General features: G+C 44.0%; 8 protein-coding genes, 2 non-coding genes and 2 pseudogenes across 15 annotated transcripts in view; 7 read left to right on the top strand and 5 right to left on the bottom strand.

Moving 5' to 3' along the window:
- The first annotated feature begins 5,555 nt into the window (after positions 1 to 5,555).
- LOC146074419 (large ribosomal subunit protein eL20) lies at positions 5,556 to 24,387 on the top strand. 2 transcript variants are annotated; one of them, XM_083182442.1, is made up of 5 exons: positions 5,556 to 5,588; positions 20,270 to 20,449; positions 22,736 to 22,865; positions 23,359 to 23,468; positions 24,246 to 24,387. In XM_083182442.1, exons 1-5 carry the CDS (start codon positions 5,571 to 5,573, stop codon positions 24,336 to 24,338), a joined length of 531 nt encoding a protein of 176 aa, XP_083038568.1. In that variant the 5' UTR covers positions 5,556 to 5,570; the 3' UTR covers positions 24,339 to 24,387. The 2 variants fall into 2 exon arrangements, with proteins under 2 accessions (XP_083038568.1, XP_083038567.1); XM_083182441.1 differs by lacking the exon at positions 5,556 to 5,588 and adding an exon at positions 18,376 to 18,481.
- On the top strand, positions 19,812 to 19,939 carry LOC146076848 (small nucleolar RNA SNORA68). Its single transcript, XR_014474240.1, has one exon. It is a non-coding gene; the product is annotated as a small nucleolar RNA SNORA68 (small nucleolar RNA).
- On the top strand, positions 20,820 to 20,950 carry LOC146076849 (small nucleolar RNA SNORA68). Its single transcript, XR_014474241.1, has one exon. It is a non-coding gene; the product is annotated as a small nucleolar RNA SNORA68 (small nucleolar RNA).
- A 7,517-nt stretch (positions 24,388 to 31,904) lies between the features above and the next one.
- Positions 31,905 to 38,232, top strand: KICS2 (KICSTOR subunit 2). The gene is made up of 3 exons (XM_083182439.1): positions 31,905 to 32,391; positions 34,732 to 35,020; positions 36,068 to 38,232. Exons 1-3 carry the CDS (start codon positions 32,043 to 32,045, stop codon positions 36,876 to 36,878), a joined length of 1,449 nt encoding a protein of 482 aa, XP_083038565.1. The 5' UTR covers positions 31,905 to 32,042; the 3' UTR covers positions 36,879 to 38,232.
- Positions 38,233 to 57,482: 19,250 nt separating this feature from the next.
- On the bottom strand, positions 57,483 to 58,772 carry LOC146072974 (kinesin-like protein KIF19 pseudogene; annotated as a pseudogene).
- A 19,123-nt stretch (positions 58,773 to 77,895) lies between these two features.
- SRGAP1 (SLIT-ROBO Rho GTPase activating protein 1) lies at positions 77,896 to 226,313 on the bottom strand. Of its 4 annotated transcripts, none has more exons than XM_083182435.1 (22): positions 225,495 to 226,313; positions 160,939 to 161,134; positions 155,585 to 155,747; positions 138,026 to 138,088; positions 127,523 to 127,702; positions 125,478 to 125,606; positions 119,224 to 119,445; positions 118,686 to 118,787; positions 117,869 to 118,066; positions 116,982 to 117,072; positions 114,163 to 114,190; positions 111,825 to 111,927; positions 106,961 to 107,021; positions 106,751 to 106,828; positions 105,603 to 105,737; positions 99,045 to 99,150; positions 95,804 to 96,028; positions 92,801 to 92,880; positions 82,946 to 83,126; positions 82,726 to 82,860; positions 81,619 to 81,952; positions 77,896 to 81,270 (listed from the first exon to the last, which is right to left on the bottom strand). In XM_083182435.1, the coding sequence occupies exons 1-22, from the start codon at positions 225,559 to 225,561 to the stop codon at positions 80,890 to 80,892; spliced, it is 3,258 nt and encodes a 1,085-aa protein (XP_083038561.1). In that variant the 5' UTR covers positions 225,562 to 226,313; the 3' UTR covers positions 77,896 to 80,889. The 4 variants fall into 4 exon arrangements, with proteins under 4 accessions (XP_083038561.1, XP_083038562.1, XP_083038563.1 ...); XM_083182436.1 differs by having other exon boundaries at positions 77,896 to 81,267; XM_083182437.1 differs by lacking the exon at positions 111,825 to 111,927 and adding an exon at positions 110,499 to 110,532 and having other exon boundaries at positions 225,495 to 226,312.
- LOC146076277 (U2 spliceosomal RNA) lies at positions 176,574 to 176,793 on the top strand (annotated as a pseudogene).
- Positions 226,314 to 263,438: 37,125 nt separating the features above from the next.
- On the bottom strand, positions 263,439 to 276,697 carry RXYLT1 (ribitol xylosyltransferase 1). Its single transcript, XM_083182434.1, has 6 exons — positions 276,460 to 276,697; positions 271,772 to 271,939; positions 269,877 to 269,979; positions 266,921 to 267,235; positions 264,963 to 265,133; positions 263,439 to 264,069 (listed from the first exon to the last, which is right to left on the bottom strand). Exons 1-6 carry the CDS (start codon positions 276,599 to 276,601, stop codon positions 263,655 to 263,657), a joined length of 1,314 nt encoding a protein of 437 aa, XP_083038560.1. The 5' UTR covers positions 276,602 to 276,697; the 3' UTR covers positions 263,439 to 263,654.
- Positions 276,698 to 281,143: 4,446 nt separating this feature from the next.
- On the top strand, positions 281,144 to 333,814 carry HAL (histidine ammonia-lyase). 2 transcript variants are annotated; one of them, XM_083182432.1, is made up of 21 exons: positions 281,144 to 281,187; positions 282,323 to 282,575; positions 284,098 to 284,158; positions 285,202 to 285,229; positions 287,261 to 287,335; positions 287,711 to 287,783; positions 287,867 to 287,933; positions 294,276 to 294,313; positions 294,412 to 294,537; positions 296,004 to 296,143; positions 297,764 to 297,811; positions 305,857 to 306,004; positions 306,082 to 306,177; positions 309,469 to 309,527; positions 309,874 to 309,954; positions 315,873 to 315,938; positions 316,035 to 316,200; positions 319,385 to 319,519; positions 323,662 to 323,770; positions 323,858 to 323,927; positions 333,519 to 333,814. In XM_083182432.1, the coding sequence occupies exons 2-21, from the start codon at positions 282,329 to 282,331 to the stop codon at positions 333,666 to 333,668; spliced, it is 1,983 nt and encodes a 660-aa protein (XP_083038558.1). In that variant the 5' UTR covers positions 281,144 to 281,187; positions 282,323 to 282,328; the 3' UTR covers positions 333,669 to 333,814. The 2 variants fall into 2 exon arrangements, with proteins under 2 accessions (XP_083038558.1, XP_083038559.1); XM_083182433.1 differs by lacking the exon at positions 281,144 to 281,187 and adding an exon at positions 281,270 to 281,291.
- Positions 333,815 to 342,980: 9,166 nt separating this feature from the next.
- Positions 342,981 to 362,157, bottom strand: AMDHD1 (amidohydrolase domain containing 1). Its single transcript, XM_083182430.1, has 9 exons — positions 361,851 to 362,157; positions 360,386 to 360,492; positions 358,465 to 358,529; positions 355,549 to 355,826; positions 353,972 to 354,197; positions 347,889 to 348,013; positions 346,078 to 346,171; positions 344,969 to 345,129; positions 342,981 to 343,384 (listed from the first exon to the last, which is right to left on the bottom strand). The coding sequence occupies exons 1-9, from the start codon at positions 361,982 to 361,984 to the stop codon at positions 343,279 to 343,281; spliced, it is 1,296 nt and encodes a 431-aa protein (XP_083038556.1). The 5' UTR covers positions 361,985 to 362,157; the 3' UTR covers positions 342,981 to 343,278.
- An 8,044-nt stretch (positions 362,158 to 370,201) lies between these two features.
- On the bottom strand, positions 370,202 to 375,800 carry SNRPF (small nuclear ribonucleoprotein polypeptide F). Its single transcript, XM_083182429.1, has 4 exons — positions 375,642 to 375,800; positions 373,455 to 373,580; positions 370,893 to 370,957; positions 370,202 to 370,424 (listed from the first exon to the last, which is right to left on the bottom strand). Exons 1-4 carry the CDS (start codon positions 375,642 to 375,644, stop codon positions 370,358 to 370,360), a joined length of 261 nt encoding a protein of 86 aa, XP_083038555.1. The 5' UTR covers positions 375,645 to 375,800; the 3' UTR covers positions 370,202 to 370,357.
- Positions 375,801 to 411,388: 35,588 nt separating this feature from the next.
- NTN4 (netrin 4) overlaps positions 411,389 to 525,000 on the top strand; it is a 139,870-nt gene continuing 26,258 nt past the window's right edge. The window contains exons 1-5 of the mRNA XM_083182428.1: positions 411,389 to 411,796; positions 439,400 to 439,929; positions 472,182 to 472,460; positions 493,910 to 494,036; positions 517,297 to 517,485. Of these exons, the coding sequence (XP_083038554.1) occupies positions 411,703 to 411,796; positions 439,400 to 439,929; positions 472,182 to 472,460; positions 493,910 to 494,036; positions 517,297 to 517,485 (1,219 nt within the window). The 5' untranslated portion in view covers positions 411,389 to 411,702. The remainder of the gene's footprint in view (positions 411,797 to 439,399; positions 439,930 to 472,181; positions 472,461 to 493,909; positions 494,037 to 517,296; positions 517,486 to 525,000) is intronic.

Raw genomic sequence — 525,000 nt, 5'->3', positions numbered from 1 at the left:
CTTTTGTGTATCACACAAATATATCACTAAACATTCAAACCATCATACCTGGGAAAGCCCTTATTAAATCAATAAACACGTGTGGAAAATAATCTTTATTGGTACAGATTCATAAATACATGTAAGGACTCAAGTGGGGAATATACCCCAAACTCATGTCGAAATACTAGCACCAACATTCGTGTCTACCTACACTTTTAAAATTCTTTAATCACATTTTTCTCTTCTATAAACACTGTATGTTCATTAAATGTAAAAAATCCTTTTAACCTCTTATTTCGCTACATGTGGTGGTATCCGTATCCATCTAGGTCCTATTAAAGATAAAAGGAACCCCCACATTTTTTAGAAATTGAAAAGGAATTAAATCCAACAAAACCCCGGTTTTTGATTGTCCACTAAGGAGTGCATCCATACAAACCCTTTCTTCTTTTGTGTCTTTTAATATCAGTATTAAAAAGAAAAATCGGTACTTGTGTACTTTCACAGCTCCCATCGCATGCCATATGTAGTGGCATGCGATGGGATGCGATTTTTGCATTTAAAAAAAAAATCGCATGTGATCGCATGCGATTTTTAACAGAAATGCATCCAAATGCATTGAAATTAGGGTACTTGTGTACAATCACGGCTCCCACGATGTCCATCGCATAGCAAAAAATCGCATGCGATCGCATGCGATTTTTAACAGAAATGCATCCAAATGCATTGAAATTAGTATCAAACATGTTCAATGGCCCCCAAATGTCATTTTTTAGGCTGTACCACCCCCACTATCAACGCGAACCCGAAGCGTGGCGAGCGCAGCGAGCCCGTGAGGGGCGGCGGTACGCATCCTACGACCTTTTCATACCCCCACTATCCACGTCGGCGTGGAGTTGAGAATAGAAAGTGTGGCGAGCGCAGCGAGCCACCGAGCCCGAAGCGTGGCGAGCGGACACGGATACCTTCACTGGTATACGCGTCCCCTCGCGGGCTTCACAGGTGTCCGCGTCCCAACGCGGGGCTCGCTGCGCTCGCCACGCTTCGGGCTCGCCACACTTTCTATTCTCAACTCCACGCCGACGTGGATAGTGGGGGTATGAAAAGGTCGTAGGACGCGTACCGCCGCCGCTCGCCACGCTTCGGGTTCGCGTTGATAGTGGGGGTGGTACAGCCTGAAAAATGACATTTTTCATACCCCCACTATCCAGGTCAGCGTGGAGTTGAGAATAGAAAGTGTGGCGAGTGCAGCGAGCCACCGAGCCCGAAGCGTGGCGAGCGGACGCGGACACCTGTGAAGCCCGCGAGGGGACGCGGATACCTGTGAAGGTATCCGTGTCCCCTCATGGGGTTCGCTGCGCTCGCCACGCTTCGGGCTCGCCACACTTTCTATTCTCAACTCCCCGCCGACGTGGATAGTGGGGGTATGAAAAGGTCGTAGGATGCGTACCGCCGACCCTCGCGGGCTCGCTGCGCTCGCCACGATTCGGGTTTGCGTTGATAGAGGGGGTGGTACAGCCTGAAAAATGACATTTGGGGGCCATTGAACATGTTTGATACTTATTTCAATGCATTTGGATGCATTTCTGTTAAAAATCGCATGCGATCGCATGGGATGCGATCGCATGCGATTTTTTGCTATGCGATGGACATCGTGGGAGCTGTGATTGTACACAAGTACCGAAAAATCTATATAGTTTTTATTACCCATGGTATATATATATATATATATATATATACATATATATATATTTATATATAATATATATATATATATATATATATATATATATATATATATAATATATATATACACTTCTGAACGCCGTGGCCCCACCCTGGCTAACAAAACGAGACAGATTTTTTTTATATATTGATATTATTATGATGATTAACTTAAAAAAAAAAAAAAAAGCTGAGAGCCATCAGTGAGGCTCTGAGCGGCCAGCGAGCTATAAGCCACGATAGCTGAGCCTGGAGAGCCGGTGGGAGGAGACATTGACCCCTGAGTGTGACTGAGCAGCGGTTCCTGTAGCGGGACAGGTCTTCCAATCACTGATAGTCAGTGACTGGAAAAGAAGACCTGTCTCACTCCAAGAGCCCCGGTCACTTAACAGCTCACGCCTCAGTGGGTTCATTTTGAAGATCCGGATCATTAAACCGACTCAACTGTGAGCTACCCATCTCGGCATTGATGGAGGAGAACCAGATGGTTTCCCTCCATTGATGTCAAAGCATAACAGAAAAGTTTTTTCTTATTTTTTCTTAGCCAAGGAATTGGGGCACGGAGCATAGCTCCGCCCCCCAACACCATACAGCCCCCATGTTCTGTCAGTCAGATAAAAGGGATATCCATCAATACTTAAATCTATCACTAATGTCATCTATTGCAATTATCGATGGTCAACCCTATAGTGAAGGTGGAACATGAAATTAGGGGGTGTCACCTCCTGGTCAGGGGGCATGGCCTGTTTCCACAGCACTCCCACAAGGCCATGACCCCTGTTTTTGCAGCTGTTGAGGTAATGGCCAGTGCTGTGAGAGCCCCCATCCTCTCACTGCAGTGTACAGCATCTATACCCAGCTGCTCTGCAAACAGCGGGTACCAGTGGGAACTCCCAAATGCCCCCACCAAGGGATGAACAGTTGGGAGCTATGCAATTGTCATATCACGCCCGATCTCTCATCTAAAGTGATGGGAGATTGCGGGGCAATATTCAATTGATTATTTTTATTGTGCTGATTAAGGTCAAGTTTAGACTTGCTAAAGTGACTACACAAACTAATGGGCGTGACCAGAAAAGCACTGTTTGCCCACCCAAAGGGTTACTTTTCTTGATTTTCAGCTTGCCACTCCCGGGGTATTGAGCTGAAATTATGTTTGCACGCCCTTCGCGCAGGAATAAATGAATACTGCTGCGTTGGTGCTAGGACAGACAGCAATCATTTTATCTGGCCTTCAGAGTGCAGCCCTTCCAACATGGCCCCTTCCCCCAGGTACAAAATGCTCTGCTCCAGAACTTCCCTCTATTTAATACTTTCTGTCGCCTGTGGCGAAATATCTTTCTCATCAATTAACTAGACTATAGGTTCTCCACCTTGGCCCTCAGTGTAAGGGTCGACAGCGGTGAAACCGGAACTGCCCACTGACTCTGTTGCCCCAGACTGGTGTCAGTAAACACGTGCGGTTTCTAGTCTTCTGCTGTAATCGCCCCGGCTGTAAGGACGAATTAGGTCTGCCCAGACTCCGTTGCAGTCAACAAAAGCACGTGATTCCCAACGCTGTACCCCAAACCCCAGCAATACCAAAATTAATAAAGAATTATTGTCAGAAATACAAGACTGGTCCGAGAGGATTCCTCCCTGATCCTCTAGGCCTTGTCGTTTCGCGACCGCTCTGGGATAAGTACCTACCAAGTGACCCCTGCCTCCACAATACAAACAGAGACCCTGGGAACGTCAACGGGCTCTCTCCTGGTTCAACAAGTGAGTCACCCCAATTTGCATGGGTTCCTCTCCCTCGACCTGGGAGTCCCTGAACGACCCTGGAAAGGATGGAGATGGTCTCACTCAGAGCGTCTCTCACGGATATGCCTATCAATACAAATTACCAGCTGCATAAATTCATCAAGAGAATCTGGTGAGGGGTACTGCACAAGGAAGTCCTTGATCTGGTCTGCGAGGCCAATTCGGAATTGACTCTGCAGGGCCGGATCGTTCCAGGCAGTGTCATTGGCATACCTGCGAAATTCGGAGCAGTATACTTCTGCAGTCCGACGACCCTGTCTGAGTGCCCTGAGATGAGTCTCAGCTGATGCCGCTGTGTCCGGTTTATCATACAGGGTGCCCAGGGCCTGAAAAAAGGCGTCAAAGGCCCAGGATTGCGGGTTTCCCTGGAGCAAGGAGATCACCAAACCAACCCTTTGAGTCTCCGACCCCGAGGATACTCGGCGGATCTTGAAAAAAAGCTTACAACTTTCCCGGAAATTGTAAAACAATTTACGATCACCAGAGAACCGATCCGGTAAGTTCATCTTAGGCTCATTAACAAAAACAGGACTAGCAGTGGGAACCCTCCTGACCTCCTCCTGATTCTCAACTCGCAGGGACAACTCAACCATCTGCTGAGTCAGAAGACTGACCTGACTGGAGAGAACCTGTGACGGAGCCCCTGAACTGGAATCCATGATAACAAGGGAACCTCAGCAGAACCCAATGAAAAATGTACCTGTCAGAGGAATTCCCTGAAAGATTTTTTGGGACGGTTATAGTGTAAGGGCCAACAGCAGTGAAACCGGAACTGCCCACTGACTCTGTTGCCCCAGACTTGTGTCAGTGAACACGTGCGGTTTCTATTCTCCTGTAACCGCCCCGGCTGTAAGGGCGAATTAGGTCCGCCCAGACACCATTGCAGTCAGGTCTTACGAGAGACAATGGGGGTTATTCTAGTCCATTCTTTCTGACAAAATCCTTCTTAGATGGACAAAACCATGTGCACTGCGGGTGGGGCAGATGTAACTTGTGCAGAGAGAATTAGATTTGGGTGGGGTTTTTCTTCAAAGTGAGATCTATATATATATATAAGTGTAAAATCATGCAGTCAGTATTTTCCCTGCACAGAAACAAAATAACTCACCCAAATCTAATTATCTCTGCACATGTTACATCTGCCCCCCTGCAGTGCACATGGTTTTGTCCATCTAAGAAGGATTTTGTCAGAAAGAATGAACTAGAATAAACCCCAATGTGTTCACTGAGGCAGACCGGGAGCAAGAGGAAACCTATCTAACCCAATTTGGGCTGGCCGGAACCACCTAGGAAGGCCCAGGGGGAAGGTACAACACAAGACTCTGCAGGGTACTGAGGTGGGACCAATTGCAGAAAATATACACAGTGTTGGTGTGTACCCAAATGCAACAATGCACAATGGTGGTATATAAGTTAAATGCAAAGGTAACAATACTCAACGGTGGAATATAAGTAAATGTAAATGTAACAATACACAACGGTGGAATATAAATAAATGTAACAGCAATACAGAATAAACTGCGGGAGAACCCCTGACTTATCTGCGAGATGGTAGCCACAGAGGAAAGTCAGAGATCAGCAGTGCTGATAGGCAGGACTCCTGACAAGGCACAGCCACGCTGGGACGGTGACACTGTAATGCTGGATACAGGAAACAAACTGGCACTCTGGTAGCAGGGATCCGAACCAGAAACCGGGAACACTCTGAGACAAGGCTGCATACAGAACTATAACCAGCGCCGTGATAATGGAGCAAGCCCCTTAAAAAGCAGTCACCCTGCCTACAGGCATGGGTGACGTAAATTTCCCGCAGCTGTGCAGCCCGTGATCTGAATGGAAGCTCGGGGTGTTGCTTAGCAATGTCCCCGACGCTTCCCGGTGCTGCTGCACCCTGAGCGGCGGAAGTTAGGGTCGTTGCCTAGCAACATCCCGACACTTCCGTCCCAGCACAGCCTGACAATCGCGGGGGACTCTGCTCCCGCAGCGCCAGAACTGTCAGGAGAGCAGGGGCACAGCGACGCCTACCCCGGTGCCTGACACTCAGGACCCCAACAAGGCTCATGTTATCCAGTTTACCTGTAAGTTTTTAAAATGTGACAGGTGGTGACACAAAATGTTCTTGCCGGGTGAACTGGAACACATAAGGTCCGAGTATGAGTGATTTAGTTCAATACAGGTGACTGTAATGATGATTAATTAGGAAAATCAGCGTGGTTTGCATTGATTGTGATGTGACAAGTAGGCATCAATGGTTGCCAACTATGCATTTTATGGTGGTTTCACCAACCGATAGTTATCCTTGTTCTTTGTCTGGCTCGTATCTGGGGGTGGGGCTTCATGTGTGTCAGGCAGCAGTGCTATGCTCTGTGTCACAACAATCTTGTAAAAAAATGTGGTTATGCTGTATCATCGATGGAGGTAAACCATCTGGTTCTCCACCATCAATGGGAAAGGCATTCGACATAAGCCATAAACCATCAATAGTGTCGAAGGCCATACTTAACTTTTAATAAAGTCCTAGAACAGAGTATTGAGTATACGACATTGGAGAGTCATGTTGGCAGGTTTAAACGTGTCATCTGATGTATTTGTATTACACTTTGCTTCAATAAAAAATAAATACAACATTTTTAAAAAAAGTCATATTTGTCCAAGACATTTCTGTTTATTTCCTGTTCATTACCTCTGATAGATAAAGTCATGCTCTGTCTTAAGGCCCATACACACTGGTCGATTTTGAGCTCAAAGTAACTAAGTTTTACAGTATTGAAATACTCTAAGCTAAAAATCTTCTAGTGTGTATGGCCCGGCGACGAGTCGTGAGTGTTGATGCTTGATCCTGCATCGCTGGCCGCCATTGGCTGGTTTTACCAGCCGAGTTAACCACATTCCAAAAGTCTCCTACTGTGGAAAGTAATTCACCTCCTGCAAAAATCACTGGACCAAGTGGAAAATCGATCAAGGTGTACGCACTGAGCGATTTTCAGCCCAGAAATTTTCACTTCATAGCTCTGCGTACACACTTGGCAAAAAAACAGTGCGTATGCACCTTTACTTTTCAACTACATTTGTTTTCAGCTACAACTACATTTGTTTCACAAGCATCATACCAATTTAATGAAGAAACTGAAAACTCTGGCATTAAACTTCTTGTTTCAGTTGCTTTCTCTCCTACTAGTCATATTTGTATATTAAGGAAGAAAACAATGGGGGTGGAGTGGTGCGCTATCAATAGCAGCTGGCACTGGGTAGTCAAGCCCAAGAAGTATATTTCAAGAAACAAAAGATGTGCCAGCGCTAGCTGCTTCCAATAATATGACAAGACGGTTCTCAACAATTAATATTTAATTAATAGCATAAGTGATGTACATCTATCACATAATACATAAAAATAAAAAATACCTAAAAAATAGAGCAATTGATAAAAGGATGTTGTGATGAGATCTCCAATTCTTGGAGTATTTATAAAGATAAATATCTTTTGTTACCATACTTGGAAATCGTCTGGATAATGTCCAGTGGGGGTGACAGCAAATGTCCTTGATTGCCCTATATTTTCAATGGCTCAGGCCTCCCGATTAGGCGTGTTTGTTTTCCTCCTTAAAGCTGGAATTAGGGATAATGCAGATAATCCGAATAGGCAAGTGTCCAGTTCATATAGAAACATAGAATTTGACGGCAGATAAGAACCATTTGGCCCATCTAGTCTGCCACTTTTTTTAACCTTCAGGTAAAATATAGGAGTCTTAACGTCGATGGGAGAAAGGACAGGTCACAAAAAGGATGGATAACCCAGGCAATTGGATTAGCTCAACTCGTTTCCCCGGATGTTTGCTTCTTCAGGAGTATATATTTGTATATTAGTACATTTTTTTTTTTTTTTTTTTAAATAATTTTTATTTGGTTTTTCAGATTTATATAGTTGAACAGATACTTTTGCAAATACATATACAAAGCAAACTTGGTTACATAGTAAAATGTTATACCCCGATCAGGGCACATGAGACAGTATAGTAGAATATAATCGTTTCCTAAATCTCTCCCCACAGTGGCCTGTCCTCCATTGGAGGTCCCCGGGTGGAGCGAATCAAGAACAAGGAACAAAGAAGCACCCAGATTCCTGAGAACCTTAGGCGTTTGTCAAGATAGTGTCCAGTGTCCTTTGCGTCACTTAATGTAGCGAGTCTTTCGCTAAGCCGTTAACTGCTGAAAGGTATCAACTTATCAACTTATGCTGTAATATGGGATATTATGTGTACTCTGCAAACAACATTTTCAATAATAAATCTAATAAAATTATATGAAAGAAACCGGTTGTTAAGTTTTCTGTTAACTGGGGGGGGGGAAGGGAAGAAGGGGGGGAAATAGGGATGAGAGTCAGGGGGGGAAGGGGTGTGGGAGGGACATGGGATTAAAATTAAGCGTTCCTGATTATGTCACTTCATTTGATGTTTTACTGACACCTTTCCAGTAGTACATGAAACTGTGGGAGATTTGTGTCGCCATAAATATATTAGTCAATCACAGACGGTGTATTCACTGGTATAGCAAGCTGACGGTAAGTATTCCACGTTGTTGAGTCAAATATAGACATTATTTGATTTTGTTGGGTTGAGTCTAACACCTCAATGTAAGGTCCCCATTTTTTATAGAAACGTAGGCCACCCTCTTCTATATTAGGCATAGTAGATTGCCTTTCCAAGTATAATGTCTTAAGAAGATGGGCGCGTATCGTGTCGATTCTGGGTGCAGACCCGACAGTCCAGTTGGTTAGAATTAGTTTCTTACCTATCGTAAGGATTAAGCACAGTAAGGGTGTTAGGAGTTTCTGCTTACCTGTAAGGTGCCAGATAGAAAAGTTTAGCATTAGAATTGCTAATGGGTCAAAAAGTAAATGGAGTTTGAAGGTATTGTTAATAAAGCTCAGTAGCTTATTCCAAAACTTTTTAATTTTTGGACAGGACCAGAAGCAATGCATAAATAGTGCTACTGAAGCCCCACACTTTAGGCATTTTGAGGAGGCATCTGGTACTATGTGAGCCCGTTGGCCTGGCGAAATGTAGGCCTTATGTAAAAAGCGTATATGTGTCTCCTGTAGTCTCGCAGAGTGCAGAAATTTGAGGGTATTGGTAAGATCCCAATGTATATCTTTGAGCACCAGCGGTCTGCCCAAGTCCGATTCCCAGGTCGACACTCCACGCGCCCAGAGCTTGTTGGGGTATAGAGACAAGAAATCCCAATACAATAAGTTAATTCTGTATGGAGCTAAAGAGATCTTGGCAATTAAAGAGGTAAGTGGGTCTAGGGAGAGTGAGGTGTCAAATGGGGGGGGGGGTAGCGACTGTATATAATGTCTTAGTTGCAAATACATGAAAAAATCTGCATTGGAGATTTGATATTTCTCAACCAGAGAGTTAAAAGATAGAATGGTGCACCCTGGGTCGAAGACATCCCTGACAGCTATGATACCTTTTCTTTTCCATGTATTGAACCTTGAGTTGGTTTGTGCTGCTGGAAAACAGGGGTTACCACAAAATTGTAAAAACCTAGAGTGGGTCGGATGTCTTTTTAGTAGTATATTACCAGATCACCATGCCATATATGTATGCCAGAACAGTGGGTGTATTTTCGCCTCTGGAGGGAGCATGGGTTTGGGTGTGTGTAGAAGAGCCGCCAATGTGTAGGGGTGCATTGATTTTTTTTCTAATTCTAAATTGGTGTAAGTTGATGTACCCAGGAGCCAGTCCCAGACATATCTAAATGCTGTGGCCTTCGAGAAGGCTTTAACATCGGGAATTGCCATGCCCCCTTCACTTTTTTTTAGTTTCAATTTGGGTAGTGATATTCTAGATTTCTTTCCCCCCCAGAGGAACTTGGAAAACATTCTCTCACAGCGTTTAACATCAGCCGCTGTGGGGTACATTGGAAGCATTTGTATAACATAGGATAATTTTGGGAAAATAATACTTTTCAGAACTGCTGCTCTACCTTGTAGGGAGATAGGCATATTGATCCATGATTGGAGGAGTGTGTTTATTTTGGTGAATACAGGAGTGTAGTTGAGGTGATATAATCTACTTATCTCTGAGGGCAGCTGGACTCCCAGGTACTTCAGTGAGGGGCTATTAAGTTTGAATTTAGAGACTGCAGGTGGGGGTGGGGAGGATATAAGGCGGGCTGCAGGTTTGTTTAGGGGGAGAAGTTCTGACTTATCAGCATTGATTTTGTATCCCGCAAAGGAGCCGAATTCATCTATTTGTTGCATTATGGCCGGAATGGAAGTCAGAGGATTACTAACAAAAAGGAGCATATCATCCGCGAATAACGCGAGTTTTAATTCCTTTGTAGCAACCGATATGCCCGAGAATTCAGATAGTCCCCTCAGGGCTACTGCCAGAGGCTCGATGGCCAGCGCAAAGAGGAGTGGGGACAGGGGGCACCCCTGCCGCGTTCCTCTGGATAATTGTATGGGGTTCGATAAATATCCATTACAAATAAGCCTGGAGGTAGAACCAGTGTAGAGGGATCTAATTATATGAATTAAGCTTGAAGGGAAGTTAAATTTTGTAAGTGTGAGGAAGATATGATCCCATGAGACCATATCGAATGCCTTTTCGGCATCTACTGCAAGTAGGTAGGAGGCATCCATGTCCTCATGGGTGGCTATCCAATGCATAGTTGATAACACTTTTCTGATATTAGATGTGGAGTGCCTACCCACTATGAATCCTGTTTGATCCGTGTGTACTATATTAGGGAGGAGGAATTTGATACGATTGGAAAGTATGGAAGTAAGCAGTTTGTAATCCACGTTTAAAAGGGATATGGGCCTGTATGAGCCTGGTAAATGTGGATCTCGGCCTGGTTTGGGGATAAGACGGATAATAGCATCGTTAAAGTATTTCGGGACACTTCCAGAACTAATAATGGCATTAAATGCTTTAGTAAGTTGGGGTTTTATTCTGGGTAGGAGGATTTTAAAGAATTCCCCTGACAAGCCATCCGGGCCAGGGGATTTTAGTGGTTTTAATTTTTTGATGGCCTCTTCTACTTCTTGGGGTTCAATGGGAGCGCCTAGGAGTGTGGTTTGATCTTAGGCTAGCTGTGGAAGGGATATAGTGTCCCAGAATGTCCGTTCATTAGCTAGGTTACGAGGGGGTTGTGAATATATTTCTGCGTAAAAGGAGGATAACAGTTCAGCTATGTCTGAGCCAGACCCTGCCAGGGTACCATCCGGTTTCTTGATTTTTTGAATGATGGTTGGTGGAGCATTGGCTTTCAATAGGCTGGATAAAAGACGGCCAGTTTTATTGCCGAATTTATGGAATCGGTGGTCCCTATAAAAAGAGTGTCTGTCTCCCATAGCTGAAAGGAGGGCGTCAAAACTATCGGTACTTATGTAATATCTGGGCTCCCATTTTTTTTATGAGACCGCGTCCCCTCGCGGGGCTCGCTGCGCTCGCCACGCTTCAGGCACGGTGGCTCGCTGCGCTCGCCACACTATATAAAATCAACTCCATGCGTAGTTGGATAGTAGGGGCATGAAAAAATGGGGTGCATTTAACATGGGAGCCCAGATAATACATAAGTACCAAACTATCTTTTGCTGTAGTGTATGATAGTTTATTTCGGGGGGTTGGGGCTTGTTTATAATTTTGATAAGCTGTTGTTAGGTCAGATTGGAGGGTCTTGTATCTAGTGACCGATTCCCTTTTGTGTTTTGAGACATATTGGATGATTCGTCCTCTGATGACAGCTTTCGCCGTCTGCCAAAACAGGGCTGGGTCATCATCCAGGACTTCTAAATTATCCATTTTAAATTCTTCCCAAAACATGTCTAATTTATTTCTAAAATCAATGGAAGAGGTAAGGTGTGAGGGAAATCTCCATAGACGATATGTGCCTATGTCTAGTGAAAGGGATAAGGAAAACCATATGAGGGAGTGATCAGAAAGACACATGGGTTCTATTTGGGCTTCAGTGCAGTTAGGCAGCATACCCTCAGAGACAAGCAGATAATCTATCCGGGATAATGTTCCATGTGCTGCTGACTGACAGGTGAAGTCCCGGTCAGTAGGGTGCAGTGCTCTCCAGGTGTCTATGAGGGCAAGCTGCTCTGCTAGAAAGGGAATTCCTATTTTAGGTGGCTTTCTGGATGCTGATTTGGAATTCGTGTCAAGATATGTGGATGATATGACATTAAAGTCACCCCCCAGTATTACTTGGTGAGGCATATATGGAGCTAAAGTTGTAAGAATATGCTGGAAGAATTTTTTCGGGTTCACATTAGGGGCATATACATTCATAATAACATATCTAATAGAGTGTATTTTTAAGTCCAATAGAACATACCGCCCTTCTGGGTCTACTAGTGTTTTCGAAATCTCTACTGGGAGGCGTTTTTTAGCTAAAACAGTAACCCCTCTGGCTTTTGATGTGTAAGGAGCTGATGCTAACACGCGCCAGCCCAGTATATTCAGTTTGGCGTATTCGGGTTCGAGTAGGTGTGTTTCTTGTAACATTACCACATCTATTGCATTTTTGTTTAGATACATTAATAATTTCTTTCTTTTTACTGGTGAGTGTATGCCACCCACGTTCCATGAAGCAATTTTGATCATAGACATAACATCTGGTTATTGGTACTAATATCTAGTATCAGGAGCACAAAACATATAGCAATATGAGGAAGCGAGGGGGGGTGGGGGGTAAGGGGAGAGGGAGTGCATCGAACAAATCCATACCATAAATTACTCTTTAAGGAACTCCCAACTTTTCTAATCTCTAAGTGGCTTCCCAGTGTGCTGGGAATTAATCACAAAACACAAAATGAATCAATACAACCTTGGCGGTGGCTCCGCAACTGCCCCGCCGCAACATTAATTGGAACAGTAAAACAATTTTGTCCAAGAGCAATCCAGGCCTGGATTGCCCCTGTACCTTAGCACCTTTTCTTTGTGCACCTAAATACGTGTACTTGGGATATGTAATGTCTCAGCCCTTCTTCTTTGTGACATAACTGAGTTCAGTCGTATAGAACAGTAAAACTCAACGCCAGAGTCTCAGTTAATAGGACATTTAGATCCCTGGATGCGCCCACAAGCGAATACATCTTCCCTTAGTATCTCTTGTATGTAAAAATAGGATTGTTGATTTCCAAACATGATATCGGAGATGGCAATTACTTTGTATTTTCCACTAGGTGCTTTAGGTGTGGGTTGAGGTTGGACCATCAATACCTTTGGACTTTGTAGCCTTTTGCAGTCTAGTGCCTAACAATGTCCGTATTCAAGTGTTTGGAGCATCTGTGATGCGTCATTTTTATCGGTCATCCAGTGCATGCTAGGCAGTATTCTATTCATTTCCCTCAGCCTGAAGCTGCAGGTTTTGTTCTTGTATGTATGCCTCAGCATCACTAGAGTTGGTGAAATCTTTAAATGTGGATCCCATAAAGATACGAAGTCGAGCCGGGTATAGAAGGGCAAATTTTCTCCCAGACTGGGCCAGAGTGGTACATGCAGGTTGGAATGCTTTTCTTGCCCGTGTGAGTTCAGGGGAGTAGTCCTGAAAAATTAGCAGCCTGGCATCATTCCACCGCAGATCTCTCTTACGGCGCGATGCCGCCCATATCGCCTCTTTATGGACGTAATTAAGGCATTTAAACAGGACTACTCTTGGTTTGGCGCCATTGGATTCTGATACTCGACCCGTCCTGTGTGCTCGTTCGATAACAAGGTCGTTGCAAACATCATTTATTTCTAGCAGCTCCGGGAGTGTCTGTCGTAGAAATATATAAAGGGCTGGGCCTTTAACTGTTTCAGGAATTCCCACAACCCGCAGGTTGTTCCTGCGTGATCTGTTTTCCAGATCGTCTAGTTTAGCCCAGACCTGTACTTCAGATTTATGCAGGGCTGCTGTGGTCTCTTGTAACTCAGAAACTGTTTTGAAGTTCTCCCCTGCTATATGCTCTACATGGGATACCCTCTTGTTCAATTGTTTGTGCTGGCTTTTAATGTCAGCCACAGCTTGCTGCAGCGCTGCAGCGTTTGCTTGTGCCTGCTCTGTCAGCATGGGCTGTACTGTTTCTCTAATAGCCTGCACAATATCATCGTAGGTGAGGGCTTGATTAGGAGGGATTTTGCGCTCTGAGTGGGGAGCTTTGTGTGTCCCTTGTGGGAGAGGGGGGTTGGTGTGTACCTGTGGGAGCGTGATGGTCGCGTCCCATGGGTCCTTGTATGATTCGGCCGCCATCTTTGATGTCTGTGCGCGGTCTCCGTCTTTGGTGCCGAGCTGCTGTTTGCTCGCCATCACGGACCTCAATCTGCGTCTGCAGGCTCCCCTGGGATGTGGCAAGGGGCGCGCTGCTGTTGGTGCCAGGTAGGGTGAGCCTTCAGGCTCTAGCAGGGTATTTGCGGCGGGTTGGGTACGGAGCTGCGGGGAGACGCGTCCTACATCCGCCGCACCGGAACCGGAAGCCTCTATTAGTACATTTTAATATTATTGATTATATATTTTATATATTATATATTGAATATTAATTATATAGTAGTGGATTATTGTCATTTAAATATTCTTGACAAAGGGAATGGGGTGGATGAGTAATTTTTGTTCTTTTTCTATAGGGTATGTGAATTATAATTGTTTTTGTTAAATCAATGTTGGTATTGAGGCTTTTTCATTTAGAATTGGATATTTTTTTGACTAGGTACAAACTTCGATGAGGCTTACATTTAATGGACCGATTAATCGTCTACTACAAAATGACCATACATTTTTTAATATATATATTCATATAAATCAATGATCCTGCAATGGTCCTGCGACCTGTTGCGCTGCCCTCCTGCCGCTATCCTTTCATACACGGTGCTGTGGGCGCCCGGGCTGATCAGTGGGCATGGCCTAAGTGTGCGATGGTCATCTTCTAGCCATGCTGCTCCATTATAGTGAATACCCTACGCATATACAAGTGATAGTGTTGTATTAATATTAGCGCTGTCAGGATAACAGAAACTGCACTACTCTAAAACTGATCCTACTGCAGGACAAGCACCTTTCACAGTTTTGCAATATTGTTGGTATTGCTGCAGCCATTTCACTGTGCCCTAGTCTCCCAGTTGCTCTATTTCACCTGTTTGGACAGCATTCATGTAAAGATGTACTCCTATTTGGGCCGCATTCTTCTTCTATCAATCCTGCACTCTTATGCCCCTTTCAGACCGCACTTTGTAAACGGTATATTGCCGTTTTTTTACCGTTTTAAAACGGTAATCTGTGCGGTCTGAAAGGTGCAGGACCACTTAACCGGTTAGAAAATACCGTTTTTTCTAACCGGTTAAAATGCAGGGTCCTACCCGTTTCAGAACCGGTATTTTAGGCTCAAAATCGGGGCTGAAACAGTATTTAGGACCCATCCAATGAGCTGGGTCCTAAATTCAGCGCAGTGAATATTTAATGAGCGCTCATTAAATATTCACAGCACTGGAGCCGCCCCGCGCCCCCCCGCGCGTGTCGACACCCCTCCCCCCCCGCGCGTGTCGACGCCCCCCCCCCCCCGTGTCGACCTACCCCCGTGCAACCGGTACCTCCGTTGTGGATTCTGGCACTGCAGTTCAGTATGGTCGGAAGCACTTATGAAAAAAAGTGTCTTTCAGAAAATGGCTGCCCCATAGGAAAACCTGTTTAAAAAAACTGTCTTTCGTATGGGGGCAGCCATTTTCCAAAAGTCACTTTTCTTATAAGAAAAGTGACTTTTGGAAAATGGCTGCCCCCATACGAAAGACAGTTTTTTTAAACAGGTTTTCCTATGGGGCAGCCATTTTCTGAAAGACACTTTTTTTCATAAGTGCTTCCGACCATACTGAACTGCAGTGCCGGGATCCACAACGGAGGTACCGGCTGCACGGGGGGTAGGTCGACACGGGGGGGGGGGGGGCGTCGACGCACGTGGGGGGAGGGGTGTCGACACGCGCGGGGTCGACACGCGCACGGGGGGGAGGGGAGGGGGAGCTGCACGGAGGGGAGGGCTGAAGGCTGCACTGGCTTTGACCCTGTATTTGGAAAGTTTCCAAAAACGGGTCTGCCAGTGTCAAAAAATCAGCACTTAAACGGTAATATACCGTTTAAGAGTTGCGGTGTGAAAGGGGTTTTATCTGGCAGACCCGTTTTTGGAAACGTTTTCAAATACAGGGTCAAAGCCAGTTATGCGGTCTGAAAGCAGAATTATACCCCTTTCACATCGCACTTTTAAAACGGTATATTGCCGTTTTTTTTCCATTTTAAAACGTTTAAGGCTGCAATGTGAAAGTGCCAGAGTTGATTTACCGGTTAAAGTTAACCGGTATTTCAACACGGTTAAAAAGCAGAGTCCTACACGTTTTAAAGCCGTTTTTTTGGCAGTTTGAACAGCTCTATTTCAATGGCTTGAAACGTGTCCCTTGGGGGTTAAACGGGTTGAATGTTTGAATGGTATTAAATGATTTTTAAAACGGTTTTCACCTGCAATGTGAAAGGTCTCAAAGCTCAGACCCATTTTAAAGTCCCATTTAAGAATACCGTGTCATTACCCATTTCTGCAATGTGAAAGCAGTATTACTAAAGAGTCACCACTAATAGGACTGCACTGTTATTAAGTTGCTATATTGTATTCTACTGTGTGTGAGCTAGTCCTTTTGTCTCATATATTATTTACTACCGGCCTAGATGTGTCCTGTTGAGGGTGATGATGGAAACAGACATGGGGAACATATACTTGCTGAGATGCACAGCACCCAGGCAGACATTCAGTGGTATATTGTTTGCTCCTCTAGGGAGCTTGTTGCTCGTCTGCACACCGAATATTCTATTTGATGGTTTCGGGAGACCCCAATTTTTTGTTATGAAAAGATGAGGGTGCTGTACAGTATAAACAGGAAAAAGAGAGAAGGGACTGTTTGGGGGGGAACGCACTGGTAATTAATTGTATGCTAAAATATAACTTTTAATAGTTTATTTAATATTTCCTACATAACAATTGTTAATTACCAGTGCGTTCCCCCCCAAACCGTTCAGACATTCAGTGGTGCCACTTGGTCATTGGAACAGCCTTCTAAGTAAACAAGTAAAAAAACAGTACAGATATGGAACACGACAGGGGAGACATGGGGTACATTTTTGGCTGAGTGGCACAGATCCTAGGCAGCCATCAGCAGCACCATCTTGACTTCGCTATTCACAGGGCAGCAGCCAGCAGTGGAAGGGCTCAAACAGGCCATCTCCCCTTCAGCACACCACGGCAGCATGGATGGATCCAGAGGCTGTCATGCAGTGGGGCTGAGGGTGGGCCAGCATGTCAGGGGCCCTGGCTGGAGCCGCGGATGGAGGGAGAGCCAGCGTGAGTAGGGAGAGCCAGCGTGAGGGGAGAGGGGGAGACAGTCAGTAAAGGGGGGAGAGAGTCAGTAAGGCCAGGGTCTGGAGTTGGGCCCTCTCTGGCCCCCTGCCTCCCCCCCCTTTACTGGAGCTGCTATCTCCTCCCTTGGGGGTCCTCCCAGTGGAAGTTTGTCTGGGGCAGCCTGGAGCAAGAACATTGATGATGTGTGTGTGTGTGGGGGGGGCTCCTGCAGTACTCAGCTAGGGGCCTTCACGCCGGAATCTCTGCCATCACAGCAGGGTATCGCGGCAGGTGGTCTTGCCGGCCGGTATGTGTCTGGTGGTCATCATTGGGGGTCCCTCTGGGTCAATGGTGCTTGATGCATCTCCATGCCTGGGGACTGCGGCACCACCCACCAGAGCTTGCCAAGTCCTGCGCCTGCTCTCTCCACCCTCCACTCGCCTCCTCCGACCACCTTTTCCGCCTCCACCATGCTTCTCCGGGGGCCGAGGGGATGGGGAGTTCTATGGATGGGAGATCGGAGCTCCACGTGTATGCGTTCATCCCCTGCACCCCACTGGAAATAGTTAGTGATCCGGAGATGAATATGTCCATCCGATTACAGGATTACTATACATTACTTGTATTATGGCCTCCATAATGCAATAATGTATAGTAATTCTGTAATCGGATGCCGGATGACTTACCAATAGTTGGGATTCCAACAGTCGATTTCCGACTGTCAGGAGAACGGCATTTACACAGCCTATTTTCCATAGAGGGAGAATAGAATAGGTGGCGAGCACACCAAGCCTGCAAGGGGCTTCAATGCACTCTCTCCTGTCGGGCTCCTGACAGTCGGGATTCCGATATTGGAGAAACGACTGTTAAGGAGCCCATACTCGCTCCGTTGTGTCCGGCTCCGTTTTGTACTATGCGATGTGCGCTCCCGCGCATCATATAGTACGGTACAAAAAGTATGTGCTGCACTGCATGCACAGGGATGCGATCCGATCTGATACTTTAAAAGTACAAAACGGACCGAAAAAACGGACCGTGTATGGGGGGCATTAGAATCCCTACTGTTGGTAATTCATGCCATACCATGTAATTATATATCGCTGGTCTGTACATCTATACTATATATATTTATTTGTACATCTATACTCTATCTATCTATATTTATTTATAAAACATGATACCGCAGCATACTATAGAGTAGACTGTAAACTTACAGCAGGGCCCTCTTACCTCCATGTCTGTCTGTTTCTACTCAGTTTGTTCTATCACTTTTTATATAATTGTAAAGCGCAAGGGAATTGTTGCGCTATATAACAATCTGTAATAAATAAAGACTGTCATTACTCTGCATGTAGCTGATCATGCCATTGCATTGACAAGTAATATGAGTCTCTGACAGTCTGACCGAATGAATACCACTGCGCATCCACTACTAGACTTACTAGACAGAATATGACGGACAGGCTGGTTACCCAATGGAAAACTGAGATGATGTCGCTGGGGTCCAATAGAGAAGCGGCAGCGGAGTGACGAGTGGCGGCGCAGGCCCAGCACTTCCTTTCGCTCGGCGGCAGGGATCGAGGCAGCATGAAGGCGTCCGGCGTTGTAAGGCTCTGTCGGGGGAATGGCTGTGGTGGGGGCTGGTGGGAGAGTAATTGCTTGGCTCTAGCTCCTGGGTCTCCCTTTGCATACACCGGCTCCGGGGGGATGCCGACTGTGCAGGCATTAACGCGTCTGATCCAAGTTTTCTCCCTTGCGGCCTACATCATGGCGGCCAGCTCAGCCATGTGGGCCCGGCACTAGCCTGGGAGTGGATCGCTATAATTCTTACTGCTAGTACTAGATGTGAGGGCGCTGTGTGCGAGAGGCTAGGGATGCACACACGGCGCAGGCGGAGGTATACGCCCGGTGTGTGTGTGTGTATGCCTAGCCCGGGACAAAGTGTTTGGCTTTCTGGTCTCCCACAGACTGGCGGCCCCTGTGCCCCACATTCAGCCTTATTCTGAGTTTACATGCCTGAAAGACATTTAATTTGACAGCCTGGCACTTATATATATCGTGGCCAAATCCTGTACTGTGGCATATATGTGTATGGTATGGGTGTAGTGGATGACAAATCTTTTGGGATCCGCCACACATGTACACAGTGTAATTGTAGTTGTCTGTTATGCTGGTTGTACACAGGTAAACTGTCTAACAGCATGTAACCCCACAGATATAATAGATAAACATTTATATTTAGGTTATGCCCATGTAATATCTAGGTCCCTTCCTTGGATGGGAACTTTGGGATAAAGGCTTTCATCAACGGTGGCAGTGTATACATTGCCTTATATAGCCAACTTGCAACTTTAAGAAATCACTCAATGGACAAGCTGGTCGATTTCTTTTGTATGGCAAAACTATCTTTGTATTGGTTGCAAGTATAGAGTGCAGTTATCTGACTGAGCTGTCGCGTTCTAGATCACCCACATGATGGTATAATGTATGTCCCACAAGGTTTATGTATCTTGCAATACTTTTTTTTTTGCAAGTAGGCATAGATTATTAGATGGCCTTTGTAAACTGAGCACAGAGCTGGCCATTTCTGTCCAATGATGCACAGCTTGGCTCGCTTAACTATATGGTGCTGTTATACCCCTTTCACACACATTCTGGTGTTTAGAACAGATTCTGCCAGACACAGGACATATCCTGTTCAGTGCTAGGTTTATGCAGTTTACACTTCAAGTGAGGTCAGTGTCAACTCTTCTGGCATTTGGACAACTGTTGTGCTACCCAGCAACCCAGGGTTTTTGGTGGGGGAGTAATTTAATGCCAACAATGACTGTGGAAGGGGTCTAATTCTGTGTTATGTATGAAGGTAGATTGAAACGATAAATATCCACCTGTATAACTTGAAGTCCTGTAACTGGCCAGGGGATCTATACATAATCTTGCACATAAACCCAAAGTTCATTGTGATTCTTCCATGAACTTGTCTGTTGTGCATATATTAACTGTATCTTGTCGCCTTTCTTGAGCAAATGTGCTCATGACAGTGAAATTGAAGATGCAACAACTTGTGTAGAACTAAATTTCCTTTTTTAATATTTTACCAGTACATCTAAAGCTGTGGTGGTATTCAATTGTCAACCATCCCCGCTCCCATGCGTGAAGTCACCCTTCACGCCTGTTAGTAATGAGCGTGATATGTGCAAATAGACACCAATTTAATATTGCTCTACGATCCCCTCACTTTACATGGGAGGTTGGGTGCTATTAAACAATTGAATACAGCCCACAGTGTCTAATGCCCTATGTCACTCACAACTAAATTGTGTTGTGAATGTGCTTTTCTCAAAGTGAAAATTACCAAGCTTAATATATATCTTTTTTTTTTTTCTTATCTAGTTAAGGGAATATAAAGTCATTGGGCGTAGTCTGCCTACAGCTAAGACTCCCTCACCACCTCTCTATCGTATGCGGATTTTTGCACCCAATCATGTTGTTGCCAAGTCTCGTTTCTGGTACTTTGTTTCTCAACTGAAAAAAATGAAGAAGGCTTCTGGAGAAATTGTTTACTGCGGACAAGTAAGTGGTGCTTGTGTAAAATGTAAAAGCGCTGCGGAGTATGTATGCGCTATATAAGAAACTGTTAATAAATAAATATCAATGTGCCGTGTCCAAAAACTTTGACTAATTTCACATCTTCATGCCACTCCCTAGAACAGAGTGGCATGGAGATTGTTGTAGTGTGTACAGGAACAATAATCACATGTGATCTATCTAGTTTTTAGCCAGATTGGCTAGTTCTGAGATCAAGTGGAATAAGTAATCACTGCAAACTGAGCATAAAGTCTGAATACCTTGTTTACCCAGCTTTTTTTTCTTAAGAACATTTAAGCTGGATTTCAGTAATATTTTGGTTAGTTCTATTATGCTCCTTTCTGGCATCTTGCAAAGTGCACACATAACCCAAAGATTATTAGTTAATTGTGTAATAATCTTGTCTGGTGTGCATAAATTATATTTGTACCTTGTCGCCTTTCAGGAGCTTATATGTCCATGAAAGTGAAACAAGGTCCTACAGATGTACAGAGCAAGTACTTGGACTATTTTATAGTATGGTTAAGAGTTGTGTATAGTATTAACCTTTTTTTAGGTTTCAGTAGTTATTTGTAACTAGTAAGCCCGCTCAAAGCAAATGCTTCGGAAGCTAGTCTGCTGCTTTGTGATTGCCTCTTTTTGTGAGAAAGATGTAGTTTCACTTGCTGCCAACTGATGGCAGTATTTTGGAGACACACAATCGGACACTAGACATAGATGGATGATGCCTCAGTTACAGGTGATTTGGGGAACTTAATATGGGAACTTAATTCTAGAATGACTCCTAAGTTACTGTAGGTTTACCCTACAAAACTAACCTCTTAGCAATGAGGAATGTTTCATGAAACCGCAGTAAATGTTACTGTTGCCTGTTTAGGAAGCATTTCCCTGAAGTCTAATGTAAAATGCTGCAGATGTAAAGACCATTAGAATGGATATAAATCAACATAATAACCAAAAATCCAAAGTCTGTTTAACCTATCTAAAAGCCCATACACACTTGATGATTTTAAGCTAAAAAGCTTTCAAAACAGCCGTTATGAGCGTTTTTCAGCTGAAAATCACCTAGTGTGTATGCCCCAGAGATTGCTGACTAGCGATGATGCGCGCACTCCCGCATCATCGCTGGTTAAGTGGCTTATCTGCTGATTTTACCAGCAGATGTGGCAATGATGGATGGTTTTTTATCCATCATCGCTGTGTATGTACACTGCCGGGCTGAAAGATTATCCACTTTCAGCCCGGTGGACCGCCCTGTCTCCTCGCCTGTCATACTTACCCTGTGCTGGTCCCCGCCGCTCCTCACCTCAGGCTGGCTGCTGCGGCAGAGCCCTGCTCCCCCGCCAGGCTCGCAACTGTCAAAATGGAGCAGATGGCACAGCTCCCGTCTGCCTGCCAACACGACCTGCTGGCCACCAATGGGCTGTATTTAAGCCAGTAATATATACATTGCTGGCACTACAGCAATGTATATATTGGCACCACTGCCCACCAATGTTTAGATTTTTTTTGCCCACTGTGTTCATTTAATGGCAGTGAAAAAATATATATAAATATACATTGGTGGCGGTGGGCATATAAATAAATATACATTGGTGGGAATGTGTACATTGCTGGTCTTTGCCAGCAATGCATAAATTAGCGCCAACACTGCCCACCAATGTATATTTAAATGTTCACTGCCTACCAATGTGCTTATTTAAGTGGTGGATATATAGGGAGGCAGTGGGGACCCGGGGGAGCTCCTTTAGAAGGTTGGGTGTGCGCGCGTCTCGTGCACGCGCATTCTCTCCTGGAAATCCGACTGCCAGCCCCTGCAAAGCTAAAAGGCTTGCGCCAGCAATAAATATGTCCAGTCACCACTGCCCACCAATGTATATAGAAAAACCTGTAAGGTATATAAATTACTGGCAGAGTCCAGCAAGGTGTTTACTTTACCGGCTTATTCCTATACAATGGTGGGCAGTGGTGCCAGAAATGTATACATTCCTGTACAATGGTGGGCATTTGATTGTATGCACAATTGTACGCCAAAACCTTTTTGATGTGACCTATCGAAAGGTGAGCTTCAATGGAAATTGAACCCGATATCGTGTATGGGTAGCATTAGGAATGTTTCATATTAGAAAAACTGTTTATCCCAACTGTTTGGTGTTGGTCTAGATCAACTTTTAAATGGCTTCCAGGGGCATCAAATAATGCCATTCCTCTCATTGGCTTTGCATAGCACATCCCAGTTTCAGGCCTAACGCCCACTGTTAACTCTTGTAGGTCTTTGAGAAAACTCCACTGAAGGTGAAGAACTTTGGCATCTGGCTACGTTATGACTCTCGCAGTGGAACACACAATATGTACAGAGAGTACCGAGACTTGACTACAGCGGCTGCTGTGACACAGTGCTGTAAGTAGACCTTAATTTTTTTGCAGGCTACGAATACGCTACCTAAAGCAAAATGGTTGTTTGAGTGTGCTATTATGCCCAACTAAAGGATTCCTTCTCGCACCCCTCTTTGTACCACGATACTGCATCTGCCTTTTCTGCTGTCCAGACCGTACACTGAAGGCACTTAAGATGGCTTAGTTGCAAGAACCAGCATTCTCAGACCTAAATTGAGAGGACAGGTATTCTGCGAAGGAAACAGCGGGAGCTCCTCAGTGCTGTTCCTACTGTGAGGAGTTGACACTATTGTCTTGGACTCTGCATGACTGGTTCTTGTAACATAAGTAGGTCTTTAATAACTTTATCAATTCTTCCTCAAGAAGGACAGAATCTGCTTTCTTCTGGTTGGCATTGGGACCTGTGGTCCTAGTTTCTACCTGAGAATTTTTCTCATTGTAAAGTTGCTAATGTTTACATAATTTAAGACATGCACTTCTTGCTTCTATTCTCACAGACCGTGACATGGGTGCACGCCATCGTGCTCGTGCCCATGCTATTCAGATTATGAAAGTTGAGGTGATTCCTGCCAGCAAATGTCGCAGACCTGCCATCAAGCAGTTCCATGTAAGTGATGCACTTGTACATCTTGCTAGCTTGGCTGCAGCTCCTTCTACTTTGCACTATATATGTATGGATCTTTCCTTGTGTACTGTTGTATTCACCTTTTTCTTTCCAGCATTTATGCAAGCTAAAGCAGGGTGTGATGGATAAATGCATTGTGCAACTGTAAAGAGTTGCCACCATGGTAAAGGGGAACAGAAGTTCACAAGACACTGAATAAGAAGTAAACTAAGGGGCATAGCCTATTGGCACCCATGCTGGCATCCTTGACCTGATTGCTGCTGTTGAGTATTATGCTATGTTTGATAGCCCTAAAGGCAGAAGCTTTCCCCTGTTCCATGAGTCTTTGCCAGATCATGGTCCTTTTTTTTTTTTTTTTTTTTTTTTTTCACCAGTTTAAAATGTCAATAATTGGATGCTGTGGTGAAGATCAGTCATTGCAGTAATTCATTGCAGTAATTCACTATCAGCAAAAATGCCACCAGTGCTAATAGGATATGGCCCTAGGCAGTAAAAGTAATGATATGATACTCATACACATCTGAGATGACATGCATTTTCAATAAATCACTGCAACAAATTGCCTAGAAAGCATGTGTCAACTGGTCCACTGTTTACAAAATTCAGTCATCCTGAAGTATGTGACTATATAGGAACTTGAGCACTTTACCTTTATTAGTTTTTCATAGCAATATAGTATTCATGGAAAGCACTTGATGTAATGTCAGTTGCTGCTTCAATCTACTGATAATTATGTTGTGTGGTCTTTATTTTCTTTAGGACTCAAAGATTAAGTTCCCTCTGCCACACAGGGTTCTGCGTCGCCAGCACAAGCCCCGCTTTACCACCAAGAGACCAAACACCTTCTTCTAAACAAAGCAAAATCTCCTTGCTCTATGGTCAAATAAATTTTGTCTGGATATGTTGTCTCTGTAATGAAGTTGGAATATTAAGTACTAATGTTTATATATTACCACAATGAAATCTAAACTTCCAGAATAATAGACTTGGGTTTAACACTTTTGAAGGGGATAATTCTACATATCAGATATTTTGATTTCTAGATAAAATTAGCCAGTTCAACAGCATGGCATAACTGCCTGATGGGTCTGGTTTCCAGATATACGCACAGTGTCCCTAAACAGATAACTAAAAGGCAATAGGTCCATTATAAACTATGGTTGTGTATGCTGTGTAAATGCAGAACAGCTTCTGATGAAACAAACTAATGCCCTATACAATGCGCAGTACCACAGATATCCTTAACTATATCGGCAGTGCCTGTAAAACAATCTGCAGGTTAACCACTATATTGTGCAATAACTTTACCAGCACACCCTCTGAGCATGTGGTCACTGACATTGGTGGATTTGACTGAATGTTCAGACAAAAGGATTTATTGTTAACCATCTGTGGGACTGCCTAAAAGTAACAATATAGTGGGTACACATTGAACTATATATTTAAATTTATTTAAGTTTCTTTACGCAGCAAATTCTGTTGTGCTTTATAATCTGATATAGTGATACTACAAACTGGGTAGTAACAAACTGACAGAGGTAGGAGGGCCCTGCTCGCAAGCTTCAATCTATATGGATAATAGGAGGGATACATAAGGATAGGATTCCATAGCATGGCAGTCCCACCAGATTGCAACAGTCCTGATGGGATGCACTTAGATATGACTGCTAATGGAGGTTATTCCATGCATGGCTATTTCTTTAATGAAAAGCTTAGTGTACCCACTTGAAGGTATTGCGCAGTTCTTGCACCCATAAGGGGTGCTTGTGCACTTTTCTCCCTATAACTGTAAAAATGACTACTGCATGTAACATGTTGCCATACTGTATATGAAGAGGGACTCGAGCTAAATTAACATGTATAACATCTGCATTCCAATGAGACTAAAATCTATTTACCTACTGTAGTTATGTTCTGGTTGGTCACCACCTAATGTGAACAGATGAAAGTTATTATGTGCTGCTGTCTAACTATGCAGTTTATCGGTTTGTCTCAATGTAGACCTACCATACTGCTGATCAATAACGCCTTCTGATGAAAAATATGGCAATTTGCATCCGATCCGCAGTACAAAATATGTGCAGCACATAACTTTTTGTACTGCGCGATGCACACATCACACACTATTGCAGAGTGTATGGGGTCCATAAGTTGGTTCTTGGACTCCACTAACCCCTTAACATAATGTCTTTCAGTTAAGACAGTAGAATTGTCCAATTATGATTGTAGTGGGAGGACCAGTGCACTGACAAGATATACTGTATGTTAAAAAAAAAAAGAGGGAAAAATGCTTTTTTAATGTAGTGCGACTTGTAGTGCATATTAACATGCCCATACCCAGGGTTTGGTTATTTCTGAAAAGGTTGACTGTTACAGGATTGTGACCCTGGGTTTGGGACTTGACAATCTGGGTAATTCAGGACAGAAAAAGATGTTGTATGGGAACAGGAGCACTTGGAGAGTAGCTCACAAAGCAAATGTGTGCAAAGAGTAGCTCTAGCTATACCAGGCTGAAGCATGGATATTGTAACATATATATTTTTGGTACTCTTTACTTAGAAGGGTGCCCACGATTTTGATCGTGGGCATCGTTAGTAAAAAATCTCGGGCATTGAATGCACTAAAAAATCGGGTGCGATCAACCGACGAGATGCCCGAGATTTCCCATAGGGAACAATGTTAAATGTCTCAATTGACCCAATTTTCCTGTTCAATGCCTCAATTGACCCGATTTTTCCATAGGAAACAATGTTAAATGGGCCACAGAGGCCAAATAGGCACCCTGAAGTGTATAATGGCCACCCGAATTGTTAACGCCACCCCACGATCAACGTCAACCCGATGCGTGGCGAGCGCAGCGGTACGCGTCCTACGACCTTTTCATACCCCCACTATCCACGTCGGCGTGGAGTTGAGAATAGAAAGTGTGTCGAGCGCAGCGAGCCACTGAGCCCGAAGCGTGGCGAGCGCACGCGGACAGCTGTGAAGCCCGCGAGGGGACGCAGATACCTGTGAAGGTATCCGCGTCCCCTCGCGGGGCTCGCCACACTTTCTATTCTCAACTCCACGCTGACGTGGATAGTGGGGGTATGAAAAGGTCGTAGGACGCGTACCGCCGCCCCTCGCGGGCTCGCTGCGCTCGCCACGCTTCGGGTTGACGTTGATCGTGGGGTGGCGTTAACAATTCGGGTGGCCATTATTCACTTCAGGGTGCCTATTTGGCCTCTGTGGCCCATTTAACATTGTTTCCTATGGAAAAATTGGGTCAATTGAGGCATTGAACAGGAAAATCGGGTCAATTGAGACATTTAAAATTGTTCCCTATGGGAAATCTCGGGCATCTCGTCTGTCGCATCGCACCTGATTTTTTTAGTGCATTCAATGCCCGAGATGGGCGCCCTTCTAAGTAAAGAGTACCATATTTTTAAATGACATTTAATTGCACAAATATTGAGTAAAAATAGTTTTTCAAATGCAACTCCAAGCAAAGGCATAGATGGTGGTGGTAACTTTTTGGTACAGAAGCCAATCAAGCATAGATAACACAAAATAGGAAAGGATATACAGCCTTAAGACCTGTACATACACTGATAATTTTTTTTTTTTTTCTTTTGATTCGATTTTCTATTAGATTTTGAATTCGCTATACATTCATGGTACATTGTACACATTCGATTTACTAGGCTGCACATCAAATCCAAAGTGACACACAAACTATTCGATTTAATTTAGGATTTGATTTTGCTTCTATAAGGAGAATCGAAAATATCGGGGACAAAATCTATGCATGTGTCCAGGGCTTTAGATTTTCTGTTAGCAGAAAATGACTAAACTATAGTATCATCCCTGGTTTTTATTAATTTTGATGTGCTAATTTTTGTAATTAGCCCAGGCTCTAAGGTTGGACTGTCCTAACTTCCAAATAAAAATGTTGCACATACTTTTAATGGGCTGTATTGGGTGTTTCACGGTATATGCAAAGTATTTCATACCTTGAGTTTGAAAAGATGTGTAATATATGCGCACACATAACTAGAATATATTGCACACTTTTGTATGGCAAAATGATCGCTCAATATAATCCTAAAATAAACAGTTCTTTGCGGAGTCTTCTTCGTAATAGAAGGGAGTCGCTAACTAGGCATTACATTGGCTTTGCTTTTAAACAATTAAAATCTTTGTTTTGAAAAAGAAAGGGTTGTTCACCAACCTGGCTCTAGGTATGGATTAGATGCGAATGATAGTGAACTGTGCTGATCTCTGAGGTAAAGTCATGCAACCAAAACATAAGTCACATTATATACAGAGGTCATGCAACCAAAACATAAGTCACATTATATACAGAGGTCATGCAACCAAAACATAAGTCACATTATATACAGAGGTCATGCAACCAAAACATAAGTCACATTATATACAGAGGTCATGCAACCAAAACATAAGTCACATTATATACAGAGGTCTACAGTTATGGAGGAAGCAGATCTGACAGAAATGTGAATGCCCTACTGCAGGGGTGGGGAACCATTTTTGTGCCAAGGGCCATTTGTATTGGGAAAAAACCGTCGGGGGCCATATGTAAAAATTTCTCTTACAAATTGTCCTGCTGCAACCGTCCCACGCTCCGGCGGCAGCCGCTGAATAGGACTGACAGTCTCTGGCTGCTGTTGATTAAGAGGAATCTCGCGAGAACTACCGACCTCTCGCGATAATTCCCCTGTACTTGACTGTTGGCAAAGCCGCCGGGCAGGTGGGAGGGCCACTCAGACTGGCTACGGGGGCTGCATACGGCCCCCGGGCCTGAGGTTCCCCACCACTGCCCTACTGGAATGTGATAATGCTTCAGTCTAATCTTCTCCAGCCCTGTAGAAATTTAATACTTTAATACTTTGATGCTTTCTTCCAGATCCTATTGTTTTTTTGTCATTTTATTTCTGTAAGGAATCCTAATGATGAAAACAGAAAGCTCTTTTTTTTTTTAAAGCATGTCATAAGGTCACTGTAGCTCCAGTTTTAAAAAGGGAAGAAAATTGCAAAACACCACATGCTATTTAAAAATCTCAAAGACAAATTCTAGGGCAAGGAAGAATCTTCCTAAAGCAAGCAATACTGGGTTACACAGGGGTGAGTATGGCAGAAATAGCACTTAATAAACCCTGTACCCACTAAATGGGTGGACAGATCGGATCAGACTTGGCATTATGAATGTGGGAATGTACAGTATATACACTGGTAACAATTATTAATAAGATAGATGAAAGACTCCATGCATTTCCGTGGGGGCGATGTCGATGTGCAAGAATGGCTGTTGATGGGGGGGGGAATAAATACTCCGTGATCTGTGTTCCATTTCTAATCAATCTAGTCAGACCGCTTAGAAATTAGCCTGAAATTGCCCCATGTGTTTGCCCCTTAAGACTGCATAATACATGTACCTACATTAGTCAAGTAAAAACAATTGTTGGAAAAGAACAAATATATGATGTACGACACACAAAAGGCACATATAAACATAAAATTGTAATGGTTGATATTACTGCCTCACAGCACTGAAGTCATGGGTTCGAGTCCCACCATGGCCGTAACTGTGCGGAGTTTGTATATTCTCCCTGCACTTGTGTGGGTTTCCGCCCACAATCCAAAAATATGCTGGTACGTTAATTGTCTCCCAGTAAAATTAAACTTGGAATGAGTGTACATGTGGTAGTGAATATAGCTTGTAAGTGCTACTAGGGCAAGGATTGATGTGACTGTACAAATAATCTCTGTAAAGCGCTGCTGAATATGTTTGTGCTCTATAAATAAAATAGTAGGACAGGGTACGATACCTGGTAATGCAGGAAACGTGACTGCCCTCCAGTCAGAAAGTCCGGTCTAGGGATGAAACGCATTTGGACCATTATCACCTGCATACTACTGGTAACACCATTTTATTGCCACATATCATTATTGTACATGTATGTTCCTTTATTACATGTATGTGCTTTTTAATTACCACCAGTGCTTATTGTTTAAACATCCCATTGCCCCATGCCCCCACTCACACTGCATAAAGCACCAGCAGCAGATCATGATGGGATAACCACACAGACACACCAAAACCTTACGGTAAGCATTCACTATAATTCGGCACAAATTTGCTACCACTGACAAACCTCTTCCTGCTGTTTGAGGTCCATCCGCATAATCTGAAATATGAGCCTTAACTTTCCACATTGAGATGGCATTTCAGAACACCCTGCCTCAAGTCTTCCAGTTTAGCACCCTGACTTCGTGGGACATACTCTGGACTCTATTCAGTTTATACAGTGACACATTCAGCCTTCAACAAACAACATCCAGCCTACAGTTATTGCTCCCAGACTATCTATTTCTCTTCACTGCCCCATTAAACGAGACTACTCTGTAATTAACCCTTCATTAACCATATTTGAACATTTAACCCCTGGAGCACCGACCATTAAATGATTTTGCAAGCGCTTGCAGATCTGAGTCACCTTTGTAGTGTCTCAGATGTGCGGGAAGCGGTTGGGCAACTGACGTTTGCTGCCTGCCCCCCGCATTATCAGGGATTACCATGAGAATGGGCAGCGGTTTCATGTTCCCATGGGCACATCGCCACGCCCACATTGTTGTGTGCGAGGGCCCAGCTAATAATTATTCGCCTTAGCTGCTCTCACACAGTGGCTGCACACACGAATACCAAACAAATAACCAGAGACATAAAGGGTATATTTATGAAAACAAGTAGATGTTTCCTTTCATTCTCTATACACATACTAGGAGAGTTAAGGCCCCCATACACTAGGGCGACTTGTCAGCCCCGATTTCCCCTGAGCTTCCCCGGCAGCTCCCCGGGGGAGCTTGATAAGATGTGGCACTTGATGTGCCATTTTTTACATGTGATAAATCAGATGCAATTTATCACATGTAAAAATCCGGGGAGCTGCTGGGGAGCTAGCGGTCCGTGGGAGCGGGGACCGGTCCGAGGGGGGGTGGGAGCGGCAGGAGCAGGCTGGCAGTGGGGACCTCTCCGGGGAGTGGCAGGAGCAGGGAGTGGTCCGGGTAGCGGCACGAGATGTACCTGCAGGCAGGTAGCGGGGACCGCGGCGCAGTGCAGACTCAGAGCAGAGAGACCGGGGGCGCGGCGGGAGAATACAAAGAAATCCTATTCAAAAGACTGGCGGGCGCTGATTGGCTGGGAACTCAGCCAATCAGCGACCGCCCAGTCTTTTGAATAGGATGGTTTCTATTCTCCCGCTGCTCTGCGTTCCTCACGGCGAGCGGGAGAATAGAAACCATCCTATTCAAAAGACTGGGCGGCCGCTGTTTGGCTGAGTTCCCAGCCAATCAGCGCCCGCCAGTCTTTTGAATAGGATTTCTTTGTATTCTCCCGCCGCGCCCCCGGTCTCTCTGCTCTGAGTCTGCACTGCGCCGCGGTCCCCGCTCCCTGCCTGCAGGTACATCTCGTGCCGCTCCCCGGACCACTCCCTGCTCCTGCCGCTCCCCGGACAGGTCCCCACTGCCAGCCTGCTCCTGATGCTCCCCCAGACGGCTGCACATGATTAATCTTATGTGCATCAGATCAGATGTCATACCCTACGCAATTTGGCCAATTTCACCCGATTTCTCGGCCCAATCCTCCAGAATGGGGCCAAATCGCGTAGTGTATGAGGGCCTTTAGGCTGGACGCACACTTGACCAACACATTAGTGGACCTGCCAATGCACCAAATTTGTGTCCAAGCCAGGTAAGCACACAAACACTGACGCCAGCTGTGACACACACACCCCCTCCCATGGACAAAAAAAAAAAACACACCATTGAATAACAGTTGAACTGGTGGTGGTTGTAAACGAATGGTGACACATTTGAGAACCGCTCAAAGCACAGTGGTTGGAAAACGCTGGCCTAGTGTGTACCCATCTCTAGGGTCTGATAGTTTGCTCTGGGTTACATACCCTCCAACATGACCCATTCCATTAGGTACAAAATGCTCTGCTCCTGGACTTCCCTGTGCTCAAATACCCTTTATTATCAATTAACTAGTTCAACACAGGTGATGGCAATCATACATTGACAGGGAAGTCCAGGAACAGAGAGCATTTTGTACCTAATGGAGAGGATCATGTTGGACGGTATGGGGTTATAGCACTAGCAGCGATCTCAGTGGATGCTGCCTGCAGTCACTCGCTGTGGAAGGCATTTGTGAATCCTACGATGAATACTGCGTGAGCACCTCCAATGATTGTAAAAAGTCATCTCCCATGGTTACAGAGGACGAGACATGTAGTAATAGCTACACTAATGTCAGATATGAGCATTAACACTCGACCCTATTTACAGCAGTGGTAATAACTAACATGACTAGTAATTGTTTTTGTGTTATCAATAAAGCTTTTCGGAGTGAAAAGGCAAACAGAGACGTCAGGCGGAGCGCCGCGCTTCCGGCGAAATCACGTGTGCGTAGTAAACATCCCTGTAGTGTGCGACGTGTCCCTCAGAATCTGCCCGGAGTGCCCGGCTCTGTCCGCCTGCGCCGCGGCGGCCCCATGCATGGTGGTGCCCCAGGAAGCGGGCGATGCTACGGCTGCCCCGGGGCTGGTGCTGCTGCTGGAGGAAGGCGGGGAGGAAGATGATGACGAGGAGCCGCTGCTACTGATGACGACCTCGGTGATGATCCCGTTTACGCCCCCGGCGGTGAGTGCGGAGCAGAATGTGCTGCAGACTTTCTTCTCGCACCTCGGGCACTTTTCCTATGACAAGGCCAAGGACCACGTGGAGCGGGAGAAAGAAGCCAATAAGAACGCCGGGGCGTCATGGTCCTCCATGCTGGCGGCGCTGGCTCACCTGGCGGCGGCAGAGAAGGCGTACCACAGCATGAGCTTCCTGGGGCAGAAGCCGGGTAAACTTTCACCACCTTCTACTGGCCCCCTGTTCTGCATTACACTGACAGCCACCTCTGCTGTCTCCTGCTCTGTTACACAGAAGACTGCCTGTCACCACTACTGTCTCCTGCTCTGTTACACAGAACACTGCCTGTCACCTCTGCTGTCTCCATCCTGCTCTCTTACACAGGACACTGCCTGTCACATCTGTATACAGTTTCTAGCGGATGGGCAGCAGCCCACTACTTCGTGGTGGAAGGTTTATTTAGTACTTGTGTAGTTTCATGGCGGCAGCTTATGCCATCAGTGTAGCATTCCTGTCAGAATCAGTGTAGTGTTGGCGTAGTCAGTCAAAATTAGCGTAGTGTTCCCGCGGCCGCTTAAGCTATGGCTACGTTATCAGCGTAGGCTGCCGCCGTGAAACTACACAAGTAACTACTGTACTTTTGCCAGGAACTGCATCTCTGTCCCTGGCAAGCCTACTCAGCGCCTCTCACACCGCTGGCGCCAGCATGATTCCCTCTCTTTGGCGAAGAGGCGCTCCATCTGTTTGACATGCAGGAGCGTTTCAGACGCTCCAGCAATGAGACGCTTTTGCATCTGAGTAGCTATTACGACAGGGTACAGCAACCCTTCCTACAGGGTTAGGGGTTCTGTAGCGCCTTTTCAAACCCCCACTATCCACAGCAGCCCAAAGCGTGGCAAACGGACACGTTACGCGTCCTCCCGACCTTTTCATTCCCCCACTATCCACGTCGGCGTGGAGTTGATTTTATATAGTGTGGCGAGCCACCAAAGCGTGGCGAGGTGACGCAGATTACCTTACATGTAATCTGCGGGGCTCGCCACACTATATAAAATAGACTCCACATCGACGTGGATAGTGGGGGTATGAAAAGGTCGGGAGGACACAGGGCTTGCCGGGGACAGAGATGCAGTTCCCGGCAACAGTACGGTAGTTACTTGTGTACTTTCACAGCGGCAGTCTATGCTGATAACGTAGCTTAGGCTGCCGCCATGAAACTACACAAGTAAGGCAGCCGTTGGGCTACGCTAATAGCGTAGCTTCAACGGTAGCGTAAGCTGCCACCGTGAAACTACACAAGTACCGTTCATTTTCTAACTCCTAAGCCCGCTTGAAGCAAAAGCGTCGAAAGCTAGTCTGCTACCTGCTGTGTTTCTGCATGTTTAAGAAATATATGTAGTTTCACTCTCTGCCAGCAAATGGCAGTGTTTCAGAGACTCGCGGACACTAGTCATTTATATATAGATGATAGCAGGGTCCTCTTACCTTCAAATCTGTCCATTGTTACTATCACTGTAGTGTTTACAATTGTAGTGCCAATGTTTATCTCGCAAGCCCGTCGACCATTGTTCCATTGATCACCCGCTGCTGTATAACTAAGCCAGGTCAAGGGGGTTCAACCATATCATGGTCATCTACCTGCTGTACCATAACCGGGCACATGTACCATGTCCAGAGAGAGTTAGATTTGGGTGAGTTATTTTGTTTATGTGCAGAGTAAATACTGACTTTTTTTTTTTTTTTTTTTTTTTTTTACTCTGCAATTTAGATTTTAGTTTGAACACACCCCACCCAAATCTAATGCTGGCCACACATCAGACCAACTTTCCTCCAACTAGTTGCTTGGATGGAATAAAAATGTTACTGGATGGGAGCAAATGGACAATCAGAAATGTGCTCACAAACCCAGGAAAATGGACAAAAACATTTAGTCAAATTGTTGAAATCAAACAGGTTCAGCTACAGTACCGTGTCTGAGTGACAGTTTTTCTCCTTTTCTAGATTTTGGGAGCAAATTTCTAAAGTAAATATTACATTTGCTCCCATCCAGTACCATATTTTTATTCCATCCAAGCAACTAGTTGGATGGTTGGAGGAAAGTTGGTCTGACGCATGGCCAGCATAACACTCTGCATGTTTGATATCCGCTCCACCAGCAGTGCACATGGTTTTGTTAATTTCCAAACAAATTGTGCTCTGCAATCAGATCTGAATTAGGCCCCACGTCTGGATATATGTGTAGTATTTCGTGAATTAACTTAGCTTTTCAGTTAAGCAACCCCAATATCACCTATTACTTAGTAATATAAAGAGCTTCCATTGTATTCAGATGGTAAATGTTGATTCGATATCCTAAGGATCATTTTCCATCCTCATGCCTGTAAAGTACAATGTTCAGTATGCCTGATGTTTGTAGCCATCTGCATTTTTAATCTTGGTTTAATACTTTTCATGGTTTAATGTTACAGCTGCTAGCTATGTAACATTTTAGTTATTTTCTCATCAAATGGACTTTTCAAGCCACTGGATTTTATACTGGTTTCTATTGCAGGTGGACAGTCATTCTTTAGCAGGAAAGATTCCATCAGGACAAATTACACCTCCCTGTACAATGAACTCAAGAAAGTTGTAACTACAGGTAGAAATGCTGTTGGCGGGACTGCCCCTCATTTGGAAGAACTGCTTTCACATCTCTCAGAGCAGCTGTGCTTTTTTGTCCAAGCTCGCATGGAAATTGCAGACTTCTATGAAAAAATGTACACACTGAGCAGCCAAAAATTCATAAACTCTGAGGAACTTGTTAACATCTTGGAAGCTATTTTAAAGAAGTATAACTCCAGGTGAGGGCAACATTGTCTTTAAATTATGCAGCTGCTGTAAATTATACAGGTGTGCACAGTATGTTATTTTATTATGTAATTGATTGAATATTTGTGTTTCCATATCTGATCTGTGCATGCATGTGGTGTAATATGTAATGGGTGTGTGATGTATAATAGGCATTATGGTGTACATTTTTGTCACGCAACTGTCCCTATTTCTAACAAGCAAATGGTAAAATAACCTGCGCTCTAAACAAAGGATGCAGCCTTATCATAAAAGCTAGTCACCAAACTATCCAGAAATAGTAGATACAAAACAGAAGAGTCTTGATAGGGCGCTCCCACTTGAGATATGAAGGATTTCAATGTCGGTAAGTCCTGTAGAAATGCGATACCTTCAAAAAAAGAACAGACAAATCGCAACCTTCATAGTGTAGATTTTAAAATAAACATATGGTAAAATCTCTCTTGTCAATAAATATTCTCCGTACCACAAATGAGCCTTTCCTTAGGCCACAAGATATCTCGTATAATGTTGTCTGATGTTCAAAATACGGTTCCCTTTCTCATTCACTTGTATACCTGCATCAGGCAGACTGCCTGGGGAGGCTGCAGAATCTCTGTGAGAGGAACAAGCTTTCTGATGCAAGTATACATCGTCGTGATTTCTCATCGGACCTTCCATCGCACCAACAAGTCTGATGAAGGTATACAAGTGAATGAGAAAGGGAACCGTATTTTGAACATTTTTTTCACTAACCGCAATCGCGGTTTTTAACAACAAATGTGGAATGTTTCTTCTGTTTTACCAGTCTTTCTGACAGTGATTGTGATTTTTTGACTTTGTATCATGTATGCGTAATATGTTTCTTGTCATTTTAAACTTTCTTAGAATCTAATTTGAGGTGCAGACATTTTAACTCACAACTCAGTCATGATGAAGTCCCTGCAGCTTTTGCCTAACCTGGATGGAATTATTAATGCAGTGATTTTTGTGGTTTTGTTATTTGTTTTTCCTTTTTATGCAAATGGATAGATATTACAATTCACTGTTTTGTTTTGTAGGTTTCACCATCCTATCCTGTCTCCGCTAGAGAATGGCTTCCAGCTGGAAGTGGATGTTCTTGCCCATCTTTTAAAGGCCCAGTGTCTGATCTTTGAGTGGAAGTTTCTGCTTTCCCTTGTAAATTTGCACAATGCTCACACTAAGCTACAGACTTGGGGTCAGATATTTGAGAAACAAAAAGAGACCAAGAAACACCTATTTGGGGGGCAGTCACAAAAGGCGGTGCAGCCGCCACATCTATTCTTATGGCTCATGAAATTCAAAAATATCCTACTTGCTAAATTCAGCTTTTACTTCCATGAAGCTTTAAGTCGTCAGACCTCTGAAATGAAGACCCTCACTGCCAAGACTAATCCTGATTACTTTGGTAAAATCTCCAGCTTCATCAGAAAATATGATGCCATCAATGTGTCCTTAATATTTGATAACAGGGGCTCAGAAAGCTTCCAGGGTCATGGGTACCACCATCCAGATTCTTACAGAGAAGCCCCCAAGGAAGTGGATCAATACCCTGCCGTAGTGTCACTACCCAGTGACAGGCCGGTTATGCACTGGCCCAATGTCATTTTGTTAATGACTGACAAGAGTGCGGACCTCAACACCTTAGAGAAAGTTGTTCACTTCTACGATGACAAAGTTCAGAGAACGTATTTTCTAACACGTCCTGAGCCACATTTTACTATTGTGGTGATTTTTGAGTCCAAAAAGTCAGAGCGAGATTCCCACTTAATTTCATTTCTCAACGAGCTTTCTCATTCTCTCAAGAGTTCAAGAGTGTTTGCAAGTTTAAAGCCAGGCTCAAAAGGATGAATGGTATAAGGAATCCTACAGGATATGCCAACATATACTGTTCTTTATCTATTAAAAAGTAAATCATACCCTATATCCGGCATGTCCAAACTGTGGCCCTCCAGCTGTTGTGAAACTACACATCCCAGCATGCCTTGCCATAGTTTTAGCATTCCCTAATAGCAAAACAGTAGCAAGGCATGATGGGACTTGTAGTTTCACAACAGCTAGAGGGCCATAGTTTGGACATGCCTGCATAGAATATCTAAATTTCGCCCAACACATTGCATTCTGGATGTTAGCAAATAACATGAGGGATTATTTGTGTGTTTTTTTTTTTTTGTTTCGTTTTTTTTTTAATTATTATTCAGCCTACTAAAGGAATGTAATACATTCCTGTGGAAACTCCCCTGATGCTTCCTCAGCTATTGATGGTCCCCTCTACTGTTTTAGTAGCTCAACAAAGCTGTGAACTGCAGTATTTTATCCAAAAGAACTCTAACATTGCAAATGCTGACAGTGTTAATGCAGAATTATGCAAGTAATCTTTTGATAAAAAAAAATTTCTTATGTGTACTATCATCTAGTGTAATGTCAATTTTCCCATGAGAAATGGTAATTTGATTTTGATTGCTCATGGGTTAGTCATGTAACATGAAAATATTGTTAAACTTGCTGCTATTGTGGGGAAATTGCAGTGACTTGGATGCCGTGGTTTTACCCAAATGTTATCCCTTTGTGAACATTGTTCATGTCGAAGTGTTGCAGCAAATCAGCAATCCCTGATCAATGACTGATGTTTTACTAGTTTCTATGTGAAGGGATGCTGCAAAGTCTTATTGCATTTAGATTATTCAAATTCAATTGCCTTTCCTAAAACCTCAAATTGGCATGTGATATACGTGCTGGGCATTAGCGTAATCTGTATACCATAACAAGTATCATTTTTCCTGTGCTGAAACCTGTACAATAGCAGCATTGATTTAATAGTTTCTTCTTGTAACTATTTTCTTAACTGCTATTGCATGACAGTGAACTCCTTAACCTGATCATTTCTGTTACGGTCTTGTAAATATTCACTAGAATGCGTGGAGGGTTTTGAATAAAGTGGGAGTTTTTCAACAGATACAAATATTTTTTCAATGTAAGACTGAAAGCAGCTATAACATTACAATTGTAGAATTTCAAAGTATTAAAATATTGCTGAATCTGAAACACCCCCACCCCCCTCTTCTTTTTTTTTTTTTTTTTACAGTTTTGTAAAACGCTGCAATATATTGAACATCCTGTTTTTGGTAGGATGGGAATAAATAACTGCACTAATGGCTGGGTATTTAAAGTAAAATATGCTGCTGAATAAAAACCAAACTGCAAATCTTCACTCTTGGCTTTATTTTGAGTATATTGTCATTGTATTTATACAATGCAGTAGAGCAGTGGTTCTCAACCTCGGTCCACAAGGACCCTCAACAGTTCACGTTTTCCAGGTCACCCAGCAGGTGCACTCATTATTTGACACATTTTAAACGATCCACAAGTGTAGCTAATAACTTCACTTGTGATTCTGTGTTAAGACCTAGAAAACGTGAACTGTTGGGGGGTCTTGAGGACCGAGGTTGAAAACCACTGCTGTAGAGGATCATTCTAGCGCCTCCTGTTATCTTTGTGGGCTGTACATACAGGTTTGCCTACATGCATGAACAATCATTTGTTTGGGTCTCATTCCCACTGCTGTGTTGTGTTGGCACATCTTATGCTGTGCTGCCAACAGAGAAAGGTCTGAAAATGGAAACCGTTGTTTCTAATGACCCTATATTCACCATCTTACATTTGGGATCTTAATAACAATTCTCTGTATTCTGTACAAAAGGTACCAAGTGGTAAATATGAATTTACTAAATCTATTTTCCAAGATACAACCACTCAAAATGTGTTTTTATATTGTTTTGTAAACTTCTATTCACTGTTTGATAATCCAGGGAATTGTATTTGTAGCTATAATTGGTAGGTGCATTACTAGTTGAATAACAAGGGCATTAATCTGATTGAAACATACGGCCAAAAAATATTGTATTTTTCCCAGTGTGATTACATATGCTAGATGTTCCTGTGAATGTACAATGGTCACTTAGGGTGGAATTCAATTGAGGAGGGGACACACACACACACACACACACACGTTAACATCCGTATGCGAGTGTTGACCTACAAGCTTGCAACGCATACACTTGAGATGTCACGGATAGCCGTTGGGCCTTGTCAGATCTGCTACATCAACTGCTATCTGTACTGTGTGCTTCCACACTGCTGTAGGCATTTTCTGCCTGGAGGAGAACTCTTGGTGCAGACCAATCTCTTTTGAAAGTTGAGGGTTTCTGGATTTCAAAACAAACAGCCTAGCAATGCTGCTGCTGTGTGGAACATAGCTGTCTTAGGTTGGAAATCTTTTAGCCATTAATGTAATGATAAAATGTAATTGGCTTTTAATGCACATATAATGTACAAGATGTTATTGGGCTGTGTATTGCTCTTTGAGCTGAAATAGACAGATATAAAATTACAAAAAAAATATTAAGCAGGTCAATATTGGTTCTGAGGTGTCTTGTATATGGAGATATAGACATATATTCAATGCCGTGGGCGAGCGGTGACTGCGAGCAGGACTTTTTGCTCGCAGTCACCGCTCACCCTGTCAGTATTCAACTGACCCCCCTCATTCGCAAATTCCCCCTCGCTCCGTTTTTTGAGCGAGGGGGAATTTGCGAATGTGCCTCCAAAAGCTGCGAGAGCCGAGGCTAATTACAGCGAGTTTGCTGCACTAGCCGCGGCTCTCGCAGTTTAGGGGAATCCTAGCCGTTCTGTGACTGCGAGGATTCCCCCGGAACGTTGCATAGTGCGAGCGGCCGGCGCGGGTGTTAAACTGCGAGGATCACTGGTTTTCTGTGATCCTCGCAGTTTAACCCCCTCGCCGGCCGCTCGCACCGGCATTGAATACTGCACATAGGGCACAGGTGCTGGTCCGGATCAAAGATGGAGGTACTGTTTGCGACTCCTGAGGAAGGTATTCGTTTAACACCGAAATGCTTTGAGCCTTTATCAGCACCTCCATCTTTGTTCTGGACCAGCATCTGCACCACTGTGGACTTGGACTCTGCCGTCTCTGTGGTCTGCCTTGCAAAGTGCCATTTGCTCATACACAGACTATTCCAGACAGACGTGAATTTTTTTTCTTCAGGATAACGATTACCTACCAAGCTGGGCATTAAACCGGAACGGTTTTGTTTACCAAGCACATTACTATGTGCCTACTTGCTTGATTTATTGTATTGGAGATCAAACTTATTATGGTCTTAAACAAGTCTGTGTGCTAAGGGTGGTATTCAATGCTGCCAAAAACAACTCTTCCTCGTCATAAAATTCCCTCGCCATATTCAATGTAAGGGACAAATCCTTGCCTTGAGAGGATCTCCTTAAATGGTGAGTCTGTTGCATTTTGTGGCGAGCCCCACCGGTTTAATGGCCATACTAGCCGTTTCCACCTCACCTCAGGGAACAGGCGAGGTGGAAACATTGAGTAAAGGGGATGGAGTTGAATACGGACTATGAGCTATCGGTGCTTATTGCTGTTAGAGGCACTGCATACCCCTCTCTATCTTTATATACAAGACACCTCCGAACCGATATTGACCTGCTTAATGTTTTATGTCACCTTTTATATGATTTTATTTGAGATCAAATTATTTATGTATTTTTTTTTTTGTATATTAAATATTGTTTATAATAATTGTGTGACACATGCTTTCAGAGAAACCCAGCGCTGCTCTCCTACTATTCTTTGTCTTTGTTTTTCACTCAGGGGATACTTGCTTTGCAGGTGGGGATGCGTGAGCGAGGGAAGTCCAAGCGCATCTCCGTCTGCCAGCCTGTGCCAGCTAGGGGCTTCTGGCGATCAGGCAGGCTGGCTGCCGGTGGCTCCATTTGTACATATGGCAAACCAGAACAATGCAGATGCACAGAACTAAATATTATGGTAACTGAGAGACTAATGCTGGGTACACACCAGGACGACAAGGATCCGATCCCATCAATCCAGATCTATTTCCGACCGATTGGGGGAAACAGATGACAAGGTGCAGACAAGGAGGCCTGAAGGCAGGAAGTGAGCATGGCAGGGATGGCCAAGTCATGAGGCAGCAGGTATGGAGAGCTGCCTTAAGGTGCCCACACACAGTGAGAGGGTCGGATGCGTTTGAACCTTTTAGTTCAAAGCGCATTGCATGCAGTTGACATTGCACAGTGTTTCTCTTGGCTTGCGATGCACATATCAGAAGTAAAAAAAATAAAATAAAAGTATGTGCAGGCAGTACTTTTTGTGCTAGATTGCATCTAGTTCAAATCACATGCATGTCATCTAGTATAAAAAGTACTGCCTGCACATACTTTTTTTTTTTTTTTTTACTTATATGTGCATATCTCACCATCTGTTGGCATCTTTAGTAATAGGATATGTGGAAATAAATGATTTGATGAACAGGTGGGTTTTCAGTGTCTGTTTAAAGCAGGCATGTCCAACCTGCGGCCCTCCAGCTGTTGTGAAACTACACATCCCAGCATGCCTTGCAATAGTTTTAGCATTCCCTAATAGCAATACTATGGCAAGGCATGCTGGGATGTGTAGTTTCACAACAGCTGGAGGGCCTCAGGTTGGATATGCCTGGTTTAAAGCTTTGCAATGTCAAAGACAGTCTCATCTCCAGTCTAGTAAAGCAAGGGAGCTTGTTCCAGTGAAGGTGGGCAAAATCTTGGAAATGCACATGGGATGCAGTGACCAGGGTAGAGGAGATGCAAAAGTCATTGCCCAACCGGAGAGGGTGAAAGTGAGATGGAAATAAGGTTGGAGATGTGGGGAGCAATGGAGCAATGGAGCTAGAGAGGTCCCTGCATGTGAGGGTGAGGAGTTTGAAGAGTATTATGTAGACTAATGGGAGCAGTGAAGATTTTCTTAAAGGGGCTTGGCAGAAGTTGAGCGTTAGAAGCGGAAGATAAGTCCAGCTACAAAGTTGAGAATAAAGATGGGTTAAGGGAGCTGGGGGTGTAGGAGGCCAGTGAGGACAAGGTTACAGTAGTCAAGTCATGAGATGACCAGTGAGTGAATTATACATTTATTTGCATTCTGGGAGAGGAATGGCCTTTTGTGAGCGATGTTACATAGCTAAAACCGACAGAAATGATCTTTGGAGATTGGACGTGAGGACCAAAGAGAAGGTAGAGTCAAGAGTGACACCCAAGCAGCTGAGTAAGCCATTTATGATTTTAACCAGGGCAGTTATAGTGGATTGTAGTGGGCGAACGCCAGACTTAAAGAGAATTGCGGATGGATGTGTGAGAGGTAGCTAATGAGATGGCTGTATACCAGCCACTAAAGTGGGATGCAGTTAAAATCCCGGCGTTCAGAATCCCGACCGCCGAAATCCCGACACTTTCTCCCTCCGTGGGTGTCCACGACACCCCTGGAGGGAGAATAAATTAGCGTGGGGAGCGTAGCGAGGCACCGGGCCCGCTGCGTGGCGATCCACGTCCCCCCCTTGTCGGGATTTCGGCGGTCGGGATTTTGAACGCCGGGATCCCGACCGCCGGGATTTCATACTGAATCCACTAAAGTAGTTTGGAGAGGGAGAAGAGCGATTGGATGGTAGCTAGTGGGCGAGGAAGGGTCAACTGTTTTTTTTTTTTTTTTAATAATAGGTGAGACAAGAGCATGTTTGAAAGGTGAGCGGAAGCATTGGGGGAGACATAGCGGTGGCGCAGAGAGGGAAAGGGTTCCAGAGAGCATTTAGAGAGAGGAGAGGACTTCCTTGTCTGTGGTGAGGTAGAAAAAGCACAAGGTGTAAAGACTGGAGGGAGAGGATAGTGGGAGTGGTGGGGTTGTCGAGCAAAGTTTGTTAGCATGACTACACAATGCAAGGATTCTAGAGGTTATAGCTTTATAGCAACAAACTGCCAGTAGGTGGCGATGATCATGTATCTGATACTTTTTATTCTGCCAGCCCCCACACATTAAATATGTAAAGCATTTTTTAAGTTATGCACAATTATATACTATATATACAATAATTAGGATCCCACAATTCTAGGGACCTTTAAGCAGGGGTTTGCCTGTGCCTCCGGAGTTTCTTGTGAGGCTAGTAGAGATTGGTCCGTGGCTGCCTTGGTTGTGAATTACACAAAATCAGACCTGCTGGGAAACATCTACTGGCCTGCAGCTGAACACTTATTGGCTGTAAGGATGCTAATTGCTGGATGGCTGATAGCAGGCAGAGAGACACTGCAGGAAGTTATGATTTTTTTTTACTTTACTTTAGTAGGGGCCCCGGTGCATTGCTATGCCTAGGGCCCACAATTCCTTTAAGATGGCCCTGGCTCTACATCTACAGCAGATTTTTCAACTGTAGAATGTGATTTCATAAAAAAAAGAAAAAGAGCACCCAGAATCTGCTTTAGTACATTACAGCTGCCAAATGATGTTACATTGAACTCCATATTTACAATTATTATCCTGATACTTCAGCAGCTATGGGATTGTTCAGTAGGTGAATACAGATCTTTGGAATTTAGGACTAGTGTATACATGCTAAATCCAGACTACGCCTTAATCCAGTGTTGTACTGCAGGGGATAGGGATGGGATTTATGAACTGTAAACAGATTTACAGCTGCATTTCTGTAGCAAGTATAGCTTCCCTGCAGGGACAGATTGCCAGTTGGGCTTATTGGTGGTATTCATTAAAGAAGTGTAGTGTACCTTCTGCATAAGCTAGTATCAAGGCCACTCTTCATACCTGCCCTCTAAGGTCCTGGCCATCATTGCCATGCTCATTTCCTGCCTTCAAGCCTCCTTGCCTGCACCTCGTGTCACCTGTGTGTCTCCCCCTCCCTCTAGACCAGTGGTTCCCAACCCTGGTCCTCAAGTACCCCCAACAGTGCACGTTTTCCATGTCACCCGGCAGGTGCACTCATTATTCAGGCACATTTTAAAAGATCCACAGGCGGAGCTAATTATTTCACTTGTCACCTGGAAAACGTGCACTGTTGGGGGTACTTGAGGTCCAGGGTTGGGAACCACTGCTCTAGACTGTAAGCTCCTTGGAGCAAGGCCCTCTTCTCTCGCACAATTACAGCTCTCTTACTCACCTACCATCTATACCAGCAGCTCTTCTCACTTGTCTTCATTCATTTCTACCAACAACAACTTGCCCCTGGTAGCATGGAGACAACTCCTCTGCTTCCCTGCATCTTAGCTGTATTGTGTACTAAAGGTGCCCATACATGGAGCGATGTTCTCTGTACTTTTAATACTAGATTGAATTGTGTCCTGTAAAAAAAGCATACATTGGGGCAGATGTATTAAGCCTTAACGAGATAAATGCAAGGGTGATAAAGAGAGATAAACGTCCAGACAATCAGCGCCTTACTGACTTTTTTCAAACACAGCCTGTAACATGGCAGTTAGGAGGTGATTGGCTGGGTGTTTATCTCTCTTTATCACCCTTGCATTTATCTCTTGTTATGGCTTAATACATCTGCCCCATTGTGCTACAGCACCGTGCTGTTTGTACTAGATACAATGAGATCTAGTACAACAAGTAAGGGCTGCACCGACTTTCTGTGCTGTGCGATGGGATGTGTGTGGGAGCGGCCATCGAATCGCACCTGACTGCCAGGATGATAACTACACTTCATTGTTTAAAATACAAGTCATATACATAAGTATGCGTGCACATGGCAACTTCCCCTACCAGAAGCAAACAGAAGAACATGTAGGTATGTTAGTGTGTTGGATGGCTGGCACCTCATATCTACCCTACCGCAAGCTGCTCACCAATCATGGTTAAGGATACAGCTATAATTGTGGTTATACCAGGGTTGCCGACTTTGAGATTCTCCTCTCCGGGAGAAGCCCGGAGAGGAGAGTTTCAGCAGCCGCTCAGGGGCGGGGCTTACGCGTGACATCACTAAGCCCCGCCCCATGTTGTTAAAGCAGCTAATTAATTGATCTCCGTGGAGGGGGCGGAGCTAAAATGACACGATTGTGCCGTTTTAGCTCCGCCCCCTCCTCTGAGACCCGAGGATTGCGGCATTTAATGCCGCAATCCGGGGGTCAGCGGGGGTCCCCCCTGAATCCGGGAGGGTTGCCCAACCTTCCGGGGGCCGGGAGGGGGTACCCGATTTTCGGGAGACTCCCGGAAATTCCGGGAGGGTCGGCAACCCTGGGTTATACACAGCTCACAGTCAGTGCATTTACATAATTGAAATGCGTTTGTAGGCCACATAAAAAGAGGTGATGTTACCCAAAGGGACTAATCAGATTCTGTCTATCGTTTCTCTATTGCATCCTAGAAAATGGTAGACCGAATCTGATTGGCTGCTATTTGCAACATGACCTCTTTTCATTTTTAGGACGTTTAGTACATTTCACCGATAGATGGGCAATTGCCTATAGATGCTGCTGCCGGCATTCACTTAAGTGTGCGACTAACCATTTGCACAACATGAGTTTTCTTTTATGGGTGTGAAGACGGATGCTTTTAAAATCTGTTTAATGCTGATCCGAGTATTCACCTTTGGTAGCTTAGCCACATCTGCTTCCCAATTAACGTTTACATTCTAATAGACTAATAATTATCAAGGCAGATGCTGACTACAGTCTCCTAGTGTTCTGAGATGTGACATTTTATGGAAATGTGTGTTATGCAGGGTATCCTATAAAGTATAAAGTATATAAAGTAAGTGTCACAGGACATTAGGTCGACACAAGCATTAGGTCAACATGAGCCAGGTCGACAGTCAAAAGGTCGACATGGGGATTTTCATCGTTTTTTTGACCCGAATGTCAACACAGTCAACATGGACACAGTATGAAGTGAACCGCTTCGCTCGCGATGCTTTGGGCACGGTGACTCGCTACGCTCGGCACACTATTTTATTCTCCCACCACGCCCTAGTGCAGTGGTTCCCAACCTGGGATACTAGTTCCCCTGGGGGTACTCTGCAGACCAGTTGGGGGTACTTGAAATTAATATTGGTAATGGCGGAAGAAGTTTCCAGGAGGTCTTCCATTGACATGGAGACGAATCACGTTACATCACTTCCGGTTCTGTCTGCATCGTCATTAGCGTCTTCTCATGTTTTTGCCCGATCAGCAATCCACTGGGAGCTACCTGCGGTGCCACAGGTGGAGGAAGCAGTGGCATTAATCTTACAGGCGTTAGCAGGAACCCTGCAGACAGTACACAGCCAGCGGCCAGACACAGAGCGACTCTATTCCTCACCACACACTACTCAGCTACTCCTTAATATAAGGACATGCATAAGGACACACATACCGCTCACTTCCACTCCACTTGTAAGTACTGTGGATAGTTCAAATTGAGAGGAGGGGGTACTTATAAATGAAAAGCTTAATCAAGGGGTACAGGAGAGAAAAAAAGGTTGGGAACCACTGCCCTAGTGGATGGTAGGGCATGAAATACAGCCTGTCGGCACATGTCAGCTCAAAAAACAGTGCAAAACCCCATGTCAACATTTTTACTGTCGACCTAGCCCATGTTGACCTAATGCTTGTGTCGACCTAGATACATGTCCACCTTGACCCGTGTTGACCTTTCTGCCTGTCGACCCAATGCTTGTGGACCTAGTTGGTGTAGACCTAATGACCGGTATACCATGTATGGATGATGGGGGGAGGGGGGGGCGCAGACACACAAATAGTAGAGCAGCATGCACACACACGCCATCCACACTGTGTCAGGAGAGGCTGAGGGCTGCTCCCAGAATGCTGGGAAAGTCGCCAATGTATTAAAAAAGTGGGTGTGGCATCACAGTCATGAAGCCACACCCCCTTTCATGCATGCACGCACAAAGTCTGCACTGGGTGACACGAATCCCAGTAACACCACTGATCCAGTCTGTTTTCAGGCTGTGAATGATTATCGTGGAGTGTATGGCCAGCTTACGAATTAGGCAGTCAAATAGGCATTCCTTGACTTTTGTAGCTGTACTGCATGCAGAGGGTAGAACATTAGGCAGTTACCATGTTCCTTGCCTGTACTTGTTAGTTTTGAAAGCAAAATATTAGTATTCTATTTATTTCATTTTTCAATTATCAAAATTAAACTCACTCAAAATTTTTGGGACAGCGCCATAACAAGGTTGCCCTGTGCCAACCATGCCAGACCCATGATCTCACAATGAGCGGGGGCACTGAGTGGGCAATAAGCAGTCCTCCAGCTTTGATAGAACTACATATCCCAGCATGCCATGCCATAGTTTTGACATTTGGCAATGCTAGAAATGTTGCAGGGCATGCTGAGATGTGTAGTTGAACAACAGCTGGAGAACTGCTTATTGCCCAACCGTGGAACAGATTCTCTGTCTGGTGCTGCATTAGAGATCCTGGCTGATGCAGGGAACATGGGGTGACATCGCTCGTACAGTCACACACCACTAGCTGTGGCCCTGTGTCTGGATATATAACAGACTAAACATAACAGCTGCCCTTAAATGAGGATAGACTACAATCATCTAACAAGGATTTTTCAAATTAATACCATGATTTGGAGTCTTTATATTCCAGATGGCATGCCATTATATTTAACTATAATGTCAAGTTAGTAACCTTTGCATTAAAGCCTTGTAACCTAAAATGTTTCTCTAGCAGGAAATGGTAACATGAAAGACAGAAAAGGCGGAAATCCTTGTGAAAACTGAATTTATTTAGAGGGCACCACTGTAGACATTTGAGAGTTGCTGTATTCCCTCCAGTTTCATTACCAAAAGTAGTGACTCTGGGCTTCTTTGAAAACTGCAAAAAATGCTAAATATTTTCACAGCTTGGCTCCAATAGGCAATGTCATCTTTAAATTGTGTTATTCATTACAGCCTATAGCCTTACTGCCCAGCTTTGCTATACTGTGTGTCCCCATTATCCCCACGGGATGTAGTTAATTTGCCGGCAGTCGGGATCCCGGCGGTCGGAATCCCGACACTGGAATCCCGACCGCCGAAATCCCGAAACTTTCTCCCTCCGTGGGTGTCCACGACACCCATAGAGGGAGAATAAAATAGCGTGCCGAGCGTAGCGAGGCACCGGGCCCGCTGCATGGCGTGCGCAGCGAGCCCGCAAGGGGGGGCGATCCATGTCCCCCCCTTGTCGGGATTTCGGCGGTCGGGATTCCAGTGTCGGGATTCCGACCGAAAATCGTATCGCATCCATCCCCACAACCCACCCCTACACTTATTGAGAAGGTGTTTCAGAACTGATTGGATCCATTTCCGGTAGCGACTGCCTGCACATGATCGGGTGATAATGCTAGCTGTCACTTTACTTTTTATTCTTTCCAGACATGTCCCTGGAAGACTTTCTGAATACATTTGCCCCCTCAAAAAATTCTATAATGTATACTTATTGGGGCTAAAATACAGGGCATAATAAATATTTCCCCTATTAGTTAAAGGAAACAAGCTAATTTGAGCATATTTCAAACGGGTTTATTCAAAAGAAAGTGTAATTAAAAATGGTTTATCAGTTAATTCACAAGTTAAGGACTTCTCTATGTATTTTAAGCTTGCTATTGTGTAGGATGGGGAGCAGGCACAGAACGCCGTAATTAATTCTGCAATGGTTATGTTACTGGGTGATTAATGGATTGGGTGGGTGGTTCTTTACAAATTAACTTATTATAATAAGTGACTTCTACAGCTATAACAATAATACAATAACTTCCCTGGTTATTACTGCCACCTACAATACAAACAGACAATGAATGTAACAATAAATGTTTCCATAGTGCACAGAGGTGAACACAGGGCATTCACTCTCTCTGCTCTGTATGATCCCATAGAATTCACATTTGGATTCCTATTCTGCCATTTTAGAACAAGATCAAACACTTGGTGACAGATACACATGTTCTATGTTGTAGCTATTGGTACTACATTGCCTAACATTAGTGATGGCTGGACATGGTTCTCCACTGACATAAACTATGCTATTTTATGTATACCACTATGTACAGTTATTTACAGCCCGGTGCAGTGTGAGCTATGAAGGCTTCATGGAAGCTGTATATAATTGCCTGCTCTTTATTTCCCCAATATTTTCCAGTAATACACCATGAATGTTCTACGTGAAATATGGTATTCTCATTGTTTATATAGGTCTCCCGCTCAGGATAAACAGGATCACCGGGAGCAGATTCCAAATGTCCCAGATATAGCGATGCATTACATGCAGGTAGGATCATAAATCCCCAAAACAGTCCAGTTCCCAAAACAAATACAAAGATTTCCCAGGATTACTTTGGCTCATGTTCCTACTGCTGAAGGATTGTGCGAGACCACAGGTACAAAATGTGCAACACAGTACAGCGCCTGGCGACACACTGCAGTCTGCGCAATGACATTCTCCAGAACAAGTGTCTCCTCTGCTTCTTTATTACACCACTATAAATGGCCAGTGCTTCCCTTATGCCGTTTGTTTTATTACAAATTCATACTGGGGATAATACAATTGTTGGGGGAGACACATTTCAGCATGCAGCACCCCCCAGAGGCATAGGGTCGACAGTATGAATGTCGACATACATTACATTGCTCACGAAATCTAGGGACCACTAAAGGTCACAGGGCTTAGGTCAACACATGACATAGGTAGGCAGGGTCTGACGGTCGTCAACATGATTTTTTCACATCTATGTCGACGTAAATCAACATGAACACCGTAGCAGTGTACCGCATCAGCTTGCCATGCTTCGGGCATGGTGCCTTGCTATGCTCAACACACTATACTATTTTTCCTTCATGCCCTAGGAGATGGTAGGGTATTAAATGAAAAAAAAAAGATTGTGAAAACTCATGTCGCCCTTATGCTTGTGTCGATCTTCTGACCTTGTTCACGAAACCTAGCGACCGTATACCTTGTGACTGGCATCGCAAGTTTGTATGCACTTGCTGATGTCGGCACCCTGCCAGGTCCTGTTATTAACGAGGTCACAGGTACACACATTGTCCCTTATTCTGGTTCACTCGCAAAAGCACATTCCTTTTCAAATGGACAAAACCATGTGCACTGCAGGTGGGGCAGAGTCAACTTGTGCAGAGAGAATTAGATTTGGGTGGGGTTTTATTTCAAAGTGAGATCTATATCGCAGTGTAAAAATAAAGCAGTCAGTATTTACCCTGCACAGAAACAAAATAAGTCACCCAAATCTAAATCTCTCTGCACATGTTACATCTGCCCCACCTGCAGTGCACATGGTTTTGTCCATTTGAGAAGGAATTCGCCTCTGCGAGTGAACCAAAATAATGGCCATTGTGTAGTGTCTACCCGGCTTAAGATGCTAAAATTTTTGTTCAAGCACTTAACCTGGTCTGGTAACAGAAATCTTTGGGACCAGCCGAGTCATGATTTTGGGGGTCCCTATCAAAAACTACAGGCTAGTTAGTCATTCGCTTATCCCTGTGTCTTTCAGCCATATAGTCACCTCCACCTCCTTTATGTCTCTGGAGAAAAAGAACCATTGACGAAAAACCACGTGACACACAATGCCAGAGATAGAAGCAAGGTTGATGCACTCTATCTTGGGAGTGCTCAAATCGAAATAGGAAAGGCCATGAGTGTGAAATTTATGGTTACTATCGACTGCGATTATCACACAAACCATCAATGGCCAGTTATTATTCAGTGCAATGTCATCAATGGTTTCACCATCATTTATGTGCATGTGCTGCGGCTTGCACTACTTCTGGTTGCCATTACTTGTCAGGCACATTAAGCAGGCATTGGTCCAGATGCACAAAGCTTCAACAAATGATAAACATCCAGCTCATAACTGCCATTTTTTGAACACAGCCTGTATTATGAGAGTTTGAAGCCAGTTGGCTGGTTGTTTATCAGTATCACTTTTTTAAAGCTTGGTTCATCTGACCCGTTGTGTTAGTGGTAAAACCTGGCCAGCAGAAGGAATGAGGGCAGAATAGCAAAGCATGCCACCGCCAGTAGAGGTGTCTTGTCTTGTTTGCAGGTCATCTGTAAGGAAGAGGGAATATATAAATAATGCAGCAGCAGCAGCTGCATAAATAATAAAAGAGCAAGGTGAGATGCAAGGCATTACCCAGTAAGCCAACTACACTCCACAATCATTTACTGCTGCTGTCTGGGCTGAAATCTGCCAGGCGGTCTTCTCAAACACACGGGCACATATCTGGAACTTTGTTCATACTGCATCGTATATCAGCTGTTATGTTAGCCATGGTCAAGGCCATGTTTTACATACAAGAACGCCTGTTAAAAAATGGCTTATGATTTATTCTGTTTACCTAGTAACTGCACCTACTGTAGGGGGAGATTTAGCAATCCTTTGGAAGAGGACAACAGGAGATGGCCTATAGCAACTAGTCAGATTATGGGCGGTACCCATATACCTGTGATCATTGACAGTGGGTAATTGCTTCACCAGGGCCTTTCCAATTAGCCCTGATAAGCCTCAGGCAGGTTCAATCAAACCCCAAACATTTTCACTGAACCTCTCTGTTTTGGGGAGAAAATGGATTTATTTTTGGGTGATCAAAATTAGATAGCTCCCCCCACAAAAATGTATCAGGGAAAAATCAGGTGTAATCGTGAAAACATCTGTTTTTGCTCCTGATGTTTCTTTGCAGCTTATTGGACACCCCTATAGCTAACATTATATAGAATATACTAGATAAATGATAACTCCAATCATATTGCTTGCTATGGCCATCATCTAGATGTCACCTGTGATCTAGGGCATATTTATCAAGCCCATTTTTCATTATTCTATGTATAGTGCTTACTGTAAGGATTAAAATAATGAATTCTTATGTGATCAGGTACTGTATCTTTTGTATTTATAATTAAGGAAATGCTTTAGGTGTTGTGTGTTTGTTTGGCATTACACAGTATTTGTGTTGATAGATGGTAAGCATACCTGCATAATTACATTTTCATTCCATGAGGTAAGAAAATAAAGAGTGAAAACACACTGCCTCACAGTACTGAGGTCATGGGCTAGATTCCCACCATGGCCTTAACTGTACGGAGTTTGTATATTCTCCCCATACTTCTGGGGGATTCCTCCCACAATCCAAAAATATACTGGAAGGTTAAATGGCTCCCAACAATTTAAACCCTAGAATGAATGTGTGTGCGTGCGTGCCGAGTTTTTCAGCCCTTTATTTTGCTGAAAAAGCCCCCTCGGCTTATATAATGTAGCTGTGGCTAGGGAACATGGATACCGGCCTCCTACACTGAGGACATGTCTAGTGCTGGAGGCCTGGGCGCTACAGAGCAGAGCAGACAGTGGCGGACCACTGTTCTAAACACTATTATACCCCGTTCTCACTGCCACAAAAATCTGGGTATTTGCCAGGGCGAGCGGTAATTTCCTGTGTCTCTATGTAAAAGGGTCTTTGTGAAGTTCCCGGGTGTTATGCCCAGGGAATTACGCGTTTTTTTTTTTTTGCAGGATCTTTACTGGGTAATATACGGATGTACGGCAGTCTGAACAGCCTAGACATGGGTTTTTCACACAAGATGCCAAAAACCAAGCTCATTGGGGGATGTAATCAGGTGACATGTGACGTCCATTAAATGCTGCGCAGAGGAGGAGAGCAGAGGTAGCGCACTGGAGGGATGAGGAAGTGTTGGAGCTGCTGGCTGTGAAAGAAGAGGAGGAGATAAAAAAAATGCAAGTCACTGGCACAGTAAATAACTCCACAGTTTATTTTAACATTGCCAAAATCCTGTCTTCCCGTGGCATCATCAAAACACAGCAACGGGTAGTGAATAAATTGAAAGCCCTGCGCAAGATCCATGACCAAAATAGGAGGACGACTGGTGGGGCACGTATGGTCAGATTAAGGTCTAAATGGGCCTGGATCTGAAAATGATCAAGGGCCTATTATGCGCAATAATAGGGGTGGTGGCCAGCACCTAATAATGTGGGGGGGCATGACCAGTGTTCTGGTTGGGTGGTCTGCTCATGGGTGTGTCTCTATTTGTGTAAATACTTTCAACTAATTATATATGCCTGGAAAAGGCAGGGGGCTGGAATATGAAAAATGCAGGGAGATATATTGGCGGGTGCCCTCCAAAGGTGCAGCCACAGGATGCCAATGTCCTAAGATACTTGTGGGTGAGGCGGCATTCAAGTCATAAAAAAAATACTGAAAACCAAAACTTGGTAGACAACATTTCAGCACCTTTTATATGGTCACCTAAGTTTACCACACCATATACCCCCTATACAAATCATGCAACACAACCGTAACCCCCTTATACTGTACTTGCCTCTTACACATTATCAGGGACGTGCAGTCTGGGGAGGCAAGGGAGGCAGTGCCTCTCCTGTCATTTATAAAATAAAATAAAAAAATACAAATATAATATTCATAACACATATACTGTGTTATAAATATCTTATTAGTATTTTTTTTACAGTGTATGGGGGAAATGCTGTGTGGGAGGTTGGAAGGCAGCGGGAGCTGTGCCTCCCGCTGACAATGAAAAACTGTCAGCAGCGGGGGGCAGGGCTAATTGCGGGCACAAAAAGAGGCTGAAAAGCCCATTGAAAAATAATGGGTAAGCGGCACCTGCACATCTGCCTCAGTGACAGGGATGTGTCAGTCCACATCACTGAGACAGATGTGATAGGATCAGCGTCGTGGGGAGGGCTGTTCCAGTGGAGCGTGACCTCCTGGAGTTGGGGGAAAGAGAACAGCCAGCGCTGCAGGTAGGCAGAGCGCCTGCCCTGGGACGTGGCAGCATGTAGGAGATCAGCGGGGGATTAGTGTGGTGGCTGGCTGTCCGGCAGCGCAGAGGTGACCAGGGATGATTTGCTCACCTTGCGCCGTGCTGTGGGATGTGTCAGCGGGGATGTGGAGGCTGTCCGGCTCCTGCTGGGGGGGTGATCCATAGATGTGCTGTGATAGCACATATCTTGCGGTCGGGAGGCATCGTGAGTATGCTCCCGGCTGCACTGATCCCCTGGTGCGCAGCGGCGAAGCATCCGCTCTGCTTGTAACCAGGTGTAAACAGCTGCGCAGTACTATGAATGGGGCAAACCACAAAGGAGCTGTTCCCTTTTGCAGCTGGACCCTCCTGTCTCTCATAAGGCAAATGGTAAAGGCTAAGCTGTTTTCCACCCTCCAGGAACCAGGTAAGTGCCTGGGGGTTTTTGTACTTTGCACCAAATGGCAGATATAAACTGTCACTATGTCTCCCTACTGTCACTGTCCCCCCCCCCGCTGCCACTGTCCCGTGTCCCCACACTGTCACTGTCCCCACATCCCCCCTGCTGTCACTGTCCTGCATCTCCCTGCTGTCACTGTCCTTGTGTCCCCCGCTGCCACTGTCCCTGTGATCCACCACTGTTACTGTCCCCAAGTCCCCCCTGCTGTCACTGTTCCCACATCGCCCACTGTCACTGTCCCCACTGTCTCCAAAAGCAGCTGCCTCACCTGACACTAACCTCACCGCACGTCACTGCACATTATGCCACATGGAATGAGCCAAAATTCCCATTATGCCACACAGATTAAGGCAAAATTCACATTTTGCCACATGGATCAAGCCAAAATACACACTTTACGAGGCATGTCCAAACAGTGGCCCTCCAGCTGTTGTGAAACTACGCGTCCCAGCATGCCTTGACATAGTTTTAGCAATCCTTAATAGCAAAACTGTGGCAATGCATGATGAGACTTGTAGTTTCACAACAGCTTGAGGGACATCGTTTGGACATGCCTGCACTGTACTAAACAGATTGAGCAGTAATGCACAATATGCTTCATAAATAGGGGCATTGCGCGCCAAAGGCGCGTATTAAAAATTTACACCATAATGCCCATTACATGACAAGCCTCACACCATAATCTCCAATACATATTATGCCAAACACCATAATGCCTATTAAAAATTATGCTACATACAGTAAGGGTAGGATGTACTAAAGTGAAAATGCTATAAAACCCCCGTTTTACCGCATTTTTCTATGTACTATTACCCGGCCGCATCGTTATCGCAGGGCAGGGTATCGCCACCCTGGGTGGTGATACCCTATAGAAGCCTATGGGCTTCTTTTCGCCGCCACCTCGCCGACCCCCCCTCTCCCCCTCCCTTGGGCTTACCTACTTGCAGGTCCTCCTGGACCCCGGAAGGTAAGCCCTTTCTCCCCCTATCAACGCAGACGGACGTCCTTCCGGCTGCAGGGGGGAGGAGGCGCCGGAGACAGCCTGCTTAGCTGTCCCCGGCGTGTAGGCATCAGGAGCCGGCTGGGAGGTGACAGGGACCCCCCGCAGACCACAGTACAGGTATCGCGGGGGGTCTCCGTTACCGCACTGCGATGCCAGCCGCATATGTTAGTACATATGCGCTGGCATCGCAGCGGACAGCCGGCGAAGGGCGGCGATGTATATTAATACATCCCGCCCTAAGTATTGCTTATCTACATGTTCATTGCCAGGAGTTCCATGCACATTGCCAGGGGTTCCATGCTTGTTGCTATGTGGGATTACAAACTTATTGCCAAGGGGAATAGATGCTCGCGGTAACTGGGGGACAGCCGCTGCCGGGCAGAAATGACAGCAATTGACAGCCGGGCAGAGAGCAGGGGGCTACCTGACTGTATTCAGAGCACTGCATGTCCTGGCTATTTGAAATAATACCCCTTTCACACCAGAAAATGCAGGGACTTACCTGGGAATATGGTCCCAGGATCATGCAGGGACATTCCCGGTATGGCCCCTTTTACACCAGCCTAGTCCCTGCATTTTCTGGTGTGAAGGGGAGAGAAAACTGCCCCCCTTTAAACAACCAGCTATGACTTCAGAACCAACTGACCCATTTACATGTAGGCTTCGAATGATTTTGGTCCCGTGAAACTGGGCCGTTTGGTTCCAGAGAAATCTCTCCTCAAACAACATGAACTGCCATGAAATTACATTTCAGAAATGCAAAAAAAAATTGGTTTACCCGCAATATCTCTAGAACCAATGAACCCATATGGACCAGCCTGGTATTAGATTAAAGGCCCAGCGATATGGGTTAGACTGAGATCAACCTCGAGCTTCTGTGATGCCGGCGGAGGAACTGGCAGCCGTTGGAATCGGGTGGAGGTCGGAATTAGCGGGGCCCATGTTATCCTATGGGGAAAACATTCCAGCTTTGCCTGGTGGTATCTCTTGTTCCCGGGGGGCTAGCGACGCGGGGCCGGGCTCGTTGGAAAGCCCTGGCCCTCAGCTACATGGGCCTATTTGGAGAGTTGGCCTGGAGATGTAGCTCCATCAGGCCCATTGTTAATCCGGCCCTGTATATAACGCTGTCAATCACTCCTAAAATAGGGCATGTAGAGAAGGGAGTGATGAACTTTCCTATGACTACAAGGACCCAGGTTGTTTCCCCCTCAGGGTAATCTGCAGGTGCTACCTACTTACTCCTGCAGTCATAGGCGTGCGCAGCCCATTTTATTAGGGCGTGCACCGTCAAAGGGGTGTGTCTAGTGCCACCTATTGGGCGTGTCCAGCATTGCCCATTGGGTGTGTCTAACACTGCCAATCATGCATGTTTACCATCATCTATTGGTACTCTCTAAAATATAAAATGTCTCTCAGCCAGAACATAGTCTCCAGCCTATTTCAGTTTTAATATTCTTATTACTCTGTATAACAGTACATGCATATAAAGTAAAAAAAAATATATGGATTATGCAGGTCTGTAGTGATATGACAACGGTCTAGTACAATTAACAATGCAAAACACACAATTGATTAATGGGCACTAATTTTAATGGAATACAGGTCTAAAAAGCAAAAGACTTTGGTAAAAGGTATTGCTGGTATTGCTAGCGGCAGGGAGTTGTACATAAGGGTGTGCACAGCATTTGGGGGTGCCTGCGCACCCCTAACACTCAATGTGCGCACACCTATGGTTATGATTATGGCCGACCATGTGACCCGCTGGTCCCTGACTGATGATCATCATTCTGTCATGGTGACGGGCCTGTTTCTAAGTGGAGGCCTGGAGCTGCAGCTCCATCCGCCCCAATGTTAACCTGTTCCACTTGCCGTGATACAGGCTGTGATTGTAAAACAGGACCTGATTGGATGGTCATTTTAGAGCACAATGGGATTTGCTGGCGCAATGTCAGTAAATAATAATAAATAAATATTTGAGGATGTCAGGAAGATGCTGCAAAAATCTCATCCCCCCTCTACTGGTTCTGCCCTAACATAATCCTTTTAAGATCTAAGCATCACATTATATAACGGATGCCATAAACCCGCTAACAGCACAAATCATGTATAACTTGCTGACGTACCTGCCGTTGTCCTGGGTCAATTCTGCAAGTTATCATGTTCCCAATGAGATGGATGTAGCCGTAAGCGTTTTACACATAATTAGCAGCTCTTCCAACACACCCATGGGGTGGCTGCCCAGTGTCGTTTTTGTTTTTGGGGTATCGCCATTAGCCCTAATCCCCATCTTTCTGCCGGGCCGAGTGCTGTTCATGTCGGCCGAGTGCTGTTCCTACCGGCACCAGTGATGTGCCTATCGCCATGGAGGTCTTCGATCTTGAGAATTGGAGGAACGTTTTCTGTAACGAGCTGTAGCCTTTATCTCACATAAAGCCTGGATATTCCTTGCCTTAGGGACTACAGGAGAGGTGCGTCTCATATCATAATAATCATCCTCATACCTCGGCACACTGGTCTTGTGTTTGAGCTCTGGAGGATGAGAGACTTTCGGCAGCACTTTAGTCCCCTTGGGGATCTTATGGGGGACACAGACACGGTTCCTATCCACCTGTGTCTTGATGAACTTGGCCTTGCTCCCATAGGTCATTGTGCTGCGGGCGTCTTCATAGGCACTGTCCGCGGGGCTGATGTGTGTGATCATGACCATTCGGCTTTTCCCGCTCAGTGCTCCCTTTAGCAGCCAGGTCAGCTTGCTGTCCCGATAGTTTCTATGGCTGCCTGGTTTGTCACGCAGTCCCATGATGCAGGTTCTTAGAGCGAGAAGGGAGCGGTTGATGTAGCCTCCCTCTTTCATGGTCTGGCGACTGTTTTCAGTCTGGCTTGCCCGCTCTGATCCTGCCAGGTCTACCATGTACAGCCTGGCTGTGCTCACACCATCGATGTCCTCCTGCTGTATGGTGACCTGCAATACTGCATGGGAGCGGGATGAGGTCTTATTAGCAGCAGTGGGAGCTTCAGAGCGCCGCTTATTCCCCTTCTCCAGCAGGGTCATGGCCTCCTCAGGATTGTTAAGCGTGAACTCGGCAATCCCTTCTATTTTGGTGTTGCCATTGGGATCCTCTCTGAGGACCAAAGACCCAGAGGAAGGTCTTAGAAGGTCCCGGACTCTTTCATTGTAGATCTCAGCATATGACAATGATACAGAGAAGTTTTTTCTATTTCCAGTCTCCTCAATGGCATTAAACAGGCCCTTCAGGGTGCGATACATTACTCCGGGCTCACGGGCCTTGCCCATCATAGTAAAGGTCTTCCCGGTGCCTGTTGGGCCGTAGGCAAATATGGCAGCATTGTACCCGGATAGGAGGTCACCCACTAAGGGCCTCACTGTGGAATTATACACAGTCTCCTGGGTCGCTGCCTGGTCAAACACTTGGTTGAATTTGATTGTTGTCTCTTTTGTCCTGGTCGAGCGCCGCAGGACGTATTTAGGGTCCTCACCAGGGTCCTGCAGTAGCACTGTCTGCGGTCCCAGCTGGTGGGCGATGCATTGTGCGCGGTTCTTAGTCTCCATTTTATTAAATGGACGGATGCGCAGAGCGACAGCCACTTGATGATCTGTAGCTTTGTCACTTTTAGTCTCCATCTTATTCAATCGTCAGTCTTCAGAAAAGAATGAGAAATAATATGTGTTGGCTCTAGTCCAGCAATATCAGTTATGAGCCAGGAAGCAGCAAGCGGATGGTTTTATACCCCCCTCACAGCCCATTGTGACATCACAATCTGCCCTCACAGCCCATAGTGACATCACAATGTGCCCTGTGGCAGAGGGGCCCTGCTGTGTATCTTATACAGGGCATGCTGGTACATTGGATTCTACCAAAGTTGTATTCCTGTATAACCTATCTGGAGGTGCTTCCAGGAACCTAGGGTTAACACCTTATCCCTTTAATTCCGGACACACATTAATTACACAGGTTCTGTGGCTGATTAAAAAAACACAGTTGGAATGAAGTCTGATGGCTGTTTAAAAAAAAAAAAAAAAAAAAAAACAGTTGAAATTGAGTGTTGAAGTGAGCCAGCCACAGAACCTGTGTAATAAATATGTCTCCAGGATTAAAGGGATGAGTAGTGGCAACCCTACAGGAACCGAATACATAATACTCAAATATAAAATTATTTATACCCAATAAAAAAGATGTCACCCGGTCAGCTTCAGATATAGAGGAAGTCAAAGTGGTTGCTTATATTTAACGACAGCATAACTGCAGGTCACAGATGTTGCTGCTAAATTACCTAAATAAGCCACAAAAGTGATTGTTATAGTTCCCTTGAAATCTTACTTGACCCCATCTATGTTACAGTGGTTCATATAAATGGGTTTAACCCTGGTAACAGTTTGCCCTAAAATAGGGCGTGTAGAGAAGAGAGTGATGAAGTTTCCTATGACTACAAGGCCCATTAATAAAATTGGCTGCGCACGCCTACCCTGAGGGGGAAACAACCTGTTCGCAGGGGGGGTGTGTGGAGCTGCCACTCACCTACACCAGTTGGTAATGGTTGATTGGGGGGCGTTTGCTGTAGCCCTAGATGTGGGTGGGGGTTGGTGTTTTCAAAGGGGGTGGGGATGTGTATAAAGCTGGTCTTTTCCCTAGGGGGGGGGGGGGGGGGCGGGTTTGTGTATAACGCTGGGCGGCGGGGCCGCGGGGGTGGGTGTGTGTGTCCTAAGGCAGAAGCTATGTGTGTATATAACCAGAGCCAGATTAAGGTCTTAATGGGCCTGGAGCTGAAAATGATCAAGGGCCTATTATGCGCAATAATAGGGGTGGTGGCCAGCACCTAATAATGTGGGGGGCATGACCAGTGTTCTGGTTGGGTGGTCTGCTCATGGGTGTGTCTCTATTTGTGTAAATACTTTCAACTAATTATATATGCCTGGAAAAGGCAGGGGGCTGGCATAGGAAAAATGCAGGGAGATATATTGGCGAGTGCCCTCCAAAGGTGCACCCACAGGATGCCAATGCCCTAAGATACTTGCGGGGTGAGGCGGCATTCAAGTCATAAAAAAATACTGAAAACCGAAACTTGGTAGACAACATTTCAGCACCTTTTATATGGTCACCTAAGTTTACCACACCATATACCCATTATACAAATCATGCAACACAATCGTAACCCCCTTATACTGTACTTGCCTCTTACACATTTTGCCACATGGATCAAGCCAAAATACACACTATACGAGGCATGTCCAAACAGTGGCCCTCCAGCTGTTGTGAAACTACGCGTCCCAGCATGCCTTGACATAGTTTTAGCAATCCTTAATAGCAAAACTGTGGCAATGCATGATGAGACTTGTAGTTTCACAACAGCTTGAGGGACATCGTTTGGACATGCCTGCACTATACTAAACAGATTGAGCAGTAATGCACAATATGCTTCATAAATAGGGGCATTGCGCGCCAAAGGCGCGCATTAAAAATTTACACCATAATGCCCATTACATGACAAGCCTCACACCATAATCTCCAATACATATTATGCCAAACACCATAATGCCTATTAAAAATTATGCTACATACAGTAAGGGCGGGATGTACTAAAGGAAAAATGCGGTAAAACCCCCGTTTTACCGCATTTTTCTATGTACTATTACCCGGCAGCATCGTTATCGCAGGGCAGGGTATCGCCACCCTTGGGTGGTGATACCCTATAGAAGCCTATGGGCTTCTTTTCGCCGCAAAGCCGCCACCTCGCCGACCCCCCCTCTCCCTCTCCCTTGGGCTTACCTACTTGCAGGTCCTCCTGGACCCCGGAAGGTAAGCCCTTCCTCCCCCTATCAACGCAGACGGACGTCCTTCCGGCTGCAGGGGGGAGGAGGAGGCGCCGGGGACAGCCTGCTTAGCTGTCCCCGGCGTGTAGGCATCAGGAGCCGGCTGGGAGGTGACGGAGACCCCCCGCAGACCACAGTACAGGTATCGCGGGGGGTCTCCGTTACCGCACCGCGATGCCAGCCGCATATGTTAGTACATATGCGCTGGCATCGCGGCGGACAGCCGGCGATGTATATTAATACATCCCGCCCTAAGTATTGCTTACCTACATGTTCATTGCCAGGGGTTCCATGCACATTGCCAGGGGTTCCATGCTTGTTGCTATGTGGGATTACAAGCTCATTGCCAAGGGGAATAGATGCTTGCGGTAACTGGGGGACAGCCGCTGCCGGGCAGAAATGACAGCCATTGACAGCCGGGCAGAGAGCAGGGCAGTAGCGCACGCAGGGGGGGTTTCTGAGTACCCAGAACCCCCCCCCAGGAGTCTAAGGGTGCTAGACCGAAAGCTGAGGGTCCCCTCTTTCCATGGGTACAAGAATTTTAAAAATCGGCCCTTGGGAACCGGAGATATCTGACTTAAAAGCAGTGGTCCCCATCCAAGCCTGTTAATTACTCTTCCCAGTCAGATATTTTGGGTTCTGTCTGACTTAGAGTTTTGCTGAGGGTATATTCCAAAAGCTGGGACTCTCCCCCTTTGATGGACATTAGAAGCTTGTCTCTACTGTTCCCAGAACCAGAGATATCGGCCTTCCAGCAGCTGGTTACTGCTCCAGCTCCACACACCTGGTATGTAGTTTTATATACTCGTTGGCAGACTGCTCTGCCTCCTGAACTCTGATCCCCTAGTCCCCAATACCATTTGGTAGGTGGGATTCTCTAGTTTTTAATTCCATTAAAATCTAATACAGTAAATCTATTTTCGGGAACTGGAGATATCTGCAGTCAAGCAAGCTGTCCTCCCACCAGAAAATAATGAATAAGCCCACTCCACTATATATATTTATTATTATTATTATTTATATACATTTGGTCTATCTATAATACTTTAACTGACCCGGCTTTGCTCCGCCCCTCTGGAAACCCCCTTCTGAAAATCCTGCGTTTGCCCCTGCAGGGGGCTACCTGACTATATTCAGAGCACTGCATGTCCTGGCTATTTGAAATAATACCCCTTTCACACCAGAAAATGCAGGGACTTTCCTGGGAATATGGTCCCAGGATCATGCAGGGACATTCCGGTATGGCCCCTTTTACACCAGCCTAGTCCCTGCTTTTTCTGGTGTGAAGGGGAGAGAAAACTACCCCCCCTTTAAACAACCAGCTATGTCTTCAGAACCAACTGACCCATTTACATGTAGGCTTCGAATGATTTTGGTCCCGTGAAACTGGGCCGTTTGGTTCCAGAGAAATCTCTCCTCAAACAACATGAACTGCCATGAAATTACATTTCAGAAATGCAAAAAAAAAAAAAAAATGGTTTACCCGCAATATCTCTAGAACCAATGAACCCATATGGACCAGCCTGGTATTAGATTAAAGGCCCAGCGATATGGGTTAGACTGAGATCAACCTCGAGTTTCTGTGATGCCGGCGGAGGAACTGGCAGCCGTTGGAATCGGGTGGAGGTCGGAATTAGCGGGGCCCATGTTATCCTATGGGGAAAATGTTCCAGCTTCGCCTGGTGGTATCTCTTGTTCCCAGGGGGCTAGCGACGCGGGGCCGGGCTCGTTGGAAAGCCCTGGCCCTTAGCTACAAATGGGCCTATTTGGAGAGTGGGCCTGGAGCTGTAGCTCCATCAGGCCCATTGTTAATCCGGCCCTGGGTCTGGCCATTTTATGACCAGTGCAATGTGATCTATGGGAACTCTGCACTGGCTAACCCCATATCACTATCCTCCTCCAGCAGTGTTTGTTCTGAGAATGCAGCAGCAGCAGCACCAGCACCACCCATTGACCTGGAGGCCATAGATAGTGAAATTGATTCCTGCTCAGTCCAAGAAGACATCTTGGATACATCAGTTCTCTCGCATTCCACAGTGGGTGAACCATCATCAGCATTTTCACCGCCACCAGGACAGCGACCACCATCAGCATCACCATCAGTGTCTGGAACAGCGCACCGAGCTGAAGGTAGTGCAGCCTGTGAAGTGATGCACTGAACCGAGAGTCCACGTCCGCAGTTACGCACCAACAGTACATTTTTTTCATACTTTTACACACACAGTGCACACTTTTTTTTTTAAATGTCACAGCATGTAGCTAGTATGCAGGAGGGAACAGGCCTCTAGCACATATGGGCCCACACTGCTTTTTTATTTATGTATTTTTAACAAATTAACACCAACATGCATGTGTGTAGTAGGGATCTGATTCAGGCCTGTCAGCAACATTGCTAACAGATCTGAATGAGAAGTCAGCCGCAATCCCCCCCCCTAACCAGCCTGAACCCGGTATGCAGTCCTAATGGTGTGTTCCTAGTGTAAGGCCACCAACAATGTAATTTTGAAAGGTGCAGAAATATTATTATAGGCTGCTGTACTTCCCATAGTTGTGGTTGTGTTGTGTTCTTCCCATAGTTTATAATGTTCCACAACGGAGGAAGAGGGCCACAAAGATGGAACAAGCCACAAAGGCAATGACCGTCGTAATGCTGGAACAACTGAAGGAAATGGATGAATCTATGCAAGCGCACAAAGATGCTCGCCTCCAGCGATTTATGGACAATGAGCGTGAGCTACAGAACTCTTTTTGTAAAACTGGTTATTTGGTTTACAGGTCTGTCCAGCCGGCCTGTACAGATGTAATGTTACGCGTCAGTATTATGCAATGTTGGGAGTCATTATTTAAAAGTGCTAAAGTTTTATAGCACTAAAGTTGTAAAGTTGTATATTTTTTATACAAAAACTTTATATGTGCACACACAACAGTACGCTTTTCAGTGAAAAGCACTTTATATTGTACGTATGAATAAAATTTGTACATAAACAGAAATGTCTTGTCATTATTATTATTTTTATTTTATTAAATGGGGTAATAGCCATGATAAAAATCAATGCACTGTGCTGGTGAAAAAAAAGGCCTCTTTAATACCCCTTTTACACCACCGAAAAAATTAGGGTCAGCGTCGGGTCAGACCCGGATCTGCGGCGGTGTAAGTGCGGTCAAGCCATGTCCATTTACACGGGTCTTCTACCCAGGTCCTGACCTGAAACGGTCAGGCTGCTGAGGGGGGAGACGGAGGGGATGCTGGCCGCGCGGCTGCTGCTGTAACTCGTAACTCCCCCCTGCAGCCGCGGGGTCCCTACGGCGAATGGGCTGTCAGTGGCAGGGTCCCTGCGGCGGATGGGAACTAGTAGTTCCCATCCACCGCAGGGACTCTGCCACTGACAGCCCATTCGCCACAGGGACCTTGCAGCTGCAGGGGGGGAGTTACAGCAGCAGCCACGGCCAGCATCCCCTCAGTCTCCCCCCTCGTCAGTCTGACAGCTTCTCCCCCCACCCTCAGCAGCCGCAGATGCCCCTTCCTCCCAAAGCAGAGGGGACAGTTTTCATCAGATAAGGAAGCTAAAAGGCATCTCTCTGATAATATGCATGTAAAGAAAACTTCAGCAGCCTTTATTCAGCATTTATCGTTAGCGCACACAATAAAGTTCTATCAGATTTACTGTTTATTACAAGCGGTTTCCAGTCTTTTCTAAATGAATACAGTACAGAAAATCAGAGGAATAAGCAATATGTGAGATTTGGGACAATACATCTTTGGTTTGTCATATTGTGTTTGTAGGGATGATGTGTCATTGTCCTATCCCCAATATCTCAGTAGTACCCTGCCGGGGGCCCCTTATGCTCTTAGCATGGCCCTGCCCTATGGCAACGACCAATTTTACCCCTCTTGGCAATGAGCAACCCCCTTGGCAACGAGCAAGCATTTCTAAGGACATCCACAAGAAAAAGCAGGGCTAACCCAGGTTCGGTGTAAATGGTGCAGACCCAGGTCGAAGTGCTGTGTAAATGGGGTATAAAGCAGGGTCAGATCCTGGAAACTCCAGTGTTCAAAGGCCAGGGTCCAACCAGGGTTTTTGGTGTAAAAGGGGTATAAATTACATTATCTTTGGCCAGCCAATAAAAGCTGCTTTTTAAACAGCCAATCATAGCCATTTTTACACATTTCCCAACAGCCAATCAAAGCTGCTATTACATTCCACACACTTGTGGGCAGGCAGACCAGGGGAAGCAGTGTGAAAGGGGCACACACTTGATATTCCCGGGTCTGAGGTGCAGTAGCTGAGATGCTCTGTGCCCTGCCAAAAATCCGGCAAGAAAAACCCGTTTTTTTTGCAGGGGCGGCAATGAGAACGTGGTATAAGTGGTTGTCCCCACCTCCTGCATGAATGTTGGTACAGCTTGTACTGAAGTTAATTACATAGATATCTAAACTCTGGTAAGAAAAGCATCAGACGGCCAAAAGTATTTATTCCCTGAAAGCTGCAGAACCACAGTTATCCATGAAGGATTCTTCAGGGACTATGGGACTCATCAGCAGCACGCAACGTAAAACAGCTTAGTGTTCTTCCACTATGTTTAATATTAACATCTTGTTTGAAGTGTTACATGGCACCGAATAGCTAAATGCCATTACAGCTCAGCTGCATTCAGAACAGCAATGTCTCAGTTTGCGATCAGGCTTTTTATGCCAGGTATAGTTATATGCAGCAGGTGTTGGAAGGTCATGACATTGAATTCAGTTTACAGCTATCCCAGTAACTAGCTCACAACCATAGCATGCATTATTCAGGTGAGATGAAATGAACTATTCCAAGTCAGAGTCTTCCATAACATTATAAATAGAATATATAGAAAACAATTGAACCTTGAGGACTGCAGCTAACATGTGGATTTCTGGGTATACCCCACACTCTACTCAAACTCTACAAAAAAAAACAATGAAACACACAGCATAGCGCTGTCACAGTCAAAAAGTGCAGAAATATAATGTAAGTAATAGAGCTCCCATTATTGGGATGAGATAAACTACTACACACGAATCTTCAAATTCTCAAGCCACATCCTACGTCACTGTCTGGTGATAATGCCCTATATACACGTACAGGTATCTTTCTACAGGTGGATGCACTTTCCCCCTTCTGAACCTCCTAGACCTGGGGTAGCCAACCCTAGTCCTCGAGAGCTACCAACAGTGCATGTTTTGCAGGTCTCCTCACAGAATCACAAGTGAGCTAATTAGCTCCATCTGTGTATCTTTTAAAATGTGTCAGTGATTAATGAGTGCAGCTGTGCAGCAGCTAGGTTGTCTGGAAAATGTGAACTGTTGGTAGCTCTCGAGGGCTAGGGTTGGCTATCACTGTCCTAGGGCATAGAAGCCACCTTCTCCTGGGTCAACCTATAGTCTGGTAAGTACTGACCTCAAACAAAGGCCCTAAATGCACATAAAGATTTCTTTGTGAAATATGGAGACTCTTCCCACAAAACCTCATGGCTTCTTCACTATGGTATTTTCAAGGACTGGTCAATAAAAATGGGATGGACACTACCCCCAGACATAAAGGTTTCTTTGGAAATTTTGTTTCACTTCCAATGAAAAGGCAGGTAGAGATTGTATGTAATTCATAATCAGAACAGCTGCCCTGCATTCTATACCTGCCTTCCAAGAAGTACGGAGCAGATGCCTCTGACCCAGCCCACCCCTGCTTGAGTTAAATACAGCTGTTTTTATCAATGATTTTCAAACATAGCAATACACTTTATTACAGATAAGAATTGCCTTTGCTCACATAGACTCACATAGAAATGATCATTTTGTTGCCACTTTTGACAATGGATGTATAGAACAGGTGCTGCATACAATGCTTTATAGGAACAACAAATCCTTCTCTCAACATAGTGCAGCAGTAAGAGTGGCTTGGGAATACAGAGCAGAAATAGGTTGTTATTAGTAAATAAATCACAGACTCCGTGCTGTTGCTTATGGTTACTGGGTGAGCCATCTTTTTAACATATACATGAAGCTCGAAGGATTTTATTTTCACAACTAACTTGAATGTATATAATAGGACAGATGTATATTCTTATCAATCCAAGCAGTGTTTGCCTAGTAACATCTCCCGGCCAGTGGGAGTAATAGGTATTTCCCCCTGAATGCACAGTTACTTCCCTAGATGCGAAATATATGGCAGGTGGTGCAGAGCTATATTATGTGTGACTCGGAGCAGCTGACGCAGGCTTTGTTCCAAAGTGAGTCATATGCATTAAAACAGTAAGCGCTATGTCTTTTTATGGAATATGCTTTTAGTGTGCAACTTCATCTTCTATTACCAGACACATGCAGAGATTTCACATTCATTCCGTTCTATGACAGTCGGACGCATATCACACCTACACATCCACTCATGCCAGATATATAAAGTCAGTATTAAGTGGTAGCCTTTAACCCTCTCTTTACCATTCTCACATATAGCACATAAGAGTTATGGGTGCTATTTAATTAATGACAAGTCTATTTTTAGGTGTTACGGATCCGGTGTAATGGGACACGAATTGTTCCTTTCCTTTGGTATAGTGTCAGGATACAAATCTAACAGGATTTTGGTACACAACGATAAATCCCTTTCTCGGAGTGCATAGGGGACGCTGGAGTCTCTGCATACAATGGGGTATAGATAGGTGATTAGGGGAGCCAGCGTTTTAAATTTGATGGTATCATACCTTCCAACATGACACTCTCCAGGAGGGTCGCAATGCTCTATACCTGGACTTTCTGATTACTGTGGTGAAACACAGCGGCGTAGCTTTGTTTGGGGCGCCCCCCCTCTCCGCCCGCCCCCCCCATGCTTACCTGTCCGAGCATCCCGGCTCACCTCCTGCCTTCAATCAATGCTATGGAGACGGACCACGATAAAATGGCCGCCCCCATACCGCAGACAGTTTCAGAGAACAATCTGCTTTATGGGGCGGCCATTTTATCGTGGTCCGTCTCCATAGCATTGATTGAAGCCAGGAGGGGAGCCAGGACGCGCGGACAGGTAAACATGCGGGGCATGGGGGGGCGGGGGGATTACTATAGCACTGCAGCCCCCCCGGCGACCCCATATGCACAGCGCCCCCCCGCGACCGCGGGGGCTGCGGTGCTATAGTTATGCCACTGGTGAAACACATTTCTTGTCAATTATCCTGTTTAAAACAGGTGTGGAAAACAAAATTGCACCTCTATGCTATTAATGTATTGCGATCGTCCTCTACGTCATTTGACTACACTATGTACATAGTTCTAGTTTTAATCAAAAGAATCTTTAAAACTCGATCATGGACAGACGTAATACATTAATGTCTAAATCGTAGTGACACTCCCGATATACGTACATTATGTATTCCCCAAAGTACTGGAATATAATCGTCTATACTTTTAGTTTAGTATGGTTATAATCGCCGTCACAGACGCACGTTCATTATATTAATCGCAATGCGATTAATTACATAACCCTAGATATATATGTATGTATATATCAATGTGTTTGTGCATAGAGACATGTGTGAATAACCCCAAACAAAAAGGACAAAGAAATGTAAAACTAACTTAAACCAGTTCTTCCTCATGGCCAAGAAGAAGCTGTGTGAACATGAAGCTGGACATCTGAAACCAAAGTAATAAGGAACCAATGAGAAGACACCTGATCTCTTTGTCTTACCCAATGACCATCAAGACTGACCCCCAGCCCTTTCACTTTAAAAGGAGCTACACTGATTCATGTTCAGAAATGTGATCTTACAAAGCACATTCCTGGGAAGAGAACATATTCAATCGCATCTATGCGTCTGTGACGGTAATTGATAATCGTATACAGTATACACATACATCTATTGCATTGTGGTAACTGTATCTGCGTTCGTTTAATATATCTCTGTAATGTAAACTTTGTATACCCTAAATTGTATCGTGGAAACCGTTTTCTTTAAGTGTTACCCTTTGTGAATCATTGTCCATTAAGGACTACAATATACTAGGATACTAGGTCAAAAGTGGTTTGAAAGGGTATAACTGAGGAAACCGATTGGCAGGCTGATTGTTCTCACCCCAGGTGCCATATGCTTTCCAAATCCAATGGGAATGGCTGGAAAATAGTTGCATGCGTTCTAAACCATGGAAGGGATAACCACAACAGAATCCCACTCTACCTTCATGGGAACCGAACTCTAGTCTCCTGTGCACAATGCGAGAGACCTAATGTGGTGAGTAACAAAATCTTCCTTCAAAACTGGGGTGGCCAATCACAGGATCCCAGGATTTGGCCCCAAAATTCCCGTAATTGAAATTGGATTTCAGGATCAGACTGCGCATGCGCAGTCTAATGCTGGGCAGCATCGGTGCACCCGCTCAGATGCTGCCTGGCTGTGTGTCTGCACATCATGAGGTTTCAGAGATCACACTGCGCAGGCCACTCAGATCCCCCAGCCACATCGCCTGCCTCTCTCTTAGATGCACCCCCCTCCTGGCCACACCGCATGCCCCCTACCCCTAGCCTGCCTCATTGTCAGCCACACCAGGATCCCAGGATTGAGCAGGTTTCAATTCCGAATCCCAGGATTGAAAAAAATGCCCGGAGATTGGCTTGCCCATTCAAATCATAGGTCCCCAGAATCCTAATGGAACAAAAATACCTTGCAGAAGCAGATCTAAGCAAAGAGGCATGCTTCCAGGATCACCCGCAAGCAAAACTGGAAGATCTGCAAACCCAGACCTGCCATGCCAGTTTGTTGCAACAAGAGCCCCCTTAATTTTTCCCTCATAAGAGAAAAGTCATAAGGACTAGAAATGGCAGATGATGCCTGACCTAACTGGCAAGACCATAAAGCTGACAAGGCATCCACTGCCAGAGCCCTTGGATGTCAGGTTCTGGAGAATATAGCAAGCTCATAGTGAGAAAAGACTGTTAAACCAAAATGAAGAGGACCCCAACGATCCCCCAACTATCAGAAGATGCTGGTGAAAAACCCACTTTCTTGCAAGGAGGATTTGTCTGGTGTGAAGACTATAAATTGGAAACACAATTGTACACTTGCGCAAGACACACTTGAACACTGACAAGAAGCTGCACCAAAAAAAACATCAGATCATGTAGACAGAAAAAGGTCAGTGTCCTGGGCGCTAAATATATATAAGTAAATTGCACTTACACAAGCATAATAGAGTCTTATTATGATATAGAGAGATTTCTCTCTTCTTTTCAGGAAATATTCTGTATCCAAATCGGAACACAGTCCATACACCTCCCTCTTTCCTTTGTTTCTAGAAAAGAAAAGTAATAGTGCAACACCTTTGTGGATAGGGGGGAACAATTTATTCACATGTTACACTCACAAAGGTAGAATAAGAACAGGCATATAGTCACCAGCCGGTGACACAGTGGGGAGCTCTCACCAACCACTCCTGTGGTTCTGATCGAAAGATAGCGATTCCCTCAAGCAGATCTCAGTTTGGATGGTCCTCCCAGATAAAAAGCAATTCTGTTCTCCAGCCACGGGTACAGCTGCTCTGAAGATGCTGGTGAAAAACCCACTTTTTGGAGGATTTGTCTGGTGTGAAGACTACTTTACAACAGTCAACACGAAGTAAAAAACTACTGAAAGTGTCAGAGCATAATTTGTCTTCTCAATGCCCCTATATAGATGCCACCACCATGACGTAGTCTTAACTGGACTTGATGGGCGTCCCTTAGAAAAGAGCAGCTGTCTGACTTAATGTCCTGCAAGTACTCCTAGTTCCAGGATATCGGCTAGCAGGGTGGGATTCTGAAGATTTTCCTGGTCTGGTCTGGATTGACAGATTGTCCTGTAAACCCAAAACTGTAGGAAAAGCCTCAATTGAGGAGATATTGGATTAGTTTGTGGAGGTAGAAGGAGGGATCACGACCATTTGGAAAGGCAATCCCATAGTGAAAACCCAGTGAGGCCCTATTAAAGGCCAAACCAACACTCCTAGAAAACACTTTGACAGTGCTCTGTGGACCAAATCCCTTGTCCACCAGGAGATTATGATTCTGAAGTTACACGCTCAGCACTGAATTCTCTGAGTAGCCATAAGACTAGAAAATCATAATCAACTCACTGAATAAGTGGTGTGTAAACAAAAAAAAACATACATGTAATCTCCCTCTAGAAAAAGACCTAGAGGAGTAGATCATTCAGATAAGAGATGAAGTTTACTACCTGACCAAACAATGTGACCAAGTATAACACTCTAGAGGCAGTGGAATGGCCACTGGAAGACAATGGAAGACGACACCGGAAGGAGGACAAGAGCACTCCAAATCAATGTCACTCAAGATGAATTCAGACGGAAATAAGGAGGAGGAGGTGTCAGATATATTTTGACACTAGGAACTCCCCATACACCACCTCTGTCACTGAGCAAATAAATATTAAGGGATTCCAACCCACACCTCCAGAAGCAACTGTGACCCGAACACAGAGCCCAGGGCCCCTGTCATTTTGACAGGTTCTACTTTGAACTTAAAAACCACTATGTTTTAGTGCAGAACAGATGTAGCTAAGGCTGAATGCTTGGGGACTATAAAATAGTGCCATAGGACCCAGGACTCTCAACTCCAACCAACTGGAGATGGGGTTGTTTGAAAATTAAAGATGTACAAAACTCTTGACTACACTTTGTACCTTATGTAATGGGATATATGAGTCATTGATTGTGGCAGAGCCAATCCCAAGTGAGAAAACCGTAAGGAGACCAACTCCCACTTTCACTAGTTAAGAGGAAAAGCCCTAATACGTAGGGCTTCCTGGGGTCTGCGATAGAGTTGGCAGTCATCACTACCAGTTGAATAATGTACATATAGGACCAAAAAAAGCATGCCTCTATAGATGAAAGGGCTGATGTTTTAATAATCCAGTTAGGATGCAAGTGGGCTATTTTCTGAAAATGTAATGCCTCCAACAATGCAGGACGAGGAGTCACTCCTGCCTAGTAACTGTGATTTTTGAACAAGTGTGGCTTTTTAAGTAGGCTGGTCACAACTTAGATTGTTTGAAATATTAATATTTCATTATAGACCATATTGCATTGTCCATTCGTGGTGGTGACAGGTCAAAAGCCTTACTTGTTCGACAAATCACATTGGATCTTGAGTTTAGGGATCACCAACCAGGTGGCCTCAAGGACCAGATTAAATGGAAGGCTTTTTTTCAGCATTTTAATGTTATTAGATTTGAATAGTGTCTTTTTTTGTGATGATGTATTCGGTGTGTGTTTTGCACATTTAATCTTAAATATTAGATTAAATTATATTAAATATTTAAATCTTAAATATTAGATTTAAGATATGTTATTGTTATTTATATTTTGTATTGTGATTATGTATTTTCATGGTTTGTGTGCTCCTGCCTGAAAGAATCACTCACATGATATTCTAGGTCCCAGCCTAGCCATAATCTGCTGCATCGGCGGTGGAACGTACAGCAGTGCCTGATGGGACATACGCTGGACTGTTTTCACAGCAGTGCTTTTGCAGATACCAGAAGGCCAGCTGCGGGGGCTTCCAGAGGGACGGACACAACTGTGGAGTGACGTTGGACAGAGGTAAGCAATAGGGGGAGGGGGGTATATATATATATATATATATATATATATATATATATATATATGTGTGTCTTTTGACTTGTTCTTTTGACTGTATTTGGTTCTGACGGGAGTGAACTCCCGAAAGCATTTCAACTCAATACAGAATATGTACACATATATGGACAGTAATGCTCAAGCAAAAAGTTCCAAAACACCGGAAGCGTTCAAGTAACCTAGATGCACTTCTGAGATGCATAATAGCGGTCTTTAAAGGAGCCAATGTACTACAGGCTGCACTGTAGAGAATCACAATTTGGGCATGTTGAAAGTTTCTGATGAGCTTCAAACATCTCTTCCTTATCTAGCCAAAGCCAGCTGGGCAGAGAGATTTGATGGACCCTATATAAGGAGATATTGGGTAAAGTTGAAATCTGAGAAGACCCATAATCCACAGCACAAGCTGGAAAATACCTCAGTGTTTGTTCTTATAGACACAGCACATATCATGCTGTGTGCCCTATACTTGAGAGCTTTTGTAAGCCCTGCTTTAAAACCGATTCACATCTATTACAAACACAGAAACAGAACGACAGGATTCCTATTAGAGACCTGAATGTAGGAGAGAAAGCAATCCATGCTGACAGATAGTTATTACTTTTGATTTTCCAGGATAATATTTAATTAATCAGAAATACATTCTATACATTGTAGCTAGTATAGTAAATTACCATATTAACAAAGACTAGTTTTTAAAGGAATAGCTATATACAGGCCCATTTCCAGCAATCATCATGCCAATTGCATTAGAAGACTAAGGTATGGTGAGAAAACCCTTGTGCAATTATGTTAGCACAGCTGAAAATGGGTTTGCTCATTAGAGAAGCTATAAAACTGGCCTTTGTGCTTTTTGATTATCTGCAGCATCATTGTTCATGTGAAACTTGACCGTCTATTATTGTTCTTTGAAATGAAGGCTATTCCATGTGAGAAATTGCCAATAAACTGAACATTTCCTACAACGGTGTGTACTAATCCCTTCAGAGAACAGCACAAACAGGCTCTAACCAGAGTAGTAAGAGAAGTGGGAGGCTCTAGGACAAGTTCCTGAAATCTTTGAAAAGATGGGAAGAAAATGACAGCTGTTCTAAATTTGCTGTAGTGCAGGTGATTTGCATTAAGCAAACACATATTACATCTCTACACGGAAAGCTTACAAAGTACATGACCACTCCATAAAAAACGACTTACCGGACAGTTAGCGAGCAGTTACATAAATATAGGCCTACTGCATTTCAAAGCACAAGAGCTTCTGAGGATCATTTTTATTGGAAGTCAGGTAATCTATTGACAGCTAACTGGGGCTCACATTTCATTTGCCAAGTTTACAATTTTTTTGTGCATATACAGATGGAGCAAGCTCTCATTAGAGCTGCTCCTGGCGATTCTATGTCCAATCACTGGGGCTCACCATCCGTCAGAAAGAGGGCACTCATGCATAAGATGCTCGCTCGCCCCGTTCTGACGGAGCCCGCCGCCGCCCTCCGTACCCCTCCTAACCCTGCCTGTCTCCCTGAAGCGGAGACGGGCAGGGATTCCGCCACCCACCGCTGAGTAAAGGGGACATGCGTGTGTGTGAGATGCTCGTGCCCCAGTCATATGCAATGGTTCTCCGCCAGCGTGCGCAAGCACATCTGTACTTCATTGGATTAGATCTGGTTATACTAGATGTAGAACTCATGGTTTTAATCTGGTATATAATATTGCTAATAAACTTGCTATTTAATAAGGTTATTTCGGTACTCTTTACCTAGAAAAGGCGCCCAAGATTTGATCTTCAAATTCAACCACTGCACCATCCTGTTTGAATACCTCCTTGTCTGGAACACACAGCTAATAACCGTCAGAAAGACTCCAGATATAGCTGCACCCTTATTGGATAAGCACCAGCAGCTGGGAATGGACGGTCCGGCATACAAGTGCAGGTACCTCTTAGACTGTACGCTATTTCATATGAAGTTGTTTTAAAAGGACTGTATTAACAACTAAAGCAATGATCTTCTAAAAACTAACACCATAGAGAAATAAGACCACTAACTAATGGACTAATAACAGATCCTAACAGTGATACTAATCCACCTATATATAGGACTTGTATGTTAAATGTCCATAGTATCTAGTGCAAGTTGACACTTTTTAGATTTCATTATTGTATTTTTATATGTGCTCACTGGCCAGTGAATAGTGTTTAAATACAATAACATAATTAATGGTTAATTAACTCTGTCTAGCGCAGTTTTTTTTTATGTTTTTGTTCACAATGAAGATAAGTATTTTGAGAAACATTAACACTTGAGGAGAAATAAAGCAGGCAGGAATAGAAAGGTGAAAGACACAAATGTATGAAGGCGAGAAACTGGTCAGGGCTTTGTGGCCAAATAGCTTGAATATTAGTGGTAATGAGGAGCCAGTTTAGGGATTTGCTGTGTGGTGCAGCAGATATTAAGCAGCAAGAGAGGAAGATTATACCCCTTTCACACTGCACACACAACCCAGGTCTGACCCAGGTTGTAGCTGGGTCACTGTGCGGTGTGAAAGGGCCTTTCGAAAAATCCCCGGTCCAGTGACCCAATCCCGGTTAAAAGAAGGTTTTTACCCGGCTTGCTGTGCAGTATGTACATGTAATCCGGGTCGAGCGACTCGGGTCCCGTTCCCACTATAGGGAGGAGGCTGCATCAGCTCCAAGAGCTGCCTCCTCCTCCTCCACCCCATGATGAGGTCAGCGAACCAGCTTATTGTCACCGCAGGGAGCTTCACCTCATTGAACAGATGCGACCCAGTATTTGCAAAGAATAAGGAGTATAATACCCCTTTTACACCGCCGAAAAATCCGGGTCAGCGGCGGGTCAGACCCGGATCATCGGCGGTGTAAATGGGGTATATCCGTGTCCATTTACACGGGTCCTCTACCCAGGTCCTGACCTGGGTAGAACCCGGATAGGACCCGTGTAAATGGTCCCGCTGCGGGTGCAGGCACCCGCAGCGGGTCCACAGCGTGCAGCACTGGGGAAGCTGTCCCCAGGTGCTGGGAGAAGGGGGGTGTCTGCGGCTGGTGGGGGTACCTGTCTGTGGCAGGTGGGGGTACCTGTCAGCCTGCGGTCAGAGCCGGAGGGGATGATGTGCGCCGCCGCCGCTGCTGGTGAATCCGGACCAATATCATACAACTCTGGGCTGCGAGGGATGATGGTCGGAGCCTGAGGTCGGAGTCGGAGGGATGATGTGCGCCGCTGCTGCTGTACCACCCCCCCGGCAGTTGGTCCCTGCGGCGAATGGACAGTCAGTGTCGGCAGTCCCTCCAGCGCATGGGAACTAGTACTAGTTCCCATGCGCCGGAGGGACCCCCGCCACTGACTGTCCATTCGCCGCAGGAACTTCGCAACTGCCGGGGGGAGGTACAGCAGTAGCGGCGCACATCATCCCTCCGGCTCCGACCTCAGGCTCCGACCATCATCCCCCGCAGCCCGCAGTTGTATGATATTGGGCCTGATTCACCAGCACATCATCCCCTCTGGCTCCGACCATCATCGACCGCAGTTGTATGATATTGGGCCTGATTCAGAAGCAGCGGCGGCGCACATCATCCTCTCAGGCTCCGACGTCAGGCTGACAGGTACCCCCACCTCCCCTCAGCAGCCGCAGATACCCCCATTCTTCCAGCACCCCAGGGGCAGCTTCCCCCCTCTACCCCTTCAGAATTTTTATTTAAGTAGTATATATATATATATGGCAACAAGCAATTTCACCCCCCTTGGCAACAAGCAAGCATTTTTTATGACATCCACAAGGAAAGGCAGTGCTGACCCAGGTTCAGTATAAATGGTGCAGACCCAGGTCCGACCCAGGTCGAAGTGCTGTGTAAATGGGGTATAAAGCAGGGTCAGACCCTGGAAACTCCAGCGTTCAAAGACCAGGGTCGGACCAGGGTTTTTGGTGTAAAAGGGGTATTCGTCTCAGCTGTATTTAGTTTGGTGAGAAGGATAGATAGCAAGAGATAGCAGTAGTCAAGGAGCGACATGAAGATTATTACTCTAAAAGTACAAAATTTTGCTTCAAATATTGCAAACGTAACAATCTTACCCATGCACAGTTACAGTATGTGCCTGCCATTTGTGTAAGTGTTATGTTCTACCTGCTGTGGTTTTCTTAATCACAAACTATTATAAATATTACCATAAATCTAAAATTCATAATTCAGCTTAGTTTAAAGTACCAACTGGTAGGGACGGGGCTAGGGGAGGAACTACTTCAGCATTAGAATATCCTGTCAGACAATACATGGTCAGATTGCCTGGAGACCAATTGCTCACGAGACTGCTATTTCCTGACGCTTACTTTCAGCTTCTGGTACAGATTAAGGGGTACATTTACTAAAATGGGAGTTCTTCTGAACATGGGATGTTGCCCATATTTATTTAGCACCTTTTAGAAGATAATATATATAATCTATGGGCAACATGCAATCTTCAGCGGAACTCCTATCTTTCTTCTTTGTTCATCTGAAGCTTCTGACAGAGCGATCCACTCCGATATTCCTGACAGAACTGGCGACTACTGATTTAACTGGAGTTTTACATTTTAGTACAGACAGAAATGTGTATTGATGGAACAGTGTGAAGGGTCCTGTTCACACTGTCCGCTCCAAGCGCTACCTCTTCCCCCGCCCCTATGATGTGCCGCCGCTCCGCCCTGCCACCTTCTAATGTCAGCGACCCGGCTTATTGCCAGGTCGCTGTGGGGGCTAAACATTGCAAACGCTGAGTGATCCCAAGCATTTGCGGTGTGAAAGGGGTACGCACTTGTGGTGATACTTCTGGCCAACCTGTGGCTCTCTAACTGTTGTGAAACTAGACATTCCAGGGTATGCTGAGACTTGTCGTTTTCGCACTGCCAGAGAGCCACAGGATGGCCAGGTCTGGTATAGAGGGCACATGTGTTGCAGATATTTGGACATTTTGCAATTACTTGGCCTCTAAAGTGGAGTCAACATTTTGTAACAGGAACTAGGTGTAAAATTATCAGTGGGCACAGAACAACGGAACTTTGTTAACACTAAAGGGTTTATTACCTATATGACAGCTTTGAAAAGCCGTCTCTTATCGTTGTGTTTATCTGCAGAATGTAAGCCATCGATATTAATTTTAAAGCATACCTGGTTATTCTGTTGGTAGTATTACCATTGTAAATTGTGCAGTCAAAACAGTGAATAATAGTAAATACCTCCCCTAACTGATCATTTGTCTCCAGCGTGCAAGGCAACACAGATGTGAAAGGCAATGGAAATCAGACAGTGACTGACGGAACTAAATTCTTTATTATAAAGAAAAACTACAGAGGAACAAACCTGGATGGATGTTGAAGTCTGTAATGGTACATGCCAAAATGTACAATACTATACATAAAAGTGCATCATCACAACAGATTAACAGTACAGGTTTTTGTTTTAAATGAAATTTATACAAACATTTTTTTCAGTAATTTTTTGTTGTTTTTAATGGAACTGAATGCAATGGAAATGTAATACACAGAGTAAAAAGTTGAAGTTCCTCTAAAAATTTAAAGGCACTTTCACATGTACATACTACAGATGTACACCGACACAAATAGTTAACAGTCAACAAAAAGATGTGCTAGTAGTAGTAGTAGTGTAATTGGAAGGGACAGTAAAAGGACAATGCGGACAGCCGACTGTGCAGGAGTTCCCTCCGTGCTAGAGTAACGTCTCATAGACCTCACTAGTAATTGGCCTGTGAACATCTACAGCTCCTCTGACTGTACACATCCACCTACAGTACTCCAAATACCTAGAACCATCAAACTACACACATAAATCGGCAGCACACTCACACAATGCACTGCTTCTACTATATTCTAGTGCTACATTAATTCTAAGTATTATGCGGCCTATAACAATTACTTAAGTATATACTTTTTTATAATTGTTTAAAAACATGTATTTAACCCTACACTTTTACACAGACCCTAAGGAAAACAGTACCCAGGCTAGTCCTGTGCTTGCACAACAGTAGATCATTCCAGTTTGCTCCTATGAGACCCATCTATGAACGTACGAGGACACTGCTGTGTAGAGAGGGTCCATCTTACTCACAGAGCACCTGGACCCAGCTTCAGATGGCTGGAGGCTGCAGTGAGGAGGTATACAACATGTAGACGAATGCCTGCCATCTGAATACTGGCAGCTTAGCAGTACTAGTGGACTATACCTCTTGGTCCTAAAAGTATTATTACAGTAATGTTAATAAAATGCAAACTATCAAAGTGAAGCCAACTATTTTTTTTTTCACTTGTCCTACTTTTATATGGGAGGGCTGTTCACATCTTAAAATAAATTCTCCCACGTGTAGATTAAATAAAAAGAAAGTAATGGGAAAACACATTTAATTTGTAGATTAAAAATAAGTGGAGCAGTCTATAGATAGTAACAAGTATAATCCCAAATGCATTGTCAGAAAGGTCAGCTGTCACTACTTATCTGAGCCAATGCATCCAGATTTATACAACACTAAAATCAGATTTCTGCCATAACTGGATTAACCTATAACCTACAAAATCATATACAGTAATAAAAAAACACATAGGCAATAAGGTGGCTGTAAATTAATATATATATAAAACATATATATATATATACACAACTAAATGAATTATTAAAAATAAAGCAATAAGTACCAGCATATGTCTTTGGCCTAGCATATAAACACAAAACAAGTGAGGTTTTATGCCTATGCTACACAGCAATGTTACATAGATTGTGCGGTTTGTACATTTTTACATGCAGGGTAAATAATTTTACCCCATATTTGAAGACAATTATACCCATAAAATATTAGTATATTAACAGACAGACAATAAAAGGAAACAATGTGGACTTTCTATAAGATAAAAAAATGATGTCTGGGATATCCACCTCTTGCAAATGACGTGACTGGCATTAATACTGAACTAACATTGTATAACCATCCAATTATGTCTGCTGTGCTTATTGCTCAGCATGTTGAAGTTTTCTAGCTTTGGCCAGTGTATAACTGGACTAATTGTGCAGCAGCGAACAAGATGCACCTCCAGGCACTATAGTATGGGGGTCAGAATGCTGGGTCATAGTCTTATTTTCCAGCTGTTTGCAGAACTGCAAATGGTAATGCCCTGTAGCTACTGTACATAAACCATGGCAATAGAAAGAAAATCACTTTAAATATACTATGTAATTATAGCAGCCAACCACCTTTCAGCTTAATGACATTCAAATACACAGGACTATGTGTAACTGTTTTTATAATGAGAAAGCCAGCCACACAGCAGTATTTATGTGTAGCACAATACATAGTTCTCTTTCTAGTGTGCATGTGCAAAACATTGTTTGATTACCCACACATTTCTACCTACAGTATCTTAAGAACCATATGCAGTGCAGCCTGTACACAATTGACCCTTCTACTCATTAGATAGTATTGGGGGAACATACAGTCACCATAGGTACTTTGGGTTCAAGGCATATATGTTTGGGATCTACAATAGGTTTCTTAAGGCCCACACACACTGGGCAATTTTGAGCTGAAAGCATCTCACTTTAACTATTTAAGCTCCCGGGCAGTGTGTACGGAAAGCGATGAGGGCACTCCTGCATCATCCCCGGGCACCTCTGCTGGTATTACCAGCAGAAGAGCAGTGGGGTGGGCGGCTTTCCAAAGCATCCTGCTATGGTAAGCCGTCCAATCCGGGGGGGGGGGGGAATACTTGGATGGGCGATAATCGATTTTCCGCTTCATCGCTGTGCATGCACGCTGGGCAAAAACCGCCCAGTATGTATGGACCTTTAGAGTTTAAAGAGCAAACATTAAGGCCCCGTAGGAATGTAACTTAGACGTTAATGTAACTTAGACGTTATATTAAACTACTGCTATCAGGCTACTCTGCAAACCAAATAGGCCTCTGTATCCATACTGATCCTTTGACTCACTATGAGTTGTAACGATTAGATAAGAATTCTGGAAAATAGATAAGTCTGTAGAAGTGGGAAGCCGTTTGTGATCTGTTGCAAACTATACAATTTGTGCAGCATCAAATCTTCAAGTAATATCTATGTGTTTCTACTGTTGTAAACACAATATAATACTATCCAGTTAGTTATAATACATGTATTAGTGTAATCAACAGGTGTTTTATTTTAGTCCCTGTAAAACCATGGCATCTCCAGTTATTAAACCACTACTCGTATCACGGCAGCAGCTTCCGCCACAAATTATCCAAAGCATGGCATGACGCATCACATTACATTGTGCAGGATTTATCTGCTGCCCCTTGAGAAGTTTGTGGTGGCCCTATGCCAGGATTAGTTTTAGGAAGGACAATAGGTTTGGGCCGTAAAGCTGGAGGCTTCAACTGAACTCCCATTCTAGGCGTCACCATGGGCTTAAACGTACTCATTGTGTCAGTAGAAGTACTAGTACTGCGCCTGATTTGAGGCTCTGTGTTCTTAAACATAACGTTATGTAGAGGGCTCAGTGATTCGGTCGATGTTGCTGGGGTTGGAGAGTTCTTTATTTGTTCCAGTGTATCCAGGACTACATCTGGGGCATGCTTTGCAGAACTTTGTCGTTCAAGCTCACGAAGCTCATTCAGGGCAGAATTCATGGTATCCTCTATATCCTGCTTGAAACACAAAATAGTAAGACTAGATCATAGTCCTATACACAACTATCATCAATTATCTAGCCCTATTTACATATATAAAATGAACTATATAGTACATGTCCATAAATAAGGACATTGAAATCAATATTTCTCAAGCCTCAAACCATAAAGCGATCTCTCACCCCACAATTCCCCTTGGTGTACAAAAGCATGGTAGCAGTGTATTAGGGTTCCAGTTGTACAAGAATAAACAGGATAATTTATTTTACACATTTTTGTGGACAACATGTGTGTTATGGTCCCATGAATATGATAGCTTAGGGTTCTTTGGTCTTTCCCAAAATATCTTTATTTCCCTTCACATACCTGAGCAATAATCTCTGGATCAAGAGGCTTGTGATCATTAAAGTTTGTGTATTGTCCTGATGATGTAGACCTTCGTATAGGAGGACTATCTATCTTTTTGAGGGAATCATGCCTGCTTATGTTGGTCAGACTTCCATGGCCGGGTTTCCGTCGGCGTTCAGGACTGTCAGTGTTAAGGTTACGATTCTGTAAAAGAACTCGTGGGCTGCAGTGACTTGAAATAGAAGATGCAACCTCCATTGAAGTGTTGTTCTGAGGGTGCACTGGGCAGTGGCTGTCACTCGTCCTGCCTGGGCGGCGAGAAGGAGGTGGTGGGTCAGCTCTGCGTCTATGTCTGCAATAATAATGATAACAAGTCAAGATTGCAATCGCTCATAAGCAGAACAGCTACTGCTTCAGATTGGAATAATTCATTATAATTAAATGATATATGAACCGCATAAAGAATAAATGCACAAAGATCAATTAAAAATGAAATCTGCGTAAATGAACTAATGTAATTGGGGTACCTAAGTAAGTAACAACTTCATATAGACAACAGTATAATTCTTAGTATATCCGAAATACTGGCTGCTCTTCCCATGGACTGGTATCAGCCATTTAGGAGTATATGGATGTTACTAGTCCATGGAAAGTTCAGACCATGTGACCAGAGTAGCCTTTTGCAGCAGCCTGTGCAGTCCTGAGCATGGAGTGGTGAAGAACTTTCCTTATAGTTTTATCTATATGGAGCTGTTTTATGCTCAGTTATGTACCCGGTACATATATTTTATTTAGGCACATTCATTCCTATTTAACATTGAACATGGAACATACGTTTATTCTATATGCTTTTTGTGGTAGATCTAAGCCAGGCATGTCCAAACTATGGCCCTCCAGCTGTTGTGAAACTAAAAGTCCCATCATGCCTTGCCACAGGGAATTAGGGAATGCTAAAACTATTGCAAGGCATGCTGGGATGTGTAGTTTCACAACAGCTGGAGGGCCACAGTTTGGACGTGCCTGATCTAAACAATTTCTCACCACTACTATGTGTACCTACTAGATTTTATTATTTACATCATTTTATTATAATAAATGATTATTTCTTAAAAATCTTGGGCTCACCTTCCCAGATACAGATCAGGGTGCCGCTCGGTCGGTGAGTTTATGTCCTTGAACGATAACTTATCTTCATTGACTGGGCCGCTGCTGGCTTCACTATCGGCCTTCTGGCTCAGGGAATCTGAAAATGCATCATCCCTAAAAATATAAAAAAAACAATCAATTAATGTGCGATACATATTTATGGTAAAATGTTTTAATTATGCTGATTATTACAACTTACATATCCTGTACTACAATGTACTGGTGGGGTACAAGGCCATCAACCCCATTGTGTCTCCCTTCCCACCAGTCCTCAGATGCACGGTGATACAGGAGAAGGGAAGCCCCCTTTTTAAAGGACAGCTCTCGAGCAGATCTTCCAATATAGTCAAATTTGGCTATTGCTTCAATTGGTTCACACTCTACAACCAAAAGGAAAAGGAAAATTCAAACTACAAAATGGTGTTCAGAGTCAGGTGGAATGTGGTAGCAAACAGAAGAAGAGTATACAAGTTGAAATACAGCTGGTAGAACAAAAAGGAATTCTAATTTATAACGTTAGCCAGGTTTAAAAAAAAAATAAAAAATGAGTTGGATAAAATGTTTGGAGTTGCAGAATAAACATATGTACTGCAGAAAGAGTAAAATCTAATTTTTGAACACATTAAAAATGATAAAAAGTTGTGCTCTTCATGCTAACACATATAAATCAATGTGGCTACTAAAATCTTCCAACATAGAGCATATTGTAAACTGGCTTTCATTACAGCTTCTCAGTGCTGCTGATGCTGCAGTTTCCAACACAACGCACCACTTAGTACGTAAACCCTTTAATGTTGCTCTTTCCTTTCTGTGAGTGGGTGGGAAGGTCAAGAAAAAAAGAAAAGAAAACACTGCATTGTTTATGCACCAACTGGTTCTGTCCGTGCATTTTAAGGCTGCGCCCTGCAAGCAGACGGGAGAATTAGATCAGTCTTCCAGAAACCACTAATATACTGTAGAATGATTCCGGCAGAGCATCCTATTTTTAGTTTAAATTGCCCATTTGTACATTAACATAAATACAAGCCCTATGGCAGCTTTACGGGCCTAGGTGTGCGCACATTGAGTGTTAGGGGTGCACAGGCACACCCTAATGCTGTGCAAACCCTTAAAAAACACCTACTTGCTGCTAGCACTACCTTTTACCAAAGACTGTATTCCACTAAATGAAGCGCCCATCAATTATGTGTGTTTGCATTGTTAACTGTACAAGACCATTGTCTGATCACTACATACCTGCATCATCCATGTATGTTTCTGACTTTATTTGCATGTACTGTTACACAGAGTAATTCGAAAATTAAAACGAATATATGCAGTAGATTGTGGTGTGACTGAAAGACGTTTTAGATTGTAGTGAGTGCCAATAGATGATGATAGACATGCCCAATAGGTGGTGCTAGACACACCCCTTTGACGGTGCACCACCTAATAAAATGTGCTGCGCACGCCTATGTTTACGGGACATACTCCAAAAATACATGGCAAACTAATGTTATAATCTTCATAACCATCTCATTTACTTAGGAATGTTAATCCTTTAGAATTTATACATATAGGGGAAGATTCGGTTTTAATTTCAGATTCTATGGTTTATAGCTTGTGGCCTATGCTAAGATTGATTCAATAAACCTATGACTAGGCAGCACTGATTCAGACTTGGTTTTAGTTTAGAGAAGATTCACTAAACTACATCTCCCAGGGTGTGGATCGTTTTATCGACCACACTTCGGTCGACAGTCATTAGGTCAACACCGTTGGGTCGACATGCAACTAGGTCTTAAGGTTTCTAGGTCGACATGGTTGAAGGTTGACAGGTGTCTAGGTTGACATGGTTGAAGGTCAATGTGTTTTTTTCACCGTTTTTTTGACCCGGATGTCGACACATGGACACAGTTGGAAGTCAACCGCTCGCTTCACTCGCAATGCTTTGGGCACACTATTTTATTCTCCCTTCACACCCTAGTGGATGGTAGGGCATGAAATACCGCCTGTCGGCACATGTCAGCTAAAAAAACAGTGAAAAAACCCATGTCAACCTCGCGACCTAAACCCATGACGACCTTGTCCCATGTCGCCCTAGACACCATGTCGACCTAGTTGCATGTCGACTCAACAGTGTCGACCTAATGACTGTCGATAATACAACCGTATACCATCTCCTGCCACTAGGCTTTTGGAGGAGGGGGGGGGGGGAAGGGGGGCAGCACACACCGCATAGGGCAAAGCCACCCCGCACGGGTCCTGCCCCGCTGCGTGCCAACAAAATTTTGCAGCTGTCTGCAAAGGGAGACGCAGACCAGATATATTTTGGCCACAGCTGCTACGTGTGATGCTGAATAGAGAGATTTCCATACTTCTGCGGGTTACTGGGGGCATTAATGTGGATTTTTGCTAGTACCTTCCCATAGTTGTGAGTCGTGTATCTCCACCAGATAATACAATTTAACATGATAACGTAATCATCATATAGAAACACTAAGTATAAGTGTACTTTAGTATTCAAGTGGAATGGTTTGAAGAAACTCTTGCACCAACTATAGTACTATCAGCAAAGAGAGAATCAAGGGTTTAATTATTATCACCCCAATGTTATTAGGGTATTTCACAATTAGCTATAGCAGCCAGTCCGGTGATCACAATGGTTTTAACAATCTGTGCTTCATTTCTGGGCAGCTCAGTCTAGCTGTTATTATAAAAACTTGTGACTTGGGGGCCAGACTGGTGTCTTGGTCGGCATCCTAGCACACTATATATAACTGTAAAAGCTGGAGTAAGGTTGGGCAGGGGTGCGGCTTACTAACAGCTGAGCCTGTCAACGTACCTATAGAGTGATGCAGACCATTGGCATCCTGACACACTGTATATGTGGTGGCCCTCCTCAATCGATATTGGACTAGATTTCTAGTATACTTCTACCTCACTCTTTCCATAAGATCTGGAACCCCTGCTAGAGATATGTAATCATACCTAGCCTCAACATGCCATGCAGCACAAGATGCCTGGTGTGAATGAGCCTCAAAGTCCTGTGCAACTCTGCCAACATTGGAGCATCTTTAGTCACCAGGCAATAAGGCTGTATACAGAGAATAAATTTGTACTAAAAACAGTTGCGGCTACTAAACTGTAGAACTGTGTGTACAGATCCTGAGACTCACAGGTGTCATATCAAATTAATTAGCACAGCCACCCGATGCGTCCTAGTATCTCACGTGACCGGGCCTGCCAAAAGGGGCTGTTTGCTGTGACTGCAGCAAATATGAAGTACACATCTGTACCTAGGACATAAGTGTTCTAGTTATGGTTTAAGACAAACCTATTTTATTGGCACCTCCGCATCTAAAATCTCTACAGCATGGGCTTGTGCTGACAGGTTTTTTGCCTTACATCCCTTATATTTTTATTTCCCTCTCTAGTTATTTCCCTCTTTATGGGGGTTATTTCGGTTCACTCTTTCTGACAAATTCCTTCTTAGATGGACAAAATCATGTGCACTGCAGGTGGGGCAGATGTAACATGTGCAGAGAGAATTAGATTTGGGTGGGGTTTTACTTCAAAGTGAGATCTATATTGCAGTGTAAAAATAAAGCAGTGCGTATTTTCCCTGCACAGAAACAAAATAACTCACCCAAATTCTCTCTGCACATTTTACATCTGCCCCCCTGCAGTGCACATGGTTTTGTCCATCTAAGAAAGAATTTGTCAGAAAGAGTGAATGAGAATAACCCCTATATCTCTATTTTTCCTCTATGTCCTGTTCCTTTCTTTAAACATTTTTTTTTCACAGATATTTGTCAGTCAACATGCCTATGTGCTTACACAATACATTGCTCCCCATACAGAGATGGGGCACTGGGTACCAACGACCCCTTTGATGTGACGCACAAGGTATTCTCGAGCCATGCAGGTACCTCAGTAGCTCTGATTACTTCTCCCCTATTGTGGATTTTGACATAATTTTGCTCTTCAGCTTTCAGCCTATGACGTTTTCTCTAATTCATTAGATGACTGAAGGGTATTTTATATTGTTATAGTTAACAGTGTATTATTTTTCACTGCAAAGCCATTTTTGTGTCATCGGTTTATAGACATTTATTTTACACATTTTGCCTGTGTGACACTGCCACCAAAAATATATTCTAAAAAAAAAAAAAAAAGGTACAGTGTCCAAAGCTGAGGCCAGAGGGTATGATGCTAAAACACAAACGTAATTTAGTAAAAGCAGCGTATTAGAGTATCAATAGCCCGGCTCTCTGATTATAGCAAACAGTCTTCTAGGTTGTTTATAAGCAGAGTATTCCCGAGCATCTGTTGAATGGAGAACATGAATCTTGCACAAATCACTGTTAAAGGCACCTGCCAATATATAGGCCTGAAATTAAATGTGTTAAACCATTTAGATTACAGAAAGCAATAAATCTTGGCAAATGCCATTTTATTGTGAGCCCTATGGCGCTACAAATCAATAGCGCTACTCGCTGACATGCTTGTGCAGCAGAATGGGACAAATCAATAGCAGCAAACACACATTGTGCTGACCTGTGAATCGCCAGTTCAACAGGCTATAGAAGTATATGGGCGGTATTCAATGTGAATACCCTGCGAGGTGCAGCGAATCCTTTTTAGGATTCGCTGCACATTCGCCACGTTCCGGAGCCAGCGGGCTCCGGTATTCAACGTGTCAGGGGCTCGCTGCCCCTGACAGGCGAATATGAGCTCCTGCGGCGATTGCCGCAGGGAGCCTCAGGACGGTGCCAGGCAGAGAGATGGTAGTCTCTCTGCCTAGCCCAGACCTTTGTGGGGGGTTAGGTGTGCTCCCCGGGTGCCAGGCAGCACAGGCTGCCCCCCGGGGGTCCCAGCAGGCAAGCGTATATTCACTACACAGGATCTTAATGATCGTGCAGTGAATATATGAATATGTAATGAGCGGCTCCGCTCTGGCGCCACCTGCTGGCTGCTGTGTAAAAAAAAAAAAAAAAAAAAAAATATTATTTTTAAAATTAAATATATATTCATGTGCTTACAGCACATGAATAAAAATAGCATGCCCCTCCTCAGAAGAAAATTCCTGATTTTTTGACACCAAATGTAAAAAACAGAACACTTTATTTTAAAAGTTCACATTCCACTTCACCATAAAAAGATAGCGATTGCTGCTCGGTGAATCATGGTGACCAAAACCTTCAAATGTATTCGCCAACTGGTCATTGAATAGGGTGATTCACCGTTTTAGTCAGAAATTCGCCAAACAGCACAAATTCACCATAAAAACCTGGCGAATCAGGCTCATTGAATACCGCCCTATGTGTATGTGCGGGGACAGTTTTACACTCCAATTTAGTGACAATATACAGAACGGGGATATGTAATCCAGTTATTGGAATCCCCTTCCCTAAGTACAAAAAAAAAACAAAAAACTACCAGTATAGTGGAAGAAACAAAGATGCGTGAAATAATATAATGAAACGTGTATGTATTCATTAGTGAATGCACAGCTGATCATTAGCCTTTAGCGCTGCACAAGTGTGACAGTCTTCAGCTATTCCCATATTTGCTGATCTCAGTTTAACATAAAAAGGTATTGAAATAAAGCAATGTCCAGTAACCACTGCAACATAGTAATAGGTGCATATATCGGATCTGGTATAGCTTGTCAACAGTCCTCAGGTTGACATAAGAATGTCAACATGTATTAGGTCAACAGTGACCCTGTCGAAATTCAGCACGTCTACCACATGATCTGTTGAGATGATGAACTGTGTTGGCAAACAGTCACTGTAGTTTAGAGGGTCCTAACCTTCTACCTGCAATAGTGGTGCTTACAGCTACTATTCACGTACCCCAGCAGCCTTGGGACAGTCACTTCCTATGCGGACCTTCAATGCTGCAGTGTTTCAGTGAGTGTTTCTCCCTCTAGCCCTCTCCCCTTAGTGCCACCTCTAACCTCCTCCTATCACCACAGCCTCACCCTGCTAGAAGCACGTGACCCTGTCAACATTCCACATATTGACATTTCTGATGCTGACAATTTGAGGGTACCGACCTAGTGCCTTTTGACAGTTTGAGCAATGGTGACAATTTGATGTCAACATTGCTGTCCCGACCTTATGAATGTATATGGTTAAGGTCGTTCATTCAACTGGATATGCCTATATCACACCCATAAAAACCATAGCGGACTTGGGAGGATTTCTACTTTCAATGATGCAAAAAGCTGTCAATGTACCCCAAATTCAACAAGTGACAAATCTGAACACGGACATAGGCCTATTATTTTCTGTGAGTGCACATTACTGATATGGGTAGACTTATATGCGCATTATAGGTTCTGTCTTGTGACCTGGTAACTATAGTTTATTGCAGGCATGTCCAAACTATGGCCCTCCAGCTGTTGTGAAACTACACGTCCCATCATGCCTTGCCACAGTTTTGCTATTAGGGAATGCTAAAACTATGGCAAGGCATGCTGGGATGTGTAGTTTCACAACAGCTGGAGGGCCACAGTTTGGACATATCTGGTTTATTGGATATATTGGTGCTTACCTTTTCCTTTGTTTCTTACCCATTGAATATTTCTGTCTTTGCTTGACCTCTAGCTTGTTTATTGACTTGGTAATGCGTATTTTGTTCTGACGAATGGGCCCTGACCTTGCTGGTGTGACTATGCACTCCATCTGATCTAAGGTATTATTCCACCTCCACCAGGGGGTTGTGTTGTTGTTCGGTTCACATTATATTATCACCTCTGTGTTGAGAACGTTAACAAACCTCTCCATCACCTCAGCCTCCAGGCCACCACCTGAGAGGAAATCGTGCACAGCAATGACACTCACACATCTAACTAGAAGCGGTTTGTGTGGATCGTCCAAAGTGGATATCACTGCACACATGTTTATTTAGAAATAATAGACGAGAATGTAAGGTGACATCATATATAACTTAGTAAACTTTTTACACATTAGGTGTAATACAGCTATTTAAGCTGCCCAGGGAACAAGTACTGTAGCACTTATTTATTGAGGGCCCAAGAAAACCGCTTCCTTCATTCCAAGCACAGCAGGAGTGATAATGAAAGTAGACTTTGGGGAGTGGACTTTTGTCACAAAAAAAATGTACTGAATTCTGACTTGAAAATTGTTCTAAGGCTGCTCAACACCAGCAGATTGTCCTGAGCACCAAATTACATGATCTGTATACAGTTTGAACACATGCAGGTGTGAAATGGTTTTGCTGAATCACATGAGGCCCAATTAGCGTCAACGTGGGTTCTAATTTGCATCCCTGCCTGAGGCTATGTCCCTTTAGTCTCAATGCCAGCTGGAAGTTTGAGAAACCTTATAGTTACAGGACATAAGCTTTTAGGACAGTTGCCTTGATAGGTTAGCATTTCCAGCTATTATATTAAAAACATTACCTCAACAGTCTTATTAATGGTAGAAAATGATTAAGTTATTAATTCTCTAAGTAACATAGTTATGCTTATGCTTCTCAATATTCCAAACATTCTAATTCAGGTTTTTTTTTTTTTTGTAGAAAAGACTTAGATTACGTTTTTTAACACAAATTTTAACCAATAAAAACATTGAACAGTTAAAATGTTTCCAATGGTTCCTAGGAGTTGCTGGAGGTGATATTCTAGACAGCATAGACTTTTGGCTCCTGAACCCATCTTTCATGCTCATATCAGCATACTGTATATGAAATACCACACAGAAATACCTTTTGAAATATATTAAGAACGTGGTGAAAGTTGGGGGAGAGGTACACTAGAAATGAACCTCTCCCCCAACTCGCAATGATTGGTTTATTTTGTCCTCAGATCAGTTTTGAGAATACTCTGCAATATGGTTTAATAGGTTGGAATTGATTGAATCTGACCAGTTTAACCCCTTCACGACATTGCCTTTTAAGGTAATTTTTTTTTTTTTTCCTCCTTGCGTTCAAATAAGCGTAACTTTTTTAATTTTCCGGCTATATAGACACATGAGGGCTTTTTTTTTGCGGGACAAGTTGTACTTTGTAATGGTACCATTTACTATACCGTATAATATTCTGGGGAATCAGGAAATAATTCAATGTGGGGTAAAAAAAAAAAAAACCGCCATTGCACAATTTTGCGCTGGTTACGGTTTTTTTGGAGTTCATAGTTCGTTTAAAATGATGGGTTATCTTTATTCTATGGGTCGTTACGATTCTGGTGATACCAAACTTATATAGTTTTCGTTATGTTTTACCACTAAAAAAAAAATCGCAACTTTTACGGTTTTTCTAATTTGCGTTGCGTCGCCATGTTCTGCGGCTTATAACTTTTTTATTTTTCCACCTACGGACCTGGGTGAGGGCTCATTTTTTGCGGGCTGAAGTGTACTTTTTAATTAATACCATAATGGGATATGGGCGACTTTCTGATCTCTTTTAGTTATTTTTTTTTGGGTACGCGATGCGACCAAAAAACGTAGTTTTGGCGTTGGGGATTATTTTCCGTTTACGCCTTTAACCGTGCGGGATAACTAATGTTATATTTTAATAGATCGGACTTTTAGGAACGCGGCGATACCAAATATGTTTATTTTTTTTATTTTTTATTTATTTTTATTTGGGAAATGGGGAAAGGGGGGTGATTTGAACTTTTAATATTTTTTTATTTTTTTTTTATTTTTAAACTTTTTTTTTTTTTTAAACTTTTTTTTTTTTTTTTTTTTACTTTTACTACAAGGCCCCCTAGTGTACTTGACCACTAGGGGGCGCGATCGCCTGTACTAGGTTCAGCCATAGAGCTCTATGGCTGAACGTAGTGATTTTATGCACTTCCTATTACATCCTGCCTGAGGCAGGATGTAATAGGTATGCATACACGGCCAGCACAGGGGTCTACATTAGACCCCTGGCTACCATGGCAACCGATCGGCACCCTCCGATCTCGCTGCGGGGGGCCCCGATCGGCGCCGGAGGGGGGCGCCCCCCCTCCGATCAGCTATTTAAGCACTGCGGGCGCTTTGCCCGCGGTGCTTAAAGGGTTAAACGGCCACGATCGGCGAACTCGCCGCTCGTGGCCGTGAGAGCAGGGACCTGGCTGTAATATACAGCCATTACCTGCTCTCTTTCAAGCCAGCTCACTCCGTGAGCTGGCTTGATTCCCCCGCAACCGACATATGACGTATATATACGTCATATGTCGTGAAGGGGTTAAAGGACCATACACACTACACGATATTGGTCACATCGTTCATAAACAGCTTTCTGAATGATATTGTGAACAATATCATCCAGTGTGTCTACGCTGTGCATTGTTAATGATGCACGCTCCTTTGTGTCGTTAACGACCCCCTCCCTTGTCCAAACATGTTCGGACAAGGGAGGACATCACTACGGCGGCCATGCTGCAGCATGACAGTTGTTCCCCCTGCCGCCATCGGCAAGTGTGTATGCACTTGTCAATGCCGATACCGACAATATAGACAGGCTTATCAGAATATGTATGGCCCTTAAGTCCCATAATCACAAAACCCATCCCTACTTCTTTTCCTAATGTGTCTTCTTACCGGGATCCCATTGGTGTTGTTCCGCCACCCAATATATATTATTCACTCCCCCCTCCCCAATATATATTATTCACTCCCCCCTCCCCAATATATATTATACACTCCCCCCTCCCCAATATATATTATACACTCCCCCCTCCCCAATATATAATATACACTCCCCCCTCCCACATTCCTCTTATTACTCACATGGTTCCGCTCACTTCTGACCAATCACAGATACTGTGTTACTTTTGCAACCACAGAAAAAGTGGCAAAAGTATTTAATTTTGTGCTACATACATTTTTACTAAACAGAAATAAAATACCAAAAGCAATTACAATTTTTTTTTGCAATGTTTAATTTAATGAATGCTCCTAACTGCCTCTTTACAAGACATACTACTATAATGAAAATCAATACTTATGTTTGCTGCACTCACTGCATAGTACCAAATATTAAATTCAGCTTAATAGTAGATAAAGTTAAATCAGTAGTAAAGCAACTAAAACAGGCAAAAAAACAATCATACCATCTTCACTTGTGTGGGTCTCTGTGCCACCATCTTGATCCACTTCTTCTAATGTGCCATGTTCACTGTAAGGGCTATCACTGGCAATACAATAAGATACAGGACAGTTTACAACAGGGTTGGCTGGTTTAAACCAATTTTTTTGTTTGTTTAATAACATATCTTAAAACAAAGCCTATTGTAAGGGAATTCCTGGTGCTATCCTGCATTCTTGCAGCTTGCGGTCTTTATCTAAGTAAGCTGAACCAACGCAATAAATCACATACACAACAACAACAGTATATATATAGGGAGGTGATTTCGATAAGAGGTGCCAAGTCTGCTTAGCATCAAGCTTCTACCTCCAACATTCGTTAATCCTAATGTATTTACCATTATTGAATAACTTCTGACTGCTGAATCATATTCAGCTAGTGTAGAAAGATTTTTTTCCTTATTTTGGTTTAGTTCATTCGAAGTGTCAAAATAGGGTAATGAAAAAGGCATCTAAACCAGAGTTTTTATTAAAAATGTTTAAAGCCAGTGACATATCCAGCGCTAATGATTAACTCTTTTGTTATTTTGTGTTTTTCTCTGAAAATTACTTTTGCATGTTTTAATTATGTTTAGTCTAATATTGGTTTTATTGAAAGATTTCCACTAAATTAGATTAACGCCTAATAATTTTGGATTGTTAGGGATACATTTACTAAGATAGGAGTTCTTATTGCAGATGTTGCCAATAGCAACTAATCAGATTCTACTTCTTATTTATTTAGCACGTTCTAGAAGATAAACGATTGGATCCGATTGGTTGCTATGGGCAAAATAACATCTTCAATACAACTTCTATCTTAGTAAATGTTCCCATTAATGTTAGAAAGCATTAAAACCAGGTTGATTAAGGTTCCTAATACATAGCAATGTTTCACAGTATTATTAGAACAAGCAGGATTAAATTTCTTTCATTAAAAACGTTAATGCAGAAGAAATTTAAGTAAACACCAAAAACCTGGTTTTTTTTAACCCTGGTTTACACTACAAAATTATTGTTGCCTTTCTTTCATTAAGAGAGTTTAATTCCTGACATTTCAATTTGATCTCACAATGGTCCAGATGCACTAAGCTTCACAAGTGATAAAATGGAGAGTGATAAACCACCAGTGAGCACTTGTCTGACATTTTTCAAACACAGTCTGTGACATGGCAGGTAGGAGCTGATTGGCTGGTTGTTTATCACTTTTGAAGCTTAGTGCATCAACCAGAGATTTAAATATCCTGAAAAGTGTGTAGCATACAATCCAATTAGCATCAACACTGCTGTATAAATGTTGTCTCCCTTATACAGAGTTAGCGATAACTAGAGCCCAGGTTGCACATCTGGGGAAATGGATACAATCTAAAGGCGTTTGATAGAGAAACCTTCCTTTTAGCTGCCAATTGCTACTTTATATAACTATTACATTCAGCATAGGTGTGGGTTGGATGTATAAAGTTAGTCACAGCTTATTATACCAGTACAAAACGCATTGCACACAACTATGCCAAGTTATGGAACTGAATGTGAAATGATGATGTGCCAAGTAGCGCAACAGAATATTAGTCTGTCAGCAGAGCGGTCCCATTCTTGTTACTTCGATTACATCAGCCCTGGTCTCTCCACCATACAGCAAACAAGCAGGGCAAGTGATAAATGGATGCAAATCAAAAGGATGCTACATACGGCAATAAGCTTAATGGGACACAAGAGTCGATTACTGTATAAAATCAAACCATTATTTCAATTAGGGAATCATAAAACGCTAAAGTCCCCATGATAATACACCACTAACGCATAAACTGACAGTATGTGCTGGGCCTGATGACACTGTAATAAATAAGACATACCTGCCTACAATGTCCCTTGCGTTAAGGCAGCTGTATGAAAGCTCAGGGTTATTAAAAATGCTTGCTAAGTACTTGTGAGTGCACCGTGTTGATCACAAAATTTTAATAAAAATGAATAATTCATTTACTTAAATTAATAACTTTAGTATAAAATAATGACAATTTACATACAATAAATGTACATTTAAAACCAATTAGGCACGTCCTGCAATTAACCCGTAAGGTATTGTCTCCCTAGGTATCTAATGTCTCCCTGGGTATCCTATTTGCAATGGATACTCAGGGAGACAAAATACCTTACGGGTTAATTGTTGATAATTGATTTTGGCATTTGCCCTGGGCTTGTCCTATGGTTTTCTCTGTTTGGACCAGTGTAATGGAATGTGTAGCAGACAAGAATATGGATGTCACTGTCCTTTCTCAAATTGTATTTGTGGCTTATTACTCTGTATAACTAGAAATAGCGGAGCCCCACACGCCCACACTTTCTCCTTATGGATAGGTTTGTTTGGTTAATTCTACAGTGTCTCTTGAGCAGGTTATGTAAGTGCCATCTAAAAGTTGATCGAATCCCGTTCCTTTGGGGTTCTGCACATTATGCAGAATCCCATTTGGGTCCTCTATTGTCCTGTAAGTGTCCCCGCCACCTCACTGTAGTTTTATTTTTTAGCATTTATGGGGCAGCCTTGTCATTCTGACTATTTCTTATTTCACAGTTTGTCCTTTTTCGGTCATGTAATTATATTTACGACTATACTTATTAGTGTGTTGACATATTTTCCCTGCTGTATGCTAATCAACGGATTATTTTTCAAGTGCCTTTTGTACATGTAAAAAAAACAAAACTTTTTAATACAAAAAAAGGCTTGTGTGAGGCTGATTATTAAAAGTGTACATTATTTCCTGTAGGTCCAAGATGACTGTTCAGAGAGGACCTCACATGAAAGGACTGTAAGATATACAGGCAGCATGCCAGGTCTTAACCATAAGGAGTAAAACCGTATCTTCCTCTATACTTACAAAAGATACTTGGTACATGGTGTTTTAATATACAGTAAAATACATTTCACATTTTGTTTGGCAAACGGGTACAAGATATTAAACTTCAAACCATGCAGGAAGACGACATTGGCTTACCAGTAGTCATCTCCAGCCATGCACTTCTCATACACTGGGCCCTGCAGCTCTTTAGCATCTGGAAATATGTTCTCATGATGAATAATGATGGTTTTAACAATTTCATTCACATGGGCCTGACAGGACACCTGGTCTTGTATGTCTGGAACAGGCATTAATGTGGGACCAAAGCAAATTGCCAAATTATATGGATCCATCATATTCTCATCACTGTACTGAGAGAGGCTGTATGGAATAAAAAAAATGAGGATACCAATAAAAGAACAGCACAGGTTGAAAAATGGCAACAATTTATTGATTTTTAAATATCAGTTTGCTCATGATAATGAACGCACTGCCGTGAGACCACGCAAGCTGCATGGGTGCTCTGCCGTGAGATCACGCAAGCTGCATGGATGCACTGCCATGAGATCACGCAAGCTGCATGGATGCACTGCCATGAGATCACGCAAGCTGCATGGATGCACTGCCATGAGATCACGCAAGCTGCATAGGTACACTACCATGAGATCACGCAAGCTGCATAGATGCACTGCCATGAGATCACGCAAGCTGCATGGATGCACTGCCATGAGATCACGCAAGCTGCATGGATGCACTGCCATGAGATCACGCAAGCTGCATGGATGCACTGCCATGAGATCACACAAGCTGCATGAATGCGCTACCATGAGGTCACACATACTACATAGATGCACTGCCATGAGGTCACACATACTACATAGATGCACTGCCATGAGGTCACACATGCTACTCATCAGGGTTGCTGTATGTCTCATTGATTGTATGCTCTCTGATCATTTTGCAAAAATGGGTAGGATTACAATGAATCTGGTTTGGTATAATGTCTATAAAAATAACTGCTCTAGCACATGATACATCATTATATTTCTCGCACACAGAGTATTTTTGGATCTGTTAATGAATAGAGTTCAGTTTGGAGCCTGGGTGCGAGTCCACAGACTTATTACACAACCCTAATTTGCTTCCTTCCTGAGCTCCAGGAGTAGCTGCGTCCAGTTGGCTGCGAATGAATCCTAATAGAACAGAGGTCCTGATGATAGGTCCTCAACAGCAAAGGACAAGACTGCAGCAGGTTTAACCAATTGGACTTACACTTGGGGGTTCAGAATTACAAAACGATGATCATGCACAGAATCTTGCATTCGTTTTTGATGGTGTCTTGACACTAAAACATCAAATATCAGCCACAATCAAATCCTCATTGTTTCATCTGGATTAATCCATTTGATACTGTTACTAACTGCTTCTCCCCCAAATACATAATTGTGTTAGATAATGATTATACATTTGTATATAATGCCATACATCAGGCTGCTGTTGTGTGCACAAGCCACCTCTTCCAGTGGCAGATGCATTTTGCCGGGTTATTAAATGATTCTCAAAGACCTTCTCTAGCTCTACTTCCCTAACATATGAGGAAATGTTTTTAACCACCTTTTCCTCACAGTAACTATACTGGGCCTATTCAGAGGTGGATTCAGTGACAATGTTAGTGCAACTAAAACAATTATTTGCTAATGCACATGCACAGAAAGTCATGAGAACCCCTGTGGTGCATGCATTACCCTAACTGTATGCTGTTGCATAGAGGGTGTTTGGGGAAGAAGTGGGGAGGGCACGACCATGTGAATGCAAGCGGCTGAATTCCAAAATGTACTATCGCAGCCACAGAAACAGTGTTCAAGCTGGAGTTCTGTAGGTGACTCCGCATCTACCATAGGCTGGTGCAAGTGTTGATGGTGATATCGATGATGTGCAGTTGGTGAGTGTTTAGAACCACCGATGGAATGACATGGATCATGGGCATCTCTGTGGGAATCGCAGAATAAAGCTCATTATGATAAACCACTTAACCTATTTTTACACTTTATAACCTTTCTTTTCAAAACCTGTCACAAAATATTATAATATCGAAGGGTTGGAAGAAACCAAGTTTTGATATATTGGTTGTGGCTAGGAAGCCAATACTTCACATGTGGAGGCAGGCATCAACTCACACATTTTATTTGGGGACTGAGGGTGGACTGGTTTGAAATCTCTGTTTAGAAATAGAAACACATCAAGAGTTGTTGTTTTTAAAACCAGGAAAGTAGTATTGGTATTTTTTTCAGGTCCAAAAACGCCTCAGATACGGAGATGTTTTTTACTGCCCATTGTGTTGGAAACCCGTGTTTTTCTGCAAGATCCACATATTCCTTAGCAGTGATCTATTTTTTTCCAGGTGTCTCCATTCTTCCTTTGAATTGATCTCAGTCTGCCCTCCTATAACATTTTGAATATGCTGTGTAGGTATTAACTTAATTCATGAATCTGTATTTTATTTTTTTTCCATGAAATTACCTCAATGTATAAGAATTGTTTTGAATAGCATTGGACAGGTGTTTTCAGAAGGTCTCCCATATTTATACCATTGTATGTTTTCTTCATCATTTGTGAATTTTCTTATTGTTAATTTTGTACTAATTGAATAAAAAGTTACTCAAAAATAAAAACGTTCACAACTAACAAACTACAAATTGTGTGTGAAGTGTGCACAAGTTTGAAGTAGACATACCATCTATTTTAGAGCAATCGTCACCTTTGCCTGCACACCTTATGAACATGAAATTGGTAGCCTCCTCAAGGTTCGATATCCATGAACAACGAAATGATACCTTTCACCTTATTGTATTAGTATAGCATTGATTATATCCCTATGCTAGATCAACTGTTATGGACAATTTCTATAATATTGGAAGAAACAGAATGTAGGGAAATACATTTTTAGCTTGAATATTTTGGGGCTGATGCAATGCGAGTACTTTGCCAGATAGAATAGTGTATATTTTGCAATCATCTTGCGCGCATGCTCAGAAAGCGAATGCATGAAACAGTATATGCAATGCTGACCTGTACACACCTGCCACTTACACCCATCTATGCACGAAGAGGCAGGACGTTCTAACAGAACAATTAAGGTATGTTTAATAAAATGTGGCTCACGCAGACCTGCAGGAACACACATTTAATCCTGTTAGGCTTTGTTGTAACCCAGTTGTATATGCTGCCATTACGTGAGTGTACGTATCGTCAGATGTGTCCTGTATACCTGTGCAAACATGCAAAAATATGCTTTTTTTAAAGCGTATTTCTCCAATGACTTTACATCTCCTTGTCCTGCTTCCTCCACTCTTATAGAATTCCCTCTTAATAATATGGAATGTGACAATTTACTTACTGGTTGAGGAATGCAAAGAGGTATCTCATGACTATAAGCACAGTCCTGGGTAAGGTCAGGAGGATTTTCCGAATGTGCATGGCCCTCTCATAGAGATTTTCCACTCCTGTCATAAGAAGACATACTTAGAACCTTATATTACATTTGGGACAACAGACATTGCAAGGTGTAAGCAGAAAATGTACACGGAAATGATTTAGCAATCTGTAAAACAGACGAAAAAGCCGCAGCAGCGTTTATAAAGGCAAATGTCCACGTACTGAAATGGTTAGCCATGGGGCACTAAAATTAGCACAGATTATAGACCCACAAGATTTCTAAGAGATTAACCTGTTAAATGTCTGAGACTTTGGGCCTGATTCTGGTTCACTTGCAAAAGCAAATTCTCTTGAATGGACAAAACCATGTGGACTGCAGGTGGGACAGATGTAACATACATGGGGGGAAATTTACTAAAGGAAATGTGTAAAATATAGGTGTAAAAATAGGTGTATTTGTATCCAGAAATACACTTATTTTTTACATTTACTATCCCGAAAATACGGCAATTCGTATTGATAGCACATCAATACGAATTGCCGTATTTTCGGGATAGTAAATGTCAAAAATAAGTGTATTTCTGGATACAAATACACCTATTTTTACACCTATTTTTTTACACATTTCCTTTAGTAAATTTCCCCCATTATGTTGTCTGCCACTATCAACTGTAATACTGCTTTTACATATCGATAAGAATAGAGACAGGCAGGAGTGGCTGGGATATGAATTACAATTAAGGGCCCCTTACACTTGTGAGATTTTGTGAGATTTGATCCAATTCAGGTGGATTGAGTCAATTTATCTGACAAGATCTGATGTGCCTGTCTGACAAAATCTTATGTGCCTGATGTGTAGGACACAATCCACAATCCTGTGCCATTGGGTATAACCAAGAGATTGTAAGAGATTGAACCTCCTGCACATAGGATAAATCTCGAGTCAATCAGGTTCAATTTCCTTCCAGACAAAAGCAATGGACAGTATAAAGCCCCATACAAACTGGGTGATAGAAGCTCCTTGCTGAGCGAGGTGCTTAAGCACAGATCGATCAGCACACATCACTGACACATGCGACGCAGCAATGTGTTCTGAGTGATCTGTGCTGCCCAGTGTTCTCTGGTGACAACACTCGTGACTTGACTAGATTTTGGCTGCATGCAGGCAAATCTAGTCAGGTGATTGCGACACGCATGACTACGCATCGCTGATGCTATGGCCTCTACACAGGGAGCAATCCATGCTTACTCTCCAAGCAACCTAGACAGATCGCTTAGACAATATCCCAAAATCGTGTATGGGCCTTAACACATGCAGAATAACTGCTGGGTTGCAATTGCCGACAATGGTTCTTCTTCAAGGTGCACATACAGTACATACATATACTGTATATCTAAAAATTATCTATGTATTATGTATTAAAGAAGCATAGGAAATGTGCAGTATATCAATATCTGAAAGAAAAGCTTCAAAAAAAGGCAACACTACTCCGCTTCTATGCATCTCCAGAGTGATTTAACATTAGGGATGTGTGGAATTTGCCCATTTCCTTCTTTAATTGTCCTTACACTTCCTTGTGAAGACCTATACACACAGGTGCAGAGAGGAACAAAACAACATCCTAAAAATGGAAAACCAAGAAGGAGCAGGACACCAAATAAATATTTAAAAGACAAAAAATGCATTACCTACACGACACTGCACTGCATGTAATGATCTTTGTTCCTTTGTGATGTAATCAATATAAATTAATGTCTCTAATTTGGTAATGATCAAGAGTAATGGAGCCTAATTTATAAAAGGAAGCAGGGGAACTCTCAGCATACTAAAGGATAAGAATACTTCTGTTGCCACTACACTGCACATTGGGACAAACAAGCAAAACAATGTCTATACAGTCATTACCTTGTGATCTTCATAACAGTTCAAAAAAATCTGTATCTGTCTACTGGATGTTTTTAATGCATACTTGCCTACCCTCCCGGGAAGGTAGGCAAGTATTTCCCCCCATAACCCCTTAACCGTGGCACCAAGTCCAGGATTTTGCAGGTCCGTGGCAAATGGGTGGGGCTAAAATGTTGCGATTCGCGTCATTTTAGCCCCTCCCTGAATCCGCGGACCCACAAATTGCCGTGTTTAAGTAGCATGGGAGGCGGGGTTTGCTTACATTAGCCAAGTCCCGCCTATCCTGGCAGCAGTATCTATTTTCCTCTCCAGGCTTCTCCTGGAGAGAAGAGAAAAAACGTTGGTAAGTAGGTTTTAATATAGTATAATCAACAATGGGCTTGATTCAGTATGGATCGCAAAAGCAAAATCTCTCTCTAATGGGCAAAACCAACTGCAGGCGGGGCAAATGTAACATGCAGAGAAAGATAGAGATAGATTTGAGTAAGTTTTTTTTTGTTTCTGTGCCAGTGAGAGTTACATTTGGGTGTTATATTGTTTCTGTGCAGGATAAATACTGGCTGCTTTATTTTTACTCTGCAATTTAGATTTCAGTTTGAACACACCCCACCCAAACCGAAGTCTCTCTGCATGCTAAATCGTGCCCAATGTCATTTATACACCATGGACAGGCTGCAAAATATAACACCCTCACAAAGGCCCCCAGACACTTATGCGACCTCTCCGAGGGAGAAATCGCATAAAACTTCCCTTGAACCCTGCAGGAGCTTCCGGGGTGGAAGGATCACATGAGGATATATCCCATGGGATGCAAATTCAGTGCTGCCAAACGCTGTTTGATCTGACAAGGCCGACCTCTGACTCTAAAGCACACAGGACTGCAGATCGGACCAGATCAGATGTCAAAAACCTGCGATTTGACCACTTTTTACTTGATTTCTCATTTCGGTCCATGAAAAATGGCCAAATCAGACAAGTGTATTGGTGTGTACACACTTGTACAATCTGCATGAGATCCAGATGAGATTTTGACTATATAGTCAAAATCTCATCTGGATCTCATGCAGATTGTATGGGTTTTAACCCTTGCGATCCCGATGCGCGCTCCCGTATCGCAGCGAGAAAGTCTTGGCTGCATAGACCAGGGGTGCTCAAACTATTTTGCTCTGGGACCCCGTCCGACAATAAAAATTCTTACAGGACCCCAGCAACAAGTGACCGCTATTTTGACAGGGAGGCAGTGGGTAATGGGGGAATGGAAAAGGAAAGCAGTGGGTGTTTACTTAAATGAGTTATACCCTGTCCTCCCTCCACAGACATATTTGCCGGTGGTCAGTATCATATAGCAGTGACCCCATGCTGAGGTGTTCGGGACCCACAGTTTGAGAACCGCTGGCATAGACTATATAGTTTAAATTGTATGCAGATAGTCTAAATTGTATACATAGTCCAAATTGTACAAGTGTGTACACACCTTAGGGCTAGCTTAACGCTACTAAAACAGGAAGCAGGGATTCAAAGGAAGATTGTCTGAGAAAAAGCATAACAGAGCACTAAAGCAGCAATGCTTTCTATTATTTATTTACAGTTTCTTATATAGAGCAGCATATTCCTAGCTATGTATTCCTCAGCACAAGCAGATGGTAGGTTGTTGCAAATATGGGCTTGTCACCAGCAAGACAGCACATATGTGGTCTCAGATTTCACTTCCTGGTAACATTAATTACCACGCTTTTCTAGATTCGTCTGTAGTGATCAAGTCTTTCTGTGACATATTATACAGTAATGCTTCATCATCAACATTGCCGGCAGCGCACACATTTCCTTTTGTCTCTTGTTACACTGTATAATGAAATGGTGTCATTTCCAGCCTGAAGTCCTGAAAAGAAAACCTATATGCTGGAATTTAAATAACAGGGATTCTTCTGAATTACTGTTGTAACATGATCTTTGTAGACATTGATATTCTGTATTATCATTTAGTGAAATTGGAGGAAATGCTGGGTTGATAATAAATGGTATACTGGGTAGGGTACAGGCACGGCAGCCGAAGGGGTGTGGGGGGGTGGGGGTGGGGGTGTTTGGAGCGGGTACTAATTACCCGGGCCTAGGCTTGCTGGAGGGGCCCCGACCATTCCCTTCCCCCTCCGTCCCTCCCGGGTAGCAACAGCAGCAAAAACTTTTACAGCATGTGCTGTGCTGACAGCAGGCTCAGCATGAGTGTCTCTCTGACAGCGTGAGAGGTCATGCTGAGCCTGTCAGCACAGCACATGCTGTAGGTGTGTGCTGCTGCTAAGATTACAATTTTTTTAGCGTTTTCTTTCACCCTCCTCTAAACATTTTGGGGGTGGGAGGTGCCCACAAACCCCACACTTAGGCCACACCCCCAAAATTTTACAGGGGCCTGGGTACAGGGTATAAATATTATTCCAGATCATGAGCTTTTATTTGGTTATCAGGAATGTTCCTGGATAGCATCAGTAAGCGAGTGGGCTGAAAGAATGCAAGGCTTGTGTGCATGGAAACAAGAGTGTTCCTATATAAGAGCTGGATACACTTCATTACAGACATGGTTACACTTGTGTCTCTTTATAGAGCATGAAATCCCTGTCTGAATGGGTGCAGAGCACACTGCACTCCCTGTATACTGTACACAAAAGCATGGCTGCTCTTTAAACGTAATTAGTATTGGAGTGGAGTGTGAATGAAAAATCTTCCAATTAAATGTACTGCAGAAAAATGTGCTAGAAAAGCCGAACAAATGTCTCCTACTGCAGAGGCCTAGAAGAGCTTTCATTTCAAGACAAGTAGCAAAGTAAAGCAAATGGAAAAAATATGCCATGTTGGACATTTGCCATAGTACTAATTTATAAAATGACTGGCCAATTTTGAAACCAGAGAAGTAACATTATTTAGGCAGTAACCATTTAGAAAGATGACACACAGTAGTATTAGTGCTATTTGTCAGCAGGAACTCAATTCCTGAACCCCATAAATATGACATCATTAGCGACCAAGGTACTGAACCTGACCCGGGCCAAAATGTACCTCTCATAAAATATGTTTTAGAGTTCTTTTTCAGTGTCTTCTACTAAATATATACAGTACACACACACACACACACACACACACACATCATATCAGGCCCCATATCAGTTATGTTCACTGTATTCTTGTTTTTTATATATTGTGTATGCTCCTCGTTTCTGTCGTAGCATTATTGTTTGTTTTAGGGTGTGTCTTTCTTTTTAAAAACGAATAAAAATTACTAAATTTAAAAAAAAATTGTATATGGATGATGTAAAACCCATTTTTTTGTGCCCATTAGTGCATGACACCACCACCTGTAACAATAGCTAGAAATAAGCCACCAGTAAGAATATGAATAATAAGTATCTCTCTCTCCGAAAAAGAGCTTACGTCTTGAAATGTTGGTTTTTTAAGTAACCAATACCATTTAACTTTTTGCACTAAAATCCATGAGCCACACAGCATTTCATCACCACCTCCATGCTCTTTTGTATCTACTTTACATTGGCATCAGGCATCTTCCTTGCAATCGCCATACCCAAACACGTCCATCTGATCTGAAATGTTTTAGAACGTCACAAACCAGTTTCACCATTTCACTTGTGTGGGGGTGATGTCCAATCACGTTAGACTACACATTGAGCCTGATTACATACATATATATTTCACATTAACTTGCATAGTTTCTTTTAAAAGAATATCATATATCTCTCCATGACCCTTCTCACCCAGGACAAATGCTGTACATTGGGTTTAGTAAATGTGTCCCAATGTATAAAGCCTAGAATCAGAAACCATGATCTAGGTTACGGTAACAAAATAAAAGTTACTGAGCGTTTTCATTATTGTATTTTAATAGGGACATATTTAATTAGCTGTAGGATATTTAATCTGCCATTTCCCTGCTTGTTAACCAAGAGACTGCCCAATCAACAGGTTTCCCCGCAAAGTAAAGCGCAAAATCGGCATTTTAACATAGATGTTTCTGGAGCTGCAATACAAAATCTTGCCTCTTAATTGACACGCTGGTTAAACCCCCACGGCTAACAATTTTTTTTCTAATATCAACCTATTTACAGTTTTCTAGAATCATATGGAAAAGTTATTAGTCTCTCCATAAAGTGTTCCTCTAGAACCTTGCCATCATTTCTACTCAAAGCTCAGAAACTGAGAGAACAGTGCAAATTCTCAGCCTGTGCTATGCCTCAAAGCTGCTGCCTGTCTGAACCTGATCTGTACATGAAAGAAAAGACAATCACTGAATGTATAAAAGCCTCCATTATGCCTACAGGAATGTTTTCCTGCTGTGTTGGACACAAAGAGTTATACATAATCATTTTAAGAGAGAGAAAAAAGGGAGCGGTCCCAGCTGCAAGTATGACTAAACTCTCAGAGTGGCGCAGATGTGGGACATACTGTCCTGAAGACACGCAGCCATTGCTTTCCTCTTCCAGGAAACACTGGGGAGCATACAGCACAGCGAAGAGGAAGTAGAAAGGTGCATGGATCCATGAGGCAAGCAAGGAAATGGAGGAGTTTTTGTGGACAAAACTGTAGTTATATTGAGAACAAATTGTGACTTACGGATGCAGGATATCATATCATTAAATCTTTCCTTGGGAAACAGAGGGTTTTCTAAGCCACGGAAATACAACTTCAGGACACCAGCTACAGAGTTAATATCGTGATTATTTTGGTCATCTGTCAAAGGGTCTTCACCTATAAAATAACATTATATGCAAATTAGTAAGGGATCTTTGCAATGACCTGCACGCACAACCGTACTTCTGGTTCTCCTCATGCATAATTATATGATATTATTCCAATCTAACAGTATAAATAGTAACAACAAAAATACTTCATTTTATGCAGCAAGCATAAAATTACAGTTAACAACATCAAGACCTCCATGATAGCAACTAGTAGCTATGATGACCACAAGGGCAGATCTGTGTATGCATCATAGCCAGCCACATGTAATGCAATGTGGCAGGAATTGGCCCATTTTATAGCTCGGATAGCTATTTTAACATGATGGCTGCTGGCGAATCATCTTGAAATAGCTATATGGTATCTAAATATAGTTATACAAAATAATTCTAGGACAAATTGCTAGTTGTCTTGGCAAATGTCTCTCATACTATTCAACTGAAAGGTCTAGCACATTCATTATTCGTCACTCTGCAGGCAGAAGTAATTTGCCATGTCTAGCTCTCACATGCCCACTACATAGGACTTTATTAGATCCTAATTCTGTGTGTGTGTGTGTACATACACACACACATATATATATTATATACATATCTACCTATATCTACAACCAATAACCGCGACACTCAATGGCAAATTCAACAGCAACGTTTCGCCGTTATATACACATATACATGCACACACAGGTTCACTATAAATGTTAGCTGCTTACTCCTTGTGAGCCAGCAATGCTAATGTGCTAACCCAAAATCCAATAATATTTCATCCTTGCAATTAAACATGGTTCTCTAAACCTTCAGCTGTCACTTCTGCCTTTGGTATAGCATATTACTTAATCTAGAAACAAAACTGAAGCCATATAAGTTATCTGTAGCTCAGATGAAATCTGTCAATTTCAGAAGACTTATTTTCTAAGACATAACTTTAATTAAAGCAAGGACGCTTTACAGCCTTCAGATAATATAGGTCATATGACTGTGACTATTTAATAAAGGAAAAAAAAACAACAAATCAATGTTTACCTCTTTCAAATGCGTTTTTAATATCATTGACTTCCACCTGAGAACCAGATACCCGAAAGATACCTTGATGCTGAAGCCCTAAGGCAAAAACATGAGCAGAAATATATTACTGAAATAGAACGTGCTGCAGATTTGATCCAGTACATCAATGTAAGTAAATAGTGTTCTGGAAAAGATCCCACTGACACAAGAAGCAGAGAGGTTTCTTACCGTACAAGTTAATAAATCTGATACAGCTTTCCACAATAAGAGGAATTATTTGTCCAGATTCCTACAGCAATAGAGTAGAAAAGTTAATATGTCAGTTTTTATAAGTAGATGAATACTCTGTCTTCCCGACCACTACTGTGTCATGGAGCATCTCGTGGGTTGAAATTCTCAATGTAATGGTATGTAATGAAGAATGCGCCACACAATGATGCTGTCTATTGTCGAATGTGCAATGCTTTGGTGGCAAAATACACGATTAAAATAGGGTTTGTAAGTGTCATGCAAACTGGTATTGAACCCACAGGTCCCAGTGGCCAAATACTAACTAGTATTCCCACTTCCGGTTGGGAAAATTTGCGTAACAGTGATTTTGTTGAATGCTGTAAGTTCCATTTAGTGCACAGGCCACATGTGAGCGCAAGGAGCCGCCGTTATCGGTCTTCCCTACCATAAGTGTTTGTGGTTACTTTATTTCAAATGCATTTTACCTGAGGTGTAACACATGTTTTGAGATATGTTGGATGGTAACAAGTCTAATGGCGTAATGAAGAGACTGTGTACGTTTAAAATAATAATTAGTGATTAATCAGAATAATTACAAGTGCAAATATGACTGTGCTGGCAGTGGAGGACTTTGGGATTATTTACTAATGTGCCATTATGTGCTGTAACCCATAACAACCAACCAGATATTAGAATTTAACAGCTGAGTGTAATATATAGTTTTATCACTTTTTATAGCAATATGATTTCTAACTACCCATAATAATAGTGGTTCCCAAACATTTGCTGTTCATGGCTTCCTACTGCCCCTTTCACACATGCAGCTATATCCCGAATTCTAACGAATCCGCATCAAGCCGGGATATCTGTATGTGTGAAAGGAAACCGCGACCAGACCACGGTTGTGGAGTCAGGACCTGAAAATTTGCCGGCTTGCTAGACAGTCTCAGATCACAAATCACTAGTGTCTCAGAGACCACCACCTACGCCAAAGGCTTCTTATTAAGATATTCAGGATACGGTTACAATCTAAAAACTGCTTTTGTGCCATCTTAGGATCAGCTATGTGTTGCTGGCAATGGCTGCACCTGCCTATTGCTTCTAATCAGCTGGCAGCACTTGTTCTGCCAATCACAACCATCAGAAGGAGGAAAGTGGGCAGTGGGTTATGGGACTGAATAGCAAGGGGGAGGTGCAATGGGAGATCAATAAAAAAAAAATGGGCAAACATGGTCTCCAATTTTATGTAACCTTTCTATCCATCTCTCTTTTTCAGACTAAAGGCCCCACACACTAGTCTGAAGGGTAAAGTCAGACCTAATTTCCCTTGAACTTCTCCGGGATGCCTTCAATCAATTTGGCACTTGATGTGTCATTTTTACATGCGATTTATTGTAAGTAAAAATAGCACTGAAGGACTCCTGGGGAGCATGTGATAAATCAGATGCAAAATAGGCTAGGTGGGTCAATCGCCAGATTCGATGTGCATGGAGGCGCGCATCGGATCGGATCCAATGTCAAACACATGCGATTTGGCTGATTTTCACCTGATTTCATCAACGAATCCGTCTGAATTGGGTAAAAAACGACCAAAATCACATAAGTGTATGGCCACATTAACATGAAGGAGGTGGAAAATACTGACAGTGAGCAGAGATGCACACAAAGGATGGTACATTTGCATTTCAATGGGAAATCGGGGGCATCGCGTCGGTCGCATCGCAGACCACTAAAAATTACACCCGATGCCCGCGATTGTGGCCGTGCTAGGAAACAAGTACCATAGCGTGTGTGTGTGTGTGTGTGTGTGTGTGTGGGGGGGGGGGGGGTAGGACACACTAAGAAGTGCATAAATGCCACGCAAAGACAGCATCAGAGGTTAGCAGGTAGTGATCGGGCCACCTTATAAACATGGTGGCCCAAAAAATTGATTAGGGACTCTACATCCAGCAGCTCCCTTGCCATGCAGTGGAGAGTCCTAGGGAACTGAGGCGTACAGTTTGGAAACCACTGACCTGTAATATTTAAGGGTGTTTGTGTTTTTACATTTTTTTCTTATTTTAACTTATGTTTTGCTCTATTTCGCTAGGAATGTGTAAGCTGTATAGTTATGTCCTACATGATAATGGGAATGGATGTTTTGTCTCTTGTATGCATAGCCTTTGTGTGTCTTTTTCTTTATGGCCCCATGAAAACAGTTGTTGCAATACCGAAATCAAAAATATTTGATGTGGTTTTAACTGTTAGTTTGTTGCACATGCTCATTAGCAGATAATTAATTTATTTCAATTACGTTCAAGCATATTTAATAGCAAATAATAAAAAAAAAAATCACAGCAACAGATTTGATACGATTGACATGCTTTATAAAGAATTATCTAACCAGGGAATGTTTGCCAAAAGATGGAAACTATTGTGAGATGTCCCCAGATTTGTGCAGGAAACAGAGGAAGCCTAATCTACATATCACACCCATGTATTGGTCACTGGTATGTTTTTAAAGCCCCATACATACTAAATTTGTCTATGCCAAATCCAATATTGGCAGCGGCGGGTCGCCGGAATTGGCAAGTGCAAACACACTTGCCGGTGAAGAAGTAAGCGAAGGAGGAGGAAGCGATGGCCATGCTGCCGTCATTAATGAGGATCTTCAGCATCTGAACATGCAAAACATGGGACGGATGCTCGGGAGCTTAACTAAAATAATTGTGCTTTAGCATCAGCTCTGATGGACTGAAGTGTCAATAGTGAACTAATAAACTAATTCCCCAAGCATTTGTATTAGTTTAATAATAAACTTAACATTTTAAACGATTAACAAAAAATTGATCCATGGTTTTCAAAAGACAATTTTGTCCATCAAAATTTCCACACGTGCAATGGTTTGTTTACCAAATGTCATATTAATCAGGAAGGATGGACATTTTTCTGAGTGGGTTCTACATGATGGGATAACAATGATCTCATTTTATAGAAATTCCCAGCAGTAAAAATCGTTTACATCCTTTTCCTTTATGTAGGATGGTCTTGTCTGGAGGCCAAACTCCCCGACCCTTTGGCATTTGTGTCGTGTAATAAGAAAGAGTTTCAAGTGGGAGTAACTCTAAAAGGCTAGTGTCACATGAACAAACAGATGCAGCCTGAGTCAGTGTCCGACAACTTGGAAACTACATAGATTATTGTTAGAGAACTAAAAAACAAATGCTGGTATGGCAATATAAACAGATTCGCAGGTGACCACCCCTGCTGGATCTTATCTTCAAGGCCCCATGAAGGAAGCGCCCAGATCCCAGAAGCCCTTGCCCTGTGAGGAAAAAGATGATTTGTCACCACTCGGCTTCCTCCATACTCATCCCAGTGAAAACTGAAAATATTTTATAGTAGCAATGTCATCATTGTTACAAAATAAACTTTTATTTCAATTTAGTCTAGAATGCAAACATTCCCTAGGTCAGAGGCCACCTAGAAGGCACAGTGTGTAAACATACGACAGAAGATGGGGTTAAGCATGTGGCTCTTGCCAGTAGCACAGTACCTGATGTCTTGTGTGCGAATTCCTTCTTCCCCGACTAGAAGCATTATTAGGAATACAGGACAGAAAAAGAGGTATAGAATAAATCACTGAAGACCCAAGACGGACTCATTTCATAGTATAACATTTCTTGAGAAACAGAGAGGATGGAATAACAACCTTGGTCAGCGAAGTGTACCAATATAAAGGGATAATCTTGTACAGTAAGCCTGGACTGCAGTGAACTCTGTTATAGCAAATACAGTTTTCTGCAAGAATAGAAAAGGCATTTCCATGATTTCACAATGTTTGTTTGTTATAAACCCTTTAAACTTTGTATGTCTGTTGGTAGGTCAGTTCATGGACTCCAGCCACTAGGGATGATCATCCCCTTGTCCCCGCCCCTCATGTCTCACATGGCCTTTTCATGGGCAAATACAAAAACTAATTGTTGAGGCCTAGTTTGTGTGTATGGACTACACAGGGGGGGTCGTGTCGATGTTGATTACAGTGAGTTTGTAAAGCCTACAATATGGCTAGTTAACCACCACTATATGTATATATCTAATTCCTATCCAATTACATCCCACTGTACAGATCAATCATGCACCCTTACTTTCTCGCTTACCCTTCCACCCTCCCGGCTTATACTGCTAGGGCACCATATCATACAGCCCACAAAGAACCTTTGCAATCTAGTGGACCATTATAAAATAGAACACTGCTATCCATGTATATTAATGCCTATTTCCCTATAAAATGTAAACTTGCGTGCAGGGCCCTCCTACCATTTTGACTGTCTGTAACTACCCAGTTTGTTTTATCCCTATTCCCAATTTTAAAGCGATATGAAACTTGCTGCGCTGTATAGAAACTGTTAATAAATAAATATGAGGTCCGTCAGCTGTTCTGAAGCATTAGCTGAGCACAATTAAATGTTTACATATTGTATATTAGCTTTATGGAATAGCTGTCGTACATTTTGTGTCACTTTCCATGAGAATACAAACTGGACAGCTGCAGTTCAATGAAACCAGAGTCATTGCTGGGTAAGACTGAATAACAGGAAGGTTTTTGAGGAAATGTTTCCTGCACTAAATATTCCACTGTAACAGAGTTCACTGCATAGATGTCACTGTTTGTACCACGCAACAAGAATAATGTACATATAACTGAGGGAGAGGTTACTCTTCCATCTCTCTGTAGACTCAGGAAGGATATTATCAGAAGGGAAACAACAGCCCACCACAATGTAGAATGTAATGACGTTCCTCAGCTGCAGTGAGGGCACGTCTATTACATAGGAAGCAAAAGGTGCAGGTTAGCCCTCAGCATTACATGTGCCAGTACCTGGATGAAGGACTCCAGATCCCCGTTAAACAACTTAGTAATAAAATGAGATAGGGGTCTGGGCTTTCTTTGCCTCTGGGGTTTAGGGGGTACATTTGGAGGCCTGGGAAAGGGAACATGAGCATATAAGTGACAATTCTAAATCCTTGTAATTTCATATGACACATAAAAAAGAGGCATGGCACAGATCATAGCGTACTGCACGTCTGCCTGGTTGGAAAATCGTTGCATCACCTTGGGTGATGAACTAATCTCAGAACACAAAAAAGCAGCCTGCATTTGTGTACATTGCATTTAATACATAATGATCTATCGCTTGGGGGATCTATTCTTGTTGTCTCCCCATTCCCCACAGTAACACATAAAACAGACTTTCAAAAAAACTAAAACATCTGATGTGTAATATATGAATATTTTAGCGAGTGAAGTACATAACTATGTAAATAATGTAGCGGATACATATCACAGGTAGTATTTGTGACAACTGGCTGATACAATCATAGGTATTTTAAGTAAACCACTGTACATTGTAAGGAAGAAGAATTCATTTCCTGTAGCGCTACATTCTAGGTATTAATCCCGGTACATTGTCTATCCATAGATGTTGCTCTAATTCAAACATGCTCTTGGGAGACCATAACTATATATAGCATTGCCAAGAACATCAACCCATTTGAAATATACAATGTGTTTTATGTTTCTCTTTTTTTTTACTAAAAAATACAGAAATCAAAACCTATGTATTTGCCAAGTATACAAATATTTACACAAATTTATACACATTCATCGTGTGCACATCTATACAATGGTTGATCCATTCTCCCAATATCACAATCACTCCTGACCTATGGCATGTTAGACAGTAATGCTAACCACTACCCTCAGCTGTGCTATATGGTGTGATTGAAGCAGTCACCTTGGATAACATTTTTTTTTTTAAAACAAGCGATTCTCTAATGACGTGTAAGATGTATTGCAATAAAAAAAAAAAAAGGTGCTTGTGTATTATCACGGGGCCCGTTAGGTAGTTAGTGTAGTGTCCCTGTCCAAATCAGCATAGTGTTCTAACGGCCAGCGTAGTCAGCGTCCCTGTCAGTATCAGTGTTGTGTTCCCACAGCCAGCATAGTCAGTATGTCGGCGGCTAGCCGGAGCTTAGTTAGCGTTATGCAGTTAGTGTAGTCAGTCAGCGCTTATTACATTGTGTGGAAACCATTGACCATTTTTACCTGCCTGACATAACAGGTGCGAAAGTTTCCCTGAAACACCCCCACTATCCACATCAGCCCGAAGCGTGGCGAGCCCCGTGAGGGGACGCAGTACGTGTCCTCCCAACCTGTTCATTCCCCCTACTATCCATGTCGGCGTGGAGTTGATTTTATAAAGTGTGGCGAGCACAGCAAGCCACCGCGCCCGAAGCGTGACGAGCTCAGCGAGCATCACGAGGGGACGTGGTTTACTTGACGTGTAATCTGCGTCCGATCGCCACGCTGCGCTCGCCACACTTTATAAGATCAACTCCATGCCAACGTGGATAGTGTGGGTATGAACAGGTTGGAAGGACACGTACCGTGGGGCTCGCCACGCTTCAGGCTGATGTGGATAGTGGGGTTTTGAAATGGAGGCATTTGCCAGTATGTAATATGAAGCACTGCCAAATGCGTCCTTTACGAATTGCTTAGACGCACAAGCAAATTAGATGCTCGTGCGTCTCAGGCAGATGGAGAGTCTCTCTCCACTGGTGTCCGCATGATTGCCCGTCCACCAGCGCATGGGATCTGGCGGTTACCGGCGCTGTGTGAGGCGCTCACTAGGCTTACACTGTGCTGACTATGCTTGCTACACTGCCTTACTACAACTACGCTGACTGACGCTAACTGCGTAGCTCTGACTACGCCAACTGACTACGTTGCGCACGCCGGGATAATACACAAGTACCCCCCCCCCCCCAAAATGAAAATGATCTTTGCCAGCTCATGGTTGGCAAAAAAATCAATGGGATGTCCATGTTCCTTGCTGCACTGCAAGTAATGCCCCCTCTCATCACCATTTTATCTAATTTTAATACTCATGCCCTATATATTTATATAGGGCATGAGTATTGAAGAGGGGATGCCATTTTAAATGTCAATTATTATAAAATATTGCAATTCAATACAATCGCAATTGTAAACACCAGGGCTATTCCTGACACGATGGTTCCTGTTATTAAACATAAAAATAAAAACTAGGCTTCCTAATAAATACAATTGGTTTCCATTTTCTCAGATTTTTATGTGAAGCCATAATCTTATTGTGAGGTATTCTATTGCTGTGAACATAAACAGAGAAAGGACTTACCTTGTAGTCATGTATTCTGCTCGATGACCTGAAACAGAACCAACAAAGTAACTTTATACAATGAATTCCTTATGCAGTAGTTTCTGTTGTCATTAGGATTTAAAAAGAGTAAACACAGTTGTTTGACAATAAATGGCTTCAGACAACCACTAACCAAGAGTGAAAGAAAAGTTTTGAGTTATCATTCATATTCTCTGACAAAATGGCCAGAAAATCACAAATTCTAGGGTATGTAAACGTATGAGCACAACTGTACCAACTAGTAAGGCCGCTCTAAACTAATGCTTCGAAGATAATAGATGTAGTTTCACTTGCTGTCAACAGATGGCATTGTTTGGAGCCCCACGGACGCTAGATATATATATATATATATATATATATATATATATATATATATATATATATATATATATATATATATATTTTTTTTTTTTATAGATTTGCTGGAAAGTCCTGGTTAACTTCTGTGCGTGCATGACCCAGGTTCTGGGTCATGCACGCACAGATTATGAATAACATTGACACAAATACAGCTACACGCATATCTTTAAAAATGGTACAAATTGTTGCTGTGCACCATTCACCAATAATATACTAACCTTTCTGAATATATGGAGCAATGCAATTTTTACAAAAGGCTCAGAATCCTGATAAAACCTCTGTATTAGTAGAGGCAGAGAACATCCATCTCTGACTCAGCAGCTGTAACTGAACCCGTGACCAATTCATGTATTCCTATCCCTTGGCTTTCAGGAAACAAAACTAATCCTTTACAATAGGTTCATTAGATTACTTCCAACTGCCCTTCACAGATTAAAACCATAATCCTTACTGCTGTCTATTGATCTGTAAATAAGACTTAATAGGAGCCATTATATGAAGATCTATATTTGAAATCCTAATCTTTCTATGCTTTAAAATAGATGAGGAACAAAACTTTGGTGTATTACGTGATGACACGGACATGATAGGAACTTGCATCTAGTACGTAGGACCGCGTTCAAATCTAAATGAAAGTAATTTGTTAATGACTCACAAAATATTCTGCAAGCCAAAAGTGGATTTACTTGGTCGTTGTTTGCAGAAGTTTGAACAATGCTATCCAGATTTTTCAAGGAGTGCAAAATTTATTTTGACAACTAGATGCCAATTTCTCTTCACATTAACAAACTGGATACATTTACATAACCTGCCAATCATATCAATGCATAAAAGCATATGTACAGTACATGGTCAAACATTCCAGCAGTTAAATAACAGAAATAGGAAGAATATGACCTAAGTGTGTTTGACAGAACCAATTGTTGCCAGACAGGATGGTTTGGGAATGTGAAGAGGATGGTTTGGGAATGTAAAGAACTGTAGATTTATAATCCCTAGAGTTTAAAGGGAGTAGTGCACAAAAGAAACATTCATTGAATGGCAGTTCTGTGGGTCAAAATGCCTGGTTACTGAGGGGAGAAAGGCCAGAGTGGTTCAAGCCAACAGGAAGCAACAGTAACTCAAATAACAAAATGCAACAACAGTAGTACAGTATTCTGCATGAATAGATGAAAACGTACTACTTTATTAGAACTTGCACTACTTTCACATATAATCCTATCCTAATCTCTACTACTGTACTACTGACTCCTCTCTGCCCTCTTCCAACAGAGTGTAAATTCTATTGAGCCAGATCCTGCAGCCCTTGAATGTATTCTGTATTTAAGTTGTCTACATTGAATGTTTTACATATCTCATGTTATGCTATAAAGTAGCTTATAAGAAGCTTCAGGATGCAGTGTAAATCCCGGTGTTCAGAATCCCGACACTTTCTCCCTCCGGGGGTGTCCACGACACCCCCGGAGGGAGAATAAATTAGTGTGCCGAGCGTAGCAAAGCACTGGGTCCGCTGCGTGGCGAGCGATCCACGTCCCCCCCTTGTCGGGATTTCGGCGTTGGGATTCTGAACGCCAGGATCCAATACTGAATCCGAAGCTTCAGTGGCAGATAACAAAATAATAATAATAATTATTATTTTTATTTGGCGCCACAAGTGGTACGCAGCGCCGTACATATTGAACACATTAGAACAGTACAGGGTACACAGAACTAGACATAACACAATTAAAGCACAATTCTTAGTAAACAATACAGCTATAGAGATATAGGGAAGTGAATGAGAATGGGTGTGGTATATGGTCCAGACAGTCGGGATCCCGACAGTTATCCACTAGCCTGACTCAGACAGCAGGGGAAGCGCAACAAAGCCCCTTGATGGCTCGCTGTGCTCGCCATGCTGTGGGCCCTGTGGCTCGCCACCTATTCTATTCTCCCTCAATGGGGATTGTGGACCCTCATGAGGGAGAATAGCAGGTGGCCGTCGGGACCCCGAGTGTCGGGGTAATGACCGTCGGGACCCCGACTGTTGGGAAACTGTCCGGCACCCAATGAGAATAGATGCAGGTATAGGTTGTAGGTGAGTAAGAGAGCTGTAATTGAAGTGCAAGAAGAGAGAAGTGAGAACAGGAGGGAAGAGGACCCTGCTCTAAGGAGCTTACAATCTATTAGGAGGGGGAGACAGACAGGTGCCATGAGGTGCAGGTAAGGAGACCTGAAGACAAGAAGTGAGCATGGCAGGGATAGTCAGGACATGAGGCAGCAGGTAGAGAGAATGGGCAAAGTAGTCCTCTCCTTCCTCCTAAAAGAATACACTGATTCATTGAAGTCATACATACGCTGTCAACCATGTCATGAACACGAAATGTTAAGTAAACATATATTACAAATATGAACATTATAACCTGTCAGAGCAACTGAAGTAGCAGGACCAGCCTTACCTTTGCCTTCCCCGAGAGTCCTCATAAGTAGGTCGTGTTTAGCTTGTAGTTTTGTGATGAGATTGCTTCCTTCTAGATGTTCCCTGAACTTCTGCAGAGAAAGACCGCATGTGAGACTTCACACATCTCTCATCAAACAAAGCTACAGAACACTAGAAGCCTGATGCCAGGTGGTCACAAATTAGGCAGACTTTAAACTCAGGAAAGCTGCATGTAGAAATAGTGGTATGAAGTCATTAGGTAGACAATATCTAGTTCGACAGTTAATAGGTTGAGCACTATTAGTCGACAGGCAGAAGGTTGATGCATGGAAAAGGTTGACATGGTCAAAAAGTCAATATGGGAAAAAAAATTGATTTTTGTTTTCAACCCGACCTGTTCATTCTATACCATACCAGTGAGCATTGAGCGAGAATGGCAAACTCATAAGGTGTCCATGTTGACCTATGTCAACATAGACACAAAAAAAAAAAAAACATGTCAACTTTTTTCATGTGTCGACTGATAGTGGTTAACCTATTGAATGTCGACCTAATGATCCCCACCTGAAATAGCAGGCTCATGCCCATATGCTTAGCTGTACGCATTGCACGATATGTGCAGGTTTGTATCCGTAACACGTGTTCCCCTTTCCCTTCTGTGTCTGTGTCTGCAACTGCACATGCCCTTACTATACACATCTCATGCTAGAAAGCCCTTTCTCTGCCCAGTATCGCCTCAGGCCCAGGTGGGAGCGGGGTAGGGGCTATATGACAGAATCATATGCCAGAGCTATGCAAACAGCTGGTATCTGGGCATACAAGGAACAGTTTCATGCAAGATACACAATGCAAGCTGGCATATCACTCATTCTGCATCTACCCATAAAGGCGATGGCGACTTCTTACCATGAAGTAGAACTGTTCTGTCTCTTGCTGGTTTGCTCTTCGTTTTGCAATACTGGGTTTGCTCAGGTAGGTCTCAGACACTGTGGATTTCACCGACTCGGTGGAGCGGCTGTGCTGAAAGCATTCCGACACATCATAGTCCTCTATAGTAACCATGTCTTGAATGGTCTGGAGAGTGGCTTCTGTGGTTTTCTTGATCTACAAAAGGAGGCTCTTTCTTAACTTATGTTTATGTACAAAGCCCATATAAGCAATAATGCTGTATTTGCATTTTAAGCATGGATGCCGGGGCAAAACTACCTTTAACAGCTAGTTACAACTGGATGCCAACAAAAAGAAGAAAAAGGGGCTGTGAGATAGTGGTGCCACTCTATGACCGCTCCTTTCCATTGGTTTCTATTGTAAATATAAGCATGTCTACAGGCTTACTACCTTTATTATGTGTGACCTTGTTGTATAAATAAATTAAACAAAATACTCCCCTTAAGGCAAATCTATGTAGAAGTCAATGCGGGAGGACAATGCTATATTTATTGTTCTTTGCAATCATTTTAGTACCTGCCCGGACATGTTATGAATAAATGATATACTGTTCAGCAGATGTCATTAAATAAACAAATATTTGTAAATAAAGTTTGGATTGGACAGTGACTGAAATACAGCAGGGGTATAAATCATGGCCATCGTGCTGTGGTGCAAACACTGCACTACTAGCGGCAGTACTTGCTAGATGTAACGCAGGATATGGGTGGTACATGAATTACTTTTACAATTATGCAACAGCCTCTTGACAAACGGAAATGACACGTGATCTTACCTCTTCATTCTCAATTTTCAGTGTTGCTAGTCGAGACTGCAGTTGTTGATATCGAAGGATAAGTTCGCCCTGTAATGGTTGCTGAGCACTGACCTGACAAACCTTAATAACAAAATGATAAAAAAAAATGATTGAAATGATTTAAAGTAAAAAAAAGTAAACTTTAGCCAAACTAAGAATGTTAGGTGAATTTGGATTTAGAAATGGTTTTTGTGACGCAGATAAAATAAAATAAAGAGATTTTAGTTAGAACTTCTTGTTTAAATTTAAAATGATAGATTAAATATACTTTGTTTTTGGTTAAGACCAAGGTCTAAACATAATGCTGCTCCAGTTCCGCGGCCGTGCGGGATACCAGCCGAACTCTGAGGGTTTTTTAAAGGGGCAATCACTTACAAGGCATATTTTTGCCTTTTAAGGGATTGGCCCCTTAAAAAAAGGTCAGCGATCCCACACGGCCACTGAACTCAAATTTCAAAAATATTGTTCAACATGTAATCGCTATTATACATTATAAATGGTTTTTCTTCTTTCTGACCTCATCACCAAGGTGAGGCTGAAATTCAAATTTCATTGGTGGACAGAAAGCGGTGGGATACATCTCCATAAATCGTTGCTTGTCATTCCTGGGTTCCAAGTTATCAACTGCATTCTCGATGATGTCTAAACCTTCATGCCGTGATGTCTCCAGGTTGTATTCAGCGGAGAGATAGGTTCTCATGGCACGGTTTAGATTTGCATGGTAGCCCAGGTCACAGCACTGCAAACACACACAAACAGATTTTATAATGCTGAACTCTACCTATCTGCTGATCTCTAGTACCTTCCAACAAACACAGATCTGTTAAAACAGTACCAGCAATCTGAGATGGAATGAGCTTAGAAGTGTTATCATTTCTCTGTGACAATATACACGGAGAGGCTGGCATAAAATACATTAAAACAGTTACAAACACTGAATAGAAAAGCACTAAACCAAATCATTAGTGTAAAAACAATTCACTGAGAAACAGAAAACAAAATCCTACATAGTGGAAGCTGGAAATCAGACTTGGCACCTTGTATCCATTTTCATTACGCACACAGCACAGTGTGATTGCTCATTTTCAGTAATGCCAGCTGTTACATTCAGCCAAGTTGGATGATGAACTGTGAGCACATTTCAAAGTTTGCATTTTCCAAAAATAACTGCACACCAAAGGGAATGTTTGTTATTGCATTAGGAGTAATGCAGGTTGCACTCCAGGTATTGCCATGCAAAGTATATTAGGAGCAACGCTCCATAACATCAAATGGTTTATGGCTTGTAAACACCAAGTGGCTATGGTCCGTAACACTGACTGAATGGTCTGATCACTTGTTCAAACATTGATCTACTGTTTACTATATTACATGGTCTGTGTACCCCATATGAATGCTGGCCAGACCGTGGATATTGATTTTTGGATGTTTAGAGGTGGACGGTAATGTCACCACTGCTGCGTCTCTGTACTCAATGGCTGTATGAATATATGCAGAAGCAGAACAAGGTGTCTTGTGCAAAAATAAACCCAGTGCCAGCTTCTCTGAAAAGATTCAGTACTAAATCCCGGGGGTGGAAATACCGACGCCGAAATCCAGACAAGGGGGGGGGCCGTGGATAGTCCCCCTATTGCGGGCTCGCTGCGCTCGCCACGCAGCGGGTCCGGTGCCTCGCTGCGCTCACCACACTATATGTCCACGGCAGGGAGAAATTGTCAGGATTCCGGCGTTGGTATTTCGACACCATCCGCTCTGAACTGCTGCCTGCATCCTAAGACACAACATCAGATCCACAACACAGCCATCAGTCACAGCATCGGACCTCTGAGTAACACTCCAGTTACTCAACCCATACCAATACAGAATACTGTAGCTTTAATCAATCAATCTAAAGCTTATTGTTAGCCATAGTAATCAATCTGGAACATGACAGCATGTGCGTTTGATGTGCCCATATGCAGAACAGCCATGTTTTGTCCAAATCAATAGTGGTCATTGGCTCTTATTCTGCATAGATCGCTACGCTGAGGAAAAGCAGTTGCAGCAATCAAATAGTTGCGGTCCAGAAAGCAAGAAAAATGGCGATTGCAGAAATTGTGCCCGCATATCAAAGCGTGAGGCATTTGCGGAACCATCCACAAGAACTGGAACGTTGTAGTGTACCTTCCATTTGTGCTAGTCAAAGGCAAATGCAACTCTGCTAAAGGAACAGGCTGGAAGTGGTCATCACTGACTTCAAAGACTTGCCTGAAAAATGCCTTTGCATGCCTGCGTTTTGACAAACACACCCACAAAACGCCATGTTTCCTCCCCTAAACGCTGGCTTCCTGTCAATTAAAATGCAATTGCATTAAATCAGAATGTGTACGCAGAATAATATGCAATTTGCAGGCGCTTATGTGTGAAGTCGTTCAAGAATGGACTGGATTGTGTTTTTGTGATCAATGTTGAATTAGGCATTTAGTTTGCCCATTTTGTGTCCAATTAATCATCACTTTGGTGACAAATACAGCTCACGGTTGGGGCAGTTTAGTGTTATAAACATGGGTTTCTGTTATAAATACACATCTTAACATTTCTGGAAAAAACATGTAGTAGAACTGCTGCCAACATGAATAAACCAATGCCAGCTTGCCAATATCATCCCAGAATTCATTGTTCACACGAGTAAGATTTTGAGCTATGCTCTATTCAATAAGCAAAGTTCAGTATGGTCTAGGCTTATTGGTATTCCTACTAATATACATAAACAATGCTTAATTCTAGAACACCAACAGTTAATTTATTAAACTTTAGCAAAAAAAAATGCCATCATACATTTCCATTAAAGAGTCTTCTAAAATTGTTAATATTTTTTATGCAATCTCCCATTGTGTTAATAGGCTTGCCTTGTTGGCAGCTGTTCCCCTGTTTGGTGCCCTGAATACAAGCAGCAGACTTATACCCCTTTTATACCAAAAATTCCAGGTTTTTGATCCCCACTTCAAGCCGGGTGTGACCCAGCGTTTGCTTCCATTTATACCACTGCCGCACCCCCCCCCCCCGTTTGGAGATGACATCATCGCCAATCATCGCTGCCGGGACCTGGAGCGCTGCGCTGGGGGCAAGCCCATCACTAGGGGGCCCCCGGCCCTTGTCTGTAAGGTGAATGGATGCCGCACACAGGCATCCATTCACCTCCTCCGCTGCCTGCAGGGTATAGCAGACAGCAGCGCAGGCTGTCTGTGCCCCCGTCCAACCTGTGGACGCTGCGGTCCACAGGTTGCATGCCCCCTATTGATTTAAATGGGAGCCGGGTCGGACGACCCGGCGTACCCATTTACACCACCCTCTACCCAGGTCCTAGCAGTGTTCTACCCAGGTCAGGACCTGGGTAGAAGTCCTGTGTAAAAGGACATGGCGTGTCCCATTTACACTGCAGATAAAATAACTATGAAATGTAGGTACATGGTGGGAACAGAGATGTTTTTGCATTGAGCTTATTTGTGACCCCACGGTTAGCCATACTTAAAAGAGTGAGCCACTGGTTCTATGGATAAGCATTACAGCCACAGGATAGCACAACACATTTGTTGGCAAGCTGCTCAATCAGATTGTGATGTCACTCAGGTGCCAAAAGGGAGGAGTAATTCTGGTTAGGAAAAAACATTTTGTATCCCAATTGCAGTGGAAGGAAGTGAACGGTGTGATTAAAATACAAAATATATTCAATGTGATAGGAAAAAAAAAGTGTGTGCTAACCTGGAGCAGCCCAGCCATACCAACACAGGGGGCAACACACCCCCAAACCCATCCCATAAACTGTAACAAATATGTCTGGGTCTAATAGCCCAGTGTAAGGCCACATGATAATGGCGTATAACATATGAGAGCCAGCTTACTTGGAGATACCCCTGGCTTCTCCAATGGCACTCAGGAGTCACCAATCCCTCCTAATGCTGACCCATCTATGCCTCTCTCAACTACACAAGATATTTATTGGCAAGCTGCTCATTCAGATTGTGATGTCACTCAGGTGCCAAAAGGGAGGAGTAATTCTGGTTAGGAAAAAACATTTTGTATCCCAATTGCAGTGGAAGGAAGTGAACGGTGTGATTAAAATACAAAATATATTCAATGTGATAGGAAAAAAAAAGTGTGTGCTAACCTGGAGCAGCCCAGCCATACCAACACAGGGGGCAACACACCCCCAAACCCATCCCATAAACTGTAACAAATATGTCTGGGTCTAATAGCCCAGTGTAAGGCCACATGATAATGGCGTATAACATATGAGAGCCAGCTTACTTGGAGATACCCCTGGCTTCTCCAATGGCACTCAGGAGTCACCAATCCCTCCTAATGCTGACCCATCTATGCCTCTCTCAACTACACAAGATATTTATTGGCAAGCTGCTCATTCAGATTGTGATGTCACTCAGGTGCCAAAAGGGAGGAGTAATTCTGGTTAGGAAAAAACATTTTGTATCCCAATTGCACACTGAGTGAGAAATATACACATAATCAGATAATACAGAGATCTTGGTTATATAATAATCAGATCATACAAGACAGGACTGTTGTATCTATTGCAAAGAGGTGCAGATTTCTCCATAACACACTGACCAAATATGTGCATAAAACTCTCCATGAATTATAAATCACAGTCATAGGGGTCCATCCTATCAGTGCTGAAGGGTGCGAGTTGCCGTTCGCATGCTGTTTAAAAGCTGAAAATGGAACCGATTGAATCCTCTCACACCCTTCGCAGGGCTGAATTCACTTAAAATTGCTCGCACCCCTATGGAGGTGCAAGCGCTTTTAAGCGACTTCAGTCTTATCGCAAAGTGCGCCCTGTGCTGTGATGATTCGCAAGTGCGAATCATCCGCACCTAATAGGATTGACCCCATTTCATTTTCAATGTTCCTTATTTGAAAAGCACATCAAAAAGAACATCTTAAAAATATATGTTTCAGGTATACTTTTTACAAATAACTGAAAAGTATTAAATATTGAAGCAAATATATTGAAGATACTTAACAAAAAAAAAGGCTAATGTAAGAAATGTATAGAAATCTTCATATTAGGGGTTTTAGTAAGGTTATGGAATGTGGTTGTGGAACTTGGTATCCAGTCATCATATGTACAGTATAGCACATAGGTCGCCAACTACTGGTCGACAGTCAAAAGGCCGACATGGTAAAACAGTCGACAAGAAAGAGAGGTTTCCATTTTGTGAAAAGCTGACTTGTTCATGCTTTACCATTCGTGTGGACAAAGAGTTGGATTATAATACCGTGTCAAGCTCAGTGAGGCACCGTGTCCGAAGCATGACAAGGGGACTTGGGTCACTTATACAATGTTAATGTCAACAGACACCAAAAACCACAAAAAAATAATGTCCACCTTTTGATCAATAGTTTTCAATCTTTTGACTGTAGACCTAGACACTGTAACCGTGACACTTTCAAGTGTGTGTGTGTGTGTCTCAAGAAACAGTGGTTTATCTCTCCGTCTCCATAGTGGTAAATCTCTGCACCTATTCTGACTATGTGCTAAACACAAAAGGAAACAACTGTGTCAGTGTGAGATTTTATTTAACACAGACCATAGGGAAGCGGTTTACCACATGGTTCCTCTCAATACACCACCACACCACTTTTGAAGCATATGGGTGAAAGTGGTTAAACACACATGCACTCTACCCCTTACAAAAGAGACAATACTCAGAGGGAGTAACTGCACCTGGTGCAACATGTAAGGATGAAGTATTACGATGTGTACAGATGCTGAAAGTGGGTATGTCTTGTACTAAGCAGTGATCGAAAAAACGCGCTATAGTGTGTGTTTTACCCCAAATTTTTGACCAGATTTATATGAGTGGGTACTTGGGGACGCACTCTTCTGCAGCCAGTACAGTCCTGTGGAGCAGCCACGTGGCGGTCCAGAGAAGGGGAACTGCCACCTGGGAGCTAGGAGCAGAGCAGCTCCTGGCGGGGAGCAGCAAAGGAGCAGGAGCACTGCCCAGGGAGCAGGATAGCCGCCACTGAGGTGTGAATGAGACCTGCCTCCTCTCCCCACCTCCACTCACCCCATAACTTTACTTCATGTCGCCTCTTGCCCGGACACCTCACCACCTCTCTCCTCCCTATGACCTCACCCCCTACGCTTCCCCTTTCTCTGACAGTCTCTCCCTTGCTCTATTTCACCCCCTGCCCCTCAACCTGGTACTGTCTAGATCTCTCCCTGACACACTCTCTTACTCCTGACACCCCCTCTCTCCCTAACACGCACTCGTTTGCTCCAGTCTTTTTCTCTCCCTGACATTCTCTTACTCCTGCTCGCACCCCTTCTTCTCTTCCTCATTTCCCTTTCTCTATCTGATACTCTTTTTTTTCCTCACCCCACTTTTTCCATGAAGCTCTTTCCCTGACCACTCCTCTCCCGCTCTTTCTCCGGCACCCTCTTTGTCTCTCACACCTTTATTCTTTCACTTTAAGTGGCATCTTAGTGAAAGTAGGGGGGCGGGGTAGCTTAAAAGCATAATATGTGATGGGACCCAGAAACAGTGGAGTAGGATCCCAAACTTTTTAAGTGAGGAGCCACTGGGACCTACATATTTTACCACTGACCGTGATCACTGCTAAGCATAAGTCTGCAGACGGTCCACCGCCAATCGACGCTGCTGAGAGTGCCTTTGTGTCCACCTCTGAATCAGGCCCATTACCTCATCACATTTCATATGATTAAACAAATATCGAGTCAAATGACAAAAGAAAAAAAAAACTTACATCAAGAAGATCTGAAAGGTCATGGATGTAATATTTGAAAACTGAAGCATTTGTTGCCTCCAGTGTTAATAAATATTCGTTCCTTGCTTTTATAGACTTCAGTTTGTTCTCAGAGTATTTGGCTTGACGCTACAAATAAAACAAAGTGTTTATTAAAAAAAACGAAAAAACAAAAACAAAACAGAACTTCTACATGACCAAAAGATTAAATAATATCACATAATACATGACATGATTTAGAAGATCTGCAGTATATAAAATGGCAACATTATGCAAAATTAAGAAACTAGTCAGACAAATTTAGTAGCCAGCTCGTACCTTTTTTTATTAGTAGCCAGAAAGTAGTTTTGCCCCATTAAAGGCAGATAAACCAACACGAAAACGCAGTAACCCTGCATAGGGGGGTATTCCATGCCATGCCGGCGAGTTATCGGCACATAGAAGTGCCGACAGCTGGCCGCAGGTATTCAATGAAAAAAGAGTTAATGGATAGATCTCTGCGCTTGTCGAAGCCTATTGACTCTTAATCAGTTGTATGAATCATCAATCATACACAGATCAACACATAAAACCCCAAAAATACTGACAAATCCTTGGTGCAGACAGTGAATTCTCTTATGTTCTTTTTATTACAGAAAATATTTACATTTAAATCAAGGGTACTTATGTAGTATCTGGGCTGCCGATTTTTTGATTGTATGCCTTAAGTTAAGGCATACAATCAGATGCGATGCGATGCGATATCGCATCGCATCGCATCGCATCGCATCCGATATCGGATGCGATGACCCGATTTTTCCATAGGAATCAATGTTAAAATGATTCCTATGGAAAAATGGGTCCTTTTCATACCCCTACTATCCAAGTGGGCATGGAGTTGGATATAAACCTGTGGCGAGCGTAGCGAGCCACCGAGCCCGAAGCGTGGCGAGCGAAGCGAGCCCCGCGAGGGGACGGTATTCGTCCCCTCGCGGGGCTCGCTTCGCTCGCCACGCTTCGGGCTCGGTGGCTCGCTACGCTCGCCACAGGTTTATATCCAACTCCATGCCCACTTGGATAGTAGGGGTATGAAAAGGACCCATTTTTCCCATTGAATTCCATGTTAAAATGGACTCAGTCCATTTTAACATTGATTCCTATGGAAAAATCGGGTCATCGCATCGCATCGCATCGCATCGAATCGCATGGTCGCATGCGATGCGATGCGATCTCCCGATTTGACCCGATTTAGAAATCGGCAGCCCAGATACTACATAAGTACCAAATCAAGGTATGCCACAGCTGACTCTGATGTTGTCTACGACAGAAAAGTAGACAATACAAGCAGATGTCAAAGTTGTTGCTTTGACATCTGCTTGTATTGTCTACTTCTCTATCGTAGACAACATCACTCGGTGAGAGTCAGCTGTGGCATACCTTGTTTTTAATGTGAATATTTTCTGTAATAAAAAGCGGTACTTCACTATACCAGCTTATGCTTTATTTACACGTAAACATCGGGATTTGGAGGTATTCAGAACTGGTGGTGACATTACCGCTCCCCAGACAAGTCTACCCTGAAAAGTAAACTGTCCAAAAGGGTATGAGTCATACCATCTGTGAATTGCTCCTTTATAATATACATTTTACGTGCTTGTTTTCTCTTCTTTGTTTTTGAGCACAACCGACAAGAACATAAGAGAATTCTGCGCCAAGGATTTGTCAGTATTTTTTTGGTTTTAAGGGTATTCAATGAGTCCTCGCCTTTTCCTTGAGACGAGGTGGAAGCAGCGAGTGTGGCTATTAAAATTGGGAGGCTCGCCACAAAATGCGGCATACTCGCTGCATTTGGAGCAAACCTCGCTGTGCAAGGGGATCATCGCCGGCCTCTCACGGTGAGGATTCCGCCCCAACATTAAATACGGCAAGGGGCTTTCACGGCAAGAATGGCTAATTTTTAGCGAGGAAAAGCCATCCTTGCAGTACAAACCCCCTCGCCAGTGGCATTGCATAACGCTCAGAATGTTTGGCCATGCTAAGTAATAAGTGATAAAGAAGAATCTTACCTTCTCCTTCATTTTCTCTATCTTTTTGACCGAGCTCCGTCTTTGATGCTTATCCTCCAGTCGTAAATGGAAGACTGGGTCAGACCGTCCAATTTGTTTCTCCTCTTGTTTTTCTGCTTCTTTTAGCTTAAATTCCGCATTGATACTCTCTGCATGATACATGTGATATGTTTTCATGACCTGTAGTAAAAAAGATTTCAAAGCAAAACCATTTATTTACTGTTCACTTGCTTGAAATGATAGGGTCACAATCTGAATATTCTAATGTAGTTGAACGGCAGGTATATCTCAATAATTTATTCTATAGAAATGCAGGTAACAAAATATTTCCAGTTCTGCCCATTTCAGGACGCAACCTTACATTGTACAAGGAAAACACACAACACTGTATATGTTCCTGCCTCCATTCCAAAGAAAAAGCCCTCATTCAACCATCAAGTGGAGCTTCTGATGAGATTCTTTAAGAAGTCAACTATGCCCACCTACACTTAATAATCAATCCATAATGATACATTTAGTGCCAGGTTACATGATTTATATAAAACTGAGGATTTAAGTGTCAATACTGTGCGAGTGTGCAGACGTAGAAACAATTCCTGATTGAATAAAGAGGTAACGAGAATTCCACAAATACCCAACTGCTGACTAGATCATGGTACAGTAATATAAATAAGTTACAATAGAGGGACTACACAAGTTCTTTGGGAGACACATATGGGAGGGGGGCATCATTGTACAAAAATATTTGAATAACTGTTTGCAATAGAAGTCTTACAGGACAATCCTGTTTCTTAAGGTGCCCACAGACGCTACAATTGTACTGTGCTATGCGTTTTTGTCTGTACAATGGTTCTATACAATTTTTCTTCCAGCTTGCGATGCAATGTGCACTTGGATGCATGCGATGTGATGTGATGAACCCATGTTTGTAATATTACATTTCAGATGTAGTCTAAAAAGTACGTGCAGCACATACTTTTTTAGACATACAATATCGGGCTCCCGGGAACGCGCATCGCATCGCATCGCACAAGCCCATAAACACCATCCAATAATTGTACATAAGATGCAATTTGTGCTTAAAAAGTACAAAAAGCATTCGATAATTGATGCGTCTGTGGGCACCTTTACTATTCTGCATTAAGTGATACTGTGGGGACAAGGACACTATAGTAGTAGTAAGGATTATTACAAAACTTGTATTCATGGTGCCTATTTTTTCAACTGTGAGGAAAACCAGGCCCATCTGCCCTGCATGGAGACATCTTGATTGATGGGAATTGACAGTGCTGAAGATACTGAAAATTGGAAAGTCACCTTTTTTTCCCAGCTGTTGGTTCTACACAATAAATCTCACAGCTGTGTATAAGCTACAGACACATACATGTGTAACTGCTACAAGTCTTTTGTGCTCACAAAGTGCAACCTTCCCATAAACCAAAGTAAACATGAAAAACATGCAAAGACAGAAAAGTAAAAGGCACACGAACTGGGGTAACCAAACTTTTCCACTCATAAGTAAACAAAAAGTTCCAGTGCAAATCATTCATTTAAGCATTGTTCATTACCAAATAACCAAACAGACTGGGCTTGTAGCAGCAGAATACAATTGAAGCGCAGATCTATTACTTGTGAGACATTAAAGAAACAAAGAATAATAAGGGCATACAAAATAAAAATAACTACTCATTAAGAAAACAGAATACAAAAAAAGATTTTCATTTCTACCATAAAAGAAAATTGTGGACATTGGATTTGTTCAGACTTAAGGGGCATAAACATGGGGCGATTTCAGCCCAATTTCTAAGCAATCTGATGAGATCACATAGAAATGGAGCACGAAACGCTCCATGGGGGTTATTCTAGTTCACTTGCAAAGGCACTATCACTCTCTAACGGACAAAACCATATGCACTGCAGGTGGGGCTGATGTAACATGTGCAGAGAGAATTACATTTGGGTGGGGTTTGTACTTTAAACTGATATCTATGTTGCGGTGTAAAAACAAAGCAACCAGTATTTACCCTGCACAGAAACAATAAAACACCCAAATCTAACTCTCTCTGCACATGTTACATCAGCCCCACCAGCAGTGCATATGGTTTTGTCCGTTAGAGAGTGATTGTGCCTTTGCGAGTGAACTAGAATAACCCCCCATGCGTATGACCCCCAGTGATGGCAATGTGCGATCCCTATAGTCACCATCACCTGCAGGGAACATATGAAATAGTTCTAGTGGTGTTCTCCTGCAATAATAATGCTGCCAACACTACACTGCACAAATCTACAGGGAATTATCCTAAAGAACCATTATAGTTTAGCGTTAACAGGAGCAATGTAGGTTCCTTATGCCTTATACTACTGAATACACTCAAATATTTAGGGAGAAGTGAGAGTGATATTACTTATGTGGAGGACTGGATCAGAGGTAAGATGAAGTCAGTAACTGCAATTAGCTACCAAATTTTACTAAAAAAAAAAAAAAACCATACACTACGGTGACTTGTCTGATCCTCAAGTTGCATCTGATTTCCGCTGAACCCCAACAGACCCCCGTGAGTCCTTACATCCGCTTTTGTACTCTATGTGCTTTTTTTACATAGTCTGATCTCAGACTCCGTCCTGATGCGCACGACCACACATCGAATCGGATAGGATGTCAAACACATGTGATTTTGCCACTTTCCGATTTCTTTTCCTGATGTGTCAGAATCGGGTTAAAAGTGGCCAAATCGTGTGTAGCCAGCTTTAGTAACTAAGAATAAACAAGCTTTCTTGAGCAGCCAATAAACACGCTTTGTTTATGGTCAAATAAGTACATTCCCTAAAACAAGGTGACATCAAACTATCAATTAGAAGAAGCACAACCAAAATACAAAATACATTATTTATAGACCAATGTTTAAAATGAATGTCTTATGAGAACACAATACTGACAGAAGGATGATAGAAAGAGGTTAATAAGTCCAGGAATTCTTGTAGAATACCATGGCAGTGACTGCCCGTATTCTAAGTTTTCTATATTACTATATATAACAATGCAACCTCTCCAGGATATTCACTGTGCGCACAGCGAGTGGTTAGTATGATTCATAATGGTTCACTATCCTTGACATGCATTTTCTGCACTAGAAGACACAAACCCACAGGGTTATGATGTTAAGTAAGAGAAAGGGCTTGTTTAACTAAGCAGCCCTGAACTTAAATGTATAACAATATTACAGCCACTATTGCCACCTAGTAAATCTAGCCCAAATATATTTTTACTGTACATGCAAAGTAGGCATGAGATAAGGTCAGCACCATGAAGTATAAAAATACACAAATATAAAGCCTGATTTTAGGAAACTTGCACTAAATGGCAAAGTAAATAAAACTGACCTCTACTTTCTTACCCTGATCAATGTCCTTAAATGTGTGGGTGAGGAGAGCAACTACTATGCCATGGTGTCATCTACATGCACAACTACCACTGGGCTCACAACCATGCAGAAGTGTGACTTTCCAGGGTAGTTCTTAATCTGGAACGTCCATCCATTTATGGAAATAGGTAGACAAACCGGCATATTAAATGCACAGCAGAGTTCGATTATTACATTTTCGGAAAATGAGTTTTTGGAATAGTGGAGGTGTGTGCCCATAGCAACTATTAAAATGAAATCACTTTCTAGAATGAAACAGAGATTTTAGCTAGAATCGGATTGCTTGCTATGGTTGACACCTCCAATTTTTCCATAGAAACCCATCACCAAAGGCGTCAGAGACTTTCCTAACCTCAAATCTTACTACTGGGCTTACATACTCTTATTCTGACGAAATATGTTCGGATGAGGCTTGTGACACTCGCACCTTCGGTCCCGGAGCTTCTCCCCATCTGCGGTATCCAGACACGGCAGAGAAAGCCAGCGCTAACCGGCCTTCGGCATCCTGACAACTAAGGATCTGGCAGAGGAGCAGTTTGCCCTGTTATGTTATGTAAAATCATGTGGTAACCAGACCACACTGTGGAAAATTTTGGTACGAGCAAACGCTTTTATTGTTCGTCGGAGTGAATTTACATTCCCCAAATAATTAAAAGTTTTATCTCCAACATGAAGCGTCCCTTTCTCTCTTATTTTGCATACATACATAATAAATTATATATATATATATATATATATATATATATATATATATATATATATATATATATATATATATATATATATATATATATATATATATATATACATACACACACACAGCCTTATACCACCAGCATTAGTTGCAAATGCAAATGATAGGACCAGCACATCCAGTATTAGATGAAAATTTCAGCACATTTATTCAAATAATGTGAAACAGGTCAATACTTATCCACGGGCAGCAGCGGATCAACATGGGATGTCACATGGATCAAAAAGCAGCACATTTGTAAGCCGTGGAGCAATCTGGTGCCCTGACGGGCCGTTTCAGCGCTTCTGCGCCTTTCTCAAAGGGAGTCACACAGAATGAGCCCCAAATGACCTTATTTAAGGAGGTGGAGTGTGCCATACTTACCCAAGACCAGGGGTGATCAGGACGCCGTCCGCACTCTGTCGCCGCCATTCCACCGTCTCCCCCCGTCTAGCGCCACAGCTACCGCATCCGGAATCAAAAAACCGGAAGCGGAACTGAGTACACCAGCCGTGGAGTGCGGGGGAACGGTCAGGCTGCCGCACAGTCCGGATGTTGTCACTGTTACACATCCGTAGTCATGGGAACCCGGCAACACACATTTCCAATGTAAATGAAATGCAAACCAAATCATATATACAGAAACATAATATAACGGATCCACAATGCTCAGTGCGTGTAGCCATATATAGGGAACCCAGTGCAGGTAACAATATCCCTCTTATAGCAAGTCATATTTACCGGGACCTGTATATACTGGATAAAAAGGCTAACACACACTGCGCATGTGTGATCAGAAAAAATAAACTTTACACCAAAACATATAAATTAAAGGAAAACTATGAAAGCACACAACTATATATCAAGAAGATACAATCAAAGCAGCAGAGTATATATATATTATGAAATAGGCTAATTAGGTCAAAAAAGACCCAGTAGGCTCCATCAGTATCACAACACACGTATCTAGATGAAGATAGACATATTTAATTCCTCGTTGAGGCCTTTAGGAGCAAGGGATTGTAAATCGTAAATCCATTGGCTCTCACGTTGGAGTAGCCTTTTTTGTCGATCACCCCCTCTCCTCATCGGGGGAATATGATCGATGGGCATAAATTTATAAATTTATGCCCATCGATCATATTCCCCCGATGAGGAGAGGGGGTGATCGACAAAAAAGGCTACTCCAACGTGAGAGCCAATGGATTTACGATTTACAATTCCTTGCTCCTAAAGGCCTCAACGAGGAATTAAATATGTCTATCTTCATCTAGATACGTGTGTTGTGATACTGATGGAGCCTACTGGGTCTTTTTTGACCTAATTAGCCTATTTCATAATATATATATACTCTGCTGCTTTGATTGTATCTTCTTGATATATAGTTGTGTGCTTTCATAGGTTTCCTTTAATTTATATGTTTTGGTGTAAGGTTTATTTTTTCTGATCACACATGCGCAGTGTGTGTTAGCCTTTTTATCCAGTATATACAGGTCCCGGTAAATATGACTAACTATAAGAGGGATATTGTTACCTGCACTGGGTTCCCTATATATGGCTACACGCACTGAGCATTGTGGATCCGTTATATTATGTTTCTGTATATATGATTTGGTTTGCATTTCATTTACATTGGAAATGTGTGTTGCCGGGTTCCCATGACTACGGATGTGTAACAGTGACAACATCCGGACTGTGCGGCAGCCTGACCGTTCCCCCGCACTCCACGGCTGGTGTACTCAGTTCCGCTTCCGGTTTTTTGATTCCGGATGCGGTAGCTGTGGCGCTAGACGGGGGGAGACGGTGGAATGGCGGCGACAGAGTGCGGACGGCGTCCTGATTACCCCTGGGCTTGGGTAAGTATGGCACACTCCACCTCCTTAAATAAGGTCATTTGGGGCTCATTCTGTGTGACTCCCTTTGAGAAAGGCGCAGAAGCGCTGAAACGGCCCGTCAGGGCACCAGATTGCTCCACGGCTTACAAATGTGCTGCTTTTTGATCCATGTGACATCCCATGTTGATCCGCTGCTGCCCGTGGGTAAGTATTGACCTGTTTCACATTATTTGAATAAATGTGCTGAAATTTTCATCTAATACTGGATGTGCTGGTCCTATCATTTGCAACTAATGCTGGTGGTATAAGGCTGTATTCAAATATTTTGACCTGGCACTCAACTTTGCATTTGAAAAGTGTGTGTTTCCCTCAAATGACATATATATATATATATATATATATATATATATTTATATATATATATATATATTTTTATATATATATATATATATATATATATATATATATATATATATATATATATATATATATATATATATATATATATATATATACACACATACATACATACACATACACACACACACACACACACACACCATATGCACTACTACTTGAACACCCCTACTTTACACAAGAGAGAACAGTGGTTATGGAGGTACCCCGGAAAGATGAGCACCCCCACCCTAAGCAGAGTTGCAAGGATACATTTTTGCTACTGTACATAAATTAAACAGCCTTCACTCAACAAAGTAGAGGAGTAAAACAGAGTGGAGGTCCCATATAACCGTCACGGCCAGTATCCGAAAAAAAAGTATTTTGTGATTATAAAATGTTTTCACAAAAACTGTTTTCAAAATGAATCCGCAAAGTTATTCTAAAAGAAATTGAAAAAAAAAGTACCATTACTGAGATGGCAACCAATAAGCACTTTCCATAAAGCATGTGACCTGTCTTCTAAATAAATACACTTCCATAAAAAGCTGGAACCCAAACGTCTTACAGAAATTACATTTGTGGCTAAAGGACAGATTTTTCACAGATAATGTATTCCTACTGCAGACATTTTAGGATGTTGTCATGGATCTTATGAAGAATGCCATTTCAGTATGCATAAACTAGATTCTATGCGTGAGTTTACTATACCTTTGATTGCCAATGTGTGAAATACCCACTCTCCATATCACAAACATGGAAAAATGCTTCACTTAGGACAGTATGCCATTCAGAGCAAATTTAGTTAACCACCGATACCATCAATGATTTTAAGATTAATTTAATAAAAAATACCCCAATATAAGCAAAGGACAATACATTGTATAAACGTTATACTGATGGGAGTGCAGAGTGTTTTTCTGGTGCACAGTACTGAGAACAATTAATGATATTTGGAGTCTCAGACCATGTGGTAGATGGAATCAGCCAATACTGCATATACACAAATAGAAGTATGTGATAAATATTGAATAAAAATTGTGATCACTTTTCATAAGAAAAAAAAAAAAAAGACCGGGAAATGACTGTTGGAATGCTACCAAATGCCTCTTTCCTCTTCATATGACAAACATTCTGCAGGCAGAACAAGGATTTACAAGGAATGTGATTTACAAATGCAAAGGCACCAGCTGGTGCACTGTCAGAAATAGCTACACAAATACATGGATTAAAAATATTAGCATGAATCTGTATACTGACGGCCTACATGAACTTAAGGCAAAAGTATAGCACATATTAAAATATATGTATGACTTTACAAACCCTTAGACAAAGTTTTAGGAAATAAAAGAATACCCTGTATCTGACCAACTAATGCTGCTTTCAGACCGCATCTCTGGCTTTGACCCTGTATTTTGAAACGTTTCCAAAAACGGGTCTGCCAGATAAAACCCCTTTCACACCGCAGCACTTAAACGGTATATTACCGTTTAAGTGCCGATTTTTTGACACTGGCAGACCCGTTTTTGGAAACTTTCCAAATACAGGGTCAAAGCCAGTGCAGCCTTCAGCCCTCCCCTCCGTGCAGCTCCCCCCCACTCGCGCGTGTCGACGCCCCCCACGCATGTCGACGCCCCCGCGCGTGTCGACCCCCCCGTGTCGGCGCCCCCCCCGTGTCGACTTACCCCGTGCCGGTACCTCCGTTGTGGATCCCGGCACTGCAGCTCAGTATGCTCGGAAAGCACTTATGAAAAAAGTGTCTTCCAGAAAATGGCTGCCCCATAGGAAACCCTGTTTAAAAAAACTGTCTTTCGTATGGGGGCAGCCATTTTCTGAAAGACACTTTTTTCATAAGTGCTTTCCGAGCATACTGAGCTGCAGTGCCGGGAACCACAACGGAGATACCGGCACGGGGTTAAGTCGACACGGGGGGGGGGGGGGCGCCGTGCTGTGAATACTTAATGAGCGCTCATTAAGTATTCACTGTGCTGAATTTAGGACCCAGCTCATTGGCTGGGTCCTAAATACCGTTTCAGAACCGATTTTGAGCCTAAAATACCGGTTTTGAAACGGGTAGGACCCTGCATTTTAACCGGTTAGAAAAAACGTTTTTTTCTAACCGGTTAAGTGGTCCTGCACCTTTCAGACCGCACACATTACCGTTTTAAAACGGTAAAAAAACGGCAATATACCGTTTTTAAAGTGCGGTCTGAAAGGGGCATCACATGTTTTTTGGCAGATCAAAATATTACTAGAGAGCCCTCAACTTTTTTGTGCTCTTTGTGCTAGAATGGCATATTAAAAATAGGGCAAAAGGCCCATACAGACGATTTTCAGCTGAAAATCGCTTAGTGAGTATGGGTCAACGATCCCTGACTAGCGATGATGCGCGCTCCCGCATCATTTGCATGTGCTACTACAATAATAGATTGTTCAGAGACTAATGAATGAAAGTGCATCTAAAAGCACACATTTGTTTTATGTGCTTGCATCCATTTTACCCTGGGTATGTTAGACAGTTCTTTACTGTTTGGCCTAATTCTTGAATATTATGCTATATGCAGTGTATGAATGTTACTGGAAAGAGGTGTGAGTCCATACATACCTCATCTCTGAACCCTTGGCTGTGTCACTTTGTTCGTTCCTGGCCTGTAAGCTGTAGAAGCATGTTTGGACACTGGGTCTGGTTCAGACTTGTATACAAACCTAATAGTTTACATACAACTCAGAAGTTTGGGGAACTATACATGTGCAGAATGGATCCTTCATGATTGCTCGCAATACCCCCTTAGACACATAACTGACAGGGACAGTGACGGGACTGTTCTACAAAACGTAGCATGTCATCCCCGTTTTGTAGGCGTGCTGAATCCAGGGTCAACATCTTCTTACAAAGACTAAAGGCTCATACACACTGGGCGACTGAGCTGAAAGTCGCTCAAAACATCATGTTTGAGCGGCTTTCAGCTAGAAGCTGCCCAGTGTATATGCCCCGGCGATGAGCAGTGACTGCGCACTCCCGCATCATCGCTGGAAAAGATGTTCATCTGCTGGTAATACCAGCAGATGAGCGGCTTTGCATAGCGCAGCACTATGCCAAGCCGTCCGCCCCCCCCCCCCCCCCCCCCCCCCCCCCCCCAATGTCAGTGGCGGGCAGGGGGAAAGCCGCTCAGTGTATATGTGATTATCGCTGTCCATACACCCTGGCCATAGTCGCCTAGTGTGTATGGACCTTAAGAATCAAAATGAATTTCTGACAGACAGTCAGTGAGAGTAATCCAATGCTGTGTCTTTGGATGCAGCACTCAAATACCAAATGTTGGATGTAGGCGTCTTATTTCTTACAGATGCCTTCTGCAGCATTAGCATATTCATTGTACGGTATTGCAGAGCAGCTCCCTTACGACTGTGCAATACCAAATACGTCAAAATAAGGCCTACTGTCAGAAACACCAGGATGCTCCTATCTCTATAATACCACCACACGACATACCTCAATAGCAACGGATCAGAACAGATGCATAGCACATGTATACTGCATACAGCGATGGACTTATTCAGAGGTAAGCATTGTTAAGCAGTAAAGTACTTCTTTGGACGTAAAGATATATAAATGCAGGTCAAGGAGCTAGAAGTTATTTTTTGGAGCACATAGCAGATATTTTGAGGATCTTTCACATCAATGTTGGCACTCAAAGGGTTAAGATCGCAATCAAAACTGTAAAACAACAGGAAATAGGGCCAGGTGCACTAAGCTTCAAAAAGAGATAAAATGGAGATTGATAAATAGCCAGCCAATCAGCTCCTACCTGCCATGTCACAGACTCTGTTTGAAAAATGTCAGGCAGGAGCCGATTGGTTGGTTGCCCATAGACTGATAAAGAGATATGAAAAATTATGTTTATGGTTTCACTTGACTTCAGGAGTTACTTTGTAAGTATTTGTAGAACTGTATGTATGAAGTTGTGCATACACAGACACTAAAGGACCTTGTTCTGTAGGACATGGCCTAGCTTTGGCTGATGCACAATTCTGTAGCTGTTATTTTTACCCACTTAGAAACAAGAGATGTTTTATGCAGTAGGAAAGATAATATCCTTTCAGATGTGGTGCTTACCGTATACAGCTCATTAAGGACTTTCATTAGATCCTCGTGAAGCTGAAAAGCAATTTCTTTGCTCTGTAATGAAATAAAAGAAAGTACTGTAAATTACATTCATATATACAGTTCATAGTTTCACACTGTTTTTGTAGCCAAACATATATTGAAATTACTAAAAAGACAAATGTTACTAATTAAGGTACATGTGAGTTATCCGGACGCCCGATTTGAAAATCGGGTCGGATCGGGCACATCGCATCGCATCGCATGCGACCATCGGATGCGATGCGATGCGATGCGATGCGATGACCCGATTTTTCCATAGGAATCAATGTTAAAATGGACTGAGTCCATTTTAACATGGAATTCAATGGGAAAAAGGGGTCCTTTTCATACCCCTACTATCCAAGTGGGCATGGAGTTGGATATAAACCTGTGGCGAGCGTAGCGAGCCACCGAGCCCGAAGCGTGGCGAGCGTAGCGAGCCCCGCGAGGGGACACGGAATACCGTCCCCTCGCGGGGCTTGCTTCGCTCGCCACGCTTCGGGCTCGGTGGCTCGCTACGCTCGCCACAGGTTTATATCCAACTCCATGCCCACTTGGATAGTAGGGGTATGAAAAGGACCCCTTTTTCCATAGGAATCATTTTAACATTGATTCCTATGGAAAAATCGGGTCATCGCATCCGATATCGCATGCGATGCGATGCGATGCGATATCGCATCGCATCGCATCTGATTGTATGCCTTAACTTAAGGCATACAATCAAAAAATCGGGCGTCCAGATAACTCACAAGTACCCTAATTAACTATACATGAAGAGGTTTTCCTTCTAAAAACAACTGCAAGATGAAAATAGAAGGTAATAAAAAATGATTATGAATATGACTATCATGTGATAGCAACACTGAACCACGCATGAGCAATCACACAACTAGTGCACACAACTAGTGGTTTAAAAAAAAAAAAAACACATGATAAATCTACATATACAAATCTACATATACAGTATATATATCTCACTGTTGTCCTAGTCATGCCAAGTTTGCCCCTTGTCTGCAGACATATACTGTATATAGCGTAGTGAGGATGGCACTCGGACTCTGGACCATGTGATGCAAAGGACCAATACAGCGCCACACTTCAATTAAACAACAGCACTAGGCTGTGTCTGTAGCAACGTTTCAGCACTTAATGTGAGACAAAAGCATAGACAATTATTGCTCATTAGCATCACATTTTTCAGAGTGTAAAAAGTAAGGACCTCACATCTAAGCTTGTGTACATGCTGGGTTTGATGGCAGGCCACAGACCAGGCCTTGCTTGTTCTCTTTCTAGAAAAACCTCATGCCATTGGTTAAGTGAGGCCATGTGCTGCCAAAGGCTGCGTTCATACGGTTTGCTACGGTTTTAATACAGCTATGTAATCACTGACCAAGCAGAAAATGAACTCCTTCATAAGTACAAGATTTCCTATTCTTCAGAGTTTGATGTATGTTTTATAGTGGGTCCATGTAAAGGATGCTAATCCCTACTCTGGGGTGATGAGGCAAAGGTTTTTGTAGGCTGCCTGTTGAAACAATTCCATTGTTGAATTAACACTCCATATTTAAAATGCAATCCAATGAGGTCACCTGCATCAAGCGCGCACACACACACACACACAATCATTTAACCTCCTACTGTATATCAAATTCCTATCCCCTTATGTAAGCCTGCAAGCGGGAAACACCTATCGGTCTATTGTTGTCCAGTTAATGCCGTCTTGTTTACTGTTCCCAATTCAAAGCATAATGATGCATGCTGGCACAATATAAGCCTAAATAAATGTTAATAAATAAAAAACCAAAATATATCCAGAACCAATTAGCCCTAAAAGTCTTCAGAGCACTGATGCAGCAAAAAGCACAACAGCCAGGATGAGAAAGACTCTCCTGCAAACTGGGCATGCAGCCATTTCTCTAGGCACTTGTTCTGCTGTGGTGCCCTCCAACCATCCATGCAGCCTGGTTAGTATTACTGTAGTCCTGAATTTCTAAGAATATGCTTAAAACAATTCAGCTCAATTCTTTTAAAATAAGTAATTTTTATTTTATTGAGTGAATAACATTAATAAAGCACAACAGAAATAAAACTACACTTAAGCATGGGAACCACATAAACCATTAGACATTTCGCAACTGTGACCAGATACACTTTGCTGATCCATGTGATCACAGGTTTTGTTTGGTCCCACTAAACCCGGGCTAATAGGGGATTCCCTCTTAACTTCAGTAACCACCTGTTACTGACTCCACCCACTGTGCAGTGGTCAGGTAATGTGCTGCCACCACCAGGCTCCTTCAATGGACACCTGGAGCCTCTTAATTCTGCTGCCTATGTTTAGACAAGCTGCTGCCACACCTCCTAGTTGGTGTTTGCCGATTCCCACTTGTACCCTGGCTTTAGCACATTTCTCTGCAGTGTAGCTGGCAGAGGATGGAGCTTGGAGACACTGGGCTCACTCTAAGACAGCCAGGGAACGGAATAGTGTTTGGTGCAATTCTGTTGTTGCATTATGCAGATTAAGTAATCTTGAAGGTAAGATGTTTATAGCTTGAAAAGTCTTCAAAAAACTTGTTGCCCTGCAGATATTGCTTGGGGGTATGGCAGCATAGAGATGTTCACAACAGTGCCACACCCCTCAATCTCACAGAATATATGCACAGACCACTGCCCCCATTTTTTTTATCTAGTTCCAGTACACAATATGCAGGGGGGAAGCCTGCCCTACATGCCTCTACAATTGCCCCATATGGACAATTGAGAGTGATTACTCCCTTTGAAGAAGATCACAGCGGGTGATCGAAAACGCATTCGGAGCTCCTGTTGCCTATTGTTTTTAGACTGAGGACTGAACACTGGACCAGTTACCTACTTGCCTGAGTGTGGAGGTGGATCCCGGGTACTCACCTTCCCTTCATACGCATTTGAGAACTCAGTTAATTCTTCGTTCTCCAACACCTGGGTAATTGGCCACTGTTTACCTTATGTTTTGTGTATATTTCTGTTGTGTTCAATAAATGGTATTATTCTATGTACCATTTTTATTCTTTTTTTTCACGGGTTTGATTCCCACCATGGCTCTAACTGTACGGAGTTTGTATATTCTCACCGTACTTGCGTGGGTTTCCTCCGGGTACTCCGGTTTCCTCCCACAATCCAAAAATATACTGGTAGGTCAATTGGCGCCCAACAAAATTAACCCTAGAATGTCTGTGTGTGCGTGTACATGTGGTAGGGAATATAGATTGTAAGCTCCACTGGGGCAGGGACCGATGTAAATGTTCAAATATTCCTTATAAAGGGCTGCGGAATATGAGTGCGCTATATAAGAAACTGTTAATAAATAAAAAAAACGATGTTGCTAATTCTGAGTCTGATGTGGCTAGGTTCTGTGTACATCTTTTACTGGTAGCATATACGACTGTCAGAAGTGAAACAAGCCCTTCCCAGGTTTACAGCAACATCTGTGTGTCTGTATGTGCGAGTATTACAGATGCTGAGTATTTCAGTGGATGCTTATTTAGATGTAAACATCGCACCAGTCCCATGCTAGGTACACAAACTCAGTCAGCGTGTGAGGTCCAATGTGAGCAATTGTGTTTGCAGGCCGTTCAGCAGCACGCCTAAGACACACCCTTAAAACACATAAGTTTGACCATGTTTGTGCATCTTTATAGCCACATCAAGGTCACCACCCAGCTTATTTCAGAGACGCTTTGGATACTCAAACACAACTGGACCTCTGTGTGTGCTTGGAAAGGTTTAAAGTTAACAACCACACAAATCAAAGGAAATGCGGCATGGCTATTGATACAAGGCAGTGTAAAAAACAAAAACAAAACCCAATTACATATAGAGATTATGTATTGAGTACTCAGAGACACCATTCAGGTTCACAAAGCCAGAGTAGAGGTGCTTAGTAGTCACGCACCACAGCAGGGCACAATTTACACAAGGACCCGGACAATACAGATCCTACATATATCAACTGCATAATTTACAGAAAGAGAAAAAAAACGAAAAAAAAACACAGCCGCCAAAATGTCACAACTAAACAGGGGCACTCAAATCAACTTCCACGTCCAGCCTCTCCGACCATTTCCCTAATTTCCTGAAGATCACGACTGAGGTGGTAAGACATAAACATGTCATTCTTTTATCTTGTCAGTAACCCACTGCTCAAAGGCCATGGTGGCATGGAAAATTTGTTTAAGAGACGGAGGAGGGGTGTTGTCAGTCCTAGGAGAGGAAGCATGGGGAGAGAAAGACTGGGCACTGGGATCAAACTGCAGAGGAGTGGGCACATTTTTGCTATCTTGGGTTATTTGCTTGCAGCATTCTGTTTTCTTTTATCAATACCGGCATGAGGTTATAGATAAAGGAGTCACCAGGGATGTGTATATAATGGATAGCAGTTACCAAAAAGATGCAGGAGAGTTTGCAAGTAGGGTATTAAATGAGGCAGGAGCCGCATACCAAGGAGGTAGTCACAGCAGTAAGGCACAGGGATGTATGATGAGCAGAGAAGGAAATGGCACCAACCTGAGTCCAGAAATATTGTAGCAGGAAGGGCAACAAGCTAGTATCCCCATTTGTGGGGTGGAAAACCAGCCACCACTTTTTAGAGTTCACAAACTGCAGCTACAAGCAGCTGCCGGGATCATGTAAGAAGATCTAAAATGGAAACTGTCACTGAAAGAGCCCCCGGGAGAAGACTGCAGGCCTAGCAAACTAGCTCTACCAGTCAGAAGGGCAATAACAGTCATGGAGACACCGGTACAGCATGAATCATAGGGTTGACCACCAAAGGTCGGCATGAACAAGCTCAAAACAGAAATGATTGACACAAGGTCAGTATGGGTTCTTGATGTCCATTTGTAGGTTTCAGCATATGCACCCCCAATTACTTGACAGCGTACCTTCTGATAGTCCACAGGGGTGGTAAAGTATTAAGACGTTCAAAAAAATGGGAAAACTTTTTTTTTCCCTTAAGTTGACCTATGGTTCATGTTAACCTAATGTATGTTGACCCAAAGTTTGGATACCCACTGGGACACCAGAGAGCCCTGAAAAGCAGCCAACGAGATTTAAAAGCTATGGATAACAGCTGCCATCTTCCTGCATTTCGCAATCACCCCCCACTAAGCCAGTAGAGGGGCATCCAGCTGGCAGTGTGCCTGGGTTTTCTGAAAGGGTGACCGGGAAATCGGCTAAGGCCACCGAACACTGGTAGCACCGCAACATTGTTAGTGGAGCAGGAGGAACCTGAAGGCACTGTATAACACGGAACAGCAGAACCAGACAATTACCGAATTGCGAGTATTCTCTCCCAAGTTGGGGCTTGGTTTGAGATAGACGATCCTAAAGTGTGGGTGATCTTGGAACGTAATTACTCCACCGTCTATATAGGACTCCAGTATTACTGCATAATACCAAACAACCCTAATCTATGTTGGCGAGGATGCGGATATGTAGGCTCCCTATTCCACATATTCTGGGAATGTCCATATATTTCTGGTTTCTGGAAAGCAGTGTTTGTATTAATCTCAACAGTCTTGAAAATCCCCATTTCCCTGACTCCAAAATTGGCTATTTTCATTTATATAATGGAGGCCTTTCTAGTAATGACAGATATGTTCTGGGTCACATTCTGATCGCATCTAAAACCCTGATTTCACAGTATTGTCGCACCACCCGAATGCCAACCATCCCTCAAATTGAACAAGCAGTTCACCACCACTGCAAATTTGAATCTGCTGGAGTGCATTACTGTTCTTTGACCTCCAAACCATTAATTAGATGGCTTGGCTGGACTGAATATTGGACCACTACAACTTAGCTCATACGCAATTGTAATGGAATTGGCGGTTGATCTCACTCTATAGGTCAGTCTCTCTACGCCACATACTCCTTTTAAGCACCTTCTAATGTTTATAATCTGTAACTACGGGTGTTCCATATATATGTATATATGTACTTGTGACAGTATCAATGTGTGCTTTTCCTTTTGTTTTATCTTCCCCTGTTTTGTTTTGCCTTGCCTTTCTGTACCTTATTATTTTGTTTGCTATTGTATAAAATCAATCAAAACTAATGTTTAAAATTTTTTTTTTTAAAAAGGGACAAGGCCACCTGCATTGCCAGGAGGAGCTTCTAGAAATTCAGTTCCATACGCTCTATACATATATAATACTTCGACTCATCCTCCAAGAATATCTTGTCTCATAGGTCATCTTCTTATACTGTTTATTTATAAATACAAGCTCAAAATATTATTGTGTTATTGAGCCCATTAATAAACTGTGTGAATTTGGAAAATCCATAGTGCAGTTAAACCTATAGGGTAATCCATCTTTATTTACAAAGAAAATGATAAGAATTTTACTTCTTTTCTTACCACATTTGAAATATGGTGAGTATTACAATATGTAAATAAATGGGAAAAATGTGCAAAGGTGTAACTGGGAAGTTGCTTTCTAAATCTGATACATTCTAAATCACCAAAGTCTTAAGGGGCATACATACAGAGCGATTTTGTGCTCTTTTCTAAGCAATCTGACTAGAAAGTAAGCACATATGTGCTGCGTGTATACCCAGAGTGATTACGCCATCGCCTGCTAACAAGGGGCATACACACATAGAGATGTGTGCTAAGCAATTTTTGCTAAGCTATTTAGGGTAAACGATTTCCTGGTGTCCAGATCTCCCATGGGGAGCACATACACATGCAGAGATTTGTGCTAAGCAATTTTGCTTAAGCAAAAAAATTACAGGGTAGTGGTATTGCAATCAGTATCTCTCATTCTGTACACACAGAGAGATTGTGGTCACTTGCTAAGCAATTTGACTAGATTTTGACTGCATGCACTGAGTTAGCAAGAGATATTTAATCTCTCTGGGCATATACACGGAGAGACCGGTGCTTACTTTCTACGCCATCTAGTCAGATTGCTTAGAAAATAGCAAACATTTGCTCCATGTGTATGTCCCTTAAGTCAGTGCATGAAGTCAAAATCTAGTCAAATTAATAAAGAGATAATAATAATTGATAAAAAGATAATGATCGAGATCTCTCATTCTGAACCACTTCCCGGCCTTCTTTTTGCTTAAGCAAAATTGCTTAGCACAAATCACTGCATGTGTATGTGCTCCCCATGGGAGATCTGGACACAGGGAAATTGCCTACCCTAAATAGCTTAGCACACATCTCTACATGTGTATGCCCCTTTAAGTGTTTTCCCAAATACTGTATCTTCACAGTAACATAGTATAAACTGGTGAATACAGATATGTCTGGGCATAATACGAGCAATATCTATATGTTTACAAACTGTTTAGGCAGTGAGCTCACTGCCAACAACATGGAAACTTTGTAATTATAATGATAACTTGGCAGGCGGTATTCAGGAACTATGACTTAATGTGTGTGGGTACAGTGTACTGAGATATATTGCCATCAGCTTATTAACGGATGATTTCAAATGAGATCATGTTGGAAAATTTATGACAAACTTTAAATATTTATTTTTGCTTCCTTTATTGGCTATAGATAACATTTGTTATACAAATATATGTTAGATGTGTAATTACATATATATACTTTTTCAGTATGTAATTGCCCTGTGCGCTATTCACCTTATGTGCCCTGAATGCTGGTGCTTTACACAAGAGATGATTTCTGACTTGTAGAAAAACCTCAAATGTGACCAACTATCTGCAGAGCCTTAATTATTTCATTATACTGTATATTAACATTTTATGGTGACCATCTTGCTTTGTCTTTTTCCTGTGTCATTTCTAAAACTGTAGTGTGGGTAGGCTTGTCCTAGTTTTGCTGTGGGTCCCCATTTCTATCTTTCCGTACCCTGATGTGTGGAATGTTTTCCTTGAAATGTTAAGCACAGTATGTCATAGAGATGATTGGGTTTACTAATTTTTTCATGTTAAAATAGCATTACTTACACTGGCTGGAACAGTGGAGATTGATGTAGTACTTACACTGGAGAGCAGTGACAGCCCAACACATATGCCAGCAGTACAGCACCACACCAATATCCTTGCTGGTCACTGCCGAACAGCTATACTGGGAGAGGCTTTTAATAGCATCTCCTGGGTTTAAAAAGAGGCAAAGTCGCACACCAGACCTCTGTATTCCAATAGTGGCAGCTGAAAGTCTGCTGCATTGGGGCATGGCAACCATCCTTCTAGCACCAAAATCACGCTAGCAAGTAATACATTTCAGAACGGCTAACTTCCTTGTTTTCTGTTTTTAAAAAGTAATAAAATCCGGTTCCATCAATAAATTCAGTAGGCCTCATCATTCCAGACCTGGATTTAGACTGCGTGGGGCCCTAGATAAGATACTGGTTTGGAGCCCCTTTTACTCGAACAATGCGCAGCACTATATTTTTCTTCCTGATTGCAGGCTGCATCACAAGAGTACCTTGGCGCGTGCACAATCTATTGATAAATGCTCACTTGCATAAATATCGGCACTGTGTAAAGAATCTAAATCAAGGTGCCCATACACAGGTCCGATTTCATCAGACTCCGATGAATCAGCCCAAATTGGAAGTGGTTGACATCAGGTCCAATCTGATGCATGTTCCCATGCGCATCTAATCAGATCCTGCAGATCTTATGCGCATAAGATTAATCCAAATCAGATCATCACATTGTGATGTACAGTACAGCATCAGATTTCCTTTGAACTCCACCATCTCTCCAGGAGTTTTTACATGTGATAAATTTCATGTGATTTATCTCATGTATAAAATGGCATTTCAAGTGATAAATCGGATGGAGGCCTCCCGGGGAACTGCCGGGGGAGTTTAAAGAAAAACAGTTCCAACTTGTACCTTAGGTCTTTTGTTAGGAGACTTAAATCCAGTTACATTTAAAGTGAATTGACTGCCCACATAGTGAAACCATTTTGTGTCCAAACATTTGTCATAAAAGAGCATGCAACAGCGTTGTTACTAGTCCTTGTAAGTCAGTAGGCTGCATTCTCAGGATTTGTTCAGGACCTTGTATTTCTTGGACTGGACAGAAACAAAGTGTATAAATGTGTGCATAAAGGAGACTGCAGTTCCAACTTACATAGAGATTGAAAACTGTGTGTACACACACACACACACACACACACACACACACACACACTTGTGTATTATCATGGCGCCATATTTGCATATGTATGGTACCGTAGTGAAATCGCATGCGTTTTTTTCCGTGCGATGCAATGCGATTTTCCTATGTAATTTATTCACTGCTCTCTGCCCACGATCGCACCGCACGCCACATTGCATGCGATTTTATAGGGTGCAATGGCATTTACCTTACTCTACACTTCTATGAGATGCAATGAGATTCTAGACACACGCACACACACTATCCACGCAACCCCGAAGCATGGCGAGAGCAGCAGGTGCCGCGAGAGGCGGCGGAGTGCGTCCTCCCGAACGTTTCGTACCCCCACTATCCACGTCGGCGTGGAGTTAATGTGACAGTGTGGTGAGCGCAGCGAGCCACCGAGCCCCACGGATTACGTGACATGTATTCCGCGTGCACTTGCCACGCTTCGGACTATATAAAATCAACTCCACGCCAACGTGGAGAGTGGGGTATGAAAAAGTCGGGAGGATGCGTTCCGCCATGCTTCGGGGTGGTGTGGATAGTGGGGGGTGCCTAAATCTCATTGCATCGCATAGAAGTGTATAGTAAAGTAAATGGCATCGCACCCTATAAAATCGCGTGCGAATTAGCGTGCGGTGCGATCGCATACGATGGGCAGAGAGCAGTGAATAAATGGCATAGAAAAATCGCATCGCACGCAAAAAAACGCATGCAACGCGATTTTTTTTAATGCAGAATCGCCCACTAAGCAATTTGCTTAGTAGGCTCCGTGCTCATACACAAGTACCTAGAGATTATATATCTATATCTCTCTATATCTATCCATCTATATCAAGAGCGCACATCTTTACCAAAGATTTATATTAAGATCCAATGGGCATTCCTATGGATCTTTTGCTAAATCTTCTGAACTTTCATGCAGCATGTAATAATCAGAAAATTTAGCAAAAGATCCACGGGAACACGCATCTGATCGAGATCCGCCAATTTTGCGGTAAAAACCGTCCGATCAGCAAAAAAAAAATTGTTTAGAGATTTGGTGCATTGCAGTCTAACATGACATTTTTATTTACCTAATTTATTCAAAATATTACAATTTTACATTTATATTAAAGTGCAAAGTGTACATAATAAGAGAAGGCTGTAACCAATGCTTCTAGTACACAGCATAGGATATATTTTAATTGTGAAATTGCTCAGTATTATAAAGGAGTTGGGCATGAAATCATGACAGTCTGAGTCCTGATAGATTGTACAAGTATTTTTACCCTAACCCCAAGGCCAAGCCTATCCATCAGGATTCTGACCTTGGGGAACCTGCTGTTATTTGGATTATTCGGATCGCAACCTTTGTAAAATATATGGACATTTCCAGAGACAAACCTTGGGTCCCTGGCCAGTAGAGCAACTAAGCACAGAAAGTTATACCATTTATAGCAATTAGTTATGTTTCCAATAAAGAACGGAAACTGAAAACAAATATCTGGCTAGCTGATTAGGAGAACGTTAATGTGCACTATTATACATAGCTCTAATCCCCTTTGAGTGTTGTACTGATTACCGAGTGGGCTGCATACGGACGTCTCAATGGTTCTTTATAAACGAGCAGCATGAATATGATATGTGTCGTTGTGGGAATGCGGAACTGCTGTACTGAGACTTTCAGCTAGGAGATTTCTGCTGAGCACAGCTGTGGGCCGAACACAAATAGCTTACACGGCTTGCCGCTACTGAATGAGCTAATACTATAAATACACCAAGTCTTATGATTATTATTACTTTTATTCAAAGTGACCAGAATCTTCAATGTAAGCTGCAAGTGTGTTACTGTATGGGTGATGCTGCCCAATATGTTATGTTCATTGGAGACACTCTGTCTGCTGAATCAGTGAATAAGTACAGAATATTCTCCGTCATGGAGATTATTTTAGTAGGTGTAGAAGTCTCGTCATCTGCCAGAAGCTGTGCATGGTCTTAGCAGACAGATATTTTTTGTCATGAACAGAACAGTATATGTTGCTGCAACCACTTCAGTGGGGAAGCGCATGTATTTTCATACATTTAGCTCATTGCATGCGAGTTGTAAGGAGCAGATCCTGATAAATGAGCTTGTGGCTGACTGTGTTCCTTTCTTTACAAAGGGGTGTTAAATATTAGATTTATATTATGAAACAAATGTATTTAAATGAGATTATGGGACCAGAGAAGGTTAGTTTACTAACTAGCTGGGTGTGTTACAAATAATCCCCCCCCTTGATATTATGGTGCCCACGGGGTTAAAACAACCAGGTCTCTGCTGTACTTCCAGGGCAGCACCTCTTATGTTACAGGTGCTATGGGCACATTTTTTCCAATAGGTTCAAACACCCAAAGTTATACACACAGAAAATACAGCCTACTTCATATAGATTGTAATCTTGCAGCAGGACCCTCCTACCACCAAGTCTGTCTGTTGTTACCCAGTTTGTTTTAGCACTGTCTACTATTGTAAAACGCAACGGAATCTGCTGCGCTATATAAGAAACTGTAAATAAATTGTTGCAAGTCACAAGTTGTGCTAAATTGAGAGGCTTTAAAATAGAAATGATTAATTACTACCTCATAAAATGGACCATTCCCACCATGGCTCTAACTGTGTGGAGTTTGTATATTCTCCCCGTACTTGCGTGGGTTTCCTCCAGGTACTCCGGTTTCCTCCCACAATCCAAAAATACACTGGTAGGTTGATTGGCTCCCAACAAAAATTAACCCTAGAATGTCTGTGTGTGCGTGTTTCATGTGGTAGGGAATATAGATTGCAAGCTCCACTGGGGCAGGGACTGATGTCAAATATTCTCTGTAGAGCACTGTAGAATATTTGTCAATATATACAATAACTGGTAATATATAATAAATAATGAAATCTTTGCTGAATGACTGTAAATGTCCTCAGTAGAGAGGTAAGTGGTATGTGATGTGCCCTCGTTGTGACTAAGGGGCCTACACAGAGGGAGATGTGGTTCTGTGCTATGCTGGATTGCTCAGAACACTCAGCACACAGTGCTGCACAGCAATGTGCCGCTGAGTGATCTGTCAGGGCCAGTGTTCTGTTGTGCTTTACAACTGGAACCAGTGATATAAAAAAGCTGGGTAATTACAGACAGCCAAAAAGGTAGGAGGGCCGTGCCCGCAAGGTTACAATCTATTATGCAGTCTACATCACGTCACACTATCGCTTAAGGTGCCCAAACACGTTACAATTATTGTATACATCGCATCTTGGTTTTGCGATGAGATAAGATGAGATCTAGTACAAAAAGTATGTACTGCACATACTTTTTGTACTAGATCTCATTGCAAAACCGAGATTCGAAGAGTTGTGATATTGTATACAATAATTGGAACGTGTATGGGCCCCTTAAGACACACACAGTTATCACGAGTACCCTGAATAAAAAAATACAACACAATTAAATAATTGATGTCAAAAATAATAAATACGAACTATAATTTTCCATAGCACATGTTAGTTTAGTTACTCCAATGTCTATGGTTTTAAATGTCAAAAATAAACACAGCTGGAGCAGTAAGATGAAAGAGTAAGTATCATGGTGAAAGAGTATAAAGTTATGACAGTAAAACAAACATACGGGATGTATGGCATTTCCATTATAAACACTTTAATCAAACATCAATACTTTAGGGCAGATGTACAGTACCTTAAGATCAATTGCTCTGTAAGACCCACTAAACATATGATGCAGCTAATAGGCCAATCCCTGGCATTATTCCTAGGAGGAACAATATATTGGGGGGGCATTTTTAGTGCTCTGGAGATTGATTCAAGTCATTGAAATCTTCCTGTGTATTTTTATGATAATATTTACTAATAGATAATCAGGGGATGACTAACAGTAAACTATGTCATAGTCCCAGCACTGGCCACAGTCAGGGCCGCCGATAGGTGGGTGCTGTGGGTACAGCTGTCCCGGGCCCCTCCCCCCCCCCTGACTGCCTCCTGCGCTGTGCTGCCTGCGCTGGGCTCGGTGCACTGAACGAAATCTCCCATACAATGAGTGCATCACCCAAATGAAGCACTACTGCAAATATTATCATCTATCTTTATATCAACTGGATCGGCACTGCAGCTGCTTCAGGTGCCCTCTGCAATCCATGCAAAATCCTATATGTAACCAGTAATGTACGAGTACCCTTTCATGTACCCTGTTGGTATCCTGGTGGAGCAGTCCTACGCTGGTTATTTCAAGGAGTACGATTTGGCCCAGTGTGTATGGTAACCGATGATGTGGGGGATCCCTGGGCTGAAAATCGCTCAGTGCATACACACTGAGCGATTTTTGCCAGTTTTAGAGATTTTCCCCGGGGTGGACGGCCTTCCATCGCAGGACGCTATGGAAGGCCGTCCACCCCGTTGCTCACCTGCTGGCATCAGCGCTCACCGCTCATCACTGGGCCATAAACACTGGGTGGCTTTTGAGCGGGAAGCAGCTCAAACGAGTAAACGGAGCTGCTTTCAGCTCAAAGTTGCCCAGTGTGTATGGGCCTTTAGTAATGGAGTGCTATAGTCAGACAGCTTTCACATTAGGTAGCTGAGCCACCTTGCTGCCCATTGTCAGGATGGTAATACCGGAAGATTAGTGGATACAGAAACTTCACTTTCAGGGGCAGATGAATTAAGCCTTGGGAAGTGACAAAGTGGTGATAAAGTGAAAGGAGATAAAGTGGAAAGGGATAAAGCACCAGCCAATCAGCACCTAACTACCAAGATACAGGCTTGAGTTTGAAAAATGACAGAAGCTAATTGGCTGGTGCATTAACAGTTAGGGGCTGTCTGACTGGTGCGCCAGCACCTTCTACTTTATTACCACACCTGCCCCTGTGTCAAAAAGTATACCACGGCCCTGACACTAACGTAACTAGTTATTTTCAAGTGACTGGCCAGTAGCACAGAATGGGTCACCCTGCCTTCATGTCTGCCACCTTAGTATATCTGTCCTATGTGAATGAAAGTGCAAAGGTTTAATCCATCAGCCTGCAGACTCAGAAAACCTATACTATTTACACCCATGTCCTCCACCTGTGTGTATCAGTCCCGTGTGCAGGGATGTATAAATATTTAATCCTATCTCCAGCACAAGCCTGCAGACTCGCTGAAAGCCCATTAGTCTTTCAACTAAAGCAGCCATAAGGAACCGTCAGCCCTCCAGCTGTTGTTCAACTACAGATCCCAGTATGGCCTGCTACAGCTTTGCCATTTGACCAGGATAAAAATGTTGCAGGGCATGCTGGGATGTGTAATTCAACAACAGCTGAAGATTCCCCATCCCTGCCGTAAGGCTGCCGCCATACATCGTGGCGCAGCAGGACCCGCAGCATTGCAAGGAGCTATTATGCATTGTCACCAATGCAGTAGATTTATTCTCTGAACAAAGTGTCAGATTAGCAGTTTACATGTCAAACTATCCAAAAACAATAAGGAAATGTGATCGTCACAGCACACACAGATTTAAATGATTGCCGATAACAGTATACCCCATCATAATAAACTACATCCATCCAATCAGTAGAGTTGGCATAGTACTGGATTCAGAGTTGGGAATAAAACAAGAGCGAGCAAGTAACTGTGCACTGCAGGTGGGGCAAATGTAACATGTGCAGAGAGTTAGATCTGAGAGAGGTGTGTCCCAACTAAAATCTAAGTCCCAGTATTTGTGGGTGACATGCAAAAGCAGTATTACCCTGATCGTAAAGATATGTATATATCTGCATCTCTTACACTGCAACATGGTTGGTCCAGTTACTTCATTTCCTACTTAGAATCAGGCCTATAGATCCTTAATAAAGGGTTTGAGAAAAAAAACATTAAACAAAACTGAGTATATTAATAGTTTATGGCAGTGGTTCCCAACATGGTGTGCCGTGGCACCCTGGGGTGTCTTGTGTCAATTGCCGGGGTGGCCTGGGTTGTTGATCCGGGACCAACTAAATTCATGGTTTGTGACTTCCAATCATAACATAGGACAAACAGAAGCGGATCCTGTCCCTTACTACATAACTGACCCTAATGCTGTGTACACACGGTGAGATTCCCTTGCTATTCGACTGCTATACAATCTTTGCTATCTCTGTACATTTTACATGCAATTCTTGCAATCTACATTAGATTTGCACTATATAGTCATTGCTGCCCTGTCTATCTGGGTTTCGATTTGTGCTGTCACCAGAGCGTGCATCGGGATCGCAAGGTAAAAAAACCTGTGATCTGCATGCGATTTTGACTATATAGTCAAAATCTCATGCTGATTGTACCCGTGTACACACACCATAAGGATGGCATATAAAACACAATTTAGTCAATTTAAGTATTTATTTCAATCTCTCAGTAAGACATTTTGGCTTGGGGGTGCCATGAATAAAATTTGGATACTCTAGGGTACAGTGATTCTAAAATGTTTGGAAATCCTTGGTTTATGGTAGAATGGATTCCTGTACATATATCTACTTATGTACACTACAGCTCACAAAAAAAAACAGACAAAAAATTCTGCCGTATTTTTTACTTCTGTTACCATTAAGAATAATCTTGTCTTCTGTTCCATTAATAAGATAGCTACTGGTATTGTTATAACACATAATTATAGTAACTAAAGACCTGTTAAATACAGAGACAAAAGGCACAGTGACAGCAGAGTAAAGCAAAATTAAGCCTAAGCAGGCATGGATGATACAATTAAAACCAGATCACAGCAGGTCGGCCGCAAATTCTATTTTTTGGGCACATTCCTGGTGATTTCCGTTGCTCCATGCAACACTGGGCACAGAAACCTAGGCATTCAGAACACTAACTGGCGGCAGTGGCTCTATTGGAAGTAAGTAGAGCACAGTGTCCCAATCAACACAGCTTTTCACAACATCAATGGGGGGAAAAAATTAAAGATGCAAAGCAGCTGGATAAGGAGAGAAAATTCCAAGGAAGCTACATCCTTGGAAACGCCATAATTTGAGCCTTCGGGTGTAATGTAATGCTCATCTGAATGCATGTCTAAGCATGTGTGATGATGAAAAGAAACAAACCAATTTACTTGAAAAGAGGTCATTTTGGTTGTTAAATTAGAAACATGTAACAACTTTTACGAAAATAAACAGGCAGATGTACGGTCCAAAGAGGTCTGGAACACACAAGTACTTTTCTTTTTTTAAACATTTCTTGCAATTACTACACTAAACTTGGACAACACTGCTGTTACACACACTTTGTAGTTACCGGCACGCAGGGCTATGGGTTTGTTCATTGACCATGCAGCACCTGTTATGATGCCATATAACTGCCGAATGGGGCTGGAGTACAGTTACGTTTCCCAAAATTTGAAAAACTCTTTAAAAAGATAATTATTATTAAGCTACGCAAATTAGCTCACATTTTACATTCAGTAAAGGTTAGGAGAATCTGCACTTTCCAGTTCTCATGGCTTCTATCACAACTTACGGGGACAAACGGAGACAACCAGACAAGTTAAGATTGCATTTGTTAAAATTCTTAAAAACAGAAGGAAAAACTTTATTTGAAATTGTACAAAATTTCTGTCAAAGTACAAAGTTATTGCCAAAATCAGCACTCATTCTAGAACCGCCAAACTTATACGACACAGTGACTTCTCTATCTCAGGCACCAGCCCTATGATGGTAAATATGTGCAAGTTGATCCTAGAATCCCACACAACATGCTCATTCCCATCAAGTCAAAATAATGGGGGTGATTCAGGTTGGCTCGCAAAGCACACTCTCTGCACATGGTTTTGCTAATGGACAAAACCATGTGCACAGCAGGTGGGGCAGATGTAACGCGTGCAGAGTGTTACATTTGGGTGAGTTATTTTGTTTCTGTGCAGGGTAAATACTGGCTGCTTTATTCTTACACTGCAATATAGATATCAGTTTGAAGTACAAACCCGACCCAAATGTAACTGTCTCTGCACATGTTACATCAGCCCCTCCTGCAGTGCACTTGTTTTAGGCCATTAGCAAACCAAATAAGCTTTTCAAGCCAACCTGAATCACCCCTGATGTTTCTACATTGCTTTGTGGCATTGTTCTTTATACCACTGAAGATAATTTTTTCTCATACCATCAACCAGTGCATCAGTAAGAGGCACAGTGCTCCCTTTAAAAAAACATATGGGCCTTAAAGTATCATTTTACATTTGTTCCCACATTAGCAGAGAACGGATATTACATTATCATTATTGATGGCTTAAAAAGCAAGTGCCAAAAAATACTTGACTGCTTTTGCAATCCACAACACAGAAAATCATTATAATAAATATATATATTTATATATTATATTTTTAATATATTTTAGATATATTTTTTATTATTTTTATTATTATTATGTTGTACCTTTTTGAACATCCTTGTAGAATCCTCACTGATCTGCATAAATCGCATTATGACATTATTCAGATAGATATCACTGAGTGTTGCATGGTCTTTGCTTTCTCTTCTCACTTGGTTCAGCAGTAAGTACCAGCAATTGACAGGAGACAGTAGATTCTGGTCTTTTCTATGAAGTTAAAGAACATAGAATTGGGTTAAAGAGCACAGCAACGATTTGGAAATATGTTTGTATGCTATATAGATTTAACACACAGATATTTGGGTACTTATGTAGTATCTGGGCTGCCGATTTCTAAATCGGGTACATCGCATCGCATCGCATGCGACCATCGGATGCGATGCGATGCGATGCGATGACCCGATTTTTCCATAGGAATCAATGTTAAAATGGACTGAGTCCATTTTAACATGGAATTCAATGGGAAAAAGGGGTCCTTTTCATACCCCTACTATCCAAGTGGGCATGGAGTTGGATATAAACCTGTGGCGAGCGTAGCGAGCCACCGAGCCCGAAGCGTGGCGAGCGTAGCGAGCCCCGCGAGGGGACACAGAATACCGTCCCCTCGCCACGCTTCGGGCTCGGTGGCTCGCTGCGCTCGCCACAGGTTTATATCCAACTCCATGCCCACTTGGATAGTAGGGGTATGAAAAGGACCCCTTTTTCCCATTGAATTCCATGTTAAAATGGACTCAGTCCATTTTAACATTGATTCCTATGGAAAAATCGGGTCATCGCATCCGATGGTCGCATGCGATGCGATGCGATGCGATATCGCATCGCATCGCATCTGATTGTATGCCTTAACTTAAGGCATACAATCAAAAAATCGGCAGCCCAGATACTACATAAGTACCGATATTTGTTAGTGTTGTGACTATTAAAACAATAATAATAACCCCAAAGTTATATCATAATAAAGTGAATGCAACGGTGTATATTAGTAATAAGGTTGTATCACATTTGTAAGTTTAACTGTATTTAGGATAACTGTCTAATATGGGCATTACTACATAGCACGCATACCAGATTAACTGTGCCCAACTCACCATTCCCCACCCCCAGCCTTTCTACACACTTCCTTAGTATCACACATACTTTTCATCTCTCATCAAAGGACAAAGCCAGATGTTGCTGTTTGTTCTGCTAGCTTTTGTTAAGGACCTACAGGTATCCCACAATACATTAGATTATATTTTCCATGAAACATGTCCCATGCCTGCCCATATGCCTGGGTCACACTCCATAGTCAGTGGCCTTTACTTTATTCACATGTAATCACGCAGGAGACCTATGTCAGCAGTAAGCGACGTGTTGACCATTATGGCAGACACTGAAGTAACCCTAGGCTCCTAGATACACCTGCATCCCACATAGATTTGTCTTTCCCCCTAAGTACCAGGGGAGTAATCAAACCCATGCATGTTTACACATACTGTCAACACTACCGGGCATGTCGACCAAAACAATCCCGGCAACATGCCACGCTACTAGGGCAATCATTATTTAATTAAACAGCCCCAGATCACAACATGCCGCTCTCTTGCATCTGTTTTTTTAATATCATGCCAATAGCAATGGTTTTATATATATATTTTTATATTTGTTCACTTTGAGTGCTGTATTCACAGGTGGCCTAGGAAACCCATGACGTGTGTTCCCGGAGGAAGAGCCGGAAGTGCTGCACCTGCCGCTTCCTGCCAGATGCCGGACACAGACATGGGGGACGGGTTACCACTGTAGCTCTCTTACACCTTATAAAGGTAAGAGTCATAACAATTGTCAAATTGTTGTCTTCCTGCACCTTGAAAATGGGGCTATGCCCCGAAACGTCGGACACTGTTTGCACCGTTTTATTTGATGTGCTATAAATTGAGTTTTTCACTACAAGCCTGCAAGTGCCACCTTTGTTCTTCCCTAACTATACATACATACATACATACACACACACACACACACACACACACACACAAACAAACAAGCAAGATCCTGGCACTCGTCCGGATAGAAACAGCAACTTGGGTGCCATTCAATCCCAGCAAGGAAGAATATAGCAAACTCAGCAGAAGGCACTCTTAACATTTGACAAAGCTGCAGAGCGGCAGTGTATATAGAAGAATAAAGAGGACACAAGTAGTGTGCGCATGGCTTTGTACAAAGTAGGCTAGCAAAAATAATGCATGTCATCCAATTACCCTTATTCAGTCAACCTTATATTTTCTCCATATGCTAAAAACTAAAGGTAAAAAGTGGTTTACACCGACAGGTACGGAGTGGGAGCAGGGACAAATCTGTGCACATCGCCTTAAACGTAAAGACAGTTACAGGGGGAGCGCTGTACAGAGGGACAATATCCACCTTAGCTGCTGACCTGGGCATAGACCAGGCCACGTGTAATTAGTATTTATTAGTTATAAACTGGTTCTTTCAAACTGCATCTACAGTATCTGATTGCCATGAAAACACAAGTAGATGGACAGTTTATTTTGCAACATTGGGGTGGGGTTGAGTCTTGTTTTGGCCTAAAAACTGGAAAATGTACACTACTTTTGGATTTTAGTGAATCAAAAAAGAAAACACCTGCTTTTTATCACATTGATTTGAAAAAAAAAAAAAAAATCTAAAAAATAAAATCGATACCATTTAATGCAAGGTTCATTATACTGGGACCAAAAAAGGTGGCATATTTGCCCCTGTAGGGCTTTCAATATTTGTGTGCCCCTAAACAATACAGCCTCCAGTTCTGCACCTCTGAGCACACACACACACACACACACACACACACACACACACACACACACCAATCTCTTTTTTTATGTTGTAACTGGGAAATAGACACACGCACAATGCCATATCTTCATGGCAATAAAAAGGGGGATGCCTAGCACAGTGGCCGATTGTGGAATTTGGAGGTTCCAGGCAGAATTATTTTCTTTTAACTTTTTTTTTCATTAATTTACTAGTGGTGTAATTGGTGTACACCAAACCTTCTCTTCTGAGTGTCTCACAGCACCATTCACAGCGAGCGTGACTGCGGCGGATGACATCTTAGTGGTGTGAACAGGAATAATCCTGTAGGGACCTCACCAGAAGTTGCATTATAAATAGGATTGCTTACAGAGAATGTACCATTGCACAACAATTTTCTGGCTATAATCATTCCACAAGATGACTTCTGGGTTTATCCACCTAATCCATGAGATATGTGCACATTACATTATACATTACCTGAGTTCTATAAACATTGCAGTCAATAAAATAAATTCTAGAGATGTAATATCCTGCTTTCATTTCCAGGGAAGATACTTCAGTCTGTAAATTAGAAAATGACCAGTGCACGCGAATAGTCCTTTTGGACACCGAAAATAAACATTTTAGCTACTTTTGCATGACATTTAAATCTGTCACATATAGCAATTTTCCGAAGGACACAATAGGCCGGAGAAAGTCGGATCAGCTATGATAAGGAGGCCATGAAGATAGAGATTTAGATAGCTTTAGGTAAGAATGAAAGCAATTAAAGCATGGAACTTTGAATTCAGCTGTTGTTTCTCCAAGGATGTGTAGTATTTACAAATGTAAGACATACTTTGGTCAACAGCTGGCCACTGACAATCTGTTGACAAGTACAAAGCCTCTAGCGCTTCAAATAACTTCAGCACAGCTCTCATTATCCCCGCACCCTGGAGTCGTCAGCAGTACATGCTGTTATGCTCAGGCAGATCCCACCGCTGCTCTGCAAACCTCTACATGTCAAAACAGCTGCAGGGTTCAGCAGAGGGCCTTCAGCAACTATCAGGACTGGAGCTCTAATATAAATATAGATGACTTAATATCAATTATTATTGTACTTTGTTTCATTAGCTAGCTGTGGAGATTAACAGTGTCACTAGAAGTTGAAATTTCTCGGCAAGTAAAGGAATAATTCTGTATAAAGTGCTGTTTGCATTATTCATGGTCAATGAGGAGAGCTTAGCTTCGCCTGCATCCACTGCAACATAACATGAGCCGGCAGTCTCTAGAACTTTCTGTGGCTTAGCAGGAGGCCTGCACTCTGACATATGCTGATGCACATGCACGGCCAGTTGAGGAGTCTTTCCTCCCCATCGCTTCAGCGGTTCTGGGATAAATGGTCGACAACTAATGGTCGACAGTGAGTAGGTTGACACCTAAAATGGTTAACATACTCTATGTTGACATTGACAGAATGGTGACACAAGCAAAAGGTCGACATGAACTTGGTTCACATGGAAAAGGTTGCCACAACTTTTTCAAGGTTGTTTGGTGTCCATGACGAAATGAACAACGTATTAGTGTACCGCGTCTGCTCGCCATGCTTTGGGAATGGTGCCATGCTGCGCTTGGCAAAATATTATATTCCCCCTCCACGTCCATTGAAATGGTTACGTATGAACAAGTCGGTTAAAAAAAATAATAATCATGAAAAACTTGTCAACAATGCCCATGCCGTCCTTTTTGCTTGTGTCGACCTTCTGTCAACCTTCTGTCAACGTCAACCTAGTGGTTTTTCAACCGGATACCGCTTCAGCTGCATGGATGTACTCGGAGTCCCTGCATACAGCATTGCAAGTACCCTGTACCACCACTGCTTGCATCATTTATAGCACCACTAACCAGATTTATGTAATCTTACCACCCTACAAAGCACAACAACAGTGGATGTACCTGTCTATCCCTGTGTGGCTAAAAAAAAAAAAAAAACACGAATTTCTGATTAAGGTGTACGTTTAGTATTGGCATAGTATCACACCGGGTAGGACACTGTATGCACAGGTTACATCTGCCCCACCTGCAGTGCACATGGTTTTTCCATTTGAGAAGGAATTTTCCTTTGCGAGTGCATTAGAATAAGGGCCTCTGTCCAAGTGTGATGGATTCACAAACACATTGTGCTTCATTCCACTAACAGATTATGGACTTCAGAGCATACTTGCCTACCTGACCCTCTCCATGCGGGAGAAAATGCTCTGTTCCTGGACTTCCCTGGTAATGTATGATTGCCAGCACCTGTGGTGACACCTTTCTTATCAATTACCTAGCTCCCCACAGGTGATGGCAATCCTACATTACCAGGGAAGTCCAGGAACAGAGCATTTTATCCCTCATGGAGAGGGTCAGGTAGCCAAGTATGCTACAGAGGCAGATCAGTAGCCTCAAGCTAATAGGTTGAGGACCACAGTATCTTATCCAGTGTGATACTATGACAATCCTAAACGTAAGTTGTAACTACAGAAAAATATGAAACTATTAAACTGGGTACATCACAAAATCAATAAAGAACGAATACGTTGTGAATTCCTACAGCCCCAGATAATATCTAGATCGAGAGAACGCTCACTTGTACTGCTGGTGATCTTTTGTGCTTCTAGTCTTAGCCATGAACCTCTCTGCTAATTTTTCCAGATTCCGGGAATACTCCGTCTCAATTTCTGCTTTCTTGCGGAAGAAGTCCTGAAGGTCTTGAAGAAGCTGAACTCTCATCTCAGTCTGTTGCTCCAAGCATTTTTGTTGTTCTACTAGTTGAGCTCTAATCTCTGCAAGAGAAAACAAATATACAGCCTTAACCAAGTGCCAAATTCACTACAATGCAGCAAATACATTCATGATGGAAAAACAAGGTTACACGTTGTGGCAGTTAACTGGCAACTGAACTAAAATGTACATTTAACCTACATACAATGGGAGCAGCAATTTGCAGACCGCTTCCATATTCACAAGAAATCGGAGTATCAGTTCACTGAACTAAAATAAGGTATGAATCACAGGACCTTAGGAAACGCATGGGCTGTCTCCACACTGTAAGCAACGTGGCCACTCTCATTTTACCCACAATAAGTATCGGGTAATGAGTCTATGGGTATTAAAACTGCAGCTAGGGTACATGGAAAGCAATATCTTACTGTGAAAAAGCCAAGCGAACATCAATATAAGCATGGTTACCCCAAGCAGATGATTATTATTTGTAGTCAAAGAAAACTACATTCTGAATGTGTCCCCTGGAGGTGCCTACTACAGTACACCGCTAAACATCTCATTCACATTTACATTTTGTTAATATATTTTGTCATTCTGTGCAAGAAAATGCAAGTTTTAACAGTTTTAAGATAATGAAGGTGTTGTGAAAAGATCGCAGGTGATCACTGTGGTGCTTGGAAAGAAACCAGCTACATTCTTTTCAAATTCTGTCTTCTACAACATAACATGCCAACTGGCACCGACATTGTGGCATGTGGTAATTTTTATGTGGTGCCTGGATCTCTAAATAAGCAGTTCAGCAGCAATATAGAAGCTTAGACATATTTCCAGATGTATATTATATGCAGACTTCAAGCAGAGCAGATAGTATCTATGGAAAGACCACATGGGTTAAACACTGCTGACACAATATTTAGTCTGTCCTGTATGCACATGCAAGGGGATATAAGCTAATTATTTTTAAAAGGGCAATAACAAATATAATTTTCTTCTTACAGTTTGCCATTTAGTCTGTCCCAGCTGTTTAATTTATCAATTGAAAATGTAAAAGCAATGTTTCTAGCGTGTTCCATTGGGGGTTCAGTCAGGATGACAGTGCTCAGTATACCAAAGGCAGCATCCCAAATGCTGTCAGAACACCTGCACCGGAACTTCCAAAACACATCAAGGTGCTGATGTTGGAATAAGTGCTCACATATCAAATGCAAGTATACTGAGGTGGGTTAGGGTCAGGCTGCGGGTGCAGGTGGGTTAGGCTGAGGGTGGTAGGGGGAGAGTGTTACAGTACGTACCAAGCCCATGTCAGGATTCTCTGTGTCTAGCGTGTTCTAACTGCCAAGATATCGTATGTATGCCATTCAACACACTAACTAATGAACATATTCATGTGTTTACGGATATGTGCATGACCCATATCAGATTCAACAATCTCCCACCCCTTATTTTCAGAACTAGAACCCTGTTCCTCTATAGAGTATGTCATTTTGGAAATCTACATTGGCCGTGGAAGCCCACGTTATGGGATTGGAATGTCTCTCTAGAAAAGCAGCTTGCACAGACCTACAAGGAACTGCAGATGCAGTCTGCAATGTCTCACTTCCTGCACACTAATTCATTCACACTGACTTATTTCTTCCAGTCACATTTATGTCCTGGGAATTAGAAAACATTGGCGCTACCTTCAGCACATTTTTGTACCCTTACAACTCTACGTTCCTGTGTAATTTGCACTTTGAAGATGCAACAAGTGCCATGGAATGTATAGGCTGAAACCCAAGCTCTGCTACCTTTGGAAAGATTAGACATGATTTGTGGTCCCTCATTAATTAGGGAATGTGAAAAAGTCATCTATATAGTGTTCCGAGCATCAAAAACTGTACTTGCCAAGAATGCTGCAACTACCCATTTTCTCTCATAAGAGCAAAATTATGTACACAGATATGCTTTCTGCAAATAACAGGGAATTTACATCAACATAGTAGTAACTGTCATCAGCTTAAAGGAGGAACAAGTGCAATGGGACTTAGAAGATATGAGAAGGAAAATACACAGAAAAGTCTCAGGCACACTGCCACAAAAAGAAAATGAGATTTATGTCTTACCTGGTAAATCTCTTTCTTCGAGGACATCAGGGGCCACAGCGTTACAGTGGGTAGTAAGGAGATGGGAGAGCACCAGCACCCTAGAGGTTAAACTTGAACTGCCTCCCAGGCAGCCGGGCTCCTCCCCTCCTCTACCCCGCCTCCAGGCCAGGAAGCTCAGTTTTTTTAACAAGCCAAGGCAGGAGACAAGATAGAAGGAAGAGAAGCACCGCACAGAAACACATTCTGAACATGTTAGTACCCTCAACCGAGGGATAATATAACATAATCATAACTTAACCATAACGGAAGTAAAGCAGGCGCGGCAGGGAGGGATCCCTGTGGCCCCTGATGTCCTCGAAGAAAGAGATTTACCAGGTAAGACATAAATCTCATTTTCTCCTTCGGGAGACATCAGGGGCCACAGCGTTACAGTGGGACGTCCTAAAGCAGCCACCTATGGGTGGGGACGCGCCTGTGCCGCAGCCAACACACTCTGGCCAAAGGCCGAGTCCTGGGAGGCAAACGTGTCAAAAGCGGAAAAACGCAAGACAGTAATGGCGGACGACCAAGTCGCCGCCCTGCAAATTTGCTCAACTTTAGCACCGCCTCTTACAGCCCAGGACACCTCCACAGACCTAACGGAATGTGCCTGAATCCCTGCCGGAACTGGGAGGGAGGTGTCCAAATATGCCTGCCAGAGCGACTCTAGCGGGCAGTAGTTTGCGTAGAGGTGGGCCACCCTCTCATCCGAACACCATATAGTACAAAGAGAGAGAGAGTCTGACTAGTGCAACAGCCTAGAACGGTGCACATAGCACATAAATACGCCCCGGCCGGACAACGTCCAAGGAGGACCAAGCCGTAGTAACAACAGACTGTCTAAATGCCGGAACAATAATGTCCTGGTTGACCTGAAAGCCAGACACCACTTAAGGTAGTTGAGAAGGGACGGTAGGAAAAACCGCCCGGTTATAACCAAGAACTTACAGGACAGAGCTGACAGGTCAGAGACTCCCCTGGCCAAAGCTATCGCCAACAAGGAAACAATCTTCCAGGCGAGTCAACACAGGTCCACCGACCGCAAGGGCACAAAAGGTGGGCCCTGAAGAAGTCAGGATTAGAGAGATCCCAGGGGGCAACTGGGGTAACTAAGGGAGGCTGGATATGCAAGACATCCTGCAGGAATGTACAGACATCCGTCGACAGAACAAGATGTGCAAGGCTGAAATCCGAACCTTTAAAGATGATCAACGCAACCCAGCCTCCAGACCCTTCTGCAAGTAGGACAGAACCCTAGCCAGGTAGTAAGTCCCGGAATCTGAAGCGTAGGGTTCGCAGCAGGAAAAGTAAGCCCTCCATATGCGATGGTACACCCCATCTAGGGAGGTTTCCTCGCCCTGAGCATGGTGGAGTGAAACCCGCTGGGTCTTACCCGGGAGGTCTCAACAGCCACCCCGTCAAAGCCAAGTGCCTCAAAGCCGAAAGAGAGAGGCGGACCATGAGAGCATGCCTGTGTCCAGGGGTAAGCGAATAGGAGGGGCTACTGACTGCAGATCCGAAAACCAGATCCGTCTGGGCCAAGGTGGAGCAACCAGAATCAATGTGCCGCCCTCCGGCTTCAGCTTGCGAGACATTCGCAAAAGGAGGAAAGTGGTGGAAAGGCGCCATCAGTGTGGACGGCCACGGAGCGGACAGGGCGTCTACCAGGCAAGCCCCCCCCTCCGGGTCGCAAGACCAGGACCCGCACAGTGGTGGTTTGAGGGTATGGCGAGAGGCTGTCAAGGCCACCTCGGTTGGGCCCCACCGTTGTACCAGCATCTGAAACATCACTCTAAGGAGGGTCAAGTCGTCGGCATCACAGGTCTGACGGCCGAGGAAGACCGCCACCCAATTCTGGACTACCAGGATAAAAATTTCTGAAAAAGCAGGGATCATCTCTGAAAGATGCCGGATGCTTCTGTCATAGTGGGCTGACAACTAGTGCCACCCTGGTGGTTAACATATGCCACCCTTGTCGCAATGTCCGACTGGACTTGCACCGGCCAACCCCTAAGTTAGGGTTCCGCCAAGCGGACTGCCCGGAAGATTGTCTTTAGTTCGAGGACGATGATGGAGGGCTGGGCCACTAGAGTGGTCCAGAGACCCTGGAACGACCTTTGAGAAGTGACCACCCCCCAAACACGGGAGGCTAGCATGCATGGCTCCAGTAGCGAGGTCCCGTCCAGAAGCCCCCAGGAAAGGGGGGCCCTGCTGGAGACCAGGCGAACTTCTGGGCATGGATATTGTGGGAGGAAACCGGAGTACCAGGAGTAAACCCATGCAAGTCTGGGGAGAATATACAAACTCCGCACAGTTAGGGCCATGGTGGGAATCGAACCCATGACCTCAGCGCAGTGAAGCAGTAATGTTAACCACTACACTATCCGTGCTGCTCCTTGGACAGTATTGTAGAGGGTTGGTATGGAACTGAGCCTATTCTGCCAATTCGAAGGCCGATCCACCAACCCCAGGGACCCCACGCAGGCATGCACAGACACCTGCCAGGGGGACAAGAGATGTCTGATCCTGGACTGTAGAGCCAGATGGCAATCCCCCAGAAGGGATATCCTCTGCCGAATGGTATCTAAACCGGCCCCCATATTTGGCACTGGCCCAAATAAAAAGGAACCCTCAAAAGGGACTTTGAGTGCAGGCCTTCCAAGAGCACAGACACTGGTATGTGTGTGCAGCTATGGCCGAGGGTGACCCTCTGGAGGCGATTGGTGTAATTTCCAGAGCCGTCACCTGATACTCAATAGAAGGCAGCAGGGTTTCCTCCGACACCCCTTATGCAGCGTCCGCTGTGAGAGAAGTTGCTCACGCAACTAAGGCCTTAGCCACCCAAGCAGATGCCTGGGGCAGGAGTGCGTCCACTTTAGGGACAGTCTCCCAGGGGACTATGTCCTCCTGTGGAAGGGGGTAAAAGGAAGGGAAACCGCCGATGGCAAGCTAAACTTCCTGTTAGGAATCTCCCAACTGATGACCTTAGTCGAGTTCACAGATTTACGGAATAAACCCAGAATACACCTAGGGAGACACCCAAAGGTGTAGGCGGCTCAGCGGGGTCGTTTAAGGTAAGGACCTATTTGACAGCTGAGACCAAGGTCGGCACCTCAAGACGAGGTGGGGGGGATTCACCTTATCACAGGCCCCCCATCTTCCATACCGTCGTCGACGGTCCCCTCTAGACAATGCTAATCCCAGGTGTCCTCCTCTCTGTGTCTGCTGACGGAGGAGTCTGGATGACGGGAGTATCTGCGTCTACCTGCAGGTACAGAGCGCTTCCACTGTGCGGGGAGCTACACCCGCCAAGGATGGGGACGGCATTTCTGGGGACCTTGTCTGGAGGCAGATAAGCACTCAGCCAAGGGATGAGGCTGCTACTGCTACTAGCTGCACCGGCAACGGAGTAAAGAACGTGGCCCAAGCAGGCTCCTGTTTTCTAGAGGAGGCTGTACCTGTGGGCCTCGCCCAGGCATTGTAGCAGCCTGCGTATAAGCCGTACTGTACTAGTAATGGGGGCATAGGCCAACATTACAGGATGTACAAGACATCCGCGCCGGAGCCCCAGAGTCACTGGGACTGGTACTCCTGGAAGACGTTGCAGTATTATAGCACTGTGAACCGGCTGCTAAAGCACAGGTAAGACAATGTACTACAAGTATAGAAGGCATACAATGCCATAGAATAGGCGGGTAGACTATATGGTACCGCTAACACAGTATTCTCTGACCAACAGAGATAGTGTTCAAGCCATACACCGTAAGCTGGTACTACGTATACCTTGCGGTGGCGTAGACATTTGGCCCATTTGTACGGCTAACACAGCATACTTCTGTTTTAAATTTTGCATTGTGGGAAGAAACCGGAGTACACGGAGTAACCCCACTAAAACACGGAGAGAACGTACAAACTCTGCACAGTTAGGGTCATAGTGGGAATTGAACCCACGACCCGAGCTGTGCTGCCCCCACAGTATGCAGTAAGCTAGTACTAGGCACATATAGCAATCATTGGCAGGCAGCCTTTCTGACAGGCAGTGATAGTGTTACACAGTGCACAGCCAGCCTGTGATATACATACAATGCAGTGATATAGACAGTGCAGTGATATACATACAATAGACAGCTGCCGTGATATAGACCGGCAGTCTATACGGTACAGACAATGCAGTATGCATCTGAGCCAGCTTGTAATAGACATACAAAGCAGTGATATAGACATACAGTGCAGTTATATATATACAGGTGCAGTGGATATACTGGCAGTCTATATGGTACAGACAACGCAGTCTGCATCTGACAGTCAGCTTGTATCTGACAGGTAGATAAACTCTGCACAGTCTGGGTCATGTTGGGAATCGAACCCATGACCTCTGCACTGTGATGCAGCAATGCTAACCATTACACCATCCGCTCTGTTCTTTATGCTTCTGACAGGCAGTGATGGTGTTAATTCACAGGATACAATGTTGCACTTGGCTCTGCTGTGCCCAGAGATTGAACTCTGTCTGCTCTGTAACCTGACTCCTGAAGGAGATTATTACAGGGGAGCCCAGGCAGTGAAGGAGTGGAACCCCAGACTGGCTTGATAAGCTCTCTGTGTCCCTCCACACATGTTAAGTCAGCATGACCTAACCAGCAATACATGGCCATATAGTACAGTGTAACACAGATTAAACTGACAGGCAGCTAAACTGTTAACAAACAATGCAGCATACAAGGGCAATGCAATTAATGGCACAAGGCTCCTTTCAGAGCACAGTACTGTACAGTATCCCGAAGGAGGGGTACAGGGGGGACATGCCCAAATGACCTGGCAGTGAAGGAGTGGAACTCCGGGTGGCTATGAGCTCCTCCGTGTCCCTCCTCACATGTCGCAGGCAGGCAGGAAGGGATCTCAGTGGCGGGAACTCTCTGTGCGCCAAGCACAGTTCCCTGCCTACTGTCCCCGGGTGGAGAGGCTGATGTGGGGGGAGCCTTCTCCCCCTGCTGACAAATGGCCCCCAGGGAGGTGTCCACATGCGGCGCAGGTAAAAATGGCAGGGGTCCGGCACTACCGGGCGGCCCCGCATACCTGGCGCCGCTGCCCACAAACCGTTTCCCTGGTGGTCCAGCGGGAGCGGGTGGCGAACCAGCCGTCCGCTTGTCAGCGCAGTCGGCGGTCCCCCCCGCCGAACTGCTGCAGCCGCAATGCCCAGCAAGCGCAATCGCGCGCGCTCCCAGCGGGGAGCGCGTTACCTTTGTCAGGTCCCCGGCGTCCGGTGGCGGCTGTGGCTCCCCAGTGCCCGGGGGCCGCTGCAGGTCCCCACCCTCGAGTGGCGATGCAGCTCCGGACCCGGGTGATGGAGCAGCAGCGCAGGTGTCTGTGCAGACCCCCAGTGCTGCTGCTCTGTCACTGACACAAGTCAGTGTAAAAGAAAAATGAAAAATAAAATATAAAAATCAAGTTAGGCTGCTAAATAGCAGCCCCTCTATTAGGTGCATCTGGCTCCTGCCAGCACCCGAAAAAAACTGAGCTTCCTGGCCTGGAGGCGGGGTAGAGGAGGGGAGGAGCCCGGCTGCCTGGGAGGCAGTTCAAGTTTAACCTCTAGGGTGCTGGTGCTCTCCCATCTCCTTACTACCCACTGTAACGCTGTGGCCCCTGATGTCTCCCGAAGGAGAAAGGTGTAAATAAGTAGCCACGTCATATCCCAAACTATAAGAACCTGAAGGAAGATCATCCATTTTTCTGAAGCATTGAGGACAATATTTTCTCATTACATTAAACAGTTTCCACCTAACAAAGCCTGCACAGATCAAAGGGATCTCGCCTCGCACAGACCATTCTATTGTTTGGGTGGATTTGCCATCTGTCTATGGTCAGTTTTTAAATGACCATTAGCAAACCTTAGCGCCTATACTGGTCAGTGAAAATAGATTGATAGTCTGATGTTCTACATTTGTGTTTGAGGACGTGGCCACACCCTCACAATTAGGCCACAACCCCTGCAATAGGCATTTCCTATAGCCCTGCTTCAACTGATCCATTTCAGTAGCAGGGGAGTTGACAAAAGTTGAGGTAATTTGGAATCATATAAAACACCTTACAAAAGGCAACAATGCTGTGTAATATTTGATATAGATAATTTAAAATAAAAACGTTCTCGGTTATCCATGACATCTCCAATGCTCTGCAGGCAGGTAAGCAAGCCAGCCTCTAGTAAGTACTTCCCTTCATATAGATCTGAAAATGACTGTTTCCCTTGTAAGACACAAAAGGATGCACACTGAGAACTTAATGAACAGCTCTGCGGGTTGCTGTGGTTTTTCAGTGTAATATTTTCTTCTAGGCTATTGAATGTTGACCGTGTTATGTAAATACACTGCAAAATACAATGTTTTATTTCCTAAACACTTTTAAAGACTTCTTTGTAACAAAAAAAAAGTAAAACAAATTGTAATGCTGCAAACGCTTACATGTACCTGTAAACGCGGCAATTGACAATCATGTTGCTGAGGCTTGTTATCTAATGTACTGATACAGTCATTTTCAATATGAGGTTAGCAAGAGATAAGCCAATGTAATTTCTAATTCACTAATTTGCTCCCAACATCTGTAAACTGACAAACACTGTCGCTCCAACAAGGTACTGTACTTGAACGATTTGAGTGAATGCTTTTGTCCATTTTCCTGGGTTTCAGAGCAAAATTACAGATTGTCATCTGCTCCCATACAGTACCAGATTTTCAGTCCAACCAACCAACTAGTTGGATAAAAGTTGATCTAGTGTATGGCCAGCATTATACGCAGTTACAGGCTGGGTTTGAAATGTCAGTTGACTTGCTGCTGGGCTATCACTTCACCAAGCTTAATAAATGCCCCATAGTGAGCTGTGGCCCCAATTGCTGGCCATAAGACGAATGCTGTATTCAGGGAGAACATGTTGGCTAGGCACAATGCAGCCTTTCAGACCTTTATTTAGCTACAGGTATTCCCACATGCATCAAAATCTCTGCATGTGAACGCACATCAACCCGGGATTTCTATATGTTTGAAATAAAGTCCCAGGTGCCCAATCCTGCTCATTACCAGGGTCAAGCTGAAACCAGGGATTTTGCTGGCCCCATAGACCTGGAAATGTCCATGACTGAAATAGTTATAGTAAAAGTTTTTTAATGGTGGAGAAACCCTTCTCCAGCTTCCAGTCTTATGTGTACATTAAATGTGCCTTTGAATTGGAGACATTTCACACTCAGCTTCTGTTACCTCCCCTATGAGAAGGCTGGCATGAGCATGTTATGGATGGTGAAGGACCAGCCTCCATTCAACCATGGATGTCACTTAACTCAGCCTGAAAGAACCTAATTCCAATGGTGCACTAAGACCAGGATCTTATGCGTATGTGCAGTATTGGCCTCGGTACTGCGCATACCGCAGCTGCAGCCCATAGAAGCCGAAGAGGCAGCCCTGGAGGGAACACCCTCCAATGGGACTGCTTGGGTGACTGGCAGGGCTGACTTCCAATAGGAAGTCACTGCCAGTCACAATGAAGCCAATGAAGTTTCAAGGACTGACTACAGTGACGGATTTTACACGAGGAGGCTGCAGTCCTGCAGCCCATTGGCAAAAACTGCCACTGGTTGTTACGTATTCTTATCTAATGCAATCTCTGTTGTTCAATATTGACACTTGGCTTATGTGGATGGTCTAGTGCATATCTCTGGTACCACTTTCGCCGTTCTTTTTTCTGTACCCACTCCCCGATTTTTATTTTTGCAATTGAAACTAAACTAACTAAATAAATGACTGCACAGGGGTATGCCAAAATAAATACAATCCTAAAGCGTTAAGAGAATACGTTTGTGTGTTTATGTTTTGAAAAGCTGTGTTATAGCTGGCGCTTTTGGGAATAATAAAGCAGCCAGAACACAAGGAGCAGAAAGAAACTCAAACGAAGCACAAAGTGATCAGAACAACTGGCCAAGTTTGGAATAAGTTCAGTTATGACTTTGGCCCCAAAACTACGTTAAGAAAATGAAAGTCAATTAACAGCCTGGCCAAGAAATAAGTGAATGACTGCAAAAACCACTACGTTTTCCTGGTAAATGAGTCAGACAAATCCTCTATTTATTTTTCTTTAAAACTCCAGAAAACATAGTAAAATCCTAGAGTATAATCTCTCGACCCATTATGCACTTCTAAATAACGCACAGGGCCAAGATAGCATTATAAAGTAGTCTTACGAACAGTGATTATGAAAACGCTTAAATTAAATATTGACTGTGCCCATGTGCAGAAAAAATAAATAATGTAAGTCTGTTTACACCTGAGTTCAGCTGATGAAGTGAATATTTAAAGATTGTGATTTCTCTGAAGGGAGTGCTCATGGCTGTGTAATCTAAATGACTTGTCAAGCAGGATTGATTTTATTTTTATTTATTTTTTTAGATAAAACCGAATCATGACATATGACATAATACTCTCTCATATCGTATAATTTATGGAAGAAAAAGAAAAAATAATATATATATATTATTATACACACACACACACATATACATACATACACTTACAGTATCTGTCATAGCAGGAACTTTGGAAATGTTCCTCACTCCATAGCTTACTTGCATTCTGTAAAGTGAATATACATATCATAAAGGATTCATGAACTGAACAATATAAAGAAACCCTTTGTACGGAAGCTCCCATGTTTATAGAAATCTGTAATAATTGCTCTTGTTTAATTACCGTAAAGTGTGAATGGCAACTTACTGAAAAATACATACATCTAAGACATTATTTGATTTGTCATCCTTAAAAACAGTAACTCTGTAACGTTTGAGTTAGATCAGTTTATGTATGTGTACACTTGTAAATGGATATAACAATATATATTATAGTTCTGTATTAGGAACATGGCAGCAGGGCAAAGTGCAAATACTAGCAATGGTAGGCCACAAAGTGACTATGTGCTCTTCCCATTAGAACGCCATGCAGAAGAAAGATTCCCACTTGTAAACTGTGGGGGAGGTTTTGTTAGTGTTGCAGCCCCCCCTCCCCCTCCCACCACCACCTTCGGAAAGTTTGGTGGAAATGCATGATTGATTTTCCCTGCAGCTGCTAGTTGTACAGCTGGAAAGACAAACGCAACAGCTAAAATAGCATAGATCCCTGTAGTATAATAAAGGTCTAAAAACAAGTGCATGTCCTATAACTGCTATGATGACATAATATTTACCCAGAGTCAAGCAAACAGAAAAACAACTAAAATACCTTTTTCATGGAAAGTCTATATCATATTATATATGAATAAAAAGTAATATGTGCTATGCTGGGATATGGTCGCTAGGTTGACACTATGAAGGTCAACATACATTAGGTTGACAGCTAAAGGTCGACAGGTCTTAAGTCGACACGTGAAATAGGTCGACACGTGAAATAGGTCGACATGGCTAAAGTCGACGTGGATGGAAGGCCAACAATGGGAAGGTGGACAGTCAAAAGCTTGTCATGAGTATTCACGTTTTTTTATTTTTCAGCAGACAGGCCTTATTTCATACCCCACAATCCACTAGTGTGTGGGTGTAAAATGTAATCATGTGCCATGCGCAGTGAGGCACCATGCCCAAAGCAAGGCGAGCACACTGTGTCCATGCCAACTTCCGGTGAACACTCAAGTCGACCTTTAGAATGTGGACCTCATTGTTGAACTACCACTTGTACCTTCCGACCCTGTGGACCTAAGCCATGTTGATCCGTTTCATCTGTCGACCTAAGCCCTGTCAACCTTTAGTGATCTACTTAATGTAGGTCAGCCTTCATACAGTCGACACGATGACCCATACCTGCTATCCTGTATTCACAAATTGCAAAGTGGTGGAGAAGCTGCACTTGTCCAAGTGCGTCTATAAAACTTTCACTTATGAGCCTAGGTCTGCAAAGCAAGATACCAAACTCCTATCATCGGCTGTGCAAAGTATGGCATAGGTCAGTGGTAGCCAACTACGGTCCTCGAGAGCTACCAACAGTTCACATTTTCCAGACAACCTAGCTGCTGCACAGCTGCACTCATTACTAGCTGAAACATTTTCGAAGATCCACAGGTGTAGATAATTACTTCACTTGTGATTCTGTGAGGAGATCTGGAAAACATTAACTGTGGGTAGCTCTCGAGGAATGGAGTTGGCTACCCCAGGTGTAAGTAAACAGTAATGGAAATAAAAGGTGTGGAGAGAACACGCTGATTAGGGATCTCCTTGCTGTGTGAAGGGAGCATGGACATTTCCTCACCACAAATGGATTGTTTTTGCTCACCAGCTCTGATAGGGATACATTTTGCAACCTTCAAGAGCATACAAATTAGGAGAAGCACATTTATAGATGCACCTGTACAAATGTAAGGCCTTTTACAGTTCACTTGCTTTAATGATGTTCAATACATTTTTTAGAATAAATTTATATTTTGCAGAGTTTAAAAATTATTTTGCAGAGAGTTTTTTTTCTTCCCATAACTTGAAGATAAAGCCAGTTATTATTACGACACCACTTGCATAATCAGAATTCTCTACCTGTCTGGTATGGAGCTTAGCTCACCATAATGGCTGCCATGGATATTACACAAAGAGAAAAACTATATTTTGGTGACAGCTGAAGTATTTATTTTGTTTCACTTTCTGTCCAAGAAACGGCAGCCTTCTAAAGAAAGCTCATAAACATTAATACGGTAGTGAATGGGGAATGCCCTTTATAAAAATATAAACACATATATACACACAAATCGCGAGGAAGTGGCACTAAGTTCTTGCTTGTAGAAAAAAGTAGGACCAATTTAATCAATTACAATCAACATAAAAGAAGTGTCATGGCATGCTATGAGGAATAGAATAGCTCTGGGCACTTGACCTGGAAGCTAAATCCTGCGGTAGAAATTGGATTCCTATGTCACATTAAGACACCTACTTGGATCAATAATGAGCCAATGATGCCTACATGTTTTGAACACCCAGAGTATACAAGCTGGGCTCCCATCCTTCAAGGAGCCATCTTCCCAGTGAAATCTATGGAAAGATGGCCCCGTGCAATGAAAACAAAGAGTCTAGCACTGTCAGAGCCTTTGATATATTGTGTACATGCACCATCCTCGATGGTGATATCTGTGGTGGAAAAGGGACCAGATTCTCCTCAACCGGCTGTATAAAAAGACTAGGCGAAGACACTCCACCAATGCCACTAGATGATCATAATAATGGGTACAGTTCCATCCCCCAACAGAAAAAAAAAATTATGTTACACTGTCATTAGCTAATGCTATCCATTCCCTGCAGTTGCCGGATGGCTGACAGTCGGGATTCCGACAGTCATTACACCGACGTCGGAATCCCAACTGCCACCGGCTATTCTCCCTCATGGAGGTCCACGACTCCATAAAGGGAGAATAGAATAGGTGGCGAGCCACTGTGCCTGCAGTGGGGCCTCATTGCATTACCATCTGGGCAGTTGGGATCCCAAAGTCGGGCTAATGACTGTCGGGATCCCGATGATGGGCTAATGACTGCCAGGTTCCCGACTGTCAGTGTGCTATACCACACCCTTCCCTGATAGGTGGGAAAACAGAACCATCCACATACATGCTCTTTCGGATGTGGATGGTTTCACAATGGAGACATACAGAGTAAGGGGGTCATTCTGGTATCGAACGTACCCTGCGTTCGCAAGGAGTTTCAATGTTGAAGCTCTGCACATGCACATATTCGCATGTGCAGGGTTTCTATGCGGGTGCCTGTGGAGACTTGCATAGTCTCCGTAGCGCTTGCAATCGGGCGGTGTGAAGGAGGCATCCGCATGTGAACACCCTGTGTTTCCTGGGCGTACCGACAAGAACGTTGGGTTCGCCCAGGAAAACGCAGGGCATCCCCATGCGAACGTGGACGGAGACCTGCCTTCCGTAGGCGGGTGGATAAAGTCACCGGATGTCAGCTGCCCGCCCAGTTCTCGAAGCAGGACGCAGCAGATCTAAGTCAACACAGACGGACTTAGATTTGCGAGAACTGAAGAAGTAATTTGAGGGTCAGCGATCATTGAATGATTTCAGGCCCGCATGCTACCCTGCGAATGGATATTTATGCAAAACATCCATTCACAGATCGGTGAGTACATTCGCCACGCAGAGGAGGGCGGGCATTCGCACGGACCCCAGGTGGCGTTACAAGTCTCGCTAAGCAGCGAAATTACGCTGCTTAGGGAGCCAACCAGAATGATCTCCTAAATGTCATCAGCACCCAGAATTGCTGGCTATTCTTCAGAATCTTTCTTCAATGTGGGTTTTTTCCCAGGCTCTCAAATTAGGATTGCGCAGTAAAAAATAAAAAAAATTCACGAAAAACACATAAATTCAATAAATTCGATATTTTCGATGGTTGTGGCCCTGTTTCTGCAGAAGGCTTTTTTCTGGAATTTTGCACAAATCTATGATAAATTAGATTTGTGATCCCATTATGACAGGTTGCCCACAATAAACATTCAGCTAAATGGTATTCCTGCCATTTTTAGATTTCCTGCTGATTTACCGTGTGTGCCTGGATGGAAAATGCATTAGCAATAGCACAGTTGCTTAAGGAGGAACGCAATATTCCAAGCACCACCGTAATTCCATTGCTCTTGTCCTCATTCCCCAAGAATGAAGTTGTACCTTCCGTTTATGCACCTCTTCCACTGACATTAGAGGCCACCTTTTACCATGAGCAAAGGAAGAGAGTACGTTTCACTAACCATGACTAAAGAGTAATTAATCTGAAACATGATGTGATCAACTCTGACAGAGACATTATGAACAATTTGATGTGCCACTACCAGCTCTAATCCCTTGATAAGAAAACGCTAAATGTGTCTAATATTATAAGCTTCATTTCCTATCAGATAACCTAATTGCTGGATTAAACAGGAGCATGGAATTAAGCTGTCCATATGGAGTGTAAACTTTTACATGCTGGAAGGAGCTTGAAATACTACAGTTGGTGACTACACTGATGGTTTACTGCCACAGAACCAAGTTAGTATAGATGCTAAATATAAAGAAGTTGTACAGCCGCCGCCCCTATTTTATAGACAAAGGCAATACAGTGCTTTCCACCTAATGACAGCACATATTTACCTTAAGTGCTGCATGCCTTCTGCTTGCCCATGTTCATTAGCTGATAAGCCTCCTTTAACATGAACTGCTCAGCTAATAAGGTATAAATTATGTTCAATAATCAATAGGAATCCAGCACTTACAAATATTCTCTCCCCTATGCTGAAGGGAAGAAGGTGAAGAATCTCACCAAAAAGGACAGCAACACAATTTCCATATCATTTATTATGCCTACTTTACATACAGTATAATGTGCTTTCTCCTCTCGCTTCTCGGCCTTTTGGCTAAGATCAAGTGTAGTATCTGTTCTTATCAGTGGGTATGGACTGGCCTCTGGCAGAGAATAGAGAAAGGCTGGACTGAGTAGCTGCTCTGATGGGCGGAGGGTGTGGGACCCCTCTTTTTTGCCTGGGAGTGGTGAAAAGTCTGGCTGAGTACCTTCACCTCTGCCTTTGGTAGGAGGTGTTGTTTCCGTAAATCCACTGGTAAGAGGGGGGGAGAAACACTGGGCCTAGTAGTTTGACTCTCTTGACGGGGTTCGTAGCCCCCGAAGGATGAGACAGCGAAAGGCTCAGTCTAATATCCATTCCCAAGGAGCGGAGAAAGGCTGGGACTGAGTAGATGGCTCCTGTTCCAGAGGTTCGTAGCCTCTGATGGGGCGACCGCGAAAGGCCCAGCTTAGTACCTTTACCTTGGGATCGGAGAAACACTGAGACTTGAGTAGATTGCTCTTCCGAGGGGGTCGCAGCCCCTAAGGGAGTCAGTCAAAAAGCCCAGTGGAGTACCCATTCCCATGCCAGGGGCTGGAAAATGCCCTACGATGGGAACAGAGAAACCTTGGTCGGACGCTGATCGGTCGGTTGCTTTGAGTCCGAGGCTGCACTGTGCCCCCGGGGAAACTCGGGGGTGCCGAACATGCACGGGTGATCCCAAAATCACCATGCACTAGTAAGCACTTGCACTGCGCACTTCTCTTCAGGTAGCGCTGCACGTCCTTACCTCGTCCTTTTGGATGGGGTAGGACAATTTTTCACACCCCCCACCCTGGCCCTCTGGTTGGGTATCTTTATTATTTATTTCTCTTCCCCCTCTCACGTTCGTCACTTTTCACGTTCCTTGTTTTTTGTCGTTTTGTCATGTTTTTTGGGTAGTGTGGTCAACCCTTTCGTGCCTTCCATTTCCCCAATGTGCCGAAGCTCTCGCCTTTTGGGGAGAGCTTCGTGCCCCCCGAGGACGACCCCGAGCCGCAAGGCGGAGGGAAGTCTACTGAGGGTCCCTCCAAACCTTCGGGTGCGGAGGACCCACCGTCCTAACCCTTCCGGGGGTTGAGGAATGAGGGTCTCTCTAAGCTTCGGCGAAGAGGACCCACCGTTCCCTATTTTCCCCTCTTTGGCCTTATGGTTAAGAGGGGTTAGGGGAAAAACGGGGCCCGTCTCCTTCGGGAGATGGACCCACTTTGATCGCACGGCCCCCTTTGCACGCGTTTCGGCACAGCACTGGTGGTAGGGAGCACACCTCAGGCTCCTGAGTTTTTTTCAAACTCATAATGTTCTTTCTCCTTGTACTATAAATGGGTTTGATTTGAAATCCCGGCGGTTAGATCCTGGCGTTCAAAATCCTGATAGCTGAAATCCTGACAAGGGGGGGGGGTTTCGACGGGACGTGGATCGCCCCCCCCCCCTGCAGGCTCGCCAAGCAGCGGGCCCGGTGCCTCGCTACGCTCAGCACACTCATTTATTCTCCCTCTATGGTTGTTGTGGACACCCACAGAGGGAGAAAGTGTCGGGATTTTGGCGTCGGGATTTTGAATGCCGGGATTCCGACTGAATCCCTTATAAATGGGTGATGGAAGACAACAAACTGTAGGATACAGAAGGGGAAAAAAAACAAATGCATATTTAGAGAAAACAGGTAGCCTAGGAAACAGAATCCAGCAGCAATAGCTAATGCTACACTGCAAATCCCAAGGTACAACATAAGGGAGGTGCGAGAAAAAAAGCAGGTGGGCGGTTGAGGGAGAGATACATAAGTGAGGAGGAGATTTGGTACGTCAAGTAGGACAACTTGATTTAGTTAGTGGTTGGCCAGATGGGAGAGGCAACAAAAGGTGAGGAGAGACAGGATAAAGGCACAGTAGGTGTGTTTTGACGAAGACTCCATCACTGCTTGGATATGGGAAGTGCTTAACCCATAGTTTAACAGCAGAGGCCTCTGGGGTTAAAGCTCTGCAAGCATTTGATGCAGTAGTCTGTACACTATGATCAGAAAAGGGGACTGGTAGGTAGTATTGGTAAATTGATGTAAGCTGAGAGGCTGTCAAGAAAGAGGTTGCCTGATTAGTGCAGCAGACATCAACCTGGTAAATAAACATACTCTATAATGACCAGAGAATAAGGGATTATAGCCAATATAAGAGGGTATAGCCTGTGTATTTGCCTGAATACCTTTGAGTTGCATTACACAGTCTTCATAGTTGGAAAGTACTGCCCCAGCATTAGATGCCTGGAGCAGCGTGGAGGGAGATCACTTTAGAGACTCTGGAGAGATATCCAAAAGTTAGTACGGTACTTGTTTCCTAGCACGGCCACAACGATCATAATCGCGGTCATCGGGGGTAAAATCTGGGGCATCGCATGCGCAAAATAATCTGGTGCGATGGGCCAGACGCAATGCCCGTGATTTCCCCATAGAGAACAATGTTAAATGCCTCAATTTACCCGCGATGACCCCGATTTCCCATAGGAAACAATGTGAAATGGATCTATTGACCCAAATTATCATAGGGAACAATGGTAAATGGCCCAAAAACACCCCTGAACATTAAAATGTCCCCCCAAAAGTACTATACGCCACCCCGCGATCAACGTGAACCCGAAGCGTGGCGAGCGCAGCAAGCCCGCGAGGGGCGGCGGTACGCGTCCTCCGACCTTTTCATACCCCCACTATCCACGTCGGCGTGGAGTTGAGAATAGAATAGTGTGGCGAGCACAGCGAGCCACCGAGCCCCGCGAGGGGACGTGAATACCTTCACAGTTATACGCATCCCCTCGCGGGCTTCCCAGGTGTCCATGGCGACGCGGACACCTGTGAAGCCCGCGAAGGGACGCGTTTACCTGTGAAGGTATCCGCGTGCGCTCGCCAAGCTTCGGGCTCGGTGGCTCGCTGCGCTCGCCACACTATTCTATTCTCAATTCCACGCCGACGTGGATAGTGGGGGTATGAAAAGGTCGGAGGACGCGTACCGCCGCCGCTCGCCACGCTTCGGGTTCACGTTGATCGCGGGGTGGCGTAAAATACTTTTGGGGGGACATTTCACTGCTCAGGGTTTTTTTTGGGGGTTTCTGGCCCATTTACCATTCTTCCCTATGCTGATTTGGGTAAATTGACTCATTTAACATTGTTTCCTATGGGAAATCGGGGTCATCGCGGGTAAATTGAGGCATTGAACATTGTTCCCTATGGGGAAATCGCGGCCATCGCGGGTGGACCATTTAAGCATTTTTAGGCGCACACGACGCGACCGACCCGATTTTTCACGGTTTTCAATGCATTTCAATGGAAAAATCGGGGGCATCGCGTTGGTCGCGTCGCAGGCCACTAAAATTACCCCCGATGGCCGCGATTTGTGGCCGTGCTAGGAAACAAGTACCGTTAGTACATGCAGCAGGTGTTACCAATGTCCTATATGCACAAGCGATATCATTCCATACACAGTACTGTTATCATTTCATTAGTTAGCCATAGATACTGGCATTAGTTTGTGCATCAGTATGACGTGTAGGTATATCTGAAACCACTTTACATTGTTCAGGGCCATACACACTAAAAGGCCCATCCACTAGTCAGATCTGGCCTGTTTTCCATCACATTCAGATGGATCTGACAAACCGATCCTATGAAAAAAGGCCAAATCTGAGCTTCCTCAGATCAGATGTGCGGCTGAGTCTCAGATCTATCTGACCAAAAAATCCTTGGTGCTGCACTAAAGATCCATCTGATGTATCTGAAGTGAATTCAGTCAAATATTAGGGTATTATGCATATCGTAATGCCCATTTACAGATTATGCCACACACCGTAATGCACAGCAGGCACAGTGCCAGAGGCAGCAGGCACAGTGCCAGGGGAAGTTACTGTGTGCAATGCACTGGGCTGTAAAGGAGACAGCCGGAAAGAAGGGTGGGAAACCCGGATGTCTCAGAGCAGGTCCATCTGTCCGTGGTGCGGCTATTTCAAATGACCGGGCGGAGTGGGGGGGGGGTCAGCAGGCTGTGTAGACAGGCAGCAGAGCAGGGCCCCGTGTGGAGGTGGGCGGGTAGGGTGAGTATGTGAGTATGCTCTGTCTGGAGCAGGCAAGGGCGAGGATACGGGCAGTCACACCAAGCAATGATTAGTGAAATACGAGCCATCATCACTAGATATGCTGGTGAAACCAGCAGACAAACCACTTTAGTAGCGATGATACAGGAGCACGCATAACTGACCCATAGACACGGCAGCTTAAAAATCGCCAGATGTGTATGGGCCTTCAATCTACTTTTCTTGATATCTACCACCATCTTATGGTCTACTGCAGGGGACCTGAAACTGTATTGCTCTGGGACCCCATCAGACAATAAAATTGATTACAGGACCCCAGCAAGTTACTGCAGAAGGTCACCACATCACATGCGTAGTCAGCAGACAGCACATACTGTACAGGCAGCATTGTGCAGGCACAAAATGATGTGAGTCTAAAGACGATTCAACAGATGCTTCAGACTCCTTGAATCACTGACTGAGATTAGAAAAGTCATCAGCCTGATTGTCAGCAACATGGAGTCGCGACCCCATGCTGAGAAGGTCAGGACCCACTTTGGGGTCAGGACCCACAGTTTGAGAACCACTGGTCTACTGTATAAGTAGCCTTTAAAGTCCTCCACTAGTCAGAATCTTCATCTTTCACATCCCCTACAACAGGTCTGGCAAACCTGTGGCTCCACAGCTGTTGTGAAACTACAAGTATCAACATGCTTTGCTAAAAAACTGTGGCAATGCATGCTGGGATGTGTTGTCTTACAACAGCTGGTGAGCCACAGGTTGGCCAGCCAAGGCCTGCCCTACAATCTTTCCAAAAATACTTGGGTGGCAGCATTGCAATAGAGACAGAGGTGAATGAACAGTCTCACATACGGGCCAGGTGTATCAAGCTTCAAAAGTAATAAAATGGAGCCAGCTCATACCTGTTCTTTTTCAAACCCAGCCTGTAACATGACAGGTAGTAGCTGATTGGCTGGCTGTTTATCACTCTCCATTTTATCACTTTTTGAAGCTTGATACATCTGGCCAATACTATGGTAATTTATTCAGATGTGGTTGGAGTTGCTATCACAGCTGCTTCCAAGGAAACAGCAGTCAGCAGAAGTCTATTACATGCAGACATACTGCAGCAATGATCTGACATGTGTCCTAGGTCGCAGCAATTCAAAAGCTGGATTTGCGGCCATTCTGCAAGCTAGCATGAAATAGGTCGGAACCCTTTCCAACCTACTCTAGTCAAAAACTGCTGTCTTTTTGGCAAGACGGCAGTTTCAACATCAATTAAAATATATGCCATAGTGTGTACCCATCTTTAGTCTGTGGGGAAATGTGCCTCTTCACATGTGAATTCGAATTATCTAAACAAAAAGGTAAAATCATTTTAAAAAGTGCTTTTATACACTTAATTGAAAAACTGGATATCAATTTAGAGGTGGACAACAATGCTAAATATAGAAAAATCGCCACAACTAATAGCACTACTAGTTACAGAGAGCGGCACCTGCCAGGCAAAGGTGGGGACTAAAATAACTTCTCAGCAAGCGGCATCCTGTCTCACAATCCAAGGAGGGCATTCAGCGAGAACTAAATCTGAACATATTGTAATGAAACTAACTAAAAGTTAAAAAAAATGACAACATCTGTAGTTGCAATGCATTCCTTTTCAGCCGTGATGCAAAATAAATGAAACGCTATAAATATCTATCACTGCATTGCATGCCAGTGTTTGCATGTTTTCTCTTGAAAGATAAAAAGGTAATTTATTTGTGCTTGTCTGCTCAATTGCTTGGAAACAGGTTTGCCTCAGTGCACTGTGCATGTTATACGCAGAATGACCAGCAGTGTCTGGACTGGAGACAATTTCCTGTCTACATGTAAAGTTCATCCCTCAATGTGACAGCCTTGGGGCTGACAAGCTACTGAAAATTTCAACAAAACTGAGGCAACTGAGGCAATTTACAGCAACCTAAAATGAAATACACTGGATACAAAAAAAAAAACAGCAAGAAGGAGGTCAGGAAATGTAAATAAAACACATTTGATAACATTTGTAGACATAACAAAAAGCTACTAGCAAAAAAAAAAAAAATCCCACAAAAAAAAAAAAAACAACATCTGTAAACATACACCTAATGCAAAAACTAACAATTACAAGTTTTGGGAATAATAATGCAGTTAATAAAATTATTTTACCCAAATGTATGTATTTCATTTTCATAGTTGCTTTAGGTTGCCGACATAGCTAAATAAATCTAAAAAGAAAACAAGAGGAAATATGTGATTATGGAATTTCAAGCGAAACCATGGTACTAAACTTTAATGGATGAATCCTTTTGAAACCAGTGGCTCCCAAATGGTGTGCCATGGCACCCTGATGTGCCCCAGCCAGGGGGCTTGCCCTTGGTTGATGGACCAAAAATCAATAAAAAATTAAATGTTGGTCCTCTCGCAGCATATATGGCCAAACAAACCCCAGAGAGGTCCCGGGCGGCATGGACACACGCGGTCCTTTCACATGTGTTGGACAGATGTTGACAGATATAGTACGTATAGGCATTCCCCACTTTTGGCAATCGTCGACAAAACTATTAATAAAACACTGATGTTGTTCAGCCATTGAACACAGATGCTTAATATTGATATAATCAAGAATGGCGTTCAGGGTTTTACGATGATCATTTGATGGTCAAACAAAACAATGTTTTACCTGTTTTTTCATGCTTTTGACTAATACCTTTCAATGCCGACAGTTTGACCATGTTGACATTTTGTCTACAATATGATCATGTCGATATTTTGGTTTGAAATTAAATACTTTGGTTTAGCTGTGACCTAACTTATGTTTATTGGTTGTACTCCTCAATGTTTTATTTCCAATAAATGCTTGTCCAACCTATTTTAAAATGTATTTAATGTGTTTGCAACCTACCCACTAGTTGTTGCTCCACGACAGTCATTATCACCTAGAACAAACTAAAAGTTTGTATATTAAGATTCCTAGAACTTCTGTTTAATACAGGCTTATGGAAAACACCACGAGGCAGAGTGTTATTGACATTATCCCGTAGAATAAAACTGGCCCTGTGGCTAAACAGCCGATTCTGGAAAATGCTGCTTTATCACAGGAGGCAAATGTAATAATCAGACTGATGCAACACAGAGCTAAACATTTCCTCAAGACAAACACTGCTCTCTGTATGAAGGCTGCATAATTTATAGAGCACACCATATGCCATCTCCCTCCAGGCCTGGATCACATTTCAGTAGTGCCACTGAATATAGATATAAGTGTCGATCTAGCATACAACTTTTCAAAGGTAGTCAAATCCATAGTGGTCTTATGGGATGTGGTTACATTTATCTGGTCGGACGGTGAAGATAATACATTTTGAAAGGCTTTCCGTAGTTTTCATCAGTTTTAGAATAAGGGGGGTATTTAATAAGTGGTGATTTTTGGCCTAGGCGAAAAATCCAGCACTGTCAAAATAGAAAAAGTGGATTGGCAAAATTGCCAGCGGTTTCGACAGTTTTTTAGCCATTCTTCGCCCATGACCCCCTTCCCCAATGAAATGGGTAAAAAAAAAACTAGCGAGGGTACCAGCTGGCAGGTACGGGGGGTGGGGGGGTAGGACAGGTTCCAGGGGACACGAGGGGATTAAAAGGTTTCACTGGGATATGAATGGTACTTAAACGGTATTTAAAACGGTAATCTACTGCAATGTGAAAGCTAATACCGTGTTAAATAACGTTTAAAAATACCGGTTCTTTAAATGGCTTGGCAGTGGGAGAGCAGTATCAGTTGACAATAAAAAAATAAAAAAATGTAAATGAAAAAATAAGTATAAACTAGCATCGGCCAATATTGTGCTACCATCAACCAAAACCAGGATAGGTGCATGCACACTCCATATTATTAAACAATAATAGGTACTCTTTACCCAGAACGTCGGGGGTAAAAAATCGCGGGCATCGCGGTCATTGTATGCACATAAAAAAACGGGTGCGACGCCCGCGATTTTCCCATAGGGATCAATGTTAAAAGTCAGATTGGACGCGATTTTAGTGTTAAATGCCTCAATGCCCGCGATTTTTACATAGGAAACAATGTTAAATGGGCCACAGAGCCCTAATAGTCCCCCTAAAGTCTTAAATGGCCCCCACAATTTTTAACGCCACCCCACGATCAACGTGAACCCGAAGCGTGGCGAGCGGACGCGGATACCTTCACAGGTAAACGCGTCCCTTCGCGGGCTTCACTGGTGTCCGCGTCGCCATGGACACCTGGGAAGCCCGCGAGGGGACGCGTATAACTGTGAAGGTATCCGCGTGCGCTCGCCACGCTTCGGGCTCGGTGGCTCACTACGCTCACCACACTATTCTATTCTCAACTCCACGCCGACGTGGATAGTGGGGGTATGAAAAGGTCGGAGGACGCGTACCGCCGCCCCTCGCGGGCTCGCCACGCTTCGGGTTCACGTTGAACGTGGGGTGGCGTTAACAATTGTGGGGGCCATTTCAGACTTTAGGGTGACTATTTGGGCTCTGTGGCCCATTTAACATGGTTTCCTATGGAAAAATCGCGGGCATTGAGGCATTGAACACTAAAATCGCGTCCAATCTGACTTTTAACATTGATCCCTATGGGAAATCGCGGCCATCGCATCGCACCCGTTTTTTAGTGCATACGATGGTCGCCGTTCTAGGTAAAGAGTACCCAATAATAGGAGGTTCTTGGTATATCAATTGGCCAAGAAATATTTTCCCACCAACCAGCTTCACGGTGACCTCATTTCTGGTGGGTCCCTAATATCAAGTATGAATCTGGGGCGCGGAACCCCGAAAAGGTTGGCATAGGCCAGTCACCCCCAGGGTAGCACACAAGTGAAAAACTAAGCTAAAGGTTTATTAATAAGAAAGAAGCAGAAGCTAGAGGTTAAAAAGTGAAGTGCTAGAAAGTATAATATATTAGTGGGAAATAAATAGTGCTAAATAAATGTTAGGGTGTGCAACCCGGAAAGCAACTCAGCCACACCAACCCAAGGGGAGCCGCGCCCCAAATCCATCCCAAAGACTAGCAATTAATGTCAATTTTAGTTCTTACCTACATTGTGCCTCCAGTTTGCAGGCTGTGGCTACCAGGGACCAAGCTGGTAAAATAATATCCAAAGAAGGTGGGTGGGAAGAAGAAGAAGTGTGCATCTTAGAATGCACACCCTATATACATGAGGTGACATCATGCTGGGACTTGTAGTTCTGCAAAGAAAAATACATGGTGCAGATGCACACTCCATATTATTAAACAATAATAGAGGTTCTTGGTATATCAATTGGCCAAGAAATATTTGCCCACCAACCATTATTTCTTGGCCAATTGATATACCAGGAACCTCTATTATTGTTTAATAGTATGGAGTGTGCATCTGCACCATGTATTTTTCTTTGCAGAACTACAAGTCCCAGCATGATGTCACCTCATGTATATAGGGTGTGCATTCTAAGATCCCCCCCCCCCATATTCCTTCTTCTCACAAACCCCTCTGCCACCATTACAAAGTAATCAAATTAATTGGCGGGTTAAAGCTATGAGATTCTATTGTTCTAATCATTGCCCATTGCTGAGTTTACTAAACACAGGCAGTATTTGACCTTAGGAAGAACTGTGCTTGTTTGCAGAGTTCCAAGCTTTTATGTTGGTTGAACTGTGCAAAGTCATTTGTCTGAAGAGATAAGATGTCTGATCTGCAAGCAGGCAGTATTAAATAACAGGATAGGATGAGATAGCATTCATCAGATTTACCATTCCTGGGACACGGGGATCGCAGACACAAGATGAGACCTCAACAGAACACGATTATAAAAAAGGAAAAACAAAAACCGCTTACACTAGGACAGAAACTGCCATTACTGCCTCGCAGCGCTGAGGTCTTGGGTTCAATTCCCACCATGGCTAACTGTGCACAGTTTGTATATTCTTCAAGTGCTGGCATGGGTTTCCTCTGGGTACTCCAGTTTCCTCCAAAAATATACCGGTAGGCTAATTGGCAGGGATAGCATGTGGCAGCTGGAGGGGGATGTTACTTCTCCAAGGGGAGAAGTTGCATAGTGTATGGCCACCTTTAGGGTACAATTCAACTAATTTAATTTCATGTAATTTAATACAGTGCATGCAGATTTTCTGGTCACTGGTGACAAAGCTTCTGATGTAACTGACTCCACGTTACATAGGGCGGGAAGTACTAAAGGGAAAATGCGGTAAATGGGGGTTTTACTTCATTTTCCTTTGTACCATTACCCATCCGCCCCGTCTCCGCCGAGCAGGGTATCGCCACCTCTGGGTGACACCCCCCCCCTTCTGTCCTCCTTCGATCTCCTCCCCCCCCCCTAGCAGGTGTCACAGCCGGGAGGACATCCGGCTGCAGGGGGAGGAGGAGACGCCGGGGACACTGACAGCCGCCGGGATGTGATGGAGATCCCCGCACATTACAGGTATCGCGGGGTTCTCAGTCACCGCACCCTGATGCTAGCCGCATATGTTAGTACATATGCGGTAGCATTGTGGCGGCTGGGTGGAGATGTATATTAATACATCCCGCCCATAATGACAAAATAATTAAAAGAAAAGTGCAAACAGCACGGAGCTTTAGCCTATGATGGCACCGGAGGTTAAGCAAACACATGCCCACCGTTCTCATTATAAAACTGGAGGTCAAATATGGAAGAAACATAAAAAGCTAAATAAGTCTTCAACAACATAAATTTAGTAATGAATTATGATCCTAAATAAGAACTAACTAGAAGCTTTCGGTCTAAAATATTGACACAAGAATCTGTTTTCCACGGTTCCATGTTTGCTTAGATCCTTTTTTGCATTTTTCTTGAGTGTTGCGGTTTCCTAGGTGATGGTTGCTATGCTCAGCAGTAGAGATAGGCACAACTATGCTAAGAATCAGCTTCTTTGTCCCCCATCACAGATCATTATACGCTTGCCATTGCAATATCCTTTACCTCATTTCACTTCATTGTTTGATCTATTTCAAGACAGATCACATGTTGTCTGCCTTATGAGTTCTCTACACTACAGGTTCTTGTTTAATCAGGTGTCCGACAGAATATCAAGTGAAATAATTTGCCCCACATGTGGGCGCCTTTAAAAATGTACAGGAATATAAAAAAAAATGCTGTACACTGTAAGCATGGAAATACAGATAGCTAAAATTATTTTGACTTAGTAGTGAAGTTTTCAGCACAAATTGGTCATTATGTGGGCACATTCACCACACCCAGGTGAACTTCATTTAATGAGTTCCTAACATTGAATATCAGCACATACATGCATATAATGTGTTACTATTAGAGATGTTAGGGATCTACCGAAGCTCATCTGGATGTGGTGAATGGGCCCAACTATTTATCCAAACTTGTTATTAAAAACTTACGTGAAATAAATTGTCATATCCCACCCAAACTCCCATCTAAAGTGACAGGAGACTACAGGACGATATGAAATTGCTGTTTGATTTTGTGCTCATCAAAAGACAAGGTATCAAGTCCAATTTGAGCGCTAAAACAGGGTGACTTTTTGTTGTATTCAGCTTGTCACCCCCAGGAGATGCTGGCACATCTAAACGGAGCTTCATTTGAATAGCTCTTTTTGGCACCCTCTAGTGGCTGTCAGTCGTGCAAATATTTGAAAATTACCCTAAACCTGGCCATACACTAGGTGACTTCTCCGAATGCAGAAGTCCAGTGACGTGCGGTGAGGACATTGCCTGGGGAGGCACTCACCTCACCACGGGCACCGGCAAAAGGGGGTACTTGTGTCAGCCTTCCCCCCCTCCCCGTCCCCGCACTGCCGCGGTCGGGCACAGGCAACAGGGGGTACATTCCCCCCCCCCCCCTTGAACTGCCGCGGTCGGGCACAGGCAGCAGGGGGTACTTGCGGGAGCCTACTCCCCCCCGTACTGCCGCGGTCGGGCATGGCACAGCACAGGCCTCTTCAGGGGCTGGCTGGCAACTTTCAGCCCAGGGGGCCAACACTAGTAAATGGCCCCGCGACCCTCCCCCCACCCTCCGTGGGGTGGAGAAGGGTCTAAAGTGATGTAAATCGCATCCACTCACTGTCAACACTGCACAGTGTTTTCCCACCCCATTCAATAAAACATTTCTCCTCCCCCACCCCCCAATATTCAACCCCCCCCCCAGCGCACACAAATTTACCTTTTACCAAGTGTAGTGTGATGTGCTTCTCCCTGAGGACAGCATGCTCAGCCTTCCCAGCTTATCAGCGTCATGTACAGCGCAGAGTGGCCGGGCAGCAAGCGTCCTCTGTGCCTGTCTCCCTCCCGCAGCCAGCTATAAGCAGTGTGGCTGGGGACCTGAGAGCGGGGCTGAGCGGGGGAGGCGAGTGGCATACTGTCCACCTTTAACCCCCCCGTTCCCGTTCCCAGCTGATCGTGCGGGAGACGGGCAGGAGAGCCCGTCGGCTGTAAGGAGGCGCTGTGTGCCTGGAGGCCAGGTCATGCAGGAGATGGATGGCAGAGCTCGGCTGTCAGGAGGTCTTTACCAGCAGCAGCAGTATCTGACAGCCTCCTGACTAGCTGCTGCTGCTCCCGGACGTTCTCAGGTATTCTCTACCCCCCTCTCCCCTCCCCTCCCGGGCAGACTCACCTGTCCTCTCGGCTGTGGTTTAATCACAGCAGCGCCGGACTCAGTCCCCGCTGCCCGCGCTGCTGCATCCTCTGCCCTGCATGTGTGTGATAGGACAGCGGATCCAGCACTGGAACCGCTGGCCCAATCACATCTGGGGGCGTGCATTCATACTGGTGCCCCTGTCATTGCGGCACCAGTATGAATGCCGCTTCCCCATTCATTTTCAATGGGCTTTTACAGCCCATTGCTGCACCCTGCCCCCTGCCCTCCCCTACCCGCCCCCCGCTGCCCGTAGTTTTAATGTTAACAGCGGGAGGCACCTCTCCCGCTGCCTCCCACCCTCACATGCAGCAGTGTAAGAGGGTGGGAGGCAGCCGGAGAGGGAGAAATGATGAAAATAATAAAAGAAGATATATAAATATATCTTCTTTTTATTATTTTCATCATTATGACAGGGGAGGCTCTGCCTCCCCTGCCTCCCCTGACTGCACGTCCCTGCAGAAGTCGTCTGCAATTCCCCCTTGAGCCAACCAGGAATCTTGGTGTGTCGTATGTGAGAAATGTGAGCCCATCCGACCTCTGACTCGGCCCCCCTCCTCAAACAGGCTCCTAAGCGATACATCACATGTGAAAGTACTGTATGCGGTCGGATGGCCAAACACTGCTGTGATGCATAATTTCAAGTCAACATATTGTGTGTGTGTGTGTGTGTGTGTGTGTGTGTGTGTGTGTGTGTGTGTGTGTGTGTATTTACATACATACACTTTTTTTGGGGGGTGGGGGGGTGTTGGTTGTATTTTATTTTTTTGTTTATACACACATACTGTATTAGACTTTATTGTATACCTGCTGAGATCTGTTTTTTTTACATTCTATTCAAGCTGAAGAAGGGAATATAATTACCCACCACAAATCCACAACAAATATTTCAGACAAAATAATATGGGTTATTAATCTGATTTCTGTCTGATGGTCATTATTGAGCTATGCAATTGTAGCCTTTTTTTTTCCCCAGCAGAAAAATTACCTGTTTTAGCCAGGTAGCAAACACATCAGATCTGGTATAAGTTCCTGGACGCATGTTTTCCCCACAAAAAATTAGTCTCTAAAGCCCCGTACACACGGGGGAGATATATTGCTGAGTTTCTCCTTTTCATCAGCGACCAGAGATGGTCGCTGATGAAAAGGAACCTCTGCCGGCGGTGCCGCAGAGGTAATCAGCTGGTCGCAGGAGCAAGCTACTGCAACCAGCGATTAGAATGGGGATGAAAACGGGAGCGCGCACCCGGCTATTTATCGCAGGGGCACACTCCCATCACTGGCATCAGCACTCCCATCAGCGACCATATTTCCAGCGATTTCAGCCCCTATCGCCCCCGTGTGTGCACAGCTTAAGGGCTTGTTATGGGGATTTTGTTTCATGTGCCTGAGGAAGGCAAATCAAATTCCCCAGATAATTGCCATCAGGGATAATATGTTACCCCCTGACAAAGCAAATCAGCACAGATAATTGCTATCAGGGATAATATGTTACCCCCTGACAAAACAAATTAGCACAGATAATTGCTATCAGGGATAATATGTTACCCCCTGACAAAGCAAATCAGCACAGATAATTGCTATCAGGGATAATATGTTACCCCCTGACAAAACAAATTAGCACAGATAATTGCCATCAGGGATAATATGTTACCCCCCGACAAAGCAAATCAGCACAGATAATTGGATACCACCTTATGAGTGTGTATGTATTTCAGTAATGGATATACCTCTGGCATGTATGCTACTAGTGTAGGTCTGCACATACCTAGTTTCTAAAATTGGAAAATGCCTCCATTATGGTGTTTTACACCATGATTTCCAGAATTCTGTTTCCAGATGAGAATGCACACAGTAGATAAAGCAAACATTCACTTCAGTGTCCTACCATTAAATCACTGATTGGACAACACCTTAATTCAAATTGAACCTTCCCTTTACCTTTGACACAGCCATTTTGAAGATACCTGCAGTCAAGCTCAAAAAATGGTTTTCAGAGTTTAATGAATTTTGTTGATAGTGGGCTAGATTGGCAAGGTAAGCAGGAGATATCAGTTGTATCGGATGCATTACCTTTATAATGAATAGCCCTATAACTTAATTTCTACAAAGGTAGGCAAATAGGTTTCCTCAACTTTTGTAGCAAATAAGGAACAATGAATAGCCCCCCAAAATAGATAACCTGACTTAAAAAAAATGGAAGAAATGATATTTGCACATTTCTGCCACTTCATAAAAAGGACCATTTCATGAAGAAGGAAAAAAATCTAGGGATCAAGTTTCACAACCTTGGGCTAATCCTGGTAATGAGGGACAGTTGGCAGCCATGTATAAAATGGTGCTTAATTTTTGGAGATTTCTTTGGTAACCTCACAAAAACAACAGAGTGCAGCTATAAACACAGCTTCAAGAACAGGATGTGGTGTATGCTGCCCGACTGCCAGAATATATCAAAGCTCTGAATCAACTGCTTTGCGTTTCTCAGGAAAGCCGGCTTGACTTGACCACAAAGGGAAGGAACTTGAGTTGCTTTTCCTTGATGCTGAGTGTCTGTCTTAACGGAAGCAGACAATGTAACAGTAATAGTAGGCTAAATATATTACAATGACAAAAGGAAATAGGAAAAATGGAGGGTGAGGATACATACAGACAATCAGCAAACTTTTAAATGTGATTTAGCTCTAAAAACAAAACAAAAAAAAAAAACATTACATTTTAAAAAAGTTTAAAAAAGGTATACATGAGAAATAGCATAGAGATGTACATTAAGACTTAGGTTTCTCTGATGGTGGCTACCATTATGATTTATATGCTATATATGACAGCAGTTAAAATGGCTGCATAGGTAATAGGTACTAGTTTTCCTGATTGCCCATGGCTAGAAAATTCCCAGCTGGAGAGCCTGTCTCCTTCTCAATGTGTGCGTCAATTTCCTAGCAGCGTGTAAAGCATACTTGCCTACTCCTTTAGTGTCCTCTCTGGGAGGAGACACTTCACGCTCATTAGGCCACACCCCTAACAGTGAATCACCTGTAATTCGCAGATCCACCACAAGGGTGCCGTAGCTAAATCGCACATTTCGTCATTCAGTCAGACTGTCTTCCCACATATCTGGCTGTGTGTATGGGCAGCTCGCTGACTTGCGGTTGGGGACTGAAGTCAAATCTGGGTGTGAAGAGGCAAATGTCCATCCCACAAACATACCCATTTAACCAATACATCCATCTGTGGTCCCAAGTATGCAGGACTGTAGAATACAAAGTCAATTTCCCTTTTTTTATTTAATCTCATGAATCTGTTTCAGGCATATTTGACCGTAAGTTCTACAATAAAATGTCTGAATCATATTAATTTTTCTCATTTATAGCCAAACAAAAAATGTTCTTCCCAAAGAAGCAATTTTCCTTTGAGGTCGTGCCAATGTTAAACTCAATTTAAAGTACTGTTACCAGAAGTGCAGAGTGGAGCCTTATAAATAAATAATTAGTATAACACTCTTGATTTAAAACTGGAAACACATTTGCTGGATGTACACCTTAAAATGAAAACCAATATGAAATTATATTGCTATCTATGCATATAAATACACTAGATATTACTAGATGTTTGGTGGCTATATGCAACTGGCAACACATTGTACGTTTTAGTTGTATAGCTAAACCCAGTATCTCCATTCACAGCACAGACAAGCAGTTGAGCTGTATGGCCATGCAGGTGAGCCAGAATTACAGTGTTCCTATTCATCTCTACAGGGGCGCCAGGCAAACACAGCAATGTTGCAGTTACTGTTACAAGCATTCTGATGGCACAATACGCAGAATTACATCAACCCTTTAAGTTCCAGAAGTTTCCAACTTTATCAATATAATCTAATACTGTTGTCACATTTGAACCAAAGTCACAACCCAGCTGACAGCTTTTCACACTGAAGCCATGTCTTCCATTATACCCAGGGCAAACAGGTAGAAATCCTTTACAGCTGAGAAATCAGAGAGAAGCCTACTGGAAGCTTAGACACAAATAACAAAATCAAAGATAGAATTTTTAGCTGTTGTACAGTACACAGAGCTAGGGAAAGCAAACACAACAGAGCTACAAAAAGCAGAACAGCCTAGCACAGTGGTTCCCAAATTGTATGCCGTGGCACCCTGGGGTGCCTTGGGAGACTTGCAGGGGTGTCTTAGGTTGGTGGTCCATGTAAAAAAAAATTTTATGGACTAATATAATAGACAAAATGTGGACAAACAGAAGTGAATCCTGTCCATTACCACATAACTGACAAACACAATTTACTCAATTGAATATTTTTTCTGGTTTTAATCAATGAGAAACTTTCCAAAAAGTTTGGGAAACACTGGCCTGCCTAGCTGAATGCAAAAACACAATGAATGGGTATATTAACAACAATGACATGGAATCATATGGGGGGGGGGCTCTACTCCATCACACCATCAATGAAGAAAAAGAGAAAAAAAAAAACACAACAAGCAGCCAATGATGTAGAGAACAATCAGGCTTTTTCAGCTCCACCAAAGGCAAAATGATTCAATTATCCATGAGACTCTATAATAAAGTTTATTTTGGCAGAATAATCTGGCTCATTCTTGCAAAAAAAAAAAAAAAAAAACAAGCAAAGTTTTCCACCCGTAATTACCCGCAAGGGGGATTTCTAGAATTACATTCTATGGCTTCTTATCAGCAAATCTAACTTTGCCAACTCATCACATAAATAAAACTTGATATATGTTTGAACAGTGTACTAGAAGGCTTTCTGAAGACAAGCAGCCATTAAAGGAAACTTGAGACGATAGTGCAGTTTGTTTAACAGAAAGTCAATGTAATGTTCTGCCTCGTACACACTATACGATATGCAGCACTGCCGATATTGCCAATAATATTGCCAGTGCTGCAAAATAAATGATTTCCATGTTTAAGATCTCTAACGATATGGTTCAGTGATGTCAACGGGACTTTTACCGAATATGCAGTCATGGACGACATCTTTAGACTGGACTGCATGTTCAGGGGATAGGGATAATCGTTAACTATATATTCAGTACACATTGAATGATATGCACAATGACATCAATAACAATATCATTACCCTACGGATTGTTAACGCCAATCGCATAGTGTGCACCAAGCTTATAAGTGCATACATTGTATGATTTTTTTTCCTTCTGAACGATATTGGTCAAAATATCGTTCAGTGTGTATGCTACGAACGATGATACGTGTACTCGTGGGTCGTTTATCCAGGTTGGTTGTCGACTGTGCTGGCAGGTCAATTTTGGATATCTTTCATAAAAAGCTGTAGAGTCTAGCTAGATCATTCATAGTTCATCATTTGTCACATCGCTCATTGTGTATGCATCACATCTTTCGTCCAGGACACTGGGCAAAATTCAAGGGAAAATTGGTCACCAATGTCTTTCAGTGCACACATCGCACAGTGGAGGTTATTCTGATTTAACACGCAGGGATGCGAAGTTTGCAGCGATGTGTGTCTTTTTTGCCTGCCCACCATTTGCACAGACCCCCATCCCCCTTTGCAGGGTGAATTCGCACTCACGACACGAATGGATGTTTTGCACTTGCAGCCTATGGGGCAACACCCAAGTCATTCGATGGTTGCCGACCATTAAATTATGTGGTGCGCACATGCAAATCTAAGACACTCAGGTAATTTTAGGCTTGCGTGTGTCCTTTTCAAAGCGAATGCTGTGCAGTGATCAACAGAAAAATAACATTTAAAAAAACACATTTTTTGTTTTCTGTAATGAGTTAACTGGTAAATCTTGAAATATTGGCAAAGTATTGCTACATGTGCCTAAATAGGTGTGGCTGGATGGGGAGGGGCTGTTGTCCGGTCTGCATCAATCTTGGAGGCGTGCCCAGAAATGGTCTTCTCCCTCAATTTGAATAGATTAAATGCACATGGCATCTATTTATCGTTCCTGATCACTACAACACCACCTTTTCCCACCCACAGGACAGAAGAGGGCCAGCTGTTTCAGTGGGATGCCTGGTGTATTTTGTGGTTTTCAAATCTGCCAGATTACAGCCCCTGCGTAAACAGCCAAACGTGAGCACTAGATACGTGTGCTCCACAAAAACTAAGGTGGTTATTAGGAAAATCTGTGCGTTGTAACATACATTTAATATTAATAGATATATGGATAGCGCACTCTTGTGTGGTGTGTATAGCGAAAAGGGTGGGGAGGTAAGGTAAGGGAGGGGCGGGAAGGGGGTGTGGGGACTGGGAGACGGGAGATGGGGATGGGGAATGAATGGTAGGTGGGGGGGGGGGGTTAATTCTATGTCAGGGGGTGTGTGATGGTATCTATTGACAGTCAGGAGGAAAAATGGTAAAATAAGAAATATTTATTGATATAAACAATGGAAATGTTAATAAGCGGATAATCCGCTATGGCAGGTGTCGACACAGTCGATTGAGCAATGTCGGTATAAATCAATGCGCACTTTACTGTCCCTATAGGAGCCCTTGTGGGGATTGGGATGCCAACAGGTTCCCTTTTACCATATGTCCTAAGGGGACATATGTCTCCTATTGGGATACAGTGAGGTGTGGAGTCTCTGTAGTATTGACAGCGTGCTGGTGGTGAGGAGTCCCTTCTGGGGATCAGGGTGCCAACAGGTGCCTTTCTACCATAAATCCGATGGACTTATGTCTCCTCCAATGTTTGGTGTGCTAGTCAATATAATTGTCTGTGGTGAAGAACAGTTCTGCAGGGAGGAAAGGGGTGCAAGTAGCGGCGTCCCGCAGCTTGCTTCTTACCCTGTTCGCTGTTGTAGTGTGGACGTCCTGGGCTCACTGGGAGTGCCGGTCGGTCCTTTGGTTCCTGCTGCTACTGCAGCGTAGATGTGTGGTCTTCCTCTGCTCCTAGCGGGTGCCGGGTTGCCGGTCTGTCGGACGCGGCGTGTCTCGGCGCGCTATGATGACGTCAGCGTCTCGTGCTGACACGGAGGTAGCGGAGGCAAATGAATGTGTTTAGCGGCGATGTGCCTGTGGGTGCTGTGCGGTCCAACGCGTTTCAGCTGTGAGACAGCCTTTGTCAAGGACAAATACATTTAATATTCACAAACTGTAAAAAAAATGATGTAAAGTCCAACTTTAACTAGCATGGAGGTCATGATTTCCCAATCATATACAATCTTTCGGAATGTGAAGGTTATATTTGTGTGGGTTTTCTCCAGGTGCTCAGATTTCCTTCTTCCTTTTTTGTGCCAAGTGCGGTTTGTATGGGGAAATAATCCTTCAGGGGCCATATTTAAAAATTTCCCTTACAAATTGTCCTGCTGCAGCCGACCCATGCTCCAGCGGCTGCCCCTGAATAGGACTGACAGTCTCCAGCTGCTGTTGATTAAGAGGAACTCTCGCGAGAGCTACCGACTTTTCACGAAAATTCCCCTGTACTTGACTCCTGGCAAAACAGCCAGGCGGTTGGGCGGGCCACTCAGACCGTCTACAGGGGCCATATTGCCAGAGGTTCCCCACCCCTGACGAAACCTATATATGCATGTTAGGAAGCGTATCTTTGCATCAGCAAGTAAATGTTAGTAAATAAATAACTAGTAGGATCTCAAAAAGCATTAATGTGAATAAACGCAGTTCTGAATACTTTACTTTTGATTATACTATACTCATATGCCCTTTTAAGTTCCAAATCGTGCATCTGCCCCTCTGTGCAATGTAGGAATGTAAAGGTCCATTCACACTGGGCGACTATGCCCAGCGTGTATGGACAGCGATGATGACAATCACCGCTGCGGGGAAAGACGCTCAGTGCATATACACTGAGCGGCTTTCCCCCTGCTCGGCGCCGACGGAGGGGGGGGGGGTGGCTTTGCATAGCGCAGGGCTATGCAAAGCCGTCCTTAAAGCCGCTCATCTGCTGGTATTACTAGCAGATGAGAGGCTTTCCCAGCGATGATGTGGGAGCACGCGGCTTTGAACTGAAAGCCACTCAAACCTGCTGTTTTAAGCAGCTTTCAGCTCAAAGTTGCCCAGTGTGTATGGGCCTTTACTGTAATGTCCAGTTACATGTTGCACCTAATGGTTTGTAAACACTGTGAGATCCCCTTGCTATTTGATTTGTGTGCCAAGCAATCTTTGCTAACTCTGTACTATTTACTTACAATTCATACAATCTGCATTCGATTTGCACTATATTAGTCATTGCTGCCCTGTCTATCTGGGTTTCGATTTGTGCGGTCACAGGAGTGCGCATCGGGATCACAAGGTAATAAACCTGTGCGATCTGCATACGATTTTGACCATTTAGTTTAAATCTAATATCAAATCTCACTGTGTGTACACAGCATAAGGCTGAGGCAGTGACATCTCTGTAGCACCTTCATAGACAGTGTCCAGATCACTTCTATATTATTGTTCTACAGAGAACAGCCGGATATCCGGACGCCCTGCTATTTCACATTGTTGCCAGTGCTGAGTAAAGGAAACTGGGTAAGGATCGGGAGAGAGAACATTAGTTTTGAAAGGGTATTTAAGGTTTTCTGATTACCTCCACATACATGGAAACAATAAAATGGAAATAAAAATGCATTTAGAAATAAAATATACCTTCCTGGTAAAGAACCAGTGTTTAACCTATTTAATGAAAATGGTGGTCCCTTTTCCATGACCTTATTATATGGCACAGCAAAAGATAGTGCACTTAGAACAGTAAGATGTACTTCGTGAGCCACACATAAAACGAATGATGAAATATTAAATACAAAGCATGCACTCTATTGGAAAATGGTCACTGTTGGTGTGCTGTACTCAGCGCTGTATGGCTGAAAAGTATATTGTGTATACAGAAAATTGTCCAGCATTGTCTACACACACGATTATTCACCTCAAACCAGCCATGCCTAACACATACATGTAAAACATTCAACATATGCCTTCGTGCCTACACACACAGCGCATTTCTAGTTAAAAGCACACATATGTACTGATCAGCTACCCAGTCTTTTACACTAATGGAGAACATTCGGTTACACATTGGAACTAATGCAGCAGTTTAGAAAGTCCACAGACACTTATACCAGGTCACAACTGGGATTTAGGACACTGGTATATCATGGCTGAGATGCTTTTAGGACTGGTGGCCCAACCAAGCTTACTGCTGAATGGATGATGTCACCACTGATGCTAGCAGTGGCAGGTGGGGAGTTTGACTGGGGCGGTACACCTGTCAAAACGTAACGCAGGTCTCCTAAGGCGAGCTCAGGGAGGACAGAAACCTCCCGTGGAGCAGAAAGGCATTGCCCAGTGTGTATGCTCCATTAGTTTAGGTACACTTTCATGTAGGTTGTGGCTTCCTTTCCCATGAGTGCTTTTAGGCTTCATAAATCAATGTGTAATTAATAGGAAAAGATTTAAGTGCAAGAGAGCACAAAGAGAAAGTGCCTTTAGTTTACTCATTTATTTTTACATAAATCACTTCAGAAAAATGACCCAGTAGATATGAACAATTAAAGATGTTAACTAATAATTCATAATGTACTCATTTGTTTTTACCACACACAAGCCGATTTGTTCCGCAATAGGCATATTGGGGTAGACATGGAGTTTACATGTAGCCCACAAACACTATGCAGTTTGTCTTCACCATGCAAAGCACCTCTCCGGAGATTACAGAAAGGGATTTCAAAAGGCGTGGCCAAATCATTAGGCTACGCCCATATGATGGTAAATCCCATTTTGGTCATGCCCCAACCACAAGGACCCCCCACCCCCCCCCCAATTCCTGGCATGATCTGCATATCCTACTCACTTTCTTAGGAAGCAGGTGGGATGCAAGAGGAGTACCCCCTCTTCCATAGTTGTGGGGGACTACCCCAAACAGCGTAAGTCTCGCGCAACTTCATGGAGAGTAGGTAAGTATACAATGCCCTCTATAAATTTCTCTGCAAATCTTAAAACTGAACCACATGCAGTGCATCCACATCCTGGCTAGGGATGGCCATCGATGGTTCATGGCCGATGTTGAATACTTTTGCCATCAATGGGGGAAACCTATGTTTTGCTTCTTTTTTTTTTTAAAGTGCCGAGACACGGAGCATAGCTCCGCCCCGACACTCACAAAGCCCCGCCCCCATGTTTTGATTGGCCCACAGGCCAATCAGTCAAACATAATGGATGACCATCGATATGTACAAATATTGATGGTCATCCATTGCATAGTTTAGCACTATCGATGGCCAGTTGCAGAATTGCCATCGATGGCAATGGCAACGATGCCCATCCCTAATCCTGCCTACTATAGGGTCATGTGCTCATGTTAATTTACTTTCAGTTTGAATCAGCCCTATGAGGTTTAACTGTGGCTACATGTAATGCCATCAGATGAATAGAATGCTTCTTTGATTCATCTGTATAGAACATACTAGCAAAGGGATTTTGAGGTCAGTAGAAACATTGTCAATTCTAGGGTGTAATAGTGCCATCAAAGGACTTCTCATTTTATTCACCTAGGTGGAATGTTTAGTGCAATCATTTATAGTTGTAAGCATGTCCTTTTGTAGTCATCTCAGTCTCCCCTCCTAGACAGCCTGCAGATGCAAGGGCCAGCAGGATATTTTCTTACAGCAGATGTTTAGAAGCTCTGGTAAAAGTGCACAGCAACAATTAATAATAGTTATTCAAGCACAGTTCCTTCCTTTACCAGACATGTTTTCCACTCACTTTGCTTTTATCAAGGAGCACACATGCTTCTCCCAGCATTTTTCTGTCCAACTAAACCATTTGGCCAGTGCCTCTTATCAGGTCTCAAAAAGTAATTAACCCAAAAGAATATTAACAAGCACGTGCAGCACACATTTTCTGCAGGCGATAAAGTTAGTACATGAAAGCCACTTAAGCACTCTGATAGCTTTAAAAAAAAAAAAAAAAATCTTTTTTAATGTATTTTGTTTCATGCCTAAAGCGGTGTACACACGGTGCAATGTACTTTCCATTCAATCCCAATTGGATCGGGATCAAATTGCACAACACAGTGTACACATTTGATTTGGACTATAAATTACAGATCTGTACTATATAGGGGGGTATTCAATAAGTGAATTGTCGGGATCGCAGACGAATCTCGACAATTCACAGCCGTTTATGCGGAAATGCCCCCTTTCCGACGATCAGCAGGTGGGACAATGAATCGTGCCGGGCGATCTGTGGTCAAACAAAGCGAAAACTGGCCAGGGTCACAGCTGTCGGGCAGATCAACAGTCGTGACCCAGGATTGAATACCCCCCAGAGTCTTGCCTGCACAGTCTATTTTTCTATTAGATTTTGATGCCGCACATCTTAATCGAATCAAATGCAGTCGATTTCTGTTCAATTTTGATTCTGCTGCTATAAGCAAAATCGAATAGAAAAATAGATGAAGAGAGAGAGAGAGATATTAAAAAAAAAAAAAGAAAGAAAAAGAGAGATTTAACTGTATACATAGACACATACAGATGTAGCAGCCCTCTTCCTTGCAGTGGCTGGCTCCTGCCAGGGGCACACGAGACACTCGCGTGCCACGGGTCGCTTTTGCCGCCCCGACCCCTGCCCGTCTCCGCTTTAGGGAGAGATGATGCCCAGCCGCCGTGATACTGGGACATGAGTGCGCGTGAGACGCACGCGCGTCCCAGTCCCTATCCCCGGCGCTCGCCAGAGGAGAGGATCTGGCAGGCGCTGGGATTGAAAAAGGCCGGTTCCATCTATATATACACACACACACAAACTTTCTCATAATAGGACTCAATCTGCTTTACATTTGCATTAACAGCACAAAATCCAAAACAAGCTTAACAGTGGATATTAGTGAAATGCTTGAGCAAACAGGAAAGTCGTGAATATATTTGTGAATGATTCTAGAGTGGGAACCTCTTGAACTGTGCTCCTTGAGATGGAGTTATTTGACTGAAACGGTTCTGGCTGGTTAGAAGCAATTCGTTGCAGGTTGTATCGTGCAGCCTCTGCTCCTGGCTATTCAGCCTGCAACTAGCCCAGCCAGAAGCAGTACCTATGGGTGGGCAATGAGCGCTGATGCGCATTCCCGCATCGTTGCCAGCCGGTATTAAAGGCCGAGTAAACCACTTTCCATAGTCTCCTACTATGGGAAGTTGTTTACCCCCTGCTGGACTGGGTGAAAAAATAAATAAATAAAATCGCTCAATGTGTATGCATCTTAACACAGATTATTACTGACACCTTTGTAGTATGTGAGCAGAAATACACATTTAGTGTTGCTTCAGTGATTGTCGCAGGTTGATACCTGAACGGTCTCTGGCACTTTACCCAGAAACAGGGACCACTCTGTACAAGTCGCTGTTGACTGAATCAGACCCTAAAAAAACAACATTATTACAAAGGGACTATATTGTCACGGTACTCTATATAATGCACAGCAGCTCAGACAATCTAGTAAAAAAGTAAAAGAACCTATAGTGGGGTCAGGCTACGTCTGTTTTCATACAATAAAACAATGCTGGTCCACATTACCACATGCCACAGATCTATTTTTTTACATGTAACATATATTAATAGCTAACTTACTTCACAGCATTATGTGATGACTGGCACAAAAGCACTGATGTAAAGAAAATAGAATAAAAGTTGTTCGGAGCTGAGATAAGTGTGAGTGTATTCACACAACAGTACAAAAATCTGCTGCCAACATCTAATACAATTTAACCCCTTCCTGACAGAGCTAGTTTTTGCGTTCCTGACAGAGCCATTTTTTTCAAATCTGACATGTCTCACTTAAGTGGGGATAACTTTTTTTTGCTTTTACTTATCCCAGTAATTTTGAGATTGTTTTTTCGTGACACATTGTACTTCAAATTAGTGGTAAATTTGGGTCGATACAGTCTGTGTTTTTTTGTGAAAAATACCAAAATGTCGTGAAAAAATGGAAAATTTAGCGATTTGCAAAATGTTAAATTTTCTGCTTGTGAGACAAATAATCATACCACTCAAAATAGTTAATAACTAACATAGACCATATGTCTACTTTATGTTTCCATCATTATTTCAACTTCCTTTTAATTTTTTTGGACACTAGGAGGCTTACAATATGAATAGCAAATTCTCAAATTTTCAAGAAAATTTCAAACACTGATTTTTTTAGGGACCAGTTCAGTTCTGATATGACTTTGAGGGACTTGTATGTGAGACACCCCCATAAATGATGCCATTTCAAAAACTGCACCCCTCACAGTATTCAAAACAGCATTTTGGAAGTTTGTTAACCCTTTAGGTGTTTCACAGGAATTAAAACAAAGTGTAGGTGAAATTTCAAAATTTCATTTTTTTTGCAGATTTGCAATTTTAATACATTTTTCTAAGGAACACAGTACATTTTACTAGAGAAATGTGACTAAAAATTGATTCCCCCAATTCTTTTGTTTTCAAAAATATCCTATATGTGGCCCTAGTGTGCACGTTGACCAAACCACAGGCTTCATAATAGAAGGAGCACCTACTTGATTTTGGAGCCTCCTTTTTATGAGATTATTTTTTAGGCACCATGTAGGTTTCTAGGCACCATAAGATGCTAAAATTTAGGAACCCCCCCACAAGTTACCCCATTTTGCAAACTACACCCCTCAGGGAATTCATCTAGGGGTATAGTGTACATTTCAAACCCCCAGGGGTTTCACCAATTGTGGTACAACTGGGCAGTGAAAATGAAAAATTAAATTTTTTTACACAAAAATGCAGTTCTGGCTCAAAATTTTTCATTTTCAGAAGGTATGAAGGAGAAAAAGCACCCCAAAATCTGTGCCCCAATTTCTCCCGAGTACGGCAATGCCTCACATGTGAACAAAAAATACCAGTTGGGTGCATGGCAGGACTCAGAAGGGAAGGAGTGATTTTTGGATTTTGCAGCACAGATTTTGGTGGAATGAATGGTGGGTGCTATGTTGCACCAATACAGTGGAACCCCCCCACAAGTCACCCCATTTTGCAAAGTACACCCCTCAGGGAATTCATCTAGGGGTATAGTGTACATTTCAAACCCCCAGGGGTTTCACCAATTTTGATACAAGTGGGCAGTGAAAATGAAAAATTACATTTTTTTACACAAAAATGCAGTTCTGGCTCAAAATTTTTCATTTTCAGAAGGTATGAAGGAGAAAAAGCACCCCAAAATCTGTGCCCCAATTTCTCCCGAGTATGGCAATGCCTCACATGTGAACAAAAAATACCAGTTGGGTGCATGGCAGGACTCAGAAGGGAAGGAGTGATTTTTGGATTTTGCAGCTCAGATTCTGGTGGAATTTTGGTGGGTGCTATGTCGCATTAGCAAGACCCCCCAAGCACCAATACAGTGGAACCCCCCCACAAGTGACCCCATTTTGCAAACTACACCCCTCAGGGAATTCATCTAGGGGTATAGTGTACATTTCAAACCCCCAGGGGTTTCACCAATTTTGATACAAGTGGGCAGTGAAAATGAAAAATTACATTTTTTTACACAAAAATGCAGTTCTGGCTCAAAATTTTTCATTTTCAGAAGGTATGAAGGAGAAAAAGCACCCCAAAATCTGTGCCCCAATTTCTCCCGAGTACGGCAATGCCTCACATGTGAACAAAAAATACCAGTTGGGTGCATGGCAGGACTCAGAAGGGAAGGAGTGATTTTTGGATTTTGCAGCTCAGATTCTGGTGGAATTTTGGTGGGTGCTATGTCGCATTAGCAAGACCCCCCAAGCACCAATACAGTGGAACCCCCCCACAAGTGACCCCATTTTGCAAACTACACCCCTCAGGGAATTCATCTAGGGGTATAGTGTACATTTCAAACCCCCAGGGGTTTCACCAATTTTGATACAAGTGGGCAGTGAAAATGAAAAATTACATTTTTTTACACAAAAATGCAGTTCTGGCTCAAAATTTTTCATTTTCAGAAGGTATGAAGGAGAAAAAGCACCCCAAAATCTGTGCCCCAATTTCTCCCGAGTACGGCAATGCCTCACATGTGACCAAAAAATACCAGTTGGGTGCATGGCAGGACTCAGAAGGGAAGGAGAGATTTTTGGATTTTGCAGCTCAGATTCTGGTGGAATTTTGGTGGGTGCTATGTCGCATTAGCAAGACCCCCCAAGCACCAAGACAGTGGAACCCCCCCACAAGTGACCCCATTTTGCAAACTACACCCCTCAGGGAATTCATCTAGGGGTATAGTGTACATTTCAAACCCCCAGGGGTTTCACCAATTTTGATACAAGTGGGCAGTGAAAATGAAAAATTACATTTTTTTACACAAAAATTCAGTTCTGGCTCAAAATTTTTCATTTTCAGAAGGTATGAAGGAGAAAGAGCACCCCAAAATCTGTGCCCCAATTTCTCCCGAGTACGGCAATGCCTCACATGTGAACAAAAAATACCAGTTGGGTGCATGGCAGGACTCAGAAGGGAAGGAGTGATTTTTGGATTTTGCAGCACAGATTTTGGTGGAATGAATGGTGGGTGCTATGTTGCACCAATACAGTGGAACCCCCCCCACAAGTCACCCCATTTTGCAAAGTACACCCCTCAGGGAATTCATCTAGGGGTATAGTGTACATTTCAAACCCCCAGGGGTTTCACCAATTTTGATACAAGTGGGCAGTGAAAATGAAAAATTACATTTTTTTACACAAAAATGCAGTTCTGGCTCAAAATTTTTCATTTTCAGAAGGAATGAAGGAGACAAAGCACCCCAAAATCTGTGCCCCAATTTCTCCCGAGTACGGCAATGCCTCATGTGTGACCAAAAAGTGGCAGGACTCAGAAGGGAAGGAGTGATATTTGGAGTTTGCAGCACAAATTCTGGTGGAATGATGGTGGGTGCTATGTCGCATTAGCAAGACCCCCAAAGCACCAATACAGTGGAACCCCCCCACAAGTGACCCCATTTTGCAAACTACACCCCTCAGGGAATTCATCTAGGGGTATAGTGTACATTTCAAACCCCCAGGGGTTTCACCAATTTTGATAAAACTGGGCAGTGAACATGAAAAATTACATTTTTTTACACAAAAATGCAGTTCTGGCTCAAAATTTTTCATTTTCACAAGGAATGAAGGAGAAAAAGCACCCCAAAATCTGTGCCCCAATATCTCCCAAGTACGGCAATGCCTCACATGTGACCAAAAAATACCAGTTGGGTGCATGACAGGACTCAGAAGGGAAGGAGTGATTTTTGGATTTTGCGGCTCAGATTCTGGTGGAATGAATGGTGGGTGCTATGTGGCATTAGCAAGACCCCCGAAGCACGGTGAAATTATGAACCTAATATTCCATAGATGTGTGGTATATTTTAAAACACTCCTTTATACATAGGCCGGGTTTGTCGGGGCAAGTGTCACACTGGAAAATAGTTTGCTTTCTTATTCCCTTTTTATAGCAAACTTTGCACCTTTTTTGTGTCCTGCCCTTTTTTCCAGTGGAGGGGATTTCATCAGGAAAATGCTGCCCTGGTACAATACGGGGGCCAGTACTAGAAGTACTGGGGCCCTCTGCCTGCTGGTTCCCAAATATTAGGCCCTTTATGACTTCCTCTTGAAAGTGCATAAATGTCCCCCTCTGGCCGGTAGAACGGAATAGCACGTAAGCGTTATACAGTGCCATCTGGATGATATACACGGCCACCTTCTTGTACCAGATTTTTGTTTTCCGCAGGGCACTGTACGGCTTCAGTACCTGATCTGAAAGATCCACTCCGCCCATGTACCTATTGTAATCCAGGATACAATTAGGTTTGGAGGTGTGGGTACTGGTACCTCGTACAGGGACGGAGGTGGTACTGTCTCCGTGAATTGTTGTCAGTATAAGGACATCCCTCTTGTCCTTATATTTGACCAACAACATATTTTCGTTGCATATTCCCCTGCTTTCACCCCTTCTCATTACTTGGGCAATGTGCGTTTTTGGGAGGCCTCTTTGGTTCTTGCGCACAGTACCGCAAGCTGCTGTACCTCTTGAACCAAGGGCCTTAAACAGGGGGATGCTAGTGTAAAAGTTATCCACATAGAGGTGATAACCTTTATCCAGGAAGGGGTGCACTAAATCCCAGACAATTTTCCCACTAACACCTACGAGGGAGGGGGGGCATTCTGGCGGTTCAATTCTTGAATCCTTCCCTTCATAAACCCTAAACCTGTGGGTGTACCCTGAGGTGCTTTCACACAGTTTATACATTTTTATGCCATACCTTGCCCTCTTACTGGGAAGGTACTGGCGGAATTTAACCCTTCCTTTAAAATGTATAAGGGACTCGTCGATACAAATAAATTTTTCAGGGATGTACACCTCTTCAAATTTGGCACTGAAATGATCAATGACCGGCCTGACTTTGAATAGCCGGTCAAAGGTGGGATCATCTCTGGGTGGGCACTGTGCATTATCGGTGTAATGTATAAATTTAAGAATTGTCTCAAATCGAGTCCGGGTCATGGCCATACGGTAAAATGGAGTACTGTACAGAACATCTGTACTCCAATATTGCCTAATTTCTGGCTTTTTTACTATGCCCATATGAAACACCAGACCCCAAAACGTCATCATCTCTACTGCATCTACAGGGGTCCACCTAGCAAATGATGACGTGGGGTTTTGAGCAATAAACTGCTGGGCATATAAATAAGTTTGGTCCACCATTAAATTTATAAAATCATCAGAGAAAAATAATTTGAAAAAGTCAATTTCTCTGAGACCTGTGGAATCAAATTGGATTCCTGGCATGGCCAAAAACTCAGGAACCTGGGGCTCAAAATTGTCTGGTGGTGGGGTCCATACGAGATCAATTGTTGGGGGGGGGGGGTCTCAGCTGCTCTACGGGGGCGTCTTTGAGGGGGTCCCTCATCACCAGAGGAGGAAGAGGAGCTTAAGACGAATCCTTCAAATTCCCCGCTTGCATCACTGGCTGTGTCTGAGTCAGAGGCAAGCATGGCATATGCCTCCTCCACTGAATACATTCTCCTGGATGACTGGGAGGACATTTGGGAGGACATTTGGGAGGACATTTGGGATGCCATTTTTATTTTTGTGTTACTGGTAGTGAAATGTTTCAACACGTGTATAGTGTAGGGGGGGGTACAAACTTTATTTCAACCCGGGGGGTATGTAGTGTGTAGTGTGTATGTAGTGCAGAAAAAAAAAAAATACTTTATACCAATAAAAAAAAAAAAAAAATGAAGGGGTTAAAAATAAAAAATTGAAGGGGTTAAAAAAAAAAAAAAAAAAGGTCCTGCGCCAAAAATTGAGCACAGATGTTGGTCAGTAACGTCTGTCACTGAACAGCGCTCAAAGGCAACAGGAATTTGATCAAAAAAAAAAAAAAAATAGATCAACCCTGTGCCGAAAAAGATGATCAGTGATGTACATCACTGATCAGCGCACAGCGGCCACAGGACACCCACAAAATCACAGTGTGTGTAAAAAAAAAATTAAAAAAAGACCCCACAGCACACACACAAAAAAAAAAGGTGATCAGTGATGCGACACTGATTACCAGTGAGGTGCAGCAGGTGCACAACCTTTGGTGCAACTGACAGGTATATATAAAAAAAAAAAAAACCTCTGTACCCCCAAAAAAGTTGCTGATCACCTCAGATATAGTGATCAGCACAAAAGGCGGGGGCAGCAGACACAAAATTTAGCACTCTCTATCACTCTCTGTCACTATCTCTCTCTATCTCTCTATCTCTCACTATCTATCACTCTATGACACTGCAGCAGCAGCACTGACAGGTATATCTATATATAAAAAAAAACCTGCGCCCCCAAAAAGTTGCTGATCAGTTAATTTATACTGATCAGCACAAAAGGAGGGGGCAGCAGTCAGTTATATAAAAAATATATAGCACAATCTGTCACTATCTCTCTCTATCTCTCTCTCTCTATCTCTCTCTATCTCTCTATAACTATCACACTGCAGCAGCACAAAATATAGCACTCTGTCACTAGGCCTCTCTATCTCTCTCTATCTCTCTCTCTCTATCTATAACTATATCACACTGCAGCAGTACAAAATATAGCACTCTCTGACACTATCTCTCTCTCTCTATCTCTCTCTATCTCTCTCTATCTCTCTCTATCTCTCTCTATCTCTCTCTATCTCTCTCTATCTCTCTCTATCTCTCGCTATCTCTCGCTATCTCTCGCTATCTCTAGCTATTACACTGCAGCAGCACAATTTCACAGCACAGGAAGGCACAAGTAGCAACAGGATCCAGGAAGCATCCAGCACAGATCAAGCAGTGATCAAGCAGTGATGAAGCAGCGATCAGGTAAGTATGGAGCAAGGTTCTGGTCAGTATATGGCGGCAGGTGGGCACGGTGACCGCACTGCACGCTATTCCAGACCGGAATGGCGTCTGCAGTGCAGTCACCGTTAGTTTAAATCCCCCTCCTTGGCTGTGATTGGTCCGTCGGTCCGACGGACCAATCACGGCCTTTGGGGGCGGGCGGGGTGAGGTGGGGTGACACCAGTGTCACCCTTACACCCCGCGGTGATTGGTGCTGTACTTTACAGCACCAATCACCTCTGATCCCGTGTCACCGGCGAACGTTATTCGCCGGTGACACAGGAAAACGCTGTGAATGGCTGTTCACACTGAACAGCCAATCACAGCGATCGCCGACGGGGGGGCGGCATCGCAGCCCCCCCTGGGCATGCACGGACATGTCTGCTGTCAGGGACAGCAGACATGTTGAAACTGTCACCGCGTCTATAGACGCGGTGACAGTTTAAATCCATGACGTACATTTACGCCATGTGTCGGGAAGTGCTTCCCGACCATGACGTAAATGTACGTCAAATGTCGGGAAGGGGTTAAATGTCACTGTACAAAAACAGCAACTTGAGAAGATACAGAATGTGCCCTAACAGCAAGTGGCCCATCTTCACCTGACCATATTCAGCGTTAGCTCCTTGTCCAACAAGGATCAGCAGCTTGCCAGACTACAGTGTTCTGCCTAATAAAATCTGACTACTACTATTGATCACACAGAACAATCATTTGTGGCCCACACATGTATCATAATGATTTTATACATCTCTGCCTGCCAACCCGCTGAAAGCAATGAGATTATAAAGCTCCCCCAGTCAGCGGTATTGATGATGGTCATATCTAACATCCAGAACAAAGGTTACATGCTGAAGACAATGGGCTTCTTTATGATGTGAGCTAAAAATCAATGCTCTGAGATCAGTTACAAAATAAATGTTGCCAAAAAGTATACAAAATTCTGCCATATAATGCAAGGATATTTGCTTCTATGTATTTTTCTCATTCATAGCTAAATCAGGTTTGTTATCCCACAATAGGTTCCCCCCATGCATCACCAATCAAAAAAACATACTGCTTAACACAATTTATCAGATTACCACAGATCTCCATATGCGTTTTCTAATGTTTCACTGTCATTTTTTTCTTTGATGAGGAAAACAGACAACGAAGTAACATACAGACACATTTCCAATGACAATACGGAAAGACAAAGGACAAGCAACTTGCACATATAGTCATGCTGCACACGTCCAAACACCCAGTGCATCAGCGGCAATGGATTGTTAAAAGAAAATAGTGTAATGTATTAAAAAGCAAACTATTCCATTCACCTACACATATTTTAGTGAAGCAGGAGAATACGATGGTCCAGGAACCATCTGTTAGTTCGGGATTGTCCTGTGACATAATGGACAGAATGAGGAAAATCAGGAACAAAACCACTAGCCCTGCTGAGTCTTTCACACAGCTTTGAAAAGTATATCAAAATGGAGATATTCAGGGCTGAGTGAGCAGAGGTCTTGAGGCTTGACCTGACCATAGAACAATAGACCTGTAATGCACAGACGTGGTCCTTATAACAAATCACGGACTATAGAGCACTGACCGCTTTTGTCCGTGATGAATGTCATTGAGGGTTTGTAGTTCCCTGGTGATTTAATATAATCAATTCACTACCTGTACTGCAATCTCATTCAGTGTGGCTAGGACCTCTTCCATAGTATGGCTTAAAGGGGTTGGTTGAATAAGCTGCCTCATCATTCGAACCAAGTCTTTTGAACCACAATAAACTTTACTGCACATACTGAGAATTAACAAATGCACACACATTATAAAAAAAAATAGCACACATTATACCAAAAACACTACATTTACAATGCATCCCACTAGTGCCTATACTATTTTGTATACCTAACCACATTTCATGGCGTCAGTAAAGCTTTTTAATGCACTTAAATATAGGTGAAGTTTTCCCATATAATTTCTATGTTTTGCTTTGGGATTGTAAAATAGCTTTTAATACTGTTATCAGAACTGGGCATGCATGTGAAAAACCATAATCCTTTATACATGAGGGCAATGTATCCCATCTGTTGGCCTGCTAAAAAGGAAAATTAATCTAATCCAAAATAAGGGCAGGTGCCAGAAAACATGAGCTACGCATATTCCGACAACTCCTTCAATGTGGCAGAATAGATATATTCATTATTCAGACATGGTATGTCACCTTCGCATTCACTTCATTCCTATTACGGCTTTATAGCACAGACAGACTGTGGCCAAGTGGTTAATAGGATTTATCCTGGTGGCACAGAGGAGAAAAAAAATAGCTCAATATATGCAATAACTAATGAGCTGTACATTTTACTGGCTTAACAGGACAGTCATTGGCAACAGCGGAACACACAGTAGCTGCACAAATGAGGGGTAAACGACAATAGAACTTCCGAGATATAGGCCAATATGTAATAGGGACTTTAAATTTAGCGGCTAAATTATTATTTCATATTGCCCATAGCATGGGGAATTTTATTCTATGCAATGTAGTTTCTGCTGTACAGTTATACCCCTTTCACACTGCAGCTCTAAAATGGTATATTGCCGATTTTTTAGCCTTTTAAAACGGTGAGCTGCAGTGTGAAAGCACCAGTTTTAAATTAGCGGTTCAAGAAAACCAGTAATTCAAAAAAAAAAGAAGGATCCTACACAGTTCAGACCCGTTATTTGTGCATTGTGAACTGGTATATTGGATCCTACACCGCTTCCTCCACCTTCCCCTGGTACTTGTCAGCTTGTATGCCCGCTCCCCCCCCCCCACCCCCGGTACTTGTGAGCTGACCCGGTTAAAGAAACGTTTCAAAAACTGGGTCAAAGCAGGTTTTGCAGTGTGAAAGCAGCATTATGGTATCCGAATGGCTGACAAACCATGTCAACAATCAAAGGGTCGACATGAACAAGTCAACATTGACAAAAACGTTAACATGTACAAGATTGACATTTACATAAGGTTGAGGTGATAATGGTCAACTCATGAACCTCATGGGTTTTTCATTTGTTTCCCCCCCCCCCCCCCCATTTTTTGGGACTTTTTCAGACTTTATCCATCCACTTGGACTCCAATTGCAAACAGTAAAGTGCCCCGAGCACAGCAGAAGCAAATCAAAGCACCTGTCCTGAAGCATGGCGTGCAAAGTGAGCCGTGCGAGGGTACGTGGTACACGTGAACTAGTGTTGACATTGACACCAAAAAAAAAGGTGAACGGCTTTTCATGTGTCGCCCTTTTGTCACTGTCGACCCTGTGCATGTTTTCCCTCTGTCAATGTCAACCTTTTGATGTCAACATATTGACATGTAAAGGTGTCTACACACAGTTTGAGTGCAGCATATGGGTAACTTTGCTTACATGCACAAGCGATTTGGCCATAGCACAGTGTGTGTGCAGCTATTATCCCAAGCGATAGCAACACCACGGGGCCACGCATCGCTATCACCCACAGTGGAAACAGTGAGATTTTGGCTGACTTGATTGACTATATAAAATTGTCTGCCAAATTGCACTGTGTGTACACACTGCTTAAGGGAAGGTTGATATTGACATACAGCAAAGAATAAAATCTAATTGTGACTTAAATAGTAATATTAGAGTTGTCACATACTCATAGTCTAGTGTATATGAAACAATGGGTAATTCTACTTTGCCTTTGTGCCTGTAATCTTTGCAGTCATTCCACAACACATAACTGGAGTTTACTCACCAATCGCACATTGATTCAAAAGTAAGGAAATGGAAGAATATGTATAGATTTAAACATGCAAGTTTTCTAAAATTATTTAGATATAGAATAGTAATAGACAGCAGATGATTTCAAAATATCTATTGCCATGCCTCATCCATTTTGTATGGACACAGGTTATATGCATGAATTCACACTGAAAGTAGATAAAACCCTTATAATATCCCCCATGTTAGAAGAACCCTTGTAATGTAATTTATATAACACATGTATACAGTATCCTAACATTCTAGGCTAGTCATAAGCTGGGTTTCAATTGTTCCCAGCAATGCAGGTTCTTTTACACTATGCTTCTCTGTCCCCCATACCCCAGCTCTCATTTTTGTAGTTCTTAACACTTCCCATCTCCCCATTGTTATTCCATCTACAGTACTTCCCCTTTCTCATGTTTGTCCCCCTAACCACCTCTGCCTCTCATATCTGTCCACCCTCATCCCATCACCTCCCCCACCTTCCTGTCCTAACAAAAGGAGGCAGTGTCTGGAAGTCTCTCAGCCAGTGATCGCAGTGATTGGAGGAAGGGATTGGTGCTCTCCTGCAGCTAGACACATTCTGTGTGAAATTATATCAAATTTTTTCATTTTTCAATATTTAGCTTTGGAACTAAAAATTGCCATTAAACTGCTACCTTCACTCCTGAATAACAGTCCTGTGGGATGTCTAATGCCCACTTCCTGTCCCTGGTAATAAAGTATATGTTGACCAAGCCAGGGTAATGGGATAATAAAAGCAAGGCACAAAGATGGGAGACATTTTAGACCACAGCAGCATTACTTTTCCAAATCTTGTCAAAGTAAAAAAATGCAATGCAATATTCTAGATATTTCTCATTAAAAACCATGCAAAATACATTCCTGAATGTTGTTACAGCCTTACCCAATTTCAATTCTCTGTATAATATTCCAATGTATTATATTCATCATCAGCCCTAGTGTCAAAGTACCCTGATATTTTACCTCCATAAAGGCTACTTGCCACCTACACAAATGCCAGTGTCTGCTTCTGTGCATTGTGTACTTCATAACAAAGAACAATGCTTTTGGTGCATGTTACATGTTCATTTCTCACTCCTACACTGCCCAGCACAAGCAGAAAAATGCACCTTTCTAGAAGTCATTACTACAGCAAAGCATTTGCTAGATTTCCTGCAAACCTCGCAAGGTTAAATCTGTTCAACTCAATTAAAGTTTAGTATTTATTTTCAAAACCATTGTCATTAAAAATAACACCCCCCCCTTAAAAAAAAAAAAGGAGTACTCCTTTCATGCGATTTTTGCCAGTCAGTGATTGTGGCTAAGCGATTTTTAACCTGACACCCAGCGATCTAGTCAAAATTTTATTGCCTGGCAACTCTTTTCTACTAAGCGATATTCATTTAAGCTTTTCATTTACTAAGCGATATTCATAGCGCATTGCTATCACCCATAGGGTGAATGGTCTAACCTGGTCAGCTATTTTTACTATTCATCTAAGCGATTTTGACTATAGTATTGTTCAGTGTGTGCATCCCTTAAGAGTAGAGGTTTGTGTACACTGTATTTGCACAATGGCAGTGCTAAAAAGGTAGAATAAAAGGCAAGATGCTGGAAAATACAGCTTAATGGACTGAACACACTTGCCCATTATCCTACTTACAGTGAAGGGTGGTTTGTGAAAAGTAACATTAGAACATGGCAGTTATGTGTTTTGCCTACAGCACTTATCTGTTCCCACAAGTAGTTCATGTGAGCGCACTGCACTTGTCAGAAAGAACAAAAAAAATAAAATACAGCAGTACAGACCAGATAAGCATTTACATAAAACACTGGGTCAGTGAAAAGAAGTGAAGAGTGTATCCACCCACAGTTTAGCTTCAACTGTGGTCAGAACAGAAGCCATGACACCTGTGCTATCTGAATACCTGACATGCTGTATATCCAAACTTGTTGAAAAAAGTGTCTGTGTTCACAGGTGCTCCATCCAACATGACAGACCACTGCTATAGTACTAATCTGTACATTTACTAAGGTGGGAGTTCTTATGAATTTGTTCTGTTGCTCATAGCAACCAACCAGATCCTAAGTATTATCTTCCAGAAGGTGCTAAATAAGTCGATTCTGATTGGTTGCAATGGGTAACATCCCATCTTCAATAGAACTCCCATCATCCAAATATTTTATTTGACTGCAGCATAACCAAACCAGGACATGCTGGTATCGCCACATGGGATGCTGGAAACCGAATCCTATGTAAAGCGGAAACATCGCATTTGCAATGCAGCCTATCAATGCACTAGAAACTGAGATCTAAATATAAACTACCATTTGTTCGGTTGTCTTGGATTATAGGAGATTAATCCAAAAAAAAAAAAAAAAAAAAAACAATGTATGGCTTCTAAAAAAAAATGGCAATCGAATAGAATACAAGACTGACACTTGGTCAAGAGCATCAGACAAGCCATTTCACTCAGCAAGATATTTTTAAATGAATCCTAATTATTTTGTTTTTAGTCTATTTATAAGACAACGCGTGTCAGCCAGCATCATTTTCACAGCTCCCAGAGAGAGCAGTGCAGTGTATCGCTGCAGGAAGTATTACCTTGGCAATGTGATGTCTCATTATCATATCACTGCGCAGGCAACAAACCTTCACCAGCAGACAGCAGGGCTTTAAAAATAATAATCAAGTACCTCTCTTATGTTCCATTGATTCTATCAACTGCTCACCAGACTGGGGAAGGTGTGGAACATCCCAACTATAATTGATACTAAACAAGAACCTATTGCAGTAATGATAATATAAAATACAAAACTGATAAAGCAAAACATAAATGGCAAAATAAAGATCCCTGTAGAAAGGTTCAAAATCCCCTCCCCCCACCAACAAAAAATATAAAAGTGGTGCAATGCTGTTAGTGAGGTTGAATAGACTGCATTACAAAACTGAATTACTAACTAATAAACACAAGTATACAGTGACTATTTATGTTGAGAATATAAAATGTACCATATATATTTTCTACTAGAGTTAGCTAGAAAAAAAATAAAAAATAAAGCTGGATGGATGGATAGATACCACAAAAACACACACTGCTTATATGGCATTAACACGATTTATGAGAAGACTTCAATTAAATATTGTTATACTGTAGGTGGGCAGAAACCACTAGTCTTTATTACTTGTGATTTCTGAAAAACATAGGATATATCCGTTATAGAATTTTGCTTTGAACACGCCGCAAATGTTACAATAAAAAATATACACGTTGACACATTCTCCATGGCACATCGAAATTATTAGGTTCATGTAAGATGAAAACAAATTAATATTTATGAGGTCAATAATACATTTCCTTAGAAAAAAAAAAAAAAAAGACATGGCAGCAGTAAGATAAATTTAGGTTGAAGGATTTTATATACACTGCTCCAAAAAAATAAAGGGAACACTTAAACAACACAATGTAACTCCAAGTCAATCCCACTTCTGTGAAATCACACTGTCCGTTTAGGAAGAAACTCTGATTGACAATCAATTTTGCATGCTGTTGTGCAATTGGAATAGACGACAGGTGGAAATTATAGGCAAATTAGCAAGACACCCCCAATAAAGGAGTTGTTCTGCAGGTGGTGACCACAGACCACTTCTCCGCTCCTATGCTTTCTAGCTGATGTATTTGTTACTTTTGAAAGCTAGAAGTGCTTTCACTCTAGTGGTAGCATGAGACGGAGTCTACAACCCACAAAAGTGGCTCAGGTAGTGCAGCTCATCCAGGATGGCACATCAATGCGAGCTGTGGCAAGAAGGTTTGCTGTGTCTGTCAGCTTAGTGTTCAGAGCATGGGGGCACTACCAGAAGACAGGCCAGTACATGTGCATGTGTCTCCTCAAACGGTCAGAAACAGACTCCATGAGGGTGGTATGAGGGTTCGACATCCACAGGTGGGGGTTTTGCTTACAGCCCAACACCGTGCAGGAAGTAGGACATTTACCAGAAAACACAGAGATTGTCAAACTCGCCACTGGTGCACTGTGCTCTTCACCGATGAAAGCAGGTTCACACTGAGCACATGATATACATGACAGAGTCTGGAGACGCCATGGAGAACATTCTGCTGCCTGCAACATCCTCCAGCATGACCGGTTTGGCAGTGGGTCAGTAATGGTGCGGGGGTGGCATTTCTTAGGGGGGCCGCACAGCCCTCCATGTGCTCGCCAGAGGTAGCCTGACTGCCATTAGGTACCGAGACGAGATCCTCAGACCCCTTGTGAGACCATATGCTGGTGCGGTTGGCCCTGGGATCCTCCTAATACAAGACAATGCTAGACCTCACATGGCTGGAGTGTGTCAGCAGTTCCTGCAAGACAAAGGCATTGATGCTATGGACTGGCCCGCCCGTTCCCCAGACCTGAATCAAATTGAGCACATCTGGGACATCATGTTTCGCTCCATCCACCAACGCCACGTTGCACCACAGACTGTCCAGGAGTTGGCGGATGCTTTAGTCCTGGTCTGGGAGGAGATCCCTCAGGAGACCATCCGACGCCTCATCAGGAGGCATTGTAGGGAGGTCATACAGGCACGTGTAGGCCACACACTACTGAGCCTCATTTTGACTTGTTTGAAGGACATTACATCAAAGTTGGATCAGCCTGTAGCGTGTTTTTCCACTTTAATTTTGAGTAGGACTCCAAATCCAGACCTCCATGGCATAATACATTTTGTTGTCAGCACATTCAACTATGTAAAGAACAAAGTATTTAATAAGAATATTTCATTCAGATCTAGGATGTGTTATGTTAGTGTTCCCTGTATTTTTTTTTGAGCAGTGTATTTTACACACACACACACACACACACACACACACACACACACACACACACAGCATGTATTCTTATAGATCACTGAGTCGTCACACATGACACGGGAAGTAATGCGTTACAAGTTCGGTGGCTGTACAGGAAAGCTTTATTGTTTTTATTTAAATGGGCTGCCATTTAAAAGGCATGTTTTTTACTTGTAAATCAGTGGTCCCCAACCTCAAGTACACCCAACAGTTCACGTTTCCAGGTCTCTACACAGAATTCCAAGCAAAATAATCAGCTCCACCTGTGGATCTTGTAAAATGTGTCTGAATAATGAGTGCACCTGTCGAGTGACCTGGAAAACGTGCACTGTTTGGGGGTAATTTAGAACAGAGGTTGGAACTACTGTTGTAAATGATTGCTCCTTTAAATAAATTTCTGGGTTCGAACAGAGGTTGGAACTACTGTTGTAAATGATTGCTCCTTTAAATAAATTTCTGGGTTCGGCCAGCATCCCACATGGCCGCTGGACTCATGACGGAAGCTACTGGAGAGACTTGTCTACTCTCGCCTCACAAACTTTCTTAACTCTCACACCATATTAGACTCGCTTCAGTCAGTCAACACTCCACTGAGACAACACTGACTAAAGTGGTGAATGATCTGGTAACTGCTAAGTCTAAAGGCCATTACTCACTACTTATTCTCCTAGATCTCTCTCCTGCATTTGACACTGTGGATCACACTCTTCTCTTACAAACACTACACTCCCTAGGTCTTAATGATACAGCCCTTTCCTGGTTCACATCTTACCTATCTGATCGCTCTTTCAGTGTTCGCTTCTCTAACTCTACTTCCTCTTCATTACCTCTGTCAGTCGGAATTCCGCAAGGCTCAGTCTTAGGTCCTCTGCTTTTCTCAATGTATACTTCCTTTCTTGGCAAACTAATCTTTCGGATTTCAGTACCACTTATATGCGGATGATACTCAAATCTATCTATCAACCCCAGAGTTGTCACCAGTGGTTTTGGGCCGAGTCTCTGAAGTCTCTCTGCCATCTCATCTTGGATGTCTTCTCGCCAACTCAAACTTAATATTTTCAAAACGGAATTAATTATATTCCCGCCAACTAAGAACATCCTGACGTCGCTGTTGACAACTCGACAATCCACCCTACCCCAAAAGCTTGTTGCTTAGGGGTCATCCTCGACTCTGAACTGTCCTTTCTTCCCCACATTCAATCTGTCTCCAAATCATGTTACATGCATCTAAAAAACATATCCAAAATACGACCCTATCTCACACAAGACACTACCAAATCTCTTATCCATGTACTCATTATATCCCGCATTGATTATTGCAATAGTCGGTACTTATGTAGTATCTGGGCGTCCGATTTAGAAATCGGATCGGATCACATGCGACCAAATCGTATGCGATGCGATGGTCAAGATTTTTCCATAGAATTCAATGTTAAAAGGGTCTGAGTCCATTTTAACATAGAATTCAATGGGAAAAAGGGGTCCTTTTCCTTTCCCCACTATCCAAGTGGGCATGGAGTTGGATATAAACCTGTGGCGAGAATAGCGAGCCACCGAGCCCGAAGCGTGGTGAGCGTAGCGAGCCCTGCGAGGGGACACAGAATACTTTTAAAGAAATATGCGTTCGCTCGCCACGCTTCGGGCTCGGTGGCTCGCTGCGCTCGCCACGCTATATAAAATCAACTCTATGCCCACTTGGATAGTTGGGAAATGAACAGGACCTTCTTAACATTGAATCCTATGCAAAATCGCATCGAATCGCATCGCATCTGATTGTATGCCTTAAGGTAAGGCATACAATCACAAAATCGGACGCCCAGATACTACATAAGTACCCAATAGTCTCCTAACTGGTCTTCCCAAGAACACTCTCGCCACTGCAATCCATTTTAAATGCTACTGCTAGGCTGATCTTCCTTGCAAGACGCTCATCGTCTGCCGATCTGTTCTGCCAGTCCCTCCATTGGTTGTCTATATCTTACCTTATTCAATATAAAACACTTCTACTCGCATATAAAGCTATTAACCATACTGCACCAGCTTATATCTCTCTACTTATCACAAAATATCTCCCATCTCGACCACTATGCTCTGCACAAGACTTGCGTCTCTCTTCTGCACGGATCACTAGCTCCCATTCACTATTATAGGACTTTCATCGGGCTGCTCCCATCCTATGGAACGCCCTTCCAGGCACAATAAGACTCTCCACTAGCCTCCAAACTTTCAAGTGTTCCCTGAAAACTCACCGCTTCAGGCAAGCCCATCATATTAGAGAGCTGCCAACAGTTAATGTTTTCCAGATCTCCTCACAGAATCACAAGTGAAGTAATTAGCTCCTCCTGTGGATCTTTGAAAATGTTTCAGCTAGTAATGAGTGCACCTTTGCAGCAGCTAGGTTGTCTGGAATATGTGAACAATTGGTAGCTCTCGAGGACCGTAGTTGGCTACCACTGCACTAGACTATTGTAAAAGCTATCTCTTAGAAGCCCCTTTGAGCGTTATCTTTTACAATATCCTCTAGTGTGTATCTAGGGATCGTGATTTACAAGTACCTGCTACGTGAACGCGGGTCTGAATTTTAAAAGTAAGTCTTTTACTACATGTGCCATATGTGAAGCCTGTACATTTGACAGCGAAATTGATAAAGAAAACGCTATGTGAACGCGGGGCTGAACACTAAAGTAAGTGTCTGCCTTTAGAAGTTAAACAAGAACTCTGCATTCCTCCATCGGTTTCCTGCCAGATGCACGCATTTATAAAAGTGTGTATGGAAAAGAATTAAAAATCTGGGGATAGTAGGATTCCCATGCAGCAATTGTTATATCAATTTTTTGTTCATTCTTAGCGCTGGTTTTTCACAAATATCTTCTGGTAAGGGAAACCTTACCAACAAAACAGTGGCAAAAAAAAAAAAAAAATCACACAAACATTTTCTAAGCATTACCAAGCAAAAACATTTGAATCATAGTAGTCTGACCGGAGGATAAATTACTCTTTATTTGTATGAAAAGAACAACAGAACATTGTTTTTAAAATAAGCCTGCATTGTCCCTTCAAGGACATTCATGAGTTCCTGAATCTTAAGCCTTCCCTTATGAGTTGAAGACTGGGCTTATGCGAAATCTTTTCCTGTATGAATTAGTGAGCCACTTATTTTAGCTACATGCATCTTCCAGTGCTATTCCAGCACATTGGAGAGGCCAGTAGACTGAAAATACTTTTGCTTGTGTTAACATTTTGTTAATGACCTATTGACTGTCGACAAATAGTGGACAAATAGTGGACTGTCAATTTAATAATCCACACCTACTCACCGGACCCCTGTGAGGATTCCCTCCATCAGGATGCCTACTTTGGTATTCTGACTGCAAGCATCCTGACCAGCACTCATCTGTATGTATCCCATTTTGAACTACATAGCAGGGAGAAAAATCATTATATTCGCAAAAAGTCTTATATAGTACCTTAAATTTTGCTTCAACAATTAAAAATAAAGTGTAAAAAAAAAAAACCTTATTCACACAAAAAGCAAGTTTTCTTAACAGCAGCCAGAGAAGCGCGGTTCCACTCTCATCCCAATGATTATGGCTGTTTATGTTTCACACTTCAGAATTAAAAGAAATCAGCAAATTACTAGCTATTAAGAGCCTCTTACAGTAGCAAAAGACAATATCATAGGCATTAGGACTAGATTAGATCAACTACAAAAGTAATTACCACATTTATTTTTCGTACAAAAAGGAAAAAAAATAGCCTTGCTGATATGCCATAAAAGGTTGCTTAGGGGCAGATTGGCAGCGCCAGCGGGTCGGGAAAATGCGCCTGCTGATGTATGGGGTCCTTAGCACTTGTGATGCTGGGACCCACCATTCCCTAGTGTTGAACTAGAAATATTATTACACACCAAATACGTTGTCACTGCCAATGTCATACCTAATGTAACATTAGTTGTAAGAGGTACTGTGCACTCACAGGCCTATGCGACAGAAAAACGGAACATAAATCCTTTTGTGTGAGATACTGGACACATGCCCTGTCAAAAGTACCCTGTTTTGTTAAGCCAAATGTTTAACACTTTATCTTTGTGGCCAAGTGCCCACCACCTGCCAGATCACAGGCTTATTTTTCTTTTCTAATACACAACAAAGCAGAAATATAAAGAGGCATTCCTGAAAAAAACATGACTTCTCTCTTTAAACCAATTGGGCATGTAGAAAATGGTCATCGATTTTCATAATACGGTACAATAAAAACGGCAACATTGGCCATTTCCCAGTAATAAAGATTACATCACACATGTAATCATTAAAACGCATCTGTGTAACTCAAGACAACAGCAAAACTGAATGTTCTTATACTTCTTACAGTATGACACAACATATTACAGAAAGCATTAATATATATCCGTTTCCTCTTCTCTAGTTAGTATTACCATATAATTGAACATGAATACAAAATATTAAAGAATAAAATAAACAAACATTCTGCCACTTAGTAAATATTTATACACATTTGGCTATCATGTCAATAGTGATTTGTCATTGTTTTACATGTGCTGCTTGGCATGGATTAAGCATCCTGTTTTCCTGGCTGGTATCCGCATTCTTAATTTAGGATTCCAATTCAAAGACAAATACTGAACAAAGAAATAAAATGTAAACCTATTATAAAAAAAAATTCACAACAACGCAACTATGTATTGCTCAGGGACACCCTACTTCAAACTGACACATTCTACTGAATATTATCATCATTAATCATCCTATTAACAGACCCAATATTCCATAGAGGTTTAGAAGACAGATGCACAGCCTGCAGCTCACGGTTCTAAATGGAGATACAGAATTTGTTTGCGAAATGCAATAAAATAGCCAATGGTTTCGATACAAAGTAGACAAATGCAGAACACGCTTCTGACCATCAATATTTATATAGCACTAGCATTCTTTGTAGTGCGTTACAGCTCTACTGTGGCTTTAAGAAAGAAGGTCCAACACCAGAAGCAAATTTGGGGGCCAATTCATAGTTGGTTGCGGCTTCTCCCTCTTTAGCATTTTTGTCATAGTCGCATCTACAACTTCATGAAAATGCTAGTATAAGCCTTTCCCAGGTGGACAAGCACATGCCTGATTGTGCAAGGACTAAGGCTGTGTACACACGGGGGCGATTTTGTCTAATATCGCAGGCAATGGTGATATATCGCCGGGTGCGCGCTCCCGTTTTCTCCCCCGTAGTGATCGCTGGTCGCAGGAACATGCTCCTGCGACCAGCTGATTTCCACTGCCGGGCTCCCCCAGCAGTTTCTTTTTCATCAGTGACCATCTCTGGTCGCTGATGCAAACGGGAAACTGACCAATATATCGCTCACCGCGAGCGATATATCCCCCGTGTGTACGGGGCTTAAGATGTTACACCATCAAAACCTTCTCCAACCCCATGCCAGGTGAAAATTCTCCATCAGAGTATTGCCTTTATTGTAAGCATTTAAGTGCCAGACTTCAGAACCAATTCTCCAACATGCCTTCAACACTCTGTGGATTTCAGCGCATCGATATAGCCACCTCCCAGTCACTGCCCAATACATTCGAGACCATGCGTTTCAATCATTACTGCACCTCTGAGAGCACACACCCTGGAACACATCCAGTGCAACCCTTTTAAAAATGTAAACATATGCGCAGTTGAAAATAATTACCCATTTACAGGAATCTAAGCATTACGAAGGACTCAGAATTAGCCACTTGGTGTTCTTGTTCTTTAGACTGAAGAGCAGATGCAGTGACTTTTTTCAAAAACATATGCTACTACCATTAACACAAATTCAAAAACCATCCTATGTAGGACAATATACCCCTTACCCACCTAAACATTCAACATGTTTGTTTGGTTTTTTTTGCCAGGACTTGCGGCTTGACCTGGGTCTTATGTGGGGTGCACACCAGGACGATATGGCACAAAACGAGCCAATTTAGATACAATCTCGACCGATTGTAAATCGGCCGTATTTTAGGCCATTTCGCTGCCCTTTTGATGCGATCCCGAACCGATGTGCGGCCCCGCGGGTCGGTCTTTTCTGAGATCCTATCTGCTGCAGGTAGGATCTCAGAAACAACCATTGTAGTGGGTGGGGGTTGCGATTGCATCGCGATCACATTAGGGGCATTTTTGCAGCAGGTTGCCGCGGATCAGCTTGTGAGCGGGTCGTACGTTCCTGTGATGACCCGCTCACAAGCACCATCGTCCTGGTGTGTACCGGGGCATCAGCTTTGTGTGAACAGATGCTACCTGGGTCCACAACCCAGGTTTATTCCCAAATCTTACCAAGGTCACCTGTAGTGTGAATGGCATTATCTGGTTCATGCCTAAAAGGAGCAGATTGGTGTTAACAGCACGGTCTCCAAGTGTTATCTGAAATCCAGAAGACTTGGGTCCAGTGTGAACAATTACTACCTGGAATAACCCAGGTCCATCATCATCATCCATGTCTGAAAGGAGGGAATGACCCCAGCTTCAACCCTTGCTCAGTGTTCGGGGTTTATGTATGAAAGAGGTATAAAAAACACCCTGTGCTTTTATCTGTATTCCAGTGTACTAAAGCACTTAAACGAGGTCAGATTACTTAGTACTAAATCAAAAGCTTTATAACATAGAAATGGTAGTCACAGTATTTTTCTATAGTAATAAATTGTCTATTTACTTATATTTTATTTTCCTTTATAATGATTTACATTTTATTTCTGCTATTTGACAACTAAAAATAATACAATCATGACAAAACAAGCACTTATTCAAAAAAATATTAAAAAGGTGTTAAACGCTCCATAATAGTGGCCAGTGTGCATTTTCAGATACCATAGAAAGCCATTGTCTCCGGTACAATCTGACACACGGTGAATAAATCTTTGGCCTATCTGGTGACCATGTAGATTTATAGTAGGTGACTGGTATAAGCCCATGAGGGGGAGGCATATTACATTGCCATGGGCACAATGGAGACAGAAAGGACAGCCACGTCAGGTAAAGGTACAGTAGGTAACTAAAAGCACGTCAATAGTATGCTATGTAGATAACAAGGAAGTGAAAATAATATCACTCTCCTTAACTGAACAGCTGCAGCTCTGTGCATGTGAAATAGCCTCAAGATACCAAATTTCTCAGTCATATATATTTGGTTAACCCACACCCAAGATGGGATTTATAATATTATATATTCCTTAATAATCAGTGAGGCAACAATATATTTCATATGCTGTTAATTCTACCACGCAGAAAGAGTATTATACCCAAAAACAACTATTTCATATTTATCTGAGCATATTACAAATTCACCTGCGTAGTTCTGAATAAATCGTAAACTGCACATTAATGACTACATTTAAATAGTACCATGTTATCAGATTCCTATTTGGATTACTAGACACTGCCATTATTTGCCATCATTGTCATTTGTGAACCTATGGAACATGAATTGTGCACTGTCACACTGCATAAATCAGAATATGACTTGCTATTTAAAAAGCAATCAATGGAACACTACTGAATGAGTCACAAAAAAAAAAAAAAACACAGTATGTGGGACAGTTTAATTAATTAGTTGAGGGGCTTTAGCCAGCATGATGAGTCATTAAACTCAATGAAGTGAAATCTAAACATATGCATAATGTCTGCCAGTTCTGGTTATGCACATGAGATGGCACACAAGTCACAAACCCAGAAAAGGATAGATGCAGAGTGTGGGGCTGATGTCAGGGCTATAAGTAATGTAAACACTGCTTTGATGTCACTACTTGTAGGTGCTCCCAGCTTGGACTGCACCTCACAGTGATACTGATGCCCCCTCAATGCCCATTTGCTCATTTCCTGCTGAGCTTTGCACACACATAAATAAAACCCAGATGGAGAACTCGTTAACTTGAAGCTTGGTAAAATCCATACATGAGGTGGAGGAAACAAAAGTCCACAGCAGCATCTTACTTAAAAAGAACACTTGGCCAAATGCTCAGATGTAGGAGCAGTAGTCACATTACAGTAGCCATGCCAGCTCCCATTCACACAGCTGCGAGACAGACGTATTAGATCAGTATACATAATGCCATATTAACTGGACTTTAACATATAAATGAGCAGCAGCTATGGACATACAGAATACCTATTCATGTTACTACAAGATGGAAGAGGAAGAAGTCAGGATGGGGTGGTCATGCCCCTGCCCTGGCATAACCTGGGCTGTGTGCAATCACCCTGCATGCCCTGATAATCACTGACACCCTCGGGTCACCTTACCTTTCACTTGGCTTTCATAGTCCGCAATGATTTCTTTGTCCTTCTTGAACCTGTTGGGGGTAGACATTTTCCTGCCTGCTCCCGAACCTCAGATGTGTATCGTAGGCAGATCGTGATCCAAGTGTGCGTTTACAAGTCACCGACTGCTCCCCTGAGAGGCGATCACTCTGTGGAAGTTTGTTGGAAGACGGGGATGGAGGTCAAAAGAGAAGCCATGTTAGGAGCCCCTGAGGGGGAGCACAGAGAACGGCACGCCGGGGAGAGAGGTGCCGGGCAGCCAGGTGCAGCACAATGGGAGACCTGCGGGGAATGCCCGATGCACGGTGGCCACAGGGCTGGAAAAGGGAGTGTCAGGGCAAATGGCACACTGCGAGTGGCTCAGGGGGCAGAGAAAGTACACGGCACAGGAGAATGGGGCTAGGCACTGCGGGGATGAGCCACGGTTCAGGGTGCAGTGCGATAAGGAGCAATAGCAGCCAGTAACAGGCTCCCCACCCCCAGGCTGCTGCTGCTCTGTCCCGCTCCACAGCACAAAGACACGAGTCTGGTCCGCAGCGCAGAGCGGATCCCGGGTGAGATCACCACTAGGGGGAGTTACAGGAGTCTGCCAGAGTCAGGGCCAGTGGGGCGCCACCTGCTTTCCCGGTGAGAAACGAGACAGATACCCCGCGGCTGTGCGCCCTTTCTTTCTCTATGACCCCCGAGTGATCGCAGGCAAGCACCGGACGGACTAGCACACTCTGCGAGGCTCGGCTAAGAGGGAGGAGTCCAGGCCTCCCATAACCACCTCCATCGCTCCAGCACAGCCCAAACCTAACAGCCGCTAACTGACAGCAGCTGGCAGCCAACCAGTTTCCAGGATACGAGGCCCGGCCTGTGTACGGAGCAATCAGAGCCGGGGGGCGGGGTCTCTAGCGGTATCCGTGACAAGTGGCGGCCCCTGCAGCTGGCTGGCTGCTGGCACACAGAGGTGGTGGGAGTGCGGCTGGCTGAGCGAGCACGCTACACCGGAGGAACCAGCGCTGCGCTCCTGCTGGGACTAGTGCCACAGCGCTGCACATACTGTATGGACTGCGGCTTCCGAATCTTGCATGTGAGGCCGTGCATGACATGTCAGTGCAATTAATGCACATGCAAGGCAGAAGCAAGCCCTAAAAGGGGATTTACTAATACTCCGCGCAGCAATGGTGCATATCCTAGAAAAGCAGGGCAGTAGAGAGCCTGGCTGGTGGGCTCAAACACAAGTCAGATTTTTTTTTTATGAATGAATTAGGATAAATAACTTTTTAAGGTGCCAATTTATCAAACAATGCTTGCAGCTATTACCCCCAAACACCAGTTTTGGAGGGTTTATTTAAAAAATCAAGGGTGAGATTTAATACGGTAGGATGAGCGATTCAGAAAGTGAGAGATTTGGTAAGAAATCTCCAGGTTTTTTTAAAGCGGCAATTATTTACACTGCAAAACCAGTTAAGATTTTGCAGTGTAAATGATTGCCGCTTTAAAAAAACTGGAAATTTCTTACCAAATCTCTCACTTTCTGAATCTCTCATCTTATTAAATCTCACCCCAAGTATCTGTATCCTAGTTCTCTACAGTGGATGCAATGCTGCCAGATTTATCAATATCTGGAATTGAACGCATTCCCCATTGGCCACTGCAGCTATGGCTGCTGTGCTGTTAGGGGGGACTGCACATGTGCAGGGCTGGCGCCACCATTAGGCAGGACTAGGCATATGTCTAGGGCGCTGGCCACTGGAGGGCGGTAATGAGCCGCCGAGGAGAGGTACCATAGAGGTACCATAGAAAGCTGGGAGCAGGTAAGACAGAGGGCTTCCCTCCCCCCCCCCCCCCCCCCCCCCCCATCCTGCCTGTGAATTAACGCTGCCCTCCCCCACCTGGACGCGGGGGCTGCGGCAGCAGTATTGCCCACACACACACCCCCTTACCCCCGGAGTGCGGGCGCCCGCTGCAGTATCGTCCGCAAACACACACACCCCCCCCCCCCTCGGAGCGCGGGTGGAGGATTTGCCTGGGGGGAAGGCTTGCACCAGCCCTGCACATGTGCAGCAGCCCCAACACTACGCCCAGGGCAGGTGACAGGGGAGTCAAAGGTGATACTCGCCCCTTGGGGCCCCGGCCAGTTGAGGGGCCCCAAGGCTTTGAGGGACTCAGGGTCTGTAAGAATGGCTGCCTAATCACCTGTCTGGCTACCTAAACTAATGAGTTTAGTGACATCCTGCAACACACCAAACCACACAACGCACAATACTGTGACCCAGTGGCGTAACTATGGAGGGTGCAGGGGATGCAATTGCTATGGGGCCCAGGGGCTTGGGGGGCCTCATAGCAATTGCTTCCCTTGCCCCCTCCATAGCAATAAATAAATGCATTCATTCTGTGCAGGACGGCATCTATACTACCTGGCACACACTGCCACTGTGTCCCGGAAGCCGCTAGTGACTGAGCTTGTGGCAGATGGAGGCGGAGCCGCTGACCAGAGGCCACTCAATGAAGGGGAACAAGTTCTAGCCACCGCTGTTCGGAACCTGCAAGGAGCCTCACCGTGGAGGAAAACAAGGAAGCGCTGCTGTCCCAAACTTGTCTGAAGGGGGATGGGGAAGAACAGCTGCTGCTGCTGCTTGCTTTCGCTGTTCTGCAGAGGCGAGCGAGTGGGTGCCGCTGCCCGGAGCCTGTCTTTAGATGCTCCATGCACGGGAATGAGGAGAAGCCGCTGCTGCTACCTGGAAGCCTCTCCACAGAGGAGAACGAGGGGATGACTGTCTGGAGCCGATCCATGCAGGAGAATGAGGAGGAGACGCAGCTTCTGCCCTGAGCCAGTGCATGCAGGCAAGGAAAGTGCCGGTAAATGAGCTGTCTATGACCCCTGCCCATCTGTCCACTGTCTAGCTATGCTGTGCCAAACCAATGGACCATCCATTTTGCTGCCCTAGACCTCAATATCTATGCTGCCCCGCATGTCCATCTGTCTGTGCCCAATATAGTGCTCTATGACCCCTTGTCCGACCATCCGTCCATCTGTCAGTATTTGCCCCATATGGTGCTATGGACATCCGTCTATTTCCCACCCCTTATGTCTGTCATGCTGTGCCACCATATGATGCTCTGTCCATCCATCTGTGCCCCCCCCTTTGTCTAACTGTCAGTCTATGCCCCCGGTCCATCCACCTTCTTGTCTATACCCACCCCCATCAGTCTTTTTAATCTTTGCCCAAATATGTTGAACTATCTATGCCCCATATGGTGCTCTCTGCCCGTCCATCCATATCCCCATTTATGCCCCATATGGTGCACTATCTGTCCATACTTGTCCCCCCGTATTCTGTCCTTCTGATCACCCACCACATCTTGTAATGTAACCAGGTAGTGTCTCTCAAACTAGCTCTACCCCACTATCTATGTTGTGACTCTCTCTTCCTCTCCCTGACACTGTATGTCCTTCTCTTTCCTCCCTGACATTGTCTCTCTATCTCCCTCTCTCAGACACTCTCTCTCTCCCCGACAGGATCTCTCCCTCCATCACTGACACTTTCTCTCTTTATACTGACACTTACTGACACTTTTCTCTCATATATATATATATATATATCCCTGACATTTTCTATCTCCCTGACCCTCCGTCTTCCCTGACACTGTATCTCTCACCGGCACTCTCTCTTCCACCCTCTCTACCTGCTCTCTCTCTCTGTCCATGACACCCTCTCTTTCCCTGTCTTTCCCCCTTGTGTACCCTGACATTCTTTTTCTCTCTCACACTGACATCCTCTCTCTCCTTGTCTCTCCCTTTCTCTCCTAGACACTCTCTCTTTTGCTCCCCTCTTTCTCTCTCTTTGGCCTCCATTTATCATTGATCGCATTTACAATGCGATCTGGGCAGAATATTACCGGCCAGGATCGCATTGTAAAAATGCGATCATATCACCGGGATGTATTACCTGCTGTGCGCAGGGACAGGGCTCCGAAAGGAAGCCGGGGGGTCTGCGCATGCGCGGTTACGCGCTGACCCCCCCCCCCGCGACCCCGCTGACCGTGCGATGTGTAGCCATAGGCTACAATGGGCTATCGCCATATCAGAATGGCGATAGCCCAGGGGTGCGATGCCGGGCTGCCCGATGTTGATACATCGGGCAGCTTCGCATCCCCCATAGAAACCTATGGGGGATGTGGCCGGCGGCGCTGTAGGGGGGGATCGCAGCAGGGATCGGAGATTCCTGCTGTGGTCCCCCTTAATACATTTCAGTGCTACTTAATATTTGCGGTTACAAACACATCCGTTTTCGGGGATTTAACCGCAAATATTGCTTGATAAATGGGCCCCTTTACCTCCCTGCCATTCTCCATTTGTCTCTCACTCCCTCACTTTTTTCTGCACCCCCCCCCCCCCCCCGCCTCTGCTGTGACCTCACTTTTTATATTGCATTGTAAATATTGGTACTTGTTTCCTAGCACGGCGCTGTCGGGTCCCATCGCTATAACTTAAGGTATGCGATGGGACCCGACCCACCCGATTTTCGGGCTTTAAAGACGTTTCCCGTTCAATTAAAAAATCAGTCGCATCGCATGCCATTATAATGACATGCGACGCGACCGACTCGATTTTTACATGTAAAAATGCTCCCTTAGACCCGATTTTACATTGGACCCAATGTTAAATGCTCCCCAGACCCGATTTTTTTATTGTATACCCACCCTGATGGTTAATTATTATGTCAAATTCCCCCTATTGTTAACGCAACGCCACGGTCAACATCAACCCGAAGCGTGGCGAACCCGCGAGGGGCGGCGTTGCGCGTCCTCCGACCTTTTCATACCCCCACTATCCATGTCGGCGTGGAGTCAATTTTATATAGTGTGGCAAGCGCAGCGAGCCACCGAGCCCGAAATGTGGCGTAATACGTGTGAAGTAATGCGCGTCCCCTCGCCACGCTTAGGGCTCGGTGGCTCGCTGTGCTCGCAACACTATATAAAATCAACTCCGCGCCAACGTGGATAGTGGGGGGTATGAAAAGGTCGGAGGACGCGTACCGCCGCCCCTCGTGGGCTCGCTGCGCTCGCCACGCTTCGGGTTGCCGTTGATCGTGACGTGGTGTTAACAATGGGGGGCATTTGACATAGTAATTACTCATCAGGGTGGGTATACAATTAAAAATCGGGTCTGTGGGGGCATTTAACATTGTAATCAGCCATGACGGTGGCTGTACAATTAAAAATCGGGTCGATTTGGTCGCATAGCATGCAATGCGATCGACCCGATTTTTCGGACCCGATTTCATACAATTAAAATCGGTGGCGCCCTGCTAGGAAACAAGTACCTAAATATTAATTATCTGTTTAGTTCTAATAATAAAAAATATATGCAATGTAATAACAATCCGCGTTCGGTGTTGGGGGAGGGGGGGGGCAGAGATATCAATGTTCTGGGCCCCAAGATTTCTGTTGCCGGCCCTGACTACACCCGGGACATCGCTGGGACTGTCACTGCCTGTTTTGGATGATACGTCTGGCAAATATGATCATATTCTGCAATGCGATCATGGGAACTAATGTTGCACACAGAAAACAAAAAAACAATAACATTTTGATTGTTTTTCAAACATCGAACTGCCACAATCGAAACATCGGTAACACCGCAACTATCAGGACTTTGCTATTCTCATGGGCTGCTCATCTGAGCAACCACCGGGTACACACTAAGGGCCTTATTCTAGTTCACTCTTTCTGACAAAATCCTTCTTAGATGGACAAAACCATGGCCCTTATTCTGATCGGTGCGGATATATCCGCGTGCGTTCGGCCCGCCGATGTTTTGTGTCTGCGCATGTGCAGAGGCGTCTCTGCGCATGTGCGAGCGGGGCGTACGGCCAAATCCCGCATGATATGTGAACACTCCGAACAGGGGGTGGAGAGGGGCGTGAAGGGCTATTTGGGCTCATTACCATATGCATACGCCCCGCGTTTCATGGGCGTTCCCATGAAAACGCTGGGCGTACGTATGGTAATGCGGCGGTGACGCACGTGTAGGGGGCGGATATATGACATCGCCGGATGTCAGCTGCCCGCCCAGATCCCTGCTTTTGCACGGAAAAATGTCCGTGTGGTCTGAGGTTGCGGGTGCTGGTGGAGCACTCGGTCCTGCATTCGATGGTCTGCGACCATCGAATGATGGGGGAGGTTCCCTTAGATGGAGGAGGCGTATTCCGTGAAAAATACACGTGCGGTCCGTTTGGACAGCATCTTACCGCATACGGACGGAGTTGGCGATCCGTATGGAAGACGGGGTTTCGCATGCACGGTCCTGGCCGCATAATCGGCTCCGGCCGCACCGATCAGAATAAGGGCCCATGTGCACTGCAGGTGGGGCAGATGTAACATGTGCAGAGAGAATTAGATTTGGGTGGGGTTTTACTTCAAAGTGAGAACTATATTGCAGTGTAAAAATAAAGCAGCCAGTATTTACCCTGCACAGAAACAAAATAACTCACTGAAATCTAATTCTCTCTGCACATTTTACATCTGCCCACCTGCAGTGCACATTGTTTTGTCCATCTAAGAAGGATTTTGTCAGAAAGAGTGAACTAGAATAAGGCCCTAAGGGACTGAGAGGGGCTTGATTTAATGTAATACATTTTGCCAGTGGCTGCTGGGGTGTCCTTCTAAACTGACCAATCAGTAGTGATCGGCAGCATGACAGACACTGAGAGAAGGTGCAGGGAAGCAGAGGGTATTTGCATTGCCAAGGGAGGGAAGAGAGAAAGAGATACTCTTGGTGGGGGCAACCTTATATAACAGAGAAATGTATAGCTTAAATAGCAATTTTAAACATTTTCATTTTTATTATTGTGTTAAAATATAGGTATGATTAATATTCCTTGTTGTAACTTTCAGTGAATAGCGCTGCAACAAATATTCAATGATAAGATCAGGCATTTAGTGCCTGTTTTGACTCAGGAGATAAGGTTAGGTATGGTAATAGTGTGATTCTCATATATCCTAATGTAATACCAAGGTCTGGGTAGCGGTATTAGGATTTATATATCTAAATAAATCCTCCAATGGTCACACCTTGATAAAGCTGGCGTCAGTCCAGTGAAACGCGTTGGTGGTGCTGTTTTGTTGCAGATCTGGGGAGACCATTGAAACATCACCTGCTTACTTTTCTGACCACCTGGTCCCTAACTACTTGGAAGTCATCGGCTCATTCCCTGTCCATTGGATACAAATTGCCACAAGGTTGAAGGTCAGGCTCCCAAAAACAGCCACTCCCTCGGCTGGTATACAGAATCATTTATGGACTCCATCGCTCTTTGGGACTACTACAGTGTGGACAGTGCAGGTCACATTGAAACCCCATTTGGGCCCACCTCCCCACGTGAGATTTGGCAACACAGCCAATTCATTGGTTATCATTTTTTATTGATGTGGTTTTATATATGTTATTGTACATTTATACATGTTATCATGCACATCATGTGCATTTGAAGTGTTCTATGATCATCAGTTTTTAACATTAAATATTTAATATTAAGTGGTATTCACTCATCATTAAACAAGAGCGCTGCTAATTATTTGTGTTTAAACTTTGTTCATCTTTTGTGGGGACTGACCATCCTCACCCCAGCAGCTGCTTCATTAAGTAAAGCAATTCTGATTAAGCGCTCTAGAGGGGCAACACTTGGGTGCTGACCCTTCAATTTCTTTCTTCATCTCTCTTTATAACCCTTGCATTTATCTCTTGTTAAGGCTTTAATACATCTGCCCCACTATGAGGTAATAATGAACAGGTCTAGATTAAGCTTGTATTTATAGTTTGCTCTGAGCGGCTATTTGCCCCGGCACCCCTGTACACAGATAGTTTACAGAATTAATATGGGGTATGGAAAACAAAATTGCACCTCTACGCCATTAAGGCATTATGACCGCCCTCTACGCAATTCCAGTACGCCATTTGCTTTAATTCTTAATGATATGTCCACTATTGTTTCTTTCTTTGTGTGTGAAACCCCTTGAGTAAATCCAGACTTAGGGGGTTATTCTAGTCCATTCTTTCTGACAAAATCCTTCTTAGATGGACAAAACCATGTGCACTGCGGGTGGGGCAGATGTTACTTGTGCAGAGAGAATTAGATTTGGGTGGGGTTTTTCTTCAAAGTGAGATCTATATTGCAGTGTAAAATCATGCAGTCAGTATTTTCCCTGCACAGAAACAAAATAACTCACCCAAATCTAATTCTCTCTGCACATGTTACATCTGCCCCCCTGCAGTGCACATGGTTTTGTCCATCTAAGAAGGATTTTGTCAGAAAGAATGAACTAGAATAAACCCCTTAGTTTTGATTTAATTTTTTACAATTGCCGTCAACAGTCACAAGGTCAGTATAGTGAAACAATCACTATACATGACCTTAGAGATATCTTGTCTATGTTATCTAATGAACCAATGTGAGTAAGGGTGCATACACACTGTACAATTTTTTTGACCAATTTGGTTGAAAGACATTTCCATTGAACCCAGTGTCCTGGACTAAAGATGTTGATGAAAAATATTGACGACAGATGGAAGAAGAAAGATCTAGCTACAGTTTATAGGCTCTTTTTGAAAGATATTCAAATTGAGCTGCATGCACAGTTGACGAACAATCTTGATGAACAACTGGCGGGTATGCGCATCATCATTCATCGTTTGTTTGTTGACAATATCTTTTGTCAACATCTTTCGTCCAGGACACTGGGTTCAATGGAAATGTCTTTCAACCAAATTGGTCAAAAAAATTGTACAGTGTGTATGCACCTTAAGAGACAAAGGACTAAAATTCCAGTCAGAACAAGTTCTCAGCTTCCCCCCCCTCATCTCGAGAACAAAGAACAAGCATGCTCTGACGAGACTCCCATGGACAGGAAGTCGTACCGTGATGTGGAGGACCAATTAAGAGATGCCAAGTCCCTTTTCTGTATCCAATGATAATCCAGTTTGTCCCTACTCCCCCTTGCTTTAAAAGTCTGGTCCCGAGATCGCTGCAAGCAGATGTGATCTATGCAGAACACATTCCCAGGATCCTGGGGGGGAATCTTATCCAATCGTGGTCTCTGCTTCCTTTGACGGTAATTGTTATTCCTTATATGTGTTGTTATATGTTAGCTGTACCTGCATTTTTACTCTTTGTAATAATGTTTCCTTTTCATGTATAAGCTTTCCTGCATAAGCCTATAGTTTATATTGTTTTGTTATCTTGTAATCTTGTCCACTTTGGACTTCAATATATATGACACAGGATCGGATCTGTGATCTCCATATAACCAGTGTCTAGGTGTATTATTTCTTTATAATTGTAACAGTGTCTCAGACGCAGCACCAGCCTTAATCATGATCGATTTGTATGTTGACTGATATAATCAGTGAATTAATGGTGATCCAAAGGTTATAAAGATATGTTCATTGCATAAACTCTCATTGAGAGTCTCATATGCTGATGTGTCTGAGTGGCACGTTTAAATAGCTGTGCTGCTGCATTAGACATACGGTATATAAAGGGTAAAGCTTTACTTATAAAGCCAGTGAATAGGTTAAACCTGTTAGGACATTTTTAAATGAATTCAGGAGCATCTAGCCATATGCTAATGTGTTTTACAACATTCACAATGTCATGTCAGTGAATGGAGAAGCTCTGTTTTGTATCAGGCTGCAGTTGTCAAGGGTAACCGGTTGCATGGTTTGGAAGGTAACGAATACAGTGTTACTACTACATTAGCCACTGGTTTATTAAAATAACAGTTTTAATAGGGGTTACCTTATCACCGGGTGCGGTGTATAGTCTCGCCACTCTGTACTGCTGTAGACTCAGTTCCTGGTTTGTCCCTGTCTCCCAGCTGAGCACCGGTCACATACATGTACCACGTGATCGGCAATTCCCGACGTACGTTTCGCTTGGCGCTTGGTCACGGGAGGTGAAGGGGCCTGTGAGATCAATCTGAGAGCAGTAGCTGTGGGAAGATTGGCTTTATGCAGATACCCTGCATAAAGCCAATCTCTGATTAGCTACGATTAGGGATGCCAATCCCAGGGCATTTTTTCAATCCTGGATTGGCATCCCTAATAAAAAAAATGCGCCACCCCACACAGGCTGACCCGCACATTTACTTACATTGTCAGGCAGCCGGGACGGGGCAGCCCAGAGCTGCAGGGGTTCCTGGTGCCTGCGGATGCAAGACAGGAGCAGAAGAGCGAGCATGCGGTGCAGCTGGGAGGAGAGGTCAGGATTGGCAATGTGAGACAGTGTGGCCTGTGCAGCGCAACCTCTTACTGTCATGCTGCCCAGGTAGCACGCCGGGCGGGAGCAGCTGGGTAGCGCAGTCTAATCCCGAAATCCCAGGATTGGATAATCCATTCCCTGGATTGCAATCCCCGACATTTTGGGGCCAAATCCCAGGATCCTGCCAATTCCAGGATTGGCCACCCTAGTTACGATGTATGCAACAAGATCAGATAATACACAGCCTAGTGTGGTTGCTAATGATGCAACCACACCAGGCAAGTGGGTAAAGGATGATCAGCTCTATACATCTTCCAGTGCATGGTAACACCACTTACTATGCTATTATTGTGTCGGATCATCTGCCCTATAGTCTGGTCTATGGCTGTCCCTGTTGTGCCTGTTACAGTACATGCCTATATAAAGTGTCATACAATATCTGGCTGAGGCATGTACAGATGTGAATTTCCCATGAAGAATGTGCCAACTATACTTGTTTCATTACTGACAGTCCAAAGCTTCCTAACTACAAATTATACTGTTCTGTAATTTATACCCTTTTGAGTGGGGTTTAAACAGAGTATGACATGTACAGTCTGCCCCAGTAAGCTGTCCTAATTGTAAATAATTGTAGTTCCCTGCTGCACCCCCATCTAGTGCTCAGTATGTGCACGCAAAGGCCAGAACATAACTGAATACTGTATATCAAATAGTTGAAGTGCCAGCACCCACTAATTGTAGTATACCATGCAAGTGCGGGTGAGAGTAACAGAGATAGAGCATTGTAATGAAACTGCAGATTTCAATTGATATAACTCTAATATATAATGTACATTTAATCTGCTATTAGATCCAGGCAGTGGTGGGATTCAAATAAATTAACAACAGTTTATTTGTCCTAATGCCCATTGCACATAAAGCCTCACACTGTAATGCCATTACACATAAGGCCACACACCGTAATGCCCATTATACATTGTGCTACACACCAGGATGGCCGTTATACATTATGCCGCACATGATGCCCATTATATATTTTAGACATAAGTGCTCATTGCTAGGGGGGTTTTGCTCGATGTCCAGGGCTTCATGCTCGATGCCAGGGGCTTCATGCTGGTAGACAAGGATTTCATGCTCATTGCCAAGGGGGAATACATTCTGGTTGCCAAGGGGGAGTAAATTGCTCATTGTCAAAGGGGAGTGAAATGCTGCTGCGGACGCTCACAAGGGTACTGTAAGCTGCTGTGACAACCGGGCAGAGAACTGCATGCTGCCTGGCTGTATACTGAAAGCAGTTCCGCGGCTATTTTGAATTCTGCTGGACCGCAAGCCAATAGGAGCTTGTGGCCTGGCAGGCAATAAGGAGCCACCACTGCCACTCCTTATTGACTGCCGGACTGCGAGCTCCTATTGGCTCGCGGTCCAGCAGTAGCATTTAAAATAGCCATGGACCTGCTTTGTGTATACAGCTGGGCAGCGCACAGCTCTCTGCCCAGCTGTCACAGCTGCTTAAAGTACCTTGTGAGCTTCTGCGGTGCTCCTTAGCAAACAGTTCTGCAGAACCGATCGTATATTAGGTATCGGTTCTGCAGAACCGGTGAGAACCGGCTGAATGCCACCTCTTGATCCAGGGTACAAAGGCACTGATAGTATTGCTGTTATGGAAGTTCCAATTTGAACCCTCCTCTACATTCTAATGAATAACAATAATGTAATAGCAAAAAACATCACTGGTTTTCCCAGCTTTATTATTTGTCACTGTTATACTTAGTCATCTATGTAAAGCTGCACTACCATCTACTTATATGATCCTCTCTCGCGGGGGGGGGGGGGGGGGGGGGGCGGGGGGGGGGGGGGTTTACTAAGATGGCAGTTCTAATTAAAATGGGATGTTGCTCATAGCAACCAATCAGAATCTACTTCTTATTTATTTAGCACCTTCTAGATAGAAGATAATAGATAGAATGTGATTGGTTGCCCATCGCAACATCCCATCTCAATAGAACTCCCATCTTAGTAAATATACCCAGTGGCAGATGCTCTTCTATTCCTCCCACAGCACTGGCATGGCAGAAGACCTAAGATCAGCTTCATTTTAAAGTTTCAAATGGCATTGATGTGCCAGTTCTGTATAACAGAACATGCAGAGTCCAGGGGAAATTGAAGCAGCCCCAGGCTCAGCCTAGAGGAAGGAGCACATAAGTAAAATGTTACAATTACGTTTAGTGCAAATGAAAGAATGTGACTGCCATACAGACAAGATTAGAGGACTAATGAAAACATGGTTTGCATTTTAGTGTTACTTTATTTAATTAATTAATGCAAAGATGAAGTAAAAAAAAAGTGGTCAGATACTATGAGTCACCAAGTTACTCATACAATATCCCTCATTCAGGCATTTCAGTTTTCTTAGTAATCCTATAGTGATGTGATGTGAGTAAATGGAATTTAATATTCAGGGATGATCACTGCACAAGTGTAGTCGCCATGTGATAGCTGAAGAGATATGGCAACCATTCCACAACTGTTACCCTACAAACAAGCACTGTAAAGAAATGAGGAACCTGACCAGTCACCACCTCGTGTCATAGTTATGGAGCACAATGGCCCTTATTCTGGTTGGTGCGGCCAGAGCCGCACACGGGGCTCCGGCCGCACAAACCAATCCCCGCCCACCCTACGGATCGCCACGGCCGTCCGTACACGGACGGCTGGCGATCCGCATAAAAATGGTGGAGGCGTACGCCTCCACCATGGTGGGAGCTGCCCCCTGCATTCGATGGTCGTCGACCATCGAAGGCAGGTCCGCACGCCCCGGCAGCTCCCGCAAGCTGAGACCACACGGACAATCGTCCGTGTGGTAGCTTGTATGGGGGCTGAAAGCTGACATCCGGCGACGTCAGCTTTCCGCCCCCATGAGTTGCGTCATGCCCTCATTACCATGCGTACGCCCCGCGTTTGCATGGGAACGCCCATGAAACGCGGGGCGTATACATAGGGAAATGAGGGCATGAAGCCCCTCACTCCCCTATACGCCCCCTTTGCGGCGTACTAACGTTATGTGCGGCGAATTCGCCTGCACATGCGCAGATTGACCTCTGCGCATGTGCAGACGGGAAAACATCGGCGGTACGGCCGCACGCGGGCCGTACCGCTCGAAACAGAATAAGGGCCTATATATGTTCCACAGCATTGTCTCTCTCAACAGAGCTTGCCCCCTCATTTTCTACTTACTCTCTCTCTCTCTCTCTCTCTCTTCCCCTCTTACTCCAGTTCTCTCTTCCCCCTTATCTATTTCTCTTTATCGGTACTTGATTTTATTATATAAACTATCCTCTATTCTTTTGATGTCCTCAGGTTTTCTCCTCTACAAAATTTTTTTCTCTCTGTATGTGGCCAATGCATCCCATTTTTTTCTATAAAGTTAAAAGTGCCCATATATGGTGCATGCGATTTGGCAGTACAAAAACTATGTCCAGCACATACTTTTTATAGTGTGCGATGAGATGCAAATGCACCATGTATGGGCACCTTAAGAAAATGCTAAGTAATGATGTTGTGATGTTGTTATTGGGTGTATTAATTATAAGGTGGTATGTTATAAGACTAGCTGTGTGCTCTTCGCAAAGTGACATAGGTGGGAGGGGGTCACAGTTCACTGACATAGGTGGGAGGGGTCACAGTTCAGACACCATGCCCCTAACAGCCAATATGGCTTGAATAAAGACGTACATCCATCAAGTTCAACCTGTTTTTTTTTTTTTTAATAACCCATTAGAGGGTTCAGACTCATTGGCGGATTCAGGGTGGGGGCACCCGGGCACGTGGCCCCCTGCCCTAAGGGCCTTATTCTAGTTCACTCTTTCTGACAAAATCCTTCTTAGATGGACAAAACCATGTGCACTGCAGGTGGGGCAGATGTACAATGTGCAGAGAGAATTAGATTTGGGTAAGTTATTTTGTTTCTGTGCAGGGTAAATACTGGCTGCTTTATTTTTACACTGCAATATACATCTCACTTTGAAGTAAAACCCCACCCAAATCTAATTCTCTCTGCACATTTTACATCTGCCCCCCTGCAGTGTACATGCAGGGCCGCCACTAGTAATGTTGGGGCCGGGACTGACCTTCAGCCTGGGCCCCCAGCGGCACCCCCCATGCGCCCGCACCCCGCCTCCCCCAATTACTATTACTTACCAGCAGCGACGGCGCCGCATCTCCTTCCAGCACCGGCGGTGTGGCATCTCCCTCCTTCATGGACAGTAGGGAGCGTACACTGCACAGTGCAGCCTGCAGAGCTCCGAGCCCCTGTATCCTAGGCTCGGCGCTCTGCAGGCTGCACTGTGGATGCAATTCGGATGCGATTTTCGGCCGATTTGCATGCTATTTCATCCTTGCACACCCCCACTATCCAAGTTAGCCCGAAGCGTGGCAAGCGGACGCGGTACGCGTCTTCCCGACTTGAGGAGTTGTTTTCTATATAGTGTGGTGAGCGCAGCGAGCCACCGAGCCCGAAGCGTGGCGAGCGGACGTGAAAAATGATCCCGAAGCGTGGCGAGTGCAGCGTGGCGAGCGGACACGGATTACTTGAGGTGTATTCCGCATCCGCTTGCCACGCTTCGGGATGGTTTTCCGCGTCCCCTCGCAGGGCACATGGCACTCTCCACGCTTCGGGCTCGCTGCGCTCGCCACGCTTTATAAATTCAACTCCATGCCGACGTGGATAGTGGGGGTATGAACAGGTCAGGAGGACGCGTACCGCGTCCGCTCACCATGCTTCGGGCTGACTTGGATAGTGGGGTGTGCAAGGATGGAATAGCATGCAAATCGGCAGGAAATATCATAAAATCGGCCGCTAAATCGCATCGCAGATCGAATCGCCCGCAAATCGGCTGCTAAATGGTATGCGATATCGTATGCGATTTAGTTTAAATCGGGCGCCGTGATAATACACAAGTACCATGCATTGTACCAGAGAGGTGCATGGAAGTTTATTTTAATAATATTTGTGTGTAGATCTTTATTAAGAGTATCATTTTGTGTACTTTAATTAATATTAAAGTTATTAAAAGTGTGTATTTTGCTCTGTACCTGTGTTTGTGTGCATATGTGTACATCATGTATTTATAGTACAACAATAATTAATAACGTGCAGTATCCAGGAAATTGCGGCCCCCCTTAAGTCTAAAGGCAGGAGCTGCCACTGCCAGTATTAATTGGGGTACCCCAGGGTTCGGTGTTATGGCCACTACTATTTAACATATTTATCAACAATATAGAGGATGGTATATTAAGCAAAGTGTCCATCTTTGCCAACGATACTAAATTGAGCAGAGTGATTAAAACAGGTCAGTATGCTACAGAGGGACTTACACAAATTGAGGAGTGGGCAAATAAATGGAAAATGCATTTCAATGTTGCTAAATGTAAGATTATGCATCTTGGGAGAAATAATCAGTGTGCTAGCTACAATCTTAATGGGTAAGAGTTAGGAGCATTAAAAAATGGAAAAGGACCCAGGAGTGCAAATTGATTATAAACTTGGGTGCAGTACTCAATGCCAAGCATGGGACCAGTGATGCTGGTGCTGGTACCATTAAAGACTGAGTAGAATTAACTGTGGCTATTGGGGCAGTGTGCGTGTGCAGCTTTGGAGGCATAGTGTGTGCAACTATAGGGGCAGCGGATATGTGCGGCTATGGGGGCAGCGTGCGTGTGTGGCTATGGGGGCAGTGTGGGTGTGCAGTTATGGGCCACTGTGCATGTAAGGCTATGGGAAAAGTGACGGAGGGAGGTAGGGGGTGCAGGCCAAGGAAATTGGTTTAGAACCCAGATTACTGACCTGTGGGATGCATGCAGACTTCACCTCACAGTCGGTGACAGTTGCCCTGTCTTCCTCAGCCAGGCATTTCCTTTCTCATTGCACAAGTGCCAAGGGCCAGCTGCCATCAGTCCTAACAATATAGCGGGCAGTATAGTGACTGATAGAATATACTGTATGCAAAGAGTATTCTAGTGACACGTTACAGTACAATACAAAGTGTATTTTAGTGGACATTAGTCAGTCTAAATATCACTGTACAATGCAGTCCCTATCCCAGAGGACTGCAGTAAACAAATTATGGTGAGCACTGTATAATACGGACTCAAATATATTCTGACACTTCTTCAATGTTGACTCCAATATATGATGGCTATGTAATGTAATGATGGTATCTATCTATGAGCAATATGATTACGTAGTAAAAATAGGCTTTTGGGTCTCAACTATAAATCTCTTTCTCTGATTCCACAAGGGACACTGGAGATAGATTACACTGGGCATAGACGGTTGGTGAACTGTGCCAGCCGCAGACATATCGCATTGGCTTTGCGCACGAGCAGTCATATTTGTGCACCAGAAGCCGGCGGTGAATGCGCCCGCTCAGTTGTGAACTCAGTCACAATGGATTGGGCAGTGTGCATGCAGAACACTCTTCCTGTTTCAGCAAGAGCTATATCTGCAGATCAACTCATCTGTGTGTACCCAGCCTTACTTTCTGAGTACTATATACAGTACACTTTGCAAACAGTGCATAGGTTACATTTTTTTATAAAAATAACTTAGACAAATGGTATGCGGTTGTTAGGTCGATGGCACTAATGTTGACATGCATTGGTTCGACCATTGAAGGTCAACATGGGCCAAGGTTGACACCTGAAAAGGTTGACAGGTCATTAGGTCAACACAAACATTAGGCCGACATAGGGAAGGTCAACAGTCAAACTGTCAACATGGAGTTTTTTCACTTTTTTTTTTAGCCGACATGTGCCTACAGGTGGTATTTCATGCCCTACTAACCAATAGGTCACGGTGGGAGAATAAAATAGTGTGCCTAGTGTAGCGAGGCACCAAGACCAAAGCATGGCGAGCGCAACCTTTTCAGGTGTCAACCTTGACCCATGTGGACCTTCAGTGGTCAACCCAATGCATGTCAATCATATGACCCATACCCAGACAAAAACCTACATCCATGACCACTTATCAGAGCCAGCCCTAGACATAGGCAAACTAGGCAACTGCCTAGGGCATTTGGAATGCCTGGGGCACCAGCAGCTACTGCTGATTAAAATGATATGCAGCATGCCTATATTCTGTGTGTGAGTGAGGCTGTATCTGCATATGAAATAGTGTATATGGAAATCACTGTAACATAGCATTCTGTATGCAGGTACAGCCACAGTCGCACACAGAATATAGGCATGCCACATATCATTTTAATCAATCACTTTGTGTGCCCTGGTCACATAACAATGCAAATAAGACGAAATTTCAGCAAAAAAGGCACCCAACGTTAGCAGAACTGGCCAGGAGCTGCATGGCCTATTGAGGCAAGATGTATGAGGAAACATCTGTATCCAAGCAGAGGCAGAGGTCATAGTGTTAGTGGCTGTGCGAGTGCTGTCTGTGGGTGGGTTGGTTGTGCAATAGTGTTCGGCATATGTGTAAGGGGCATTATGTGTGTCATGTATAAATGCATTAATAATGTGCGACATATGTGTAACAGGCATTATGTGTGTCATGTGTATAAGGGCATTAATAATGTGCAACATATGTGTAATGGGCATTATGTGTGTCATGTGTATAAGGGCATTAATAATGTGCAACATGTGTAAGGGGCATTATGTGTTTCATTATGTGTATGAAGGGCATTAATAAAGGTTGGCATAATGTGTAAGGGGTATTATGTTTATAAGGACATTAACCCCTTACTGACGCAGCATGTTTTTGCCTTCCTGACAGAGGCCTTTTTTTCAAATCTGACATGTATCACTTAAGTGGGGATAACTTTTTTTTGCTTTTACTTATCCCAGTGATTTTGAGATTGTTTTCTCGTGACACATTGTACTTTAAATTAGTGGTAAATTTTGGTCGATACAGTTTTTTTTTTTTTGTGAAAAATACCAAAATGTTGTAAAAAAATTAAACATTTTGCTATTTGCAAAATGTAAAATTTTCTGCTTGTGAGACAAATAATCATACCACTCAAAATAGTTAATAACTAACATAGACCATATCTAAACTTTATTATTACATCATTATTTCAACTTTTATTTTTTTGGGACGCTAGGGGGCAGCAGAGTCTAAATTTTACACATCACACAGTAAACGCTGCTTTTGGCTGTTCACGTTTGAACAGCCAATCGCAGTGATCGCCCATGGCGGGGGGCATCGCTGCCCCCCCTGGGCAATGAGGGAAGATGTCTGCTGTCAGGGACAGCAGACATCGTCCCTCTGTCACCGCGTCTCTAGACGCGGTGACAGTTACAAGTCATGACGTACATTTATGCCATGTGTCGGGAAGTACATCCCGACCATGACGTAAATGTACGTGAAATGTCGGGAAGGGGTTAATACTGTGTGTCATGTGTAAGGGGCATTATTGTGTGGTATTATCAGGGGTGCAGAGAAAGGGGTAGGTGGTACAAATTACCTGATGGAAGAGCCCAGTGGGGGCCCCGGGCCCCCTCCCCTTAAGTGACAGCAGCAACAGCAGCAGCTGCAGCTCTTCTCCTCTGCCTAGCACACACTGCTTTGTGCTGGGTTGCAGTGTGGCCATGGAGGTGCTAAAAATACAATATTTTCTCAGGATTTTTTTCTAAGGATATAATGTGAATAATGTGAGGAGTAATGTATATAAGGTAAAGTGGTACTACTGTGTAAATAAAGGACACATCGCATGATATAATGTGAATAAAGTTGCACTAATGTGTGGCATAATTTTAATTGGGGGTGCTATTGTGTGGCCATGCCCCTTCCCAGCAAGAACACACCCCTGTTTGGGCTGCGCACCAAATGTGTGCACTGTTTCTATTTAAAATATTGCGGGTAGGAGCACCAAAATGATGACTGCTATGATGAGGGTTGATGCATACTTGCCGACTTCTATGCTGCCCTCTCCGGGAGAGCGCAGCCAGCTCACTGCAGTAGGGGGGCGTGGCCATCGCCGGGAGGGGAAAGGGGCGGTCCGGGGGCAGAGCAACGGATGGGCTGCTCTATTGGGAGTGTGGCTATAGCAAACTCGTCATTTTAGCACCGCCCCCGGCAGTGCAATGTAAGTATTTCAGTCATTGCACTGCGGGGGGTGGGGCTAAAATGACGCGATCGCGGACCCCCCCCCGCCGGGTGGGGGGTCCTGGGTGATGGATGGAAATGCGGGAGGGTTGCCCCCCTTTCCAGGGGGCCGGGAGGGGGACCCGATTTCCGGGACCCTCCCGGCCTTTCCGGGAGGGTTGGCAACCCTGGGTTGATGGTGCTGGGAAAGGGGAGCAGGTCAGAGGCAGAACTAGTGGCAGTGCTAGGGGGCACCAGCCAAAATCTTGCCTAGGGCATCATTTAGGCTAGGGCCGGCTCTGCCACTTATGATGTGTACACTACCTCCATGCTGGTTCTGTTTATACATGCATATTGCGGCGGAAGTATTTTAGTGTCAGTATCAAAGGAAAATGTGGAATTGAGCACAGCTGTGAGTTTTCAGCAATGATGTATGAGCAGGAGTCATGTCCTTTTTGTTAATAAGCTCTCATGTGCAGCATGTAAGGGAAAATGTAGACAGTAGAATGTTATAAATATGGTATGACCTTAATAAGATCAATTTGCCCAGTCAATGATGGGAGCCTTGCTATTAACATCAATTACAATATTGCACAATGGATTAAATACCACATATTACGGTATTTCTGCAGCATCAGTGATACATCATAAATGTAGTCAGTGGTGGGAAAGATAATACATGCATTCCTGTTGAAGAACTATTGCGACTTATGTAGCCAGGGAATGTGGAACCAGTTACCAAGACTAATTTCTAGCATGTATAGCTGGTTAATGTGGTCTGCTACATTTAATTGGATTTGTCTGCACAATTACTTAAGGCTGGGATGAATGATAATTATTTAATCAGCTTTACCACTCCTCGCTTAATAAATTACTAGATATCATTACTGCCATATAATGTATGGAGAAATGTTTACACCAAACCAGGAGAAAAGACGAAAGACAGATACACAAATTCTAAATTATTTATGCAAATGCCTTCTTGACTAAAGCTGGGTAGTCACTATGCGATATTTGCAAATGATCTCAACAACCACCATTAGTGACACTCATTAAAGACATTATTAAAATTCTACAGAAAAAGTAGAAGCAATGTATGTCACATCACTGAGAGGCACAGTACTACAATACTAAACACCAATAGAGATGACTCTCCAGGGCATATGGCATTACCATACCTTCCAACTTTTGCAATACACCTGGCGAGACCCTTTCGTGCCTTAAAAATTTGAGGGCGTGGCCTGGTGACCAGGGCGCATGACCTACAAATAGTGTCACATCTGCTAGGTCACCCCCCATTTTTGCCACTGTGGGGGCATGGACAGCAACCATGTGATCTGCTAGCCATGTCCCCAGCCCCTCTGTCTCCAAGAATAGACGCTATGTACATACGCACATCATCTACTCTCCGCTGCTCTGCACTGCAGCACTGGGCAGTATGGACTTCCAACTGCCCCATCACCATCGTGGGACACTGCAAGCCCTGGGTGGGACAAGGGATGTTTCTGCGAAAATCAGGATAGTTGAGAGGTATGCATAAATTGAGTATGGCCACTCAAAAGGGGGCATGTCCTTAAGATGACAGTGTCAGTGAGGGAGTTACGACACAATGGGCGGTATTCAATGAGAATACCTGCGAGGTGCAGCGAATCCTTTTTAGGATTCGCTGCACATTCGCCACGTTCCGGAGCCGGTGGGCTCCGGTATTCAACGAGTCAGGGGCTCGCTGCCCCTGACTGGCGAATATGAGCTCCTGCGGCGATTGCCGCAGGGAGCCTGAGGATGGTAGCAGGCAGAGAGATGGAAGTCTCTCTGCCTGGCCCAGAGCGTTTGTGGGGGTTAGGTGGGCTCCCCGGGTGCCAGGCAGCACAGCCTGCCCCCCTGGGGGTGCCAGCAGGGGACCTATATTCACTATACCCGATCGTAACGATCGGGTGCAGTGAATATATGAATATGTAATGAGCGGCTCGGCTCCGGCGCCCCCTGCTGGCTGCTGTGTAAAAAAAAATATATATATTTTTTTAAAATTAAATATATATTCAGGTGCTTACAGCACATGAATAAAAATAGCATGCCCCTCCTCAGAATAAAATTCCTGATTTTTAGACACCAAATGTAAAAAACAAAACACTTTATTTTAAAAGTTCACATTCCACTTCTCCATAAAAAGATAGCGATTGCTACTCGGTGAATCATGGCGAAAAAAACCTTCAAATGTATTCGCCATGTGGTCATTGAATAGGGTGATTCACCGTTTTAGTCAGAAATTCGCCAAACAGCACAAATTCGCCATAAAAACATGGCGAATCAGGCTCATTGAATACCGCCCAATGCATCTGCGAGGAGCTTGGGAGTCAGTACACAGTTCAGCTACGGGGCTGGTCTTGGGAGTCGGGACACAGTGCATTTACGGGGGGGCTTGGGAGTCAGGACACAGTGTAAGGCTGCTGCGACTGTAGGGGGTGCCGTGGGCCGTAGAGAAAAAATCAGTACTGGTATGATATACTGATACCATGTATACTGGTACACTTCAAGCACTGATTACATGATAATTCATTGAAATGCAATTCTGTAATGCAAGCTTACAGTGGGTTGATGGTTCCACTGTTCAGCAAACTGTCACAGCATTTACTAATAACATCAGGTCTGTTTAAAAAAAAAAATCAGATGTACATAGTCTTTCTGTATGTAATGGCTCCCTCAACTGGACATATATGATATTTAGCAATTTCAACATAAACACGTATAGTGCCACAAAATATTATATACAAGTTTACTGAAATGTGTGTACGCCAGTTTGTGATAATTTATATCATTTCAAAAAGGAAAACATACAATTAATTAGGAAATAATGCCCGTAATATTGGAAAAAAACAGCAAAGGAGAAAAAAAACTCCCGTTACTGCACATCTAGGGCCAAATTCAGCGATATTATATATTTTTGCAAATATATGTAACTTTCCCGTGAGGTGGAACTCTGGAAGTCATCTACCACTGGGCTCCTAGTCCCAAGGGGGCACCTCTCTGGCAAGTTTGTATCAGTTAATTGAAAGATATAGATATCCCCTTTGTGGTTGACACCCCCTTCTAGCAGGACGATAGATGTCACACTTTCTTGATTTAAAGCATAATATACATAACATACATACACACATGCATACATATATTTATATAAGGTGGTGTATGTTGCGGGGCACAATTATTTAGCTGGAATGAACTTATACCACTGCATGGCAGGTCCTGATTCTAATAAAAACAAAGATTTAGCTGCACCTGCAATGACCTGACCTGACACTAAATCATTTAAATATAATATCTGTGTATTCTGTTTAGTATAATAATTTTGACTCAGCAAAAGGCTGTAGGATGTATATACCCCTGACTGACACAATTCATTCTTATTGATTCAACACAGTTCAACGGGATTGATTGCTGAGGTCTATGGGTGTTATGCTAAAAAATGGATCTATACACTGCCTAAGCTTTGCTGAATAGATAACATTACACAATTTTACTGAAGATCACATCTGTGCCCATGTCAAAATTCTACTGAAAAATACCAATTTCCTTCATCTGAAAATCTCCACTGAGCCAAACTGTCCAGAAAACGACCTTGTAATTACAAGCTTGGAAAACAAGTAATCTTATTCTTATTTTTGTGTGTGTTTTTTTAGAAAATGTTTATCTATTTTCGACAATACCCTGCAAACCATAAATTTGTGCCCTATCTCCCATACTTTATAAAGTGACAGTGGTCTCACCATGAAGGGGTGTGGTACCCCCAATTCAAATTACGCCACACAGTAACACAATGTTATTCACATACATGTGGTAGCATGTAGCACACTTACTTCATATTACACCACATAGTAGTGCCCCTTATTCACATTACCACACACACAGTCAGAGGCAGAACTCTGGGAGGCAATGGAGTCATCTGCCGCCGGGCTCCTGCACTCAAGTGGGAACCTCTTCACCTCTGCCAGTTTAAATCCATTAACCCCTTCCCGACATTTGACGTACATGTACGTCATGGTCGGGAAGTACTTCCCGACATTTGACGTACATGTACGTCATGGCTTCTAACTGTCACTGCGTCTATAGACGCGGTGACAGTTACGAGATGTCTGCTGTCCCTGACAGCAGACATCCCCCCTCGCCGCCCAGGGGGGGCAGGGGTGCCCCCCCCGGTCGGCGATCGCTGTGATTGGCTGTTCAAATCTGAACAGCCAATCACAGCGTTTCCTGTGTTACCGGCGGCTAAGCCGCTCGGTAACACAGAAAACGGTGGTGATCGGTGCAGCACCGATCACCACCGAGCAGCAGCACCCCCCTCCCACCCACCGGCACTCACCCGGCAGCTCCGCCGCCCGGAACAGCAGGCTCACCCGGCTCCCCCAGCGCACGCAGCGCTTCCCCCCTCCCACCCCCCCCGCAAGCTGCAGCAGCAGCAGCAAATAATAAAATGTGTTGCAGCAGTGAAATATATATATATATATATATAAATATATATATATATATATATGTGTGTGTATGTGTATATATATATATATACACATATATGTATGTGTATATATGTATATATATATATACACACATATATATGTATATATATATATACACATATATATATGTGTATATATATGTGTACATATATATATATATATGTATGTATATGTATGTATATATATATATATATATATATATATATATATATATATATATATATATATATATATGCGCTTCCAGACAGATATTCCCGACATATGACGTATATATACGTCATGGTCGGGAGGTACTTCCCGACCGAAGACGTATATATACGTCATGGTTTTATAAACTGTCACCGCGTCTATAGACGCGGTGACAGTTTGGAGATGTCTGCTGTCCCTGACAGCAGACATCCCCCCTTGCGGCGATCGCTGCGATTGGCTGTTCAAATGTGAACAGCCAATTGCAGCGTTTTCTGTGTTACCGGCGGCTAAGCCGCTCGGTAACACAGTGATCGGTGGTGACCGGTGCTGTTAAGTACAGCACCGATCACCACCGATCGCCAGCCCCCCCCCTCCCACCCGGCAGCCCCCCTCCCTCCCACCCACCCGGCAGCCGCAGCGCCAGCACCCCTCCCAACCCCCCACCAGCCGCAGCGCCAGCCCCCCTCCCAAAGCTGGTGACCAAAATGGGGTCACATGTGGGGGGGTTCCACTGTATTGGTGCTTCGGGGGTCTTGCTAATGCGACATAGCACCCACCATTCATTCCACCACCAAAAATCACTCCTTCCCTTCTGAGTCCTGCCATGCACCCAACTGGTATTTTTTGGTCACATGTGAGGCATTGCCATACTCTGGAGAAATTGGGGCACAGATTTTGGGGTGCTTTGTCTCCTTCATTCCTTGCGAAAATGAAAAATTTTGAGCCAGAACTGCATTTTTGTGTAAAAAATTACATTTTTTTACACAAAAATGCAGATCTGGCTCAAAATTTTTTATTTTCACAAGGAATGAAGGAGACAAAGCACCCCAAAATCTGTGCCCCAATTTCTCCCGAGTATGGCAATGCCTCACATGTGACCAAAAAATACCAGTTGGGTGCATGGCAGGACTCAGAAGGGAAGGAGTGATTTTTGGATTTTGCAGCACAGATTCTGGTTGAATGACCCCAGAAGCACCAATACAGTGGAACCCCCCCACAAGTGACCCCATTTTGCAAACTACACCCTTCAGGGAATTCATCAGGGGGTATAGTGTACATTTCAAACCCCCAGGGGTTTCACCAATTTTGATACAACTGAGCTGTGAAAATGAAAAATTTAATTTTTTCATTTTCACAGCCCAGTTGTATCAAAATTGGTGAAACCCCTGGGGGTTTGAAATGTACACTATACCCCTAAATGAATTCCCTGAAGGGTGTAGTTTGCAAAATGGGGTGACTTGTGGGGGAGGTTCCTAACTTTTAGCACTTATGGTGCCTAGAAACCTACATGGTGCCTAAAAAAAAATCTCATAAAAAGGAGGCTCCAAAATCAAGTAGGTGCTCCTTCTATTATGAAGCCTGTGGTTTGGTCAATGTGCACACTAGGGCCACATATAGGATATTTTTGAAAACAAAGGAATTGGGGGAATCAATTTTTAGTCACATTTCTCTAGTAAAATCTACTGTATTCGTTAGAAAAATGTATTAAAATTGAAACTCTGCAAAAAAAAAGAAATTTTGAAATTTCACCTACACTTTGTTTTAATTCCTGTGAAACACCTAAAGGGTTAACAAACTTCCAAAATGCTGTTTTGAATACTGTGAGGGGTGCAGTTTTTGAAATGGCATCATTTATGGGGGTGTCTCACATACAAGTCCCTCAAAGTCACATCAGAACTGAACTGGTCCCTAAAAAAATCAGTGTTTGAAATTTTCTTGAAAATTTGAGAATTTGCTATTCATATTTGAAGCCTCCTAGTGTCCAAAAAAATGAAAAGGAGGTTGAAATAATGATTGCAACATAAAGTAGACATATGGTCTTTGTTAGTTATTAACTATTTTGAGTGGTATGTTTATTTGTCTCACAAGCAGAAAATGTGACATTTTGCAAATTGCAAAATTTTCCATTTTTTCACGACATTTTGGTATTTTTCACAAAAAAACACAGACTGTATCGACCCAAATTTACCACTAACTTGAAGTACAATGTGTCACGAGAAAACAATCTCAAAATCACTGGGATAAGTAAAAGCAAAAAAAAGTTATCCCCACTTAAGTGAAACATGTCAGATTTGAAAAAAATGGCTCTGTCAGGAACGCAAAAACTGGCTCTGTCAGGAAGGGGTTAATTGAAAGCCATCAAAATCACTTCTGAGTTCTGAAATATATATGTGTTTTCTCTCACTCTCTGTATATACCGTATATACAGTATATAATGTACATTTCATAACAGATAACATATATATTTTGATTAACGTTGTGTGTGTGTGTGGGGGGGCGCACCAATATTCATCTTGCCTCCGGGCAACTGGGACAAACTTATGCCACTGCACACAGTAGTGCCTCTTATTAATGTTATGCCTCAGTAGTGACCCTTATTCATGTTACACTACACAGTAGTGCCCCTTGTACATGTTAAGCCACACAATAGTGTCCCTTATACACAATGCCCACAGTAGTGCCCCTTATTCACATCTCTGCCACTGTCCCTCCAGCAGCACCATGGCCTGTGCCTGTTATTTCTGGGAATAAAATGTCACACTTATTACAAAGATTATCAGCTTGATTTACAAAAAAAAAGTAGCAAGTAAAATAATAGAGCCATCTTGGAATAAGAGATATAGCAGTCTTTAAGGAGACATACAGAAACTATGGATATTATAATTCTTGAGCAATATCTAATTCTAATCCCGGTGCAGATTGCATATATAAGGTATTGTCAGCATTGCCTTGGTTGTTGGTGAGGAGAGTCATTTAACCCAAATGGGTCCATTATTTTTTTGCCAGACAGCGGAGAAACTGCTTAATTTGCATGATTACTAAAGAGCCTGTCCACACACCGTATACTGTATAAATGGTCATCCCACCAGCAGCTTCCGTGCCTCTCTGTGTCCCTTCAGCCAAATCTTACCTTATCTTCAGCATGCACAGAGCTTGCTCCACTTAGTGGCTCTTCTTCAGATCAGCGGTAGTGACTGCATCAAAATACAGTGTGTGTGAGGACCAGGAGGGATGGGCTACAGGTGGAGGGCAACCATGGAGCTGTCAGGACCTTAGAAAAGGGGAGGTGGCTGTAGCTCATCAGTGACATTTGGTCCGCCATCATCATCTACTGATGTGATTGATGGTGTTGACTTTTCTGTTGGACGTATTGTACAGCGCGGGGCCGTAGTGGGAAGTATGACATCCCTGAAGGTTACCCAGTATAAATTTGGCACAACTTCCATGAAATCACAACAATAGTAGTATACAACCATTACCCAGATATGAAACCCCTACAAATCACACAATATCCACTTATAGAATATCTGTGTAATAATGTATATCATTTTTTAGTAATTAATACACTTTAAAAACTCCCACTAAGTGCACACTGACCACTGACAATTTCCACACTACACCTAAAGATACACATGTAGATTTATCCGACCCCTGCGATCCCATGTGTTTTCATAATGATATGTCATCTAATACATAAAAGTAACTTCCTCTATTTGGTCAGTATGTTTTTTTTCTTTCTTTTTTTAAAAGGACTTCTTTATGCCAAACCACAAATGAGACGTATACAGCTAATACTGCTGCGTTCAAAGCATTGATGGAGAGACAGCAATAACCACATCCAGTATACACAGAGAGAAAGGTTTTGTGAGAAACCAGCGCTGGATGAGGTGCAGCTGTGTACTATGGAGAAGGTTAACGCCCTAACCCAATTTGAGACATATACAATACAGAGAATTTTCCAAAGTACTAGCGCAGTAGTGAAAAAATTTTTCTTATCACTTGGGATCTTCTATTTTCTGTATCAGATCCTTTCTGGTGTCTAATGGAAACTGACTTACAGTGAAATTCTAGCAGGTGTACCCGTAGCAGTTTCTTTAAGGACACTTCAATTTCTCAGGAGAATATACAGCATGAAACAAACTTACATGAGCTTCCAATCACGCGTGCACATCAAGGTTTCTTTGTCTTAAGATGATGACGGACCCAAATTGCAGGTAAAGTATTTATTTGCACAACAATCCAGGTATTCCAACATGGAAAAAAAGGTTAAAAAATAGTCTCAAGCAGGTGGGTGGATCACTGGTGGCTGTTATCCTCTGTCCTGGGTATGCTGCAGACAATGCCGGACGGGAGAGGAGAAGCTTGTGTACGCCACTGTAGGTCTGTCCTCACGCTGCTTGTAGGATGCGGCCAATCAACGCGTTTCGGATAGTAGTCTATCCTTTTTCAAGGATAGACTACTATCCGAAACACAAGTGACCCCATTTTGCAAACTACACCCTTCAGGGAATTCATCAGGGGGTATAGTGTACATTTCAAACCCCCAGGGGTTTCACCAATTTTGATACAACTGAGCTGTGAAAATGAAAAATTTAATTTTTTCATTTTCACAGCCCAGTTGTATCAAAATTGGTGAAACCCCTGGGGGTTTGAAATGTACACTATACCCCTAAATGAATTCCCTGAAGGGTGTAGTTTGCAAAATGGGGTGACTTGTGGGGGAGGTTCCTAACTTTTAGCACTTATGGTGCCTAGAAACCTACATGGTGCCTAAAAAAAAATCTCATAAAAAGGAGGCTCCAAAATCAAGTAGGTGCTCCTTCTATTATGAAGCCTGTGGTTTGGTCAATGTGCACACTAGGGCCACATATAGGATATTTTTGAAAACAAAGGAATTGGGGGAATCAATTTTTAGTCACATTTCTCTAGTAAAATCTACTGTATTCGTTAGAAAAATGTATTAAAATTGAAACTCTGCAAAAAAAAAGAAATTTTGAAATTTCACCTACACTTTGTTTTAATTCCTGTGAAACACCTAAAGGGTTAACAAACTTCCAAAATGCTGTTTTGAATACTGTGAGGGGTGCAGTTTTTGAAATGGCATCATTTATGGGGGTGTCTCACATACAAGTCCCTCAAAGTCACATCAGAACTGAACTGGTCCCTAAAAAAATCAGTGTTTGAAATTTTCTTGAAAATTTGAGAATTTGCTATTCATATTTGAAGCCTCCTAGTGTCCAAAAAAATGAAAAGGAGGTTGAAATAATGATTGCAACATAAAGTAGACATATGGTCTTTGTTAGTTATTAACTATTTTGAGTGGTATGTTTATTTGTCTCACAAGCAGAAAATGTGACATTTTGCAAATTGCAAAATTTTCCATTTTTTCACGACATTTTGGTATTTTTCACAAAAAAACACAGACTGTATCGACCCAAATTTACCACTAACTTGAAGTACAATGTGTCACGAGAAAACAATCTCAAAATCACTGGGATAAGTAAAAGCAAAAAAAAGTTATCCCCACTTAAGTGAAACATGTCAGATTTGAAAAAAATGGCTCTGTCAGGAACGCAAAAACTGGCTCTGTCAGGAAGGGGTTAATTGAAAGCCATCAAAATCACTTCTGAGTTCTGAAATATATATGTGTTTTCTCTCACTCTCTGTATATACCGTATATACAGTATATAATGTACATTTCATAACAGATAACATATATATTTTGATTAACGTTGTGTGTGTGTGTGGGGGGGCGCACCAATATTCATCTTGCCTCCGGGCAACTGGGACAAACTTATGCCACTGCACACAGTAGTGCCTCTTATTAATGTTATGCCTCAGTAGTGACCCTTATTCATGTTACACTACACAGTAGTGCCCCTTGTACATGTTAAGCCACACAATAGTGTCCCTTATACACAATGCCCACAGTAGTGCCCCTTATTCACATCTCTGCCACTGTCCCTCCAGCAGCACCATGGCCTGTGCCTGTTATTTCTGGGAATAAAATGTCACACTTATTACAAAGATTATCAGCTTGATTTACAAAAAAAAAGTAGCAAGTAAAATAATAGAGCCATCTTGGAATAAGAGATATAGCAGTCTTTAAGGAGACATACAGAAACTATGGATATTATAATTCTTGAGCAATATCTAATTCTAATCCCGGTGCAGATTGCATATATAAGGTATTGTCAGCATTGCCTTGGTTGTTGGTGAGGAGAGTCATTTAACCCAAATGGGTCCATTATTTTTTTGCCAGACAGCGGAGAAACTGCTTAATTTGCATGATTACTAAAGAGCCTGTCCACACACCGTATACTGTATAAATGGTCATCCCACCAGCAGCTTCCGTGCCTCTCTGTGTCCCTTCAGCCAAATCTTACCTTATCTTCAGCATGCACAGAGCTTGCTCCACTTAGTGGCTCTTCTTCAGATCAGCGGTAGTGACTGCATCAAAATACAGTGTGTGTGAGGACCAGGAGGGATGGGCTACAGGTGGAGGGCAACCATGGAGCTGTCAGGACCTTAGAAAAGGGGAGGTGGCTGTAGCTCATCAGTGACATTTGGTCCGCCATCATCATCTACTGATGTGATTGATGGTGTTGACTTTTCTGTTGGACGTATTGTACAGCGCGGGGCCGTAGTGGGAAGTATGACATCCCTGAAGGTTACCCAGTATAAATTTGGCACAACTTCCATGAAATCACAACAATAGTAGTATACAACCATTACCCAGATATGAAACCCCTACAAATCACACAATATCCACTTATAGAATATCTGTGTAATAATGTATATCATTTTTTAGTAATTAATACACTTTAAAAACTCCCACTAAGTGCACACTGACCACTGACAATTTCCACACTACACCTAAAGATACACATGTAGATTTATCCGACCCCTGCGATCCCATGTGTTTTCATAATGATATGTCATCTAATACATAAAAGTAACTTCCTCTATTTGGTCAGTATGTTTTTTTTCTTTCTTTTTTTAAAAGGACTTCTTTATGCCAAACCACAAATGAGACGTATACAGCTAATACTGCTGCGTTCAAAGCATTGATGGAGAGACAGCAATAACCACATCCAGTATACACAGAGAGAAAGGTTTTGTGAGAAACCAGCGCTGGATGAGGTGCAGCTGTGTACTATGGAGAAGGTTAACGCCCTAACCCAATTTGAGACATATACAATACAGAGAATTTTCCAAAGTACTAGCGCAGTAGTGAAAAAATTTTTCTTATCACTTGGGATCTTCTATTTTCTGTATCAGATCCTTTCTGGTGTCTAATGGAAACTGACTTACAGTGAAATTCTAGCAGGTGTACCCGTAGCAGTTTCTTTAAGGACACTTCAATTTCTCAGGAGAATATACAGCATGAAACAAACTTACATGAGCTTCCAATCACGCGTGCACATCAAGGTTTCTTTGTCTTAAGATGATGACGGACCCAAATTGCAGGTAAAGTATTTATTTGCACAACAATCCAGGTATTCCAACATGGAAAAAAAGGTTAAAAAATAGTCTCAAGCAGGTGGGTGGATCACTGGTGGCTGTTATCCTCTGTCCTGGGTATGCTGCAGACAATGCCGGACGGGAGAGGAGAAGCTTGTGTACGCCACTGTAGGTCTGTCCTCACGCTGCTTGTAGGATGCGGCCAATCAACGCGTTTCGGATAGTAGTCTATCCTTTTTCAAGGATAGACTACTATCCGAAACGCGTTGATTGGCCGCATCCTACAAGCAGCGTGAGGACAGACCTACAGTGGCGTACACAAGCTTCTCCTCTCCCGTCCGGCATTGTCTGCAGCATACCCAGGACAGAGGATAACAGCCACCAGTGATCCACCCACCTGCTTGAGACTATTTTTTAACCTTTTTTTCCATGTTGGAATACCTGGATTGTTGTGCAAATAAATACTTTACCTGCAATTTGGGTCCGTCATCATCTTAAGACAAAGAAACCTTGATGTGCACGCGTGATTGGAAGCTCATGTAAGTTTGTTTCATGCTGTATATTCTCCTGAGAAATTGAAGTGTCCTTAAAGAAACTGCTACGGGTACACCTGCTAGAATTTCACTGTAAGTCAGTTTCCATTAGACACCAGAAAGGATCTGATACAGAAAATAGAAGATCCCAAGTGATAAGAAAAAAATTTTCACTACTGCGCTAGTACTTTGGAAAATTCTCTGTATTGTATACATCCAGTATACAGTCTGTGCCAAACATTCTATTAAATGTGATGAAGCAAAAACAAGGATCATATCTAACATACATAATAACAGACTTATATTAAACCATTGTGCAGATGAGAACGGACTTACGGTTGATCGCAAAAGTAAAATCTTTCTCAAATGGGCAAAACCATGGGCCTTATTCTAGTTCACTCTTAGAGGCAAATTCCTTCTTAGTTGGACAAAACCATGTGCACTGCAGGGGGGCAGATGTTAACATATGCAGAGAGATTTAGCTTTGGGTGAGTTATTTTGTTTCTGTGCAGGGAAAATACTGACTGCTTTATTTTTACACTGCAATATAGATCTCACTTTGAAGAAAAACCTCACCCAAACCGAATTCTCTCTGCACGTTACATCTGCCCCAACTGCAGTGCACATGGTTTTGTGCAGCTAAGAAGGAATTTGCCTCTAAGAGTGAACTAGAATAAGGCCCCATGTGCACTGTAGATGGGGCAGATGGAACATGTGCAGAGAGTTAGATTTGGGTGGAGTGCTGAAATCTATATGGCAGTGTAAAAATAAAGCATCCAGTATTTACCCTGCACAGAAACAAAAAAAAAAAATCTAAATCTCTCTGCACGTTACACCTGCCCCCCCCCCCCCCCCCCCCCCGTATGAACCAGAATAAGGGACACTGTCCAGGGAATCTAGAGTTGGAGCATTTACTGTATCAGTGTTTCTCTATAAAATCAGGGTATGAATTGAGAATTGTGGAGGAGAATCCTACTACACAGGTGAGTGCGTGTGTGTGTGATGTTAAACGGCACCTCGCACCCTTCGCAAATAATAGGATCGACCCCTTAGACTGGCGCAGGTGGAAAAAACTGTTAGATGGTTCAGTGTTTGTGAATGGATTAACAGCATTTTCTGTAACAAGCGATCCATACTGAATTAGGCCCTTTATGCTGTATGGAATTTGTTGCTTTATTACTAATGTTTCGTAAGCTGTTATTTATATGTCTTCCTGTTTGATACACTTAAAACTTATTAAAATATATTTGAAAGCAAGAAATAAAAGCATTCCATTGTTTTACACTCGGCCCCAGAAAAACACAATTACAAAGATGAAATTAATTATAAGATGAGGGAGATGATACACTTGTGTTAAGTCTTTAATGTAAGTGGCATGGTTCAAATATGCTTTTTAATACAATTTTGCCCAGAAGAAAATTTTGATTCTGTTATGGTTTTAGCAGAATTTTTGTTATAAAACACTATTATGCTGGTATATAGTTGTTTGATGTTTAAAGCTGTTGCAAATTATTCTTATTGAAGGCAGAGAGTAATTTTATGTGAAAGCCCGTCTCAATGGTTTCCTAATAAACGTCTCTTGTCAAATCTGTGCTCCCTGTGATGTTGAACTAAATCAGCCTGCTAGCCGTATTCATATTAAGCAGTGCATTGTAAACATGTAATTGCCTGCCTCTTCATTCCTGTAAGCATTAGGCCATAATGTGCTGAACAGATGCACACACTGGGGATAATGCAAGGTTGGACACAAGTTGACTGTAATTGTTCCCACATTGTTTTCACGTATGACGCCTGATTATAGGTAATAAATCCGAAACAATGCTGTTCAACATTGGGTGTCAGAAATCGCGGCGCGCGTTCGCATCTTACCCGCATCACATCTTACCCGCACGCTGGTGCATCCTGCGGCACAAGTCCCTGTACTGCGCTGTCCCCAAGTGTTTTCCGTGGCAAGATCTGCATGACAATTCCCTGGGAACTAGTCAGCGTCCCATGCTGATCCCCAGCCGGTCCCACGCTGCATGGGCACCGCCATGACACCTGTAGTCACATGACTGAATCTCCCAATAGTTTTTGTGTGACCTTGACACTCTGACCTGTGCACTTAACCATGTAATGGAGGTGTGCACGGGTACATCCTGGAGCAACTTGCAACCAATCACAGACAGGCAGGGGAAATAGAGGTGAGAACTGTGGCCCTTCTCCCTCACTTTGAACAACTAGTCTGATCCCCGTGTTCCTCCAGAAGTCAGTGTTCTAAGGCTCCAGGTTCCATGTTCCAGAGTTCCTTTGTTATACCTGTGTGATCTGCTGCGGTTATCTAAAGCTCCCTGGCTAACCATCCACCTTCCAAGCTCGTTAACACCTACAGCTCCCAGGTGAAATGGTCAGAGCATTCCAGCATCCATCACTTGAGATTGCTTTTGGATCCCAAAGCCACTACCATCATAGACTCCCTAGTCGACTCTAAAGGCTTCAGTGTCTGTCCACGGCTCCCAGGCCTTCAACAACCCTCTCGGCTCCCAGGCCATCGACATCCTTCCGGCTCCCAGGCTGTGGACATCCCTCCAGCTCCCAGACTGTGGACATCCCTCCAGCTCCCAGGCCATCATCACTTCTGTCCGGCTCCCAAGCCAATGCAGTCCATATATACAAGCCATCAGCAGTTCCTAATTTATCTGGTCCAAATTCAAAGTACCACTGTCTCAAGTTCCAAGCACTCATCACTTACCATCTCCCGTGATTTGCCAGTTAGGTGTGCAAACTCGGTCAGAGGGCCACGACCGAACGCAGCGGAGTCCAAACCTCCTTTCACTGGTGAAAACCATCAGTGGTGTTAGACTCCACGCCTCTGACCAGAGTCTCAACACCTCTCCCACTTAGCTGTGCCTGCAGCACCCAGTGTATATGAACTACTGTTACCTGAGACCTCCTGTGTTCCTGTTCCCAGAACCCACTACTGGCTCACTGCTACCACAGCTGGGAACACCAGAGATCCGAGCCCTGACATTGGGCAGTTGGAACTATGGCCATTATTTGGATCTGATCACAGTACAAATTTGTTCTCAAAATGGGCAAAACCATGTGCACTGCAGGTGGGGCAGATGTAACATATGCAGAGAGAGTTAAGGTGCCCACAGACGCATCAATTTTACTGTGCTATGCGTTTTTGACTGTACAATGGTTCTATACAATTTTTCTTCCAGCTTGCGATGCGATGTGCACTAGGATGCATGCGATCTGTGGGCACCTTAAGATTTGTGTGATTTATTTTGTTTCTGTGCAGGTTAAATACTGGCTGTATTATTTTTACACTGCAATTTATATTTCAGTTTCAACACACCCCTTCCAAATTTAACTCTCTCTGCACATGTTACATCTGCCCCACCTGCAGTGCACATGGCTTTGCCCATTTTGAGAACAAATTTGTACTGCAATCAGATCAGAATAAGGGCCAATATTTATTCATTGAAAGAGATTATTGGAGTCAGTAGCGTAACTATAGTCCCGCAGACCCTGCGGTCGCGGGGAGGTGCTGAGTAGGTGTGGGCACCAGGGGTCTGCAGGGCTATCGATGTGTTGCACTGCCTGCTGGTGCTGCTTACCGTTGCCGCCGCCGGGTGTATGGCGGGAGTCGGGACCAGCAGATCAACTAGTGAAACAAAACAGAAGGTGCTACACCATATGTGAATATGTCATTGCATAAGTGTAATTGTAAAAATATAAATATGAAAGTGCCCTTTTGAAACAGTGTCCAGTCTTGAGTGATTAAAACATGTTTATTTGGCTTCAGTCCTCATTGGTATCTCAATAATGGGGATTGGTGCATCCCATACTGAAATGCTTGCTCCCCTTTGCCAAATCACACAAAAATAAGGGCCCAATGGCTAGTCATTAGTTAATATAATAAATATATTTTATTATTGATAAAATGTATATACAGGCTTTAAAATGATCTTACATCATAAAAGATGGTGTTCGAGAAACCAATGCTGCTAATATGTGGAATGGTACCGATTTCCACCAGCACCTTGGGTGTGAGCTCAGGCAAGATCCACTCAGCTGAGTTATATGATGTTTTAGATCTGAATTGTGTTATCCTACAATTGACTTTGCCACAGAATTCTCATTTGTGTACTATAGAATTGTATATATTTCTTTACCTGATAATATGCCTTTTTCCCTTTGGAGAACAACTTGACACACAGGGGGTAAATTTACTAAGATGGAAGTTCTATTGAAGATGGGATGTTGCATAGCAACCAATCAGATTCTATTATCTTCAAGCACGTTCAGCCTGTGCCCCTCCAGCTGTTGCGAGTCCCATCATGCCGTGCCACATTTTTGCTATTAGGGAATGCTAAAACATGCTGGGATGTGTAGTTTCACAACAGCTGAAGGGCCACAGTTTGGACATGCCTGTTCTAGACAGTGCTATATAAGTGAGTAGAATCTGCTTGCTCCCATCTTCAATAAAACTACCATCTAAGTACATTTATCTCACACAATCAGGGATATCCTATTTGCCACAATCACCAATCGCAGGGTAATAGACTTGGCCAGGGCTATATCTATTTAGCCCTGAAAAGCCACCTAATATATTTCACCTGCCTTTGTGGGCAAAAACATACAGGTTTTACGAAGCTTGTGGGTCTTTAGGAAAGCTTGTGCTGTTTATCAGGCAATCGAAATCAGATAGCCCGATATAAAAACATTGAGAAAACATCGGGAAAAAGTGTGAAAAGCACTCAATGTTATATCAATGATAATTGAATATCCCAGTTTTTATTAATTCTAAACTTGTTAACAATTTATTCCCATTGTTGGAGTCATTTGAAATGCATCACCTATTACCCATTCTGCACATTTTAAAAGGATGCTTTCATTCATAATTTGAATTCTCACAAGTACACCTATGATGTAACATGAGAGAGAGAGAGAGAGAGAGAGAGAGAGAGAGACAGAGATCGGGACCTGGCACGGACTTCACAGAGTATGAGATACAATTGTTATGCAATGTTTCAGAGTTGAATTTTTTTTCCTAGCAGAATCAAAGAAACCGTGAAAGAACACTCGCCTAAATAACAGTGCTGCTACGTGTATCAGAGTCAGGACACCATGTTTGTCTCCTGTAATCGACGGCTTCCAGTCTCACAATTAATTAATACAGCTGATAAAATGATTAATGATTCCACTAAATCAGGAGGATGTCACAGTGAGATAGAGGGTGACAAGGGAAAGACAGAGCATTAATAGGGAGAGGCATTGGGTGATTAGGGAGAGGCAGAGGGAGATATAGGATAACAGAAGTCTGAGGCTGACTGAGTAATGGGTATGGCAGAGGGGGGCAGTGGATGACAAGAGAGGATGACTATAGAGAGGCAGTGAGTGACAGGAGGCTATCTAAATGGGACAGAGGGTGACAAGGGAGAGGCAGAAGGTGACTAGGTAGAGGCAGTGGGTCACTAGGCAAAGTGAGGCATAGGGTAATGAGGAGGAAGAGGGTGGAAGTTTTTGAGGGTGGCAAAAGGTGAGGATGGCAATGGTGGAAAGAAAAATGTCAGGACGATAGGGATGACTAGGGAGAGACAGATGGTGAAAGGGAGGCATAGGTTGGCAGATGAGGCAGTGGGTGACTGAGATGGCACTGGGTGACAAGGGAGAGACAGAGGGATGCAGTGGGAGGCAGGGAGAGTCATAGGGTAACAAGGAAGACGCAGAGGGTGATGGTTGGAGGCAAAGGGTGATTAAGGAGAGGCAGTGGGTGTTTAATTGATGACCCTTTTCCCTGTTCTCTCTCCACATGCTGTATTATGTGCTCCCCTGTCCCCCCATCCACACACACATTCCATACAGTCTGTGCTCCATGCTCCTTCTCTACTTCCCCCTCATTCTCCCCTACTGCTGCTACCCAGAACCCAGACCCTCCCCAACCACTCCTCAGATCACTCAGTCAAAGACCTAAGGTCAGCAACATGGACATACTGTGACATACTTTGGGGTTACGAACCATAAAAAATGCACTATAGATTGGTCTTTTAGAAAAAAACAAACAAACAAAAAAAAAGCTTCAATTCTTTCCCCAAGACAATAAGAATTTGTCAGTAGAATGTTTTTTTGTTTTTTTTTAATAGAAAACACTGTACACTTACACTGTATAGAATAACAGAGACCACATTGAGCACCAGAGTTTCAGGCTTATGGCCTCCAGTAACAGCCTGGGTGTACTTCATCAAGTGATAGCAATACCACAACTAGAGAACACAAGTACCATAAATAAGTTAACAAAAAAGAGCCCAAACTTTGACAACTATACTAAACACATATCACTTATCATTATGCAGAAATGTCTTTTCAAGAGTTTCAATAAACTTTGCTTTGAGCTTTAATCTGAATTGTCTGTACCATTCTAGAATCATTTTCCTTCTTTGGATCTTCTCCTGTAAGCTCATATTCTTTTCAAGATCTAGAATAGCAGGAAGTTCTTTCCACGATTTCACAAAAATAAAAGGAGCTCCTAGAGCCTTCAGTAATTGCAAAGGAGCATTGTGGTGTGCAGAGGAGTTTCCACAATTTCCCGAGGTCATCACATCTTCCACGACAGGAACAGACCCACAAGAACACGCTTCATAAATTCTGTAGCACTCTGTGTTTACTCCAACTGGGCTTAATGTCAGGTCACTCTGAAGCAGTGCATCCTGGTAGCTCTTGGAACTCTCATTTGACTCCAGGGGCTGCCATCTGTTTAAAAATAGAATACAATGAATGCATATTTGCACAACATTTCCATATTATAAAACATAGAAAATAGTATTCCTTCTCGGATTTTCATCTGAGAAAACATTTTATTATGCAATTGGGGGCATACCTTGTAATATAGACCTTTAAAAGGTTTGTGCAAATTGTGGTAAAATCTCTGCCAGCAGCAAAAATACTCTACTTAACTAATCTAAACAAATGACACTGGCATTAGATGCCTTACTAGTCCACAGCTGAGTAATTAAATATACATTTGCAATGTGGGATAAGAGTAAAGAACTGATTATAAGCTCCGTTGCCAGGACGCCCGAAGTGTCACTGAGCAACGTAGAGTGCTGTGGAACCATAGCCGGAGAGCCTGAAACGCACGCAGGTCCTGGCAGAAGACCGAGGTGGCAGAGGACGGAGCTCACATCGGTGGATCAGACCAAGGAAGTAAAGACAATCAGCACTACCTTAGCACTCACCAGCATACAGGTATCACAGCGGTGGTGCACTGCAGGAGGGTAGGGACGCCAGCCCCCTGCAACATCCAGCTGGACTTCGTTTTTCACCACCTCCAACAGTACCGGACTGCTGATACACTCCCTCCCCCCTCTCCCCACTCCTGCAGGGCGATCCTTTCACCTATATTTCAGATACTTAGACACAGAATATTGAATATAGTGTTTCACTGGTTCATAATATAGGTTTATCTAGCACCCTATTTTTTACTGTACTGTGAATATTTTTTCATTTATAATAAATCGCCTTTCATCACATATATATCTTTTTATTTTCAACATCACTCACCGTCTTGTTATCACTATATCTAGACTAATAGAGAAGGTGAGCGCAGAACATAATTTAATGACTGATAAGTTATAAACACTTACTGATTTCTGGGGGAGATCCAACAATACTGATCAAGTCCATTCTTCCTTATAACCTCTATAAGAATCTCCCTAGATGAATTGTTATACACAGTTCCTAGAAAGTTGCACAAGTATGGCCGAGAATCATGAACCAACGACCAACTCGGATCAATGGCTGGAAAGTTCCTGTATCTGTGAAATGATTAGAAGAAACATTATTTGATGTTCAGATGCTGAAGTTGAAGGAACATAGTCAATTTATTAATATTTTTCTATATGTGTAAATATAATTGTATTGCATATCACATCAGGAACAAATGGTCACCACTGTAAACCTCCTCTTGTAACATCATGCACCTGTTTGTAGCAACACAATTAATACATACTGCCCGTTTACTGCAGTATATCAGGTTCACATGTGCAACAATATATACAAGAGACAAAAATCAGCATATTCAGATGCTAAACTTGGAGGTCAGGCTTATCAATATGTTAAACAGTTGGCAGTGCAGATGGTCTAATGCAGTGTGGTCTAATGCAATGGGTGTCAAACTTGCAGCGCTCCAGATGTTGTGGAACTACACATCACAGCATGCCCTGGCACAGATTTTCGAGTAGTGAGTGCTAAAATTGTGGCATGGTATGTTGGGATGCGTAGTTCCACAACATGGTTAGCATTACTGCCTCACAGCACTGAGGTTGTGTGTTCAAATTACACCCCAGCCCTAACTATGTTGAATTTTCATATTTCCTCCCCATACTTGGTTTCCACTGGGTACCCTAGTGTTTGTACATGGGTAGTAGATGGGCTATCAAATTCTATGTTTCAGTATTTTTATTTTGATTGTAAAAAACAAACGAACCATAACGAAAAATAGAAAAGAAGTCTGCAAAGACATCGAATGGAGATAGAACATGTTTTTAACCTTTCGACCCCGATTTGATGCCGAAGCGCGTTCCCGTTCAGCAGAAATTGAAAAGCCAAATAGACAGTGCAGGGATGACTATATAGTAAAGATCTGTACTATATAGTCAACATTGAATGCAGGCATTTTAGCTTGCCGTGCAATTTGATCCCGATCGAGTAGGGATTGAATAGCAAGGCCATCGCACTGTGTGTACACACCATAAGCTTTGTTCTCATGCAGATTCTTTCTCCACCCAAGTGGTGTCACATAGGCTGAAAAGTCCACGTTCCAGCGAGGTTGGTCTCACATGAGAGAAAGAAACAAAAAAATGGCAATGTCCAGTAGGTCTGGTCAAGGTAATATAAGATAGGAGGTGTGTAGGAGGGAACCAAATGACACCCTGATGTGTACCCTTACTCATACTCAAACAAGTGTTTGTAAGGGTACGCATCAGGGTGTCACCTCCTATCTTATGTTACCTTGATCAGACCCACTGGACATTGGCATTTTTATGTATCTTTCCCCCATGTGAGACCAACCTCATTTGAACGTGGACTTTTCGGCCTATGTGGCAACACTTGGGTGGAGAAAGTATCTGCACGAGAACAAAGCTTAGCACCAATCCAACAAACAATTCTGTACAATTAGTAAGAACAGAGGAGGCGGGCTGCAATACTGTCTGGAGCATCCTGATGACACTCTTGGCGGCTGCAGACTACAGGGCGGTACTATAACAAAGATAATGGTTGCAGGGTGTCGTTCCGTAACTCTGCTCATGCAAGGGCCATGGGAAAGTCACAGAGCAACCCCCAGTGCCCTGTGCTAGGTATGACAGCACTGCACACATCTCTATTTACAGCCCTCATTCCTGCACAGGTATTCTTCATTTTCCCTATAATAAAGGTACCATAAATAATATTTTTGAACTTAATCATTACAATTGTTTTTACACAAAAGTAGTTTAGATAAAGAAAATTCTTGTTCGCTTTAAATCTGCAAAACACATTATTATTTGCTTAAACTCTTCTATCGCAGTAAGTTACGAGAAAACGGTTTTCTAGAAAAACTTACGTAGCCACCCCCAAGGGCCACTGGTAAATGTCTTCTTCATTAATCCAAGAACTGTCATAGACAAGAAAAAGGATCTCCAAAAACCCTCCGTTCTTCTTCAGGTATGGACGGATCCAGTTATTGTTGCACTGTTCGTTTCCAAGAAGCACTGCAGCAACATGTTTGAGTTTATGGTTGTCAACTAGTGTCTGCGTGTACTGTAACCACTGAGTGGCAAAGGCAATCTTAGTGTTTTCTCTGCCATTGAGAACAAGAACCACATTCTCAACCTCCACTGAGAAGTACCCAGGAACAACTGCAGGGCCACTGATGAAGCTAGACAGAAGCAAAAACAACAAATGGTGTACACTGTTAACTGACTAGGTACTTATGTACATATATCTGAATGTGGAACTATATACATTTACTAACAATAAAATAAGTTCACAAGATGGGAAAAAGAAACCATACTCCATTGCAGAAGTTAGCAACCAGTGGCACAAGAAATTTCTTTGCTGGCACCAGGTGGGAAATTCCCGGGGCCTGCCACTTATGATGCTGGACAGATCTCTGAGATACCTTCACTGTACTTTTGCATTCACTCTCTACTAAAATTGGCTGAATGTAACATAAGTTGACAACCTCGCCAAATTGACCATGTAGGGCCGGCCTAAAGATGATCGGTACGATTTATCGCTGAATTACAAAATCATCTCGTGTGTAGCCAGCTTATTAAGGGGTAGATTTATGAAGCAGTGATAAGGGAGGAGAAGTGATAAACTGCCTGGTACTTTATCACTGGCCAATCAGCTTCTGACTGTTAAGTTACAGGCTGGGTTTAAATAGGAGCTGATTGGCCGGTGATAAATTACCAGGCACTTCTCCTCCCTTATCACTGCTTCATAAATCTACCCCTAAGTGTGGAAGGGAGGAGTCATTAGGAATTGCAGTGGATGCATAATAATTTAATGGTATGGCTGGGTAGTTTTGAGTACTAGTTATTTCATTGTAGGACTGTTTTATTGAAGAGGAAGGGGGGGGGGGGGGCAGTGCAAGTCTGTTTATTAATCAGCATTACTATGCTGATTGTGTGTCATATACTTCCCAAATTAGGCCCTAATATTCCAGGACCAGACAATCGCCAATTGAACAGAAATGAGAGGAGCTGCTGGTTGTTAAACTTTAGGAACAGGTTGGAGAGAGCAGAACTGTCCGGATATTGGTGAGGCAGTCCTGGTTTAGAGTGACTGACCTACTTAGTCAGGACTTTGAACCGATTGCAAGAGATATTTCCTGCTTCACACCGCTCTGCCCGTGAAGGGAGAACGGATTGCCTGCAATGTTTAGACTTTCTTGTGTTGGTCCCTGGCACTAGAGAGGGTACCTGTAAAGGAGGCTTAGTGTTTTCCCAAATGTATGTATTTATTGTGGCCTTCAAATTAGGTCAATAGCAAATTACCTAACGAAAAAAACTAGGTAGTTTCACTTGTTTTTGTTAGACAGAAAACACTGAAACAACAACTCTATGGATTTAAAATAGTAGTATTTATTTATTTATTCCAAATATATGAGTTAACTGCAGTGTTCAAAATTTCGCCACATTATTAACAAGAATATTGGTTATTAAGAAAAAAGGTGTTAAAAGGTGTTGAACTCTTCATCAATAACAAAGTTGTTCAAACATATAAAGTGCAAGATAGTGATCAAGCAAACTAAAGATATTATAGTGTTCACGCGAGGCTGTTTTAGCGGGGAGCCACGCCCTGCCTGATTTTTAAAGGACAAAACGCACCCTGCCTGTTTTGCAGCACCCTGTTAAAACAATCTAGCCCGTTGTGGGCTTCTGCACTCCCCCAAAACAGACTTCGGCGGACTTTGGGGGCATGGGCAGACGGGGCAGCCCACACTGGTGACGTTGGCGGGCAGGACCGCCCACATTAGTGACATCGATGGGCCTGCCCCGCCGCATTCAAAGTGCCCCTTTTCCTTCAGCACCCTGCCCCTCCTTGGATGCTGGAGGGAACGCTATATCAAACACTTTTGATGTAATAAAACAGCATACACAAAAACTATTTTTTATAAAACATAAAAGTTTTTACTTAGTGGAGATGTTTTGCAATGCCTTACTCAGTAAGCTGCCTGCTTCCACATGCAGTAATACCGTACTGAATAAAGCCTTAAACAACTTAGGGCAGTATTCAATGTAGAAAATTCTCTGTGCATGGCGAGAGATTTTTTCTCTCGCCATGCACTCGCCGTGTTCCGGAGCCTCCTGCTCCCACTATTCAACGTATTTAAGACTCGCCGCCACTCGCGGCGAGTCTTAACCCCTGCAGCGGACGAGCGTCCGCGGCAGGGAGCTGACAGGGAGCCGTGGGACGGTGGCATCCAGGGAGATTAAAGTCTTTCTGGATGCCCCAGAACATATGTGGAGGGTAGGGGGCCCCCCCGGGACCCAGGCAGCACAGGCTGCCCCCCCCTATAGCCAGCGGGGGACCCAGTAGTCACTGCACCCGAACGTGCATCGGGTGCAGTGAATATATGAATATCTAATGAGCGGCTCGAGCGCTCCGGCCCCCTGCTGGCTGCACTGTATAAAAAAAAAAAAAAAAAAAAAAAAATTTTAAAAAAAATATATTTTTTAATTAAATATATATTCATGTGCTACAAGCACATGAATAAAAATAACATGCCCCTTCACAGAAAAAAAAACAGATTTTTTGACGCCAAAATTAAAAAAAAAAAACCCTTTTAGATTAAAAGTTCACATTCCAGCTCTCCATCAAAAGATGGAGAATTTCTACACGGAGAGAGACGGCAAAAATCACTTAGAAATACGGCGAATATTTAACATTGAATAGGGTGGTTCACTTTTGGAGCGCAAAATGCTCCGTCCAGGGCGAAAAAAGCAAAAATTCTCCATAAAACACAGAGAATTTTTCTCATTGAATACTGCCCTTAGAATACAGTCACATACCTGAGATCGGTTCTTCCTGTTCTAAGTTTGCCTTCCCTCCACTGAGCAGCAACATCTGGAGGTTCAAGTGGTCCTTCCAAAATATGCTGCCACAAGTAATGTCCTGTAAGGTACATCATTCGTTATAGTAGAAACAACAGATCTCCACGCCACCAATCGTACAGCACCCCCCCCCCCCCACCACCACCACCGCTGATCATCCCCCCAGCCGCCGAACCACCCCCATGCTGCTTCAGTGGTATTTCTGGGGCAGGACAAACCTGTCCAAAGGACAAAGTTTTTGGTGTTAACAATGATCATGTTGACATTTTGTAATTGTAAACCTTACACATTGTATACCTATTGACTATCTGCATGTTGATCTTCTATACTACAACCCTTGTAACGGTCCAAATTACACATTATACCAAATATTGTGCAATATTCGGACTATTGAGCAATGTGTGCAATCATCATACAGTGTGTTCACCGTCAGCATTTATTGAATCATTTCATTGGATGTGCTGCACATCCAACATCCAATGGGACAATTCCACAGCTGATGCAGCATTACATGCAGCAGCTAATGACACAATGTACGGCAGTTTGTTCAGTGTGTACAGTGGCTGTCATGTATCATTACATTGCACAGTCAGCAAGTGTTTACCCAGTTTAAGATTTTTATTGTAGGCCACCACCTTCACCCGTGGTTTGTAATTTAAAAACAATATTCTTGTTGGTAGGCATACATGAGAAAGAAAGCATCTCCACAGACCCAATTAGAGAAATAATCCTACACCAGTGGTTCCCAATCTATGTGCTGTGGCACACTTGCAGGGGTGAGAAAAAAACGCCCCCTAGGGGTTGATGCTGGTAGCGCTTGAGTTGATTCCACTGAGCTGCTGCTAAGTAGGGATGGTCAGTCCCTAAATGGGTATATACATAAAACAAGAAAAACAGATAGCAGCGCTGATTTTAAAAATACTAAAGCCAATTGGACTTTCACAATATAAAACAAAATGTATTTGTGTACAGTGATCACATAAATTAAAATAAAGTTTAAAAGATAAGCAGTAGTAACAGTAGACTGTATACTAAAGTATTGGCAAAACAATAAAAATTGCTAGTGCACTAGACTTTCAGTCCCATGATTCCTGGTACATAGATTTGGTGCAAGTACTTGTGGGTCTGTCCGTTCCTATTTTGCCCTTTAAGAAATCCCAAATGGGAAGAAATGATTTGATTTACCGTCCACTTTGGGGCACAGTCCTGCGCAGATGGTAACCTCCTCAATGATGGTATGCTGGTCCGGGTAGGGTATCTAGTTTACCTTGGAGGGTGGTGGGTGCTCTGAGCTGGTCAAATTCTGCTCCTGTGCTGGAGGTGGTGGAAGGTTCAGAATCAGGGCTGGTTCGGATGGATCCCAATTGAAGATGGCAGTATTCTATTTCCAGGATTCAACAGGGTCTGGGTGGCACTACAGACACGTTTTGCTGTAGTCCACAGCTTTATCAAAGGATCCTTTGATAAAGCTGTGTTTTACAAATACTTTAGTATACAGTCTACTGTTACTACTGCTTATCTTTTGAAATTTATTTTAATTTATGTGATCACTGTACACAAATAAATTTTGTTTTATATTATGAAACCAGTCCAATTGGCTTTAGTATTTTTAAAATCAGCTCTGCTGTTTTTCTTGTTTTACACTTGCAGGGGTGCCTCAGGTTTGTGCTCCAGGTGTAATTCAAATTAGTCAGTATATTAGGCCAAACTAGTGCTTGTGGCTTCACATCATAAGTGATAAGGACAAACACCAGATAATTGACAGATAAACACAGTTTGTCTGTGCTAGACCCACACACACACACAAGCCAAGTATTGGAGAGGCATTCCTTATTAATCTGGACATCACTTACCAATAGCAGCCTTGCCCCATATCTGCACTTGGAGCTCTGCTTCTTGTTCAGATTTACGATTTAATAAGCTTTTCCAGTTGATTTCAGTTTTACGCAAACGTGAAACTTTGCGGTTCTTTTCTTCTTCATCCCAAGGATTCCATAGCTCATTTCCCAAGTTACGGAACACTTGCAAGATATAAAAATTTGCATTAAATTAAGGAAATAGTTAAATGAAATAAGAACTACCATAAAAACACACAATGGCAAGATACAACCATTATTGCTATAACGAGAACTAAATTGTCTGGCCCATTATGGTACACCAACAATCATGCATTGCTCCATGTGTAGGGGCCATAGCAATAGCAATGCGCGGCCAGTGTGCCGCTATCGCCCGGCGATTAAGATCCTGCATGCAGGATAACTCTAGTGAGATCACCGGTCAGGGCCAGTGGCCTCATTGGAGAACACTGGTCCAGACACAGTTATTCTTAAGGCCTTCATACACTATGCCGTGGTACCGCACGCAGTGTTGCATGCGGTCATTTTGCATATGATTTATCCTTTGGTGCAGCAGTGACAATCTGTGAATCCGATCCGATGAGCACGGGACCATGCATCGGTCTGAAATCAGAAGTAAATAACATACAATTTGACACTTTTCACACACTTTTCACACAATTTATTGGTCCGATGCATCGAAGTTATGTAGAAAACGGACTAATTGTACTAGTGTATGGGCACCTGTACACAGCAATATGTTTGCTTTCTCTGACAGCTTATTTAAAGGGAGAACACAAACAAACAGATAAATATGTTGGAAGTCTCTTAATGGCACTCTTGCTGGCCCAGTCTGTACATATACTCTGTATGGCCACCCACAATGCCTTACCCCGGACATCCCAATTTGAGCAGTGATCCATTTTTGGGGGGGAACTTCCCACCTATGCACCTTCTGTAGTACTACTGATTCTGTAATTTTCAGAATACAACTTGTAGGTTGTAAGATCTGCATTTTGTAATAGCTTCTTATGTACTATGCTCTATTTCCTCACAGTACAATACTGCAGAATGAGCTGCATTCACATATGAAGAAACATAATAATACCCCTTTTACACCGCCGAAAAATCCGGGTCAGACCCGGATCATCGGCGGTGTAAATGGGGTATATCCGTGTCCATTTACACAGGTCCTCTACCCAGGTCCTGACCTGGGTAGAACCCGGATAGGACCCATGTAAAGGCCGGTGTAAATGGTCCCCCTGCGGGTCCAGGCACCCACAGCAGGTCCACAGCGTGCAGCACTGGGGAAGCTGTCCCCAGGTGCTGCGGGAGGAGGGGGGTCCCTGCGGCTGCTGAGGGGAGGGGGTACCTGTCAGCCTGAGGTGATGATGTGCGCCGCCACCGCTGCTGCTGTACCTCCCCCCACAGCCACAAAGTTCCTGCGGTGAATGGACAGTCAGCATCGGGGGTCCCTCCGGCGCATGGGAACTAGAACTAGTACTAATTCCCATGCGCCAGAGGGACCCCCGCCACCAGAGGCGTAACTATAACTTTGTGGGCCCCATAGCAAACTATTCAAAGAGGCCCCACTACTGTTGTCATAATAATGTCTGTTAGGGTGGGGGGCATTGTAGTGAGAAGCTAGAGAGAAAGGTGTGTTAGATATGTGAGCACTAGTGAGAGAGAATGGCAGAGAGAGACGTGAGCAAAAGTGAGGGATGTCGGGGAGGAGACGGGGCAGAATGTAATGCTGCCCCAGTTCCCAGGGAGCGAGAAAAGGTGTCAGGAAGATAAAGGGGGGAGATAGTGTGCCAGGTTGAGATAAACCAAGTGTGTGTGTGGTGGGGAGGGGGGAATGGATAGAGAGAAGGGAAAGGTGGGGAGAAGAGAGATAAGGAGAAAAAGACTAGGGGCAGAGAGATGGAGGGGGTGAGAGAGAGGATTGAGAGAAAGAGAGGAGGCAAGAGGAAAAAGAGTGCTGGGGACTGAGAAAAAGAGATGGGGAGGGTAAAGATACAGGGGGAGGGTATCCGGACTATTTGTCTACAACAAGAAAATAGACAGCCATTAGGTGGACACCATTAGTTCGACAACTCAATAGGTCGACATACCATTCAGGCGACAGTGTATAGGTCAACAGTCAAAAAGTCGACATTGTTTTTTTACTGTTTTTTTTGAGCCGACATGTGCCAACAGGCGGTATTTCATGCCCTACCATCCACTACGGCGTGGAGTTAGATTATAATAGTGTGCCGAGCGCAGCGATGCACCGTGCCTGCAGGAGAGAGAGAGGGGGAGGTAGCCAGTGGTTTGAAAGTACTGTGACAGTGGCAACGGTATCTCAAGATCTACATACCTACATACCTCCTGTCCAAGTAAAGGCGGCACTAATACCTTGCTCTGCTCCATCCCCTCCTCCTTTCCACTTCCCCTTCAGTTCAGCTACAGTACCTCCACAGCACCGGTTCTCCTCGTCACAGCCGCGGTTCTTCTGCCGACTCAGGGCTGGGTCTCCTCTTCCTAGCGCCGAGTCAGGGCTAGGTGTCCCGCAGACGTGGCAGCGGGGTCTCCTGAGGATGTAGCACCTAGTCTCCCGCGAATGTAGCACCGGGTCTCCAGTGGATGTACTGCCTGGTCTCCCACAGGTATCGTCATCACAACACTCAGCGCTGGCAGCAGGGCAGGCTAGTTTCGGTTTTCACGCTGGGGCTGGTCACTAGATTGTGACGTAGAGCCCCAGCAGCAGCACCACTAGCCCTCCTCTCCCCCTTCATTGCGCAACCCACCGCCGCTACGCTGACAGACCGGCTCAGTACAAATTGAAGAGGGTGCAGGGGAATGCGTGCTGGGTTCTCGGCCCCCTCAACCGGCCGGGCCCCAAAGCAGCTGCACCCCCTGCACCCTCTATAGTTACGCCACAGCCCGCCACTGACTGTCCATTCGCCGCAGGAACTTCGCGGCTGCGGGGGGAGGTACAGCAGCAGCGTTGGCGACGCACATCATCCCCTCCGGCTCCGACCTCAGGCTGACAGGTACCCCCCCCCCCTCCCTCCCTCAAGCAGCCGCAGGGACCCCCCTCCTCCCAGCACCCGGGGACAGCCTCCCCCCTCTACCCCCTCAGAATTTTTATTTAAGTAGTAGTATATCTCTATATATATATATATATATATACACTGTATGCTCTTTTGTGGGACTCAGGATGCCATGATTAAGGGCCTTGTTAGGTCCAAAACGTCGGCTTACCTTGTATTTGGCATGAAGTAATAAAACAGCATTGCCTTACTGCTGCTTGGTGAGTGCCCTGATTTTATGGACTATGAAATTGGATTACAAGTTTTCTTGTGAGACTGGCGGGAGCACCTCCAGAAAGAGGATCACCAAACCGTGAGTGCATTGCAAACAATAGTACACACACACTATATATATATATATATATATATATATATAAACCGACATGAACAAAAAAAAAAAAAGAGGCACTCTGGAGGTCTTTATACAGGAACACGATTTAGTGAAACAATACCCTAACTAAATCATGTTCCTGTATAAAGACCTCCAGAGTGCCTCTTTTTTGTTCATGTCGGTTCATGCTAATGTAGCAAGAAGGCACCGTGGCAGCTGAAATCCCTTCTGGAGGAACAATACCCATGTATATATATATATATTGCCTCCTGGCAACAAGCAATTTCACCCCTCTTGGCAACGAGCAAGCATTTTTAACGATATCCACAAGGAAAGGCAGGGCTGACCCAGGTTCAGTGTAAATGGTGCAGACCCAGGTCGAAGTGCTGTGTACATGGGGTACTCCAGTGTTCAAAGACCAGGGCCCGACCAGGGTGTGCCCTTTCCCTTTGTGAAAAGAAAAAAACAAAAACTTCAGCAGCAAATCTAACAAGAAACATATTTAGGCAACATATGATGCGTAATCCCAAAAGAAGGTATTCATCTATAATAATGTGCCGGAGTAATGGGGCTCACGCAATAATTTTAAGCAAATCCACATTTTGCCAATGACTGGGTCTGGCAGCAGATGTATTGTATGCCATAAATCTGTGGGCCAATTTCTCATTATATCAATACCGATCAGGGGATTCCAATGATCTGCGTTATGTCGGTGCATCTGCAAATTCCTGACTCGCCATTACGATAATTTTGATTAAAGCCCCATACACATATCTTTTAAAGTGCGTACACACGGGGGAAGATATATTGCTGAGCAATATATTGCTCAGTATCTCTCATTCTGTACACATAGAGATTTGCACTCACTTGCGAAGCAATTTGATTCGATTTGACGGCATGTACTGACTTTAGTCAGCAGAGATCTGTGTGCTTACTTTCTAAGCAATCTAGTCAGATTGCTTAGAAAATAGCACAACATCGCTCCGTGTGTGTGCCCCTTAGTGCCAGCCCAGCACTGGCAAGTATGTATGCACTTTGCGATGCCACCACTGATATTGGCGTCGCCCGGGTCATCTAGTGTGTATGGGGGTTACAAATCAGCGAATCAAAGATTTGCAACATTTTGGATTTTGACGATAACCCGACCCAGCCATCGGCAAGAAGGGGAATTCTGATGTATGGGCCCCCTAACTGTCTGCACTACATAAACCCGCATCATGATCACAGAGCTCCCTCTGCAGTGCAGTCTGCACAGCACTAATGCTTATACCTCCAGGCTATGTACTGTAGGACGGACATACCTCCCTCCTTCCTGTTCACCACCCTGTGCACCCGGGACACCTGGGAAGAGGATTTAAAGAAGACGTGATAGGCTGCGTAGCATGAGAAGGCGCAGTACAGGGAGACTAGGACATAGCACAGTCTCTTTCTGGTGATTCTCATCCTGCTGCCTCATTTCCTTCCATGTCCCCCTCCTCCTGCACCCGCTGTTGTGTCGCCCCCACACAGCCCCTCACTACTCCTACTGCGCTTCCTCTACTGCGCATCACCCGCTTCTCCGCCACTGATGTAACCAGCTATGTGATTGGACAGACCGGTGGCTGCAGCAGCCATCCAACTGTCCAATCATATCGCCAGTAGGATTGGTATACAGTTCGCAGCAGCACTTCCGGTATAGCAATAATATAGCGGTGGCCGGGTGTGCGACGGCGTCGTGGTGTACCCCTGCACTAGTTTGTGGGTGGCTGCACTTGTATTGAACATATACACTCACATTGTGAAAAGTAATATTTGGCCAGATTTATGGCTACCTGTAATTTAGCGATGGGAATACATCTGTCACTCACAGGCAGCCATAAGCTGTCACATACCGGTGATGTACTTGTACTGATGGAATGCCAATTTGAGAACAATGTAAACTGATCTATGTTTCTAAATATATTAACCCTACAGCACACGTGATCTAAGATGATGTGAGCTATTTTACATGCGGAATGACATGGCATGACTGCTTATTATTATGGGATTAGAGAACATATAAACATATGTTATGATGTATGTAATAAATGTGCTGGTTACCCTAGGTATTGGCAGCACCGCGTGTATCACTGCTGTCCCTAGGTCTCAGCAATAGGGGCCCATTTATTATGGATCACATATTCAATGTGACCTAGGCAGATCTTAGGAGGAAATTTACTAAAATGGGAGTTCTATTTCACATGGGATGTTGCTATGGACTACCAATCGGATACTATCTAATATATTCTAGAAGGTGCTAAATAAATAAGAAGTAGATTCTGATTGGTTGCCCATAGCAAAATCCCATGTGAATAAAACTCCCATTTTAGTAAATTTCCCCGGTACTTGTTTCCTAGCACGGCGCCCGTCGTGGGTCATCGCATACCTTAAGTTAAGGTATGCGAAGGACGTGACCGATGCAATTTTTGGGCTATTTTTAGCCTATTTCCTGACAATTAAAAAATCTCGTCCATCGCATCTCTTAACTTAAGGTATGCGATGCGACCAACGAGATTTAACATTGAATGCATTGTATTCAATGTTAAATTCCTATGTAAAATCGGGTCCATTGTATGCCATTATAAAATTTTACCCCATAATGCCCATTACATGTTAAGCCACACAACATAATGTCCATTACATATTATGCCAAACACCATAATGCCTATTAAAAATGATGCTACATAAGTGCTGCTTACCTACATGCTCATTGCCAAGGTTTTCATGCTCATTGCCAGGGGTTCCATGCTCATTGCCATGTGGGATTACATGCTCATTGCCAAGGGGGACAGCCGCAGTAACTGGGGGACAGCCACTGCCAGGCAGACGTGACAGCCATTAACAGCCAGGCAGAGAGCGGGAGGCTGCCCGGCTGTATTCAGAGCACTGCAGGTCCCGGCTATTTGGAATAATACCCCTTTCACACCAGAAAATGCAGGTATTTACCCGAGAATATTGTCCCAGGATCATGCAGATCCCTTTTACACCAGCCTATTCCCTTCATTTTCTGGTGTGAGGGGAAGAAAAAACCACCCCCTCCTCTCCCTTTAACTGGATATCTCATTTAAGAGGCTATATCTTCAGAACCAACTGACCCATTTACATGAGACCGTATCATATTGAAGAACTTTTGAGTGGACTTCGTATTATTTTGGACCAGTGAAAGTTCAAGAGTAATCTCCCTCAAAGAACATGAACAGCCATGAAATTACATTTCAGAAATAAAAAAAATAAAAATAAAAGTTTACCCGCAATATCTCCAGAACAAATTGACCCATATGACATCAACCACAAGCTTCTGTGATGCCACGGGGGAAACTGGCAGCCGTTGGAACCGGGTGTGGGGGCGGAATTAGCGGGTCCCCTGTTATCCTATGGGGAAACCGTTCCAGCTTTGCCAAGCGATATCTCCGGCTCCCGGGGGCTAGCGACGCTAGGGATGGCCATCGACTATCGATGTTCCCAAAACATTGATGGTCAGGACCTAGTGCTCGATGCTTTGGGCATCTATAGGAGACGGTCGAATAGTTTGATGCCATCGATGGATGTCATCCGATGACGATTATTTTTTTTTTTACCCAGCTGCCCAGCTATACCACCCTCTCCGACTCCGAGTCCTAGACTGTCTCTGACTCACTCAGAACTTAACAAATTGATGAATGATGCCATGTGGTGCAGCGGCACTGGGGACTTGAAGTTGCTTGTGCGTGTGCGCACACTGGTGGTGTGCGCACTCCTTCCTCCTTTCCTTGCCTTGGCTCGGCTGGGAGACGTCCCATGCGCATGCGCAAGTAAGCGATGGTGTTTGTGGAGACTATTCCTCAGTCTAAATTTTTCTTGGTGCATCTTTGCACTACCACCACATTACATTGAGAATCACATATTTAATATATCATTATGGTGGCCCTAAAGTGGAGTCATGTTGGACGATGGCTTGAGGATTATATACTTTCCACAATGTAGATTTCATATTAACTATGCAAGTCTACAACATATGTAGGAACAAGCTATTATACATGCGTAGCTCCAAACTTTCTAATATGGATTCATCCTTGTTATGCACTTGGCTAATAATGAAACATGTTTGTACAATATTAAATTTGTTTCTTTTGAAGCGAGACCAGTCCTTGTGCAGCTCCATGCTCACGATATGAAGCATCACTCTCCTACCATTCCCTACATCAGTGTTTTTCAACCACTGTGCCGTGGCACACTAGTGTGCCTTGAGCTGTTCTCAAGTGTGCCCCCAGATCTAGAGATGCCCAAACTAGTTTACAGCCACCACCAGTTCAATTGTTATTTACTGGTCTTTTCTTTTCTTTCTTTTCTGGGGACCAGTGTGATTGTTTTTTATATGGGGGGCAATAGGTTTGTTTTTTTCCTGTGGGGGCCAATGTGTTTTGCCCTGTGGGGATCTCATGGTGTGCCTTGGCAATTTTAAATTCTTATTTAGTGTGCCGCAAGGTAAAAAGGTTGAAAATCACTGCCCTACATTTTGAATGCCAAGGTATGTGTAAAGGGGCATACACACATAGAGATCTGTGCTAAGCACTTTTGCTAAGCAATTTTGCTGGTGTCAAGATCGCACCTGGAGAGCACATACACACAGGGCCCCCCTCTAGCTAGGGGCCCCCTGTGCTTGGCATTTTTTTTTTTAGCTAAAGGTTTTGTGCATGGGAGTGGGGTAGTGCTGCAGCTTCACCTATCTGCCAATGTGACAATGATTAATGGTGCTGAGCATTGGGAGCCAAGTGTGCAGTGCATTACTGGGAGTTGACTAAGTCCCATGACACAAGGCACCAGAGGGCAGAGGCTGAGATGTTTGTGCTGAGCTCTGATTGGTGGAGCTCATTACATGCTTCTCAGGCCCATGGATAACAGCAGCAGCCTAGTCATGGGAGGGTTTTTAATCAGAGGCAGCACTGGGACTGTGAGGTTTTCTACAGATAAGGTGTTGGGTGGTCAGTCGCACAGGACAATGATATATTGTTATTTGACGGGTGGCCCCCCGTGTGGGTATAATGTCAATAATCTTTATAGACTCCCAGGGGGTGTGCTACCGCAGGACAAAATTCATTGGCAGAAAAATAGAGAAAGGGCAGGGTTTGTCTCAATCGTGGTGCACCTTAGATAAATTGTAAGACTTAAAATATACCTTTTATTGGGTCAATGTTAAAAAAGAAAGGCTGCGAAATATGACAGACTACATAAAACATGAAAATAAGTGAAATTAAAAACTTGGGCTCATGCGGCGTCCCTTAGCACTATATTTCTGTCGGGGAGCCGTCCGGCACCCATGCAATGAAGAAGCCTCTGCAGGCAGCCCCTGTTTTCCAATAAACTTTAAACTGAGTATATACTAATATATCTACAGATGGATAGGGCAGCGTGTTCTCCATACAAGCAGCGCGATCCATCAGGACTGACATCCCAAATGGTGATTGACAGCTTACTGGGCGGACGCATGCAAATGCACGCATACCTCCCAACATGACCCATGCCAGGAGGCACAAACTAATCTGCTCCTGGACTTTTCTCTTAATGTATGATTGCCATCGCCTGTTTTTGAACAGGTTAACCAATAAGAAAGGTGTTTCACCACAGGTGATGGCAATCATACATTATGAGGAAAGTCCAGGAGTAGATCATTGTGTCCCTCCTGGAGAGGGTCATGTTGGGAGGTATGTGCACGTGCCCACTAAGCTCTCAATCATTGGCAGCTCCCAACGTGGCTCCCGGCATCGCTCGTACACACTGGCTGATGGTGCATCAATATATCAGCCGTTCAATGGAACAGCCAATATATTGGCCAGTGTTTACGCTCCTTAAGTAATGTAAAACAGGGCACAAGAGGAAATCATTATCCACATTAATGATAGCAAAGCCACACAATTCTGTCAAGTAGTGATATGGTTAATCTCCCTGTGAGGTAACACACCTGGTTTATGTTTGTTCGTTAGTCAGAGCACAGCTCCTACCTAGAGAGCAGATGTGACTTCTCAGGCTCCTGTGTATGTTTACTTCATTACAAAATCACTCTTTTTGTTTATTTGTGTGGTTCTAATTTGCATAGTACATAACGCTATGAAATAATTTGAGATATCTTTACCTTCAGGTAGTATGAGGTTGCAGTATCAGTGATACAACAAACCCCCCCCCCCCCCCAAATGTATCTTTGTACATTTTCACGAGTTTGGGAGCAAATGGTTGATTGTCATATGCATATCTCCCAACATGACCCTCTCCAGGAGGGACACAATGTTCTGCTTCTGGACTTCCACCTTAATGTATCATACCTCCCAACTGTCACGATTCCGTCGGGACAGTCCCGATTTTCGGGTCCTGTCCCGACGTCCCACCCGCGGCAGGCATTGTCCCGCGGCGGGGGGTGGCAGTTGGGAGACCCCCCAATCTAGTAGAATAGACGCTGTGTGCATGCGCACAGCGTCTATTCTCGTATGAAAATGAGGTTGCGGCTAATTAGCATAAGCCGCGCCCTCATTTGCATACGCCCGCCCCCTTTTCGGGCGCTCGCACGGCTTCGCCGCGCGAGTGTCCCTATTTCATCTGGACACAAGTTGGGAGGTATGATGTATGATTGCCGTCACCTGTTTTAAACAGGTTAAGTAATAAGAAAGGTGTTTCACCACAGATGGCAGCAATCATAAATTTAGAGGAAAGTCCAGAAATGGAGCATTGTGTCCCTCCTGGAGAGGGTAATGTTGGGAGGTATGCATATGTTCCCATACATTACCAGATTTTTGTTCCCACCAGACAGATCCATATTTAGGTGTGTACCCAGCTTAACAGAAAAGCAAGTATGATGTTGTTGTTTGCCATGTAGTTTTCTTTTCCCACAAGAAAACGACATGGTATTTGAGCATCTGAACCCCTCAAGGTGTTTTTGTAGCACATCTTACTAAAAACAAAATTAGGTAGGAGTTCACACACTGTTTGCAATTGGTCACCTTTCCTCAATCATTAACCTTAAAGGCAGACCTAGAATTTGGGGAAAAGTTGCCAGTTCCATTAGTGACCTGTATTCCTTTACTGAAGAAATGTCTGCATAGACTGCAAAGCTGTTGCCAGGCATCTTATTTTGGAAACTTCTTAAAGAATCAAATATTTTTTTTGTAATCTATTTAGAGCAATATGCCAAGATACACCGTGCATGTGCGGGGAGAGTGGCTAGCAGTGCCTTGTAAAGATCCTACTAAAACCATTAGATGTCTGGGCAAGGAGGCGCTGAGGAGGTACATAAAGAATAAACCTGACAATGGAGGGTTTGAGTCTCTGGAGGATGTCAAGTTTTACCTGCGGAGATGTAAAGGACTTGGTTTGTTGGACCTTGATGACAAATTGGAAGATGCATTGGAAAATAATGAGTTTGTTGAAGTTGGTGAGTACAGGAATATTTCTCATTATCATTGGAACGTTAACAATGATTCTTTACCTTGCCTTCACGCTACTTGTGGCTTTTATGTGACCACCCATAAGGCTAGAATTCAGTTGTATAATGTATGGTGGCGCAGACTAGTTATAGGAAGCATTATGAAATATTATGTTTTTAAATTAAGTTTTATCACTGAGCTATAATGGGCATATTAAAGAATGCCTAAAGTAACTAGCATGACACTTAGCCAATTGTGAATACAATCAAATGATCAGTGCATAACAATAGTAACCATGCATATCCTTACTGCAGCTTAATTGTGTGCTAACTGTACTGCAGCCATGCAGCTAGTACAGTATAACCTATGCTTTGGATTGGAGCAGTAATCTGAATAAAGACATTTTAAGTGGTTTAATAAATGTGTAAAGGTGCATACACACTGTACAATAGTTTTGACCAATTTGGTTGAAAGACATTTCCCTTGAACCCAGTGTCCTGGACTAAAGATGTTGATGAAAGATTTTGACGAAGGATCTAGCTACAGTTTATAGGCTCTTTTTGAAAGATATCCAAATTGAGCTGCATGCACAGTTGATTAACAACCTTGATGAACAGTTGGCGGGTATGCACATCATTAGTCGTTCGTCGCAAGCGCACTGAAAGATATTTTGACCAATCTCGTTCAGAATGGCCAAAATTAATTAAATTGTTCAAAAAAAGTTGGTCAAAAAATTGTACAGTGTGTATGCACCTTTAAGGTGCATACACACTGTACAGTTTTTTTGACCAATTTGGTTGAAAGACATTTCCATTGAACCCAGTGTCCTGGACGAAAGATGTTGACGACAGACGAAAGACGAAAGATCTAGCTACAGTTTATAAGCTCTTTTTGAAAGATGTCCAAATTGAGCTGAATGCACAGTTGACAAACAATCTCGATGAACAACTGGCGGGTATGCGCATCATCATTTGTTGTTCTTCTGACGTCAATATCTTTCGTCCAGGACACTGGGTTCAATGGAAATGTCTTTCAACCAAATTGGTCAAAACAATTGTACAGTGTGTATGCACCTTAAGATTTGTTTTACATTGCAAATATAAAATATTCCTTTCTTGGAAATAGGGCAGAATTCCTTGCAAGGAACAGAATACTTTCACCATTATCAATTGATGTAGGTGTTCTTGCTGAAGAAATGTCAGGGATACTTATATTTGTAATACGAGAGAGACCGTGATTTCCTTTGTAGTATAATTTGGAAAATAGATAGGCCTGTTTCATTGAAGTCTAGTGATTACACTGTAGAACAAATAAAATGAACAGTTACAAATATAAAACCCAGCTTGTTTTTTGATGCTTCTCTAATAGGATCACGTAGCGAATTATGATGGGTTCAGGTGCGGTCATTCTAGAACGTCTCATATTATACATGTGTTTGTGAAATGCTGCACTATAAATGTCTCAGCTCCCATACATGGATATAGAAATATGTATATTTGTTGTTTTATGTTTTATATTTTGCTTCTGTAGTTGTTGAAGGAGATGTGATGTCACCAGATTTTATTCCATCTCAACCAGAAGGCGTTCATTTGTATCCTTTAATTGAACATTATATATACACCGTACTATTTTTATGGACAAATAGGTCCAGGAACTCCGAGTCTGGGGGTGGGTTGATTAAATAAAAAAAGATAGAGAGGCATGTATATATTGAATTTTGAAACAAGGGCACTCACTTATGACAGGAGTTCCTGCTGAAAAATAGCACTGCATATACATGTATGTAATATAAAGCAATTTCACTAAACAAAATAGGTATTTGAGGGATTTTAGGTAGAATTTGGGAGCCCACAGGAACAAGTTCATATTTTTTTTTTTTTAAACTTATCAAACCACTAGATGGTATTTTATATCCTCAAATATCCTAAAGCCATTGATAGGAATGGTTGCATGAGCATCAGGTCTCTATGTTCAGTCCTTTGAACAAATTATGTTACTTTTGCTAAAAAATGTTGTTTTCTTTAGTAAATTGTATGTATCTGATATTTATTGGTATTGTTTGTTTTTCTTCCTTTTCAACATGTTATGTGGACTTTGACGTTCCTCTAGCTACCTGCAGAGGGTGTTATAACTTTTATTTTTGTATAATCCTGTAGGATTCCAAGGGCCAGATGTATCAAGCTTTAAAAAGTGATAAAATGGAGAGTAATAAACAACCAGCCAATCAACTTCTACCTGTCCTTTTTCAAACTGAGTCTGGAACATGGAAGTTAGGAGCTGATTGGCTGGTTATTGATCACTCTCCATTTTATCACTTTTTGAAGCTTGTTACATCTGGCCCCAAGTGTTTTGTACATTTTATTGATGTATATACGTTATATCCAAAAATATGACATTCTTACACTGATCAATAAGATGTAGCAGTTGGATGCACATTTTCTACTGTGGCTTAAAATTAAAATTTGAATAATATACTCTTTATTCCTGATGGCATTGTTATATATATTTCATTATAAGGTTATATTTATTATTTTAAAACCTATTCTACAGTGTTTTTGCAACAACAAAAAAGTGTGTGTATGTATGTATATAATTATGACAATCAGAAGCTTTATTTCTTTATCAAATACACAGATATAGCAAATATAAGGAGCCAGAACAGGTGATTTTGCTAATAATATACTATGCTGGAGATGCTACATAAGATTGTTAGAAACATATGTTATAAATGCCTTTATGTTTATCACTTTAATAGCAGTAACCGGACTGATAATTTTAATATTGAATGAGACCATCGTATTTCTGCATGTCTGTTGGCCTCAACTATGTAATAGTATATTGGCTGAGATGGAGCACACAAATAACTATGTTCTCTATATAGAAACATGATTACATGCATATGGTATTTGTATTTACAAACTTTCTCAATGGTTTCTATATCAAGTTAAATGTGGTTTCATAATGGGTGATTCCTATGTCTAATCTGCACTGGAAGCAGAGTCAGCAGAAGTTCTTTCAACGCCCTCAGTGGCACACGGACCGCATATGGCACAAATATTGCAGATCTTTAAATTGGGATAGGAGCCTTGCACAATAAGATGGAGGCATATTTGCACCTTGGCTTTGTACCGAGAAGTGATTGGCTGCCAATTCAATCCCTGAGGCTAACTATCCATTTAGGGCCTTATTCTGGTTCACTTGCAAAGGCAAATTCCTTCTCATTCTTAGGGCCTTATTCTGGTTCACTCGCAAAGGCAAATTCCTTCTCAAATGGACAAAAGGAAATGAGTGGAGTGCTTAATGAACTGAGATTTGAATGCAAATGAGTGAATAGATCATTTGGGTATCACAAAATAAAAAGATATTTATTCTAACACATTGGATGGTCGAACATCACCACCTGCTTATTTTTCGGACCTCTTTGCTTGCCAACTGGAACCTGCTGCAACCTAGAAACAAGGCACCCAGACAGGTTTATGAATACCCACCAATACCAGTTTTCAAATTGCAACCATCTTCGGGGATAACCAAAACAGCAGGGAGCACTATAGGAACAAGCGGGACTTACAAATGAGTATAATTTCTAATTGTCCTCTCCTTTTTCATTTCATTGAATACCTTTTTATTTCACATATGTATTTACAATTTTAAGGGGGGTATTCAATGATACAGATGGGATTCAATGTCCCGTCTGCAGTGGGTCGATTTGGGGGCATGGCCGCGATTTGCGGCTGGAAAGAGGCGAGCTGCAGCTCGTCACTTCCCGGCCGTTCTCGGCAGAACGAGCCCGACAGCTTGTGAAGTCGGGCTCGTTCTGCCGAGAAACCCTGCTCAATGCTGTCGGGGAAGACAGCATTGAATAGGTCCCAGCAGCCATCTCCCCCGTGGGGAGATGGTTGCCGGCGATTGAATACCCCCCTTAATATTCATTATATTTCTATGCATTACAGTTTTTATTATATGTTAGAATAAATATCATTATTTTTTTTGCAATACAGAATTGATCTATTCACTCATTTTCATTTAAATCTCAGTTCATTAAGGACTCCACCCATTTCCTTTTGCCCTACATTGTATATTTTTTAGGAGTTGACGTTCCCAGAGTGTGAGCAGCTAGGGTAATATTTCTTCTGTCAAATGGACAAATCCATGTGCACTGCAGGTGGGGTAGATGTTACTTGTGCATAGAGAATTAGATCTGAGTGGGGTTTTAATTCAAAGTGAGATCTATATTACAGTGTAAAAATAAAGCAGTCAGTATTTTCCCTGCACAGAAACAAAATAACTCACCCAAATCTAAATTTCTTTGCACATGTTACATCTGCCCCCCTGCAGTGGACATGGTTTTGTCCATTTGAGAAGGCATTTGCAAGTGAACCAGAATGAGGGCCATAATATCACCAGTGATGGGTGTGAAATGCTTGCTTCCAGTGATGAATGGGACATGCCCCCAGCCCACTGGACAATGCTTTTGCACATCCCTCAAGCCAAAACTGTACCGCTGAAATCAGGACATTTAGGAGTTAATGATTATATAAGATAATGTAATGCTTGAAAGCACCAAGAGGTTCTGTATCCAAATCAATGTCAAAGGAGGTGACTGTATATGTGTTTCCAGCAGTAGTTCATACTTACACTTTAACCAATTTGACTGTATCTAAATTTGTGACACTTATAACATCTTTGTATGTAGTATATTAACATGGATGGAGAAAGTTTGACATCCGAAGATTTGTTAAGTCTGGGAAAAGGACTCTATAAAATAAAGGTAAATGCTATTTCAAATTTCCACTTATTAATATCTAGATAAAAATTGTAGAAGGCCAGTTCCGTCTTCTTGATGCGCTCGCAGTGTAAGCCTGGCACACATCCCAGTGGCTCTCACTGCGAAGGGAACGGGACAGACCTGGAAGAGGAGGACCGGCTGCTGGCAACGTGGTACGTATAGGAGCTGGAGTTGGGGGTTGTGGACGTTGTTGAGACGGAGCAGCTGTGCCGGGTCTGATGAACTGTAATAGAATCCTGTTTTATTATAGAATTATCTTCACATTATGATTTAAATACAAACCACTTGAGAGAACTGCGCCATGTCTAGTTCTTTGCATTGCATAACAACCGTGTGTGTGTATATGTTCTTTACAAGCTCACTCCAGAGGCTGAACGCAGAGTGAAGCAGTCCAGGCTTCTCATAGAGAGCATTGTGAAGGAGAAGAAAGGTAACCAAGCTTTTCATATGATCTAGGGGGAAAGGGCTATTGATGTGTACATTCCCTCATGTGTGACGTCCAATCTATTACAGTTGTGTATGGAATCACTACAGGATTTGGGAAGTTTGCTCGCACTGTTATTCCTGTCGGCCAGCTCCAGTAAGTACAGTAATACACTTGTGGGACGTAGAGTCCTATCCCTTGAATCCACACCACTATCAGAGATGGGCATTGTGTTTCCTATGTTTGAAGCTATGAGGAATACAGCACTTGAAAACACAATAAAGTATATGGATTAGAAACTGCCCTGATATTCAGAGAGCTTAAAACATAGTAAAATATACCATACTTGCCAACTCTAGATTATTGCTCTCCAGGGAAGACATGTACAGTATATGGGTGTGACTGTGATAGTTGTCCGGTTAGGCACTGTTACCTCACAGAAAGATGCCATGATCCAGAGCCGGCCTTAAGGCCCATACACACTAGTAGACTTTCATTTCAAAAGACTTTGCCAAAATCTTTGATAGATATATCTTTCACCAAAGTAGTGCGTACACACTAGACTATTTTCCTCAAAGAGCGAGAGATTTTCAGGAGGCGAAAGACTTTGCTGAAAATCTTTCATATACAAGGCTATTTACATAATGGGCTGGGTTTGAATTCCAAGGGTGGGAGCAGTGTCCATTTTAATCAGTGCATTCCTGTTCTTGGTGCCTGATTCAGAACTGATTGCTGGCAAAATCCCACCCGTGTGCACGGCAAACATTTTATTTGTAGCCGCACGTAGGGAGAAAATTATTCACACCATCATGTCCATTACACATTATACCACATACTAGAACGCCCATTACACAATATGCCACACACCATTGGGTGATCGGCAGTGGGTGATAGTGATGGATAGCGGGTGACAGCAGTGTAAGGGTGGTGGATGAGGGTGACGGGCAGTGGGTGATAGTGACAGATAGTGGGTGACAGCAGCATGAGGGTGATGGGCAGTGGGTGATGGTGACGGATTGTGGGTGACGGCAGCGTAAGGGTGGCCGGTGATGGTGACGGATAGTGTACTGGCTGGGGGGGGCACATGCCATCCTGCCACCCTGCCACCCGACACAGTCCGCTACTGGAACTTGGGCCCCTAGGATTATGGGGCCCTAGGGCAACTGCCCATCAAGCCCTTGCATTAAGATGTCCCTGAATATATACATTGCTGGCCTGTGCCAGCAATGTATATATTACTTGCTAATACGTAATCATTGGTGCCCTGTGGCACCGATAATATATACATTGCTGGTCTGTGCCAGCAATGTATATATTACTGGCTTATTAATAACATTGGTGCCCAGCCAGTGGTGCCAGTAATATATACATTGCTGGCATGTGCCAGCAATGTATATATTATTGGATTATTAATAACATTGGTGCCCAGTGGTGCCAGTAATATATACATTGCTGACCTGTGCCAGCAATGTATATATTACTGGCTTATTAATAACATTGGTGCCCAGTGGTGCCAGTAATATATACATTGCTGACCTGTGCCAGCAATGTATATATTACTGCATTATTAACATTATTGGTGGCCAGTGGTGCCATCAATATACACATTGCTGGCATGTGCCAGCAATGTATATATTAATGGATTATTAATAACATTGGTGCCCAGTGGTGCCAGTAATATATACATTGCTGACCTGTGCCAGCAATGTATATATTACTGCATTATTAACATTATTGGTGGCCAGTGGTGCCATCAATATACACATTGCTGGCATGTGCCAGCAATGTATATATTAATGGATTATTAATAACATTGGTGCCCAGTGGTGCCAGTAATATATACATTGCTGACCTGTGCCAGCAATGTATATATTACTGGCTTATTAATAACATTGGTGCCCAGTGGTGCCAGTAATATATACATTGCTGACCTGTGCCAGCAATGTATATATTACTGCATTATAAATATCATTGGTGGCCAGTGGTGGCAGAAATATATACATTGCTGGCATGTGCCAGCAATGTATATATCACTGCCTTTAACATTGGTGGTCAGCGGAGGAGCAGGGAGGATGCGGCCAGTGGGCTGGGGGCGGGGCGTTCGGCTGGGGGGCGGGGCGCTCCGACGTGCTGCTGTGTAGCCGGAAGGAGGGGGAGAGGAGGCTGCGCTGCGTACATGTCTGCAGCCTGTGACCTGACAGCGTGGGAGCGAGGAGAGGTGAGTATAAGCAGGGGGAGGGAGCGGGCGGTCAGCTGGGCTGAAAGTCTGTGATCTTTCAGCCCGGCTGCCGTACACATTTAGCGATGATGGCTAAAAAACCAGCCATCATCGCTAGATGTGCTGGTAAAACCAGCAGACTTTCCACCTCGCTAGCGATGATGCGGGAGCGCGCATCATCGCTAGTCGGGGATCTCTGGCCCATACACACTAGGCGATTTTCAGCTGAAAATCGGTCAAAACACCCGTTTTGACCGATTTTCAGCTGAAAATCGTCAAGTGTGTATGGGCCTTTAGGCATAGGCCAACTAGGCAATTGCCTAGGGCATTTGGAATGCCTAGGGGCATCAGCAGCTTCTGCTGATTAAAATGATATGCAGCATGCCTATTTTGTGTGAGTTAGGCTGTTAGCGGCTGTGCGAGTCCTGTCTGTGGGTGGGTTGGTTGTGCAATAGTGTTCAGCATATGTGTAAGGGGCATTATGTGTGTCATGTATAAATGCATTAATAATGTGTGACATATGTGTAAGGGGCATAATGTGTGTCATGTGTATAAGGGCATTAATATTGTGTGACATATCTGTAAGGGGCATTATGTGTGTCATTATGTGTATGAAGGGCATTAATAAAGGTTGGCATAATGTGTAAGGGGCATTATGGTTATAAGGACATTAATAAGGTGTGTCATGTGTAAGGGGCATTACTGTGTGGTATTATCAGGGGTGCCGAGAAAAAGGGGTAGGGGGTACAAATTACCCAGGCCAAAGTCTGATGGAAGGGCCCAGTGGGGGCCCCGTCCCCTTAAGTGACAGCAGCAGCTGCAGCTCTTCTCCTCTGCCCAGCACACCCTGCTTTATGCTGGGTTGCAGTGTGGCCATGGAGGTGCTTAAAATACAATATTTTCTCAGGATTTTTTTCTAATGGTATAATGTGAATAATATGAGGTGTAATGTACATAAGGTAAAGTGGTACTACTGTGTGATGTAACGTGAATAAGGGACACCATCGCATGATATAATGTGAATAAAGTTGCACTACTGTGTGGCATAATTTGAATTGGGGGTACTATTGTATGGCCATGCCCCTTCCCAGCAAGAACACACCCCTGTTTGGGCTCCGCACCGAATGGGTGCGCTGTTTTTATTTAAAATATTGCGGGTAGGTGCACCAAAATGATGACTGCTATGATGAGGGTTGATTATCTTGGGAAAGGGGAGCAACGTCAGAGACGGAACTAGTGGCGGTGCTAGGGGGCAACAGTAAAAATCTTGCCTAGGGCGTAATTTAGGCTAGGGCCGGCTCTGCCATGATCAGCAATAATTTGCATCGTGTGGGACTAATCTTATGGATTTCCATAGAAGTATATCACTAGGCCCTACCACCTCCCCCGGCGTCCGAAGAGTACTTGTACTAAACTCCCTATTCTGCCCATTTCACTAGGAAGATGAGGTGGGATGCGGGAGGGTTGCCTACTCATCCAGTGGCAGGGACTGTCTGGCAACTTTTAGCCTAGGGGGCAAGTCCAGAGCACTGGCCCATACCCCCCATCATTCTGGAAAGCTGAATGCTTGTGCGCGCCGGTGGCCTATCATAAGGGGGCGTGGCCTGTACCTTGATTGTATTGTGTACCTGCAGATTGCACATTGTGATGCTAATTACACATTATGCCGCACACCTTGATGCCCATACTGTGATGGCAATTACCCAATGCACCCCACACCGTAATGCCCATTACGCCCCATACCATGATGCCCATTACACCGCACAATGTGATGTCCACAGTGCCAGATTTGCCCACACAGTGCCAGATATTCCCCCACAGTGCCAGAGACACATATGCCCCCACAGTGCCAGAGACACATATGCCCCCACAGTGCCAGAGACACATATGCCCCCACAGTGCCAGAGACACATATGCCCCCACAGTGCCAGAGACACATATGCCCCCACAGTGCCAGAGACACATATGCCCCCACAGTGCCAGAGACACATATGCCCCCACAGTGCCAGAGACACATATGCCCCCACAGTGCCAGAGACACATATGCCCCCACAGTGCCAGAGACACATATGCCCCCACAGTGCCAGAGATGCCCCCACAGTGCCAGAGATGCCCCCACAGTGCCAGAGATGCCCCCACAGTGCCAGAGATGCCCCCACAGTGCCAGAGATGCCCCCACAGTGCCAGAGGAGACACACATGCCCCCACAGTGCCAGAGGAGACACACATGCCCCCACAGTGCCAGAGGAGACACACATGCCCCCACAGTGCCAGAGGAGACACACATGCCCCCACAGTGCCAGAGGAGACACACATGCCCCCAACAGCAACTCACCATTGTTGCTGGGCTGGGGGGTCCGGGACAGACAGCCCTCCTGCTCCCCCGGGCCGCTTAGCCAGTCACTGGCTGCTGGCCGCGCTGGATCCCCATCCACCTCCTCCAGGCCGCCCTCCTGCGCTGGCCGCGGCTTCCAGAGCACGGCCGCGGCTACAGTAAGATGGCCGCCGGCCTCCTGCACTGAGGACATGTCCTCAGTGCAGGGGGCTGGCGGCCATTTTCCTGTAGCTGCGGCCGTGTTCTGGAAGCCGCTGCCTGTGCCTGGAGGAGGTGGATGGTGACCAGCGTGGCCCGCAGCCAGTGACTGGCTAAGCGGCCCGGGGGGCACATGGCACTCTGCCCCCCGGCCCAGCCCGCCCCTGCCCAGGGGTGCCGTGGACTAGCTGAAAAATTGAGTATCTCAAGCAGGATCTGGGAGAGTAGGCAAGAAGAAATGTGTTGATGGATTTTTCTGAACTGTGACTGTCAGGACAGTGGGGAAAAATGGACATTGTACTTCATGGGGTAGATGTACTAAACAATTCTAAAACAGACAAGTGGTGGTGTTGCCTATAGCATTAGCAATCCATAAAATGCTATTCTGTTCGGGAATGCAATAGAGCAGTGGTAGCCAAGTCCAGTCCTCGAGAGCTACCAACAGTTCACGTTTTCTAGATCACCAAGCTGCAGCACAGGTGCACTCATTACTGACTGACACATTATAAATGATCCACAGGTGGAGCTAATTACTGCTCTTGTGATTCTGTGAGGAGACCTGGAAAACATTAACTGATAGCTCTTGAGGACTGGAGTTGGCTACCACTGCGCTAGAGGAATGAGAGCTGTAATCTGGTTGCTATTGGAAATACCACCATTCGTCTGTTTTAGAATCTTTATTAAATCTATTCCTTAGACTAATTGCCTTCCAAGCACTGACATCTCATTGCAAGGCAGGACATGGTAAAGTTGAATCACTCAGTCATTATTTGTAAGTGGTATATTGGTTTAGCCGCTATGGAAGTATGGTAAATATTTTTTCTGCTGTGTGCATAAATGTACCAACATATTATGGTAAGCTCTTATTCTGGCTATGGTATTTTAGCTATACAATGTCTAGGTCTACAGTCATATGGTCTACAGCAGGGCTGGGCAATTGCGGCCCTCCAGATGTTGAGGAACTACACATCCCAGCATGCCTTGCATCAGTTTCAGCATGGCCACATAGCAAAACTAATGCAAAGCATCCTGGAATGTGTAGTTACTCAACATCTGGAGGGCCGCAATTGCCCAGCCCTGGTCTACAGGGTCCAAAGGTCGACATGAGTTTTTCATGTTTTTTTCTTTTCTTTTTTTTTTTTTTTGGGTGTCTATGTCGACATAGGTCGTATGGCTCCCTACACTCGCCATGCTTCATGCTCGGTGCCTCGCTGCACTTGGCACACTATTATATTCTCCCTCCATGCCACAGTGGATGGCAGGGTATGAAATACCGCCTGTCGGCTCAAAATTCCGCAAAAAAATTATTGCATGTCAACCTCTTGACTTTTGACCCTGTCGACCAATAGTGGTCGACCTTATAACTGTTGACCTAGAGTCAATCTATCGTGAGTTCGGATACCCTTATTCTAATGCTGGTCACTCACAATACGGTCTGGACGTTTGGTGTATATATTTACACTCTATCCCTGGAAACGATGAAAATGCAGAATGATTGCACAATTATAATTTAGTGTATAAAACTGGAATATGCAGTCCATTTACCATGTTTGACTTAAAGTAATATTTGCAACATTTATTTATTGCCCTTAGAAATAACATTTAGCATACGGCGGTCTAATAATCGTATATTATACTGTGACCAGACTGTTCTGTTTTTGAATAAATGTGCTGGCAGCTCGTTTATATATGTAGAAGTACATTAGACACAGTTGTATATTTGCATTTTGTTTTTCCTTCCATTTAGGGATCTTCAAGTCAATCTTGTACGGTCACATTCAGCAGGTACATTTATACGTTATCCCATGCATGTTTGTATGCCTGTGTTAAGTGAATAACTATTTTTAATTAATCAATACATTGTGGGCTCCATTCACTAACAGGAGTTGGAAAACCTCTAAGTCCTAATCGAACCCGCATGCTTTTGGCTTTAAGGATCAATGTCTTGGCAAAAGGCTATAGTGGTATTTCCCTGGAAACACTTCAACAAGTGATTGAAGCATTTAATGGTAAGTAGGACAAGCATTATAAATGTAATAAAATAGCCATTTTCCATTACATAGTATATTTTCAATTGTTTTTTTGTTATGATGACTATTCCTAAAGCCATGGCCTTGAAAAAGTGCTCGGAGTGAGGCAGTATATGGTTGTATGACTTGCTGCAACTTCTTCAGGGTCCTTCATCCGTGCTGGGCAGATTTACAGGCTCAGTAACAGGAAGGTACAGGGGTACAGGAACACACCTGTGTCTGTGCCACTGCAATGATGAGCAGAACGCAGGCATGTATGGGGTATGGGCAGCCCTGTCACAAAGTTGTTGTTGTTTTTTTTTTACTTGTTTAATGGGCGTAGAATGCATGGGTCATGATGTTACTCCATACCTCTGACTCGGGAGGCAGAGGAGTGGAGGCAAGAAAATAAGCTGCCAGATCCAGAAGACCCAGAATAAGGTACATGAAGGGGCTGGAGCTGGAACAACAATAGGAAGCTAGAGCAATAGAAGACAGCTGGAAAGACATAATGAGTTTGAATGTGTTCGCTCCAGCACCAAGCTCAAACAGGGGTAGTGTTTTGTGTGGAGGAGAGAGGGAAGCAGAGCATGAGAGGTGCCCAAAATGAGAGGGAAGTAGGGAGTCAGAGGCAGTGGAGAGAGAATGAAGCGAGGATATGTGTTATAATGTGCTACATAGCACCAAAAAATACTGCAAAATAAATCTCATAATAAAAATTCTGAACTCTCCAGTGGTCCTGAGGCGGCCTCCGGCCCTTTCCGTTGTATTAAAAATTCTATACCCCCTACTTCTGTTGTACCATTTGAATACTCTTTCAATATGTATGTGCTTTCAGACTATAAAGCAGCTGATGACAGACAAATCAAATGTTTTTGGTATTTTTTTTTTTAAACAGAGTTGCCTTTGCTTTGTGTATATGTAAACCATTAGGTTGGCAAGTCTCGTTATGAGCAGAATGAGTCCTTACATACAGTGCCCCAAGCTGCAGCCTAACTCATTGGTTGCAAGCATTTATGGGGTGGTGGGTGGGTGGAGATGGCCATCCTACATAACATGAGGATTACTCAGATGGCCCCTATTCGCATTCAAGTGATCCGGTGTCGTATCGCGTCTCCGGATGCAGCAGCAGATCACACAAGCATGCAGGAAGTATCTATTTAATCCATCTCTGCATCTGAGATACAGTAAACGCTATTTGCAGTAGGCCTTCCCTATATGCCTGTGACAATGACAACCGTTTTAGTTAAACCGCTTTTAATTTTGGGGTTTCAACTTTGTCACACATCCATAGCAATTTGAATTTCATCCTCCAAACCATTGAGCTTGTTTAAACTTGCTTAAAGTATCACACGCCAGGAAATTTCCACCATTTTTATTTAATATGGCTATGGAGACAGTGGTTACTGAATTCTTAGTTGTATTATGCACACTGATTTCTGAATTTTCTCCCTTTTTTTTCCTAGCATGTTGTTTACCCTACATTCCAGAGAAAGGGACTGTTGGAGCCAGCGGAGACCTTGCACCTCTTGCTCATCTTGCTTTAGGTTTAATAGGAGAAGGCAAGATGTGGTCACCCAAAAGTGGCTGGGCTGATGCTAAATATGTAAGACAGATACATTATGCTGCAACTGACCTACCTCTACTTTGATTAGTGCTGAACTTTGTATTAAAAGCACTGGGTTTTTAATTGTAAAAAATATGTATAGGTGTGATGCACGAGAAGTAATAATGCAAAGTGTATTGCTGTAGAAATGATAGCATTTAAAAATGTGTGTATGTATGTGTGATATATATCTCTAGCACGTAATTTGCCTTAATGGATGGTAGAGCATGAAATACCGCCTGTCGGCACGTCGTGTCGACATGGACACCGAAACGTACCACCGCGTCTCCTTGCATGGCTTGCTATGCTCACCATGCTTTGGGCGCAGTGCTTTGCTACGCTCGGCACACTATTCTACTCTCCAATCACACCCTAGTAGATGGTAGGGCATGAAATACCGCCCGTCGGCACATTTCGTGTGGACATGGACACCAAAACGTACCACCGTGTTTCCTCACATGGCTCTCTATGGTCACGATGCTTCGGCACACTATTTTATTCTCCCACCTTGCCCTAGTAGATGATAGGGCATGAAATACCGTCTGTCGCCACACTTTGGCTCAGAAAATAGTAAATAAATAAATAAAAAAGTCGACCTAATGACTCTGTCAACCTTACCCATGTCGACCTTGACCTAACCCATGTCCACTTGAAGTCATGTCGACCTTCCTGCATGTCGACCTTAAGTCATGTTGACCTAATGCTTGTTGACCTAATGCTTGTTGACCATCATGCTGGTGACCCAATGACCATATCCCTTTTTTACAGCACCCCTAGGCCAAATGTCTTAAACCCATTACACCAAAATCCCTGGTCGGACCCTGGTCTTTAAACACAAGAGTTTCCAGGGTTGGACCCAGCTTCATACCCCATTTACACAGCACTGTGACCCAGGTCTGTGCCGTTTACACTGAACCTGGGTCAGCACTGCTTTTCCCTATGGATGACATTAAAAATGTCCATTTTAGGACTGAAACTGCCATCCAACCTTCCCTCAATGATTTAAAATAAAAATGAAAAGACATGACAAGTTAGCATTGAAAAATGTTGGTTTGTTTATTTTGTAAAATTTTTTCCATTTTTTTTTTATTCAGGGCTCAAGGACACACAGCGGTATAAAAGTGCAACATCACCCATGTGCTCTCCCCAGCCCCTTCCCCTGCAGCAGCAGACCTAATCTCCCATGTGCTCCACCCAGCCCCCCCCCTCCCCCCCAAAAAATAACATAAATGATACTGCATCCAATTATGATTTCTGTGTGCACTGCCCGTATCCTTCTTGGCTGCTGTCTTTTTTGCCACTGATGCGCACTGTGGAAAGGCATCCAACCAGTGTTCAACCCTGGTCAGGACCTGGGTAGGAGACCAGTGTTACTGGACCTGGGTTGGCCCCTTTTACACCAAAGCTGACCTGGGTCCGACCTGGGTCCAACCTGGGTTATTCCTTGGTGTAAAAGGGGTATAATTGTGATGTTCAAAAAAAATGGGAATGTAAAGGTTTACATTTTTTTAATAAACCAAAGTAATGAAAAATTGTTAATGGCTTTTCTGTACAAATCAGGACATGTTATTTTGAGTTGCATTCCTTTATATAATTAACTTTTTTTTTATTGTTCTGCAGGTTCTTGAGGCTCATGAGCTAAGACCTGTGTCTTTAAAACCAAAAGAGGTAATTTTTCTCGGAACAAATATATTTACAAGCCTTGAAAATAAATCTAAGTATTCTATCTAAAGAATATCTAATTTGCAATAATGATTGGGTTTTTTTTTTATTTTTTTTTCAAGTTTTATAGCACCAAGACTATTTCTCTATCCTCCTTTAAGATCACTGGACCCTGAAGTCTAAGTAGATCATCTTTTAGGGCATTGACATTTAATGGATACAGTTGTGAACCATATTAACTACAATACTTCATTGTTGTCTAATTGCTGGAAGGAGATAAATACATGAGATGTTTTTTTTACAAAGAATGTTAGATTTCAGTTAGGAATGTGGCTATGTAGCACGATTAACCTACACTAGATACATAATATGTAGACGTGTGAAGGACAATTATATTCAGCATGATTTACTTATAGTAGATAAGAAGTACAGTATCTAGAAGTGTGTTTACCAATTATATTCCACAGCTGTTCATTGTTACACTACTTATCTTGCCCAAGGCCAATAAATATCATTGTAGCCTATAAATAATGACTACTTGCCAATTGACATGATTCATACTTTTTAGTTAAATCTTGTTATTGTGATAATAATATAGGTAATGCTGCCCTCTACTGATGTATGCAGCACTTGAATAATGGTGCATGTGTAGTATGGAGTCAGATAACAAATGAGAAGAATATGTAACTCCTTACTAGGGATGTACACCGGCCACTTTTTCGGGTTTTGGGTTCTGATTACCTTGAGGTTTTGGGTTCTAATGGGTTTTGGCAAAACACCTCCTAAGTGTTTTGTGTTTGGATTGTGGGGGTTTTGGGTTCTGATTTTTTTTTTTTTTTTTAAGCATAAAAACTGATAATCGCAGAATTTTTGCTGCTCCTACGCTATATTAACCTCAATAACATTAATTTCCAGTCTATTCTGAACACCTCACAATATTGTTTTTAGGGCAAAAGGTTGCACGAGGTAGCTGGATAACTATGCTAAGCCACACAAGTGTGTGGCACAAACACGTGGCTCATGTAAGAGTGGCACTGCAGCGGTAGATACGGCAATACTAGGCACCAGACATGTAGATACGGCAGTACTAGACACAAGACAGGTAGATAAGGCAGTACTAGGCACAAGACAGGTAGATAAGGCAGTACTAGGCAGTGGGCCCCAGACCAGACAGGTAGATATGGCAGTATTAGGCAGTGAGCCCCAAAACAGACGGTAGATATGGCAGTACTAGGCACCAGACAGGTAGATACGTCAGCAATACTAGTATTGTGCACCAGCCCGACGGGGGCAAACGTCAATAAGCAACTAAGAACACGACTGCTGAATATAAGCCGTTTTACAACAGAAACCGGATCATGGATTCGGCATAGACATAATAAAGTCACCGCTTAGGTACACCTGCCTCAGTAACGATAATGCGCTGACTTACCTTTCCACTTCTGTCAAAACGGAATCTCCTGCACACTGTAGACACACCCACCTTCTGATTGGTAGACAGGGATACACAGGGGTATAAAACTCCTGTCAGGACTGTTATCTGGTTGGCCTTGAAAAAGCTGTTCTGCGAAGCGCGTGCCGGCTAGCGGTGCGCAGACAGAACTAGCTCTCTCTTATTCTTTATTATTTTCATTACTAGGATGTATTTTGATTGTGTGTAGTACTAAGCGTCACCCCACAGCCCTTATAAGGGTAGCGGGGCATGACTGATATCTATACCGGCGTCTCTAACCCTCATATACCCAGCCACTGAGCGAATACTCTGGTGGTGTGGGAGGGACGACCGGCGGATTAGACCTGACATTTAGATCCTGGAGCACTGGGTGGATATCACACCACAGTGGTCTTGTATAATCCGAGTATATACGCTTAATTCATTCTGCCTACACTAACCACTGCCACGCTGGTACATACCGACAGCACAGACTGTGAATGTGCATTTGGCTCTAAATTATTAGAGACGTGAACCTCCACTTGCGGGCTCGCAGTGGGATAACGTCAGCCCTAGCTATCTTTGACAACTTAAATTGTATTGTTGCCAACCCATACGAATTGTCCCTGCTATATGTGGGGTAAAAGGGTAATGACTCAACGTTAAATACCATGGGCATATAGAGAGTCTGCATGTACTAGGTGTGTGGGCATACTAACGAGAAGGATGTGTGAATGCTCTGCAATACATGTGAATTAACATATAACCCTGAGCAGCCCCTGTAAGAAGTAGCGGGGCACTAACGGTGTATATACCGGTGCCTTCCACCCCTATGTGCCCAGCCATTGAGCTTATATCTGTGACACAGTAAAAGGGACAGTTAGCCACTCCTTCAGGGGACGCGCGGTGAGCCATTATATACACACCATAAACTAAATATCAGAGATCTCAGACGAGTGCTACAACGCAGTAGCCTGATAGATCCTGGAAGTAAATCCTGTGTACCTCTATTTATTTTTGAGACTCATCGCTAGGCTCACATTCACGACAAACATTAATCTCCACATGCGGGATCGCAGTGGATGAAGATTAACCCCATATATTAAAATCTTACACCACACGTGGTACCAGCCCACACTCTGTCCCAGTCACAATCTGGGTAAATGGGCGATTGACCAGGTGGGTGAGGGTTATCAGCAGAGACATTGTGGGTACCCGCAGAGCGGGCACTATAGTAAGCAGCATTAATAAAAGGTCTGCAACACATGTTGATTATAAATAAAGTGCCCTACATCTGTGAATAAAGAATAAGGTGCCCCAACACACCCCTACACCAATCCATCCTTGATATATAGAAGAAAATTAAGAGAGAGCATTCTGTCTGCCACCTTATTTTATTAATTGTTATTTCTTACTTTAATCGTTGTATGTCTACTCTTTGTGTGTAAACATTTTAACACTTCGCAACATTTTTAACATATTCTCATTAAAAGTTAGATTTTAGATCAATATAGGTGCACCCAACCAAAAAGGACATTCCTCTTTTCCTTTTTTGATGTGATATTTCTCACTGTCCTGGGGTAGCACACCTCCGCCATCATCACAACCTGTCAGTAGTGATTGAATCTAGGGGGTCCTGCAACACACACTGTATGGTCTTGTGCGACCAATTCTCTCTGTCCTTTTCTAGATACGGCAGTATTAGGCAGTGGGCCCCAGACCAGACAGGTAGATACGGCAGTACTAGGCACCAGACAGGTAGATACGTCAGCAATACTAGTATTGTGCACCAGCAGAATTTATAATAATTAATTTTATTATTAGGTACTGCTTGGCAGTGGCACACGTCAGTGCACCAGCAGCATGAAATTATTTTTTTACAGTCCCACACAGCACAAGTATTCTTTTTTTTAATTAAATTAGATAAAGCAGCCTAGTATGTAGTTGTACTACTAGGTAGGTACACTTAGGCAGTAACACTGCCAGTGGCAATAGTGGACTGAGTAAATAATACTGGCAACAATAAATACTGGCAATAATATAGCAGCCTAGTAGGTAGAGAAAATAAACTACTAGGTAGGTAGGCAGGCAGGCAGTAGCACTGCCAGTGGTCACCACAAAAGGTATATTACACACCACCAGTAGCTTTATGCAGTGCACCAGCAGAATTTATAATAATTAATTTTATTATAGGTACTGCTTGGCAGTGGCACTCGTCAGTGCACCAGCAGCATGGAATTATTTTTTATTTTTACAGTCCCACGCAGCACAAGTATTATTTTTGGTACTTATGTATTATCTGGGCTGCCGATTTTTTGATTGTATGCCTTAACTTAAGGCATACAATCAGATGCGATGCGATATCGCATCGCATACGACCATATCGCATGCGATGCGATGACCCGATTTTTTCCATAGGATTCAATGTTAAAATGGACTGAGTCCATTTTAACATAGAATTCAATGGGAAAAAGGGGTCCTTTTCATACCCCTACTATCCAAGTGGGCATGGAGTTGGATATAAACCTGTGGCGAGCGTAGCGAGCCACCGAGCCCGAAGCGTGGCGAGCGGACGGTATTCTGTGTCCCCTCGCGGGGCTCGGTGGCTCGCTACGCTCGCCACTGGTTTATATCCAACTCCATGCCCACTTGGATAGTAGGGGTATGAAAAGGACCCCTTTTCCCATTGAATTCCATGTTAAAATGGACTCAGTCCATTTTAACATTGAATCCTATGGAAAAATCGGGTCCATCGCATCGGCAGCCCAGTTAGTACAGTAAGTACCTTATTTTTTAATTAAATTAGATATAGCCGCCTAGTATGTACTAGGTAGGTACACTTAGGCTTTAGCACTGCCAGTGGCAACAGTGGACTGAGTAACTAAATAATACTGGCAGATTCAGTGCAGGCAGCATCAGTGGAATATACTACTACTGTCACAGAGGAGACAGTAGTACTACAAGTACACAGTTAGACTGTCCACCCTAAGCAGAGAGGAGAACAGAGTGCACAGCAGCACTGAGGGAGACAGCCCCAGCAAATAAAATAATTACAGCACAGCACACCAGAGGTAGACTGCACAGAGGAGACAGAAGTACTACAAGTACACAGTTAGACTACACAGCAGCACTGAGAGACAGCCCCAGCAAATAAAAAATATTGCGCTCAAGTTTAAGCCCCAGCAGCAGCACCAACATACCCTCTCCCAACCCACTACTAGACTGGAGTGAAGATGACGGGCGAAGCAGCCGCTATTTAAAGCCTCGCGAAATCCGGCGCCGGGAGATGACGTTCTGACCACACGGACGGACCCGAGCCAGGCGGGAATCTCCGAGCTCTGCTCGGAATGGTGACGTCCGTGGGGGCTCTGATCTCTGGAATCCGAGTCTGCACATCTCTACTACACACACACACACACACACACACTCACACTCACACTCACACTCACACTCACACTCACACTCACACTCACACTCACACACACACTCACACACACACTCATATTTAGACCTCCATCTCCGGCTATCGGGAGGCTGTCCGAGTCAGAGGTTGGACTTACAGCAAACACGTGCCATTTGGCCACTTTTCCACTCGATTTCTCATGCCCGATCTGTAGGAATCAGGTGAAAAGTGGCCAAATTGCACTAGTGTATGGCCTGCTTAAGTTTGGAAACATGCAAAACCTTCTGTGTGCAAACACTCCCGGCTGTATCTGTATGAATACATACTTATACCGATCTGAATAACTGACTGTTTTCTGTGATTTGGAGAATCGAGTGGTGACAGAAGCCCCCTTTTATCACACTCACTTCAAATTTCCTTTCCATACTTCCTGACAGCACTTACAGTCCTTAATCAGTTGAGTAGATATATTTAGAGATAACCAAAAAGGTTCTTGTTTTTATTTGAATGATCACCTAGCATAGACAGACAGATGTGGTATAATTAGCGAAACTAGCTTTAACGGTGAGACAATTGAAGCCCTGGTCCTTAAAAAATTGGGTTATCAGACAGCGTGGTCCATGTCACTGTGGATAGTGTGGTGTAAAGACCATGATCAGAACAAAGAAATTGGTTCAGTGAATTATATGATCTAAAAGACATACCCATTTGTTAGTTGCTATTTCCAACTTATTTCCAATTCACTTGATTTCTCTTTTCTTGAATGATGGTTTGAATGAATGATTATACTTGAGTTCCATAAGGGCCCTTTCACACACACCGGTTTTTAGCTGGTTGTAAAATGTAGTTACATACTAAATCCTATGTGTCCTCTCTCGCCTTGCCACCGGGTTACAGCTGGAAATATCTGCCGTCCCTGTAACTTTGTAAAAAGGTAATGTTTATGAGCCTTTCACACACAAATGCTTTTCACTGAGTTGTAGCAGTCCACAACTCCATTTTTTTACCTTCATTTTGAAGTTGAAATGTTAATGTAAAATGTTAAAAACCGGTGTATTTGAAAGGCACTCACAGCCGGCAAAAAAACGGACAGCTTTTGTCCGTATTTTTTTTTGCCAGCCATTTAAAACCAGTGTGTGTGAACAACCCGGGTGTACTGCTATTGTGAATGGGTCCCAGGACAAAATCCCTAGGAGCAGTGCCCCAGCATTACAACCCTGCTAGCTACCAGGGTTGGTCCCGGGATCCTCCTGGGACATGGTGCAGTGTGGAAAGGTAACTGGGTCAAGCGACCCAGGTCCCGTTCAAAGTATGGGGAGGCAGCGGCGCTGTCTGCTCCAAGCACTGCCTCCACCCCGCCCCTCGATGACACGCCCTCCCTTTTCCACACCCCATGTGACGTCGCCGACCCAGCAATAAGCCAGGTCACAAAATGGGGTAAAACTTTTAACCCTCCATTTGTTACTTTATACTTGAATGAAGCGCTAATGGCATTACAGCAATCTCCTTCTAAAACCCTTGAGTTTAATATATTTTTTTTCTAGCTTGGCTCGTTCAATGAAATCAGATGAGGTCTGAGCTGGAAATTCTATATTTCAAATCTAAACTTTCATGCACATTCCACAGTTCTTCATATGAAATAATGTTTTGCACATGTGGTGTTCAAATTCCATTTAAATCAAGACATTGTATTTCGAACCCTTATGTATATCATCCTATAGAGGAAAAAGTATCTACTCCTTCAATGTCCCTAGGGATTTGAAGACCTATGTTTCAAGTATATTAAAAGTGAGAACATTGGATGATCTATTGGAGTAAACCTATTACATAAAATGTCATGTGCTCCATTGTTCTCTACTGCTTCATCCTCTGACAGCTGGACCAGCTATATTGGTAGTGTAGTGCAGTGTAGTATTCTTACATCCGGTTCCTATGTCCCCAATAAGAAAAGATTTAGTGTGTATACAATATATATTTCATTATAAAGTCAATCTATTTTTAATACATACACAGAAGATCCTCGAACGTGACTATGTTTAAAATGTAAAATTGAAATTGCCTTGATTTTGAAAAGGATGAGGACTGTGATAAAGTAGATATTTCACGTAATTGTGCACAGACTATACAATAACATTAGACCAGGTCTGTCGGAAATTGTTTACTACATTAACCCATTAGATAGTATATAAAATTGCATAGTTTCTTTATTAACAATTAAAGATAATTTAGAAAAACTGTATTGCACAGAATATTTTTATTTTATGTGTTATGCGCATTTTTCACTCTGGTAATAATTGTAAGTACTATATGGTTGTAAATACTCTGTAATTACTTATAAATGACAGTACAATGATTTAGAATAGCTGCTAAACCAAAAGTAACACAATACATTCTGGACTGTGGAAGGACTCATCCCCCTGCACAAATTACTGTTGTGTCCTCTATCACCTGATGGTTCAGGAGGTCCAATTGCATTGGCTAAACTAAACCATTTCACTGCTCTGAATGTCAGCATCAAAAAGATGATATTGATGTCGACAGCATTAATGTTGATAAAGGAAATGTCTGTATTTTCAAAATGTTAATTCCACTAAAAAATACATCAACATTACATCAATGTCAACATACTTAAGTCCATCTGTGTCAACTTAACCCTTTGAGTGCCATCCTCTCTGTGAGAGATGCGCAAAATATCAGCTAAAAATGCCAGCGTCGCTCACATTTGTTATATAAACTGAAAAAAATAATATGTAAAAAAAGATTTATATTTCCTATATACTGTAAGGTAAACAATACAGGTCATTCTGATGAATAAAAATGTTTGCCTGGCAATTTTCACACCTATTTTGCCTAATTCACTTGGCACTCAAAGGGTTAATGTCATGTATATATTCCACACCTCATAGAGTGTGCACTGAAGATCATTGGCCAGATTCTCTTAGCTTCAAAAGTGATAAACAGCCAGCCAATCCGCTCCTGTCTGACATTTTTCAAACACAGTCTGTGACATGGCAGGTAGGAGCTGATTGGCTGGCTGTTTATCACTCTCCATTTTATCGCTTTTGAAGCTTAGAGAATCTGGCCCCATATGTGAACTGTCACGCTTGACACAGTACTGTATTAAAAGACGTTTGTAAACAAAAAGAAATTTGCACTCATAATAATGAAAGAATCATGTTTGATCAAGTATAACTGCTATTTATTGTTTACATACAGGGTCTAGCTCTTATCAATGGGACCCAGATGATTACCTCTCTGGGATGTGAAGCTGTGGAGAGAGCATCTGCAATCGCTAAACAAGCTGACATTGTTGCTGCCCTCACACTTGAAGTCCTAAAGGGCACTACAAAGGCCTTTGATTCTGGTTGGTCATTATCTTGGCCCCTCTTCATTGTGGGTACATTAATGACAATTATTACTAATATTTTATTTTACTTTCAGATATCCACAAACTACGCCCTCATCCTGGACAGGTAGAAGTGGCCTTTCGTTTTAGATCACTCCTGGATTCTGATCATCACCCATCAGAGATAGCAGGTAACAGAAATTGCTTAATATGTAACATTGATGGGACTAGGTCAGGCACTATGGACTCTGGGGCGGATTTATTAAGCTCGGTGAAGTGATAAACTGTCTGGTTATTATCACCGGCCAATCAGCTTCTACCTGTCATTTTTCAAACCAAGCCTGTAACTTCACAGGTAGGATCTGATTGGCCGGTGATAAAAACCAGACAGTTTATCACTTCACCGAGCTTAATAAATCTGCCCCTCTGTGATCTGTGAAAGCTGAAAATCCTTTCATCTACCAAGTATGCATAGCTGCGTATACAAAAAGGGAGAGTGATGTGCCAAAATCACACATTGGTACCCACAGGGAAAATCCAAATCCATTCCCCACATAGCCAAAAAAAAAAAACACAATAAATTTACCCCCACAGAACCCTGAAATGACACACACTTACAGACTAGGGTTAATTTTTTTGTTGGAAGCCAAATAACCTAGTGGTATATTGTGGAGGACAGAGAAAGGGTGTCTTTGGTTGGTGCACCAAAAGAGAATTTAATAATAAAACATGACTTTTATTGGTTTCATTAAAATAGTTGCGAAGATAAAAAAAAAAAAAAAGAAAAACACATAGGACAACATTGAGTGATTTTAAAAAGGATATAATATATCCTCACCTAGTGGGACGCCACTTCACACTGTCCCTGAATAATTTTATAAAGCACGGTGGTTGAAATTTAAGAGTGGAAAAGTTATGTCTGGTATTGACTGGCACAGCTCTCCCCAATCTCCTAACCTAGTGGTATATTTTAAGATTGTGAGAGGAAACTGGAGTACTAGGAGGAAACCCATACAAATGCTAGGAGAATATACAAACTCCACATGGTTAAAATCAAAACCCTTGACCTCAATGCTGTGAGGCAATTTTCAACTGTCAGAATGTATTCCGACATTCGGAAAAATGGACCCAACATTAAATAGGTTGATTGTCAATTTGACCTACTCATGTCAAGAATGGGACGATATTTCTGCCTGACAGAAATATTATTTGGGATTGAATACCCTCCCCCCATTGAATGAATTCCTAGCTTGGCATCATGCTAATTTTATTTATATTATTACTTTGACCTTCGTTATATCTATCAGGGAATTTTGAAACTTGTAAAGCTAAAACCATTAATTATTTACAGTAGCTGCAACGGTTTGTATGTTTTCAATATTTTTAGCTACATACTACCTTTTATGGTTCGTCAAAGAGAATTCCAACATCATGTAAGAAGCAAAAGGGTAAGGACCAGATGTATCAAGCTTTAAAAAGTAATAAACTGCCAGCCAATCAGCTCCTGTCTGACATTTTTCAAACCCAGTCTGTGACATTGCAGGTAGGAGCTGATTTATCACTATCCATTTTATCACTTTTGAAGCTTGATACATCTAGCCCTAAGAGTAGTAAATCGGGGACTTTTTGATTTGAATCCCGTATTTAATTTGGTACTAAATAATAGTGTCAGGACAGAAGATAAAATAAATCCTGAAGTTTGAATAAGGACTTGAAAAAAAGAATTATGATGTATATCCTGTATTATAACTGTACCATTGTTATGCCATTTAGTTCAATGGAATTTGGGGCCAGTGTTTAGATAGCAAGGATGGAAAAACATGAAGATGGCCGTTCAAATTCACCATAGTATTTCACATTTTGTCCCATGCAACTATGCTACCAGGCATACTCCTTAAGGCAAAGTTTCCCAAACTCGGCCATTACTGTCCAAGTTTTAAGGAGACCCATGCTTTAGTTTAGATAATGTGTTAAGGGTCCTAAAGACCAAGTTTGATTTAACCAACTATACCAGTGTAATGGTAATGTTATTCCATTTACTGGCCTATTCTTTGGATTGATCCATAGAAGAGAAGGATTTTGAGAAATGTGTTCTGAGATTTGGAGGGGCAGGAGCCAATCAGTACTTATGATTATTCAAGCTAAACAAGTGAAAGCTATTTCATTTGGGAGCAGTGAAGCCACAGTTTTGCTTAATTCCATACATGTGGTTCCCTGACTAGTCTATGGTACAGTATTTTCCACTCCATACAAAGGCAGATGAGTAAAGAATTGATTTGAGAAGAGGTAATGCAATGAAATAAACTTTTTAAGGAGTGGTATCATTTTATGGGAGCTGTTGGGGGAGAGAGATGAAGGAATCTGTATAGCTAAATTTATAGATGTATCTTGAGAAATGTATTTAGTTTAATGTGTCTATACTTTATAAATTGCCAAATTATCCTTGTAAAGTATACAGCATTCACTTAGAAGTGTTAAGTGTATAATATGAGGTATTTGAAGCTTATAGAATATTATGCCGGGCTTACGAGGAGAACTTAGGTGTATTGACAAATAAAAACTCATCATCAGCACCCGTGAATTGTTTCTGCCAACAGTTCCATAGACCATACAGATATGAGCGGGGATAAGACTAGTCTAGTTCATTCCATGTATTCAACTTATAGGAAGCAACCTTTTGGGTAACTACTTGGGTCAGAGTATGGCTGGATTCTGGGCTCAATTAAAGGTTCCAGGTGCCCTAGGCTAATACATATGTAGCTCCCCTTGTAATGCTGCAAAATGCATGTATAGGTGCTCAGGGACTTGCCAGTCATACTGCCCATGTGCATGTAAGGGAGGTTATACAACTGGCATGTAGGATCTAATGCTTGTGCAGGGTTGCCGACCCTCCCGGAATTTGCAGGAGTCTCCTGAAAATCGGGTCCCCCCTCCCGGCACCCAGAAGGGTGGGCAACCCTCCCGGAGTCAGGGGAGCCCCACTGAGCCCTCCCCCCCCGATCGCGGCATTTAAATGCTGCAATCCACGGGTCTCAGAGGAGGGGGCGGAGCTAAAATGGCACAATCGTGTCATTTTAGCCCCGCCCCCTCCATGGAGATCAGTTATTTTGGCTATTTTCCGTAATGGGGGTGGGGCTTAATGACGTCACCGTTAAACCCTGCCCCCAAACTTGGAATGAAAGCTTCCTCTCCGGGCTTCTCCCGGAGAGGATTTCGTGCAAGTCGGCAACCCTGTGCTTTTGATGTGTGAAGGACACTTACCAACATAATGGAATGAGGCTGTTGTTTAACAAAGATCTTGTGGTGATACTCCACTTCCTCGTATAAGATTTTGAACATCTACAGGTATAAAGTAATCTTTGTGTATATCCTTTGGTAGGGTAGCAAACTAGTAGGAGATTTGTTTTGTTTTACTTTAAATATATATTGCTTACACTTTTTTGTGTCACTTTTTTAATTTACATTTTTTATTTTACTTCTAGAAAGTCATAGATTTTGTGATCGAGTTCAGGATGCCTACACACTGCGTTGCTGCCCACAGGTAAAAAGCTGAATGTGTGACAACACTGTGTGGATACTGCATGGCTGATATTTACGGCACAGAAGCATGAAACTTGCCAGTGGCAGTGAACCTATTTTACTGTATGTGGTTATAACACTGTCCTCTACCATGTCTCTGCAGTGTTAACATGTTTCTGCTAGAAATTATCATTTTACCAATACTGCTTGTTATTTATCAATGTGACAAATATTTTTCTGTCATTTCTGGACGGCATATTTCCCCTCTGACATACTTTACTTTGGTCACAGTGGAGAAAAAGTTTTTTAATCTGTTTATCTGTTAATATGTTTGCATCTAATATTGAATGAGAAATGTCTCTTTCCAGGTACATGGCGTGGTAAATGATACAATTGACTTTGTAAAGAACATCATCGAGACTGAAATTAATAGCGCAACAGACAACCCTGTATCCTTTTATTGCTTTGAATGAATCTTGCCATGTTTTGTTCACCACCCAATGTTTTTTTTTTTCTCTTGCATAATTATTAACTTGGCCACATACAAAAAATGTGAAATTAAATAGATTGATACAAATTTGTCAAATAAATTGGTTCAAGCACAGTATTCCTTAGTATTACCCAGTGCCACACCTCCCATCTTGCTCTAGATCATCTTAATTGATTTTTAAGTCCATATGCAAGTTGAGATGTATGGATGTTCTGCTGAGTATACACAAAGCCAGTCTATAGATGTTGCCCTTAGCCACAATCTAGACCTGACCCAGGGTGCTGGTCCAGGGGCTCCCTACCAAATGGCACTTGCCACCCAACTTATGATGCTAGAGGCGAATTTGGAGGTCAAGATGCCCATAGGTGAAATGGTATTGGACATCCCCCTTCACAATCTGCAGTCAGGGCATAGCTGCAGAGCCGGCTCTCTATAGGCATCATTAAAGTGTCACTGCCCAGGCCAGAATTGATCATGGTTGCCACCAAGCCTGACCGTTATTGGTCACCTTATGGTGTGGCCACTCCTCTGGGACTGCCATTAAGTCAGCCCTGTCAGTGCACATCCCAAGGCCAACACATATTGGGTTTTATTCTGATTCACTGGGAAAGGCACAATCACTCTCTAATGGACAAAACCATGTGCACTGCAGGTGGGGCTGATGTAACATGTGCAGAGAGTTAGTTTTGGGTGGGGTTTGTACTTCAAATTGATTTCTATATTGCAGTGTAAAAATAAAGCAGCCAGTATTCACCCTGCACAGAAACAATAAAACACCCAAATCGAACTCTCTTTGCACATGTTACATTAGCCCCACCTGCAGTGCATATGGTTTTGTCCATTAGAGAGTGACTGTGCCTTTCTGAGTGAATCTGAATAACCCCCATTATGAGCATGGTGCATACTTAATATTGCCAGTCTTCACTAAAATCTCTAATGCAGTCGAAAAATCCGGGTATTAACTGAAATACAAATCTGTGCTAGTCAGATTCGATCTCTTTCCAAAGTTTGATATCATCTCGCCAAGAGTGCTTTGCTGACCTTATTCTGGTCCATTCGGTCCACCACGCATTCACCTAAGAGTGTCTTCATTTTGCGTGTATGCTCCAAATCATTTGATGGTCAAGGTACATCGAATGATTTGGTCCCTGCATGCAAGTCTGCGAATGGATGTTTATGCAAAACATCCATTCGCAGCCGTGCGGGGAACACGGCCAGTGACGGGGATGCCTGAATGAGCGGTGTGAACCAGAATAAGGTCCTATGTCTTGCTGCTATACAGCTGTTGAGGAAGCAAGACAATAGAGTAAGTCCTAGTCATCATTTATGCACCCAGTGAAAGTAGCATTCAGTAAAGAATGGATACTCAGTAAATGAATACATAACATATTAATTATATATTAAAATATAAAAAGTTTATTGTATGTAATCATTAATAAAAAAAAAAGTGTGTCTGAACCCAGAAGTAAATTGATTAGTCGTTATTTGACTCTTCTATATTGCAGGGGTGGTGTTCCTGCATGTTATTTATTGATGGCTAATAGGTGATTATGGCATAACAGCCACAGCCTGTGCAACCTCTGGGCTCAGGAAGAGTCATCCTTCAGCAGTCAGGAGAGGGGGGAATCTCTGGGGAACCATGGCATCAGGATTGCCCTATCCCCTGGGCATTAATAGGTACAAGGAGGGAGTCCATACTCACCAGAGAGGGGTTCAGCAGCTATTGTGTGGACAAGGGAAAAGAAAGAGAAAGTATTGTTAGTGGATGAACAAGCAGAGCGACAAACTTTAATCATACCTCCCAACTGTCCCGCTTTCCGCAGGAAAAACATCCCATTTTTTGAGGGAATGTTCCCGAATTCACACCCAGGGCCAGCAGTGTCCCGGGGAGTGGCCTCCCGCGAGTGATGAAATTTTAAGGCCCGTTTGTTTGTGTAATGTCAATCTTATATATTTGGCCACACCTAGTGTTGCCATGGGAGTTGGGGGTGCAGTTTCCTGTTACTGCTGTTCTTGTTTAACATGGCTACTTGAAACTAGCATGCAGTGTCTGTCCTCATTTATTACATCTGAAACATGGTGTCAGAAGTTCCCGAGCCCACAAATGATGCTGATTATTGGTAGTGCAGCAGCTCAGGCTTATGAGAAAACCTGTAGCGACAAGACAAGGATAAGGATTGCATAGATATCAAGTGGATTGAATCATCATCGTGCTAAACTCCTCTGCCTTCTCTGGAGTGGAAGCTCAGCAACATGGCATCTACTAACAACATTCCTCTACCTGATGGGATGCAGATGAGTGGCAATTTGTGCACTAACTGGGAGAACTTTAGAGCAGAGTTTGAGGACTTTTCTTTAGCCACAGGCCTTGCTGATAAATCAGCTCAGGTGCAAGCAGCCACACTGAGGAGAGTGATGGGCGGTGAGTGTCGCCATGTGTATAAGCACAAACTGAATCTTACTGAGGAGCAGCAAACAGATGTAAAGGCAATCCTGGATGCATTGGAAGCATACTTTAAGCCTGCAAAAAATGTGATTTCTGAAAGGTATATTTTTAACTGCAGTAAGCAAGAGGAATGCGAATCCATTAAGTTTGTTACCCGGCTGAGAGAAAAGGCAGCAACGTGTGAGTATGGCACATTAAAAGATGAACTCATAAGAGACAAATCAGGGGCGCCGCTTTCAGTTTTTTTCTGGTGGGTGCTACTGCCCCCCCCCCCCCCACACACAGACTGCCGTGCGCGCCCCCCCCCCCCACGGCCTGCAGCTGGGAGAGTTCGGGCGGAGAGCGAGTTCCAGCCTCTGTCACTCACTGTCTCAATGACTTCCGTGATGCGGCGCAGGCTACACCGCTGCACCTCTGCCACCGGATCACCAGCGCCCAACCTCTCCCTGCTGCACACAGCAATCACCATGCTGCCGTAGCCCGTGGGTGCTCCTCAATTTCCGTGGGTGCTCGGGCCCCGGACCACCCACGGTTTCGGCGCCTATGAGACAAATTAGTAGTGGTCATAAACTGTGAAAGCACAAGTCGCCGTCTCTTAAGAGAGCGGAATTTAGATCTGTCAGCAGCTATAGAGATGTGTCGCACAGCTGAGCTCACTGACCAGAGAATCAGGGCAATGGACAGACAGACTGATAATTTAAATGCTGCAGACACAGTAGCACAGCAGGGGGAATGTACTGGATAACCCAAAGTATACAAATCGGCAGCAGAGCTTACCATCAGCCAGATACACAGCCTGTAAATACTGTGGTAAGAGGCACAGGCAAGGGAAAGAGCAGAGTCCAGCATTTGGGAAAACCTGCAGCTCATGTGGTGTCACCAATCACTTTGCAAAAGTGTGTCTGTCAAGCAAGCTCTGGAATACAGCAGGAAGAGTGCACACATTAGAAGACACACCTGAAGCTGAGACACAGAGTGCTAAGGGCATTTACACAACAGAACGCATTGTGACTGTAAGATCAGCAGGCCAGAAGTGGTTTGCACATCTGACTATTTAATAATAAGAGGCAACCATGTCAGTTAGACTCAGGGGCAACATGTGATGTTATGAGTCTGGAAGATAAGATGAAATTAGCTCCTAGAGTTCCATTACTGCCAAGTGACACTAAAATGAAGCTGTATTCTGGAGAGCTGATGAGATCATTGGGACGGTTCATGAATATGTGGAGGCCAATCAGAAACCATTATTATCAGGTTCCACCTGTGAGCGCTTGGGGTTGATGCAGTTTACTATTCCTGCTGAGCTACATAAGATGGAACATGACTTGTCTGGACCATTGAGGAAAGAGGAATTAATAGATGCCTATGATGAAGTGTTCAAGGGACCAGTGACATCTGTTCCTGGAGAACTACATTTTGAACTTGATCCAAGTGTTCCGCCATTCCAATGTGCTCCATGCAATGTGCCTAAGCCAAGACTAAAAGCTTTACTAGATCAGTATGAACTAGATGGGCTGAACCAACTGACTGGATTAGCAATATGGTCATTGTGGCAAAGCCTGACAAGCTAAGAATCTGTATTGATCCTACATTTTAAAATCAAGCACTGCGGAGGACTCATTACATTATGCAGACATTGGAGGATGTGTTATATAAGCTGCCCAAAGCAAAGATCTTCACACTGTTGGATGCACGTGATGCATTTCTGCAATGCAAGCTGGATGATAAAAGCAGCTATATTACCACCTTTTGGACCCCATGGGGCAGGAAAAGATGGCTTAAACTCCCATTTGGAGTTTCTGTAGCACCTGAAGTTTACCAACGAAAATAACATGAATTGCTGATTGGACTTAGCGGCATTGAGGCGATAGCAGATGATATTCTTGTAGTTGGCTGTGGTGAGACTGAAGAGGAAGCAGAGGCTGATCATGACCGCAAATTGCTAGCACTTTTGGATCCTTGCCGACAAGTGAAATGAAGACTTTATGTGTGAAGAAGCTGAAAGAGGTTCATTTTCATGGTCATATTCTGTCCTCTGAAGGTTTGAAAGTTGATCCTGAAAAAGTTACAGCAGTCTTAAGTAGCCCATACACGGTCCGTTGTGGACCGGCTCCGTTCTGTACTATGCGATGCGCGCTTCCGCGCATCACCTAGTACGGTACAAAAAGTATGTGCTGCACATACTTTTTGTACTAGCTACACATCGCATTGGATCGCATTGCATGCACAAGGCATGCGATCCGATGCGATGCGTGCTATTTAAGTCCCAAACGGATCCGTTAAACGGACTGTGTATGGGCAGCTTTAGAAATGCCAAAGCCCACATCTGAAACACCCTTGCCATGAGACCACGCCCCAAAATTTTGGGCGCGTGCAAAGGGTCTGCAACCTCAGCATTAAAAGTTGGAAGGTATGCTTACATACATACATACATACATACATACATACATACATACATACATACATACATAGCTCACTGAGAGCCTCAGCTAATTATGACCCACACATTAAATCCTGTTGTGTTGGTACTGCTTAATGTTTGTTGTGTTTTTTATTTACAGTTTCTTATATAGCGCAGCAGATTCCGTTGCGCTTTACAATAGTAGACAGTGATAAAACAAATTGGGTAACAACAGACAGACTTGGGGGTTCCAGTAATGATTCTGTGTGCTCAGGAATGCAATGTGTGCGTGTACATGTGGTAGGGAATATAGATTGTAAGCTCCACTGGGGCAGGGACTGATGTGACCATACCTCCCAACAGTCCCGATTTTATCGGGACAGTCCCGATTGTCAGGGCCTGTCCCGATGTCCCACCCGCGGGCGGCAGTGTCCCGCGGTGTGGGGGGGCTGTTGGGAGTCCCCCCTGTCAGCTGCTAAGCAGCGGGGAATAAACGCTGTGCGCATGCGCACAGCGTCTATTCCCGCAGCCAGGGGGCTGGGGGCATGGCTAGAGGCTCACAGAGCCTCTGGGTCATGCCCCATAGCGGCAAAATGGGGGCGTGGCCTTGCGGAAGAGCCACGAGTATAGGCCACGCCCCAAATTAGGCCACGCCCCCGAAAATTTCGGCGCGCCTGCAGCGCGCAGCAGCAGCGTCCCGACTGCTGGGATGCAAAAGTTGGGAGGTATGTGTGACTGTTCAAATATTCTCTGTAAAGTGCTGCGTAATATGTGTGCGCTATATAAGAAACTGTAAATAAATATAGTTGTTTAGCAGCAATTAAAATTGCTGGGTTGTTCATTTTTCAAAATAAAATATAGCTTAAATTGTGTTTAGTTTTTACAGTGGCTTTTGAGGGTGGCTGAACTGGAAATGAGGCTGCAAAATGTGCAAATCTTTCTGTAAACTTGCCTTTTCTTTATTACTCTCCTGCATTGGCAGAACACCGTACCAAAAAAAAAAAAACATTTTCTTAACAAGTCCATAAAGATGGTTTTTGCGGAAAGAGGGGAGACCATATCAGGTGGGAATTTTCATGGAGAATACCCAGCAAAGGTAACCGCCCCAGTTTCTATTAGCTTTTCTTTGATATTCCTACAGATATTGTATTTTGGAGGATTTGATAACTCTTTCATTTCTTGTACTTTACAGGCCTTGGATTATCTTGCTATTGGAGTCCATGAACTTGCTGCAATTAGTGAGAGGAGAATTGAAAGACTCTGCAATCCCTCTCTCAGTGAGCTGCCAGCATTTCTAGTTACAGAAGGAGGCCTGAACTCAGGCTTTATGATCGCACATTGCACAGCTGCTGCTCTAGGTATTATTTATTTCCAAGTTATTTATATAGCACAACAATTACAGCGCATTACAATAGGCCAGCTCTGCTTTTCTGTATGAGGGTCAGACTAGCTCACAGGGTTACAGGCAGGGCTATTTTTCAGCAGGCTCCAGCAGGAACTGAGGCCCTTATTCTAAATAGCCCTGGTTACAGGGGAATCCCTGGTGGACCCCGCTGTCTGAGGGCCGGGCCTGCTCTCTGGACTAGGGATCATCTTCCAGACTGTGCACTTGAATTATCCTTTATACTTAACAGTGCTACGGTGTATATCCTGCATGTCCTACAGTATTTACTGTATATGTTTATCAAGGGGCCCATACTATACACTCTTCAATAGTTAGCCAGAACTTACAGCATGGGCCCCTAGTTATGCTAAAATCCCCACTTTGCCATCAAGGAAGCCAAAGTTTCAAAGCCTTCAATGTAAGCCAACTATCTTCATAGATCAACCTTGACTCAATGGATGTAAAAGACATTGCTGATATTACCCAAATATTGTGTTCCACCACCTGTGATCTGGACACTGCCTCAGGCAAGCTTTTATTAGGGTGTATGGAAATAATTGGCCCTGTATTTACAAAAATAGTTCACTTTGCAAACAGGCATTTTTCCTGAACCCCCAAAGGAAGCAGTTGGTAGACCTCTTCTTAAGCCTTTGAGTGCCAATTGAATTTGCCAAAATAGGTGTGAAAATTGCCAAGAAAACCTTTTTATTCATCATTATGACCTGTAGTGTTTACATTATACAGGAAATATTATCTTTTTTACGCAACATTTCTTATTTGAATTTATATAATCAATGTGAGCGACGCTGGCATATTTAGCGGATATTTTGCTCATCTCTCACAGATGTTGATACTCAAAGGGTTACATACAATTAAATAATTTAGATCCTGACTTTATGAATAACTATAGACCAGTATATTACATTTCATCAACCCATGATATTTATGATCTATTCCATTCATTAGTCAGATGCCCTAGAACTAAAAACGCCCTTGTCTGTGTGCTTTATGATCTTCTGATGGCAAGAGATGACTGTTCAGTTTAATCCTTCTGGATCTCTTTGCAGCATTTGATACTGTGGGCCAAGAGATTCAGATTGAGAAAAGTTCTGTGGACTACTGTAGATGGCACAGTCCTTAGCTGGTTCAAGCCACTTTTCACCTGCCAGTCATAGCTTCTGGTGGAGTGTAGTCATCATCACTAGTGCCACTGCTTTGTGGAGTCCCACAGGGTTCTATACCAGTCATTCCCAACCCTGGTCCTCAAGTGTGCCTAAAAGTGCACATTTTCCAGGTCACCCAGCAGGCGCACTGATTCTAACAGATTTAAAAAAAATCACAGGTGGAGATAATTTAAAACCTGTAATTTAAGACCTGTAAAATGTGCACTGTTGGGGGTACTTGAGGACCAGGGTTGGGAACCACTGTTCTATACTGTCTTCCATGCTTTTTGCAGCATACATACTGCCACTGCCATTGCCTGGTCTATCACTGTTTTACAGATAATACACAACTGTACTGGTCCAGGTACAAATAGCCCAATAAAAGGGGTGGAGTGGATGAGTGCCATTTGGCTGTGACTGAATTCTAATTAAACAGAGGTCCTTTTGACAGGTCAGAGGACAAGACTACAGTATAGCCCAAACAATAGGGATTATCCTTGGGGGTTCAGAATAACAAGACCCTAAACATGCAGAATTCTGGCATTGCCATGGATGGTGGCTTGAAATTTCTACATCAGTTAGCTGCCAAAATGAATCCCCTTTTCCCTTTCTTACATCTGAGGAATTTATCCAGAATTACAAGGTTCTCCCAGCAAAGAAAAATTGCACTGCTTGCAGCGGGTACAAAATGCATCTAAAATCAGGGTTTTGACTTGAATAATAGATCTCTTCAGGATAACAATCTACGTGTACAGCCAAGAACACGATGTGGTTCCTCACAGCAAGTTCAACATAGAAATGGGTGGTTCTGATGCTTTTTAAGTGTCTGTATGTATTCAGGGTGGTGGTGCTCAATGTCATAAATAAAATTGACATAATATATATTGTGCACTATAGTGTTAACATGACACTATTATATAAAAGAACCAAAAACTAACCATTTTGGGTTTATATACAAGCATAAGCAACATGCGGTAATCATCTAAGCTTCAGGTACATGTCCTTGATGCATCTTCATATAAGGTTATTTTGGTACTTTTTTCAGCAATCATCTGTCAATGTCATATTATTATTAAATGGTACGACCTATATTGCCAGACATCAAGCATGTCAGTTTTAATGAAGCGCTATGGACATTTATTTAAAATTTATTATATCGGTCAGAGATATTGTAAAGGGATCTACTTCATACATTGTGTTTAAAAAATTAAAATAATGCCGCCCATATATGCTGTGATCCCGGCGGTATGATGTGTGCTTTGAGGTGCTCGCTCCCGCGGCACCTCATCGCACAGTACAAAAAGTATGTGCTGCACATATTGTACTTGCTTTTCATCACATCACATCGCATTGCATTGCATGCACAAGGCATATTGCATGGATGTGATGGATGCTATTTAAGCCCACAACGCACGCCGGGATCGCAGCGTGTATGGGCAGCTTAACTCCTTTTTTGGGGGGTGGGGGGGATATAAAAATAACTAGGACATACAGAATAGCAGTTAAATGAAATCAAGTAAGTGTTTATGCTCAGAGAAGTCTGGGAAACTTTCATGTCTAGTTTTGAAACACAAAGGGATCCAAGCACAGGGGAAAGGCAGGGTTTCTATATAAGGTAATTATTCTGTGGGAGATAGTTACCAAGGAAAAGGCAAACAGTAGATAGACAATGATAAAATGCAATGGGGGGAAGGTGGATGTAGGAGGCTGGAAGTGCAAGGGAGGACATGTGTAGCATGTTAGTTTCAATATCTATCCAGAGTATGGAGTGACAGTCTGAATGAGTCATGTGGGATGCCAGATAAAATTTGTGTAGACAAGTAAGGCATATGTCAACGTCACTGGTGTGTGTGGATACAAAACCTGAAGGCTGTATTTGGCTCTCCTACTAGTCCAAACAAAGTGGGAAGCAAATCTAGGTTTTTTTACTTCAATATCCGAATATTATTTCTATCTGCCATTGCTAATGTTTTTCTTTTCATTTTTTTGTACCAGTTTCTGAAAACAAGGCTTTGTGCCATCCCTCCTCTGTAGATTCCCTATCAACTAGTGCTGCTACTGAAGATCATGTGTCTATGGGAGGCTGGGCAGCACGGAAAGCTCTAAGAGTCATTGAACATGTAGAACATGGTAGGATTTGAATTCTCCTGAAACATGTTGTTAACATGAAGTATGCAAATGCATAATTGTGCTTAGAGCTGATTTGACAAAGTGGAAGATCCCTAACACCCTCTGAGCTGTGATCACCCCCTCTTTAACTACCCCTTACCTTCCAGACTCCTCCCCACCCTACAGGATAACCCAACTTTGGTTATTGCTCCCCTTAGTTTCCCATAGGTTGCTATTCTGCCTTCATAAACTGAGCTGAAAAATAAAGATCTCAATCGGTATTAATTGATCAGTATCCGGGCCCTTGGGTCTAGTTAAAGCTGGTTAAAAGCCGAATCTAGGTACTTTAATAAGACTTCTGCTCATCTAGATACAGGATTGCCAGAAACAGAGTAAAGAGAAAAGATAATGATTCTTGAGACCAAAGAATGGACTCCAATTATTAACTGGAATCCACCAGAATGAGCCCCTTGAATTGACCGTGGTGAACTCCGCCCCAGCATCTGAATTAAGGAACTTTGTGCTGGAGCCCACTACTTGCAGCTCTGGGAACAAAACAAGTAGAAACTCAGAACCTAAATCAAACTAGACTGTTACCAAGAACTAGACTAGAGGCGGGAAGCTCGTACAGTATCTGTGCTTCCAACATATATACTCAGACCTGGAACCCACACCCCAGTACACATAACTGGGAATGGAACCTGAGCCTCTGTGCTAGCCACAGCTACTATATAACTTACACCAATAGTATGCTAGCAAGTGGACTGGTATCATGGCGTTAATAGGGGTACAAGTCCTTGATTTAAGCAAAGCACTGCTGAGGACAGATGAATATTGGTAATGCAGAGTCCTTGCTAAAGGAGAGTCATTGGACACAAATGTGGAACTCTTGCAAAGCAGCAGAAGCAATAGAAGTGTAACTTGCTGGAACAGAAGCTGAATAGATGGACAGAAGTATAGACCAGAGGGGCATATATGGACACAGTACCATATGGGGGCATGGATGGACAGATGGGGCATGGATTTATCGAAAGACCAGGGGGTGGGCATAGATGGACTACATACATACATACATACATACACAGATTCTATGGTGTTGCTGGCAGGCACAGGGAAGATACTGGCAGGGGTCAGCAGCTGCCTCTTGCTGGTTCGCTTGCCTCCCCAGAGCCTATGACTGAAAAAAAAAACAGGGTGCAGAGGGGTTGCTTGTGGGCCCACGGCCCCGGACACGCTAGGGCCCTATAGCCAGTGCACCCCTGCACCTTCTACCGCCACTGAACACAAAGACAGAGCATAGAGCAATTCAAACCTGGTGCCAAGATGAATCCTTTTTTTTTTAAGAAGTGAGTTGCTCTAGAGCAGGGGTCTTCAACCTTTAAGACAGCGTGGGCCACCTAAAAAAATCCAGTGAAGCCCGAGGGCCACTAAAATCGCCTACGGAATTTCGGACAGCCCCATAGAATCACAGCTCCCCTATAACATCAGCACAGTCCTTCATAGATAGTTGGCACAGCCGCCCATACTCAGCACATAACCCCACACACACACACACACACACACCCTAATAGTTATCAGCAGCCAATTTGGGTTCCAGTGCAAACAGTAAAATATGTGCTCCCCCCCCCCCATATATAATTTGATATTGAATAAATTGCACGCGCCATAGGCGCGCTCCCAAAAACGGGTGTGACCTAATTATAAGGGGCGTGGTCTAATTATAACGAGTGTGAACTAGCAGGAAAACAATTACCTGACACCTCTTTTGCAACCTGCATGACCAGACATTGGTTACCGCAGGAATGGTCGTTGTCCTCACACGCTTAAGTTGACTGAAGGCTGCACAATGACATATAAACATGAAGGCCCACACAGTGAAATAGTATGCCTCACAGATCAAACCCAAACAATGAAAGGCTACTTAAATCAATATACACTGCTACACTGTTTATCCGTAATGCCCATTACACATTGTGCATCACACCATAGTGTCCATTAGACATTATGCCACACACCGTAATACCTGTTGTACATTATGTCATACACCATAATGCCCATTACACATTATGCCGCACCGTGATGCCCATTAGACATTAATCCACGCAAAATTATGCCCATTGCACATTATGCCCCACACTGATGCCCATTATGCCACAGACCATAATGCCAGCAGTACTCCTGCTTATACATATGATGCCCCAGCAGTGCCCCTTACCTAATGCCCCAGCAGTGCCCCTTACCTAATGCCCCAGCAGTGCCCCTCACACAATGCCCCAGCAGTGCCTCACACAATGCCCCAGCAGTGCCCCTCACACACAATGCCCCAGCAGTGCCCCTCACACACAATGCCCCAGCAGTGCCCCTCACACACAATGCCCCAGCAGTGCCCCTCACACACAATGCCCCAGCAGTGCCCCTCACACACAATGCCCCAGCAGTGCCCCTCACACACAATGCCCCAGCAGTGCCCCTCACACACAATGCCCCAGCAGTGCCCCTCACACACAATGCCCCAGCAGTGCCCCTCACACACAATGCTCCAGCAGTGCCCCCCACACAATGCCCCAGCAGTGCCCCCCACACAATGCCCCAGCAGTGCCCCTCACATACAATGCCCCAGCAGTGCCCCTCACACACAATGCCCCAGCAGTGCCCCTCACACACAATGCCCCCAGTAATGCCCCACACACAATGCCCCCAGTAATGCCTGCAGCTTTGCCAGGTCCCCTGCTCCCGGCCAGATGTACCTCCTCATCCTGCAGCTTTGACGGGTCACCTGCTTCCACCATCCATACCTCCTCCTGCAGTTTCGCTGGGTCCCCTCCGCCAGCTGTGCCTCCTCCTCCTGCAGTTCCAGTGCCGGGTCCCCTGCTCCCGCCAGCTGCGTCTCCTCCTCCCGCAGCTTCGCCGGGTCCCAACTCCCCAGCTCATGACCAGACGTGCCTCCTCCTCCCTCAGCTACGCTGGATCCACTCCTCTGCCCTGCCTGCAGCCAATGGAAATCAGGTAGGCGGCACCCAAGGGGACTCCATTACACTGCCTCCCTCTGCAGCATTTTCTTTTACTTAAAAATAAAAATCCTGTGCATGGCGGGCAGGGGGCCACTGAGATCAGCTCCGCGGGCCACTCGTGGCCCGCGGGCCATGGGTTGAAGACCCCTGCTCTAGAGGCTGGTTTACATAGGATATTCTCAGCCTCCATTGATAGCAGTGTCCATGTGAGTACAGCTCCTGGAATCCAATAATAGTGTTTACCTGACCAAATCACAATATGGCCGTGCTCATGTAGTACGGATGTGTGTATACAGTAGAGATGCTGATGTTCGGCCATGCCATAGACGGCCAGGATAGGCCCAGAACACCATGAAATGACACCCCAGAATAAGTAAGGCTAAGACCCTGATAAACATTGGGTAAGTTCATACAACCCCATACGTCACTGCATATGAGATTAGTTGATCCTGAGTCCCTGTTATGTTTCTTTTTCGTTATACATTTTGGGCCTGATTCAGACATGATTGCTGGGCTGTGAATCTTTGTAGACCAGCGATCAGGTAGCTACCACCCCGCCAAAGGCAAAACCCACCCCTGTGTATGGCTGCGAATACGATTGCAGCCATGCGAAAGGGGGGGGGGGGATTAATTTGCAATCAACACACACACACACACACACACACACACACACACACACACACACACACACACACACACCCACCCACTGAACATCCTTTACTGGTACACCCAGTGTTTGCATTGGAGTACATTAATACACTTGTCAGATTCCTTCAGCCATATTACTACATATAAAAGATAAATAATTATGCAGATCAAGTTCTGTGGAGAAGTTTCTAACACTCGCCATGTGACTGATGTCCTTTGGGAAATTTTCAAAACGTGTTCCTGTCTTATGCATCTAACACATGCTCTTATTTCCATTATGTGGGATCTAACCTCTGAACTTGTATGCACTTAGTAGTCATACGCTTTTTTAACCAATTTTTGTACAAAAATCTATAGTTAAAAACTAAAACCACTCCATACTGTATTTTTTTTTTTTTTTTGGGCACTTCCCCATTGGGATAAAACTGTTTTCCCCCTACAATATTGCCAGCTGAAATGTCCATGACATGCTGATTGTAAATAAATAATATTTTCTCTTTTCAGTGTTGGCTATTGAGCTGCTTGCAGCCTGCCAGGGAATAGAATTTCTACGCCCTCTTAGAACCACAACTCCATTGGAGAAAGTTTATGACCTTGTACGCTCTGTTGTTAGGTAAAAGCAAACAATATGTTTCTAATTTGAAGGCCTAACCTCTGTGCAGTTAATGATCAATAAATGTTCCACTTTGTCTATTTCTAGGCCTTGGATGAAGGACCGCTTCATGGCCCCAGACATTGAGGCAGCTCACAGATTACTTGTTGACCAAAAAGTAAGATACCTTTTTTTTTTTCTTCTTTTAACTGTTCACTATTCACTACAATATAATTATTAAAACTGTTAAATTGATGCTACTTTAGAAACCTACAGGTAAGTTATGATTGTCCGTAAGACCCGACGGTTGTACACTGATGCTTATAATGCTGTACTGATACCAAGGATGGTTCTGCTAGGTATTTCCAAATATGCGAACAATTCACTTCTACCACACAATGTTGTTATTAATAGGTATCTTAATGCATATATCCAATTTACTAGGCACTCCTCTGTTTTATGGCATTGATAGGCCTAATGACATATACAGGTCAAGTACAATGATTATTACAGTGTTACATGATTACTCTACATTTACCAGCACATTTCTCAGAAACCTTTATTCTAAACATAGAAAATGAATTTCACGGCCGAGAGGAACCATCTAGTCCAGTGATGGCTAACCTTGACACTCCAGCTGTTGTTGAACTACACATCCCAGTATGCCCTGCATCAGTTTTCGCATGGCCAAATAGTAAAACTGTAGCAGGGCATGCTGGGATGTGTAGTTCAACAACAGCTGGAGTGTCAAGGTTAGTCCTCACCGAACTAGTCTGTCCTACACACACACACACACACACACACACACACACACCCTCCTCAAAGAGGGCTGTGTTGGAAATTCTATAAGGCGTCTATACATTTATTTGGCTTGAAACTCTAACACACCCTTTAAGCTAGCTTAACTAAAAATAACTCACGCTGAGACAATAAAGACACGGACACCGTAACAATTAGATTTAAAGGCCATAAGTATATTTATTAACGTGGTATGACCCTCTCGTAAAGGGCTGGCAATAAGGCGCCACGGAATGCCCAGCTCTAGTCACATCTCAAAATGGCGGCGACTTAAAACGCCCCAACTGATTATATTAAATATGGGACGACTGAGACGGCCCATCTGTCTAAGGCACAACCTAACGCTGGGAAGTCTCACCACCCCCGCTCTGGCCGGTGTGGACACTCCGCTGACGGAGTGCCCACCGCGCCCCCCCGCAAAGGCAGGACACCCTGCCGTCTTTCCAGGGGGCAGTGCCTCCCAGCGCCCTCTCATGCCACAAGTGACCGCTGGACCGTGACGCCCTACCGCCTTAGCTGAGAAAATGGTAAATGTACCAATGATTTGACTATAAATTGAAATGCCGAAGGCAAGGGAGGGTGGGTGGGGCTGAAGAAAATCTGCAAGAGGAAGTACCCCTGTAAGGACCTGCCTATATAAACCCCTCTCCCTAAGCTCACGCCCCCCCCCCCCCCCCCCCTCCAGTTCACCCAAAGGCTACTTCAACAAAACTGAAACCAACTTTAAACACACTAGCAGTCATTAACCCTTTCCTGCCAAACCAAAAAATGTAAGTCTCTTAAGTACGCTCTGGCTTAGGCAGCCCTTGCTTAATCTAGACAACCTCAGTGATGTGGGACAGTAAAGACACACTGGGCGACTTTGAGCTGAAAGTCTCTCAAAACAGCAGGCTTGAGCGACCTTCAGCTCAAAGCCGCCCAGTGTGTATGGCCCGGCGATGAGTGTTGCTATGCACTCCCGCAACATTGCCGGGAAAGCCGCTCATCTGCTGGTTATACTGGTTATACCAGTAGATGAGTGGCTTTCAGGATGGCTTTGCATAGAGCTCTGTGTGAATGCACTGAGTGGCTTTCCCCGCAGCGATGAACACTAGCATAGTCGCCCAGTGTGTATGGACCTTAACGCTGACCATCACACTATTTGTACTGCCTTAAGTAGCATTACAATACTTGAAGGCATGAAACCCATTCAGTAGATGATGCATTGTTGAGTAATTGCCATGATGTACTGTAGTTATTGGCACAGGTAGTGCAATTTACCTGTAACTGTGATATATATATATATATATATATATTTATAATTTTTTTTTTTTTTATTGTAATATTTTCACTTTCATTTCAAAGTCTAATGGTTTTCAGCTAATATGTGTGAATACCTCTAGTTACAATGTTATAGAGTGTTAACTGATTTTGTCCTTTGAATTTATTCTAGCCCTTTGGCACATGAAGGGAAGTAGAGTAAATTATTAATGTGTTATACACTCTTTAGATGGAAGCAAAGCTAGCATGTAAAACATTGGTAAAGGTCTCTGATCCAAATAACTAAGTACATATTTATTTAACCAAAAAGTATCACAACCACAACACTAGCTTCAGCATTTCCTTATCTTTCCGTATTGACCCATGGTATATGGTACAATAGGAAGCTGGAAAAAGATGGTCTGTCTTAAGGTCCATACACACTAGGTGATTATGCCCAGCGTGTATGATTGTTGTCATCGCTGGGGGGGGGGAAAGCCGCTGAGTGCATACACACTCAGCGGCTTTCCCCCTGCCCGGTGCAGTTGGCGGATGTTTTTGCATAGGGCAGCACTATCCACAAAGCTGCTCATGCAGATGAGCGGTGGTCGGCAACGATGATGTGGGAGCGCACCGCAGCGGTCACCGCTCATTGCTGCCCTGTACACACTGGGCAGCTTTAATGCTGAACGACGTCTTTCACATGAAAGACGCCCAGTGTGTATGGGCCTTTAGTAAGGACAGTTGCATGTAACTCCAATGAGTATTTGTATATTCAAAAATAATAATAATAATGTGATTTTTAATTTCTATTTATCATTGGCGGCAGTGGCGTCACATAAGCCATATCTTATAGCTACATACCATGGTGATAAATGATTTTATTTGCCTATTTATCATAAACCCCTTGCCTTTAAAAGTACATGAAAACTAACCGGAAGGGGTCTTCTGATTTATCTTCCTGGTTGTGCTCTCCTTATAGATGCATCACAAGGAATACCATCTAAAATGGCACCATTTGGGACAAGCTCTGAAAAACTTAGGGGCATATGTAATAAAGCCTGCAGAGAGAGAAACTACCAGCCAACCAGCCCTAACTGCCACAGTACAGACTTTGTTTAACAATGGCAGTTATGAGCTGGTTGGTTGGTAGTCGTAGTTTGTTTATTTATAAGGCGCCACAAAGTGTCTGCAGCGCCATTCATAGCAAACAAAAAAACATATTACAAGGTAACATACAGGGTGTGTTGATAAAATACAGCATAAATAGGGGTATAGCTGGTAGAATTAAAATCTGCATCAGTTCTGAAGTAGGTGGCGAAATTGTCGAGGAAACTGATGATGAAGTAGAGGAAGGGAAGAACAGGGCAGGAGCCCTGGTGAGATAAAGAGGTAGAGTGAATACGTGAGGAAGGAGGACCCTACTCATAAGGGTTAACAGACTAAAAGGAGGTGGGTGGACAAATGAAAAACAATAGGATAAGTAGGAACAGATGGAGGGGTAGGGTAGGCAGGATAAGAGGAGCGAAAGAGGTTAGGAAGAGGAGGGTTAGGCTAGTCGGAAGAAGTGGGTTTTAAGGGAGTGCTTAAAGGAGGTAAGGGAATCAGAAAGCCAGATGGGTGGCGAGAGGTTGTTCCAGTGCAGGGGTGCAGCGTGAGAGAAGTCTTGGACACAAGAGTGGGAGTAAGTGATTAGGTGAGAGGTCAGGCAGCGGTCGGCGGTGGAGCGAAGAGGACAGGAGGGAGTGTGGATAGAGATCAGTGAAGAGAGGTAACGAGCGGTGGAGGAGGAGTGAGCCTTGTAGGTGGTGGTGAGGAGTTTAAAGAGAACTGGGAAAGGAATGGGGAACCAGTGAAGAGATAGACAGAGGGGGGAGGCGGAGCAGGGACGTGCAGTCAGTGCCTCCCCTGTCCCACTCCCTGCCACAGCCGCAGAGTCACGCACCTGTTCCACAAAGCCATGACACGGGGCAGTGACTGAGGCTGCTAACCGGAGACCAGGCAGTAAGGAGACTTGCAGTCAGTGAGTACTCACACAGCTGCCTGCACCGAATAGACCGCTTAATCCATCCTGCACCCGTGTTGTACTGCACAATCTAAGGCTGCGGGGAGGACACGGTCCGGTGTCAGCAGCGCACGCGGGGGGGGGGTGGAGGCTAGAGGGGGTGCGATGGTGGCTGTGACAGTGCCTCTCTGTTCACAGCCACCACCGCACGTCACTGAGGCGGAGGTAGAGTGGCGGGAGAGGAAGATTTGCCTAGCAGCGGCATTAAGAATGAATTGGAGAGGGGAAAGGCGGGCGAGAGGTAGCCCGGAGAGAAGGATGTTGCAGTAGTCAAGGCGGGAGATGACAAGAGAGTGAATGGGAATTTTGGTCACGTCAGTGGAGAGGAATGGTCTGATGCGCGAGATGTTGCGGAGGTGAAAGCGGCAAGACTGTGAGAGAGCATGAATGTGGGAGGTGAAAGAGAGGGAAGAGTCAATGATGACACCGAGGCAGCGCGTTTGGTCGGTGGAGGTGATCTCGGTTTCACCAATGCTGATGGAGATAGTGGGAGAAGAGGGGCTGTTCGGGGGATGGAAGATTAGAAGTTCAGTTTTAGCCATGTTTCGTTTCAGGAAGCGTTGGTACTTCATCTCTCTAAGACTTTGTACTTTGACCTCCCATGCTTTTTTGGATCTTGGTAATTTGCCTAGACTGTAGCTTTCATTTTAGAATAAGGGGGTACAAATGGTTTACCAGCATGTTAAGGTCCATACACACTGGGCAATTTTCACCCTTCTGAGCAATTTTTCCAGGGGAGGACAACTTTCCATAGAAGGGCGCTATGGAAAGCCATCTACTCCCTCGATCATCTGCTTGTAATACCAGCAGATGAGCGGCGGCCGGTGATGATGCAGAAGCACAACAGCACCTGCCGCTTATCGCTGGCCCATACACACTGGGCGGCTTTTGAGCTGAAAGCGACTCAAATGACTCAACTGAGCTGCTTTCAGCTCAAAATCGCCCAAGTAGCATTACAACCATGTCAGCATAATGGCGCTGACATTCTATTTGAGAAAATTCATAAAACTTTGGTTTGTCCACCAGGTCGTCCGATTATCGCTGGAATTGGTTCAATGACCAATAATTTGTCATTTTTTGTCGATAATTACTTACAAAAATATGTACCCCAGCTTCAGTCGTATATTAAGGATACGACTCACTTCCTACAGAAAGTTAGTGAAATTAAATGGAAAGATAGCTACCACTTTATTACAAGTGATGTGGAAGCCTTGTATTCGAACATCGACCACGAACTTGGAATTATGGCTACTAAGTGGTATTTAGAAAACGATCCGGAGATATCGGACGATCTGGTGGACTTTATAGTGCACTCTATTAGGTTTATTTTAACACACAATTATTTCACTTTTGATTCCAAATTTTATTTACAATCACTGGGCACGGCCATGGGGACCAGGTTCGCCCCAAGTTTCGCCAACCTATTTATGGGGAGATTTGAGGAGGAGAACATCTGGGGGCGGGACTTGGGGGAGAACCTGGTCCTCTATGGCCGTTATATTGACGATTTGTTTTTCATTTGGGATGGTGATTTAGATTCAGTTACACAGTTCACTAATAGTTTAAATAGGAACGTTTATGGTTTAAAATTCACCAGCAATAGCCACACCGAAGGTGTCACTTTTCTGGATATTGCTCTCACGGTAGAGGGAGAAAAGGTCGAGACCAAGACATTTGTCAAAAGTGTCGACCAGAATAAATATCTGAACTATAAGAGCAGCCATTACAACAGATGGAAAAACAACATACCGAAGAGTCAGTTCATGAGAATGAGACGGAATTGCTCAACAGAAGCGGCATTTGACAGACAAAGCAATGAGTTACATCAAGCATTCTCAGAACAAGGGTACCCCCAAAAATTGCTGGACGAGTCTTTGAATATTGTTAAAAATATGAATAGAAAAACACTGCTAGAAATAAAAGAAAATAACCCAACATTGAAGTCAGATAGAAGAAAGAATCAGACAAAAGAAAGAAAGGCTACATTTGTGACACAGTATAATGTGAAAGCTATGGAAATAAAGAAAATAGTGAAGAGGAATATGTACTTGTTAAAATCGGATGAAATTCTTAATAAAGAAATAGATTTTAATAATGCTGTTGTATTCAGAAAGTCAAGAAATCTTAAAACAAAATTAGCTCCTAGTTTCTATAAGAAAAAAGTTAATGATAAAACCAGTAATCCCACCTGGATGCCACCCCCACCTGATGGTTATCATATATGTGGAGGAGGAGGGTTGGGAGGATCATGTGCATCATGCATATCCATTGAAAGAAAAACCACCACATTCACATCTTATGTGTCAGGTGAAACTTTTTCTATCAAAGGTTTCCTTAATTGCAAGACAAAATATGTTATCTATATTCTTGCGTGTGGATGCGGCCTACAATATGTGGGCCGCACCATCCGTAATTTACATATTCGCTATATGGAACATAAACGAAATATAGTCAAAATGAGCAAGAACAACAGCCTCTACAGACACATGGCTGGTTGTCAACGGGGAGACACAAAAGGGATAAAAATGTTTGCAATTGAACACATTAAGAGTACACCAAGAGGTGGGGACAGATATGTCCAGTTGTGCAGGCGTGAAGCATACTGGATATTTTGCTTAAGAACTCTTAGTCCCCTTGGTCTAAATGACAGTATTGAACTAAATTGTATATGATCTAATGCCTGTATGATGAGTGTCGGATGTTGATATATGGGATGGGATAAGTGTAGGGCCACATTCGCCCTATACCTCTCCCACCCATGTTAGTCTGTCACACTCGATACCTATATATAATCTGTGACACCTATCTAAAGAATCTTTTAGTATGTTTATATGTACATTATATTTACATATATAGATGAAAAAGTATGATGCCCAGTATCCTATAATAATTGCGGCTTATAATAAGGGGGACATAAGCTGTTTCACTATCTCCTCTGATAAATTAATTAATTAATAAATAAATAAATAAATGAAACAAATTCCCTTTATCCCCCCAGGACTACCTCTAATACGAGGCATTTGTATAATTTTATACCCTCTCTCACCATATATATATTGTTTATAATTGCTCTGTGCCAGGATCCAAAGAATGACCAGAGATATACGATGCATGAATTCGATCCCGGTAGGAATTAGTTAAATCATTGTATCATAATTTTTAGGTTTAAAGTATTTCTACACGTAGATATTATGAAATTTTTATATGTATGAAGGCTATTAAAATATATATATATTTTTATGATTATTATTATTATTTCTATTATACCTATCATGTCATGGTCAATATAATTATTTATCTATTCATTCATCATTATATTATTTATTATTATTATTATATTTTTTTATTATTATTATCATTATTATTTTTTATTATTCATATTATATACATCATATATATTGTTAGTCCATTCTCTTCTTTTCTATTGATCCAAAACAGAAAAACCTCTCTTCTTATTAGTTATTTATATTTACACTTGCTATGTATGTTGTTTGTCTGTGTCCAATGGCGAGGTATGGCTTAATTAGCCAAATATATGAAGTATAAAGGAAAAGAGGCGTGGCTATAGTCGTAATGCAAATTATTATATGGCTAAGATTGGAAACGTTATCCACCATGGTTTACCTAGAAAGATAATGAGGCTCGAGTTACAGTATAAATGGCTTTATTTAATGAAGAGGCTTGGAGTATATTGCTAAACAGAAGAGATCGCTGTGACAGTCTATTCCATTATATTATTAAAAAACGAGGCATGGAACACAGGAAATAAACATGGCTGCGGTGATCTATATACAGATACTGTGAAACCAAAACGAGGCTTGGGACACAGGCATATAAGTGGCTATGAGAGCCCAGCTTACCAAAACGAGGCTTGAATCAGACGGAGCCAAAATGGCCGCCGTCATCTATATATATAAGCAAAATGAAAACGAGGCTTGGCATACAAACCCGGAAGTGCGGGGGCGCGGGACGCGCGAACATGCACCCTATAAATATGCTTTTTATGCTGCTAAGAGCTCAAACTGAGGAAGCCGCCGACAGATACGCAAGGCGGAGAAACGCGTTTTTGAGCTCCACACTGCTTCACACACCTTTGTCATTTCCAGCCGAGCCGAGTCACATCCACAGTGGACAGCTGTTATCCAGTCAATATACTGGTAAGGGAGGACCCGTGACGTGCCATCTACAGAATTTCATCTGTTCCAAGAGGCATCCCCATGCACATATTCACTGCTGGAGAACACTGACTGTGACCTGGACTGGTAATTATACCATGGATTACAAATTCTAAAACAAAATGAATATCTTATGCCATAAAGCCTGCTAAATTGCCTCTTAAACATCCAGCCAGCCATTTGTGTTATTTGTTGTTTGTTATGTCTGTGGATTTTATGTATTATTAATTGAAATTGTTGAAGTGCACTTCATAATAACTTGTAAACTTTTTTAAATAAATACAAATTTATTAATACAATGATTGTGTATACTTATACTGGTAAATAAGGCAGTTCTGCGCTTCTTAAAGTGACAGCGTCCCGGTTTCTGGGATTAAGTCACTCCTTGTTTATTTGAGAAAGTGACTGTAGAAATAACATGACGGCTATTTTGGTTAAACAGGTAAAACGCCCACACAGTTAAACAGGTACAGACCTGCTGATAATGTAGTCTTTGCAACTTGGTAAATTCATACACCCACATCACGCACTTGCACAAGCTCTCACACACTTATGATGCACTACGAGGGGCATTATGAATTTGGCGCTATGTGGGCATTATGTATGTGGCGCTATGTGGGCATTATGAATTATGTAGCCTAATGTTTCACAAAGAAAAGTAATTGATATGAGTCACAGTACTCTACAGCATTATTATAAACTAGAGACCTTTAGAACATAAAAGTAAGTATCTGATTGGCTGGGTTATAACAAATATTTACCATGTTTTAAATTGTTCCAATTGTCTTTAGCTACAACCAATATATACAGGGAATGTGTAACTCTTCTAAAAAGAGATATGCATTGTATCCATCAGCCCTGATCCTCTATCCAGGGGCTTTTTAAGAAGAGAGGAGAGGGCCGTGTAAAAGCTCTGTGCAGGTCGGGTGCCTGACAGGGGGGATCCCGACGGTCAGTATCCCGATGTCTGAATCCTGACTGCCGGTGCTCCGAAAGGGGGGATCCCAACTGACTGGTTATTCTCCCTTGTGGGGGTCCATGACCCCCATAGAGGGAGAATAGAACCTGTGGCGAGCAAAGCGAGCTACCAAGCCCGCAACGGCAGTTGTTATTCTGACCGCACCTGTGCAGGTCTACTCCCCTCTGTCAGTGCTGTAGTCTCTGGCTTCGATGTTCCTGAAGACTTTACTGCACATGTACAAATCTCCCAGAAAATGGCAGCCACATCATTTACCTGATGATTTCTGTCTGCAGCACCAGTCAATGTGGGACTTTGGAGAGGTAAGGATAAATAAATGACTGCAGAGTGTAGGCCTTGTTAGGCCAAGAGCCCATGTGTACTGCACACCCTGCAAATGTTATAGATATGTCAATGTTTCTATCTCTTCACCAGTAAATCATCTTTTCAATGGTTTTTACTTATCTTGAATTATTCTAATGATATTTTTATTTTTGTTGTATGTCTAATGCTTACATCTGCTTTGTATTGTAGATATGGGAAGTGGCAGAACCTTATATTGAAAAGTATAGAATAGAGCATATTCCTGAATCCAGACCAGTGTCTCCTACAGCCTTTTCGGTGGAGTCAATTACTATGAGTAACTTCTGTATGCACGACCACCATGATCAACATGAGTCTTGAGGACAACTTTTCATACCGCAATTTGTATTTCCCAAAAAAAGTTGTTGTTTTTTTGTATCAGTGCGTCATCACTACTGAACTCAGTGTACAATGTTTGTAACCTAGTAACAATTCAATTGGAAGCTAATTATATTGTATAATAGTTATAGAGGTGTCCTGTAGTCATTTTGTTGAAAGCATATCATATAATGTTATGTGGTGATTAAAAAAGGGTTGTATATGAAATGTATTTGTGAGACAGTCTGGAACTCACGCACATCGTCTATTCTCGTATGAAAATGAGGTTGCGGCTAATTAGCATAAGCCGCACCCTCATTTGCATATACCCCGCCCCCTTTTCGGGCGCGCACGCAAGTGTCCCTATTTCCCCAACACAGAAGTTGGGAGGTATGCACAGGGCCCTGTGGGAAAGGGACATTATTACTGTAAATAATCAGGGTGGTAGTGACCAGTAATAAAGGGAGCACTGTCAGGGCTGCACAGCTGTCACCTGCACACATATATCTAGGTAGTTGTATATACACACTATCCCGTATTTGGGGAGAGGGGTGACATGCCCTGTTCAAAGCACACGCTGCACAAGTCGGGGAGCAGCAGCTGTGAGTGTAATGGCTTCTGCAAACTGTCTAAATAACAGGATAGATAAAAGAAGTCTTAATACACAAACTATGCTGATCAACTGCTGTAGAAGAATTAATTCTGACCTGCATCTGGGAGCTGGCTCACGCTCACCAACACTGACAAAAGCTGGGAGGGAGGAGGGAGCAGGACTTTAAAGAGTGTTTGTTTACCCTGACTGATGGCATAAAGTTTTATAGCCTAGGGGCGCCCCCCTCTCCGTCCCCCTCTGTATCCGTCCCTGAGCCAGTGGGCAGCGGCAGGCAGCAGCATGTCAGTGCGTCAAGCTGCTGCCGCTTGCTGCCCCGAGCGGCAGCTGGGGCTGCCTTACAGTAGTTACGCCACTGGCCCAGAGCATGATGAGTGAAGTGAGCCATGCGAGGGTACATACTACACTGATTAGGGGTCCACATGCTCAGGTGTCAAAATGGACAAAAAAAAGGTAAAATACTCATATCGAGCCTTTCATGCGTTGACCATTTGCATGTCAACCTTTTTTTTCATGTCGATCTTGTGCATGTTGACCTTTTGCCTTTCAAGACACTGTAGATCTTTTAATCTGAAAACTTTCAAACACAGCCTGTAAAATGACAGTTAGGGGCTGCTGGACTGGTACTTTATCTCCCATTAGATCCCTTTATTTGTTAAAGTAGAATGACAACAGTGCACAGCAACTTTAGTTTTTCCTCAGTCACATTATTTTCATTATTAAAAGACACTAAAGCCATATTTAGGGTCACAAATGAGTTATTTCTTGTATTTTAGTTTTTTATTGTATCACTCTAGTTCAGATTATCCTGTACTTATTAGCTGAACAAAATATTTGTGAATTGGGTAACTATTACTTCCAAACAAATATAAGAGGTGCAAAGCTCAAAACACTGGCTAAGGTGCAGGCACAAACGTACAGCTTTATTTGAATGATCCTGTCCAGAGACATAGGCCAAAGGTGATTTGGGGTCCTGCTTGTCCAATACTACATAAGTTGCACTGGCTTCCAGCAGCATTGTTTCATAGCTGAAGACATACATACTGTTAAATACATTAATACTTTTGGGATAGCAGTGAAGGGAATGAGTATGGGATGCATTCTGTGTCATGTGTGGTTCAGATATTTTGCTGAATACCTCTAAATTGTATGAGGTTTAATGTGTTGTTTTGATTAAAGCAAAGTGCTGGAAGTCTAAAGGCCCCCATACACTATGCGATTTTGGGACGATTTCATCCGATTTCGGCACTTTGTGCCGATAATCGGGTGAAATCGTCCCAAAATCGTATGTGTGTGATATCTGATCCGATCCGATGCACGGTCCCGTGCGCATCGGACCGGATCAGGGAGGTCGGACGGTCTGTACATACGATCACGTCCGACCTCCCTGTATGCATATGCCTGCCACCTGACAGGCATATGCATGCAGACACCGGGGGAGCAGTGGGGCGGGCAGCGGGTCCCTGAGCACCGGCGAGTGCTGCTGACTGACCTGGCCGGGCAGTGTACTTACACATAGCAGCAGCGGGGACGGGCAGCGGGTCCCTGAGCACCGGCGAGTGCTGCTGACTGACCTGGCCGGGCAGTGTACTTACACATAGCAGCAGCGGGGACGGGCAGCGCAGTGGCGGCTATTATATTTTTAAAATACTTGTCAAATGACCGGCTGCTCTCTGATTGGCTGAGAGCTCTCCGGCCAATCAGAGAGCGGCCGGTCATTTGACAAGTATTTTAAAAATCTAATAGCCGCCACTACGCGTCCCGTCCCCACTGCGGCTATGTGTAAGTACACTGCCCCGCCAGGTCAGCAGCGCTCACCGCACCCGCCGCCCGCCCCCACCACCGCTGGCCGCCGCTGCCCGCCCCCACTACTCCTCACCGCCCTGCAGCTCCCCGGGTTTTTTTTGTACATGGGATAAATCGCATGCGATTTATCCCATGTAAAAAATGGTACATCAAGTGCCAAATTGTATGTGAGCCTTCCGGGGAGCTGCCGGGCGGCTCGCAGGTAAATTGGGTCCGACTTGTCCCTAGGACAAGTCGGCCTAATGTATGGGGGCCTTAAGCATTTGTACAGCACTTTTGGTCCATCAATGCTAATTGATTTGGCATCTTAAGGCCCCCATACACTAGTCCGACTTGTCCTAAAACCAAGTCAGACCAGTTTGCCCTTGAGAGACCCCCCAGCAGCTCCCCGGGAGGATGCTTATAATCTGCCACTTGGAGGCAAGCAGTGGGAGGCGGGCAGCGGGCTCCCTGCAGCGCTGGGCATAAGTCAGTGGGGTCCGTGCGGTGGCTGGGTACTAAGTAGCGCTATTTGTCGGGCGGCGGAGCAGGAAGCGCTGCTAAATTTGAAAACATTTTTAAAAGACTGGGCGGACGTTGATTGGCTGAAATTGATTAGCCAATCAGCGTCTGGCCAGTGTTTTCAAATTCAGTAGCGCTTCCCGTGCTGCCACCCAGCAAATAGCATTACTTAATTCCCAGCCACTGCACGGATCCCGCTGACTTACTACCCAGCGCCGCAGGGTCTCCGCTGCCCAGACGCTGCACGGGACCACGCATCGGTTCGGATGAGGTGTCAAACACATCAGATTTGGGCTGATTTCTCGGCTTGATCCATCTCGAGAAGTGTATGGGCACCTTTGGACTGTAGGTTATAGATTTGATTATTCTCACGACAATGGTTACAGCATTGGTTTTTAGCATATTCGTTTCAGGACTGTCCCTTGGTATGGGAGGAAAGATAATACTGTGCCTGTGGGGATAGGATATGACCATGTCCCTTTGTGAGCAAGAGTAGAGGTTTAGTGATGTAATAAAACTTAGCAAATAGAGTATTCACTTATGATTCAAACTTATATGTCCAATTGTTAAAATATTTGCGTGTTATATTGCTCTGCAGGGCTGCTATCATGGGAGGACTGCCGGGACTACAGTCCCAGGCCCAGCCTGAAAGAGGGCATACCCAGAGCTCCTACACAGTGTAGATGGATGGTGGCTGAAGATACAGAATAGAGCCCTGGCTGTAGAAATGAGATAGGGGCTGGCTGGAGACACAGAAGGGGGGCTCAATGTAAACATAGAATAGGGTCTGGCTGGAGAGACACAATGGAGGCTGACTTCGAGAGACAGGTCTGGCTGCAGTTAGAGCAGGGCTGGGCAACACTGGCCCTCCAGATGTTGAAGAACTACACATTCCAGCATGCCTTGCCTCAGTTTCAGCATGGCCACGTAGCAAAACTAATGCAAAGCATCCTGGAATGTGTAGTTCATCAACATCTGGAGGGCCGGTGTTGCCCAGCCCTGAGTTAGAGAGACACGGGGGATGGAGAGACAGAAAAAGTCTATCCGAAACATAAGGAAGCTGACTAAAGCTGGAGAGACAACGAGGAGCTGGAAAAATTGGGCAATGATGCTGAAGTAGCCGGGTGGAGGGAAATGGATAGAGCTTTTCCTCAACTGGCAGGATTACTGACACATTAATAACTCCTCTGTGTCTCCTGACCCTCCACCCTCGAGCTGTGTTACTGTCAACGTGTTGTAGGGGGGGTTGTCTCTTTCGCCTCCTGATTGAGAGGCCCGACCTGTTTTGTCAGTGGAAGGTCCCACAGTTTCTGATGGCAGTCCTGTAGCCACACGCAGTCCTGTGATATTGGGCCTGATTTAGAACTGAATGCTGCACTGCAGGTGGGGCAGATGTAACATGTGCAGAGAGCGTTTTGGTGAGGTGTGTGGCCCATAATCTACAAACTCCCCAATTTCCATAAAATGGGCACTTATATTAAAATATAATTTAATATTTGCATTCGATAAATCTGAAAATATATATGAATCATAGTAAAAATAAAACATGTGCATACTTAAAAGAAGTGATTACAGCATTCTATGGTCTGGCCCACAGGGTACAGAAGAATCCTCCAACCCTCTTCCCTCCCTCCCTTCTCTAGGGATACTTCAAATTGTGGATTTAAATTATACATGTTACAGTACCTTATACTTTAGAGGACTGTCATGTATTTTCTACAATGCATTGCTGTTATTAATTGAATACATTTCCATGCATGCACTAGCAGTATTTATTATATACCTGTATATTTTCTGAAGGGGCCCAGCCCACACACTCTCTAATACACAGGTTCTCAAATTTGGTCCTCATGACCCCACACAGTGCATGTTTTGCAGGTCTCCTCACAGAGGGGTAGATTTATTTAAGGTCGATCAGGGGAATATGCACTATCCCCATGTGTTATGGCAGGGGATAGTGCTTCCCCTGATCTATGACACCAGAGATGAGGGTGTTAAACAGGCGGCGGTGCGGGGCAGGAGGCAAAGTGCAGCAACGTTATTTTAAAAAGAGCGCCTGTACCTTACCTTATGTATGATTCGGCGATGTTGGGCTTCGTTCTTTATGGAGCCTCGCCCCAGATCGCCATCTTCTTCTGGCGCTGCGGGTCTCCTGCTTCATGGTCAGCGCTGCTTGCTGTTCTCCAGCGTCTTCAAATTCAAACTGCGCATGCGCTGGGTACACAGCATCCCCTGCGAACATTACCCGGCCCATGCACAGTTTTAATCTGAAGCTGCCGGAGACCAACAAGCAGCGCCTAACATGGAAAACTGTACATGCACCGGGTACGTATTGCGATAAAAGGTACCCGGAGCATGCGCAGATAAGACAGGCGGACGGCAGCGCACATACGTTATAGGAGGCATCGTATCCCCGGCAGCAGGGGATATCACATTCCCATAACGAAGCCAACTCTGTACATAAATTCGGGCGAATTGCAGGTGAGCTTCACCATGAAAAAGTGGTGAAGTGATCCTGCGACCATAAAGAACCTTAAGCCCACATTGATAAATCTACCCCAGAATCAAGTGAATAATCAGCTCCACCTGTGGATCCTTTAAAATGTGTCAGTGAGTAATGAGTGCACCTGTTTGGTGACCTGGAAAATGTGAACTGTGTGGGATCCCGAGGACCCACTTTGAGAACCACTGCTCTAATGGCTAAGCAAACCAGTATAGACACCCCACACCCCATATGGAAACTGGCCACATCCCTAATCATGAATACAATACTCTTTTTGCCCAGGACTCTTGGGAGGAGGTATGATTAAAAAGCACTAAAGCTGTGTACACACGGTGCAATATATTGCTCAGTGTCTCCTTTTCATCAGGGACCAGCGATGGTCGCTAAGGAACAGGATACTCTGTACTTGTGTATTATCACGGCGCCCACTACTCCATTTGCGTAGAGGGTTATTCGCGGTAGTGAAATCGCATTGCATGCTATATTGTATGGCATGCGATGCGATTTTCCTATCTAATGTATTCACTGCTCTGTGTCAGTGAATCCATTAAAAAGATAGGATGCGATGAGATATCTGTTCTGATGGAACCTACAATAAGGCCATTTAATGGTAGAATGACATTTAATGTCATTTATTTTGGACCCAATAGATTTGGAGGTTATTTTGTACAGTTGCGTAGAGACAACAAAGCAGCTTAGACACTGATATTAGAGTTACACCAAAACTTCAAACAAATGCAGACAAAAAGAAAAATCAATGTCTTGAGCGCTGTGTGCAGCGGAGCAAATGTAAGATCAAACTTACACTAGTTTGAGGACAGAGTCATATTGGTTCCTCTCTTATTTGTATAGAGATGTTCTAGGACTCAACAAATGAACTTAGTCCATGCACTCCCCCTTTTTCTTTCCTCTGTGAATCTAGTAAAGAAAGGAAGATAGTGCAAACACCTTTGTGTACAGGGGGGAACAATTTTATTCACTCTACAAACTCACAAAGGTATAAGGGTAAAAAGCATATAATCACCAGCCGGTGATAACAAATGGGGATGGATCTCACCAACCACTCCTGTGGTAGTGCCGCTGAGAGATGCTGATTCAGACAGCCACTGGATACCAGGATAGACGGTGGATCCCACGAACAAGATGCTGTTTTCTCCAGCCATGGGTACAGCTGCTCAATGCATTTCGGACCTTTTGGTCCTTCCTCAGGAGTATGCTGTACTCCGTGGCTGGAGCTGTTTAAATAGACAGAAGATGGCACCAAATTCCGACTCCCGGTCACGTGGTCCGCAACCGGAAGTGCATCATCCTGCCGCGATCCGGAAGTTCTGCGTTCCAGTAATACCCGGAAGTGTGCGTTCTACACGCCGGGACTGGATAGCAGGATTTTTTACCATAAGATCAGACAAAAGGCTTGCGTTTCAAATGAGAACCCGGAAGTGAACATCAGACTTCACATAACAATCCTTTAATAAAATATCACTCGCAGAATCATTGGCAATACCCACACAATTTGAGAAATCTCATAGAATAGAATAGAATCAACTTTATTGGCCATGTATGCTTGCGCACACTAGGAATTTTTTGTGGATTTGATTCTCCAATAACAATCAGCAGTAGAGACTGGGCATATAGAGAGTGTTGTGTTCTGAACACCAATGCAATCTAGTGCTCCGTCCAAGAAGTGTGGTTTAAAATCAACAAGCGATTAGTTTTGAGAAGATTTTAGGTTGTTAATGACAGAAGAAGCAGTGCAGTAACGCTGGGTACACATATTATTACCAATATGCACGATAACAATTTTGATATATCGCAAATATCGTGCAGTGTGCATGCTGAATATCGTTAACTGTGTTTGCTCCCGACTGTTGTCTGTACATGCAGCCTAATGTTGATTATCTATTCTAATCAACAATGCATGTACGGAGCGAGGATTCTGGTGACATTACTGACCAATATTGTTAATGATATTGGTCAGTGTGTATGCGTTGTGACAAGGAATCACATACACCAGATAGATGTGTGGGTTATTATTTTGTAGCAGGTAAACGGCATACCAGGTCAATAGCTCGGCAAACAAGGTTACAGCATCGCAGGGTTTTCCACAGATGTCGCAGTCATGCTACACTCCAAAGAACCTAACGTAATATTACAATACGGGCCTATCACCCAGCTTCTTTTCAGCATTGGGAACCATGCCCTTCTGCCCTGAACACACATATAAGAGGAAGTCACAGATGCTGCTAATCAGCCAAACCTTGATCACATCAGTATAGGAAAACTGGAATGGATCTAATTTTCCTACTGCTGCTCTAAAACCTGGACTGGATCTTCTACATTACCCTCATGTGGAAATATGCCGTCCCCGCCCCAGCGTTATATTGTTTGCCTTAAGCACCAACAATAGAGATTATATATATATATATATTTTTTTTTTTCATCTTCCTCTCATCTTACTATCCTTTGCATTTTTCTTATTGTATAAACATGACGTGATACATGACGACACAGGCGTAGGCTTAGGCGTAGGCTTACCAGCTTCAAGTGTGCTTTTTTTCATCTCCTTCTTATCTCACTATCCTTTGCATTTTCTTCTTATGTAATATAACTTGTACTTCTCATCTCGGTGACCCTCAGCAGCTCCACATGAGCCGTATTTCGGCCCCAGTGCAGTAATGTGTACACATGTCTTCCTTTTATCTAGGATACATTATAGGTAATACTTAGTGGCAATTGGTAACATTGTCACACCTCTATGGCTTAATCAATACTGCACATTTTTCTGTTTCTCTGACGTTCTACATGTAAGTATACACCAGAATGATATCACATAGTTTCAGGAGTATTTATACCCCTTCTTTTACATACTAGAAAGTTAATCTCAGGGAACCTCAGAAAGAAACCCCGGAGGGGGCTTCTTCCCCTGATAACACCTACGTCAGAAACAGGACGCCCCCTATGCACTGTTGAGTGCACCCTTGACATACCAACAGGGGATAAGGGTGTCCCACACATAGCACGATGACATAAGATCCAGAGCCACACCATATGAACCACAGAATGCTGACAACTACAGATTTTGAGGATCATCGTTATATGTCTGCATATGAGACCATAGGAATTCCCCATTCACAACAGGAGGTGACATCATCACACAGATTTCTCACGATCCACACATCCATTGCGCACACAGTGTGTAGCGCATCTTTATCACTCATTGGTTCTTCACATTAATTGTATCACTCTCCATTGAAGTATTTTCCTCTTATGTCACATCCATGTATATCGCAAGTATCACTATATAATGAACTGCATACACTTTATTGTAAATTTGTCTCCCTTGTAATAGGAGCCGTGACACGCCGTGAGCCAACCACCAGCCGCCAGGCACGTAGCATTCAACACAGGATGGTCACCATGACGACCACCAGGCTTGCGCTCCACAGCGCTTCACTGATCGGAAGGAGACGGGAGTTACATCCAGTCACTTCCGCCTTACACGCCGGACGGCGGCAGGAGCGCGGCAAACGGCAGAACACGTCTCCTACATGTCACTCTTTATAAGGTAAGCACTCACTTTGTTTTGCTTGTTATCACCACGCACCTTGACAAAGGGGGACAACCCCCGAAACGTTGGACGCTTGTTGCCATTTAATACAGCACTTTTTGAAGACCCCGGAGTGCCAGTCTTTTTTTCTGATCTCTCATATATATATATATATATATATATATATATATATATATATATATAAAATACCCAGCATAACTCTGCTGAATGTTTGTTACATTGGGATGATTATTACAAATTTAGATTGAATATGTAACAAAAATACACAGAACTGTATAAATCACAGTAAAAACAGCCACAGTGACAACTGAATAAAACAAGCACACACACAGTAGGTTAACATTTATTATGGAAATAGCTGACAAATAGGTTATGCTGTATAAATGAAATCTAGTAATAATGCTAAGCTTATTTTAAAAGCCTTTGCAATGCAATACTAATTGTTCTATTATATTGCACAAATTAAAATGCTAATCGTGACAAGTTGGTCATTATTTTTCATTATTATTGGATTGCGGTATTTTCCTAAAACAATTACAATTCAGGAAAATACTGTTGGAGATTGAATTATTGTCCCTTTACCAAAAGCCTACACAATACTGATGAGCAGACGAGAGTTCTGTTGTTATAGACTGAGAACCCTTTCATTCTTGTAGACAATTTTGCCTTTGATGGCAACATACTCAACGAGCTCCTGATGACCCCCGAATTGATAGATAACATGTTCCCATCTACAAAACACAAATAAAAAAATAAAAGAATGGTTAATGTCATAATTTTTTGTAAACTGCAAAGCACTAGGATATTGTCCGATCCAGTTTAAAAAAAAAAAAAAAGACAGTCACAATTTGGATTAACCTTAGTGACCGGGCGTTGCTGTATTTTTGCAATGTGTATGTTTGTGTTTGGAATTGTGTGCCAAAATTTGTATAATTTGTGTGTGACAAATAAGGGATCACATACCTCCAAACTGTCCTTTTTTTTGTGACGGACCCACCCCCCTGCCCGGCAGTGTCCCACGATGGGGTGGTAAAGCAGTTGGGAGATCCCTCAGCCTGAAGGGAATAGATGCTGTGAGCATGCGCACAGCGTCCATTCAGTGACAGACAGAAAAAATGGCGCATGGTCCAAATTTGCATATGACACCCTAATTTGCATAGACCACACCCCCCTTTCAGACACGCAAGCATCCCTCTTCCCCAACTGTAGGAGTTGGGAGCTATGGGATCATACATTTTCTGTACAATTATACTCATGGTTTCTTAACTTACTGATGTTATACAGCTAATATGAGGTTTTAGTGGGATTTATGGGTGGAGCTATAAATCATCACCTCCACAAGGATACATTTCTCCCAACTCTGATCTTGGTATCTCTGGGTACAGGGATGAGAAGTGTGCGGGCTTAGACTGGTAAGCAATTTATTTACCAGCTATAGATGAAATAAACAACTTAATTTAGCAAAAGAAATCCAACACAAATGTTTATTATGAGAGCAAATCTGGTGTTCTCAGACCAATAGCTCCTCTATTCTACAAGGACTCAGTTGGGAGTATACTATATCCATGTGGAAAATACAGGATGCAGAAATACATTTACATTTAGAGCATTAAACAGAACAGATATGGGACAGGGACGAATCATATACTCTGCTAGTCATCTACAGATGGTCCAGGGCTGTTGCATCCATATTATAATGGGTATCCAATCTGGGATTCCGACTGACAACGTTACGTCCCAACTATTGGAATCCCAGGTCAATTTAATTTCTTCCGAATGTAACTCGACAGCTGGAATCCAATGTTCCGGCTGACGAGTGCCGGAAATTCGGGGGATCATCGAAAACGGCGGTGGATTCATCAATATGCGACCATTTCCAACAAAACAGTTCAGACTTTTCAAAAAGTCAGATCTGACACCCTTCAACAGCAGCATAGAATACGTGAGTGCCGATATTTCCCCTGTAGGGAAATAACAGCACAGATTGAATACCCCCATATGTGTGCCATTAAAACTGATCCCATTTTGTTATTGACATTTATTTATATAGCGTAGTACAAAGCTACAACTGTATGCAGAACGTGGCAAGTAGAGTAACTGGACTAGATATAATATGAAGGTTTAAGTGGAAGACAGAATGATCTGCTCCCCTAGCTATAGGTATTTCTTGAGCCAAATTCTTTGTACTACAGTATGTAAACAGGATATGGAGTAGACAGTTCTCTGAATGATCAACTAATCCCAGTGATACTTTCGTCCTCTTATCAAGTTCATGGTGTAAAAAATTAATTAAAATAAAGCCAGTAAGCACAAACCGTGGGGCATTAATGATCACAACATCTCCTTGTTTTCCAACCTCCAGAGAACCATGTGTGTGAGACCTTCCCAGGGAATATGCTGCATTAATCGTCGAAGCAGCCAGCGCTTCATTCAGAGACATCTTCATGTTAACACAGGCCAGGTGCATGACCATAGGCTGGAAAATGTTTAGAGACTTTCAGTAATACTTCAATAAAAAGCAACAACCAGGGCTATTTTTCAGCAGGCTCCAGCAGGAACTGAGGCCCTTATTCTAGTTCACTGCCTCACCTGCAGTGCACATGGTTTTGTCCATCTAAGAAATATTTTGAAAGAAAGAGTGAACTAGAATAAGGGCCTCAGTTCCTGCTGAAAAATAGCCCTGGCAACAACCATAGTAACAGGTGGTTTAGGAAAAGGCTACAGAATGGATGAGCGTGGTAAAAGATAGAACCAGGTTATTGGGTGCTTACAGCAGCAGCTCATCCGCTCCCTCCACTGTGCCAAGCAGCAGATAACAGGAATATACGATCCTACAATCATATAAATACATAAATAACTTTTCCTTTAAATAAAACATGCTTTGGCAGAGGCAGCATTGTCCTACATATTGGTAATGTGGAACAACAAGCTCAAGCTTGAGAGCAGTAGAAGGACTGATTAAATCCAGTCCGGTCTTTAGTTTTCGATGTACATCTTGTGGCTGTCGTCAATTTTGGCAGTACGGACGGTGTTTATGGTTAGCATTACTGCCTTACAGCGCTGAGGTCATGCGTTCAATTCCCACCATGGCCCGAACTGTGCAGAGTTTGTATATTCTTCCTGTGTGGGTTTTCTCCCACAATCCAAAAATATACTGGTAGGTTAATTGGCTTCCAGCAAAAATTAACCTAAGAGTGAATGTATGTGTGCATGTACATGTGGTAGGGAATATAGATTGTAAGCTCCACTGGGGCAGGGACTGATGTGAATGTTCAAATATTCTCTGTAAAGCGCTGCAGAATATGTGTGCGATATACAAGAAACTAAATAAATAAATCAAATAAAGAATTTATAAAAAAAAAAAAATTATATATAGTCAGACGTGAATTATACAATGAAAGGGTCATGTAATAGAAACACTTACCATAGAGAAACAGTAGGCATTTGGATTGAAGTCGCTGCCCAAAGACACTATTACACCAGCATTAAGCATGTCCCTGGCTCGAGGTTGTTTAAGTCTTAGAGAAGGAAAATATCTGATTAGGATATATTAATAGATTTTGTTAACCATTATGAAGCAAGATGGTTGGTGGGCAGTACATTGATTGTGTAAAAAAAGGTTGTCTATATTTTTGCACAAAATGCATAAAGGTGTGATAATTCTGTAAAATATTTAGGAAGACTAAGAAGGTAGCTTGGAAATTCACAAGGTAAGCAAGATTATCAATGTTCAGGTCTGGGTGTCCAGTGTATATAGTCAATATACAAAATGGTGGAGAGAAGAAAGTGAAAGGGATTCGGCATGAAAAGCCGGCGGTCGGGATCCCGGCGTTCAAAATCCCGAACGCCGAAATCCCGACAAGGGGGGGGGGACGTGGATCGCCCCCTTTGCGGGCTCACTGCGCTCGCCACACAGCGGGCCCGGTGCCTCGCTACGCTCGGCACACTAATTTATTCTCCCTCCGAGGGTGTCGTGGACACCCACAGGGGGGGAGAAAGTGTCGGGATTTCGTCGTTCGGGACTTTGAACGCCGGGATCCCGACCGCCGGGATTTAAACTGCATCCCAGTGAAAGGTATCCGTTATGTTTAATAGGATTCCTAAAAGGCAAAAGTGATGCCAGGTTTGGCAGGCTTTGCTTGCTGTCATATACTGTATGTAACATTACTTGTAGCAAATCAAAAATCTGGGCTGAATACAGTGTTACACCAGGAAATGTATCTAGCAGATTGCAGAGTACTTTCACTCAATAAGCAATGGTTAGGGGGTTGGTAGTGTAATTGTCACCTGCAGAGCAATCTGGTGTAAACCTCAAGTCAATGCAAAATATAAAGAAACGCTGACAAAGTGTCAGGTTGTAAAACGCAGCACTTCTAATTATATTTAGAAACCAAAATGTAATAGGGCAATGATTTTATTAGCTGGGTTTTGTTAGTAAAATCATTGCCCTTTTAAATTTTGAGCATAAACCCAATCAGAAGCTCTGAGTTTTACAACCGAACACTATACAAATAAGAGTGCTCGGTGCACTACATACTGTATCAAATAAAATGTAACTTTTATTAATAATTATTTAAAAAATCTGAGAAATATAAAAAGACAGATAGAAGTGTGAAAGACTATTTTTGCAGATTTTTTTACCAGCTTGTCAGTCAGTATTTCAAGTATGAGTAACAAAGTAAGATATAGATGCCCAGAGGTATCTCCAATCACTCCTGTGTTGCCTACATTGGCTGTTCTTTCAAGATATCAGGTTTTGGAAACACTGTTTTAGCTGACATGGAGAAGTTGGATGTTGGTATAGAAAGCTTTCTTTAAATGCTTGGATAGTACAGTTACAAATGGATTAGCATGCACTCCATGAAAAAAAATAAAAATGAAAAATTAGAGAATGTGACTAGTAATCTATAGTCAAGGCAATAAGACAATAGGCAGAAACATATTGTAAATATTGTGAAGGTGCAAGATCAACCTACAAAACATTATTTGACATGTACAATATATTCCTGAGGATCAGTCTACGTATAGGACTAGAATTGATTTTCCATCTCTGCAGGAGTCCTTTATTGTGCTTTGGGGGTAATTCATACTGTTTTACATTTTCCAACTAATCTTGCGCAGCCTGCCTGTTTTAGGTGAGGATTACAATGGAAATGGGGTGGAAAACAAACAAAGGCTACCAGTGGACTCCAATTCCTTGCAGACAAAAATGGTAAAAGAAGAAAAAAAAATTACCTCAGGATGTATGCAGTTGTAGGTAACAAAATGGCTGAGCACTTTGCAGCAGCTAATGCAGCAATGCCTTCATCACTTATTTCTTCTAGATGACTTACAGCATGAGCTCCTAAGTCAGCGCCTAACTGAAAAATACAAAATCAAAAAGTTCACGTCTGAAAGCACCTTCTAGTTGGCAGAGTAACTAAGAAATACATGGTAGAGGAAAAGAAAAGTGTGCTCTGCGCTCACTAGTAGCAGCTTTTAGTGGGTTTGGATAGTAGTTTAATAGGGAAAAAAGAGCGCTTGTATAATCAATTATATGTCACAGCAAATAATAATGGTAAAAGTGCTTAGCCTCTAAAAAAAAAAGAAAAGTGATAATAACAATGTTTACAGCCCTTTATGGACTTTTTGGGGGGATTGCGGGTCCCAGCTGTGGACTTGAAGAATAGCACTAAGTATGAAGATCCCGGCAGCTCTAACTGTCCCTAAGCTTACCTAGATCTTCTGGCTTCTCATTTTTCTTCTACGCCGTCTGTGTTCCGGACCTCCTCGAGTGTGCCATGACAACCGGAAGTTGGGTTAGATGACTTCCGGTATCGGCGGTGTGCGGACTTGCGTGTTCCCCGGCTTCCAAAGTGATTCGAGAGACTGGCTGTCTTTGTCCTTAACAAAGACAGCCAGTCTCTCGAAACACGTTGGTAGCCGGGTTCAAAAGAAGGACTTTTAAAATAAAACTTTATAAAAAATAAATAAAAAAATTTACACTTTTATTACTTACCTTGTGCGCCTACCAAATACAACCCATTTTTATCATCTTCATAATAAAAAATTCTGTATGTGAAAAGGCAGCACCGCCGTAATATAATATAACAATAAAGTAACAATCATTAACGGGGTGGACACACATTCTAATATCATATTTCTTCATTACATATTAGTGTGTGTAGATACACATTCTATTTTCTACTAGTGCACGGACATTCCTCAAGAAACAATCTGGTGATGAGTGCAACCAGATACAATAGTCACATCAAGTAATATGAATTATTTTTATTTTCTTCCAGCAAATCATTCACGAGGTGGATGCAGTGCCAATTTTTACACAGTTGAGTGATTCTTTGCTATTGCACATGAACAAAAAGTCCTGAAAACCTTTGCCGTGCATGATTCTCCCAAGTCCACACAAAGACCGCTGATGTTACTGCCATTAGAGTTGGCGGTGTTAAATTATGGGCATTGAGCTGAGGTGAATACAAAAAAAATAAATAAAAGGCAGGCTCATGGGAACATTATGGCATATCAGGGGCCACGCCTGAGTTCCCAAATGCTAATCCACAAACAGAGACCATGCTTAGAGGACTATCAGCAGAAGACACTGTGCCTGCCATAAACTGGTGCAAATGCCATGATGCGCCGATGGTGGAGTGTTCAGAACCACGGGTGGAATTGTACGGTCAATGAGCATCCCAAGGCCCATCGCCTTGAAAAAGCTGATATATTCAGGGAAATGCGTCGGTGAGAACCACAACACCCTCTATCTGGCAAAAAGGATTCTGGCAGTGATTACATTGGCGTCCTCTATGGGGAAAAAAAAAAAAATCACCAATTGGCAGCTAAAAATCATCATTTTGCAACCAGCAAACAAGCCTTTGTTTTTCCTGATTAAAAAGGACACCAAGAGTCAAACTTGCACCACTACTTCAGGAAATTGGTTACACAAATGTGGCACTGTAGAATACACTTCTGCTTGACACTTCTGCTTGACCTAACCATTATAATAGCTAGGTTGTGAAATCTACCTGAGCTCTGGATTAACCAGCACTAATTTAGCACATTTTATAGGTGATTGGATTACTCCAAATACACTGTATGCTCAGTTAGCCTTTCATTGACCACTGACACCGCATGCTCATGATAAGAATAGTCAACATTAACAAAAAAGGTCAAGGGAATAGATTAGCTTTATGCTAACAGAAAAACAAACCCACATGAATGAGACAGGACAAAATAATCACAGAAGTGATCATAAAAGACTACTAGAAAAACAAAACCTTCCTAGCACACATGCAAACACACACACACACACACACACACACAGACCTGTGTAGTTAAGTCGATTAATGATTAAAGTTTCTCATTTTGCCTGGGTAGCATGATTTTAAAACACAAATGTAGTGTGGAACTGGTTTACATTTGTTACGCAAATCTGGCAAGTTTCTGCTATCATTTGGTACATAAGCATAAATAAAACATTGCTTCTAACCCATCTACTTCCAAGCTGAAATCTCAAACTTATGGTAAAACAGTTTGCTTGAAAAGGATTGTGGTCAGATTTCATCTTACGCTAAGTACACTAAGCGATATGCTGTCCGCTTGGGTGGATCGGCAAATTGCCTTCATCGCTTAGCGTGTACTCTCAATATGCGCACTCCTGCAGCTGCTTGCATTGACGCTGGGTTTGATGTGATGCACAGCAAACCTAGTGACAGACTGCACCACAAAACAATATGTCAGATGGATTTGACACCACTTCCTAGATTGGAGTGTTGTTCTAGTGCAGTGGTTCTCAACCTCGGTCCTCAGGACCCCACAACAGTGCACATTTTCTAGGTCTCCACACAGAATCACAAGTGAAATAATTAGCCCCACCTGTGATCTTTTAAAAATGTGTCAGTAAGTAATGAGTGCAGCTTTGCACCTGCTGGGTAACCTGAAAAACGTGCACTATTGGGGGTTCCTGAGGGGCGAGGTGGAGAACCATTATTCTAGTGTGTACTGGAGCAACAATGTATTGCATGAATTCAAAATATATAAAATATTGTTCGGTCCTAGAAGCAAAATCTAATCGAAAAGTGTTAATTGCCTTCTTTTTTTTTTTTTTTTCATAAATCTGTTTATTATTTTTCGACATTATAACAAAATGACACACACATATAAATACACGTATACATATATATATATATGTATGGACCTTAAGAGGTTGATCTTTCAACAGATTATAAATACATTAAATATAACCATTTGCCATGAATATAGTGTTATACAATCTGTTGCCTTCTAATATATAATCTTCTGTTGATTTATAGCCATAATCTCTCTTATCTTCTAATTAGTTACAAACCATGTGATATTTAATCTCTACAGCCCATACTATTCTAGACTAAAAAGGAAAACAAACAACATACATCCATAGAAAGGGGTCTACCACACGCCTCTCATAAGATAGAAATTGGAGGCGTATGGGGGGTGGGGAAGGGGCTCACTTGGGAGGATAATAGGAAGTTATCCAAACTCATTTCTCTATTTTTCTTAGTCCTTCCTTTTTCCCCTATTATCCCGCTCTATATAGCATGTTATTCGATCCCCTTACCATTATCCCGTCTTCCTGGATACTTTCACTTCTCCCCTCCCAGCATCCATTAAGACCCGGTCTAAAGTACAAACACAGCTAACCATTAACGTAACACTACAATACAATGATTGGGGAGGGGGGGGGGGGGGTAGGTGTCTCTTTGATCCAGACTATTCTACTCACATAGGTTCCGCTGTATCTAATTAGGGTCTCCCTATCCTTATGGTCGCATCAAATTATAGTATTATGGAATTCTGCCCACGGCGTCCATACTTCCCTAAACAAGTCTAAATTCTCCTCTACTAGTCCTGCTAAATATTCCATTTGATATAGGTGCCACACCGTCTCTTTTATTGTTGCCATAGATGGGACCCTGTTTGATTTCCAATAGGAGGCTATTTTTACGGCACTCAATATAAACCATATAAGTTTTTGGGACGATGTCTTAATCCCTGGAATTTTAAGAGGGAGCAAAACGTATTCGGGGGACTTAGGAATCTCTATATTTGTAATTTGTTTAATTAGGTCAAAAACTAGTATCCAAATTTGTTGAATTTGTGGGCATATCCCAAAGATATGTGATAGATCGCCTTTATGCCCACATCCACGCCAGCATAGGTCGTTGGTCCCACTATATATACGACTTAGTCTACTTGGGGTCAGGTACCACCGGGAATATATCTTAAAAGAATTTTCTCTATAACGGGTTGACTGGGATACTGATATCAAATTTTTTCTGATCCTTACCCAATCTTCCCGGGCTAATTGTTTACCAAACTCCAACTCCCATGCCAGTTCCTGTGGAAGGCGCTCCTGTTTACCATAATTTAATAATATTTGGTACACAGACGAAATAATACCCTTAAATGATGCCCTTTTCAAGCACAGTGTTTCCACTACTGTGTTGGCTTGGTTCTTTCTCGCCTGCTGTGAGTGGGAGAGAAAGCTCTTTATCTGGCAGTATTGATAAACACTTCTAGGTGAAATATCGAATTTTAGTGCTATTTCTGCAAACGGCAGAAGTCTACCTGAAATTTCTAGTTCGTTTAGGAATAATATATTAGTTTTTGACCAATTTTTCTTAAAGGATGATTCCTTACTTACTGAAAATTGGGGGTTATCCCACATTGGTAAAAGGGCATTGGGTGTATTTATAATCTTATATTCTTTAGTTATTTTATCCCACATGGACAGGGAGAATTCAATTACCGGATGGACTTTTTCCCTCATAGGTCTATTTTTTTTCGGTACCCAGAGCATTGTAGATATAGTTGACATGTTCACTAATTGTGCCTCTAATTTGACCCATCTATGTGTTTCTTTACTTGAGTGCCACATCACCAATTGTGATATTTGGGCTGCATAAAAATAAATTTTAAAATTAGGGACTCCTAACCCGCCTTCCCTAGTGCCGTTCTGTAAAGTCTTAAACCGCACCCGTGGTCTTTTCCCAGACCATAAAAAGTGGGATGCAAGACTCTGCAGGTTTTTAAAGGTCATGAGGGGGACTCTGACAGGGAGGGCTTGGAATACGTATAATAAGCGTGAAAGGACGTTCATCTTCAAAACGTTAGCTCTTCCTGTCCATGAGATATGGATTCTGGTCCAGCCCTTCATGTCATTTGCGATCTCATTCAGTAATCTAGGATAGTTGGCATCATATAATTTATGATAATTTTTTGTAATGTTGATACCTAAATATCTTAGATAACTATTTCTCCACTTACATGAGAAGGCGGAGGCCAGGTTTTCCTTTAAGCTAGAAGGAAGGTGGATGTCCAGAATTTCGGTTTTTGCTGAATTTATCTTAAAGTTCGAGATTTCCCCAAATTCTAGGGCGGTCTCGAACACTTTATTCGCTGACTTCAGTGGGTCCGATAATGTCAACAAGATATCGTCCGCGTATAACGCGATCTTGTATTCTTCTGAACCAATCCTGATACCTCCAATTTCCTTTTCGTTTCTAATTTTGGCCGCCAACGGTTCGATCATGAGTGCAAAGATCATGGGCGACAATGGGCACCCTTGCCTAGTACCGTTATTAATTCTAAAGGGAGATGATCTATTGCCGTTTATCAACACCGCCGCCATAGGGTTTTTATATAATGCTTGTATTCCCTGTGAAAAACGCCCGCGAATTCCAAATCTAGGGAGCAGCAGGTCCATATACCTCCATGAAACTCTATCAAAGGCCTTCTCGGCATCTAGACCCATGACAAGGGCTGGGGTTTGTGTTATATTAATAGCTGAGATGGTATCCACTACTCGCCTAATATTTTCAAAGGCTTGTCTATTAGGGATAAACCCCACCTGATCTGGGTGCACTAATGAATCTATATTCTATCTAGAGTCGAGCCTGATGCGCAGCCCCGGGATCGAAAGCAGAAATAGACTTGGCTGGCAAGCATCCCCATGCGCACCGTCCGTCACTCCCTCCTCTTCAATGCCGGCACCCGCCGGGTCCCAACAGTCATCGATATTGAATCGGTAGCGAACCGTGTGTATATGCTTATTTAAGTTGGTTCCCTCCATTCCCCACCTCCACCAACCTCTTGCCTGTTCCAGAGACCAGCTCTGAAAGGCTGATAGAGGAGTCTGCCCATAGCACATAGATAAAGGAGGTTATTAGTTAATATAACAGGAATATGGTGTTAATGCTGTGTGGGAGCCCAGCAAAAACCACAAATGCACCTAAAACACACACACACACAATGTTATATTACACACTGATAGTGAAGTACTGTACCTCTGCAGAGTTCGTGGGATTAAGTTCATCACCATGAAAGTTCAGATGTAACCCTATAGCTTTCCCAGCCTGTAGAATCTTTCTTGTGGACTCCAAGTCAAAAACACCTTTTTCACAGAAGATGTCAATATTATCTACATGAATTTCACCATTCGCTGCCATTTGCTTCAGAGCAGGGAGATGATGTTCAATGATGTCGTCAGTGGCCTCTTCTACGGTCTTTCCACTGATAATAATAACAACTGCACATTATAAAATGGGATTACGCTGCTGCCTGAGGGATACATTTACTAAAGCTTTTAAAAATAAAAAAAGGTGATGTTGCCCATAGCAACCAACCAGATCCTGTCTATCATTTTCTAGGATGCAATAGAGATATGACAGAATCTGATTAGTTGCTATGAGCAACATCACCTCTTACATTTTTGGAAGCTATAATAAATTTACCCCTTAGTGTATGCAACATCCATCAGCAATATACAAGGCATAGATTTGTTTACTATTAAAAAAACAAAGGGGGGGGGGGGGCACCCCAATATATGCTGTAGGTGGGTGGCCAAACACTACAGGGTTTATTTCCTAACATGGGAATTCTATTGAAGATAGGATGCTGCCCATGTCAACCAATCAAAATCTACTTATTCTTTTGGCACCTTCTAGAAATGAATGAATAGAATCTTATTGGTTGCCCATAGCAACATCTCATCTTCAATAGTACTCCCATCTTAGTAAATAAACCCCTACATGTTTAAAATAACAGATCTGGAAGTGGCCCTGCTTCCAGTGTTCTTCCTAATACCTCTTTTACACCAAAAGCCCGGATCCGACCCGTTATTTGGAACACAAATCAGGATTTGCCCCATTTACCAACCCGGAATATTCCCGGGTCAGCACTATTTACACTGCACACTGGTGCAGGTGGTGGCGCTTGGAGATGACAATCTCCAAACATGGGGACCACCGATCGGCATGCTGTAGGCCGGCATCCTCTAGATAGTGCATGATGGAGCAATTGAAGCCACTTAGAGCAATATCTTCCAAATTTTGATATGGTAACAGCAGTGCCAGCGTGGAAAGCCATACACTGTATATATAGCTAGCTGCCCAGTAAGATATAAAGACACAGGCCTGAAGGTAGACCTGGGGTGAAATGTAATAGGATGAGATATTCAGAAAGTGAGAGATTTGTTAAGAAATCTCCAGAAAGGGGCAATCATTAACACTTCAAAACCATGTTGATTTTGCAGTGTAAATGATTGCCGCTTTAAAAAAAACTGGAGATTTCTTACCAAATCTCTCACTTTCTGAATCTCTCATCTATTTAATTTCACCGCTGTGAGCAAAGGGAAAACAGATTAGGTAATCAAGGAGTCTAGCAGGTCCCACTCAAGCACCATTGTACCCTAAATAAGCATACAGGAATGATAGCCCTGATTTAGACCTATAGATATGGTAGATAATCTTGCACTGCACAATTAGTGGGTTATTTCACATTGTAAACTTCGTAAGAACATAAAACGGTTCCTTTTCCATGGTGTACAAAATGTGCTCAGACATGGAAACCCAACCCCCCTTACTTTGGTACAGAATGTGCCCCACAGTATGTAGAAGAGATGCCAATATCCATTTCTCTTTGCGCTCGTTCAATCACTCTCAGCATTTTCAGTTCAGTCTCCAGCTTCAAGCCATATCCACTCTTGCACTCAACTAAAGTGGTTCCACATCTTAGCATGCGGTCCAGGCGCTGCCTAAAGCTGCAGAAGAGCTCTTCCTCAGAAGCCGCTTCCGTGTGCTTGACTGTGAAATGGATCCCACCTCCAGCCTGATGGATATCCATGTACGTGGAACCTGCAAGCTAGTAACATGCAACACATGTGAAGGGGAGTTCATACACATACAGCAGCTACTTATATTATAATTATGTATTGTTTAGAAGTCAAACATACAAGAAAATTCCCAATAAATGGTACACAACAAACAAACTAGACCAGGGGAAAAGGGCAGGAGAAATATTTTTTTAAATAAATTGACAGTTTAAAGAGCCAGATATAACAGACCGCTGACGTTTGCACAGGCTGTTGAAAAATTACCAATTCTGCAATCCTTCCCTCCAGCGTACCTACAGGCTCAACATTATGTGGCTGCGGGTGATCTCCCTGACTGATTAGAATAATCCCTTATACATCTAATTACAATGGCAAAATACTTCCTTTAAAAGCAATTTCGGTCCACTACTCTGGTCTTCATACCCCATACAACATGACAACCTGAAGGCAGGGATGGAACAATGCAAGGATCATCTTCCATCCTTGAGCCCCAAAAAAATGATTAAAAGCTCTTGAAATTTCCATAAAATTAGTTCCTGCGACTTTCTACACAGAACTGGTCTTAAATGTTTTAGACAGAATGTTTTTATCACCACATCGTTGATATTTGATGGGTTTGCTTGGTGATCATTTATGCCTTAGATGTGGCTTACAAAGCAAAATTATATCACTGTTTGTGGGCATGTCCCATAATAAGGGGTTATTGGAATCAGGTATGGAAATATACAACTCAACATTTGGTATCAGTGTTCTAGCTGGTGCCTGAATAGGGGATATTTGGAACTTTGCCTGAAAGAACCCGTGTGACACAGAGTCCATAAACTCTTGATCATAGTGTCCACTGCTGCCAAAAAAGGTATCCTCTAATTTTGGTTACACCCTACAGCCCCCCGCCCCCATTCTTTGTTTTTTGAGTTAATTGTTCCACATTTTTCAAGTAGAACAGTGGGAGTGCTATTTTGAAACTCGTTTCCTAAAAGAACAGGTGTGAAAGGGTTTTAGAAAAACACTGTGATAAAAACTCAAATTTACACGCAAGACCCCCCTAACTGCATAAGCCATTCACGTTCCTTGAAAAAGCTGCGGCGGCAGCGAAACGCATTGGAAAGTGGTACACCCATCCAGCTGCTTTTAACAATCCATCATCCTCTCCAGTTTGTGCCTGCCAGCACTGTCTCTCAATTGAAATACCCATTGAGACCACTCTCACCCCTTGGAGTGCAGGATCCTAGGACGTGCATCACCATCTTTGTGGAGAAACGCCACCTCTCTAATATTGCCAAGCCAGGACCCCACATCCTTAACCTCCCTAACTCGAACTGTGGAGTGACCCCGCTACATCAAAATAGCGGAGGTAATACAGTGGTAGATCCATCTAATCTCACTGTTTACCGATCGCCTTTGGAACTACCTTCCTTTTGGGCCCAAAAGAGGACAGGACCCAACTGCATTTGAGGTGACTTTTGGAATACAACCCATACATAAAAATAATAAAAAAAAAAAAAAAAATCACAGCACCATTTTTCTGTATATTCATATTTTACTCAATATTTCTCCTTTTTTAACAGCTGTTCAGCTGAGTATGTGCACTGATATCATTATTTTCTGAATATTTTTATTAACCTTGAATAAATATCAATGTTTTAATTTATGTATAATTGAATATTACTGTTCAGCGCAACCACCCAGCCTCACATTTTCTATGGGGCATTGCCAGATTTTTCTGGCAATGCCACCCGTCGCGATAACCTGGCGGGGGGATGCTTAGAGCATCCCAAAATGCGGTAAAAACCCCAATAACGGGGGTTTTACCGCATTTTTAGTTTAGAGAATCTCCCCCAATGTGATTTCCTGTTTTTTTCCCACATTCTGTGTCTCACAGTTGAATAGGTCATAGGTACTATGGTGGAAATTACGGTTATGGTATAAAACATGGGTCTTCAACCTGTGGCCCTCCAGATGTTGTGAAACTACATGTTCCAACATGCATTGCCACATTTTTCCCTATAAGAGCATGCCAAAAAAACTCAGAGCATGCTGGGACATGTAGTTCCACAACATCTGGAGGGCCACAGGTTGAAGACCTGGTATAAAACATCTAGTGTCTAGGTCTACAATCATATGGTTGTACAGTCAAATGGTCGACAGTCAAAGGGTCGACAACTTCAAACGGTCAACATAAAAAAGTGGACATGAGTTTTTAATGTTTTAGTGTGTCTATGTCGACATGGACACTGTATAAGTGTACCGCTGCACTCGCCATGCTTCGGGCTCAGAGCCTTGCTGCGCTCGGCACACTATTTTATTCTCCCGGGCATGAAATACCGCCTGTTGGCACAAGTCGGCTGAAAATGTAGTAAAAAAATTATACATGTTGACCCTTTTCATGTCGACCTTTAATCCCTGTCGACCATTAGTGGTCGACCATAGGACTGTCTATCATGAGCCACTCTATAATTAGTCTGGATATCGAAATGACAGACCTCTCTCCATCTCTCTTTTTAAGTGTTTCTACATGCACAATCGGCGACTGTCCAACTACTTTTTTTGCCCCACTGTATATGTCCTATTGCTGAGGGCAACATTAGGGCTATCTAATACAGTTACCAGTTTGTGGCACACACGTTACAGATCAAAATATAAATAAGACACCATTTACCAACTTACTTTCATAGCAAATTCGTGCACTCTGTCACCAGCCCAGACGGGATGAGTGTGTGCATCTACAAATCCTGGGAAACAAAGGATAAACGAAGTATTAATGTAATGCACATATCTAAGTGCAATTATCTACCATGCAAAGTCAGGTTGTATTCTGCTCTTACAGCAACCCTAAACAGAAAGCACATTTTAAAAGAAACACAAGTTAATACATATGCACAGATAACAAAGCATATGTATTGACTTGCTATGGAGCAGGGTTGTTCCCAGGTTCAACCCGGGGTCCTGGCCAGTGTGAAAGGGGTACTCACCTGGGTTGCTGGTCCTGCATGCATGTGGCCAGGCCGGGGATCCACACAGGCATCGGGCGCAGATAACAGGACAGGCAGCTGATGAAGATGACGCAGCTCTCCGACACCCTCACTGCAGCTGAACAGCTGTGTCATCTGTGCCAGCCGTCTGACCGCTCATCTGCACCCGCCGCCTGTGTGGATCCCCGGCCTGCACCAAGGACCAGCAACCTGGGGTGAGTACTGTCTACCGTCCACTGCCTCCTCAACCATTCCACCTCCTGCCCACCTCCTTCCTACACCAGAAAATGCAGGGACTTTTCTGTTGTGAAAGGGGCCAACCCGGGAATGCCCCGGCATAATGCCTGGTTGGTCCCTGCGTTTTCTGGTGTGAAAGGGGTATAAGATGGGAGTTTGATTAAATATGGGATGCTGCCCATAGTAACTAATCAGCATGTATATCCTTAGAACCTGAACTGTTAAGGCCCGATGATGTATGATGCAGTGAAGAGTCGACAAGTTGCCATCTATAATGTTTTTTTATAGAATTTTATTGTTACTTAGAAGCTGAATGGTTGCCACAAACATCTTCTCCACTGCTACAGGAAACTCATTCATGCTTATTATTATGATTTTATGGTACTTGTTTCCTAGCACGGCCACCACGATTTATATCGTGGTGGTCGTGTCGGAAAAAATTGCGTCGGTCGCGTCGGGTGCATACCAAAACGCACACGACCCACGCGATGTACCCGATTTCTCCATAGGCTTCAATGTTAAAATAATTTAACATTGAAGCCTATGGAGAAATTGGGTCTCCATAGGCTTCAATGTTAAATTATTTTAACATTGAAACTGAGTACATTTAACATAGAAAAGGTAAATGGCCCAATATGGGCCATTTCTCATTGGCTATGGCCCCGGCATGTGTGTAAAAAATAATGGCCCCCCATTGTGGCCGCCACCCCCACGATTGACGCGAACCCGAAGTGTGGCGAGCGCAGCGAGCCCGCGAGGGGTGGCGGTGCGCGTCCTCTGACCTTTTCATTCCCCTACTATCCACGTCGGCGTGGAGTTGAGAATATATAGTGTGGCGAGCCACCGAGCCCGAAGCGTGGCGAGCCCCGCGAGGGGATGCGGATATCTGTCAAGCCCGCGAGGGACGCCCCTCGTGGGCTTGACAGGTATCCGCGTCCCCTCGCCACGCTTTGGGCTCGGTGGCTCGCTACGCTCGCCACACTACGTGCTAGGAAACAAGTACCGATTTTATTTATAAAAAGGTGCCACAAGTGTTTTGCAGCACCGTACAAAGGAACAGTACAGGGAGACAAAACGTAACATTACAGTAAATAAATAATAAAAATAGAGTACAGGTAAAATTAATGCAAGTTACACATTACAGCTTAAATGTAAGTAGTGAGGACTTTATCAATGTACTACTAGAGGCGATGAGAGAGGAGAGGAGAGGAGATGAGTATGCGGTCGAAGCTGGACGCTGAGTGTTTGAGTATGGGAGAGTTGTGAGTGAAATGTGAGAAGAAAAGAGGGCTTTGACAACAGGAGGGAAGAGGGCCCTGCTCTGAAGAGCTTACAAACTAGTATTAAGAATGCTGCAGGCATAGTGCAACATCACCTACCTGGTAGAACGCACTTTCCAGAACAGTCAATTACAGTGTCAAAGAGGACATGAGAAAATTCACTACGGATGGTCTCCACGGGTCCAACAGCCTTTATGAAGCCATCACTAAAAACAACATGGACAATAGGTTACACATTGGCAGGTATTCAATGCGGCCGGTGAGGGGGTTAAACCGCGAGGATTGCAGAAACCCAGCGATCCTCGCTGTTTAACCCCCGTGCCGGGTGGTCGCTCTATTCAATGTTCTGGGGAAATCCTCACCGTCGCAGGATGGCGAGAATTCCCCAAAACCAGAGCCGAATTTCCCATTAGGCACGTGAGGCACCGGCCTAGGGGCGGCACATGTTTGGGGGCGGCACTTGGATGCCTGTGATAGTACTGTCAGCCCAAAATGTACCAATAACTGCAAAATATCCACTGTACTGTACTATATTCCATGTTAAATAAAGTGTAAATGGATAGGACATGCAGATACTGCCCCTATAAACTGTCCTACTCAGTAAACATTATTGTTGTGCCTAGGGGCGCCCTCATCCCTAAATCCGCCCCTGCCCAAAACAACGAGACCTGCGGCTAATGCAGAAAACTCGCTGTATTTAGCCGCGAGTCTCGCTGGTTCAGGAGCCGCATCCGCCAATTCCCCCTGTGGAGCGAGGGGGAATTGGCATATGAGGGGGCTCACTGACAGGGTAAGTGGTGACAGCGAGCAGGATGCACAGCATTGAATACCCCCCATTGACTAGAACCAATATAATTCTCTGTTGTATGTGATCAACAGTGTAAACATGGGATACGGTCATTAGGTCTACAGTTTTTCACAGTTTTTTTGAACCAACATGTGCCAACAGGCGGTATTTCATGCCCTACCATCCACAAGGACGTGGTGGGAGAATAAAATAGTGTGCCAAGCATAGCGAGGCACCGTCTCCGAAGCATCGCGAGCGCAGCAAGGGGATGTGGTGCACTTCAAACTGTGTCCATGTCAACAGTGTTGACATTCGGGTCCAAAAATTGCGAAAAACCCCATGTCGACCTTTTGACTGTCAACCTTGCCCATGTCAACCTTGCACTTGTGTCGACCTAATGTCCCGTAAACCTAAACCCACGTCGACCTTGTCCGATGTCAACCTTGCTGTCTGTCGACCGAGTGGTGTCAACCCAATGCTTGTCGACCTAGTTGCTATAGACCAAACGATCCACACCCGTAAACACATGTATAGAACTATAATATTATCTTATGTAATATCCTTGCTGGGATTTCCTCTACGGAACATCCCAGATGCTGGTAGACTATCGTTTATTGTGGCACCATATTACAATAAGGACACAATATTCAAAACTTCAGCATTAGTCGTTTCATTTAAATACTGTGCATAATTAGCAATGAGGGACTATGGATGGCCATGAGTGGGTACTTTCTGTACTATAAAGAGATCTGACTTTTTTTGTATTTTGTGACTTACTTGCCGACCACCAGGCTGGCGTTCTCTAGTACCGCCAGGTGACGCATTCCCTCCTGCAGCAGGAACTCCTCATTGCTGCAGACTAGCACCATCTGCGCAGCGTTCTCTAGTAGCAGCTTACACGTGCCCGACATTGTGACAGGCAGCCTGGATCAGCGCAGCAGCAGCAGCGGCACACAGCAGGCAGGGAGAGAGCAGAGGGGTAACGCGAGTGCAGCTGTAACCTCCCATATATTTATATTAGTGACTGCTGCACAACTGTGTCCGCTCTTATCGACAATAAATAGATATTATAAATAGTCTTTATTAGTTCTCTCACTGTATTCACACAGTTAATGTGTTCGTGTAGGAGTTTGTATTACTTGTGTTATCTAGGTATTATGATGATTTCTAGTTACTGTTATAAAAGTAACTATTGAACTTGTGTTTCCGAGACGAGATACTTGGAAAAAAACCCATGGTGCGCCCTCTGCTGCTAGCTCGTGTTAATGCAGATATTTGGTAATCCACACACCAAATCACAAACAATGCTTAACCAGAAAAAAAAAGACCAGTGCTTGGAGCCACATATCGTTATATTTTGAGTGAACTTTACTAAGTGTGCCATTTATTTAAAAAAAAATAAGTTTAGGCACAGTACCCCCATATATAGACAAATTCCACCTATATGTCTGTCAGTTGTTACCCAGTTTTGGGTAAATAAATATATACATTATATAAATATATACATTATATATTGCATGCATGACCTTACAGGGGAGTGGTCCTCAACCAATCGCACCCAATTAGATGAGGATTACTAATGCTGATTGTTGTGCCTTTTATTGCAGTACACAGCCATTTTTACCTGTATTTTATGATTTTCATATTGACATCTTAATAAAAGAATATGAACAATATTTCATATGTAATGTCACTTGGTAATTATTTTTGGAGGTGATGAGGACATAAAGAGGGCATGGTAAAAGCAACAGACAAGAACTTTTTTGGATCATATGTAGCGTAGAGTAGTAGAGGTTATCATTAATGACATTGGTAGCATCTAAGGACTGAATATTTGATTACTCAAGTGAAGGACTTGACATTTTTTATTTGTACTTTTACGGTGATCAGTGAATATTGCTTTTGTTTGAAGCAGCTCCCCTAACCGTGGAGTGCAGTGGATTTTGTTTTGTAATGTACCAACCTCAAAAGTGTTTGATGAGCATATCCTATGGAAGACTATAGGCCAGTTAAGTAGTAGATACGTTTGGTCTATAACCTACACACTCCGTTGCTGCCCATTAGACTATTACTTGTCCCCAAACTTTCTTGATCACGGTGCACTAGAGGATCAGTATTTTGTGCATAGACCCTTTAGAATAAATTTAATAAATAAAATAGGTACTTATGTAGTATCTGGGCGTCCGATTTAGAAATCGCATCGCATGCGACCAAATCGTATGCGATGGTCAAGATTTTTCCATAGGATTCAATGTTAAAATGGTTTGAGTCCATTTTAACATAGAATTCAATGGGAAAAAGGGGTCCTTTTCCTTTCCCCACTATCCAAGTGGGCATGGAGTTGGATATAAACCTGTAGCGAGCCACCGAGCCCGAAGCGTGGCGAGCGGACACAGAATACTTTTTAAGAAATATGCGTCGGCTCGCTGCGCTCGCCACGCTATATAAAATCAACTCTATGCCCACTTGGATAGTGGGGAAATGAACAGGACCTTCTTAACATTGAATCCTATGCAAAATCGCATCGCATCGCATCTGATTGTATGCCTTAAGGTAAGGCATACAATCACAAAATCGGCAGCCCAGATACTACATAAGTACCAAAAAATGTGTCTACCTGCCACGTTATGTTCTGGTATGTGGCAGAGTTATTGTCCACATATTTAATGACTGACAGCCAATAGCAATGGAAGGTGGTTGGGGATATATCACGCTCCACTTGGGAGGGAGGGGGGAGAGACGGTGCTGCAAATCCTGGGTCTTGTCCAAAGGCCCCAAGAAGTAGCTGTATGGGTTGGTGGACGGCGCACTCAGGGAAGGGGGCAGGTTTTTTTTTTTGGGGGGGGGGGGGGGGGGGTGCTGAATGGGGGGTTCCTGTGGTTGGGTGTATAAATACAATTTAGTCAGAAGAATCTCTTCCCCTCGTGGTGGGGTTCCCATCCGGCAGTCTGTGTTCCGTCCCCACTGGCTCAGTGGGGACGGAACACAGACTGCCGGACGGCAGTTACTAGCAGGGGCCCCCCGCTGACAACACCTCTCACCCGGCAGACGAGATTCTTCTAGAAGGGTAAGGCCGGTTTCACACACTCCGGCTCCTGCCGGACGGTGAAATCCCGCACGGCCAGGGAGCCGTGCCGCACACATTAGTTGTGAATGGACACAATTGTGTCCATTCACACGGGACGGCCACGGCCCGGCCGCACGGTTGCAGCCGAATCCCGCCACTGGAAGGGACGGCTGCCGGGCTGTGGCCATCCCTTCCATGATAAACTAGTGTGTGCGGCACGGCTCCCTGGCCGTGCGGGATTTCACCGTCCGGCAGGAGCCGGAGTGTGTGAAACCGGCCTGAGAGATAAGGAGTGGGATGCCGCTCCTTGTCCCCAACACACCCTTCTACTACACACCAGGCTACGACGCACACCCGGGATCAGGACCTAGCCGTGGCACAATCACACCCTGACCACACTGCACACGGGGGGAACGTAAGGGTTTCACCCTTATGGTACAAGGGGACCTGTTGGTCACCCCCATCCCAGCAAGGGCTCCCTCTGCACACAGTCAGGTCCCACTACTAATTGACTAACCAGGACATTAAAATTGAACCCCAATGCCTCTGCACACGGGAGGTGACATAAAAACGAACACCCCTTATGGTAAAAGGGGATCTGCTGATCACCCCAATTCCCGCAAGGGCTCCAACCGCACACAGAAGGGTTCAGACACATCCCCTTTGGACCCCAGGACTTTCTTTCTGGTAACAACCTCACACTGAACCTACAGTGAGAGAGGAAGAAAAGACACTCACCTGTGGGCACCCCCATCCCCCCACTACCCTTGTATTCCATTTTTTACCTTCACAAACAAATCGTACAACACTGTGCCATTTAACTCATCTTCTGACTAAATTGTATTTATACACCCAACCACACGAACCCCCCACCCCCCCCCAAAAAAAACCTGCCCCCCTCCCCCTTCCCTGAGTGCGCAGTCCACCAACCCATACAGCCAATAGCAGTGGTTTTGACCATAAATTTGATTTGGACCAGGATAACCAACCCGATGCATCCATGCAAGAGCCTCACAGCATAGTCCTCTTTGTAATCGCATCAGTTAAAGTACAATTAATAAAAAAAAAGGCCAAAGGAATAGAATCAGTGTATTGAAAACCGTTGCCTGGTCTGAACCTTTTCAGCCATTTTTCTTGCTGTTACATTGTATATCACAGGTATAAAACATGTGGCCATGGTTTTGTGATACTACTGCACAGTTATTAAAGCTTCCTCTGCCTTTTAAAGTATCATGCTTAAATCTTTTGGCAGGAATGTAGCTTTAATACTCCAAAGATGGTAATGTTCTTGAGAGGTCCCACAATCCAGACATTGGATTTTAAATAAAGGATCTATTGACATTCCTTCATGTTGCCTACTTTAAACTAGACACAGTTCTAAAATAAATGAATCTGTACACACAAGAGTTGTGTGTCTGTAGAGATTGGTCAGTCCTCATGGATCCAGATACATACAGCTGTGTTAGGCTGTGTATACACCAGTATGACCATGATCGGGCAACGATTGTGAAACTTCCTTTGAAATCACACAATGGTAACACGATGAATTAGAGTATATAAACACACATATATGCACATGATTGAATGTAGATTGACAAATCTTTACTGTAGTAGATAAAATCTCCAATACAACAGACTCATTAGAGCTCATTTGGTATTGACAGCATTCTGCCAGGATTCATTTCTCAATAAGATTGACATGAGTAAAGTTTGCCAAGAAGTTTCTTCTTAAGGGAATATATTTTGAGGACGATTGAGGAGGAAGCATAAATGAATTATTTCAAAATAGCCAGGCTTGCCCTGTTACAAAAATGTAAAGCTCTAAGATTTATAAACATTAAGCTTGACTTGGCCAGCTAGGTCGCATGGATTACTTAGTTGAGAAATGTATGAGGCTCATGGCCAATTTTTCTTCAGTAAAACGTACATAAAGGGGGTCATTCTGGTTTAGTTGCAAACTAACAAATGGTGGTCATATCAGCTTAAGTTGTGAATTTTGAGCAGGCGTACTCGGGTTAGTCTGGTTCACTCACAAAGACATCAAACCATGTGCAGAGAGAGTTAGATTTGGGTGGGGGGTGTACTTCAAACTGATATCTATATTGCAGTGTACAAATAAAGCAGCCAGTATATTACCCTGCACAGAAACAATAACACCCATACCTAACCCCCAGAATCCGCCTGCTCAAAATTCACAACTTAAGCTGATATGACCACCATTTGTTAATGGTGCTCTGAATGTCCATAAGATAACTGAAAAATCCTGTATAGAAATGTACATATGTTCAAAACTTTGTTGTGCTGAACTAGCCAGATGTGAAGTTTAATTTTAAATAAACACAGCAGAAACTAAAAACCCTTAAAGCAACCATTGCCTCACCATGGAAATCTACTGCAGAACCCCACAAGGTTAATAAAATGCTAATATCTTTATATACCAGCAGCATCATTGTACAGATATAAAACTAGAATTTAGCAAAAAGAAGGTGCAATACATATGGAGATCATTGATGCCAGACAACTGGGTGCGCCAACTGTAGGAACTTTCAAAAACCTTGGATGCAATGGTCCAGATGCTTTAAACAGGTATGTAAAGTTCCTGAGAAATGGAAGCAGCCTATTTTTGCATTTGTTTTTATGGTCTTTGTAATTTATTTATTAACTGCAGATTTTTGTATTATCTAAAGGCCATCCAATTTTTGAGGGGAGGTTTCCTGGTGTGTTTTATCTATTACATTTTTGGGAAATGTTATCTGGCGTACAGATATTTGTTCAAAGATTAAAGAATTATTCCACAGTCATATTACAAAAACCCTGATGTGTCTAGCAATACAACATTGTGAGTAATGGTACACTTATATTCCAGAGTCATTATATCTAAGCTAAAGCAACAGTTATGTGTATTTATAACCTGTTACATATGTACTTTATGTACACTTAACCACAAAGAGTCACTCCATAAACCCACTATTATACTATTAATTCTTATGAAGACTTTATCTCCCTGTATATTTACTTTTCATACCTGTTTGGAGTACTCAAGACGTTGCATCCAGGGTTTTGGAAAAACCCTACAGCCAAGCACCCTAAAGAAATGGCTATATATTTGAAAACCATTTAAAATATGACTTACTGTAAGTGGAGGTACGCCTATATTTTTGAACCACTACATCTGAACCAAAGAAACTGCTATATCCGATAAGCTACAGCATATGTAAGTTAGGTACGCCTAACCACAGAGGGTGTTCCCATAAAATCACAAGGTGATTTTAATTTCTTCTCCCATAAATATACATCACCAATTTTTATAAAGTGGAAAAAAGGGGGTGAACCTGGATCACACTGGGTGATTCAGGAACAGGTGCGCCTGACTGAGTGGCTTTTCTAAGCAGCTGCCCTGGGACAGGGTAGTTAGTCCTGTACAAAATGGTAGACACATTTCTACCTCACCCACCCCACCACTTACTCAGGTGAACCATTCTGAAGATTTATTCCATTAACAGCCTGGAATGTCCATCACCAGATCCATTGGCTCCCCACTCTGAGGAAATTATCCCAATATTTTTCTCCGGAAGTCCAACTCCAGCTTTTACTGGCCCCCCGCTTACTCCATTGGATTACAAACATCTCTGCACTACTAGTAGAGGTTGAGGACACCCGCCTTTAACATCTGGCAACAGGAGTTGGTGATTCGTGCCACCTTGGGCCACTCCTGGCATCTACATCTTTGTGCCCTCCCTCCATACTGCAGCTTGGGGACAGCATCTACACCATCTCTTGGACATTCCGGTTCATCCCCACCATTGAGTGGGCGCCAATTGTGTACATTTTCTGAACATCTGAGACTTCCAGGACCTTCCCCCCATGTGGTTCGGTGTGGTGAGATGTCATTGACATTTTATATTGTTTACATTTATTATTGTTCACTGTTTTTAGCCTTCTGGCTTCATACATTTTAGAAATTGTATTAAATTGTTCTAGATCCAACCAATCTTTCACTTTTTCATTTTTAATTGCTCTTATTGTTTATTAATAGTATCTCAATTAGCGCTGCCCACCCCCGTCTTTTTGTCTTGTGTCTACAATTTTTATAAAGTGAATCTACCTTACTGTGAAAATACTCTAGATACCTGTTTGGAGCATCTGGACCATTGCATTCAAGGTTTTTGAAAGTTTCGTTAGAGCACCCAAAAGAAACCGCTATATGCTTGAAATCACCAGACTTACCATGAGTGGGGGTACACTTTTTCTCTACGTGAAGTCTTTTTGATTAAAATCTAACTAAACTGGCAGTTAGCCTTGGAGAAAGATACCCTGATATGCCTTCTCACCCCTCAATGCGAGGTACAGAGAAAAAAAAATCTCAAAAAGGAGAAAAATAAAAAAAAAAAATCACCACCAATTTATATTTTAAACTGTTTTACCGCAAGTTTTTTTTCTTTCATTTATATACACTGAGCCGATTTGGAACAAAATGGTCACATTTAAGGCCTCCATTGATGAAAGAATCTTCTGAAAAACACCTCACACTCATTGGAACTAAATACATATTGGGAGAAAAAAAATAAATCATATAGGTTTTAAGCGACCATTTGTTATATGGTCTTAATTTCACATTATCATTTATTTTATCAATTTCACAGTACCATTGAATTTATATTACTACCCACTCCTTTTCTACTGAATTTCACTATGGAAGATGTGGTGAAGTATTTTGGGTTGTACTTTTTCAAGGCTGCATTGCACCTAGAAATTTTGTAGCCGGGGTGTGAGTGTAAATAATGTAACAGTAGATAGACTGGTGTGTGTTGGGAAGGTATAGAACGGGCAAGGCTGTAGGGACTCATTCCTGGGTGATGATGACACAGGACTTGGCCTGCGCTGACTTGGACACCCGGATCTGCACCCATGGGTAGATCCAGAAAAAAAAGACATATGGGGGGGCACAATGACACGTGGAAAGGGGAGTAACTTTTTGTGCATGCTCCCACAAAAGTGCCTCAAAGAAAATGCCGTATTAGTATGACTGGGAGAGGGTGACAGGAGAGAGGTGGTGATGGGTACATAGTGAGAGGGGAGACAGGGAGAGGCAGTGAGTGACACAAGAGGATGAGCGACAGGGGAAAAAGTGGGTGATGGCAGGAGGGAGTAAAAGGAATAAAATTAGGTTAGAATGGTTAACTAAGACATGAAGAAAAAAAAAAAAAAAAAAACACTGGGGAAACAGGCAGAAGAAAACATGGGTGTTTAACACAATAGCTTAGAGTAGAGGGAAGGCATAAGAAGAAGTAAGCTGGATAGAGAATTATATATGTGTAGATTAGTCCGGCTCTCTCTGGTAAAATAACAACTGCACTTGATGCCCGCACATAAATAGCTCAAGAGAAGGACAATATAATATACATAGAGATGGTGGCCATCCTGGAATCTAACCACAAACCTTAAGGCGGCGTGTGTTTAATACAATGTTTAATAGTGTTGCATAGGGACCTGACAAAATTGCCACTATAGCTTTGCCTAAAACACATGCCACCTTAAGTAATGGTGCAAAAACACGGTTCAATCTTGCATTCAATTCTCTGTTCGATTTCTACAATATAGGTCTTGCCTGGCAACATTTCTCTTTTCAATTTCCACTATACGTGAACATGCACTGGGATCGAATGCTGCTAAAAGCACTAGATTTCTATTCGATTTTGCTTCTATAAGAAAAAAAAAAAAAAATTGTGCATATCTCACCGTGTGTACCCTCTGGAAGACTCCAGCAGGGTTGCATTGTGTATAGATGTGAGAAGTTGCAGCACTCGAGGGAATAACAGCGTAATTAATGGAGACCACGAGACAAGCATAGGCCGGCGGCCACAGTGTAAAGAAATCTGTCAATTTAACTCAATACTGCTACATTGCAGCATTTCTTGGCCAGGGTGGATTCCCTCTTCCCAGCAGCACAGGCGGACAGCAGGGAGCTGGCGGCCAGGCAATAGCAGTCCGTATGTAGAAACAGTCCTGGTGATCGGATAAAAGTGATATTCCAATGGCTATAAACAAAAATGGGATAAAGTAGGGATCTTTACCATTTTATTGTTAGTCTTACAAATAGATCTGAATGTGAGAAAAACATTGTTTATTGTTAACACAAAATAAAGAACATGTCCAACAATCCCAAAAAAAAAAAAAAAAAAAGTAGAAAAAAAAAGGTACAAAAATAATTTGTAGTTTATTCTCTCATCTCGCCATCTTCTTCTTCCTCTTCCACACCACGTATATATAACACATTGTTACATCTGCACAAAGAGAAAAAAATGTAATAGTGTTACATGCAGGCAAATGCTCCTCTTCTATGCAACACTATGGATGGCAGAACTTTTCACAGAAATTGTATGTTCAAATTGCATTACAAACAATTTACTCACCGCCACCAATATACCAGTACTTACAAGCAAGGAGTACTTACTAGCAAGGCAACACAGTATTTGAATGAACAGGAAGGGGGGCAACCTCTTTCTGCTATCAGTTAACCAAGCAGTTTGCTTTGGGTGCCGGATGACGCTCTGACAGGGGGGATCCCGACTCACAGGGGCTCTTCTCCCACGTGGGGGTCCACAACCACCATAGAGCGAGCCCACAAGAGGCTTCTTTGTGCTCGCCCCACTGTCGGAGACCCATACCACACCCTTTGCTTTTTCTATGCAAAATAGAACATAAAAGAGAAACATACACCATACAAGGAACAGAATACAGCAAGAACTTACCGTATTAAAACTTCTCCCAGATGTCCAGACAATGCACCATCTACATACTCTTCTGTATTTGCAAGCTATATCAGGGGAAAATATAAATAAGATTTGTGCACAGAAAGAAAAATACAAACAAAAAAACAACCCTCTTTCGAATGTTCCTCTATAGCAGTGTTTTTCAACCACTGTGCCGTGGCACACTAGTGTGCCTTCAGCTGTTCTCAAGTGTGCCCCCAGATCTAGAGATGCCCAATCCATTTTACAGCCACCACCAGTTCAACTGTTATTTACTGGTCTCTTCTTTTCATGTAAAGGGCCCATGTTTTTTATTTGTGTTACCTGTGGGGACCAGTGTGATTGTTTTTTATATGGGGGCCAATAGGTTTGTTTTTTTCCTGTGGGGGCAATTTGTTTTGTCCTGTGGGGATCTAATGGTGTGCCTTGGCAATTTTAGAATCTTATTAAGTGTGCCACAAGGTAAAAAAGGTTGAAAATCACTGCTCTATAGGCATAAAGCCATTTATGCAATCTGTAGATGGCATAGACCAACAGGACCAAAGTTTGGAACATAGGGATCAGATCTTATTCCTTAATAATCTGGACTGTGGTGCACAGTGCCAAAGAACCTTCAGCATGAGATTTCAGTGAAATCTGTCTCCTGCAATAGACTGTCACATTAACTGGGATACATTGAATGGTCTGCAACATTATATGAAAAACCAGCATTATAAAAAGACCCCATTGATGTTATAATCAACTAAACCCCGTCCTCCACCCAAATTGCCATATACTTGTCTAATTTGGCCACCTTTTAACCCAATTCCAAGGCTTTAACCGTAGCATGCTATATTAAAGCTTTGCAAACAGACAACCAGGTTTTACTATTGGCGTTGTTTAGACTGATCTAGGACACTTGCAATAACACTGGAGTTACACGACATGCAGAAGGTTTTATATTTGTTGTACCGACTTATACATTTATCTCCATACACCTGGCATAATTACCTGTTGGTATGTACAGCCAATATTATGGTGGATCAGCCAGGTCCTTCTGGATCCAATTAGTGCGGATGTTTGAAATGGGATGCAGTTAATATCCCGGCGGTCGGGATCCCGGCGTTCAGAATCCCGACGGCCGAAATACCGACATATTCTCCCTCCGTGGGTGTCCACGACACCCCTGGAGGGAGAATAAATTAGTGTGCCGAGCGTAGCGAGGCATCGGGCCTGCTGCGTGGCGAGCGCAGCGAGCCCGCAAGGGGGGGCGATCCACGTCCCCCCCTTGTCGGCATTTCGGCTGTCGGGATTCCGGCGTCGGGATTCTGAACGCCGGGATCCCGACTGCCGGGATTCAGTACTGAATCCGTTTGGGATTGCTAGCTGTTTTGTGCCCATATATGCAGTGATTTATTGAGATATGTTCAGAGCACCCACTTCAGTCATATGAATTACTGAATGTATAATACAGCTTTGTTGCACTAATGCTTTGCAATAGTTACGTTTACTAAATTGTTATAAAAAATGTGTGCAAGCTAAGTGTCCCACTAGCAACTATTCCAGAATGTAATAGCTACCGTGTACTTAAGAGCAACAAGTTGTTGAAATAATGCTAGCCTGAGAATAAGGGGTCAATTTTCTTAGAGGTGAATTTGTAAACATGAACTTGTATCAGAAACTTATTGGCCCCACACACGTTGTGATATACAGGTATGTTACTTAACTACATCGCTTAGAGAATTCCCCTTCATCGCTGTGTGTGGGGGCCATATAAATGTGCAGCCCCGCACGTCGTTATCTCCCATCGATTAATAACCAGCGGAAATACTTGAGAGAAGTCCATGATACTGAATAAATCATCCTGGATCCAGGACCTAGTATGCTTGTATATGAGGAAATGGGACTAGGGTTGCCATTTTTTCCTCACAATCCCTGGATTTGCCTCCCTAAACGAAAAACTGCGTCCGCAAACCATCCACCCCACACATTAACTTATGCAGGTGGTGCGCCAGTAGCTGGGCATCCAGGAATCGACAGTGTGGCCGGGAGTAGAGAGCGATGGGGTGGCCGGCAGGCTGTGCAGCGTGACCCCTGATCCCTTCATGCTGCACAGAGCCACACAGCTGGGATAGGAGCAGCATCTAAGCAAGTGCTCAGATGCTGCCCAGCATCAGACTGTGCATGCATAGTCTAATCCCGAAATTGGAAACTCCAATCCTGGTTTTCAAATCCCGGCAATTTTGGTTCCAAATTCTGGGATTGGCCACCCCAAGTGTGACTCCGAAGGACTAGACCACAGACTATGATCATTTATTTTCTTTTGATATAATTTTCAATTGTGTACCTAGCATTACTACAGATTTGTGCAATAGGACTAAAGGCCCATACACACTGCCCCCCCCCCCAACGTGTATGGATAACCTGGCAGCTTATCTGCTGGTAATACCAGCAGACATGCAGCCCGGTGATGCGGGAGCGCACTGTTGCTGAAAGCCCCTAAAAAGAGAAAACTGGGTGGCTTTTAGTTGAAAGTGGCCCAGTGTGTATGGGGCATCTGAATATAACTGGGAAGAGTCATACCTGCATGTTCATGTATCCATCCACAGAGACCAGGTAACCCTTATATTCCATACCCCACTTCAGTTTTACCATTACTGGTTTACCAGTGAGGCCATTAAGAAATGGTTTGGGGTTTAATGGCAAACTCTAGGAAGAAAACATATTAGAAAATAACAGATTAAACACTTTTTTTTTTATTATTACAATCAATTACATAAATGGACATATTCCATGTCCTGTTTGACCAAAAGAACATTTCATATAGCAGCACTGGCTCACATTACTGCCCAACAGCAATGAGGTCATGATTCCCACCATGGCCCTAACTGTGCAGAGATTGTATCTTCTCCTGTTTCCTCCCATAATCCAAATGTAAACTGGTAGGTAAATTGGCTCCCAACAAAATTAACCCAAGAATGTCTTTGCGTGCATGTACATGTGTAGTGTTCTTTATAGAAATTTTCGTGGGCAGGGCGACGCTGCACGGGGGGCGGACTAAGGCAGCGCTGGGCTTCCCCGTGCAAGCAGTTGGGCAGGCACCAGTCTGTTTTAGCGGGGCAGGGCACATTTTGCCCTTTAAAAATTGGGCAGGGCTCAAACAGCCTAGTGGGAACACTGCATGTGATAGGGGCTATAGATTGTAAGCTCCACTGGGATAGAGACTGTAAAAAGCTGTGGGATGTGTGTGTGCGCGCTACGCAAGTAACTGGTAGTAATTATAAGAATATAGAAGTTTATACATCACATCTCCACTACCTTGCAATTAGCGGAGCAGGAATTTGTAGCCAACATCGCATGTAAAACCCTTGGCCAGATCCATCAAAATCGGATGAAGTGGCCAAATTACATTTGTGTATGGCCAGCTTTACACTTTGAACATAAAATATGTTTAATTGATCTTGGACCAACAAAGACACCAGTGCAAGAGTCTTGCAGCGCCTCAGGGTGCCTAGGCACAGACAGTTTGGGAATCACTGTCATGGAGGTAGTTTTTTTTTTTTTTTAAAGATAACTATAGCTTCGTACACACGGGAAGATTGGTTGCTCAGCGGCCAAATTGCTGAGTGTCCCATTTCCATCAGTGACCAGCGCTGGTCGCTGAGGAAAACGAGACGCTGCTGGCAGGGGCGGATTTAGGGGTGATGGCACCCCTAGGCACAACAATAACGGCTGCCCCCGCCTAATTGTATTATTTTTATTGATTACTTATAAGCCCTCATTTGATAATAGCCAATTTAATGGATTAATTTTAAAAAAGCCACTGACATGTTCTTCTATTATGAATACATATTTACTATATAGAACATTTTACAGGGGCAGTATCTGCATGTCCTATCCATTTACACTCTATTTAAGATGGAATATGGTACAGTATATATTTTACACTTACTGGTATATTTCAGGGTGACCGTACTATCCCAAGCATCCAAGTGCCGCCCCCAGGCACGTGCCTCATGGGAAATGCAGCACTGGCTGCTGGGGGAAGCCGCTGCACGCGGCAAGCGAAAGTCAACCTGTATACACAGGGATACAACCATATCCCCGGCGATTCTAGCTAGAATCACCCGTGTGTACGGGGCATATGAGTGATCATCAATAGCAGTAATAGCCATCAATGGTAGATTACTATTCTGTTTACTACAATGGTTTTATTATTAGTGTTTATATGCAGCAAAACATTTCAGAGCCAGAAGAAACACATTGCTGCTGGCTGAAAGCGCTGTGCAGCAGATCTCTTTAAACGTGCAAAAAAAAAAAAAAAACACACTATCAGGTCCACAACTACCATCAATGGTGAGAAACCAGGTACAGTACGTAAACGGCGCCTGGTTAAGTACTATACACACCTGGGTAACAGCTCAGATAGCTACGTATACAAATGGTGATTTAGAGCGGAGCCGTGCCCTCGCTGCCTGCACATGTTAAGGCGCACAATGCATGGCTCCCGCCGCTAGACAAGAAGTCACTAACGCTGCGCAGCTCACTGTGACGGACGCCCATAAGAGATAGCAGCACAGCATCACCCAGTCAGGGAGAGGGGAATGATATGTGCAGAACAATGTGCCGCCGTCAGGTACAGCAGGGTGAGTTGCCGGCGTGCGGCCATTGTGTGCAGCCCCATCTCCCTCCATGCTGTGAGCGCACATGTACCACACGCCGCTCCCCGCCCACCTGGCCGGGCACGCAAATAAAGGCCCCGATACTCACCATTATGCCAGTGAGGCCGCCGCTGATCTACAGACCAACCGCACCCTACTTAACAAAAATATTGCTCCCCGGAGCGCACTGCAGCACACACCGCCGGAGCGAGAAAGAAACGGCTACCGGAAGTAGGGGAGGGCGCGGGAATTGAGGATTGCGGAGATACAGCGCCCTCTGGTGTTGGGAGGTAGTAGTACACTAGTACATAGAGACAGGCGGGAGGCTCAGTAGAGTCGTAAGAGAAGAAGGTCCTCACAGTCATGAAAGCGCACCCTGCTGCTCGCTGTATGGAGCTGCACCAGTGGGGTCATTCTGGTTGGCTTGCTAAGCAGTGAAATTTTGCTGCTTAGTGAGCCTTCTAACACTGTCCGCAGGGCATGCGAATGCCTTCCGTGCTCCGAACATCCCCGCCGCTTTGCGAATGGATGTTTTGCATAAACATCCATTTGCAGGGTAGTGTACGGGGGCAATATCATTCGATGGTCGACAATCATTGAATGGTTTTTCACCTGTTGGCAAATCTAAGTGTGTCTGGGTTGAGTTAGACTTGCGGTGTCCAGGTCCAAGAACTGGGCGAGCGGCTGATGTCCTGTGACATCAGCCGCCCACCCACAGCAAGCAGCTGCCCACCTGCACTCTTATGGGAAGGCCCAGGGTTTTCCTGGGCGCACCCAGCGTTTTCGTGGGTATGCCCAGGAAAGGCTGGGCATCCCCATTTGACCACCCCCTGCTGACCTCCATCCCACCTCCCCTGTGCGAGTGCCACGGCGACTATGTAAGTTGCCGCACAGAAGCTTCCACTTCCACATATATGCATGCGCAGGGCAGAAACAGGCTCTACAGGGCAATGTGTGAATGGTAAGTGTCAGTGGCCCTTATTCAGATCTGATCGCAGCACAAATTTGTTCTGAAAATGGGCAAAACCATGTGCACTGCAGATGTAACATGTATAGAGAGCATTAGATTTGTGTTATTTGATTTGAGTTATTTTGTTTCTGTGCAGGGTAAATACTGGCTTCATTATTTTTTACACTGCAATTTAGATTTCAGTTTCAACACACCTCACCCAAATTTAACTCTCTCTGCACATTTTACATCTGCCCCACCTGCAGTGCACATGGTTTTGCCCATTTTGAGAACACATTTGTACTGCAATCAGATCTAAATAAGGGCCTGTGTCTGTTCCAACACCTGCAGCCATCAATTTCAACAGCTGTAGGTATCATCCCATCACCACAGTAGGTTCAGGGCTAGCCCTGGCTACAGCGAGAGGAGAGACACAGTACATCGGCACTAAGCTGATCTGTGGTCTCTGGCTGAGATCACCAGAGGGGGAAGTTTACACTAGCGCTACATATTACTCTACATATTACTGTTTTAGGGACATATTATCTGCTCATTATATTACATTACTGGAAATTTACATTTTGATATTGGAAAAATCCTGGGCTTGGAGCATTTTTTTCCCTTTAAAATATAAGCTTCCCCTCTTTTAAAAAGCTGGCTATATATACCATGAAACCCAAAGCCTGAATGAATCATCACACTACTCTTCTTACCTTGCAGAGATCATGCTATTCTCTTAATTTCCATTAGATGTCACTGTATTTAAGGAAAATAATTCTATAATAAAAGCTGTTTTGTACCTCTAATGCTGTATACACACGGGGGAGATATATTGCTAGCAATATATTGCTGAGCAATATATTGCCCAGTGTCTCTTTTTCAACAAGCAACCAGAGATGGTCGCTGTTGAAAACGAACCTCTGCTGGCGGTGCCGCAGAGGTAATTAGCTGGTCGCAGGAGCAAGCTCCTGCGACCAGCGATTACAATGGGGCAGAAAACGGGAGCGCGCACCCGGAGATTTATTGCCGGGACACACTCCCAATCACTGGCAATATGGTCGCCTGCGACCATATTCCCAGCGATTATACAGTGGGGCAAAAAAGTATTTAGTCAGCCACCAATTGTGCAAGTTCTCCCAAAAAGATGAGAGAGGCCTGTAATTTTCATCATAGGTATACCTCAACTATGAGAGACAAAATGAGGAAAAAAAATCCAGAAAATGACATTGTCTGATTTTTAAACAATTTATTTGCAAATTATGGTGGAAAATAAGTATTTGGTCAAAAACAAACAAGCAAGATTTCTTGCTCTCACACACCTGTAACTTGTTCTGTAAGAGGCTCCTCTGTCCTCCACTCGTTACCTGTATTAATGACACCTGTTTGAACTCTTTATCTATATAAAAGACACCTGTCCAACACTTCAAACAGTCACACTCCAAACTCCACTATGGCCAAGAGCAAAGAGCTGTCAAAGGACACCAGAAACAAAATTGTAGACCTGCACCAGGCTGGGAAGACTATGGGCGAGATGTACTAAAGGGAAAATGCGGTAAAACCCCCGTTTTACCGCATTTTCCTATGTACTAAAACCCGTTCGCCACGTCACCGCAGGGCAGGGTATCGCCACCTTTGGGTGGCGATACCCTATAGAAGCCTATGGGCTTCTTTTCGCCACCCGCCGCGTCGCCGCAACCCCGCCGCCTCGCCGACCCCCCCTCTCCCCCCTCCCTTGGGCTTACCTTCTTGCAGGTCCTCCTGGACCCCGGAAGGTAAGCCCTTCCTCCCCCTAGCAACGCAGCCGGACGTCCTTCCGGCTGCAGGGGGAGGAGGAAGCGCCGGGGACAGCTTGCTTAGCTGTCCCCGGCGTGAAAGCAGCAAAAGCCGGCTGGGAGGTGACGGAGCCCCCCCGCAGACCACAGTACAGGTATCGCGGGGGGGCTCCGTCACCGCATCTCGATGCCAGCCGCATATGTTAGTACATATGCGGCGGCATCGCGGCGGGGGGGGCGCGAAGGGCGGCGATGTATTTTAATACATCCCGCCCTGAATCTGCAATAGGTAAGCAGCTTGGTGTGAAGAAATCAACTGTGGGAGCAATTATTAGGAAATGGAAGGCATACAAGACCACTGATAGTCTCCCTCGATCTGGGGCTCCCCGCAAGATCTCACCCCGTGGGGTCAAAATGATCACAAGAACGGTGATCAAAAATCCCAGAACCACACGGGGGGACCTAGTGAATGACCTGCTGAGAGCTGGGACCAAAGTAACAAAGGCTACCATCAGTAACACACTACGCCGCCAGGGACTCAAATCCTGCAGTGCCAGACGTGTCCCCCTGCTAAAGGCAGTACATGTGCAGGCCCGTCTGAAGTTTGCTAGAGAGCATTTGGATGATCCAGAAGAGGATTGGGAGAATGTCATATGGTCAGATGAAACCAAAATAGAACTTTTTGGTAACAACTCTACTCGTCGTGTTTGGAGGAGAAAGAATGCTGAGTTGCATCCAAAGAACACCATACCTACTGTAAAGCATGGGGGTGGAAACATCATGCTTTGGGGCTGTTTTTCTGCAAAGGGACCAGGACGACTGCTCCGTGTAAAGGAAAGAATGAATGGGGCCATGTATCGTCAGATTTTGAGTGAAAACCTCCTTCCATCAGCAAGGGCATTGAAGATGAAACGTGGCTGGGTCTTTCAGCATGACAACGATCCCAAACACACTGCCCGGGTAACAAAGGAGTGGCTTCGTAAGAAGCATTTCAAGGTCCTGGAGTGGCCAAACCAGTCTCCAGATCTCAACCCCATAGAAAATCTTTGGAGGGAGTTGAAAGTCCGTGTTGCCCAGCGACAGCCCCAAAACATCACTGCTCTAGAGGAGATCTGCATGGAGGAATGGGCCAAAATACCAGCAACAGTTTGTGAAAACCTTGTGAAGACTTACAGAAAACGTTTGACCTCTGTCATTGCCAACAAAGGGTATATAACAAAGTACTGAGATGAACTTTTGTTATTGACCAAATACTTATTTTCCACCATAATTTGCAAATAAATTGTTTAAAAATCAGACAATGTCATTTTCTGGATTTTTTTTCCTCATTTTGTCTCTCATAGTTGAGGTATACCTATGATGAAAATTACAGGCCTCTCTCATCTTTTTAAGTGGGAGAACTTGCACAATTGGTGGCTGACTAAATACTTTTTTGCCCCACTGTAGCAACAATCTCCCCTGTGTGTACACAGCTTTATGGTACTTACAGCGGGTATGGATCATTGGGTCGACCTAAAGATGGTCGACAGTCATTAGGTCGACACCGTTGGGTTGACATACTGCAAGGTCAACAGGGATCTAGGTCGACATGGGACAAGGAAAATGACATTAGGTTGACACAAGCATTAGGCTGACATGGTCTAGGTCGACAGACAAAAGGTCAACATGGGGTTTTTCCGGGAGAGGGCAGCCAGTTTAGGGGGGTGGGACCGCCAAGAGCGAAAAGAGTGGGATGGGGGTGGAACCAGTGGCGTAGCTACAGGGGTCGCAGCGGTCGCACCTGCGACCGGGCCCCTGAGCCAGGGGGGCCCAGCCCCCGCCACTGTCCCCCAGGCCGCTTCACCAGTTACTGCTGCGGGCCGCCAGCCTGGTGATCATTCCACGCATTGGCCACAACCTCCATTCCTCCTCCTAGCCGCGGCCTTTAGATCATGGCCGCAGCTACAAGAACATGGCCGCCAGCCCCCGCCCCTGCTCTGAGGACATGGCCTCAGTGCAGGTGACGTCATGAAGCCGATGCTGTCTGCCCGGTGCCCGCGCATCTGATGTGTGCTGCTGTGTTGAGATTCTGGAAGAGCCGGCGGGGACGCCATCATGGGGAACGCGGCATCCAGAGTCCCTTAACAGATGGTGCGGCTCGTTTTGTGAGTATTACCGAGTCCTGCACTTAACCGCCGCCATCCTACCAACCCCTCTATAGTCTCTGTGCTACTCCCCTGCCAGATACCGCTGCCCGCCTAGACCCGCTCTGAATGCATGACCCATGTACCTGGCTGCACACACTGCAGGGATCGTCAGGAGCTGTCCATTGACAGCAATCACAATGTTTAGAGGTAGGGAAAGTGGCAAGTGCAACTTTATGTCAGCATCAAGTGCCCTTAGCTGTTGCTTTTTTCTTTATTGTTTTTAGTTTTTTATTTAATTTTATTTTATTCTATTATGTATTTCTTTACATTTTATTTTCTCTTAACATATTTGGTCTTAGTTTATACATATTTAGGTGGCGTGTGGCCTGGCAGCATCAGCAAACAAGGGCTGGGGGTCATGGCAAGCCGTGGTGGAGACCACAGTATAGTGGCTGCATCAGATCAGGGCTCCTAGGGACCACTGTGTGGGTGTGTGTAAGGAGAAGGAGTTTTGTAGGACTACAGGTTGTAAACTGACCGAGATTTTAATTTTGTTGTATGTAGGGGGGCCCCAAGCTGACCTTTCGCACCAGGGCCCATGAACCCTTAGCTACGCCCCTGGGTGGAACCACAGGAGGGACTACTTGTTTGAAGGCAAAGCCAGATAGAGTGCGTAATTTTAGCCCCCCGCCCTGCAATGGCACTATTTCAGGCATTGCACTGCAGTGGGCGAGGCTAAAATGATGCAATTCACATCATTTGACCCATGGACTCTTACTCATTACATATGCACGAGCAGTAACCAGCTTAGGCAGCAGTGATGCGGAGCTGGTGGGAGATGCTGCAGGCTAGTCCACTGGCCGCTAATGCTGCCCACCAGCCACCCTCTGCTCACACACAACTGCAGGAGTCAGGACACAGAGGTGGTGGAGACACTTCTAGCGTCTGACAGGGGAGTGCAGATTCTGGGAGCACAGGCGTGCCATGCGCACTTCTGGGCAATGATCAAGTAATTCCGTGAGCATATATTCCCCCAATGACCATGTAACTCCCCCATTGCAATTAACATGCTCCGGGGGCGGGCATACCCACTGATGCGGGGGAGGGACTTTGCTGGCAGACCCGTTGCTGTGGGGGTGCACTGCTCGGGGGGGGGGGGGGGGGGGCTTGCAGGCAGACCCGCTTTTCTGGGGGTGGGGTGGGATGCGGGCAGAGCCACTGATGTAGCGGGGGAGGGAAGGCAGCGGGGTTAGCAGACCTGCTGCTCCGTTGGGGGCGGTTTGGGCAGACGTTACTGGCTTCAAAGACAGTGAATACTGGGTCCCCCGCTGGCTATAGGGGGGGGGGCAGCCTGTGCTGCCTGGGTCCCGGGGAGCCCACCTCCCCTCCACATTCCTCTGGAGCAGCCAGGGAGACTTTAATCTCTCTGGCTGCTTCCGTCCCCCGGCTCCCTGAAAGCTCCCTGCCGTGGACGCTCGTCCGCTGCAGGGGTTAAGACTCGCCGCGAGTGGCGGCGAGTCTTAAATACATTGAATAGTGGGAGCAGGAGGCTCCGGAACAGGGAGAATCTCCGCTAAAACACGGAGAGTGCATGAAGAGCAAAATAAAACGCTCTCCATGCACGGAGAACTTTCTCATTGAATACTGCCCATAATCATATGTACTACAATGTTTTGGTATTTATTAATACGGTCTTCACCATATTAATAAATACCGTAACGTTGAAGTACATATGATTGTGTCGTCTTTGAAGCTAGTAACGTGAGTGCCACTTTCAAAGTGTTGTGTATGGAGCTGACCTGTGTCGCCGAACCATGCCAGTTTATGGGGGCACCCGTTCCAGTTTATATTGTTTTGTGAGTGGCCTACCTGACGCAACTGAAAGCAGGAGCTGTAGCACAGATGGTGCCGGGAAAAAGTGCTGAGTGAGTGCTGTACACAGCTAACCTTCATTGTTCGTGTGATGCCAGTGTGAAATTGTTTTATTCCAAGTGGTTTTTAGTCCACCACTGAGGAATTTTATGGTACGCATGTCGTACAGCTTTATATATTTTTATTCATTAAATTTTACTGAATGATACTGCACTATTGAGTGCCCCTGGTCTTATGTTTGTTGTAGATCGTGTTTGGTGACCTCGTGGGAATCGAGGCAAAAAGCAAGGGAGCTGTGGTCCCTAAAGCAGACAAGTGCTTGAAAAATAAGAGACTATCAAATAGAGGACATTAGAGACTCTGCACTGATTTTCAGCAGGTGTCAGCACACCTAATCCGATTGTGTGTTGTTGAGAGAGTGTGTGTGTGTGTGTGTGTGTGTGTATATATATATATATATATATATACACATACACACACACACACACAAAAGCAGGTGGAGTCGGCACTATTCAAACAAATAAGCTTGGCCACGCTACCTCCAGATCCAACACTCACAGTTTCGGACAAAATATCCTGACGAAATTTCCATTTAGAGAAATGAAACATTGATGTGACCCACACGCCTTCTAGTCTTTTTATAATATATAAGCACCAGAGGGCGCTACAATGATGAAAATAGAAGTCTAATGGTGTAAATTTAGGAAGATGGGAGTTCTAGTGATGATTGGATGTTGCTATGGGCAACCAATCGTATTCTATTATCTTCTAGAAGGCGCTGAATAAATAAGAAGTTTATAATGATTAGAGCCTATCTTCATTAGAACCATCTTAGTAAAATTACCACAATGTCTTTCTTGGAAGCTGATGATGATGTCTCCTTTGATACCATCCATTTCAGTCCTTATTCAAACATCTGATATATCAAGCTGGCCAATAAGCAATAAGTTTGTATCTAAAATATACTTGATAAAATGACATATAATATAAAAAAATTCTTACGGAATTGAAACAGTTATTAGAACATTCACTTTATTGCGATGTTAGGACATCCAAGACACTAATATGAGAAAGATGTAAAACGCCTGCCTATACCGTTATGGGTGTGAGCTCGTGGCAGGATCCTCAGGAATAACGCTAAGGAAAGCACTTAAAAACCTACAGGGGTTTTCTGTGCATTTGGACTTTTTCAGAGGTATAATTCAAAATATCATCTGTTGTATAAAATAAATATAATCTGGTATATACAAATTCAAGAAATTAGTTGTTCAAGAATGCTTAATTCGTGTAATGAATATACTCAGAAAGGGGGGGAAGACAGGAAGAAAGGAGGGGGTCTGCACACTACTAAATTCGGGCCTGTAAATTCTAGGCCAAATTTCCGCATCATTATATGATTCAGTTTTGCGGAGGTGCTATCCAGAACAACCATTCATAGCTATACAGGAGAAGAGAGGGAAAAAGCGATTGCAAGAATTGGATGCACACCTTATTTTATTTATTTCTATTACTAGAAAGTTTATTAAAAGTTAAATATTACTGTAACATACAAGGTATTGGAGCTCGCTGTAATTCAGTACCTCCCAGCACAACAATGTAAAATGGTTAAAACATTAATAATTCCAATGCTCTTGTCCAATCTCTGGATATATATTCAATGAACTGGAGACTTCCATTGTAATAATGTAGCTTTATTGACAAAGACACCCAACGCGGTTCGTCAACATGACTTCATCAGGGGTATTTAAAAACAATGCTGATTTCTAGCGTGAAGTCCTAGATGGACTTTTTGTGGTGTATTTAAAATCAATCAGATTTGTATTCTCAGATAGGAGTCCTGGACCGTAAGGGGACAGAGTTAGCCACAATCAAACTGGATACAGCTTATCCCAACTGCAGGCAGAGAATTACGGTCCAGGATTGTGACCTCACAAAAATCTTTTAACCGCTATGCACGATTTTTTATTTAAGTTTTTAACCAAAGTCTGCCAATGCTTTGTCTGTCCTACTATATATACACATACACACACAGAGTACCACGGCACTCGCCATTTCCAGGTTGGGGTGCAATGGCCTGTGACCACATGCTCTGATAAATTCAAATACAGGAACTCACTCACCATAATGAACTAACTCACCTTAGTATACAATTAATCAAATAAATAATGGGGTTTTAGTTCATGAATTGATCAATGCTTTTAAGCTTGCAGCCCATCGCCAAGGGACCCCATTTCACTGCAAGTCATACACTAACAATTGTCTCTCAAGAGCCTGGCAACTGCTGACACATCATAGCTAAAGTGGACATGGGTTTTTTCCTGGTTTAAAGCTCACCTGCCAAGTACCTTATGGCTTTTAAAGATTAGACAGTCACCTAACACAACACCTGACTTAGAATTAAAGGGGCAGCTGTCACAGGTTTCAGATAAATTAGCTCATCTGGGGTGTAAGAGAAAGCTATGATCACAGTAACAAAGGTTAATTAGAAATGAACCCACATATATAGCTATAGGGTACCACGGCACTCGCCATTCCTATGAATGAGGTGCAAACAGCACTCGCCATTCCCAAGGAAAAAGGTTCATTTAAATATGGCAAAAGTTGCACATAAAGTGAAAACCAGCAATCAACAAACAAAGGCCCTTATTCTGGTTGGTGCGTATATTTCCGCTCTCTTTCAGAGAGGTCCGCACGCCACGCTGTGCGGACATCGTCCGTAAAAACGCCCACCGGTCCTCCGCATTCGGACGGACTCACTCTTTAAGAAGAGGGCGTGTTTACGGACGACATCCAAACCATTCGTGTGCGGTGGACACACAGATTCTGCACGGTCTTACCGCGTATGCACGGTCGGGAACCTGCCCGTACGCACCGATGCGGTGTATTTACGCACAAACCACCACCACTCTTATCTGAATCCCCAAATCGATCACATGACACACTTAGGCAATTAGCCAACCTCATTGAAAAGGGATTGTTTATCCTGGTCATCTATTATTTATCTAATTGATAATTAAACACTTAAAACCACTTTACATTAACCCTAACATTCCCTTTAAATCATTGCTATGCAATAAAAACATCTATGTACTGTATATACCTTTTGCACCTTACATAACTGAACATCAATATTTTTACTTATTTCCGTATATTTATACTTAAACTGTAAAATAATAAAACTGTAAAATAATAAAATAACACACAGACCACTTCATACTTTAACTGAAAAAAAAAAAATAACAAAAAAATTAAATTACTCCAGCAGGAGGTCGCACAGGTCCTGTACGTGGGCTGCCATTCGCATGAGGTCCTGCCGCAGCCTCATGAGGGCCCCTCTTACACCCTGGGCTTCTTCCGGGTCATCTGTGGTCATGTGAAAGGGGGTTCAACATTAATTATGCTACTCAGGTACACCTTGTACAGTCAATCCTAAGTACCTACAGCATGAGAAATCATACATACAAACAATTACATAGCCAATACTGTATCTAAAGGCAGAAAATATTATGATGCTGCCACACACACACACCAGAATATGCAGGGGTGTAAGTATGGCGGTACGGGGTGGTACGGCGTACCGGTAAAGCATATAGTGCCGGTACCCCGTACCGCCATAACAAATACCCCCCGAACTGTGTAATGCGCATGCGCGCATATGTAAGTGGCGGGGGCGTGGCCTCAGCCGCCCCGCCACAGCTGATTCCCTTCGGAATCCCTTCAGAAGTTTAGAGTGCTGTCACTCTGCTAGTGAGTGGCACTGCTTTCTAGGTTAAGGCTGGCTGGGCGGCATTGATCCCTTTACAGTGGGCGGAGCGAGCGGCAGAGTGGGCGACACCTCTTCCCCGGGGCTTATGTGAGGCCCGTGCCCCCCCCTGTCATTTCTGACACAATTTTTTTTTTACTTGAAATGCCGCCGCAAAAAATTAACAGCCGGGCAGATCGTCCTGCTGCCCGGCTGTATACAGTGTGCGTGTCACGCCATGGCTCAGCTCTGAAGCAGCCCCTAGTTCCCGGGCGGCTCCCGAGTCCCGGCTATTTTAAAATCGTATCTCGCGCTGCCACGGCTGCTTGCCAGGACAGCGAGCCAATCACAGCTCGCTCGCGGTCCAGCAGCCAATCAGGAGCCACCACTCCTGATTGGCTGCTGGACTGCGAGCAAGCTCTGATTGGCTCGCGGTCCCGACAAGCGGCGCGAGTTCAGCTAAGCTAAGCTGCGCTGCCGCTGATAGTTTTTTCTGTTCTCTGCGTTCTCTGCCCGGCTGCCTGCCTCACCACTCCCCCTGCCTGGCCTTGCTGCTCACCGTGCCTGGCCTCACCGCTCGGGGGAACCCCGAAATCGGGACCACGTAGGTGCATGCTCCCCCCGTATAATATATAAACTGTTCACTCCCCACCTCCATATACTATATACACTGTGTATGTCTCCCAAACCCATATCATATATACACTGTGCACCCCCCCCCCATATACTATATACTCTGTGCACCCCCACCCCCATATACTATATACTCTCTGCATGTCCCCCTGCCTGGCCTCACCTCTCGCTCCCCCCTTTGCAATGAGCATGTAACCCCTGGGCACAGAGCATGTACCCCCCCTGGCACAGAGCATGCAATTCCTGACATCGAGCATGAAATATGAAACCCTTGGCATCAAGAATTAACACCGTAGCAACGGGCTGTAGGTAAGCAGCACTTCTATGTAATAGGCTTTACGGGGTGTGGTATTATATATAATGGGCATTACAGTGTGTGGCATAATGTGTAATGGGCATTACAGTGTTTAGTATAATGTGTAATGGGCATTATGGTGTGTGGCATAACATGTAATGAGTATTATAGCATGTGGTATACTATGTAATGGGTGTGTGACATGTTATCAGCATTACAGTGAATTTGGCGAGCACTGTCCATGTTATCCCTACTTAGAAATAAATTGAGTCCTGGCATAACGAGTAATGGGCATAATGTGTAATGGGCATCACGGTGTGCGGCAGCAGTGCAATGGGCATTATGGTGTGGGGCATAATGTGTAATGGGCATTATGGCATGGGTAATATGTATTGGGTGTATGACGTGTAACTGTAAATTTTGTCCACGCGCCTTCGGTGCGCAATATCCCTGTTTGTAGTTTATCTGGCTCCTACATTTTGTGTGCAGGGTGCAATGCACAAGCCCAAGCAAAAATTTCATTGTGTTCTAAAGTTTTGTCATGTAGCCACTCCCCCTCATGTCATATGAACACGCCCTGACCACGCCCATTTTCGCCGCACAGCACAGTACCACTTAGTCCTTTTTTCTACTTGCACCACTGAGAATATGTGACTCATAAACTTCACAATGTATCTATCAAAATCACAACAACACTTGAGCCTCACTCACACTTCTCCTGCCAAAACACTCACCAATCTACTAGAAAGCTACACCCACTACAACATGCCACATTTAGCCATACATATATACCTGCATGTCACTGCTTAATAGCTAAACTGCATGATAGATAGAGAATAGATACCACATTAAAAGGCTAGGCTAGTCCCTCTACCCCAGGGCTGGGCAACACCGGCCCTCCAGATGTTAATGAACTACATATCCCAGGATGCTTTGCATTAGTTTTGCTATGTGGCCATGCTGAAACTGATGCAAGGCATGCTGGGATATGTAGTTCATCAACATCTGGAGGGCCGGTGTTGCCCAGCCCTGCTCTACCCAATACTTCATGATTCCTTGTCACATTGCCAGATAGGTGAAAGTGCAGCACTAATCCACTTCCATACACCAAACAATTTCTAAGGGCAATCCATCCTACATAATAACTTTCAAAAATACATGGCAACAACACGGGCCCACTGGCTAGAGGGGGGCCCAGGGGAACTGGACACTTGGGACTCCATTATAAATCAGGCCTGCCCATATTCCATTGATGTTTTATTGTTGCTTCTATACAAAGACCCTCCATAAATAAACACTCATCACCTACATGAGCATCCAGATTGTAGCATGGTCCTATAAGGGCAAAGTGTGTCTGTTGTTTTCCATTTGTTTGGACTACTCTTTACTATATTCTAGCAAAATGTCATCAGCTGTGCTACATAACAAACTGTACCTAAGTCAGTAATGAGGCATTACGTCTACTTACCCCTGCCAGGCAGCTCCACCAGCTCTTCTTCCTCCAGATTTGGAGGTGGTGGGAAATCCGGGAGGGGTAGGCCGAGCTCCTCCTCTTGGTACACGGGGGGGGGGGGGGGAAAGGTAGACCGTGGAGGTTGGTGAGTGCAGGGCCGGTGCAAGGCACCGGAGCGCCCCAGGCGAGTCGGGGTGGGGGCGCCCCGGTGCCGGGGGGGTACCTGTCCTGCGGCGCTTTGTATTTAAATCTGGCGGCGGAGGCAGCGGGGGTCCCTGCAGTACATTAGAAATCACGAGCGCTATCCTCCGGGCTATGCGGAAGCGCTTCTAGTGTGAAAACACTGGCAGCACGCTGATTGGCTGAGATCAGCGTGCGCCGTGCTGCCAGAGTTTTCACACTAGAAGCGCTTCCGCATAGCCCGGCGGATATCGCTCGTGATTTCTAATGTACTGCAGGGACCCCCGCTGCCTCCGCCGCCAGATTTAAATACACAGCGCCGTAGGACAGGTACCCGGGCGGCACAAAATGCCGCCCTCCAGTGGCCGGCGCCCTAGGCAAATGCCTAGATTTGCCTAGTGGTGGCGCCGGCCCTGGGTGAGTGGCTAGGGGGAGGGGTGCGTGTAGGGGTGGTGGAGGTGAGGTATTCCACCTCATGGCGGCCCTCAACCTCCTCCATCTCCACCTGTCCTGCCTCCTCCTCCACCTCCACCTGGCCCTCCACTTCTACCTCCTGGGCCTCCTCTGTGGCCTCCTCCTGGCCCTCCTCTGTGGCCTCCTCACAGGCCTGTCTGGCTCTCTCCCGCGCTGTGGGTTAAACAAACAAAATGGTTGAGTGTCATTTGACATTCTAATCACTATAACAAGTACATATCATAACCACATTATATATCACACATATAGTATATGGCATTTCTATGTCATCAACACCCAATTGACCTCATGTAATATTAATATTAAATAATGTGAAAATGATAACATTCACTGGGCCAGATGCACTAAGATTCAAAAGTGATAAAATGGAGAGTGATAAACAGGCAGCCAATCAGCTCATACCTGCCATGTCACAGACTGTATTTGAAAAATGTCAGGTAGGAGCTGATTGGCTGGCTGTTTATTACTCTCCATTTTATCACTTTTGAAGCTTAGAGAATCTGGCCCACTGTCAATTATGTGTATTTTGCGTAAATACTTACAGCGTTGAAGACGCCGCCTCAAAGCCTGCAGCCGCTCCGGCTGCCGCCTCCGCAGGTCGGACCATCGCCTCTCCAATTGGGCGATGGTCCTTCGCACATTAGTGCGGGGGAATATGCGGCGCCGGGCTGCAACATATGCCCGGCGCTTGTCCCTGTTGGATACGTAGGGGCCTGCCTGCCCCAGCCTCCTCTCCATCACTGCCACCAGCGCAAGGAGCTCCGCAGTGGAGAAGAGTGGTGCACGCTGGTAGGCAGCCATTTTAGCAATGGCACATGAAAATACTTCCTGTCGTGTGATTGGTTGTTAACTTTACTATTTGGTATTAACTTTATTATCCATATTGACATGGACATTGTGTATGCGCCCAACAATCGGCGAAAACATCGCACCACCAAGCAACGCGTGCTATAGCTTGGCATCGCTTAGCTGTACTTCGCATTACTTACTGTATGCATTTATGTGTAGGCGTACATTTATGAGTAAAAACACATACACATGCTAGCACTTCTCCTGACTATACCATTATATTGGACACCTGCCTGCCTGCCTAGCTCCTACTGCAAATATATTTAAAAATAAACATATATATATTACATCTACAAATAAAATAATCACCCACATATCCCACACATACATGGTGAAAAAAGTATGAAATTCAATCTACTCACCAGACATGGATGATAAGGTCAGCTAAAATAATGGAAACATAAAATACATTTTCAAATCTATGTCCAAGGTATAAGTGTGACCTGCAATATTGGTCTTAAACCAATACACCTCAAACATAATACGTAGTGCTATTGCTATTGGCATTAAGAGGCCATGCTGCCTAATGTTTAATTAGGAGGACACAAATTTGAAATAATTTTCAACCTTGATGGGGATAATTGCTCTAAAATTGGGTTGGTCTGTGCAACATTCAAAAGTGTACCTGAAGAATCTCTGGGCCACCGAGTCCCGCAGCTGGTATCCACGTCTGCATTCGGGGGAGCGGGATGGGCACAGGGGCGGATCTTGCGGCTCAGATGGAACCTCCCACTCATCAAAGGGTATCTCACGCCGCACAGCTATGTTGTGAAAGCATACACACAAGCCCACAAACCTTGACACCATTTCAGGCGCATACTGTAAGTCACCACCAGTGCGGTGGAGCACTCTAAATCGACCCTTTAACAGGCCAATTGAGCGCTCCACCACTTGCCTGGTGGCAACATGCGCCCTATTGAATGCCTCCTGTGGGCCTGGTGCTGGGGAGCTGTACGGCGTAAGTAGCCAGGGCGTACATGGGTATCCGGAGTCACCCAGAACCCACGCATCACGGCCTTCAAGCTCTTGGAGTCTCTGACAAATCCCGGTTTGTCGGATAACATGAGAGTCATGGGCACTTCCGGGAAACTTCGAGTTGAAGGAGAGAATTTCCATGGATGGGCCACATACCACCATCACGTTCAGTGAGTGGAACAATTTTTGGTTCCTATAGATCTTCTCACTTCTTGATGGAGGCACAAATGGTACATGGGTGCCATCCACAGCCCCTATCACATTAGGGAAGCCAGCAATTTGATGGAATGCCTGCTGGCTTCGGTGAAGGGTCTCTTGGGCAAAAGACATGGCCACAAAGTGCCCCTTGCGCCTAAACATGGCTGACGTCACACGCCTCAGGATTTGGCTGAAAGCCGGCTGAGATATTCCAGCAAGTACTGCCACTACTTGTTGGAATGATCCTGATGCGCAGAAATGCAAGACCGCTAGCAGCTGAGTGTGAGGCGGAATTGCGGTCGTGAGCCCATGAAGAGGTTCTAGATCACTCTCAATTAAAGAGAGTATATCTAGAATTACATGTGGGGGTAACCTGTACCTAGTAAGTACCTCATCATCGGGCATCCCAAAGAGGGTCACCCGTGTGCGGAAGATTCTAGCACGTCCTGGCCTCCTTGGGCGACGAGTGGGGTGAGCCGCAAGTGCCCTTATGCTATCAGCCATAAAATCCATCATTGCTTCAGCAACCTACAACGAAAGGATCATAAATAAGGAAGCACCTATGCAAAGATTGGTCATGGCAATAAATTTGTCACATTAGATGAATCAATACGTACAATACACGGGCGCCCAGTGAAGTCCCGAAGATCCATATTAATCTATAATGATGTAACAATAATATTACCTCACCACACACCTTCTTAAACACAAATATCTTTAAAACATGTAACAACTAAACACTAATGAAGTATTATAGGTGTGATCAACTGATCAATAAATCAAATGACACATTTCAAGTATTGCTGGGACATGTAGTTCACCAATATATGGAGACACACAGGTTTAACAGCTGTGAGTAAAATGGTGGCCACGTAACATGTTTCAATAATGCTAACAAGCCTTTGCTGTCCCAACAATCTGTACTCAGTGAACCAATGGTGCATACATTATTACCCTTACATTGTTAATGTATATCATCTCTACAATGACCATGGGAGCGCTTACCTTAGACCCTGGCCCAATACAGCTCTGGAGACAAATGAACCAAGCAGCAAACCACTATTTATAGGCCTAGCACATGTGTTGTGCATGACATCAGTGATCACTATTGCATGACTTCTGGCCTGGATTTTCAAATGGATTGGGTTACTTACTTTTTATGGACAATCTCAACAATAGCACAGTACGGATGTGGGACCAATGTTAGACAGTACTTACATAGACAGCCATTACATCGACACCATTAGTTCGACAGCTCAATAGGTCGACATGCTTTTAGGTCGACATACCATTAGGTCGACAGCTCATTAGGTCGACAGCTCATTAGGTCGACATGTTTTTAGGTCGACACTGCCATTAGGTCGACAGTGTCTATGTCGACAGTCAAAAGGTCGACATGGTTTTTTCCACTGTTTTTTGGCCGAAATGTCGACACAGTCGACATGGACACAGTTTGAAGTGAACCGCAGCTTCTCGCATCGCTCGCTTCGCTCGCAATGCTTCGGGCACGGTGCCTTGCTGCGCTCGGCACACTATTTTATTCTCCCTCCACGCCCTAGTGGATAGTAGGGCATGAAATACCACCTGTCGCATCGCTCGCTCCGCTCGCTATGCTTCGGGCACGGTGCCTCGCTGCGCTCGGCACACTATTTTATTCTCCCTCCATGCCCTAGTGGATAGTAGGGCATGAAATACCACCTGTCGGCACATGTCGGCTCAAAAAACAGTGAAAAAAAACATGTCGACCTTTTGACTGTCGACATAGACACTGTCGACCTAATGGCAGTGTCGACCTAAAAACATGTCGACCTAATGAGCTGTCGACCTAATGAGCTGTTGACCTAATGAGCTGTCGACCTAATGACATGTCGACCTAATGGTATGTCGACCTAAAAGCATGTCGACCTATTGAGCTGTCGAACTAATGGTGTCGATGTAATGGCTGTCTATGTAAGTGCTGTCTAACAATAGTCCGGATACCGCACAGTACTACTGCACATTTACAGATAGCATTTAACATTTCATAACGTTGGAGGTGTCCATTATAGCAAATCTTACAACAGTTCACCTAAATTACACTTTGAAGGATTGCCAGGTTTTCAACAATCGAATTGCCGCTACTATGGGCGTGGCCTATGCGCCGCACAAACAGCACGGCGTACGCTGCCGTATGTGACGCTGCCGCACGGAACGCTGCCGCACGGAACGCAGGGTGTCGCTGATGTACGCCAATTACAGAAATAGTATTTAAAGTTGTGCTAGAAAGGCAAAAAGTTGTTGCAAACATGGCTGAATCTTCATCTGAGGAAGAGCAGGTGTGCCAGGACCTGTTTGCCCGCATGGACTCCAACACCACCTATGTCCCCCTCAACCCAGACCAGCCAGTGGGAGAAGAGCAGCCAGCTGGGCCATCTACATCAGGCCAATCGGCAGCTGGCCCATCTTAAGCCTCAGCAGAATCATTGGGAACACAACAGGTGGCTTCCCAACAGAGTAGCCTGGCCAGCACTTCGAGTACAGCGACAGGTGGCCGTGTGCGTGGGCGTGGCCGAAAGAGGCCAACAGAGGAACCAAGCAGCAGAAACATGGCATACGAAGCGCAGGAGCTTGCCATCCTGGTACCCCGCGCATGGGATTGGATTGAGTGTCCACAGGACAGGTTGACACACACAAGGAGATGGAAGATTTGGGAGGACATAACGGCGGAAATTAATGCGGTAGCTCCACAAGTTCGTGAGGCGGAGCACGTTAAGAAGAGGCAAGTTCATGTGTGTTACATTTGAGAAGTACAAGACCACTAATGTTTACATTACATGTTAGATGGAGTTGGGCAATGGCTGGTCACGTTGCCTGGAGCCACGGACATGATTGCCATGTCATTTAATCGATAGTTATTGTAGGGTGAGTGTGAGTGTATCTTCGAAGGGTTGGTTTTCCATTTAACTATTATGTAAGTTTGGTGTGATGAAGCACATGTTGTAATCAGATGCAGATTGCACTGGGTGCTACAGCAAACATGAGGAGTGACATGTAGTAATATGCAAACTTTGATTGCAGGTGGCACGACTTCAAAACCAACCTCAAGAAGAAATTGACCAAGCGGTGGGAACACAGCCACACCTCTGAGGCAGGCCCCATGCCAGCAAAACTGAAGCTCACCCCCCTGGAGGAGATTGCAGAGTGCTGCATTGCAGTAGAGGAGGTCCGGGGGGTGAGCACCATGGATAGCTAGGCCCCAGCGGAAGTCTTTGCTGCTTTTGTTGAAGGTAATTATTTGGCATGCCATAAGTAGTTGGTACTAATTTTCTTGGAATGTGTTGCAAGTGAAATTTTCTCTTTCACCAGCATCCCCACCGCTTGGTGAAGAATGTCTTGAGGAGGTGGAGGAGTCTGTGCCACCTGCCACCAGTGCCAGGCACGTGCAGCAGCAGCAGCCACCGGCCAACCCCAATTACGACAGGTGGGGGCAGGTGCTTGGCCACATTCACCAGCAGGGAGACTTGGCATCAGAGCGGATGCGTAGGACCGAGGAGGTCATGCAGGGTTTGGTCACCACCCAGCAGACAATAGCTGGGAGCCTGCAGGCTATGGCTGAGGCCCAGCTATCAATTGCTGCAAGCCTGCAGGTGCTGGCAGATAAAGCCCTGCGCCAAAATGACCTCCTCCTTCACCATAATGAGCTTATGGTGGAGCTAGTTTCTAGCAATAGGGTCCTAATGTCATCCGTTTCTGGTGCATTCCCACCAGCAGCACTCCCTGCTGGCAGAGGGGGAACACCATCCCCCCCCCTTACCAGCATCTGCTCCACCTGGGCCACCATCCGATCGTGGCCGTGGCCATGGCCGAAGAGCTGCTGCACGTGGCAAGGAGCCTACCAGGGCCAAACGTGCCCGCAAATGAACTTGTGTCCGCATTAATCTCCACCCTTATGTCTTCCCAAATCTTTCATTGAGCTGTGTGTGTCAGCTTCCTGTGTCCAATCCCGTGCAGAGGGTACCCACATTTGCCCTCGTTTCGAATGTGTTGTTTGGTTCCCCTGTTGGCCTCTTTCGGCTACCATTACTGTCTGCTGTACTTGAAGTGTTGGTGCTATACTTTTGTTGTGAAGCCACCTGATGTTTTCCTAATGATTCTGCTGTGGTTCTGTATGTCACAAATTCATTTATTTAATATATATTATTTTTGTACATTCCTGGCATGGTACCTTTTATTTTGTTACGGTTTCCATTTTATTTTTGAATTTATTGTAATAAATGTATATTTGTATCCCCAAATGTGTGGTTTAATTGGTAAATGTAGAAGTGACATGTCTATTTCTATTATTGATAGTAAGTTCTGTCCATTGGTTGCAGTGTAAAAGTGTGTGAAAACTGCAGCATATATGTGTGTGTTTAGTAATGGTCCATTTAAGCTGCAATGGTTCCAATTGAAGCACTGACAAGCGTGTAATTAATGAGTGATGAGTACAGGAGTGGATTGTATTGTGTTCAGCTGACATTGGTTGTACTGATTGGGCGTTCCGATTGCCTAGTGCATGAACGAGTGGTGTCCGCAAAGCAATACTTGCTTATGAACACTGCATATTTCTAGCCTTTTTGTTGCGTGCATTCGGTGTGCTGTCCGAATGCAAGCCTACCAGAATTCGTGCACTCCCACGTGTCCGCCCATGTTTACGCCCAGTTTAGCCCACTTTGAAACTACGCCCCTGTGTATTTCCGAATGACGCCCATAATACGCCCATATTTCTTGAGTGATTGCGGTGCACATTTCTGTACGGTATTGGCAAGTACAAGTACGGAGACCATGCATGGCACATGCGCATAGCGTTCCCCACGCATGCGCAGACGGCTAAAAAACGCCATCCGTAAGAATGCGGGAAAGTACGCACAGACCAGAATAAGGCCCAAAGTGACCAAACTATGGACAAACCTTCAGGATTCAACATACCTCTGTTCAGATCTGGCAGGTGAAACTGTCTCAGACTGCAAGTGACTACTGAAGTAACGGGTCAGGTGTTTATCTCTTTGTCATTTGAACTGACTTAATTGCTTCAAACGAATTTAAAAAGTTTTTACCATTGTCTTATATGTATTTTTATTAAATCTTTTGATTGTGATTATTGTATGTGATTATTACAGTCACAAATATTCGGTGGTGGAACTATCTGATAGTGGTGCACTCTATTCAACATTCTACATATATTTATGTATATAGTTCTCAAAGTGGGCAGGTGTCACACTAGGCACAGATGGTGGAACTGACAATTGCAGAGGAGCAGAGAACACGACTGGGGGGTGGAAACTGGGAGGTCGAATATTGGGTGAGATTTAATAGGATGAGAGATTCAGAAAGTGAGAGATTTGGTAAGAAATCTCCAGTTTTTTTAAAGCAGCAATCAATTACACTTCAAAACAAGTTTGCTTTTGCAGTGTAAATGATTGCCGCTTTAAAAAAGCTGGAGATTTCTTACCAAATCTCTCACTTTCTGAATCTCTCATCCTATTAAATCTCACCCATAGTGTCTACTCATGTAATCGCTACTGACATAACTCTGGAAGGAGGCTGAGAATACTGAGGAATGCTTGAAAGACTTTAAATAAGAATGAATTGTAATACAATTCAAGTGGAGTATTTCAATGGGCAGTATTCAATGAGAATATTCTCAGTGCATGGCGAGAGTTTTTTTCTCTCGCCATACACTCGCTGTGTTTTTGCGGAGATTCTCCATGTTTGGAGATTCTCCGTCACGGCACTTTAGAGAGCATTCAATGTGACTGAGACTCGCCGCCCCTCGCGGCGAGTCTTAGCCAATCCGGCATCATGAGGTGACTGCCGCAGGGAGCCTGAGGACGGCGGCAGGCAGGGAGATGGAAGTCTCCCTGCCTGCCCCAGAACGTATGTGGGGGGGAGGTGGGCTCCCCGGGAGTCAGGCAGCACAGGCTGCCCCCCGGGAGAGCCAACAGGGGACCGGGTATTCACTGCACCCGATCGTGCATATGTAATGATCGGGTGCAGTGAATATATTAATATCTAATGAGCGGCTCCCGGCCCCCTGCTGGCTGCTCTGTGTAAAAAAAAAAAAAACTATTTTTTTTAAAATTACATATATATTCATGTGCTATAAGCACATGAATAAAAATAGCATGCCCTTTCACAGAATAAAATTCCTGATTTTTTTACACCAAAATTAAAACAAAAAAACTTTTATTTTAAAAGTTCACATTCCACTTCTCCATGAAAAGATGGAGAATTGCTACACGAAGAGACACGGCGAAAATCACTTAGAAAGACGGCAAGAAGTGCACGTTGAATAGGGTTGTTCGCTTTTTAAGACCAAAATTCTCCGTCCAAAGCGAGAAAAGCACAAACTCGCCATAAAACACGGCAAATTTTTCTCATTGAATACTGCCCAATGGCATGAAACTTCTGAAATAAAGAGTCTCTAATGAATGAAAATAAATTAAGTCTTTGCAATTTGTGACTTAGGAGACGAGGGGAGAAGTTTGTAAATAGTTGAGGTTGTAGTTGGAGATGAATTGCAGACACGAAGAGGACTTGATATATGGAGCTTGGAAATAGAATAATGATTCTGTGAAGACGTGGAAATTGTGGCGATCATGTGGCAAAATGTGAATAGAGGCAGCACCGCAAGGCTCAAATTACAGCGACAGGACAGCCGTAACAAGGGTTAATCTTGGAAGCTCAAGACATACTCAGGCAGGCAACAAGAAGTACTGGCACAGAGGCTGAAAACCTAATCCCTTATAAGGAAGCGGACTGAACCAAGCGCAGGGACTCAGGGAGAATGGTCTGATCCAGTCCCCAACATGGCGCCACCCTGCGAAGAGGATACCTGCAGGATCCAGAGCCTCCCAGCCTTTAGTGACCAGCATTACACAGGCCTCAGCAAGATGGCGGCTAATGCCACACCAGGACCCCCTCCTATCGCACTATCCGGAGATGCTGCCCCGCCAGCCTGCAATGCTGCCCACCGCCACGTGCATTCCAATGGACATCACACTGTCAGCGGCCGGGAAGCAGCAGGAGGAAGAGTGGGAAGAGTGCCTGTCGGGTGTCTTTCCGCACTGTAGACTAGGTGTGTGCCAGTGGTGCGCCTACAGTGGCCACGGCACTGCTGAAACACACCTAGTTGAAACCCTGCCCCTATATACAGGGCACCCCACTCCTCTGGTCATAAATCGCATACTCTGCACCTCCTCCACATACTATGCTACAACCCCAGGTTATTTGCTATATGGGGACTCAAAATGTAGCAGCTGTAAAACAGGAAACTGATGCAGGAACCATCAGACAGAACTGCTGCACTCAGACTGGATGCACCGGGGACATGTGTGGCCACTTACCGGTAAGGGAAGAAGGTGAAACAGCCCAGCAGGATGGGGGTGAGACCCTGCATGGGGTAAGCAGTGCAGTGGCTGGGAGGAGCAGGGGTAACAGTACATAGCTAATAAAAAGCCTAACTGGTTAGATGACCTATTAAAATGAAGACCAGTAATTTAAGTATGGGATTTAAAAAAAATGAGAAATCCATTATCAATGAACAGACATAAAAAAAACATTTTTGCTATTAATGGGTAATTGGTGATAATGTCATTGACACAAACTTGATATAGTAAATTAGGGCTGTCACTGACAAGTGACAACACTTGCTGAGAGGAACATTGTTAAACTACTTAGGGCCTTATTCTGGTCGATGTGTAAATTTCCGAATTCTTTCGGATGGCGTTTTTTAGCCGTCTGCGCATGCGTGGGCAACGCTATGTGCATGTGCCAGGCACGGTCTCCGTACTCGTTCTCACTAATACCGTACAGAAATGTGCACCGCATTCACTTGGGAAATATGGGCGTAATATGGGCGTCATTCAGAACTACACAGGGGCGTAGTTTCAAAGTGGGCTAAACTGGGCGTAAACATGGGCGTACACGAGGGAGTGCACTAATTCTGGTAGGCGTGCATTCGGACAGAACACCGACTGCAAACGAACCAACAGGCAGGAAATATGCGGTCTTCATAAGCAAGTATTACTTTGCGGACACCACTCGGTCATGCACTAGGCATTCGGATCGCCCAATTAGTATGGCCGCACCTGAACCACTGTCAGCTGAACACAATACAATCCACACCTCTACTCATTACTCATTAATTACACTCTTTAACTTCACTTCACATGATGTAAGGGTTAATGTAAAGTGGTAGTAATGTGTTTAATGTGTTTAAGTATCTATTAGGATTTAATTGATTCCAATTACAAACAAACTATTTTTAATGAAGTAGCCTAATTGCATAAGTGTATCATGTGACAGATTTATGAGTTCAGAGAATAGTCGTGAGTTTTGCGGAAATACACCGCATCGGTGCGTACGTGCAGCTTCACGTCCGTTCTGACGCTGTAAGACCGTGCAGAATCTTTGTGTGGCCAACGCACACGCACGGTTTGGATGTTGTCCATAAACACACCCTCTTCTTAGAGAGCGAGTCCGTCCATATGAGGAGGACCTGTGGGCGTTTCTTCTTACAATATCCGCACAGCGTGGCGTGCATTCTGCTCGGAAAGAATTCGGAAATTTACGCACCAACCAGAATAACCTCCTCAATATGGAGGAGTGTGTTTTTAAATATAATTTAGTGGTTTAGGCATAATGCTTCAGATAACTGAAGGAAACAGCTGTGGAAAAAGTATTACAGATAATTAAGAGCCGTCAGAGCAAACTCGTCCATGCTGACTTTTTAGTATTCAAAGATGTGAAAGTGGTAAGCAGCTAATAAGTGCACACGCACTCTTGAAAATAATTGAAACATAACTATGGAAAGAAGCATCTAAAAAGACACATCAGGTGACAGCAATGAATAAAATGAAGGCCTAATTTATTTCATGCTAGTTAGCTATAACCAGTGGTGGTTTTTACCTATTGCTGCAGGGCTGCAGCCCCCCCAGGTAAAATCCGCCACTGTAGTGAAGCCAGATACAGTCTGTGAGACTGCATTGGCTTCACTGTGACTGGCAGTGACTTCCTATTGGAAGTCGGACCTGCCAGTCACAAAGGCAGTCCCATTGGGAGGTGTTCTCTCCCTCCGGGACGCTTTTGTGCGGGCTGCTGTGCAAAAACGGCGATTGCGCATGCGCAGTACCTATATTGGTACTGCGCACGCGCTGGTCCCGGTGCCTGTAACTTATATTGTACAGGCACCGGGACCAAGATTGCTTCTATGGGCTGTTGCCCAAGCAGCCCATAGAAGCTGGGCGCATGTGCAGTACAGCTGTTTGTACTGTGCATGCGCCAGTCCCAGCGCCTGTCATCAAAGCACAGGGGACAGGGGGAGAGGAGGCAGCAGTGACAGGGGGGTGCCTGAATCGCGGTACCCCCGCTGCAGCCAGGGGCAGCCCCCCTCCCCCAATAAGGTATGAGCCGCCACTGGCTATAACCAATCCTGGTGCACTGTGGGGGCATAACATTTCTTAAGGTGTCTTCCAGATGGCTGTGCCAATGTAACTTACTGTGGGAACCATTACTTTATGTACATTGTGCTGCAGCGCCAGCTGGGCAGCCTAAAGCCAAAGTCTCCTTCCCATCCCACAAGCATTAGCTCCTACATGCCAGTTGTATAACCTTTGTTACATACACATGGGCCGTATGACTGGCGAGTCCCTGGCAACTGCTGACACACCGTAGCTAAAGTGGACATGTGTTTTTTCCTGGTTTAAAGCTCACCTGCCAAGTACCTTATGGCTTTTAAAGATGAGGCTGTCACCTAACACAACACCTGTCACAGCTGGGGCAGCTGTCACAGGTTTCAGATAAATTAGCTCATTCGGGGTGTAAGAGGAAAACTGTGTGTGTAGCAGCATTATAAGCGGAGTTACATGTGTATTAGCCTACGGCACCTGGTACCTTTAATCAGGCCCTGGTTCTGTGCACATCATTCATGAGCAAGTAACACTGATGTCATGATAGATGCCTTGGTTTACAGTTGGAACAGATACTTAGACAAGCATGTGGACTATGTGGAAAAATAAACTGTACCAAAGCCTACTATATGCATATGCAGGTGTTTAATACATCAATGCAATGAGAGGTCTTGTTATCTTATATATTGAATCACCTTCGCAAAATATATCAGAAACATGGGGCTAGATCAACCTTTTTTCCAGCCTTCCATATATTGTTTGTATATGTTAATCACAGCATTAAATGTAACCACCTTCAATTTTTTATTGAAGCTAAGGTAGCGATTCTATCTGCAGGCCAACACAGTTATCGAAGGGGACAAACTTTGGTTGTTTTTTTTCTGTATTTTTAATTTAACAAACAGCAATCAACACAACGTTTCTGATACTAGAACTCCAGTAGTAGTCAACTCCACTCCATTATGCCCCTTTTAGAGATGCAATCAGCATCCCGGCTGTCAGTGTGCCAGCGTTCAGTATACCTACACCGGCATCCACACTGCTTTCAGAAGATTGATGTCGGATCTCCTGGCATCCCAATCGGTAAGTACGCAGTGCGGGTTAAGGTCAGGCCGGAGAAGAGGGGGTGGGGTTGTATAAGTTCAGGCACAGGGGAAGGGGCTTAGGGTTAGGCTGTGGGGAGGAGGGGTTAGGTTTAGGCACTTAGAAGGGGGGTTTGGGTCAGGCTGTGGGGAGGGGTGGTTATGTTTAGACTGCGGGGGTTAGGGTTATGCTGTGTACACACTTGTACAATCTGCGTGAGATCCAGATGAGATTTTGACTATATAGTCAAAATCTCATCTGGATCTCATGCAGAATGTATGGGTTTTATCAATTGCGATCCAGATGCGATCTCGATGCGCGCTCCCGTATCGCAGCCAGAAAGTCTTGGCTGCCCTGTCTATATAGTGCAGATCTGCACTGTATAGTCTAAATTGTATGCAGATATTCTAAATTGTATATATTGTATGCAGATAGTCTAAATTGTTATCTCATCTGTATCTCATGCAGATTGTACAAGTGTGTACACAGCATTAGGCACTAGTGGGGAGGGTAGAGTCAGGCTGTGGGGAGGGGGTGGGTTAATGTTGGGCTGCTTGAAGGCAGGGTTAGGGGGGCAGTGATAGGGTTATGGTGTGTACACACGGTGAAATTCCCTTGCTATTCGACTTGAGATTCGACTGCTATACAATCTTTGCTAACTCTGTTCTATTTACATACAATTCATGCTATCTACATTTGATTTGCACTATATAGTCATTGCTGCCCTGTCTATCTGGGTTTCAATTTGTGCTGTCACGGGAGCGCGCATCGGGAACGCAAGGTAAAAAACCTGTGCGATCTGCTTACGATCTGCTTGCGATTTGCATTAGATTTTGACTATATAGTCAAAATCTCATGCTGGATTGTACCGAGTGTACACAGCATTCGGGTTAGGATTTTTCACAAGGCAACCAGCCAGGCAGGTCCCAAGGGGCCCCATAAAGATATCTTGGCCGTCCAAAACGTTCCCAGAGGAGCATTGCACAACTACCGTGTGACTTTAGATCATCACATGGACCTGCCCACACTCCCAAAATTATTTAGATGTTTTTTGTTTGGATCAAAAAATTTGAACAAACAAAATTGTTTCAAATTGTCTAATGATTCTGGACAGTGGTGAATACTGGAAATTATAAAGGTTCTACGGTAATATAATTATAGTGTTGGCTGAAAGGAAGCAAGAGGGTTAGAAGTCTTACAATAAGCTGTTAGTTATTGAAGACTTTTGTTTCTGTAACAACATATTTTTGATTGGCAGTCATATACCGTATCTGTAGGTACCTCTGCCTTTTTTCGTGACTGCTGCTAACAGCCATTCTGAAGCGCTAAAGGCACTTGGCAAGTGATACACTTGCCTAATTAAGTTATGCATCCAAGACTTGTTCTTGCCTCTTATTTCTTACAGAATAAATGATCTAAAGAGCTGACTTTTGTGGGGAATGAATGTCCTCAGGTGTAGTATTACAGATGGCGCTATCTGTTTTGATTTGGAAGCTCTGATTTTGGCACAGCAAAAGTTGAACTGCCTAGTAATGAGTCTGATTCTATTTGACACGGCAGAAAGGCAAAATAGATTAGCCAGGCAGACATCTGATTAACCACACATCACTGAAAAGTATCTTGTTAAACTGTAGAAGAAACATTGTGGAATTATCCAAAGGCTAATAAATGGACTTTGGACGTGTTTGCAGTTAAATATTACATTTTGAAACACATGAATATGAACTCTGACGTTTCCTGACCTTGCTTCCTTTATAAAATATTAAATCCATTTCATTTGTGGGAAGTACAGAGAATCCTACTACAAGTGGAAACATTAGGAAATGTATCTAATGTCTTCAAGGCTTAAAAGATGATTGGAAAATGTATGTATTCATACATGTAAAGTGCCCACACACGGTGCAATGGTCAGATGCGTTTTGAACTTTTTAGTTCAAATGCATCGCAGATAGCTTGTAAAAAAAGTATGTGCATGCAGTACTTTTTGTACTAGATCGCATTGCATCTAGTTCGAATTGCATGCTGTTGCAGTATATGCATGTGATTTGAACTAGATGCGATGCGATCTAATACAAAATGTTCATAGCACATATTGCACCATGTATGGGCACATCAAGTGTTGTAACCATGCAATATTTTAAAATTTATTTTCAATTCATCCTAGCAGCTACCCAGGGCTTGCGACTGATAGGGGAATCCAAGAGCGGGAACAATTTTTGAAACTTCCTTTTGGATATTGTATTATTTAATCTGGTTAGAAAGATTCTGTGTTGGCCAGAAGTACAGATATAGTACAGACTGAAGATTAGAAAAAATAAATAATACCCCCTTTCCATCACCAAAATCGAACAAGATTGTAAACCACGTCACAGCATGGGACCGTGCATCGGATTAGATGGGATTTCAGACATGAGATTTTGACTGATTTCACCCTATTTCTTGGCCCGAACCACTGGAATTGGGCGAAATCAGCATTTTGAGAAAGGTCACATGACTGAAACACATTGACAGAAGTTTCAGAGAGTAAGCAGCCAAATCTTCCTTTTTATTATTGCTATTTTTGTGTTTGTATCAGGTTTTAATGTCTTATTGTACTTGTCTGATTATTTCGGACTTTGTACTTTTTTTATGGTCCCCCAGATGTTTTTTTTGTGGGTACCTATGTATTGTTTTTTACTGATTACATTTTTGGAAAGAGATGCCCCTATAAATCACAGGGCGGAGGTGTACTTCCCCCATGTGATGATTGTGTAGAAACATCCAGCACTGTGACTTTTTTTATACACTTTTTACACGGATACTTTTGGTATTTTCTACTTCTTTCCTTTTTTATATATACACACCTGAGCACCTGGCCTTCCAAGAACCGATGCCCACAAGGTCCCACTCACCACTTTTTCAAAATGACAAGCACACAATCGTGTGTATCTTGGTTTCGCAAGAGGGGGATACATTCAGGGTGACTGTGATGTGATTATCAGCAATTAGCCTCAGCCAACCAATTGTCACCTATGCAGTACTCACGTGCTGAGGTGTATATTTGGACATCACATGGCCACATGAGGGCCAGTGAACCAGTGCTCACAAGGGGACAGACAAACACAGTGCTAACCACACTGGCATGCTTATCTCTTTGCTTGGGAGGATTTTACAGCTCCTATAGAAAATGACACAGCAGCCTATCTACAGATCAGTACGTACAGGCTTCCTTACACCAATAGGCCCAACTATCTAATTTTAACCAATATATTTTATATTCAGTGATTCAAACATACATTAACAACATACAGAGATAAACATTTGCAAGTGTAAGGAGAGTGACAATGAATGTGACAAATCAACAGTGCATGTATGCTGTAGTTGTACCCTCTGATGAATCTGTCGGCTTACAGTTATCCAGGCCAATTTTCCAGATCACCTTATTCCCTTTAGGAGGATATCCAGTGAACAGGGCCTGGTGCCATCCTATCTGCACCAAAGGCCTAAGGCATGAATTGTGGCCACAGACCTAATGGTGGGCAGGGTCGGGTTTCTTGGGCCTAGCACCCAAAAGGCACCTAGGGGTACTGCAGGGCCCAACCTTCTACTGTTTCTAGGCCTCATACCTTAAGCTATGACTCATACCTAGTGCTTGGACTCCACACCCTGGTCCTAGCGCCATAACCAATGCGCCACATTCCCATTGCCTGACAGTCCCCACTGCCTGATTCCTGATGGTCTACGGAGGGGGAATAGGACACAGGTGGGCCTCACCGAGGGCCTACTTGCCCGGTGTGAGAGAGTCTACAGTGGGGAATATCCCTCTCTTTTGCCTCTCCAGAGCTCAGCTTCTTTCTTCTGCCATTGGCCTATAATTCTGCCACTGGCCTATAACAAGGAGGAGAGAAAGTCTGTGTCAGTTAAAGTAAGTATGAAATGTCTGATTTGAAAGTACATGTAAAAGTGAGTGTTGTGGAAATTAAACTAATATTTTAAGTTGTAAAAAGTGGGTACTGCCGGGGTCAAAAACATCTCTGATGGTTGCCAAATTAAAGCGTAAAACAAGAAAGGTATAATTATACAGATTAGAAGAAAGGGTTAAATTGCACCACAAAGTTGTATTCTGAGAACTAGTAAGATGATGTGATTTTGGCTTACAATTTTGACTCAAAATTTTATAGTAAGTTATCCAAAAATTGCACAATGTTAACCCTGCATGCGATATCGGTGTGTGGCCCCGTGAGGTCGATATCACAAGTAGAGAGAGACTTTGCATGCAAGACAATTTTGACTATGTCTTTGTGTACAGTTTTTTTTTTTTTTTAAATCTTGAATTTTTATTTTTCACATTTATACATTACAAACATTTATACCGTACATCTTTTGTAAGCTTGCATATTGTTGTTGTACAATTTTTCCCATTCTATGTACAATACACGGTATATAAGTAAAAAGGACAAACACATGAACATAACATACACAGAGCAAGACATATATTACCACTACGCATTTCCATTACTTTAATGCAGTGGGGCACTACTGTATTGAGAGTTGTTCCTGTTAGCATGAGCTACTTTTTATCCACATCCAACTAGGCCTTACTAAACTACGTACTTATTGACTTTTAACTGATGGCTCCCAGCTATGGCGTTAGGTTATACATTTTGTGCATATATTATCTAGTGTATCCGGAAAGGATTTTTTTTCCCTTTCCCCCCCCTAATAGTTTTTGAAATATTTTATATTTTTATATTTGTTTATGACTTTGTTATGTCTTTGTGTACAGTTTACTTGGCCATAGGCCAAACAGCACATAGTCAAAATTGTAAGTGAATATTCTCAAAATCACACAGGCAGCTTTGTATAGTCAAAATTTGCCATGAACCTTTAGGCAGTGGTTGGTTTTACCTATGGTTTTTTAACATCCCCCCCCCAGGTAAAATCTGCCACTGTTCTCTGCCTAAGGGAAGCCAGATGCATTCTGTGAGACTGCTCTGGCTTCACTGTGACTGGCAGTGAATTCCTATAGAAAGTCTGACCTGCCAGTCACTCAAGGCAGTCCCATTGGGAGGTGTTCCCTCCCTCTGGGATGCCTCTCTATGTGCAGCTGTGGGCCGGCCCCAAAACAGGGTTTGACTTGGATTTGTTGTGACGACGGCAGCAGCAGGGAGCAGAGCAGCGGCAACAGCGGCGGCAGTGGGGAGGTGGGGGGTGGCACCTTCGCTCTTAAGCAGAGGTAAGAGCCACCGCTGCCTTTAGATCTACATCTTTTATATTATATCTGAGAAATTTCTGTACTATTTACAATAGAATTCAGATGCAGTTATAATCCAGACGGTCAGGTTGCAGAATGCCGAAATCCAAGGGCCAGAGTCGCGACTGCGGTCAGAACACCGGTGAACACCTTGACAAAAAGTATTTTGATAAGTTTTGCTGAAATCCATGATTTTTCCATGTATTATATGAAGCCAATCACTTGAAAATACACATTTGGAGAATGTGATATAGGTTAGGGAAACTACATACAAAAAATTGCATGCATCTATATGTGGCTTGTCATGTTTGTGTTTCATGACAGGTGGCAGTAACAGGCAGCAAATTGCAACAGTGTGAATGGATGTCATTTGCATTTCACACCTGTTGTATACAATAGGTGTGAAATGACAAAGTTATGACAATATGAATGAAGTAGTCCTGTGTGCGAGGACGGCGCTTGTTCACCATTCACATGGCACAGAAATTAGTTTTCCCTCCATATGCTTCTTACACATTCTCCCCATGGGTTGCTGTCTAAATGGTCAACAGTGTCTCGGTAGACAGTCATTAGGTCGCTACCAAATGGTCATCATGCACAATATCAACTTAAACAAAATGTCCACAAAAGCAAAAGGTTGACATAGAAATGGTTAACACATGAAAAGGTTGACAGTTTTTCATGCTTTTTTTTGTAAATTTGTACATTTGGTTACATGGTTCACAAATTAGCGTACCACATTTTGCTTGCCATGCTTTGGGCTCGATTCCTCACGCCGCTACCACTGCTGTCAACACACTTAACCATTCCCAGTCAGAGTCCACCTGGATGGTAAAGTATGAAAATTTCCAAAAACCAAGAAGTTTAAAAAACTCATGTCAACCATTGCCTTGAGGACCTTTTGCTTGTCGACCTTGTGCATTTTGAACATGGGTTGACATTTGGGGTGACATTCAATGAGATGCGAAAATGTGATTTTTTGCGATTTTTAGGCAAAAAATCGGCCGAAATCTTACTTTTCACATATTTAATGAGAATTCACATATTTAATGAGATGCGAAAAATGACAAAAACCGCAGACTTTTCCACGAAATCGCACATTCTGAAAGTGCGCTGGAACTCGCATCCAGATGTGTTCCCATTGAAAAGTATACAATTCGCATATTTAATGAGATGCGAATTCGGGAAAATGTGTCTAAAAATCGCCACACATGCAGACCAGGTTCTGACAGGCGAATTGGCCAGAACCCTGCACAGATCTCAATGATCTGTGCAGGGTTCTGGCCAATTCGCCTGTCAGAACCTGGTCTTAACACAAATTCGCAAATTTCCTCAAATTCGCACATTTTCATGCCTAAAAATCGCACATTTTCATGCCTAAAAATCGCACATTTTCATGACTAAAAATCGCACATTATCGCACTTAATCGCACTTTTTTGCCCAGAATACGCATCTCATATGTGAATTTGCAGCGATTTTAAAAAGTGTGATAAGGTGCGATTTCAAATTGTAAAAATCACATCCTATTAAATGTCACCCTTGGTGTCAACCTATTGACTGTCTAATGAGACACTGTCTACCTATCAGCCGCATACCCTCCAAAAGTTATGTGTGCCCCATCCCCCTTCCTAGACACTGTCTACCTATCAGCCGCATACCCTCCCGATGATATGTGTGCCCAAGTCCCCTTCCTTGACACTGTCTACCGATCAACTGCATACCCTCTCAGTGATATGTGTTCCCCAAGCCTCCTGAAGCTGTCTACCTGCTGCCCGTCTTCACAACACCAGTAATCTCTTCTTGCTCTTACCTTTTTAGCAGTGGCGTAACTACAGCCCCACAGACCCCGCGGTTGCGGGGAGGTGCTGATGCAGAGCTATCATGCACTGCACTGACCAACCTTGCCCCGCTCGGTTTGCCGCTGCCGCCGCTACTGCGGGACGTGCGTCCGACTTCGCCACTCTGTTCACCGCTGCCGTTGAGACCGCAGATCTACTTGTCTGCGGTCCCAGCTCTCCTCCTGTCAGGTTTCTGTTAATGAAAAGGGATCTCCCAAAATGACCGCCCCCTAACAGCAGACCGTGTTTGAGGATGCTAGAGGAGGCCGCCGCCGCCTCCCCTAGCATCCTCAAAAAGTGTCTGCTGTTAGGGGGCGGCCATTTTGGGAGGTCCATTTTCATCAAGAAGCCTGACAGCAAGAGAGTCAGGACCGCAGACAAGAGACAAGTAGATCTGCGGTCCCGGCGGCGGTGAGCAGAGGGGTAAGTGCGGAGTTGAGGCTTTACCCTCTACTTTTATTTTAGAGGGTGGCGCCCGAAATTGCTGGTGGGGGCGCCCAATAAGTAGTTACGGCACTGCTTTTTAACATACATTTACCCAGTTTGCTGCACACTAGAGATATTTATTTGGGGGGTGTGGATCGTTTTATCGACCACACTTAGGTCGACAGTCATTAGGTTGACACCGTTGGGTCGACATTCAACTAGGTCGACAGGGTCTAGTTCGACATGGTTGAATGTTGACAGGTGTCTAGGTCGACACCTGTCATGGGTCACGGGACAAGGTCGACATGGGTTTAGGTCGACATAGCGTAGACAGGTCGCGAGGTCGACATGGTTTTTGTCACAGTTTTTTTTTACCCAAATGTCGACACTGTTGGAAGTTACCACAACCCCTCGCATCGCTCGCTTCGCTCACGATGCTTCGGGCATGGTATTTTATTCTCCCACCACACCCTAGTGGATGGTAGAGCATGAAATACCGCACATGTCAACTCAAAAAAACTGCGAGAAAACCATGTCGACCTTGCCACCTGTCGACCTAACCCACGTGTGGTCGATAATACGACCGTATACCTATTTGGGTGCACATACAGGAAGTCAGTTATTCACTCATACATATAATATTGTGTTATTCCCCCCCCCCCCCCCCCCCCCCCCCCCCCCCCGCTGCAGCATACACCCACAGCTCTCATGCTGTGAGATGTGAGATGCTGGGGATGCGGTCAGCTTCCCAGCGGTCGGAATCCCAGCGTTCAAAATCCCGGAGAATAAATTAGTGTGCCAAGCCTTGTCGGGATTTCTGTGATTGGGAATTACGGTGTGCAGCATCATGTGTAAGGGGCATTATGTGTGCAGCATCATGTGTAAGGGACATTATGTGTGCAGCATCATGTGTAATGGGTACTATGGTGCGCGGCATCATGTGTAATGGGTACTATGGTGTGCGGCATCATGTGTAATGGGTACTATGGTGCGCGGCATCATGTTTAATGGGTACTATGGTGTGCGGCATCATGTGTAATGGGTACTATGGTGTGCGACATCATGTGTAATGGGTACTATGGTGTGCGGCATCATGTGTAATGGGTACTATGGTGCCTTATGTGGCAAATATGTAATGGGCATTACGGTTTGTTTTATAGTATGTAATGGGCATAATGATGTGTGGCACAATGTGTAATGGGCATTATGGTGTGTGGCCTTATGTGTAATTGGCATTACAGTGTGTGGCTTTATGTGTAATGGGTATTACGGAGTTTGCTAAAATGTGTAATGGGCATTACTGTGTATGGTCTAAAGTGTAATACCACACCCCTTTTTGTGATGCCATGCCTCCTTCCCATGAGACCACGCCCCCTTTTTGCAGCGCGGCTACGCCGCGCAAAGGTCCTTCTTCTGTTATGTCTGCATCTGGGACCACCCATTACCATAATTCTAGATTCGGCTATGCATGTGACCCACTGGTAAGAAGTGAAAAAAGACTGGCAATAAATAAGAAGGCCCTGGTAATGAGCATGTAACTCCTGACAATGAGCATGACACCCCTAGCAATGAGCATGTAACCCCTAGCAATGAGCATGTAACCCCTGGCAATGAGCATGTAACCTCTGGCAATGAGCATGTAACCCCTGGCAACAAGCCTGTAACCCCTGGCAATGAGAATATAACCCCTGGGAATGAGCATGTAACCTCTGGCAACAAGCATGTAACCCCTGGCAATGAGAAAATATAACCCTTGGCAATGAGCATGAAACCCCCTAGCGACAAGCATTTAATCAAAAAATAATAATAAATGTATGGGGCAGGGGTGTGCGGGGGAGGGGGGGGCAGAATTTTTTGGGGCTAGGGGAGTGCAACATTTCTAAATATACTACTGTATAAGAAATACTCCTCTTGTGTTTGTAGATTCAAACACACAGCACTATTTTCACAGTAAAATAGGAAACTTATATGTCATATTAATTATTTTTAATGTAAAAGCTTTAATGACTAATGGCTCCAAGAACGTCTCAGGTCCAAGAATGTTCCTGACATGATGAATTCATGGCTGACTAATTCTCTGAACTAACAGTGTCATGAGGGCATAGAGCCAAACAACCAGAAGAGAGTCAGTCACTGAGCCATGGGGAACTGTATGTGGGAGGAAATAGAGTTTGCTGTCAGTACCATGATAATTTTTTTTTTTCTTTCTCTTAAAAACCCCGTGCAAGTCTTGATTCGACAAGACAGGCTGTAAGACAGTGGTGGAATGTGTATGAGTGAGGTGCAGAGGCAGAGTGCATGCAGGGGGCGGGCAGTGGGCGTGCTCTCTCTCCTGTGCACGGTCTAGCCGTGCTGCCTGTCCTAACTCCTCCACTCCTAGGCAGTGAGTGTGCACCAGTGGCTAGCTCCAACATCCCGGCACGCTGCTTCTGTTATGGGAGGGGGGGCACAGTGACATCCCAGCGATACTGTGTCCGCAATAGGGAAGCGGTTGCAGCACAGGGCGATCAGCTGCTGCCGGGGGACGATGGAATGTCACAAATCCCCAGGGGAAGTGAGATGATCCCTTGGAGACATGGACCACCGCTATGCTATGTAGTTCTGCATCCTGGTTGAGACGACCAAACACTATTTATTTTAGTGATGGGACACCTGTCCAGAATAAGCACCATTAGTGTATCAGTGACCATGGATTTATTAGCGGTTGCACTGTTAGCAGCCTCTGCACTGGCTACAGGTTGGTGTCAATTCTATGCTTCATTTATGTTTGTATTTTATTTCACATTGTAATCTTGCTGCCAATTAGTGAGTTAGATTACCAATATTAACCAAAAACATAGGACCATAGGACTTAGTATCCCTACTGGGTACAACTGTGTTACTAGTGGTATCACTAGCACCAATCTCATACACACACACACAAAACTAGCATTTTCTCACGCATGTAGTAGTGTTTATAGCTCATAGTGGCCATGCTGCATTACGTAGCTGGGTATTTACTAAACATTTTAGTATGATAGTGGTGTTGTTATTACACCCTGCCTGTGCTTCTTAGCTGCATGCAGTGCATTGGTACTACTCTTAAAGCAGTTAGCAGTACATTTGTGATGGCTTATTGGCAGCTAAAATGGCATTTTACATGACGAATGCCCTTCACCCCCATACTTAACAGAACACAGGATCCTGTGCCAGTCAGACATTGAATGTCAGCCAAACCACACTCAATTACTTTAATGACATCTTCCAATTATAGTTATTTGATGCATTTGTTAACATGAACACACAATGTCCTTGTAATATATTGAAAAGCAAGTAGTCACACTGAAATTCTTTTTGAGAATGTGTATCTGTAGTTTTCTGAAATATACATGTAGGGGGTTATTTATGAACGCTTGGAAAGAGATAACAGTGTGAGTTATAAAGCATTAACCAATCAGATCTTAATTTACATGTCACAAGCTGTGTTTAAAAAAAGTCAGGTGCTGATTGGTTGTAGAGAGCCCAAGCCTGGGATCGGTGGCATCTCAGGATTTTGGCCCCAAATAGTTGGAATTATATTTGGCGTGTCAGTCCCAGATATCCCCGGATTGAAAAAAATGGCCTGGGATTAGCCTCCCTAATTGGTTGGTACATTATCTCTCACAATTTTATTTCTCACTAAAAACCTCTCCTAGAGTAACCAACATATTTCCTAATAGTTTTACCTAATAGTTTTGTTTATTTTTTTGATATATTGGGACTACTCCATTCTGTCATGGATTACAGTAAAAATATTTCATTTTTATTCCATATTACTTTTTAAGTGCTTACGACAAATATTATTGATGGTCATGGTGATTCCTTCTCTTACATATTAATTATGAATAATGCACTTTGTGTTGAGTGAGAAGAGTGTTGTGAGATTCAATGAATTTGGCATGAGACATGTAACTTTTCAAAATATAACTATGCAGGTCATTTAGCTATTGCTATATCCCTATATGTCCTCATTGACAAGGAGTCACCTGCAGTGGCTGAGAATGAAGTCTGTTTCTTTCTTGATAGCAGTCAGACAGCATACAGGATGGACAGTTTGGCAATTCTTGAGTTACAGCATGGCAGATTTTCAAGCAGGCAACACATATTCACAGGCTTCACAATACAGGTACACTCCAGCAATCCCTAGCATAATCCCCACATTCCCCCAGCCTATTGCCCAGTCGCTAAAAGGCATTGGGAACCCAACCAGACCCTCTGCTCTGGACAAACATATAAAACGGATGTAACAGGTTTTGTTAATTAGTAGACATTGCTTCACAATTGATCTTTGGAAAACCCAGACTGGATCTTATTAGTCTAGTCATGGGTCTTCAACCTATGGCCCTCCAGATGTTGTGAAACTACATGTTCCAATATGCATTGCTAAATTTTTTCCTATAAGAGCATGCCAAAACTGTCAGGGCATGCTGGGAAATGTAGTTCCACAACATCTGGAGGGCCACAGGTTGAAGACCTGTGGTCTAGTTAGTCTGCTGCTGCTGCTCTAAACCCTGGACTGGATATTCCACATTCACTTCATGTGGAATTATGCTGCCCCTGCCTCAATTCCATATACCTGAAACACCAATTAGATGAGTGAACTTTCTGACTTCCCTGCAAAATGTCATTTTTGTCATCCACTTGAAAAGTTTTACTTTTGAATAATATATAATTGTACTTTTGATTAGCCATGAAATTCAATCTTTTGGATATAATTCCTATATATAATTCCTATTACAATCAGTGTTGCAAGTAAGGGGGTACGGCGTGGTACGGAGTACCTGTAAGAAATATGTTGCAGGTACGCAGTACCACTTACCCCCTGACCCACTGTCAATTCTATTTTTATTTTAAGTCTAAATATAATGCATCCCCAGCCCGCCCACCCAGCGTTATCATTAGTGCTGTATGCAGCTACCGGCTACTGCTGATTTAGCCTGTCACACTGACAGGCATCAGCATCGCCGACAGCATGAAGAGCAGGCTCCACAATTGTAAGCACAAGCTGCCCAGCACTCCCCCAAGCAAGAGCCAACCCACCCCTAGTCATTCCCTGTTTCTCATTCCCTGTCTCCTGATGCCACACCACTATTGTCATTTAGTCACTCCTCTAGCTTTGTGTGACCACGCCCCCTCATCACACATGGCCACGCCCATTTTTGGTGGAGGCTATCAGTACCACCAAGAAAAAAATTCTACTTGCACCACTGATTACAATATAAATATGCTTACTCAGTTGTTACCACATCCCTTAAATATTAAATATAAACTCACCTGTTGGACATATAAAATACCCCTAACAAGAGTGGTACATTTGTGAAAAAAACTATTTCTGATAAAATATTTCTGTTTCATAGAAAGTGGAATGATTTTTTTGTATTATTGATTAGAACTGTTACTAGTAACTAATAGTTTAACCCAGTGGTTCCCAAACTGTGTGCTGTGGCTCCCTGGGGTGCCCCGGGACACTTGCAGGGGTGCCACGGGTTGGTGGTCCAGGACCAATTCAAATAATTTATGATCAATTATTTACGGACAAAACCAGTGCTGGTGGCTTCCAATCATAAACTATGTACAATCGGAAGTAAATTCTGCCATTTAAAACATACCTGAACCAAATAAGCACATATAAACACAATCTACTTAATTTTATATATTTTTTTTTGGCCTAGGGGTGCCGTGGAAAAATTCTGATACTCTAGGGTGCCGTGATTCGAAAAAGATTGGGAACCCCTGGTTTAACGTATGATCACTATAAGCTTTCTTCCTGCATAGCTTTCCTCTAATTACTTAGTTTAACCCCAAATCCTGAGTTATGAGAATGAACGGGATACAGTCATTAGGTCTACAACAACTAGGTCGTCAAGCATTGGGTCGACACCACTAGGTCGAAATGCAGCAAGGTCTCCATGGGTCAAGGTCGACATGGGTCAAGGTCGACATGGGTCTAGGTCGACATGACATTAGGTCGACACAAGCATTAGGTCGACATGGGCTAGGTCAACAGTCAAAAGGTCGACATGGGGTTTTTCACAGTTTTTTGAGCCGACGTGCCGACAGGCGGTATTTTATGCTTTACTATCCACTAGGTCATGGTGGGAGAATAAAATAGTGTGCCGAGCGTAGCGAGGCACCATGCCCGAAGCATCGCGCGTGAAGTGTGCGATGCAAGGGGATGCGGTGCACTTCAAACGATGTCCATGTCAACTGTGTCGACACGGGTCAAAAAAACAGTGAAAAACCCCATGTCGACCTTTTGACTGTCGACCAAACCCATGTCGACCTAATGTCATGTTGACCTAGACCCATGTCGACCTTGATCCATGTTGACCTTGACCCATGTCAACCTCAACCAATGTCGACCTTGCTGCATGTCGGCCTAGTGGTGTCGACCCAATGCTTGTCGACCTAGTTGTTGTAGACCCAACGATCCCAACCCGAATGAACATACTATTTTGCATGTCTATATCAGATATTTAATTGATATCCCAAGCCATGCTATATTTATTTAATTTTTTATTAAAAATGTCTTGAAAGAAAATTTATTTTAATAATAACCATAACTCGCCATAAATCTTGGGGACCTCATGTATGCTAATCCTACAGTTAAAGGGACCAATGTCTGTAACCAACACTTCTTCATACAGTATGTACTAGTATAAGGTGTAAACTCTTCAGATGGAAAAGTTGCCAGTGATTGGATGGCTGCCCCAGTTTATCCAATCAGCTTCACTGATTTCTTTCCACTAAAAACTGTTTACTTTGTGCATCTTTATAAGAGCAGGACATTTTCAAAATATTATTTCCTATATTTATTTAATTTGCCAGCCTTGAAATCTTAATAATGATTATTATAAATGAATGTGTAGTTTGTCTTCTCTTTGTATGATTTACATTATAGATAGACATTTTAAGATAATTATTTAGACTAAAAAAATATTTTATATTAATAAATGCTAGGAAGTATTTATTTCTTGAGCTGATCACACATTACCTGATTTTCATTCTAATCAACCAATTAATCATGTAATATATGGGAGTAAATGATACTCGTCAGTTGACTTGAAAACATCAAAACCTGTATTTTTTATTGTATCAATAGAATTAGGTGCACTGTCCACTTACATCTGTGATGTTGGTATTGTTCAATGAATGAAAAAGTTGATTAGGTCGGTGTAGGGAAAACACTTCATGATCAGTAGATAGATAATCTTTCAGTACAGTAGGATAGTTGGATGAAAAGTTGAGACGATCTAACACATTATCCTGTAGGCAGCAGATGTGTGAAATTAAGCTAATGCTGTAGCTGCCTGAAAATGTAGAAGAAACGTGACAGACAGGATACGCAGATCATTTCATAGTCAGCACTCTTATGCTGGCCACACATCAGACCAACTTTCTTCCAACCATCCAACTAGTTGCTTGGATGGAATAAAAACCTGGTACTGGATGGGAGCAAATGTAATATTTACTTTAGAAATTTGCTCCCAAAACCTGGAAAAGGACAAAAACTGTCGTTCAGACACGGTACTGTAGTTGAACCTGTTTGATTTAAACAATTTGGCTGAATGTTTTTGTCCATTTTCCTGGGTTTCTGAGCACATTTCTGATTGCCCTTTGCTCCCATCTAGTACCATATTTTTATTCCATCCAAGCAACTAGTTGGATGGTTGGAGGAAAGTTGGTCGATTTGGTCGCATGCGATGCGATCAGACCGATTTTTCAGACCCGATGACATACAATATAAATATTTTAACGTTGACAGACAACAAAACATGACATAATAATACCCCTTTCACATCGCACTTTTAAAACGGTATATTGCCGTTTTTTTTTCCATTTTAAAACGTTTAAGGCTGCAATGTAAAAGTGCCAGAGTTGATTTACCGGTTAAAGTTAACCGGTATTTCAACACGGTTATAAAGCAGAGTCCTACACGGTTCAAAGCCGTTTTTTTGGCAGTTTGAACAGCTCTATTTCACTGGCTTGAAACGTGTCCCTTGGGGGTTAAATGGGTTGAATGTTTGAATGGTATTAAATGATTTTTAAAACGGTTTTCACCTGCAATGTGAAAGGTCTCAAGGCTCAGACCCGTTTAAAGTCCCATTTAAGAATACCGTGTCATTACCCATTTCTGCAATGTGAAAGCAGTATTACTGAGCTGGTATATAACAATTTGCTGTGCATTGTTATTCTATTTTAAAGATCAATTTACTGTATGTCCTCTCTGGAATTATAACTGATGGTACATATGGGGCTGATTCAGGATCGCTCGCAGTGATACAAAATCAGCCCCAATGGTTGGGGTTTCTGCAAGCGAATGGCTTACACAATTGTCAGGTCATTCGCTACAGGAGGGAGGGCCGGGAGCAGATGGGGCGAAACCAGGGCCCAGCCATGGGAACGCCCAGCGTTTTATGGGTGGCCCCATGAAAACGCTGGGTGTTCCCATGGGTACGTGGGTGGGCTTCGACCAGGAGCTTGTAAATACAAGTCAGTTGAGTTGGTACACTTTGATGGTGTCCATGTCAAACATGTCAACATTCGGGACAAAAAAAGTATACAAAAAAATAACCATGTCGATCTTTTGACTGTCGACCTAGCCATTGTCGACCTAATTCTTGTATCAACCTTCCAACCAAGTCGACCTTAGGCGTGTTGACCTATTTCATGTGTCGATCTAAGCCATGTCGACCATCAGTGGTTGACCCAGTGCATGTGAACCTTATATGTGTGGACCTACAGACCATATACCATGCGGGATGCAGTTAAGATCCCGGCGGTCGGGATCCCGGCGTTCAGAATCCCGACGCCGGAATCCCGACCGCCGAAATACAGACACTTTCTCCCTCCTGGGGTGTCCACGACACCCCTGGAGGGAGAATAAAATAGCGTGCCGAGCGTAGCGAGGCACCGGGCCCGCTGCGTGGCGAGCGCAGCGAGCCCGCAAGGGGGGGGGGGGGCGATCCATGTCCCCCCCTTGTCGGCATTTCGGCTGTCGGGATTCCGGCGTCGGGATTCTGAACGCCGGGATCCCGACCGCCGGGATTCAATACTGAATCCATACCATGCATACGGAACGCATGTGCAGCCTTTAGATTTGCAAATACTCTATCTAGCAATCTATGCTGTAGTAGCCTCACAATACTGTAAATAACAAAGGGAAAATAACAACGTTACACACTCAATTTATTGACACAAATAATATAGGTATAAAAAGTAAAAGACCCTCACTGCAAAACACCTCTTGTTGAACTTTACAGAAATAGAACTTATTATGTAGTCGGTTTATATAGGTTTTCAATATAAATAAATATAAACCTCTCTACGGGCATCCTTCTCGGATTCATGTGTTCTTTATTCATCAGCCCTTTTGATCTGTAAATGAGTCATCCACTACTGAGATTTCTCGTTTTACCTCTTGGGATCTAGTTCCTTTAACGGAAAGGATAAGTAGCCCAAATGGAAACAAACAAAGTTTAAAGAACGTCATATTAAAAATTCAATATTATGAAATGGGAGTTGTGCAGCATTATCCGTGTAACTGGAGGGCAGAAGAGCATTGACATTTTCTATTAACCCCTTCCCGACATTTGACGTACATTTACGTCATGGTCGGGAAGCACTTCCCGACACATGGCGTAAATGTACGTCATGGATTTAAACTGTCACCGCGTCTATAGACGCGGTGACAGTTTCAACATGTCTGCTGTCCCTGACAGCAGACATGTCCGTGCATGCCCCGGGGGGGCTGCGATGCCGCCCCCCCGTCGGCGATCGCTGTGATTGGCTGTTCAGTGTGAACAGCCATTCACAGCGTTTTCCTGTGTCACCGGCGAATAACGTTCGCCGGTGACACGGGATCAGAGGTGATTGGTGCTGTAAAGTACAGCACCAATCACCGCGGGGTGTAAGGGTGACACTGGTGTCACCCCACCTCACCCCGCCCGCCCCCAAAGGCCGTGATTGGTCCGTCGGTCCGACGGACCAATCACAGCCAAGGAGGGGGATTTAAACTAACGGTGACTGCACTGCAGACGCCATTCCGGTCTGGAAAGCGTGCAGTGCGGTCACCGTACCCCCCTGCCGCCATACTGACCAGAATACTTGCTGCAATACTTACCTGATCGCTGCTGATTGCTTCCTGGATCCTGTTCAATAATTGTGCCTTCCTGTGAAATTGTGCTGCTGCAGTGTACTAGCTAGATAGATAGAGAGATAGAGAGATAGATAGAGAGAGATAGAGAGAGATAGAGAGAGAGAGATAGAGAGAGATAGAGAGAGATAGAGAGAGATAGAGAGAGAGATAGTGTCAGAGAGTGCTATATTTTGTGCTGCTGCAGTGTGATATAGTTATAGATAGAGGGTGAGATGTACTAAGCCTTGAAAAGTGATAAAATGGAAAGTGATAAACCACCAACCAATCACCTCCTACCTGTCATTTTTCAAATCCAGCCTGTGACATGGCAGTTACGAGCTGATTGGCTGGTGGTTTATCACTGTACATTTTATCACTTTTCAAGATTAGTACATCTCACCCAGAGAGAGAGAGAGAGAGAGAGATAGAGAGAGAGGCCTACTGACAGAGTGCTATATTTTGTGCTGCTGCAGTGTGATAGTTATAGAGAGATAGAGAGAGATAGAGAGAGAGAGATAGAGAGAGATAGAGAGAGATAGTGACAGATTGTGCTATATATTTTTTATATAACTGACTGCTGCCCCCTCCTTTTGTGCTGATCAGTATAAATTAACTGATCAGCAACTTTTTGGGGGCGCAGGTTTTTTTTAATATATAGATATACCTGTCAGTGCTGCTGCTGCAGTGTCATAGAGTGATAGATAGTGATAGATAGTGAGAGATAGAGAGATAGAGAGAGATAGTGATAGAGAGTGCTAAATTTTGTGTCTGCTGTCCCCGCCTTTTGTGCTGATCACTATATCTGAGGTGATCAGCAACTTTTTTGGGGGTACAGAGGTTTTTTTTTTTTTATATATACCTGTCAGTTGCACCAAAGGTTGTGCACCTGCTGCACCTCACTGGTAATCAGTGTCGCATCACTGATCACCTTTTTTTTTTGTGTGTGTGCTGTGGGGTATTTTTTTAATTTTTTTTTTTACACACACTGTGATTTTGTGGGTGTCCTGTGGCCGCTGTGCGCTGATCAGTGACGTACATCACTGATCATCTTTTTCGGCACAGGGTTGATCTATTTTTTTTTTTTTTTTTTGATCAAATTCCTGTTGCCTTTGAGCGCTGTTCAGTGACAGACGTTACTGACCAACATCTGTGCTCAATTTTTGGCGCAGGACCTTTTTTTTTTTTAACCCCTTCCTTTTTTTTTTTTTTAACCCCTTAATTTTTTTTTTTTTTAACACCTTCATTTTTTTTTTTTTTTATTGGTATAAAGTATTTTTTTTTTTTCTGCACTACATACACACTACACACTACATACCCCCCGGATTGAAATAAAGTTTGTGCCCCCCCCTACACTATACACGTGTTGAAACATTTCACTACCGGTAACACAAAAATAAAAATGGCATCCCAAATGTCCTCCCAAATGTCCTCCCAAATGTCCTCCCAATCATCCAGGAGAATGTATTCAGTGGAGGAGGCATATGCCATGCTTGCTTCTGACTCTGACACAGCCAGTGATGCAAGCGGGGAATTTGAAGGATTTGCCTTAAGCTCCTCTTCCTCCTCTGCTGATGAGGGACCCCCTCAAAGACGCCCCCGTAGATCAGCTGAGATTCCCCCCCCAATAATTGATCTAGTATGGACCCCACCACCAGACAATTTTGAGCCCCAGGTTCCTGAGTTTTTGGCCATGCCAGGAATCCAATTTGATTCCACAGGTCTCAGAGAAATTGACTTTTTCAAATTATTTTTCTCTGATGATTTTATAAATTTAATGGTGGACCAAACTAATTTATATGCCCAGCAGTTTATTGCTCAAAACCCCACGTCATCATTTGCTAGGTGGACCCCTGTAGATGCAGTAGAGATGATGACGTTTTGGGGTCTGGTGTTTCATATGGGCATAGTAAAAAAGCCAGAAATTAGGCAATATTGGAGTACAGATGTTCTGTACAGTACTCCATTTTACCGTATGGCCATGCCCCGGACTCGATTTGAGACAATTCTTAAATTCATACATTACACCGATAATGCACAGTGCCCACCCAGAGATGATCCCACCTTTGACCGGCTATTCAAAGTCAGGCCGGTCATTGATCATTTCAGTGCCAAATTTGAAGAGGTGTACATCCCTGAAAAATTTATTTGTATCGACGAGTCCCTTATACATTTTAAAGGAAGGGTTAAATTCCGCCAGTACCTTCCCAGTAAGAGGGCAAGGTATGGCATAAAAATGTATAAACTGTGTGAAAGCACCTTAGGGTACACCCACAGGTTTAGGGTTTATGAAGGGAAGGATTCAAGAATTGAACCGCCAGAATGCCCCCCCTCCCTCGTAGGTGTTAGTGGGAAAATTGTCTGGGATTTAGTGCACCCCTTCCTGGATAAAGGTTATCACCTCTATGTGGATAACTTTTACACTAGCATCCCCCTGTTTAAGGCCCTTGGTTCAAGAGGTACAGCAGCTTGCGGTACTGTGCGCAAGAACCAAAGAGGCCTCCCAAAAACGCACATTGCCCAAGTAATGAGAAGGGGTGAAAGCAGGGGAATATGCAACGAAAATATGTTGTTGGTCAAATATAAGGACAAGAGGGATGTCCTTATACTGACAACAATTCACGGAGACAGTACCACCTCCGTCCCTGTACGAGGTACCAGTACCCACACCTCAAAACCTAATTGTATCCTGGATTACAATAGGTACATGGGCGGAGTGGATCTTTCAGATCAGGTACTGAAGCCGTACAGTGCCCTGCGGAAAACAAAAATCTGGTACAAGAAGGTGGCCGTGTATATCATCCAGATGGCACTGTATAACGCTTACGTGCTATTCCGTTCTACCGGCCAGAGGGGGACATTTATGCACTTTCAAGAGGAAGTCATAAAGGGCCTAATATTTGGGAACCAGCAGGCAGAGGGCCCCAGTACTTCTAGTACTGGCCCCCGTATTGTACCAGGGCAGCATTTTCCTGATGAAATCCCCTCCACTGGAAAAAAGGGCAGGACACAAAAAAGGTGCAAAGTTTGCTATAAAAAGGGAATAAGAAAGCAAACTATTTTCCAGTGTGACACTTGCCCCGACAAACCCGGCCTATGTATAAAGGAGTGTTTTAAATTATACCACACATCTATGGAATATTAGGTTCATAATTTCACCGTGCTTCGGGGGTCTTGCTAATGCCACATAGCACCCACCATTCATTCCACCAGAATCTGAGCCGCAAAATCCAAAAATCACTCCTTCCCTTCTGAGTCCTGCCATGCACCCAACTGGTATTTTTTGGTCACATGTGAGGCATTGCCGTACTTGGGAGAAATTGGGGCACAGATTTTGGGGTGCTTTTTCTCCTTCATTCCTTGTGAAATTGAAAAATTTTGAGCCAGAACTGCATTTTTGTGTAAAAAAAATGTAATTTTTCATGTTCACTGCCCACTTGTATCAAAATTGGTGAAACCCCTGGGGGTTTGAAATGTACACTCTACCCCTAGATGAATTCCCTGAGGGGTGTACTTCGCAAAATGGGGTGACTTGTGGGGGGGTTCCACTGTATTGGTGCAACATAGCACCCACCATTCATTCCACCAGAATCTGAGCTGCAAAATCCAAAAAATCACTCCTTCCGTTCTGAGTCCTGCCATGCACCCAACTGGTATTTTTTGGTCACATGTCAGGCATTGCCGTACTCGGGAGAAATTGGGGCACAGATTTTGGGGTGCTTTTTCTCCTTCATACCTTCTGAAAATGAAAAATTTTGAGCCAGAACTGCATTTTTGTGTAAAAAAATGTAATTTTTCATGTTCACTGCCCACTTGTATCAAAATTGGTGAAACCCCTGGGGGTTTGAAATGTACACTATACCCCTAGATGAATTCCCTGAGGGGTGTAGTTTGCAAAATGGGGTGACTTGTGGGGGGGTTCCACTGTATTGGTGCTTGGGGGGTCTTGCTAATGCGACATAGCACCCACCAAAATTCCACCAGAATCTGAGCTGCAAAATCCACAAAATCACTCCTTCCGTTCTGAGTCCTGCCATGCACCCAACTGGTATTTTATGGTCACATGTCAGGCATTGCCGTACTCGGGAGAAATTGGGGCACAGATTTTGGGGTGCTTTTTCTCCTTCATACCTTCTGAAAATGAAAAATTTTGAGCCAGAACTGCATTTTTGTGTAAAAAAATGTAATTTTTCATGTTCACTGCCCACTTGTATCAAAATTGGTGAAACCCCTGGGGGTTTGAAATGTACACTCTACCCCTAGATGAATTCCCTGAGGGGTGTAGTTTGCAAAATGGGGTGACTTGTGGGGGGGTTCCACTGTATTGGTGCTTGGGGGGTCTTGCTAATGCCACATAGCACCCACCAAAATTCCACCAGAATCTGAGCTGCAAAATCCAAAAATCACTCCTTCCCTTCTGAGTCCTGCCATGCACCCAACTGGTATTTTTTGGTCACATGTCAGGCATTGCCGTACTCGGGAGAAATTGGGGCACAGATTTTGGGGTGCTTTTTCTCCTTCATACCTTCTGAAAATGACAAATTTTGAGCCAGAACTGCATTTTTGTGTAAAAAAATGTAATTTTTCATGTTCACTGCCCACTTGTATCAAAATTGGTGAAACCCCTGGGGGTTTGAAATGTACACTCTACCCCTAGATGAATTCCCTGAGGGGTGTAGTTTGCAAAATGGGGTGACTTGTGGGGGGGTTCCACTGTATTGGTGCTTGGGGGGTCTTGCTAATGCCACATAGCACCCACCAAAATTCCACCAGAATCTGAGCTGCAAAATCCAAAAATCACTCCTTCCCTTCTGAGTCCTGCCATGCACCCAACTGGTATTTTTTGGTCACATGTCAGGCATTGCCGTACTCGGGAGAAATTGGGGCACAGATTTTGGGGTGCTTTTTCTCCTTCATACCTTCTGAAAATGAAAAATTTTGAGCCAGAACTGCATTTTTGTGTAAAAAAATGTAATTTTTCATGTTCACTGCCCACTTGTATCAAAATTGGTGAAACCCCTGGGGGTTTGAAATGTACACTATACCCCTAGATGAATTCCCTGAGGGGTGTAGTTTGCAAAATGGGGTGACTTGTGGGGGGGTTCCACTGTATTGGTGCTTGGGGGGTCTTGCTAATGCGACATAGCACCCACCAAAATTCCACCAGAATCTGAGCTGCAAAATCCACAAAATCACTCCTTCCGTTCTGAGTCCTGCCATGCACCCAACTGGTATTTTATGGTCACATGTCAGGCATTGCCGTACTCGGGAGAAATTGGGGCACAGATTTTGGGGTGCTTTTTCTCCTTCATACCTTCTGAAAATTAAAAATTTTGAGGCAGAACTGCATTTTTGTGTAAAAAAATGTAATTTTTCATGTTCACTGCCCACTTGTATCAAAATTGGTGAAACCCCTGGGGGTTTGAAATGTACACTATACCCCTAGATGAATTCCCTGAGGGGTGTACTTTGCAAAATGGGGTGACTTGTGGGGGGGTTCCACTGTATTGGTGCAACATAGCACCCACCATTCATTCCACCAAAATCTGTGCTGCAAAATCCAAAAATCACTCCTTCCCTTCTGAGTCCTGCCATGCACCCAACTGGTATTTTTTGGTCACATGTGAGGCATTGCCGTACTCGGGAGAAATTGGGGCACAGATTTTGGGGTGCTTTTTCTCCTTCATACCTTCTGAAAATTAAAAATTTTGAGCCAGAACTGCATTTTTGTGTAAAAAAATTTAATTTTTCATTTTCAATGCCCACTTGTATCAAAATTGGTGAAACCCCTGGGGGTTTGAAATGTACACTATACCCCTAGATGAATTCCCTGAGGGGTGTAGTTTGCAAAATGGGGTGACTTGTGGGGGGGTTCCACTGTATTGGTGCTTGGGGGGTCTTGCTAATGCGACATAGCACCCACCAAAATTCCACCAGAATCTGAGCTGCAAAATCCAAAAATCACTCCTTCCCTTCGGAGTCCTGCCATGCACCCAACTGGTATTTTTTGGTCACATGTGAGGCATTGCCGTACTCGGGAGAAATTGGGGCACAGATTTTGGGGTGCTTTTTCTCCTTCATTCCTTGTGAAAATTAAAAATTTTGAGCCAGAACTGCATTTTTGTGTAAAAAATTTAATTTTTCATTTTCAATGCCCAGTTGTACCACAATTGGTGAAACCCCTGGGGGTTTGAAATGTACACTATACCCCTAGATGAATTCCCTGAGGGGTGTAGTTTGCAAAATGGGGTCACTTGTGGGGGGGTTCCTAAATTTTAGCATCTTATGGTGCCTAGAAACCTACATGGTGCCTAAAAAATAATCTCAGAAAAAGGAGTCTCCAAAATCAAGTAGGTGCTCCTTCTATTATGAAGCCTGTGGTTTGGTCAACGTGCACACTAGGGCCACATATAGGATATTTATGAAAACAAAAGAATTGGGGGAATCAATTTTTAGTCACATTTCTCTAGTAAAATGTACTGTGTTCCTTAGAAAAATGTATTAAAATTGCAAATCTGCAAAAAAAAAGAAATTTTGAAATTTCACCTACACTTTGTTTTAATTCCTGTGAAACACCTAAAGGGTTAACAAACTTCCAAAATGCTGTTTTGAATACTGTGAGGGGTGCAGTTTTTGAAATGGCATCATTTATGGGGGTGTCTCACATACAAGTCCCTCAAAGTCACATCAGAACTGAACTGGTCCCTAAAAAAATCAGTGTTTGAAATTTTCTTGAAAATTTGAGAATTTGCTATTCATATTGTAAGCCTCCTAGTGTCCAAAAAAATTAAAAGGAAGTTGAAATAATGATGGAAATATAAAGTAGACATATGGTCTATGTTAGTTATTAACTATTTTGAGTGGTATGATTATTTGTCTCACAAGCAGAAAATTTAACATTTTGCAAATCGCTAAATTTTCCATTTTTTCACGACATTTTGGTATTTTTCACAAAAAAACACAGACTGTATCGACCCAAATTTACCACTAATTTGAAGTACAATGTGTCACGAAAAAACAATCTCAAAATCACTGGGATAAGTAAAAGCAAAAAAAAGTTATCCCCACTTAAGTGAGACATGTCAGATTTGAAAAAAATGGCTCTGTCAGGAACGCCAAAACTAGCTCTGTCAGGAAGGGGTTAATAATACATCAAAGTGCCTCCCTTAGCTCTTGCTCTGCCAAAGGGGACAGCAAGGAATGATTGCTTTATATGCTATGAGCCCTAGTGGCAGCGAGTTATAAGTTACCCCAAACATTGAAGCATAAAATCATAAACTCACAAAGTTACCACATTAACATTTGCATTATATTTCTTAAGCAGCACATACACGGTCCGTTTAACGGATCCGTTTGGGACTTAAATAGTACACATCGGATCGTATCCCTAGTGCATGCAGTATGCATGCACTGCGATCCGATCCGATGTGTACCTAGTACAAAAAGTATGTGCAGCACATACTTTTTTGTACCGTACTATGGCCCTTATTCTGAATCGGACGGTACGGCCCGCGTGCGGCCGTACCGCCGATGTTTTTAGTCTGCACATGCGCAGAGGTCAATCTGCGCATGTGCAGCCCCATTCGCCGCAGACGTATTTCGTCCGCCGCAAAGGGGGCGTATAGGGGCGTGAGGGGCTTCATACCCTCATTTCCCTATGTATACGCCCCGCGTTTCATGGGCGTTCCCATGCAAACGCGGGGCGTATGCATGCTAATCAGGGCATGACGCCACTGATGGGGGCGGAAAGCTGACGTCGCCGGATGTCAGCTCTCAGCCCCCATACAAGCTATCACACGGACGATTGTCCGTGTGGTCTCAGCTTGCGGGAGCTGCTGTGGCGTGCGGCCCTGCCTTCGATGGTCGACGACCATCGAATGCAGGGGGCAGCTCCCACCATGGTGGAGGCGTACGCCCCACCATTTTTATGCGGATCGCCAGCCGTCCGTGTACGGACGGCCGTGGCGATCCGTCTCGTGGGCGGGGATTGGTTTGTGCGGCCGGAGCACCGTGTGCGGCTCCGGCCGCACCAACCAGAATAAGGGCCTATGTGATGCGCGGGAGCGCGCATCGCATAGTACAGAACAGAGCCCTACACAACGGACCGTGTATGGGCTCCTTAAGATATATTTTTGTGAATGTTTACATTTTGTGTTTTTTTTTTATTTTTTATTTTTCCTGATTGTATCATTTTAACTGATTATTAGTATTACTGTATTAACTATAAAAGTTGAATTGTGTTTTGTCAAAATATATGCAAGACAGGAAAATTAATATGGCATATTATGGTTATAATCCAGGGAAAAATCTCACTGCAAGGTAGAACTACCACAGAAACACACCATGTTAATAATCATAAATAAATAAAATCCCTTGTTGTTAAAAAATGGTAATGGGAAACTCCACTGAAAAGTGTTACCTAGTTAAAATCATTATCTTTTGATTTTCTGATCTTGATCAAATAGTCATAAATAGGCAATTTCAGATGCTGGTGAAGATGTATTATTAGTTGTTATGGGGGAGAGAGTGGTACCACAGCACATTGCCGCTCACACACACACACACACACACACACACACACACACACACACACACACACACACACACACACACACACACACACACACACACACACACACACACACACACACACACACACTTTAAGGTATCATTGTGGTTTTATTTTCAATGGTTTCTATATTTGCATCAAGGCCACTAATTCACATAAATGTGATCAAAATATGTTGAGCGGAATAACATGTAACAATTAACTTAATTATATTAAATTAACATCATGGTATTTTTAACCTTCAGTAGCATGTGTGCCATCCTAGGAGAAACAGGGTTGTATTCCTGAGCTACCATGGTTTTTTTGACAAGGTGCTGTTCAGAAAGGTGATATGTTGCACAATAGCCCAGCTGTGGGCCAGATTCTCTAAGCTTCAAAAGTGATAAAATGGAGAAAGATAAACAGCCAGCCAATCAGCTCCTGTCTGACATTTTTCAACACAGTCTGTGACATGGCAGGTAGGAGCTGATTGGTTGGCTGTTTATCACTCTCCATTTTAACACTTTTGAAACTTAGATAATCTGGTCCTGTGACAATTATCTGTAGACTGTAGTAGGTGTCTTTAGCCATCTGTTATAGTATGGTGAGATGATATGCTCTTATCATTAATTATGGATTGTTCATTATATCTGAACTGATTGAATATTATACTTTGCTTAGCTGAAAATAAGAGTTCCCAGACATGTTTTTCTATCCTCTTTATAACTTTCACTTACTTTTTTCTCTTGAATTTAGATTTTTTTTTTTTTGCCCCCAGGGCAACACTTCTCCTACCCTGTCATGTACTCTGCAGTCCAACTCAAACATGAACAGGTGTGATATAATAGATCTACATAAAATACACAGTCAATAGGTCGACCCCATATGGTTGACACTCAAAAGGTGGAAAGGGTGAAAAGTTTGACAGAGTGAAAAGGTCGACAGTCAATAGGTCAACAAGTAAAAAGGTTGAAGGGTTAAAAGGTCAACATGAAAATGGGCCATACAAAAAGTCAACACAATTTGCTTTTCAACATTTTGTCCACTGTGAATGTGTGAGCACAATTAGTGAAAACGTAGACCATTGCAGGCTCGCTGTCTTGCCGCACAGGATACTATTCTCAGTCGTCGTCTACGAAGGTGCAAAATATTAGAAAAAGATTAAAACAAAGAACCTTGGTTTTGAACATTGTAATTTTGTCTTTCTTTTGTCCATGCTATTTTTGGTGGTATGCCCGGAAATTTTCTGAGCTGAGCTGCGCTGCAGTAGTAGGCTCTCCCGGATGCCAAGATAAGTAGGTGTGCGTGAGTGGTACCTCCAGCTGTGCACCACTGGCACACCACCTCTAGGGGCACACACATCCCTTGTGACACTCCCCATCGCATACCTCCCCCCGTCGCATACCTTCTGCGTACAATCGCTGAGGTTCCCCTGTGGCTGCCCCCGCCAATGCCAGGCCCCACTCGGGAAGTTCGGGGTTCGCTCGGGAGCCCTCAGGCGTTTGTGTGCCTGAACACATGAATGCCTAAGTGCCTGAACACCTGAGCCCCCACCCAAGCGGCTGCTGCAGAAGACCAGCGGCTGCAGCTTGAGTGGTGAGTAAATTCTTGCACATTCATCCATAGTTACATTTGTACACATCTTATGCTTAGAGAGACAGAATGGCATTTTTTTTTGGGGGGGGGGGGGGGATATAAATGCCTGATGCAGATGGCCAAGAGACATAGAGTTTGTTGGTATTCAACTGCTAGTGTAATACAGGTTGAGTATCCCTTATCCAAATATCCGTTATCCAAAATTTTCCGAAAACCATAGTCTCCAACATGTACTTTTATTTTTTGCTAAAAAGCTACTGGGTACATCTGTAACTGGTACTACTGGGGGAATAACATGTAATTGGCACTAAATACCGTATTTTTCGCACCATAAGACGTACTTTTTCTCCCCAAAAAAGTGTGGGGAAAAGTGTGTGCGTCTTATGGAGCGAATACTGCAAAAAAAGCATGTAAACAACTCCTGGATGCTGCTGCTGCACCAGCATCTCAGATGCTGTAGAAGAGCCTGCTCCCCCCCCTCCCCTAGTACTGTCAGCAGCTCCGGGCAGCGTGATCATGCAGTGTGCTGTGGGATCCGTTTGGCGAATGGGATATCATCGGCGGGGTCCCTGCAGCAGATGGGAACTAGTAGCACTACTCAGAGGCGTAACTAGAACTTTGCGGGCCCCATAGCTAATTTTTAAAAGGGGCCCCCCAACCTTTATCATGACAAGGGAGAGAGAGAGGAGTGGGTAAGAGAGATAAAGAGTAAAAGACAGACGGTTTTAATGGAAAAAGCGGGTATGAGAAAAAGAAAGTGTTAGGGAGAGAGAAATAGAGGCACAAGAGCAAGCAGGGGGTAGAGGCATAGATGGACAGATAGATGGGGGGGGGGCATGGACGGCTATATAGATGAACAGAGTACCATATGGGGCATAGACAAACAGACTGGAGGGGCATAGACAGACAGAGAGGAGGTGGCATAGACAGACAGATGGATGGAAGGAAGGAAGGAAGGAGCATACATGGAAGGAAGGAGCATAGGAGGATGGGAGGGAGCATAGATGGATACATTATAGGGGACTTAGAAAGGTGGATGGGACAGGAGGGGGCATAGAAAGACAGATGAAAAGAGCATAGACAGATGGATGGAAGGGGCATAGATGGGTGGGTGGGGACATATTGTGGGTGGTGGAAGGGCAGAAGGGGGCACAGCCGGACAGAGACAGAGCACTATACTTTAAACAGCAATTTACCAGGTAGTTTCCGCAGAGGCTCTAGGCTGTAGCAGGGCTTTGTCCATGATGTGGATAGAGCTGCTGGAGGAGCAGGACCCAGCAGCTATGTATCATTACTTCAGCACCAGCAGCCTTAGCACTCCTACAGGCCGGACGGCCCCCTCCCTTGCAGAAGCTTCTCCCGCTCCCATTCTTTGGCTTCTCCGGCAGCAGCCTCGCCTCTCTCCAGTCTCCATGACTTCGGCACCGCCTTCCCCCTGCAATGCAACCTCTCTTTCCTCGCAGCCACAGAAGATTCTCTCCCTGCTCCTCTAGTTCACCCGAGTAGGAGACTCTACACCCCCATCTCCTCCTGCTTCAGCAGCAGCCTCGCCCACTGTCAGGTGCCTACTCTAGCGGCGCTGGGGGTGTGCGGCTGACAGACTGTATAATTACAATCAGTCAGCCGCGCACCACCAGCGCCACTTCCGGATTCTGAATCCGTCGGCACTGCTTCCCCTCCACCCACCATCCTTACCTGGCCTGCGGTAGCAGGGATAAGTATATGAAATGTAAACATTTTTTCAGAGGGTGCAGGGGATTGCCTTGGGGCCCCCCCGAGCCACCGGGCCCCATAGCAGCTGCATCCCCTGCACCTACTATAGTTAGTACTATGGCAGTACTTGTTCCCACCGAATGGACCCCACAGCACACTGCATGATCCCTGCTGCCCGGACCTCTGTGAGCTGACAAGTACCAGGGAGGGGGGGCAGAGGGCATACAAGTACCGGGGGGGGGGGGGGGGGGGGGGGCGTGCATTACAGTGTTTGGTTCCGAATATTTATTTTCCTGTTTCCCTCCTCTAAAACTAGATGCGTCTTATGGTCAGGTGCGTCTTATGGAGCAAAAATACAGGTATGTGCAAGGACATGACTGCTTAGCATTCAAAGTCAGTGTCTGAGATAGGACACAAACTTTGTTTCATGTTTTAAAACCTTGTTTTATGCACAAATAAAATATATTTGTGTGTATTTCATGTGTTTGATGTGTTTGTACAACATAAATACAAGATACCTCATTAAAATATAAAAATATTCCAAAATACGGAAAAATCTGTACTCAATCTGTATATGTATTGCTGATGACGAGTAACAGCCTGCACTGCTGATTGCTTCTTGACATCTCCCACTGATACTAATATTAGTGTTACTGCTGTGATATATTTATATTATTTATTTGATACTTGCAGTCATTCTGTAGCTGGAAAGCAAATTTACAATGACATATTTTAGCAAATTCCCATGTCCTATTTTAAAGGGGAAGACAACAGGAGTTTGTATTTAATTCTACTTAATTAGTACTTTTATTTTTTTATTTGCATTTGTAGTTAATAGTATTTGATATGGTAAAAGGCCATTTAGTGTATACTTGCCTTATCTCTTGGAGGCTCCTTCAACGCTACAGGAGGTGGGCAGTGTGCATATGATGCTGCTTTTCACTGCCTAAATGGGTAATGACTCAGTATTTGTAAATGGGTCTTTAAATGGGTAAGAGCCATAAAGACCCTTTCCCACTGCAGCTCATGGGCCAGATTCTCTAAGCTTCAAAAGTGATAAAATGGAGAGTGATAAGCATCCAGCCAATCAGCTCCTGCCTGACATTTTTCAAACACAGTCTGTCACATGGCAGGTAGGAGCTGATTGGCTGGCTGTTTATCACTCTCCATTTTATCACTTTTGAAGCTTAGAGAATCTGGCCCCTTAAATGGTAAATTGCTGGTTAAATACCGGTAGTGCATGCATGATAAAGTACCAGATTAATAATGGCAATGCACTGTAGAAAATACACCATTGCTCCAACAGGAAGTAGGGCCCACAGGCAGTGGGGCCCACTGGGGGTTTGCACTGCACTCCTGGGCCAGTCCAATCCTGTCTGCGATGTGCACACACTATAATGTATACAGTGAGGGACATAGCCATGTCCCCCTCCAGTGGTCACACTCTTGCAGCACCCGGTTCTGCTCAAAGGGCAGTATTCAATGCCAATTTTCAGCATGTGCAGCGAATCCTGTTTAGGTATCTCTGCACATTCGCCGTGTTCCGGAGGGCTGGAGCATTCTCTGACAGCCCTCCCTGTCGCCCTGTTCATCGCCACAGGGAAGCGGGGGACGGTGGCAGACAGGGAGATGGAATTTTTCCTGCCTGCCCCAGAATGTGTGTGTGTGTGTGTGTGTGTGTGAGGGGGGGGGGGGGGGGGGGGCAGTACACTCCCGGGGACACAGGCAGCAGAGGCTGCCCCCCAGAGAGCTGGCAGGAGACGTGGGTAGGGAGCCGCTGCACTGCTCCCGCTCGTGCATATAAGCAGTGTGCAGTGAATATATGAATATGCTGGCCTATGTGTAAAAACAATTAAAAATTAAATATATAGTCATGTGCAGTAAGCACATGAATAAATATAGCATGCCCCTTCACAGAAAAAAATACAGATTTTTGTACACCAAATAATTTTTTTTAAATTATTTTAAAAGATCACATTCCTGTTCACCATAAAAAGATGGCGATTGCTACACGGTGGCACAAGGCGAAAATCACTTCGAAATAAATTCGCCATCCGAGCATTGAATACACTCATGGCGAGTCATGGCGAATCACATTGAAAAACCCAACGGCGAATTGCGGCAGCTAACAGACGGCAAATTGTCATTCATAGTTCGCCTTTGGCGAATTGAGAGCGTTGAATAGGGCGAATCTCTTTTCCAGTCAAAAGAATCGCCAGGGAGCTTGGAAATAGCACAGATTCCCCATTAAAAAAAACGGCGAATCAGCGGCATTGAATACTGCCCAATGTCTCAGCAGGCCAGCACAGCTTTATTCATTGCCTGAAATACACATTTAGCACTACAATAACACAGATGGTAGTATAAATATACACAATAGTGGTATTCTGTGGTATAGTGAAGCAAAAGTAGATGTCAAAGATCTGTATTTCTGCAATTTGTTTCTCAGTGGACCTCTACTAATGCAAAACTTAAAAACAATTTTGCTCATCTCTAGCAATGAGCCACGTATATATTTAAATGTAGATATGGCCTAGACATGCCTGAGACATATCCAATTTTAAAACATTCTGTGTAGCTTAGTTATACTAAAACAGATTGGAAAAAGGCTCCTGTTACTGTAGATAGATAGTACATTATATTTAAAAACTTTGAAGATGATGGGATTATTTCTAAAGCCAAGGATTATAACGTATTTAGGATGCATCAGCAATTACTTAACCATAACTGTCAGAATCTGTCTGAATCGTAGTTGACACAAAATGATTTAAATCATTTCAAGATCAAAAGCAATTAAGGATTGTGTCTCCATTCATTAAGAATATTTAGTTGTAGAATGGTATAGGGTTTTAAATAGAATGGCCCATTTTAATAATATAAAATATCAAGTTTAAAATGAAAAACATGTTTGAATCTGGAAGTAAAAGAAATATTTAATAAAAAATTAGCACTAAAGACACAAATATGCATACAACATATGCAACACGACATAAAATAAATTTATTCGACAATAAAAACAATCTCAAACGGATGATAGGGCTCAATTTAAATGGAATGACCCTCTAAAAGAGAGAGTCCAGAAGGATATTTAGGAAACGAGATCCGTAAATAACATCACCAGTGCCGTAACTAGAAATTTTGCCTCCCCCTGCTTAAAAAGTTTCTGGTGCCCCTCTGCCTCCATTTTGAATGTAAAAAAAAAACATTTGCACGTACCTCTAGGGCACCCTTTTCAAAAAGAGTGTGTGGCCTGAATGAAAGGACATGGCTTTGCAACACACCATAATGCTCATTAGACAATATGGAATAACTAATGCATACAATGTCCTGTGGTGCCACTTATACACAAAATACCCCCTGTAGTGCCACTTATACACACAATGCCCCTGTGGTACTGCTTATGCATCTTACTCTCTGGTTTTCTCCTCACTGCTGCCTCAGCTGCCATACGCGGAAGATTAAAATAGACCCAGGAGGTCCTTATCCTTCTCCACCAGAATGTTGCTGCTGCTGTGGGTTGGATGATAGCAGCCCAACACTGGTTCCTGGTTATGCAGGTTTGGATGTGAGGGGGGCGATGTATGAAGGTGCAGTAGTGGTCATTGCCAGATGGGGTGTTGTGCGCTCTTTTGGTGTCACCTAACTGAAGGGTGACACATGGGTTTGGGCAGCACCCACCCAGGGCCGGTGCAAGGCACCGGAGCGCTCCAGGCAAGTCGGGGTGGGGGCGCCCCGGTGCCGGGGGGGTGTACCTGTCCTGCGGCTGTGAAAACACTGGCCGCACGGCGCACGCTGATTGGCTGAATCTCAGCCAATCAGCATGCGGCCAGTGTTTCCACAACAGAAGCGCTTCCGCGTAGCCAGGCGGATAGCGCTCGTTATGAAATTCTTATTGACTGCAGGGACCCCCCACTGCCGCCGCCGCAAGCTTTATATACACAGCCGCAGGACAGGTACCCCTGTGGCACGGGGGGGAGGGGGGGCGAAATGCCGCCCTCCAGTGGCCGGCGCCCTAGGCAATTGCCTAGATTTGCCTAGTGGTGGCGCCGGCCCTGCACCCACCTAGTGATGCTGCTGCGCTGCACTTGGTAAGGGAGAAGGGACATGATGCACTTGTGAGGGAAGGAGGAGCTGTGATGCAGCTCTGGTTTTCTGCTGCTCCAGCTCCTGCCTGTCAGAACAGCAAGCAGGAACAAAGCCTAAGTCCGGCTTTATATTATCCACAAGATGTACTTATATGAGTTCTAAACGCAATTTATTTTAAAAAGCTTACTATTAAAACTTCATTTTTCAGACATATCATTTTCCATACTATTACCATTTAATATTCTTTATAAGCGTGCCTCCAAAAACCTTAGTGGTTCCCTTCAGTCGTCTCTTAGACTATTCCTTTTCAGTGTTTATTCTGAACCTTCTTTGGGAGCACCACCAACTAGTGATTGCTGATCAGCCGTTGTCTATGCTGGTTGTAAGTAATTGTAACTTTGAACCTTTTCTTGTAATTTATCAATCGGCCTGTGCCAACTCTATCTAAAATTGGAACAGCAAGCATCCCAGACCCGGCCCTCCCCACAGACTTCCCCGGCGCTGGCTCCCCCAAGTCGCCGCGGGGTATGCGGACTCGTTGTTACACCACTGAACAGCCCTTAAATGTACTTGAAGAAAATAATGGAGTTTTAGGAGTAATGAATGAAGTTAGTGGATGAATATGGATATGAATAAAATAGTTCCATTAGTAATATGACAGACAGGTGATGCATCCTTTGAAGTCTTTGACGCTTCATAGACATTTACTAACAAAAAGGATCCACTAATCCATCTGTTTGTCATATTACTAGTGGAACTGTTTTATTCATAGCCATATTCATCCACTAACTGATAGGGTGGTTTATGTACTTCCACTCTTTCACCTCTTTCTTTATGTCATATCGGTATCCATATACTGTAGGGTACTCTTATATGTAATTACAGAAATCTGTACAATAAACAGTTGTTCTATTTAGGAGGTTACTGTACAGTCTCTGTATTATACAGTCTAAAGATAATTAGGTATTTTAGTCTAATAAGCATTTTTATAAAGAACAGTGGAAAGGACAAGCATGCCAATGAATATTCTGAAAGGACATGTATATGACGTGGATAAATATGCAGTCTGCATAGTTGAAATGTTTGTGTATTCAGAACTGTGTAATGCACACTCATTATTACATTGCCTTAGGTAACTGAAGTATTTTAAAACTATGCAAATATTGAACACAGCAATAAAACTACTGTGCATGTTAGTTTAGCTACTGTGCAGAAATAAATGGTTAATATAATAGCAATGATATGTGGAATATCTTAAACGTCAATACAGCATGATGAGCTGAGTACAAAATCTGTGAGGCGGCACATTACAAACTGCGTATACTGAAACACATACAATGTCATTAAAATTATTGTATAAAACGACCTTCAGGTTGTGTGTATAAGGGCCTTATTCTAGTTCACTCTTTCTGACAAAATCCTTTTTAGATGGACAAAACCATGTGCACTGCAGGGGGGGCAGATGTAAAATGTGCAAAGAGAATTAGATTTGGGTGAGTTATTTTGTTTCTGTGCAGGGAAAATACTGACTGCTTTATTTTTACACTGCAATATAGATCCTACTTTGAAGTAAAACCCCACCCAAATCTAATTCTCTCTGCACAAGTAACATCTGCCCCCCTGCAGTGCACATGGTTTTGTCCATCTAAGAAGGATTTTGTCAGAAAGAGTGAACTAGAATAAGGTCCAAGGTGTACATGAAACATAAATGCATTTCATATTTAGACTTGGGTCCCATCTCCAAGATATCTCATGGTACATGCAAATATTCCAGAATACATAATAATCCAAAATATTCAGGCCCCAAGTATTTTGGATATGTGAGACTCAAGCTGCATATAAATTAACTAGTAAGTCCACTCGAAGCAAATGCTTCGAAAGCTAGTCTGCTACCTTGTGATTGCCTCTGTGTTTGTGCACGTGTGTTTGTGCATAAAGTGGTCCTGGTGGGGTGGTGGAGCTCTCTTCCCTCCCCCCCCCCTCCCCCCATATGTCACAACCAGGGTGGGTGCTAGGTTGTTCGGTACCCCCCTGCAAGCTCTACATTTATGGCCTATGTCACATACCCATGAAAAGAATAATGCGGGCCATATAATGCCACCCTTAATGCAAATTATGCCCCACAGTGCAAAACAATCAAACAGCCCAAATATTGGTGCGCGCGGAAGGCGCGGTGCAAAAATTTAGGGCATGGCTTTGTGGGACAGGTGATTATGCACACCGTAATTCCCATTACACATTATGCCACACAGGGTAATGCCCCTTACATATTATGTGTGGGCCTTATGTATAATGGGCATCTCTGTGTGGGCCATAAGAATAATGGGCATCTCTATGTGGGCCATATGAATAAGGGGCATCTTGGTGTGGGCCATATGTATAATGGCCATCTCTGTGTGGGCCTTATGTAGAACGGGCATCTCTGTGTGTGGCATATGTATAACGGGCATCTCTGTGTGCGGCATATATATAATAAGCGTTACGGAGTGGGGCATATGTATAATGGGCATCATGGTGTGGGGCATATGTATAATGGAAATCTCTGTGTGTGGCATATGTATAATGAGCATTATGGAGTGGGGCATATGTATAATGGGCATCACGGTGTGTGGCATATGTATAATGGGCATCACGGTGTGTGGCATATGTATAATGGGAATCTCTGTGTGTGGCATATGTATAATAAGCGTTATGGAGTGTGGCATATGTACAATGGGCATCTTGGTGCTGTGGGCCATATGTATAATGAGTATCTTGGTGTGGGGCATATGTATAATGGGAATCTCTGTGTGTGGCATATGTATAATGAGCATTATGGAGTGGGGCATATATATAATGGGCATCACGGTGTGTGGCATATGTATAATGGGCATCACGGTGTGTGGCATATGTATAATAGGCATCACGGTGTGGGGCATATGTATAATGGGAATCTCTGTGTGTGGCATATCTATAATGAGCATTATGGAGTGGGGCATATGTATAATGGGCATCACAGTGTGTGGCATATGTATAATGGGCATCACGGTGTGTGGCATATGTATAATGGGAATCTCTGTGTGTGGCATATGTATAATAAGCGTTACGGAGTGGGGCATATGTATAATGGGCCAATTCTCGGCGTGCAGGTTGCAAAACTGCGGTATAAAGTAGTCTTTTCCTGCAATGCTGTGCCCCTTGCAGTGAGGCTACACCCCTGTTTTTTTGTGAATCTCCACTTTGCGGCTGGGGATTGTTATGTTACTGGCAGTGTTGGGGGGAATTGTATGTTTTCTTGTGGTGGCCAATTCTCGGCGTGCAGGTTGCAAAACTGTGGTATAAGGTCTTAAGGTATAAAGTCTTTTCCTGCAATGCTGTGCCCCTTGCAGTGAGGCTACACCCCTGTTCCACTTTGCTGCTGGGGATTGTTATGTTACTGCCACTGTTGGGAGGAATTATATGTTTTTTTATGTAATGCCCGTCCTTTTGTAGCTCCTCCCACATCACCGCCCACTTTCTGCCCCGCCCACAGTTCCTAAACCTATTTTCCTACAAAAATAGCACTGCATATATATATATATATATATATATATATATATATATATGTGTGTAATGACACTGAGGGGTAAATTTTCTAAGATGGAGTTCTATTGAAGATAAGATGTTGCCCATACCAACCAATCAGATTCTACTTATTTATTTATTACCTTCTGGAATATAATAGATTTGGGGCGAGATTCTCTAAGCTTCAAAAGTGATAAAATAGAGAGTGATAAACAGACAGCCAATCAAACACAGTCTGTATCATGGCAGGTAGGAGCTGATTGGCTGGCTGTTTATCACTCTCCATTTTATCACTTTTGAAGCTTAGAGAATCTGGCCCATAATCTGATTGGTTGCTGTGGGAAACATCCTAACTTTAATAGAACTCCAATCTTAGTAAATTTACCCCTGTGTGTGTGTGTGGAGAATCACTCCTCTTGCACAATATGATAAAATAATGTTCCGTTTATTGTGATGTGAATAAGATACTTTACGCAATTCAAATAAGTGTGATTTATGCAAAAAAGGGTTATTTATTCCAGATACAAAGCTACTTGCTTTTATTTATTTTTTGCTGTGCCCACAACTCAGAATCAGTAACTTTATAACAATGCATTAGGTAGGTATTTTATTCATGTATTGTAACAGTTCAATTATCTGAAATGTACTCATGACTGTATGGAGAATCATAAATCACAGTCTGTACTTTTCTTTTATTTCAGGGATAAGCGGCATGGCTACAATTGGATCTTATTGTGATAAAGCATGTAATCCCCGAATGGGCAATTTAGCTATTGGCCGAAGCCTATGGACAAGCACAACCTGTGGTTCTAATAGCACAGAACTATACTGTACATATAGTAAAAGTCACGACCAACTCTGCACTGAGCCAAAGTGTGAAAAATGCAATGCTGCAGTGCCCCGACTTTCACATCCATCTTCTTCAATGGCAGACTCAACTTTCAAAATGCCACGCACATGGTGGCAGTCAGCTAGGGACACGCAGCGGGAAGTTATACAGTTAAATTTGGAGGCTTCCTTTTACTTTACTCACTTGATCATGGTATTTAAGTCTCCTAGGCCTGCAGCGATGATTCTGGAGAGGTCCCAGGATTTTGGCATCAGTTGGCGCCCATATAAATACTTTGCCCCAAACTGTACTGCAAGCTTTCAACTTGAGGATGACCTTAATGAGAAAGGAGCTCTTTGTACATCACGATACTCACAAGCTGTTCCCTGTAGTGGAGGGGAGGTAAGTGTTCATTACATGCCAGTATCTCACAATAATGGTGCACACTTTATATAATGATATCAGATTGTAAATAGTTATAATTAGAGACAGGATTATATGCAACCAAAAAAGCTCGAAATATGCATGCAAATATGCATGAAAAATACTTAAAATATGCATGAAAATCTTCAAAATATGCAAAATAAAAAATACAAAATATATAGTAATTTATGTTTTTTTATTTAAATCAGCATACAATTAGTAAGCAGTATATGACCAGCATTAAAATATATATTTATAATGCCCCCAGCAGTAAAATGGATATAATACCCCCAGCAGATAAAAGGATATAATGCCCCCAGCAGATACATTGATATAATGCCCCCAGCAGATAAATTGATATCATGCCCTCAGCAGATAAATTGATATAATGCCCCCAGCAGATAAACGGATATAATTCCCCCAGCAGATAAATTGATATAATGCCCCCAGCAGATAAATGGATATAATGCCCCCAGCAGATAAAGGGATATAATGCTCCCAGCAGATAAATTGATATAATGCCCCCAGCAGATAAATTGATATAATGCCCCCAGCAGATAAATTGATATAATACCCCCAGCAGATAAATTGATATAATGCCCCAGCAGATAAATTGATATAATGCCCCCAGCAGATAAATTGATATAATACCCCCAGCAGATAAATTGATATAATGCCCCAGCAGATAAATTGATATACAGTAATGCCCCAGCAGATAAATTGATATAATGCCCCCAGCAGTGACACAAATACTCTACTGCACTGTAAGTGCCAGTAACACTCACCGTTGGCCCACTCTCACTCTTGTGTGGTTGAGAACACTGAGAACACTAGTGTACACGGCTCCGGCTTCCAGCACCCGGCTTCCAGCACCCGCATGGCGCGCAATGCTTTCCCGCATGTCAGCAGAGGCGGGCAGCCTGTCAGCGCGGCGGGTGTGGGATGTAGCTGGAAGAGCTTACACACTGCACTGTTTAGCAGCTTATCAGCTCTTCCACCCACCCCCCGCCGCGCTGACATGCCGCTCGCTCAATCATTTCCTCTGATGGGCGCTTCTGTCAGCCTATCAGAGGACTCGGCTTACAGATAGCAGAAAAACGGGCAGGAAGCTAGGGTAAATGCTATATATATATATATATATATATATATATATATATATATATATATATATATATATATATATATATATACAGGAGGGTATATAATAGGCGGCACTCTCGGATTTCGTGATGAAACAAAAACTCCTTTATTGGTCCGACATGTTTCGGGCGTCTGCCCGTCCTCAGGGATCAATATCAACTCACACAGTGATACAATTTATACACACATCTAAGAACCCGCCCCCAACACCTTTACATTACCTGGCGTCCGTTTCACCTGTGATTACCCGCGCGGGCTCCGTCTCCCGGCGTCCTTCCCCTCGTCGCCTTGTCCATGACGTCATCAGGGTGTCCGCCTCTCAGCGTCCACAGCCTTTCCCGTCATGCGGCGCTGTTCCCCGCTGGTCAGGACTTCCGGGATCCAAGCCTCACTCTGGGCATCACTGTGTACGGTTGCCAAGGCAACTGTGCTATCTAAAAATCACAAAAATGCATATTGAAAAATACATATTTAAAAGTGCAACTTTAAGAGGCCATTAGCTGACCATTTTAAGAGGCTCCTAGGAGCCATAAAAACGTGAACATACATATAAAAAATATAAAAATACGATACATTGCAACGTGTTACAATACATTGTATGTGAATAGATGCTGGACAAGCTATAATGCATATTTGTGTTACATAGTTATTTACTATTCAATCCTCATTAAACTAGTGCAATCACTATCTTTCCATATTAAATTATTACACTATTGTAATCATGCATTAATTTTGATCCATCAACTTTAGCTTTTATTTACTGTCAGTTACAGCCACTAACGGGTATTTATATGAGCCCTGCTGATTAGTCTTACATGCTATCCCTATATTGTACAGAGAATTTTTCATATGAAATTTTGCATCCCATGCTGCTCGTTCAGGCCTCTCGGAGCCAAGGTATCCAGAATGTGTATCCATCTGGCTTCTGCTTGCAACAGTAATCTACCCCTATTACCCCCTCTGATGTTTTGGGGTATGTGGTCTATGATCTTAGATCTCATGCTGGCAATGCTATTATCAGCTCTTCCACCCACCCCCCGCCGCACTGACATGCCGCTCGCTCAATCCTTTCCTCTGATGGGCGCTTCTGTCAGCCTATCAGAGGACTCGGCTTACAGATAGCAGAAAAACGGGCAGGAAGCTAGGGTAAATGCTAGGGGAATGGAGCCGACGCTCAGCGTTCCACCGGCAAACCTGTCAAAATATGCACAATCAGGACATTTAGGTGAAATATGCAATTACTACAGAAAATCGGACAAATATGCAAATGCATATGCAAATATGCAAATGCATATAATCCGGTCTCTAGTTATAATGAAGCCTTGTATACTGTGCAGTGTTTGGTCTAGTAGGTGAAACTCACCCCTTGAAATCTGAAAGAGTGCTACTGTAGCTGGCATTTGATCATGTTAATCTATAACATGTAACTACTGTAGGCAGAGTATTAGAGGAAGGATATACATTGTGTGGGAGGCAATATGTTTCTGTGCTTATTTATGCACTGCGGGCAGTCTATAGCTAGCATAATAAATGATTACAGTAACAGGAAGATTTGATTAGGTGGAGGAGTTTGTTGCTTACTGAATATAAGCAAGCTTAAAAGTCATCTGACAAAATGTTAATATATATATATATATATATGTGTGTGTGTGTGTCTAGTGTCCGTGTGTAACCAAAACACTGCCATCTGCTGGCAGCGAGTAAAACAACGGGGGATATTCAATCTCCCGCCGCTATTCCCGACAGGGGAAGTAGCAGCGGGACCTTATTCAATGCTGTCTTCCCTGACAGCATTGAACAGGGATCTCGGCAGAACGTGCCTGACTTTATAAGCAGTCAGGCACGTTCTGCAGAGAACAGCCAGGAATTGTTGAGCTCCCGGCTGCAGCTCGGCAATTTCTGTCCGCTTCTCGCGGTAACGCCCCCTTCTCGGTGCTCGGTGGGCAGGACATTGAATCCCGCCTGCCAAATCCGTGTCGAGCCAGCCAAGAATGGGACAGATTCACAGCTGTTGGGCCAGCCCAACAGCTGTGACCCTGCATTGAATAACCCCCTTTCGCACGTACAGGAAAACAGAGGCAGTCACACATACAGAATCACAGAGGCAATCACAAGGTAGCAGATTAGGTTTCAAAGCTTTTGCTTCAAGTGTGCTTAGCTAGTGTGTATATATATATATATATATATATATATATATATATATATATATATATATAGCTTTGTTCAGTGGCGTAACTATAAATTTTGCTCCCCCCTGCCAAAACGTTTGTGGCGCCCCCCCCCCCCCCTGGGTGGAACTGTCTGTCTGCTCCCTCTCTGCTGGCCTGGCTTCCCGGCTCCTCTCCAGCGTGTTTCCCCACCGTGTGACATGATGACATCTCACTCATAACGGAGAAGCTTAAGAAGGAGAGGCAGAGAGTGAAACCAGCAGACACTTCTGCTTCCGCTGGCTCAGACGTGTCCCAGTCTGCCCCTGAACCTCCTGCCCATCCTGTACACAGCAGCCAATAGCCAGCTCTGTGTACAGTCAATTGAATGAGTGAGGGGATTTGTTGTCTCTTACTGTCATGGCCGAACCTGACCCACGGCTGACTTGCCTCCGGTGCTCAGCTAGCGGGCAGCGGCAGGCAGCAGCATGTGCTGCTCACGCTGGTTTGAGCGTGGATTGGGGATCTCTCTCTCTCACTATATATATATATGAACAGTATGTACACCACATGTGAGTTAGCTATTCCTCATACAATAATGTAACAGAAGCTCAGCCAGTTAAGGAGATGAGTAAAGTCATTTTTCTGCTATTAGTCATATTATATTACAGAAGCTATCTACAAGGTTATCAAGCCAGATTTCATTGGGAAAGAGGCCAATATTATTACAAAGAAAGCTGTCTACCAGATAACGCGGCACTTTTAGGGTGCATGCTGTCTACATTAACTGCAGATTAGATAATTCATGTTTCCTACTGCATATAATGAAATGCCTACAAATTTAGTGGATTGCAGAAGTGAATATTTACCTTACAGTGGAACAGATTCTGAAAAAGTCTATAACAATATCTCAGTATACTTCCTAGCCACCATGATATTGATAAGGTAAATGGTGTCTCTTTTTTATGCTGTATAATTATTGAGAATTTCCAAAGTAGATTACAGTTTTATTTACAGTGCCTCTGCAAACACCAGCCTATGTATTATTCTTGTGCTTTTTTATTAAACGGAAACAATATTTAGGAGGCATATCAGCCATCTCCAATCATGTGAGCCATACAGAATTCCCGCTGCCAATCTGCTGCTTGCAGTCAAAAACGCTGATCACCAGACATTGATCACCTGTTGAGGAATGGAGTAAAAATGCATGTTAGAAATCCCAGAATTTTCCATCCTTTTTTGTCTTGAATCAGCCAATCGGGAATTTCCACATTCCCGTGACCCAGACATCTGTAGAACTGAGAATTGTCCTAATACCTGCCTGATGTTTTGGCCTCATTAGGTATGTAAGGAAGTATAATATTGGAATTAGGTATAAAAAGAACAATAAATAAACCATAAATATTTGCCCTTGGAAATGTATCCATATAGCCTGCCTATGCAATACCCTACAGATTGAGAACAGGTTGTGGGGTTAGGGAATAATCCAATTGATGAGACCAGCATGCATATTTTTTCATACATCTCTCAATAGAAAACCTTTGGCCCAAGGGTGTCGTGAGAAAAAATTCTGATAATGTAGGGTGTTGTGATTCATTCCTGTGCAGAAGCTGTGTTATCACTGCAGACACTTCCCAATAGACAGAAAGGTATATACACAGAGAGAGACAAGACAGACATCAGTCCAATTGCTTGTGAAGGGAGCAATGTACCATTACCACAGGGTTTCAGTGCCGGCAACGGCACCCAATCTCTTACCCTTCTGGTTTCAGCCAGATTCTCACATAATGCCAGATGCACTAAGCTTCAAAAGTGATAAAATGCAGAGTGATAAACAGCCAGCCAATCAGCTCCTACTTCCCATGTTACAGACCATGTTTGAAAAATGTCAGGCAGGAGCTGATTGGCTGGCTGTTTATCACTCTCCAATGTATCCCTTTTGAAGCTTAGTGCATCTGGCCCACAATTGTTTGGAGCCCAATGGGGCAATGAACACTTTTGGACAAGTTCGGGAATCCAAACTTGTACCATCTGCTGCCACAATGACTAGTATTGAGCCCATAGGTAGCAATATGCATATACATGCTGTGACAAGGATCACAAATACATGGTCTCAGATGATGACCTGGTAGTTTATTCTCATCAGCAGGTACAGCATAGCAGGCCACATTTAAATACAATTGGTATCACAGGCATATCAGACTCCTAAAAGGCTCCAATGGTCCCTAGTCTAACCCACACCCCCCAGCCTATCACTCGGGTAGATAGTTCACCATCGAGAGCAAGGAGACGGGTTAGATTTATATGGCGCATGTGTATGGATCATAGTACGCATGCGTGAGGCCTTCCTGCCATAAAATCCTTCTTCTTTTTTTATCACTGGCCGTACCCAATTTGATTGACAGAATGCTGGTGTTTGGAAGTGGTAACCGGGCGTTTTCTGGGAGTATCAGGCCTGCCCAAGTGTTTGGACGGAGGGCATGTGGCGTCAGCTCCAGTCCCGATCAGCCTGTTTTTATAGCCACTGCCGAGTAGGTCATTGGCTACATACAGACTGCACAGACTGGATGGGAGTGGCAGGGCGGCGATTACCTGATCAAAAAGACAAATATATGTAATGTTCATATTGGGTCTGTACTTACCAGATAGCCACTCATAGTGCAAGTGATGTCACTCTTTTAAAAGTGCCAAGCTAAAAACCATAATGATGGAAAAGCTCCAGAAGTGTGCAATGCTTGGGGCAGGAAAGTAGTGCAAGCAGTTATGATAAATAGATTGTGAATAATATAGTGACAAATATGTAGAACATGTAAAATGAACTTTATGGACATTTGTGTTTTTAATCACATCTCATTATATAGCACATTATTACTGTCCGTACACTATGGTGACCACTAGGCAAAGGTCCTCAAACAAATCTCTGATAAATAATTGTTGTCATAAATAAAACATTTAAATATTATTTATTTATATGTTTTGTGAGATGGATTTGATATGTGTGAAAATACTGTTTTCTTACCAAATTTTACATCTTGCTTGTCATATTTGAAGCAAGCTGTGAGATTATGGAATGTTTACAGTAGCACAGAAGCACTATGGGTGCTATCCTGTTTGCTGCGCTGCTTTACCACTGCTAATAGGTTCAACAGAGGCTATCCTATTAGCCTCGATGCCAGTGTCTCTTAGCCCCGATACTTGCTGTTATTGGGTATTATGCTTTGCGTGCCTGAGGTATGTAAAGATTTATTCCTGATTAGCAGCCACCAAACAGGTGAAAACACAAGGGATCGCAGATCCAGAAACAGATGCTTATTGGATACTACAGTAATGACCATCTGTCATTAATCGCGATATCCTATTTTATCGACAGAAAATACATCGGGGGTAATAGGATAGCACCCAAATTATTTTAGGAAACTTGTGATGATTTTATGGAAGGTAGCTACCCATTTACTCACGTTACTATATGTACTGCATGTGATGGGCACAATGATTAGGAGAACACAGGCAATCAGGAAGCCATAAGCCCCCCATTAATCAGTGACATATTGCAGAAAGGTCCCAATCCCCTAAAAGGCAGGTCGTGAATCAGGAATATTAAACATGGCAAATCAGGGATTTTTACTGATTGGTGGTACCGGTCAGGTCAGGGAAACAGGGTTTAGATGTATGGGAGCCTATAGACAGAACATTAGATGAGTGGTATCCAAGCTATCTTAAATCATGGTGCCCTCGAGTATCAGCATTTTTTTCACATCCCCCCTTAAAAACGCATAGGCAAGTCTGCGTTTTCTTCTGGCACTCCCAGAAAACGGCAGGTTTCCACCCCCAAACGCTGACTTTCTGTGAGGGGACTGCGATTAGATTCTTCTGATTTTTCCGATGCTATTTTGGCTGGCACATGTCCACTAAGAGCTGCGTAGCGTAGAGCGCGAATGTGTAGTCATTCGATAATCAAACAGATTTGGAATTCAAACATCAGCGATCAACCCCCAAAGTGTATATGTTGCTTAACATATTCCTTCTATATATAAAATTGCACTGTACACAACCTAAATTTTCATTCATGTGCTTCTTAGTGATGTGGAGAATACAGCGGCCTTCAGGGAATTGAAAGACACTAATTGAATTCCTTTTGCTGAAATAAATCCTAAGCTGTTTTTGTTTACTAATAGAGGCAGCCAATGTTCCCCGAATGGCGGCAGCACTGTTAGACTGATAAGGCGCCCAAATGTCCAGGAATTTGTATATTTTTCTGCAGACTACACAATGCATAAATGCAAAGAACAGTCGGTCTTTCCATATTTCACTGATATGTTATCATAATGAAACATTTTACATTTCCCTGAATGTTACAGTATGACATTCCTTTGATAACATGTGTTCCGGGGAGTGCACTAGAATTGTTGATTACAGACTTCCATTTAAACAAGTGCCTTGTGGATTTTTCATGTGGGTTTTTTGACCATCAACCATTATGACAGTTCTAAATTCTCTCGGTTTTCATCTGGCATAACTTTATTAAAGACATGAGCGTTATGAGCCTGATTTAGCGTTGAACTTAAGTGAAACTAACAGACATACGAATACTTTGTTTTACTAGACACATACCTCCCAACTTTAGAAGATTCAGAGGTGCGCACCCAAAAGTTTGGGGACATGACCTAGCGGAATGGGAGTGTGGTCTATAATCACGACCCTTTCGCGAGGCTGCGCCCCCACTTCCGGCGCTGTGGGAGCATGGCTAGAGGCTCTGGGAGAAAGTTAAGAACCACATAAGCTAGTCTGATGTGGCCACTATTCACCCAATTCTGACAGAATGAAATCGGTTGAAAGTAGCCAAATCGGATGTGGTTGCCATCTGCTCTGATGCACGGTTCTGTGCACATCGGAGTCTTAGGTCGGACCTGCTGCACCACTGACTTCCAACTTGGCTCCCCTTCCGGCAATGGGGAGTGGAGTCGCATGGGATACATCACATTCAGAAGGACCACATGCAATGTATCGCATGAGCTCCTGCCACCTGAGAAATCGCAGTAGTGTGTGGCCACCTTTAGATTTGAATGGGGTATGTTCAAACTGAAATCTAAACTGCAGTGTGAAAGTAAAGCAGCCAGTACCCTGCACAGAAACAAAATAACTCATACACATCTAAATTTCTCTGCACATGTTACATCTGCCTCACCTGCAATGCAGCAAGGTTTTGTCCATTTGAGAAAAAAGGTACTTTAAGATAATGGGCCAGATTCTCTAAGCTTCAAAAGTGATAAAATGGAGAGTGATAAACAGCCAGCCAATCAGCTCCTGACATTTTTCAAACACAATCTGTGACATGGCAGGTAGGAGCTGATTGGCTGGCTGTTTATCACTCTCCATTTTATCACTTTTGAAGCTTAGAGAATCTGGCCCTAGGACTGAATTAGACCCAAAGTACATAAATAAAAGAGCAAAACAAGAAAACAGTGACTTATAGTACAAGACAATGCAGGACAAATGTGGGTAACGGTCATTAGGTCGGTCCTATTAGGCATTAGGTTGACCACTGGGTGACAGGGCTTAGGTCAACACTTGAAATAGGTCAACAAAAGCATTAGGTCAACAATGGGAAGTTCGGCAGTTAAAATGTCAACATGCGTTTTTCATGGGTTTTTTTTTTTTTGGTCAAAAGGAGATATTTCATACCCTACCTTCCACTCTGGCATGGTGGGATAATAGAATAGTGTGTCAAGCGCAGTGAGGCACCATGCACCGAAATATGCAAGGGGACGTGGTACACTATGTCGACATTCGGGACAAAAAGACTTGAAAAAATCATGTTGACCTTTTTACTGTCAGCCTTCCCATTGTCGATCAAATGCTTTTGTTGAGTTCCGACCCTGTCAACCATAGCAATGTTGACCTATTTCAGGTGTTGACCCAAGCAATGTAGACCTTCATGTAGTCGACCCTATAACCCATACCCAACAAATATATGGTTTATAAACTGTTTATAAACTGTTGCATCAGCCACCATAACAAATAAGCATGAGAACTCAAATAAGCAGCGTGCTGTCACAGCTGGAGAGGAAGATGACGGGTGTGCAACCACAGCAAAAGTACTGGAATGGTGTGCACAACTGGTGCCCTGTTCTCTTTAGGCTTCTTCTTCAGATATGGTGGTTAGGTGGTTATTTTTTTGTGGCTACATGTTGGCAAAATACCTCCTGATCATCATCATCAACTCTGATCTTTGCTAATGTAATCACACAAAATAGCAAAATATATATTTTCTGTTGAGGGTGACATGAAAATGTGGTTCTTGGCATGGATATTGATATTGATTATTGGTAGGGGGTATTTCTGATCCAGCTGGTTGCTGTGAAACTTCTTGACTTCTTCCTCGAAAACTCACATGAAGCAACTTGTTTTTATATTCTTCTGCCGTGGTATGTTTTGCACCTTGACTTTACCTGACAATCATTATAACATACAAAGTAAAGTAGAAACAAATACAAATTAAGGCACAAATGAGTTATATAAATTAAAGACCATTCAAAATATCTCCTACTAGAGGGAGGGGGAGCGGATACTAAATGCCCAGGGCAGGCACTGGCTGATGAAGAGGCCATGATCACACTCTCTCCACTGAATTTGCCACAATGTCAGCACTATGTGGCGTTGAAAATAACCCTCCATTTATTTGATAAGGCTAGACCCAAGAAAAGTACCTGGGCACAGCACACTCTATGCCCTTATCATGCATACTAACTTCCTCTAGCAGAAGGTGCTGAAGATTTTTCAGGTAGTCCCCTGGCCCTGGAAATGGGCAGAATGGGGAGAATAATACAACAAACCACAACAAACCATGGAAGGGTAAGGAACCAATATGACATAATTCAGTAAGTGTTGTTATCTTAGACCCACCCCATCCCCAAGGATGAAAGAAAATGGGCAGCATGGACGGTGTAATGGTTAGCAGTACTGCCTCACATCACTGAGGTCATGGGTTCGATTCCCACCATGACTGTAACTGTGCAGAGTTTGTATATTCTCCTGTACTTGTGTGGGTTTCCTCCAGGTACTCCGGTTTCCTCCCACAATCCAAAAATATACTGGTAGGCTAATTGACTCCCAACAAATTAACCCTAGAATGTGTGTGTGTGCGTGTACATGTGGTAGGGAATATAGATTGTAAGCTCCACTGGGTCAGGGACTGATGTGAATGTTCAACTATACTCTGTAAAGCGTTGTGGAATATGTGTGTGCTATATAAGATATATATAATCTAATAATAAAATAAGATATATATAATCTAAGATATATATAATAAATAATAAAATAAATAAATTATGTTGCCATGGGTGTAGGACATAGAAGACTAGCCCCGCCCCCATAGTGAACACCTGCCTCTCCTTTTCCGAGCTTCTACCAGAGATTAGTTAAGTATACTCTCATGAGATTTTAAAACTGTCAACGAGGCTCCATTTGTCATTTTCGCATCATTCTTGTGTTTCACACCTGAAACTAGGCTTCCAATTGCAATCCAGTCTCACCTTGCATATGTGACTGACTGTATCTGCAGAAAAACGTAAATGGTTGAGTGATTGCAATTTAGTAAATAAAGGTGTATAGTGTAAACCCTTCTAAATAAATAAAAATGAAATTATGTTTTCATCTTGAATTCCCTTGAATTACAAAAATAAAAGAAATAACTGGCTACATAGAACATAATCCTTATCTTAATGTCTTTTCACTGCATAGGTTTTTTTTTTCTTTTTGCTGTAGTTGCAGTGGCTGAGGATCTAGTTTAGTGTGTACAAGGAGTACACCACTGTTACTGTTAGGCTGTGGAATGTACTGAAACCTATTGAATGAATAGACAAAAATATTTTTTGTCGCTTATGGCTTAACCCCTTGAGGCCTGTTTGTTTGGTTTCATGAGGCTTTGCTGCTATGTGGTGCTAAAGTCCCTGTTTTATCATTGTCTCTGAGAACGTGGAATGCCGTGGGAACTGCAGAAAACTCATCATGATGCCTCTAATTTTGTGAACAGAATAGTAATGAAGGCTCTTGGTTGATATATGAGAAGATAGCTATCAGAGATTATGTGCATAATTAAAAACTATGAGAATTTCCCTACTCCTATCTGCATTATTTGAATGCACAACTAGCAAACGGCTTCAGGTGTGTTTTCATTGAATCACAAAATATATATAAGAATTTCAAGTACACTGAACGCAGAAAAACAGAAAACACCTAAAAGACCTCTGTACATACATGCGATCCACCAATTGCCACCTCGGCTGCACTGAACGCTCTATCCTTGTTGTTTGAAAAAAATGATATTTCATGGAGAACAGAAATGTGATTTGTAAATATGTTTGAAATATATTACGTAGATACTTCCTTTTTACACATAGATTCTACTCACAGGGCACAAATCTCTACTTATAGACCTCCACAATTCACAGAGGTTATGGCATACTGTAGATCAAAAGGTGTTCAACCACTGTGCCCTGGCACACTAGTGTACCTTGAGCTTTTCCCCAGTGTTCCACCAAAGCTAGAGATATCCACACTAGTTTACAGCCACCAGCAGTTTACAATGTATTTTATTTTTGTTATCCTATGGGGACCAGTGTGATTGTTGTTGTTTTTTTTCATATGGGGAACAATGGGTTTGTTTTTCCCTGTAGGGGCCAATGTGGCATCTCACAGCCCACTTTGTCCCGGTACCTTGGCCAGGTACTGGTGGTCTTAGAGCTGCCTTTATCTGTTTCCCTAGCTAGGATTCACAGTGGCATGTTGTCAGGGTAGCATTCTATATCACAGCTGGAATACCTAATGTCCTTGGTGCGATATATTGCACACATATACAGCACACTCATAAACAATTACTAAATATTGGAAATAAAAATTGACTTTGACTGAAAAAAAGACAAACTTTTACAAGTACAAAACAAATACTAAGCACATGAAAACCTACACAACACAGAAACCACTAAGAAACTTGTCCAAAACTCCTCCAAACCACCAATCTCCAGCAACTCACCACACCATGCCTAACTAAACCCACAAGGAGCTGGGGCGTGTTGGCTGCTATAGATATGGCTGTGAGAAGTCACTCCCATGTTTTAATCAATTACAAATTACAAAACTACTTGCAAACATATTGGCCGTATTTTACAATAAATACGGATTTTTGCCCTACAAAATAAGTACACTAACAACAATACGAATACACATGTAAAAATACAAACACATACAAATGAATGCGACATTGGTAAATAAATGGCGCCACATTAGTAAGTTTGGATTTTGCTACTGCAAAAACAAATACAAAATACAATTGTTTCTAGGCGATGTCATTCTTTTACAGAGGCCTTTATTCAGATCTGATTGCAGTACAAATTTGCTTGGAAAATGGGCAAAACCATGTGGGGCAGATGTAACGTGCAGAGAAAGTTAGATTTGTGCCAGTTTTTTTGTTTCTGTGGAGGGTAAATACTGGCTGCATTATTTTTACACTATAATTTAGATTTCAGTTTCAACACACCCCACCCAAATCTAACTCTGCACATGTCACATCTGCCCCACCTGCAGTGCACATGGTTTTGCCAATTTTTCCAAGCAAATCTGTACTGCAATCAGATCTGAATAAGGACCAGAGTCATACAGTGCTCACGCGTCACGTGTAGGGTGAATTGTAGCGCATGGAGGCTACAGATGTAGCGAGGGGGACCATCGCCGCCGGTCCCCCTCGCAGCCCCAACAACCCCCCCCCCCCCAACGGTATCCGGACTACTTGTCTACAACAAGAAGATAGACAGCCATTAAGTCGACACCATTAGTTAGACAACTCAATAGGTCGACATGCCTTCAGGTCGACATACCATTAGGTCGACATGTCATTAGGTCGACATGCCATTAGGTCAACACTGCCATTAGGTCGACAGTGTCTAGGTCGACAGTCAAAAGGTTGACATGGTTTTTTTACTGTTTTTTGAGCCGACATGTGCCGACAGGCGGTATTTCATGCCCTACAATCCACTACGGCGTGGAGTTAGATTATAATAGTGTGCCGAGCGCAGCGAGGCACCGCGCCCGAAGCATTGTGAGCGAAGCGAGCGATGCGAGGGGCTGCGGTTCACTACAAACTGTGTCCATGTCGACTGTGTCGACATTTGGGTAAAAAAAACAGTGAAAAAAAAAACATGTCGACCTTTTGACTGTCGACCTAGACACTGTCGACCTAATGGCAGTGTCGACCTAATGGCATGTCGACCTAATGACATGTCGACCTAATGAAATGTCCACCTAATGGCATGTCCACCTAAAGGCATGTCGACCTATTGAGTTGTCGAACTAATGGTGTCGACCTAATGGCTGTCTGTCTTCTTGTTGTAGACAAATGGTCCCATATCCCCCCCAACTGGGCAGCGTCTTCCTGAAGCGGAGACGGGCAGAGAGATGCTGCCCAGCCGCTGTGATACTGGGACGCCTGCACACGTGTCCCAGTCCCTATCGCCGGTGCTCGCCAGTGAAAGGGATCTGGCGGGCGCCGGGCAAAGATGTAGCCTGCTACATCTGTAATGTGGGCATATTAGAAGTCACTTCCATGGCAAAGTAAATATTTTCAACCAATATGTCTGCATTTTGAGATATGGTCAGAACTCATACATACATACATACATACATACATACATACACACATACATACATACATACATACATTGTATATTTGACATCTAAAGCAGGAGGCAGACACAGCTGGATTTTACTTCTTGAGAAGTCATTTGGGGTTCAAGTATATTTGTAGCAGGATCAAGCTGCAATTAAAATGTTTAGGCAGATGCTACTCACCTGTAATGTAGCACCTCAAGGGGAATCATGGTCAGAGAAGAAAGTAAACATTGGGCCTGCATATTTTTGCTGCCAAGCCAGCAGGTAAACACCGTCCTGCCACCCTGCCGAACACACGCTCCCCTGACCAGGCATGGGCACGCCTGCATTTGCACCCAGTGCAGTAGCGCACGCAGGGGGGGTTTCTGAGTACCCCCCATGAGTCTAAGGGCCCTAGGGCGAGATTCTCTATTACAGAAATGCGGTAAAAACCCCGTTATCGGGGTTTTTACCGCATTTCTGTATTCTCTAACCTCCCTCCGCAGTGTCACCGCTGCGGAGGGAATCGCCAGCAAAAGCTGGCGGTTCCCTGCAGAAGCCTATGGGCTTCTTACCGCAGCGGTGTGTGAGGGATCCGTCACGGATCCCTCCAAGCATGCCCTGCGGCCGGCGCGTCAGTCTGCGCATGCGCAGACGGACTCCCGGGTCATAGACCCGGAAGTCCAGCAACGGCGCCGCATTGCAAGGGACAGCTCTTACCGCAAGAGCTGTCCCTTGCTTTAGTGACCGCATATTTTAGAGAATATGTGGTCATTAGAAATGCGATGGCCGGCGAAGAGGGCTGCGGATTTTAGAGAATCCCGCCCCTAGTCTGAAAGCTGAGGGTCCCCTCTTTCCATGGGTACAAGAATTTTAAAAATCGACCCTTGGGAACTGGAGATATCTGACTTCAAAGCAGTGGTCCCCACTGAGAGTATATTCTAAAAGCTGGGACTCTCCCCCTTTGGGGGACACTAGAAGCTTGTCTCTACTGTTCCCATAACCAGAGATATCGGCCTTCCAGCAGCTGGAAGCTCCACACACCTGGTATGTAGTTTTATATACTCGTTGGCAGATTGCTCTGCCTCCTGAACTCTGATCCCCTAGTCCCCAATACCATTTGGTAGATGGGATTCTCTAGTTCTTAATTCCATTAAAATCTAAGAAAACTATTTCCGGGAACTGGAGATATCTGCAGTCAAGCAAGCTGTCCTCTCACCAGAAAATTATGTATAATAAGCCCATTCCACTATACACCCCTCCTCTGCATATTATACATCCTCTACCACCCTGGAAGTTATGTATCAGGGCCCCTTCATTCAGCCCAATGTCCCCATCTCCCACCATCTGTGCAGTAAAGGGGTAATTAGTGGAAATTACTGATCCAGGCCCTACATGCTGAGTGGTTGATATAATACCCCTTACCACCCGCGGGACATCAAAACTTCCCTCACCCCTACCACTGGAGGATCGGTAGGGGCCCCAATACATTGCTATGCCTAGGGGTCTACACTGCTGTTGACGCCCCTGTATGTATATATATGTATGTATATGTATGTGTGTATATATATATATATATATAAATCAAACGGAATACCGGCACTCCCAGTTTCTTTGAATAAACACTATGCCCGGGTGCCAGAGACGCGGACAAGTCCGGATATCCAAGGCAATACAAATGAAGCAGCACTCTCGGGTCTTGTAACACCAATAATCAATGGCAGGACACAGCGGTCTCAAGCTTGAGACCGCTGTGTCCTGCCATTGATTATTGGTGTTACAAGACCCGAGAGTGCTGCTTCATTTGTATTGCCTTATATATATATATATATACTAGGTGATTCATCGCGCCCTACGGGCGCTCTTCACACCGGCGTAAGGGGCTACGCCCCTTAATTTGTGAACATTTGTATTGTGAGAAATATGGTTAGAATTGTATGAAAGATGCCCTGTATTGCAGCTTCTGGCAGTGGGTGAGGGTCCAGCGTGGCAGCACAGGAGTACCGGACGGTGGCCCTGAGTCAGTGTCTCCTCCTACTGGGTGGGAGTTAGGGTGCATGAGAGCAGGAGGCTGGGATATGAGGCATGATAGGGGTATGTGGGCAACACAGCGTCAGCGATTACCCAGTGGTGGAAGTTACGGTTCAGGAGAACAGGAGGCTGGGTAGTGATAGGGGTGTGTGGGCATACGGGGGACTAAAGAGGGTGGTGGACACTGTGCAGCTTCTGCCAGTGGGTGAGGGTCCAGCGTGGCAGCACAGAAATACAGGAGTCAGTGTCTCCTCCGACTGGGTGGGAGTTAGGGTGCATGAGAGCAGGAGGCTGGGCGGTAAAGCATGATAGGGGAATGTGGGCAACACAGGGTGAGCGGGTCTCCACTGGCGGAAGTTACGGGGCAGGAGAACAGGAGGCAGGGCAGTGTCCTCCCACATTGATGGCAAAAGTATTCAACATCGGCCATAAACCATCGATTATTTGAAAATCATTGATGGTCGATGGGCATCCCTAGAACTGGAGGAGGGTGGGGGACAGTATGCAGCTCCCGGCAGTGGGTGAGCGTCTCCTCCCACTGGGAGGGAGTGAGCGTGCATGAGAGCAGGAGGCTGTATAATAGTGGTATGTGGGCAAGACATTGATAAAAGTTGTGGCGCTGGTGCAGAGGGCAGTGGGGAAACCTGCAGTGCGGCAGCCAGGGCCGGATTTCCCACCTAGGGGCGGTACCTGCTTGTGGTGGTACAGGATCCCCCATTGTCACGGGGGTACGTGAAATGCGGGAGCGGGGGCCGCGGTGGTCCGCTGGGGGGTGGAATTGCCGGAAGGGGGTCTGGGGGGTCTGCAAATTGCGGGAGGGTGGGTGGTGTGTGGGGATCCGCGGTTAGCGGGAGGGGGCGGGGGTCCGCAAATCGTGGGCGGGGGTGCGGGGGGGCTTGAATCGTGGGAAGGGGGGTCCGCAAATTGCGGGAGGGGGGTTGTCGGGGTTAGTGAATTGCGGGAGGGGGGGTTGCGGAGGTCCGTGAATTGCGGGAGGGGCGCGTGGGGTGCCGTGAATTGCGTGAGGGGGGCATGAATCGCGGGAGGGGGGGTCCCCGAATGTGTGAATTACGGGGCTGTCGCAAATCGCGAGAGGTGCCGAGGGGGCCCGCAAATCGCGGGAGGGGGGTGCTACGGGGGGTTTTGTGAATCGCGGGAGGGGGGGTCGTGGGGGGTTGCGAATCGCAGGAAGGGGGGTGTGGGGGGTGCCGTGAATTGCGTGAGGGGGGCATGAATCGCGGGAGGTGGGGTCCCCGAATGTGTGAATTAGGGGGCGGTCGCAAATCGCGAGAAGTGCCGAGGGGGCCCGCAAATCGCGGGAGGGGGGCGCTACGGGGGGTTCCGTGAATCGCGGGAGGGGGCGGCGCGAATTGCGGAAGGGGGGTCGCAAATCACAGTAGGGGGGGTGCCGTGAATCGCGGGAGGGGGGGTCGCGGGGGGCCCTTTTAATGCCGGGAGGGGGGGTCGCAGGGGTCCCGCGAATCGCAGGAGGGGAGGATGCAGGGGTCCTGTGAATCGCGGGAGGGGGCTCGCGGGAGGGAGGGGTCGCTGGGGTCCCGCGATTTGCGGGAGGGTCGCGGGGGTCCCGCGTTTCGCGGGAGGAGGTGGTTGCGGAGGTTCAGCGAATCGCGGGAGGGGGTGGTCGGGTCTGGGACGGATATTAGACAGCACTTACATCGACAGCCATTACATCGACACCATTAGTTCGACAGCTCAATAGGTCGACATGGTTTTAGGTCGACATACCATTAGGTCGACATGTCATTGTGTCGACAGCTCATTAGGTCGACATGTTTTTAGGTCGACACTGCCATTAGGTCGACAGAGTCTATGTCGACAGTCAAAAGGTCGACATGGGTTTTTTCACTGTTTTTTGGCCGAAATGTCGACACAGTCGACATGGACACAGTTTGAAGTGTACCGCAGCCGCTCGCTATGCTTCGGGCACGGTGCCTCGCTGCGCTCGGTACACTATTTTAGTCTCCCACCACGCCCTAGTGGATAGTAGGGCATGAAATACCGCCTGTCGGCACATGTCGGCTCAATAAACAGTGAAAAAACCCATGTCGACCTTTTGACTGTCGACATAGACACTGTCGACCTAATGGCAGTGTCGACCTAAAAACATGTCGACCTAATGAGCTGTCGACCTAATGAGCGGTCGACATATTGACATGTCGACATATTGACATGTCGACCTAATGGTATGTCGACCTAAAACCATGTCGACCTATTGAGGTGTCGAACTAATGGTGTCGATGTAATGGCTGTCGATGTAAGTGCTGTCTAACAATAGTCCGGATACCGGGGTGGTCGCGGGGGTCCCGCGAATCGCGGGAGGGGGGTCGCGGGGGTCCCGCGAATCGCGGGAGGGGGGTCGCGGGGGTCCCGCGAATCGCGGGAGGGGGGGTTTGTGGGGGTCCCGCGAATCACGGGAGGGGGGGTCGCGGGGGTCCCGCGACTTGCGGGAGGGTGGAAAGCGGGGGTCCCGCGAATCGCGGGAGGGGGGGTGCGGGGTCCTGCGAATGGCGGGAGGGGGGGGTCACGGGGGTTCCGCAAATCGCGGGAGGGGGGGTCGCGGGGGTCCCGCGAATCGCGGGAGGGGGGTCGCGGGGGTCCCGCGATTCGCAGGAGGGGGGGGTCGCGGGGGTCCCACAAATCGCGGGGGGTCCCGCAAATCGCGGGAGGGGGGGGCGCGGGGGGTCCCGCGAATCGCGGGAGGGGGGTCGCGGGGGTCCTGGCAGAGGGTAGGGATGTGCAGGAGTAATGGTGGATGGTGGCTGTGGAGTAATGGTTGATGGTGGGCGTGTACTGTAGCCCTGGCTGGGCGGGGGGAGGTGATGTCAAGGGGGTGGAACGTCAAACACATGAAAGTGAAACTGTCCTACACAGGAATGTTCTCCACAGGGGTTGAGTGACAGATCTGGCTAAATATATAAGAGATATTTTTTATTATTATTATTATTATTATTATTATTATACATTTGGTCTATCTATAATACTTTAACTGACCCAGCGTATACTGAGTGTCCATCTCTGTGCTTTGCTCCGCCCCTCTGGAAACCCCCTTCTGAAAATCATGCGTTTGCCCCTGCTGTGTTTCTATGGGTGGGCCCTTAAAATGCTGGAGGGTTCCCTGCATCCCGCCCCCTGCACGCCCATCAGTGAGGAAACTGCTCGGCGAGTTGTGTACTACGGGGATTTGCACATGCGCATATTCACCCAATGTGCAAACCCCCACCATCAGCCGGGGGGAGTGAATTCCAATGCTGGAAACGTTTATGAGATGCTACTCTGATAAAGCATGTTACAGTTATTATAATGTGGATGCAGCAAACACTTGTATGTACCACTTGGTTGACAGCTTTGTTGAATACTTTCAGTATCATTTCATACTTTGGAGTAAGCGAGACAATTTCTGTTTAACCGCTGGCAACGAGTCCGAGCAGGCCTTTCACATGCTTACTTCTACTCTTGTTTACCTGCAGAGAACAGGTACATATTTAAGAAAAGCCGGGAGCCATAAATCTTTATTCCGAAAGAGAGAGAAGGCGTGGGTTTACTTCAGGCAAAAATATTTTGTTTTAGGGACAAAACAGGAGAATTTGTTATTAAATATAGTTTCATAAGGCTCCTATATATTAGGGCAACATCTCCCCTCAGAGAAGTTGCCTGCAAGGTCCCGGGCAGCAGGATCGCAAGTGATATATATATATATGATGCAAAAAGACCAGATGCAATATATATCGCATGTGATCCCAGCCAAGCCATGATATTGCTTGTGCAGCCGGTGCGACTCACAGGTTTGGGTGCGATGCGCATGGAACTGCGCATCTATTGGACCTGCTGTCAATCACCTGCAAAACTCCCCGTCACACCTGGTTGGTAGAACCCTGGCGGGATCCCATTATTGGGGGTCCGCACTCTCTCGGCCAGTGCGGACCAGGGGACCTTGTATAAAAAGTTTCCCCCGGCTGTGTCATTACAACACTGGCTGTTGGAGCCCAATGTTGCTTTCAAAATACCGGGGACCTCTAGTCTTCTTGTTCCCCATATTTTTGGAACCATGACCCCTCCAAGAGCACAGTTTACGTCGCCCTTTTTTATGTCAAAATTTTTCTGGTATGGCCTTTTAACAATGTCGACCTAATGCATGTCAACCTATTTCATTAGTTGACCTACTGCCTGTGGACCAATAGTGGTCGTCCTAAATACTGTCGACCTAGACCACTGTCGACCTAACGACGGGTACATGCTCTATATGTAGCATTAGTAAGCAAGTAGTGAGAATCTGGGTCAACTCTCTGGCCAGTATTCAATGTGAAATTTTCTCCGTGCATGGCGAGAGATTTTTTCTCTTGCCATGCACTCTCCGTGTTCCGGAGCCTCCTGCTCCCCCTATTCAACGTGTTAAAGACTCGCCGCCACTCGCGGCGAGTCTTAACCCCTGCAGCGGACGAGCGTCCGCGGCAGGGAGCTGTCAGGGAGCCGGGGGACGTAGCAGGCAAGAGAGATTAAAGTCTCTCTTGGCTGCTGCAGGGGATATGGGGAGGGGAGCAGGGCTCCCCTGGACCCAGGCAGCACAGGCTGCCCCCCCTATAGCCAGCGGGGGACCCAGTATTCACTGTACCCGAACGTGCATCGGGTGCAGTGAATATATGAATATCTAATGAGCGGCTCGAGCGCTCCGGCCCCCTGCTGGCTGCACTGTGTAAAAAAAAAAAAAAATGTAAAAAAATATTTTTTTTAAAATTAAATATATATTCATGTGCTATAGGCACATGAATAAAAATAACATGCCCCTTCACAGAAAAAAAACCTGATTTTTTTACACCAAAATTAAAAAAAACACCCTTTTAGTTTAAAAGTTCACATTCCTGCTCTCCATCAAAAGATGGAGAATTTCTACACGGAGAGAGACGGCGAGAATCACTTAGAAAGACGGAGAATATTTCACATTGAATAGGGTGGCTCGCCTTTGGAGAAAAAAAACCTCTCTCCACCGCGTGAAAAGCACAAACTCTCCAGAAATCACAGCGAATTTTTCTCATTGAATACTGCCCTCTGTCTCAATCTAAATGAGAAGATTCTTACAAATATTTGCTTAGTGCTGTATAATTATAATTACTTTCTGTTTGGACATCAGTGGAAGCTGTCTGTGTTCACATGCAAAACTTTCTATTCACAAATCTCTCTTTGTCGTTTGTTTTATTATACTCTGTATATTACCTCTCTTCCCCCGTCTTCCTCGACTCTGCCTTTGCCTTTCTCTATTTTATAGAATTTGACGGCAGATAAGAACCACTTGGCCCATCTAGTCTGCCCCTTTTTTTAAACATGTTACCTCAAACCATATTTGATCCTTATTTTTTTGTAAGGATATCAATATGCTTATCCCAAGCATGTTTAAATTGTACTACTGTATTTGCATCTACCACCTCTGTTGGGAGGCTATTCCACTTATCTACTACTCTTTCTGTGAAAAAATTCTTCCTCGCATTTCCCCTGAATCTTCCTCCCTCTAGTTTCAGTGCATGTCCTCGTGTTCTGTTGCTCCTCTTCCTGTGAAGAATGTCTCCCACCTGTACCTTGTTAAAGCCCTTGAAAGTTTCTATCATGTCCCCCCTTTCCCTTCTCTGCTCTAAAGTATACATATTAAGATCTTTTTTATATGTATATCGCATGGTGTAGTGGGTAGAGAATTGTATAACTGCCTTTTAAGAACTGAGTTGAACAGCCTGCTCTAGCCAATGGTTGAGGAAGTATGTGGGTGTAACACTAAACATGGAAGGAAAATATGACTAGGAATTTTAAAATAATCACATTGAGGTCAAAAAAGTAAGTCCTTAAAATAGCATAATTTAAGCCATTTCAGACTCAGATATTTCAATGGCAGATTATAAAATTGTCTCTAAAGCTCCACAATAACTACAGTAATTATACAATTATAATAGAAATACCACAGATCCAAAGTCATTACTATTACAGGCAGTAAGCTAAATAATACCGCTTTCACATTGCATGAAAACCAAAGTTATTGCCGGGTCGACCTGGGTTGAGGTGTGGTGTGAAAGCACCTAACCTAATAACCCGTGTTGACCAACCCTGCAATTCAACATGGGTTATTAAAAGGGTTAAACCCAGGTCGCCCTGTGAATAATGGGTGAGCTGAAGCCCAGGTAGGTTTTGAGGAGATGGGGTGTGAAGTCGACTGGCAAGAATTAGGAGTGTATGTGTGGTGAGCTGATTCGGTCACTTTGCTTGAGGATACCCTAATAAATTGAGATTATGCCTTGTTTATTCTCTTCATCTCCTCAAAGCATACCTGGACTTCAGCTCTCCACATTGCCAGGTACCCCAAACATATTTGGGACCTCCCCCCTCACACCACCTATAGAGGTTCAAGTTGAGCTTCTACCAAATATTAAAGGATAATTGGGACCGCACATCCTTGGCCACAAACTTTATACCAGTGAGCTCCACACTAGGGCAATATAGGAAAGGACACCTGTAGCAGGACACCTGTAGCATTCTTACTGGACTTGACCATATGCGCGAATATATTTTATATGATTTTTTATGACATTCTATTGTCTTTTATATGCTTCAAGTTCTACATTAAATATATATTTTTTTCCATTTTGGATTTATTGATTTGGGGAGGGGAGTGATGCCCCCTTGTGTATGTTTGTATCTCACCCCCCAGCACCCTAGTGCCTAACCCTAAACCCAGTAATTACTTCTGGGAACTGTCAGAACTCAGAGTGTCAAGATACCACTGTTGGGAGGGGCAAAACTAGAACTTTGTGGGCCCCATTACAAAATCTTGAAAGCCCTCACACCCACCGCCATTGTATCAACAATGCCCCTTAGGGATGCAGGAAAAAGAGTGAGGGGAGTTAGTGACAAAAAAGGTGCCAGGAGCAGAGAGAGAGAGAGAGAGAGAGAGAGAGAGAGAGGGTGTCAGGGAGAAAAAGAAAGGGACAAGGAGTATAGTGAGAGATGATGCATTAGGGAGAAAGGGTGTCAGAGGGAGAGTGGGAGGAGCAAGAAAGAGGGAGTGAAGCAAGAAAGATAGAGAGTGTCAGGGAGGGAGAGAGAAAGACAGAGGAGCTAGAAAGTAAGAGAAAGTGTCAGGGAGAGAAAAGGGTAAAGACAGAATTAAAGAGTGTGTTAGAGAAAGATTATGTCAGTGAGAGAGAAACAGTGTCAAGGACAGAGTCAGGGAGAGAAGGAGAGTGACGGAGTGAGAGTCAGGAGGGAGATAGAGAACAGTGTCAGGCAGAGAAGGGGAAGAGTTTATGTCAGGGAGGGAGAGAGACAGTGTCAGAGAGGAAGAGATAGAGAGACAGTGTCGGGGAGGGAAGAAGACAGTGTCGGGAAGAGAGAGGGAGGGAAAGAGACAGTGTCAGGAAGAGAAAGAGAGAGTCAGTGTCAGGGAGAGAGATAAAGAGCCTAGCCATAACTAAACATTTTGGTGCACTGTGCCATATACAGTACAAAATAATGACAGGTATAGGACTTCATGGGGAATAGGTATGGTTCCAAAATAGTACCACTTCATGTTACGCAGTACAAACTCTACATTACATAAATTATGCCACACAGTAATGCCACTTATATACATTACATTAGGTCGAGACCCTCATATACATTACCCCAGATAAAGCCCCCTTTACACATTGCTCCAGGTAGAGCCCCCTTTTATACATTACTCCAGGTAGAGCCCACTTTTATACATTACTCCAGGTAGAGCCCACTTTTTTACATTACTCCGGGTAGAGCCCCTTTTACACATTACTTTATGTAATGTGTAACATTACTTATTTTACATGTTATTGTAGGTAGAGCCCCCTTTTGCATGTTACGCTAGGAAGAGCCCCTTATACACATTATGCCAGGCAGAGCACATGTTACACATTATGCCAGGTAGGGCCCCCTTTTATATGTTATTCCAGATAGAGCCCCCTTATTCACATTACAGCAGGATAGAGCCCTCATTACACATTAAGCCAGATAATATGTAATACACCAGGCAGATCCCCTATACACATTCTGCCAGGTAGAGCCCTCCTTATGCACATTACATTAGTCAGAGCGCCATTTCACATTACACCAGATAGAGCCCCTGTTACGTTACCCCAGGTAGAGCTCCACTTAGTAGATCACCATTACATATTATACCAGTCAGAGCCCCATTATACACATTTCACCAGGTAGAGCCCTCGTTAAACACTACACCAGACAGAGACCCTTTTACAAATTATGCCAGACAGAGCCCCTGTAACACATCACACCAGGTAGAGCCCCCTTATATACATTACTCCAGGGTAAGTCCCCTTATACACATTACACCAGGTATAACCCTATTACACATTAGGCCAAGTAGAGCCCCATTTACACACATTACTCCAGGTAGAGAAGGGGAGCGGGGGGGTGTAGAGAGAGAGAGAGAGAGAAGGAGAGAAAGGTGGAGGGGCGAGATAGAGAAGGGAGGGAGGGAGAGCGAGTACTACCTGATTTTAGCAGCTGCAGAGTATTCTGATGGGGGCAGGCACTTCCCGGCCTTAGGCCCACCTCTTAAATGCCCACACACAACGAGTGCCTTATACTACATCCTCCCTGCATCTGCAGCCTGGGGGGGCACTCATTGCGGGGTGAAACGAGGAGAGCTGCGGAGCTTGGATGTATCCTGTGACTGGGTGCAAGGGGAACAGCGGGCCCTTGAAGCATCCAGGGCCCCATAGGAGCTGCACACCCTGCAACGACCTTGGTATTTATGTCACTGACTTTCGGTCTTCTGACTACAAGGACCCCAACTGCATATTGTTACATATAGAAAAACATCATGTGGTTTTTCATTTGAAACTACCCCACCACCCCACATCCTCCAAATGGTTGCTCTAGTAAACATTGTTGACTGCTAAGTAATTTGAATTAAATAATGGTGTGCAGACATATTTAATATTTGTCTCACCTTTCAGACTAGGCTGGGTCTCGCCAACACCCTGATCTGCACACAAGAGCCATGTACAGTACAATAAAAGGGAAATGCATAAATGTCTTTTTTAGCCTCATTTGCTATCTACTGTAACTATGCAACACCCTCTAGTTTCAGCTTACTACTGTATAACTTCAAATAAATAGCTTAAGCTTTTATTAGATTTATATGGCTTCAACATATATATAACATATAACAATATATACCTGGTTATTACAGACTGAATCTATATGCAGGGCCAGATTAAGGGGTGCTCAGGCTAGGGTTCCCCTGTGGCTGGCATGTATTTAAGAAAAAAAATATATATACTGTATATATATATATATATATATATAAAAGAGAGAGGCCCTTTCCTGCGCTAATGGAATGAGAGCAGCACCTCTGAAGGGTCCTCTGCTAGACAAGACCCAGTCAAATAGACATCAAAAAAAGGGGGGAGATAAGAGTGCGCTAATGAACAATAAATGTCACTTAGAAAATTGTATATTTAATATAAAATATAAAAAGTACACATATACATCATGTACAATAAAAGAACCCGGTACTTCTTTACTTTCACGGCGCCAGCATGGCGCCGTGCTACTTCCGGCTTCTATGCTCGCCACAAACTATGTAAAATAAAGGAACTTAACGCCATGCCAACATGGATAGTTCATACCTCCACTATCCATGTTGGCATGGAGTTGATTTTAAATAGCGTGGCGAGCGCAGCGAGCCACCGAGCCCGCAGCGTGGGCGAGCGAAGCGAGCCCCGCAAGGGGACTCAGACGCACGGCACCATGCTGGCGCCGTGAAAGTAAAGAAGTACCAAGAACCCTTCTTGGGGTATCACAAATACACAATTGGTGAACATCAGTAGTAATTGCTCAATTCAGAGATTTCTTGATCACAGATAGAAGGCCCAACACGTTTCGTCAAATCAAGACTTCATCAGGGGCAGAAATTGCAATCAGCAGTAACTATGAATGTTCAGTACAAAAAAGACTTAGGAGTCAGGTGTCTCAAAAATAATCCGGTAAGCTTCCAGCAATCAGAGAAAATAGGGGATTTTTCTAGCTTGGTATAACCAATCAAAGATATTTGCCAGATGTAATAGAATCCTCAAAGTAAATTGGCAAGGATAAGAGCAGTCACATACAGCAGGGGTTCACCAGCAGGGGTTCACCTTCTGCAAAAGTCCCTGCTTCCTGGGGCTGCTGCTGGCTTTGGCTGTTTGAAGCCGCTCTGGAAGGTTTGGGGGGCTCGGGCATGGTTGGGAATTTATGTGTTCGGGCGCCCAAACTCCCGAATGCTCCCGGGCAGCCCCATACTTTCCTGAGCGGGCCCTGATCACTGGGGCGAATAGGGGCAGGGGCAGAGGCAGGGGAGCCCCAGCAATATATCATACAATCGCTGCGGTGGTGACTGTCAGGGAGGTGCATGGAAGTGGGGGGGGGGGGGGATTGCGGGGTGGTGCACCAGTGGTGCACAGCTGCATCACTGGTGCACATCTACTTATCGGTAGTATATTGCTGCTTTGAGCAATAAAATGTTTAATAATCCTTAGTGACTTGGGATGTTAGGTTTGATGCATCAAGCATTGCATTTTGCTTGCGATGCATCACACCACTCGTCGCTAGCATAACAGTGCTTATTAACAATGTATGCTTGAACAAAATTACAAAGGACATCGATGTTAGTACTCAAGGTCATAAACCAGCAAGTACTATATATGCATGCGTGTAATCACGCACGTGCGGCATGGGGTGCTGGAAGGAATTTGGTTACATTATTTTCCGTTTCGGAAATGTGAAAAAGATGCGCAGATCAATGGAAAAATGGACACGTGCCATTTTTATGGCTATTTTTGTAGAGCTCCTGCCTCCAGCGCTGGACTCGGGAGAGTAAGTATCAAAAAAATGGGTGCAGCATGTGTGTTGTGAGCCCACCTGGGACTCAGGGCCTTGTGTGCACCGCACACACAATGCACCTATTATACATATGCCACTGATTGCAATGTGGCTGGGGCTGTCTAGATAGATAGTCAATAGGTCAGCACCAAAAGGTTGACATGTAATGGGTTGACAGGGTCAAAATGTCATTAAGGAAAATGTCGATATGAAAAAGGTAGACACATGAAACGGTTGACATTAGTTTTTCACATTTTGGAGTGTCTATGTCGACACCTGGTGTCATGGACCCCAATTAGTGTAATGCGTACCCTCGCATGGCTCGCTTAGCTCTCCATGCTTAAGGCTTGGTGCCGCGCTTCTCTCACCACACTTTACCGTTCACATTTGTACTACACGTGGTTGGTAAAGTATGAAAAAGTCCAAACAATTAAGAACAAAAAACGTGACAAACTCATGTCAATCTTTTCATGTGCCCACCTTCCTATCGACCTTTTGTCCATATCGACCTATTGCATGCTTACCTTTTGACCCTGTCAACCAATTGCATGTCGAGCTTACTTGGCCAATTATGTGAGATGATCATTTTATGATTAGGATGTTTCTGATCATATACAGTCTAAGGATAAATGTGTGAGTAGTGGGGCATGCCATTTTCATAAATGATACGCAGCAGATTGCTTGGTGGTGACACAGTTATTGCGTGTGTTAGATAAGTACCATATGGTAACACAAATGTCAAGACCCAGATGGTTTAAATATTTCCCTAAGGCAATTTATTTTATTAACCAAGGGTTAACTGAACACTATGGTACCTATCTACCAGGTGTGCCGAGCTTATATGTACATACATACTAATGTTTAACTGTGCTTTTTATGTCCAGATGTGCTACTAAATCAAAGTACAGTCATGCTGTCAGAAGCCACAAAAGTTAAATTTCTAACACAAGATCACACGTTTTACTCAATAGTGGTTTTAATCCATACTGTCTGTCTTCCTTACCTGACACCTTTCACCGATCCAGACTTGGAAACATGAACTGTTATTGAAACATAGAGGAATCTTAATAGGAGATTTTGTGCAAAAGAGAGGTATTGAAAGTGAGCTAGAATTCTGTATTTTATTAAGGGTCGGGGGCAGCTTCTAAAAAAAGTATTATTCATTTTAAAGCACAGGATCAGCCTTACTTCCGTTCTGCTTGGACAGCTTTTATATACTGGATCTCAAATTTTACGCTACATTTGCACTTAACTTCATTTTGGAAGCCAGAAAAGTGGTACATATTTACCCTGTAGGCATAGGTGTAACTCTGGCAGGCAATGGAGTCATCTGCCGCCAGGCTCCTGCTCCCAAGGAGGCACCTCTTCTCCCCTGCGAGTTTGAATCAGTTCACTTAAAGTCATTAATATCACTTCTGTGGCCGACTCCCCCACCTAGCAGTACCATAGATGTCACATTCTCTTTGTTTTAAACCATACTTGCCTACTTTTGAAAACTAGTTTCAGGGAGATTATAGTTGGTAGTAGAATTTTGCACAGCGCCCCATTGTATTTCATGTGTTTGATGTGTTTGTACAACTTAAATACAAGATGCCGCAAGTTACCTCATTTAAATCTAAAAATATTCCAAAATACAGAATGATCCGTTATTCAATATGCTTCTGGTCCTGAGCATTTTGCATAAGGAATACTTAACCTGTAGTCACCTCATCCCAACTGCCGGTGCTCTGACAGGAGGGCGAGGGCAAAGAAGACCCTTGCGGGCTTGCTGCGTTCGCCACACTGCGGGCCCAGTGACTTGCTACGCTCGCCACAGGTTCTATTCTCCCTTATGGGGGTCAGACTGCGCTAATATTAGTAATGAAAATCTAACACTAAAAGTGAATGCAAGTAACCTTCATAAAATATTCAGTTTTTAATTAGGAGTAAATGAAAAAAATAATTAACAGCACATATCAGAAAAATTATGTAGTATAAAAATCAAAGCATGACATTAAAGTGGGTTTAAAAAATAAGAAATGGGGGGGGGGGGGATTTTGCCTTATAAAAAGTGACTGAAAAAATGTATATATTGTCCATACGGTACTCACCTCAGTCCATACGGTACCATATTAAAAATGACCAGCTGGATTAATGGATTATTGTGAGCCCGTTTGGATACGTTCCTATTCTGCCTCGATTTTGGAAACACAGAAAAAGAAAGAGAAATACACGCGCTAGAAACAATGTATAAGAAAAAGAAAACAATACATTTATTATACACAAATTTGCACTGGCCAGTGACACCTAATGTTTAAAATGACAATTATAAAAACATGTGTAACACACTGTTTACTGTTAAAAACCTGGCTATGGGTCAGTGGCGTAACTAAGTTTTGGGCGCCCCCCCGCCGTTAAGGGGGGGGGGCGCCGCCGCCCCGCCAATCCCCCGCCGCCCATGCAAACCCCCTTCCCCAATCCCCTGCATCCTTACCTATCGCGCTGGTCCCGGCGGCTCCGTTCTTCTTCTGCTGAGGACCACCACAAAATGGCCGCCCCCATACAGCAGACAGTTTCAGAGAACTGTGTGCTATATGGGGGCGGCCATTTTGTGGTAGTCCTCAGCAGAAGAACGGAGCCGCCGGGACCAGCGAGATAGGTAAGTCTGCGGGGGATTGGGGGGGTGTAACTATAGCACCGCAGCCCCCGGCGCCCCCACATGCACAGCGCCCCCCCGCGGTGGCGGGGGCTGCGGTGCTATAGTTACGCCGCTGCTATGGGTTCCTTAGTAGATCTCCTACTGAGGTAGTTTATGACACTCAGGACAAATGGACGGCAATTTTGAATGTCCACTGTCTGGCCAGACAATTTAAAATCAGAAACAATGAAGAAAAAAATACACAAGATGAGGATCCCAAATAAACTCGATTTCCACCTGCAGCTGAGTGCAGTGGCAAGTATACAGAGTTTGTTGTACCGGTACTTTCTTTTAGGCAGGCAGGTGAAGGATCACAAGAAAGAAGGATATGCAAGTATCCAAAGAAGGCGCTTAGTGTGAGTGGTTTGGCTAAGGAGCAGCAGTCTAAAAAAAGGGGTAGTCAGCCCCAATACAATATGCAAGAAGAAAAAGGGGGTGGTCGACTGCGCTAGGAGGGTTTATAAAAAAAAAAAAACATTTTTTGAGCATATAATCTTAAAAAAAGAATGGTCAGGTGTATAGTGAAAAAAGGGAGTTACAATTTATTAAAATAGACACAGTTGTACATATAAAAACAACAAATGACAAATGACTAAAAGTAATTAGATAGTCACCCTTTGATTTGCGACTGTCCAGTCCGCTGAATTATATGTGGGATAAAGAACTTGGATTTGTAATCCACTCAAGCAATTTTGACGAAGGATGGTTTTACATCGAATGATGGTGTCCCAATATAGACAATGATTTTCCAAGTAATGGACTGCAGGGGAACAGTGGGAAGGAAGATACCTCAGAATTTGTGGGGGGCCAATCCACTTTATCTGAGGGAAATTCAGACGGTGATGGTAGCTTTCTCAGTATTGGAAAATAATTTGTTACTCACCGGGAGAACTGAGTGCCTTCCTTGATAATACCGGGCTGTTGTTAGGGGGTAGCGTACCTCCAAAAGGATTGTATTCGCCTCGGATCGGTGGAAGGTCCAGGTGTTAATTCCTGTTGATGGAAGTATAGCTGAGAAAGGTAGTAGTCCCACTGGAAGATGGAATAATTTTTTCTTCCGGCTGCAGGTAGTAAGTGTAAATGGGATTCGATGTTGGTAGTAGCAGATCGGTGTCACTGCAGGTACGTCGCGGGGGTCTGTCAGGTCCTCTGACAGGAGGGCTCCAGTGTCTGACAAGCTATGATGATCCTGTGCAGGCTTCCCAGGAACTCCTGGGAAGCCTGCACAGGATCATCATAGCTTGTCAGACACTGGAGCCCTCCTGTCAGAGGACCTGACAGACCCCCGCGACGTACCTGCAGTGACACCGATCTGCTACTACCAACATCGAATCCCATTTACACTTACTACCTGCAGCCGGAAGAAAAAATTATTCCATCTTCCAGTGGGACTACTACCTTTCTCAGCTATACTTCCATCAACAGGAATTAACACCTGGACCTTCCACCGATCCGAGGCGAATACAATCCTTTTGGAGGTACGCTACCCCCTAACAACAGCCCGGGATTATCAAGGAAGGCACTCAGTTCTCCCGGTGAGTAACAAATTATTTTCCAATACTGAGAAAGCTACCATCACCGTCTGAATTTCCCTCAGATAAAGTGGATTGGCCCCCCACAAATTCTGAGGTATCTTCCTTCCCACTGTTCCCCTGCAGTCCATCACTTGGAAAATCATTGTCTATTATGGGACACCATCATTCGATGTAAAACCATCCTTCGTCAAAATTGCTTGAGTGGATTACAAATCCAAGTTCTTTATCCCACATATAATTCAGCGGACTGGACAGTCGCAAATCAAAGGGTGACTATCTAATTACTTTTAGTCATTTGTCATTTGTTGTTTTTATATGTACAACTGTGTCTATTTTAATAAATTGTAACTCCCTTTTTTCACTATACACCTGACCATTCTTTTTTTAAGATTATATGCTCAAAAAATGTTTTTTTTATAAACCCTCCTAGCGCAGTCGACCACCCCCTTTTTCTTCTTGCAGGTGAAGGATCACACTTGGAGCTCCAAGAAAGGGGAGCAAGAGGAGCCTGTGGCTGTATAACGCGTTTCTCCGCCTCCTAGCAGGTATCAGTGGCTTCATCAGATAGAAGGATGGGCAAACAGTACGAAGCGCCAGTCCTCACCGTATAGTCGATTTTGGAAAGACCTAGATGGCAAGGAAAATATTGAAGCTTGGCTTTATGGAGTGTAGAACCTCCTTCTGTTTCTTGGTGCCAATTAGATGTGTCATGGCCTGGATCAAGGTAGTCTCCCAATGTGGTGGCCTATATTTGGTCTGGAGGCTGGTCCGGGCTCTCAGGGCTTAAAGCAGCTGTTGTAGTACTATCTGGAGATTTCAGTCACTGGTAAAGTAACCAACGCGTTTCGCTCTTTAGTAGAGCTTTTTCAAGGTGTGTATGTGGCTGCACCCAGGGGATTTATATACCCCTGTCTATCAGTTAAGGGGCGGTTACTTAGCACAGTAATTAATCAATTAACATAAACAGACAATCTGTAAAGTGTCTATTTAGTTTATTGCTTTGTAATTATATTAATTATCTCATTACTATTGTATGTACTTAACTAGAAATCTCAGCAGTGCATTAAAACCTATAACTTACTTTATTAATAACTGTAATAATAATAAACTACCAGTGACAGATTTCTTTGCTCCTAATTAAAATCCTGTGTATGTATCTTATCACTTTAGGTCATTTATCGAGCTATGACACCTCCTTATTCGAGTGTGGATCCCTATAGCGAAGCAGCACAGGACCAGCTGAAGATCACAAACCTAAGGGTTCACCTGCTGAAGCAACAGCTGTGCCCATGCCACAACAAGGACTCGGACATCAAACCACAGTCTCTAGCACACTATGCTGTGTATGATTTCATAGTTAAGGGAAGCTGCTTTTGCAATGGACATGCAGATCACTGTGTTCCGACTGATGGGTTTCGACAAGTCAGAACAACCAGCAAACTCCAGGTGGTGAGTATAAAATGATTGTGCAATAGTACACAATGCAGGATATAAATGTTGATATACATGTAGGCTTGTATACAGTAGTGAATTGTGAAATCACTCATCAGTACATACCATAGTCATGTACTCAACCCTGAGTATATAGCCATTTTACTGTAATGCTCTCTGCATCATTTGCTTCTGTTTTTTTTTCTTTAGATCCTTTCAGTTTGTATTTATACTATTATTTAATTGTTCTCTAGTGACCAAATGGTATTTGCTTAATTGCTTTCATGGTTGAGTCTAAATCCAAGTTGCCTAAAGGACTTCTACCAAATCTATACCTGCCCCTCCCCCATAGTGCCTAACCCTAACCTTCCCTCCCGCAGTCTAACCATAACCTTCCATCCCGCAGCCTAATGCTGTGTAGACACAGTGAGATTTTGACTTGTGAATTTGACTATATACTCAAAATCACATAGCAAATATTTCAAATCACACCGTGCTTACCTGTGCAGCAATGTCTATTTCTACTATCTCGGAACGAGGGCCATGCTGCTCAGTTCAGTATGGCCCCCGCACCTCCTGGGTCACAGTTGTAACATCATCAGAGGTCATTTGTCCCATTTGGATCTATCATCTACCATGTTCTCAAACTTGGGAGAACTGCATAGGTAATGGTCTAACAGAAATGGACCTCATTTATGGTGCACAACAGAACCAGGTTGCAGGTTGAAACCAACTTGGGCATCCCCAAATGTAGTTGCATGTTGCAAATAGGAGGACTTGAGTGTAGGAAGAATGATCTTTACAAAAGACAATAGAGGCTGATTGTTTAATAGAGCAGTACAGAAACAAGTTTTGCAGGGTCACACAGTCATAGTCTCCAAATAGATTTACATGTAGCTATAGCTCTGGTGAAAGTTGATCCTGTTATACTGCATGTATTTAAGGGTTGGGATCATTGGGTCAACCACAACTAGGTCAACAAGCATTGGGTCGACCACAACTAGGTCAACAAGCATTGGGTCGACACCACTAGGTCGACATGGGTCAAGGTCGACATGGATCTAGGTATACATGACATTATGTCGACACAATCATTAGGTCGACATGGGCTAGGTCGACAGTCAAAAGGTCGACATGGGGGTTTTCACTGTTTTTTTACCCGAATGTCCACCCAGTCGACATGGACACAGTTTGAAGTGCACTGCATCCCCTTGCATCGCTCGATTCGCTCGCAATGCTTCGGGCACACTATTTTATTCTCCCACCATGCCCTAGTGCAGGGGTGTCCAACCTTTCACCTTCCCTGGGCCACATCAGAAGATGAAAATTTGGTTTGGGCCGCACATAAAATAAAATAACAGTAACGATACCTGATCATCCCAAAAAAACATAGAAAACATAGTTAACAGATTAAATTTACTTGGAAATGAAGTTAGTGAGATGTTTGACATTGTTTCTCACATTCTGACACAGAGAATAAGCCAAAATTCACATTCTGACACAGAGAATAAGCCGAAATTCACTTTCTGACACAGAGAATAAGCCGAAATTCACTTTCTGACACAGAGAATAAGCCGCAATTCACATTTTGATACAGAAAATAAGCTGAAATCCACATTCTGACACAGGGTGCCACAGTGCCATATAGCACATATGCCCCCACAGTGCCATATAACACAAATGCCCCCACAGTGCCATATAACACATATGCCCCCACAGTGCCATATAGCACATATGCCCCCACAGTGCCATATAGCACATATGCCCCCACAGTGCCATATAGCACATATGCCCCCACAGTGCCATATAAGACATATGCCCCCACAGTGCCATATAACACATTTGCCCCCACAGTGCCATATAGCACATATGCCCCCACAGTGCCATATAACACAAATGCCCCCACAGTGCCATATAACACATATGCCCCCACAGTGCCATATAGCACATATGCCCCCACAGTGCCATATAGCACATATGCCCCCACAGTGCCATATAGCACATATGCCCCCACAGTGCCATATAACACATTTGCCCCCACAGTGCCATATAACACATATGCCCCCACAGTGCCATATAACACATATGCCCCCACAGTGCCATATAACACAAATGCCCCCACAGTGCCATATAACACATATGCCCCCACAGTGCCATATAGCACATATGCCCCCACAGTGCCATATAGCACATATGCCCCCACAGTGCCATATAGCACATATGCCCCCACAGTGCCATATAAGACATATGCCCCCACAGTGCCATATAAGACATATGCCCCCACAGTGCCATATAAGACATATGCCCCCACAGTGCCATATAAGACATATGCCCCCACAGTGCCATATAAGACATATGCCCCCACAGTGCCATATAAGACATATGCCCCCACAGTGCCATATAAGACATATGCCCCCACAGTGCCATATAAGACATATGCCCCCACAGTGCCATATAAGACATATGCCCCCACAGTGCCATATAAGACATATGGCCCCACAGTGCCATATAGCACATATGTCCCCACAGTGCCATATAAGACATATGCCCCCACAGTGCCATATAAGACATATGTCCCCACAGTGCCATATAACACATATGTCCCTACAGTGCCATATAACACATATGCCCCAACAGACCTGTATTAAGTTGCACCGTCCGCCCCTCCACCTTCAGCACTGCAGTAGGACAAAGTGCTGTCCGCCCCAAGACACCAGCAACACACAGCGCTGTGCCGCCAGACATGCGTCCTTCCCTCCCTATGGCTGCCGACTGCATGCAGAATAGAGTTCCCGCCTCCACCGACGCCTGACATAGTGTAAGCGCCGTACTCCAGTGCGCGGGTGCGTGGTGACTGCTGGGACCGGACTTCAGGAATCAGAAGAAACATGAATGATCATGCCCGCAAAATTGCACTGGGCCGCATTACAAGCCAACCTGGGCCACATGCGGCCCGTGGGCCGCGGGTTGGACAAGCCTGCCCTAGTGGATGGTAGGGCATGAAATACATGTTGGCTCAAAAAACAGTGAAAAACCCCATGGGCGGGATGTTGTAACATCCGCGCCCATTATCGCTGGCTACCGCATTTTTAATAACGGCATATGCTATAACATATGCCGTTATTCATGCAAGGGACAGCTCTTGCGGTAAGAGCTGTCCCTTGCGATGCGGTGCCGGCGCTGGACTTCCGGGTCTGTGACCCGGGAGTCCATCTGCGCATGCGCAGACCCCGGCGCCGGCCGCAGGGCACGCTGGGAGGGATCCGTGACGGATCCCTCAAACAGCGCTGCGGTAAGAAGCCCATAGGCTTCTGCAGGGATTCGCCAGCTTTAGCTGGCGATTCCCTCCGCAGCGCTGACACTGCGGAGGCGCCATATAGCATATAGAGATGCGGTAGAAACCCCGAAAACGGGGTTTTTACCGCATTTCTGCTATATAGCATCCCGCCCCATGTCAACTGTTGAACTAGCCTAGTTGACCTAATGGTTGTGTCGACCTAATGTCATGTCGACCTTGATCCATGTCGACCTAGATCCATGTCGACCTTGACCCATGTCGACCTTAACCCATGTCGACTAAGTGATGTCGACCCAATGCTTGTCGACCTAGTTGTTGTAGACCTAATGACCGTATTTAATAGAATTTACATTGCACCTGAAAGACACACCTTGGTGGAGAAGCATACTTTCACATGCCCATTGTCCAGTGTGACATTGTCCAATGGGCAATGACTGCTTATTTATTTAAAGTTTCTTATATAGCGCAGCAGATTCCATTGCGCTTTACAATGGTAGACCGTGATAAAACAAACTGGGTAACGACAGACAGACTTGGAGGTAGGAGGGCCCTGCTGCAAGCTTACACTCTATATGGATATAGGAGGGAAACACAAGGACAGGCACCAGTAATAGCATAGCAGTCCCACCAAGTTACAAGTCCAGAGGGGAAGCTATATAATACATAAGTGCCTCAGAGGGTTATGCGTGTAGAAATTAAATATGATGGGCTTGCCTGAAGAGGTGAGTTTTCAGGGAACGCTTGAAAGTTTGGAGGCTAGTGGAGAGTCTTATTGTGCGTGGAAGGGCATTCCATAGGATGGGAGCAGCCCGATGAAAGTCCTGTAATAGTAAATGGGAGCTAGTGATCTCTGATCTTTAGCACATGCAGTCAAGATCTAGATAGATCTGCATATACATAAAGAACAATGTATGGGTGATCTAGCTAACTTGGAAATCGCCTACACTACATTGCTTAGAAAACATTGCTAAGCAGAATCGGCCCGAGTGTACAGGGCTGAGAATTTGTGCTGGTGTTTGCAATGTACAGTGTTTTGCACTGAGCTTACTACGTGGATTCCCTGACTACTCTATAAAACAATGCAAGAGGTTTTTTGACGCATTAGATATTGTTATTTTAGCTGCTTTACTTGCATGATACTTAACAAAGTAACTGAAGCTTGAGGTGTATCTGGGAGGTGTGTAGTAATCAGTTATTTGTGGTATTGTGTATTTAATAGCATTTTTCTGTGCTGACAGGTGTGATGAATACAGTATAGTAATATCATACAGAGGTGTGATTTGGTCTTATGCAAACACTGTGATTGGCTTTGAAGCAAACAGGAATCTAATATTAGCCATTGCTTCATAGTGTCAGAAATGTGTGTATCTATGGCTCACTTCAGAAGCCCTATCTGCAATACACACTTTCACATTCCATCCAATATATAGGATTTTCATGTTTTCAAGTGAGTCCATTATGATAACAGGCTGTAAACTTCCTTAACACAGTCTGGGAAATGTATGGCAGGTATTGGTTACTTCTGATAGCATAAATGAACTCAAACCATTTTCTGCTTAGGGAATTCAGCCCCTTCTCCCTTCTGAATGAACTTGAATCAGGGCCCTAATTCTATGAGAACCCTAGGGTGTATCTCATCTGGACCTGGTAATTTATCTGTATTGATTTTTAAAAGCCTCTTGAGTATCTCCTGTGAGGTGAATTCTGTGTTTATTTCTAGTGGGCGTATCCCTTTTGTGGCGCCTGTAGATCTACTGACTGCTCTTCCCTAGTAAAAACAGATGAGTAAGATATATTTAACAATTCTGCTTTATCCTTATCCTCAATAATGCTATTTCTGTTAGCGTTTGTTAACTATTTGTTATTGATGTATTTAAAAAACTTTTGGGGATTTGTTTTGCTTTCCATGGCTATTAGTTTTTCAGTTTCCCATTTAGCGGCTTTGATTACCCTTTTACACATTTTATTTACCTTTTTATACTTATGTGAATACCTCCTCGTCTCCATTAGCCTTGTATAATTTAAAACACTCTCTTCTTATTGCTTTCTATACTTTTTTGTTCAGCTATGATGGGTTTGTCCTGTTAATAATACCCGTATTTTCTTTTGGGATACATTTATTTGTTAATGTATCTAAAAGCTTTTTGAAAGTTTCCTATATTTCCTCTACATTTTCGCCTCAAATAGAGCATCCCATCCTATTTATTTTACAGATTTCCTAGATTATTAAAAATTTCCAGAAATTAACTATTTTGGATGGTCCCCTATATTGTTTTTTACAAAAGCTAATTTCCAGTGAAACCACATTGTGGTCACTGTTTCCTACAGTAGGTGTTCTATTACTTTGGTGTTTGATACCAAATCCACATTATTTGTTAAAACTAAGTCTAATATGTCTCTTTTATGATCTTTCAGTACATTTAGAAAATCCAAACTTTTAGCTGAAGTACTTATTTTTATTTCATTAGTCCAGTCTATGGGCCTTATTTTGGTTCATTCTTTCTGACAAAATCCTTCTTAGATGGACAAAACCATGTGCACTGCAGGGGGGGCAGATGTAACATGTGCAGAGAGAATTAGATTTGGGTGAGTAATTTTGTTTCTGTGCAGGGTAAATACTGACTGCTTTATTTTTACACTGCAATATAGATCTCACTTTGAAGTAAAACCCCACCCAAATCTAATTCTCTCTGCACAAGTAACACCTGCCCCACCTGCAGTGCACATGGTTTTGCCCATCTAAGAAGGATTTTGTCAGAAAGAATGAACCAAAATAAGGCCCTATGTCTGAGTAATAAAAATCCCCCAATAGTAGTACCTGCTTGTGGTGGTGTAAGTGCAGAAGTCTCCTGTCTGTGTAACGGGGTTAATGATCTCTGCAGGTCGGCGCAGATCCATGTTGCATACAGAAGCCTTTTCATGGGCTACTATATTTATTATTTATATATATCTATATATATCTAGAAAAAAGAGGGTAAGATTCTGCGCTTCCACTTGGATGCGACACGGTCCCTGGTAGTATCACCTACTACAAAGAATACAGTAAAAACAAAAGATAGGGGCCTGCGCTTCCTATTGGGAAGGATATTCCTTTATCCTATGGATGTGAAGTTTTCTTCTTTTAAAACAATTTTGACCTCAGGAAAAAACAGAAAGACATCTCATGGTGTAGACTAAATGGTAAGGGTTAAATTCCACTTTTTATAATGGTAAGATGCCCGTACCGTATGAGGGCCTCCTCTTAGGCCAAACAATGCACGTAGATCAGGGGTCACACATAATTTTTAGACCAGAATGTCAGATCCTTCCACTTCCCTCAGAGATAGAAATACAGAGGGGAAAAGACTCATAGCGTAAAAAGTAACTTTTTTAATAAATCCACATACATAAACATAAAATCACTCTTAATAAAATGCCTGGTACCGTATCTGGCCTTATAAAAAGGCTAAGTTTGGAGCTTAGTGTGGGGTCAGATGATAAGACCCGGGTGGACCACCGCACGTAGTCTCCGCAGAGCAGTCTCAATAACAGGTCCAGATAGGGATCCCAGGTACCTCCAGTTCACCAACGCGTTTCGACTTTCCAAGTCTTCCTCAGGGTGTGTGGAGGTACTCTGCTAGTTCCCATATTTATACTAGTAGTGGGTCAGCCCCTTGACTTCCTGCCACTCTATAATCCTATTGGAATACATTTTTAGTTGAGGTGTCTTTAACCCTTTCAAGTACAACATCTAGTCAGGCCCGACAGCCCTAGAGCTAGTAGCAGATCCAATGGTGAGCCACTTTAAAATAACAACATTGTTCAACAATGAATGTAGACCATTTGTGAATTAAAAAAAATTACACTTAATTAAAAAATTTAAACCAGACTGTTTGAATTGCAAAAAAAAAAAAAAAATGGACTGCAAAAGGGTAAGGGGGGAATTCAGCTGTTGGCGCAAGGTGCGAATCACCATTGCCAAAGTGTTTAAATGTCAGCAATGGCACTCGATCTTGCACCCTTCACCTGGCTGGCCAGACCCACACAAAAGTGCTTGTTACCCTATGGGGGAGTGAACATGTATGTGTGAGATCGTCCTTCTGTACAGCGCGGCTCTTGTCGAGCTGATTGGCCAGGCAAATGGATTAGCCCAGAATTGAATTCCCCCCTTAGTCCCCTTTGTTCATGCAGCTTTCATTTTCTTTTCGCTGCCCATTCCTTGAAACAATGGACTTCAGCATTTATTTGTAGTCTATCCAAAAAAGTTGCATTATGAGTTTTGTCAACTGAAGTGAGAGGCACGGCATTTCCCCTTAAACTCAAAGGAATGTCATGTGAACTGAAGAACTATTTGGTGCCATGCTCTAAAGGAACTTCCACTTTTAAATATTGAGTGGATGAGTGAGTTCATAGAAGGTTCAGTAAATATGAATTCTCTCACAGGAGCATGTAAATGAGAACTTCAGCATGATACTGATGTCTGTACACACTTAAACTCCTGTAGGTATATGTAGACCTGAAATGCAAGAACTACACAGAGTACACTCCTTATCTGAATGTATGCCAGTGACTGGCACTAAATGACAATAGGTCTCTAACTTTGGCACAGAATATAGCAAACTAGAGACGTGAGTCAAAACCGCATTGCTACAATAAATTTTGTTTATTTTAGATGCTGGGAACTTTACTATAAAAAAAAATCTATCAACCAAACTTTTAACTGTTAAGGTATCATAATCTGGAAAGACACTTAATGGATCCCCCTGCGAACAAAACCAGTTGATTCGCAAGGTGATTGACAGCCGGGGGGCTAACTGTAAAAAGTTGCGATCCTGTGAGCACCCACTCAGACGCTGCATGGCTGCTCCCGACCTGGCGTGCGGCCTGCATAGCGTGACAGTAAGAGGTCACGCTGCACAGGCCACACTGTCGCACATCGCAGATCTTGATCTCACCTCCCGGCCGCACCGCATGCATGCTCTGCTGCTGCTGCCTTGCACCCGGAGGCACCAGGAACTGCTGAGGTCTGCCCAGTCCCAGGCCACCCGACAATGTAATTAAATTCTAAATTGCAGTGTAAGAATAAAGCAGCCAGTATTTACTCAAACTAATAACAAACAAAATAACCCCCAAATCTAACTCTCTCTTCACATGTTATATCAGCCCCATCTGCAGTGTACATGGTTTTGTCCATTAAATAGGGAGTTTGCTTTTGCAAACCAACCTGAATCACCCCCATATATGGAGTAATTGGCCAAGGAAAACGTAGTGCTTCAGCTGAATGACACACTTCAATTCCACGTTGGAAGATATACAGCAGTGCTATCAGTTCAGGACTGGCAGAAACCAGTGGGACCCAGGTACACCCATTTACAGTACTTGTTGGAAAAGTCGGTACTTATATGTTAGTTGGGCGCCCACTAAACTATTTGCTTAGTTTTCCGCATCCCCTCGCGGGGCTCGCTATGCTCGCCACTCTTTGAGCTCGGTGGCTCGCTGCGCTCGCCACACTATATAAATTCAACTCCATGCCGACATGGATAGTGGGGGTATGAGCGTAAAGTCTGTTCAGAAGTGGTCTTCTTGGAAGAATTGCAGCCAAAAAACCATAGCTTTGACATTGAAACATGGCCAAGAAACTCAACTGTGTACGAAAACATAGGAACTGGGGTGCAGAAAAATGTCAGCAGGTGCTCTGGACTGATGAGTCAAATTTGAAACAGAAGGCAGGTTGTTCGCCAAAGGTCTGAAGAGCAGTGCAGTAATGAATGTGTGCAATTAACAATGAATCATGGAGGAGGTCCTTGATAGTTTGGGGCTGCATTACAGCAAATGAAGGGATAGGGTCAGGTTTAATGGTGTCCCAATGCTGAGAAATACAGGCAGGCAATTATCCATCATGCAAATGTTGCACGCCGTCCGGGTGTCCCTGCACCCGGACGGACGGCGAGTACAGCGTCATCTGACGCTGCAGACGCAGCGTCATCTGACGCGGCGGGGGACGTTGCCGAGCAGCGTCCCAAGCCTCGCTCTGAGGCTAAGCGTCGGGGCGTTGCTGGGCAACGTCCCCGAGCTTCCGCCCGGCAGCCAGCAACGCGCGCGCCTGACGTCAGTCAGGCGGCGCGAAATTCAAATAAATAGCCGGCGTCTGCTGGGCACAGACGCCGGTTATAGCTTTAGCTCACCTCAGCAGTGTGCTGCGCTCCCCGGTCCCCTGGTTCCTTGGTCCCAGCATCCTTTGTGGTCTGTCCTTGCTGCAGTCCTCCGGGTCTCCCAGCCTGTCAGCTGCTGGCTGCCTTTAGGATTCCTGTGTCCCTGCATCTTCCCTGGACTCCTCCGCTGTATACCACCCTCAGCCTGTGAGCCTGCCGTGGACCCACAGCTTCCATCTTCCGTGGGTCACGTAAGTGCTCCAGTGGAGCTCAGGTTCTTTCCTTCTTTGGTTCCCTAGCCCTCCGCGGCCTAACCCCTCCGTGGGTTATCCTTGGTTATTCTCTTTTGCCTTGTAGTCCCTGTCTTTTGGTAGTTGTTCCCTCGCCCCCATCTGTCACTAGTGTTCTGGTTAGGCAGGAGTGTCACCATTCATCCTGATCCCTGCTTTGGGAGTCACGGTCCCTTTGGTGTGTTTTTGGGACTCCCTTATACCCTCTGGTGTCTGCGACTTGGTCGCACTCCCCGTCTTGGCCTGGTGCCGGCAGTCAGGGGCTCACTACCAGTCAGGTCCATTAGTCAGCTTATCCTCTTGAGACTCCTCGTGGCGATCGCTTACCCCTTGTCCCCACATAAGACCTGGCTGCATCGGGGTCGGAGCGGGCTTAACTCGCTCCTTCGAACGCGGCGGCCACAGGTGAAGCCTAGCTCCGCAGGGGTTTGCCATCTGCCCCGGGGACTCAACAGAGAGAGTGTAGGACCCGCTGTGGCCGTCCTAACCGGCGGTCCCGGCTGTGGGCTCACGCCCTGTTCTCTCTCCATCTGGAACCTGTGTTGTCCCTGGTGCCCAGGCCAGGGCAACGTAACATTATAACCGGCCAGAATAAAGACAGGTCTCTCCTGTCAAAATACCTGGAGGGGTAATGTTTTTTGTCGTTAGATATTATGAGTACCACGTCTCAGACGTTTTCTGATCAGCTGCAAGGGCTTACTCAGATGATCCGGGAATTGTCCTTGAAGGTAGCGTCCCAAGAGCAGAGGTCGCGACCTCCAGATTCAGGGTGTTCAGATCCCAAGATGAATTTGCCTGATCGGTTCTCTGGAGACCGCAAAACCTTTTTTAATTTTCGTGAGAGTTGCAAATTGTATTTTCGGCTCAAAACACGCTCCTTCTCATCCGAAGCCCAGCGTATTGGACTAGTTATCTCTTTGCTCCAAGGTGACCCCCAGACCTGGGCCTTTGGATTGCCTTCGGACAGCCCAGCCCTGGCTTCCGTAGACACTTTCTTTAGTTCACTCGGGTTGTTGTATGATGATCCTGACCGTGAAGCCTCAGCAGAGACCCATCTTAGAGCCCTTAGGCAAGGGAAGGACCCAGCTGAGGTTTATTGTACTGAGTTCCGCCGATGGGCGAATGATTGCGGGTGGAACGACCCTGCATTACGCAGTCAGTTTCGTTGCGGACTTTCCGATGAGATTAAGGATTGCCTCATCCAATACCCGGCACCTAAAACATTGGACAAGTTAATGGAATTAGCCATTAAAATTGACCGTCGCCTCCGTGAGCGAAGGTCGGAACGGGGCTCGCTCACTCGGGTGGTTGCCTATGTTCCGATGACCTCTGAGGAAAGTGAGGAGCCCATGCAACTTGGGGCAGCCCGCATTTCCCCGAAGAAAGGGCTCGTCGATTAAGTTCAGGTCTGTGTTTATACTGTGGCTGTAAAGGTCACATCTTAAGAAATTGCCCCAATAGGCCAGTAAAAGAGCCTCCAGCTCTTTTCCTCTCTAGATTCATTACTAATCCCGGGGCATATTTCTTTTCAAGGGGGTAATTTTTCAGGGTCAGTATTTATTGACAGCGGCGCGGCCGGTAATTTCCTGGACTCCGCCCTCGCCCAGAGTTTGGGGATTCCACAACTCCAGCTTCCGATCCCCATTACCTTACGGGGCTTAGATGGTGGGGTTCTGTCCAATGGGGCAGTTACATTTCAGACTCCACCCATACAGTTGACCATTGGTCTATTTCACCAGGAGGAGATCACTTTCTTGTTAACCTCATGTCCTTCGGTACCCATCGTGTTGGGTTTCCCCTGGTTGAGAAAACACAATCCCATCATTGATTGGCGCCTTGGGGAGATTACCCAGTGGAACCCCAATTGTCTGCAGAAGTGCTTGCATATTTCGCTCCCTGTGAAATCCACCTCTTTAGCGGGGATTCCCATTCCCTACCAGGATTACGCAGACGTGTTTTCAAAGGGTAAGGCCGACCGTTTACCCCCGCATCGGCCATACGACTGTGCCATCCAATTGGTCCCCAACGCGCCATTGCCCAAGAGTAGACTTTATGCATTGTCTCTCCCGGAGACAAAGGCCATGGATGAGTACATCCAAGAAAGTTTGTCCAAGGGGTTTATTCGGCCCTCTAAATCGCCGCTCAGCGCCGGCTTCTTCTTTGTGGAAAAGAAGGATGGTTCTTTGAGGCCGTGCATAGATTTCCGTGCCCTTAATAAAATTACGGTGAAAAACACCTATCCCCTTCCTTTAATTTCGGTGCTGTTTGACCAACTACATTCCGCTACCATTTTCTCTAAAATTGACCTTAGGGGGGCTTATAACCTCATAAGAATCCTGGAAGGGGACGAGTGGAAAACGGCATTCAGTACTCAGACAGGGCACTATGAGTACCTGGTAATGCCGTTCGGGCTATCCAATGCCCCAGCCGTTTTTCAAGATTTTATTAACGATGTCCTTCGGGAATTCTTGGGCAAGTTCGTGGTTGTCTATTTAGATGATATTTTAATTTTTTCCCAAGACTTGGACTCGCATAGGACACAAGTTCGTCAGGTTCTGCAAAAATTGCGCGAGAATCAGTTATTCGCTAAATTAGAGAAATGCGAATTTGAGGTGACCCAGGTATCTTTCTTGGGATATATAATTTCTTCGCAAGGGTTCCAAATGGACCCCAAGAAATTACAAGTCATTTTGGATTGGGTGCGACCCACCAATTTAAAAGCAGTCCAGCGATTTCTTGGGTTCGCCAATTATTATAGGCGATTCATTCATGCCTTTTCTTCAATTGTGGCACCCTTGGTGGCATTGACCAAGAAAGGTGCGGATCCATCAGCATGGACTCCTCAGGTGGAACAGGCTTTCAAGACCTTGAAACAAGCCTTCATCTCGGCTCCAGTCCTTCGACACCCCAACCCTGAGTTGCCATTTGTGGTGGAAGTCGACGCCTCCGAAGTTGGAGCCGGGGCAGTTCTCTCTCAGAGAGATCCGGAATCTTCACAATTCCACCCCTGTGCCTACATGTCCAGAAAATTTTCTCAAGCTGAGTCCAATTACGATGTGGGCAACAGGGAGCTACTTGCCATTAAGTGGGCCTTTGATGAATGGCGTCAGTGGCTGGAAGGAGCGGTTCATCAGATTCTGGTCTTAACCGATCATAAGAATCTACAATACATTGAATCAGCCAAAAGACTGAACGCTCGCCAAGCCCGGTGGGCACTCTTCTTTATGAGATTTAATTTCATCATTTCTTATGTCCCTGGATCGAAAAACATTAGGGCAGACGCCCTTTCCAGATGTTTTGTTCCTCAACAAGAGGGCGGGATCAAGTCTGGGTCCATCATTCCTTCATCCTGTATCCATGCCGGAGTTAGCCAGACCTTGGAGGGTCTTCTCCGGCAAGCCCAAGGGCAAGCTCCAGCCCAAACTCCGGAGAATAAACTGTTTGTTCCTCCTTCATTGAGACGCAGAGTATTGGCAGAATGCCATGATACTAAGATTTCGGGTCACCCAGGCTTTATTATCCCGAGTGGTCTGGGGGCCAGGGATGGCCAGGGACAGCAAGGACTTTGTCTTGTCGTGTCCGGAGTGTGCCCGACATAAAGTTCCACGTTCTCGACCATTGGGAGAGTTGTTGCCTTTGTCCGTTCCAGGCAGGCCTTGGTCCCATCTGGCCATGGATTTTATTGTGGGTCTTCCAGTCTCATCACACTGTCAAGTCATTTGGGTCGTCATCGATAGATTTTCTAAGATGGCGCATTTCGTGGCTTTAAGGCAGTTACCCTCGGCTAAAGAACTGGCCACGCTATTCCTTCAACAAATTTTTCGTCTACACGGGTTTCCCAGTGATATTGTGTCTGACCGGGGTCCACAGTTCGTGGCTCAGTTTTGGAGAATGTTCTGTGCTGCCTTGAAGGTTAAGATCAGCCTTACTTCCGCATTCCATCCACAGGCCAATGGACAAACAGAACGCCTTAATCAGTCTCTTAAGCAATATCTGAGGCTTTTTGTTTCCAAACTTCAAAACGATTGGGTTAGTTTCTTGCCGTTAGCCGAATTTGCGTATAATAACGCACATCATTCGGCCTCTAAGACGTCGCCCTTCTTTGCGGTCTACGGATTCCATCCACGGGCTAATTCTCTGGGACCGAATGCCTCTGGCTCTTCTTCGTCAGCTGTCTCTCGCCTCAAAGTCATATGGAGGAAAGTCCACTTGGCCCTTAAAGAAGCTGCTTTCAGAGAGAAGGTATTCTCTGACAAATCCAGACGGCCTTGCTCTTTCAAAGTTGGTGACTGGGTGTGGCTATCCACCCGTAATATAAAGCTTCACCAACCATCAGCAAGGTTAGGGCCTCGATTCATTGGGCCTTTTCGGATTGTCAGGAGGGTTAATCCGGTAGCATTCCGTCTTGCCTTACCTAAGTCCCTCAGGATCTCGAGTACCTTTCATGCTTCGCTTCTTAAGCCAGTGGTGTTTTCTCAGAGATTTCCTCGCAGACTGAGGAATGGCTCCGCCCCAGTGATGGTGCAGGGGCAACAGGAGTTCCGCGTGGAAAAGATCCTCGATTCTAGACTTGTGAGAGGTTCCTTGCAGTTTCTGGTACACTGGAGGGGATTTGGTCCCGAAGAGAGGTCCTGGGTTTCCGATGGAGATTTGCATTCACCCAATCTTAGGAGGGCCTTTTTTCGTCAATTCCCGGATAAACCCGGTGGGAAAGGGTTGTTAACCCTTCCTCAAGGGGGGGGTACTGTTGCACGCCGTCCGGGTGTCCCTGCACCCGGACGGACGGCGAGTACAGCGTCATCTGACGCGGCGGGGGACGTTGCCGAGCAGCGTCCCAAGCCTCGCTCTGAGGCTAAGCGTCGGGGCGTTGCTAGGCAACGTCCCCGAGCTTCCGCCCGGCAGCCAGCAACGCGCGCGCCTGGCGTCAGTCAGGCGGCGCGAAATTCAAATAAATAGCCGGCGTCTGCTGGGCACAGACGCCGGTTATAGCTTTAGCTCACCTCAGCAGTGTGCTGCGCTCCCCGGTCCCCTGGTTCCTTGGTCCCAGCATCCTTTGTGGTCTGTCCTTGCTGCAGTCCTCCGGGTCTCCCAGCCTGTCAGCTGCTGGCTGCCTTTAGGATTCCTGTGTCCCTGCATCTTCCCTGGACTCCTCCGCTGTATACCACCCTCAGCCTGTGAGCCTGCCGTGGACCCACAGCTTCCATCTTCCGTGGGTCACGTAAGTGCTCCAGTGGAGCTCAGGTTCTTTCCTTCTTTGGTTCCCTAGCCCTCCGCGGCCTAACCCCTCCGTGGGTTATCCTTGGTTATTCTCTTTTGCCTTGTAGTCCCTGTCTTTTGGTAGTTGTTCCCTCGCCCCCGTCTGTCACTAGTGTTCTGGTTAGGCAGGAGTGTCACCATTCATCCTGATCCCTGCTTTGGGAGTCACGGTCCCTTTGGTGTGTTTTTGGGACTCCCGTATACCCTCTGGTGTCTGCGACTTGGTCGCACTCCCCGTCTTGGCCTGGTGCCGGCAGTCAGGGGCTCACTACCAGTCAGGTCCATTAGTTAGCTTATCCTCTTGAGACTCCTCGTGGCGATCGCTTACCCCTTGTCCCCACATAAGACCTGGCTGCATCGGGGTGGGAGCGGGCTTAACTCGCTCCTTCGAACGCGGCGGCCACAGGTGAAGCCTAGCTCCGCAGGGGTTTGCCATCTGCCCCAGGGACTCAACAGAGAGAGTGTAGGACCCGCTGTGGCCGTCCTAACCGGCGGTCCCGGCTGTGGGCTCACGCCCTGTTCTCTCTCCGTCTGGAACCTGTGTTGTCCCTGGTGCCCAGGCCAGGGCAACGTAACAGCAATACCATCAAAGAGGTGTCTTATTGGCTCCAAATTTATTTAGCAGCAGGACAAAGTCCCCAAACATATAGCCAATGTTATTCAAATCTATCTTCATCATAAAGAAGAACAAGGAGTCCTGGAACTGATGATATGACCACCACAGAGCACTGATCACAACATCAACAAGTGATTTAAGCAAGCCTACATCCACAGAAGATCTGTGGTTAGTTCTCCAAGATGTTTGAAACATCCTCCCTGCAGAAACCTCCTTCAAAAAAAGTGTACCTAGAGGAATGTATGTTGTTTTGAAGTCAAAGGGTGGTCACACCAAATATTAATTTGGTTTAGATTACTCCTGTTCAAGTGCTGGCGTTTCAAAAGAATGTTAAATTTATTTTGACAATTAAACTATGACTATGAATGGTGGCCGCACTAAAGAACGGTCACTATAGGAAAGGTGGGGTTAATGATAACTAAGCATACATACATCGCTGGTGATCACTCTCCCTGGTCAGCCACCAGGCCTGGTGGTGACGGCCATCCCCCGGGCAGAAGCGTGGCCCATGACAATCGATGTAGAGGGAGAGTGCACCCCACTACCTACACACAGACAGAGTTCTTAAAGAATGACCGTTGTTTACCGCCGCCGGAGAAGAAGAGAAATAGGGAAGGGTGGGTGGGGCTTCTTGGACAGAGGGTGATCACTATAACTCGTGATCATTCCTACCCTGTCTAAACCCTCCCCCTGCTCTGATAGGCCTTGTGCCCATCCTCATTACAATAACATGTTACCAACAGCAGAGTGTCCCCTGTGACTGAGGGTTCCTCAGTGGTTTATGTTCACCTCAGGCTTAATCAGCCTTCTGTGTTTCTATATAGAAGTATTGATTTGTCTAATTCAGTGGTTCTCAACCTCGGTCCTCAGGACCCCCACACAGTGCACGTTTTCCAGGTCACCAGCAGGTCTAATTGATTTTACTTTCAAAGTGAAACTTTTCTGCCAGTATGTCACACATACAGTATGATATGGGTATTGGGTTGTTTCTTTCATGTATTCTTCAAAGAGCTGAAATTGCATTCATTCATTTGGAATTATTCTTTTCAAGGTTGTCTTTGGTTTGTTTTGTATTAGGCACAACATTAACACTTTCAGGAGATACTGTATCAAAATTTGGAGGAGCTTCTAAGGATGCTGATAAACAGAGAGCACTCAGAGCTGCTCACTAAAGTATATTTTAGTGTAAATGAAGCGCCCCGTGCAGCGGCATGCCGTATATGAACGCTGGCCCCCCACATCAGGCAGTCTCTACTTGTGAGCAAACATTCCAGCTTTCAGAGAGAAATGCAGACTGTCAAAATATTTTGCATCTTTTAAAGACCACAAAGGCTTCTTGTTTTATGTAATCTGTACATGTCAATAGATCATATTATTTGATACGCAAACTATTAAAGCACTTATCTTCTTTAGCTACAACCACTAATCTGATAATGGCCATAATGTGCATAGAAGGCCAGATTCAGTAAAGTAAAAATGCAAGTCGTTTTGTGTCTGGAACAAACCATGCTGCTAATCAAGGGGTGCAAATACAGTACATTTGTATTGTTGCTCTGCAGGGTAAATACTGGCTGCTTTTGCATGTAGCCCACAAATGTTAGATAGCCTTATTTTTACACTGCAATTTAGATTTTCACACCCCGCCCAAATCTACATCTCTCTGCACATGTTACATCTGCCCCACCTGTAGTACACATGGGTTTGCCCACTTGCATGCTTTTTCTTTGCTAACAAAGCTAAATCAGGTCCATAGTGCATAATAAATCTGTATGTAATCATTTTATCAGTGTCAATGTTTAAATTACTAAAATACATGGCACCCAGTGGCAGCCCTTTCTTTTGTGGAGGATGTGGGCTGCCACAATGCTGTGCCCACCCACCCGTCTGCGGGTGCTAGTCCCGCCGCCTAATTCGGCAATGGTGCATGCGCAGTAGCTTAATCGGTAATGCTCATTTGCTGGCCCCAGCTTTGGTAGCAGCCCACAGACGAATATTCAGGGTCCTGCAGGCGTAGAACCTGTTTTTATGCACTCTGCAGAGCAGCCCACATAGAGGCATCCCAGAGGGAGGGAACACCTCCCAATGGGACTGCCTTGGGTGACTGGCAGGTTGGGCTTCCAATAGGAAGTCACTGCCAGTCACAGTAAAGCCAGCGCTGTCTCACAGACTTCGGGCCAGATGCAATAAGGTTCAAAAGTGATAAAATAGAGTGATAAACAACCAACCAATCAGCTCCTGCCTGACATTTTTCAAACACAGCCTGTAACATGGAAGTTAGGAACTGATTGGCTGGCTGTTTATCACTCTCCATTTTATCACTTTGAAGCTTAGTGCATTTGGCCATTCATCTGGCTTCACACAGTGGCATATTTTACCCGGGGAGAGGGGGGCCTGCAGGCCATAAGTAAAAACCGCCACTGATGGCATCCATTTCTCCACCGAATATATAATCAACGGCATGTATTCCCCCGTTTTATACATTTTTGATCCTGTTAAATTTCTCTGAAACCTTTGCAAAATACACATCAAGCTCCTGTGAGTTATACTACTGTAGCTAGTACCTGACTGCATCTCTGGCAGGTAAACTCACTCCATGCAGAACCCTTGACTCCAATGTAAGTCATAGCTGCCTCCCCTCCTGCATTCTGCAGGAGACTCCCTGAAATAACAGCAATCTCCCTCTCTCCCTCATTAGTCTAGCAATCTCCCTCATTTCACCTAGCCCACATTACACTGTTACATTTTTGGGGGAAAAAGGAATGAGAGACAGATACATTTACATTGACTCATCAGTACAATTTCCTAGCACTTTACCAAGTGTAATAGCTCTTACTAACTGCTTTGGGGCTCATCTACAATTTGGGTATAAGTAATTATAAAAGATTCCTCTCAGATGAAGCAGTGCACACCCATGCTGCTAGGTGCCACATTCACAATCTCTTTTCACAATCTCCATCTATGGAATTAGACACGCCTTATGGGAGGAGCATGACATGCCCCCTCAATGGGGCACTGTGCACAGTACTGCTACCAACTATATTCTCCCTGAAACAAGTTTTAAAAAGTAGGCAAGTATGATGTAAGTGTACATAATAAAATGTAATTTGTAAGTGCAAAACACCTTGTTATTTCACTGTTGCACTTGTATGTAGTCCAGCACACATCAATGAAAACTAGAAATGCAGGCAGGTGTGCAGAGTCATAAAATCTGATTAATGCACTAGGTTAATGTGTAGACAGTGATGGCTACACGCGAGCCATGGTATTCCATAACACATATTTGCTCCTGCATGGCTCCTTTAGCAAACAGGAGTAGTTTTGTGGGCCCAATATTACATTTGTGACTTACATAAACCATACAACATGCAAGCACCTATCTGTAATAACTCTAAACCCCAGAACAACAGAGCATGTAAATATATGCTGTATGATGGTTGTATCTCAGCTACCAACTTATAACAAGTCATAACAAGTGTTTGTTATACAGGAAGTTTCTGTTTTTACAGGAAGTGCCGCTGCAGCAATTTTGTCTGATTCGTTTTGTACGCAAAGACGATGGTTTGCGTACAAATCCAATGGTTAAGGGTATGCGCATGCTGAGGTCCCGTCCTGTGCATGTGCAAAATGGGTCCTGCATCATAGTCCGGTTTGCAGTCCTCTTTCAGCAGCAGCATGATTGACATGCTGCAGGGTGCTCACTGGGATCATTGTACAAAACAGGGACTAGTCACTCCTGTTTTATATTAGGCATGCCAAGCACAGGGTCTGTATTGTTTGCTGCAGGCTTTCTTGACCCAGCCGGAGTGGCTGACGTCCAGAGTGAGTAAGTTTCGGACTATGTAGACTGGCCGAATGCTGCAATCATCATGACCAATGGTTTAACAGTGATCCGAGGCTGCATCTTCAGATGCAGCACTGAAATCCCAGATTCATGGAGGAGGTATCTTTTTCCACCTGATCTCCTGCTGCATTTACATTTTAGTTGAATGGTATTGCACAGCCGCTTCCCTGCAGCTGTGCACTACTGCATACCTCCGAACATAACCCTCTCCAGGAGGGACACAATGCTCTGTTTCTGGACTTCCCTCTGAAAGTATGATTGCCATCACCTGCTTTGAACAGGTTAATTGGAAAGAAAGGTGTTTCAACACAGGTGATGGCAAATCATACATTAGAGGGAAGTCCAGGAACAGAGCATTGTGTCCCTCCTGGAGAGGGTCATGTTGGGAGGTGTGCTACTGTACAAATTACATTGAAACTGATTGTTCAATGTGAATTGCAGATAGTAAAAACATACTTCTACAATTCTCCAGCGTCTTGTGTCGATTTGCATACAGAAGACTTTCATGGTATTAGAAGTCTGGCAGTGATGGCAACAAGGCCAGACCAGAGGTACTAAAATCCCAATTCTGGATCTTCAGCTCAAATGTACACGCACACTGACCACATTTTTTAAAGTGCACTCCTTCCCAGCTTGAACTTCTCTGCTACCACTGTACTTTCTAATACCCACTGTTATCTGTACACTGTATGGTACAATTAGACTGTCTACATCAATTAGATGGATAGATAAAAGGTGGAGGTCAGCATAGACCATATTTCATTCTGTGACATACACTAAGGAATATCTTAGCAGAGCTCCGAATCTCAGCCTGCTCACATGTAACAGACTGGGACTCACCAACTCAAGGTGCATGATTAGGTGCCAGCTACTTTCTTTCCATGATTGGTGGAAATCATGGTACTTGTGTATTAGCACGGTGGCCGTCACGCAGTTAGCGTAGCGACGCTGTCAGAATCAGCGTAGTGTTTGCGCGCCCAGCGCAGGCAGTGTAGGCAGTGTTGTCAGCGTAGTGTAGTGTTCCTGCCCGTTCGCTGCCAGCCGGAGCATACATAGAGTAGTCAGTCAGCGTTACGCAGTTAGCGTAGTCAGTCAGCGCTTATTACCTTGTGTGGGCACCATTGACTATTTAAACCTGGCTGACATGACAGGTGTGAATGTGTTCCTGAAACACCCCCACTATCCACGCCAGCCCGAAGCATGGCGATCGCAGCGTTACGCATTCTCCCGACCGTTTTATACCCCCGGGAGAGCTGGCAGGGTGACTATGCAGGGCTAGCACGGAGTCACTACGCTGACTACGCTAGGCAGCCGTTGGGCTATGCTGACAACGTAGCTTGGCCTACGCTGAAAACGTAGCGTAGCCGGGCGCCGCGATATTACACATGTACCGAAATCATTTTGTGGATTACAGTCAGCAGCTGATATCTTATGTTTGGTTGATTTATTGACTTTTGGTTCAGGCAAAATATGGTAGCCTGTAGTGTGTATATATTTCCCCCATAATCGATATCCGCACACACTGGGCAAAAGCGCCTAGAGTGTATGGACCTTAAGAGTTCTCAGTAAATCCTTTTGCAATTAGAATATTGTACTTGTTTAAAATCTGTGGTGCAGAGTAGGAAAGGTCCATACACACTGGGTGACTATGCCCAGCGTGTATACACACTGAACGGCTTTCCCCCAGCCCGGCACTGATGGAGGGGGGAGGACGGCGTTGCATAGCGCAGCGCTATGCAACGCCGTCCTCAGTGCCGCTCATCTGTTGGTATTACCAGCAGATGAGCGGCTTTCCCGGCAATGATGCGGGAGTGCGCAGCAGCGCTCACCGCTGGAGCATACACACTGGGCGGCTTTGAGCTGAAAGCCACTTATACAGGCTGTTTTGAGCGGCTTTCAGCTCAAAGTCGCCCAGTGTGTATGGGCCTTAAGACTCAGTAGTACATTGTACTAATATACTGTATTTGTTATGGATACAAAGTGCACATTGTACTTTATAATTAGCATTGTTACCTTACCTGTTTTGTCTTTGTAGGTCCATGGGCGATGCATTTGCAAGCACCACACAGCAGGCCCTCATTGTGAGCAGTGTGCTCCTATGTATAATGACCAGCTTTGGCAAGCAGCAAATGGTAAAACAGGGGAGCCCAACATGTGCAAAAGTAAGTGCAATGTGACAATTCCTATGGTTAAACAAGATGCATGACTGAGTTGTGTCTGTAAATAACTGACCAATCACTGCATGAGAGGTAGCCTATGTTCCCTTTATACCAGACCATCTCTATATATACCGTAGTTCCCCCCTGCCCTTTCCTTCCAGTTTCTCAAGAAAGTACATACAGTATACACTTCTTTCCCAAGCTGACTGACATTTTAGAGTGTTGTGTTTTATATCATTGTAAATCCTGAGGGATATAAACTGTGTGGTGTATTTAACTGTTGACATATGTAGCTAATTGCTTATGTGGCTTATGAATAGGAAGAACAGCTCAATAGACAAATTTAGCTTCTAATTGACTCTGAGCTCTAAAGACTGAATTGACCACATCTATTGTCACTGTGTTCATGTGTTTTCCTAATTGTTTTGTTTAGTCTGCTAAATAAGCATTTTGTGTGCTGTATTTATTAGCATGTTGTGCCAAATCGTGTATGGGCAACCTTCAGATGCTCCAAATAGCTCCAAAAGCAATCTCATCACCAAAAGCAAGTCTGTCCCTAACATTTTATAACAATGTACTGAAGGGTTGAATGATCATTCATTCATTACACTGCACTGCACAGCACTGCATACAGTACTGACTAGTTTGCCATGCAACACAGCAGTGGCGGATTCAGGGGGGGGGCACCCGGGCACGTGCCCCCTGTCATTTATTTTGTAGCTGAGGACCAGGGCATTCCAACGAGCCCAGCCCCGTGTCTCTAGCCCCCCGGAAACTGGAGATATCGCCTGGCAAACCTGTAACGTTTTTTCCCCATAGGATAATATGGGACCCGTCAATTCCGACCCCCACCCAGTTCCGGCGGCTGCCAGTTCCCGCCCTGGCATCACAGAAGCTTGTGGTTGATTTCATTCAATTCCAAATCGCTGGGCCTTCAGTATGATATCAGGCTGGTCCAAATCGGTCAATCGGTTCTAGAGATATTGAGTGTAAACCGATTTTTTTATTTTTTAAATGTAATTTCATTGCTGTTCATGTTCTTTGAGGGCAGATTATTCTGGAACCAAACGTTCCAGTTTCACTGGACCAAAATCATTCAAAGCCTGATCAAAAGTTCTTCAATATAATACTTGTCTCATGTAAATGGGTCAGTTGGTTCCGAAGATATAGCCGGTTAAATGAGATAACTGGTTAAAGGGGGGAGGGGTGGTTTTCTCTCCCCCTCACACCAGAAAATGCAGGGACTAGGCAGGTGTAAAAGGGGCCAACCTGGGAATGCATTTTCTGGTGTGAAAGGGGTATTATTTCAAATAGCCGGGACCTGCAGTGCTCTGAATACAGCCAGGCTCTGCCACTGTCAGAGGCTATCAGTTCTGCCTGGCGATGGCTGTCCCCCATTTACCACAAGCATATATTCCCCCTTGGCAATGAGCATGTAATCCCACATGGCAATGAGCATGGAATCTCTGGCAATGAGCATGTAGAGAAGCAGCATTTATGTAGCATAATTTTTAATAGGCATTATGATGTTTGGCATAACACATAATGGACATAATGGCGTGTAACTTAACGTGTAATGGACATTATGGTGTAAATGTTTAATGCGAGCCTTTGGTGGACAATGTCCCTGTTTATGAAGTGTATTGTGAATTTTGGCTTAATCTGTGTGGCATTATGTGAATTCTGGCTCAATCCATGTGGCATAATGTGAATTTTGTCTCAATCCGTGTGGCATTATGTGAATTTTGGCTCAATCCATGTGGCATTATGTGAATTTTTTCCCAATCCGTGTGGCATTATGTGAATTTTGGCTCAAATCGTGTGGCATTATGTGAATTTTGGCTCAATCCATGTGGCATTATGTGAATTTTGGCTCAATCCATGTGGCATTTTATGCATTTGGCTCAATCTGTGTGGAATTATGTGAATTTTGACACAATCCATTTGGCATTATGTGAATTTTGGCTCAATCCATGTGGCATTATGTGAATTTTGACACAATCCATGTGGCATTATTTGAATTTTGGCTCAATCCATGTGGCATTATGTCAATTCTGGCTCATTCCATTTGGCATCATGTGTAAGGGGCAAGTATAATGGGGTCTAGTATTTTGTTGCATAATGTGTAGAAGTTGTATATGGTGTTGACACGGCCCCTGTTGAGTGGCCACACACCCTTTTCCGGAGCGCGCCTTTGGCACGTGCACAACAACATCCTTCACTTTTGTCGCCATGGTGGGCCTGCGTACTTTAAATGCCAGGGCCTATTTTTAATTCCATTCCCACCCTCTCCTGCCGCTCTCTTAGCATGTACACTGGCACCACTAACACTGCCCCTCCCCCACCCAAACCCTTTTTTATTATAGTGCCCCCCCTGTCATTTTATCCTGGATCCGCCCCTGCAACACAGAAACCAGAAAATATTGGTAATGACCATGGAAGTGCACGGATTGGCCAGACACACTGAACAATCCAGCCGATATGTTGTTCCTATTCAGCCAGAAAGGATAAATTGGCCTGAGTTTGCTCCAGTGTGTAGCTGTACCCCCTGCACCAATGGTAGTTACGCCCTTGTGTGAGATCGTATGTGGAAGAGATTTTCTGTGTGATTAATTTTAAAATGATAGTTTCTATTTGATATACCCAGATGGCACATTACCTAGGAGGTTCAGGTTTCTGCATTATGTTATAAGTAGTGTTGTGTTTAACATTTGTAAGACCTTCAAGAAAAGGGTATTTATGGAATGTTTTCATGAGTTACAAATTAACCTTGATCAAGCAAGAAAAGAAATGTGTGCAACTGAACTGCCAGTAGCCAGACGACCATTGATTATATAAAATAATCTTTTTCTTTTTTTTTGGGCAAAATCTTCCAAAATTCTGTATTTTAAAGGACAACTTTAATGGTGTAAATAAAGTCTACAATCATTGCTGTGTGATTTAGTTTAAAATTAAAAGTAAAAAAAAAAAATATATAGACAGAACAAGACAGAAGCAAAAAACTGCGCAAAGGTTTTACCAATGTATCAGCCACGTCACTTTGAACTGTATGCCAGACAAGCAGGAATACACACTGTAAAAAAAAAAAAATATATATATATATATAAATATAAGTAGAATCAAAACGGTACTCTTTACCTAGAAGGGCGCCCACGATTTTGATTGTGGGCATCGTTAGTAAAAAAAAATCGCGTCGGTCGCATCGCATGCGACCAAAAAATCGGGTGCGATGCGACCGACGCGATGCCCGCAATTTCCCATAGGGAACAATGTTAAATGTCCCAATTGACCCAATTTTCCTGTTCAATGTCTCAATTGACCTGATTTTTCCATAGGAAACAATGTTAAATGGGCCACAGAGTCCAAATAGGTACCCTGAAGTGTGAAATGGCCCCCACAATTGTTAACGCCACCCCACGATCAACGTGAACCCGAAGCGTGGTCGAGCGCAGCGAGCCCGCGAGGGGCGGCGGTACGCGTCCTACGACCTTTTCATACCCCCACTATCCACGTCGGCGTGGAGTTGAGAATAGAAAGTGTGGCGAGCCCGAAGCGTGGCGAGCGGACGCGGACAGCTGTGAAGCCCGCGAGGGGACGCGTATACCTGTGAAAGTATCCGCGTGCGCTCGCCACGATTCGGGCTCGGTGGCTCGCTGTGCTCGCCACACTTTCTATTCTCAACTCCACGCCGACGTGGATCGTGGGGGTATGAAAAGGTCGTAGGACGTGTACCGCAGCCCCTCGCGGGCTCGCTGTGCTCGCCACGCTTCGGGTTGACGTTGATCGTCGTTAACAATGGCGTTAACAATTGTGGGGGCCATTTCACACTTCAGGGTGCCTATTTGGCCTCTGTGGCCCATTTAACATTGTTTCCTATGGAAAAATCGGGTCAATTGAGACATTGAACAGGAAAATTGGGTTAATTGGGACATTTAACATTGTTCCCTATGGGAAATCGCGGGCATCGCGTCGGTCGCATCGCACCCGATTTTTTAGTGCATGCAATGCCCGCGATGGGCGCCCTTCTAGGTAAAGAGTACCATCAAAACAATAATAATCACAATAATATCGACAATACGGCAATAAAAAGGCAAAAACAATAAAAAAAGACAATGCAGTTTGATTAAATCTGCCACTTCGCTCTGTGATTTTCTCACTGTCCCTTATATGGAGCACTGCTTATAAACCTTTATCTTTATTAGGCCATCATAGGTTTTGCTTTAAACCTCTGAGCGTCTGATGCTCCCGCCATACTTTTACCCTTAAAGAGACTAAGAAACCCCACCCCTTTAAACATCCTCCCTCCCACCCCTTCCCTTTCCCTCTGCTCCCCTTTCTCCTGAAATAACCAAAACAGAGTCATTTGTTTATGGCGAATTAAAGGTCACATTTATTAATCAGATTACAATATAATCGTAATCGCTTATGTGGCAAAGAAAGCACTGCGGTCCACCAGCCCTCGAACGTAACTGAATCAAGCCGACCGTGGGGGGTTGCCCATGGACCCTTTCTCGCAACTGAAACCGGTAACCGACCTGGGTCCCCAACTTGCCCCCCCCCGACGCCAGGCCTTTGGAGATCTGCACCCCCTTTTTGGGTGCCTCCGCTTCCTGGCGCCACACTTTGGCTGGCCCGCAGGTACTTCCGCGCCCTGTTAAAACGAAGTTTGCTGTAAACAGATCCTTCTTGGATGTTCCTCCTTCTTCGTCCAAGGGTGGGTGGGTGGGACAATCCTTTCTGCCTCACCTGCTGCACTTTCTGACCCTCCCCCTTTACCTGTCCTGTGCTTAAGTATGGGTATACGCCCCCTGGGGAGGGGCCTGCACCCTATAGCCCTCTCCTACCTTCCCCCTTCTTTCCTCCTCCTATCTCTTCCTTACTATCTACTTGCCTCCTACCTAACCCCAGCAATATGATAGGGCACACCTCCTGGCTTTGGGAGCACAGCCTAATAGTTTACGGTCTCTCCCGGCTAGTCGCCTCTCGCTCCTATTAAACCTCTGAGCGTCTGATGCTCCCGCCATACTTTTACCCTTAAAGAGACTAAGAAACCCCACCCCTTTAAACATCCTCCCTCCCACCCCTTCCCTTTCCCTCTGCTCCCCTTTCTCCTGAAATAACCAAAACAGAGTCATTTGTTTATGGCGAATTAAAGGTCACATTTATTAATCAGATTACAATATAATCGTAATCGCTTATGTGGCAAAGAAAGCACTGCGGTCCACCAGCCCTCGAACGTAACTGAATCAAGCCGACCGTGGGGGGTTGCCCATGGACCCTTTCTCGCAACTGAAACCGGTAACCGACCTGGGTCCCCAACTTGCCCCCCCCCGACGCCAGGCCTTTGGAGATCTGCACCCCCTTTTTGGGTGCCTCCGCTTCCTGGCGCCACACTTTGGCTGGCCCGCAGGTACTTCCGCCAACGCTAGGTTCCCAGAACCGCAGCCCGCCACCTTACCGTGACCTTCCCTCACCCTATGACTCAAATATTCAATAACAACCCACTGCACACAATTCACATAAAATTTTGAAACCACAGGAGACCCTCTGCTCGGGTAGGGTGTTAGCTATGCATCAATTCCTACACATCGCTTAAACAGGGTTTTAAATTGGTATACCGTGAGTGGGGACTCATCCGCGTGCGCCAAGAAGGCCTCAGACCCTCCCTTACCCTCGTTGGCTCTGAGCGCCAAGTGATTACCAATATAATCTTAATCACTTAGGTGGCAAAGAAAGCACTGCGGTCCACCAGCCCTCGAACGTAACTGAATCAAGCCGACCGTGGGGGGGGGCCCATGGACCCTTTCTCGCAACTGAAACCGGTAACCGACCTGGGTCCCCAACTTGCCCCCACCCCGACGCCAGGCCTTTGGAGATCTGCACCCCCTTTATTGGGTGCCTCCGCTTCCTGGCGCCACACTTTGGCTGGCCCGCAGGTACTTTCGCCAACGCTAGGCTCTCAGAACCGTAGCCTGCCACCTTACCATGACCTTCCCTCACCCTATGACTTAAACCTTCATAACGACCCTCTGCACACAAATTACATAAAATTACCAACCACAGGAGACCCTCCGCTCAGGCAGGGTGTTAGCTATGCATCAATTCCTTTCTCCCAAACCTGATGTGCTTCTTGTAGCTAGCTGAGCACCACCTCCCGATGCATTTATCTCTTTCTCCGAACACCCTGCTTTGAACGCTGTGGTGGCTGCACCAATTCTAAACGAGTGCGTACCATACTCCTTTTCCTGCCAACCGTTAGCCTTCACACATCACTTAAGCAGGATTTTAAATTGGTATACCGTGAGTGGGGACTCATCCGCGTGCGCCAAGAAGGCCTCAGACCCTCCGTTACCCTCGTTGGCTCTGAGCGCCAAGTATTATTTTACCAACTTAACGGGGCAGGTCTCTGGGTTGCTTCCTTCCTGCAATGCCACCCATTTTCCTTTGCCTTGTTGGTCTGTCTTAGACCTGTGTATCTTGCAGGCCACCACCGTTCCACTCACTGATACATTGTCCGCCAACATGCCTGACCCCTTGCAAGCTTTTGATGCAGCCACCAGCTTGCTAACCCTAAATGCCCCATGGAATGCCATTGCGAATGCTGCCATGAGCAATGCTGTTTCAAACACCACCTTTGCACATGTCTTTTGCTGCCGCCATGAGCTGCCCCAGCATTGTCTCTGTAATGGGCCGGCTAGTATCAGGTTCCGTTGGGCTCCGCCTGCCCCAACCTTTCATCATTCAGCTGATGGTAAAGCTCTTTGTAATGTCCTCCTCCCCTGCTACTTTTGTAAAGAAAGCAATGGCTGCCAGCGCTACGCTCGCTTGCGCCCTAGACTTCTCGTCTTTGTACCTTCCCCACAGGAATTCTTTTTGCACTTCGCTCTCCCACTTACCCTCCTTCGCTGCTATTTTCTTATGTTTCCCCCATTCCTCCCAAGCTACCCTGTAGCTTCTCCATATCACGGGCGCTATCAAGTCTTTCACCAGCTTGTTCACGCCATCTTGACAACCTGCCATAAATGAGGTGGACATGTTAAACCTTGCAGCTGCGCATGAGGTGCCGCTTCCCATTTTCCCCTTGAGAGGGCATCCGCTATGATGTTATCTACCCCTGGGACGTGCTTGGCGCGAAAGTTAATGTTGTGCCGCAGGCAAACCAATACCAAATACCTGATCAGATTGATCGCTGGTGGGGAGGAGGCACTCTGCCTGTTGACCGCCTGGACCACCCCCAGGTTGTCACACCAGAAGGATATTTCCTTGTTGGCTAACCAGCTACTCCACAACTCCACCGCTACTGTGATCGGGAACAGCTCTAGCAGCAGCATGTTCCTTGTCAGCCCTGCTCCGACCCAGCTCTGCGGCCACTGCGATGCGCACCATTCTCCCTCGAGATATGCCCCGAATCCCCAAAAACCTTGCTGCGTCGGTGTACAGCTGCAGCCTCTTGCTCGACACAGGCGGTGCCGGCAAGATGCGAATACCATTGAATTCCCTTAGAATTGTCTCCCACATCAACATGTCTTCTCTGATTTCTGTTGTCAGCTTAATCAGATGATGCGGCTTACTTACCCCTGCTGTGGCCCTTTCCAGCCCATAGGGATAACCCTGCATGTGAAATTCAGTGTCCCCCACAACGATTGGAGCTGTTTTAGTGTAATCTTGTCTGCTCTGGCATGCTCCCCAATCTGCCTCATAATGCCAGCAACCTTGTCCTCTGGTAATCTACACAGCCTGCTGGTGGTATCTATTTCAATTCCCAGATACGGCAGTTTGTTCATAGGCCCCTCTGTTTTTTCCGTTGCTATGGGAACACCAAAATTGTGGAACAGCGCCTGCGTGGATTTTAACAGCCGCTCGCATGTATCAGTGTTCACCTGGCTGACCATTAGAAAGCCATCCAGATAGTGCGCAATTGTCCTGCAGCCCGTCCCTGCCTCAACGCACCAGTGCAGGAACGTGCTGAAATTTTTTTTTTTTTTTTAAGAATGCACATGAAATGGCGCAACCCATGGGTAAGCATAGAGCCACATAGTAACTGCCCTTGAACTTTAGTCCCGTGAATCCGTGACTATGTAGGTGAAGGGGGAGGAGCCTAAATGCTGATTCGATATCTATCTTCCCCAATTGGGCCCCTACCCCGCAGCTGCGCACTATTCTGAGCGCATCTTCAAAAGACTGGTAAGCGACGCTGCACTGTTGCTTTTCTAAGGCGTCATTCACTGATTTTCCTGCTGGGTAAGACATGTGATGGCTGAGCCTGAATTTCCCGTGACCTGGCCGTTTGGCATGCGCTTTGCACTCTCTGTACTAACACATCTCCGGCTGACCTGCAGCTTCTCTGTGCCGCTGTCACTAATGCTTTCTTCACTATGGCGAATGTAAGGCTCTTGCTACTTTATGCGCATACTAACACAACGTAGAACGCATTCTTGTCAAGAAAGAGTACATTTGCATACTACGCTTTCGGCATTGCCGTAGCTCAGCGTCCGTCCAGGTCATGCACCTGGCCATTCCCCCCGATCCTTCGGCATCTGCAGGTGGAAGAGGAAGGGTTGCACTGCGAGGTGACATAAAACATGTTAGTTTGTACTGTGTGTAAATACGTTGCACCATGCAGCCTCCCAAAACATGAGCAATAATCCTATAATGCCACCTCCCTGCATTCTCCCTTTTTTTTTATTTCCTACCCTGCCTCTATCCATATACAAGTGCCTGAATAGCTACCCCCATGGAAATTTGTAGTGTTCCATTAAGCCCCGTTGGCATTAGACTTTTCACTTAGCTTGTTCAGTAAATAGTGCATTACCTTTGTTCTAAATGACCATGACAGAGAACTTGTACTAAGCTTCCAAAGAAGGGGCTGTTATCCCTTGTATTAGCATAAAGGTTATAATATGTTGCCACCACATTGCTGGCAGGTGCACTGCACATAGGTCTCCTTGCACCCTTCTGATTCCTATACATAATTTGATCTACACCCTGCTCATGCTATTGCGCCTATGACTGTTTTCCACCCATGTTACACAAAATGCCTTAGATTTTGCTGTGATTATTCTGCTTTGTTTATTCCATTTCCAAATTTCCAGCACATTCCAACTAACTGGCAAGCTTGCCCCTGTGCCCTAATTATATTCATTACTTCTTATACAATTGCATGAATTGACTTAACAGAATTCTAACATCACAGGATTTTGTATAAAGCAGCAGATTAACCCAGCGCTTTTCATGAAGTAACGTAAGGTTGTTCTGGCCTAGCCAAAGTATAACAGTCTAATATGCAGTAAAATGCTTATCATGCACAAACGTAATAAATTCAATTATTGATATCCTGTATACTATTATTGTACATACTAATTTGTATGTGACACCATATTATATTACTGACTGCAGCTTAATCTAACCTGATACAATATATCATTCCCCCCATTCAGCAACATACTTATAATACTGTCTATTAATACCCCTATGATGCCTTACACGCTGACAATTGCACCATATAATGAATTTTCCTGCATTATATTAACTTTAAATAAAAATAAATAAATAATAAAAAAAAAAAAACATGTGTTCCCATATTTGCATTCTGCCTATCTAAACATATGCTATGTCATATCCTAATAACACTGCTATGCAATATTGTATTATGTTACCAAAAACTGTATGTAATTCCCCTAGTACATATGATAAGAAACAACTCAGCTCTACCAATGCTCATCTATAATCACACATTTCATATTATTGCCCGAATTCTGCATTTGTTTATCATTGCTAGGCATCCTGCTGACTCCATTGTATGCCCTGCCTGGTGGGAGGGGTAGGTAAAGGTATTGTATATGCCATGTAAACAAGCCCACAGTAATATAATTAGGGGGAGGGGGGATGGGACTTGTTTCTAACTTGCCTGAATTGGGCCTAATTCTATGCTGTTTTCCTGAAGGCTGCAGCAACTAGAGTATAATAATAAATCCCTAAGTACTCATTTTTTGGCCTTAAACTAGAAGTGTGCATTTAAATAACTTCTGCACTGAATCCCAACTGTACTGTTAGGTTATAGGTGTAAGACTCTATTAGGTGCTTTTATTCCTTAGGGGAAAGTTGCTCAGCATAATATAAAACATGTGATAAAATTCTATCTGCATTAAAGATTGAATTCATAAAATTACAGAGACATTGGGAGTTTGTAACAGCAGATTGCAGCAGGGTAGCAGGGTGCCGAATATGGAATTAAGTAAAAGAATAAGAAGGAATACTTATCAGAATATTTCCTCTGCTGCCTCCTGGATGTTCTTGCTGGACAATCCTTTCTGCCTCACCTGCTGCACTTTCTGACCCTCCCCCTTTACCTGTCCTGTGCTTAAGTATGGGTATACGCCCCCTGGGGAGGGGCCTGCACCCTATAGCCCTCTCCTACCTTCCCCCTTCTTTCCTCCTCCTATCTCTTCCTTACTATCTACTTGCCTCCTACCTAACCCCAGCAATATGATAGGGCACACCTCCTGGCTTTGGGAGCACAGCCTAATAGTTTACGGTCTCTCCCGGCTAGTCGCCTCTCGCTCCTATTAAACTTAGTTTAAAATGTGAATGGTATGCTTCTTCTAAGTTATACAGTACATATGGTTAGTCCTGTTAGTATGCAGATGATCCTTTTTGTACTTAGTAAGCACACATGAAGGATTAATAATGTAAAATTCATATCAAGATAAAATCCTGTCTGGCCAGACAATTAAGAGTACCTTACAGGGTTAAATAACCCTTTTGGAATAAGTTAACAGGGTCAAAAGGTTGACACAAACATTAGACCTACAAAATGAAGGTCGACTCAAAAGGTCAACCTGGAGTGTTCATGGGTTGACACAGTCGACATGGACACCGAAAAAGTGCACCGCGTCTCCTCGTATGGCTCGCTGTGCTCGCCGTGCTTCGTGCTCGGTGCCTCGCTATGCTTGGCACACTATTATATTCTCCCTCCGCACCCTAGTGGATGGTAGGGCATGAAATGCCGCCTGTCGTCACATGTCGGCTAAAAAAAACATTGAAAAACCCATGTCGACCTTTTGACTGTCAACCTTCCAGTTGTAAACCTAATACTTGTGTCGACCTTTTGACCCTGTCCACCTCTTTTTCATGTGTTGACCTAAGACCTTGGTAGTCGACCCAATGCATGTCAACCTTATTAGTGTTTACCTAACGACTCTATACCATAGGAAACACTGGAGACAGGTGGAAGCAGCTGATTGCTATACAGAATTGGGCACACAGGAAGTGTAAATCTACATGTTTCAAAGTGCATTTTTTGCATTTAGTTTAGAGCTGGTGCAAGATGATTATATGACTGATAGGGATTCCAGTGTATGTATAGGTGACTGACACGCTACAAAATTCTTTGCATACAGGCAATATACACTCTTTTTTCTGTGTACATAATGCAGGAGAACATGCACCCAATTTCCCCCCAACTCAGTTTAAATCCCTTAGTCCATGGATGGGGTTCCTTCGACCCTCCAGCTGTTGTTGAACTACACATCCCAGCATGTTTTTTTTGCAACAGTTTTAGTATGGCAAATTGCAAAATTGTAGCAGGGCACGTTGAGATGTGTAGTTCAACAACAGCTGGAGGCCCGAAGGTTCCGCATCCCTGCCTTTGGGGGTTATTTTGGTTCACTCTTTCTGACAAAATCCTTCGTAAGGTGCCCATACACGTTACAATTATTGCATACAATATTGTATACAATATTGCATCTAAGGTGCCCACAGACGCATCAATTATCGAATGCGTTTTGTACTTTTTAAGCACAAATTGCATCTTATGTACAATTATTGGATGGTGTTTATGGGCTTGTGCGATGCGATGCGCGTTCCCGGGAGCCCGATATTGTATGTCTAAAAAAGTACGTGCTGCACGTACTTTTTAGACTACATCTGAAATTTAACATTACAAACATGGGTTCATCACATCACATCGCATGCATCCAAGTGCACATCTCATAGCAAGCTGGAAGAAAAATTGTATAGAACCATTGTACAGACAAAAATGCATAGCACAGTACAATTGTAGCGTCTGTGGGCACCTTCAGTTTTGCGATGAGATGAGATCTAGTACAATAAGTATGTGCTCCAAATACTTTTTGTACTAGATCTCATCTCATTGCAAAACTGAGATGTGATGAGATGCAATATTGTATACAATAATTGTAACGTGTATGGGCACCTTTAGATGGACAATACCATGTGCACTGCAGGGGGCAGATGTTACTTGTGCAGAGAGAATTAGATTTGGGTGAGTTATTTTGTTTCTATGCAGGAAAAATATGGACTGCTTTATTTTTACGCTGCAATATAGGTCTCACTTTGAAGTAAAACCCCACCAAATCTAATTCTCTCTGCACAAGTTACATCTGCCCCACCTGCAGTGCACATGGTTTTGTCCATCTAAGAAGGAATTTGTCAGAAAGAGTGAACCAAAATAACCCCCTTAGAAAAACGTAATGGCTGCATAGTCATGTAGGAGATTAAACATGATAGCTGGGTGTGACCTTAGAGGTCATGTGACATGGAGAGCCTATGGCTGTCTTGGATTTTGGTTGTTGGCTCTAATCATTACTCTGGGAGAAGGAGGAGTCTTCCTCTTCTTCCAGAAAATTTCTGAGTGAGTACACGCATTTGTTGCTCTGCAAGTTAGGCCCAGTTAGCGTAGATTTACCTCCCTAGTTCTGTTCTCCTTTAGCTTAAAGCAAGACCCGCTCTGCCCCCAGTCGCTCAAGGCGTGCTGTTAGGCCGCCCGCCCGCTTCGCGGAGGCCTTGGGATCCGGGAGGGAGGCTGCGTCCTCACCTGAGGCAGGCAACCCTGCTTTGTGTGCTGCTGGTGGCTCCGGTGGAGGGCGTAGGGGCAGTGCGGCTGATGCCACGGTCCCGGCGCTCCCTGGCTTGGAGCTGACGGCTGCTCGCGGGCAGAGGGCGTCGCGCGGCGGGCGTGCTGGTTCAGTAAGCGCCCGCCGCGGCCTTGCGCTGGTGGAAAGCAGCTTCCCCCAGGCGTTCCAGGCCCCCGGGCGTGTCAGAGGACGGCTAGGCACCGCAGCCGGGCGCGCGGGGAGAGGTCGCGCGACGGGGCCTGCAGCACAGCGGGTGCCCGGTGATGACGGCATCCCGCTGCGCGTGCAGCCGTCCAGACGCGGCAGAGCAGCATCACGCGGTGGGCGCAGGTCTGCTGACGGCGCCCGCCGCGCTGCTCGCGGGGCAGGGGGCACAGGAGACAGGGGGGAGAGAAACAGCGCGGCTGAAGCTAGCGTGATGGCTAGCCCAGACCGGCGGCCATTACGCGGCTCAGCGCGATCCCATAACATGGCGGCCGGGCCTAGGCGCCCAAGAAGCAGCAGGGGGGCGACAATAAACTCTGACATAGGGCCAGAGGGAGGATCAGGGGAGTCAGAGAGGGGCATTGCTCCTTCCCCTGATCCGGAGACTCCCCTGTACGGCTATAGGCCTTCATGGGAGAGGCACAGTCAGGATGAAGAAGAGGGGACACAGACTCCTCCTAGATCGAGGGGTAGAAGTAGCTCTAGGGGTAGTAGGTTGCCCGGGAGCGATAGCAGGGACGGGGACCCCACAAGGGGGTCCGGCAATGCACGCAGGCCTTCCCCTGCAGCATTTGATCCGGCTTTATTATCTGCAGCATTGTCATCAATGGCTGGGGCTCTGGCTCCTTTGATAGAGGAGGGTCCTGAGGAGGCCGGTTCATCTAGGTCTGCCAATCGCAGATCTTCTGCTAGGGGGCAAGATATTCCTGGTTGTGCGGAGTTTGTCAGGGCTTTTAGAAATATCAGCCCCTCAGGGCATGGTACCCGGCCTAGGTCTTCTCGCAGACGTGATGCTAACATTGCTTCTAGTGGTCGCAGGTCTGGCCGGAGCAGGGCAGAATGGCCCGCCAGGCCTTTGTCTGTTGTTTCCTCAGATCCTGATGACAGAGAGGCTGACCCTGTGGACGAAGGAGAGGCTGAGTTGGAGGATGACACAGACGACGACACCTGGGCGGCGCAGCCTGAGTCTACAGGTGAGGAGAATACAGATGAGGGGGCCGGTTCAGTGGCGTATTCATCCACAGTGGGGTCTGGCTCTAGTCGCTTTTCCTCTTCCTCCTCCTCTTCATCTGCTGGTGGGTCTGAGGTAGGCAGTACTAAGAAGGCGCGCAAGCGGGCGGCCAAATATGCTAGGAAGGAGGCGGGTCGCCAGGCTCTTAGTCGCAAGCGTAAACGTGCAGCATCAATTACTAAGAGGGAACGCAAGCGCCGTAACCTGCCCGGGGTCGTGCACTGTGACTACACTGCCGTGCTTCGGGGTCTTAGGGAAAGCTGTAGGGCAAAAATTCAGAAAGGAGAATTCGTGGACTTGTTCAGCCTAACTGACGAGTCCAAAAAAGCCTACAAAGCTGCTAAGGCAAAGGGAGGTATAGGAGCGGAGGCTTTCCGCTCTTATGATAATTGGCTGGCGGGATTCTGCGTTTTCTCCGCATGTTCTCTGGAGGATAGGCCACGTGAACATTTGAACATCATTCGATACATTCACATGGTCCACGAGATGAGACGCACATATGGTGGGGTAGCGTGGAGGACATATGATGAGCAGTTCCGCCGCAAGCAGGACTGTTTACATATCATAGACTTTGGGTGTAAGGACGTTGAAGTCTGGATGGCCCTCACCAGGACTCCCGTAGAGGCGGTGGAGAGCACGCGAGCTATTGTCGCTGCAACCCCTGCCACAACGGTGACTCAGCGTCCCACAGGGAGTGACACGGCCGGGCAAAAGCGTTTCCCTCCGGGCGCGAGGTCCTTTACACCAGGTGCTGCCAAAGGCAAATGCTATGGCTTTAATAACTCCTTCTGCAATCAGGGGCAGCGGTGCCGATACAAACATGTCTGCATCAACTGTTCGGGGAATCATCCTGCATTTAACTGCTTTCGAGGTGGCCGCCCCTCTCGAGGGGCGGTTGCCTCGGCAGCACCTAGGCCCTCTGCGCCAGGCAACCCTAGATAGAGCCTTTACTCCGGTAAGGGTGGAAGCCATGTCACCGTGGCTCCGCCAATACCCGGACAGAGAGTCTGCTGTTTTTCTGTTACAAGGTTTTACTGATGGTTTTCACCTCCCTATACAGAGCGAAGTGGTTGGGGGGACGTTTAGAAACCTTCAGTCTGCTCGCGCCTTGTCCTCAGTTTTAAGGGACAAGGTTGACAACGAGCTGCGGTTAGGTCGCATGGCCGGGCCCTTCCCTTCTCCTCCCCTGCCCAATCTAATTCTATCTCCCGTTGGGGTAGTGCCAAAGAAAGTTCCTGGTAAGTACAGACTTATCCAGCACCTTTCTTATCCAGCAGGTTCATCGGTTAACGATGCCATCCCGGAGGTATTCTGTTCAGTGACCTATCAGTCGTTTGATGACGCACTAGAGATGGTCCGGGCCAACGGTGCGGGGGCACTGATGGCGAAGGTCGATGTTGAATCGGCATTTCGTCTCATGCCCTTGCACCCCGATGCTTTTAGGTACATGGGCTTCCGCATAGGTGAGGAGTACTTCATCGACAAGTGTTTGCCGATGGGGTGCTCTGTATCCTGTGCCTTTTTTGAGAAGTTCAGTAGCTTTTTGCATTGGTGCGTGGAAAAGTCATCAGGGATGAGCGGGATCGCTCACTACCTGGATGATTTCCTTTGTGTTGGCCCTGCCGGTTCCTAGCGCTGCGCTGTATTGCTCGAGTCGGTTCGTTCTGTCTTCTCGCAGTTCGGAGTGCCAATTGCGGAAGACAAAACCGAGGGCCCTATGACCTGCCTGTCGTTCCTGGGGATCCAGATAGACACAGTTTTAGGGCATTGCTGTTTACCTCAGGAGAAAGTTACCAAGCTGAAAGGGGTCATTGACGCGTGCTGCGATTCTCGTAAGATTACTTTGCGCCAGGCTCAGTCGCTACTAGGTCAGCTTAACTTTGCCTGTAGAGTCATCCCAATGGGTAGGCTGTTCTGTAGGAAGTTAGAGAGAGCAACCTCCGGAGTCGCCAGAGCTCACCATCTGGTGCGATTATCCGCCGAGATTAGGCGCGACTTAGCTGTCTGGTCAACCTTTTTGGCGGACTTCAACGGCATTCGTATCTGGCTGGCTCCCGTGGTTGACAATTGCTCCCTGCAGCTGTTCACTGATGCTGCTGGCGCGACGGGCTTTGGATGCTTTTTGGACGGTAGTTGGTGCGCACAGCCATGGCCCTCTTTGTGGTTTGCTAAGGGTCTCACAAAGGATATGTTGCTTCTTGAGTTGTTCCCGATCATGGCGGCAATGGAAATCTGGGGCGCGCGGCTTGCTAATCGCAGTGTACTCTTTTGGTGCGACAACTACAGCACAGTGCATGCGATTAACAACCAAAAGGCTAAGTCGCCATTAGTGCTAAGAGTGTTGGCGCAGCTATTTCTGCAATGTCTGCGTTTTAACATCCTCTTTAGGGCTAGGCATGTCCCGGGCACTCAGAACGGAGTAGCTGACGCGCTTTCGCGATTTCAGTGGGAACGCTTTAGAGAGCTGGCGCCTGATGCTGACGCTGTTGGGGTCTCGTGCCCGGTTTATATTTGGCAGGTCATCAGCCCGGACTGGAGGGGCTAGCGGAATTATCGGTAGCGCCGGCTACTCTTAGAACATACCGCCAAGCTTGGTCGGAATGGGAGGCTTTTTCTAAGGGGTCGGCACAGCCAGGTATGCGTGGTAACAAGCTATTCCTATCTTTTGTCTGGAGACTGTACAAGGCCGGAAAATCCAGAGCTGTCACAGCGCGATACCTTGCGGGGATATCATTTTTTGCGCAGCTAAAAGGGGAACACGATTTCACAAAGTGTTTCCTGGTGCGTAGGGCCTTGAAGGGTTGGGCTCGCATTGCTCCTGTAGCTCCCGATTGCAGGCGCCCCATTACTTTCCCTCTTTTGTTATCCTTATTGGATAAAATTAGTTTGTTTGCAGACTCCGAGTTCGAGACGTTACTGTTCAGTTTAGCTTTTTCCATGGCCTTTCATGGGGCTTTTAGAATATTGGAGCTAGTTTCGGCATCAAAAGTTAAGGTTGCTGCGCTTTTATACACAGACATTCGCATAGATGCAGAGTCTCTTTGGTGCAGGATTAGGCGATCCAAAACTGACCAAGCAGCGAGAGGGACGTGGGTGCATATAGGCTCAGTAGTCCCCAATTCAGCTTGTCCGGTGGCATTGGCCGAGCGTTATGCTCTGGTACGACCAGCAAGGGCTGAGTCATGGTTGGCACATTACGATGGGTCTCCCTTGACTAGATATCAATTTACCTGGATGCTCAAGAAATGCTTGGGTAGCCTAGGTTTGTCGCCAGGGGAATTTGGCACCCACTCCTTCAGAATTGGAGCTGCAACATTTGCAGCTAGCGCTGGGCGGTCAGTTAAGGACATTAAGAGGCTAGGGCGTTGGCGCTCAGCGACATATAGAAAGTATATTAGGCCCCACCTCCTGCCCTGAACTGTCTGTGCATGTATGGTTTCCAGCTGTTTGGTTGTACTCCTATGTTACCCCTGCCCTATTGTTTCCTACTCGGGGATTAGCCACGCTCTGTTGTTGGGCCAGCGTCCGGAGTTTTCACGCTTTTTTACCTGAACTGACGGACTGAATTCGGCTAATTCTAATTCGGCTAATTCGGCTTCAATTAAGAGTCCCTCAGCAGGTTCAGACGTTTTTTCCTCCGGCCGAGTAATCCCTTGTCTTCCAAACTCCCATCCAAACCCATTCCTCCCTTCGTTTGTGGCTTCCCCCTTTGTGTCCAGGAGTGGCTTCAATTGACATTGAGGCAATTCAGCACCAAATTGTGCAACAACCACGAAATTCCCTTTTTTCTTTTTGGCAGACCCTTCTAAAATTAGTGAATTAATGTTCCGGAATGCTAGAGGCAGGTTCTAACTGATGTACAACATCTCCTTCTTTATAGGTGTGGGCTACGATGCATGCAGAGTATGGATAGTTGGGCACTCCTTTGTGCATTGGGCGGCCAGGTTGATGGCTTCAGGCGAGGGCCCAGCGAGTGATTTTGGTCATTTGGTGAGGTGGATGGGCGTGAGAGGAATGTCCTGGCGCGAGCTAAGGACCTTCCTATTGATGAAGGTGAAGCAGTTTGGTTTTCCAGAAATATTGGTGATCCATCTTGGTGGTAACGATCTTGGGAAAATGTCCCAATTGCAGTTGCGGGCCCTGATTATTGACGACCTGGCTGCCATTAAGGGTGCCTGGCCTAGGTGCACCCTAATCTGGTCCTTTGTGGTCCCCCAGTTGTGTTGGAGAGGTGCGAGAGACTGTAGGGCCATAGATGAAGCCAGGAAGAAATTGAATACAGCTGTTGCTAAATGGGTGATCGGAACCGGGGGGGCAGTAGTACCACACGATCGTATAAAGTTTAGGCATCACCAGCTCTTTAGGCCGGACGGGATTCATCTAGTTAAGGAGGGTCTGTATTGGTTCATCGAGGACTTGCTTGCAGTGGTAGGTTCGGTCCTGTAGTAGGTGGCGGGCGGGGGTCTCTGGGCAGAGACCCCGCGTTGGCGGGAAAGAGCGGCAAGTTATTGATTTAAGAGGTTTATCAAGTTATGTTATGGCGTATTTGGTCATGTTGCGGTGCGCTCGCCTCTCATTTGGCTTAGGCCTTCGCTAGATTACCCGACCGGGGATGGCGAACCCACTCGGAGGAGTGGGCAGCCAGTGCTGTGGGTTGAGTGGATACCGCTTTCCATGTTAGACAGATTACGCATGGGAGTTGGGTGGAGCTTAGTTAAAAGCCGCTCTTTTCTGGGCCACCATTAAAAATCTAAAAATAAAATAAAAATAAAATAAAAATTAAACAAACAAATTAATAACAAAAATTAGCATAAAAATTCTTTCTAAATAAAATTCAGCTAACAACTGTTCTGCCAAATTCAAGTCTCCATGTCTTTATTTATTACATAGAAGTATAAGTATTATGTGACATCAGAACATGCTTGGGGTCACACATCTGCTATTACAATGTTTAGAAAAACGTAATGGCTGCATAGTCATGTAGGAGATTAAACATGATAGCTGGGTGTGACCTTAGAGGTCATGTGACATGGAGAGCCTATGGCTGTCTTGGATTTGGGTTGTTGGCTCTAATCATTACTCTGGGAGAAGGAGGAGTCTTCCTCTTCTTCCAGAAAATTTCCCCGCCCTCCCTTCCCTATTATTATTCTCTAGAGGGTTTGGGTTAGTAGTTTAATTGCGTTAGCTGTTAGGCGGGAAAGAGCGGCAAGTTATTGATTTAAGAGGTTTATCAAGTTATGTTATGGCGTATTTGGTCATGTTGCGGTGCGCTCGCCTCTCATTTGGCTTAGGCCTTCGCTAGATTACCCGACCGGGGATGGCGAACCCACTCGGAGGAGTGGGCAGCCAGTGCTGTGGGTTGAGTGGATACCGCTTTCCATGTTAGACAGATTACGCATGGGAGTTGGGTGGAGCTTAGTTAAAAGCCGCTCTTTTCTGGGCCACCATTAAAAATCTAAAAATAAAATAAAAATAAAATAAAAATTAAACAAACAAATTAATAACAAAAATTAGCATAAAAATTCTTTCTAAATAAAATTCAGCTAACAACTGTTCTGCCAAATTCAAGTCTCCGTGTCTTTATTTATTACATAGAAGTATAAGTATTATGTGACATCAGAACATGCTTGGGGTCACACATCTGCTATTACAATGTTTAAGTCCTTCACTGTGTTGACTCCATAGTATGTGAATAAAAGATGAAGCATACAAATGCAAGTGGCGATGACAGCTGTATCCACCTTACACATTTCTTCACTTTTATGGGATTTCTTAAGATGAATTAGAGCGTAGGTTGTGTAATTCATTATACCGCATGTGCATGTCTCTCATGTGAGGGAGTGCTTCACTTTCATGTGAGCCTGTCATCTTATCAGCAATTCTGAACTGAACGGCAGTGTTTGAGCTTTCTCATGTGACTCTTATCATGGTATTAAGACCACAGATGCTTTGCTATATACACTTGACAGCAAATGATAAGTGCACAAAAAGGATACACAGCTATAAATGCAATGTATTATCTCATGATGGATATTATGATACATTGTGCGATATATTAACTGTAAAGGATGTGTTACTCCTCATTAACTATTATTAGTCTCCATTTATATGACACCACAAGTAGTCCGCAATGTCGTACAAAGGCAATCAATAAGACAGAACAGGGTAAAACAGAACAATACAGTAGCCAAAACGCAAACAGGACACAGGTAACAATTAGCACCACAGATCTCCGTAAGCAATAAAGCTGGTAAGCAAGAGAGCCGCTAAGATAGGGCCATGTCATCAGTAGCGATGGCAACACTATTGTATTAGAGAGCTGGAATACGGGATGGGCTACAAGCGGGTCTTCAGTCTGTGGGTGAGGGCTGTAATTGAAGTACAAGAGAAGAGGGCTGAGAGAACAGGCGGGAGAAGGACCCTGTTCCTAAGAGCTTACAATCTAAGTGAAGAGAGACAGGCAGAAAACATGAGGCATGAGCAAGTCAATGGGGACCTGAGGGCAGGAAGGCAGTTAGATTGAGATGGCTGGGGCTAGACGGATAGGTACGTTGTCATGAACAGTTGGCTGTGGCATTATCACATTTCTGCAGATCCACTGTGTCCGACTGTACATTACTTTTTTTTTTACCAGAGTCAGAAAATGTAAATATGGAAGTATCCAGTAGCATACATATAGCAGGTATTGTTGTGGGAAAAGAAATGTAAACACATTATTCTCATTTTCTGTGTGGAAGCTAAATTAAAACAAATTATTATTATTATCATCATTTATTTATATGGCATCACAAGGGTTCCACAGCGCCAGATGAGGTTCTTATAGACATGACTAAAATAACACTGTATTGAAAGTTGAATTTACCATGTTTCGATACTTCATTTATTAAAACTGTCATGAATCATAAAGAAAATAAGTTGCACTGTAGCAAAAAGCTGCTGGGTATTGTGTTATTTTATTAAAAACTTACAATTTAGAACCTATCTGAAAACCTTACATGAACTCCGGTACTGTCTCCTCCACAACGTATTCATCATGTGCATAGTAACCAGTGTGCAGACTATCAACACATAATATTTGATATTGTAAACTCCACGTCACAATTGAAAAGCCTGTGAGAACTGATAAGAGTAGGATTACTGAAGTATGAAATGTGTTTGTTTTCCACCTTCCCAGACTGTGGGATGTTTTATTACCAGTGTGTTAAAATGTCAGCTACTGAATAGGGAAACCAGTGTGATAAAAGCATACTTGCCTACTTTTTTAAACGAGTTTCAGGGACAGTATAGTCGGTGACAGAACTTTGTAAAGTGCCCCATTATGGGGGCGTGTCATGCTCCACCCAAAGGGCGTGTCTAGTTCCATATATGGAGAGATTGTGAAAAGAGATTGTGAATGTGGCACCTAGAAGCGTGGGTGTGTACTGCTACATCTGAGAGGAATCTTTTAAAATGACTTATATGCAAATGTAGATGAGCCCCAAAGCAGTTAGTAAGAGCTACTATACTTGGTATAGTGCTGGGAAATGGTGCTGATGATTCACTGTAAATTTATCTGTCTCTCATTCCTTTTTCCCAAAAAATGTAATGGTGTAATGTGGGCTAGGTGAAATGAGGGAGATTACTAGATGAGGGATAGAGGGAGATTGCTGTTATTTCAGGGAGTCTCCTGCAGAAAGCAGGAGGGGAGGCAACCATGGATAAAAGTGATATAAGTGCAGGGACCAAACGCAGTACATTTCCCATACCCTATTAATAATCATACCCCTTTCACACTACACTGCCGGGAATTTGCAGGGTCTAGCAAGCCACCAAATTACTGGGTCCCAGCTCTGTCCCTGGTAAGGTGCAGGGTTGGGGACCTGGGATGGAAAATGCTTTCACAAACACAAACATCCCAGGTTCATGTGCGATCACGTGGATAACCCCTGGGTTCTAACGCTAGTGTGACAGGGATTTAAGTGAAAAAGTTAGCTCTTATTGGCATTGTTGAATTGATTGGGTTTTATTTTAAAATGTCCTCCCTGAAAATGTATAAGGGGGGTATTTATCAAACCTTGGAGAGAGATCATCTTTGTTTGAGATATACAGTAGGTGGGTGATTGGACACTTAGTGAGCGGCTTAATGTTGCCCGCCACCCGGCCAAACACCCACCCCCGGATCCCATCAGTAACATGCGAACGGTGTGTAACTCGCTGGAGCCTTTTGCTGTTGGTGTTTGCATATGTGCAGGCACAAACTCCAACCATTGGGGCAGGGGCCAAATTCGGATCGCTATGAACAATCCTGATTCGGCCCCAAAGTACAAACCAATAAGTTCCTGTTATTTTTTTAAACATAGGAGCTTATTCTGGTTGACTTGCAAGGCTGCGATTTTCGCAGCCTTGTGAGTTTCCCAAATGCCGCCGTACAGCTGCCCCCCCTCCCCTTGCATGCCACGATCCCCCGCAGGGCTGCGAATGGCTGATTTGCATAATCAGCCATTCGCAGCCTTGGGTGCGGAGGAGAAATTGTTCGATGGTCAACAACCATCGAATGATTTCTCCAGCGCTCGCAGATCTGAGACACCTCTGTAGTGTCTCAGATCTCTGAGCGTCCTGTGCGGGAAGCAGGCGGGCAGCTGACATCCACTGACCTCAGCTGCCCGCCCCCTGCACCCGCATCACCGGGCCATTACCATGGGAACTCCCAGCATTTTCATGGGAAGGCCCATGAAATACTGGGTGTTCCCATGGACTGTGCCCCCCACCCGCACAGCTGTTCACCGTGCCCACAGGCACCAAGCATCTGCATATGCACATACTGATTAGTTAGTACCTTATTTCTCACAATTCTCTCTCTCAAAGCTTTGATAAATACCCTGCTAAATATTTAGCTAGGGCCAATCATTGTTCACCTTATCCCAACCCTGTCTTTGGAATGTGAATTTGAAATCCAGGTCCCTAAATGAAAAATCTGTTTTAACATTTCTTCAGTTAATCACTGGCAACGTATTAATTGTGCATTTTGCATGCATACTGATGCTACTTAGGTTTTTGTTACTTTTGGTAACTAATATTCCATTCCTATTATTCACACACAGCAATGTATTATTATCCATTGAAATGATGATTGTAAAGAAACATACAATTCTTCTACTGTATGTTAATTAACCATCTCTTCTGTCCTTGTTAGGATGTAAGTGTAATGACCACGCTGATAACTGTCACTTTGACATGAACGTGTGGCTGGCATCCGGCAACCGCAGCGGAGGAGTATGTGACGAATGCCAACACAACACAGAAGGGGTACACTGCCAAAGATGTAAACCAGGCTTCTTCCGAGACTTCGATGTGCCATTATTTGATCACAATGCCTGCAAAGGTAATGTCCTGCATTGTGTATCCTCATATGCCTGCTATCTATTTTACAAAGATGCATTTTAGTGACAAGATTTCACAATAAGCTGTAAATAACAATGGGGTTTATTCTAGTTAATTTTTTCTGACTAATTCCTTCTTAGATGGGCAAAACCATGTGCACTGCAGGTGGGGCAGATGTAACTTGTGCAGAGAGAATTAGATTTTCGTGGGGTTTTACTTCAAAGTGAGATCTATATTGCAGTGTAAAAATAATGCAGCCAGTATTTACCCTGCACAGAAACAAAATAACTCACCCAAATCTAATTCTCTCTGCACATGTTACATCTGCCCCCCTGCAGTGCACATGGTTTTGTCCATCTAAGAAGGAATTTGTCAGAAAGAATGAACTAGAATAAGGGCCAATGTCTTAACTCCAGCCCTCATATACAGAACATGTTTGCTATTGGTAAATACATTAGCCTCTGATTGCCACCTTCCACCCCCAAGCATTGTCTTTTCCCGCAGTGGGTTCCTGGAAAGTGTCAGGAGCGTACTGTGCGTGCTTCGGTCATCAGGAGAATGGCGCCATTTTCCCTTGATTTCTATAGTCCACATGTACGGATCGCCGGAAACATGGCACCTTTGTCATGTTCCTGGAGATATCTATAGCACAGATCCCTGGTGACATGTCAATTGCGCTGTGTTCTGGTTTATAACTGCAGCTCTAGCAGAGCATATTTTGAATGGATGCAGGATGTGCAGTGTGGACCTCACCCCCCCAATAATAGATACACCTACTACACTCCAAATTCTTCTTAAATCAATTGTGCTCAGTGCTGGTCTAAACAGCGAACACAGTGTGCAGGGAACATACAATTTTTTTCAAATGACTTGCTTAATGTTAATGCAATGCATGCAGTATACACGGTATGCAGTCCCTGGGTCAACAATGTCTAGGTTGACCACTAATGGTCGACATCGGCAACAAAGAATGGTCGTCATATCCAAGGTCGATATTGACAGAAGGTCGACACAAGCTTAAGGTGGACATGGTCGACATGAATAAGGTCAGCGTGAGTTTTTCGTGTTTTTTTTTTTTTTAAAGGTGGTGTGGTGTTTCATACTTTACAATCCTAGTGGGCATAGAGTGAGAATATAATAGTGTCCCTGGAGCATGGCCAGTGCAGCGAGCCATACAAGGGGACGCGGTACACTTATACGGTGTCCATGTTGACATAGGTCAACACAGACACCCCAAAAAAACCTGTGAAAACCAAATGTCGGATGTATTCATGTCAACCATGTCCATGTCGACCTAAAGCTTGTTTTAGATTTGAGAATCAAAGCGCTGAGGAAAAGGACAGAAAGATTTAGAAAGAAGGAAGTAACAGTATAGCCGGGCCCTGTACACACACATCGATTTGCTTTTGATTCGATGTTAGATTCGATTTTCTATTAGATCTTTCCATTCGATTTGGAATTAGATCTGTACTTTTGCATTAGTTATCGAATTCGATATACATTCATGGTACATTGTGCACATTTGATTTACTAGATCAAATTTGATATTTCCTTGGCGCGCAAGGAGGGCGCATCGAATCAAATGTACCGGTAGATCGAAAGTGACACAAAAACCATTCAATTTAGTTTAGGATTCGATTCAATTTTGCTTCTATAAGCAAAATCAAATCGAAAATCGGGAAAAATCGATGCATGTGTACAGGGCTTTAGCAATACCAATAAAATAAAAAATAAAAATGTCAAATGTCAAAAATGACTGTAAATGTTTAAGCTCTTTTTACTAGCAAGTTCCTGGTAATGTAGTAAGGGAAAGATAGCGCTCCACATACGCTGATGTCTCCGACTTGCCTCCCAAACTTAAAAAAGGACTTTGCACTTGGCCTAAAAAGAGCTTAAGCATTTACAGTAATTTTTTACGTTTTATCTTTTTTTTTTTTTTTGGCATTGCATACTGTTACTTCCTTCTTTCTAAATATTTCTATCCTTTTCCTCACCGCTTTGATTCTCATATCTAAAATTACCCCCACTTATTTATCAGAGCTGCTTTTCACAAAAAATTTGTTAGGAGCTGTATAAGCAATTCTTTATCCTTTTTTAGACCTAAAGCTTGTATCGGTCAGTGTCAACCTATAGCTGGGGTGGCCAAACCTGTCCTCAAGATCTACCAACAGTTCATGTGTTTCAGACAACCTGTGGATCTATAGTAGGAATGAATGCAGCATGTTTGAAAATGTGACAGTTAGTAACAACTACAGCTGTGCACCAGCTAGGTGATTTGGAAAACGTGGACATTTGGTAGATCTCGAGGACCGGTTTGGCCACCCCTGACCTAGGGTATGTCGATCATTCCTAGGTGTTGAACTAGTCACTGTCGACCTAGACATTGTCTATCATCTTTACCGTAACCGTATACACATCATACTAATATTAATCATACTGATCCATTTATAACAGTTACCAGCACTTATTGGTGAAAATATAAATGCATTATCATACCTCCCAACATGACCCTCTCCAGGCTCTGCTCCTGCACTTTCCTCTTAATATATGATTGCCATCACCTGTGTTGCAGCACCTTTCTTATCAATTCACCTGTTCAACACAGATGAAGGTAATCATGCATTAAGAAGAAACACCAGGAGCAGAGCATTGTATCCCTCCTGGAGAGGGTCATGTTGGGAGGTATGCATTATTTATGTATCAACCTAGTGTGTAAAAAAAACAGTTAAACAATGAAGAATTTTGATAAGTGTAATGTCAATCTTTATAAGTAAAAAGAAACATGGCTGCCGTCAGTGGCTTCTCCAGAGGTGGGGCCGGAGCTAGGGTTACCAACTCATCCCTTTAATCCGGGACACATATTAATTACACAGGTTCTGTGGCAGTTTAAAACCAGGTGAAATGGAGTCTTGAGGTGTGGCAGTTTAAAACCAGGTGAAAGCCAGCCACAGAACCTGTGTAATTAATATGTGTCCCGGATTAAAGGGATGAGTTGGCCACCCTAGCCGGAGCACAGTACAAAATTCAAATACACACCAACTACCAGCAAGTCCTGGACTGCAATGCTTGCCAAAGTATAGGCTGGCAGTTTGTGTCCTCCCTATTTGAATTTCAAACCACTGAGCCGCCACTTATTGCAATGAAGATTTTACTACATCAATTTGTCACAGTTGTCCTACGAATGAAAAAATTAAGGCAAAGATATACAATAATTCACTGTCATCACCTGTCCAGTGAAGAGTTAATCCATTCAGAAAAGGCTAAATTGATCTTTCATATTACCTCACACACTGTACAGGTGTCTGGTGACTTCTCAGTAAACAGGTGAGGAATGTGGAAGCAAATCTTTCTAGCACGAACAGGTGTTACAGCCAAGGTAAACAGAGACAGAATCTAGACATGTTGGAAAGATTGCACAAGTCTAAAATAGCTCACACATTTCAAATAATATATACATTGTAATACTCTCAGGGTGGAAGTAATATTCTTTGCCAACTTTCACCTTCGCAAGTTAATAAAAACAGCAAAGAAAACAAAAACAGGGAAAACTTTATAGGAAAAGCAAAGTTAAAAAAATTTAAATGGATATGTGTGCTTCATCATACCTTAAGAATTTGCTGTTGTCAAGGCCAGTACAAGCCTACTGCCCCACCAATAACCACTTTGCAACTCCTCAGGGGATGCAGTCAATTTGCCGGCGGTCGGGATCCCGGCGGTCGGAATCCCGACACTGGAATCCCGACCGCCGAAATCCCGAAACTTTCTCCCTCCGTGGGTGTCCACGACACCCATAGAGGGAGAATAAAATAGCGTGCCGAGCGTAGCGAGGCACCGGGACCGCTGCGTGGCGAGCGCAGCGAGCCCGCAAGGGGGGGCGCTCCACGTCCCCCCCATGTCGGTATTTCGGCGGTCGGGATTCCAGTGTCAGGATTCCGACTGCCGGGATTCCGACCGCCGGCATTACGTATCGGATCCCTCCTCAGAAAAGGCAGAGTTTTAAAAAATTACACAGCCGCAGATTGCATTAAGTACAATGACTTAGAACCCCCCCCCGTTTGCACGGGGCCAATTTTTTCTCAATGCGCATGCAGGTGGGGAAGGGGGGCGGCGGCCAGGGGTACTTGCCCATGGGAATGCCCAGCATTTCATGAGCGTTCCCATGGTAATTGCCTGGTTACATGGGTGCCGGGGGCGGGCAGCTGACCTCACCGGATGTCAGCTGCCCGCCTCTCTCCGTGAGAACATACACGCATATAAAAGTGACCCGAGAGTCACTTTATATATGCCTGTGCACACCACATCTTTTGATGGCTGGCGACCATCGAAAAATGTGGGAGGTTCCCACTGTCATGCGAATGGATGTCTATGTAAATCATCCATTCTCATGCCATGTAAATGTACGCGCTGTGCGAATAGTGGGCCAGCATACCACTATTCGCAGAGCGGGTTGACTCACAAGGATGCGAATTCGCATCCAAACAAATCAACCAGAATACCCCCCCTAGTGGATCCTGGCTACCCAGAAATTTACCTAAAGCTGCCTAATGGTAGAGCCTGCCCTGGAAGTTAAAACTTTGTCATGTTTTTTTGTGATGTTCGTTCTTAAAAAAAGCACACTTCCCCTTGGTTGTGGCTAACTACCCTTACTGTGCCTGGGAGAGATGAGACTACCCAAGTGCACTACCCACTGCATTTACACAAATCATTAACATGTTAATGATTTGTGTAAATGCAGTGGGTAGTGCACTTTTAAAACACTGCTGCATCCATTTTTTAGGTTTGTCATCAATGGGCCTGTTTTCACCATTTGCGAGCTAATCACACTCAGTCATCAATATCATCTATCTTCTTACAGCAGGGCCAGAGCACACACAACTTGGACCTCTTTTGCAAATTTTTCCATGGCCTTACCACCTGCACTTTTTTTTTTGCAATTCAAACAGTCTGGTTTAAAAGTTTAAATTAATTGTAATTTTTTTGGGTACCGGTGTAGTTTCACGGCGCAAGCATGGTCTGTATCCAGCTGTGGGGCTGTAAACTCCATGCCAACGTGGATAATTCCATTGGCATGGAGTTGATTTTATAAACAAATTGGATTACATTGTGTTGAATGATGTTGATGTTAATGTTCTTATTTTAAAGTGGCTCACCATTGGATCTGCTACTAGCACTAGGGCTGTTGGGCTTGAAAGGGTTAATTTGCGCTTTCTGATTTGACATACTTATTGTAATTGCATGCACATCGATTTACTGAAACTCCACTACCACTACCGCTCAAGCATACCTCCCAACTTCTGATTAAATGAAATAGGGACACTCGCGCGGCGAAGCCACGCGAGCGTCCGAAAAGGGGGTGGGGGCGTATGCAAATGAGGGTGCGACTTATGCTAATTAGCCGCAACCTCATTTTCATGCGAGAATAGACGCTGTGCGCATGCGCACAGCGTCTATTCTATTAGATTGGGGGGTCTCCCAACTGCCACCCCCCGCAGCGGGACAATGCCTGCCGCGGGTGGGACAGCGGGACAGGACCCAAAATCAGGACTGTCCCGCTGTAAACGTGACAGTTGGGAGGTATGCTCAAGCTCCCTGATCGTACACAGTCTGAAGTTACATTTGAGACTGAAATAAATTGCAAATGGATGTACAGACTAACTTTTGAATAAAGCTGGAATGTTTTTGGAAAATTTAAATTTCAGTCAAGGTCACTTATAGATTAGTGTAAAAAAATGGCAGTGAACAGTGCCCCCTCCCCATCCTCTCTCTCTGACATTGACTTTGGCACCCACTGCACATCTAAAATCAAATACACCCACTAGGACAGTGGTGGCCAACCTGTGGCTCTTGAGCCTCATGCGGCTCTCCCCCTTGTAAAGTGCGGCTCCTGCTCCCACTGCTGCCCGCCGCCCACCGTCTGTCCCAGTCCTCCCTGCTGCCGGTTCCCTGATTCCCTTCTCCTTCTGAGAGGAGGAGAGCGCGCATCGCGCATCTCTCCTACCCCTTACTGTGCATCCTTGTGACGGGCCGTCCGCCAATCAGAGCTTGTGGGCCAGCAGCCAATCAGGAGCCGGCCAGTGAGCTTTGATTGGTGGGCGACCTAGTCACAGGGAAGTGAGGGGGAAGGAGACGCGTGGTGTGCTGTGCTCTCCTCCCATCGGTGACATGACAGGAGGACTGCAGGGGGAAACCAGACTGTTCTCTCCCCGCCTGGCAGCAGCAGCAACAACGGTGAGTGCTGCTGCTGGGAAATTTGCACTGTGGGAGCATAGCAGTTTGTGGTACTGTGGGGGCATAGCAGTTTGTGGCAACATGGGGGCATAGCAGTTTGTGGCACTGTGGGGGCATACCAGCTTTTTGGCACCGTGGGGGCATACCCGGCACTGTGGGGGGCATATGTGTATCTGGCACTATTGGGGGCATATGTATATATGGCACTGCACTATTGGAGGCATATTTGTATCACACCCACCCAAGGGGTCAAAATAGACTACGCCCCTTTTTTTGGCGCATGCGCCTTCGGCGCACGCATGATGTCGGCTCCAGAGGCGTAACTACTTTTTTTGCGCCCCCCCCCCGCCGGACATTTCGGGGGTGCCCCCCCCCCCCCCCCCCCCCGAAATATTAACCCCCTCCTTACCCGTCCCCATTGCCGCCGGCGCTTCTGCCTCTAACCCGACACGCAGATTTGTGTCGGGAGACGGGCGGTCCCCGGCTCCGGCTGCAGTGCTAATATAATAACAGACACTCGGAAAATGGCTGCCCCCATACAGCATTATGGGGGCAGCCATTTTCCGAGTGTCTCTTATTATATTAGCACTGCAGCCGGAGCCGGGGACCGCCCATCACCCGACACAGATCTGTGTGTCGGGTTAGAGGCAGCGGCGCCGGCGGCAATGGGGTAAGAAGGGGGAGGGCAGGAGTTGGGAGCCGAGACCAGGTGGTAACTATAGTCCCGCAGACCCCCCAGGCGCCCACACCTGCCTAGCGCCTCCCCGCCACCGCGGGGGCTGCGGGACTATAGTTACGCCGCTGGTCGGCTCTTTAGCTTGACTACCGATATTTTTCGGCTCTTTACCTCTGACCGGTTGGCCACCCTTGCACTAGGACATCACCTCCTAACCAGGCCAGGCCCACCCTGAACTATCCTTTCCATTCCCAACAGATTCCTCCACTCCACCCTCTCCACATCTTGACTAATCAACCTGCCATCTTTCTATTCCCCAGTTTCTGGAGATGAAATAATGTCCCTAATCCAGTCTTTATCCCCTTCCATCTCATAACTACTCAGACTTCCTCCACTTATACTCTCTCCCATTGTCTGCTTCCAATTTAAGATAGTCATACATTAGCAATCCATGATTTGAAGAATTTTCAATTTCTTCCACGATTGCACAATATCCCAATCTTACAATCTGCACCCTAAAGGTGGCCATACATCTACAGATCGATTGTCAGATTGGGCTGGTTGGAACAAAAACCTGGTAATGGATGAGTGACAGTTTTTGGCAGTTTTCCA

This window comes from Crinia signifera, chromosome 4 (assembly GCF_055691185.1).
Source record: "Crinia signifera chromosome 4, ASM5569118v1, whole genome shotgun sequence".
Classification (NCBI taxonomy): domain Eukaryota; kingdom Metazoa; phylum Chordata; class Amphibia; order Anura; family Myobatrachidae; genus Crinia; species Crinia signifera.
This window is presented reverse-complemented; position numbering and strand designations above follow the sequence as displayed.

Excerpts from the sequence above, each read along its gene's own strand:
- KICS2 (XM_083182439.1), top strand. The coding sequence starts at position 32,043 with ATGGTGGTGCCCCAGGAAGCGGGCGATGCTACGGCTGCCCCGGGGCTG. Across the intron at positions 32,392-34,731 it reads CTTCCTGGGGCAGAAGCCGG|GTGGACAGTCATTCTTTAGC; the intron begins GTAAACTTTCAC and ends TTTCTATTGCAG. Across the intron at positions 35,021-36,067 it reads TTAAAGAAGTATAACTCCAG|GTTTCACCATCCTATCCTGT; the intron begins GTGAGGGCAACA and ends TTTGTTTTGTAG.
- SRGAP1 (XM_083182435.1), bottom strand. The coding sequence starts at position 225,561 with ATGTCTACCCCCAACAGGTTCAAGAAGGACAAAGAAATCATTGCGGAC. Across the intron at positions 138,089-155,584 it reads CTACAAGGATGTTCAAAAAG|AGCAAAGAAATTGCTTTTCA; the intron begins GTACAACATAAT and ends ATTTCATTACAG. Across the intron at positions 83,127-92,800 it reads GACCCACACAAGTGAAGATG|AGTGTGAACCAATTGAAGCA; the intron begins GTATGATTGTTT and ends TTTTGGTTGTAG.
- AMDHD1 (XM_083182430.1), bottom strand. The coding sequence starts at position 361,984 with ATGTCGGGCACGTGTAAGCTGCTACTAGAGAACGCTGCGCAGATGGTG. Across the intron at positions 345,130-346,077 it reads ATGCCTACTGTTTCTCTATG|CCTATGGTCATGCACCTGGC; the intron begins GTAAGTGTTTCT and ends AACATTTTCCAG. Across the intron at positions 343,385-344,968 it reads GTGATCATTAATGCCCCACG|ATGGGAACATGTTATCTATC; the intron begins GTTTGTGCTTAC and ends TGTGTTTTGTAG.
- SNRPF (XM_083182429.1), bottom strand. Across the intron at positions 370,958-373,454 it reads ATGGATACATGAACATGCAG|CTTGCAAATACAGAAGAGTA; the intron begins GTATGACTCTTC and ends CCCCTGATATAG. Across the intron at positions 370,425-370,892 it reads CTGGGAGAAGTTTTAATACG|ATGTAACAATGTGTTATATA; the intron begins GTAAGTTCTTGC and ends CTCTTTGTGCAG.
- HAL (XM_083182432.1), top strand. The coding sequence starts at position 282,329 with ATGCCAAGATACACCGTGCATGTGCGGGGAGAGTGGCTAGCAGTGCCT. Across the intron at positions 287,336-287,710 it reads AAGGACTCTATAAAATAAAG|CTCACTCCAGAGGCTGAACG; the intron begins GTAAATGCTATT and ends GTTCTTTACAAG. Across the intron at positions 323,928-333,518 it reads GATTACTTGTTGACCAAAAA|ATATGGGAAGTGGCAGAACC; the intron begins GTAAGATACCTT and ends TTTGTATTGTAG.
- LOC146074419 (XM_083182442.1), top strand. Across the intron at positions 22,866-23,358 it reads GGCTGCTGTGACACAGTGCT|ACCGTGACATGGGTGCACGC; the intron begins GTAAGTAGACCT and ends CTATTCTCACAG. Across the intron at positions 23,469-24,245 it reads CTGCCATCAAGCAGTTCCAT|GACTCAAAGATTAAGTTCCC; the intron begins GTAAGTGATGCA and ends TATTTTCTTTAG.
- RXYLT1 (XM_083182434.1), bottom strand. The coding sequence starts at position 276,601 with ATGAGAATCACCAGAAAGAGACTGTGCTATGTCCTAGTCTCCCTGTAC. Across the intron at positions 269,980-271,771 it reads ATGGGGCAAGGCTGCTATTG|GACATTACTTGTGGCAGCAT; the intron begins GTAAGTGATGTC and ends TGTACCTTACAG. Across the intron at positions 267,236-269,876 it reads ACAGGAAGAACCGATCTCAG|CTTCATCAGTGGCCCTGCAG; the intron begins GTATGTGACTGT and ends GCTTCTGTCTAG.